Source organism: Amblyraja radiata, chromosome 1, assembly GCF_010909765.2.
Source record: "Amblyraja radiata isolate CabotCenter1 chromosome 1, sAmbRad1.1.pri, whole genome shotgun sequence".
Classification (NCBI taxonomy): Eukaryota; Metazoa; Chordata; class Chondrichthyes; order Rajiformes; family Rajidae; genus Amblyraja; species Amblyraja radiata.
Window position 1 is genome coordinate 74,564,999 of NC_045956.1, and position 576,716 is coordinate 75,141,714.

Sequence of the window (576,716 nt, forward strand, 5' to 3'; positions counted from 1 at the left end):
ATCCCAGGGAGTCGTTCCTCAAGTTATTTTGGGAACTGGTTAACTTAATCTGCAAGTGGTGCAACTCATGGTATAGAAGGGCGATACGGTGGTGTGGTGGTGGAATTGCTGCCTTAAAGTGCCAGCGACCCGGTTAAATCCTGACTACGGGTTTTCTCCGGGTCTCCAGTTCCCTCCCGCACTCCAAAGATGTACAGGTTTATAAACTAATTGGCTTGATATAATTGTAAATTGTCCTTAGTGTGTGTAGGATAAAGTTATTGTGCGGGGATCACTGGTCGGCACGGACTTGGTGGGCCGATCGGCCTGTACCTCTAAACTAAATTAAACCAGACTATCTCTAAACCAAAACTAGCAGGCAGTTGAGTAATTTCAAAATCATATAAAGAAAACCTTCATTATAACGAACCGTAGGTGGAAGAAATGGTGTCGGTTGTTGCTGATTTTCCGATATAACCGTGTAAGGTATTATCATTGTATGTAGTTGAAACAAAGAACTGAAGATGATGGTTAATACATAAAGGACACAAAGTGTTGGAGTAACTCCGCGGGTCAGGCAGCATCTCTGCAGAACATGGATAGGTGCCACCGGGACCCTTCTTCAGACTGATTCAGTCTGCTGTGATACTGTAGCGTTTTGTGTCGTTTCACCTTAAAAATTAGGCGCCGCTGCTACTGGTCTGCACCAGTGAGCCCTTCTTCACCAGTTCATGTGGCCGTTGTTACATATCACTTTGTAGCCCTTGGGGACAGTGCTTTTATCAGGCTGCTACCACCGACAGGACATGCTCGGTCACCATGGGGCTCCCTCCCCTCTCACCAGCTGCCACTTCCAAGGTGGAGTATGCCGGCAACTCCAGAGGAGAAGGAGGAGGAAACGGCGCTGATGTTTGGGTAGTGGCGGAGTGAAGAAGGAAGAGGCGGCAGTGGAGCGGGCACAGCGGTGGCTGACAGGACAAAGCCGCTGCTGGTGAGAAGGGAGGGAGCCCCGCTGTGACCAAATGGGTCCTGTCCATGGCGGCGGACTGAAGAAAGTGCTGTAGGGAGGGACTACAATGTGAGCTGCAACAACAGTTGTGTCAACCAGACCATGCAGTGGGTGAAGAAGGGCTCGTTGGTGCACCTTGCAAGCTTTGGGTGGCGTCGACAGGTCCATCCGATACATCTGATATCCGTTGTAATGGGTTCCATTAAAACAAGGGTTTACTGTATTCGAACAACATTTTAATTATGACAAAATGCTACGAGCATGAATTCTACACATCAGCAAAATTTACAAGAATGGTGATCTTGGCTTCACTCTTTTGTCTGCAATGCCCCCCAGTGGTGTTACAAGCTGCTATTATTTAAACACAAAAATGTTGGAGAAACTCAGCGGGTGCAGCAGCATCTATGGAGCGAAGGAAATAGGCGACGTTTCGGGCCGAAACCCTGAAGAAGGGTTTCGGCCCGAAACGTCGCCTATTTCATTCGCTCCATAGATGCTGCTGCACCCGCTGAGTTTCTCCAGCCTTTTTGTGTTTAAATAATAGCAGCTTGTAGTTTCAAGAGTCAAGAATCAAGGGTCAAGAGAGTTTAATTGTCATATGTACCAACAACAGAACAATGAAATTCTTATTTGCAGCAGCATTACATGCCTGGAAGCACAATACACATTCATAAAAACATAGAAACATAGAAAATAGGTGCAGGAGTAGCCCATTTGGCCCTTCGAGCCAGCACTGTCATTCAAAATGATAATGGCTGATCATCCAAAATCAGTACCCCATTCCTGCTTTCTCCCCATATCCCTTGATTTGGTTAGCCATAAGAGCTATATCTAACTATCTCTTGAATACATCCAGTGAATTGGCCTCCACTGCCTTCTGTGGCAGAGAATTCCACAGATTCACAACTCTCTGGGTGAAATAAAAAATTATCATCTCAGTCCTAAATGGCCTACCCCTTATTCTTAAACAGTGACCCCTGGTTCTGGACTCCACCAATATCAGGAAAATTTTTCCTGCATCTAGCCTGTCCAATCCCTTAAGAATGTTATATGTTTCTATAAGATCTCCAGTTGGCTTTCAGTTCATCAGCCTTCATCAGTGTATGGGTATAGAAATTGGGATGTTATGTTACATTGCGCAAGACGTTGCTTTGGTCCATAGATGCTGCCGCACCCGTTGAGTTTCTCCAGCACTTTTGTCTACCCGCATTTGAAATATTGTGTTCAGTTTTAGTCGCCCTGCTATAGACCATAAGACCATAAGACATAGAAACAGAATTAGGCCATTCGGTCCATCAAGTCTACTCTGCCATTCAATCATGGCTGATCTATTTTTCGCTCTCAACACCATTCTCCTGCCTTCTTCACTAACCTTTGACCTTCGACACCCTTGTTAATAAAGACCTATCTCCGCTTTAAAAATACTCAACCTCTTGGATCCCCAGCTGTCTGTGGCAATGAATTCCACAGATTCATTGCCCTTTAGTGATATAAATTCCTCCTCATCTCCATAATAAAGGTACATCTTTTTATTCTGAGGCTGTGCCCTCTGGTTCTAGACTCTCCCATTGCTAGAAACATCATCTATCTATCTATCTATCTATCTATCTATCTATCTATCTATCTATCTATCTATCTATCTATCTATCTATCTATCTATCTATCTATCTATCTATCTCTAAAACTCTGATCTTGTGCTCTTCTGGTTTGCGCAGTTTTTCTATTTGCTCAAATACGGTACGCGACAGCGCTACAATTTTTCGCCAGGTTACTCACGGTTCTCCTGTGCTGCGAGTGCAACTAGTTTCGTTCCGATCGGTAGCATATTGTAAAATTATCGAGATTTAAAAATCTTAAATACTGCGCGTGCGCAGACTCCTTCAGTCAGCGCCACGCAGATTGGTCTATTCTCCTGTCAGTCAATGCCACGGCTGAGATGGCGATGCCCCTTCCTGCCCGACTGACGGCGGCCTGTCCCACCTCACTCACAAACTCCTCTCTCCTCACAGTAACTTGTCTATCACCAACTCATCAAAACACGTGGTGTCCACTATGACGAACACTGATTCCATCCCCCCCCCCCCCCTCCCCCCCCCCCCCCCCCGTGACCCGCGGTAGCAGCGAGCAAGCAGGCAGGTAGGTAGGTAGGCGGGTGGGCAGGGTGGGGACAAGCGGCAGCAGCGGACGGTCAGACAGGATGGGGACGGGACAGGTTTGCCGAGCAGGTTACGCGGAGTTTGAGTAATTCACACACACACACAATGCAAACTGGTACAATCGTCGTCAACTGGATCTAAACCGCACCTAACAATGAATGACCCATGGAGGAAGGAACTGCAGCTGCTGCTTTGTTTGGATGGAGGGTAGGGGAAAGGGGAGGGAGGGAGAGGGAGGGAGAGGTGAGAGAGGGATTGGGGGGGAGGAGGAGAGGGGACAGATCCTGGGGAGGTGATGGAGAGTGGTGGGATTGAGGGAGAGGAGGGGGTAGGGAGGGAGAGGGGGAAGTGGGGGAGGTGAGGAGAGTGGGGGAGGAGGGAGAATGGAGGGAGAGGAGGGGGGAGTGGGGGAGGTAGGGAGTGGGGAATAGAGGAGAACAGTGGGGGAGGTCAGGAGAGATAGTGGGGGGGGGATGTAGGAAGGTGAAGTGGGAGATAGAGGGATAGGAGGGGGTATGGAGGGGAGAGGAGCTATGGAGGGAGGGAGGGAGGGAGTGATTAAGGGGACGGGAAAGGAGAGGGAGAGTGAGGTGAAGGAGGGATTGGGGCGGGAAGGTGGAGAGGGAAAGAAGAGGAAGGATGAAGAGGTGGAGGGAGTGCTGGGGATGAGGGGAAATGAGCCACGCCTGCACAGTTGGGGGCTATGCGTGAGTGGTATAATATTGCATAGGGGGGACGGGTTGCATTGGGGAAACGGGTGAGTGGTGGAATATTGCGTTGGGGGACCGGTTGCGTTGGGGGACCAGGCCTCCCATGTGACAGGGACCCAACGGGTCCCACTTAGTCTAGTCCACTCTAAATAGGTCTTTCATTGTCCAGTAGGTTTCGGTAGGATTCTCCCCTCATCCTTCTAAACCTCAGCAAGTATAGGTATAGCACCATCAAACACTCCTCATACCTTAACCCAACCAACCCCAGGATCATTCTCGTAATCCTCCGTGGACCCTCTCATTGAACATCCTTTGTCCAAAATGGGGACCAAAACTGCTCACGATATTCCAAATGTGGCCTCACCATTTCCTTATAAAGCCTCATTTTACTTGCTTGCTTTTATATTCTAGAAATAAAAATATATCATTTATATTCTTTATAAATATAAAGAACATTTATATTTACATAAATTATATATAAAAGCGTACAGTGTTGGTCTCCAAATCTGAGGAAGGACATTATTGCCATGGAGGGAGTGCAGAGAAGGTTCACCAGACTGATTCCTGGGATGTCAGGACTTTCATATGAAGAAAGACTGGATAGACTCGGCTTGTACTCGCTAGAATTTAGGAGATTGAGGGGGGATCTTATAGAAACTAACAAAATTCTTAAGGGGTTGGACAGGCTAGATGCAGGAAGATTGTTCCCGATGTTGGGTAAGTCCAGGACAAGGAGTCACAGCTTATTGATAGAGGGGAAATCCTTTAGGACCGAGATGAGAAAAACATTTTTCACACAGAGAGTGGTGAATCTCTGGAACTCTCTGCCAGAGGGTAGTTGAGGCCAGTTCATTGGCTATATTTAAGAGGGTTAGATGTGGTCCTTGTGGCTAGGGGGATCAGGGGGTATGGAGAGAAGGCAGGTACGGGATACTGAGTTGGATGATCAGCCATGATCATATTGAATGGCGGTGCAGGCTCGAAGGGCCGAATGGCCTACTCCTGCACCTATTTTCTATGTTTCTATTTATTAATGTTCTTTCTTTATAGCTTACCTTCTTTTCTCCCCATATTGTTTTTTTTTTGTTGTCTTCAGTTGGTTTTCAAAAGCTTCCCAATCCTTTAGCTTCCAACTCACCTTTGCCATGTCTTCCCTTTGGTTTTATGCAGCCTTTGACTTTCTTTGTCAGCCACAGTGGTCTCATTTTCCTCCTAGTATATTTCTTCCCCTGTGGGATGAAAAGATCCCGAGTCTTCCAAATTACTCCCAGAAACTCTTGCCATTGCTGGTCCACTATCATTCCTGCTAGGGTGCCCTTTCAATCAACTTTCGTCAGCTCTTCCCTCAAGCCTCTGTAGTTACATTTACTTAACAGTAATACCATCCCTTTCAGCTCTTCCTCTCAAACCACAGGTTGGATTCTATCATATTATGACCACTGCCTCCTAGGTGTTCCTTTACCTTCAGCTCCCTAATCAAATCCGGTTCATTACACAACACCAAATCTAGAACCTCCTTTTCCCTAGTAGGCTCGACCATGAGCTGCTCCAAGAAGCCATCTCGTAGGGACTTTACAAATGCCTTCTCTTTGGATCAAGAAACAACCTCATTTTCCCAGTCTAACTGCAAATTTAAATCCTCCTTGGCCACTCTAAAATGGTCCTACATAGGAAGGACGACAGAAAAAGCTGGAGTAGCTCAGCGGGACAGGCAGCATCTCTGGAGAGAGGAATGCGGGACATTTTGGCGAGTCAATTTCTTACATAGAAAGGATGTTGTTAAGCTGGAAAGAGTGCAGAGAATATTTACAGGACCTGAACTATAGGGAGATGTTAGGCAGGCTAGGACTGTGTCTTTGGAGTGGAGGAGGATGAGGGGTGATTTTAGAGAGGCGTATAAGATCATGAGGGGAATAGAGAGGGTAAATGCACACTTTTACCCAGAGTATGGGAATTAGAAACCAGGACAAGTAAGTTTAAGGTGAGAATGGAAAATGTTTATAGGAAGCCAAGGGGCAACATTTACACACAAAGGATGGTGGGCACATGGAACCAGCTGCCAGAGGAGGTAGTTGAGGCAGATACAATAATGACAGTTAAGCCCCTGTCCCACTTTCTCGAGTTACTCACGAATTCACCCGAGTTTTCCCCTTGATTCAAACTCGAAGAATTATGGTAATAGCCAGCCTTAAGCGGCCTTTTCACGGGGCGACTTGACGCAAGAGTTAACCAGAGTTTAACATCGTGGGAACCTCGTGCGATAACAGTGCGGCATTCGTGGACCACCGTGGACCACCGTAGCGCTAACGGCAGGTCATCGTGTAACTTGGTCACTCGGGAGAAAATTCAAGAAAGTTTGAATTTCTCCAAGATTGACTTGTACACTTGTGGTTGAGTATTGCAACATTATATGGACGTAGTGGCCAGTGCGATATCCGTAATAACTCTTGCGGGTACCGTGGGAACTCCTGCGAACGGTGAACCCGGAAGCTGGACAGAGGGAACAGAAGGTGAGTAAAAATTATCTTATGTGGATTGAATTTAAAAAATAAATAAAAATAAAGATTTGCATCCGCATATGGACATCAACTTATTCATGAGTTATGTTAATGAGATTCAAGAAAATAACTATAATCTTTAAAAGGGACTTTAAAAGGGACTTTACTGAAAGGTTACGCATTTTTATGGTCCGTGAGAAATTTTCCACATGTACTTCTTTGAGAGATACAGGTCGGAGTCCTCGGGTCCAGGGCTCCGGAACGCTACCAATCAATGTTGTACAGAGACCCGTGTAAGGAGTGAACTGTACATGCTGGTTTAAACCGAAGACAGACACAAAAAGCTGGAGTAACTCAGCGAGTCAAGCAGCATCTCTGGAGAAAAAAAGCTGATGTTTCGGGACGAGACACATCTTCAGACTCAATTCCGATTAGGCTGTCTGAAGAAGGGTTCCGGTGTTGGGGGAGTCCAGAACCAGGGTCCCAGTTTTACAGTCTACCGTGGGAACTCTTTAACTCAGTAAAGTAAAGTAGCCTTTATTGTCATATCAGCGCACAGGCAGCAGTTGACTGTTGCTCTATTCAGTTTCCCAGGGGGTCGGGACGGGACTGGAGTTGGGAGAGAAAGGTGGGGGAGTCGAGGGAGAGGAGGAGGAGACAGATGGGGGTGTCTTCATTTACTGACGGCGGGTGTCTGTCACTGAAACAGGCAGGTGAGATTTCACATCCACCTTGTGTGTGCCTCTCTCTCTCTCTCCCTCCCTCTTACACAGGCTGAGAGACTCTGCCTCTGTGAGTGTACGTCTCTTTCCCCCCCTCTCCCACACACAGTAAGACCGAGGTACTGTGCTCAGTCCATCTGTGTCTCCCACATACACAGTAAAATATGTCTCCAAATGAGCCAATTCAACCAAGGGAGGATATATATAGTGTGTGAAAAAAAAAGTTACATCATTTGTGTCACGTGTAGTTCACGATGTTCATTCAAGATTTAACGGGACAGCTCGGGAAACGGACAAGTCACTCGCACAAATAGCAGAAATGCCGAGTACCTTGGGAACTCTTTATCTACTGCCGTTATATCGTGCGAGACTCGTGCTGGACCACGACCTCTTCACTCTGGTGACATCTTGCGTCAACTCGCCCCGTGAAAAGGCCGCTTAAGGTACTCGGGGCTATTTTTTTCACTCGTGGACATTTTTCAACATGCTGAAAAAACTCGGGAGAATTCGTGAGTAACTCGGGAAAGTGGGAGAGGGGCTTTAAAATGCATTTGGACAGACACATGTATAGGAAAGGTTTGGATGGATATGGGCCAAAAACAGGCAGGTAGGACTCATGTAGATGCGGCATTTTGATCAGCATGGATAAGTTGGGCCAAGGGCATGTTTCCATGCTGAATGAGATTTTGATTCTATAACACAGATTCTCATCATCCCATGAAGCAGCTTAACTAATGAAAAGGGGAAAGAAAGGTAGTCTTCGGTATAAACCAGCTTCTGCAGTTCCTTCCTACACAGAGAAAGGTAGTATCCCACGGCAAAAATGGATGTAAATATCGGTTGCATAAATTATATAACAAATGGAATAGCAAACAAACTGCCAGTGCTTTGCCCAACAAAAGAGTTGGATATCATGGGCTCAGTAATACCTGATGACAGTATCTCGTATTCGCACCTCCAAATCCTTTGGCAATGTTCCCGCAACAACTTCCTCGACAAAACTGGCTCCAAACTCTTGCACCATGTAGTTCCAAAGTGCTACATTGATATTTAGGACATCTGGCCCAAATACTAAAACATGGGTTTAAAACTGGGTTTATAACTATTTGTTACAGGTTACATCAGAAAGGTCCTGTTTCCTTTAAGTGTTTGTTCAGAGCTAGAAATACCAGCATGAGTTTGCAGAGGGAGCTGTTGGTCTGCTTGGTTACATAACAGGAGGCAGTTGATTTCTGATGGCGTTGCACTGTGAGATCCTGCGATATCGTGCTATTACACCCAATGTTATTTTGCACTTTGTGTACCAAGCCCAGAATTAGTATGAAAGAAAGTCTAGTTTTAAGGACTGCTCCATTGCGATAGTGGCATTCTTGGTGCATCTGATAGATTACACTGAACATAATGTTACCATCTGATCATACACATTCAACAGGTTTAAACTCAAGAAAATCAACAGTAAACCTGGCAAGGTTGAATTACCCAAATAACTGGATACACAAAGCACTAATTCTGTTTTCAGCATCCTTTAGTGTAAGCATTTAGGGTAGCGTAAATAGAATAAAGCTATAGTTGCAATAGAACCATACGAATTGCCTCCCATGAAATGTTATCATTTAGTGTGAATAGATTATGAGTTTACTTCAGTTTACTTTAGTTTAGAGATACAGTGTGGAAACAGGCCCTTTGGCCCACTCGGTGCGAACCGACCAGCGATCCCCATATACTAGCACTATCCCACACATTAGGAATCATTTTTTCCCAAAGTCAAATTTACATACAAACCTGTACATCTTTGGTGTGTGGAAGGAAACCGGAGCACCCAAGGAAAACCCACGCAGTCACAGGAAGAACCTACAAACTCCATACAGACAGCACCGGTAGTCAGGATCGAACCAGGGTCTCTGGCACAAAAGCAGCAACTCTACTGCTGTGCCAAATTGCCACATTGCTACATTCATGTTTGTGACTTTTGAACCAAGTGGAATAGGAATCAGGTTGCCATTCAATATGATTTCAAACATATTGTTGAAAAGTATTCACATATATACATATTTTCAACTTTATAGATGGCACCGGAGCATGTGGCTCTTTGCGGGGCTGTCCCAAAAGAGGATCTACTATCTTCCATTACATTCATTCCACTCTTTTCAATCTCAATTGAAAAATCTCTATTCCAATGGTAAACCTAGCAGAATTTCTTACAACACTAACAACATTCTCCTTAATCTTCTTTCAGCTCTGGCGATCTCCAGTATCAAAGGAATTTCTGGATCAATTCCTGGGCTCAATTGGCCTGACCAGTGAGACCTGCGACCTGTCGGTCTTCTAGAACCTCCATCTGACACAACTTTCACTGCCCCAGAATTGATGCCCCCATGACCGGCCACAGGTCCCATCCAAGAGTGGGGCCCCACCTCACCGAGAACTCCCCACCACCCCACCCAATGTCATGGTCCAAGATCAGGACCCATCCAGGCCAAATACCTGACCATCCAGAAGACTTGATTCTGCAACCCAACTTTGAGGCTCGACCAGGTCAAGAACTCATATTTCCAGAGCATCCAATGTCAAAACCCAACCGAGCTCACCTACCTACCTCACAATGCGGCTGGCTGCACACACCAACTCCTAGGTCTGATGAGGAGCAGCCACATACCCAGGAAACATGGGAGACATGCTTGACTGTAGATGTGACTCCAACAACATAGTTTCATATCCACCCTCTCCTTGCAAACATCCAAGCTATTGAAAACAAGCTGGATGAACTTCAACTTAGTCTTACCTACCTTAGGGAACTGAGGGACTGCTGTGGGCTCTTTGTTAGAGAGACGTGGCTCACCCCTGCTTCAACCAACTGTGCTATACAACTTGAGGATTTCTCATTACATGGGATGGACCAATTGGCATCCTCAGGCAAGGTTATAGGTGGAGCGGTCTGCTTCCTAATTAACGACTCATGGTGGGCGGATGTGGTGGTCTTGGCGAGCTCATACTCCCGAGACCTGAAATATCTAACAGTGGAATTTTGTCCCTACTGCCCACCGCAGGAATTCTCGTTGGCTATCCTGATAGTAGTCAACATCCAACGTCATGCTGATGCTAAGCTTGCACTTGAGGAACTACATACCACAACCAATAGCCTTGTGACAAAGTATCCAAGGCCTTGTTCATGAATCAGCCTAACCAAACTACTATCAGTAAATTTTCTGTCCCATTAGCGGCCCAATCAAGATGGAGTGCAGGAACGAGATTGAGAGCTTAGTAACATGTTATCAAGGTGGCAGCGTCTCCTTCAATTTCAGCAAGACGAAGAGGCCAGTTATTGACTTCAGGAAGTGCGGTAGAGTACATGCTCCAATCAGCCACAGCGGTGCCAGTGGAAAAGGTCAAACTTCAAGTTCCTAGGCATAAATATCACCAACAATCTGTCCTGGACCGACTATATCGAATCCACTGCCTAAAAGGCGCACAAACACCTCTACTTCCCCAGGAAATTAAGGATGTTTAGCATGTCGCCATCTCAACGTACCAACTTCTACAGATGCATCGTAGAAAGCATCCTAGCAGGTTGCATCACTTCTCGGTTGGGAACAGGTTCGCCAAGACTGCAAGTAATTGCAGACTTTTGGACCAGTCCATCACACAGTCCAGAATCCCCACCATCGACTCCATCTGCACTTCAACATAATCAAGAACCTTTCTCATCCTGGTCATTGCCTCTTGTCTCCTCTCCCATTGACAGAAGATCCAGAAACTTGAAAGCGCATCCCACCAGACACAGGAACAGCTTCTTCCCCATTGTTTTCTGACTACCTAAAGGTCCTCCCATAAGTTAGAGGTAGTTCCAAACTTTCAACGTACCTTCATGACAGATGCAGGACATTTTCACACACAATCAACATTTTTTAACTGTATCTCGGACAATAATAAATCAACATCAAAATACCAACTTCTTCAAAGTACATTGATTTTCTGTGGAAGTGACATTTTGTGCTTGAGCAAGTGTGTGGCCAGAGAGGAGAAGATGCAAATTCATATTTTGTTTGTATTGCATTATAATCAGGTGAAACACAACCCAGGATATTAGGAATTAAAGGCCTTTTGAAAATCCAAGTGAACAACATCCACTGACTCTCCTTTGTCTATCCTGCTATTTACTTTCTCAAAGAATTCCAACATATTTGTCAGCCAAGATCTCCCCTTCTCATGCTTACTCTGGCCTCTTTTATCATGTGGTCAGAAATGTTCACAGGTTTGCTGGAACTTCTCTGACCAAATTCTAAAACAGACTTTTTAAAAGTCATTTCCAGTTAACTTTATCCGGAACAAATAAATGATACTTTGAAAGCAGTTGGGAATCAGGGTATGACTATGTTCCATTTGATTTTATGATATCTCATTCTTTATTGCCTTGGACCTATACCAACTACATCAGATTGAATCATCAAGTCAGTAACTTCTGTACAAATATTTATTATAACAAAAATGTATTTTTTAAGTTGATGTCAAGATAAATATCAAGTACAACATTCCTAGTCAACTATTTCATTTGTTAGCAAAATTCATTTTGCATATGTAATGTAACTGCTGCATTTTGAAATGAATCTGAACAGTCAGAACGAACATCTGGAAATATATCAATTCAACAAGTAGAATCTCATAATATCTTAACATTTACAGTCTTAATTTGTTTTGGTTTTGTACTGACTCATTGTTTTCCTTGCCACACTCTTACCGTAACTGTGAATGTGACTAAGACATCCAGCAATGCTGCTTTGATGATGATTACCAGGAGAAATGTACAGGGTCTCCAGCAGACATTCCCTCTGTTTGTCCTTTTGTTTTAAAGAGAGTTGCCCAACATCTGTTTTATATCTTTATGCACAATAACTACTTACGTTTCCAGAGTGATAATCATATATAGAACCATGCTGTCAATAAGTTCAGTGAGTGTAAATAATTCTTGTGAGGGATATGCCCTTGGAGGGGAACAGGATGATGGGGGGTTGGTGATTGTGGAGAATCAATTCATATGCCAAGGTCACATCTGTATATGCTTGTGCATAATATGGGTATGTTTGGCATGCCCTTCTTAATATGGTTGAATTTGAAATCTAACATTATGCTCCTGGTTTTACAAGGCTTTTAAGAGAATGGAAGATCTAAAATGAAACATTTAAGGAACCTAAAACCTCAAAAACAAGGTCTGGAAAATGATGATTATTGATTAACACATAATGTCAGTAGGAATGTGATCCTTAAAGGCGCTGAAGTACTGAAGGAGCTGTATACTTTAGTAGGGAGAAAAATGTAGGATCATTTGCAAGCAATGAGGGATAATCTTGCAGTATGAATGAGCAATGAGAATGCAGGGTGACTTGGACAGGTTGGGAGAGTGGGCAGATGCATGGCAGATGAAGTTTAATGTGGATAAATGTAAGGTTATCTACTTTGGTATAAAAAACAGGAAGACAGATTACTATCTAAATGGCGTCAAATTGGGAAAAGGGGAAGTACAACGGGATCTGGGGGTCCTTGTTCATCAGTCTATGAAAGTAAGTATGCAGGTACAGCAGGCAGTGAAGAAAGTGAATGGCACGTTGGCCTTTATAACCAGAGGAGTTGAGTATAGGAGCAAAGAGGTCCGTCTGCAGTTGTACAGGGCCCTAGTGAGACCACACCTGGAGTATTGTGTGCAGTTTTGGTCGCCTAATTTGAGGAAGAACATTCTTGCTATTGAGGGACTGCAGCGTAGGTTTACAAGGTTAAATCCTGGGATGGCGGGACTGTCAGATGCTGAGAGAATGGAGCGGCTGGGCTTGTACACTCTGGAGTTTAGAAGGATGAGGGGAATCCTATTGAAACATATAAGATTGTTTAGGGTTTGGACACGCTAGATGCAGGAAACATGTTCCCGATGTTGGCGGTGTCCAGAACCAGGGGCCACAGTTCAAGAATAAGTAGTAAGCCATTTAGAACGGAGACGAGGAAACACTTTTTCTCACAGAGTTGTGAGTCTGTGGAATTCTCTGCCTCAGAGGACGGTGGAGGCCGGTTCTCTGGATACTTTCAAGAGAGAGCTAGATAAGGCTCTTAAAGATAGCGGAGTCAGGGGATATGGGGAGAAGGCAGGAACACGGTACTAATTGGGGATGATCAACCATGTTCTCATTGAGTGGCGGTGCTGGCTCGAAGGGCCGAATGGCCTACTCCTGCACCTATTGCCTATTGTCTATTGTCTATTGTATTCAAGGAAATTATGAAATACTTGTCAGGAAGACCTTGGATATGTTATGACATGATTTGCATTTCAGCAATGGAGGAACTATTCCTCATGATTACCTAAACATCGCTGTGGACCAGTTTGTTCTTGCATTCAATTTGTTCATCATATTTATTTTACAGAAACATTTATTATTTAATAAGGATGACACTAAATAGAGGTTCAAATTATCCAAACTTTTGGAGTGAATGATATATTAGGAATGTTTAGGAAGGAACTGCAGATGCTGGTTTAAACAGAAGATATACACAAATGCTGGAGTAACTCAACGGGACAGGCGGCATTTCTCCAGAGATGCCTGAAGAAGGGTCTCGACCCAAAACATCACCCATTCCTTCTCTCCAGAGATGCTGCCTGTCCCGCTGAGTTACTCCAGCATTTTGTGTCTATATTAGGAATGTTCTCAGTTGTGCCAATAGGACTTGATGTTTCAATCCCTGTAGTAAGTCGGCACTCTTGATATTGGCAGTGGGATTGGAATGGTGAAAGGCAGGGTAGGTACGTCATCGGGGTCATCACATGGGCACCCTCCTTCTTAGATGTTTTATTGATAAGCCCACAACATCTCCAGAGGGCTCAACAATGATACCTGGCGTTCCAGGTACACCCCACTCAGTTCCATACCCTCCTGTCTACATCTTGCAGACCAGTTGTTATCTTTCCTTTTAATCCAAAGCCAATTGCTGCTTTTTTCTGATGAATTTGATAATTACTTGATTGTTTGTTGCAGGGAGCGACCCCTCACCCCCATTTTCTTCAATAGACTGGTCGTTGATATAGCAACGAATCCCCTGCATCCCACTTCTACAGGGAAAATCTTGGTCTTCCAGCTTCAGTTGCCAGTTCAGAGTACTTGGTCTTTTTCCTCTCATAAGCTACTTCAACACCATCTTCCCATGGTACTGTCAATTCCACAACGTGTGCCAACTTGGCTGTTGTGAACCACAGGACCATGTCTGGACGGGGTGTTGTAGCCACAATGTCTGGGAGAAACACAAGCTTTTTTTCCAAGTCCACTTCCATTTTCCAATTCCGAGCAGGCTGCAGAATGCTTGCATCCTTTGATGTTATCTGGTGCTCTGGAGGTTGGGCTGCTGGTACAAATGTTGTAAAGTGGACATTTCCTGCTGATGTTTGGGGGGAAGCATTTGTGGTCGTTCGCCTCTATTCCAACTGTCTGAGAACTTGGTTTTGCCACCATTGTAACTCCCAAATCGGAGCGAGCGGGATCTTCTCCGAACCACTGCTTCAGGTTCTGGGGTGAGGGTAGAACGTCATAAGTGGCTCTAATGACAAAACTTAGCCAAGAACCCTCCATTTGCCATACATCACGCCAGCTGAGGTTCCTCTTGTCCAGGCTCTCCCAATGGCCATTGACCCTGCTTGGCCATTGAGAAGGCCTTGGCATGTCGCTCTGCCTCCTCCTGTCTTCTCACCTCCTCCACCTCGAGCCGTCTCTTCTGCACTGATGTTGCCTTATGCCATTGAGGAGCTTTTGGGATGAGCCCGAGTCCGGCTCTCCCATGTTGGACTTGGCCAACCACATCCCTGAAATGAAGAGCAGACTTAGCGCTCTGAACGGCTTCAGATGTGGTCCACTTCCTCCCCGTTGCCACACGGGGGGCCGCTGTTCAAATAACAGTATCTTCAGATTCAGTGAGGGTCATGACTAGAGCCAGGATGTTTAGGCGCTAAAAATCTTTGAAATAGGCAGGCAAAAAGGCAAAATAAAATTACAAAAAAGGCACGAAAAAGGCAATTATTTACGAAAAAAGCATAAAAAGGCATGTATTTCTACCATCAAAATATGGTTAAAAATGATAATTATAAAGGTATACTACATTATTGCCTGGTTGCACATAACTACTAGCAGTTTTTTCAAATTATCTGGTGTTAAACTATGCCGTCAGACAGAATATGCTTCAGTTGTGAAAAACTTCTTTCTACCCCAGTTGAGGTGACTGGTGCATTCCTGAAACAAGCTACAAACTCTACATTCATGTTGATATCTTGTGCATTACAACTACCTTTGAGAAATTTAGCTATGTTTTGTACTTCTTCAAGATCTTTGTTAGCTAAACTCCCCCTCTCATATTTTCCTTGAATGTCTTCACCTACATCGCCAGGAACTTTAAGTACAAAGTAAAGCAAGTGAAGATGTAAACAACTGAGCAATAGTTGTGCTTTTTGACTTCTCCAATACTTCCGATGTCAAGAAATACTCCTTTGATGGTTGACCTGCCTCCAGTTTACCGATGACCACATTGGCAACATATCTCCCCACAGCATTGGTTGTCTCGTCTCGTCTAGTGAGATCCATATTTTGATGCATGCAACTTCATCTCTAATTTTCTGCACAACAATGTTGACGTTGCTGTCAACATAATTGTTCCATAATGATGACTCGCTCGGTATAGGTTCCTTTGTGTATTTCCTTAAAAAACCTCTGAGGGATTTGTTTTCCAATTTCCACAGTGGAATTCCAGCATCAATGAATGCTTTGCACAGATCACTCGAAAACTCATATTTGCGATTGGAGTTGTGAGGAGACAAGCTTGCGTATTTCCTACCTACTGTTTCTCTGCCATCGACTTGTGTTTAGCTGTCTGTACATGCTGGTAGTCGAAATATGTATTCTCATGATTCACTGCTCTCTCACATGCTTTGCAAAACTGCACACAGTTGTCTGTAGAGAATATATCACTCCTGTACACTCTCACCAAATCGTTCAGTTTTTTACAAGGCGTTGACTTGACTAGGCATTTTGACGCTTGCAGGGGTAGATTCTACAGGAGCGGGGATGCAGACCTCTACAGGCAGGCCAAGTACAAGCTGAGAAGAGGAATCAGAGCTGCCAAGGAAAGGTACTCTTGAAAAGTTGAGGAGCAAGTTCTCAGCAAATGACTCTTCTTCAGTGTGGAAGGGCTTGCAAGAAATCACAAGCTACAAGAGGAAAACCCCCCGCTCCTCGGGAAATTGTCAGCTGATCAATGACCTGAAAGAGTTCTACTGCAGGTTCGATAAACAGAAACTTAACCCTGGTACCCCACACCCTATCCTCAACCAATACTTCACACCTACTCACAGCTTGACTCCAGTTTGAAAAGACTAGATCCTTCCCAACCTACTCCTCCCCAATCACCACTTCATACCTACTTAAAGCATGACTCCAGTCTGCAAAGACTGGACCCTTTCCCACGCATCCCTCTCCAATCACAACTTCACACCCACTTGCAGCCGGGTTTTGCTCTGGTGCTGTAAATTATCTTGTAAGTTACGTTAAAATGGAAAAAAAGGCTGATTTAGGCACTCAATCGTGAAAAAGGCATTATCTACCTGAAATCAACAAAAAAGGCATGAAAAGGCACATGGCATTTATGGCAAAATCCTGGCTCTAGTCATGACCAACCTTGCTTTAGGGCATTTGAACTCTTCCACAAGTCCTGCAATGGCCAATTCCAATTTGCCACTCCTGTACAGTCCAACAGCACTTAAGCATCGTGGAAGTCCAAGCCACTGTTTCACATGTGTGCTGATCATTCTTTCCAGCTTTTCCACTTTGTTGGTGGGGATTTCATACACAGTTAAAGGCCACATGATTCTTGGTTGTATGCCAAACAGGAAGCATCACAGCTACAGTTTTCCCGGTAGCAAGGTCTTGTTTATGCGAGCTATGTGTGTGATGGTATCCTTTTTGAGTTGTTCAAACTGCTTGGTGTCTTTGAGCTTTGCATCATACCATCGGCCCAAGCTCTTCACTGGTATTTCTGAGACAGTTGGAACAGGTCAATATGAAATCTTTGATCCTTGACTTGACCTTTGACAATGGAGATGCTTCTGCACTTGCTGGGTTTGATCTTCATCCTTGCCCATGTGATGTTTTGATGAAGGTTTTCCAGAAGTCTCTTGGTGCAGGGGACAGTTGGCGTTAGTATTGTTATATCATCCATATAGGCTCGTATAGGTGGTAACCGCTGAGCACACTGTAGCCGTTTTTCTCCCACAACCCATTTTGATGCTCTGATAATGAGCTCCATTGCCATATTAAAGGTAAATGGGGAGATGGTGCACCCCACCATGATGCCTACTCCAGTGGTTGCCACACTGTGGTAAAGTCTGATGTCTCAGGATACAAATTGTAGGTTTATGGGAGATGTTAATTTTCATCACTGGGTTAAAAAAAAAGGGAATATTCCTAATATCTTGGGTTATGTTACTAAACACGATGACAGCCCATTGTATTAAAGGGACTAGCATGGTTAGAAGATTGGCTGACCGGCAGAAGGCAAAAAGTGGGAATAAAGAGGGCCTCTATAGTTGGCTGCCAATGACTAGTGGTGTTCCGCCGGGGTCGATGCTGGGGCTGCTACTCTTCACGTTGTATATTATTGATTTGGATCATGGAATTGATGGCTTTGTGGCCGTGTTTGCAGACTATATGGAGATAGGTGGAAGGGGCAGGTAACGTAGAGGAATCACCTGCCCTTCCACCTATCTCCCTATCATTTGCACACACAGCACAGTGTGTGGTCATGCACTTTGATAGTGGCTATAAAGGTGTAGACCGTTTTCTAAGTGGGGAAAGGATGCAGAAATCAGAGGTGCAAAGGGACTTGGAAGAGCTGGTGCAGAATTCCTAAAAGGTTAATTTGCAGGTTGAGTTGGGGTAAGGAAAGCAAATGCAATGTTGGCATTCATTTTGAGAGGACTAGACTATAAAAACAGAGATGTAATGCTAAGGCTATATAGGGCACTAGTCAGACTGCATTTGAAGCATTTGAAGCAGTTCCAGGCCCCATATCTGAGGAAGGATGTGCTTGTGTTGGAGAGGGTCCAGAGAAGGCTTATCAGAATGATCCTAGGGATGATTGGGTTGTGGGAGAATCTAGGACCAGAGGAGGAATTTCTTTAGCCAAAGGGTAGTGAATTGTGCAATTTGTTGCCACAGACTGCTGTGGAGGCCAAGTCTTTGGGCATTTTTAAAGCGGAGATTGAGAGGTTTTTGATTCATAGTTTAAGATGTGATTTGATCCCAAAGTTTATGGGGAGAAGGCAGGGAAATTAGGTTGAGAGCGAAAGATAGATCAGCCATGATTGAATGGCAAGCAGACTTGATGACCGAATGGCCTAATCCTGCTCCTATGTCTTATGAACTTAAAAATCTCTGTTGCAATTTAAACGCTACCCAATTACCAATCACAGAGGTAGAAAAATGTACATTAATTATTCAACAACCCATCATTGCCAATACTATCTTTGCAATCCAGCAGCACTATTAAAGGACAACACGATTTTACATATTTGCTGACTTTTTAGTGGTCCATGCGATTTCTAACCATCTCCATGTTGCTGCATTATCCTACATGAACTACCTGTGTATAACGGTATATTATACAATAAAGGGCAGAGTTGCAGATCTTATGTTTATGCGGTCATGAAAATCTGTTGGCAGAAAGTCAATAGCTCATTTTGCATCTCTCTCAATTTGATTTGTTTTCCTGGTAGCAAGGTCTTGTTGATGCGAGCTAGGTCTGGGATAGATCTTCAGAGATATGCACTGCCATCGCATCAATGTAGACAGATTCATATATCCTTAGCTTTCTCTTCCTGAAGTCAACAATCAGTTCCTAGGTCATGCTAACATTGAGAGCAAGATTGTTGTTATACACCATTCAATCAAATTATCAATCTCCCTCCTGTACTTGGATTCATCATTACCGGTTATTTGTCCACCAACAGTGGTATCATCCGTCAATTTAAAGATGGTGTTGGAGCTGTGCCTGGTTACACAGTCCTGGGTATAGAGAGAATAGAGACAGGAAACTGAGCCTTGAGGTACTCCTCTGTTGATGATCATTGAGGAGGAAGTGTTGAAATAATTTGAAATAATTTAATTGCCACACAACCAAGGTCGGTGGTATTTGGGTTGCCAGCAGCGGTACAATAATAAAGAACACAACCACAATAAAAATTTTACACAAACATCCACCACAGCATTCATCACTGTGGTGGAAGGCACAGAGCTTGGCCAGTCCTCCTCCATTTTCCCCCGTGGTCGGGACCTCCACCCTCCACAGCCGTTGCTGCGGGCGTCCAGATGGTAAGGGACAAAGTCAAAGTCAAGGTGAGTCCAGGATCGGCTCTTCCCAACCAGAGACCGCGGCTTCAGGCTGGTGTAGGCCGCAGGCCGGCGGTCAAAGTTTTAAAGTACCTGCCGTGCCGCAGTCGGAAGCACCGCAGTCTGCAGGGCCGGCGGTCGAAGCTCCCCTCCAGGGGTGATGTTAAGTCCATGCCGCACCCGCGGTAGAAGTTGGCCGCGGGACGGCGGTGGAAGCTTCTTCTTCCCCCCGGGTCCTCCACGTGAGATCCCGGGCTGTAGACGCCGCACCAGCTGGAGTTCTGCAGACTGCGGCTTCAGGATGCCGGCTGCCGCGGGCCAGCGTAACGGAGCGCTCCCCTCCAGCGAGGTCTCACCCGCTCCGCGCCGAGAGTCCACGCTGTGCCCGCCGCTGAAGCTCCGGGCACGTCTCCGGGAAAGTCGGCGCCGATCCATGCTGTTAGGCCACGGGGGAGGCGACCTGAAAAAGTCGCCTCTCCATGGAAGAGGCGGCCGAAACGGTTTCCCCCTTACCCCCCCACACCACCCCCCACACTTAACACACAAAGAAACATTAAAAACAGACTTTTAAACATACTAAAAAAATTTAAAAAGTTGAAAAAAGACGGACACGCTGCCGACAGGCTGCTGCCAGTGCAGCGCCCCCTACCGAGATATACCGTTGCCAATTCTTAAACCTGAAATAAATAGCTACAAGTGGGTTCTCCCAAATAATTTCTTCTGATAGTTTATAGATTTTCCACCCATTGGCTAGGAATTGCTTGATATTTAAACTTGAAACTCCTATTTATCGACTATACTGCTCAACTTTCAATACCATAATCCCATCCAAACACATCCCCATGGTCCGGGAACTAAGAATTAGCTCCCTCCTTTGCCACTGGATCCTGACTTGCAGACCCACAGACCTAAATTAATGAGGATAGGTTGGCTCAATGAGGAGACAACATCTCCTCCACAATAATTCTGAAAATTGCTGCCCTGCAAAGATGCATTGGCAATATCCTTTTATACTCCCTATACACAAACAACTGTATGGCCAAATTTGGCTCTAATTCCATCTACATGTTTACAGATGACACCACTGTGGTGGGCCCAATCATGAACTATGACATCACAGAATACAGGAAGGAGATAAATAACTTAATGACATGGTGTCGGGCCAATTACCTCTCTGTCTCTCTCTCTCTCAATGTCGGCAAGATGAAGGAGCTAGTTATTGACTTCACAAAGTCTGGTGGAGTACATGTTCCAATCAACGTCAATGGTATAGATGTGGAAATGGTTAAGAGTTTCAAATTCCTTGGCATTAATAATACCAATGATCTATCATGAACCCACCAGATTAATGCACAGCCAGGAAGGTGCACCAAAGCCTCTACTTCCAGAGAAGAATGAGGAAATTCAGCATGTCTCTCGTGACTCCTACAAACATTAACAGAAGCACCAGAGAAAACATACTGTCGGGTTGCATCACATCTTGTTTTAGGAACAGCTTTGCCCAAGACCACAAGAAATTACAGAGTTGTTGATATAGCCCAGTCCATCAGACAGACCACATTTCCCACTAATGATTGCATCTACACTTCACACTGCCTTGAAAAAGCAGCCAACATAATCAAAGATTTGTCCCACCCTAGTAATTCCTTTATCTCCCTGCTCCCATCCTGCAGAAGCTTGAAAGTGTGCACCACCAAACTCAGGAACAGCTTGTTCCCCTCAGTTATCAAGCTTCTGAACAGTACTTCCGTAAGCTGGGGTACAGTCCAATTCACCTCTACTCTATTGAGGACATTGGACTTTCTCTATGGAACTGATTTGGACGGGTTGGCATAGTGGCCCAGCTGGTAGATCCCTTGCCTCGCAGCACTAGAGACCCAGGTTCAATCCAGACCTTGGGTGCTGGTTGTGTAGAGTTTGCACATTCTTCCTGTGACTGCATGGATTTACTCCCATATCTCAAAGACATGTAGGTTTGTTGGTTAATTGGTCTCTGCAACAAATTGCTCCTAATGTGGAGGCAGTGAGATAACATATGACTGGTATTGATGGGTGAGCGAAGGTCGGTGCGGACTCGTTGGGCCTGTTTCATGCTCTATCTCTAGAGAAAAATTAAACTGCAATGCTCTACAATGCTGAGAACTATATTCTGCACTCTGTATCTTCCCCTTTGCTCTATCTAATATATTTGATTTGACTTGATTGTATTTATGTATGATATAGTTAATCAGTTTGAATACAAAACAAAGATTTTCACTGTACCTTGGAACACATGACAATAATAAACCTATGCCTAAACCTCAACTTTCACGTCACTTTCACCCTTTGCTTTGTTTCTACTTTATTCTGACTCAGAGCAGTTACATATAATCAACACAAGAAAATTACCTTAATTTCAATTATTTTGTTGTATGTGATTATGTGTTCCCAACATGATGTGGAGTGTTGTTCCCTCCTTTTGTTTATATTTTGCTTGTGATTTATGACATCCAACCTAGTTCCTCTCTGAGATTATGAACTGACTCATTTCTGTGTTAGAGCAAGAGAGGTTATGGAAGTCCTCGATCTCCTCATGCTTTGGCCTGCAGTGGCATTGTTTCTGAACTAGCCTTGTTCTGTTTGCATTCTGCAATATTTTGCCCATTCTATTTTGAGAAACAAACATGTCATTTGTGACTAATATAAGCCTTTCACCAGTGCTGATGTTCTCTCAACACATCCATTGATCATAGAGGCAGAGTTTGAAAAGCTATGGGCTCTGTGAACCCCTAGCCCAAGGTTATTCGCCTACTTCTCTCCAAGAATAATGAATGGTCAATAATGCATCTTTAAGATGCTAACATACGGACTTAAAGGCAGCATTGTGAGTATTCTAACAATTAAACAAAAAGGAATTTTGTTCCACGAGGGATGCATCACGAAAGGCTTCTTTGTAGCAGCTACAAGAGTTTCCTTGTGCTCTGTCAGTGCAGGAATTGTTAATATCAGTCTTGACTCAATGGTTATACTCTTGCCTCTGAATCAGACATTTGGGTCCAAGTTCTGTTTCTGGACTTGAACTCATGAACAAAGCAGACAACTGCATTGCATTTGGTGTTGCCTTACAGATATGATATTAAACCAACCCTTTGGCTGACAATTAATGTACAGTAGATGACGTCATGTTGCTTTTGAATTAGAGCAGGGAAATTATCTCCACTCTCTTAGCCAATATTTAACCCTCAGCTAACATCAATTCAACTATTTCACATACAACATATAATCTAATTTCTGTCTGTGGTACCTCACTGTGTAAGTATGACCTGCTGTATTTGCATAAACAACACAATTTCATCTTAAATTAATTTTGAAGGGTCTCGACCCAAACGTTCCCTCTCCCCTGACTCTCAGTCTGAAGAAGAGTCTCGACCCGAAACATCACCGATTCCTTTTCTCCAGAGCTGCTGCCTGACCCACTGAGTTACTCTGGGATTTTGTGTCTATCTTCTGTAATGCATTAACTGTGAGGTATTCTAAAGATGTAAATGATATGAATGCATATTATTTCTATTCAGTAGTATACACAACCAGGTCACAGTTTTCTTTAACCTTGTATTCTCATGTTAACCATGCGAATGAGCCTGCTCAGAAAGCAATTACTAACTGCGAACAGGTATGGTTGCCCCAATTTCCAGACATTGAAGGAGCACTGATAAAATTGATTGACTCAACTTGTTCTTCCACAGTATTCTGGATATTTTTTGGTACTCCTCGGGTTCCTCACCTACATTCTTCTTGATGTAAGGTAGACAAAAATGCTGTAGAAACTCAGTGGGTGAGGCAGCATCTATGGAGCGAAGGAATAGGTGACGTTTCGGGTCAAGACCCTTCTTCAGACTGATGTGGAGGTGGGGGTGGGAAGAAGAAAGGAAGAGGCATGGACAGCAGGCTGTGGGAGGGCTGGAAAGGGGATTTTTCCAGCTTCTGCAGTTCTTTCTTAAACATTTCTTCTTGATGTACATCAGCCATGCGTGACAGGAGGATGATTACAATCTACGATGCGTTGAGGAGCCGCTTGACTGCTGACATTAATTCATACTGTTCCTTTGTTTCTAGGGAAAAGGGAAAAAACAAAATGTTAAAATACTGCTAGCTAATTACTTTCATGCTTGACTTTCCTTGTAATTGTGTGAAGGTTACTCACATTTCGAGAGTACTTGTGTGAAACTATTCTGGGGGCAGTGCAACTTGATGACACGAGCATTGTGGAGCAATCTATAAAGGGTCTGTCTCACTTTCACGACATAATTCACGACCTTTTTTACTCGTGGACATTTTTCATCAGGCTAGAAAAAACGCCCCAACCTACTTGATGCCACAAGTACCTACGACTAGCATCACGACCTCCTACGACCTACCTACGACCTCCTATGACCTCGTGACGACCATGCTGCGAGCATGTCAAGGGCAAACACTCGGCAGAGGTCGTGAATTAGGTCGTGAAAGTGGGACAGGCCTATAACATGGAACATGGAACAATACAGCACAGGAACAAGCTATCTGGCTCAGCATGTCAGTGTTTCATGTGTGTTTATGTAGTTGTCCAAACGCCTCTTGAATGTTGCTACCCTGTCTGTTTCCACCACCTCACCTGGCAGTGGGTTTGAGGTACCTACTATGCTCCTTGTAAAAAAAATAAGCCTCATAAATCTCCTTTAAACAATCTGCCTCTCATCTTAACGTAATGCTCAGTAATGTACAGTAAAAAAATACTTTCTACTGTATCCAAGGTAGACAAAAATGCTGGAGAAACTCAGCGGGTGAGGCTGCATCTATGGAGCGAAGGAATAGTTGACCTTTCAGGTCGAGACCCTTCTTCAGACTGATGTGGGGGTGGGGGTGGGGGGGGGGTGGGGGGTGGGAAGAAGAAAGGAAGAGGCGGAGACAGTAGGCTGTGGGAGAGCTGGGAAGAGGAGGGGAAGGATGGGGAAAACAAGAACTACCTGAAATTGGAGGCCAATGTTCATACCGCTGGGGTGTAAACTATCCATACAAAATATAAGGTGCTACTCTTCCAATTTGTGGTGTGACTTACTCTGGCCACGGATGAGGCCCAGGACAGAAAGGTCGATTCGGAATGGGAGGGTGAGTTGAAGTGCTGAGCCACCAGGAGTTCAGGTTGGTTAATGCGACTGGCCCACTGCAGACTGCAGGAGTACGTGCTGAGGGACACCATGAAGCTCAATGCAGCCAACGCCAAGACTCGGTGGGGGAGGACCACAGTCTTGGGTCCTTCCGCTGATAGACATGGGGGGCAGGGAGTGGTGGAGACGCCCCTCAAAATAAGGGAAGGGATTCCATACCAGTGGGCCACATGAGTGGCAAGGGTGTGGGGTTAAAAAAAACACAAATAAAAAATAAATAAAATAATTGTGATTTGGGGAAACTGTATTGTATGTATGTATAGCCTCCGAGAATGTCGGATGGAGTTTTGTAAGGATCATGTATTGTATATATTTATTTTTCGAATAAAGTCTACTTTGAAATAAAAAAATTAAAAATATTTTAAAAAGCAATCGCCAAGCCTGTGCTTGGTCTCACCGATGTAGAGGAGTTGACACCTAGAGCAGCAGATGCAATAGATAATGATCACATTGAATGGTGGTGCTGGCTCGAAGGGCCAAATGGCCTACTCCTGCACCTATTGTCTATGAGGTTGGAGGAGGTGCAGGTGAACCTCTGCCTCACCTGGAAAGACTGCTTGGGTCCTTGGATGGAGTCGAGGGGGGAGGTAAAACGACAAGTGTACCATTTCCTGTGGTTGCAAGGGAAAGTACCAGGGGAGGTTTGGGTGGGAAGGGACAAATTGACCAAGGAGTTAAGGAGGGAGCAGTCTCTGCAGAAAGCCGAAAGGGGAGGAGATGGGAACATGTGGCCAGTGGTGGGATCCTGTTGGAGGTGGTGAAAATGTCGGAGGATTAGCAGTTGTATGTGATGGCTGGTAGGGTGGAATGTGACGACAAGGGGGGGCTCTGTCCTTGTTACGAGTGGGGGGGATGGGGAGTGAGAGCAGAGCTATGGGATATAGAGAGACCCTGGTGAGAGCCTCATCTATAGTCGAAGAAGGGAATCCCCGTTCCCTAAAGAATGAGGACACTGATGCCCTGGTTTGGAACACCACTGTATCTATGACTCTCATCATTTTATATGTAGAATATGACACATTTTTTCTGTCCTTTCGCATAAATGCCAATCTCGTTTGCTTCCTTCGCAGGATGCTGACAATTTATTGATGCTGACCAATGGAAGTTGGGCAAATCCTGCCTCTGCCCTCAGTGGAATTTTCCCGCACATGTTGCTGCTGTAAGGGAGACCACCACTGTTCTCCAGAAAACAATTATTATGAAATCAGTGGCATCCAAAGACTGGCAAATTTCAGAAGCTAATAGGATAGCACTGATTTCACAGGGATTCCTGTCCTCAGCTTGCATTTCTCAGAGTAGCAACCCATGATGAAGTGCTCCTGGGAGGGAGCAGCACCGCAGAGGATAACGGAGTTGCGAAACGTGGAGTGGCAGGAAATGGGCAAAGTAATGAAGAGGCGGTGAGGATACAAGTATTTAAAGAAAGTAACAAAGAAAGAGCCCCAGAAAGAGCCCCAACTAACGGTAGAGGGGAGAAAAGTATTAGCTTACTTAGACCCAATTATAGAATAATAAAAATTAATTCAAGGGAGAGGGTTGAGGAAGAGAAATATGCCTGGTGCTCACTGATAAAATTAAGTAACAACAAAAATAAATACTTTCGAGACTACCCTCTCATTCAGAGGGTAAATCCCTATGGTTTTGGTCTTGGTTTTTCATTAAATAAGGCCAAAATGTAAGGTATATTTTTGGCTTAGATTTTAACAAGATCAGACTCAACTGCACACTTATATTTGCTGTTCTATTTCAGTTTTGGCTTCTCAAGATTGCCAGAGAATTTTCTCGCTTTGTGCTAATGTTCCAGTTTGACATTTATGGTTCCTTTAATCTTTCTAGAATGGCCTCCATGTAACAGCAAAAATGCCAAATAACTTGCCATTCTATGATTTCACAGTGTTTTCATGTGACCAATATTGATGTTGCAATTCCACTGGGTGAGACCAACACAGAATGTGCAGCAGCTAATGTTTTATTGCAGCAGTTGAAATCAATAGCATTGCATTTCAGCCAAACATGCTAAATAATGGTGGCAAAGTTCAAATAATACTCAACATGAAAATTTAAAAAAGAGCAGTTTCACCAAGACCACTCGGCTCCAAACCTCAATACATCCTAGATCCAAACATAGGTCAAAAAGTTTAATCCCAGAGGTAAGTTTAGACTAACTGCCCTTGATATCAAGGTAGCACTGGACTTTGTGTGACAGTAAGGAGCCTTGGTAAAACTGAACCGTCCCACAAGGACCGTTGCATTGCACAGCAGGCCTGGCTCGGCCACCGTGGAACTGGGAAACTTGCCCGAAGTGGGAAACCGCCAAGCCTGAAGACAGAAGCCACCGTGCCCAGTCCCTGCTCACCCCGAGGACTGGAGGACAGGAGAGGCAAGTGGAGAGAGTCGGGGATGATGGATGTAACTCATGCAAGAATAAAGGACCAGTGAGAGGAACCAGGATCCTACCTTCTGCAACCTCAAGATCTCTCGCGGGAGGCATCCCTGGGACAATAAAAGACTGAATGGTTGCCAGGCGAGTAGAGGGATGACGGTTCACTGGATGATCTGGATGGAGGAGATGGTTGCAATAGGCCTTTATGATTCAGCTGCAGCTTAGACTTTGAAAATGGCGCCAAACCTGGTGACTTTTGTATATGGTCTCAGTTGGCTTTTGCAATACACTTCGTACTTAATCTGGGATTATGTTTATCTATAGTAGTAATTTATTGAATTGTACACAAAAAAATAATTTCACTGTACCTCGGTGCATGTGATAATAAGGAACCATTGAACTATCAGGGAAAAAATCCAGTGGTTGGAATAATACCACCCAGAAAGGGAGATGATTGTGGTTGTCAAAGGTCAATCATACCAACCTCAGGATATAACTGCTGGTGTTCTTTGGTGCAGTCTTCAGTTTTTCATCAATGACCTTCCTTTCATCACGAGGTCAGAAATAAGGATATTTGCAGATGCACAATGTACAATTTGTACCATTTGTAACTCCTTAGCAAATGAATCAATCCATGTGTACATGCAGCAAAGCCTAAACAACATTAAGGTTGGGTTAATAAGTCAAATATAATATTAATGCAGCAAAGTCCCAGGAAATGACCAGCTCCATCAGGAGAGAATCTGACCACTCATCCTTTATACTCAATAGCATTACAATCACTGAATGAATCACCATCGATATCCTGGGGATCACCAATGACCAGAAATGGGAGGCACAGTGGCACAGTTGGTAGAGCTGTTGCCTCACATCGCCAGAGATGTGGGATCAATCCTGACGGGTGCTGACTTTGGCATTTGCACTTTTTCCCTGTGACTGCGTGGGTTTCCTCCAGGTGCTCCGGTTACCTCCACATCCCAATGATGTGCAGGTTTGTAGGTTAATTGGCCTCTATAAATTGCCCCTAGTGTGTAGGGAGTGGATGAGAAAGTGGGATAACATTGAACTCATGTGAATGGGCGATTGATTTTGATGTGGACTCAGTGGGCAGAAAGGTCTGTTTCCAATCTGTATCTCTAAACTAAAAGCTATATTAAACCAGCACCACAATATAACCAGCCGTTGGCTACAAGAGCAAGTCAGAAACTAGTTATTTTGTGGTGAGTGGCCCTCCCGCTGACACACCCAGACCGTTTCTATCTACAAGGCACAGATCAGGAGCATCATACTTTCCATTTACTTGGAAGAGACCTCTCAAAAAAACACAAAACCACCCAGGACAAAGCAGCCCATTTGCTTACCATTCCACCGAACACACTAAACATTGATTTCCTCCATCACCAGTGCAGGAGGCTGCAGTGCATTCTATGTACAAAGTGCACTATTGCTATTTGCTTTGTCTACTCCCAACAGCATGTCACAAACCTGAAAGCACAAATCTGCCACTAAGAAAGGGAAGAGGAATAGACACACAGGAACACCATCATTTGCAGATTTCCCTGCAGGCAAAATCCTGATTTGGAAATATATTACTTGTCCTTAATCTTCACCATGGGAATACTTTTTCCAGAGGACTGTAGCAGTTCCAGAAAACTATTCACTACAACCTTTTCAATAGAAAACTTTTCACTAGCCTTGCTCCTGAAAAATGAATAAATAGAAAAATACTGCAACGGAACCAGACTTGGTAAGCACAACTTTTGCAAGGTTAAAAAATAACCCTGAGTATTATATTGAAAATATAATAGTATATTTATTAGATGTGTTGTTGCATTTATGTGCTTGTAAAGCTGCAGCAAGTAAGAATTTCATTAGTCCAATGCCAAGAGCCACATAATCGATCCAGTGCAGCCAATACGCTACCCCTAAAGTGAGAAATTAAGAAATGTCTAACTCCTTATTCATAGATGACATGATATTTTCAGAGATATGAGACTTTAATGCTGCAAGATTTCACCAGACTGTAGTGACACGTTGTGTGCTGTCCCAGAGAGATTCTATTATTATCCAGTACAATCATCCCACAATTTTACTTGTGCTTGATTATATTCATGGTATGATTTGCCTGGATGTCATGCAGAACAAAGCTTTTCACTGTGTCTCATTACACATGACAATATTAACTAAACTAACCTAAACTAGCTGAAACAAAACTAAATTCCTGAATGAACTAATATAACACTAATTTGCAATATATTTGGTCCACAATGTCCTTCTATACTCTGTGATGTGAGGAGAAATTGAATAGACTGGGTCTTCATTCTCTAAAATTTAGAGAAAAGTCTATTGACATACCATACATAAAAATCTTGGAGGAAAGATTCCCCTAGCTACGGATTCAAAACTAGGAATGACAGTCTCAAAATAAAGATTAGACCTCTTCGGACAAAATAAGGAGATTCAGTCACAGATTGCCTTCAAAACAGAGATCTATAGATCTCTGGATACTAAAGAAATCAAGATTTATCGGGATAGGCCAGAAAACTGGTACAGAAATTATTAGGTACAGAATTATTGCATTGAATGTCAGAGCTGGTTTGAGGACAAACAACCTACACGTGCATCTACTTCTTCTATTCCTTTATTCTGAGAATTATGTTTGGAGCATATTAGACAAATGTAAAGTTTGTCCGTTCAGACATCTCAGTGGTTGTATTGAAAACAACAATGTTTTATTATGCCTAAAAATTAAGAACGTAACATAAGAAATAAAATCAGGAGAATTCTAATCAGTTTCTCGTGCCTGCTTGGTCATTCAATGAAATAATAGTTTTTCTGTTAGTTAGGGGGAGGAAGCTGGAGAAGAGGGGGAATACAGAAAGTAAGGGTTACTTGAACTGGGAAAATTAAATGTTTATACCATCAGGGTGTAGACTACAAGCGGAATGTGAGATGTCATTCCTCTAATTTTCAATGGACCTCACACTGGTAGTGCAAACGGGTGAGGAGAGTCAAGTCTGTGTGGGAATGGGGAGTTGAAATAGCATGTGATTGGAAGCTTATGCCCCTGTCCCACTTAGGAAACCTGAACGGAAACCTCTGGAGTCTTTGCGCCCCACCCAAGGTTTCCGTGCGGTCCCAGGAGGTTTTTGTCAGTCTCCCTAATGATCGAAAGTGGATTCCGCTTCTTCTATGTTCCGGCGATTATTTCAAAAAATTCAAAAACGGCCGCAATTAAAAATAGGTTGCCGTTTTAAAAATCGGTGATTTTTTACTCGAAGCCGGAGGTGGTTGCCGGAGGTTGCCGGTAGTGGAAGGTAAGACCTTTTTTTCACCCAGTTTTATTCCACCAGGGAGGTCTTACCTTCCACTACCTGCAACCTCTGGCAACCACCTTCAACTAGCATCGCAAGTCGTAGATCTGTGGGTGAGTGCTTGCTCCCGGCTCTCCTGGGAGAGGTAAAGATTCACATGCTTTCGTTATGTCCACCTTTACATCGGCGATGTCACCTCTTCTTCCCATATCCACACCAATCTGTCCATCTTCGGTGTCCCCACTGCCAGGGTGAGGACCCATGCAAACTAGAGGAACACCACCTTATATTTCAGTTAGGTTGTCTGCAACCCAATAGCATGAACACTGAATTCTCCAACTTCAGGTAACTCTTATCTTCTGTGTTTCCTAACAAACACCCACCCCCCTCCCCACTCTCTCTTTCCAAACCACCTTCTCATTTTTATCCCCTTTTCCATATCCCCTCCTCAGCCTCATTATCCATTTTGAACTGCTCCCTTTCCAGCTTCCATCCACTTATGTGAATCTTTGCCTCTCCACTTACTACCCGCATATTTCACCCGAGATCCTCTTTCCTATAAGGTTCTGATTCCATCTGTCTTTCGCTCCAAATTTAATCATTCTCATTATCACCTTCCTTACTCCCCATCACTGGCAGCCTTTGTATTCTCACTTACCACCTCCCAGAGGATGTCTTCAGTCTTTAGAGACACTGTGTGTAAACGGGCCCTTCAACCCACCGAGTCCATGCTGACTAGCGATAACCCTGTACACTAGCACTATCCTGCACACCAGGGACGTTTTTGCAGAAGCCAACCAACCTACAAACTTGCGTGTCTTTGAAGTGTTGGAGGAAACCAATTTTCTATCCATGTCAGCACTCTACCCCCAATACCTAGTGGGCAAAATTAGGGCACATGGTATTGGGGGGTAGAGTGCTGACATGGATAGAAAATTGGTTGGCAGATAGGAAACAAAGAATAGGGATTAACGGGTCCCTTTCAGAATGGCAGGCAGTGACTAATGGGGTACCGCAAGGCTCAGTGCTGGGACCGCAGCTATTTACAATATACATCAATGATTTGGATGAAAGGATTCAAAGTAACGTTAGCAAATTTGCAGATGACACAAAGCTGGGTGGCAGTGTGAAATGTGAGGAGGATGCTTTGAGAATGCAGTGTGACTTGGACAGGTTGGGGGAGTGGGCAAATGCATGGCAGATTCAGTTTAATGCGGATAAATGTGAGGATATCCACTTTGGTAGCAAAAACAGAAAGGCAGATTACTATCTAAATGGTGTCAAGTTGGGAAAAGGGGAAGTACAACGGGATATGGGGGTCCTTGTTCATCAGTCTATGAAAGTAATCATGCAGGTACAGCAGGCAGTGAAGAAAGCGAATGGCATGTTGGCCTTTATAACAAGAGGAGTCGAGTATAGGAGCAAAGAGGTCCTTCTGCAGTTGTACAGAACCCTACTGAGACCATACCTGGAGTATTGTGTGCAGTTTTGGTCCCCTAATTTGAGGAGGGACATTCTTGCTATTGAGGGAGTGCAGCGTAGGTTTACAAGGTTAATTCCCGGGATGGCGGGACTGTCATATGCTGAAAGGATGGAACAGCTGGGCTTGTATATGCTGGAGTTTAAAAGGATGAGAGGATATCTTATTGAAACATATAAGATTGTTAAGGGTTTGGACACGTTAGAGGCAGGAAACATGTTCCAGATGTTGGGGAGTCCAGAACCAGAGGCCACAGTTTAACAATAAGGAGTAAGCCATTTAGAACGGAGACGGGGAAACACTTTTTCTCACAGAGAGTTGTGAGTCTGTGGAATTCTCTGCCTCAGAGGGCGGTGGAGGCAGATTCTCTGGATGCTTTCAAGAGAGAGCTAGGTAGGGCTGTTAAAAATAGTGGAGTCAGGGGATATGGGGAGAAGGCAGGAACATGGTACTGATTGGGGATGATCAGCCATGATCACATTGAATGGCGGTGCTGGCACAAAGGGCCGAATGGCCTACTCCTGCACCTATTGTCTATTGTCTATTGAAACCGGAGCACGTGGAGAAAACCCACGCGGTCAGTTCGAATGTACAATCTCCGTACAGACAGCACCCATAGTCAGGATCGAACCCAGGGTCTGGCGCTGTAAGGCAGCAACTCTACTGCTGCACCAGCGTGCCGCCCTTCTCCCCACTCAGCTCCATCTACCTTCTTTGTCTTAGAGACTAATACCTGCCTCTGTCTCACAACTTCACCCCACACCCTACCCCTACCCGGTTCCATCTGCCCATCATACTTCATCCTCCACTGGCCACTGTCTAACCACTTCCCTTCTCTTCTTTATACTAGCTATCTTCCCTCACCACTGTGCCAAACGTTGATGATTCTGCTATCGTATCAGCCGCCGCCGCCACCACCTCTGGCAGCGGGTTCCAGGTTCTGTGTACAATTCTTGACTGCACATTTCTTTAAAAGTTTCCCTTTCTGATCTGAAGACTATGCCCTTTAATGTGTGACATTTCCATCCCAGAAAAATTATTCTGACCGTCTACCCTATCTATGTCTCTCATAATTTTATGAACATTTATCAGGTCTCCCCTCAGCCTCCGACACTCCTGAGAACACAACCCATGTTAAACTAACCTTTCCTTTTAGCTAATCCTGGCAGCATCCTGATAAACCTCCCCTGCACCATCTCCAAAGCCTTCACATCTTTCCTGTGATAGGGCGACCACAATTGCATGCAATACTCCAAATGTGGCCTAACAGTATTTAATATTAAACTATTTCAGGTTGGTGGCCCAACCTTGGTGGTTTTGAATGTGCTTTGAAGAAATAGGCCACAATAAAGCCTTATCACTCGAACAATGTGAGGTTTGATTCCTAGTCTATGTTAAATAGAAAATAGGCGCAGGAGTAGGCCATTCGTCCTTCGAACTAGCACCGCCATTCAATATGATCATGGCTGATCATCCAAAATCAGAACATCATTCCTGCTTTCTCCCCATATCCCTTGATTCCGATAACCCAAGGAGTTATATCTAACTCTCTATTGAATACATCAATGTTGTATTTTTTTTCCAATCTGAAATGATTTGATTACCTGAGCTTAACAGGCTTCATGGGGAGAAATTAACCTTGGTTCGTCCGGTTTCCATTAAACTAACCACCAGGGGCGCTGGGGAGATGGCCTGCCCCGCCGGCATTTTTTCGTTTTTTTCACCTTTTTGTTATGTTTAGCGTCTGTTAAAAGTTTGTTTTTATGTTCCTCGGTCTGTTTTATGTGGGGGGGGGGGGGGGGGGGGTGTAGGAGTCACTGTGGTGGATGTTTATGTTAAAATGTGTTTTTAAGTCTGTTGCTTTTAATTGTATGACTGACCTGGCCAGTGAAATTCCTTGTATGTTGCAAAACATACTTGGCGAATAAAATTTGATTCTGACTGTAAACAATTTCGCAATCACAGGTCCACACTCTGTTAGCCCTATGATACATAGGAAGTATATTTGACATATTGACATAGGTCATTTGTTTAGGTGAGGTACATGAGCATTGCTGGTACACATAAAAGGTTTACGGGAGTGTAGAGAAATAAATTAGCTAAAAGTGGAGTCATTTAACAAAATATTTACAAAAAACTATAGTATTTTTGGTAAAGTTATTTTTTGCTGTTATTAATAAATGCTGGACATATTGATACAATACTTAAACCATGAGAGGATATCAACAAAAACCTACATAAAGCAAACCATTATTTCTTTTAAAGGCACATTTAATTTCGAGGTAAATGTCATTATATTAAATTGAAAGTGATGATTTATTAGGGTTGTATGCCTGAGGGAAGTTTGATGTTCCACTTATCATCAGCTGCCCGATTAATCATTGCCATGTTGTAAAAACATGTGCGATCAAGTTCAGTCAGGTCTGATAATTATTAAATCACTTATATTGACCATTTACCTGATGGTTTTGTGAGCGAGCTTTAGTACAGAATGAAACTAAAACGTCTGAAGAAGGTTCTCGACCCAAAACATCACCCATTCCTTCTCTCCAGAGATGCTGCCTGTCCCGTTGAGTTACTCCATCTTTTTGTGTCTATCCTCGGTTTAAGCCAGCATCTGCAGTTCATTCCCACATAAAACATTCACAGTCTATGTTGAAATACAGTAGTTAAAACAGCTAAGCCACTAATAATGCACCACAAGTGGCTTATGGAGGGGAATAATTACCCAAGGCTTCATTGTCCAGAGGTGGTATTGGTGTTGGTATTGGTTTGTTGCAGTGCTGTGGTTCAGTGAAACACTTTTGTTTGCATACTACCCAAGTAAATCAAATCATACCATACATGAGTACAATCAAGTACAATAGGTAGTGCAAAGAGGAAAATACCAGAGTGGAAAATATTGTTTACAGAATTGAGTAAGTCCAATGTCCACAATAACGTAGGTTGGAAGTTCAGGACCATACCCAGCTTATAGAAACACCTCCATGCACCATAATTGGCATTTCTGGAGAACTAGCATGTCTCTTCATCTCTTTATAAACTAGGTCATGAAGGAAATAGACCTCAGACATTTTGTTAACTACCAAATGAGGTTGAATCAGTCTGCTTTGGTCTTGGTATGCTCCCATTCCTTAAGATGAATTTCTGATTTCTGTGTTCCTTATTACAAGGGCGGCTTTTTTTGCATTCCCGTAATTTACAAGAGCGCACTTTAAAACCCTCTCAAAAGTCCCCCTAAAAATGTGGTGTCTAGGCCAGACGATGCAGCCAATCTCAATCTCATCGGGACTTCCGCACCGATACTCTAGTTGAATTTGCCCTTATGGGGCTTTGGAACTCGGGCCCGGAGGAATCCTGATTGTATTGTGGTAACTTGATTTCAACAATTCTCTAATCCACTGATTTAAATGTATTGTATTTTTAGGGCATACAATATTGATCTTAGCTTTTAGCTGAGTTAGGCAAAATATAATTTAATTACATAGAATAAAAGAATAATTGCTTAGAATAAAGGAAACCAAAGACAGAAATCACAACTGGAAACTACAAAGCTAGCAGGCAATTAGAAGGAAAGGTAGAATAAAAACTGTAGAGAAGGCAGGTACATTTCAGCATGAGAATTAAAACCTTTTAACTTCTTTTCCACTGTTCAGTGACATGTTCAGTATTTTTTTTTGAAAATCTGGACCTGAAGTGCTTGTGAAGCAGGATAGACTCTGAGAAGATGGAGAGAGAATAGAGAAGGACAAGAAAGGCTCTCAGCAAGATGCACAGGGTGCTTAGGGAACAATTGTCAATGGAGTTTTAATATCACCTTATCACCGGGCAACATGTCAGAAAACAATTGTGGTAGGAAGAAAAACCAATCCCAGCTGGAGAATGGATGAACAGCTAAACAGCTCTGCATTTATAGTTCAGATAAGTAAATGGCCACATTAACAATGTACAAGACATGAATGCAGCGCAAAAATTCCTTTGTGAAACTCACCTGCACTTTGCACAATGAAATCATTTTCCATGTGCTTGTCAATGCTTGCTAATAATGAGGGGGTTAGAAGGAAAGGAAGAATGCTGTGTCAACATTTCATATATTTCAATAGCAAATGCACTATTTTTTAAACATTTTTTTAAAATCACTGCACACTTTTTTTTCAAACAGGAAACAATTTAAGTAGTTTTAGATAAATAAGCTCAATTCAGACTTCCAACATTTCCTGCTCTAGCATGAATTTCATTGGCTGAGACAAAATTACTGTGAAGTGGTAAGAAACAACATTCAGATATTTATCATGTGTACTTATTCCAAGTTCAGAACTGAGCCCTGACAACACCCAGGGACATACATTTTAGTTTTGTAATATTTGTTGAAGTAAAAATGCAGGCAGCAGAAAATCCCTGTCAGTTGCACAAAATAAATCGATCTAGCAACACAGTGATTTGAGAAATTGACCAGAACATAGCAGCATAACATTGAGTTAGAACCTAAATTATAATCTGAAGATGTGCATTACCCACCTCCAGTGGGTCAAGGTTTCACAGACTATATGCCTTTCATTATATAATATGCAATGCTACTGCACTGTCTTGGAAATTTTGCACCATAATAATGACAAAGCAAATCCCTTCGAGAAACAAATTGGATAGCTACTGAAAGTGAATACAGGGATTATGATGTGGGATTGACCAACAATGCAAACAAAACACTAACTAAATGCTGACTGATTGCTAATAAACATAATTACAACCAGAATGTATTACACACTACCGGAGGAACCAAATTTGTTATAGTCTAACATCACTTAAAGCTGGCCCAATGCATCCAAAACTACCATGCTTCTCCTAATGTTTAAGAAGGAACTGCAGAGGCCCAAAACGTTGCCTATTTCCTTCGCTCCATAGATGCTGCCGCACCCGCTGAATTTCTCCAGCACTTTTGTTATGCTTTTCCTAATGTTTTACAAAAACAGGTGGCATAATTTATTACAAAAACATTATTGAAATGCAGAAATCTCACAAAACGTTTTACCACACAAGTTTGCTTCCTGAATAGACTTTTAGACTATAGACTTTAGAGACAAAGCTCGGACACAGGCCCTTTGGTCCGTGCCGACCAGTGACCTAAACATACTAGGAACAATTTTACAATTTACCAAAGCCAATTAACCTACAAACCGGTACATCTTTGGAGTGTGGGAGAAAACCGGAGCACCCAGAGAAAACCCACGTGATCACAGGGAGAACGTACGAAGTCCGTACAGACGGCACCCGTGGTCAGGATTGATTCTGGGTCTCTGGCACGGTAAGGCAGCAACTCTACCATTGCGCCACTGTGCCACCCCTAATACTTACCAATATTGCCCAATACTTTGCACAGATATTGTATCCTTCTGAGACCTTTCTCACTTACACACCTCTCCCAGTCCAATTGCTTCCCTTCCTCACATTTCCTTTCCACCTTTTATAAGTCTTTGCTGTTGTGCGTGTACCTCTGATTTTTCATGTTTTATTTCAAGAGGCGCCTACTGCTCCACCCATGAATTAATCAGCATGCACAGGTCAGGACAAAGCCTTTACCAACTGGAACACCACTCCCTGTAGATGCTAGCAACTTTGAAATCTTTCCAAAGCACCAAACATTTCTAGGATCAAGGTCACAGCCAATAACCATAAGAAGACGATGCTCAATAGAATTTGTGAAAGCTCCTTACAATTGAATTTGTGTCCAGCTGATCGATGATAAGAAAGACACCAGCTGGTTCATTGCAGTAGTGTTAACATCAAATCAATGTTGCACATTAATTAATAGAGAGTTAAGGGCCTGTCCCACGAGCATGCAACTGCATGCGGCGAGCGCGACCAAACCAGAAGAGGGAGCCGCGCGGAGGTCGAGTGATCCCGTACGAGTTGATGTGAAGTTCGAGCGAAGTCCGCGGGAAGTTCGAGCTAGGCGTACGCCGTCAAGACGCTGCGTACGGCGTCAAGATGCTGCGTATGGCGTCGAGACACTGCGCACGCCTGTCGAGGCGGTGCATACGACCTCAATGCGGCTGCGGGCCGACAGGCCGTTGCCGTACGGAATTTTTGGACAGTGTCAGTTTTTCGGAGCCCTGCGCGATGTCAGGACCAGCTCCGCACAACTCCATACGGCTCCGGCGATCGAAGTGGGACCGGCCCCGCGAGGCCGTACGGCTCAAGCGACCACGTTAGGTCGCGCTTGGCGCATGCAGTCGCTTTTTCCAATGTGATGTCCAGTGTGTCTTATATTACAGATATCCTTCATGCACACTGTTGTTTTGGAGCCAAAATGTTGCTCAAAGACCTTCTTCCATAGATATTAATTATGTTCCATTATACTCTTAACATAATGGAATAATCATAGATTAAGGAGCAATATCAGAAATACTGTAATTCAAAGTCATGGAGGTAGAAGGTAGTGGAGGGTAATCAAAATTAATATTTATGTTTAAAATGTGAGGAAGGGATAAACGAACAGCTTCGGACGAGTCAGCTAAACAATGTTTATGGACGAGATTCTAAAGCAATAATGTAGAATAAAATTAATACTCAGAGAGCAGGACGTGTTTTGAGGAGAATCATCAAAGGTTTTTTTTTGTTGCACAAAATAAGAGAATTACTTATTTCTTCATGGTGCTGCTGGGCACCCTAATTGTCCATAACTTACGGTCCATCCTAATAGGCTGAAAGATCGTGGCAAGCTGCATTCTGAAACTACATCAGTCCATCTGAGAGTATGAGCCAAGTTAGTGTAAGAAGGAGCTGCAGATGCTGGTTTAAACCGAAGATGGACTCAAAATGCTGCAGTAACTCAGCGGGACAGGCAGCATCTCTGGAGAGAAGGAATGGGTGACGTTTCGGGTCAAGACCCTTCTTCAGACTGATGTCAGGGGAGTGGGCGGTACAAAGATAGAATAGTCGGGACAGTAAGACTGGTGGGAGAACTGGGAAGGGGGAGGTAATGGAGAGAGAGGGAAAGCAAGGGCTAGTTGAAGTTGGAGAAGTCAATGTTCATACCACTGGTAAGCCACCCAAGCGAAATTTGAGGTGCTGTTCCTCCAATTTTCGCTGGACGTCACTCTGTCAACGGAGGAGGCCCAGGATAGAAAGGACAGATTGGGAATGGGAGGGGGAGTTAAAGTGCTGAGCATCCGGGAGACCGTGTAGATTAAAGCAACACCACCAGGAGTGGAATAACCCCGGCCATGGCGGAGGGACAGGCCTTAACACTGAGCACTCAGGAGGTACAGTGCGTAGGATCAATCCACGCAAGGCTGCAGGCCCGGATGGAGTCCAGGGAAGGGTACTAAAGGACTGTGCTGTACAGCTGGCGGAGGTATTCACGAGAATCTTCAATCTGTCTCTATCTCTGGCAACGGTCCCCAAGTGCCTGAAAACAGCCACCATAGTGCCGGTGCCGAAAAAGTCTAAAGTCACCAACCTGAATGATTACCGCCCGGTTGCCCTAACTCCAATCCCAATGAAGTGCTTCAAAAGGCTGGTCCTCTCCCACATCAAATCCAGCATCCCTGCCTCACTGGACTCTCATCATTTGCATACAGGGCTAATAGATCAACAGAGGATGCCATCTCTCTGGTTCTTCACACTGTCTTGACTCACCTGGACAGACAGGGCACGTACGTGAGGATGCTCTTCATTGACCATAGCTCTGCATTCAATACAGTCATCCCCACCAAGCTCACCATCAAACTCCACCAGCTAGGCCTCAGCTCGCCGATATGCGATTGGATCCTGAACTTTCTGACGGAGCGACCACAGGCAGTGAGACTGGGCCCACACCTGTCCTCCACTATCACCCTGAGCACCGGCACACCACAGGGCTGTGTACTAAGCCCCATGCTCTACTCCCTCTTCACTCACGACTGTGTTCCTGCATTCGACACCAACACCATCGTGAAGTTTGCAGACGACACAACAGTGATTGGGCTGATCACCAACGGTGATGAAACAAAATACAGAGCGGAGGTGCAGAACCTGGCGGACTGGTGCTCACGTAACAACTTGTCACTAAACACCTCCAAGACCAAAGAGCTGATTATTGACTTCAGGAGGTCCCATAATGGAGAATACGCCCCAATCTCCATTTACGGGGAAAGTGTGGAGAGAGTGTCCAGCTTTAAGTTTCTGGGCACTCACATTTCAGAGGACCTCACATGGTCCACCAACACCGCTGCGCTGGTCAAGAAGGCACAGCAACGACTGTTCTTCCTGAGGACATTAAAAAAGACTGGTCTGCCCCAACATAGAAACATAGAAACATAGAAATTAGGTGCAGGAGTAGGCCATTCGGCCCTTCGAGCCTGCACCGCCATTCAATATGATCATGGCTGATCATCCAACTCAGTATCCCGTACCTGCCTTCTCTCCATACCCTCTGATCCCCTTAGCCACAAGGGCCACATCTAACTCCCTCTTAAATATAGCCAATGAACTGGCCTCGACTACCCTCTGTGGCAGGGAGTTCCAGAGATTCACCACTCTCTGTGTGAAAAAAGTTCTTCTCATCTCGGTTTTAAAGGATTTCCCCCTTATCCTTAAGCTGTGACCCCTTGTCCTGGACTTCCCCAACATCGGGAGCAATCTTCCTGCATCTAGCCTGTCCAACCCCTTAAGAATTTTGTAAGTTTCTATAAGATCCCCTCTCAATCTCCGAAATTCTAGAGAGTATAAACCAAGTCTATCCAGTCTTTCTTCATAAGACAGTCCTGACATCCCAGGAATCAGTCTGGTGAACCTTCTCTGCACTCCCTCTATGGCAATAATGTCCTTCCTCAGATTTGGAGACCAAAACTGTATGCAATACTCCAGGTGTGGTCTCACCAAGACCCTGTACAACTGCAGTAGAACCTCCCTGCTCCTATACTCAAATCCTTTTGCTATGAAAGCTAACATACCATTCGCTTTCTTCACCGCCTGCTGCACCTGCATGCCCACTTTCAATGACTGGTGTACCATGACACCCAGGTCTCGCTGCATCTCCCCTTTTCCTAGTCGGCCACCATTTAGATAATAGTCTGCTTTACTGTTTTTGCCACCAAAATGGATAACCTCACATTTATCCACATTATACTGCATCTGCCAAACATTTGCCCACTCACCCAGCCTATCCAAGTCACCTTGCAGTCTCCTAGCATCCTCCTCACAGCTAACACTGCCCCCCAGCTTAGTGTCATCCGCAAACTTGGAGATATTGCCTTCAATTCCCTCATCCAGATCATTAATATATATTGTAAATAGCTGGGGTCCCAGCACTGAGCCTTGCGGTACCCCACTAGTCACTGCTGGGGTACAGCTGCTGACAACGTTCTACCGCTGCACCACAGAGAGCATATTAACGTATGGCATCTCTGTGTGGTATCTCAGCTGCACGGAGGCGGAGAGGAGAGCTCTTCAGCACATCGTCCACAGAGCGCAGAGGATTATTGGGACACAGCTACCAGCCTTGGAGGGCATCTACCACACACGGTGCCTCAGGAAGGCCATCAGCATCCATAAAGACTCCTCACACCCTTGTAATGGACTGTTCGAACTACTTCCCTCCGGCAGACGTTACAAGGCCTTCTACGCCCGAACCTCCAGACTCAGAAACAGCTTTATTCCCAGAGCTATAGCGGCTCTGAACCGGCCCTGCTGAGTGCCCCCCATCCCCCCTGGACTGTCTCCCTCGGATGGTCACGTCACACAGCTTATTTATTTATTTTACTTTTCTTTTACATCGGTTGGAAGCTGCATACTAAATCTCGTTGCACTGACGTGCAATGACAATAAAATATATTATTATTATTATATTATTATTAAAGCAGACTGAGCGGAGGTGTTCAGCGAAACGATCGCCGAGACTGCGCTTTGTCTTGCCAATATACTGGAGTTGACACCTGGAATAATGAATACAGTAGATGAGGTTGGAGGAGGTGCAAGTGAACTTCTGCCTCACCTGAAAAGACAGCCGGGGTCCTTGAATGGAGTCGAGGGAGGAGGTAAAGGGACAGGTGTTGCATATCTTGCGATTGCAGGAGAAAGTACCTGGGGAGAGGGTGGTTTGGGTGGGAAAGGATGAGTAAACTAGGGAGTTATAGAGGGAACGTTCTCTGCGGAAAGCAGAAAGTGGTGGAGATGAGAAGATGTGGCAAGTAGTGGGATCCCGTTGGAGGTGGTGAAAATGTTGGAGGATTATATGTTTTATGCGATGGCTGATGGAGTGGAGGGTGAGGACAAATAGGACTCTGTCCTTGTTACGACTGGGGGGGAGGGGGAGTAAGACGCTGCTGCAGGATATCGTGGAGACCCTAGTAAGAGCCGAGGGGAAACCCCGTTCCCTAAAGAATGAGGACATCTCCGATGACCTGGCATGGGAAACCTCATCCTGCGCGCAGATGCAGCGTTGATGGAGGAATTTGGAGTAGGGGATAGAGTCTTTACAGGTAGCAGGGTGGGAAGAAATGTATTCAAGAAAGACCTGCAGATGCTGGAAAATCGAAGAAGGTACACAAAAATGCTGGAGAAACTCAGCGGGTGCAGCAGCATCTATGAAGCGAAGAAAATAGGTAACGTTTCGGGCCGAAACATTACCCATTTCCTTCGCTCCATAGATGCTGCTGCACCCACTGAGTTTCTCCAGCATTTTTGTGTACCTGGGAATAAATGTAGTCTAGATAGCTATGGCAGTCAGTGGGTTTGTAATTGATGTCAGTCGATAGTCTGTCTCCTGTGATGGAGACGGTGAGGTCTAGAAACGGTAGGGAGATGTTGGAGATGGTCCAAGTGAATTTGAGTGCAGGATGGAAATTAGTTTAGTTCTTTGATGATATTGGCAAACTTTTTAACAGGTTTGTGTATTCTTAGCTTTCCCCTCCTAATGTCTACAATCTTCTCCTTGGTCTTGCTAACATTGAGAGCAATATTGTTGTTCTGGCACAGAATAGAGGGATCAGGGGGTATGGAGAGAAGGCAGGTACAGGATACTGAGTTGAATGATCAACCATGATCATATTGAATGGTGGTGCAGGCTCGAATGGCCGAATGGCCTACTGCCTCACCTATTTTCTATGTTTCTATGTTTCTAAAGCAGTGACCACCACCAACTGAGTTGTTACTGACCATAAGGAAATGTGTGGAGGAGCGTCTTCCCACCAAGAACATCTGAATGTGTAAGAAGGAACTGCAGATGTTGGTTTAAACCGAAGATAGACACAAAAAGCTGGAGTAACTCAGCGGGATAGGTAGCATCTCTGGAGAGAAGGAATGGGTGACGTTTCAGGTTGAGACCCTTTTTCATACTGGTTAGGGATAAGGTAAACAAGAGATATAGATGTGGAGAGATGAAGGCCAATTAATGAATATGCAAAAAATTAACGATGATAAAGGAAAAGAGCATTTGAATATTCCCTAAGCAGAAGCCTTGGATGAACTAGGAGGTCGTAATCTACAGATAACTAGATCTTGGGCATTGAAGTCTGGCAATACTGGGCTAAATTGTAGGTTTAGATAGGATCGCGATACAGCCATGAGAAAAGAAAAGAGGCACTTTCTTTCTAAAACAGAGGATGAGGCAGACATTTGATAGCTGTGGCAGGGCTTACATACCAAAATTTCCGACAAGGCAAAACCAAGAACCAGCTCAAGCCACAGCAAAGAATCATTCCCGGAGGAGCTCAATGCATTCTACACTCCCTTCATAAGGGAGAACAATGACATACCTATTGTGGTCCCCATAACACCCAGTGACACTGTAATCTCAGTCACAGAAGCAGATGTCAGAAGATTCTTTGTGAGAGTGAACCTTCTGAAAGCGTCTTGCCATGATGCTTGATAGTGTACTTGGTGGTATCTTAAAACCTTGTGAACCAATTGGCTCTAGCTTTTGCAAACATCTTCAACTTTTCATCACTATGGTTGTAGTTCGCATCTACTTTAAAAGGACCTCAATTAATCCCGTGACCAAGGAGACATGCCTCAATTACTCAATTGGTTGCATGATCATCCGTGCTGAAGAAGATTTTTGAGGGCATTTTTACTCGTGCTTTAGTAAGGGCATCCACCCATTATAATAGATAACCCCACAATAGATCACAGGGGATGTGATCTTGCTGGTTCTACACTCTGCACTGGACCACGTGGACAATAAGAATATGTGTGCCAGGCTGTTGTTCAACAGCTTCAGCTCAGCATTCAAAACCGTCAACCCCTCCAAACTTCAAAGAACTGGGTCTCTTCTCATCCCTATGTAATTGGATCTTCAACCTGCTCATCAGCAGATCAAAATGAGTATGAATTGGCAAAAACACTTCCTCCTCGATAACCATCAGCATAGGAGCACCTCAAACTGTGTCCTCAGTTCCCTGATCATTTTACTCTGTACCCATGACTGTAGCCTGTCTCTATCTTTAAATTCACCAACAAAACCATATTTATTGGATGAATGATGGTAATGATGAGTCAGAGTAAGGGAGGGAGATTGATAATCTGATTGAATGGGAAAGCAACAAACAGTTCTTACTGGAACAACATCCCTGCAGAAGTTGATGTTGTCCGTTATGCATCCAGCCATCTTGTTGATGTCCATACTGCTGTTGAATTCCTGTGGCTCCATCAGTACGTCCCAGTCTGTGCATTGAAAGCAGGCCCTCAGTGATTCACTGGCCTCTGGTGTCCACTTTCTAAAAGGTTGCCGACCGCTGCCTTAAGTCCTCAATTTTATTTTTTAGGGACTGTACATTGACCAATAAAATGCGAGGGAATGGTTTGTAGTCCCCTGCATTTCAGTCTTACTTGCAGGCTGTCCAACAACAGTGAACTCCCCAATACTTCCAGGTACAACTTGCAGTTTGTGTTGGTCAAAAAGATAGGAATTCCCTTGCCATCGGACCTCCATTACTGTTAGTACATCACACTAGTACTAATCCATTGAATTGGATTAGCAGCCTATCTGTTAAGGCACTGGTTTGCGTTGTTTCTTCTAAACTTAAGTGGTTCAAAATGACTATATTTAATGTTGACCTGTCCTGTTGCTTGCAAAATGTCACCATACTCTGGGGCAATGTTGTTGATACATCCAGACCAGAAGGAGGCTTGCTATCCAGCTCCAGACTCATTCCTTGTGGATTGGGCTGTCAGGAGGTACTCCACTCGCCATAGCACCTGCTCTTGTAGCCAAGGTATTCATGTGGCAGTCCAGTTCAGTTTCTGGTCAATGTTTAATACCCAGGTTGTTAATGGTGGTGGAACTCATTGATGGTCATGTTACAGAATGGAAAAAATCTATGTTGTGAAACCCTTGCTAAAAATTGTCATTTCGAGAAACCTTTATAGATTTGCATTCCTCGCCTATTATCATTTTCTGAGGAGTTACAAATGAAATTGTACATAACGCAATCATTAGCAAACATTCCCATTTCAGATGTTTTTTTAATGGGAACGGTCACTGTTGGAGCCACCAAAGATGCTTAAGCTTAGGACATCGAGAAACACCTGCAGTTATATCATGTGGCTAGAATCATAGATCTCCAACAACCACAGATGCCTTTCTTTACAGGAGGTATGATTCCAACCTGGAGCATTTTCCCTTTGATGTCTGCAAATCGTTCTTTTTAGACTCCTGCACACCGCACGTGATCAAATGCTGCTTTGATGTCAAGAGCAATCACTCTCCAATTCATCTCTGAAATTCAGTCCTTCAGACTATGTTTTGGACCAAAAGCAGCGATCAAAATTGGAATAGTAAGTTCATGATAGAACCCAAACTAAGTATAAGTGAGCAGGTTATTGGTGTCGGTGCCACTTAATAACACTTTTAATGATACTTTCCATCACTTTGCTGATAGAAACATAGAAACATAGAAATTAGGTGCAGGAGTAGGCCATTCGGCCCTTCGAGCCTGCACCGCCATTCAATATGATCATGGCTGATCATCCAACTCAGTATACCGTACCTGCCTTCTCTCCATACCCTCTGATCCCCTTAGCCACAAGGGCCACATCTAACTCCCTCTTAAATATAGCCAATGAACTAGCCTCGACTACCCTCTGTGGCAGAGAGTTCCAGAGATTCACCACTCTCTGTGTGAAAAAAGTTCTTCTCATCTCGGTTTTAAAGGATTTCCCCCTTATCCTTAAGCTGTGACCCCTTGTCCTGGACTTCCCCAACATCGGGAGCAATCTTCCTGCATCTAGCCTGTCCAACCCCTTAAGAATTTTGTACGTTTCTATAAGATCCCCTCTCAATCTCCTAAATTCTAGAGAGTATAAACCAAGTCTATCCAGTCTTTCTTCATAAGACAGTCCTGACATCCCAGGAATCAGTCTGGTGAACCTTCTCTGCACTCCCTCTATGGCAATAATGTCCTTCCTCAGATTTGGAGACCAAAACTGTACGCAATACTCCAGGTGTGGTCTCACCATGACCCTGTACAACTGCAGTAGAACCTCCCTGCTCCTATACTCATATCCTTTTGCTATGAAAGCTAACATACCATTCGCTTTCTTCACTGCCTGCTGCACCTGCATGCCCACTTTCAATGACTGGTGTACCATGACACCCAGGTCTCGCTGCATCTCCCCTTTTCCTAGTCACCCAGCCTATCCAAGTCACCTTGCAGTCTCCTAGCATCCTCCTCACAGCTAACACTGCCCCCCAGCTTAGTGTCATCTGCAAACTTGGAGATATTGCCTTCAATTCCCTCATCCAGATCATTAATATATATTGTAAATAGCTGGGGTCCCAGCACTGAGCCTTGCGGTACCCCACTAGTCACTGCCCGCCATTGTGAAAAGGACCCTTTTACTCCTACTCTTTGCTTCCTGTTTGCCAGCCAGTTCTCTATCCACATCAATACTGAACCCCCAATGCCGTGTGCTTTAAGTTTGTATACTAATGTCTTATGTGGGACCTTGTCGAAAGCCTTCTGGAAGTCCAGATACACCACATCCACTGGTTCTCCCCTATCCACGCTACTAGTTACATCCTCGAAAAATTCTATAAGATTCGTCAGACATGATTTACCTTTTGTAAATCCATGCTGACTTTGTGCAATGATTTCACCACTTTCCAAATGTGCTGCTATCCCATCTTTAATAACTGACTCTAGCAGTTTCCCCACTACCGATGTTAGACTAACTGGTCTGTAATTCCCCGTTTTCTCTCTCCCTCCCTTCTTAAAAAGTGGGGTTACGTTTGCTACCCGCCAATCCTCAGGAACTACTCCAGAATCTAAAGAGTTTTGAAAGATTATTACTAATGCATCCACTATTTCTGGAGCTACTTCCTTAATTTATCGGCCTTTAATCCATTTAATTTACCCAACACCACTTCCCGGCTAACCTGGATTTCACTCAATTCCTCCAACTCCTTTGACCCGCGGTCCCCTGCTATTTCCGGCAGATTATTTATGTCTTCCTTAGTGAAGACGGAACCAAAGTAGTTATTCAATTGGTCCGCCATATCCTTGTTCCCCATGATCAACTCACCCGTTTCTGACTGCAAGGGACCTACATTTGTTTTAACTAATCTCTTTCTTTTCACATATCTATTAAAACTTTTGCAGTCAGTTTTTATGTTCCCTGCCAGTTTTCTTTCATAATCTATTTTTCCTTTCCTAATTAAGCCCTTTGTCCTCCTCTGCTGGTCTCTGAATTTCTCCCAGTCCTGTATTTCTCCCAGTATGCTGCTTTTTCTGGCTAATTTGTACGCATCATCCTTCGCTTTGATACTATTCCTGATTTTCCTTGTTATCCACGGATGCACTACCTTCCCTGATTTATTCTTTTGCCAAACTGGGATGAACAATTTTTGTAGTTCATCCATGCAGTCTTTAAATGTCTTCCATTGCATATCCACCGTCAACCCTTTTAGAATTAATTGCCAGTCAATCTTGGCCAATTCACGTCTCATACCCTCAAAGTTACCTTTCTTTAAGTTCAGAACCATTGTTTCTGAATTAACAATGTCACTCTCCATCCTAATGAAGAACTCAACCATATTATGGTCACTCTTGCCCAAGGGGGCACGTACAACAAGACTGCTAACTAACCCTTCCTCATTACTCAATACCCAGTCTAAAATAGCCTGCTCTCTCGTTGGTTCCTCTACATGTTGATTTAGATAACTATCCCGCATACATTCCAAGAAATCCTCTTCCTCAGCACCCCTGCCAATTTGATTCACCCAATCTATATGTAGATTGAAGTCACCCATTATAACGGTTTTGCCTTTGTCGCACGCATTTCTAATTTCCTGTTTGATACCATCTCCAACTTCACTACTACTGTTAGGTGGCCTGTACACAACACCCACCAGCGTTTTCTGCCCCTTAGTGTTTCGCAGCTCTACCCATACCGATTCCACATCCTCCAAACTAATGCCCTTCCTTTCCATTGCGTTAATCTCCTCTCTAATCAGCAACGCTACCCCACCTCCTTTTCCTTTCTCTCTATCTCTCCTGAATATTGAATATCCCTGGATGTTCAGCTCCCAGCCTTGGTCACCCTGGAGCCATGTCTCCGTGATCCCAACTATATCATAGTCATTAATAGCTATCTGCACATTCAACTCATCCACCTTATTACGAATGCTCCTTGCATTGAGACACAAAGCCTTCAGGCTTGTTTTTACAACACTCTTACCCCTTATACAATTATGTTGAAAAGTGGCCCTTTCTGATTTTTGCCCTGGTTTTGTCTGCCTGCCACTTATACTTTTCACCTTGCTACCTATTGCTTCTACCCTCATTTTACACCCCTCTGTCTCTACGCTCACACATTTAAGAAACACTTTCCCTTTAACTCCATCCTCCACTATCCCATTCGACACCCCACCCCCCTTATTCAGTTTAAAACCACCCGTGTAGCAGTGGCAAACCTGCCTGCCAGAATGCTGGTCCCACACCTGTTAAGGTGCAATCCGTCCCTTTTGTGCAGTTCCCCCTTACCCCAAAACAGATCCCAGTGATCTAAGAATCTAAATCCCTGCCCCGTGCACCAGTTCCTCAGCCACACGTTGAGGTCCCATATCTCCCTGTTCCTGCTCTCGCCAGCACGAGGAACTGGAAGCAAACCGGAGATAACAACCCTGGAGGTCCTGCTTTTCAGCATTTTTCCGAGCTCTCTAAAGTCACGCTGCAGGATATTCATCCCCTTCTTTCCGACATCGTTTGTGCCGACATGCACTACCACTTCCGGATGTTCACCTTCGCCCTTGAGGATTTTCTGCACTCTGTCCGTGACATCCTGGATCCTGGCACCAGGAAGGCAGCACACCATCCTCGCATCCCGTCTGTTGCCGCAGAAACACCTGTCCGTACCTCTCACAATGGAGTCTCCCACTACAATGGCGTTGCCTGCCTTAGGCCTTTTTGGTTTGGGCTCAACAGCCCTATTCGCATCACAAGCCAGTCCGTCGCCCAGTGTAAACACCTCTGTCCCGACAGCTTCTAAGTGGGTGAACCTGTTCACAAGAGGTACAACACCCGGGGACGTTGGCATTCCATGCTTCCCTCCCGTTCTCACTGTCTCCCACCTTCTCTCTTCCAGTACCTTAGGTGTAACAATCGTACTGTAGGACTTGTCGAGGAACGACTCCGTTTCTCGGACGAACCGTAGGTCATCCACTTGCTTCTCCAGTTCCCCAACACGGCCCTTCAGGAGCTCTACCTGGATGCACTTCTCGCATTTGTAGCAGCTAGAGGCACTAGCGGTGTCCTTGACCTCCCACATACTGCAAGCATCGCACTGAATCAGCTTGCCTGACATCTCCTTCTTTCGTCTCCGAAGACTCTCGAGCCAAAGACTCACACTTCCCTCACAAGGCCGCTCACTCACTACCGCGCGCTAAGAGCAGTCTTGCTTAAATTGACGGATAAATTGCCTGATTTACCAATTTACAAACCAAATTCCTCAGTTTTCAACTGTTTTCCCAGCACTGACTCACTTCTCTCCTCCCACTTGGGCTAGAGCCAATCAGTCGTATCTCTTGCTAAACTCCTGCTGCTGTTGCTCCCAAATCTCCCTGATGATTGAGAATAGATTAATTAGGCAGTAATTAAGTGGATAAGAAGTTGTGTGTACAAAGCATACCTGAGCTTTGTATTGCTGGATGGATCCCAAGATTTTAACATTACTGGAACAGCTTGGCTGGAAGTGCAGTTTGTTTTGGAATGCAGGTTATAGGTACTGCAGCTGGGATGTTGGCTGGTTCCATTGCTTTGATGTGCCCAGTACCCTCAATCATTCTTTATATAATATGGTGCAAATTAAATAAGCTGAAGCCTGGTTTCTGTGATGATGTCGATCACTGGAGGAAAGCAAGATCTTATTGATAAATCTAAGCAACTCCTTATACCCACAGTTTAAAAAAAAATGCTACCTATGGTTCCACTTTGGAACCCTTTTACTAAAGATGAAAGTCTTTGTATAATATATATTATTAGAGTAATATTAGAAAATTGTTTAATGGACAGGAAGCAGTGATTAGTGGGTTTTGGAATTGTGCTACATGAGTAGGAGAATGACTCAGTAATGCACATCCAAAAAACTTCAAAGAAAGTTGAGACGTCACGGATTGCTCATAAACAGGTCGTTCAGCCTACCAAGTTCATGCTGAATATCAACTACCATTTTTACACTGATCCTATCTTAACCCATTTCATTCTCCCCACATACCATTCCTAATTTCCTTTCCACCCACCTCTCCCACCCCAGGTTTTGCCATTCATCCATACTAGGGGAAATTTACTGTAGGCAGTCACCTTACTGACCAACCCATTTTTGAGAATTTAGAGAAAACCAAAGCAGCTGGAGGAATTCTAAGCAGTCACGGGGACAAAGCACAAACTCCACACAGAGAGCACTAACAGTGAGGATGAAACCCGAGTTGTGGAGCTGTGAGGCAACTGATCCACAGCTTCACCATCTTGCCGCCCCATTTTAGTTAAAAACCCCAAGGGAGCAGTGTTACGAAATGGAACCACAGACTGTGAAAAGGGGAATACTAAATTCAAACAAATTATTGGTTAAACTATAATTAGAATACCACACCTAGCATTGGGTAACCTACTTCAAGTAGGACAGACAAGCCACCGAAAGAAATGCAACAGTTTTGGTCTCCAAATTTGAGGAAGGACATCCCTGCTATTGAGGGAGTGCAGCGTAGGTTTACGAGGTTAATTCCCGGGATGGCGGGACTGTCATATGTTGATAGAAAGTCATATGTTGATAGCTGGGCTTGTATACTCTGGTATTTAGAAGGATGAGAGGAGATTTAATTGAAACAATAATATTATTAAGAAATTGGACACGCTAGAGGCAAGAAACATGTTCCCGATGTTGGGGGAGTCCAAAACCAAGAGCCACAGTTTAATAATAAGGGCTAGGCCATTTAGAACGGAGATGAGAAAAAACGTTTTCACCCAGAGAGTTGTAAATCTGTGGAATTCTCTGCCTCAGAAAGCAGTGGAGGCCAATTCTCCGGATGCTTTCAAGAGAGAGTTAGATAGAGCTCTTAAAGATAGCGGAGTCAGGGGATATGGTGAGAAGGCAGGAACGGGATACTAAATGTGGATGATCAGCCATGATCACAGTGAATGGTGGTGCTGGCTCAAAGGGCCGAATGACCTACTACACCTATTGTCTATTGTCTATTATAAGGAGAGTTACAGAATATAAAGCTCATGTTGTTTAGCAATATCAATAAATATAATGTAGTTGTTCAAACTTGAGGTACATATGAATACATTTCATCTCCATTGGTTGATGAGTCAATAACAAGAAGCCAACATCAACAGTGAAGCAACTATGGAATTAAATGTAGTTAATTGTCTGAAATTTGGGAAGCTGATTAGTCCGAGGGAAGATGACTATGAAAGCTGTTCTGAAAACCCACCCGTTTCACTGATATCGAACACGAGGAAATATGCTATCCATTCCCGATCTGGACAAGATCAGTCTCCAGGCTTACCCCATTGCGAATTGACTCTTAATGTCCTCTGAGTCCACCCCTTTCCGCCTTCCATAGAGACCGCTCCCTCCACAACTCCTTGGTTCACTCTTCCCATCCCACCCAAACCACCTACTTCCCAGTTACTTGCCCCTGCAACCGCAGAAGACTAACATATGTCCCTATTCCTCCTCCCTTGACTCCATCCAGGGAACCCAACAGTCTTTCCAGGAGAGACAAAGATTCACATGCAGCTCCTCTAACCTCATTTTACTGCATCTGGTGTTCCGCTGTGGACTCCTGTACATGCAAATTTGCGGAACAGCACCTCATATTGGACTTGGGTAGCTTACAACCCAGCGGTATGAACAATGAATTCTCTAATTTTAGGTAACTTGTACATACACTCCCCTCGCTTCCCCCTCCCCCTCCTTGTTCCCCCTCGTCTACTAAAAGTAATTTAACCAGTTCCACAGTTCACAATGATGTATCCCTCTTGGGATCATACCATCCCTAGACAACAATTGGCCAGGGAACCACCCTACCTGAGGTCATCTGTTGCTGGTCTTTTCTTGCTTTCAATCTCCCCCAACAATCAGTCTGAAGAAAGGTCTTGACCCGAGATGCTGCCTGACCCGCTGAGTCACTCCTGCATTTGTGTCTATCTTCGGTATACACCCACATCTTCAGTTCCTTGTTATAACATTTATTATCATATAAATGCTATGGCTGGAGAAGATGGACTGATATCCTGTGCCAAGTGGAAGATGAAGAGTGTGATGGGATACTCTCCAGTTGGGTGGATGAGTGAAGTTCCAGCAACACTCAAGAACCTCTGCAACATTCAGGCCAAACTACGGGCAGCAGAGTGGCACAACTAGCAGCACCAGAGATCTGTGGGTTCACTTCTGACCTCAGGTGCTTTCTATTTGGAGTCTGCATGCTCTCCCTGGGATCATGTGGGTTACCTCTGGGTTCTCCAGTTACCTCCCATATCCCAAAGAAATGCGGGTTGGTAAGTTAATTGTTAACCACAGCTAATTATCCTCAGTTTGTAAGTGAGCAGTGAAATCTGGGAGGTGTTAATGAGAATATGGGGAGTGTCAGATTTGTGTTGGATTTGTGAAAATGTATACGTAATGGTCGGAGTTAATTCCACCGGGTGGCGCCGTACGATGGCTGTCTCGCCAACAGTCTGTCTCGCCTCTATCTCTCTTTGTTGTTTATTAGTCTGTAGTTAAATGTTTTAGTGTATCTTTAGTTTTGTATTATGTGCGGATGGAGGGGGGGTGTGGAGGAAACTTGTTTTATCTCTTTCCTCGATGGAGTTGCGACTTTTTCCTATTCTTATCTCCGTCTGCACTGCGGCCTAACATCGTGGAGCTGGCAGCCACTTGCTGGGCATTGACCTTGGGAGCTCCAACCGCGGGAGCCTGCGGATTTAACATTTCGGAGCTGGCGGTCTCTTTGCCAGGGATCAACCTCGGAAGCTCCAACCACAGGAGCCTGGGGACTTTATCATCGTGGAGCTCGTGGTCCCTGGTTAGGGACCGGCTTCGGAAGCTCCAACCACAGGAGCCTGGGGACTTTATCATCGTGGAGCTCGTGGTCCCTGGTAAGGGACCGGCTTCGGAAGCTCCAAGCCGCAAGAGCTTTGACTGCCCCGACGCAGGAGCTTCGAACGCCCTGACATGGGAGCTTCGATCGCCGGCTGTGGGAGCTTCAATCACCCCAACTGCGGATGGTTTGACTCCCCTGACCGCGGGAGGAAAAAGAGGAAAGAAGATAAGACTTTATTGCCTTCCAACACAGTGAGGAATGTGGACGAGCCGCTGTGATGGATGTTTATATTACATTTGTATGTGGTTGCGTGTCACGTTGCTTTTTTGGTATGACTGTATGGCAAATCAAATTCCTCGTATGATTTACATACTTGTTGTGTTTTCATACTTTGCTAATAAAATCAATTACAATTACAATTACAATTTCATAGGCTGAGGGGGGTAATTTACCTGTTGTTTCTCTCTATAACTAAAGTACTTCATCAATCATCCTATATATTCATGGTCTTCAACAATGGACAACAGTGGATGCAGCAAATACTATTTACAAAATGCATTGAGGGTACTCACCCTAAATATTCTAATTGCACCTCACAAGCTTTTGAGGCTTTACCGAGAAAGACAAGGGCAACAGGAATATTAGAACATGTTTTCAAGAGAGAGTTAGCGTTTTCAAGAGAGAGTTCGAGTTTTCAAGAGAGTTACATTTAGCTCTTAGAGCTAAGGAAATCAAGGGATAGGGGGAAAAAGCCAGAACGGGGTATTGATTTTGGATGATCAGCCATGATCATATTGAATGGCGGTCCTGGCTCGAAGGGCCGAATGGCCTACTCCTGCACCTATTTTCTATGTATCAATGATTGGCTCCCTTCCAACTTGTCAGCAATTCTGACTATGAAATATATCATCAGACCTTCATTCTCAGGACATCAAAATTGTGAAACTCTCCCCATATGAGCACTTAGTTCCAGAAAGTGGCTTGCCATCATCCTCTCATTGGCAATTAGGCTTGGACAAATGCTGGAATTGCTTGCAATGTTGAGATCCTGAAAGCAATTTTTTGGGGAAAGGGAATGAAGAGAGAATGGTGCATTTGGAATAGTTTGCGAACCAATCGTGGTACTTTCCCGGCCTGACTGTATTAATCTCTAAATAGTACCAAGATCATCAGAACAAAGATCAGAACATCAGAATCACAGACTACAAATAACTAATACATGCATTGCCATTGATGGTATAATGATATCATAATGTTGTCTCCTCTTGTGACTGTTTACACATCAACACACCTATCCACACAAACGAGATTTTTCTCTTCTAATGCAGAGACTTGTTAGGAAATGGAAATATTTGTCAAAATGGAATTTTATGAAAGCGGATAGATATTTGGAAATGAAAATATAGAATGTGCATGATGGAAGGAGTACAGAAGAAAATAGTTTTAGAGAAGCAGCAAGCATCGGTCTATTGAGTCCCAGCTTCTCTAGTGCAGACAGGGTCTCAATGATGAGATGGTTGTGTACCTAAAATAAACCCACACTTACAGAAAATTGTGTTTAAATAAATAGTGGAAATGGGATGGGGGTGTTGGTGAGTTTCAGACTCCCAATAACAGTGTTATTTCTCCTGCAGGAATTTCAAAACTACAAGTTTGCGTTTCAATATCTCTAAGTTTGTTTTTGTTCTGCACGTAAAAATACAGTACAGGTATTGAAGAACACAACAACCAGTTTCATTGCGGGTGTTCATAGAAATTGAGAAACGATTGTTAATACTTGCACAATGATACTCTATTAAACAATGTAACATGCTATATGTATCTGATGTCCTGGTCAAAATCACATTGTAACCAATTTGGTCTGCATAATTCCATCAATGTTTCGCAACTCATCAGTTAAGTTATATCCCATTTGCATAGTGGAAACAAACATTATAGCAGAACTACCTGTATTATAAACTTCTATGTTTATAATGCAGCGTCGGTGAATAATACAAACAATATTTTTTAAACCTGAAAGAATCTCCAAGTTCAAATGTAATGCATTATTATACATTTGTTACATTTTCAAACAATTTAATCCAAGGAAACATTTGAAACTATGCTTTTAAAGTGGCACAGTTGGCAGAGCTGATGCCTTACAGTGCCAGGGACCCGAGTTCAATCCTGACCTTGGATAGTCTTTGTCTGCAGTTTTCACATTCTCCCTGTGACCATGTGGGTTCCGTCTCGCCGTTCCGGTTTCCTCACAAATCGCAAAGTGCGGGTTTACAGATTAAGTGGGTGCTGTAAATTGCCTCGAGTGTGTAGCAGGTGGTTGCAGAAGTAGGATAACATAGCACTAGTGTAAACAGGTGATCGATGGGCGGCATAGACTCGGTGGGCTGAAGGGTCTGTTTCCATGCTGTATCTCTAAGTACAAATTAAAAGATATAGCCACTGAATGAAAAATTAGAACAAAATATTTGCAATTCAAGTTTCATATTAGGGATATTTCAATTGCTAAAAATGAGATGCCTTTCTGAAACAAGATCAAATGTTAAAAAGGACAAAATAAGTAATATATAATTGTTTAAAAATGACATCTAAATGTCAAGAATGTGCGCGGTGTTTGTGCATGAAATGGTAAGGAGAGCTGGTACGAGAGGAAAATTATGGCAAAGAGAAAAGAATATTAGCAATGAAGAATTTTCACTGCTACAAAAATCTTCTTGTTTCTATACATAAATATTGTATGCTACTTTGAAATATTAATGAGACTAATTATTTCATAATGTTTGAAGTTAAGAAGTAGCTTTGCTCACTGTTTTAGAATCATTTCCTCAAAGAGATTTATAAATGTGGTGTTTGTAATAGTGGAAAAAATTTGTAATATTTTTGCTCTCAAATGATTAAATTTGTCGCTTTTCTTTAAGACTGCCAAACTTTGGAAGAACAGGTTATATGAAGACTCCTCCCTATGCTCTGAATTTGGTTACATAAGTTTCACGTCTTCCACCATATGTCCTTCAGCCGTCTCCAGAGAACTTGAAGTGGATACATCACAGAGCTGGGAATAAACTGATTAATGGTTTCTCACAAGGATGGAGTAAAATGTGAAAATAAATTTGCCAGTTCCACCAGCTTTGTCCATGGACATTTTGTGAAGTAATTATCACATAGCTATGAACATCATGAAGGTGATGTTGAATTGCAATAGGACCGTGGATATTTAGCTATGGTGTTGAAATTTCAGCATGCGTCACCTTTGAGAGATGTCCCCTTGCCTCCTGCTCTGGGGCAACAAAAAATGGAGAGTCCTGTAATGTACATAAAGTGTAGTGTCTGTTTGACTGATATGCTTGAACCACGATTCTTCCATCTGGTACTCTTTCATTTCTTTTAAAGTAAGCATTTGTATTTTAAAAGTAGTTATGATAATTTCTGGAAGTCTGGCATAGAATATTTTGTATTTGTTCAACTGAATTCTTAACAGCTTAATTTTATGTTCTTATCCATGTGCTGGCCTTCACATGTATGTGGCGTATCATTTGTGCTTGTGATTTAAAAAAATCAATATTTACTGGAGTACAATGTAACTATATTGCTTTTTCAAGTTGAATTGTGCCATTCAAAACACAACTGAGAATATCCCACTGGGAGGTACTCAAAAATGCTGGAGAAACTCACCGGGTGAGGCAGCATCTATGGAGCGAAGGAAATAGGCGACGTTTCGGGTTGAGACCCTTCTTCAGACTGATGTAAGGGTGGAGGGGCGGGAAGAAGAAAGGAAGAAGTGGTGACAGTGGGCTGTGGGAGAGCTGGGAAGGCTAAAGAAGGAGAAAACAGCGACTACCTGATATTGGAGAAGTCAATGTTCATACCGCTGGAGTGTAAACTACCCAAGCGAATAAGAGGTGTTGCTCCACCAATTTGCTCCTCACTCTGGCCATGGAGGGGGCCCAGGACAGAAAGGTCGGATTTGGAATGGGAGGGGGTGTTGAAGTGCTGAGCCACCGGGAGATCAGGTTGGTTATTGCGAACCAAGCGGAGGTGTTGGGCGAAGCAATCGTCAAGCCTACGCTTGGTCTCACCGATGTAGAGCAGTGACACCTAGAGCAGCGGATGCAATAGATGAGGTTTGAGGAGGTACAGGTGAACCTCTGCCACACCTGGAAAGACCGCTTTGGTCCTTGGATGGAGCCAAGGGGGGAGGTAAAGCGACAAATGTAGCATTTCCTGCATTTGCAAGGGAAAGAAGAGGGGGTGGTTTGGGTGGGAAGGGACGAATTGACCGGGGAGTTATGGAGGGAGCGGTCTCTGCGGAAAGCCGAAAGGGGAGGAGATGGGAAGATGTGGCCAGTCGTGGAATCCCATTGGAGGTGGCGAAAATGTCGGAGGATTATTTGTTGTATGTGACGGCTGTTAGGGTGGAAGGTGAGGACAAGGGGAACTCTGTCCTTAGAAACATAGAAACATAGAAATTAGGTGCAGGAGTAGGCCTTTCGGCCCTTCGAGCCTGCACCGCCATTCAATATGATCATGGCTGATCATCCAACTCAGTATCCCGTACCTGCCTTCTCTCCATACCCTCTGATCCCCTTAGCCACAAGGCCACATCTAACTCCCTCTTAAATATAGCCAATGAACTGGCCTCAACTACCCTCTGTGGCAGAGAGTTCCAGAGATTCACCACTCTGTGTGAAAAAAGTTTTTCTCATCTCGGTTTTAAAGGATTTCCCCCTTATCCTTAAGCTGTGACCCCTTGTCCTGGACTTCCCCAACATCGGGAACAATCTTCCTGCATCTAGCCTGTCCAACCCCTTAAGAATTTTGTACGTTTCTATAAGATCCCCTCTCAATTTCCTAAATTCTAGAGAGTATAAACCAAGTCTATCCAGTCTTTCTTCATAAGACAGTCCTGACATCCCAGGAATCAGTCTGGTGAACCTTCTCTGCACTCCCTCTATGGCAATAATGTCCTTCCTCAGATTTGGAGACCAAAACTGTACACAATACTCCAGGTGTGGTCTCACCAAGACCCTGTACAACTGCAGTAGAACCTCCCTGCTCCTATACTCAAACCCTTTTGCTATGAAAGCTAACATACCATTCGCTTTCTTCACTGCCTGCTGCACCTGCATGCCCACTTTCAATGACTGGTGTACCATGACACCCAGGTCTCGCTGCATCTCCCCTTTTCCTAATCGGCCACCATTTAGATAATAGTCCTGCTTTCCTGTTTTTGCCACCAAAATGGATAACCTCACATTTATCCACATTATACTGCATCTGCCAAACATTTGCCCACTCACCCAGCCTATCCAAGTCACCTTGCAGTCTCCTAGCATCCTCCTCACAGCTAACACTGCCCCCCCAGCTTAGTGTCATCCGCAAACTTGGAGATATTGCCTCAATTCCCTCATCCAGATCATTAATATATATTGTAAATAACTGGGGTCCCATCACTGAGCCTTGCGGTACCCCACTAGTCACTGCCCGCCATTGTGAAAAGGACCCGTTTACTCCTACTCTTTGCTTCCTGTTTGCCAGCCAGTTCTCTATCCACATCAATACTGAACCCCCAATGCCGTGTGCTTTAAGTTTGTATACTAATCTCTTATGTGGGACCTTGTCGAAAGCCTTCTGGAAGTCCAGATACACCACATCCACTGGTTCTCCCCTATCCACGCTACTAGTTACATCCTCGAAAAATTCTATAAGATTCATCAGACATGATTTACCTTTTGTAAATCCATGCTGACTTTGTCCAATGATTTCACCACTTTCCAAATGTGCTGCTATCCCATCTTTAATAACTGACTCTAGCAGTTTCCCCACTACTGATGTTAGACTAACTGGTCTGTAATTCCCCGTTTTCTCTCTCCCTCCCTTCTTAAAAAGTGGGGTTACGTTTGCTACCCGCCAATCCTCAGGAACTACTCCACAATCTAAAGAGTTTTGAAAGATTATTACTAATGCATCCACTATTTCTGGAGCTACTTCCTTAAGTACTCTGGGATGCAGCCTATCTGGCCCTGGGGATTTATCGGCCTTTAATCCATTCAATTTACCCAACCCCACTTCCCGACTAACCTGGATTTCACTCAATTCCTCCAACTCCTTTGACCCGCGGTCCCCTGCTATTTCCGGCATATTATTTATGTCTTCCTTAGTGAAGACGGAACCAAAGTAGTTAATCAATTGGACCGCCATATCCTTGTTCCCCATGATCAAATCACCTGTTTCTGACTGCAAGGGACCTACATTTGTTTTAATTAATCTCTTTCTTTTCACATATCTATAAAAACATTTGCAGTCAGTTTTTATGTTCCCTGCCAGTTTTCTTTCATAATCTATTTTCCCTTTCCTAATTAAGCCCTTTGTCCTCCTCTGCTGGCCTCTGAATTTCTCCCAGTACTCTGGTATGCTGCTTTGTCTGGCTAATTTGTACGCATCATCCTTCGCTTTGATACTATCCCTGATTTCCCTTGTTATCCACGGATGCACTACCTTCCCTGATTTATTCTTTTGCCAAACTGGGATGAACAATTTTTGTAGTTCATCCATGCAGTCTTTAAATGTCTTCCATTGCATATCCACCGTCAACCCTTTTAGAATTAATTGCCAGTCAATCTTGGCCAATTCACGTCTCATACCCTCAAAGTTACCTTTCTTTAAGTTCAGAACAATTGTTTCTGAATTAACAATGTCACTCTCCATCCTAATGAAGAACTCAACCATATTATGGTCACTCTTGCCCAAGGGGCACGTACAACAAGACTGCTAACTAACCCTTCCCCATTACTCAATACCCAGTCTAAAATAGCCTGCTCTCTCGTTGGTTCCTCTACATGTTGATTTAGATAACTATCCCGCATACATTCCAAGAAATCATCTTCCTCAGCACCCCTGCCAATTTGATTCACCCAATCTATATGTAGATTGAAGTCACCCATTATAACTGTTTTGCCTTTGTCGCACGCATTTCTAATGTCCTTGTTACGAGTAGGGGCATGGGGAGTGAGAGCAGAGTTGCGGGGTATAGAAGAGACCCTGGTGAGAGCCTCATCTATAGTAGAAGAGGGGAACCCTCATTCCCTAAAGAATGAGGACATCTCCGATGCCCTGGTTTGGAACACCTCATCCTGGGTGCAGATGCGGAGTAAACGGAGGAATTGGGAGTAGGGGATGGAGCCCTTACAGGAAGCAGGGTGGGAAGAAGTGTAGTCCAGATAGCCATGGGAGTCAGTGGTTTTATAGTAGATGTCGGTCAGTAGTCTGTCACCTGCGATGGAGATAGTGCGGTCTAGAAATGGTAGGGAGATGTCGGAAATGGTCCAGGTGTATTTGAGTGCAGGATGAAATTAGTGAGTTAGTGATGAAATGGGTGAAGTCAGTAGTTCTATATGGGTGCAGGAGGTAGCACCAATGCAGTCGTCGATGTAGCGGAGGTAGAGTTCGGGGATAGGGCCATGGTACGCCTCGAACAAGGATTGTTCGACATACCTTACAAAGAGGCAGACATAACTTGGACCCATGCACGTGCTCATAGCTACGCCTTGGATTTGGAGGAAATGGGAGGAGTCAAACGGAAAGTTGTTAAGGGTAAGGATCAGCTCCGCTAGGCAGAGGAGAGGATCAGTTAGACGGGGATTGGGTGGTTCTGCGTTTGATGAAGAAATGAAGGGCTTTAAGACCCTCCTGGTGGGGGATGGAGGTGTAGAGTGACTGGACATCCCTGGTGAAGATGAGGGAATGGGGGCCTGGAAAACGAAAGTCATGGAGGAGCCGAAGAGCGTGCGAGGTGTCTTGAACATAGGTACGGAGGGATTTAACCAGGGGGGATAGGATGGAGTTGAGGTATGTGGAAATAAATTCGGTGGGGCACGAACAAGCAGAAACAATGAGTCTGCCAGGACAGTCAGGTTTGTGGATTTTGGGGTGAAGGTAAAATCGGGCCATGCGGGGCTGGGGAACGATGAGGTTGTATGCTTGGGAGGGCAGGGAGCCAAAAGTGATGAAGCCAGTGATAGTGTTAGAGATAGTGACCTGGTGCTCGTCTGTGGGGTCATGGTCCATATCAGCCATGTAGAGATCAGCGCGCCAGACTACCACAGCACCTCCCTTGTCGGCAGGTTTGATCACCCAGTCTGGGTTGTTGCAGAGTGAGTGGAGGGCTGTACGTTCAGGGGGGGAGAGGTTAGAGTGAGAAAGGGGAGTGGCGAGGTTGAGGCGGTTTCTACGACTATATCCCACTGGGAATTGCACTTGCTCGTAAAAGGTGTTTGTTGTGCTGTATATTATGTACTTTCCAGTGCAATGCTTGTTTAGATCATTGTTGGAAGAAAGTAGATCATGATGATCTGAAACATGTCCACCATTAGACACAGGGGAGAGAGTACAAACTGTACAAAGGGAAGTTATGTCTGTTTCTCTAGTTCAAAAGATGGTGAAACATGGTTAAATGCTTGAAACTAAAAGTAATTAGTTCCTTGTGGCTCGCTACATCAACATGGTTACCCTCAGAAATGGAGAACTTCCCCATCTGCAATGCAATATTTAATTATTTTCCATTTGAATCAAGGGAAATTGGATTAATAGAGTAGAAATTCAAGTGCTCGTGAACCTCCAGTAAAATATGTTTAGAATCACAGTCATAAAGCTGTGCAAAAGTGACCAGTCCCTTTGGCCCACCTTGTCCACACCAACCAAGCTGGCACCCTGGGTTAGTTCTAATTGCCTGCATTTGGCCCATAGCCTTCTAAACCCTTCCGATCCATATATCTGTCCAAATGAATTTAAAAAGTTGTTATTGTATCTGCTTCTATAGCTTTCTATTCCTATACAGCCAGATACAGACTACTCTCTGAGTGAAAAATATGCCTCAGAGGTCCCTCTTGAATCTCTTCCCTCTGACCTTAAGATTATGCTCTCTAGTTTTAGAATCCTCTATCCTAGGAAAAAGTGTTCACTCTATCCATCCCTTTCATGATCTGGTTACACCTCAATAAGTTCACCCCCCAGCCCCCTATGCTCCAGAGAAAATTGTCGCAGCCCATCCAAACTCTCCCTGCAACGAGTTCTCAGATCTCAGGTCTCCCTGCAAGCCAAGGTAATATTCTGGTGAATCTCTTCTGAACCCTTTCCAATTTGATAAGATCCTTCAAGATAGATGGGGAATTAGAACTGCACACAGTACTCCAGGTATAGTCTCACCAATAACTTGTACAGATACATCACAATGTCCCAACCTTTGTACTCAGTACCCTCTCCAATGAAGGCAAGCATGCCAAATGCCTTCTTCACGTCACAGTCTACCTGAATCACCTCTTTGAGGCAACTATGCACCTGTACTAGATCGTTCTGTTCTCTCCAGGGCTCTATAATTTACTGTGTAGGTTCTGACCTGGTTTGACATACAAAAGTGCAACATCTCATACTTGTCCGAATTAAGTTACATTTGCCATTCCTTGGCACACCTTTGCCAAATGATCTAGATCTTGTTGTAAACTCAGATATCCTTGACCACTGTCTACTATACCACCAATGTTGGTGTCATCCTCAAATTTACTTACAATATTAACTATTCTGTCATCCAAATTGTTAATGGATTTAAGATACAGCAGTAAACCCTGCACCAATCCCTGTGGCACTACACTTGTTCCAATTTTTTAAGTCATAGGAGCAGAATTAGGCCATTCAGCCCATCGAGTCTAGTTCACCATTCAATCTGGGCTGATTTAGTTTCCCTCTCATCTCCATTCACCTGCCTCGTAATCATAACCTTTGACACCATTACTAATCAAGAATCTGCCAACCTCCATTCTAATTGTATGTCATTTTATTCTGAGGTTGTGCCCTCTGGTCCTAGACTTTCCCACTAGTGGAAATATCCTCTCCACATCCACTCTTTCCCGGAGTCACAGGCCTCCAGTCAAAAAAATACCCCTCCATAACCACCCTTTGAATCCTTCCTCCAAGCCAATTTTAACTCTAATTAGTTAACTCACCTTGAATCCCAAGCAATATAACCTTCCAGACTAGCTTACTAAATAAGATCTTTAAAATGTTTCACTTAGGTGCCCGAGGATGAGTACATTTTAAAAGTGTACAAAATCATAATTATGATTAAGTAACTTCCTAAAGTGATACATTTTGTAAAACTATGATGTGCATAGTTTAAATGATTAGGTACTCTTCCTCCATTTTTTGTTGTACTTCATAGAAGAAGGTGGAAAGCTAAGGACAAAGTGGGAGTGGAAGAGTGAATACAAGTGGTTAATGCTGGAAACTCGTGATCATACTTGCTGACTGAATGGAGTTGTTCTACAAAGCATGAATCTAATTGGTGCCCTGTGTTCATAGTGCAAAGCAGTGAAAGCAATATTCAAAAGTCAAGAGTCAAGAGTGTTTCATTGTCATATGTCCCAGACAACAATAATATTCTTACGTGCAGCAGCACAACAGAATATCTAAACATAGTACACTGTAAACAACATAATAAATGAGAAAAAAAAGTTCAGCGTGTGTATACACAAACGCACACACACACACATACATATAAAGAACAAACAATAATAGTGCAATAATAACACTAATAGTCTATGTAGTTCTGAGCTTATTTGAGGTTGCAGTGTTTAATAGCCTAATGGCTGTAGGGAAGAAGCTGTTCCTGAACCTAGACGTTACAGTTTTCAGGCTCCTGTACCTTCTTCCCGATGGCCGGGGTGAAAATGGAAACAGATATATACCCTGTATATATATCAATTAGAGTGCTCGGGCCATAGGCACTGGCATGAGGAGGTAAAAGGGCAGATGTATCTCCTGCTGAAACACGTTTGTTGTGTTGGTAATGACAGAGATATTTTTTAATTCTCCTGTAGATCCAAACATCCTGCCTTGAAATATTTCTCTCTTTTTAATTGTTGCTTGGCTTAAATCTTGGAACTGGTTGTTCAATAGCACGGTGTGAGTACATTCAGCAGAAGGAAGATGAGAACATGTTTCACCATTGCCATTTCAAGGGCAATTCAGAAGGGACAAATAATACTGGGTTTGCCAGTGATGCTCGCAGCAAAAATGTTAGTAAATATTGGGGTGGATGAATCTACAGGCATAACAGAAACTATCACAGTCTGCTAAGGGAAATGCGAAGAGATTCTTGGGGCTCTGATGGAGAATTTTGCATGTTTGTTAGCCACAAGTCAGGTCCCTGAACATTGGAAGATATCTAATGTTGAACCCCTGTTCAAGAAGGACAGCATGGATAAGTCTGGAAACTACAGGCCAGTGAGTCTTATATCAGTGGCAGGCAAATTGTTGGAGAAGATGCTTTGGAACAGCATTTGTGTTCACTTAGAAAGGCTGGGATTGATTAGAGTAAGTCAATGTGGCTTTCTGCAGAGGAAATCATGTTCCACAAACCCAATGTGTTTTCTTGAGGTAGCAACAAAGGAAATTAATGAAGGCAGGGTGGTAGATGCAATTTACATGGACTTAGTAAGGCTTTTGACAGGGGCTCAAGTGTCTGGGGCTGGTCCAGAAGGTTAAGGCATGTTGGAAAATTAGATCCATAGTTGGCTTGGTGTTAGTAGGCAGAGGGTAATGGTAGATTTTTTTGCTGACTGGATATCTGTAGCAAGTACTCTACTGCAGGGATCAGTGCTTGGACCTTTGATGTTTGTATTATATATTTTGCTTAGATGATAAGGCAGGTTGTCTGATTAGTAAATTTGCAGATGACACAAAGGTTGGCTGAGTCTTAGATAATGAACAAGTTTGTCTAAGGATGCAGCAGTCCATTGGTTTGTTGGGCAGATCATTAAATGTTGGGAAGAGTGGTGGAGTATGTGAAATAATGTACTTTTGGAACTAATTTTGCTTAGGCAATAAATGGAGGTTAACTTGGAAGCATTTATAAACAAAGTGATAGTGGGATGCACATCCAGAGCCCTGAAAGTGATGACACTGGTGGATAGGGTAGCAAAAAGGCATTTCATAAGTATGCCTTCAAATGCTGAGGCATTGAGTTATAAGAGTCGAGACATCATTTTGCAACTGTACAAAGCATTGTTTAGACAGCACTTGGAGTACTATGTACAGTTCTAGTCACCACATGACAGGAAGGATGTGAAAGCATTAGAGAGAGTACAGATAACATTCACTATGATGTTGCAATGAATAGACTACAATAGTTTAGAGGAGAGATTGAATAAGGTGGGCTTATTCTCATTGTAATGTCAGAGACTGAGGGGTAACATTAAAGTGGTATAAATGATTTGAGGGCCAAACATGGGATAGTCAGAATACCTTTCCCAGGCCGGGGGGAACAGAACCAAAGTGTACAGGTTTAAATGAGAGGGGAGAAATTAAAAGGAGATCTAAGTTTTTCACACAGAGGGAGGGTGGCAAGTACAGTTACAATATTTATAGGGTATTGTGGCAGGTACTTAGATAGGCAAGGATGACAGGGATAACCGGCCTAATGTTGCAAATGGGCATCACTGTCGACATCGGTGAGATGGGTCCATTTCTGTGCTGTACGATTCTATGCTTATATGAAACGAGAAAGAGGGCATGCAAGAAACTTCTTAAGTACAATGGGAAGGAATCTTCATTAAATAAAAATGTTCATTTAAAAGTTATTAACCCAGACATTTCCCATTGTTCACTACTCTGAAAGATTAACAGCGTCTTTCTCCAGAATTGGAGACTCCAGGATATGCTGAATTGTCTGTGTTTCAGTCTGCGCAATACAGGTCAATAACTTCTATGCAATCACACTAAATATTAGTGTACATGTTGCAATTCTGAAACAATTCACAGAGGAATTGAACAGTGCGAAAGTGTATAATAAAGATGAAGACACCAATCGATGGGATACAATTTAACTTGATATTCCTTTGCGGAATGCGTGAATGTGTCTTCAAATACTCCGATTTGTCTGAAATTTGATATCAACCCAAATGACTTCAGGAATATGTTTTACACGCACTGATGTATTTTTTATAATGTTGCAATAGTTCTGATGTCAGATCTTTGACCTAAAAGTTATTTCAGTTTTCTTCTTCACGGACACTGTCTGAGGAGCTGCACGTTTCCAGGATGTTGTGCTTCGGTTTCAGTTGCTATCATTTACAGCATTTTGCAATAATAGGATCAGTCAAATGTTATTCTTTCGGAGTGTCAATCACACGCCTTTTTTGAAAACACCCACCATATATCACTGTTGAAACTAAGGTGTACAGTTACCTGCGTCACTGTGTGAATTACCTGCCCTGACATGACATGAGTGACTTCAGTGCGTGGAGATGGACGCCCAGGGGCTGGCTGGTCCACACAACAGCGCCTGCCTGTAAACCCTGTCTGTGCAGGAGGTGGGAGCCGCGCGCACGCGCTCTCCGCTGCCAACTCCGGTCGACACAGAGTTCCAAACAATCGGATCCAGGCAACAGCGGGCGGGCGCGCGGCACAAACCCCAGCAGAGCAGGGAAGGGAATCACCACAGGAAGATCATGCCGGGGTTGCCGCTGCAAGAGCGGCCGGCCAACTCCTGCAGTGAAAAGTCCCAATGCGTTGTGAGATGTTCAGCGGCCGCTTGGGCAGAGATGCGGCGGCTGCTGCTCTGAGGACCACGGCTGCCAGGACCGCAGTGCCGCGAGAACAACTTGTTGCAGCTTTCTGCTCCCGTTGGTAAGTTACAAGGCTTCAAGTGCATTTCTTCCAGTCGGAGGTAGAGAAGTCGGAGTCGTTTAAACCGATCGCGGGGAAGAGGCGAAACTCAATCCAAGAATAAACGAGTACGAGCGTATGTATGGTAGGATATCAGCTAGTGTGTGAGCGCTATGCGAGGTTGCTCCAGTGTTTATGACTGGGGGGTGGGGGAAGAGCAACAAGATCAAACAAGTTAAAACATCTCGGGACTAGTTTTAATTTGGATAACTTGATAGTAATCAGATATTCCCCACTTAATAATCGACGATTTTCTTCCCTTATTTGTTGAGCAATTTATTTGCATTCCTTTCAAAATGTGAGTAGTGTGTAGTTGATGGGATGGTGTCAGTGCTTTGTGAGGACGTTTTTATGAGCACATCAGAGCATTCTTTAAGTTGTGACCTTTCTATTTAAGACGCGGCGTTACTTTTGTTCCTTCTATCTAGTCATTCATGGTTAGTTTCAATTATTTTTGTTATAAAAAGGTAAACGGATTAGCCACCTGTATGCTCGGCCGGAGATCGAAGAGACTAACTACATCTGTACAAAAAGAATGAAAAAAAAAAAGACATTTTTCAAAATCTTCAGTGCATCCATGTCTTTGTTTTGGTTGAAGTATTGGAGGGTGGGGGGATGGGACGCGAAGGACGTGCATCTTGTCATGACCTTTATAATGTACAGTTTTTACAGAGTCATTCGCATGGGGATTTCTAGTTGTGCATTTCAAATCTGGCAGTCAATAAAACACAGATTTTTACTTTTCAATGTTGTTGTAATGGGTGGCTGGGCAATGTCATGCTCTCTGAACCATATTCCCATGGCAACAGTGCAATTAACACGATGAAATCGGAGCAGTCAAATGGGTCTTCACATGCCAGATTTCTTTGAGGAATAGTGATTTGCGCAGTTTTGCCGATGAGTGCTACTCTGGCTCACAACACTTTGTACTTGTTCACGTGAGCGTACTTTACATTTGTTTCAAATATAAGACTTCATTTCATTTTCTTTGATTTTCTTTATTCTAACTTCATTTTGATTTTGATTGTTTATTTTCCTCACCAATGGTCCATACTAGGAAAATTTGTTTAACTCATAGAAAGCAATTTTTTAAACTTTTATTTGACAGGTTTAAGGTGAAGGGCAAAATATTTAATAGGAATCAGACAGGTAACCTTTTCACGCAAAAGGCGGTGAGTGTATGTAACAAGCGGCCAGAGGAGGTAGTTGAGGCTGGGACTATCCCAGCATTTAATCAATTAGACAGGTACATAGATAGGACAGGTTTGGGGGAATATGGGCCAAACACGGGTAGATAGGACTAGTGTAGCTGGGACGTGTTGGATAAGATTGATGTGTAACATTCTGGTTTTGTGGGTGTGATATTATAAAATTTTAAGTCGTTGACCTGGCATCCAGAGACCTGGACTGATTGCTGTTTGAAAAAATAAGTAAATTACAGAACAAGAAGCATATAATTTGGCCCATTGTGCCAGAACCAGTCCTCTAACAACTCACTAACCCAAATAAAATCCAAAGTAGTGCAAAACAAACAATGCCCAAAGTCCCTCATACAACCAAGGCAGTTCATTGTTCGGAGTTTAAATTAATTTCATAATGTTTAATAGCCATGGTTATTGGGAAGAAGTTGTTCTTAAACCTGGACATTACAGTTTTCACACTCCTATGCCTTCATCCCGATGGTAGGAGTGAAATGAGAGCATGGCCAAGGTGGTGTGGGTTCCTGATGATTCTGGCTGTTCTTTTGAGGCAGCGACTATTGTAGATCACTTTGATGGTGCTGAGGTCAGTGTCTGTGATGGATCAGGCAGTGTTCACCATTTTTTAAAATCTTCTTAGTTTGAGTTGCTGAACCAGGCCGTGATACAACCAGTCACTGTGCTCTTTACCATACACCTGTAGAAGTTCAAGAGAGTATTAATTGACATACCGAATCTTCTTGGTCTTCTTAGGAAGTATTGGCATTTAGGGCTTTCTTTATGATTGCATCATGTGCTGGGCCCAAGACAGATTCTCAGGGATATTCGCGCCTAGGAACTTGAAGTTGTTGACTCTTTCCACCACTGACCCTTCAATGAATACAGGTTTGTGGATCCTCACCTTTCCTCTTTTAAAATCAACAATCAACACCTTGGTTTTACTGACGTAGAGAATAAGATTGTTCTGATACCATTCAATCAGATGATGGATCTTCCTCCTATACTCTGACATCATTATCCATAATTAATCCAACAATGGTGGTGTCGTGGCAAATTTAAAGATGTTGGAACTATGTCTGGCTACACGGTCATGGGTATAAAGTGAGTAGAACATGGGATTGAGCACACAGCCTTGAGGTGCCCCTGTGCTAATAATTGTCAAGGAGGAAGTGTGGTTGGTAATTCATACTGATTCTCTCCTGTTAATGAGGAAGTCGAGGATCTAGTTGCAAAGGGATGTGCTGAGACCCAACTTGCTGAGCTTGCTAATGGGGTTGGTGGGGCTGATGATGTTGAACGACGAGCTGTAGTTTATGTGTTTTTATTGTGAACATCCTTCCCTCCCACAGGCAGTATATTCCAGATTCCAACATAAAAATATTTATTTGTGCTATGCTTAATTTATTTTATCTTTATTTGTTGCCCATGACCTCAAGTAGTTGACTTTTGAATCAATGGGAACAGCTTCCCACAATCCTCCATGTACAGACCCTCTATCATCCCTCCAGTCTGAAGAAGGGTCTCGACCCGAAACGTCACCCTTTCCTTATCTCCAGAGATACTGCCTGTCCCGCTGAGTTACTCCAGCTTTTTTCAAGATTCAAGATTCAAGAAAGTTTAATGTCATGTGTCCCAGATAGGACAATGAAATTCTTGCTTTGCTTCAACACAACAAAATATAGATGGCATGAATACAGAACAGATCAGTGTGTCCATATACCATTATATAAATATATACACACATGAATAAATAAACAGTGCAAATAAACAGATAATGGTCTATTAATATTCAGAGTTTTGTTTGAGTTGTGTTTAATAGCCTGATGGCTGTGGGGATGTAGCTATTTCTGAACCTGGACATTGCAGTCTTCAGGCTCCTGTACCTTCTACCTGAAGGTAGCGGGGAGATGAGTGTGTGGCCAGGATGGTGTGGGTCCTTGATGATGCTGCCAGCCTTTTTGAGGCAGCGACTGCGATAGATCCCCTCGATGGAAGGGAGGTCAGAGCCGATGATGGACTGGGCAGTGTTTACCACTTTTTCTAGTCTTTTCCGCTCCTGTGCGCTCAAGTCGCCGAACCAAGCCACGATGCAACCGGTCAACATGCTCTCTACTGTGCACCTGTAGAAGTTAGAGTCCTCCTTGACATACCGACTCTCCGTAATCTTCTCAGGAAGTAGAGGCGCTGAGTTTTGTGTCTATCTTTGGTTTAAACCAGCATCTGCAGTTCCTTCTTACACACCGTCCATCATTTATACTTCTATCAAATATCCTCTTGGCTTTCTCTTATCTAAAGAAAACATTCCTATCCTCTCTAATCTATCTAAGTGTTGCCCCTCATCTCAGGAACTATTCTTGTAAATCTTTTCTGGCTATCTAATGTCTTCACGTCCTGACTGGAATGTACAATTTTATAATCCTGGTTTGTAGATATTTGTAGTAATTTAAAAAATGTACTTACAGACTGAACAAGCATATATTTGCACTGCACAGTATTGGATTTAGACCATCACTCGAGAGAGTAATTGTCTTGCACTTTAAGCTCTCAATGAAAGAGAGTGAGGTCAGTTTGGAATTGGGAGAGGATAGAAAGTGGTTCAGTCTAAAATGAAATTGTGGATGAACTGTTTAATAAAATAAAATCTAAAGTTGTTCCAAAGTTACAGCTTTGTAAGTATAATGGGCTAAAACCAGCTTAGTGCTGGATTGGCTGCTTGGCCCCAGGTAGTCAAGATGGGAGGGAATACATCGAAGTCCCTCACCCTGAGCACAGGATCGCCCCAGGGTTGCGTCCTCAGCCCCCTATTGTACTCCCTGTACACACATGACTGTGTGGCTAGGTTCAGCTCCAACTCAATAATTAAGTTTGCTGATAACACTGTGGTGGTGGGCCTGATCTCAGACAACGACGAGAAGGCCTACCGGGAGGAGGTGGCTGGTCTAGCACTCTGGTGCCAGGATAACAGCCTCCTCTTGAACATCAAAAAAACGAAGGAGCTGATCATGGACTTTAGGAGGGCACATCATCCGAGGACGTACACTCCATTGAAGATAAATGGGGATCCTGTGGATAGGGTGAACTGTTTTAAATATCTGGGAGTCCACATCTCCGAGGATATGCCATGGGCATCACACGCCTCAGCACTCGTGAGTAAGGCAAGGCAGCGCCTTTACCACCTCAGGCAATTGAGGAAATTCAGAGTGTCTCCGAGGATCCTCCAGTGCTTCTACGCAGCGGCGGTGGAAAGCATCTTGTCCGGGAACATTACCATCTGGTTTGGGAATTGCTCTGCCAAGGACAAGAAGGCTCTGTAGAGAGTAGTGCGTTCGGCCGAACGCACTATGGGAACTTCACTTGCCCCCCTGCAGGAACTATACATCAGGAGGTGCAACTCCAGAGCCAACAATATCATGAGAGACCCCTTCCACCCCTGCAATGGACTGTTCCAGCTGCTACGGTCATGCAAACGCCTCCGTTGCCATGCGGTGAGAACGGAGAGGTTGAGAAGGAGTTTCTTCCCAGAGGCCATTCGGACTGTAAACGCCTATCTCACCAGGGACTAACTCTACTGAACGTTTTTCCTTCCATTATTTATTATGTAAAAGAATATGTGTGTTATGATTGTGTTTATAGTTTGTTTGGTTGTTTGTCTTTTGCACAAAAGTCCGCGATCATTGCCACTTTCATTTCACTGCACATCTCGTATGTGTATGTGACAAATAAACTTGACTTGACTTGACTTGATTGGATTGTGTTGTATAATTGCCCTACAAATACTGTGGAAGAAAATACTGCAGACGCTGGTTTAAATCAAAGGTGGACGCAAAATGCTAGAGTAACTCAGCGGGACAGGCAGCATCTCTGGAGAGAAGGAATGGGCGATGTTTCGAGTCAAAACCCATATTCATACTGATGTCGTGGGAAGGGGCGGGACAAAGATAGAATGTAGTCGGAGATAGTAAGACTGGTGGGAGAACTGGGAAGAGAGAGGGAAAACAAGGGTTACTTGAAGTTAGAGAAGCCCATGTTCATATCGCTGGGGTGTAAACTACCCAAGCAAAATATGAGGTGCTGTTCCTCCAATTTGCACTGGGCCTCATTCTGACAATGGAGGAGGCCCAGGACAGAAAGGTCAGATTGGGAATTGTCAGAGTGAGGCCCAGCGCAAATTGGAGGAACAGAGCCTCATATTTCACTTGGGTAGTTCACCAACAAGCACCAATACCTGGCTTAGCTGGAATGAGGGGAGCCCTCCCAGTCAGATCCTTCCTGCATCGTCGGAAACCTCACTACCAGCGCACGCTGCCCTCGGGATGACTGCTTTTGAGTGGAGACGGTTGCCCACCTCTTGGCAGAGTGTGGATTCGCAAAGAGAGTCTGGAGAGGTCTGCAAGGGTCCTTGTCACGGTTTATTCCGACTGTTCCCAGGGATGCATTCAGAGACTGACATCAAGTGCTGCTGGAAGGTCATCAACTCTGTGAAAGACGCTCTTTGGTCTGCCTGAGCGCTGTTGATCACCCAGCGAAGGGAGATGTCAATCGGGGAATGTTGCCAACTGGCCCACTGCAGACTGCAGGAGTACGCGCTGACATTTGTTTGAACTTGAGCAGATAGGATGTGTCTATACACTTCAGAATTCATTATGCTACTACCATCAGCAGTTGTATCATCAATGAAGATAAATGAGCCAGTACCTTCAGCAGCCTCACATGCCCAGGCCATAACACCCCCACCACGGTGTTTCACAGATGAGGTGGTATGATTTGGATCTTGGGCAGTTCCTTCTCTCCTCCATACTGTGCTCTTGCCATCACTCTGATATAAGTTAATCTTCGTATCATCTGTCCACAAGACCTTTTTCCAGATCTGTGGCTGCTCTTTTAAGTACTTCTTGGCAAATTGTAACCTGGCCATCCTATTTTTGTGGCTAATCAGTGGTTTGCATCTTGCAGTGTAGCCTCTATATTTCTGTTCTTGAAGTCTTCTGCGGACAGTGGTCATTGGCATCCACACCTGACTCCTGAAGAGTGTTTCTGATCTGTCGGACAGGTATTTCTTTATTATAGAGAGAATTCTTCTGTCATTAGCTGTGGAGGTCTTCCTTGGCCTGCCAGTCCCTTTGAGATTAGTAAGCTCACCAGTGCTCTCTTCTTAATGATGTTCCAAACAGTTGATTTTGGTAAGCTTAAGGCTTGGCTGATGTTTCTAACAGTTTTATTCTTGTTTCTCAGTCTCATAATGACTTATTTGACTGTCATTGGAACAACTTTGGACCTCATGTTGATAAACAGCAATAAAAGTTTCCAAAGGTGATGGAAAGACTGGAGGAAAGACTAGGTGCTGAGAGCTCTCTTATACCTGCATTAAGGAAGCATTTAAACACATCTGAGCAATTACAAACACCTGTGGAGCCATGTGTCCCAAACATTATGGTGCCCTGAAATGGGGGGACTATGTAATTTTGTGATTTTTACATGGTGAAACCAAAATGTATAAAAATGGCCTTTATTAAAATCTGACAATGTGCACTTTAACCACATGTGATTTTTTCTATTTCAATTCTTAAGTTGTGGAGTATAGCGGCAAATAAATAAATGATGGGTCTTTGTCCCAAACATTATGGAGGGCACTGTATACATACCTTTGGATTTGGATGTATACTTCTCATAAACCTTTCTGACATTGGACTCCATTCAGTTCATGAAGACTATGTCAGCTCTTACACAATCCCAGCAAAGGCACCACCTCATCTTCTTTGGCATTTAAGCTTAGAGAATACCTGGTCAATGTAGTCCTGTGTATATGACTTGAATAAAAACTTTTGTTCATAATTACCTAAATTAATATAATTCCTCTGCCTTAAATGGTGGAATGTCTTGAACTAATTCATCTGCTTGGAGATGATTGATTTTGAATATCGATTTTTCTAACTTCAAGTTATTTTGTGCTTTCCCTTTCTCTCTGTTCCTCCCCTACCCTAGTTCTCTGACTAGTTTCATTGTCCAGATTAATTTTACTGATTGTATGCCTCCTTGTCACCTTCCCCTCAGCCAACAATGAACCATTCTATATTTCCTTGATTGACATATGCTTTGATGTCCTTTTCACACCTTCCCTTCCACATCTCTAGTTTCCCTTTCCCCTGACTCTCAGTCTGAAGAAGGGTCTCGACCCGAATTGTCACCCATTCCTTCTCTCCAAAGATGCTGCCTGTCCCGCTGAGTTACAGTGTCTATCTTTGGAGAAATTACTTTAACTGTTTGATGCGTGCTTAGCTTTTCATTTCAGTTGCTTCAGTGTTGCACCAGTCTTTGTACAGGTTTGAATGCAATTTAATTTCATTCCCGATATATTTTAGTGACAAAAATGCATCAGGTGTATTTCATATGCACTTGCTTTTGTTCACAAAAGTGTAATGTGTGACAATGGCAGGTCAGCCTGTGCTAATGGAGTGGAACAAAAACTGAACCAACATCGCAGAGGGATAACTTACAACAGGAAAATACTGTAGCCGTTCTGATGTAGACAGAGAAAGCACATCATCACAAGCTGGATAATTTGATATTGGAATTGTGCCCAGGCAGAAGAGGTGCGGTTCCTTAAGCTTAAATTTGACTTTATTTTCACAGTGCAGGATTCCATGATAAAGAGGTCAGAGTGACAATAGAATGGATTAAAGTGGTAGGCAACGGGAATTGGATTTGCTCCTGCAGGCGGTTCACCTGGAAAAATATCCTTTGGATCCTTGAAGATGATAAGGGAAGAGGTTAAAGGGCAGGTGTTTTATCTTCGCCATTTGTATGGGAAAATACCATAACACGTGGAATGATTGGTGGGGTCAGAAGAGTGGATCAGAGGGTTGTAAAGAAAATTGACCATTTGAGATGCTGAAAGGGAAAGGAAATCTGAAGGTGGAATTGTGTGGAAATTGCAAACGATGATCCACTGAATGCAGAAGATGGTGGCCGGGAAGGTGAATACCAGGAACTCTATACTTGTTTTATTCAGAGGCAGGGAAGGTGGGAACAAAAATGTGAGAAATAGATAAAATCTACTTTTCACTCTCCATTAGTGCACCCTGAGCTGCTGTTTCCTACATTTGCTATCCTATAACTCCATTAACAAATCATTCCAACAACAAACTTAACCTCAAAGATATCCCCTTTGCCCCTTCCATTCCTCACTCACCTTCTTTGTGACATAAACACAATAAATGTTCTCTCTTTTTCCAGTTCTGATGAAGATCTTCAACCTAAAACATTAATTCTATTTGTAATATATGAAGATGGTGAATATATATGTATATATATATCTTTACTGTCCTGTCAGTGTTATCCATATTAAAAGTGTATATTTTAAATGTGGAGCCACAGCAGAGAATAATCATAAGAAAAAGGAGAGAAGAGAAATGTTTGAGGCAGCATTTAAAAATCAGGATTTGAGAATGATTTACGAGCTGAAAACAAGGTGGCAAAGCAGTAGAAAATGGATTAGGAATTATCAGGGTAAATTGGAAATTGAATCCATATACAATGATGGAATTGGGCTTTGGAATAAACATATGAATTAAGGCATTCCGGTTCCTAGCAGCATCTATTAATTTGATTGGATAATTCAACAACATTTGTGGAGTCAAGATTTTTTGTTCTGTGGGAAAGATAGGTGTTGGTATTGATAATGTATATGATGTCCCTGCAAATGCTGGGGCCGGGGGGGGGGGGGAGTTCAGAACACTTCCCTAGTGGAAACTTCTGCTCCAAGCTGGAGGATAAGACAGATGTTCGGCAGGTGTGGCGGGGCCTGAATGCAATCACCTCCGACAAGGTGAAATCAGGAGGCAGCACGCATGTCAGCGAAACATCGCTCCCTGATGAGCTCAATGCGTTTTATGCATGCTTTGATAGGGAGAACACTGATGTGTCTTCTCGAGCCCCCATTCACTGTGATGGTATTTCGGTCACGGTCACAGAGGTCGATGTTAGATAATCCTTCAGAGGGGTGAACCCTCAGAAAGTGCCTGGACCTGATGGTATACCTGGTCGTGTTCTAAAAACCTGTGCGGACCAACTGGCTGGAGTTTTTAACTGACATTTTCAACCTCTCATTTCTGAGGTCTGAGGTTCCCACCTGCTTTAAAAGGGCATCAATAATACTGGTGCCCAAGAAGAGCAAGGTGACGTGCCTCAATGACTATCTACCAGTGGCACTAGCGTCGGTGGTGATGAAGTGCTTTAAGAGGTTGATCATGGCGCAAATCAACTCATACCTCGACAAAAACCTGGACCCACTGCAGTTCGCTTACCGCCACAACAGATCAACGGTGGATGCGATCTCGCTGGCTCTCCACTCCGCTCTGGACCACTTGGACAACAAAAACTCATATGTCAGGCTGTCATTCATTGACTACAGCTCGGCATTTAACACCACAATCATCCCCTCCAAGCTGGTTACCAGACTCGCAGAACTGGGTCTCTGCGCATCCCTCTGCAATTGGATCCTCGACTTCCTCATTCACAGACTACAGTCTGTCCGTATTTTTTTCATTTCTGTGATGTTACAATCTATCCTTTCATTATTTTGTGTAAAAGATAATGAACATTATTCAACATTAAAACAGTTAGGGGTGGCACAGTGGCGCAGTGGTAAAGCTGCTGGCTTACAGCACCAGAGACACAGATTTGATCCTGACTACAGGTGCTATCTGTACAGAGTTTGTATGTTTTTCCTGTGACTGCATAGGTTTTCTCCAATTTCTCCCACACTCCAAAGCCGTACAGGTTTGTAGGTTAATTGGCTTCGATAAAATTGTAAATTGTCCCTAGTGCATAGGATAGTGCTAGTACAAGAAGTGATCGCTTGTCAGCGTGGACTCGGTGGGCCGAAGGGCCTGTTTCCGCACTACATCTTTAAAGTCTCGTTTATGCCTGTACCAGCTTGATGACTCTTAAAAATGTTCCACCTCTTTGAAGTTCATGCTCTCAGAGCAGCTACTTAAAATCTCACTTTTTGATAAAGTATTTAATCCAATATCTTGCAGAAGTGAGTACCAAGACCCTGTTTCATCAGTGTTTGAAAACCGTATATCATGACTCGATTAACCCATTGTACTCATTCAAACAATAAGGAAATTACTAAACTACAGAATTGTGTAGGAAAGAACTGCAGATGCTGGTTTAAACCGAAGGTAGACACAAAATGCTGGAGTAATTCAACAGCATCTCTGGAGAGAAGGAATTATGACGTATTGGGTCAAGACCCTTTTCAGACTGATGTCAGGGGAATGGGCGGGACAGAGATAGAATGTAGTGGGAGACACAGACTGGCGGGAGAACTGGGAATGGGGAGGGGGTGGAGAGAGGGGAAAGCAAGGGCTGTTTGAAGTTAGAGAATTCAATGTTCATCCCGCTGGGGTGTAAGCTACCCAAGCAGATTGTGTAGATTGTGTCCCATTGAAGGCAGATGAAAATATCTTCTTGTGCCTCAGCTCGCCAAGGTCTACTCAACCTCGTCTTCTGCATTCAGTGCTCCAGAAATGGTCTTCTTTACATTGACGAGTCCAAGTGTAGACCAGGCAACTATTTTTCCAACACGTGCTCAGTCTGCCAAGGCCTGCTGCAGCTCTTGCTTGCCCCTTTCCCATACCCATACCAGCCTTTCAGACCCAGCAGTCTGAAGAAGGCTTCAGACCCGAAACGTCACCTATTCCTTTTCTCCAGAATTGCTGCCTGCTCAGCTGAGTTACCGCAGCATTTTGTATCTATCTCTGGCCTTCTTTATCCTTGGGCTCCTCCACACATTCAAACAAGAAAAACACCACACTTGTATTCTTGGGTAGCTTACAACCCAATATACACCTTCTTACCCCTCGTGTCTTTCCCCCTGAAACCCCCTCCTCCTGGATCCTGGTGAGCACCCATTTCTCCCACCATCTCCCACTCCCCTCCTTCACTCTGCTCCTTTCCCCTCCTCCGCATGCTCACCCCTCACCTCTGACTCTCTTTTTATCCCCCTCTATCACCTCCCTCCTCACCCCTTCTACCCACACCCCTTCCTTTGGCTTTACGTTTCACAACTCGTCTTTCCTTTTTGTCTCCTTTTCACCTCTCGTCTTTGTCACTTACTCCACCTGTCAGCTTCCTTCACCTTTATCCACCTATCACTTGCCAGGTTTTGGCTCAGCCCCACCTCTTTTTCAGTTTCTCACCCTATTCCATTAATCTGAAGAAGGGTCCCGACCCTAAATGTCATCTGTCTGTTTCCTCCACAAATGCTGAAAGACCTACTGAATTTCCCCAGCACTGTTTATTTTCCACCTCCTTATGTGAACTCTCTCTGTTAATTGTTGTTATTTTTTTAAATTAGCTTGCACACTCTTGGTGCCATCATCCACATTTAACACTTTTCAGTCATAACTTTCATTTTTAGTTTAGTTTTGTTTAGAGATACAGCGCGGGAATAGGCCCTTCGGCCCACCAAGTCTGCACTGAACAGTGATCCCCATACACACACTAGGGCCAATTTACACTTGTACCATGTCAATTAACCTACAAACCTGTACGTCTTTGGAGTGTGGGAGGAAACTGAAGATCTTGGAGAAAACCCACGGGGAAAACGTACAAACTCCGTACAGATAGCATACGTCGTTGGGATTGAACCCAGGCCTCCGGCGCTGCAAATGCTGTAAGGCAGCAACTCTACCATTGTGCCACCATGCCACCCCTTCATTGTTCACTTGTATCTTGCCTTCTGAAGCAATGTTCTTGTTAAGTCTTATTTTCTAAGTATCAAACATTTTATAATTCTGCAGGTGGCTTTGGAATTAGCATTTAAATGTTTGTTTGGTGGGAAATCATGCTTTCTTGATTGATTGTTCATAATGTGCATTTTGGATGGGGAGTGTCGTACTATTTGGAAAGCAAATATATCATCATCAATTGCTTGGGTTTATTTTCCTATAATGAAGATTGCTTGCAGTGTTGATGCAGTCATAAGTCAGCAAGCACCATGGTGTGCAATGCAATAACTGGCCTGCTGTTTCATTGGGATTTCTTAATTTGTGTAGCTGGCATGGAATCATGATGTGGGTGGCATTCTGCTGCTTCTGAGATAGCTGAATGAATGAGAGGACAAACAACATTAATCATTTCAAATTCAAATTCGCGTTCGGGAAGGAAGCAATCAGCATTTTGTGCTTTCAGCTTTAAATTCAAACAGGGAGCAAAGGGTTTGCAGGAACCATTTTATAGATCTTTAAATCCCTTATTTCAGCCCTGAGATTTGCATTTGCCTTGTTAGCGGCTCACGCAGGATCCCTGATGCAAAAAGAGCAGATTATATCTGATATTTTAGTTTTAAGGGGTTATGATTAATTGCTCGTCAAAGCAATGCTTGATTTTGTGTTGTGAAGGTTTTCCTGAGTGTGATTTTTTTTTGTATTTTCTAAGATCTTGGAAATGTGGAAACATTGTTCAAACAATGTTGGTCCCTCTCTAGGAATTTTTTTAATTAAATTTGTATCAGAAGTGACTTCACTATTGTAGCACTTTTAGTGGGAGATTGGGACGCAATTCTTTATCGAGGTGTCCTTAATGATTCTGGGATCTAGCAGATTTGCGTGTAACTTTCTCTGCGAGGAGTAACTGGCACGTGCATTTTATGTCCTTGTGCATGATTGGTGGTGTTACTAGGCGGATCAGAGGATTCTGGCTTGAACAAATCTTTGAAGTGTGTCCTGAAAAATACAAAACTGATACAATTCAGCGTGGGTGGCATGTTTACTTTCTTGACCTACATTTGTACAGTTTTTAAATGGAACTAGTAATCATAGTTTCCCTAGGCTGTAATATGATGATTGAAGTGAAACGGCTGTTTAGTCTCTCAGCCAATTTTAGTTAAAATTACTTCGAAAAGCATCAACAAAGTTTTATTTGACAAACTTCTTTTTCTCTTAAAATACAATGAAATGCAACACCTTTGTGACATTGTTAATGTTTTGTTTAGCTATCATGGAATTTACAATTTTATTCCATTTATTTAATGATATTTGCTGATTCGTCAGATTGCTAATTGATAGCATAAATTTTAATTGAATAAATTCCAATCTTTTTCACATTTTTCTTAATTTGATCAAAAGTTGGCATCATACATCTAGCCTTTTTAATAAATGTTACAAATAATGTTTCAACACAGCATTATATTTGTTTTTTTATATATAAACCAGTATACCATCTCATAGAAATTGTAAAAAAAAGAACAATTTTTTTTAATTTAAGTTTTCCACATTCTGCAATGAGATGGATTGTTCAGGTAAAAATGCATGAATCAAAGAAACATGCATATTTCTACAATGTCAGGATATTTCAAGATATTCTGAAGTTTTCCGTAGACCTTGACGTACTTTTGATACCTGATGTGATACCTGTTATGGTGTTAGAAATGTATGGTCTACTGGGCATATCAAATTGTTGAATTTGGGAGTTTGCTAAAAACCTAATCATTTGTTTATGCGCATTTACAAGATCATAGCCTGAGTTTTAGTTACAGATCTAAATTTAATCTTGTTTCCTTGTGTTGTTGTGTTTAGAAGGAAGAGGGAGTATCTCATTGAAACCTACCGAATAATGAAAGGCCAAGATAGAGTGGATGTGGAGAGGATGGTTCCAGTAGTGGGAGAGTCTAGGACCAGAGGGTACAGCCTCGGAATAAAAGGACACACCTTTAGAATGGAGATTAAGAGGAATGTCTTTAGCCAGAGGATGGTAAATCTGGAATTCATTGCCACAGGCGGTTGTGGAGGCCGTCATTGGATGTTTTTAAAGCGGAGATTGATAGATTCTTGGTCAGTAAGGGCATCAAGGGTTATGGGGAGAAAGCAGGAGAATGGTGTTGAGGGGGGAAAGTTCATAAGCCATGTTCGAATGGTGGAGCAGGCTTGAGCCAAGTGGGCTAATCCTGCTCCTATGTCTTATGATCATTTAATATGCTTCTAAAGAGAGGCATAATGCAAAAATTCAGAAAGATTTCATATTCTGTCATTTCATGATGCATAGCCATTCCCGAAAACAGAACTCTGATCCAGACCTCTGTGGCATCGATAGGTTGTTTTCTCCACCTCTTTACCAATGTACAGATAATCTGCCAGGAAAAAGTAATCTGTATATTTCCTTTGTGATGGGGTATAATTTCTCTAAATCTGAAATGTCTTTTACAGACCGTCATTGAAGTCTTCAATTTGTAACCTTAATTTTGTTTTCTGCTATGGGTTATCCATAGTACAGTATAGAAGTTGGTGTGGTGTCATACAGAATCTGAAACCATGAGTGCACTGAAGGTTCACCAGAGGTTGAACAGAATGACCCAGCTGAGCTGACTGAAACATACATTATTATTTTGGCACTTTATATTATAGGTACAGGTAACAGTTCATCCCGTCTGTTCTGGTCAGAACAGGAGATCACAGCCTCAGAACTAAGAGTTAGCCATTCAGAATCAGAGATCCAGAGGGTTGAGAGTCTGGAATTTTCTCCCCAAGAAAGCTATGGGAGTTAAATTGGAGTATATTCAAGACTGAAAACAATTGATTGATGGGTTTTAAATAAATCAAGGCAAATGGCACTCCTGCAGGGGAATGGCACCGCAATAAAGATTGTCCATAATCTTAGAGTCAGGTAAGTCAGAAACATGCCCATTCATACAAATTTCTATTGCAAGCATTGAGCAACCTTCTGTGCCTTCACAATTCAACTTTCTGTTACTTTAAAGTTGAGTGTCTCTGCCCCACCACCTCCTCAGATAGTGCCTTCTAGGTGAAAATATTCCAACCCTTCAAGGTGAAAATATTATTCTTCAAATGTCCTTTGAACCTCCTGCCACTTACATTAAATGTCTGCCTGAGGTTTTAGTAATTTCTGCTGTGGGTAAAAAGTTTTAAATTATCTTTCTGAAACCCAGCACATTGTATACCTCAACCAGGACCGCCTCAACCTTCTCTGCTCCAAGGAGAATTAATGCAGCTTATCAAATCTCTTCTCAAAACTGAAAAGCTGCATATCAGGCACCATTCTGGTGAATTTCCTCTGCATCCTCTCCAGTCCAATCATGTATTTTGTAGTGTGGTAACCAGAATTCCAACTGTGGCTTAACTATTGTTTTATAAACATAGATGAGTACAGCACAAAAAACAGGCCATTTGGCCCACATTGTCTATGCCAAACAAGATGCCATGACCATCTCTAATCTGTCTGCACATAATTCATATTCCTCTATTCGCTGCATATCCATGTGCTGATCCAAAATCCTATTAAATTCCACCATTGTATCAACCTCAACCACCAACCCTGGTGTAAAGTTATATTTTAACCTTTGTGCTCTTCTTCCAGCTGTGGCTAATGAAGGATAGTATCTTCTATGTTGCCTTTACCATCTTTTCAATCAGTGGTGCCACTTTCAGGGATCCTTGGACTTGCAGAACAAGTTCCCTCAGCTCCTCAATGCTCCCCAGGGCCCTAGCATTCACTGTGTGTGTTCTACAGATCCTTGTTTGTGTAAGGATTGAAGACAGTATTGGTTGAGTAAAGAAGCAGAAAGGTTTTTGTGCCTGCACGAGTATTACATTGAATGCTCTTTGCAGAGCTGTATGGAAGGAGAATAGTAAGATTAAACGAGAACTTACCAGTTTGAAGTTTGATCGTTATTTTATGAGGAGTAACGTTGAGGGATTACGTGAAGAACCCCGCCAGGACGCATGCGTGTCATTCTTCAAAGCAGCTGTGTGAAATCACAGATAACTGTAATGACTAAACATAGTAAGATTAGAGAAGAGATACCAGTTGAGTATATGATCAAGGGTGGGAGCGGAGGGCACGTGATCCCTCAACGTTACTCCTCATAAAATAACGATCAAACTTCAAACTGGTAAGTTCTCGTTTAATCTTACTATTTTACTTCGGAGTCACGTGAGTGACTACGTGAAGATTTTAAAGCTCTGTGATTTCATGCCGTGGAAACGAGTCCATGCATCACATCTGCCTTGATTATGGGGAGAATAGAGTTAACATCATTAGACATCAATACGATATTGAAAACCCAACGATAAATATATTAACACCAAATTATAGCCCCTATTTATGGGGTAAATTATATTACAGAACTTAAAATTGTTTCTGCAAATGTTCCAGGTTCAATGACTGGTTTGTTATAAAATCGTTGGACAGTTTTCTCCGTTGACCATCCTGCTGTCTTGAGGATTTGGTCCATAGGAACATCCAACTTCATAGCTGCCGATGTAGCTGCAGCCCTGGTGGAGTGAGATTTAAAATGCTAATGTCTACTCCAGCCTTATTAGGACCTGTTTGAGCCATCTAGAGATGGTCTGGATGTCACTGTTTTGAGTGGCTGTTTGTAGCTGATTAAAAGTGACATTTCTTTCCCTCTGATGATCTTAGTATACTCCATATATAATAGTAAGTGTGTTACAATACAGAGACGATCATCTGTCGGGTATGCCCTGAATTCTGTTTTTAGGCCTGCTGACCCCTGTCAGTTCTGTTTGACTAATTCATTGATGTGAAAAGTTAAATTTCCAGATGAAATAGTCATGTTGTCCAGCCTTAGTTTCTGTAGTGACTGGACCCTTTGTGCCGTGACCAAGGCCATCAGCATGACTGCTTTCATAGTCAGTTTCTGTAGGGACAGAGCTGTAGCTGGAGACCAGTTTCTTAACATGGTCAGTACAATGTTCACATCCCATATTTGGGAGTACCTGGTTCTTGGGGGATTAACATTAAAATGCCCCTCATGAATTTGGTTACCAGGGTGTGTCCCAACAGAATGCCGCTATGTTCCTTGCCACAGGTATGTTGACAGAGCACTTCTGGCGCAGTTGATGGCACTATGACTGAGCCTCTCATCGTAATGGAGGCTTGCCAGGAATTCCAGAACAGACGGGATGTTCATAGATCTGTGGGTGATGTTTATTGTTGTGACAGTACTTCCCATTTCTTGATGACACCAAGTACTGTTTTTTGGTGGACTGTCTGTGGGCCGCTGAAATAATATCCACTGTTCGGTCCGTCAGTCCCAGGTGTAGTAGAGGTGCTTTCAAAATCTACAAATTAATAGGTTTATATAATTATGACATGGGTAACTTCCCCTTGTTGCGGGATGAACCAGTAAATTAGGTCTATGATGGATGGTGATGCATGGTTCTAATACCATGTTGAGTATCACCGGGACCCATGGTTGAGTAGGCCAATCGGGTACTATCAAAATACCAGACGCGGAGTCTTGCTGTATATTCCTAAATACCCGACTGATGAGGCAGAAAGGAGGGAATGCATAAATAAACAATCCCCCAATGCAGCGAAAATGCATCTGTTGCCACTGCCCCAGGTTCTGGTTCCCATGAACACAATTCGATAGCTGATGTGAGCCTGGATGCGAATAGGTCGATATCTGGTGTTCCATACCATGCTGTAATTTCAGCAAATACATTTTTATCCAACATCCATTCAGTGTTTTCATTGAATTTGCGTGACCTGTTGTCTGCCACTAAATTTAGTTTACCTGGTAAGTAGGTAGCTATATCCAAATATCTCTCTCTGGATACACTATTGCCAAATTGTGTTGGCCAGATTGTCACATAATGTCGAATTGTTTCCACCCATATGGTTGATATATGCTACCATGGTGGTGTTGTCAATTTGTAGTCTAACATGCTGGTGATATAACCCAGAACAATATGACTTAAGGCCATGGAATGCACTTAACATTCCCAGGTAGTTTATGCCCAGTGTTTGTAATAATGATGCCTCCTGTGCATTCCATCTCCCCCACAGCTGGAGATGGAAATGGTAGCACCCCATCAGTTTGTAGTTCCATAGACGGGTAGCTGATAATGTTTGGATAGGAACAATGCCTAATGTTATCTTTCCACCATTTTAGTTCCATTATGGCCTCTGTTGGTAGCTTCATTGGTCTGTCAAAATGACCACCATAATTTTTGAGTGCTCTTATTTTAGCCCTCTGTAATTTTTGATAATGTAAAGGTCCGATTTGTGTGGCTGGAAACGCAGCCACTATTATGCCAATTATTCTTGCTACCAGTCTGATGGATGGTTTTGTGATGTCAATGATTTTGCTGCAAGCCTCCATTAAGGCTGTAACCTTTTCTTTCGGCAAAGTCACTGACATGTGAACTGAGTTAAGGGTGAACCCCAGATGATCCATTGTGTTAAATAACATATGTGGTCACCTCTAATGTGTACTGTATAGTAAGCATCTTTTAAAACAATGCTTGCCATGTAGTAACCTAGGAAATCAATTGCTTAGCAGTAACAAAGGTTTCCATCTAGTAATGAATATATAGTACGAAAGTATTCAAAGTAGTCAAATCTATGATGATGCGGCAACCATCATCTTGTTTACGATAAAGATTTTGGACACAAATTCCTGTGATACGTGTTGGGTTTCCTCCATTACTGCTTTTTTATATGGCCACTGTAGTTTAGCATGCGCTTTTGATTTTCCTTTGCCTGTAAGCACGAACATTCGGTTCGGTACATGCTGAACTGGAGGATTATGTTTTTGTATAAATTCTTTGGTATAACCCTATACTTCTGAAAATATAAGTGTCGGTAGTTAATTTATTCCATGCATCCAGATAGAATTGTAATCTCCCACCAACCTCGTAAGGAACCAGACCCACCTACCTCCATGGTTACTATTGGTAGGTTTGTTACTTTTTCGGCATCCTCCGTGGACGTTGAGGCGCCGGTGTCTGGATCTGTAGTTGGGTCGGTGTTGATGGTTAGCGCATTCCCCAGGAAGGCCGGTCTGGGCCATGGCCTAAAAAGACCGATGTTGAGTGTTCCTGGCCTTTGAGCTTTCACCAGTTTGTCTTAGCCGACTGGTGGTGCATAGGGGTGCTTTTTCTGCCCGAAGTAGTTTTTAGACGTTGCTTTAATGAGCCCCAGGGTTTTACCCTCTTCGCCAAGTTCTTTTATCTGTTTTGATAAGTTGCCTCCAAATAGTAATATTGGTGGTTTGGAGGTTCCAGGTTTGCATAGGCCTGCAAATTAGGGTCTAAAGCCGATTGGATGGCACTTCTCCTAATGCTGTTTACTCGTATTGGTAGTTGCAAAATAAAGCCAGTGCATCCTGGTGATCTTGTGTCATGTCTTTTTGTTTATTGTGCGGGCGAAACCGTAATTCCCGCGTTAGGACTTTCAGAACTTTCTGTAGTTTCAAGTCCCTGGCTCTGATTGAGGCTCCGACATGTTTTCAAATACACTGGTTGACACTGGGAACATTCAGTGTTTTGCAGTTCCCTGGTGGTAAGTGTCTTGCTGTGGTGTCCAATAATGCCTGTCCTTATAGCTGGTTGAATGACAAGTAGTTGGTTCTTGCAGCTATTTTAGGTTCCAGGTTTTGGCCAGTTTGGTTGGGTTGAATAAACTGGGGCACCATATCCAATAGGTTTTCTTGCACCCAATGTGCACTAGGGGTATGTTCTGCACCCCTCTTCAGGGTCAGCCCAGAATTGACCCCCTGTACTCCCCTCTGATGAGGGAGAAACACTGTGCAGCCCTACAAGAGGTACTGCTGTAGGACTTACTAGCTGCCCACTGTGACTAGTCTCCATCTCCCGGAGCCAGTCACTTTGGAGTACTTGCTCCAACATCCGCTCCAACTGGCTCTAATGCTCTCGGGCACTGGCCACTCGCGGCTGCTCCAGTTCCTGCCGCCGCTCCAACCGGCTCCAATGCTCACGGGCACTGGCCGTCGCGGCTGCTCCTGAAGTCGCTCCTGCTCCAGTTCCTGCAGCCGCTCCAACCGGCTCCAATGCTCACGGGCACTGGCCATCGCGGCTGCTCCTGAAGTCGCTCCTGCTCCAGTTCCTGCAGCCGCTCCAACCGGCCCCAATGCTCACGGGCACTGGCTGCTCGCGGCTATTCAGAGTCGGACTCATCGGAGTCAACGACTCTGTTAGTTTTTTGCTTCGCTCTACCGCCCGGCCGTGGCCGGTGCGGGAGCGAAGTCGGCACAGCTGTTCCCATTACGGGAGATTGGCGTGCCGTTGGCTGCTGCTGCCGGCTGCCCGCAACGCCGCGGTTCTCCCCCGCCAGCTTTTTCGCAGCCTTCGTGGATCTGGTCCATGTCTCCACCTGTAAGGTAAGTGGAAGGAACGCAGAGTCTCCTTACCTGCTGTTCCCGGCTTTCAAATTCTGCCGCTAAGGGGAACGTCGTTCCCCCTGCTGTGACTCGTTGCAATGCATGTAGCGATATGACACGCATGCGTCCTGGCGGGGTTCTTCACGTAGTCACTCACGTGACTCCGAAGTAAAATCTCAGTGGAAGAAGGTATCAGAGGTGGGCCCTTTCTAGTAGAACTGCAAAATAGGGCTCCAAATGCCCATACTCTACAACTTTTGCAAGAATAATCTACAGTCAATTTCTTTCATATGTGATTTTGTGGAAAAAAATTGTGTATGTTCAAAATTAGGTTCAGTAAAGCAGACATCATGAACTATGTAGACACAAAATGCTGGGGTAACTCAGCGGGACAGGCAACATCTCTGGAGAGAAGGAATGGGTGACGTTTCGGGTGACAATTACTCCAGCATTTTGTGACCTGTCCCGCTGAGTCACTCCAACATTTTGTTCCTTCTCTCCAGAGATACTGCCTGTCCCACTGAGTTACTCCAGCATTTTACGTCTACCTTCGATTTAAACCAGCATCTGCTGTTCTTTCCGACACATCATGAACTATGTGACTTCCTATGTCAAGACAAGAACCCAAACATGAACACATCTCCAGGTAGAAGTAAAAACATTTAAATGATAAATTCCTTTCATTTGGATCTTTCAACCATGTTTTAGATTTCTCCTCAAATCTGATTTGTTGGAATTTCAGAGTGCTGAACTTTCAGAAATGATCACGTGTTTTTCAACTTTTACAGTGAGAAGCTGACAGATTGTGGACACTCATTTACTACCTCTACTAGCTTCCCAAATGTGCATCGCTTCAAAAGACAGTCCTTGTTTGTTCAGGGCATCCATTAATAAACTCTTCATCAGTAGGAATTGTTTGCACATGCCACCATAATAATCATCAGTAGGAATTGTTTGCACATGCCACCTTCCAAAGGAGTTTGCATATCTCCAAAATGCCACCTATTCAGGGGAGGTGGGGGGGTAAATCGTCCACATTGACAGATACTAGGAGATTAGGGCTATCCTCTTCTGTCAAAGTATGACAAAAGGCATGTTATAATACAGTGGGCGATTCAACAGATATTCTCAAGATGATATTCTGCAATGCTCAACACATTCACTTAACACATTCTGCTTTATTGTAGCATAATGCATGCTAAAATGAAGGAACATAAATAATTGTGTGAATAAACTTTAGGGAATGTAGTGTGGCCCAAAGAAATGTTACTGTATTGTTCTTCACACCGTGTGTATTTTAATGTGAATGAACTGCGGGTGGTCATTCAGAGTCAGGTCAGGACCCTTCTTAAGACTGACCGAGTAGAGTTCCCTTCTACTCCAACACTCTAAAGAAGCATCCCAACCCAAAACATTGTCTATCCTTTTCCCTCCACCGATACTGCCTGACCCTGCTAAGTTTCTCAAGCACTTTATTTGTTGCTCAGAACTCCAGCATCTGCAACTCTTGTCTGGAGCCTGGAGGGTATAATTTAGTGTGGTTTACTGACTTAAAGACAAGAAGGGCTGGAAACTAAATATACTGGATTAGAAGAGGGATAATGCACAGCAAAACATGAAAGAAAGGAAGTCCTTGACTTTCATTATAAATATGATGAGCTTGAAACATTCCCCCATTGCTTTATAACCAATGAAGAATGCAACTATGTAGGAAATCTGTAGTAATTTTCACATAGCAAACTCCATAATCAGTAAGCTGATAGTCACCCTGATAATCAGTTTATCGGACTTTAGAATATTTGAGTATTAATCTAAGTTCTAGGGTTTGTTTTTACATTTATACTTTCCACTGTTGCATGTCTGGTGCAGCGTTATGAAATACAGGAAGATTGCTGGTATGGTGCATGTTGTGTCAGTCATTATTTTCTGCAGAGCCATTATTCTGCCATTTGCTTCTTGGCCAGGATTGTCTTTTCTAGACGTGTCTTTTTACAATTCTGGAGAGATTTTGAGGAACAAGATTATTATTCAATTTTTTACACCAATACACTGTTCGTAACAAATATCTCCCCATCATGTGAAACCTTATAAATAGCAGATATAATTTAGATAACTTCAAGATCGAGTCAAAAATTTTTTTCATGACAGACAAATCTTCATTGTTTTACCACCAATTTGGACACCAAAAATGTGACATTAAAAACGCTGCCACATTTAGTCATGAATATCTAATTCATAAATAAACTTAATGTGGCCCCATTCATATACATTTTGATAATTATCAAGGGAAATATCTTCATCAATACCAGGAGAAAAATACAGTAACATAAAGATAATGCAGTACAGTAAAGATCCTGTAACGGTAGTTGTGCTTGGTGTCCATTGTCATGACGACTATAATCGGGGTCGGTACCTCCGTAAGTTAAATCATGGAGGCTCCAAACCTCTAATGCTTTTCAAAAACCCAACAAGGTATTCTGTGGTAGTAGCGATTTTTGGGCGAGTTTATAATTTTTTCTTATTTTCCAATTTAATATCAAAAACACCGTGGTGTCAAAAACACAACAACCGTTTCCGATATATTTTCTGACTTTTTAAAATCAATAAAAAAAAATGTTTGGACATAAATTGGTCATCAAAACTAAGAAACTAAGCCAATCTTCAATTTGGCAGCACACTGTTTCTTGTTTACCTGTCGTACGGACCAAGTTGCCAACTTCATTCCTTCGTGTCAACTTTGGGAAGCTCTGCAACGACCGTTATGGAGACATTTTACTTACCAAAAAATCAGCCTAAATCAAACGATCTGACAAATCATCGTCCATCGATAGAGCTCAAATCCATAAGGCAATGTACCATTTAGATTACATTGGTGAAAATGCTTGGTTCTCGCTAATAATGTAACATTAGTTTTCTGGGACACCAAACCTTTTAGTGTCCACTGCAACGTACGTTTGTGTGTATGATGTGTAATGCGCGTTGCGGTGTCCACTCAGATGGATGCAGTATTCTACTAAATGATCAGGTGAATTAAGTGTAAACGGTGTTTGCAATTTTATTGTTCCATGTGGTATTCATAAACATAGAAAGGAATAAGAAATATGTGTACTTACTGTGCCAACCAGGTCACTGGTGGACACCACGCAACAACCATTACACAAAATGTATTTGTGTATTTTTATGCCATTTTCGGAAACTTGCCATCAATGTGCTATATTTTCTTATATTTTTTGTTGATACTATGTTAGTCATGAACCCAATAAAGTGTTTGTCTACTTTTTTGATGGAATTTGAAATTTGATCTCCTTTGTCACCTTTTTTGCGTGCAGTATTGTAAAAAGACACAGATAGCTTTTTTATTATTGCCGAAATCCTCTGCCACAGAAATGTTAGTCTTTGTAACTACATTTCAGATTGACTTCTGTAATATTGATTCTCCCTCTGCAGGCTCCAGCAATTCAAAAAATGCTGACTTGCAATTTTATCCTAAGCCTCCCCCCCCACCCACCCCCCCCCCCCCCCCCCCGCATGCTTAATTTCAGATTGGTTACCTCTTGAAAGGGAGGCTAAAGATCTTCCCATGATGCCAGTGAAAGTACTCCAGATGCTTTGCCAAGTACTCTTGAGGAAATGTAACATTATTTGTGGCCTGAATTGATCGTAGAAAATTGGATTTAGATTAACCCGTACGGATGAGATAGCCCAGCAGTATTGGAATTAGGCAAAAGAGCCTGTCATGGTCAATAAATTACTTCTTGACTCACGTTTGTATTCTGGTCCGAAGAACTGGTTAAATCAGTGGTGTCTAATTTTCAAGAAAAGACAACTTTGCTAATCTCAGTCACTACAGAGGCCATTCACGTGAAACATGATTTACTTTAAAAGTCCCAATATTTAGTTATATATGGTTAGTCACCTACATTAAGATTTGAATAGTGAAGCTTTATGTTTGGATTGTTACCAAATAGTCAATAATTGTTCCCTTATGTACAAATGTAATGAATACGTCTGGTGTTTATACCTTTATAAACTTTATATACCTTTACTGGTCATGACCCTCACAATTATTTCTAATCCCAGAGACTCAATGGCAATTTGGGCTTATGATCCTACGTTTATTTCCATGAATTTTGAAATATATACAAATGAAATGTTGCTTCTCAGAGTTTGGGGGGTCCGTCCTGTATAGGTATGGCTGCCTAGCCTGCAGCTGTCTGTTTTTTCACGTATTTTTTTTATTTTTAGCGAGTTGAGTGTTTTGTTTTTGGAGCCCTAGTCATTTTTATGTGGGGGAGAGGGGGGGGGGGAGGGGGAAACTGCTTTTCAGTGTCCCTACCTGGTCGGAGAGGTGGCTTTTCACCGAGCAGCACCTTCGACCCGTCCTCGCAGTCTACCAGCGGGCCCGGAGCGACGTTTCCTGAGGGGACCGGCCAGAACCACGGCTTCGGCGGCGGCACAGCACTGGAGCGCTATCTCGGAGCAGGCGATGCCTTGCCCAGGTCGCCATGCCGGAACTCCGGTATGCTGGGACCGCCGATGAAAAATCGCGGAGCTGCGGTCTATGGAGCGGGCGGTGGCGCTGACTTTAACACCAGGAGCCTGGGATCTTTCGCCGAGATAGCTAGTGGTGGAGCTCCATCCAGGTCTCCAGTAAGGAAGAGGCCGTTCCAGGTTTCCCAAGCCGCTGGAGGATTCTCCCGATGCCAGAGCACCATCATCCGGCGAGAACGACCTGGAACATCGGGCCTCCGTAAAGGCGACTGCGGAGGCCTAAATAGGCCCAACTATGGGTGGACATGAGATGGGGGACTGGACTTTGTGCCTTCCCTCATAATGTAGCGATGTTACAAAATTTTGAGATTTAAAAAATCAAGTCTGTAATTTATCCCATCAGATAAAGCATAAAAAGAAGTTTAATTTGACACCTAATTCACTTTCATATCTCAAGTATTTAAAAAGTTATGGCCATTTTCATACTCGGAAATTAGCATCTTGTTCCCTATTGATTTTCTATGGACATAACAAAAAAGCTGTGATCGTGTGCAGTCAAAAGCCCATAACCTTCTTAAAAATTAAGAGAACTGAATGAAATTTTCAGTTATCGTAGATTGAACCATTCTGAAACAAATATAAAATAATCTTACTTGGATGACCTGAAATTAAAGCATATAATTAGTTAGTTACCCAAGTGTAGCTAATTTCAAACTTCAATTACTAGATCTAAACATCTATCCATTTCTTAATAAATGATTAACATTTTTAAATAGCCTAAGTGTCCAAATAATATTCATAAATAATTCACAATAAAACATGATTTTTAAATCTCATTTACATTAATTTATAGGCCAAATGGAAGGAATTTAGTGTTCAATTGCTGTAAATTAAAGTCCATTTTAAATCAGCTTTCTAGTGGGATCCTGTGAACGCGCTGGTTTAGAACGTTCACATTGCGCTAGATTTGTGCCCTCAAATGCCCAGAAAAATACTGCGGGATATAATGGGGCCAAAATGAGCTACTCGCAATATTAAACTTTGTATAAAGGGATCTTAAGAAGCCCTTTTTAATGTAAAAATATGCAGCCTACCTTCTATTATTTGCTCTATGCGACCCTGACAGCTGCCGGTGGTCGCGGGTTTTGAGATTGATTTTTAAACTACTATAACTATTATACGAGGCCTTTAAAACTAATAATAGCTTTTGCGACGGGGTCTTCCAGCGATTTTTCGTTAATAATTAACTAGGCTGAACATCTTCGATTTGAACAGCCTAGAGAAAATCGCGTTTTAAACCCGCCCCCCTCTAAACGGCGCCAAAATCGCGCACACCCGCAGCGACAGATTTTCAGCGACGCTTCAGGTAGGCTTTGCAACATACCTACATAATGGGAACCATTGTGGGGGGATGTTTTTTATGTTTAAATTTCGTTATTATTGTTATGTTGTATTGTTTTTTTATGTGTTGCAATGGCAATACGCATTTCGCTACACCAATTGATGTATGTGACTAATAAAGAACCTTTGACCATTGCACCAAGATAGCATCTTTTACTTTTATTTATTTACTTCCAATTCTTTAGCCTGAATCTTTTTTAAATTATTTTTTGAAAAGTGGTGCCAGCATCAGTTGGTGTGGAATGCTTCCCAGTATTTCCCATTCTGAGTATTTATGTTTAACCCTTGATTTGCACTTTCTAGCTGTCTTTTCTATATTTTCCAAAGATCCAACTTGCTCTGACGTTAATTTCAAACGGCCTTTTGAAAATCCAATTATATTTATGTGCCTATCTAACTATTCAACTTGTTCAAATAATCATATTTTGGGGGGGGAAATCAAATTTAGGAAAAATGAAAATGGTAGCTGACCTGCCCCATCTCCATGTCTATTACAGAAAATGTGTGTATTGCTTATTTCAATGCTGAGTGACATAGCAAACCACTATGATAGTAGAGCCCTTGGGAAGAACAGAACATTTCTGAAAGATTAAACAATAGAGAATCAAATACTTCAATGGTGCTTTGATTCCAAGACTACTTCCAACCTTTCTCCTCTTTCACTTTTCTCTGACCCCACCATCTCTTCCCCAAGTTCCAACCCATACTCTGCTTTCACCATCCCTTCCTATCGTGTGGTTGTTGGATAAATATTTGATAGATCAGGAATAGTGGGTTAGAATGCAATGGCACAGAAAGAAAGTGGTCAGCATATATCTGCTATGATCATTTGAAATGGTAAATCAGGCTTGAATAGGTTGTTGCCCTATTCCTGATCCTTTTTCATGTGTTCCATCTCCACTAACCACACCCTTCTTATGACAATTTCTGGTGCAACTGTAGGTGATGCAACACATGTCCATTTGAAAAAGCTACTTTTATAACTACTAAACCAGGTTCGCTTCTTAATAAACAGACACCACACAAACTGTTTGGTAGACCAGTTCAAAACTTTACTTAACATCGGCCGATGGAAGGGAGCGAGAATTCCAGTCAAGTGACCATTACAGACACTTGACCGTCTTCTGTCCACTTCGCTGAACAACAGAATTACATTGCATTAAATAGGGTTTTTTTTTTGTCCCCTTAGCACATTTCACAGACATTAGTCATGGTCAGAGGTACAGGAAAAGGTTTCCACAGAATGCATCACATCAAAGGCCTTTTGTTTACATGTTACAAGATAACATTGGCCATTTGGTTTACGACATTTTATCTTTCCACTTCCCTGTTCCTCTCTCGTCCTTCATAAACATTGGCTATTTGGATAATGCCATTTTATCTTCACAGAGATCACCCTAGCTCTTTCGCTGCTTCATCGCTGTCATTTGGTCCCTCATAAACATTGGCCATTTGGTTTATGGCATCTTACTTCAAAGATGTGACTAGCTGTTTCTTTCTCTGTCACTTCCTCACTTGGGAGACAATGTTATAGGATTTATTATCCCACACACCCGAAACCTGAGGCAAGCCTAATTTGAGACTAAATATAAGCTGTAAGCTAGCCCAGAAGCCAATTTAATATCTTCTTATATTTTAACTAAAATTCAGCTTCATCATTCCATCCTTTTATCAAATTTTTGATAACAACTACAGTCCTTGCTGAGTACATACGAAAGACCATAAGCATCTCATCAGACAAATTAATAGTACACTAGTAACACAATCATTTCATAGTGGACAATCGTTCCACAAGTCCCTCCAAACATTTTAAATGGCCACCAACCTCCCCCGGACGTGACACTAATATACTACCATAGGACAGGAAAAGGATCATAAAAATTGCTCAGCCTTTATTCGGCTTTGCTTGGAATTCCCCATGTGCTGGTGTAACTGGTTCATGCTTCTCTTGTGTGGCACTGCATTTGCAACATAACAATGCCTGTCACAAATATACTGTTTCCTAAAAATACACCAGTGCCTTGGTTGTGGCAAAAACAGGTAGATTTAACTGGCCTTTGCAGACCTCTTACTGTCTGTAGTCAGGATATCTTTGCTGCGCTTGTCATGTTTGACTTCAATCTTGTTTAAAAGGAGGTGTGTACCATCCTTTAAATGTGGGTTAGTCCACAAGCTTGCCAGTCTGAAGAAAGTTCAGTCCATGTGGGCTGGGCCACCCCAGAATAAAGGGAGTATCAATAGCCCATCGTCCTTGTTTCCACAAACTGTTCACAGTCAATCAAATGTATCCAGCGACGATGATCTTCAATCTTTACAGCAGTTCATGTTGTTAGCAACACTTGGTTGTTCTTTTCAACACAGTCTCAATTTTTTCTTGTCCCAGCACCATCATCGTATAGCTTTTATGGCCTTGGTCACTGGTTTCCAGCAAAAACTCCTCCAACCTGGGAATGTAGATCTGGCAAGACATGGGTTAATTGCCGACCATACATAATTAGTTAATTGCCCAGGGCCTGTAGGTGGCTTCCCCCCACTCTCCAGGGGGTGGACACAGCAGCTTTTCCTGTATCAATCTTGTTCCCAGCTGAGTTTCTCCAGCACTTTTGTCTTCCTTTGATCTCTCAGCATCTCCAGTTCCTTCCTAACACTTCCCTTTGAATTTATTCTTTAATTCGATAATATCCGAAGAGGCTCTCTCCACCTAAATATTCAATTCTCCAAATATGTTCTCTTCCCCAATCTACTTTATCTTTTACCAAACAGTAATCTTGCTTCATTTGCATTTTAAAAGACAACCTCTGTTATCATCTCAAAACAATCTTTCCCAAAAGAACTCACTCAGAATCAGTAATCAATAATACATTTTCTTTTTCTCTGTAATTTTGACATTTCCAATCTCATTTAACACTTTAATCGGGATGAGTCTTTTTTAAACTTGGTTCAAAAGATTTATAATCAACCAACACATTTTATCATTCGAGTATAGCTCCGCCCCCCATTCATGCCTGTTTCTTAACGGAGCACACCATAAACTGTCTGTCCCATTTGCATTTTAAAGGACAAACTTCTTAAAGCGACACACAACTTTGCTCATTGCTTCGAATTTCACACATTCCACATAAAAAACATTGTTTTACAAGCAGTACATATACAAAAACATTGTTTTACCAGCAGTATATATACAAAAACATTGTTTTACCAGCAGTATATAATATTTCATCTTCAAAGACATCTCTTTGTAATTTACTTTCCCTTTTTCTGACAAGACTTCTGTTTACCAAAATCCTGGTTACCTAACCCTAATTGGACATTGATCCAGATCATGATTAGTCAGACTCCCCGTGACTTTTCCGTCCATCAAATTTTCCTTCATCCCCAATTTTTTTTATAACATAGTTGCCTGTCAGAAAAAGGATTTACCTCCGGGGTAATTTTGTTTTGCAATCCTCATTGACTCTTTCCACCATCCCAGATGCCTGTGGGTGGTGTACACAGTGAAATTGCAGTCGAATATTAAAATGTGCACATATTTCCTTATTAATAGTGGTTAAAATGAGGACCATTGTCTGAGCTTATGACATTAGGTAGGCCAAACCTGGGAATAACTTCTCTTAACAACAATGTTACCATAGTTTCAGCAGTATTATTAGTGGTTGGTAGAGCTTCACTCCACCTGCTAAATAAATCTAAAATCACTAAGCAATATTTATAACACTGGGCCCTTGGCATTTCAATAAAATCAATCTGTATGCATTCAAACGATCGTGATGGCATTGGCGTCACTGCTGAGGGTATCTTAATTGATTTGCTTGGATTACTTTGTTGGCAAATTTTACATTCAGAGGCCTGCTTCCACATTTCCTTTGTTATCCTATCATTCCCTCCTTACCAGCATGGGTAAGACGGGTAAAAATGTAGTGTACACCAACTTGTCCAAGCGGGGTGTGCTGAATCAATGGCACAGCCCTCTTGTTTCCATAGTTATTATTATATATGAGAGGCGTCCCTCTGTAATGTACATACCTCCTTCATGTTTGGCAGGACCGTTCTATTTGCTAGCATCTGTTTACGTGCTGTCACTACGCATTTGGATGTACAGGCTGCCCTGTTTGGATACACTATCAGCAACTCATTGTCCTTTGCTGTAGGGTCCCCAGCACCAGTGTGTGCAGTACATTTAACAATGACCAGCTGTTCTGGTAGCATCAATGCGTTAAACAAATTACGCATAGAAAGGCATTCCTGTGCTCCCAATCCTGGGCAGCTTTGTAAGGTCAGAACTTCAAGGTATAGGGATGTTACTGACGGAACTGTCCCAGGTAAAGATGCCATTGCTACTGGTAGGGCATAGGTGGACATGTGGACATCTCCCAAAATTATCTAACTCCTCATCTTCACTACCAAATAGGGTCGTCGTGCCAGACATGAAGTCTCCTCCAGAGGATTTACCAGTACTGGGTTTATTTTTTACTAACCATCACCTGTTTCTCACCTCCTGTCTGTCTTTTAATTATTTCCTCTTGTTCCTCTGCCCACTGGCATTCTAGTTGCAATACGTTCCATCCTTTCCTGGTGCTTTCCTTGTTTCTTAACTCTATACCCTTCTTACATACAGTATCCATCTAACTTCGAACTCTACTCTCCTCATGCTTCTCCTCTGTTCCTGCTTTCCATGTTTTAATTCCTTTCTTCCATTTCTTTCCTGTCTTCCTTTCCCATATAAATGTCTCTACATTCCATGTTCCCCCTACTGGCCAGGCTTCATCCCCTAACCGTTTGGTCAACTTATAACTTAACATTCTAAACTTCTTATTATACTTAGGATTCAAATAACACATATGTTGGACTGTTATCCAGAGCATTCCCCATAGATAGATAGAAAGAAAGAGAAAGAGAAAGCAGACTTCTTAATTCCGAATCGTTCCAAATATATCAACCAGGCCGACTCGCTACTCGAGACCCCAGTTTCTCAATTTGGCTGACTTTTTAACTCTTTAATATACAACCCAAGTGTCTCAACGAAGCCGACTCGCTAACCAAGACCCCCGTTTCTCAACCTGGCAGACGTTTTATCCCTTAAAATAAGCCCCAAGTGTCTCAACGAAGCAGACCCGCTATCCGGGACCCCCGTTTCTCAACCTGGCAGACTCCTTAACTCTTAAAATAAGCCTCAAGTGTCTCAACGAAGCAGACCCGCTATCCGTGACCCCCGTTTCTCAACCTGGCAGACTCCTTAACTCTTAAAATAAGCCCCAAGTGTCTCAACGAAGCAGACCCGCTATCCGGGACCCCCGTTTCTCAACCTGGCAGACTTCTTAACTCTTTAATATACAACGCCACTTATTTCTGAATCCGACAACTCTTCAGATGTCTCAATAAGCCAGACGCACACCTCAACCCCCCATTCTCAACCCGACAAATCACGGATGTCTCAATGAGGCCTATGAGCCCTTAGTAGAGATAGAGAAAAAGAGAAAACAAAGAGAGATAGAAAGAGAAACCGCTCAAGTCCTTCTTAAAAATACACAAGCCCTTCTTAAAAATACATGCACAATTCTGTCTTAAAAATACATACACAATCCCTTCTTAAAAAAAAACCATATAAAGCCCAACTGGTCTTACCTTTGTCTGTTTCTAAGAACCTCGGCAGGGAACCAATTCAATGTCTGATGAAGGATCACAGATGTTCCCGGGAGTTTCTAGGGAGTCGGTCTTACAAGGGGGCCGATAGAGCTCAGTTATCTCCCTTCCAATCCCGGCAACCTCTGCAACCTCTTGCACAGTCAGCTGTTGATGTGGTCCCAGCGAGGCCTGCATAACTACGCCAATGAAAAAGCTACTTTTATAACTACTAAACCAGGTTCGCTTCTTAATAAACAGACACCACACAAACTGTTTGGTAGACCAGTTCAAAACTTTACTTAACATCGGCCGATGGAAGGGAGCGAGAATTCCAGTCAAGTGACCATTACAGACACTTGACCGTCTTCTGTCCACTTCGCTGAACAACAGAATTACATTGCATTAAATAGGGTTTTTTTTTTGTCCCCTTAGCACATTTCACAGACATTAGTCATGGTCAGAGGTACAGGAAAAGGTTTCCACAGAATGCATCACATCAAAGGCCTTTTGTTTACATGTTACAAGATAACATTGGCCATTTGGTTTACGACATTTTATCTTTCCACTTCCCTGTTCCTCTCTCGTCCTTCATAAACATTGGCTATTTGGATAATGCCATTTTATCTTCACAGAGATCACCCTAGCTCTTTCGCTGCTTCATCGCTGTCATTTGGTCCCTCATAAACATTGGCCATTTGGTTTATGGCATCTTACTTCAAAGATGTGACTAGCTGTTTCTTTCTCTGTCACTTCCTCACTTGGGAGACAATGTTATAGGATTTATTATCCCACACACCCGAAACCTGAGGCAAGCCTAATTTGAGACTAAATATAAGCTGTAAGCTAGCCCAGAAGCCAATTTAATATCTTCTTATATTTTAACTAAAATTCAGCTTCATCACATTCACCTTTTCACTTCCCAGGGACCCAGACAGTCTTTTCAGAAGAAACAGTAACTCATTTGCAGGATAAATCTATACTATTCCTAAAATTCTCATCTTGACCACTTCCAATCTGCGTTGTTTTTAAATTTGCGCAAAAACGGTACCGTATATCGCTAGGATTTTTTCACCACCTTAATCACCATTCTCCTCTGCTCCAAGTTTTGTTCCGATCGGTGGAAGATTACAAAACTTATGAAGGTTTAAAAAATCATGAGATCAGCAGATTGGTCTTCTCGCCTATCAGACACCATGAAGGTAACGCCCCCTTCCGGCACCCGCTGGAGAAAAAATACCCCGGAGGCGGGGCTGAGTCCATGAGCACGTCCAGAAGCTGCCCGTCCACAAGCCGCACGTCCACAAACTGCCCAGTATAAGGCTGAAGCAGCAGAGAGTGGGCTGTGTTCCACAGGCAGGGGCGGGCTGTGTTCGTGGGCGGGGGCTGTGAGTATGACAGGTGCTGGGGACGGGAGCAGCTGAATGAGTCCGGAGCTGGGTCCTGGAGCCAGAAGTGCGGTCGGAGCCGGCGCCTGGAACCGGTGAGCCCACACCCCCCCTCCCAAAACCCCTTCCCCTACACCCCACCTCCCCTACACCCCCCTCCCCTACACCCACCCTCCCCTACACCCCCGGCCCCCACAATCCCTCCCCCTCATACCCCCCTCCCCCAGACTTCCCATCCCCCACACCCCCCCCATCCCCCACACATCCCCCCTCACCCACACACCCCCCCCTCCCCCCCACGCACCCCGACAGGCCCCGCCTGAAGCCGTCCCCCTCCCCTAGCTGCCAGGCGTGTCCCGCCTGAAGCCATCCCCGTCCTCCGGCTAGAGAACGTTCCCGTCATTGCATTGGGGGAACAGTTGAGTGGTGGAAAATTGCATTGGGGGACCCGGCCTCCCATGTGACTGGAACCCAACGGGTCCACTTAGTCTAGTACTTGCTATTAGCAAAGCAAATTTGTCTTTTTTTGTAAACCAGCAGTTGCAGTTCCTTGTGTCTCAATTTTACTATACTGCTAAATCTCCTCATGATATGCATATTTTGGAAAAGTCCTTCTCTTCTCTGACAAATCTTTTGTGAGGCCTTCTCTCACTGCTCCCGCCCTCTCTCACTGCTCCCTCCCTCTCTGTGATTTCTGATGCTCTACTGCCCTACGACCTTATTCTGACCCGGATTTGCTACCACAACCACACGTGTTTCCTCAGCACTTCACTGTGCCACCATCTTGTGCCATGTGGCTTAAAATTCAATTTCCAGGCCTCCCAGTTTGGGGCCAACCAGAATTTCATGTACCTACAGTCCTGCTTCTTGCAACAGTTCTCCTTCTGTGCCCTGTGTTCATCTCTGGCCTTTGTTCAACCATCTGTCTATCAAAAACCCCTCTCGCCTGTATCCACCAATAATCATTAAGCGTTGTTCTGCTCCTCCCTTCTTCCAGCTTTCTCCCCACGATCAACCTAAAAGGTCCCAATCTGAAAAGTTATCCATCCATGTTCTCCAGAGATGAGGCCTGACCCGTTGTGTTACTCCAGCACTTTGTTTTTTTGGTAGACCAGCCTCTACAGTTCCTTCTATATACAAATAATCTTGCTACATGAAGTGTCTGAGATATTCTTTGTTCCATGCATTCTCCCCTATCTTCCCAGCCAGCAAAAAAAACATTTTATATTCTCTTCTCCAGAGATCTAACAATTGATCCTGGAACTGATATGTTCACTCTTCCTCTTTCCACAGATGTGAAGGGATTTTCAGTCGGCTTTTTGAATATAACAATTATATTTATGTGCCTATCTATTTATTCAACTAACTGAACAAAATTTATCAAATTTGGGGAAAATGAAAATGATTTGCAGTAGCTGACCTGACCTTCATGCCCATTACAGAAAATGTGCGTTGCTTATTTCAGTACTGAGTCACACAAAAAACCATTATAATGGCAGAGCCACCCATGAATGTTTCCAGATTTTTCTGTGTTTATTTGGAGTAACAGTGAATGCGATTTTCCAATTGCACATAATTCAATGTTCCATAATCATGCTTGGGATTTTGGTGCCAAACGGGTGAATTTATCACCGACTGCTGTATATCATCTATCTTTACTTAACTAAAACTCTGATCTTGTGCTCTTCCGGATGGCGTGGTTTTCTATTTGCTAAAAACGGTACACGATAGCACTATGATTTTTCACCACCTTACTCACCATTCTCCTGTGCTGCGTGCAACAAGCTTTGTTCCGATCAATGGTATATTTTAAAGGTTATCATGGTTTAAAAATCTTAAAAACCATGCATGCGCAGATTGGTCTCTCCTGTCAGTCAACGCCACGGCCGGGACGGCAATGCCCCTTCCTGCACCTTGGTCTCTCCCGCCTCACTCACAAACTCCTTTCACCATTCACAGTAACTTGCCTACCGTCTCCCCCACCACCGGCGGCGGCTGCGCGGGGGGAGGGGGGGTGTCAGTGGAGGCCCTGGTCCCGTCTCCCCTCTCACCCTCTCCCCCGCCTACCCTCTGCAGCGATGGCGGTCCCGTCTACCCGTCCCCCCAGGTGAATGGCTGCGACCGTCCATCTCCTCCTCCACTGCCGCGGTAACTCACCCTCACAGCCCTCTCGGAGGAGATCTTCTCCACCAGCTCGTCGAAACTCGCGGTGCTCACCGTGACGAACGCCGACTCCATCCCCTCCTGCGGCATGGCCCGGCCCGGCGGCAGCAGCGAGCAGGCAGGCAGGTAGGCGGGTGGGCAGTGCGGGGACGGGCCGAGTGGCAGCAGGGGGCGGTCCGGGTACGGGCTGAGTGGCGGCTGAGCCGGAGTGGGCAGAGGGAGGGTGGGAGAGTCACGTTACAGGGTGGCCAAGCAGTTTGCGCGGAGTTTGCGTAACTCTCACACACGCACAATACAAACTGGTCCAATCATCAAGTCAACGGGATCTAAACCACGGCTAACAATAACTGACCTGTGGAAGAAGAAACTGCAGATGCTGCTTTTTATGGAGGGAGTGACTGAGGGTAGGGGAAAGGAGAGGGAGGGAGAGGTGAGGGAGGGATTGGGGGAGGGGAGGATGAGAGGGAAAATATCCTGGGGGAGGTGAGGAGGGAGAGTGGGGGGATTGAGGGAGAGGAGGGGGTAGGGAGGGAGAGGGGGGAAAGTGGGGGAGGTGAGGAGGGAGAGTGGGCAGGAGGGGGAATAGAGGGAGAGGAGGGGGGAAGTGGGGGAGGTAGGGAGTATGGAATAGAGGGAGAGGAGGGAAGTGAAGGAGGTCAGGAGGGATAGTGGGGGGGGATCGGTGGAGGTGAGGAGTGGGGGATAGAGGGATTAGGAGGGGGTAGGGAGACAAGAGGAGCTGTGGAGGGAGGGTGACTGAGGGATGGAGGGAAATGAGCTGCATCTGCGCAGTTGGGGGGTATGTGTGAGTGGTGGAATATTGCCTTGGAACGGGTGAGTGATGGAATATTGCGTTTTTGGGAAACGGGTGAGTGATGGAATATCGCATTCGGGGAGCAGACCCAACGGGTCTGCACAGTCTAGTTCCTATTAAAACCATATATTTAATTCACATTTTTTTGATGTTACATGGTATTATACGTTACATTTTCCACTGAACCTGTTAAAATTGAAGGGAGCCTAGGTACTGGGGCTCTAGGGAGTTGGAATGGAGCTGAACCATTAGGATTTTTAAATGATCAGATGGCAGTTTATTGAAGTTTTACGATATACGAAGCGGAAGTTTTAATTTAAATTTCACATTGTTAATAGAGTTACAGTTATTATCTGTAGGAAGATCTGTTGGTTTATGGAAAGAATATACTGTATCTTTGAACTCCTGATATAACATTTTATGGATACCGATTTGAGTGGTTTGAAGGGAATCCTTTGTCCTAATGCTTCCATGCTAGCAATTATTTAGATTAGCACAATTGTCTAAGATTAAAATTCTTGATACAATTTAAGGATTTAATGTTTAGTTGTATGGTTCAATTTTGCATGGTACATTAATACAAACACTAATTTTTAATTAATTTTGTTTTATCAGGTAAAATGCATGTGTCACTGGCTGAAGCCCTGGAGGTTCGAGGAGGACCATTGGAGGAAGATGAGATCTGGGCTTTGTTAAATCAGAGTGCCGAATGTCTACATAACCTGTTCCATAAAGGTAAAGAATTGTTTAATTTTAAAGCGTTGCTTGATCTGGAATATTTAGAATTACATAGAACGAACAGGGAAGAAAATGATCATTGGCTCCAGTTGATCCATGTTTCCATTGAAAGTCCTCTCATTCCTCTTCATCTGAAGCTGTATAAGCAAAGCTTCTGTTTCTCCAACCAGCTTGCCTCCAAGCTGCAAGCTTTCCCCACTCTATGTTTTACCCTGTTGCACATTGAAACTATCCTTGGTTGAAAAGTTTATCCTGAATTCCCTGTTGAATTCATTGTTGATTTACTTTATGGTCATCCACCGCCCTCTTCCTCCCCACCTCCAATAGGATTATTTTGTGCACCAACATGCATTAAGTACCTTAAAAACAATACAAGTATGGGAATTCTGTGGTGTATTGAATTATTTCACTGTCTGACACAAAAGTCAAGCAGTAACAGTTTCTTAAATTTGGATTTGCCTCATTTAGCGCGAGACAGGTTAGATTAATGGCTGGGTATAATTTTGCACTCTTGCCATTGCTTATTGCTGAGCAATAGTGGAAGTTGATCTTGAACATTTCCTGTTAGTGCAAGCACCTCTCATGACGAGGGGAGAAAGAAAGGTAATCATGGCAATAAAACAAATAAAAGCTGCTTGATTTCCCATTCTTATTCGTGCCCTGGCTCCAGCTCAAGCTACATTCCACAGGATTGCTTGTGATTTAAGAGAAAGAATTTAAATGCATTGGTAACTATTGTTTTCTCAGATTTTCTCCTTTTATATGTTAAATAAAACTCAGGGGTAGAGCTCTGAAAAAGAGCTGGTAATGTATATGTTAATTTTCTGATGTAAGTTTATTTCTCATGCTGCAAACTCACATTTCAAAATGCTTAGCATAATTAAAGGATTGGAAATATAAAAGTTTAAGATGAAAATAAATAGTACATTGCAATTGACTCTTGGCCAATCTATTACAGTTCCTGGCTTGAATGGAAGTTGAGTGGTCTTTTTTTCAATTCCGTTTTGGTTCCAATTTACATCTGTGTTCTGCATGTTTTGGGTGTTCTGGTTTTCATTTTGTTGAATTTGTCAAGAACGTGTCATATAGATGAAGTATTTGCCAGAGAGTCTCCTACTGCTGGAGCCTTACATAATACATAGAGGATAGGCATCTAATTTTGCTCAGAATTGTAATGCTGATGTGGACATGAAGTTACGTATTAGGTTGCTTCTTCTATTCCTTCCACTGATATTGTCTATAATTCTGCATTGTTAATACTTTGTGAATATCCACATAATTTATTGTAGGAAGGAACTGTATATGAAATGTGTAGAAAGGAACTGCAGATGCTGGTTTAAACTGAAGATAGACACAAAATTCAGCATATGCTGGTTTCTACCGAAGATAGGTGATAAGGTCATGTGATAGCAGCAGCATTAGGACACTTGGCCCATCAAGTCTATCTGTCTCTCCTAACCCCATTCTCCTGCCTTCTCCCCATAACCCCGACATCCGTACTAATCAATCTATCTATCTCTGCCTTAAAAATATCCATTGACGGCCTCCACAGAAGAAATTCTTCCCTCTTAAAGGAACGTCTTTTCATTCTGAGGCTATGGTCTCTGGTCCTAAACTCTCCCACTAGTGGAAACATCCTCTCCACATCCACTCTATCCAAACCTTTCACTATTTGGTAAGTTTCAAAGAGGTCCCCACTCATCCTTCTAAACTCCAGCGAGTACAGGCCCAGTGCCATCAAACGATCATCATATGTTAACCCACTCACATGTTCCTGGGATCATTCTTACAAACCTCCTCTGGACCTTTTCCAAAGCTTCCATACTAACTCAGATATGGTTCCTAAAACTGCTCACAATACTCCAAATGCGGCCTGACCAGCGCCTGAATGAGCCTCGGCATTACATCCCTATTTTTGTTTTCTAGTCCTCTTGAAATAAATGCTAGCATTGCACTTGCCTTCCTTACCACCGATTCAACTTGCAAATTAACCTTTCAGGAAGTCCCTTTGCACCTCCGATTTCTGAATTCTCTCCCCGTTTAGAAAATAGTCTACGCCTTTATTCCTAAAGCAAAATGCACGACTCCACACTTTGCTACACTATATTCCATCTGCCACTTTTCTGCCCACTCTCCCAACCAGTCCAAGTTCTTCTGCAGAGTCCCTGATTTCTCTACACTACCTGCCCCTCCACCTATTTTTGTGTCATCTGCAAACCTGGCCACAAAGCCTTCACTGAGCTGTTTTGTAGTAAATGCCTACTATGTTCTGTGTGCTGTAGCAAAGCAAGAATTTCATTGTCCTATCAGGGACACATGACAATAAACTCACTTGAACTTGAACTTCAATCCCTTCATCCACATCATTAATAAACAACATGAAGAGTACCGGTCCCAGCACCAACCCCTGTGGAACTGTTAGTCACCGGCAGCCAACCAGAAAAAGCCCCCCTTGTTGCCTCTTTTTTGCCTTCTGCCATCCAGCCAACCTGCTCTCTATGCAAGTATCTGCACTTTGATACCGTGGGCTCTCATCTTCCTTAACAGCCTCAGGTGTGGTACCTTATCAAAGACTTTCTGAAAATCTAGGTAAACAACATCCACTTACTCTCCTTTGTCCTGCTATTTACTTTTTCGAAGAATTCCAGCAAATTCATCAGGCAAGATCTCCCCTTCACAAAATAACGCTGACTTCAGCCTATTTTATCATGAACTTCTGAGTACTCTGCAACTTCACCCTTTATAATGGACTCTAAAAACCTTACCAACCAGTGAAGTCAGACTAACCGGCCTACAGTTACCATTATTCTGCTTTGCTTCCTTCTTGTACAGCGGGGTAATATTGGCAAATTTCCAATCATCTGAAACCTCTCCTGACTAGCGTTTCTTGAAATATCACCATTAATGCCTCCACAATCTCTAAAGCCACTTCTTTCAGAACCCTGGGGTGCAGTCCAACCGGCTCCCCAGTCCTCTGGCTTCCCACTAATCTTTGCATTGTTATATGCCTTCTCTTTTAGTTTTATGCTGTCCTTGACTTCCCTTGTCAGCCACAGTCGCCTTATTCTCCCCCTAGAATCTTACATCCTCTTTGGAATGAACCCTCTCTTGGGTTCCAGTACTAACCTGATTTTCCAAGTCTACCTGCAGATTGAAATCTCCCATGACCACTGTAACCATAAATACAAAATGCTAGAGTTACTCAGTGGTCAGGAAGCTTCCCCGGAGAAGAGGAAGATATTTCGGATCAGAACCCTTCTTTAGACAGATAGGTAGGGAAGACCAGAACAAAACAAGGCCAGCAACAGACCTCAGGAAGGATGGAATCCATAATGGGCCATTGTTGACTGACGAAAAATGTGCTATAGACAGGTATACTGGATGCAAACAGTGCAACTAGTAGGACGTCTAGGGTGGGTGAGGGGGGGGGAGAGAGACAATAGACAATAGACAATAGGTGCAGGAGTAGGCCATTCGGCCCTTTAAGCCAGAACCGCCATTCAATGTGATCATGGCTGATCATCCCCAATCAGTACCCCGTTCCTGCCTTCTCCCCATATCTCCTGACTCCGCTATTTTTAAGAGCCCTATCTAGCTCTCTCTTGAAAGCATCCAGAGAACCTGCCTCCACCGCCCTCTGAGACAGAGAATTCCACAGACACAAAGATGGAGGGGGGAAAGAAATGCAAGAGGTACTTGAAATTGGGGAATTCAACATTCATCCCATTGCCCAAGTGAAATACGAGGTGCTCTTCCTCCAATTTGCATGTGGCCTCACTCTGACAGTGGAGGAGGCCCAGCACAGAAAGGCCAATATGGGAATGGGAAGGGGAGTTAAAAATGTTTGGCAACCGAGAAAAGGCGTACGCCAAGGCGGACTGAGTTGTAACTAAGTGATATGATCACTGAGTCTATGCTTGGTCTTGCCGATATATAGGAGCCAATACTGTAGATGATGTTGGTGGAAATACAAGTAAACTACCTGAAAGGACTGTCGGGGTCCCTGGATGAATTTGTGGGAAGAGGTATAAGGACAGGTGTTGCATCTCCTGCAATCGCTGGGGAAAGTCCCTGGGGAGGGGGTGGTTTGGATGGGAAGGGATGAGTGAACCAGGGAGTTGCGGAGGGAATAGTCTCTGTGGATGGCAGAAAAGGGGTGAAGATGAGTAGATGTGGCTAGTGGTGGGATCCCATTGGAGGTGGTGAAAATGTTGCAGTTTGATGTGTTGTTCAATGGCTGATGGAGTGAAAGGTGAGGATTAGGGGCTCTGTTCCTGTTGTGACTAGGGGGAGGTGGAGCAAGAGCGGAGCTGCGGGATATCAATGGAGACCCGTGTGAGGGCCTCGTCTATGAAAGAAGGGGGGAACCTCTATTCCCTACAGAAAGAGGACATATTGAATGCCCTAGTATGGAACCCGTAATATTGGGAGCAGATGCGGGGGAAATGGGGGAATTGGGGATAGAGTCTTTGCAAGAAGCAGGGTGGGAGGAAATGTAGTCCAGATAACTGTAGGGGTAAGTAGGTTGTAATATACGTCAGTCCATAGTCCATCTAAATGTTGGGCAGGAGCCTGTTTCCATGCTGCATGAATCTATGAATATGCTGAGTTCTTACAGCAGTTTGCGTTTTACATGTGGACAAGGAAGCTGATTAATATGGGAGAAATGATGCGGTTCTTATGGAAGAAATGATGCTGGCTCCTCTCTGGACTCTTCCAGACCCTTAACTGATTTAACAAACTAATCCTACCTCACCTCAATTGCTGGATTTCCTGCGCGTTGGGAAATTTCTGCCTGGGTCTCCTACATTGCCAGAGTGAGGCCATATGCAAATTTGAGGAACAACACATCATATTTCACTTGGGTAGCTTACAACACAACACAACAATATGAACATTGAATTCTCCAATTTTAGGTAACTTCTACAAACACCTCCCTCCCTCCCTCTCATCTCTCTTCTTCCTCTCCCCCCCCCCCCCATTAAAAGTCAATTACTTAGCTTCACAGATTGCAACTATACATTAACACTGCAGCTTTAATTGTATCAAATGCCATGCTATTTTACATCAATATAGTTACTTATTTGTAATGAAACCAGAACAGCAGGCGTCTGTAGATGAAACGGAAATAACCAGTTGCTCTCCCTTTATTTCCAGTAATGTCCTCATTGTTGTGCTATCTTTTTGAAGTATCAGTCCCATTCTACTCTTTTCCCACATCCTTTTAGGTCCCTTCTTTTAAAATATTTGTTTACATTTTTTAAATCATGAATTTTGCTTCTATCATGGGTTATAATAGTGGGCGCAAACTTCTGAATGAAAGTGGTCTCCCAAACTTTCCCTTTGATCTCACAATGGTCATTTATTATTTCTGTCCGCTCATCACTGCTCAGCAACTAGTGTAAATAACGCAATGTTTTTGTACTTCTTGTACTTCCTGTGGCAGCTGAGGAAACACAATCTGCCACAGGCAATGATGGTCCAATTCTATACTGCTATCATAGAGTCTGTCCTCACCTTCTCCATTATGGTCTGGTTTGGCTCAGCCACCAAGCGTGACATCCAGAGGCTGCAGCGAATCGTCATATCAGCTGAGAAGAATGTTGGCTGCATCCTTCCGAACTGTACACTGCAAGGGCCAGGAAGTGAGTGGGTAAGATCATCTCTGACCCCTCTCACCCTGGCCACAAAGTCTTTGAAGCACTTCCCCCTTGAAGGCGACTCTGGACTGTCAAAGCCTCCACAGCCAGACATAAAAACAGCTTTTATCCATGAGTAGTAGCTCTACCCAATAACCAAAGGTCTGCAGCCTAATTTTTTCTGGTATTTTATTTCATTCACATGTTTAAACTGTAATGTTTTATTATTAATGTTTAATATTTTATATGTCATTCTTTATTGTTACTGTATGTCGTGTTGTTACTTGCGAGCGGAGCACCAAGGCAAATTCCTTGTATGTGTACATACTTGGCCAATAAACCTATTCATTCATTCATTCATTCATTCATTCATTCATTCATTTGACCACTTGGACCTCAATTCCAACAGGATAGAGTGAAGGGATTGGAGATGGTGGGGTTAGAATGATATTTTGGTGGCTGGGGTTAAGTTGGCAGGAGATGGGTGGGAGGAGAAGATGCTGGTTGGAACCTCAATTCTTGAGGCTCCTAATTTAAGTGAATCTCTCTCCAAAATCTTGTCCCAACAGTTTGATTGCACCAAATAAGTTATTTACAAGTTTAGACTTCATAGATGCAGCACGGAAACAGGCCCTTTGGCCCACCAAATCTGCACTGATCAGCGAATCCCTCATACACTAACACTATCCTGCACACTAGGGACAATTTAACAATTTTACTGAAGCTTTTTAACGTACAAACGTGCATGTCTTTGGAGTGTGGGAGGAAACTGGAATACCCAGAGAAAACCCACGCGGTCACAGGGAGAACCAACAAACTCCGTACAGATAGCACTCGTTATCAGAATCGAACCCAGGTCCCTGGCACTGTAAGGCAGCAACTCTACTGCTGCGCTAAGGTTGTAGCTGTCCCATATTTGCATTCAACCATCATCAAAGTTTCAAACACAGCTGGTTCAGATGAGAACAAAGTGAGAGTATGAACTCTTTTTCCTTTGGGATTTATGAGCTAGATGTCTGATTATGCAGTCCAACATCTTTGCTGTGGTACCTATTTGTGTGCATTTTGACCACTGTTCATAATAATGTTAGCACACTTCGAAATGTAACATAAAAAATCTTGCAATTTGTAGACTGTTCCAATTCATAGGCAATAATCCTTTGATTCCTGTCCCACTACATTTAGTTCTATTTTGCCATTTGACGTACACCAAAAGGAAGAGACCTGGCACCTATACTTAATTGACATTGAATTGAATTGAGGATTAGCTTGTTGTGCTGCGTGGGCTGAACTTTGGGGCTGCCAGTTCACAATGTTTTATTCTCATCACCAAATCTTTGAGCAGGAAAGTTGCTTTAAAAGCGGTCCCAGTGGGCCACAACCAGGAAGATGTGAAGAGAGGGCCCTGAGGCAGCTGGCCAAATGGCAGAAGTTGGGGAGTAAGGGGAGAACAGGGAAAATAGCTTGAGCCAAGAGGCCCCTAGGAACAATGCTCCTCACTCCACAAATCCAATGAACAATACATCTGGAGGTTAAGATTTTCAAAAAGAAGTTGTTGCTGAGATCTCTGTCGCATGCTGCAGGCAGGGACCCAGCTGCGCATCGATGCCTGAACTGCAGTTAGGAAGAAGGCCACAGTGCCCCAGAACTATTTGGCCTCCATTTTGTTCTAGGCAGTGGATAGTATCTGCTTCACCACTGCTACATTACACCATTGCATTCACAATGTGATTGAGACAAGAATTGATCTTTCTCCTGGTAAAGGGCAGCAGGCTGGGAAGACAAGAGGATTTATTCAGACAGTAGGCCTCCCATAGCTTGCATATGCTTAAACCCAAGCTGTTCGGCAACTAAAATGTTGTTAATCTTTGAAAATGCAGTTCCTGTGTGACCGCTGTCTAAATTTCTTTATGGATAATGATGTATATACAGGAAGCATCCATGAATTATGCAGCAGTCTCTGCTTGCCATATGAATGATGCTGTGCTGGATAGACAGATGAGTTCTGAGAAATGAATGCTGTCGTATTAGAACATTCATTCCAGTTATGGCAGTGGAAATGCTGATCTGCACTGTAACCAAGCCATGGGGCCAATAGGTACACAACCTTTTGCGGGCAACTACCAGGATCCTCAGACAGATCTTCATTACACTCCGGGAAGACTCTGACTTCATAGATATCTGCTGCGTCTTGCTGATTCTGACCATAAAGAGGGTTGTGCTCTAGCTCACCATGCAATATCAGTAAGAAGAAACAGAAGAAAGAGCATTAACATAAAAGATGAGCCTAATCATAGTCATTCCTTTCTAGCATGCAGCTAGTTCTTTCCAGTTTTCAGATATGAAATAATATCCAACATTTATCACCGTGCTGCCCGTTTGACTGACAATGGCCAGGTTCTGATCAAATGTCCCTCGTGACATTCAAATAAATTGCCATTGTCTGTCTGCTACTCATAAAATCCTGGAGCTCGTCATGCAATAGAAAATGGCCAGGCTGGCCACATAACTGTTATTAAACCTCTCATGGCCATATGGTCGTGAGAGGTTTCCTATGGTAGTGAGAGGTCACCCACGACATGTCGCCAGGGGGAAGCCTGTACGGTCGTGAGAGGTTTCCGAAGAGTCGTAGCGTCTTTCTGGTCGCCGCTGAAATTTCAACATGTTGAACATTTCGGTGACCTATGACGGGTGTGTAAGCGGGACAGGCCCTTAACTCTCTCTTGAAAACATCCAGTGAATTGGCCTCCACTGCCTTCTGTGGCAGAGAAATTCACAGATTCACAACTGTCTGGGTGGAAAAGGTTTTCCTCATCTCAGTTCTTAATGGCCTACCTCTTATTCTTAAACTGACCGCTGGTTCAGGACTCCCCAACATCGGTAAACATTTTTCCTGCATCAAGCCTGTCCAATCCTTTAAGAATTTTATGTTTCTATAAGATCCCCTCTCATCTTTCTAATTTCCAGTGAATACAAGCCCATTTGCTCCATTCTTTCATCATATGTCAGTCCCGCCATCCCGGGAATTAACCTGGTGAACCAACACTGCACTCCCTCAATAGCAATAATGTCCTTCCTCAAATTAGGAGAGCAAAATTGCACACAATACTCCAGGTGCGGTCTCACCAGGGCCCTGTACATCTGCAGTAAGACCTCCTGGCTCCTAAAATCAATTCCTCTCGCAATGAAGGCCAAAATGCCATTAGCTTTCTTCACTGCCTTGTGTACCTGCATGCTTACTTTCTGTGACTGATGTACAAGCACACCCAGGTCTCGTTGCAATTCCCATTTTCCTAATCTGACACCATTCAGATAATAATCTGTCTTCCTGTTCTTGCCACTAAAGTGGATAACCTCACATTTATCTACATTATACTGCATCTGCCATGCATCTGCCCACTCACACAACCTATCCAAGTCACCCTGCAGCCTCATAGCATCCTCCTCGCAGCTCACACTGCCAGCCAGCTATGTGTCATCCGCAATTTAGCAGATAAAATCAGCTATCAATGTGAGCTTTGAAAGCAACTGATGTCTGACCCATCAAAAAGATATATCCTTCTCAATAAAAAAAATATTCTCTTACATGGTCTTAAATGGTTCCACCCTTATCATGAAACTACGTCTACATGTTTTGGACAATTTGCATCTATCCTTTCTCCCGGAACTTGCATATTTCAATGAAATCACTTCTCATTCTTCTGACAAGTTATTTAAAGTTGATCTCTCCCAGAATGTCCTCATTGCTTAACCATCTCATCTCAGGAATCAGTTTAATGAATCAATGCTGTTGCTGCCAATAGAAATAAATGCTTATTCAGACATGGGAAATGCGTGAGTGAGCATGATGCTCTTTATGTACTGACCCTTGGGGTATCATTTCTGCAATTGAATTCCCTGGTACCATCATCTCAATAATGTTCCTGGTTTCCACTAGATCAGTCAGAGATTCCAGTGCATTATCTTGAGCTGTTGAATACTTTTTGCCATAAGCACCATATACTCTTCAAGCTGCCCAACAATTTCCAGTAGTCTGTGAGCATCATCTTAAAAGGTGCATGTATGACCATTACACTCGGCTGATGCCTAGAAGTCACGACTTCTGACATTGCCCGTTATTATGCGCACGTACAGAAAGGAAAATTAGATTGGGAGTGTTTCAGTTGTGTGTGAAAGCTTCAGGAGCACCTTCTGGACAATCTAGCTCTGGTCTCCTGCACATTGCATTTTTAATGTTCATTTAAAGGACAATTTAAAGTTTAATGCTTGGGAAAATTGCATAAGCTCCTTGAAACGAACAGAAAGAGAAATCATTCATCTATTGTCAAACAATATGTTTGATTGATTCCTCTGTACTTCCCTGCATCTCCTGGCAGTAATATTATTATTTTTTGTACAGTATCAGAGCTTCTCTATATTCCTGCATGTACACAGGGGACCATGCTGGACTAATAATTTAATATATTATTAAATTATTGAATCGATGCAACTCTGATGGCAGTTAATTGATAAACAACAAAAAAATAAAATTGGGATTCACAATCTTACTTAATTTGAGGTAACATGAAAGAATGAGCAACAATTATGTAGCAATGTTACAAAATGTTGAGATTTTAAAAATCAAGTCTGCAATTTATCTCATCATATAAAGCATAAAAAGAAGTTTAATTTGACACCTAATTCGCTTCAGTATTAAAAAGGTTATGGCCATTTTCATACTCGGAAATTAGCATCGTGTTCCCTATTGCTTTTCCATTGACTTAACACAAAAGCTGTGATCAAGGACAGTCAAAAGCATAACTTTCTTAAAGATTAAGAGAACGGAATGAAATTTTCAGTTATTATAGATTGAAGCATTCTGAAATAAATATAAAACATCTTACTTGGATGACCTGAAATTAAAGCATGTAATTAGTTAATTACCTAATTATAGCTAATTACAAAATTGACCATTGTGACGGAAATAGTAATAAACACCCAGACTGCCTTGAAAATTCAAAAATGTGATATTCTCAAGATCAGAACTTTAATATTATTGTATAATATGCTGTAAGTCCGTAACAGATAGGTAAATAAATTACAATTTCTAGATAGACCAAGTCTTTATGGAGAAGATCAGTTGCTTGCTGGTACATTGGCATATCATAATCAATAGCATCATCATACTCCTCAGATTGTAACCAATAAGCAACTGTACACCTTGTTTTTCCTCAACTTTTCAATTTTGGCATTGTAAACTACAAGTTTTTGCTCTTCAAACCACACATGACATGCCTTTCTGCCCACTACTATCCCATTAACAATGTCCTGTAGATTCCATTTCTTAAGAAAAGGATATATTTTTTAAATAGCCTAAGTATCCAAATAATAAACTAATCCCATTCACACAAGAATTCACAATATAACATGATTTTTAAATCTCACTGTCATGAATTTATATCCCAGATGGAATGAATTTAATGTTTAATTCCCATAAATGAATCTAGATACATCCACCCAAAATATAATCAAATTATTGTTTTTTGCACAATACAGGTAACTCAAACTGTTGTGAATACCTATCTATATTTAAAACTGTGTGGCTGCCGCCTGCCGTCCGGCGTCCGTCCGGCTGCCTTTCTGCCTTTTGATTTGTTCCATCGGGTGATGTCACAATGCCCAATGCTCGCAGATGTCCAATCGGAATGGATCCATTTACATGCCTTTGCACCAGCCCCAGCCCCTGGTGAAGTTCCAATGCCCAAAGACATTCTTGCCATAGAGGGAGTACAGAGAAGGTTAACCAGACTGATTCCTGGGATGTCAGGACTTTCATATGAAGAAAGACTGGATAGACTCGGTTTGTACTCGCTAGAATTTACAAGATTGAGGGGGGCTCTTATAGAATCTTATGTTTCCCTCTCCTCACCCTCTCCCACCCATCCCTCTCTCCCCCACCCCCCTTCACTCTCTACCCCACCCCCTTCCCTCTCCCCCGCCCCTTCCCCATACCCCTCTGTCCCTCTTCCACCACTCCCCCTACCCCTCCCTCCCCACTCTTCCACTTCTCTCCCCCCTTCCCCCTCCACTCCCTCCCCACTCTTTCCCCTCTCTCCCCCCACCCCTCTCCCCCTCCCTCCCTCCTCCCCTCCCTCCCCATCCCCCCCTCCCCCACATCTCTCTCCCCATCCCCCTCTCTCACCTCCTACCCCGCTCTCCTTTCCCTCCCAAATCTGTCCCGTTTCCTCCTCCTCCTCTCCCCCCACTCCCCTCTTCTCACCCCCCTCCCCCCACCTGTGTGTTTGGGGGGTGGTTAATGTGAGTGTGATGCCGCAGCCCCCCCTCTCCCCTCCGCAAACGTCGTTGGGGAAACAGACCCAACGGGTCTGCACTTGGTCTAGTTTAGTTTTAAAATAATGATCATGGAGAGAGAGAATAACACAAAATAGAGACAATTTAGATGGCTTATCTCCAAAAAAAAGGGCATTTTAATCATGCTTCTGGAACGCGATCGATTGGAATGTTGCATTTGTGGTGAATTTGAACCCCATATCGGCAGGAAAAACACTGCCGGTTCGTATGGAGCCCAAATCCCATTTTCGCAACGTAAAATTAAATTAAAGCCATCCCAAGAAGTAAGATTATATGTAAAATACACGACTTACACTCTGTTTCGTCCTGTTCTTGCGATCTGTCATGTTGTAGGCGTTGAGGACGTTCGAAGTCGCTTTTTATTTTAATCCAAATATTAAATTGTCCAGCGATTTAAAAAATATATACAGCGCGAATGGGAGGTGGATCGATTATTCTTCAGCAGCTAGCAGCCCGAGACAGTCCGCCTCCAATAGGCATTACAAAATGACATTTTAATCCCACCCCCCCTCCCCCCCCAAGGCGCCAAAGTCGCGCAAATGGCCAGTGGCAGAACTGCAGCGCCGCTGAAGGTAAGTATTGTAACATCGCTACATTATGACAACAGACTAGAATTAAATTAAACAAACAGTGCTGGAGTAAAGGGCCTGTCCCACTTTCACAACCTGATTCATGACCTCTGCCGAGTTTGTCCTTGACTCATAGTCGCAGCATGGTCATTACGAGGTCGTAGGAGGTCGTAGGTAGGTCGTAGGTAGGTCGTGATGCTAGTCGTAGGTACTCGTGGCATCAAGTAGGTCGGGGCATTTTTCTATCCTGATGAAAAATGTTCACGAGTTAAAAAGGTTGTGAATTAGGTCGTGAAAGTGGGACAGGCCCTTAACTCAATGGGTTTGACAGTGATTGTGGAGGGAATGAACAGATGATATTTCGGATTGGGAGACTTCTTCAGACTGATGGGAGTAAGGGGGGGAGAAAGTTGGAAAATACTATTTTAAGATCTGCAAAACTCAGCAGACAAGGTAGTCTTTGAAGAGAAAAAATAGTTAACATTTTGGGCCAATGAATATGTAGCTAATTTACATGAGTTTATTAACTTGGGTAAGTGTCTATAATTATCATGGAATTTACTCTGCTCTCTCTGCAGAAAGTAGTCATCAAAGATTTACATGGGTATGGGAATGTTTCAGTGATGCAAACAGACTCTTGTATTGTGCATTTAGATAATAATCTCCTACTTTGTTTGAGTGCCACACTACTTCTGGGATTGCAACAAGGCAGTCTGGACGATTATCTTTACTGCTGCTGCCCTCAATGCTCCTTTGTGATTGTCTGGCAAACTATGCTCTAGTGGGTGGGGGGAGTTCTCCAGTGATATGGCACACCCATTACCCTGCATAGCTCTTATAGTATAGTCGTTAACAGCTCGTTCACTTGTGGACTGGCAAATGAGGACAATAATTTAAACCATGATTGAAACTTCAAAGTACTTCTGATTTTTATTTTAGTGCACATCAGAGACTCGATCTTTGCAATATTTCTATATTTGCTTAGTTGACTTCATCAAACCGGTTTTAACATGATGTATCCTTGCTGTTTTATAGGACAAGTAGTACTTTCAGAGACCTGCAATAAAGATCATGTACAGCTTGTAATTTTTCTACCCGAACGGAATTGCTACTTTACATCATTGGACCTTGCTCTTATTGGGAAGTTGGTTCATATAATTGAAGAAGTGTGAGGGGTCTCGTTGGGCACACTGGTGTATAGTTAACTGTAGTGCAGTTTTACTGATTGTGTTCACTGTGGTGAATTAAATGCTGGCTGATGTGCTTAATAGTTTTTCCAGCAGTTGTATCATATGTGCATTAGCATTAAAAGTCAACTTTAGTCATGCCAGGACAGCATCCATAAAGAGATTGAGAGGACTAGCTTCCCTGGGGAAAATATCACACTGTAATTTCAAACCATAAATGTTTTGTTTCGTTCAACTCCCACGTGTGTTTACATTCAAACTATTGTGATATTTTGCTCTGATGAGTCTTAAGAAGGGTCTCGACCCGAAACGTCACTTGTTCCTTTTCTCCAAAGATGCTGCCTGACCCACTGTGTTGGCATACAAATGACAAGATACAGATGTTACAAATAGCAATAATCAAAAGTAGGTATTTTGGATCTGGCATAGATGATAAATTAATAATAGTCTCCCTTTATTTACGGAGTTAGGATCAGTGCCAGTCATTAGAAAAAGGAAAGTAATGTCATTTGCATCTGCGTCAAAGTCTTAGTTGGATTTTCACTTTCCTCGAGGCTGTGTGGTGTATATTACTACAATGTAATATAAAATTTGCTTAAAATGGCCTTTGTGCATTGTTTTTGTTCAAGTTGTTCCCGGCAATTTATTTTTTCGTGTTTTTAGTTCTAACTTTCTATTTGATTGTTTTGAAAGGTTGTGGCTCCTTGGCAAGGTGAAGCAATAACAACAGTATGTTTGTAAAGATGACATAGCTTCTGCTATGTAGAAAGCTGACTGAACTAGGAACATGTTGGGACAAGTAACTAACCACAAAATAGAGAGCAAGGGTTTAAGGCAGTTCTTAAACTACCAAAATCATGTGATGCAGTAACCCGAAATGATTCATGCCAGGGGCACTTTTGTTCCACATATATTTGAAAAAAAAAGTTTCAGAAATAAAATGATCATCAGCACCAAGTTGCAGCATGTAGTTAACACATACAAGGATTGATGTTTACAAATACACAGGACAAGATGTTAAAAGTCCAAAGTGCCAAATATCAACTTACTCCCGATGGTGATGGGAACCTTCTGCACTCACCTATGCTCCTCCGATGTTGAGAAAGGCTAGGCAGACATGTCATTGGGGTTATCAAGTGGGCACCTACTTTCATTGACGTTTCGCTGATTGAACCCACAATGTCTCCAGTAGGCTCAGCGGTGCATTCTGGCATCCCAGAACCACCCCTCTCTGCATCTGTCTAGTCGGTTATTTGGGAGACCAAATGGGGTCTTTCCTCTTCAACCAGAGCCACTGGCTACTCCACTCTGCCACCAGTGATGTTTCTTTGATGGCCTGGCGTAGAGCTTGTCCGCTGATCCCCAGGTCCTTCATCAGTCTTAAGGTAGATGTTGCCACGAATCTTCGACACCCAACTTCTACCGGGCAGATCTTAGCTCTCCAACCGCGCTGTTCTGCCTCCGCTGCAAGCTCTGTATATCGCAGTTTCTTTCTTTCGAAGGCTTCCTGCACAGCATCCTCCCAAGGGACTGTGAGCTCCACAAGATACACCATGCGGTGAGAGTTCGACCAGGCCTCAAGTTGGTGATGGCTATCTCTGATGGAACTGTAAGCCGTTGGTCCACATCCACCAGCATCTGCCAATCCCAGGCTGCCTCCAGCTGTCCAAACCTGGTCCCCCCCCCCCGAACAAAGGCAATTGTCTTAACTGGGTTGGTTGTTCTGGGCAGCAGGGCATTGTTGGCTGTTCTCCTGCTTTCCAGACTCGCTGCCAGGCATTTGAGCACTTGATTATGTCTCCAGGTGTACCGTCCTTGGGAGAGACTTACCTTACACCCAGTGAAGATGTGCCTAAATGTGGCTGGTGTTGAACACAGGGGGCATGATGGATCTTCACCCAGCCATTGGTTGAGATTTTTTGGGCTCGGAAGGACATCATAGGTTGCCCGAATGAGGAAACTTATCCTGCTCGCCTCCATCTCCCACATGTCCTTCCAGCTGAACGTCCTCTTTTCCACACTCTCCCATCTCATCCACTGGCCCTGTTTAGCTTGCGACACAGCCTTGCCCCCCCCCCCCCCCCCCCCCATTTCAGGGCACCATAATGTTTGGGACACGGTAATGTCATGCAAATGAAAGTAGTCATGTTTAGTATTTTGTTGCATATCCTTTGCATGCAATGACTGCTTGAAGTCTGCGATTCATGGACATCACCAGTTGCTGGGTGTCTTCTCTGGTGATGCTCTGCCAGGCCTGTATTGCAGCCACCTTTAGCTTATGCTTGTTTTGGGGGCTAGTCCCCTTCAGTTTTCTCTTCACCATATAAAAGGCATGCTCAATTGGGTTCAGATCGGGCGATTGACTTGGACACTCAAGAATTGACCATTTTTTAGCTTTGAAATACTCCCTTGGTGCTTTAGCAGTATGTTTGGGATCATTGTCTTGTTGTAGAATGAACCGCCGGCCAATGAGTTTTAAGGCATTTGTTTGAACTTGTGCAGCTAGGTTGTATCTATACACTTCAGAATTGATTATGCTACTACCATCAGCAGTTGTATCATCAATGAAGATAAGTGAGCCAGTGCCTTCAGCAGCCATACATACCCAGGCCATAACGCCCCCACCACTGTGTTTCACAGATGATGTGGTATGCTTTGGATCTTGGATAGTTCCTTCTCTCCTACATACTTTTCACCTGCCATCATTTTGATATGTTAATCTTCATCTCATCTGTCCACAAGACCTTTTTCCAGACTGTCTCTTTTAAGTACTTCTTGGTAAATTGTAACCTGGCCATCCTATTTTTGCGGCTAACCAGTGGTTTGCATTTTGCAGTGTAGCCTCTGTATTTCTGTTCATGAAATCTTCTGCGGACAGTGGTCATTGACAAATTCACACCATCAGAGTGTTTCCCATCTGTCGGACAGGTGTTTGGGGATTTTTCATTATTATAGAGAGAATTCTTCTGTCATCAGCTGTGGAGGTCTCTCTTGGCCTGCCTGTCCCTTTGTGATTAGTAAGCTCACCAGTGCTCTCTTTCTTCTTAATGATGTTCCAAACAGTTGATTTTGGTAAACCTAAGGTTTGGCTGATATCTCTAACAGTTTTATTTTTGTTTCTCAGTCTCACAATGGCTTCTTTGACTTTCATTGGCACTACTTTGGTCCTCATGTTGATAAAACAGCAAGAAAAGTTTCCAAATGTGATGGAAAGACTCTTATACTCTTATACCCACATTAAGGAGGCAATTAAACACCTGAGCAATTACAAACGCCTGTGAAGCCATGTGTCCCAAAACATTATGGTGCCCTGAAATGAGGAGACTATGCATAGATACTGTTGTAATTTCTACATGGTGAAACCAAAATATATAAAAAATACCCTTTTAATTAAATCTGACGTGCACTTTAACCACATGTGATTTTTTCCTATTACAAATCTGTTTTGTAATCAAACCATTACAAAGTATTAGGTGAACCACAAAGCATTTATTAAAACCCATGCAGAGAGAACAATACATTACATTCATTGCATCAACTTACAGACTACCAAACTAAGGGTCGAGCAGGCTGTATCAGTGGCTGCAGTCCTACTCAAATCCCGGACTGGATTACATGGTGGAATGCGTATCATGAATAATATATGTGGTGAAGGCTATATTGACAGAGATTAATATGGTTGATCTACATCCTTCCTCATAATTAAACAAACATATAGTGGAGCATATAGAAAAACACCAATATGAGGGGAGTCCTCTTTACTTTGTGTATTGTACGCTGGCAGCAGCAAGTGAGAAGACAGTTCACAGACAGTTCAACCACAGTCCTGTCTGCGCACGTATGGTACCAACCGTTTCCTCCCTTCACCGGAGATTGAATAGGAGAAGGGGGTGATACCTCAGGTCTGACCGGTGTTGAGGATGAGGAAGGAGACCTCGGCAGTGGCCGGGGAGGCAAAGCAACAGGCAAAGCATCTGGACCGGGGTCGGCAGGCAGTTGTGGGACAGTGGGTTTGGAACCGTTGGACCATGGAGGAGACACAGCTGTGAAATCAGGATAGTGTCGAGGCGGCACTGGCTAATTGACTGGACGAAGGTGTTGTTGGGTACGTCTGTAGGTGCCATCATCAACACTGACCGGGTAAGAGCGTGGCTCAGGAGTAGTCCCTTGAATGACGCCCAGCCAGTCGTAGCCTTTTGGCGTTTGCAAGCTGACAACCTGTCCCTTGGTCAGTGGCGGAAGCGGTGTGCTTGACTTGTCATAGTATCTTTTCTGAGTACCGCGCCGATGCTTAAGTCTTGTCTGGATCACAGGCGGGGAGCGAATTTGTGGTTGTGCTATCTGTTTAGCTACAGGTAGCGTAGTGCGAGTCTGCCTTGACATAAGGCGCTGGACAGGGGAACCCAGAATCGAATCACGAGAAATGTTACGTAAATTAAGCAAGTCGAGATAGATGTCGGAACCGCCCCAATGGGACCGTTCCATCACTTGTTTGGCACTTCTCACCGCAGAATGGTTCGGCCAAACCATTGGACTGCGGGTACTTGGGGCTGCTGGCGATGTAGCGAAAATCCCAGTGTTTAGCGAAGTTTCTGAAATGCTGACTGGTAAATTGGCTGCTATTGTCGGAGAGAAGATGGACGGGAGCCCCGTGGACAGAAAAGTGGCGTGCCAGCTTTTCAACAACCATGGCTAAGGTGGGACTGCGGAGTAGGTCGACCTCGAACCATCTGGAGTACGAGTCGACCAGGACCAGGTACTGATTGCCATGCCACTCGAAAATGTCAGTTGCAACTATAGATCATGGCAAGTCTGGTGCGGGGTACGAGAGAAGGGGCTGTTTGTGTTGGTGCGGCACTAGGCTGTTGCACACCGCACAGGACTCGACTTTCCCATGCACAAAGTCAGCCATTCCAGGCCAGAAGAACATACTCTTTGCATTCAGAACGGTTGCCTCCACACCGGGATGACCCCTGTGGATGGCATAGTAATACTTGTTTTGCAGAGATGCAGGAACAACTGCCTTGTGTCCTTTCACCACGATACCATCCTGAAGTACCAGTTCATCACGAACAGGGTAGAATGGGCGAATCAGGGGTGGTAGCCAAATTGCTTGGCTTGTCTGGCCATCCGCGTCGGATGACAGAGGAGAATGACTGTAGAGTGTTGTCTGCAGCTGTTTGTGCTGCCAGATCGTCCAGACACGAGGATGGGAGGTAGGAGATCATCATAACAACAAAACCATCATCGTCCAACAGGTGTTTCTCGCAGGTGTTGCTCGCAGGTGTTGCGAGGAGCCCGTGACAGAGTCTCAGCTAAGTGAATATCCTTTCCGTGTTTGTAAACCAGTCTATTGTCGTACTTTTGTAATACCATCATCATACGTTGAAGACGTGCAGCGGCGGCGTGTATCGGCTTGTTCAGAATGCTGACCAGCGGCTGACAGGGTTCCCGAAAATAAAGTCATTGAATTTCCTGCAAGCAAAGACCACAGCCAGCAGTTCCTACTCGATCTGTGCGTAGCGCTCTTCTGTATCAGTCATGGTGCAAGAGGCATAAACAATGGATCTGTGGCTTCTACCATCGTTCTGGAGTCAGGCAGCTCCCAGTCCGTATTGGGAGGCGTCGCAAGTTAAAATGACAGATAGCTTGACATCGAAGTAAGCGAGTGTTGGAATGCAGGACATCTGTTGCGTGAGAGTGTCAAACACCCTCTGCTGGTGTTCTTGCCAGAGGCAAATAAATAAATGATGGGTCTTTGTCCCAAACATCATGGAGGGCACTTTAATTCATAAATAGCCTGGAAAAATTGAGGGGATTCGAGCAAATATCTTTAGAACGCAAGTTAACACATATGTTGAAATGAAAAAGGCACTGTGAAGTGCAATTAACAAATACACACACAGCCAAACCTGATGGCATGCTCACCTGACATCTAATACTATACATGTAGTTCCAGCAGAGTTGTCCAGTCGCCATCAAGCAACAAAACCCCAGTTAATACCACACCCCGCAAAATACAATTCAGGCCGCTCCTATATTTGGTCTTTGACCCAGAATGAGCTTGCAGATTTCAGTGAGTTTACAACAGCTGAACTTGATGCTTACAAGTAGCAATATGAGGGAGAGCGGGCTGGGTATTAGAAAAGGACATTTTTCATCAGATTTACTTTCATACTTTTAGATTGCTTTCTGCCTAATAGCAGAAATCTTGGGAAATCGTGCCTCACAAACCTGATGTATGAGGGCAAGCAAGTGGACGCGGTCTACACAGACTTTAGCAAGGCTTTTGATAAGGTTCTGCAAGGTAGGCTTGTCTGGAAGGTGATAATCGCATGAAATCCAAGACGACCTATCCAATTGCATTCAAAATTTGCTTGGAGGAAGGAGTCAAAGGTTATGCCCCTGTCCCACTTAGGAAACCTGAACGGAAACCTCTGGAGACTTTGCGCCCCACCCAAGGTTTCCGTGCGGTTCCCGGAGGTTGCAGGTGGTTGCCGGAGGTTGCAGGTAGTGGAAGCAGGTAGGGAGACTGACAAAAACCTCCTGGAACCTCCTGGAACCGCACGGAAACCTTGGGTGGGGCGCAAAGTCTCCAGAGGTTTCCGTTCAGGTTTCCTAAGTGGGACAGGGCATTAGTTGTGGAAGGTTGCTGTTCTGACTGGATGTCTGTGGCCAGTTGTGTGCCATATACAGTCATAAGTTCACAAGTCATAGAAGCAGAATTAGGCCATTTGGCCCATCGAGTCTATTCTGCCGTTCAATCATGGTTGATCTATCTTTATTTTTAATCCCATTCTCCTGCCTTCTCCCCGTAACCTTCGACACCCTTACTAATCAAGAACCTGTCAAATTACGCTTTAAAAATACCTAATGACTTTGCCTCCACATCCATCTATGCCAATGAATTACACAGATTCACCACCATCTGGTTAAAGAAGGTGCTGGTTCAGCTGTTGTTTGGATGTCAATGTAGTTAACAATGAAAGTAAAGTTGCAATGTTTCAACAGGTCTTAGATCATTTGGGAAGGTGGGCCAAGGAATGGCAAATATAATTTAACTGTGACAATTTGGTTTGTCATACTAGGACAGGATTTACACAGTAAATGGTAGGGCCCTGGAAATTGGCGCAGAGCAGAGGTCAGGGAGAATGGGTGCATGGTTCCCTGTAAGTATCGAGTCCGGTGGACAGTGTGGTGTAGAACGCATTTGGCATACTTGACTTCATTGGAAAAGGTATTGAATACAAAAGTTGGAACATCATGATGCAGCAATACAAGTCATTGATGAGACCACACGTCAACTCTTGGATTATTGCGTGCAGTTTTGGTCATCCAGTGAATGGAAGATAGTCATTAAGATGGATAATAGAGAGGAGAAACTCATCAGGTTGTTACCTGAGCTTGCTGGCTTGAGTTATAGGGAGTGGTTGAATAGTAACAAGGGTGGGTCTTTTTTCATTAGACCGTATGAAGCTAAGGAGTGACCATATTGAGGTGTATAAGGCCATACAACATAGATGCAGAATCAGGCCCATTGTGTCAACTCCGCTATTTGTTAATGGCAGATCTATTTTACCTCTCAACCCCATTCTCCTGCCTAGGGGCATAGATAAGATAGCCTAATTCTACTCCTATAACTTATGACCTTATAAAGTGAACACTCAGTAGTTTTTTTTACGGGTAGACGATCCTAAAACTAATGGCCATAGGCTATATATATATGAGTGCGGAGAAATTTAAGCGGGACCTCAGGGTCAACTTTTTCACTCAGTTCGTAGTCCGTATCTGTAATGAGCTGCTAGAGGAAACATAGAAACATAGAAAATAGGTGTAAGAGTAGGCTATTCGGCCCTTCGAGTCAGCACTGCCATTCAATATGATCATGGCCGATCATCCAAAATCAGTTTCCCCATATCCCTCGATTCCCTTAGCCCAAAGAGCTAAATCTAACTCTCTTGAAAAAATCCAGTGAATTGGCCTCCATTGCCTTCTGTGGCAGAGAATTCCACAGATTCACAACTCTGGGTGAAAATGTTTTTCCTCATCTCAGTCCTAAACGGCCTACCCCTTATTCTTAAACTGTGACCACTGGTTCTGGACTCCCCCAACCTGGGGAAGCTATTGAAGTGGATACAATACAAATGTTTAGAGGGCTTTGGTCCAAATGCAGGCAAATGGGACTAGCCCAATATTCCGACTTGGTAGTCATGGACATGGTGGGCCGAAGGACCGGTTTCCATGCCGTTTAGCTCGTGCTGCATTCAAATAGTGATGTTCTGAAGGCACCAGTATAAACTAGCATTATTGCAGTGCATCAATAACACCAATATTGAGTGGCCTAAAAATAATTGCATGATAACTATTCTTGAAAGAAAGAAAATTAATGTCTTAACAAAAAAAAAGTGAACAACTATGATAAATGAAAAATTGTCTATTACAGAACAATAAATGTTTATCTCACGTCCTCAGATTCAAGAATATACAATGTTTGATGTCTGGAGCTGGTGGTGTGCATTAACAAGGGAATGGGATGTTGGGATAAAATCGACGAGAATATTTAAGTGACGTTGGTGTTTTCATCTTTCCACAGATGATCCTATGGCCCTTGGCTTCATCATCTCTCCATGGTCTCTGCTGCTCTTACCCTCTGGCAAAATTTCTTACACTGATGAAACTCTTACCAACCAGGATCTGCGAGTGTTTACAGCCCCTGAGGTTTTGCAGAATCAGGCTTTGTCTTCGCTTTCTGATGTCGAGAAGGTATGGGAATGAATCACCAGCTGTGTAGGAAGCTACATTTGCTGAAAATCCACATGGGTCTCATTAAAAGCCATGTCAGAAAGCCAAAACCTGATTGCAGAGAAGGCATCACATTGAAGTATTCTGTATTTGTGGCATAGATAAATGCTTTGTATAATGAGTTACATGTAAGAAAAATAGTATCACATAACTACATAGTCAAAATTTAATCCTGTGTTGAAATAAACTATTTTAGGCCTTATGACATTTTAATTTATTGACCACCCAGTGGTACACTCAAATTAAAGTGCCAAATGATGGTTGCATCTGCTTCAATAATTACCTTGTATGTGGCTTTATGGTTCATGCAATCTTAATAAGAGGAGACTCACCACCAAAAGAGGACTTTTGGAAATAATTTAAACTATGAATTAAAATTGACTCTTAAACCATGTTTATAGATTGCATTGATGCATTTAGCTGCTAAATTTTGCATCCTAGTTATTAGAGTGTGAACTGCTGAGTATGTGGTTCATTGTGTTTTAACTGGGTTTGGGAGGGATGGGAAAGTAGATAATCAAGATTTTCTGTGACTTCAAGCAGGGAATGAGAGGTGGAGACTAGCTGGGTGGGGGGTGTGGTGGGTTCAGAGAGATTGGAAAGGCTGCAGGATCAGAGTCATGGGGGAGATTTGAGTCCAATATCAGACCCATGGAAAATACTTTGGGGAAGATCATAGACCAGGAGAGATCAGGAGATGTTGCTGGGACTGCTGAATTGGGATTGGAAGAGACTGTGTAATTGGGAGAGGTAATGAATCATGCACACTGGGTAAACAAATAACTAGAAAGGCTCTTGCCTCCTGCATTCAGTGGTCATGCTTTACCAACCTGGTTCCATGAGACCCATTAATCTATGATAAAAATGCTTTCATTTGAAATGGTCTTGAATCAGCCACAATTCTCCTATTGCTTCATTGTATCCTGCCCTGCCCTTACCTAACGATAATTGCTTCAGTCATAATTCAGTTTTAATTTTCTCACATCCAGCTTTGCCCAGGCCCACCCATTCCCCAAGGGTTAAAAAGCTTCCCTTATTGAGATTACTCTGCTACACCCATGTACATACATTGGCATGTTTTTATTAATGTAAGTTATAGCCCATTTAAATATATAGGGGAAAGGATACAAACTGCTGGAGTAACTTAGCAGAACAAGCAGCATCTCTGGACAACATGGATAGGTGACGTTTCGGATTGAGATCCTTCTTCAGACTGATTGTGGGGGTGGGGGGTGGGGAGAAGAAAGCTAGAAGAGGGAAAAGGAAGGGCAAAGCACGGCAAGTAATAGGTGGATTTTGGCAGGAGGGGGGTCAGATGGTTATTTTTCCATATACACTTGGAGGAATAAGATGTGCTTCCTCTAGCCCTTTCAGAGCACACGTTTAACCCAAACTAATTTTTCTTACCTGTTGATAAATTTCCATATTCAAGTGTTTTTTAAACAATAAATATAGCAATAAAGCACGGAAATGTATCAGTTAACAGAATACACTCTAAGCTCTGAAAGGAATTACAGGATATATAATCAAAAAATGCAAAGATTCTTCAACAATATAGTAAGTTGAAGGATCTAGAGAGGGCTTTCCCAAGAGTGGCCATTGTATTTATAGACTACCAGTGGAGTTGGGGTGAAAATGGAAAGGTTAGATACAAGGTCAAAGTCTGAAGACTGAAATAGGCAAAAGAGTCAGAGGAAGAGATGCTCCGAACATTAGGCTGCATAGCATTCAACCCAATGCCTGTGTGTGCGTAAATAATGTACTCATTCATGTCTAAGCCATCCCCAAGGTGAACTGAAAAGTCCTCGATCTGATTTACACCTCAGGCCCCCACATAGCTTCACCTGCTTGGATGGATGGGAGAGTGATTAAGTGGGAGACATCTGGTGATACGTAAGCAGTGGATAGACCTTCAATAGGCTCCTGCAGATAGTCTACTCCTGCAATGCCCTGACAGCTTTGACAGGATGTAAAATTGCAGATCATCGATGCATACAGCTTACAGCATACAGCATACAGCATACAGCATACAGCATACAGCATGCAGCATACAGCATACAGCATACAGCATACAGCAGACAGCATGCAGCATACAGCATACAGCACACAGCACACAGCATACAGCACACAGCTTACAGCATACAGCACACAGCATACAGCACACAGCACACAGCATACAGCATACAGCATACAGCATACAGCATACAGCTTGCCATGCCGACCAAGGTGCCACATCTACACTTGGTTTACCTGCCTACGTTTGACCCATTTCCCTCCAAACCTTTCCTATCCATGTTCCTGTCTAAATGTCTTTTAAATGTTATAGTTTCTGCCTCAACTATCTCCTTGGCTGCTCATTCCATATACTCACCACCCTATCAGTGATAAAGTTGCCCCTCAGCTTCTTATCAAATCTTTCCTCTCTCACCTTAAAACTATAATATGTCCTCTGGTTCTTGATTCCCCAATGCTGGGTAAAAGACTCGGTACTTCTACCACATCAATTCCCCTTGTGATCTCTATGAGAGCATCTCTCATCCTCCAACTCTCCAAGGAATACAGTCCCAGCCTGCCCAACCTCTCCTTTAGCTCAGTCCCTCAAGTCCTGTCAATTTTGTCCATTGTAAAAACCCAAGAGGTTTTGTTGAAAGCTTTTAAACATCTCCCATAATCAGTGACATTTAAAAACACAACAATGCTATAAACAAAAACAAAAAAATGAAATGTTAATCATGAAGACAAAATTAAAATAATAAAATGTAAAACAAAACAAAAAATCCCTAGGAAAAGCTCTTGGAAAAAGGAAGGCACCTCTATTCCTATTCCAGGTCTAGGAGGAACAGATTCTCCAATGTAACGCGGAGGAATCCCAGTAAGACTAGGCTCCATCTTTGGATCACATCTGGAGTCCGGTGATAGAGCAGAATGACAGATGCACTGGCCACATCCTGCATGATTCAGCCCACAATCAGACATTTCACACCTTAAATATTATCAGTTATATCATTGTGGATTGGATTACTGCAATGTTGTTAGCTGCAGCAAGAACAAATTGTGTACAAAAAAAATCAGCAATAAGATGTTGAACAAAATCTGCAGTCCTAACCATCACATTTAAGCAGTTCTACTGATATTTCCAAGGGTACTTGGGTTTACTGCCGATTCCCACACTTGTAACTATTTTAACTGTAATTTGTTAAAAAAATGCAGAAAAAATTCGAGAAAATGCAATCTACATGTTACCTAGTTGTTTCACATTGTATCAATTCAAGATGCTTCACTCGGAATTCATTCATGTTAATATATTATAAATAATATTTAATAGATGTTTCGTGAAAATCAATTCTGCTCAAAATCTTTTTTTTACATTATTATTTGCAGTCATTGAAGTAATTAATTCATAGTTGTGGTTCAAAATGGCAAAGCAGACATGTATTTTGTGGGCCTTTTGTTTCAACATGTTTCTCTTCTTATTTGGGGATCTTTGTGTAATCGGTTGGAAAAAATTGTTGAAATAATTTCTAAGAAGAGCAGTGTATTCTGAATGCTTGAATATTTCTTTGCTTCCAAAATATAACTTTTACTCCTGAAGTATAAAATAATAATAATTTAGTAAACTTTGATCTGGGGTTTTTGTACTTGCAGATGCATGTGTACTCACTTGGTATGACTTTGTACTGGGGAGCCGATTACAAAATACCTCTTAACCAGGTGAGTGCCATTAAATCAGGTGCTTTTTATGATTCCTTTGAGGAAAGGTTCCAAACACAATTGAAGTTAATGATAAACATTTGCTGGAAGCCAAACTTTCTTGTTTTTAATCAGTTTATACATTTAAAGCGATTTGTATTTGTCCTTCTCATCGGTAACTTCACACCAGTTATCATCGTGGACAGGAAACAAATTGGCGTCCCTCAAAAGAGTTTCATTTTAGATATTTTTTTAAGATGGACTTCATGAAAATTTTCACAGCTGTTTGCAAGAACTATACGATAGGATTCAGTTTGCTAATGTTTTATCAGGAATGCATATGATCTTGTTAGAATACTAGAATTTAGAGGTAACTAGAAAAGATATGCAAATGTCCATCAGTGAAGTTTGTCCTCGTATAATTTCTAACTTTGCAAAAACAAAGCATTTGCATTTGTTTGTATAAATGCTGGATTGATACTCTTCAAAAGATGAGTAAACTGTACTAGTTAGCAGAATGAGCCAGCAATGAAGAAGCTTTATGCTTGCACATAAATAGTTGTTTTCTTGGAAAGAAAATAATAGATTCCCCTGAACAACAGCAATATCTAAATACAGGTATGGAATGGAGTGCCTCCAACTGCTTGTTTTTTTAATTAAATAGAGATAATTTGAATATATTTATTTGGTCAGCAGGAATTTTGAAATTCTGAGCTACTGAAATTAATATCTGCCAAAAAAGCGATACCATGACAGGTCATGCTTTTAACTTCATGGTCACTTTTTAGATGCCAAATTCAATGCTCTCAGCAAACCACAATCGTATGCATCTGTGCTTGGCATCTATCATCTATAATCTGTGAGGTATGTCAGTGATATTTATAAATGTGATAATAAGTTTAGAAGAGGACTAAATATTATTTATATGCAATTGACGTTTGAGGGAAGAAACATGATCCTACAGTAGCTTAATAAATGAGACCCTGCTGCTTAGAAATTCGATAACATGGTGCTGTTTTTTTTAACTCATTGCGATGTGAATGGTGGAATCTTGGGCCCTTGGCGATTGGTCAAGCAAATAAAATGCCTATTTGCCTGAATCCAAAGGCACCCGCCCCCCTCTGCCCCACTCCCCCCAGGCCTACCCTCCGCCCTCCTCCCCTGCGCCCCCCCCACTGCCCCCCCCCAAGCCACCCTCGCCTCACTGCGCCCACCCCTCTGCCCCACTCCCCAGGCCCACCTCCGCCCTCCTCCCCTGCGCCCCACCCCCCCTCTGCCCCACTCCCCCCAGACCTACCCTCCGCCCTCCTCCCCAGGCCTACCCTCCGCCCTCCTCCCCTGCGCCCCCCCCCCCCTCTGCCCCACTCCCCCCAAGCCCACCCTCCTCCCCTGCGCGCCCCCCCCCCCCCCTCTGCCCCACTCCCCCCAGGCCCATCCTGGTAATAAACAAATAGCCTCACATCATCCTTCTCTGTCTCCAGCCCATCCCATGAACCTCTGATCTGTAGTTTATGCCTCCAGCCTTCCAATTTTCGGCCCTTTGCTGTCAACTCCTTCCCCTAGTGTGCATCTCGACTTCCTGATCTGCTTGACAGAACATGCTGGCCAATCTACAGTACATTCTCCCCTGAGTTTCCTCAAAATGTCAACCTTATCTATTGCACTGTACATCTTCCTGGCTTCAGTTCCACTTCCAATTATCCTCCTCATACCTTCCTCATTCACAACTCCCGGAACATCTGTTTTTTTTTCTTTCTACTTCCTTCTTCTTCTTCTATTCCCCCCCCCCCCCCCCCCTTCTCCTATTCCCCCACAATATCTCCTTTCTGTACCAACTACCCCACCCTTCAGCAGACAAAGGTACCACTGTACCTCTGAACCACGACCAAGGCCAGTGTATAGCTGATCCAAAGTTGCTCTCCCTGGGGGTTTCAGATACAAATGCATTTTATTGTGCTGGGACAGGGGCCAAAACAATTGTCATCTACCACCTTTCTGACATTCTAGCTCCCCTTTGGGAACAGTGGAAATTTTAGGTGTGTCGTTCACTGAATTTGAGCGAAAGGTAGAGTGAACTCGAGCTAGAGGTCATTGCAACCAAGTAGACAATAGAAAAGGGACAGGTACAGAGGAAATGTTTCCACACACCAAGCAAGGAAATTAAAATATTGAATCGGGTAAGTGAGTACTAACTTAAAAAGAAAGTAAAGGATCGTGTTAATCACTAGATCCTACCAATAAACAAATACCTGATTGTGCAATAATGTAAGATAAAATTTGTCATTGGATGAAAAGTTGGTGAGGGCAATAGAGGCAAAAAACAGAAGGTGAAGGAACAATGGCAAAGACCAAGCATCATGGAAAATTTGAGTTAATGGGCAATTTTTATTGAGGAATCCTGAGCCCATTTTTGGTAAAATGAAATGTTGATATGATTTAAAGCTACAAAGCAGGCGCGGAAATCTCTATCAAACCATGCGGGGGAAACAATTTATTGGCGGCCGCACGCGCACATGCGCACACACACGCGCGAGGCATTGGCCGTGGGCCCTGTGGACGGTAACATTGGGAGCTGACCTGGTTGGTGACCGACTCCGAACTCCAGCAACAGCAGCTTTGTCCGCCCCGAATAGTGGGGCTTGAATCGGCCCATTCACGGGGTCTTTCATCGGCCGGCGGAATTAAAGTCAGAATAGGGAGACTTGAAGGAGTAAAGAAGAAACAGTATACAGGTAAAAAATGTCCCACATGCAAACGTTGCCTCACAGCCCAAAGATTAAAAAAGCAGGATAATGTCCTTTGGCACTTTGAGTGAAAATGGAAAGGAACTGATCGGCAACTGAGTGTGGAAATATCCCTTTGTACATAAAGGGTACAGTTTTTGGGCAAAATGTGGAATTGAACTCCATCCAGACTAAGCTACAACAAGAAATTTAGAAGAACATTAGAAACATATATCAAGAATCACCCAAACTGGACAGGCCGTGGGAAGAAACTCCTGGGGAAGGAATGGTTAGAAAGTGGAAGGTAGCCAAAACGACAAGCATAGAGATGCAGCTGTTAAATATACAAGGACCAGCCACTATGTTAAGTATTCAGTATTCAGTATTTACTTTAATGTAATTTTCACTGAGTACTTACATACTCAGAGGAAACGAAAAATTGTTTCTCAATCAGTTCCTGTCAGTGCAGTTAATAAAACAGAATAAATACTTACAGCATTAAAATTAACTTATCTAAATAGACTTTAAAATTGAACTAAAAACAGACATTCAGACCAGACAGTAGCTTTGCTTTGACAGGTGTCTAGCTGTCAAAGTATGGGCGAGGTTAGGTGTGTTGGTGTATGATGTATGGGGAGGGGACACAGTCCGTTAACCAGTTTTATTGCCTGTGGGAAGAAGCTGTGGAGCATCCTGCTGGTTCTGCAGCTGATGCTTCTGTACCTCTTCCCAGATGGCAGAATGGAGAAGATGTGGTGTGATGGGTGGTAGGGGTCCTTAATAATGGAGATGGCTCTGTGGATGCTGCGCTTCTGATAGATCTCCAACAGGAGAGGGAGTGGAGCACCAATGATCCTACTGGCTGTCTTCACTATCCTGTTAAGTTGTTAAAGATGCGTTTGTGCAGACTTCAGCCAATGGCTCCCACCCCCAGCATCAAAGGATCCATCTCCAAGAGTGTTGGGAGAGACAAAAATACATATTTTGGTGCGAACACAAAAGGCGGAGATTAGCAGACATGACAACTTGACATAGAAAGAAGGAAATAAGGTATTTTAACCTTCTCAGGTGAGGTACAGAAAGATGTGTATTTAGTTAAAGTGTGATAGGACCGAGCAGCCATTGATATTAGTTCTAAGGGTCTGGCAGATAATAATAATAATGAGAAGTATTAAGGAAGGTTAAATAAAATATAAATTTAGAAACAACTTGTAACATTAAGAATCTCAAGCTTGGTTGGTGATGAATTCAAATTTATGGCCTAGGTGAAGGAAAGGTAAATAGATAGGAAACATGTCTATGCATTTTGTATGTTGGGAACAGCTGGGAGGAAATTAAGATGATTTTGTTTGAGGGAATGAGTTACAAAATGAGCTACTCTGCTTTCAGTATTTAATTGTCAAAAAGATAATAACTGCTATGTCAGCAGGCCCAATATAGTGTGATAAAAAGGATAATTGTAAATAGTAACGTTTTTTTAAATTTTAACCAACATAATATAATCTGAGTGTTTACTTGGTTGAAAGTCCAAGTTAGTTAACCTAATAATAGATGACTGCTTCGTGACACAGTCTGACAGGGAGGCAGACTATTCTTAGTAATACTCAGTGACTCTGCAACTAGGCAGGAAATAAACGTCATGGCTTCTTTGGTGGATAATAACCACAGGATGCACAAATTAAACATACAATGAGCTTCAGAAATACCATAACCAGGAACTAACTTTCAAAAACATAACCAGACTGAAGGGGACTTTTTGGGTTAGCAGCTTGAATACTGATGGGGCCTGAGGGAAATAGTTCCATACATGTCAGCAAAGGATCAATATGTCATTCAAGATTCAAGAGATTCAAGAGATTCAAGAGTGTTTATTGTCATGTGTCCCAGATAGGACAATGAAATTCTTGCTTTGCTTCAGCACAACAGAATATAGTAGGCATAAATAAATATATAGCAGAACAGATCAATGTGACCATATGCCAATGAATATATATATACACACATAAATAAACAGATAAAGTGTAATGGGCTATTAAAGATCAGAGTTTTGTATGAGTTGAGCTTAATAGCCTGATGGCTGTGGGGAAGCAGCCATTCCAGAACCTGGATGTTGCAGATTTCAGGCTCCTGTACCTTCTACCTGAAGACAGCAGGGAGATGAGTGTGTGGCCAGGATAGTGTGGGTCTTTGATGATGCTGGCAGCCTTTTTGAGGCAGCGACTGCGATAGATCCCCTCGATGGTAGGGAGGTCAGAGCCGATGATGGACTGGGCAGTGTTTACCACTTTTTGCAGTCTTTTCCGCTCCTGGGCGCTCAAGTTGTCGAACCAAGCCACGATGCAACCGGTCAGCATGCTCTCTACTGTGCACCTGTAGAAGATCGAGAGAGTCCTCCTTGTCATACCGACTCTCCGTAATCTTCCCAGGAAGTAGAGGCGCTGATGTACTTTCTTTATAATTGCATCAGTGTTCTTGGACCAGGAGAGATCTTCAGAGATGTGCATGCCCAGGAATTTGAAGCTCTTGACCCTCTACACCATCGATATAAACAGGACTATGGGTCTCCATCCTACCCCTTCCAAAGTCCACAATCAGTTCCTTGGTTTTGCTGGTGTTGAGAGCCAGGTTATTGTGCTGGCACCATTTAGTCAAACGGTCGATCTCACTTCTATACTCTGACTCATCTCCACCAGTGATACGTCCCACAACAGTGGTGTGGTCAGCGAACTTGTATTCATGTGTAGAGATTTGAGTACATTGAGAATAATGTGATGCTAAATGAACAAAAAAAAAACAAATTGTAAGGAAAGAAAAGAGCTTGCACCATTGAATGTTTTTAGTATATCAAAAATGTTCCAAGGAACTTGTCAAATAGACATTATAATATCAGATAACAAATCAGAAAGAAGGATGAATACCCAAAAGGTATCTTGAGGCTTGATTGATTTTTGCTTGAAGGGTGAAATTTATATATTGGGAAAGTAGCTTAGAATTACTTTCAAGGTTACAGCCAATGTTACGATAACCAGTGGCAGAGAAATGAAAGGGTGCCATTAATCCATTTATTCGCTGGTGCACAGCCCTTCCGTGATGCTAGATTTTCTACAGCCAGATCCATTCTGAGTGTCCCATTCATGATTGTAATGCAACAAAACATAATGAAGATTGGTCTTTTTCTCCACCTGGAATGGACAGAGAGCATTCTTATCCCCAATGCCCTCTTGGTCAGAAACATCTGCCACAGGTGGATTGGTGAGGGTGAGATCAATCAGTTTTGCCCTTCATGAGGAAAGGTTCTGACAAAGTGTCACATTCATTTCCTCCACAGAAGTTGCCTGACCCACTGAGTTGCTCAGGCACTTTGTATTTTGCTTAAGATTCCAGCGTCTCCAGTTCCTTGTGTCTCTATTGCTGTTTATGTTATTTCTCTCATCTGCATTCTGGCAGTTTCAGTCTTCAGGACTAAAGCAGTTCAGTCAACCATGGTTTTATCAAGGTATCTTTGGTGATAGGCCTGGCAGTTCTCCCACCCGGAGTAAATTCTGTGCCTCTGCTACTTTTAGTGCTTCTTGCAAATGTTGCTCAACATGAAAGTGCACAAATTCACCATCCAAGGGAGGATGGTAGTTGGTTTTCCGGGAGAGATCCCCTTGGCCATGTTTGACTTGATGTCATGAAAACATTTATAGGGTCTGAAGTCAATACTGAGGTTGCCTAGGGGTTACTGCTTGCTGCCTATATATCATTGTGTCACCTGCTGCATTGCCGTTCCCCTTACATGGAGCAGGATCACCCAGGAATTCAGACAGAGAAGACTGACACAACATCTCTGAGATATTATTCTATGTGCATGTCAAAGTTGATGTCAGGTAATCTGTACAGTGTCATCCTCTTCCAGTTTAATCAAAGCGCTAAGGATTAATTGGAGAGTTTGTTGGGTTATGTAGTTAAGAGTTATTCACACTCTTGCAATGCGCAGAGGATGAATTATGAGAGGTCTAGGGGATTCTTTAATCTGCAGGTTGCAATATTTCATCCATGCGTAGCTGTGTTACAGACAGAGATGTGTAGTGTGTGCTAGAAGTAATTATTGTTGGTAATAGATAACGAGCCCCATCTTTCTTGGCCATGTATTTGCTGGGTCTCACCATTGTCTTCCCAACATAAGTAGGCTGAGGAAGGGACCTGACCCGAAACATCACCTATCCATTTTCTCCAAGGATGCTACTTGACCCACTGAGTTACTCCAGCATTTTGTGTCCATCCTAGATATAAACAAGCATCTTCAGTTCCTTTTTATTATAAATAAGCTGATATCCCTGGTTCCCGAACTTGTTTTACCCATCCCCTATGGGCGTCTCGTGAAGCCTGTGTACATCATAGGCTTTAGATGTGTACTGCTGAGACCCCACTCCCAGAATGCTCTAAATATCCTACACAGTCTAGAGCGGAGCTTTGCCATCTGCTATAGTTGTCAATAATAAGATCTGAACAAACCTATACCCATCCAATCTGCAGGTCTGGCAATTCTCATTGGAATCAATGTGGCCTCCATGTTTATGGCTGGGCTGGGGGGTGTGGGGTGGAGATTGATGGTTCATGACATTGTTGAACTCCATGCGTTAGCACCTGTCACTTGAACTTTGAGCCTGGTGCTTGCTCACCTGGGGCTTGCTGAATGCTGATGGTGTTCTTCAGAACCAATGGACATGGTCTACCTTATTTTGCCCAAAGTGTAATTTGACAGATCAGTGCAGAAATAAACAATATCAAGACTGGCAGTAATCATAGTTGAGTTTGCAACAATGCAGTGAAGGCTGCTAGTCATGTTGGTTTTTGTCTTCCTTATTATGAAGGTGTGGAGTTAAAAGGAGGAACTTGTGGAAAAGTGTTATAAGTGCAGTCAGGGACAATAATAGATCTGGAGAAAGCATTAACTGCAGATGTGAAAGAATCTAGCAATGGGAATAGTAGAATGTGAGAACAAAATATACCAATGAAGCTGAAGCTGAAGAGAAATGTTTTATAATATTCACACATTTTCAATGGAGGCAGAAGTCATTTCCATCATCATTGTGGAGACTTTGGTGTAGGTGAAATAGAAAGTCTAGGTAGACTTAAAGGATAAAGAAACAAACAGGCCCTTGACATAAATGTGACATAAAATTGGCAAAGATTGACCATTATTTAAAGGAAGAAATATCTCCTTATTTTAGTCTTAAATGCCCTCCACCTTATTTTAAGACTGTATCCCTAGTTCTTGACTACAGGCGGATGGAACATCCTTCCCACATAGAGTCTGCCGTGTTGTGTTAAGGATTCTGTGTATTTCAATTATATTATCACTCATTCTTCTAAATGAGAGATTAGTAGCTTAGCCTATTCAAATAAAAAGGCATAAAAAGTTGCAAATACTCTGCAAACCAGGCAGCATCAATGAATAGAGAAACAGTTAAAGTTTCAGGTCTAGGACTCTTCAGCAACCTCTCTCCACATATGCTGCTTGACCCATTAAATATTTCCAGCATTTTCAATGTTTATTTCTGACTCAGCATCTGCAGTTTCTTTTGATTTTCATTTATCTCAAATCACAGACCTGACATTTCAGGAAATTATCTGTTGAATCTTCTGATTCCTGTTTGCATCTATTCTTCGTTTTAATTCCTTAATTAACTATTAAACCTTCAGTGAGGGAAGCAATGTTCCAGCGGCCTCTACCTACTTCGCACCAGACACCAACAATGCTGATTCCTCATGTCAACTTCTCCTTGACCATGAATCCCGTTTGAGCCATTTAAGCAGCATCGGTCTGTTCATAATGGGTACTCAGCTAATATTCATTGTTACTGTGTCCCATGCATCTGTCCTTCAGTCAGCAACACCCAAATTATCGAGCAGTGGTGCATTTGTATTTTATCCTGTATTTTTCTTGGTGAAACATTGTTTAGTTTAGAGAGACAGCATGGAAACAGGCCCTTCGGCCCACTGAATCCATGCTGACCATCATTTACCCATTCACACTAGTTCTATGTTATCCTGCTTTTGCATCCACTCCCTGCATTTTACGGGCACTTTACAGAGATAAATTTCCTCCCACGTCTTTGGGATGTGGGAGGAAACCAGAAAACCCACACGGTCGCAGGGAGAACGTGAAAATTCCACACAGACAACGCCTCAGGTAAGGACCAAACCCGGGTCTCTTGCACTATGAGGCATCAGCTCTTCAAGCTGCACCACTATGCCACCCTGCTACACCACTGCATCTACCTTAGTTTTGTAATGTCACAATTATACTATACCTTCCAGTTGTGTTGCATATATTTTACTTGAAACCAACTTAACTTAGACACAATGGTATAACTGATTATTTTCTGTGCAATAATGCAAAGGGTGCCCACATGTAATTACACTGTAAGTATAAAGAAGTATATGGTTGATACTGATCTTTGTAATGAGGCGGATAAGTTTAATTCTAACGGCAACTGAATGGATCAGAACTGCTCTTTTGTAACACGGACCTACCCAACTATGTCACTGGAGTAACTAACTATTTGCCAGTGATTTTGTGTGAATGTTTTTAATTCCAATGTGGATACAAAGAAAAACAAAACAGTCTATAATTTTGATCCACTTATTGATATCCTGTTGACCAATATAAATATGGACATTTTTATGTCCTTACAGCTACTTTGAATTTTTTACATGTTGGCATCTGCTAATGTTCATTAACAATGAACAGATGATTTTTAAAATTACCTGTATTTTAATGCTTTACTGCTTTGGAAAAAGTCCTTTACAGATTTCTTTTGACATAATGTCAGAATGTCAACATAGTTTTTTGAGATACTTTTGCAAAATTGATATGGTTCTAGCTCTACAATCATTTTGGATGGTTTAAATTATTTTAAGCTGCTGCTAACCTCGTATAAAATGAAGAAATATAGTGAAGGATTGCTTTAATTATAAAGCCCTTCTCCGGAAATTCCAGATTGTGACACTTTAACACCAGTTCCATTCTTAACTATTTATAGTTCACATGTTTTTTCCGCTCAACTATCACTTTTACCTCCACCAGAATCAGTCTGATCCAATATCAACCATCACCACCTTCCACGTATTAAACAGTCACCACCTTCATCGAACCCCCCCCCAACCCCACCGTGTTTCTATGTTTTTCTTCTCTCTCTAACTTTCCGCATTAGATTTAAATTAATTTTATTTTATTGTCATATACACTGGGATGCAATGAAATTCCCTGATCACATTAAGCTCCTAAAGTGCAGACATAGAGCCGTGCTTAAAAACAACAATAAATATAATTACTAAATGTAAACAATGGTGCAGGAGTGTACTGCAAAGTCCAAGTTGTGCAAAAGAATATTAAAGTAACTTATTAACTTTCAACCAGATGGCATCATCAGCAGCTCATCACCAGGGTAACTCCGGTGACACCTGACCAGGGAGATTCCTTTTCTTGAATTCATCTCTTACCCTACCTCTGCAACTTAAAACTTATTTTCTCTCTTTCTGAGTTCCAACAAAGTGTCTTTGAACTGAAATGTTTTTTCCCCACAGATTCCAACCTGCTGAGTGTTTTCAGCATTTCATGTTACAATTTCAAATTTCCGCCATTCTCAGTTTTTAGATTGTTTTATGACATCCGTATTGTGAAATCCATTAAACAATTACGGGATATCAGCTGATTTGATGGTAAACGTTCTGTTAGTCATTTTATATACAGAAAATAAAGCTTTCTTTGAGTTTAATGTTTGTGCAAAATGGAAATTGAGCAGTCAGTGTGAAGTTTGACGTCTTATTGAGAATTTCAATATTATTGTGAGGTAATGTACTTCATTGAAGGTGTTTCAAAATATTTGGTCTTAAAATAAGGTTTGCTCTTCATTTCTGTGTGGAATAATTCAGTGAAAGGATCAACAGCAACTGTGGTGATGCCTCTGCTAATCAAAGGAGTTAAGTGATACATTTGTGTAGGTGTTAATTGCAAGAATAGAAAAACTTGCATTGAAAAAGATAAAGAATAGACAAAGACACACAGAAAGCAGATGAATAATGCTCCTCTCTCCTTTTCTCTCTTTCTGTGACCTTTCTTCCTTGCTCTCTCCTAACATTCACATTTAAGTTTTTTTTAGATTGGGGAGGGATCACGTTTGTTAGGTGTATTGAATATCTGAAAGCAGTAGCTCAGATGGTTGGGAAGCCATATGGAATGCTCGCCTTCATTAACCACGTCACAGACTGTAAGAGCAGAATGGTTATCATAAAACTTCATAAAGCATTAGATACTGTGTTACTGTTCTGGTTACCAAATCGTAGCAAGGGCATGATTACACTGGAAAGGGTGCAGAGCAGATTCATCATTGTTGCCTGAGATGGAGGGTTTTAGTTATGAAGAGAATCCTGATAGGCTGGGTTTATTTTCCTCAAAGTAGAGATTGCTGAGAGAACCTATGGTAGTGTGCAAAATTATAAAAAACATAGATGGTCCAATTTTCCCAATAAAAGAAGTGTCTAAAACCAAATGGTGTTGATGTGAGGTAAGGAACAGGATGTTTAGAGGGGATTGGAATTGTTTCAACCAGAGAAAGATGGAAATCTGGAATAACCTGCCTAAATAGTTGATGGGGTAGAGACTTGGTCAACATTTAAGAAATACAATGCCCTCCAAAATGTTTGGGACAAAGACCCATCATTTATTTATTTGCCTCTGTATTCCATAATTTGAGATTTGTAATAGAAAAAATTCACATGTGGTTAAAGTGCACATTGTCAGATTTAAATAAAGGCCATTTTATACATTCTGGTTTAACCATGTAGAAATTACAGCAGTGTTTATACATAGCTCTCCCATTTCAGGGCACCATAATGTTTGGGACACAGCATTGTCATGTAAATGAAGGTAGTCATGTTTAGTATTTTGTTGCATATCCTTTGCATGCAATGACTGCTTGAAGTCTGCGATTCATGGACATCACCAGTTGCTGGGTATCTTCTCTGGTGATGCTCTGCCAGGCCTGTATTGCAGCCATCTTTATGCTAGTTTTGGGGGCTAGTCCCCTTCAGTTTTCTCTTCAGCATATAAAAGGCATGCTCAATTGAGTTCCGATCGGGTGATTGACTTGGCCACTCAAGAATTGACCATTTTTTAGTTTTGAAAAACTCCTTTGTTGCTTTAGCAGTATGTTTGGGATTTAGCAGTTGTCTTGTTGTAGAATGAACCACCGGCCAATGAGCTTTGGACGAGCAGATAGGATGTGTCAAAACATTTCAGAATTCATTATGCTACTACCATCAGCAGTTCTATCATCAATGATGATGTGAGCCAGTACCTTCAGCAGCCATACATGCCCAAGCCATAACACCCCACCACCGTGTTTCACAGATGAGGTGTAGTATGCTTTGCATCTTGGGTAGTTCCTTCTCTCCTCCATACTCTGATAAGTTCATCTTTGTCTCATCTGGCCACAAGACCTTTTTCCAGAACTGTGGTTGCTCTTTTAAGTACTTCTTGGCAAACTGTAACCTAGCCATCTTATTTTTGCGTCTAACCAGTGGTTTGCATCTTGCAGTGTAGCCTCTGTATTTCTGTTCATGGTCTTCTGTGGACAGTGGTCATTGACAAATCCACACCCGACTCCTGAAGAGTGTTTCGGATCTGTCGGGACAGGTGTTTGGGTTTTTTTCTTTATTATAGAGAGAATTCTTCTGTCATCAGCTGTGGAAGTCTTCCTTGGCCTGCCAGTCCCTTTGAAATTAGTAAGCTCACCAGTGCGCTCTTTCTTCTTAATGATGTTCCAAACAAGATTTTGGTAAGCTTAAGGTTTGGCTGATGTCTCTAACAGTTTTATTCTTGTTTCTCAGTCTCATAATGGTTTTGTTCACTTTCATTGGCACAACTTTGGTCCTCATGTTGATAAACAGCAATAAAAGTTTCCAAAGGTGATGGAAATACTGGAAGAAAGACTAGGTGCTGAGAGCTCTCTTATACCTGCATTAAGGAGGCAATTAAACAATTTTTTGGCCCTGCCCACTGCAATATCTTAAAATTTGTTTTCTTCAGCAGGTTCCCCACTCAGTATCCAGCTTGCTTGACAGGCTTGGCCACATGTCTGATGAGGAACATTCTAGTAGCTCAGGAGCTGGTAGAAAGCCTGAAACTGGCTTAGCAGTAGTGTTTGGGAGTATGTGGAGGAGGGAGCAGTGAGGGTAGTGCAGGTATGCGGTTTTGGTCTCCTGAGGGAAGGGAAGATCTGATCATGGATAGTGGTCAGATGGCAACCTGGGGAACTTGCTACACAGGGCAGAGGTACACCTGCCTCACGTGCAATGTAAAGGCACTGCAACAAATCAGTTCTCGCTTCTTGAGGAGCCTGTAGGCTAAAGTAGGAGTAAGTGGGCTCCTGGCAAGAATTTTTAGTTCACTAAAAAGATTTGATTTGAATCACTATTGAAATAATATATTTAAGCTTAAATTGATTCAACACATTAATTGGATATGACATATGTTCAGAATTCTTTTGTTTTAAACCATATTCCCTTGTGGCTACTTTTCATGATCTTTCTTTTGGAGTCATGGATTCTGGCTCCCATGCTAAAGAGAGGCATACTAAATAACTGTGTTTGATTCCATTTAATTTGAGTATGTTTCCTGCTAGCATCTATTCATGAAGTCGTGTAATATGCCTTTTTGTTATGCAGCTTGTGATTAAGGCTATGATATCTGCATCAGATTCACATAATTGAAATGCACGTAATAAGTTTGGATTAGAAAGTTCAAAGGGTAGTCGAGAATTGCAAGGAAAATGACAAAAAATATATAACCAACCCTTTAACACCTGCAATGCAAGTTTAGGGACCTTGTAATTATTTATTTTTAAAATGATACCAAGTGCTGGAGTAACTCAGCGGGTCTTGCAGACTGTCCGGAGAACATGGTTAGATGACTTTACAAGTTGGCACCCTTCATCAGACTGATTTTAGTGGGGGGGGGGGAGAAAGCTGGAAAAGAGGCTAAAAGCCTGTCAAGTGATCGGTAGATACAGGGTGGTTTGATTTGCAGAAAACGATAAGAAAAAAGGCTGTAAGATAAGGAGAGAAAATTCATGAAATATGAAATAGAGGAAGAGATATAGTGGAAGGGGATGGGGAAAAGGAAAAGTGGGGGGGGGGGGGGGACATTTGGGGAGAAATGGGTGTGTACGCAGGTGAGGCACAGGGAAGAGAGGGGGGAAAGGGGAGGGGTATTTGTTGGTTAGTTACCTAAAACTGGAGAATTCAGTGTTCATATTGTTAGGTTGAAAGCTACCCAAGCGGAATATGAGGTGCTTTCCCATCCAGTTTGGGTGTGGTCTCTCACTGGCAATGAAGGGAGCCCAGGGCTGAATTGCTTGGGGATAGAAAGGGGAATTAAATAGTTAGCAACCGGGAGATCTAGCAGTCCTTGGCGACCGAGCGCAAGTGTTCAGTGAAACGCTTGTTCTCGCAGATGTAAAGGAGGCCGCATTGGTAGCATCAAATGCAGTAGATAGATTAGAGAAGGTGAACGTGAACCTCTGTCACACCAGACAGGGTTGCTTCTTCTTGTGTATGGCGTGCACAGCCTAAAGTTGTAGGACAACTTGTTCTATCTTAGAAACATAAAAAATAGATGCAGGAGGAGGCCATTCAGCCCTTTGAGCCAGCACCGCCATTCATTGTGATCATGGCTGATCGTCCCATATCAATAACCCGTGCCTGCCTTGTCCCCATATCCCTTGACTCCACTAGCCCCTAGAGCTCTATCTAACTCTCTCTTAAATCCATCCAGTGACTTGGCCTCCACTGCCGTCTGTGGCAGGGAATTCCATAAATTCACAACTCTCTGGGTGAAAAAGTGTTTTCTCACCCCAGTCTTAAATGATCTCCCCTTTATTCTACGACTGTGGCCCCTGGTTCTCGACTCGCCCAACATTGGGAACATGTTTCCTGCATCTAGCTTGTCCAGTCCTTTTATAATTTTATATGTTTCTATAAGATCCTCCCTCATCCTTCTAAACTCCAGTGAATACAAGCCTAGTCTTTTCAATCTTTCCTCATATGACAGTCCCGCCATCCCAGGGATCAATCTCGTGAACCTACGCTGCACTGCCTCAATCACAAGGATGTCTTTCCTCAAATTAGGAGACCAAAACTTCTTTGATTGTGCATGCCAGGTTGATTGCATTCATCGAAACAGGGCGGACCACGTGAAGGTTGCAATCTCCCACCCCAACTGGGTTGCTGAGGTCACTGTATGGATGTGAGGGAGGAAGTATAGTTACAGGTACTACACCTGTGGTTTCAGGGAAAGTACCTGGGATGGGGCCGGTTTGGGTAGGAAGGGATAAAAGAACCAAGGAGTTGTGGAGGGTGGATACTCTGTGGAAAGCGGACAGGGTTGGGGATGGGAAGATGTGACAGGTGGTGGGATCACATTGAAGGTGGCGGAAATGTTGGAGATTGATGTCAGATACAGTGATTATTCCCAATACTCCAAGAAGTTAAGTTCATGTACAGGCATCATAAAAATAAAGATAAAAAGAATGTTGTTTTTGTTGAGTTGCTATTCTTTGATAATTCATTGTTATAAAATTGTCTCTGCATATTTTTCTAATTAGAAGTGTTCATTCCCTTTTACCAAAACGTTTCTGGCAGTGAAGTAACATGCATGCAATTCATGTTCTGTTCAACTAACATTCTTTAGATTTCAACTGAACATTATTTGTAAATGCAACTGTGATATTTTGTTTTTCTATTTTTTAGCCAATAAAACTTGGGGAACACCTGAACAGCATATTATTGAATATGTGTGAAGACCTGGTGTACACAAGAGGTTCAATGCGAACCATTCTAGATGCTTGCAGTGCCCATATCCGGAATAGTAACTGTGAACCAGCTTTTTCATATGTCAAGCAGCTGGTAAAGCTTGTCTTGGGAAGTTTAACTGCTGTAAGTACTTGATTGTGAAATCCCATTATTTTATATATTTCGATATTAAAATTCCTTGACCTTGTTGAAAATGTGTTAGTGCAAATACAGATGTAAAAATGTTCTGTATTTTAACCACCTCAACCTTCTCCTCCTGGTGACCAAACATCCTTCCCCAAGTTGTAGTGTGAATAGTTCTACAGACAAAATGTGATCTTCCCGGGAAAAAATCTGAATAAATATTTGGGATGTATCATCACAGAAACACGTGTTTTTTCTTTGACTTCACAAGAGCCTTCAACCCTGTCAACCAAGCAGGACTATTGAGAAATCTTCTCAAATTAATCTACCTTCAGATATTAGTCTTCAATCTACATCTGCTAATTGTTGATATGCAAGCTGTGCTTCAACCATTTCTTTCATCCTGGTCAGGCAGGGTTCTCTCATCATTCCAGACTTGATCTCAATTCTCTTCATCACAATACTGCACCATTTCCAACAAGCTCTGCATTGGTGCATGGCTAATCGACAGGCAGAATGGGAAACAGTTTAACCTAAGTTTCCACCACTCCAGAATTAAGATCATTTAACCTTGATCTTCCATTCTTAATGTGCAGACAATGTTTAAAACTGTACTTGATAGGAGACAGAGGTCCCAGTGATCATTGACTTGGTGAAATGAATGGCCTTGCTTTAAACATCACAAAGACACAGATCCCTGCCTAATTTTACTTTGCTGTATAACAACACTTCCCTGACACTGAAAGTCCACAAGATCCTGGAAAACATGGATTGCTTTCCATAGTTTGTGAACCAATTCTCTGTGAAGGCAGACATGGATGAGGAAGATAATATTCAAATAGTAAAAACTTAAATTTGCACAAGGCCGCAGAATGTTCAAAGATGTTCTCAAAGACATACTTCATGACATGAGAATCCCTGCCCTATGATTGCCCAAAATGGAGGGGAGATCTGGGAAGCCATTGAGCACCGTGAGTGAAAACTGCAGGAATGCTGAGTAAAAACACCAGAAAATGAGCAGAGAACATGTCAAGTAACCCACCCACCAAACGCACCAGGCACCTATTTCCCCACTTGCAAAATAATCCACAGATTTCCTGTAGGCATTCCTCTTTAGGCATGTCAGAACCCACAAAACTGCAGTGGCAGCAAGTTATTTACCACCAAAAGTGATTAATGAAACAAAACATATTTAAAAAAGTACCATTCTCAAGTCTCAAAAACGTTTTACATGAGGATATGTCTTGACACAACATATGGATACAATCTGCAATGAAAACCATCAGGGATTTTATTGGTGTGCCGGGTTAAAACGCTTGGCAGCTTTAGTTATTTCCTTCCCACTGTGTTTTCTTTTTAAAACACTGGGTATCAGTTTAATAATGGGAAACATGAATTTTCACTTTCCATATTAAAACAACTTTTATTTTGGAAATTATGTGAATATAATTTGTGCCTGATCAAAGTGAAATTGAACTTTGCTAAAGTCTAATATATTCTATGTTGCAGCTGAATCAGCTGTCCTTGCATCCAGTCAACAAGTTAGATCGTAGCCAAGAAATTCGTGATCGACTAAGGGGCAAGGGTTTTCCAAAAGGTGAGTTTGTATGGAGCTCATCCATTGAAGGTGTTTGAGAATACAGCTAACTTTGTTGTTTTGTGAGTATTGTCAGCATCCGACGTGCTGTTGAGCAAACTCAGTGCCTGGTTTCTGCTGCAACGCTCTTTGACAGCATGACTCAGTGGCATATGAATTCAATCATGCTCAGTCAGCTTGTCAGCATGAATTGTGCAGCAAGAGCTCATTATGGCAGTTTCTGATCTGAAGTGGATGATCACTGCCTGTCATATCAGATAGAGCATTTAACAGATTTCCAATTGGAAAAAAAATGAGTCAGGCTTTGGTAATTGGGTCTAATTGTGAGGCTGCCTGCCCAATACTTAAATTCCCATTTACCGAACCGGAACAGTCGCGAAACTCCTTGCAGAGCCACTGTTTAAAAACAAATCCTTAACTGACCCACCTACTGGTTGATTCTGATAGATTACTGTTTAAAAATTGTCGACCATTGCAAACAAAATTGAAGGTTCTTGGTAGAACATTTAACAGCTGATTGTAGTGACCATCAGAATGCTCTCTCCATTTCAGTGTCATGGCGATGCCTGCATTTTGCTCAAATATTAATACAAGCACCAAATCCAGAAGGATAATATATAAATAGGCACAGTAGCCCGGCTGGTAGAGCCTCTGCCTCATGGTGCGCGAGACTCGTGTTAGATCCGGACCTCGGGTGCTGTCTGTGTGGACTTTGCATGTTCTCCCTGCGACCATGTGGATTTCCTCTGGATACTCCAGTTCTTCCCACCTCCCAAAGATGTGTGGGGGTTAATTGGTCTCGGTAAATTGGGAGTTGATGAGAATGTGGGCTAACATAGAACAGCTGTAAACCTGTGACCAATAGTTGTCTTGGACCCAATGGGCCAAAGGGATTGTTTTCAAACTCTATCTCTAAACTCAACTAAATGATGATGATGATGTTAATATTTTTTAATATGCTGATCTAAGAATAGTTCTCGTACAAGTTCCTAGACCTAATGTTGGGTGTTTGATTAACTATCGTAGCCCCTGAGTGAAATGGACCATAGATGCTACATCAAGAGAGACAGAAGGGTGATGAACTTCTGTACTTTGTGGTAAATGACCACAAGCACCTTTAAAGCTGGATACAAACTGCATTGCCTTGTTTTTGGTTGGTGGCCTGACATAATTGCTATGTAGCATTAAATTAGTCACTGAATAAATAAGATTATAGGATTGCTAGCATAGACAATTACTCCTGAGAGAAGATAGCAGCTACATTTCCAATGTCAGTACCTGGAGTGCACCTCATACTCATGCTGATCTGTATATGATAATCTGCAAGGATGTTGTGGCATTTTGGAACCCCCAACTACTGATAAACCCCCGAGGCAAAATAGTATCAATACTTCTAATGTGGAAACAATTAGGTGTATTGTCAAAAGTTCCATCGTGATAAACACTGCTGCATTTGAAATGAACCTCTGACTTCAGGCTTGATGGCATGCTCTCAATAGATGGCATAACATTCCTTAACACGTTGCACTTCACCCTTTCATCAAGTGTCAACATGGCTTCATGAAGAGAACATCTTCTTTCGTCAAATATTAAGAGCTTTTACGAGGAAGTCTCAAGCAGAATGATGGAGGAGAAACTAGTAGAAGTTCTGTCCAATTTTCAAACTGAGTTTGAAAAAAAGGCTTCAGAAAGGGTTAGGTCATATGATAAAAACCAATGCTGTTGGAGTTGATCTTGGTGGAGGAATAGGTAAATAATAGCAAGCTTTGAAGAGGCATAAGGGGGTCGTTTTCAGACAGGCAATCAGTGCCCGGGTTGTACCGCAGGGATCGATGCTGTATATTATTGTATACTGTATGTTACAAAATTTTGAGATTTAAAAAATCAAGTCTGCAATTGATCTCATCAGATAAAGCAAAAAAGAAGTTTAATTTGACACCTAATTCACTTTCATATCTTCAGTATTAAAAAAGGTAAGGCCATTTTCATACTGGGAAATTAGCATCTTGTTCCCTATTGCTTTTCCATTGACTTAACACAAAAGCTGTGATCGAGGACAGTCAAAAGCCCATAACTTTCTTAAAAATTAAGAGAACTGAATGAAATTTTCAGTTATTATAGATTGAAGCATTCTGAAACAAATATAAAACATCTCAGTTGGATGACCTGAAATTAAAGCATACAATTAGTTAATTACCTAATTGTAGCCAATTACAAAATTGGCTGTTAATAATAATAATAATAAATTTTATTTATGGGCGCCTTTCAAGAGTCTCAAGGACACCTTACAAAAATTTAGCAAGTAGAGGAAAAACATGTAAGGGAATGAAATAAATAGTAGAGACATGACTAGTACACAAATTAAAGACAGAATTCAGTTCAAAACACAATGAGGCATTGTGACAGAAATAGTAATAAACACCCAGACTTCCTTGAAAATTCAAAAATGTGATATTCTGAAGATCAGAACTTTAATATTATTGTATAATATGCTGCAAGTCTGTAACAGTTAGGTAAATAAATTACAATTTCTAGCAATAGACAAAGTCTTTATGGAGAAGATCAGTTGCTAGCTGGTACATTGGCATATCATAATCATTAGCATCATCATACTCCTCAGATTGTAACCAATAAGCAACCCTGTACACCTTGTTTTTCCTCAACTTTTCAATTTTGGCATTGTAAACTACAAGTTTTTGCTCTTCAAACCACACATGACATGCCTTTCTGCCCACTACTTTCCCATTAACAATGTCCTGTAGATCCCATTTCTTAAGAAAAGGATAATTTTTTTAAATAGCCTAAGTATCCAAATAACAAACTAATCCCATTCACACAAGAAAACATGATTTTTAAATCTCACTGTCATGAATTTATATCCCAGATGGAAGGAATTTAGCGTTTAATTCCCATAAATTAATCTAGAAACATCCACCCAAATATAATCATATTATTATTTTTTGCACAATACATGTAACTCAAACTGTTGTGAATATTTAGTTTAATAATAATGATCATGGAGAGAGAGAATAACACAAAATATAGACAATTTAGACGGCTTATCTCCAAAAAAAAGGGGGCATAGAAACATAGAAACATAGAAAATAGGTGCAGGAGTAGGCCATTCGGCCCTTCGAGCCTGATCATGGCTGATCATCCAACTCAGTATCCTGTACCTGCCTTCTCTCCATACCCCCTGATCCCTTTAGCCACAAGGGCCACATCTAACTCCCTCTTAAATATAGCCAATTAACTGGCCTCAACTACCTTCTGCGGGAGAGAATTCCAGAGATTCACCACTCTGTGTGAAAAAAGTTTTCCTCATCTCGGTCCTAAAAGATTTCCCCCTTATCCTTAAACTGTGACCCCTTGTTCTGGACTTCCCCAACATCGGGAACAATCTTCCTGCATCTAGCCTGTCCAACCCCTTAAGAATTTTGTAAGTTTCTATAAGATCCCCCCTCAATCTTCTAAATTCTAGCGAGTACAAACCGAGTCTATCCAGTCTTTCTTCATAAGACAGTCCTGACATCCCAGGAATCAGTCTGGTGAACCTTCTCTGCACTCCCTCTATGGCAATAATGTCCTTCCTCAGATTTGGAGACCAAAACTGTACACAATACTCCAGGTGTGGTCTCACCAAGACCCTGTACAACTGCAGTAGAACCTCCCTGCTCCTATACTCAAATCCTTTTGCTATGAATGCTAACATACCATTCGCCTTCTTCACTGCCTGCTGCACCTGCATGCCTACTTTTAATGACTGGTGTACCATGACACCCAGGTCTCGTTGCATCTCCCCCTTTCCTAATCGGCCACCATTCAGATAATAATCTACTTTCCTGTTTTTGCCACCAAAGTGGATAACCTCACATTTATCCATATTATACTGCATCTGCCATGCATTTGCCCACTCACCCAGCCTATCCAAGTCACCTTGCAGCCTCCTAGCATCCTCCTCACAGCTAACACTGCCCCCCAGCTTCATGTCATCCGCAAACTTGGAGATGTTGCATTCAATTCCCTCGTCCAAATCATTAATATATATCGTAAATAGCTGGGGTCCCAGAACTGAGCCTTGCGGTACCCCACTAGTCACTGCCTGCTATTGTGAAAAGGACCCGTTTACTCCTACTCTTTGCTTCCTGTCTGCCAGCCAGTTCTCTATCCACATCAATACTGAACCCCCAATACCATGTGCTTTAAGTTTGTATACTAATCTCTTATGTGGGACCTTGTCAAAAGCCTTCTGAAAGTCCAGATATAACACATCCACAGGTTCTCCCTTATCCACTCTACTAGTTACATCCTCGAAAAATTCTATAAGATTCGTCAGACATGATTTACCCTTCATAAATCCATGCTGACTTTGTCCAATGATTTCACCACTTTCCAAATGTGCTGCTATCCCATCTTTAACAACTGATTCTAGCATTTACCCCACTACCGACGTTAGACTAACTGGTCTGTAATTCCCCGTTTTCTCTCTCCCTCCCTTTTTAAAAAGTGGGGTTACATTAGCTACCCTCCAATCCTCAGGAACTACTCCAGAATCTAAAGAGTTTTGAAAAATTATCACTAATGCATCCACTATTTCTGGAGCTACTTCCTTAAGCACTCTGGGATGCAGCCTATCTGGCCCTGGGGATTTATCGGCCTTTAATCCATTCAATTTACCCAACACCACATCCCGACTAACCTGGATTTTACTCAGTTCCTCCATCTCCTTTGACCCGCGGTCCCCTGCTATTTCCGGCAGATTATTTATGTCTTCCTTAGTGAAGACGGAACCAAAGTAGTTATTCAATTGGTCTGCCATGTCCTTGTTCCCCATGATCAATTCACCCGTTTCTGACTGCAAGGGACCTACATTTGTTTTAACTAATCTTTTTCTCTTCACATATCTATAAAAGCTTTTGCAGTCAGTTTTTATGTTCCCTGCCAGTTTTCTTTCATAATCTATTTTCCCTTTCCTAATTAAGCCCGTTGTCCTCCTCTGCTGGTCTCTGAATTTCTCCCAGTCCTCTGGTAGGCTGCTTTTTCTGGCTACTAATTTGTACGCTTCATCTTTTGTTTTTATACTATCCCTGATTTCCCTTGTTATCCACGGATGCACTACCTTCCCTGATTTATTTTTTTGCCAAACTGGGATGAACAATTGTTGTAGTTCATCCATGCAGTCTTTAAATGCCTTCCATTGCATATCCACCGTCAACCCATTAAGAATCAATCGCCAGTCTATCTTGGCCAATTCACGTCTCATACCCTCAAAGTTACCTTTCTTTAAGTTCAGGACCCTCGTTTCTGAATTAACGATGTCACTCTCCATCCTAATGAAGAACTCAACCATATTATGGTCACTCTTGCCCAAGGGGCCACGCACAACAAGGCTGCTAACTAACCCTTCCTCATTACTCAATACCCAGTCTAGAATAGCCTGCTCTCTCGTTGGTTCCTCTACATGTTGGTTTAGAAAACTATCCCGCATACATTCCAAGAAATCCTCTTCCTCAGCACCCTTGCCAATTTGATTCACCCAATCTATATGTAGACTGAAGTCACCCATTATAACTGTTTTACCTTTGTTGCACGCATTTCAAATTTCCTGTTTGATGCCATCCCCAACTCCACTACTACTGTTAGGTGGCCTGTACACAACTCCCACTAGCGTTTTCTGCCCCTTGGTGTTTCGCAGCTCTACCCATGATTCCACATCCTCAAAGCTAATGTCCTTCCTTTCTATTGTGTTAATCTGCTCTCTAACCAGCAACGCTACCCCACCTCCTTTCCCTTTCTGTCTATCCCTCCTGAATATTGAATATCCCTGGATGTTCAGCTCCCAGCCTTGGTCACCCTGGAGCCATGTCTCCGTGATCCCAACTATATCATAGTCATTAATAGCTATCTGCACATTCAACTCATCCCCCTTATTACAAATGCTCCTTGCATTGAGACACAAAGCCTTCAGGCTTGTTTTTACAACACTCTTACCCCTTATACTATTATGCTGAAAAGTGGCCCTTTTTGATTTTTGCCCTGGATTTGCCGGCCTGCCACTTTTACTTTTCACCTTGCTACCTATTGCTTCTACCCTCATTTTACACCCCTCTGTCTCTACGCTCACACATTTAAGAAACCTTTTCCCTTTAACTCCATCCTTCACTATCCCATTCGACACCCCACCCCCCTTATTCAGTTTAAAACCACTCGTGTAGCAGTGGCAAACCTGCCTGCCAGAATGCTGGTCCCACACCTGTTAAGATGCAATCCGTCCCTTTTGTACAGTTCCCCCTTACCCCAAAACAGATCCCAGTGATCTAAGAATCTAAATCCCTGCCCCGTGCACCAGTTCCTCAGCCACACGTTCAGGTCCCGTATCTCCCTGTTCCTGCTCTCGCCAGCACGAGGAACTGGAAGCAAACCGGAGATAACAACCCTGGAGGTCCTTCTTTTCAGCATTTTTCCGAGCTCACGCTGCAGAAGTCACGCTGCAGAATATTCATCCCCTTCTTTCCGACATCGTTTGTGCCGACATGCACTACCACTTCCGGATGTTCACCTTCGCCCTTGAGGATTTTCTGCACTCTGTCCGTGACATCCTGGATCCTGGCACCAGGAAGGCAGCACACCATCCTCGCATCCCGTCTGTTGCCGCAGAAACCCCTGTCCGTACCTCTCACAATGGAGTCTCCCACTACAATGGCAGGGCAGTTTGCTTCTGGAACGCGATCGATTGGAACGTTGCATTTGCAGTGAATTTGAACCCCATATCGGCAGGAAAAACACTGCCGGTTCGTATGGGGCCCAAATCATATTTTCGCAACGTAAAATTAGATTAAAGCCATCCCAAGAAGCAAGATTATATGTAAAATACACGACTTACACTTTGTTTCATCCCGTTCTTGCGATCCGTCACGTTGTAGGCGTTGAGGGCGTTCAAAGTCGCTTTTTACTGTAATCCAAATATTAAATTGTGCAGCGATTTAAAAAAAATTATATAGCGCGAACGGGAGGTGGATTGATTTTTCTTCAGCAGCTCGCAGCCCGAGGAAGTCCGCTTCCGATAGGCAGTACAAAACAGCATTTTAATCCCGCCCCCCCCCAAGGCGCCAAAGTCGCTTACACGGCCAGTGGCAGAACTGCAGCGCCGCTGAAGGTAGGTATTGTAACATCGCTACTGTATGTAGAGAAAACGTTGGGGAATAGAATATGATGTTGAAAAACGTGGTTCATTGTGTACAGAAGAACTAGAGAATAGTATTATTTAAATGGAAAAAAAAACATCAGCTGGTAGGATTGTACATGAAACACAAAGTGAATACATTAGTGCAGCAGGTAACAAGTAAAGCTAATGCAGTTAATGAAATTGGCTTTGTAAACCGGCATCTACAGTCGCTTGTTTCCATGTCTAAACTAATGAAATGTTGACTCTTATTTCAAAGGGGTTGGAATAGAAAAATGAGAGATTTTACTGTAATTTAATGAGGCATAAATGAGATCACATCTAGATTAATGTAAACAATTTTGGTCTCCCTTTTGAAGGAAAATGGGGTACCACAAGGCTTGGTGCTGAGACCACAGCTATTTACAATATACATTAATGATTTAGATGAAGGGATTAAAAGTAACATTAGAAAATTTGCAGGTGACACAAAGCTGGGTGGCAGCTTGAACTGCGAGGAGGATGATATGAGGATGCAGGGTGACTTGGACAGGTTGCGTGAGTGGGCAGATGCATGGCAGATTAAGTTTAATGTTGATAAATGTGAGGTTATCAACTTTGGTGGCAAGAACAGGAAGGCAGATTATTATCTGAATGGTGTCATGTTAGGAAAAGGGGAAGTACAACGAGACATGGGTATCCTTGTACATCCGTCACTGAAAGTAAGCATGCAGGTACGGCAGGCAGTGAAGAAACCTAATGGCATGTTGGCGTTCATAACAAGAGGAGTTGAGTATAGGAGCAAAGAGGTCCTTCTGCAGTTGTACAGGGCCCTGGTGAGACCACACCTGGAGTATTGTGTGCAGTTTTGGTCTCCAAATTTGAGGAAGGACATCCTTGCTATTGAGGGAGTGCAGCGTAGGTTCACGAGGTTAATTCCCGGGATGGCGGGATGGTCATATGTTATAGACAATAGACCATAGACAATAGGTGCAGGAGTAGGCCATTCAGCCGTTTGAGCCAGCACCGCCATTCAATGTGATCATGGCTGATCATCCACAATCAGTACCCCGTTCCTGCCTTCTCCCCATATCCCCTGACTCCGCTATCTTAAAGAGCCCTAACTAGCTCTCTCTTGAAAGCATCCAGAGAACCGGCCTCCACCGCCCTCTGAGGCAGAGAATTCCACACTCACAACTCTCTGTGTGAAAAAGTGTTTCCTCATCTCCGTTCTAAATAGCTTACCCTTATTCTTAAACTGTGGCCCTGGTTCTGGACTCCCCCAACATCGGGAACATGTTTCTTGCTCTAGCGTGTTCAAACCCTTCATAAAATCTTATAGGTTTCAATAAGATATCCTCTCATCCTTCTAATTTCCAGTGAATACAAGCCCAGTTAACCCATTCTTTCATCATATGTCAGTCTCGCCAATCTCAGGAATTAACCTGGTGAACCTTTGCTGCAACTCCCTCAATAGCAATAATGTCCTTCCTCAAATTAGGAGACCAAAACTGCACATAATACTCCAGGTGCGGTCTCACCAGGGCCCTGTACAACTGCAGTAGGACTTCCTTGCTCTTATACTTAAATCCTTTTGCTATGAAGGCCAACATGCCATTTGCTTTCTTCACTGCCTGCTGTACCTGCATGCTTACCTTCAGTCACTGATGTACAAGGACACCCATATCTCGTTGCACCTCCCCTTTTCATAATCAGGCAACATTCAGATAATAATCTGCCTTCTTCTTCTTGCCACCAAAGTGGACAAAAGAAAGCAGAACACTGGAAGAACTTGGCAAGTCAAGGAGCATTTGTGGAGTCGAAGGATGTATGTTCAAAATTTCAGGTTAAGACCCAGCACCGAGATTTGACTCAAAATGTCGACATACACCTATTGTCTTCCAGCATTTTAATTTGTCCTTGAGAGTTGTCAGTGTAACGGGTATAGCTTGGACCCAATAGCAGCACAGAATCAGGCAGGTATAGTTGGTAATGAACTTTATTACGATACTGTAACACAGAGTAGTAACACAGGAATGGGTACACCGTACTCACACAGAGGCTCAGGATTGAGCGAGGGTTTCGAAGAGGGGCAGGCAGGATCGAATCCGTGTAGGCAGTCGGGAAATCGCTGAAGAGTCTTGCATGAATGCTGAGAACTATCCGGCACTGTGTGAACGCTGAGGATAGTCTATATACTGGGTTAATTGGTGATCAGAGGCAACTGAGTGCAACAGGTGAGGAGAGTTGGGCTGATGAGAGGGGAGTGGCTGGCAGGCAGGTGAGGAGAAGGAGGGACCGGTGGAAAAGTACTGGGAGGTGAAGTGGATGAGAATGAGGAGAGGGCAGACTGACAGTCAGAGCTGCACTCATCCAGATAAGTGTAGAATAGTCCATCACATTGTTGATACATCAGATAGAAGTCAGTCTTTAAGGAATCGCTCTGTAAAGGATCCCAAGTCTCTGATTTAGAGGCAAGATATTTATGTAGCTGGTTCAATTAAGTCTCTGGTCTATGGTGATGTCCAGGACAAACTACAGCCTCTCATAGACTGTGCGTCTTTTTCACTTTTGCTCTTGATCCATTTTCCCCTTGAGGCTAAAAATATTTTTTTATTTGTGCTAATTGCTTACATGAAAGCCTCCAAAGCAGTTTCAGAAAGTCAGAAGGTCACGCCCAAAGGTCAGCAGTGTTACAAACTGCTGCTGGCAGCTACATGACAACTCCCCTTTAAGAAGCTCAGTCAGCCTTAGTGCAAGTAGCAATTCATTTTGCACTCCCCAGAGAAGCAATTTGTGCATGAGAAATTGGGTAATGTAGTCTGTAAGCCAGTTTCTTGACAAATTGCCAACATGAATTTCCCATGGTCCCTGTGTTATATGGAGAAATCAGATTTCTGTGCCAGTATTTTGCTACAAAGGAGAGAGATACTGGAACCATGTAAGAAGATGGATATGCCCCCAGTTAATTTGTTGAAAATAAAATTGGTTTATTTGTTTATAACGGACATTTTCACGATTTTGTGCATGATCACAGAAGTTTGGAATAATACTGAGCTGCGTCTAATTTAACATTGCGGCAAACATGAATTAAATACCTGGTTATTCTGCGAAGGCTTATAATCTCTTTATGATTATTCTCAAACTATTAAGTTGTCCATTATTTTTTATTGAAAACGTAATCATATCTCCATTAGTTTTGTTCATCTTAATATTTTATAATAGAGGTTGGATAAAAGAACCACTTGTGAAATCTAGATTTCTCATTGGAAAGCATGCAAGACATTTCAATTGAGAAGGAGTGAAAGGGAGACGAGATGTAGAAAGCATTTTACACTCTGCATGCTGTTTTGGAGAAGAGGCAACCTCATGCATTTGGGCAGATAGTGTATCTGATGTGTGTGGTAAGTAAAATTTCAAGGACCATTTAATTAGGCCAAATGCGGTGATTTCTCACACTTTTGAACAAATCATAAAAGTGCACGTAGAAAGGATTTGGACCATGAATGTGCTAATTTATGATATTTGGAGGGGGTCTGTGTTTACTTGAAATTGATATCTCATTGGAATGCATTACTCACCATTGCCAGGCACGATTGGGTCTCTTGCCGGGAAAAGTATTGTGACATCTTGTTTGTATTTTTCATCTCTTTTGCATATTTGTTGTTTAATATAATAACACTTTTGAATCTCAATGCTGACAATATACAATACAATACAATACAATACAATACAATTTATTTGTTGTCATTTGAACCCAGAGGTTCAAACGAAATTTGGTTTCTGCAGTCATACAAACAAGAAGAACAAGACACAACACAATTTACACGAACATCCATCACAGTGAATCTCCTCCTCACTGTGATGGAAGGCAAAGTCTTATCTCTCCCCTGCACTCCTCGTTCTCCCGATGTCAGAGTCAAAGCCCCCGGCGGGCGATGGTAAATAAGTCCCGCGGCAATTATAAAGCCGCACCGGGTGATGCAAGGCCGCGCTCCGGGTCTTGGTGTTGCAGCCCCCGGCGTTCGCTAACAAGTCCCGCGGCCATTTAAAGCCGCGCCGGGCGATGATGTAAGCCCCCGCTCCAGGTCATCCTCAACCCCGCAACTCGGGCGGGAGAAGTCGCCGTTGCGGAAGCCCCAAAAGCGGTCTCCCAGCAGGGACCCGCGGGCTCCCGGTGTTACTGTCTACCAGACCTGCGGTTGGAGCCTCCGAATCTCCTGGGTCGGGTCGCAGCAGCGTGCCACCATCGCTCCTCCCGCTCCGAACTCGGCCAGCTCCACGATGGTGGGTAAGTCCGCAGCTCCGCGACTGGAGCCCCAGGTCGTTCCGGTTGGAGGCCGCTCCACGGTGCTCGGACCCAACGACAACTGAGACCCGACAGAGAAAAGGTCTGGTTCTCCGTGCAGGGGAAAGATTTTAAAAAGTTTTCCCACCCCCCGCCCCCCACACAAATACCCAGTTTAAAATAAAGAAAAACGACAGACGGACTGCAGAGACCGCTGTGACGTGAGTCGCACCGCCCACCCACACATGGATGTATCTTTTCCACCAGCAAGATCAAGTGGCATGTCCATACTTGAATGGAGCATTATCTCAACTTTTGAGGAGTTCTGGTTTCATCATTAGTAATTCAGATAAAATAAAACGGTTTGTAAGACACATTGACGTAATAAACAAAGTAAAACATTTGGGACCACAATGATATTAAAATGACTAAATTTCATAGGGCATTACTTCTATCCATAATAGATACCACAACATGCTAATTAAATTGATGAAATACAGCATTCAATGTATGTTGCTCAGCCTCTTTCAATTATGTTGGACTGGATTGTGTCATTTATGTCATAATTGAGAAGAAAAACAGGAAGTGACTCACAAATCTAAGCAGAGTGCAGAGGTGTCGAAATAATATTTCCAAAAACAATGAGTAACTTGCTCATAAGGTGGCAGCTGTAGTTTCGGATTGAGACCCTGCATCAATCCTGTTGCGACATCTTGACCTGAAAAGTCAACCATTCTTCTGCCCCACAGATGCTGTCTGACTTGCCAAGTTCCTCCAGCAGCTTGTCTATTTTGTTCCAAATTCCAGCATCTGCAGTCTCTTGCGCCCTCAGTGATTGTACTTTGTAGGTGCTGAATGGCACAGCAAAATTCATGCAATTGTATTGTAAGCTTTCTTCTCTTTTTTGTTTCTGAATTTGTCCATTCCACGTTTTGTTTTCCATTGTTCCAAATTTGCATCCTACCTTTTATCTCAGACTGTTTTATTATGCTATTTACTTACCCGTGTTACCTTTAACAGAAACCCAGAATAAGCACAAAGAGGGAGTTGGCTAGGGTTGGGCTGTTTAGAATATGGTGTATTATGTACAAATCAGGGAGAGTGAGTTGGAAATTGACACCAAAAGGGATTGAGGTTTGGGATAATGAGTGGGTGGAAATGGCAATGTATTGAGGGGGAGTGATTGGCCTGTGGGTGCGGTGGAAGTTTTAGTCTTGCTTGTCGCCTGCACTTTGAGACAATTGTGTATTTTGGGACAGCGGCACAAGAGTAGAGAGTTGTGTAGTTTGGCTAAAGTATTTTCTGCAGCAAAAAAATGTTTACGCTGCAAAAAACATGATGGTTCAGTTCTTTTTGAAATGGGAAAATGGAAGTGAGCTTACAGAAACAGAAGGTAGACAAACAGAATATGTGCTTAAGATGAAGCAGGGGAGTATAAAGCTGGAAAACCTTAGGTCAGCAGCAAAAATGTTTAGCTCAATTATGATGCAGTTTTAAAATCAATGTCAATGTACTATATACGAGCAGAGGTAATAAGGAACAATCGAATTGAATAGGATATGCAAGCGCATGAAAACAGCAAGCATCAGAACAGATTTCCAGAAGGAAATTCCATGATTTTAGAGACATTGGAAATAGTGATGAATTATCCTATCTGTATCTGTTTCTGGTTCAAAATCATTGGAATAGATTGAAAGATATTGGGCTAGAAATTATTCAGCGAAACAGAATATTTGGGGAAAAAATGCAATGGCTCGGAGAGCACATCACCATAATGCCGGTGTGGCATGAGCAACAAAATGCAAAATTCTGCTTACTTGTGACAGTGGGTGTTTATTGCAGTTTGATGATCCCTTAAGGGCCTGTCCCACCAGCATGTGTCTAGCGCGACCAAACGTGGTCGCTTGAGGTGTACGGCCGCGCGGGGCCGGTCCCAATTCGAACCGCGGAGGCGTATGGAGTTGCACGGGGCTGGTCCCAACATCTTACTCACAATCAGCTGGGCTGGGGGGCGGGCTGACTGAATTTGGACGTTGGGCGGTGACGTCATCACGCAACGGTACGCCGGGCGGTGACGTCATCGCGCAACACCACGTGCTAGGCATACGCCGTCAAGACGCTGCGTATGGCGTCAAGACGCTGCGTACGCCCGTCGAGACGCTGCGTACGACCTCGATGCGCCTGCGGGCCGACAGGCCGTTGGCTGGCGGGATTTTCGGACAGTGCAAGATTTTTGGAGACCAGCGCGATGTCGGGACCAGCCCCGCACAACTCCATACGCCTCCGCCGATCGAAGTGGGACGGGCCCATCGAGGCCGTACGCCTCAAGCGACCAAATTTGGCCGTGCTAGACGCATGCAATCGCATGCTGGTGGGACAGGCCCTTTAGTCTTTGGATTAGTTACTCATTTCTGTTGGTGTACTTTCATAGCTGCATAACAGATTTGTTCAGATTATCAGCCAGAATCTTTCTCAGCTGAAGCAACTAAAATCTCCATTGGTCATAGATATTTTTAATGTAGAAACTCAAAATGCAAAAATGAAGGTTTGCACAATATATTTTGATGTTTACGCTTTTAGTATTCTGAAATGTTTTGAGGAACAGTGCAGAGTTTTATGTAAAAACCAGCAGGGTGAATCATTTTTAAAAATGGTGCATTAGTTCAGGTTCATTTCCTTTTCATACTTTCCAGTATTTAATATGCATCAATCTGTTCACACAGTAACCACTTCCGAGTCTGATAGTTCCCATTTTGCTTTAATCTGTGGTCTAACAATGCTGGCAGCCAGCTTTATTACTATTCTATGTGAAGACAATGACCAGCAAACTATAAATTTATAAGCACATTATGGATTCTTGGAATGGTCCATTGCATCCATAGCAATTTAGTTGGTTGCACTTCCAAACCATCTCTTCACGGCACAGTAAATTCTACCAATCCAATGCTTTTCCAGCTGTCTGGAACACGATAACAATATATTCATGCTACATGGGAACACCCTCTCTCTATCTACCTCTCTACACCCTCCATAAATTTTAATTAACCAATCAAATCTCTTAGCAATGTCCATGCGAACAACTTCTGTACACATGACTAAGCTCCCTCCTTACTGGAATCATTTTGATAGATGTCTTCTGCACCTTCTCCAAGGCCTTCACAAGGCCTTTCCTATAATGTGGTTCCCAGAAATGGAAACAATATTCCACTTGTGAATAAAAACATTGTTTTAAAAAATCATTATGACTTCTGCAAGCCTCCAATTATACAGCCCAGATATTTTTTTTAACTACCTTAACAAACCTGCCATGCCACTTTGCATGTGAAAACATGTACATACTTGAATCTCTGTTCTTGCATCCTGATTAGATGTGTCCCTTTTAGTTTACATTGCCTCTTCTCAGACTTTCTCGCAAAAGATAACTTTTATCAGGATTAAATATTTATCTTGTACCTGTCCACACATTGCAGTAACAAAAAATCAAACTGCAAGAAGAACTGTGGAGTTTGTGGAGGGAAATGTTCAGATGATGTTGTAGTAACCTGCCTTTATCACCTTAAAGTCTCACTATTAATTACAATCCAAGTTTGTGTCATTTGCAACTTTGAAATTGTGTCTTGCACAACTAAATCCAAATCATTAATATATATCCCATCCTGTATGGGTATGCCAGCCCAGCCTGCAGCTGTCCATTTTTTCACTTCTTTTTTTAATTTTTAGTTAGTTGAGTTTTTGTTTTTCGGAGCTCTAGTCTTTGTCCCTACCTGGTCGGAGAGGCGTCTTTTCTCCGGGCAGCATCTTTGACCCGTCCTCGCGGCCTACCAGCGGGCCTGGAGCTGCGTTTCCTGAGATTACCGGCCAGAACCTCGGCTTCGGCGGTGGCACAGCCCTGGAGCGCTAATCTTGAAAGAACCTATTCAAGAACCTTTGAACCTTTGAACCTTTATATTAAGGAAAAGTAATATTTTCAGTCCTAAAAACAAAATGACATCTGTGGAGGCCAAGCGATGGTTGATGCTTCAGGTTGAGATCCTGCAACAAGACTGCAAGTGTAAAGGGGAGATGGCCAGTATAAAGAGGTGAAGGGAAAGATGAGGCAGGAGCTGGCAAGTGCTAGTGGATCCAGGTGAGCAAATATTGCTGGGCAGATGGAGCCCGGTGAGAGCAAGGAGGGATAGTGAGAGCCACAGTGGTGATGAGTGGAGACAACAGGGTTCTGCAGATTATGAGAAGAAATCACGGTGATGTTTGAAACCAGAAAGGGGGGAAGTGCTGGGCCGATGGGAACAGTGGTGTGGCGGCATGCGGGGAATGGAATAGGGGCCTAGTGCGTAGAGCGTGTGGGTGATAGGCAGACAGAACAAAGTGGGGAGGGGAATGTAACAGTGTAACAATGTGCTGAGGAAATGGGGAACCAGTACTCCAGATCCCAGTATTTGCCGTCTCTTGTACCTCCTGAGTTCTCGTCCTGACGTTTAGGGGATTTCTCCACATCTTATCAGCCCATCCTTGCACTGTAGCTCTGTTTCCTGTTACTGAGCCAAAATTCTGTGTATTCTGCTCAGCCCCTTTTATTCCATTAAGCTTGATCTTGCCTTTGTTAGCATTTTATCAGATGCTGCTTGGAAATACATTTTGCCACATCAACTATGTTTACCTTATGGCCCTCAATTTTATTTAATCATAAAGCTACGTCAGGATAGCTAGAGCCTGTTTGGCTTTATGGAGAGATATGCAGACAAACAAGGAGAGGGGAAGACAGCAAACTGTGTTGCATCCGGCAGGAGCTGAAGAGAGACCGGACACATGAAGCTAATCCCCAGCAATGGCCTGCATTCATCTTGCCGATTATATCTGAGTACTATATCTCAGGGTTGAGGGAAGACACCAGTCACCTCTGTCCACCCAATGACAACCTCATGGGCAATTCATTGCTGTATTAGTGCTAAATGTGGACAGAGATGTGTGCCTAGTTGCCAGCACCGCAGCATGGAGCAGCGTGGAAGTCAGGAGATTGTAGCAGTCTCAACTCAGCAGCCTGTCAGTAACATATTCCCTGTGTATAATGTGATAATGAACCCTCTTTGCACATTTTGGTTAGAGTTCTGGTTCCTGGGAATACATCCAGGCAACAGAAGCAACGCAATGGTCTATTTTCCTTAATCAGCATTGCCACTCCCCCTCCTTTCTTCCCTTCCCTTTCTTCCCAGGAATCCTTGTATCCACGCGTATTTTAAATTTATTCCTACCCTTTCATTACGCTAGCTATTTGTTGTTGCCATAACATTGTAATCCCACATGGTTAATTTTGTCTGCAGCTTGCCGAACTTTATTACTGAAATGTTTAAACTTGCTCCGTACATCTGTCACATTTCAGAGTCATACAGTCATACAGTGGGGAAACAGGACCTTCGGCCCAACTTGCCCACACCGGTCAGCATGCCCCATCTACACTTGTCCCACCTGCCAGTGTTTGGTTTATATCCCTCTAAACCTATCCTATCCATGTACCTGTCTAAATGTTTCTTAAATATTGCAATAGTGCCTGCCTCAACTACCTCATTCCATACACCCACCACCTTATTCCTCTCATGGTTTTGTACACCTCTATAAGATCACCCCCATTCTCCTGTGCTCCAAGGAATAAAATCCTATTCTGCTCAACCTCTCACTGTAGCTCAGGTCTTCAAGTGCTGGCAACCTCGTAAATCTTCTCGGAACCCTTTCCAGCTTGACAACATTTTTCCTATAACATGGTGCCCAAAACTGAACACAATACTTTAAGTATGGCCTCACCAATCTACATTACTAAAAGTCTGATCTTGACCACTTCCTGTTGTTCTGTATATTGATTTTAGAATAAACGCTGCCACTTACGGCTGTGATTTTTGGCTGCGCTGCGCAGGACAAGATAATTTTTCCCATTGATGAAAAATAAAAGAGTTATTAGTATTTTTAATATGTTGAGATTCTCACTGCTGAGGAAGCAGTGTGGAATATATACCCCAGGCTGCATCAGAGATGATCGAGATCTTCAAATTCCTGTGCATAAATATCACTGACAATTTGTCCTGACTGATCACATTAACATTATGTCCATCAAAGGGGGGGGGGGGGGAGGACGCGACTCGAATAATAGTCGCGTCCTCTCCAAGAAGCGACTGAAGGACGGTATCCCCCTTACCGTACCCTCTTCCCCCACATCAAAACATTTATAAAAAAAATAAAAAAAACACACTTCAACATAACAAAAAAAACGAAAAAACAAAAAGATTACAGGGCTGAAGGTGGGACAGGGCTTGAGGCAGCATCTATGGAGCAAAGGAAATAGCCAACGTTTCGGGCCGGGTCTGAAGAAGGGTTTTGACCCAAAACGTTGCATATTTCCTTTGCTCCATAGATGCTGCCTCACCCGCTAAGTTTCTCCAGCATGGTCGAATGGCGGAGTAGACTTGATGGGCCGAATGGCCTAATTCTACTCTTATCAGTTATGATCTTATGAACAAGTATTAATGACGCTGAGTTCCTTTTGAATACAATTCACGCAGCGTCATTAACACTTGTTCAATACAGAATTACATTTACTGAGGAATGTAGATCGATGCATTGATGACACATTGAGAATTTCTTTAAACTCACCATCATGATTGAGGACTTCTTCTTGGTGAGCTTCTTGGTCTGCAGCAGGTTAGTCATTCAATTTGCCTACCAACCCACGTTGTGTCTCTCTGTCTTTCGCTCTCTCACTCCCTCTCTCTCTCGTGTGCTCTCTCTCTCTCCCGCTCCCCATCTCGTCTCTCTCTAGCTCTCTCGGCATTCCCGGAATCATTGACGTTGTGCGGTAGACAAAAATGCTGGAGAAACTTAGCGGGTGAGGCAGCATCTATGGAGCAAAGGAAATATGCAACGTTTCGGGTCAAAACCCTTCTTCAGACCCGGCCCGAAACGTTGGCTATTTCCTTTGCTCCATAGATGCTGCCTCAAGCCCTGTCCCACTGTGCGAGTTCACCCAAGAGCCCTCCCGAGTTTAAAATCTCTGTGTAGCATCTCTGTCCCTATCTTCAAATTCCCACTTTGAAATAAAATACAACTGTCGACTTTTCGCAGTAGGATCGTGATTAGTCGATTCCCACGCATTTTCAATCATCGTTCGATTCAGTGTAATTTTCACACCTGGTTGATATAGTTTTTTTTTAAGATACAGTACATTACAATTAATTATTTCAAGCATACCCGGTTCTAAACGCACGAACATTAAGGTGGTTACTGATGTTACAAACGGTTATAAATTAATATAATTTCAAAGTGAAATAGGAGATTTCCGTGGAAAGAATATGGTAAGGTCGTTGCAAAATGCTCACTTAAAACAATACGCCGTCAACGCAGGATTGTTTCTTCGCCCTCTGACAGGTGTTTCAATCTCACCTCATAGCTTGCTGTTAATCGATTCATAGCAATTAATTTTCATTCCTGGTCCGTATCGAACGTCTCCAAATGCAAATGCTTCAAGTTATGCTTCTTGTGTGACGGTAAGGGGGGGGGGGGGGGGGGATGCTGGGATAAAATACCATATATTTGCATTTATATAGCGATCCTGCTGCGAAATTTTTAAGTCGAAAGTTGGATTTTATTTCAATCTGGGAATTGGAAGATAGGGACAGAGATGCTACACAGAGATTTTGATAGGAAGGAAACGTTATAGCAGCTGAGTAAAAGATGGGTCAAATGGTAGGTTCAATGAAGATCGGGCGAGGGGGATTGGGGGTGGGGGAAAAGTATCTATAGCTTGGGACTTGCCTAAATGAGTATTGAGATGGATTATCATTCCACACCAAATTTCTTATAAAATAATACCTTTTATGCAATTATCACAACATTTTGCTGGATATGTGGCACATGCTCGTAAATTAGTAAAACAAATGTTCTTCTTTAAGTACTGTTGTTTCTGGGATGGGGTGACTGATAACAAATAACCCTACATTCTATATTTTGTCATAATGTGGCTGAAACAATGGCATATTTTGTGATATTTCTTGAGATAGAAAGACACAACTGAGTTTGGGCAAGATATTACCTTGCGGCTCTAAAGTGGGAAGCGGCTGTAAAAGGACAGCGCTGCTGTGGGTGTGGAGTTCCTTTCAGAGCGTGTGGGTCGTCGTCCAGGGGTAAAGTTGAGGGGAGGGCAGGAACGTTGAGAAGGAGGGGGTTGTCCGGGAATCATCCAGCTCAAGAGCGGGTCAGCAGGCGATGGATAACAGGACAGCGGGTGGTGGAGCTTACTCCATATGTCAGTGCGAGTAACATCAATTGATCCCTTGTTCGCGGTGACACAGGAGTAAGCTCCACTGCCCGCTGTGATGTTATCCATCACCCGTTGACCCACTCCACTCTATGATCTTTGCTCTTGAGCTAGTCCCCTCACTGTTCAGACGGAGAGCACTGCCAGAGGTGAGCGGGCCGGCAGAAGGCGCTGAGATGGCAGTCGGTTCCGCTGTCCAGTGATGGAGGCCGCTCATAGCCACGCGAGCTGCTTCCCTCCCCAGCCGCAATGCGGTAGCTCCGCGCCCGGAGCGCCGCGGCAGCGGTGAGTGAGTGAGTTACTGGCATGAACCCGACCACCTCCTTCTCAATGCTCCTGCCCTCCCCGCAACTTTACCCCGCAACTCCCCACACGCTGTGAAAGGAACTCTCCCCCGAATTGGTCCCTTGATAAGTTGAACTAGTATTGTCATTCAATAAGATGACAACTGATTCAACTTGTCCCGGTGTGCTCCCATTTTTCCCACCATCTTTCCACCTGCCGTCACCCTCCACCCCCCACCCATTCAGAAAGAAGGAGATTTGGAAGCCGTGGGAAAATTGAATTGTTACTTTATTTATTTTTATTTTTATTTTTATGGAGAGAATAATCTGCGCATGCGCGGTTTAAGATTTTTTTTTAAAGCCGACTGACTGTCATATTACTCACGACACGTGACTCATTTATAATTATTTCTTTATATTTCTATGAAAATTTTTCCCAATTGGGCCCCACACCTCCTAAGGCCGGCCCTGCCTGCACTGTTCTGAGTTGTGAGGTGACCAACTCCAGATACGTGCTATGGAATGAGCCCGTGAAATATCAGCTGTTGCCCAAGGTCCAGATACACGGAGCTCAAGCTTCTCCAGCTGATAAAACCTCTCACACTGCGGTTGACCGGGCCATGGGAACAGCCTACAGTTTCCACGAGCTGCCGGAAGTGCATTCCATGAATTGAAGCTATCCTGCCAAACCTTTATTTGTTAAATTAACTCAACTAACACAACAAGTATACTGCACTTAAAGTACAATTGCTGTATGATTATTTTCTGTTTAACTTGCCCTGTGGAAACTACTTGGCCTTTCTCAGCTCTTTGTTTAAACCAAATGTATCCAAAAATTTGCTGAGGTTCAGTCTCCCAGGCTCCTTTTAAATTTGCCTGTACCTGCTTGCTGTGTTGCTTTTAATCTAACTAACAACTTTCACATGGTGATGAAATGCCAAATATTCTCTGGTGGTGTGAGGCCGTGACGCGGCTCATACTTGTACACAAGGAACTTGAGTGAAAATGAGCTGCCTCCAAAAATGTTGCAGATTCCGTTTGTGGATTGTAACCCGAGTTCAAACACAAACACGAGGCTGGATTTGAACTGTGTCAATCTAAGCAGAAATATGGAGCAATATGACTCAATCTTTGTGTGCGGATGACTTGAATGCATTTCAATGAACCCAATATTATTGACGAGATTTTAATTGGTCAAATGCAGTTAATTGTAATTTTATGATACGTTTTCAAGAAATGGTAGTTTGTTGTGCCACTTGTACATTGCTTTTGCAGCGCGGATACACATAAAACAATACATTCATTTTTAATGTGGTTTTTTTTTTGCTGATGAACCTGTTTTTTGATATTTATCTTAAGCACAGCTGTAGAAAAAGATATCTCTTGGCAGAGTTTGTTGGAAAACAAAGTTAAAAAACTATATCAAATGATGTCATGCATAAGGAGCAGGCAGGGCCACAATTAAGATTTCCCATCAGATTTGAGTGGCTGCCCGTGCTAATAAGCTGCCGGGTAAGGTTACTACTGCTGGCCAAACCTATCAGCTATTCCACTATAATGAAGGTGGTTGAGAATTGCAGGTTGAGACGTTAGCAGCAAATGTCAGCATCTGCCAGTGTAATTGTCAATAATTCACTGAATAACTGTAATCAACTTTAGGCTTTGTGTGTAAATTTGGATGCCATAAATGTGCAGTCAGCTGTTTGCAGCTGTCATGGGAGCTGCAATGGGGAGGGGGTATCAATCATAGGAAAATTAAAAACAATAAAAGTAACATTGTTAAAAGCATTTCGCAACCCAGGCAGCATCTGTGGAAAGAGAAAAGGACGCAATATTTAAGTTTATGGATCCTCATCAGAACCCAGTGTAGAGACTGCATTTCCATTGCTTTCAATAGAGGTTAAATAGCGGAGGGACCAGGGTAAATATTTGGTCATCTAGGTTTTTGTTTTTTTTAATTACTTAATTATTCAAAAATTTGGCTTTATAAATATTTTAATGGCTTCATAATATTTCAAGTTATTAGTGGTTTTGAATGTCAGAAACATTCAGCATTTTTGATGTGCCTTCTTTCAACCTCCAATTAATCAGCAGTTGTACAATATGGATCACAAACCATATGGCAACCCTGATAAAGATTAGTCATAGTCAATGTTATAAGTGAGTTACTCATTTATAAAATAATTGGGTATGGAGATTTAGTTTTTAAGAGCTCTTCTGAAAAATTCTATGCTTACAAAGTTTTCTATGCAATCCTATGCCCAGCAAATTTAATTTTGTTTAGAGAGACAGCACAGAAGCAGGCCCTTCGGCCCACCAAGTCCTCATCGACCAGTGATCCCCGCACAATAACACTATCCTACACACACTAGGAACAATTTACATTTACCAAGCCATTTAACCTTCAAACCTGTACGTCTTTGGAATGTGGGAGGAAACCGAAGATCTCAGAGAAAACCCATGCAGGTCACAGGGAGAACGTACAAACTCCATACAGACAGCACCCGTAGTCAGGATCGAACCCGGGTCCCAGGCACTGTAAGGAAGCAACTCTACCGTTGCACCACTGTGCCACCCCTAATTGATGGATAAGAACATGGAGATAATATTGTGCAGACAATGGGGCTGAATGCTATGTGCAATATTGGTGATTGTATTCACAGTCCATAGACACGGACGTTAAGATTTTTTAATCTCCATTAGTTTAGGTGTGGGGATAGACAAAATATATGACAAAAGATGCTCGGAAGGACATTGTCTAGCAGTGGGATCACATGCACAGTGTCTACCATGGAATGAATTATGATAATATCTATTTGTAAGTTGATTCATATCATTCCCATAGATTGAACTGGTCACTGTTGGCATGAATTGAGTTTGTGATCAGACACGCATCAAATTCTGTCTTTTCCATCTCTGGAGCATTGCCAGGGAAATTGTCCCAAAGCCGCTACCATAAAGTATTCCGTAGATTACTAGATATTTTTTGTACAGAACCATATTTATGTACAGAACCGTTTATTCTTTATGCAGGTAAATTGACAGTTTTATTGTGATTGTTAAATTCAATAGAATGAGAACAGATATTTGAAAGAAATGTTTGTCTTTCATGTCCCTTGCATTGGGTCAGATATTGTGATCAGCAGAATTTATAGTTGGAGCTGCCCCAGATATATTCGGGGACATTTTTATTCATACACTCGTCATAAGGCATCAGGGATCTACACAAATAGGGGAAGCATTAGCATATCTTTCCAACCAATCATAATAAAACATACTAGTTGTGCCCGTTGGGAAGTCTCAATTAGAGTACTTCATTCAATGTAAAATTATACAGTAAGTTAAACAATGTGAGAGAAGACTAAATTAGACAAAGAAAAGTTGCAATAAGAGGCGGACAGAATAATATTGTACCTTTATATAAAAATCTCTTCAAATTAAAATTGTAATGAAGGGTACTCCATGTTTTGATGGGGTTAATTTTCAGTCTCTGAAAGGATGTTTGCCAGAAAAGACTCAAATAAAAAGCCCTAAATGTATTATTTTTTTTTAAATTGAGATGAACAGCGTTTACATCCTTACTGTTTGAATGCTGGAGATTTCAGTGAAATATCAATGTTTTGAAGCTTATGCAGGTGCAATGGTAGCATGGACAACATCACCTCAAGTGTACAGTATGCCCAGCAACACCATGAATACAAACACTAACATTGCACATTCCACTTGCTCCCCATGACTGCAAAATATTACCTCCATGTTCTTTCTATCAATTTGCTGTGTATGCACAAGGAACTCACTGGTCTACAACAGCAGTATGTCCTGCTCGCTTTGCTGTTACTCCTACTGCGAATCTAGTAAAGAAAATTATGAGCTGGGCAATGGTAGGTATACTTTAGTGCAAAACTATCATCTGAAAGGAAAATAAATTTACATTTAGAACGATTTATTATAAATGCTACATACTTTAAACATTTTCTATTTGCATATCGGATAGCTAACATTCACAGGTGTTTATCTTTGCCAGGGAAACATGTTATATGTTCAGTTGTGCATGGATTATATTGATGTAATTTCTTTGTCTGTTAATATTACAGAAAGAAGTCCAGCTCCCGGTGTAGCAGCAAAATACAAAGCACAATTCAGTGAGCAGGCCTCACTAAATAAAGGACTTAGCAAATCTATGGGCTTTTTAGCAATTACTGATAGGGCATCAGATTTGGAGTCTTATCATACAGCTTCTGGACATGAAGATACAAGGGAAGTACGCCAAAAATTACAATCTCGATCTCACGGTTTGCGAAGGAAGTCCAATTACATTTGTGACCATGGCAGGAAGAAGCCCTGGACCTCCACAGTCGACCTGGACTGTTACAACAGAAAAATAATAGCACCTGGAGATAGTTCTCATCATCGTAATTTTTGTCCGCATGGGATAGGCAGGCAGATTAAAAACACCCCCCAAATCGGAGAGAGAAAGCACCCAGACTTGGGGCAAGTAGCAGCCTCACTCGGTCTTCAAAGATCTCATCATACTTCTGAACTTTCCATCTCATCTGCTCTCTCGGGTGTTTATGAAAGGATAAAAGAACGACAGAAGAAATTGCACATCCTGAGAGAAGCAATGGATATAGATGGTAAGCGCAACATAATATTTTTTACACACTGACATTAAGAATTACAAATGTAGGGGGAGGGGTGAAAGGAGAATATGTTTGGTTATAAACACTGTTTTGGTTATAAACTATGTTTGGTTATAAAACACTGTTTTAGTGTTTCTATTGTTTTTTTATTGTTTTTACTGTCTTATAATGTTTTTATTGTTTTGTTTTATGTTTATGATTAGCCATGTACAGCACTTTGTTGCAACAGTGGTTGTTTTTAAAGTGCTCTATAAATAAAGTTCAGTTCAGTTCAGTTCAGAGATGATGTCTCAGATTTCTATAACATGATTTGAAATGGCATCTATTCCAAACGGAGCCATTCCATTCAACAAACCGTTTGTCAACATAGTCGCTGAACAAGTGGATGCGGCAACGTAGGTGAACACGCGTACCAATATGATGTCTCAGTAATGGATGAAATTTGCAATATTAAAAAAAAGAATGTTATTGTATGCACCCAGTGTTAAATGAAATCCACAAAAAGGGACGCAGAAGATGTCAAGATAGATGGAATAAAGGAGGGAGGAAAAAATGAAAAAGTAAAACTATTTTAAAGTTGAATTCGAAATATATTAAAATCTATTTAAATTACTTTGAAGGAATGAGATCCAACATATGTAATAGCTAATTTTCTATGCCAGAATGTTTCATTGTGAATAATTAGCAATGATCAATATGTTAAATTGTACTTTTAGTTTAGCTTATTTTTATCACCTGCATTGAGGCACTGTGTAAAGCTTTTGTTTACATTCCATTCAGTCAAAGAAAAGACTTTGCATGATTACAAACAAGCAGTCCATAGTGCACAGATAAAGGGTACAACATGTAGTGCAAGATAATGTCTGATAAATAATAATAATAATAATAATAATAAATACTTTATTGATCCCCTCAGGGAAATTCAGATGTCCAGAAGCCCCCAACCAACAAACCCACAGATTCAAAATGAACGCAGACAGAAAATACATAGAATACAATGTGGACACTACCTGAGAGCAATAAATACTTAAAAAGACCAATAATTAACAATTAAAAATTAAAAAATGCAAAATGCATCCCCCTACAGCCTAGCGGTCCGAATTATAAAATCTAATGGCTGCGGGGGTGAAGGATCTCCTGAACCGCTCCGTTCTACAGGGCAGGGAGAGGAGCCGGTTGTTGTTCCGAGTGCTCTTTTGACTCTCCAGAATTACATGGAGGGGATGCCCGGGGTTTTTCAGGATGACCTGCACCTTGTGCCTCATACGCCTCTCAAGCACATCCATCCCAGAGTCTACTCTCCCCTCCAGCACTGAGCTAGCTCGTTTAACCAGTTTGACCAGCTTCTTGTTGATTTTTGCACTAATGCTGTTGCCCCAGCAGACAACAGCGTAGAAAATAACACTTGCAACCACAGTGTTGTAAAACATGTGCAGCATGTCATTACACACATTGAAGGATTTGAGCCTTCTGAGGAAAAAGAGTCTGCTCTGGCCTTTTTTGTAGAGGGAGTCAGAGTTGACAGACCAGTCCAGTTTGTTATCAAGATGCACTCCAAGGTATTTATATGTCTGCACCACCTGTCCAGTCCAATTGAAGATAGTTCTACAGTCTCCAGTGAGGTGGATGGGAGGTCAGAATGTATCCACCAGCACTGGATATCTACGCAAATAGTATGCATCTATTATACAGAAACTATGACGTTCAATGCTTATTAATTTCAAAGTGGTGTCTTTGCAAAGTTAACTATGGAAGAAAATAACTTGCATTGTAATTTATTCATCATTGCATTTAATTGTTTGTGTATTTCTTTGTTTTACTTGCTGTACCAGTTATGCATAAATAACTGAACATCATTATTCTAACCATTATTCTTGCATACAATTCTGGCCTCATCAATAGTAATGGAGTGGAGAATATTTTTACTGTAGGCCTTTGCCCTGTAGTTCCAGCTCATTTTATCTCTCCTGTTTATTTCTGAATTCTGTCTGAGCATGTGGGAAAAGGACGCAGAATTACCCATGTTAATTCCCATGGAGCTTTCGAAGGAATAAGTTCTAGAAATGGTTGAACTCAACACACTTCTGAAACCAAATTATACTGCTGTCAAATGTAGACAAGGATGCTAAGCAAATAGTTGACGGCATTATTGGTGACATTTTCTACCATTCCGCAGATGACTGAATGTGGGTAGGTTTTGTGGCAATTAGCTAGACTGAATTTGTATGGAATTTAATGGACTGGATGTGCCTGGCTGGTTTCCGCATTGCTGGGCAAATATCAGAGTTATTGGTATTCTGGACCAATAATAACTCCAGAACAATTGGAGCTGGGCTGATGACGTGATTATTACTGGAGTACAAGTTTTCAATATTACAGCCAGCATATTGTCTGGACCTGTAGTCTTTACACAGTACATTCAGATGTATCTTGATATTCTGTGGAGTCATTGACTTGTTCAGCATAGAATAAGCCCCTTAAGCCCAACTCATCCATGCCGACCAAGATGCACATCTATGACAAACCACCAATGGCCCAGCACTGACCGCTGCAGCCCACCACTAGTCATTGGCCTCCAGCCCAATAAACAATATTCCACCATTACCCTCTGCTTTCAACCATCAAGTTAATTAGGTATAGAATTACATATCTAGTTTGTAGAAGGGTCCAGAAGTGCCCCATCGATTTTGTGATCAGCTGTGTCCAATTAGCTAACTCTCACTTGCATTTATACAATCTAATCTTCCAGAGTATCCTGCCATCTGGAATTTTATTAAATTCCTTGCTGATGTCCATAGAGACAACGTCTACTGCCCTGCCCTAACTTACTTCTTTGTTACTTCAAACAAACAAACACAATCAACAGCTGGAGAAACTCAGCAAGTGAGGCAGCATCTATGGAGAGAAGAAGTTGGCAACATTTCGGGTCGAGACCCTTCTTCAGACTGATGCCGGGGCTGGGGGATGGGGGAAAAAGAAAGGAAGTAGGCGCAGACAGTAGGATGTGAGAGAATTGGGAATGGGGAGGGGAAGGAGGAAAAAAGCAAGGGCAATGTAAAATTAGAGAAGTCAATGTTCATACCACTGGGGTGTAAACCACCCAAGCAAAATATGAGGTGCTGTTCCTCCAATTTGCGCTGGGCCCCACTCTGGCAATGGACGAGGCCCAGAACAGAAAGGTCTGAGTGGGAATGGGAGGGGGAGTTGAAGTGCTGAGCAACCGGGCGATCATGTTGGTTATGATGGACTGAGCAGAGGTGTTCAGCGAAGTGATCGCTGAGCCTGTGCTTGGTCTCACCGATGTAGAGAAATTGACAGCTGGAACAGCGGATGCAGTAGATGAGGTTGGAGGAGGTGCAGGTGAATCTCTGCCTCACCTGGAAAGACTGATTGGTCCTTGGATGGAGTCAAGGGGGGAGGTAAAGGGACAAGTGTAGATTCTGTAGTTCTCGATTCTGTCTTACTGAATTCAGGCTTACTAGTCTATATTTGCCACGTTTTTCTTTGCTGTGCCCTTTAAATAAAGGCACAGCATTGGACAGTCTTCTGCCTAACACTGATGCAAATACAATTTAGTCTTTCATCCAACAGCGTTTTTGGATATACTGATCATGCCCTGGAGATGTATCTACCTTTATACCTTTTAAGTGCATACCAAATTAGCAGAAGACTGGCATTTGAATGGTTGAACCATCTGGATGGAGATCTTCTGAGCTGAGATGGAGAATATCCAGAGTGTGTGAGGCAGCCTGCACAGTGGCTGCTTGGTGATTTCACCTTCCAATGTAGACATGGAATTTTGTATTAGTAAGGAGAAGATCCTGTAAGTTTTCCCCTCTTCTTTTGCCACCTGCTGCAGTGAAAGTGATGATGGCAATGACTTCCAGAACTTAACTCAGAGGACATTTTGTTCACTTGCTATTCTTGGCATTTCTGAGTGGATTTAGTTTAGAGATACAGTGCGGAAACCCACCGGGTCCGTGCTGACCAGCGATCCCCGCACATTAACACCATCCTACACCCACTAGGGACAATTTTTACATCTACCAAGTCAATTAATCTACAAACCTGTACGTGTTTGGAGTGTGGGAGGAAACCGAAAAACTCAGAGAAAATGCACGCAGGTCACGGGGAGAACATATAAACTCTGTACAGACAGAACCCGTAGTCGGGATCGAACCCGGGTCTCCTGCGCTGCATTCGCTGTAAGGCAGCAACTCTACCGATTCAGGATCAGTTCCTGTGGATTGGAGGATAGCTAATGTTATCCCACTTTTAGGAGCGAGAGAGAAAACGGGGAATTACAGCCTGACTTCGGTGGTGGGAAAGATGCTGGAGTCAATTATTAAAGAGGTAATAATGGGGCATATGGATAGCAGTAAAAGGATTAGTCCAAGTCAACATGGATTTATGAAAAGGAAATCATGCTTGACTAATCTTCTGGAATGTTTTGAGGATGTGACAAATAAAATGGATGAAAGGGTGCCAGTGGATGTAGTCTATCTAGACTTTCAGAAAGCCTTTGATAAGGTCCCGCACGGGAGACTGGTGACTAAAATTAGAGCACATGGTATTGGGGGTAGGCTGTTGACATGGATAGAAAATTGGTTGGCAGACTGAAAGCAAAGAGTAGGAGTCCTTTTCAGAATGGCAGGCAGTGGCGAGTGGATTGCCGCAAGGCTCGGTGTTGGGACCGCAACTGTTTACCATATATATTAATGATTTGGAATAGGGAATTAGGAGCAACACTAGCAAGTTTACAGATGACACAAAGCTGGGTGGCAGCGTGAACTGTGAAGAGGATGTTAGGAGGTTGCAGGGTGACCTGAACAGGTTGAGTGAGTGGGCAGATGCGTGGCAGATGCAGTATAATATAGATAAATGTGAGGTTATCCACTTTGGCGGCAAAAATAAGAGGGCAGATTATTATCTCAATGGGGTTAGGTTAGGTAAGGGGGACGTACAGAGAGACCTGGGTGTCCTTGTTCACCGGTTATTGAAAGTTGGCGTGCAGGTGCAGCAGGTAGTGAAGAAAGCTAATGGAATGTTGGCCTTCATAACAAGAGGATTTCAGTGTAGGAGTAAAGAGGTTCTGCAGTTGTATAGGGCTCTGGTGAGACCACATCTGGAGTATTGTGTACAGTTTTGGTCTCCTAATTTGAGGAAGGACGTCCTTGTGATTGAGGCAGTGCAGCGTAGTTTCACGAGATTGATCCCTGGGATGGTGGGACTGTCATATGAGGAAAGATTGAAAAGACTAGGCTTGTATTCACTGGAGTTTAGAAGGATGAGGGGATATCTTATAAAAGGATCTTATAAATGGACTGGACAAGCTAGATGCAGGAAACATGTTCCCAATGTTGGGCGAGTCCAGAACCAGGGGCCACAGTCTTAGAATAAATGGGAGGTTATTTAAGACTGAGGTGAGAAAAAACATTTTCACCCAGAGAGTTGTGAATTTATGGAATTCCCTGCCACAGAGGGCAGTGGAGGCCAAATCACTGGATGGATTTAAGAGAGAGTTAGATAGAGCTCTAGGGGCTTGTGGAGTCAAGGGATGTGGGGAGAAGGCAGGCACGGGTTATTGATAAGGGACGATCAGCCATGATCACAATGAATGGCGGTGCTGGCTCGAAGGGCCGAATGGCCTCCTCCTGCACCTATTTTCTATGTTTCTTTGTTACTACCGCTGCGCCACCGTGACCATCACCGTGTTATACATTTGCTTCCATTTTATTTTCAAACAACCTGTTGGAGATCATCATAGTACATTGCATTCAACCTAAAATTCTCCTACATGCTCCTTATTTATTTTGTTCTTTTTCTGTTTATTTTGAATTTCTGCAACTTTATTACTGAAACCAGCTCACAGAAGCAGAATCTCATCCTATCAATAACCCTTTGAATTTTATTTCTGATGCAACTTTGTTTAACCTTCTCTCCTTTAAGGTGAGTAATCCCAATTTATTTTGTTTGCACACATAATGAAAATCCCTCTGGATTGGTATCATTGTGGAAACTCTCGGTTTCACTCTATCCAGGACTTTGACTTTCTCTCTAAAGTTTGATGCCCAGAATTGGACACAATTTCCAGCTGGGATTTGATATGTTACTTTGCTTTGTAGTGTGTGCCATCATTCAGAAAACTAAGCATCCTACATTCGACTTCAACAGTCATCCTATCAACTTGTCCTTGGACCCCAAAATATTTATTTATGTGATCCCCTGTGTTTATTGGTTCTTTCAACTTGTACCAATTAATGTTTATTGTTCCATGTCTTACTTCCAAAATGCAGAACTTTGCATTAAATGTCATCATTATGTATCTTTGCATTCCTTCAATCCATCTCCTGAATTACTCTGGCACCTTTCTCACTGCCTCCATCGACATTTCCTATGAGTCTTATGGGCCAATTAATTGTGATTTTCAAATTAAAATTTCAACTTCTCATTTGAAAATTTTAAAACTTATCCGTGCCTTCAAATTCAGTTCTGATGAGTTGTGGGCCTATTAATAACCTTTGATGGTAACCCCAATACACATCAACCCATTAGGCAATCAGCCATTCACCACAAATCTCCTGTTTTTTTAATAGCCAATCTTGTAACTATGTTGCTTCAGCACTTTATTTGCATATGACTCTGATTTTGCTAACATCTAGCTGGCACATTAGTAAGCACTATTTTGCGAGTCTGGCTTCATATAAAAAGGGTGGTAAAACAAACACTGACGACCACAAGCCTATCAGTCTTGATTCCACCGTGAGTGAAATACTGAAACTGATTAAGAGGTATAACTAGGGTATGATCTTTGCAGTGAAATTAAGTCAGCAGCATGAAAGAGAATAGAGCCTGTGGGCACACTGCATGTATTTTGTCTTTTGGTTATCTAAAAACAGAAAAAAAAAAATAATTTCGATGATGTCTAATGAAACACCAACCTAAATTAACTATTTTTTCTCATTGATTCACTTCTCATACAAAGAACTGTCCAAATGAAAAGTCTATTTCAAGAGGATTCCTTACTGGAACAATGTAACTGTAGTGTAAGCGCACTTGCTTTCCAATTATATGCACAGCATTCAGGTCCTTTTAAAGCATACTAGACTAAGTGGGACCCGTTGGGTCCGATGTTCACACGGGAGGGCTGGTTCCCCAACGCAATATTCCACCTCTTCACCAATTCCAATATTGGTGGCCAGTGGGGGGGGAAGGGTGCTTTCTGGAGCGCTGGTATGGGTGTTGTGGGCTGAAGGGACTGGTCTCCAGAGGGCTAGTATGGACATTGTGGACCAAATGGATTCTTGGGGTGGCAGCTCAGTCCCTCAAGCCTGATGTGCTGGCAGCTCACTCACGGCTGGTGTGCTGGCAGTTGACTCACGGCTATTCCTTGAGATTCCATTTCAAGCAGGGTGCAAGGCTACCAAATTCAAATCCATTTCCCTACCATTTCAAGCAGGGTGCAAAGCCACCAAATTCAAGTGCAGTTTCCTACCATTTCAAGCACGGTGCAAGGCCACCGAATTCAAGTGCAGTCTACGACCACTTCAAGCAGGGTGCAAGGCCACCACATTCAAATGCAGTTTCATACCATTTCATGCAGGGTGAAACCACCATAAAAACACCATAAAACCACACAAAACACCACACTCACAGTTCAGTAGAAATTCAGTGTGTTCAGTTAATTCACAGCTCAGACAGAGTCGTGACCTCTCCCTCCCCCCAGCATGCAGAGACTGAGCCACACCCACACTTCCGGGTTTTATAATCCCTCTCCCCTCCCACCGGAAAAGGTGTGGCCTTCATTGCGTGATTGACAAGAGAGAGATTCTCAACATTTTTTTAGACACTAATAACACTTTTATTTATCATTGATGGGAAGAATCCTCTGCACCTGATGAGCAGAGGGGGACTGAGAAAGATGGCCAAATATCACAGCCATAAGTGGCAACGTTTTATCTAAAATCAACATACAGCGCAAACAGGATATTGTCAAGTTTAGACTTCCAACCATTTGCAGTGCTTTTACTTCAACCCAAACCCCCACCAACCATTTGCAGTGCTTTTACTTCAACCAAAAATCCCACCAACCATTTGCAGTGCTTTTACTTCAATCCAAACCCCCACCAACCATTTGCAGTGCTTTTACTTCAACCCAAACCCCCACCAACCATTTGCAGTGCTTCAACTTCAACCCAAACCCCCACCAACCATTTGAAGTGCTTTTACTTCAACCCAACCACATTTTAATTTTCAAACCACATTAAGGGCACTCAAGGTCAGTAAAACCACACTCACAGTTTAGTAGACATGTGTTCAGTGTTATTCACAGCTCAGACTGAGAGACGTGACCCTCTCACTTCCCACATCTTGCAGAGACTCACTGAGGCACATCACTTCCGGGTTTTATAGTCCCTCCCCCTCCCACCAGCAGGGGCAGCAGAGAGAACCTCAACATTTTTTAAACATTAATAACTCTTGTATTTTTCATCAATGGGAATAATCCTCTTGTCCTGCACAGTGGAGGGAGACTCTGAGTAAGATGGCCAAAAAATCACAGCCGTAAGTGGCAGTGTTTTTTCTAAAATCATGAAACAGAAAAACAGGAAGTGGTCAAGATCAGACTTTTAGTAATATAGATTCTGATTGCTTCAATGTGCTCTTTCAGCATGCATTGAACTTGCCCCGTATATCAAACAGGACACTTTTATCCATCCATGTCTTAAATGCAAAGACTTTGGTAGATTAACAATTGATTAATATGAGCAGTGGGATGTTTGTATTTGTGATTTTATATGAACTTTTAAAAATTCATGACATTTTGAAAGAAACAGTCTTCCTGAGTTGCTGCACACGTACCAATTGTTTACTACTAAACCCCTGTGGGATCAATCCTGATGACATTATTGTTTGTTTACTGCCAGTTTATGTCATCGTTCCAGTCTCTTTAATGTGTATTAAGCAGGAATTCAATATATTTGAAACAAAAAAATCATTTTTTCTGCCTTAATAAAAATTAGATAAGGATTTATCTTAAATTATGCATTATAATATTTGCCCAATTAATGTGAGTTGAGAGTTTTTGTGTTGCTGGCATTCAAAGTAAATCAAAGATATTTTTTATGTATAGCTTATGTTTTCTTCCATTGTAGTAAAACCTCAATATGAATTTAAGATTGCTTCTGTATCGAGAATATAATCTCAAGGGTATTTTTATTCCCATAGATTAAATATGAGCCAAACAGTTTCATGGAGCTAGAGAATTGAGAGAATAAATATCAACAAGTATCTGTCCATTGTCAAATTCAATTATATCAAAAAGGAACATTTTTTATAATCACAATTTATTCCTTATGATTCCCTCTGTTTATTGGTGATTGGGAGATTTATAAACATTCTGAAACCATGAAGTAGATCAACTTTATTGACTCACTGGGCGTAAGGATCACAGTTCTTTTCATTTTATCTTTTGAATATACTTGAAAGTGTAAGCCTTGAAATGATACTTTCAATACAAATACTTACATTTTATACCTTAAAGAAGCCACCATCATACTTAAGAAATACACTACTAGAAATAAAGTATTTCAGTCATTGAATATATTCTAATACTTAATGTTAATGCTCCTCAAAAAAAAGAGAAGACAAAATATTCTACCAAATAACCTTAACTCAATACTTTATTTTTGTCCTAATGAGAAACAAGCCAAGTTGTAATATTTTAGATGGCATTTACTAAATTTACCTAATGTGATCAAATTATTCACCAAAATCAATGTTCGGGAGTCATGACCATCTAATATTATGTTCGTTCCCTTGCACAACTCTTACAAAACAATTTGTTTTAAAACAAACCATAGCTAAACTAAATGGGTTGCTCACACCCAGCACATAACAGCTGTCTTTTATTTGTTGCCACGATCTGTTTTCACTGTGATATTAAACCACACTTGCCTGTTATTATTCTGTGTTTAGCAACCTGTTGCTGTTAGCAATTTTTAACTGAAATTGTGGGGTTCGTGGAATTAAAGGTGTGTCAGAATGTTAATAAGCAAGGGAGGCTTAATTAATTTGTAAGCAATTGAAGGCCTTAAAGAGATTTAAGGGCTCATGTAGAAAATAGGGCCTTTGGCCTGACTTGCCTATGCCGATCAAGATGCCCCATCCACACTTGTCCCATCTGCCTGTGTTTGACCCATATCCCTCTACACATTTCCTATCCATGAATCTGTCCAAATGTCTTTTAAATGTTGTTATAATACCTGCCTTAGCTACCTCCTCTGGCAGCTCATTCCATATATCCACCAACCTCTTGTGGATAAAAAAAGTTGCACCTCAGTATCCAATTAAATCGTACCCCTCTCACCTTAAACCTCTGTTCTCTGGTTCTTCATTCCCCTACTCTGGGGAATTTACTAATTTACTGTGCAGTTGGGCCAGTGCTGTTCTGTGATGTATATTTCAGAAACACCATCAATAGCGGCACAGTGGTGCAGCTGATAGAGCTGCTGACTCATGGTGCCGGAGACCTGGGTTCAATCCTGAGCTCAGGTGCTATCCATGAGGTGTTTGCATGTTCTCCCTGTGACATGTGTGTGTTTTCTTCCAAATCCCAAATCCCTGCAGTTTGTAGGTTAATTGGCCTCTGTAAATTGCCTCCAGTGTGTAGCAAATGTATGAGAAAGTGGAATAACATTGAACTAATGTGAATAGGTGATCAATGGTCGGTGTAGATGGTTGGCTGAAGGGCCTATTTCCTTGCTGCATCCCTAAAACTAAAATTAAATTATCATCCTATCAAGGTAGCACTTGCAACACGGTCAGGTTAGGTAAGCACTTCATGGAGCAATATCAAAGTAAAGTAAAGTATCCTTTATTGTCATTCAGACTTTACAGTCTGAACGAAATTTCGTGCCTTGCAGTCATAACATAGAATAAAATAACAAAACACACAATAAACACAGATTTAACATCCACCACAGTGAGTTCACCAGGCCCTCCTCACTGTGATGGAAGGCAAAAGTCTTAAAGTCCTTGTCTCTTCCCTCCTTGCTCTCACTCTGCGTTGAGGTGATCCAGGCTTCCGATGATGTGATCCCGCCGGGTGATGGTAAGTAAGTCCCGCGGCTGAATCCGAGCTCCGCAAACGGACCGGTTCAAACTCCGCGGCCCGGGGCGGACGAAGCTGCTGCCCTCCAGTCCAGCGGATGAAGCTGTTTGATGTGGGAGCTCCGGAAAAACAAGTCACCAACCTGGGACCTGCGAACTCCCGACGTTGTCGTCCACTGGGCCGGCGGCCGAGTCCACTGGTCCTGCGGCCGAGCCTCCGAGGCTCCGAAGTCGGGTCGCCGCCGCCACCACAACCCTGAAGTCGGCCAGCCTCGCGTTGGTAAGTCCTGACTCTGCCTCCGGAGCCTCGAGGTCGGTCCCAGTTTGAGGCCGCCAGCACCGCCATTATGCCTCAGCGCAGACGGAGACGGAGATGGGGGATACGACAAGAAAAGGTCGCATCCCCCCCTGAAGGAAGAGACTAAAACATGTTTCTCTCACCCCCCCCCCACCCCACACAGACACATACACAACTAAAATAAACTGAAATAAACTAAAATAACAAGTCAAAGAAAACAAAAAAAGAAAAGACAAACGGACTGCAGGCGAGCCGCAGCTGCAAAGCGAGCCGCAACTGCAAGACAGCGCCGCCACTTCCGGAAAACAGCATTTGATAAAGATTCACATAAGGGCAAGTTCAAAAGCTAGGTCTAAGCGAGTCAAGTCGTCAACTTTATTTGTCACATACACATACAAGATGTGCAGTGAAATGTAAGTGACAATGCCTGTGGATTGTGCAAAAACTACAGAACAGAATAGAACAGAATCAGTGTTCACATGTTAGAAAATAATTTTTTACAAAAGACACAACACAACTGTAAATTGGTACAGTAAATTAGTCCCTGGTGAGATAAGAGTTTACAGTCCTAATGGCCTGTGACAAGAAACTCCGTCTCATCCTCTCTGTTTTCACAGCATGACAGCGGAGACGTTTGCCTGACCGTAGCAGCTGGAACAGTCCGTTGCTGGGGTGGTAGGGGTCCCCCATAATGGTGCTGGCTCTGGATCTGCACCTCCTGGTGTATAGGTCCAGCAGGGGGGGCGAGTGTAGTTCCCATAGTGCGTTCGGCCGAACGCACTACTCTCTACAGAGCCTTCCTGTCCTGGGAAGAGCTGTTCCCAAACCAGCTCCCAAACCATGCTCTCGAAGCATTTCATGACTCCGAGGTGAGGGTCACTGGTCGGTAGTCATTCAAGCAAGCTGGAGAGGCATTCTTTGGCACTGGAACAATGGTGAATCTATTGAAGCAGGCAGGGACCAAAGAATTGGCCAGGGAGAGGTTGAATATTGTGGTGATCACTGGAGCAAGCTGAGTAGCACAAGACTTTAGTATTCGCCCAGAGATGCCATCTGGGCCTACAGCTTTCCTTGAGTTCACACGTGTCAGAGCCCTCCTCACGTCGTGCTCGGACAACAAGAATGTGTGCACATCCCCAGCAGTGGACCTCCCTCCAGCCTCGCTAGCCAGCACGCTGGCGGTGTTGTTGTTAGCCGGTGAGCTAGGAGTGATGTTGCCCATCTCGAATCGTGCATAGAAAGAGATCAGGTCATCAGCTATGGATGTGCCGGCACTTCCAGTTGGGGGGGGGCTGCACCAACAGTTAGTTATAGTTGTAGCCCCTGCCAAAGGCGTCTGGTGTCCTGCTGCTCCATCTGCGACTCCATCCTGTCCCTGTACCTCCTTTTTGCGTCCTTCACCGCCCTTCGCAGTCGGTAGGACTCGGCCTTGTAGTCATCCATATTTCCGGATGCCAGGCCGGAGTTGTAAGCAGCGGTGCGAGCATTCAAGGCCACGCGAATGGACCTGTCCACCCAGGGTTTTTCATTAGGAAAGATGCTAACCCTTACCGTGGGGACGATGTTATCGGCTATTGTTGCAATGAAGTCCGTGACCGCTTCCGCGAACGCACTGACGTCTCTGGAACTTGCTATTCCAGTCGGCATTGCTCAGTGCATCTTGCAGCATGGCCTCTGAATGGTCAGACCACCGCTTTTACATCCCTCGTCACTGCCGCTTCCCGTACTATCCTTTGCTTTTACTCTGGCAGCAGGAAAATGGCTGAGTTTTCAGAAATGTGTTTTCAGAAACAGCCAAGGGAGACATTTCGGGGCGTTATTGCATGCAGGGGGGGAAGATAAGTTATGGCCTGGGTGATATTTACAAGATTGGAGAATTTGTGGATTGTTTATGAGGAGACAGCTGATAGTATCTGAGAGGAGAGAACTTTTAACAGTTTCTTATGTTGGAATAGGGAAGGAAAGTTTGTAGAAATACAGCCAAGAGAGCAGAAAGTGGACAAAATTGGTTTAGAGATTGGAGAGCAAGATAGAGACAATAGGGCCACAGTTGACGAAGCTTTGGAAGTAGAGTGGATATTAGGGGGTTGGATCTGGTCAGCGTAGGAGAAGAAAATGGCTGGGGCATCCGATTGAATGAGCTTCTTTCCACTGCTATTCAGTCCTTTCCAGCTTTACTGAGGGTTACATCAGCTGCAATGCAACATAGCCCATCCACAGTCTGGGCCCTACTGTAACCTGCACAGAGAAGGTCACCTACTCCTCTCCGTATCCTGAAAATGGATGCGCTTTGATTTCTACTGCGGGCGTCCTGAAGTTCCAAAATTATCAAGTAAATGCAAGCTTGCGAGAGCACCAGGGTCAGAATTGTGGGTGGTGTTGGTCATTTTATGACTCCTCATTCCTTTTTGACACTGGGGTTTTATAATCTTTTGGGGGGTGATGGGGAAGGAGGAGGGGAGCAGTGAACTTGTTACAGGTTTTTATTTCAATTTAAATAGCGCAACAGCTATACTATTGCTGGAGCTGTGCTCAAGAGTTCCACCCACATTACAATGGAGCATTAGCTACTTTCTGGATCACATCCTCTTATGAAAATTAATACATTGGATGCCTGGCATCTTAGTATTTTCATTAGCCTACATTAGTCAATGATTCTTTGTGCTGCATCATTCCAAATTGTGGAACTTTAGTTATTCCTTTTGTTGTTTAATTCCACATCAATTAGCCGTTTTAATGAAGGTGAAAACTCAGCTGTTCTTATAATTGTTCTTTGATCAGTGTTTTTCTGTGAAAGGACATAATCTTGTTCTGACCCAGACATGTGGAGTTATGCAGCTTTCTGTACAAATTCCTCCCACTGGCAGATTAATGAACAGGGCCAACAGAGTAGTGAATGTGCCTATTCACTCAAATCTCCTACTGGCATTGCTGATAAATAGTACACGTGTTCAATTGTTGATCCCTGGTCCAGTGGTAGAATACTAACTTTGCTAACTAACGGGATAGCAATATGTTGAAGAGCCAAAATAGATATATTTTTTAATGGATTTTCTCATGGGCCAGGGTGAAAATGATAAACTGTGCATTTAAGAATTGCTATACAACAATAATTTTTTATTTTTTTCCTTAAACCTTTGGTGAGGGAGGGGTGTTATGAATCAATATTTAGATCTTGCTCCTGTGACATAATGTTGTTTTAATGTTTTACAAGAAACTACAGGAGTATATTCGCCTCGCCATAGTGATGCATATAGTACATCAAGTGAAAGCCCATCTCTTCTTTCTTCTGACCCAGATAATCGACAAGGTAACCTTTTTAAAAATATATATTTTTTCAATCTGTTTTTTTTTTTTAATCTTATTAACATTGGGACAACTTTATGGTCCTGCAACTTCATCCAACTAAACCTCCTAACCTGTCCATTTGTCTTTTTACTCCTACATTATGTGACATTGTAAATAATTGCCACTTGGTGCTGACCCAGCCCATTCAAACTGTTTAAATCGTATCCCTATTCAAAATAAAACATATTTAATATTTGTCCATTCTTCCTCATCTTTGCAAAGTTTTTGACTCAAATCCATGCTCGTCCTTCCTACAACTTCATGATTGGATTACCCCATTTATGCTCTCTGCCCCACAGCATCAAACACCCATCATTGAGGAACCAAGAATAGTAACATTGAGAAAATCCAGCATGCTCAGGACTTGTGGTTCACTGGAAAACTTTATACAATACTGCATAACATTAATAAAATGTGAATTAAAATTAAAATGGTAACACAAGAGATTGCAGATGCTGGAATCTTCAGATGAAAATAAAGTGTTGGTGGAACTCAGTGGGTTAGTCGGTATGTGTGGAGGGGATTTTCATCATTTCGGGTCAGGATCCTTCTTCAATCTGGGGAAAAGGTTCCAACCCAAAACATCGTCTGTCAATTTCTCTCCGCGGATGCTGTCCGATGCGGATGTGTTCCTCCAGCGATTTCTTCTTTGCTTAAGTTGAACAGTGGTGAGCTGAAAGGGAGCGCAGCAAACATCACACACTGAGCACTTCAGCATTTCTGAATAGCAGATACTCAGAATTTTCCAGTAATGTTGCGTTCTCAGCCAACTAGAAACATTTAACATGGCACCGTCTCCTCTGATGCGCTGTATATCTCCTGTATTGTCCTGCTTTATCTGTCCAACTGTTGGTTGATATTCCTTGGTCTTGGCTTCTCTTCCTGCTCTGGCAGTGCTACATCCAATCTGCTATGAATCTACTCTTGCTCACCCCAGCTTAACATGATCTACTTGCTCACTCTCATCACTGTTATCTACCAACATGTGGTCAGCTCAACCATGTATGTATTATGATGACCCCTAATGGTACAACTGCTCCTCAGGTTCACAGTCTACTGACTACCTCATGTAATCAGGAGAAGCAAGGAACTGTGGCGGCTCCCAAGGGTCGCGCCATCATAGCTGTCGAACCCCTCGGCACGGGAGTGGTTCAGTCCGGAGGCGGTCCTTAACCAGAGGTTTTAAAGGCAGGGGTTTGGGTGCCATCTTTCTCTCGTTTGGACCTCCCTACAACCGGGAGGAACATAATTAAAGGTGCCGCTCAAAATACTTGACTCCTCTCTTCCCTTTTGAGACCCACGCACCACATTGGTGACCTCGACGCTCCATTGTCGTCATGATGGAGAAAGAAGAACGCCCTACCTCCTCACAGGCCGACCAGGCCGTGTCTCTGGACGCGGTCTCGGTAAAATTGCCCAACTTCTGGACCACCCGGCCGCAAATCTGGTTCCAGCAGGCGGAGGCCCAGTTCAACCTACGGGGCATCACGGTCGATGCCACCCGCTTCTATTACCTGGTGGGGGCCCTCGACCAGGACACGGTCGAGGAGGTCACGGACTTCCTCGCAGCCCCCCCGGCCACCGATAAATATCCCGGCCTTAAGGAGCTCCTGCTCCAGATTTATGGACTAAGTAGGATGGAGCGTGCTGCTAGGCTCCTTCATATGGAGGGCCTAGGCGACCGACGGCCATCAAGCCTCCTAAAGGAGATGGTGGCTCTCCTGGATGGGCACGCGCCGTGCCTGATGTTCGAGTATACCTACCTCCACCTGCTGCCGGCCTACATCCGTCTTCAGCTAACGGACGCCTCCTTCGCCGACATCAGGGCCCTCGGGAGGCGCGCCGACGCGCTGTGGATGGCACGCCCTGATGACGTCAACGCGCTGACCGTCAGCAGCCACAGGGTCGCGCTGAGGACGACGCGCCCTGATGACATCAACGCGCTGGCCGTCGGCAGGCGCGCCGATGACGTCACCCCGGCAGCTCCCGATTTCCTCCGGTGGGGTGGGGGAGCTGTGGAAGGAGTGACAGCTCCAGCCCGACGGTCCGTAAGATCGCCCTCCACGGCCGTGAGGGGTACTGCACCTGCAGTCCAGCGCCAGCAAGCTGCAGGCACCACCAACAGGAGCCGGCAAGCTCCAAGTACCACCAACATGAGGCGCTGGTGCTACTTCCATCAGCGCTGGGGTGCTGCAGCACGGCAATGCCGCCAGCCGCGCACATTCCCGGGAAATGCCTGGGCCGGCTGCCAATAGTTCCCGCAGCGGCCGGCCAAATTCACCGCCTCTTCGCCTGGGATCGGCGCTCCGGGACCCGCTTCCTTGTTGATACTGGAGCGGAGCTCAGCGTCCTGCCCCCTTCGCTGGCCGACATTCGTTCCGGTAAGCGGGGGCCCGTCCTCACCGCGGTGAATGACAGCCCCATCCACACGTATGGAGTGCGCATGGTTCCAATCATGTTCGGCTCCTGCCATTTCTCGTGGCGGTTCACCATAGCTGATGTCTCCCAGCCATTGCTCCGATACGATGGAGCCGATCACGTTGCGTTTGGATCAGCCGGTGGGACGGCCCCTGTCGTCCGTGGACTCCCGCTTTGCACGGATCTTGGCCGCGTTCCCGGACATCCTGACCCCACAGTTTCGGTCATCGACCCCCAGTCACGGAGTGGTACATTTTATCCTGACTACCGGCCCACCTCTCCACGCACGAGCACGCCGACTGCCGCCAGATAAACTGCGTCTGGCATGGCAGGAATTCCGCACGATGGTGGCCTTGGGGATCGTCCGCCATTCAAGCAGCCCATGGGCGTCCCCACCCCACTAAGGCAAGCGGGGGCTGTTGACCTTGCGGTGATTACCGACGGCTGAACGCCGCAACAACAGCGGATCGATACCCCATACCCCACATCCAAGACTTCACCGCCCATTTGGCTGGGACCACAATATTTTCAAAAGTGGATTTGGTACGGGGTTATAACCAGATCCCGGTCCACCCGGATGATGCACCCAAGACGGCGATCATCACACCATTCGGACTTTATGAGTTCACGAGGATGCCGTTCGGCCTCAAGAACGCTGCGCAGGCTTTTCAACGCCTAATGGACGGGGTTTGTCGCGACCTCGATTTCGTATTTGTTTACCTGGATGACATCCTGGTGGCCAGCCGCTCGCAGCAGGAGCACTGCGCCCACCTTCGGCAGCTCTGTCAGCGGCTCAGCGAGCATGGTTTGGCCATCAACCTCGACAAGTGCCGTTTTGGGGTAACCGAGATTGACTTCCTCGGCCACTGCGTGACTGCGCAAGGCGCGGTTCCCCTGCCTGACAGGGTCGACGCCATCCGTCGGTTTCCCCGCCCACGCACGGTGCGCGGCCTGCAGGAGTTTGTCGGCATGGTGGCGTTTTACCATCGTTTCGTGCCATCCGCGGCCCACATCATGCGGCCTTTGTATCAACTCCTGGCGGGTGGGCAGAACAAGAACGTTGAATGGACCCACGAGGCAGTGGCAGCATTTGGCGGCGCGAAGGAGGCCCTTGCTCGGGCCGTACTGCTGGTGCACCCGTGGGAAGATGCCCGACTGCTTTCACGGTGGACGCCTCGGAGTCGGCGGTGGGTGCCGTGCTGGAGCAACTACCGGGCGGAGGTTGGCAGCCCCTGGCCTTCTTCAGCCGGCACCTCAACCGCGCGCAGACGAAATACAGCGCGTTCGACCGCGAGCTCCTGGCTCTGTACCTGGCAGTGCGCCACTTCCGCTACTTCCTGGAGGGCCGCCCGTTCACCGCCTACACGGACCACAAGCCGTTCACTTTCGCCCTGGCAAAGGTTTCCGACCCCTGGTCCGCACGACAGCAGCGGCATTTGGCCTACATTTCGGAGTATACTACTTCTATCCGCTATGTCAAGGGGAAGGAGAACCGGGTGGCCGACGCATTGTCCCGCCCCGCTATCAACGCAGTTTTCGAGGTGGCGCCCGGAATTGACTATTCTGCTCTGGCTGAGGCACAGCTCACGGACGATGAGATGCCCGCCTACCGGACTGCCATCTCCGGCCTCCGCCTTGAGGATGTCCCTCTCGGTCCTGGAGGAGCGACGATCCTGTGCGATGTTTCGTCCGGTCAGCCGCGCCCCATCGTCCCTGGCGCTGGAGGGTGTTCGAAGTCATCCACGGACTGTCTCACCCATCAATCGGGGGCGACAACGGCACTAGTGGCCGCTCGTTTCATGTGGCACGGTCTGCGCAAACAGGTTGGCAATTGGGCTCGCACCTGCATTCCGTGCCAGATGGCGAAAATCCAGCTCCATGTCCGTGCGCCTCTCCAGGAGTTTGGTCTACCTCACCGGCGATTCGACCATCTCCACGTGGACATTGTGGGGCCTCTCCCGCCGTCCCGGGGCATCACCCACCTTCTCACAATGGTGGACCGCTTCACGCGGTGGCTGGAGGCAATTCCGTTGGCCGATACTTCAACGGCTACATGCGCTCGTGCGTTGTCCGCGCACTGGATTGCTCGCTTCGGGGTGCCGGCTCACATCTCCTCAGATCGGGGGCCACAGTTCACCTCCGAGCTGTGGTCAGCCATGGCTCGCTTGCTGGGGGTGCGGCTACACCACACCACGGCTTACCACCCGCAAGCTAACGGTCTGGTGGAGAGGTTCCACCGGCAGCTGAAGGCAGCACTGAAGGCACGATTCTCCAGCCCGGACTGGATGGACGATTTGCCGTGGGTCATGCTGGGCATTCGGACTGCTCCTAAAGAGGACTTGGCCTCCTCATCGGCAGAGCTCGTGTACGGGTCGCCACTCACGGTGCCCAGGGAATTCGTGCCGTCGGCGCCGGGGCAGCAGGGAACGCCCTCATCCACCCTAAAGCGCCTTCGCGAGCAAGTTGGCAGGCTCCCACCCGTCCCGACGTCCCGCCATGGGACATTTCGCCCGCATGTGCCATCAGCCCTCAGGGACTGCCCTTACGTCTTCCTGCGCCGTGATGCCCACCGGACGCCACTCCAGAGGCCGTACAAGGGCCCGTTCCGGGTGCTGGAACACGGGCAGACGACTTTTGTGCTGGACATGGGGGGCCGGCCGGAGGCCATGTCGATCGACCGGTTGAAGCCGGCGCACCTGGACATTGACCAGCCGGTGCTGGTTGCCCAACCGCGGCCTCGAGGGCGCCCCCCCTTCACGGCTCCCTCCGCCTGTCACTGCACCTGTCCTCCCGCCGGTCCCTCGACCATTCCCTCGACCTGTCCCTCCACCTATGCCTCCGCAAGCCCCACGAGCGGGTGACTTCCGCACGCGGGCCGGCCGGGTCGTGCGCCCGCCGGTGCGTTTCGTGCCTCGGGTTCTGGGGGGGGGGGGTCCTGTGGCGGCTCCCAAGGGTCGCGCCATCATAGCTGTCGAACCCCTCGGCACGGGAGTGATTCAGTCCGGAGGCGGCCCTTAACCAGAGGGTTTAAAGGCAGGGGTTTGGGTGCCATCTTTCTCTCGTTTGGACCTACCTACAACCGGGAGGAACATAATTAAAGGTGCTGCTCAAAATACTTGACTCCTCACTTCCTTTTTGAGACCCACGCACCACGTGTAGATGCTGGTTTACAAAAAAAGATAAAGTGCTGGAGTAACTCAGTTCAGTTCTAAGTTCCAGTTCTTCCTTGAAGAGAGACCCAATTGGTTCCCCTCTACCAACTCTCTCCTGCTGGAACTTGTCCTTACCCTCAACAACTTCTCTTTTGACTCTTAGGATGAAGTGTCCCAATCCGAGATGTCACCTATCCATGTTTTCCTGTGATGCTGACTGACCTGCTGAGTTACGCCAGCACTTTTGTGTCTTTTCTTTCCTCATGTAATTAGATCGCTTGTCAATATCCTTCAACATCCATGACTGTTGTTTTAGTTTGAACCAGGATGATTGGAGTCTCTATGATTGACGTCCCTCAAACTTGACTTTCACACTTAAATACTCTTTATTTCAAAGATCACCAGCTCATGTGCCAACCGCAGCTCAGTGGACACGGATAGACTCATCAAAGCTGTTGTCATGTCCATTCTTGACTATCTCAAAAAAAATGTTGGCCTCACCACTGGGTCCTCACAACTGTGCTGCCTGAAATCACGGTGTGTGCAGATCAGTTTGGTCAGTCCCCCACCCACATATGACCCAGGTCAATACGGTTGGGAACCCCAGGATGGCAATCTGTATTCTATAAAATTTAATGAGAATGTGAAATAAACTAAACTAAGGGCTTACCTGGATCGGCGACTGTGCATTTATGGGTTGTGCAAAATAATTACACTGTGTTGTGGATACGTGACAATAAAGAACCATTGATTGTAAGTAAATTCTGCAAATTATCAAATTATACAACTAAAATCTCAAATAGTACTCCTTGATACCGGGGGAAGCTTCATTGGTATATCTCATATTAAATCACTGACAATTTCCAATCGACATTGTGCAGAAAATTAGCAAGTGAGTATCTCAGTAATTTAACTGTGCATGTTGCCAAGTGTAGTCAAAAGTACCATTGTGTCTGCAAGTCTGAAGACATAGTTTCACTTACACATTAATATCCTCAGCCAAAATATGAAATTCTATTCTTACCTGCTGGAAAAATAGAGTTCTGCATTGTCTAATCATACACACATTCAGCTCTTGCTGCTGTTGAATGCATGATTTTAACAATTAAACACCGGGCACAGAAACACCCACGTCAACCTTTCCATAACGTCCTGAACTACTGTATACCTCATTGATGACCCTTGGACTATTAAGACATTTATCTTGCCCTAAACGTTATTCTCTTATCATGTATTAGTACTCAATGAATGGCTCGATTGTAATCATGTATTGTCTTTCTGCTGAATGATAGCACACAACAAAAGCTTTTCACTATACACGTGACAATAAACTAAACTGAAATAAATGAATCTTTAAATTACTTCTTATAATCTATAACAAATAGTCTGCTGGAGTAATTCAGTGGGTTAACCAACATATTTAGTGTTGGGGGGTTGGGTGGGGTGGGAATCATTGACATTTAACTTCAAACCTTAGGCGACTGATGCAGCGATTCAACCCAAAATGTCCACATTTCCTTTACATCCACAGATGCTGCTCAGCCTGCTGAGTTCCTACAGCATATCAGTGTTGCTCCAGATTTCCAGCATCTTTACTTTCTTGTGTCGCTCTCATAGTTTCGTGTTTGACCAATCTTTTGGCTACTTAGTATTAATACAATTCGATCTATCCTGGTGTTTGATAATGTTACTGTTGAAATGCATGGGATTTTGTAGAGTGTATTAATGGCACTATATATAAATACAAGGTTTATTTGTGTGGAGCAATTGAAAATTAATTATATATTTATGAATATTTATCCTGGATAATCTGTAGTTGACTTTCTTTTCTTCCCGATAGTCCGCAGGAATGAAGATATTCGAAGGTACAGTTCTCATGGTGGTCTAGGTGTGGAGGATGAGTACATGATAGATGGTTATATTCCACATAGGAGTTCCAGGTATCCCTTTATTGCATTTTTATTATTCATAAAATGGAAGCAGAAATTTACTTAGAAATTTACTTAGAACTTCTGTTCTAAACATGATGCCAAGATAAACTAATTGCATATGCCTGCACATGATCCATGCCCCAACATTCTCTGCACATCTATGTGAATCCATAATTGGATGAAAGAATTTCCTGTCATACATATTCCAATGTCTGTTTTTTTCTTTTAAATACAGGTAAGGTACATTTCTTACCATATATTCAATGGATGTTATCCCTTCTTACAATTCATTATTCCATCTCTCAGCAAACACACACACACACACACACACACACACACACACACACACACACACACACACACACACACACACACACACACACACACACACACACACGTACATGAATTATTTATCAATACAGAGTTTGTTTTCGTCAGTCTATGGGTGTCTAGCTTTTGTTGAATGATAATAATAATAATAATACATTTTATTTATGGGCGCCTTTCAAGAGTCTCAAGGACACCTTACAAAAATTTAGCAGGTAGAGGAAAAACATGTAAGGGGAATGAAATAAATAGTAGAGACATGACTAGTACACAAAGTAAAGACAGAATACAATTCAAAACACAATATGAGGCAATTAATGCACAGATGAAAAGGGAGGGGGACGTGGGGCTAAGGATAGGCAGAGGTGAAGAGATGGGTCTTGAGGCGGGACTGGAAGATGGTGAGGGACACGGAATTGCGGATCAGTTGGGGGAGGGAGTTCCAGAGCCTGGGAGCTGCCCTGGAGAAGGCTCTGTCCCCAAAACTGCGGAGGTTGGACTTGTGGATGGAGAGGATGATGATTGATGATGATTGCTTGCAGTGCATGCACTGCAAGTTGTAAATCTTAGCTTTGCATTTAATTTTTGCGCATACAGATTGTCTTAAATGTAGAAAACAATAATAAATGAGAAACATAATATATCAGTTTGGGCTGCAGTATCTAGAATTGTTGTTTAAAATACAATCAATATCTGTAACAATGACTAGCTATAATTGGAATGTTACTGTGTAACCAGTCTGACAACCAAATGGTAACATTCCCGTATGGCCTTTTCATCTCAAATTTATTTTGCTACCACAAAGCAAACCATCAGGTTATTCCAGGAGCAGATTCCTTTCTGTACATAGAGGCATCATATAGTACAAAAAATAATTCCAGTTAACCACTATTTCAAATGTTGTTCAACATCGAATAGTGAAAACTGTTTAATGATGGATGCCTTTGGTAAACTTCAACTGCATCAAAGATTTACAGACATTAGACTGATTCGTTAGAGTGTAAATCATTAATGCAGTAAGCGCTCATCCACTTTAAGTAACTTTAAAAGTATTGTATTCCTGTAGATTTGAAAAATATGAAAGTAAGAGCTGGAGTATCTGCATATTGAGAAAATCATGTATTATATCTGCCCAAAAATATGACTACAGTCAATACCCTCTAACAGTTGGTGACCTGATGCTTGGATATAGCTGTTGTATTTGCATTATGTAGATAGATGCTTGTTAATTATACTGCCTGGAGTACAAATGGGTACTGCATCAATATCCAACTATCATAGAGACTGAAAATTGTATGTTTTCAAAATGCATTCATCACATTATTGATTTAAGAAAAGTGGAATGTCATTGTAAAATGTTTTCCAAGCTAATTATAATCCTACTTAATAGAACAGACTTTTTGTTAAATTATTCAAAAGAAGGAAGGCTGGTCTAGGAATAACTTGAAAACTAATATTAAATTATTTTATAAAAATAAGGGTGAGAAACTAATATTGTGACATAGCTATAATCATTACTGCATGAGATATGGCAATTGACCTGAAGTTAATGCTTACAGCTATGTCTTATAAAAAGCCACCATAGTTATTTGTATCATCATTGGACTTATTCTAGAGAATCGTATCTATTGTTACTGCACTGCATCTCATAAGGATCCCAACATTTTTCTTGTACTTTGCTGTTCGGATCACCAAGTCTTTAAAAATAACTAAATGTGAAATGACATTAGCTCCTATGCCACTTAAAATATACTTTTAATAAGTGACTTTATATGTGTGGTACAATGCATACCCTTGAATTGGTTAAATACCCAAAGTTTATGTTAATTTCCAGGAATTTATTTAGTATTTATTTTTTGGTTTTGCTATTAGTCTTTTCATAATATACTTTAAAAACTGTGAATTCTGACTGTATGACGAACCAATATTTCTGCTATTAATTTTTTGTCCTTTTTTCCACTTATTTTTCCAAACATAAATGAGGTATAATGATGTGAGCTAGATTTCCCTGGAATTGGCATAATTGCAATTGCTATTAATTATAGAGTAAATACATTTAAAAGCTTTGGGAATTCTTGGAAACTGCTTGTGTTATTTCCTATCAATTTACTAGCATTAATAGTAACTTGACAAAAATCACATTTTAGAACTTACTCGGCATTTGTTTTTACATAAAAAATACTAAGTTAAACTCTTATTGAACCATCTAATTATTGAATCATCTAAACCACATGAGTATTAGAAATTTCCATATGGAATGTTAGGCCACAACTAGTTGTGACCAGTTGACCCGAGGAACAATGGAGGGAGAGGAAAAAGCAGAGTCATCCTATGTTGTTACTCATACATGAATTAATTATGAGGCTGCATTGATAACTTAGAAACCAATGATAAAAACAAAGCCAAAAAAAGAGCAAAGAGAGGAGAAGAAAAATAAATCTTTATTTTCAATTGGTAGTAAACTCAATAACACAAAATTTACGAGGTTTTCTGGCAGAAAATTGCTGGCATTTAGTCATAGAATGATACAATGTGGAAACAGGCCCTTCGGCCGAACTTGCCCACACCGGCCAACATGTCCCAGCTACAACAGTCCCACCTGTCAGCATTCGGTCCATATCCCTCCAAACCTCTCCTACCCATGTACTTGTCTAATTGTTCCTTAAACAGTTTCTCAGTTTTAAACTGTTCTCCATGTCTCGGCACTCTTGTACATATGCAAGTCTCAAACTCAGGGGCTGAGCTTCACTGGCCAGATCAGAGCTACGCCTGAGATCAGAGCTTCACTGTCCAGATCAGAGCTACGCCTGAGATCAGAGCTTCACTGGCCAGATCAGAGCTTCACTGACCAGATCAGAGCTTCACTGGCCAGATCAGAACTACACCTGAGATCAGAGCTTCACTGACCAGATCAGAGCTTCACTGACCAGATCAGAGCTTCACTGACCAGATCAGAGCTTCACTGGCCAGATCAGAGCTACGCCTGAGATCAGAGCTTCACTGGCCAGATCAGAGCTTCACTGACCAGATCAGAGCTTCACTGGCCAGATCAGAACTACGCCTGAGATCAGAGCTTCACTGACCAGATTAGAACTACGCCTGAGATCAGAGCTTCACTGACCAGATCAGAGCTTCACTGACCAGATCAGAACTACACCTGAGAGTCCAGCAGCAGAGCAGATGCTTGCTCGCATTCCCTGGAAAGCATTTACCTGGAAAAATCTCCTCTCAGATCCTGAACCAACATAGAGCTAGTGCAGGATTTGTGAGCCCATTCAATTGAAAGTGCATTGTCTAACTATGCAGAAGAAAAGAATAGATGTAATTATTTTATTTGTGTTTGCTTTAATCTTCTTAATTATTTAAATGAATTTAAGTGATTTAACTTTTAATTATTTTTAAATAAACCTGAATGTCGACACTCCACAGTCTGTATGATGTACCAGGGGATGAGGACATCATAAGTCATGAGTTAATGCTAAAACGTCAGGAGGAAGAACTAAAGCAGCTTCAAAGCAAATTAACTCGAAAGCAGTTCCAGTCAGGAGTTCAACAAGCTGACATAGTCAAAGCATCCATGTTGGACATTAGTAGAGATATGGCACAGCAAACAACCCGGACACAAAGAAAATTCAAGGTACGAGCATTATTTTAACAAAGCAACTTTTTATTGCATGTTGACTTGTATCTGTGATTTCTTTCAACATAGTTTAATGCAGGTAGGGGTTGATTGAGGATCATTAAAATTTTGGAATTTAGATTTGAATATTTTGCAGCCTTTGAATTAGGGGAAGCAAAGTGGCGCAGCGTTAGAGTTGCTGCCTCAAAGCAAAGAGACCAGGGTTCAATCCCGACTACGGGTGCTATCTGTACGGAGTTTGTACGTTCTCCCTGCAACCACATGGGTTTTCTCCAGTTACTCCGGTTTCTTCCCACATTCCAAAGATGTGTGGGTTTTGTAGGTTAGATGGCTTCTGTAAAATGTCCCTAGTGTGTAGGATAGAACTAGTGTATGGATGCTTGCTGATCAGCGTGGGCTCGGTGGGCCGAAGGGGCAGTTTCCATGCTGTATCTATAAACTAATCTAAAACTAAACTAAACTATGTTTGGACCCTTCATGTCCAGCTATTCATTTTATGAATTTAATTCCAAAAGTGGAGTTTTTCTGTGATGTTAACAATCCAATTTGGAGGCTCTCACCGTTAGTTGGTATAAAGAATGCATAGATTGACCTGAAGTAGTGGAGGTCAATGGTTGGGTAATTTTTTTCTTTTGATATATATCTTCAAATTCATATTGTATCTAACCTGACATATTGAATAAGTAATAGAAATGGTTGAAAAATGTGCTGTTGCTCAAAGGTGTCTATTATTTCAGGATATGGGTGATGTAATCAAGATAACATTTCGTGCCCACAGTGACTGTTTTGTTTTACAAATGCTTGTAGCATTATATAAAATAATTAAAAGCAATCACATCAGTCAGCTTTTATTGCAGTTCGGGTTGGTTTACAAGTCCTTTGTTTCTATGGCCAGCCCCAGATGTTTTTACAGCTAGTTACGCAAGAATTTCGAATCTGATTTTAAAGGCTTGTGGCTCCATATTTGTCGGCTGTTATCCTACAAAAATGTAGTATAATTAATGTTGACATATTTTGGACTCTAAATGGAAGGGGAAGTAAATTTCCTCTGCTGGTTTGGTCAACCACAAGTAGTTGAATGATGATTTAAATTTGGGATCAACACATTGAGTTAGTTCATATTAATCATTGTGCTTGGCAGGTTATTGATCGGACACCCATTCACTGTGTGTATTCCATTTATTTTGGAAATTTTTGGCATAACTATTCATGCTGAGGTTTGATGTGCAAATCGTTTAATTGAAATAAAACAATAAAGGCTGGAAATACCCAGCAGATCAGGCTGCATCAGGGAAGCGAAGCAGTTTACATTAGATATTTCCAACATTTTCTATTTCTTAATTTATACTTCCAACTATTGTAGTTTTTTAAAATTTTCAAAGCATGTGAAGAATTGTTCTACATAACTGGAAAGGCATAATTTGCCAATGAAACTGTAACTAGGTTAACTATTTATTTTAAAAGAATCACTAGAGGATTAAATTCCTCCCTGCTCCCTCCCTCATTCCAGTTTATCCGTATATACCGTTATTGACTTGCACTTGACTTGAATTGAAACTTACTTATTTCTCCCCCTCAGAATTTCTTTGGGCCTGAGTTTGTTAAAATGATGAGTGAGCCTTCGGTCGCTCTGGATCTTCCCACATCCATTCTGGTAAGTTAGTGGGAAGGAAGTTCTTGTCAACAAGCCGATCGTGCACTCCATGGTCCTTGGTAAACATTGAATGTAAATTTGGACGACTTGCAATCCTTTCAACAGGAACACGCAGAAACTGCATGTTGTATTCTCAGATGAGATTTCTTGGCTCGGTCACAAAAAGCCCCTTCCATGAAATAAGAAGAATCCTGTCTCCTGTCTCCCAAATTAGCTGGAATTGTCAAGAACCTATCAAGAGGCTGGAGAGAGTACAGAAAGATTTACGAGGATGTTGCCAGGACTGAGCTATTGGGGAGAGGTTGAGTAACATATAACATATATAACAATTACAGCACGGAAACAGGCCATCTCGGCCCTACAAGTCCGAGTAGGCTGGGACTTTATTCCTTGGGATGCAGGTGGATGAGGGGTGATCTTATAGGGGTGTGTAAAATCATGAAAGGAATAGATCGGGTAGATGCACAGAGTCTCTTGCCCAGAGTAGGTGAATCGAGGACCAGAGGACGTAGGTTTAAGGTGAAGGGGAAAAGATTTAATAGGAATATGAGAGTTAACTTTTTCACACAAAGGGTGGTGGGTGTATGGAGCAAGCTGCCAGAGGAGGTAGTTGAGGCAGGGACTATCCCAACATTTAAGAAACAGTTAGACAGGTGCATGGATAGGACAGGTTTGGAGGGATATGGACCAAACGTAGGCAGGTAGGACTTGTGTAGCTGGGATATGTTGGCCGGTGTGGACAAGTTGGGCCGAAGGGCCTGGTTCCAAGCCTGTATCACTCTATGACTCTATAACTTGATATCACACATGTGTTTTAGTGCACATTTTAAACTCAAAGTAAACTTAAGTACATTTAAACATATTTAAACATATACTTAAAAAGAAATTTAATCAACAAACATTGAGAGGAATTTTGAAAATCGTCATGGAATTTTGAAAATCTCATGAAGATTTAAAGTAGTATTTTAAAATAAATGCTCCCTTCAAAAGACTTCTTAAATTACACTTACAGTCTCATAGACTTTCTTCTTCCTTGTAAATTGATGGGAGAATACTATTTGCACTTCCATGGACCTAGCACAGAATTTCTCTGGCATATTATAATGTAATGCATTTAGCCCTATATACTGTACATGCAGTTAGCCCAAGTGGCTTATCCCATATAATTGGAGGTGGAGTGTTTCAGTATCATGGCAGTAGTTCAGTTTAGTTTAGTGTATTGTCAGGTGTACCGAGGTACAATGGAAAGCGTTTGTAGCGTGCTAACCAGTCAGTTATAGATTATGTATTATGGATACATGGAGATCATCTCAGTGCTGATTATATGAAAAAAACACTATGCTGCATTTGTTTTCTTTATTGGCAAACTATAAAGATTACACCATTCTCCCTTTATGTTTTTATTTTTTAATTTGAAAGGAATAATCCTTAGATTTAAAGTGAACTGTCAACTGTTATGATATCTAGAAGAGAAAAAAAACAGGCATTGGAAGAAGAAATTGATTGAAATTTGACACAAAGTACTGGAGTAACTCAGTGGATCAGATCAAAGAAAAGACAAAGTGCATGAGTAATGCCACCTGAGTTACTCCAGCACTTTGTTTTTCTTTAGAAACCAGCATCTGCAGTTGCAACCACGCGTCTACATCTGATTGAAATTTGATTAGGATTAAATCTGTCTAAATTTGGGAGCCCAGAGTACTGAAAAATGATGTCCATCAGCCAACATGTTCCACCATTCTGCCATTTAAGTGGCAAGCAGGAAAATTGCCAATAAAAATAAGAAATCCAACCAGGTTCAATGTCTACTCCCAGTCAGCATTAAATTGATGGTCAATGATATATTGACATTGCTCATAAGTGGAAACATAATTGCACATTAACTTGCTTATTGCAGGATGGTTTGACTTCTGCCAGAGCTACCCACTTACAGGTCTGATTTTGTCCTTTGCTGTTTTATTTTGTCCTTTTGCAAGAATGAAATTTAAATATATATATTTTAATGGAGATGAGGAAACACTTTTTTCACACAGTGAGTTGTGAGTCTATGGAATTCTCTGCCTCAAAGGGTGGTAGAGGCCGGTTCTCTGGATACTTTCAAGACAGAGCTAGATAGAGATCTTAAAGATAGCGGAGTCAGGGGATATGGGGAGAAGGAAGGAACGGGGTACTGATTGTGGATGATCAGCCATGATCACATTGAATGGTGGTGCTGGCTCGAAGGGCCGAATGGCCTACTCCTGCACCTGTTGTATGTTGTCTATTGTCTATATTTGAACAGATTGATTTGGGAGGATTGGGATTGTTCACATGTAAATGTTTGCACGCAGCTATAGAAGTAATTTGTTTGTACTGTATGTGCATGTGTTGGCATCTGTCCTTCTGCAAGAGATGATGGTGATAGGCATTCATGCTGCCTTTTTAATACCTGGTTGACTACATTTAAACAATGTCATGGATGTTAAATATTTATGTAATTATGTAAAAAAGCAATCAAATTCTGAAAATATTCAGAACTTGAATTTGGGCAAATGGACAGGGTGGTACAGTGGCACAGCAGTAGAGTTGCTACCTCAGCACCTCCTCACCAGGTACGATTCTGACTATGGGTGCTGTCTGTGCAGAGTTTGTACATTATCCCTGCATGGATTTTTCTCCAGGAAGTCCGGTTTCCACTCACATTCCAAAAACGTGCAGGTTTGTAGGTTAATTGGCTTTGGTAAATTGCCCCTTGTGTGTAGGAGGCAAAACTGGAATAACATAGAATTGTGTATGGGTGATCGATGAGCGGCGTGGACTCGGTGGGCCAAAGGGTCGATTTCCACGCTGTATCTCCAAACTAAAAAAACTAAAGTAATAATCATTTGATATTCTCGCTTTCTTGTACAATTTGTTACTTTAAAACAAAACTAATTTTGCTAATTTTGTTTGATTACAGGCTAAGAATGGAAAAGGCGAGGACATTCGACGCAAAGTGAATATCATATTACTAAATGGACAATGTCTGGAATTGACCTGTGACGCCAAGACAACATGCAAGGATGTATTTGATATGGTGGTTGCTCATGTTGGTCTGGTGGAACATCATTTCTTTTCCTTGGCATATTTGAAAGGTGCATGTGTAGATGTTAAAGGTTGTAGGGGAATAATCCATCCTCAATCACATGCAGTACATAGGTGTCATTATGTTCCATTCTGCTTCCAAGATTTTTCACCAGATATTTAAGTAGAGGACAATGCAGAAATGTTTTGAGCGCAAGCAAGTGAAAACAGCTGAGGTTTGAATATTGTGATACTAGTTCTTTGGATGACTATGTTAGAGTCATGGAGTTGTACAACACTGGAATAGGCCCTTCAGTCCACAATGTCTATGCTGACCAATTTGCCTAACTGAATTAGTCCCCTTTACCTGCATTTTGCCCACATTCCTCTAAACATTTTCTATCTGTGTACACATTCAAATGTCTTTTATATGTTACAACTGTACTCATCTCTACAGCTATCTCTGGCAACTGGTCCACCCACCCACCACCCTTGATGTGAAAAAACGTAGTCATCAGATCCCTTTTAAATCTTTCCTCTCTCACCTTAAATCAATGCTAAACATTGCCTCTTTTTTATTTGCTGTTAAGCCTCACAGTAACAAATATTTGTATCTTTTCTGCATCAATGGGATATTGACAGAATGTTTAACTTTTATTTTTAACTGTCTTGAAATCGATAGCCACTTCTGATGAAAATTCAGTTCTCTGGCTTAGTTTTTAAATAGCATTTTTAAATATCACACTTAAATTGGCAGTAATTATAACATCACACAATAGCCTTTCTATCCAGAAATCATGAGCTAGAAATCAGATTTTTTAAATGGTGGCATCTGTGCTATTGAGGGTTGGTTAAACCCAGTCGAGCAATATTGCGTGCATTTCTGGATGTCTTAGTGTTCTATTCATTTTCCAGTTGAAATTGTGTTCTAATAGTTTTCTCCAGCAGAAAGTTCTTCAAAAGACACCAATAGCAGTGTAACATACATAAGATTCATTACATGTGTGATTTCAATCTTGTTGAAAAACAGCTTTGTTTTCTTAATTCACAAATCAACATTTATTAATCAAATTGCCCTGAAACCATGCTATTTAAAGGGCCACTTTCAGCTAAGTGCATTGTTTGGTCACATTGAGATATGTCACCTTTTACTTCAAATGCAACCTCACATCTGTGCATTAATTGCTATATTCCATGGAGGTCGGGGTTGCGGTCACTTTCGGCTTCCCACTATCATTCCAGGCAACTTGTGATTGTTCCCATCTGCTGCTCACCACTTCATTAAGGAGGTCCCCAACTCCACACTAGGCTTCACCCACTTTCTTATTCTGCCCACAGGAGGACAGCGAGTAGACATGGGGATTTAATTGTACAGTTCCTCAGATGGCAGGGAATAAACAAACAAATATCCTTGCCAAGATCACTCAGACAACTTCCTTTCAGGTGTGCTGGTCTGTATGTAGATCTGGAGGGTCATAGCGGCCATCTTATACAAAGATCATGTTTCCAATCAGTTTGAGTTTCCCTCACCTCTTGGGAGCAATCTCTCCTTCCCTCTCATCAGTCCCGCTTCTGTTAACTTGGTATTAACATTTCCCAGAAGCTGGAAGAGTGTTGCCTGTATTGTAATATGTCCCTTTAAGAGCTGTTTCCAAAATCAGTTTCAGCACAATGTTACGACTGGGAAAGTTGATGATATCGGTCTGTAAACCACATGAATTAAGTCTAGCTGTCTATGTGACTCACAAAACAATGCTTTTACCTGTCTAACTATTTCTTAAATGTTAGAATAGTCCCTGCTTCATCTACCTCCCCTGGCAGCTTGTTCCATACACGCATCACCCTTTGTGTGAAAAATATACCCCTCAGATTCATATTAAATCTTTTCCCCCACTTTAAACTCATGTCGTCTGGTCCTCGATTCACCTATTCTGGGCAAGAGACTCTGTGCATCTACCCGATCTATTCCTCTCATGATTTTATGCATGTCGATGGATCTGGAGTGGCATAAAAAAACAGATTGGGTTAAGGGTGGCTAATTTCCTTTTCTGATAGAACCGGATGAGTTTTTATAACATAGAGAAACAGGGAACTGCAGTTGCTAGTTTTCCAAAGAAAGATATAACGTGCTGGAGTAACTCACTGGGTCAGGCAGCATCTCTGCACAACATGGATAAGTAACGCTTCGGGTTGGGAATCTAGAATCAGTCTGAAGAGGGTCTCGACCTGAAATGCCACCTATCCACATTCTCCAGAGATGCTGCTTGACCCACTGAGTTACTCTGGCACTTTGCGAGTTTTTATAACCGTCTGGCAGTCCCATGGTCACCATTGCTTAGCTTTGTTTAAAATAAACTAAATTTTCTCACTTATTTACTTACTTGAATTCCCCAGATGCCATGATGTGAAGCAAACTTTTGTCCTTTGATCAGTGGTCCAGAAATTTGGCTGCTCGCCCAGTAACTTAACCACCACATTACCTTAACCTTGATGAAATGTCAATGCAATGAAAGTGTGTTGAAACATGCTGAATGGTTAATTTTAAATGTATTGAAAACTGTATGATAGAACACTTTCTAACTGTTGAAAAAAGGCAATAACACATTTAAAAAGACATTTGGACAGGTTAATAGATAGGAAGGGTTTAAAGGCATAGACATAAAATGCCAGGCAAATGGTACTAGCATATATGGGCATGTTGATCAGCATGGATGAGATGGTCTGAGGGGCTTGTTTCTATGCTGTATGACTGATTCTATCATAAATTAATTTGGTAGATTTTACCATATTCTGTTGAGATTACCTTATGTAGTTTCATCAGGACAGGTATTCGTTTATTAAGAATACAATATAAAATGCATAAAACAACTTTAAATATACAAACTAAATATTTTTTCATTGTTTTGTAGAGAATGAATTCTTTTTTGTTGATCTTGACTCTAAATTGTCCAAAATGGCACCAGAAGGATGGAAAGATGTGAAGAAAAGGAACAGAATTGCAATAAATTTCAACCTTTTCCTCCGAATAAAATTCTTTGTCGATGATATGGACCTAATCCAGTAAGTACTTACCATTCACCGTGGGAAAACTAGACTGTAACATAAGGAAACCTTTCAGATTGACCAAATTAAGAACGCAAATATAAGAGATCTGTGGAATTCTCTGCCTCAGAGGGCGGTGGAGGCAGGTTTCGCTGGATGCTTTCAAGAGAGATCTAGATAGGGCTCTTAAAAATAGTGGAGTCAGGGGATATGGGGAGAAGGCAGGAACGGGGAACTGATTGGGGATGATCAGTCATGATCACATTGAATGGCGGTGCTGGCTCGAAGGGCCGAATGGCCTACTCCTGCACCTATTGTCTATTGTCTATTGAGAAATGAGCAACACATTTGTGAGGGAAATTGTAGGAAACAAATTTAGCGCAATTGGTCAATAAACCAAAAACAATCGGGGTGGAATAAGTCGCCACCAGCTATTATCTGGAAATGTGTAGTGCAGTTAATATTAAAAATAACTCTCAAAAAGCAATAGCACAGGAACCATTCAGTTTACCATAAAAGTTATTCCATGCTCGCCATAATTAGTTACTTTCAGAACTGGTTGGATTTATAATCATCCTCAATTCTACCTGATATTGGCATTGGTTTATGACAGTCTCATGTACTGAGTGAGATGCAGTGAAATGCTTCTGTGTGTATTCCAGGCAAATCATACCATATATGATTACACACATACCTCCCTCTAACTCCCAGCCTCGCCTCAATTAAAGTTATCTACAATCTTTACTAATTGGTATTTGTTTTTTATGAAGAAATATAAACCTTTGCATTTTTGACATTGTGATTTTTTTTTAACACTGTATTTTGACTATAGGTCTTCAGATATTGATTGTTTTCTAGTATATGGTACTATATATATATCTGAATATCAGTTTAAAAAATAACTAAGATGAGGAAGCTCAAGTAAGCACATTGTACCTTCGCTCCAACCCTTCCCAGATCCTTCGTACAAAGAGACTGCAGCACTTCTGCGACATTCTGTCAGTAATCCTGAGTTCCTTGCACCCCCTGCTGTTCACTGAAATTAGAGTAACACCAACAATCTATAGGTCTGAATGCCTTCAAAAGGAATCAACATTCCAGAAACTGGATGCATTACAGCTTTTAACAAAGCAATCCAATTCCACCATTATCCACCAGATCATACCGTGCCAAAAAATAAAATCACTTAATTTAGTCTCTGTACCTTTAAAAACAATTGTTGTATGATCTCATCTAGATGTAGCACTAATGTTGTATGATCTGATCTAGATGTAAGGGAAAAAAATAAATGCTTTCCTATTTTTGATACACTCAGATTGGATACAGAACACTTTGTTTACCCTGCTCCCCTCTCAGCAAAGTATCAGAGCATACTATATTTTTTTAAACTACAGGCGATGCAACACATCCTCTCAGTTCCTCTCTTCCCACCATCAGGGACCCAAAGGTTATTTCAGATTCAGATTCAGATTCATTCTTTATTGTCATTGTGCAGTGTACAGTACAGAGACAACGAAATGCAGTTAGCATCTCACCCAGAAGAGCGAACATAGAATAATGAACAGCAGAATATATATATAGCTACATACATTAGTGCAATTTTTCTGGGGGAGGGAGTGTCCGGGGGGGTGACTGGCAATCACCACGGTGCAGAGTTAAGTAGTGTAACAGCCGCAGGGAAGAAGCTGTTCCTGAACCTGCTGGTCCGGCAACGGAGAGACCTACAGCGCCTCCCGGATGGGAGGAGGGTAAACAGTCTGTGGCTGGGGTGAGAGCAGTCCTTGACGATGCTGCGCGCCCTCCGCAGACATTGCTTGCTCTGGACAGACTCAATGGAGTGAGGAACCGGTGATGAGTTGGACAGTTTTCACCACCCTCTGCTTTCCGGTCGGAGACAGAGCAGTTGCCATACCATACTGTGATACAGTTGGTAAGGATGCTCTCGATCATGCAGCGGTAGACATTCACCAGAATCTGAGGAGACAGATGAACCTTCTTCAGTCTCCTCAGGAAGAAGAGACGCTGGTGAGCCTTCTTGACCAGCGTTGAGGTATTATGGGTCCAGGAGAGGTAATCAGAGATGTTGACCCCCAGAAACCTGAAGCTAGAAACACGTTCCACCTCCGTCCCGTTAATATGGAGGAGGGTGTGTGTGCCGCCCCTAGACCTTCTGTAGTCCACAATGAGCTCCTTGGTCTTCTTGGAGTTAAGGGCCAGGTTGTTGTCAGCACACCATGCTGCTAGGAGCTGGACCTCCTCCCTATAGGCCGACTCATCGTTGTCGCTGATGAGGCCAATCACCGTTGTATCATCTGCATACTTGATGATGGTGTTAGTACCATGTACAGGCGTGCAGTGGGTGAAGAGGGAGTAGAGGAGGGGGCTCAGCACACAGCCCTGTGGAACGCCAGTGTTCAGGGTGAGGGTTGAAGAGGTGTGGTTGTCTGACCTGAAAGACTGTGGTTGTTTGCAGGGAAGCAGCATTTACTCGCATTTCTTCCGATGTAGAGTACTGCTTTCAGTGTTCACAATGCTGTCTCTCCCCATCAAATAAATCAAATGCAGTTTGGGTGATCACTTCGTAATCAGTGTTAATTTCATAGAATTAGCACAATGCCCCCAGTTGCTGGCCATCCCATGCCCACTCCAACTTATCTTTCTCTGGCTTAGAGCACAGTTAAAACAAGGTTCAGTGCAAGCTTGAATAACATTTCATCTTCCATTATCTTGCAGCTGTCCGGAATAAATCCTGCATTTTGCTATTTTAGATAACTTGCTATCTCTGTCCATATCAGACTAGCTCTTTCTGCTGTACATCATCCATCTATGATGTTGGCTCAGTTTGTCTCTCACCAGTTGGATTACCTGACCTTCTGGGCAGCTCCCGCAATCTGTGATTAACCGGGTAAAATTAAACGAAACATAACCATCTTCTAACTAGCTCCATTATTCCCTTTGCCTGGGCAGCTCATCCCCATGGTAAACCTAGCCTCACCCTGACACAGACATTCCCTTTGTCCCAATCATCCCTCCCACCACCATATCTGCGATTTAAAACTACATTTTCCAGTTCTGATGAAGAATCTTCAATCTGAAATGGTGACTGTTTCTCTTTCCACAGATGCCGCCTGACCTGTTGAATATTTCCAGTATTTTTAGATTTTATTTCACATTTTTTCAGTGTATCGCGCCACCATTCTGTTTTCTCCCTATTTGAAGCCACTGAATTAATAATGTTTGCTGTAAAATTTCATCCAATAGGACATAGTTTAAGAATGATAAAGTCATTTTCAATTGAGACCTTTAAATCAATAGGGAGCCACTTACATCCCATGTGTCTGGGATGAAGTTAGTCTCTGGAATGAAAGGGCAACATTCCATCTCATTGAAACATCTATTCATTATGGTCATTGAGTCTCTGTGACCATATCTGAGACTGGGATAGTTATCTACTATTTTGTGCCTCTTGGGTAATTAGGGTAGAGAGTGACTTCCCGGACTCCATGGTCATTGTTTTGGGGGACTTTAACAAAGCTAACCTCAGCCGTGACCTTCCAAAATACAGATTTCATGTTACCTGCCCCACCAGAGGGGAGAGAACACGCGATCACTGTTATACGGCAATCAACAATTCATATTGCTCTGTTACCCGGGCAGGTCTGGGTCTCTCTGATCATTGCATAGTTCACCTTATTCCGACCTACAGGCAGAAACTAAAAGCTGCTAAGCCAAAGGTTCAAAGGTTCAAAAGTTGATTTATTGTCACATACACCTAGATGTAGTGAAATTCTTTTTTGCCAATGCAGCACATAAAAAAGAATACAAACATAACAATAATAAATAGCTTTAACAACGAAAAGGTGGACAAGCGACGGCATTGAGAACCTACAATCCTGCTTTGACTGCACAGATTGGAATGTGTTCAGGGAAGCAACCACAAGCCTCGATGAGTATACAGACACTGAAGAAGGGTTTCGGCCCGAAACGTCGCCTATTTCCTTCGCTCCATAGATGCTGCTGCACCCGCTGAGTTTCTCCAGCATTTTTGTGTACCCTGTATCATCATATGTCACCTTTTGCGAGGACAGTTGTATTCCAGCTAAGATCCGGACATGATTCAACAACAACAAGCCCTGGTTCTCTGCAGAACTCAGACAGCTCCGACGGTCTAAAGAGGAGGCCTACCGGAGCGGGGATGCAGACCTCTACAGGCAGGCCAAGTACAAGCTGAGAAGAGGAATCAGAGCTGCCAAGGAAAGGTACTCTAAGAAGTTGAGGAGCAAGTTCTCAGCTAGTGACTCTTCTTCAGTTTGGAAGGGCTTGCAAGAAATTACCAGCTACAAGAGGAAAGTCCCCCGCTCTTTGGACAATCGTCAACTGACCAACGACCTGAATGAGTTTTACTGCAGGTTTGAAAATCAGAAATGTAACCCTGGTACCCCCTCCCCCCCTCCCCAACCAACACAGCCAGACCCCAGTCTGCAAAGAATGGACCCTGCACTGTCTCCTTCCCATTCACCACTTCACACCTACTTAAGGCAAGACTCCAGTATGAAAAGACTGGACCATTTACCACCCCAACTAACAGCCTGACCTCAGTCTGCAAAGACTGCCTTTCTACACCCACCCCCCTGCAATCACCACTTCACACCCAATCATCCACACCCTTTGTGCTGCACAACATAACTTATCCAATATCAACAATAAAAATAGAATAGGTGGAGAAGCTTTTCAGAGGACAAAAGAGCCAGAAATCTCCAGGACCTGACAATGTTTCCCCCTCTACTCTTAAGCAAAGATCTTATAGCGGAGCAAGATGGCCTACTCCTACGCAAAACATGTAGTACGGTCATGGGCAGATTCATGGGTGCTTATAGGACCCCTTTTAGCAACCAGCCTCTGCCATCTTGTTCCGCCATCTTGCTTCCGGCCAAAGATCGGATCTTTGCTTCCGCCTCCGCTCTCGTAACCAAAGATCTTATAGCTCCGCTCTTATAGCTTTGCTCGTAACTTCACTTTGGTCTTTGACTTTGACCATGCCGTCCACATCTACCAGTGTTGCCTATTGCTCTGCGGTAAATTGTTCCAATCGCCAATGTAGGTGACCCGACTTGTCTTTCTTCAGGTTCCCCGTTAAGGAGGAAAGGTAAGAAAAGACAAATAAGTCACAATAAAAGCGAAAAGACGCCTATGTTCCTTCCACAGCGTGCGGGGAGCCTGGCCCAGATCAGCACGGCCAAGACACCAGAGTGAAGTTGCGGGGAGGTTTACAATGTTTATTAATGTCTCTTGTCTAGTCTGAAATAATGTTCATCAACTCAAACACAGCATATGAGCCATTTAAAAAGAAATGATTTAAAAAACATTAAAAAAGACAATTACCAGTCAAATTTTATTCTTGACAAGAATTAACATAATTATGAACTAACAGAATTATGAATCTAACCCTATATCACACACACAAACTGCTCCCCTGCAACCTTGATTACACTGCGAGTCGGGTCGGGTCGGGTAGGTTCCGGTTACTAAAATGGGCCAGGAAAAATGCCCAGGATCCGCTCCATAGCGTACTACACGTCAGCCCATTGCATTTCGTAGGAGTGGCCTATCTTGCTCCGCTATAAGATCTTTGCTCTTAAGCTCTGTGGCAAACAGCTGGCAGTGGTCCATACAAACATTTTTAACCAGTCCCTCCAAACATGTACTGTTCCTGCCTGCTTCAAAGTCTCCACTGTTGTCCCTGTACCCAAAAAGGCAAGGATTAATGACTACAGGCCTGTCGCACTGTAGTCATGAAGACACTTGAAAGGCTTGTGCTGGCCAAGCTGAAAAATATCACAAAGTCCCTGCTGGACCCTCTGTAGTTTGCATATCGAGCCAATAGATCTGTGGATGATGCAGTCAACTTATAACCATATAACCATATAACAATTACAGCACGGAAACAGGCCATCTCGGCCCTACAAGTCCGTGCCGAACAACTTTTTTCCCTTAGTCCCACCTGCCTGCACTCATACCATAACCCTCCATTCCCTTCTCATCCATATGCCTATCCAATTTATTTTTAAATGATACCAACGAACCTGCCGCCACCACTTCCACTGGAAGCTCATTCCACACCGCTACCACTCTCTGAGTAAAGAAGTTCCCCCTCATGTTACCCCTAAACTTCTGTCCCCTAATTCTGAAGTCATGTCCTCTTGTTTGAATCTTCCCTATTCTCAAAGGGAAAAGCTTGATCACATCAACTCTGTCTATCCCTCTCATCATTTTAAAGACCTCTATCAAGTCCCCCCTTAACCTTCTGAGCTCCAGAGAATAAAGACCTAACTTATTCAACCTATCTCTGTAACTTAGTTGTTGAAACCCAGCCAACATTCTAGTAAATCTCCTCTGTACTCTCTATTTTGTTGACATCCTTCCTATAATTGGGCGACCAAAATTGTACACCATACTCCAGATTTGGTCTCACCAATGCCTTGTACAATTTTAACATTACATCCCAGCTTCTATACTCAATGCTCTGATTTATAAAGGCTAGCATACCAAAAGCTTTCTTTACCACCCTATCTATATGAAATTCCACCTTCAAGGAACTATGCACGGTTATTCCCAGATCCCTCTGTTCAACTGTATTCTTCAATTCCCTACCATTTATCATGTACGTCCTATTTTGATTTGTCCTGCCAAGGTGTAACACCTCACATTTATCAGCATTAAACTCCATCTGCCATCTTTCAGCCCATTTTTCCAAATGGCCTAAATCACTCTGTAGACTTTGGAAATCCTCTTCATTATCCACAACACCCCCTATCTTGGTATCATCTGCATACTTACTAATCCAATTTACCACACCTTCATCCAGATCATTGATGTACATGACAAACAAAAAGGACCCAACACAGATCTCTGACTCACAACAGCTGCTCCCTCTTGACCTTTAAACTGCATCTTTATTATATAAACAAAAAGCACTTTTACTTTACTAAAGCACTGTACCCTTAGCTCACTGTAACTTTACTAAAGCACTGTACCTTTAGCCCACTGTACCCTTAGCTCACAGTACCTTTACTAAAGCACTGTACCTTTAGCCCACTGTACCCTTAGCTCACTGTACCTTTACTAAAGCACTGTACCTTTAACCCACTGTACCCTTGGCTCACTGTACCTTTACTAAACACCCACAATCCACAACACCCCCTATCTTGGCATCATCTGCATACTTACTGATCCAATTTACCACCCCTTCATCCAGATCATTGATGTACATGACAAACAACAAAGGACCCAACACAGATCCCTGAGGCACCCCACTAGTCACCTGCCTCCAACCCGACAAACAGCCATCCACCATTACCCTCTGGCTTCTCCCATTCAGCCACTGTTGAATCCATCTTGCTATTCCTGCATTTATACCCAACAGTTTAACCTTCTTAACCAACCTTCCATGAGGAACCTTGTCAAAGGCCTTACTAAAGTCCATATAGACAACATCCACTGCTTTACCCTCGTCAATTTCCCTAGTAACCTCTTCAAAAAATTCAAGAAGATTAGTCAAACATGACCTTCCAGGCACAAATCCATGTTGACTGTTCCTAATCAGACCCTGTTTATCCAGATGCTTATATATATTATCTCTAAGTATCTTTTCCATTAATTTGCCCACCACTGAAGTCAAACTAACAGGTCTATAATTGCTAGGTTTACTCTTAGAACCCTTTTTAAACAATGGAACAACATGCGCAGTACGCCAATCCTCGGGGACTATTCCCGTTTCTAATGACATTTGAAATATTTCTGTCATAGCCCCGGCTATTTCTTTTTAATATATTTTTTTATTAAAGGTAATCAATTACAATGCTTCAAACAACTTTATATCAAATTAATTCAATTTGCATTAAGTAAAACACTAGTAATACTTATCTACTATTTTTTTAGAAATAATGATAGAGAAAGAATAGAACAGTTATAAATCATTAAGAGAGTGATTAAATAATAATTTGATTATATATAAGAAAGAAAAGAGAAACGGAAAGAAAAAAAAAAAAAAAAAAAAAAAAAAAAAAAATTTGAGTAACCACAATATGTATTATTAATAACACTACTACAAGTGATAGTATCAATAAAGACATATATGTTAATTCCAATATAAAAATGAATTATTCTCACCAAATCCCGCAGGGTGCACGCCGAGCTGTGTTGCCAAGAACAGCTACTTCTCTAAATACTGTATATATGGAGACCATATCTGTTCAAAAGAATTATACTTGTCCAATAGGACAAATCTAATTCTTTCCAGATGTAACGTCTCCATCATCTCTGTTGCCCACATTTTGGTTGTGGGGGATAATGTTCCCTTCCAAAATTTCAATATGATTTTTTTCCCAATTATCAAACAGTAATCAAAGAAATTTCTTTGATTTACTGTAAGTGATAGATGTAAATCCGGAATTCCAAATATTATTAGCTTTGGGTTAGGGTCCAATTTAACTTTGATGACTTCAGAAATAACTTAAAAAATTTCTGTCCAGTAATAATTCAATTTAGGACATGTAACGAAACTATGTATTAAATTTGCCTCTGCTTTCTTGCACTTATCACAAATAGCGGAGAGATTCGGAAAAATACTATTTAATTTAGTTTTCGAATAATGTAACCTATATAATACTTTAAATTGTATCAGTATATGTCTGGCGTTTAATGAACACCGGTGTATTCGTTGTAGACTTTCTTCCCAGTTTTCTTTTGTTATAGCCAATCCCATTTCATTTTCCCATGCTTGACGATATATTTCCGTTATTGGATTCTCCTTATCCAAAATGATGTTATATATATAGGCTATTAATTTTTCTGTATTTGGATATAAATTAAACAGTTCGTCTAACAATCCTGCTTCTTTATTTTTATAATCTTGTGTATTGGATTTAATATAATCTCTAATTTGTAAATACCTAAACAAATGTTGTGGAGACAATCCATAAATATCTTGTAACTCCTGGAATAAAAGAAATTTTCCTTTTCTATAAAGGTGTTCTATCCTTGTAATTCCTAAATCATCCCATTGTTTAAACCCCCCATCTAATATAGCAGGTTTAAACGATGGATTATTCATAATTGGTAATCTAAATGAGAGATTATCCAAATGTAGAGTCTTAACTATTTGTTTCCAAATACGTCTATTATTATATATTATTAGGTTGTCTTTATAATATTTTTTTTGTACTTCCGTTGGTGCAAAAATTATCGAACCTACATTGAAAGGTAGACAGTCTTCCTTTTCTATATTTAACCATGTCGGTTCATGATCCATATTTACCCACCAGAAATTCATATTCTTAATCTGAACAGCCCAGAAATAATATAAAAAGTTTGGAAGTGCTAATCCTCCATTTATCTTAGCTTTGCATAGATGTTTTTTATTTATTCTGTGATTTTTATAATCCCAAATAAAACTATTGACAATATTATCAATTTTTTTAAAAAAAGTTTTCGGAAGAAAAAAAGGAATAGCCTGAAACAAATATAACAACTGCGGTAGAAATACCATCTTTATGGCACTTATTCTACCAATCATGGATATAGGAAGTGTTTTCCAATATAAAATATTTTTTCTAAGTTTATCTAATAGTTGAGGATAGTTGGATTTTATTAATGAGTTATGAGTTTTAGTTACGTTAATCCCTAAATATTTAAGTTTGTCTAACTACTTTTAATGGGTATTGTTGTAATGTATTTAGATTTATTCCTGTTATTGGCATAATCTCGCTTTTATCCCAATTAATCCTATACCCAGAAAATGCACCAAACTTAGTTATAATGTTTAGCAGGTTGGGAATACTAATTTCCGGTTTTGTAATATAAATCAAAACATCAGGTTCAGATCTAATTTTTTCCGCCAATGGTTCTATCACCAATGCGAACAATAAGGGTGATAACGGACATCCCTGTCTGCATCCCCTAGAGAGTTTGAATTTGGCTGATAAAATTTGGTTAGTCAAAATTCTTGCCATAGGATTCGAGTATAAAATTCTTACCCATTTACAAAATCTATCCCCCAATTGAAACTTTTCCATTATATTAAATAAATACATCCATTCCACCTGATCAAACGCTTTTTCTGCATCTAGTGATATAACCGCTAGTTCCGTATCTCGTATTCTTTTTGAATATATAATATTAAACAAACGTCTGAGATTATGGGATGAGTAACGTTTTGGGATAAAACCTGTTTGATCATAATGTATTAATTTAGAGATCACTAAACTTAATCTCCTAGATAAGACCTTAGTTAATATTTTTTGGTCTGTATTTAAAAGGGCAATCGCTCTATATGATCCAGGATCTTCCAAATCCTTATCTACTTTAGGGATGAGTGTAATTGTGGATTCATTTAAAGATTCTGGTAATTTTCCTTGGTCATATGCATATCTATACATTATTTGTAATCTTGGGGAAATCAGATCTTGAAATTTTTAATAAAATTCTGCACTCAGGCCACCTGGGCCCGCTGCTTTTCCGTTCTTTAGCGAACTAATTGATTCTATAATGTCTTTTACTGTTATTTCAGCATTTAACAATTCTCTACCTTCCTGATCTAAGCTATTGATTTGACATTCTTGTAAAAATATTTCCATACTATCTGTTTGTCCTGTTAGTTTTGACGAATAAAGATTTTTATAATATTGTAAAAATCTATCATTAATATCTTTTGGAGTAATTAATATATTTCCATACTCAGATCTAATTCCGTGTATCATCTTCTCATCTTCTAATTTTTAAGCTGTCGTGCTAGTAATTTTTGTGGCTTATCTCCAAATTCAAAATACACTTGCTTAGTTTGTTGAAAAAGTTTAATCACTTGATTAGAATATATTTTATTTAATCTATATTTTACTGATGCAATTTTATTACTTAACTCTTTGGAAGGCTGTTTTATATTTTCATTATCTAGACGTTTTATCTCATTTTCTAAATTTTGTTCTATTTTTCGATTTTCTTTATTGAGATGTGCTTGTGCGGATATTATTGCGCCACACATGAATGCCTTAAATGTGTCCCAAAATAGTGATGGAGAAGTTTCAGGATTATCATTAGTTTCAAAAAATAATTTAATCTGATCCATCACATATTTACAACAGTCATTGTCCTTTAATATCTGAGGGTTAAATCTCCAGGTAGTAGTTTTATTAGATATATCTTTTAATTTTATCTTAAATGTTAATGGCGCATGATCCGAGATGATAATATTATGATATTTTGCATCATACGTAAAAGGAAGTAATTTAGAATCTATTAAAAAATAATCTATCCTCGAATAGGTTCCATGTACGGGCGAGAAAAAAGAATATTCTCGTCCGGATGGATTATCTAACCTCCAGATGTCTTTAATATTAGATGTATTGATAAAAGCATTTATGAATTTACTTGATTTCGAGGCAGCTTTCCTTTTTGCAGATGATCTATCTAGATAGTTATCTAAAGTACAATTTAAATCACCTCCAATTATTAAATTGTGTTGAGTGGATATAGGAATATTATTAAATATTTTCTTAAAAAATAATGGATTATCAAAATTAGGGGCATATATATTCATTAAAATTACCTTTTTTGAATATAATTCCCCTGTAATTATTACATATCTGCCTTCTTTATCCTCTATAATAGAACTTTGTATGAAAGGTATACCTTTGCGAATAATTATTGCAACCTCTAGATTTATGAATAAATGTAGAATGATACACCTTAGAAATCCATTTAGCTGTTAATCTATGTTGAGCATCTTTTTTAAGATGAGTCTCTTGAAGGAAAATGACATCTGTCTTCAATCTGTTCAACTGAGCTAACACCTTTCCCCTTTTAATTGGTTCATTAATTCCTTTTACATTCCAACTGCAGAAGGTTACTCCATCACCCCCAGTCTTCACCTTTATATCATGCATTTTACTATTAGGGCGGCTTTTTTTGGAGTAGCCTTCTTGACTCCCCCAGCTCCCCGTTGCACCCGGACATCAATCCAATGAGAATTTCTATCCACCTTAATCCGCATCTATGTCTTCTTAAACTAAATACACAATATCCTTCACATCTACATTCAAATAATATATAATATAAGATCAATAAAAAACAAAAACAATAAGAAATATCAATAATAAAAAAAAAGTAAAGGGTGTTAATAGGGTGCTCAGAAAAAAAAGAAACTACACTTGTATAGTGTGTAGTATGTGAAGGTGAAAGCCACACTAACGTGGCCATTAATCTAAAGACTTCCGTTTTTTTAATTAAAAAAAAAAGATGTTAATTATACCAGCTCCTATCTCAAATGCTATATATATTGGGGTGGGGTACTAACTTTATATACTTAGTACTTAGTAATTATTTCTATTATTCATATTACTATTTGCTAATTACTAATATCAATTATATTTAATACTATAATATGTAATACTATTATCATGGAATAATTAAATATTTTCTAATAATTAATACAGAACTACTACTAAATGCCCATTATTCCACTTCCTTCTAAGTGAGTATTTCATAACCACAGGTCGATGATAAAAGTTCAGTCCTCTCCTTCTCCCTCGGGTTCTTCCTCCGCATCTTCTCTCTCTTCATCTTCTGGCTTCTGCTGTATGCCTCGGGCGAATTTCAATGCTTCAGTATGCTTAACGAAACGATATTCCTTGTCATCATAAGTTACTCTCAGTATTGCTGGGTACATCAAGCCATATCTCAGATTCTTAGTATTCTGTAAATTCCTCAGGATACCTTTTGTTTCTTTAAATAGTGCTCTTTTCTTGGCCACTTCTGCTGGGAAGTCTCTAAAAATACTGATGTTGTCTCCCTCGTATTTCAGGTTTCTCTTTTTTATTATTATCTTCATCATTTCTTCGAAGACATGGTCAAAGGCCACTTTTACAATCATTTGTCTGGGCGATGAACCTATCCCAGGGGCCCGTCTTAGAGCCCTATGTGCACGGCTCAACAGGGGTTCATGATCCAAATTCAGAATATCCATTAAAAGTTTTGCAACAAATTTTCGAGGATCTTGACTCCCCTCACGACCTTCGCTCAGACCAACTATACGCAAATTTTTACGGCGTTGGCGTCCCTCCAGATCAATACATTTCTCGTTTGTTTTACGTAATAATTCTAAGAGGCGTTTGTTCTCGGCACGGAGTTTTTCGGTCTCCTTAGTATTCACTTCAGCAATTTTAGTTAGCTCTTTAATTGCTTCGCCTTGTTGGTCTAGCGAAATTATAGTAGGATCTATCTTGTCATCCAGCTTTCTTTCCATCCCAGCAGCTATATCCTTTTTTGGCCTTCCATCACAGCAATGTGATGGATGTTTATGTAAATTATGTTGTGTCTTAGGTCTATTTGTTTGTAATGTATGGCTGCAGAAACGGCATTTCGTTTGGACCTCAAGGGGTCCAAATGACAATAAATTGAATTGTATTGTATTGTATTGTACATCCTCAAATTGAGTTTGTAACTCGGCATTAGCCTTTTCCTTCCACTCATCCATCATACTTTTTACCGTCGTTATAACTTGTTTTATTAAGTCTTCTTTATCTTCTTTATTTTTCTCGTGAGACACCAGCATATCCGCTTTTAAACTTTTTATCTCCTCCATATACTCCTTCCTCTGCTTCTTTATCTCCTCCATATACTCCTTCCTCTGCTTCTTTATCTCACCTAGAATGGTAGTCTTAAGTTCCTCCATTTCAGCTTTCCTCTGTGAGACATCTTCTTGAGAAGCAGCAGCTGCACTCGAGCTGAGGCCAGTTTCCTTTCTCGTAGATTTTTTTCCAGTGGTGGGGGTGGGGGAGCGCTGGGTCATAATTTCTTCTTAAAATCGCGCGCCTGATGACGTCACGCACCTTTTAAACGCTGCTGGAGCCGTTCGCAATCGATCTCCTGTGGTAAGTGCGTTTGTTTGACCCTTTTACCCCCGTTTTAAATTCAGTTTTTTGCGGAGCTGTAATGGCGCGATTCCACTCACATCGTGGCGCCAACCGGAAGTCAGCCCCGGCTATTTCTACACTAACTTCCCTCAATGTCCTAGGGAATATCCTGTCAGGACCTGGAGACTTATCCACTTTTATATTTTTCAAAAGTGTCAGTACTTCTTTTACTTTGAAACTCATAGTATCCATAACTACTCTACTCGTTTCCCTTACCTCACATAATTCAATATCCTTCTCCTTGGTGAATACCGAAGAAAAGAAATTGTTCAACCTGGGCCTGCACTTCATCCTGCAGCACCTAGACCGCCAGGGACCTATGCGAGGATCCTGTTTGTTGATTTTAGCTCTGCATTCAACACTATTGTGCCAGAGCTACTACACTCCAAACTTTCCGAGTTGACTGTGCCTGAATCCCTCTGTCAGTGGATCACCAACTTCCTGACAGACAGGAAGCAGCATGTGAGGCTGGGAAAGCACATCTCAGACCCGCAAACACTCAGCATAGGAGCACCGCAAGGCTGCGTACTCTCACCTCTCCTCTACTCTCTCTACACCAACGACTGCACCTCCACAGACACCTCTGTCAAGCATCTCAAGTTTGCGGACGACACAACCCTGATTGGACTGATCTAGGATGGGGAGGAATCTGTCTACAGACAGGAAGTGTCACAGCTGGCATCCTGGTGCCGTAGCTCAACAACCTAGAGCTCAATGCTCTTAAGACAGTGGAATTGATTGTAGACTTTAGGAGAGCTCCCCCTCCCCTCACCCCACTCACCATCAACAACACCACAGTCACATTTGTGGAGTCTTTTAAGTTCCTAGGAACCATCATCTCCAAGGACCTTAAGTGGGGGGCTACCATCGACTCCACAGTCAAAAAGGCACAACAGAGGATGTACTCCTGTGGCAGCTGAGGAAGCACAATCTGCCACAGGCAATGATGGTCCAATTCTACACAGCCATCGTAGAGCCTGTTCTCACCTTCTCCGTCATGGTCTGGTTTGGCTCAGCCACCAAGCACGACACCTGGAGGCTGCAGCGAATCGCCGATCAGCAGAGAAGGTATTGGCTGCAACCTTCCCTCCATTGATGAACTGTACACTGCAAGGGCCAGGAAGCGAGCGGGCAAGACCATCTCTGATCCCTCTCACTCTGGCCACAAACTCTTTGAATCACTTCCCTTTGGAAGGCGACTCCGGACTGTCAAAGCTGCCACAGCCAGACATAAAAACAGTTTTTATCCACGAGTAGTTGCTCTACTCAACAGCCAAAAATCTGTAGCCTCTGATCTGGTATTTTATTGGTTCTCATGCTTTATCAATGGTGTTTTATCATTAATGTTTTATTATTATTAATGTTTAGTGTTTTCTGAGTCATTCGTAACTGTCACTGTATGTCATGTTGTTACTTGTGGGTGGAGCACCAAGGCAAATTCCTTGTATGTGAATACTTGGCCTTACTTACTTAAATTTACTTAGATCTAATTGCATTGTGCACTGGTAGGAATTAAAATAAAGACTGCCTAGATTAGCTTTTTCCAGATATTGCATTTTCATCCACTTGGACAGAGTTACGGAACCAGTGTCACTTATTAAAAAATATATATCTTCTAAATCCTGCTGCTCTTAATTGTGGAACGAGGAACAAAAGCAAAATATATTGAATTAACATTATTAATTTCTTGTTTTAAGATGCATGTCACATTGTCGTTCTCTTTTTTTTTAATGAAGGCACACACTGACCAGACATCAGTACTATTTGCAGTTGCGAAGGGATATATTGGAGGAGAGGTTGCATTGCAACAATGAAACAGCTATGCTTCTTGCCTCACTGGCTCTTCAGTCTGAATTTGGGGACTACCAACCAGAGGTACAGATCTATTTACTGCTCTGTGATTTTGTAAATAAGCTTTCAGATTCATTCTGCTACATGAACCATTTTATCTTTTAATTTATTTGTGCTGATTCCTTGCTCTACAGATTTGAACTGGTACATTTTAAATAAATTGTTCCATATCTGTCTTTTCACAGATGCTGCCTGATCTGCTGATTGCATTTCAGTATATTTGTTAGCCTGGTTTTCTTATATCTTTTGGCGTGCACCAATATTAACAACAGTGTTGTTTCGGTAATTGGCACTGCCTTTTGTAATTTTAGAGAGAATATCTCTGCAAGTGTATGAGTTTAGTTTAGTTTATTGTCGCGTGTACCGAGGTACAGTGAAACGGTTTTATGGTGCGCTAACCAGTCAGCGGAAGGACAATATATGATTACAATCGAGCCATCCACAGTGTACAGATACATGATAAAGGGAATAACATTTAGTACAAGGCAAAGTCTAATTAAAGATAGTCCAAGAGTCTCCAATGGGGTTGCTCAGGACAGCTCTCTAGTTATGGTAGGATGGTTCAGTTGCCTGATAACAGTTGGGAAGAAACTGTTCCAGAATCTGAAAGTGTGCGTTTTCACACTTCTACACCTATTGCCCGATGAGAGAGGAAAAATATAATATAATATAATCTGGAGAAAAGTTTGAAAACCTCACTTCAATTGAGTGAGAAATGGTATCTGATCCTCGCCTCCAAAAATATATTGTCCTAAACTACATCTTATCTGGAAAGTATTTAATTTCATTCATTTCTGTTTCAGATTCATGGGAGAACCTATTTCCGGCTTGAGCATTATGTACCAATTGGAGTGGTAGAGTCCTTGAATCAGTCTTACCTGAAGGAAGAGCTGCCTAAATTACACATCACATATTGTGGAGCCACTGAATCTGAATCTGAGCTTGAGTTTCTCAAGGTGATCCATTTTAACATGGAAATCGTGGGGAAGGATTGGAGTGGAGAGTTACTATATTTTTAATCGTGATTATAGTAAGGAGTTAATTGAATGGTTGAGTAATTCGCCCCTAAAATTTGGACCATTTCAACTAGATTGTGCAATAATCTTTAACTTTTTCATGAGTGAATCTGTGGAATTCATTGCTACAGAAGGATGTGGAGGCCGTCAATGAATAGTTTTAAGGCAGAGATTGACAGATTTTTGATTAGTACGGGTATCAGGGGTTATGGGGTGAAGGCAGGCGAATGGGGTTGAGAAGGTAAGATAGATCAGCCATGATTGAATGGAGGAGTAGACGATGGGCCAAAATGTCTAATTCTGCTTCTAATAATTATGAACTTATGAGGCTGTGCTGATAATATAAAGCACAAGGGGAGAAAGTTTTGTTCAGGTTTGAAGTTTTTTATTACTTTAATAAAATCAAATTATTACTTTTATTGGTATGATGTGTATTTTCCTCTTCGATAAAGTTGTTAAACACGTGTACTAGAGTGTTCCAGGTGTAAGGCAGACAAAAATGTTATTTTACTCTTTTGTGCTAGTATAATACTAGTCAGTTTGCCTCTGCAGTAATGCTTTCTTTGAGTGAAGGGCTAGAAATAATTATGAATCTTTCTGATTGACTTATCACTAACTATGTTAGACTGAACCAGTAGTATCTATAAATCTGGTACATTTTAAGCAAATTGAGAACAGTTTCCAGATACTGAACTTTAACTGCAAATGTGTGGATATGAGAAAGTGATTTTGAAGGTGAATTTGAATTGTTAATGTTCACTTTTTAATGCTAAATAATAGGGAAAACCGATTTTTTGTGTGTGCTGTTCTCCGGCTAATGAGATTTGAGTAATTAACAATATTACAAAACAATTCCTAGATGCTTTATTCCTTTCTAACATTAGAAATGCCTGAATTAAGAATAGTACCACAATTAGTACCAAGAGCTACTCAAAAAACTTCATGGCACTTGATAATAAGTAAACACAATAAAATAAATAAATGAATAAATGAATTATTTGAGATGTGCATTTGCAGAGAATTGCACTTAGACAATAGACAATAGACAATAGACAATAGACAATAGACAATAGACAATAGACAATAGACAATAGACAATAGACAATAGACAATAGATGCAGGAGTAGGCCATTTGGCCCTTCGAGCCAGCACCGCCATTCAATGTGATCATGGCTGATCATCCCCAATCAGTACCCCATTCCTGCCTTCTCCCCATATCCCCGGACTCCGCTATTTTTAAGAGCCCTATCTAGCTCTCTCTTGAAAGCATCCAGAGAACCTGCCTCTGAGGCAGAGAATTTCACAGACTCTGTGATAAAAAGTGTTTCCTCGTCTCCATTCTAAATGGCTTACTCCTTATTCATGAACTGTGACCCCTGGTTCTGGACTCCCCCTACTCTCATCCTTCTAAACTCGAGTGTACAAGCCCAGCTGCTCCATTCTCTCAGCATATGACAGTCCCACCATCCCGGGAATTAACCTTGTAAATCTACGCTGCACTCCCTCAATAGCAAGAATGTCCTTCCTCAAATTAGGGGACTAAAACTGCACACAATACTCCAGGTGTGGTCTCACTAGGGCTCTGTACAACTGCAGAAGGACCTCTTTGCTCTTATATTCGATTAATCTTGTTATAAAGGCCAACATGCCATTCGCTTTCTTCACTGCCTGATGTACCTGCATGCTTACTTTCATAGACTGATGAACAAGGACCCCCAGGTCCCGTTGCACTTCTCCTTTTCCCAACTTGACGCCATTAGATAGTAATTTGCCTTCCTGTTTTTGCTACCAAAGTGGATAACCTCACATTTATACGCATTAAACTTAATCTGCCATGCATCTGCCCACTCCCCCAACCTATCCAAGTCACCCTGCATTCTCATAGCATCCTCCTCACAGTTCACACTGCCACCCAGCTTTGTGTCATCTGAAAATTTGCTAATGTTACTTTGAATCCCTTCATCCAAATCATTGATGTATATTGTAAATAGCTGCGGTCCCAGCACCGAGCCTTGCGGTACCCCACTAGTCACTGCCTGCCATTCTGAAAGGGACCCGTTAATCCCTACTCTATGTTTCCTGTCTGCCAACCACTTCTCTATCCATGTGTTCAAGAAGGAACTGCAGATGCTGGAAGATCGAAGGTACACAAAAATGCTGGAGAAACACAGCGGGTGCAGCAGCATCTATGGAGCGAAGGAAATGGGTGACGTTTCGGTCCGAAACCCTTCTTCAGACTGAAGAAGGGTTTCGGCCCGAAACGTCACCCATTTCCTTCGCTCCATAGATGCTGCTGCACCCGCTGAGTTTCTCCAGCATTTTTGTGTACCTACCACTTCTCTATCCATATTCAGTACTCTACCCCCAATACCATGTGCCCTAATTTTGCCCACGAATCTCCTATGTGGGACCTTATCAAATGCTTTCTGAAGGTCCAGGTACACTACATCCACTGGCTCTCCCTTATCCATTTTCCGAGTTACATCTTCAAAAAATTCCAGAAGATTTAGTCAAGCATGATTTCCTCTTTGTAAATCCATGCTGACTTGGACCGATTCTGTTACTTCTATCCAAATGTGCAGCTATCTCATCTTTTATAATTGACACCAGCATCTTCCCCACCACCGATGTCAGGCTAACTTCATTACTACCTATTCATTTAAATGTTCTGCTTGTTATAATGTTTAGAGTTATAGTCAAAGCAGTAAACAACACATACTGTATAAATGAAAATACATGTTACACAGCAATTTGGTGAACATTATTAGGAATGGATTCTTGAGGCATGTGGATTACCTGTTTCCTTTTGTTTTGGTTAATATTGCGATAGTTATCTTTTAATTGATTATGTAAGGTCCTCTCTAACCCATCCCACCGGACAACACCAATCCCAACAATCAAATTCCATATTAACCAAGGTTACTTCTCATACTTTGGGAGCCATGCATTAGGAAGGCAGATATTAATGGTGAACTCCACTAATCATGTGATAGGAGTAGAATTAGGCCATTCGCCCATCAAGTCTATTCCGCCATTCAATCATGGCTGATCTATCCTTCCTAAACCCATTCTCCTGCCTTCTCCCCATAACCTCCGACACCCGCACCAATCAAAAATCTACCTATCAATGCCACAGGTGCATCAGAATGCCAATCAGCTGTCTGAAGAAAAGTTTCTAAGACCAACATAGCATCAGTCTTATGATTTGATGGAATGATTCCTGCTCTCCTTATTGCATGCTGGAGAGATGGATTACCTACAGTAGTCATCTCCAAGTAAAGAATAGCTATCCACAATGTTCAACAGTCTCTTTAAAATCCACAGAACTACAGCAGAAGTAAGACATTCTTGAACCTGAGAGAATGCCTAAAAAATATCTTTAAAAACTCTGGATATCCACCATAACACTGTAATTAGATATAATATTCAGGCACTTGGGCCAATGCTATCACAGGCCAATAATATTTTGGTTCAGCTCCATAAAGACATTTTCATTAGAGTTCCCTAGATGTTCCAGCTGCTACTGTCAGGCAAACACCTCCGTTGCCATGCTGTGAGAACGGAGAGGTTGAGAAGGAGTTTCTTCCCAGAGGCCATTCAGACTGTAAACTCCTATCTCACCAGGGACTAACTTTACTGAACGTTTTTCCTTCCGCCCACAATATTTAATATGTAAAAGAATATGTGATTGTGTTTATAGTTTGTTTGGTTGTTTGTTTGTTTGTCTTTTTGCACAAAGTCCGCGAGCATTGCCACTTTTCATTTCACTGCACATCTCGTATGTGTATGTGACGAATAAACTTGACTAGACTTGACTTGATGTGTGACATCAGAAATTGTGACGTTTGTTGCTCTTTGAGTCATTCTGAATGTGTGCTATGTCTCAATGATATTTTTTCTTTATTTTCTTCTTGACTTTCAGGTATGTCAGAAACTGCCTGAATATGGAGTGCTATTCCATTGGGTTTTACCAGAAAAGAAATCGCATACTGGAATTAATCTAGGCATTTGTTCAAAGGGTGTAATTGTTTATATGTTACAAAATGGGGTCAGAACAGAGGTCCTTCGATTTCCATGGAGAGATACAAAAAAAATCTCTTTCAGCGTAAGTGTATTCCAGTTCTGATGTATCATTTACAGTAGCTATGGCTGGTTTATTATTCCTGACAAGGTCTTGACCCGAAACCTCAGCTTCTGTCTTCCCTGATGCTGTCTGATCTGCTAAGTTTATTCAAAAATGTGAGGGTTTTTTGCTCCAGATTCCAGCATCTGCCATTTCTTGTGTCTCATACATATTTTGTTTACTCATGTAACATGCTCATAGTGTTCTGAGAGATATTGATGCTGCAAATCTTTTCATAAAGATTGAAAGTAGTTGAACAGAGATATACAAGACAAACTGCATCAAACTTATGTTTTACACTCAGCTGTGTCGAGTGGAACAAATGATTGGAGATTGAAATGCTAAATTTATTTTTAGAAGAATTTATCTTTTGGTTTCTCAGATTGTTTAAGTCCTGCCTAGTGAAATTCAATTTGATATCAGAGGATGAGGGTTGTACTTTCATTCAGTTTCTGATGAAAGAAAGGAAAATAAACTTTTACATCTAGAATCAGTTTTGGATCAGCTTAATTTCAGAGGTGAAAGAACAGCTGTAACCTACAGACCAACCTGTTACACAGTACTCAGAAATACCAATTGACTTATCTACAGATTTCTCTTATTTACCATTTGGTATATTTTTCTAGTTGTATTTCAGTCATTTAAAAACAAATAGTTTTCTCAATGTGATGAATGATTTAGAAGCAGAAGTTATCACTTGTTCTTTGATGCTTAAGGAATAGAGCAATTTTAACTGATTTAAGTTTATTCAATAAAGTTACATATTAAGTTATAATTGAATAAAACTAAGCAGTGTTGATAGTGATTTCACTTTGTTTTGTGTGAATCTTTTGCATCAGAACACAAATAAAGTTCCATCACGCTCAAGTACTGTAATGTCCTATCAATTTCTGCTCCATTCCAAAATCAATATTGTCTTCCTAATTTATGCAGAGAAAGAAGATTACATTACAGAACACTTCGGATGGCATTAAACATCTGTTTCAGACAGATAGCAGCAAGACCTGTCAATATCTCTTGCATCTGGTCTCATCCCAGCACAAATTTCAGCTGCAGATGAGGGCACGAAAGAACAATCAGAGCTTGGAGGAAATTGGTATGGATGCAAATATTTATCAGTTTAGTTTATTGACATGTGTACTGAAGTACAGTGAAAAGCTTTTGTTGAATGTTAATCACTCAGCAAAAAGACAATGCATGATTACAATCAATCCATTCACAGTGTATAGATGCATGATAAGGGAATAATGTTTCATCTCATGTGCTTTGTTGCGCATTGTGTGGACACGATTACTTTCTTAACGTTTAAAATTATGTGTTTAAAAATTGAAAAGAAAATGTTAAAATTATTAAAATATTCTTCATTTCCTTATTTAATTTCCTAATGCCAGTTCTATTTTAAATAAGATTATCACGAAAATTATGCAACTGATTATAATGCAGACCCCTTTAATGTGGAGTTTTATGTACTTCAGGATTTTAACATTCCTTTTGTAAAAAACACATCAAAGTACATTGGAAAAGTGTGGTGTTGATTGTCAGGAAGGTAAATGTGATTTTACCTGGATTCATATATTCTTGAATGAGATACTCAAACAGATCCAATTGTTCAGTTTTGTTTTTATCATAGTGATAAGCTAAACAGCAACGTACAGAGACTTGAATCTGTAAACATTCATCTTTTTGGAAGTAATATGAGTGTGATTGTGATATTATGAGTTTAGCTGAGATATGCTTTGAGAGCAATGGTTGCACACTCACTTAGTAATTTAACAAAAGGTAACACATTCAGGAGGTAACCATTGAAAGTATCCAAAGATGACCATTAGGATTGCAATTTACAAAATGAGTTGAGTAATAAGTTTGCTTTATTCAACATTTTCTAGTTTACTATGAATAATATTGCAAAATGTAATGATGCTGACTGCACAACCCCTTTAAGACTTAGTAACATCATTATAGAAGAGATTGGTTTGTTAAAAACTGTATGCTTAATGAATTCACTTTTCTCTCTTTTCTGGTTTAGAAATTTTATCTGTCAACAGTCTGAACTACAATGGAGACTCGGCAGGTTTATTCAGCATGGGCAGAGTGAATAGTAGTTCCAGTCTTGCTGTCAGTGCACACAGCAAAATAACTGATCAGTCACAACTTACACGATCTGAACTTCTGAAACGCATGTCCAGGTCCGAGGCAGCCTTGAACCAGCCCCTGCATAGCATCTCAAAAGACAAGATGTACAGAACTTTGTGGGAGCAACATCCTCCCATCCTCAGTAAATCTCACTATGACCTTCGTCAGGTTTCTGACTTGAAACGAAGAAGCACACCCATTTTTAGCAGTCAGCTTATTCACCCTTCATATCTGCTGCTGGATGGAGCGACTGAACTCAAAATGAAACATCCAGCTCACCGCTCAGACACAGAGTCTGTGGCAGAAAGTGAGCAGCTGATCAAGAGCAGGTATGTTTCTGCATGAGGAATGGCTATAGATGAGAAATAGGTTTGTGGTGTTAGACACAGACAATCAACTGCTCTACCAACTATATAAATGACTAAAGTTTAGGATTGATTGATTGTTAGTTACACCATGGAAACGGGCCCTTAATCCCACTGCGCTCACACTGACCATCAATCACGCGTTTACACTGACCATTGATCACTCATTTACACTAGCTCTATTTTACCCCACTATTGCATCGACTCACTACACAATAGGGGCAATCTACAGTGGCCAATTAAACTACAACTCCGCACATCTTTGAGATGCGTGAGTAAACCAAACCGCCCAGAGGAAACCGACACGGTCACATATTATCTTTGAGTTGTCACAAAATGACAATGATACAAGCTTAATCAGCAATTAACATGGATTAGAGGGTGGGCAATTTCTATCCTGGAATAAAACGGGGATTATTTTAGTTTTAGCAGAAACCGAAACATAATAATACGTAAAATATCTGTTTTGGTTTTTTTAAAGCATTTGTTCTCTGGATGCTACTGATGAGGCTGGATATTTGCTTTTTTAAAGTAAATGATAGCATGAAATTTAATTAAAAACTAGTTTGTCATGCTGCCTCTTGTTCAAATCATAAAGAGGCAGGATCAACCATTTTTAAATTTGCTGATTGATTAATTAGTAATTTCTCCATAAGCATTCAATTAAAATATGTTGGTGTTTCTTTGTCACATGACAAGTAGTTTGATTTTATTACAATCTAATTTAATTCAGAGACTAGCTGTAATGGGGACTGTTGTATGTAAAAGATAGTCTAATTTAATTTATTTATATATTTATTTATGTCTGTTATTCATTCATCTTCCATTTTATCATTTTATTACTTTGTTCAAGTATCATCAGTCCAAAGAAGTCTCAGGCTGCCTTACACCGAAGCCCTGCCCGAAGAATTCGTGCACTTGATTCATCATCTGCTGAAGACTCTAATCAGGCAAATGCCATAGGTCAGACACAAAATATTTGATAGAATTACCAATTGCGTTTATACATGCACAATGATAGCTAGTGTAAACTTCAGGGGGTTATGTTTAAGGATCATATTCTAATTTTATTCACTCCTTACCCCCTTAATTTCTTTTTTTTTTCTCTGCGTATAGAGTCAATTTATCTTCATTAAAAATTTGTAAAAACTGTATTAATACACATTCTAAGTGGCAAACACCATTTCCATTTGGGACAACACAACGGTGCTGCTAGTAGATCTGCTGCCTGATAGCTCTAGAGACCTGCATTCAATCCTGAACTTCCGCTGCTGAATGAGTGGATTTCGTCCATTATCTCCAATGACCTTTGGATTTGCATTGGTTGCTATGGTTCCTTCCCACATCCCATAAATATGTGGGGTGGTAAATTAATTGGCTCTTTATTTGTGGAGGACCGATGGGAACGTGGAGAAAAGATGGCTAATGTAGTATCCGTGTGAAAGAGGAGTTGATGGGAGTTTGGACTGACATCTATTCAGTTCACAGTTCTCATGTTAATTTTCAGTGTCATTGGCCACTCCTGATCTGACCTTTCTGCATTTGGCCTCTTGCCCTATTACAATGTAAGTTCAAGGCAAGAATTATATCTTTTGACATGACGCATTATAAACTTAAGGACACTGAATTCAATAATTTCAGATAATTAATCTTGTGAACAACGAATCTCACATGACAGCGTCTGCTTGAATCAAGGGAGGGGTCATCCGCAGCTGGGCAGCGCTCTGATTTAAACAAAACAATAAGTTTTGTGAATAATTTTATTGAAAATGTGTAGAGATAAATGACGAAATTTAATGAGGAGTGGATATCCGAATTTATAACCATATAACCATATAACAATTACAGCACGGAAACAGGCCATCTCGGCCCTACAAGTCCGTGCTGAACAACTTTTATGTTAAATCCCTAGCGAAATTGCAAAAATCTCTGCGTTTTTGCATCTGGTTTTCGAGGAGAAACGTTCCAAATGCAAATTGCCGTACATCCACACACACACACAGATTTAAAAGTATATAGATTATTCCATTTTAGCATATTAATACATATTACCGACGCTGAGTCTGAAAGGTGACGAGGCCTTGGATGTTGATGCATGAAGATTCTATTCACTTCTGAGTAAATTTCTTTTGTCATGATGAAGGACAATCCCATCATGAAGACAAATCTCTTTATATTGAAGTCTGAAGAAAGGTTTTGGCCCAAAACGTTGCTCCATAGTTGCTGCTGCACCCGCTGAGTTTCTCCAGCACTTTTGTCTACCTTCGATTTTCCAGCATCTTAAACAAAATCTCTTTATATGTTTTGCACATTGTCTTTAAATAATACAAGCAAGAGAACAACTGTGATAAATTTGCAAACCATGCACCTTAATCCATCTCACCTCTTATGGTGAAGTAATTATTTATTTGATTAACTATGTTCAAACTTTACTGTAGCTTAAATTAGTCAGCATATTTGCCCATGGTACTTTTGTACCACAGCTGTAGTGCTCTGTAACGTGCTACATTAATTTATAGTGTAGGAAAGAACTGGGGATACTGGTTTAGCACTTTAACTCCCCCTCCCATTCCTCAATCTGACCTTTTTGTCTTGGGCCTCATCCATTGTTAGAGTGAGGCCCAGTGCAAATGGGAGGAACAGCACCTCATATTTCGCTTGGGTAGCTTATACCCCAGCGGTATGAACATTGACTTTTCTAACTTCAAATAACCCTTGCTTTCCCTCGCTCTCCATCCCCTCCCCCTTCTCAGTTCTCCCACCAGTCTTACTGTCTCTGACCACATTCTATCATGGTCCCGCCCACACCCCTGACATCAGTCTGAAGAAGGGTCTCGACCTGAAACGTCACCCATTCCTTCTCTCCAGAGATGCTGCCTGTCCCGCTGAGTTACTCCAGCATTTTGTGTCTACCATAATTTATAGAGTATTGTGATGCAAAGGCAGCTGAATTTGAGAGCTGATTGAACATCAGAGTGAAGGGGAGTTAAATATTCTGAAAGAAGGACTTCAGCCTCAATTTTTTAAATTCTTTTTCTAAGATGTATTTGATTTGCTGATGCTGGAACAAGTTCAAAACATAAAAAAATTAAGCTCCTATAATATTGGTATAGTCAGGGGGTTAGCATACCTTAGTTCTTAGTAAAGGTCGTAATTACCTGAAATATTGTGAAATAAATATTAAATCTAAAATTTCTTATTTTGTAACAGCATTTTAAAATGTATCAATACATATTACTGTACATGTTCTAATCAGGAATTAGTATGTACAGTTTTGAGATCCCATCAGACCCTGCTGCCTTGATGACTATTGGTAGTCAACAGAGCAAACTCAGTTTACAATGTCTTACCAGTCTTCATGGTTTTATGCATCTTAAGAAACGGAAAATATAAAATATAAAATAAACAGCGTTTCTTGGGATAAAATGAATTTATGAATGATTAATTGACACAATTATTATAGGAATGCATAAATGGTGTGTAATACACAAAAACTGCCTTTAAAATACTAATAAAGGAGTAAAAGACTTAAATTTAAACATTAATATTCTAATTATACTATAAAGCATAGCAACATCTATAGCGTTTTATTGGATTATTGTTTAATTGGGCTCTTTAAAATACAAATAAGCAAAAGCAAATCCATAACAAACCATTTATTTGTTTCTGGATGGATGCATTTTGGGCAGCTTTTTCTTTGTATAATCTGATCAAAAGTTCGAGCATTAATTAGAGTTGTAACCCTTTTAATTATCAAATTGAATTGTTGTGTGCCCCATTATTTGATTTCTGGACAATTGTTTATGAGGTTTTCACACTCCCTAAATTGCTATATCTACGTATGTTGAGACCATGGTGTATTAATCAGCTTTATAATTGATGATCTGTCTAAACAATTGAAAGCCTGTAACACTGGGTGCGTGATTGGTAATATTTTAGTGAACCATATTATGTATGCAGATGATCTTGTGGTCTTTAGTCCATCTAGTGCTGGTCTCCAGCAGCTCCTTACTATATGTTCCGTGTATGGTGTGGAACATGACATTAAATATAATGCTAGTAAGAGTGTTGTTATGGTCTGTAGAACCAAAGAGGATAAATGCCTAAAATATCCTGTTTTTAAATTGTCTGACAACAATCTTAGTGTCTGTAATAAGATAAAATATCTAGGGCATATTATTACAGAACAAATGACAGATGATGAGGATATTTATAGGCAACGACGCATGCTGTATGTACAGGCAAATATCCTCTTGCGTAAATTTGGTGCGTGTGCAGATGTGGTGAAGATGTCGCTATTTAGAGCATACTGCACACCCCTCTACACTGCGCACCTGTGGTCGAACTATTTAAAGACAAGTATGCAGAGACTAAAGGTGGCATATAACGATGCCATGAGAACACTGCTAAGGCAACCTAGATGGTGTAGTGCCAGTAATATGTTTGTGGCTGCAGGAGTCAGTACTTTAGAAGCTATCCTAAGACACCACATGTATAAATTCATTTGCAGGATAAATGACTCTAAAAGTGTGCTTATTGTGGCCTTGACAAACATAAGGGTTAGCACTACACGCTACGAATCCCAGTTGTGGAGACACTGGTATCGTTGTCTCGTTGTAGGACATTGATCATCTTTTAATCTGGATTTTTAACTTAAGTATTGTGGATTTTTGTTAAATATAAATTATGATGCTTTTATGTGATATACCATGATTTTATATATATTTATGATATTTGATATGCAATGCATTTTTAATGTAATGTTGCCCCTTGTCTGGACCTTGAGTCCGTAATAAAGTTTATTATTATTATTATTATTTATAAGGAGAAGCAACTGCATTTTAAACATAGTTTTTAATTCTAATTACTGGGTGCTTAAAATAAATTGAAGATTGGTTATAGTTGTTTGGTGGAGGTGGGGTATCATAATTATTGTCAAGAGTGTACCAAGCAGATTGGCACAGTAATGTAAACATTGTACAGTGCACAGACAAAAGGTTTGAGACGTGTAAGTCAAACTATTTATTTCTATTTTCAACGATGAAATAAATAATTTTCGTTTTTTTTAAAGTTGACTTCCTCCATATGGTAATTTACCTAATTGTTGATCATTCGTGTTTGACAGGTACTCTTCATCAGAAATGGAGTACTTTGTCTTCACCAGAAAGGGAGCTCAGATGTATAAAGCTGAAGAAGGATGTAAAACATGGTTTGGGTATGTTGACTCGGTGTGTTTGGTTGATTAATCAATGGGTGAAATAATGATATGAAGCTGTTGAAGTAATTTTAGCATCAATGATTTTAATGTAAAGATCAAAGACAAATATGTAAAAGCTTTCTGTACAGTAAGAGCCAAAACATGGCCTACTGGTGAATGGGTACCCTGGAGGCAGCTGAAATATTTTTATTGCTGCTATGACTAAATAATAACAAAGATATAAAATGACATTGGGCGAAAAAGTGAATTTAAATTGTGATGATCAGCATCAGTATGTTACAAATCATGTTGACAAGTTGTTACAAAGCATGGGGAAAAGTTCAAGAATCGTAAACCATCTATTAGTATTCACCAATCTATTGCATAAAAATAGGTTTTCAGATTGTTGGTGGATCAAAGACAGGAAAGTTGGACATGGGTATTTTTGTCACCACCATCTTGCCAGGAGGCCCAGCAGAACTCGACCGGCAGCTGAACCCAGGTACTGTATCACATTTGTTGTGCATGGTAGTATAGGAGGTGTTAAATATTCTTGACTTCTCCAGCATTATACCTCCAGCTTATCTGTTGAGTACATGATTTGTCAGGCAAACAGTCTACAAGTCATGTTATTAAAGGGAACAGGAACAGGAGCCATCAATGTTAAGATTTCCTCAGCACAAAGCACTTCAATCTGGCATCTAACTATGAGTTGGGAGCCCAGGTTGGATGTGCGGCCTAAGCTGATAAAGTTGGTTTTCTTTCGCATGTTTCAATGTATTTTTCTCCAATCTCCAATTGTATTCCCAGCAAAGATGGGCAATGCCTCAGCTGTTAGCCAAACACACTGCAGCTTCTGACCTTACCAGCAAGTGATCATCAAGATGTGTCCATTAGAGTTTTATTTTGGAACAACACTTGATATAATTTGGTGTTTTTATAGTTTTTATTAATTGATATATTAACCAATTGTCCAGTTTGTTGAAACATTTTGTAATATAGGCATCTTCAAAACATCACAGGTTTGTTGTGTCCATTGCATTGGGGCTTTTATTTAAATGTTCAATTTGGTATTTTAATAAAATGCAACATTGACCATATGTTAAAATATTGGAATAAATTTAATAAACATTTTAAGGCTACTTTATTACTTTTTGAAAGTGCACCCACATTTTTTGTGAAATTGGCAATTTTGTTAAATGACAATTATGTTTTTGCTGTCTAAAGGTGATCGTCTGATATCTGTAAATGGAATGAACTTAGAAGGTGTTGCACACCTTGCAGCAGTGGAAATTTTACAAAATGCCCCTGAAGATGTAACCCTGGTGGTCTCTCAGCCGAAAGAGAAACTTTACAGTAGAACCGACATTCCTTCCGGTACTTATCCGCTATTTTATGAATAAAAATCTGCTACAATGAAGTATAATAATGTTATGTGTAAGGCCAGAGAATGTGGAGTTGGGAACATGCAGCAGAATGGATCTGAAAATTAAAGTAATAACAGATGCTGGATATCCAGAAGATAAAGCAGAAAATGCTGGATATACTCAGCAGGTTAAGCAGCACCTTTAAAGAGAGAAACTGAGTTAACGATTCAGATTCTCATTAGAAGAGATGCAGCAAGTCCTGAATGGTGGTAGACCTAGCCCAAATACCATCCTGATGGCCAGCACGGGCTCTAAGACTTTTTCACTGGAAACTATTGGAAAAATCTTGAGTTTTGATTACTTTGTAATTACTTGGAAGAAAATATAATAGTCAAGATCATAAATTATGTAGCAGCACATGAATCAACCTTTAATTAAATTTAAAAAAAAACATTGATATATATTGACATTAAAAAACTAAATATAAAGTTCACCCAGACCTCCTTTTAGATGAAGATAGACACAATTGCTGAAGTTAATCAGCTGGTCAGGCAGCATCTCTGGAGAAAAAGGATGGGTAATATTTTGGGTTGGGACCCTTCTTCAGACCCGGAACGTCACCCATCCTTTTTTCTCCATAGGTGCTGCCTGACCCGCTGATTAATCCAGCATTTTGTGCCTATGTTTGGTATAAACCTGATCCTTTCTACACACTTGTTAGCTGGGCCATTCAAATAAATGTGCCTATGCTAGAAGTACTAGCTGCAGGCCCAGACATGAAGATCACCTGGCCCTTTGGGTTTGAAATGCCTGGAGACTTGATCGCGAGAGCAGGGTAGAGGGAGATGTTAGCTGCACAAACATAGGACCTCCAGTACCTTCTCACCTTCGCCATGTTGTGCTCCTCACTTCTGTACTTTGCAGCTGAAAGACACCTCAATTAAGGACATAAGGAGGCTTAAGTGAAGGATTATCCTTGAAATGGGCCAGTTGGATGAAAGGGCCTTGACCATGCTGCCAATACGAGTAGATAAAGTTGTACATGTTATCAGTGTTCTACAGTATGATTTAGCACAACAGCGTTAACTCTCTTTCCCTTTGTAGCTGCTGTCTGACCTCCTAACTATTTGCAGTTTGTTTTGTTTTAATTTTGTGTTTTACTTATACCATCCATGTATTGTTGTACCTTGTGTTCTGTTTAAAATTCTGTCAAAAAGAATTTCTGAAAATAAGTTACCTCCATTTGCTCTTGTGGTGTTAGTGCTAAAGAGCCAGTGGGTACAATTCAAGTACAAGTGCTGTCCTGGCAGTCGGTGGGTCATCTTCATTAATAGTGCTCCCTCTTTAAATTGTGGATTCTTCACTGGCATTCACAGACAACTGGACTCATTTAGAAGTTGATTGAAAAGAAAGTTAACTCACAATCACCTGTCAATTACACTGCAGCTATTTATGTTGCATTTTCGCAGTTCTGTGGTTGGGACACATTGGTCCGAATTAGGATAAAATATGAAGTCTGGTACAGATTTCACCTCTCTCTCATTGAAAATTCTGCCTGGAGTCAAACTGATCCCCAGATCCCAAACAACATTCTGAGTTAAAAAGTAAACATCAACATAATTAGCTGAAGAGCTGAATGAAGTGTCCATTTAAACAGGTTTCTATCTCCAGTTGTCTGAATAGACACAGTGCATTGGATTAAGGAAAATAATGGTCATCACAATCTGCATTGTCATTTTGGTGATTCCTGAAGGATGACCAAATAAATCTCTTGGAGTGGAGCTATACTGTTTGTGTGGCAACAGAGGTGAACATTCTTGATGACTGCTCATTAACCAGAAATTATATGCTGGGTTCTGATGAAAGACTTTTGAGTAAAAATGTTAGCCCACTATTAAATTGATACACGGGCTGCAATGGTGTAACCCAGTGTTATACTATGACAGACCTGTGACCAACAGTTCCATACCCATTTAATGTATCTGTGCTCATCGTTATTGTAGTCATAGAGTCATGCAGCCTTCGACCTAACTTGCCCATGCTGACCAAAATGCCCCATCCACACTAGTCCCACCTGCCTAAGTCTGGCCCATAGCCCTCTAAACCTATCCTATCTATGAACCTCTACAAATGTATCTTAAATGTTATGATAGTACCTGCGATAGGGCCCAGTATCGGACCCCAGAAAGGGACTTTGGCTCAAAAAACCAAGTGAGTTTCACATGGTGCTCTGGATCTCTGCCCCAGGACTTGGATCTAGATGTGGGTTGGTTGCAAGTGCAGGTTATATGTACCCACACCATGGGTGAGATGTTGTTCACCATGGAAGTAGATAGAAACCACCTATTGAATGGTAAGACTAGATAGATTTTAAAATTGGCATCTGATGTCATGCAAAGCCAATAATTTATCATTGTTGAAAATTACCATCTATGCAATGATTGCAGCAATGTCAAATTTCAGAATTGTTTTGCAGAGGGTGAAATTGCTGAAGTGCCTTGGTGTTTGAGCAAGGTAACATAATACTTACCATAGTATAATTGTTTCCAAAATATCCAGTTGATTTTTTAAATTCCTAAAATCTGTATAATTGAGTAGCAAGCACAACATGGGGTTGTTGAATATATTTGGACATAATGAGGACTTACACTAAAGATGTCTTCAATTTGTTGATATATTATTTTAACTGAGAACTGTTTTAAATTGCTACGTATCCAATCCAAATGATAGATTATTGCTTCACACAGTTTAATTGTTTTTTATCATTTATTGTAAAGCATCTCCTTCCAGTAAAAAAGGAATGAGGAGCCAGTCAAGGAGTCCTTGTCTTAAAGTGAATCAACAGGATTATGAAGAGGTCTCTTCTTCAGAAGAACATAATCAGTCACAAAGTTACCAGAGACCTCATCCCATTCATTCCTTGGTTTTATCTGAAGAAAAGCGAAGAGGAAGTACCAGTTCCCAAGACTCCAGAACTGAAAGCGCTGGGCTTTCACAAAGCCAAGTTAATGGTTTCCACAGAAATGAGATGTCTTGCAAAACATTACAAACCACAAGGCAGGATGTGATTCAAACAGTAATAAACAGCACAGGGCTTTTAAGTAGCATTAATGTCGAAACGCCTAAAGAAACGGATTGCTCTGATCGGGGTGATTCTGACATGGATGAAGCCACATATTCCAGCAGTCAAGAGCAACAAAGCCCTGGAAAGGTAATGCATTTTTCCTTACATTATTGGCTGGTTTGCACCACTCTACTACTGCTTGAACCATTAGTTAAACCATTAGTTTAACCATTAATTTTTTGTATCTCGAAAGAAAGTGACCAGAAATAAATACATTGTTTCAATATAGCTGAAGTAATGGCAGAAGATCTTTCCCTTCCTTTATGTCTCAATAGTTATTCAGTGTGAATACTCCCTCCTCCTCACTACACCACCCATCCGTCCTCCTTATATCATTGCATTAAAATCACAAATCTTTACATTATTTGCACAGCATTTCTACATTACCAATGCCACATTAATTTGATGGAACTAAAAATATTTCCATTGTTCTCAGGTTATTTCAGGAAAAAATAGTGGTATTAGGCTGCTTTATAAATGTTACCTTGGACTCTAAAAATGATACATGCCAAAAATCTGATCCACAGACTTCTTTATTACAATTCCTGATGTATGTTTATGCATTTAAGCGCCTTGAGTATTAGAAAGGCGCTATATAAATCCCATCCATTATAGACCATCAAGTCTGCTAATTTGATTGTTGACAAAATTTAACTGCTTCAAATTGATATAATTCTTCCAAAACGCCTAGATTCAGATCAAAACAGTCTTCAGAACTTCCTGTGAATTAATTTGGGCTTCCACATTGTGTACTTTTTAATTTCTTTTTTGCCTTAGTCATTTTCTCTTTTTTCCTCTGCTAAAGGTTCATCCAATTAAACAGCTGCCGAAAGCTAATTTGTAAACATGAGTCTGACAGACCGGTTAGAGCAAGGCAGGGAAAGTCATAAGTGCTGATATTATTTTAATTTATACACTTTTTCATCAAAGGTGAATTGCATTCAGGAACTGGAGCCCCACAAAATTGAAGCTCCTGAGTTCCTTGTTCCAGTTAATACAATCAATTCACATTGTTTTGTAAAATCACATATTTTTGGGAACAGCTTTTAAACTTGAAATTACCTCCTAGTATTAGTATCTCGATCTGTGATCTCTCCGTAGTAATGTAATTTTTTTTAAAGGCTTGAAACATCGGATAGTAACAACTACTTGTAGAAATTCATTCTTATTATTTTATTTTTATTTATGTTCTGTCAACAATGTGTTACATTAAATTAATATATTTTTCTGCAACATGAGTATGAAAAGAGAATAAAAATAACATTTTTCAAAGTCATTTATAGTAGGGAAAGTCCAATTGATTTTTCCGTATTGCTATTTGAACTAATTTTAACCTTCTTACATATAGGATTCTCCAGTGGAAAAGACCAAAAGAAGGACACTTCCTGAAATGAAAAATAACACAGTGCTAAAGCCAGGAGACATTTTTCAAGTGGAATTGGCAAAAATAGAGAATAGCTTGGGCCTAAGTGTAACGGTACTGTTTTGCAAGGTTTTCAATTTTCTCTTTCTCTATTTTAATTACACGTTTGTGTAGTTTATTATAGTCATTTGTGTCGAGGTACAGTCAAAAGCATTTTTTGTTGTGTGCTCTCCAGTCAACGAAAAGACTATACATGATTACAACCAAGTTGTCCACAGTGTACAGATACAGGATAAAGAGTGTAACATTTAGTGTAAGATAAAGTCCGTTAAAGATAGTTCAAAGGTTTCCAATGAAGTGAACGGGAGGTCAGGACCGCACTCCAGCTGGTGTGTGGATGTTTCAGTTGCCCGATAACAGGTGGGGAGAAACTGTCCCTGAATCTGGAGGTATGCATTTTCAAACTTCTGTACCTTTTGCCTCATAGGAGAAGGAAGAAGAGAGAGGGACCAGGGTGAAACGGGTCCTTGATTATGCTGGTTGCCTTGCGGCAGAGACAGTGTGAAGTGTAGATGGAGACCATGGAAGGGAGATTGGTTTGCATGATGGTCTGGGCTACGTCCACAACTCTCTGCAATTTCTTGTGGGCTTGATTGGAGCTGTACCCAAACCATGCTGTAATGCACCCCAATAAAATGCTTTCTACAGTGCATCTGTGTGAGCTGGTGTGGGTTGGTGGGGCACATTCTGAACTTCATAAGCCTTCTAAGGAGGTAGAAGCATTGGTGAGCTTTCTTGTCCATTGCTTTGATATGACTGGTCCAGGACAAATTGCTGGTGACATTTATTCCTAAGGGCTTGAATCTTTCAACCATCTCTACTTTGGCACAATCAATGTAAACTGGGGTGTGCGCATTGCTTTGCTTCCTGAACTCAATCACAATCTCCTTTGTCTTGCTGACATTGGGAGAGAGTTTTTTGTCTTGCATCAAGTTACGTGGTTCTCAAACTCATTCCTGCACACCATCTCGTCATTGATATTCTGCCCACTGCTATTTTGATAGTGTAGAATGTAAATTCATTGAAGCCAGTTTTCAAAAATGACACTGTACCTTAGCTGCATGCACTAAAGTTATTTGTGATATTCATTCCAAACTCATTGGGGGTCAAGGACATTGGAAGTGCATTCAGACCACCCAAGTATTAAAGGACATTGAATTTGTAGGATCAGGACTTTAATGGCCATTGCAATAAGATTGGCTGCTATACTATGGCAGCCATGCTCCTATGAGAGGATAACACGTAGAAATCCTTCAGAACGGAAGACCTTGCTTAGGACACTACTAGTGAAAGGGAGCACTTATTCTTCTGGTTGCCTTTGCCTGATTATCTGATTTCTCATATCTTCCAATTATCTTTGGGTGCCCTTCCTGTGGAGTGATGAGAAGATGATGCAGGAGGTGCAGCAGGTTCACCTCTGCCTTTCTTACTCCCGTGTCCACTTAAGTACAAGACCACATGATATTGGACCAAGTCTGCACCCCTGAGGAATTCCGAGAAATCCTGAGCATCTGCAAAGTGCATGGAGAACTGGTTTATTGTGTTTCCCACTTTCACTTTTACTCAAATTTTATCTAGAAAATAAACATTCCCAAGAGAAATGTTTTGGAAAATATGCCATATACATTTCTGTTAGGCTATAGTGTAAAACCGATGTTGAATGCTCGGTACAAACAGAACTAATTATTGGCAAATAAATTGACAACCTCTTCAGGGAAAATCAAAAAGTATATCATTAAAATTTACCTTATATTTTAAAGTGTACATTTAATTGTACTTGGCCCTGTAATATACCCTGAACTGAGGAGGGAATGGTGAACCCTGACTATAGAATTCCAATTTTTCTTCTACCGATCATGTCCTTTTAATTTCCCTTTCCCTAAAGCCCTGTCCCACTTAGGCAATTTTTTCATTGGCTAGGCTGTCACCACATGGTCGTGGGGTGACGCCTGTATGGTTGTGAATAGTCTCCTCAAGTCGCCTAAAGAGTCGTAATGTTTTTCTGGTCGGCGCTGGATTTTGAAATGTTCAAAACTTTTCAGCGACTGTGGGCTTGACGTAGCTTGTCTTCTCATGTCGTAGGTGCTGTCGTAGGTTGTCGCCGGAATTATGCAGGTTATCGCCAGGTGACGTTGGTTGTCGCCGGGTGCGAACTTCGGTAAATTCCATTGGCGACTACCTACGGCAACATGTATCGGCGACTGAATTGTCTTCAGTTGTCGCTGACAGGGTTGTCGCTTTTTGTAGTTTGTGGACGTAGGTTGACTTTGGTTGTCGTAGGTTGTCGCCTGTGTGTTCATAGGTTGGCGTAGGTGTGGTCATAAGTGGACGTCCTAATGGGTCGCCGGTTGTCAGTAGCTGGTTGCCGCAGCTTGACGTCGACTAAGTGGTAGGTTGTTGTAGCTTGTCGTAGACATTGTGGTGGGGGGGGGGTGCCATTTGCTGCTTTTTCGGCGACCTGCCACGACTGTGACAGTCGCCGAAAAAATCACCTAAGTGGGACAGGCCCTTAACTGATCCAGCTTGTTCCTAATTCACCTATTGTTGGACATTTTCTTTCAATACCCCTCCCTTTTTAAAAACTTGATTAATATCAAAACATAATTTATATTCTTCCATAATAGTTACCTTCACAGGAAAATGCAGGATGTCTTATGCTAACACAACTTTGTGTGCGATATCAAAGTTTCTAACGTCTTTAGTACCAGAATAGCTTGAGAAATCTTTGACAAAATACAAAATAATTGCTTGCTTTTATATATACTAAATCCATATATTAAAAGCTACATTAATTCTACCTGTTATATCCTGTTCCAAGTTTAAAGACCATTGTTTCTTTACACATCAGCCTATTGTCTCCTCTCTTACGAGATATATGAAGCTTAGTATTTTGTTCTTTTGTGTATTCTTTTCCAAAAATGCTTCACACGTCTCATTAGTGAGTGCATTTGTCAGCCATCACGGTTTCTCATTAACCGTGGAACAATTCCACTAAAATAAACTTTTTTTAAGTCAGATTATTCTGTGTATACTTGTTTTTACCAGTCAATTACCTTCCTTTATATACACTTGTATTACCTATTATTAGGGTGGTATAAACACAAGTGTGCGACATGGTGGGATTTATGTGAAAGCAATCATACCAGATGGAGCAGCCGAGGCTGATGGACGCATTCGGAAAGGTGAGTTTCTGAGTTGGACATTAACATTTACACATTGCATTATCTAATATCTTAAAAAAACAGTACTTCTTTATTTAAAATGATAGTCTCCAATGTTTAGAAGTTGTCCAAATTGTTACATTAATGGACATTTTGCTTCAATTAACTTCATCATAGAGTGAGTGACACAGCGTGGAAACATGCCCTATTGGTCCAACTTGGCCACAGCGACCAATATGCCCCGTCTACATGAGTCCCACCTGCCTGCATTTGACCCATATCCCCCTAAAGCTAAAGAGAGGTATGGAAGTCTTCTGCTGTGCTTTTACCAAAGATAATCTTTCCACAAAGCCCACTGTTCAACAACACTGCATATGGTGAAACTTTGATTGTACACAAAGATATTGGAACAGTTGTTAGTGTCGTGTCCTGTAGCCCATTCCATCCTCAGGATTTTGGACAGAGCTTGAACATGGCTATTCAGGCATCCCATGATGTTGAGCAACTTGAGAATGCTTCCACACATTGTTATTATTGAAGTAGGAAATCACTTGGCCTCTGCACTGATTCAGTAAATGCACCTTGCCCTTTGATGGCTTCCTATGCAAGTTCAGGAGTTTACTACTGCAATCGTTAAAGTCTTGCCAACTCATTATAGGTGACCGTGTTCTTTCTGTGAATGATATCTCTCTGGATGGTGTGACTCATAAACAGGCTGTTGAGACTTTGAGGAGCACGGGACAGGTATGTGGATCTTCATTTCAGACACATTTTTACTACATCCAGTTACACATTAGTAAATGAACTGACCTGAGCTCAGTCGCTGCCTGAGCTCACTCTTTGCAATTAATTTTCCTCACAACTTAATTGATACTTTGGAAACAACTCATCAAAAATGGTTAATGCCGCATTGGTTATTAATTCTTTAAAATGTGAGATATTATACTTTCATTGTATGTTTACTGATTAAATAGGTCAGCATAAACATGGAACTATGTGGGCACAGGTTGAGGAAAATGAAATATTATTAAGATATGTCACTAAATCCTTTTAAGCACTATCAACATCCAGAACTACTTCTTAATTATCTTTTGGAAAAGAGTAAAGAGGCAATTTTGAAGTTTCTTTACATGTTGTCTATTTATCTTGTATTTGCACCATCTAACCAAATTTTGGAAGTTCTCTGAAGGAAATTGTGGATTAAAGTAACCTTTTACTACTTTACTATCCATATACCTATGTAATTTGCATTCTTGGATAGTACATATTTATCTTAAAATTCTTTGGCATGAACAATATGCCAATGGCATCGACAGTGGCGGTGAAGCCTCGCGACGATGGTGCCTCGGCGGTGGTGAAGCATCGCGGGTTGACCCATGGTCAATGAGAGTGTGGAGGACTGCCGTGAGGAGGGAGGGGAAGAACAGTGGAGGACCCGGCGTGGGGGGACCGCCATGAGGGGGGATGAACAATGGAGGACCCGGAGTGAGGACACCGCAGAGGGGGGGGGGGGCACAAGAAGGGGAACCAGCGTGCTTTGTGACTTTGTCAGCGCCGTAGGTAGCCGCTATTTGTATACATTGTGTATGCAAGCAAAGAATTTCACTCTGCCTTGTCACATGTGACAAAGTATTAATTTAAATAGCAAAAGTTTATTTTAACATACTTTATTATTGACGGGACGAACTTGGCTCTCGTAGCCGGCGGTCGGGCCCCACGTGTCGGGGCGATCAAGCTCCCTGATCGTGGGGGATCTCAGCTCCCTGCACCAGGCGATCGAACCCCGGGTCGGGGCTGGTCGAACTTCTTGCGACTTTGGAGCTTCCCGACATCAGTCTCCACCTCATTGGTGAAATCCGCAGGCTTTCAACCTTTATCATTCATGTGACATGAAAATAATCTTAGTCTTTAAGGAATGCTTTGTAAATTTAGTCTTAAATCAAATAATTTCCTTCTTTCCAGGTTGTTACCCTGTTATTGGAGAAAGGACAGCTTCCTGCAACCAGTGTTCATGCTCCTGTAACTCCACAGTGCACACCTCCATCAGCAGCCATTCAGAACGGACCACATAAATCAGTAGACAAAGCAGAACCAGCAACAAATCTCATGCCATCAACCACCAAAGACCATGCTTTTAATGAGGGTAAGGGAGTGTTGTGTTCAAAATTGCAGGCTTTAGCTATTTATGGCAGTTAAGATAGGCCATAAATAGCTACGCCTAAAATCTAATCAAAGTAATTGGTCTTGAATTCTTTCCCCATTATAATAAAAACAGAAAATGCTGGAACCATTCAGTAGGTCAGGCTGCACATGTGGAAAGAAAGAAACAGAGTTACTATTTCAGGTCAAAGACCATACATCAGAATTGGAAAGTGAACAAATTGCAGAGAGGAGGTGGTAAAGAAGGTGTGCAGACAATGGGTCTGCCGGGAGAGCCGGGTTTGTGGATTTTGGGGAGAAGGTAAAAACGGGCCGTGCAGGGCTGGGGAACGATGAGTTTGGAGGCTTGGTCAGGTAGGGCGTGGGAATTGATGAAGTCGGTGATGGTGCTAGAAATGGTGGCCTGGTGCTCGTCAGTGGGGTCATGGTCCAAGGGTAAGTAGGAGGAGGTGTCCTCCAAGGGTAAGTAGGACAGCTGGACTCCGACCATCGGGTCCGTTGACCCGCGCCACTCCACCCCCCTCCAGCAACCCACAGCCGTCGCCTTACCTGGAGCCTGGACTCTGCACTGGGCCTGCAGCCTTCACGCTGCTTACTCCCACTCTCCTCGATTTAATTCCACCGGGTCCTAGCGCCCGTCTGCCCAGCCGTGCTAACCTCAGTGGCTGCTCCACTGACCCTCCCCCATCCCCCCCCAACCATGTCACACCCGCTCTTCCCCACCCACCTTACAGCCCTCTCTCCCCCCCACCCCCTGACCACCCACCACCCCTCCAACACCCACAACCCCGTACCCAGTCTACCCACCTGCCTTCCTCTGGCCCCAACTCCCACCCCTGCCGGGTGTTCACCATCCCCCCCGACCTCCCCCTCTCCCCCACCCAACGGTCTGTCCTCAGCAGAGGTCTCACCTTTGTCCCCCTCCGTCCCCATCTCAATGAGTTCCGCGCCCACCATGACTTGGAGAGCTTCTACCGTCGTCTCCGCCTCACAGCGCACTTCCATGGGAAGGAGTCCTCGCCCCCTAATGATGACCCCTTTTCCCGTCTCCAACGCACCCCCTCCTCGTGGAACCCCCCTCAGAAAGTCCCGGCTCTGGAACTCTTCATTCAGAACTGCCGCCGCGACGTCAACCGCCTCAACTTCTCCACTCCCCTGTCTCACTCCAATCTTTCCCCCTCTGAACGCACTGCCATCGAATCTCTCCGCAAAAACCCAGACTGGGTCATCAAACCAGCCGACAAGGGAGGTGCCGTGGTAGTCTGGCGCCTCGATCTCTACAAAGCTGAGGCCACGCGCCAACTCTCGGACACCTCCTCCTACTTACCCTTGGACCATGACCCCACTGACGAGCACCAGGCCACCATTTCTAGCACCATCACCGACTTCATCAATTCCCACGCCCTACCTGACCAAGCCTCCAAACTCATCGTTCCCCAGCCCCGCACGGCCCGTTTTTACCTTCTCCCCAAAATCCACAAACCCGGCTCTCCCGGCGGACCCATTGTCTCTGCGTGTTCGTGCCCCACCGAACTCATCTCCACATACCTTGACTCCATCCTATCCCCCTTGGTCAAATCCCTCCCCACCTATGTTCTAGACACCTCAGACACTCTCCGCCGCCTCCACGCATTCCACTCTCTGGGCCCTCACCCCCTCATCTTCACCATGGATGTCCGGTCACTCTACACCTCCATCCCCCACCAGGATGGCCTCAGAGCCCTCCGGTTCTTCCTCGACCAGAGGAGCAACCTTTACCCAGCCACTGACACTCTCCTCCGCTTAGCGGAGTTGGTCCTCACCCTCAATAACTTTTCATTTGACTCCTCCCATTTCCTCCAAACACAAGGCGTAGCTATGGGCACACGCATGGGCCCCAGCTACGCCTGCCTCTTTGTCGGGTACGTTGAACAATCCTTGTTCGATGCGTACCAGGGCCCCATCCCCGACCTCTACCTCCGCTACATTGACGACTGCTTTGGTGCCACCTCCTGCACCCACACACAACTGACTGACTTCATCCACTTCACCACCAACTTCCATCCGGCACTCCAATACACCTGGACGATTTCCGACACTTCCCTACCATTCCTTGACCTCACCATCTCCAACGCAGGGGACAGACTCCTGACCGACATACATTACAAACCCACTGACTCACATGGCTATCTGGACTACACGTCTTCCCACCCTGCCCCCTGTAAAGACTCCATCCCCTACTCCCAATTCCTCCGCCTACGCCGCATCTGTTCCCAGGATGAGACATTTCATACCAGGGCATCGGAAATGTCCTCGTTCTTCAGGGAACGGGGATTCCCCTCCGCCACCATAGATGAGGCTCACACCAGGGTCTCATCCATACCCCGTAACACTGCTCTCTCTCCCCATCCCCGCACACGCAACAAGGGCAGAGTCCCTCTGGTCCTCACCTTTCACCCCACCAGCCGGCAAATACAACACATAATCCTCCGCCATTTCCGCCACCTCCAACGTGACCCCACCACTCGCCACATCTTCCCATCTCCCCCCATGTCTGCCTTCCGCAAAGACCGCTCCCTCCGCAACTCCCTCGTCAATTCTTCCCTTCCCTCCCGCACCACCCCCTCCCCGGGCACTTTCCGTTGCAACCGCAAGAAATGCAACACCTGTCCCTTCACCTCCCCCCTCGACTCCATTCAAGGTCCCAAGCAGTCGTTCCAGGTGCGACAAAGGTTCACCTGTATCTCCTCCAACCTCATCTACTGCATCCGCTGCTCTAGATGTCAGCTAATTTACATCGGTGAGACCAAGCGTAGGTTGGGCGACCGTTTCGCCGAACACCTCCGCTCAGTCCGCCTTAACCTACCTGACCTCCCGGTGGCTCAGCACTTCAACTCCCCCTCCCATTCCCAATCCGACCTCTCTGTCCTGGGTCTCCTCCATTGCCAGAGTGAGCAACAGCGGAAATTGGAGGAACAGCACCTCATATTCCGTCTGGGGTCCTTGCGCCCTTATGGCATCAACATTGAATTCCCCCAATTTGGCTAGCCTGTGCTGTCCCCTCCCCTTCCTTCACCCTCTAGCTGTCTCCTCCCACCCTCCCATCCGCCCGCCCTCGGGCTCCTCCTCCTCCCTTTTTCCTTCTTTCCTTCCCCACCCCCCATCAGTCTGAAGAAGGGTTTCGGCCCGAAACGTCGCCTATTTCCTTCGCTCCATAGATGCTGCTGCACCCGCTGAGTTCCTCCAGCAATTTTGTGTACCCAGGTGGTAAAGAAGGGCAGGGATAGATCGAGCCAAAGAATATGACTGATAGGGTAAATACTGAACTGCTGAATGTTTTCAACATTTTGTGTTTTGTTTCAAATTTCCAGCCTTTTCAGGTTTTAAAATAATCCTTCTCCATTGCATTGCATGGGGGGGGGTGGAATTGAGGATGTTTCTACTTCAGCCTCAATGACTTTCCCAAGGAAATATTCCACAGATCTTTCAATTCCAGGTCATTGTCCTGTTCCATGCAAGTTTGTTTTCTTAAGACAGCGATATGACGTTATTTAAAAAGGAAGCACGAGAATGGGTAAACCACATGATAGGAACTGCAAGTCAATACTTTGAACTGTCAAATTCATGTGCCAAAAATAGGAGTGCAAGTTCTAACTCAGTGCTCATCATTATGAATTTGGAATTCCCTCCAGGCTGAATAATTCCCGGATCTCAGGTTCCTGTAGAAGACCATATAGTGATCAAGTATGGTTCAGAGCAACGAGTATGTGCCAGCCAGTAGGAATACAGTGCAGACGTTATCCAGCGAACATTTCCATTAAAGATCAATGTTTAGCATTGAAAACGCTTAGCAGATCAGGCAGCATTTGTGGAATGGGAAACGGTAGATGTTTCACATTGAAGGCACTTTGCCAGAACATTCTGAAAGGGAGAAAATAAAGTAAATGCATGTCCATACTGCCTGGATAATTAAAAGTACAATGAAGCAGAAAATGGGAGAGTAAAATACAAGTTGTTTTGAAGCATTTGTGAAATTTAGAAAATGGAAATCAGGACCTTTGAGAAATAGAGAGCAGCAGGAAAGAACTCGGGCATTCAATTAGAATGGCCAAAAAGGGGGTAATGAAATATCATTGGCGAGTCAGATTGAAGAACACTCCAAATGTTATGCGTCCGTTAAAAACTAGGGTAACCAAGGAAAAGATAGAACAGTTCAAGGAATATGGAGGCAATTTATGCTTGGGGTCAGAAGACGTAGGCGAGGTACTAAACAAGTCCCTTTCATGTGTATTCTCCAAGGAGAAGGATATGGAGGGCAGTGAGCAATGTGTGGAGTACTAATATGCTCGGGCAGTTTGAGATCAAGAAACAGGTGGTGATAGGAATCTTGAAGAGTATTAAAGTGGATAAATCCCCAGGGACTGATGGGATCTAGCACAGGTTAAGAGAAGCAAGAGGAAATTGTGGGAGCCTTAATGAAGATCTTTGTATCTTCTCTAGCCACAGGCGAGATCCCAGAGAATTGGACCAATAATGTTCCTTGTGAAAGGAAGGAAGTAGAGATAATCGTGGAAATTATAGGACAGTGTTGCTTCAGTAGTAGGGAAGCTATTGGAGAGAATTACTCCCATTTGGAAGAGGATGGGCTAATTGGGGAAGTAAAACGTGGCTTTGTACGTGGTAGGTTGTGTCTCACTAACTTTTTGAGGAGGTGACGAAGGAGATTGATGAAGATAGGACAGTGGGTGGTGTATACATGGATTTTCATAAGGCATTTGATAAGGTCCCTCATGGTAGGTTGATCCAGAAGATTAAGATATATATGGGATTCACGATGACATGGTAATATGGAATCAGAACTGGCTTCTTCATAGAAGACAGAGGGTTGTGATGGAAGGATGATACTCTGGCTGGAGTTTCACAGGGGTACAGGAAGTGCTGGGGCTTCTATTTTGATGATCTATGTAAACAACCTGGAAATAGGTGTAAATGAACTGATGGTGTGAATAGTGACAAAGGCTGTCAAAGTATATATTGAGAATTAGATCAGCTACAGAAATCTACAGAGAAATGGAAGATGGAGTTTAATCCGAGCAAATGTAAGATGATACACTTTGGGAGTTTGAAGTAAGTGTAAATTATACAGTTAGGGGTAAGATCCTTAACAGGATTGATATACAGAGGGATCTTGGGGTCCAAATACAAGCCTCCCTGAAAGTGGCAACATAAATAGTTAGAATGCTAAAGAATGCTTGCTGTCATAGCTTGGGTCATTGAGTATAGGGGGGTTGCACGAAAGGTCACTGGGCCAGAGGGCTCGACGCACGGAGCCGCTAAATCCAACTGGAGGACATCCGTCACTTCCGGTATATGTTATTAATGCTAGAAACGCGTACTTTCCTACCTGTTAAAAACCGCCAAAATATTGAATTTTTGCGCTGAAAAAAATTGTGGGAGTCGGGGTAAGTGTGAGAGACATGTGCCCAACTTTAGAATTCCAAACGTGAAGCGAAATGAAGGTATAGAGAAGCGAGAACTGAAGGGACAACAGTAGCTAAAGTGCTTGATAAACATTGGCCGTGCAGATATCGGAATTGAAAATATTGGGAATTATCGCGTTTGCTCACTGCATTTCATCAAGTAAGGCACTATTTGTGTTTTTTCTTGATTCCATTGGTATCTAAAAAATCTCAGAAGTGATAAATCTGTCTGTAAATTTTTCTTCAGATGCGTTTTCATTTTGTATGTAAAAACCCACGGGAACTATGGGCGATTAAAAAAAATTACAGCCAGATTTATCACTTCTGAAACTTTTTAGATGCCAAAGGAATCAAGAAAAAACACCTTAGTTGATGAAATGCAGTGAGCAAACGGCCAATGTTCGCTAAGCACTTTGGCTGTTGTTGTCCCTTCAGCTCTCGCTTCTATCTGCCGTCATTTCTCCTCACTTTTGGAATTCTGAAGTAGGCTAAATGTCTCACACACTTATCCCGATTTCCATAATTATTTACAGGCAAAAATGGACAATTTCAGCGGGTTATAACGGGCCCGCTACGCTGGAAACAATGGTAAGTGCCTACCTGCAGTTCATCGCGTGTAATCCATTTGGAGTAGCGTAGCAACAGTACGGGTCATGGGTCGTGACCCGACTGCCGTGAAACCTCCCTATAAGAGTCAGGAAGTCATGTTCAGCTTTTTAGGACTTTAGTTGTGCTGCATTTGGAATATTGCGTGCAGTTCTGGACACCCCGATACAGGAAGGATGTGGAGGCTTTAGAGGGGGTGCAGAAGAGGTTTACCAGAATGCTGCCTGGATTAGAGGACATTTCCTGTATGGTGATGTTCGATTGCTGGATTATTTTCGCTGGAAAGTCATAGGTTGAGGGGTGACCTGATAGAAGTATATAAAATTACTAGACCAAGTGCAGACCCGTTGGGTCTGTTCCCCCAACGTGCGGTTGTGGGGGGGGGGGGGGGGGGGGGGAGGCGGCACGCAGCGTCACACACACTAACTATCCCCCCCCCCCGCACTCGCGCTAATTACCCCCTTGATATTATATTAATATTATTAATTTGCTCCTTTTACCCCATAACCACCCTATCTACTGACGCATAGCCCCCAACTTGCAGTCACATCTAGAGAGGGGCGGGGGGCGGGCGGGGGTAGAGAGTGAGGGCAGAGAGAGAAGGGGCAGAGACAGAGAGAGAGACAGAGACACAGAGAGAGGGCAAGAGGGATAGGGGGTAGAGAGGAGGGTAAGAGGGAGGGTGGGTGAGGGGGGAAAGGTGGGGGAGGAGGGGGGGAGAGAGAGGGTGAGAGTGAGGGGGTGAGAGAGGGGGTGCTAAGAGGGGGGGTGAGGTGGAGAGCAGGGAGGGGTAGGGAGGGTGAAGGGAAGAGGGTAGGGGGTGTGGAGGGAAGGGGGTTTAGGGGAGGGAGGGGGAGGGGAGAGAAGGGGGGAGGGAGGGGGAGAGAGGGGGAGAGAAGGGGGAGGGGGAGAGAGGGTGTGCTGAGAGGGGAGGGGGAGAGGTGGGGAGCGGGGAGGGAGGGGGTAGGGGTGTGTGGAGGGGAGGGGGTTTAGGGGAGGAATTGTGGGGGAGTGAAGGGGGGGGAGAGAGAGGGGGGGGAGAGGAGGGGAGAGGAGAGGGGGGGAGAGGAGAGGGGGGGAGAGGAGAGGGGGGAGGGGGAGGGAGAGGAGAGGGGGAGGGAGAGGAGAGGGGGGGGAGAGTAGAGGGGGGGAGGAGGGGAAGAGGAGAGGAAAGGGGGGGGAGGAAAGGGAGGGGGAGAACCTAAAAATAATTTTAGAACCAAAAAAGACACATTCTGCAAGCATTGGAGAACCAAAGAGACACTTTTTGCAAACATTTTAGAACCAATAAACACTTTTTGCAAACATTTTAGAGCCAATAGACACATTCTGCAAGCGTTTTAGAACCACTAAGGACACTTACATTTGAGTAGACATGTGTTCAGTGTTATTCACAGCTCAGAGAAATGTGACCCTCTGCCTTCCTCCAGCTTGCAGACACTGATTGAGGCACACCACTTCCTGGTTTTATAGTCCCTCCCCCCTGCCGCCAGCAGGGGCAACAGAGAGAATGGGGAATTTTGTAAAATCATTAATATCTCTGTCATTTTTCATCGACGGGAAAAATCCTCGGCACACATATGGCGGAGGGGGGCTCTGAGCAAGGTGTCGCAGCACAGATGGCCAAAACCGGTCAAGAACAGACTTTTAGTAATATAGATAGATGTGAGGCATAGATAGGGTAGACAGTCAGAACATTTTTTCCCAGGATAGAAATATCAAAGACCAGAGGGCATTACGTTGAAATGGTCAAAGTTTAAAGAAAATATACAGGGCAAGTTTTTTTACTCTGATTGGTGGTACCTGGAATGCACTGCCAGGGATGGTAGTGGAAGCAGATATGATAGGGGCATTTTAGAAGCTTTTAGATAGGCGCATGGATATGCTCGGGAATGTAGGGATATGGATCACGTGCAGGCAAAGGAGATTAGTTTAACTTGGCATCATGTTCGGCAAGAATATTATTATGAGCTGAAGGGCATGTTCCTGTGCTGTACATTTCTATGTTCTATGTCATACAATGACATTTGTGCTGGTTATGAAATGTACAGAAAGTGCAATGGACAAAGAGTCGGTGCAACGCCAAAATTCTGCCATAGTTTACTGGATGTGGCTTGTCTGAAGAAGAGTTTCGGCCCGAATCGTTGCCTATCTCCTTCGCTCCATAGATGCTACTGCACCCGCTGAGTTTCTCCAGCATTTTTGTGTACCTTGGCTTGTCTGAAGAGCAGTTTATGTTTGGGATCAAGGTGGAAATTAATTGAACAAAGTGTGGCTAAACTACTAAATTTGTAGTTAATGTTTATATTTGCTGAGGAAGGGATCTTTGTCAAACCCGCAGTAGTTAATGGGCTATTTGGATGGGGACACAAGAATGGGAACACAAGGGTAGAGAAATAGGATAGTTATTTGGTGAGATTGGTTATATCCTAGTTCATTTAACAGTGTAATCATAGAAATGTAACTGATACTGAGTGCAGTTTTAAAATCCTTTGAACCCAGAGGAATGGAGAAGAATGCAGATGAGCACAAAATTAATTTTAAACACATAAACGTTAATAGGGCTTCAGATTAAGTGTGTCATTTTAGACTATTGGTAAAATTGAAGGCCATATGAGGCAATGAATATAAAATTGACTGTGGAATATAAATGGCTGTGGTGAATGGTTGTTGTTAGACAAGATGGAAACGTACTGTGGTGCTACCTAGGATTCAGTTCCATTGGTTCATGGAAAGTAACATTTAAATCAATAAAGTATGATCTGTTGCATTTTAATGGAATGAAGGAATGAAATGTACTAAATGGTGCAATTTAGGAGTGGGTGCAAGAAAAGATAAATCTGGGAACTTTGCACACATTTTAAAGACAGCAGGATTTGTTAAAATATGGTTAACAGGATTCTTGTATTTTTAAGTATGGGGTAAATTTTCAAAAGCAAGGACATTACCATACATCTGTTTATAATGTTTAAGTCTGATCCACAGAAGTTAAGTATTCACTTTTGGACAACAGATGTTTTAAAGGAAAGTGTGTTTCATTTCACTCAGATCCAGAAGATACTCAACTAATTTCAGGGGTGAATAAATACTGTTAAGTAAATGATTTGAGGAAGCTTGGATTATTTTCCCTGGAGGAGGGATCATGGAGGGAAAATATGCAAGAACTATTTAAAATCAAATGTTTTTACAGGAAGATAAAAATAAATTGTTTCTGTTGTGTAGATGCTATGTAGAATATGTACATCTACTCCCGGCTTTCAAAAATCAGTTGCCACTGTATCTGAAGAAGCAGATTAAATGCTACTAATTCCCTCGACTGGGGACAGGCCAATTTACTTTATAGTAAAAAAATGTGGCTCTGTGAATGAGGTCCACCCTTTTTTAATATCAAGTTTCACCCAGAACTGATTTCAGAATCCATTTGAATATAAATAATTATGTTTCATTCACCTTTTACAGAAAATATATTTAAGGTCAAGTTATTGAAAGGTTCCTCAGGATTGGGTTTCAATTTTATTGAGTGCAATGAAGATGTTCCGGAATATTGCAGAAATGCAGTAAAAATAAAGAAACTATTTCCTGGACAGCCAGCGGCAGAGTGTGAGAAGATTAAAGTTGGAGACATCATACTAAAAGTGAATGACGTTCCTTTGAAAGGACTGTCAAAGCAGGTACATTAAAGTGGAAATAATGTTAATGTCATATCTATATCTATCATATCTTATCTATCTATCTATATCTATATAATATTAAAACTCTGTGGCTGTTGGCTGGCTGGCTGCTGGCTGGCTGGCTGCTGGATGGCTGTGTTTCTGCCTGACTTGTGGGTGCCAGCCTTTGATTCGTTGCTACACCAACACCAGACCCACAAACGGCCAGAACTTTTCATTCCAAGTATCCATTCCTGATTAAATTTCGTCTTGTTTATGTACACATTTTTAATAAAATCCTTCTCACCCCCCCTCCCACTCACTCATTTTGTCGCCTCCTGCTGGCCAGCGACCATAACGGCTGCTGGCGCCCGCATCTCGCCTCAAAGACGCCATTTAAAAACAGCCGCACTGCTGAGTACTGAACTGCTTGAGTTGGAGGACCACGTCTCCCGTGGGGGCTATGGGTAGGCACCGGCTGCATTGGGAGAGCAGACCCAATGGGTCTGCACTTGGTCTAGTATACTTTTAAAACTCTGTGGGTGTGTGGGTGTATGGCATTTTGCATTTGATTCGTTACTCCGCGCAAACCAGACGCATAAACGCCAACATTTTTACCATTTCGCTAACAATTTTACTTTTACATTCGCATATCCACTCCTTGGTCAATTATTTCCCCAAATATTGAGTAAAAATTATCACAAAACTCAAACAAAACTCAATTTTTAAGATCTGAACGGCTCTTACCAGATGTTGACGTCACAATGCCCACATGCCGACCAATCCAAGCCACTTCTCTCTCTCGCTTTATTTGACAGCCCGGCTATCCTCCACTCCCCACCTTCCCCCCCCCCCCCCTCCCCCCCCCCCTCCCCCACCCCCCGCCCGCTCCAAGTACGCTCGCGCCACACCTCCCGCATCTGAGCCTCACGACCAAACGTGGTCGCTTGAGGCTTACGGCCGCGCGGGGCCGGTCCCAATTCGAACCGCGGAGCCGTATGGTCCGGACATCATACTCACCAATCAGCTGGGCACGAGGCGGGCCGACTGAATTAGGACGTTGCACGGCGTCGGGCGGTGACGTCATCACGCAATGGCATGCCAGGCAGTGACGTCATCGCGCGATGCCACGCGCTAGGCATACGACATCAAGACGCTGCGTACAACTTCAACACGCTGCGTATGACATTAAGAGGCTGCGTACACCCTCAATGCACGCATGAGCCGACAGGCCGTTGGCACACGGGATTTTCGGACAGAGCAAGATTTTTGGAGCCCCGCGCGATGTCGGGACCAGCCCCGCAAGGCCGTTCCCCCCCTCCATGTCCCCTCCCCCCGGCCTCGGCGCAGAGGGAGAATAAGAAGGGATGAGACAAAGACTTAAGACTTTTGCCTTCCACCACAGTGAGGAGGTGCCTGGTGAACTCACTGTGGTGGATGTTAATTTGTGTTTATTGTGTGTTTTGTCATTTTTACTATATGTAGGACTGCAAGGCAACAAAATTTCATTCAGACCGCAAGGTCTGAATGACAATAAAGGCTACTTGACTTGACTTGACTTGAACAAGTTTTGTTCAGATTTATGTTATATTTTACAAGATATTGACATTTTAAACTTTAAAAAATCACTTTTCCATTTGCCGCGTTCGACGTCACAATGGGATCCTAAATCTCTTTTTTTTTTTAATCGCCATTTTTTTTTCACGTGTACCTGCCTGGCCTCACAACGTGGACCCAATGGCTCCACGGGTAAGTTTCCTTCTACTTTACAAACGCCTCCACGGGTCCTCTATTCATTTTATTAACGTTAACTTAATTTCAGCCATCACCCGCACAACTTTGAACGCGGCAGCCACGCATGCACAGTCTGGTGGAATATTGCGATGGGGAAACGGGACCCAATGGGTCCACCAGCCATCTAGTCTTTATCTAAAAGGCTTATGAATGGAATAAATAATTTGTTGCATATTCAATGAAGAAGTGTTTGGAGAAGCTATAACTTCTACTGTGTAATCTGATAACCGGAAACTGAAGAGGTCACGAGTGTTGGGGAAAGACACTGCACATGATCATTGCCAAGACTTGTGTAGAAAGGAACTACAGGTGCTGGTTTATACCGAAGATTGACAAAAAATTCTGGTGTAACTCAGAGGCTCATGCAGCATCTCTGGAAAAAAGAATAGGTGACATTTTGGTTCGGAACCCTTCTTCAGACATATTTTCTTCTTCTGTCTATCATTGCCAAGGCTTGACAGTTAAAATGTTTTTTGAAAAGAATTATCCATAGCTGCATTAACGTTTTTTTTTTAATATCTTTTGTAATCAGGGATTAGTGATAGTGCACAGTTTTAAAAAATGTAACAAAGATTTTATCGTTAAATAACCATATAACCATATAACAATTACAGCACGGAAACAGGCCATCTCGGCCCTACAAGTCCGTGCCGAACAACTTTTTTCCCTTAGTCCCACCTGCCTGCACTCATACCATAACCCTCCATTCCCTTCTCATCCATATGCCTATCCAATTTATTTTTAAATGATACCAACGAACCTGCCTCCACCACTTCCACTGGAAGCTCATTCCACACCGCTACCACTCTCTGAGTAAAGAAGTTCCCCCTCATGTTACCCCTAAACTTCTGTCCCTTAATTCTGAAGTCATGTCCTCTTGTTTGAATCTTCCCTATTCTCAAAAGGAAAAGCTTGTCCATATCAACTCTGTCTATCCCTCTCATCATTTTAAAGACCTCTATCAAGTCCTCCCTTAACCTTCTGCGCTCCAGAGAATAAAGACCTAACTTATTCAACCTTTCTCTGTAACTTAGTTGTTGAAACCCAGGCAACATTCTAGTAAATCTCCTCTGTACTCTCTCTATTTTGTTGACATCCTTCCTATAATTGGGCGACCAAAATTGTACACCATACTCCAGATTTGGTCTCACCAATGCCTTGTACAATTTTAACATTACATCCCAGCTTCTATACTCAATGCTCTGATTTATAAAGGCTAGCATACCAAAAGCTTTCTTTACCACCCTATCTATATGAGATTCCACCTTCAAGGAACTATGCACGGTTATTCCCAGAACCCTCTGTTCAACTGTATTCTTCAATTCCCTACCATTTACCATGTACGTCCTATTTTGATTTGTCCTGCCAAGGTGTAGCACCTCACATTTATCAGCATTAAACTCCATTTGGCATCTTTCAGCCCATTCTTCCAAATGGCCTAAATCACTCTGTAGAATTTGGAAATCCTCTTCATTATCCACAACACCCCCTATCTTGGTATCATCTGCATACTTACTAATCCAATTTACCACACCTTCATCCAGATCATTGATGTACCTGACAAACAACAAAGGACCCAACACAGATCCCTGAGGCACTCCACTAGTCACCTGCCTCCAACCCGACAAACAGCCATCCACCATTACCCTCTGGCTTCTCCCATTCAGCCACTGTTGAATCCATCTTGCTACTGCATTTATATCCAACAGTTGAACCTTCTTAACCAACCTTCCATGAGGAACCATGTCAAAGGCCTTACTAAAGTCCATATAGACAACATCCACTGCTTTACCCTCGTCAATTTCCCTAGTAACCGCTTCAAAAAATTCAAGAAGATTAGTCAAACATGACCTTCCAGGCACAAATCCATGTTGACTGTTCCTAATCAGACCCTGTTTATCCAGATGCTTATATATATTATCTCTAAGTATCTTTTCCATTAATTTGCCCACCACTGAAGTCAAACTAACAGGTCTAAGGTTTACTCTTGGAACCCTTTTTAAACAATGGAACAACATGCGCAGTACGCCAATCCTCGGGGACTATTCCCGTTTCTAATGACATTTGAAATATTTCTGTCATAGCCCCGGCTATTTCTACACTAACTTCCCTCAATGTCCTAGGGAATATCCTGTCAGGACCTGGAGACTTATCCACTTTTATATTTTTCAAAAGTGTCAGTACTTCTTTTACTTTGAAACTCATAGTATCCATAGCTACTGTACTAGTTTCCCTTACCTCACATAATTCAATATCCTTCTCCTTGGTGAATACCGAAGAAAATAAATTGTTCAATATCTCCCCCATCTCTTTTGGCTCTGCAGATAGCTGTCCACTCTGTCTCTCTAATGGACCAATTTTATCCCTCGTTATCCTTTTGCTATTAATATAGCTGTAGAAACCGTTTGGAACCTCATATCTTCTTTTAGCTTTTCTAATTTATTTCTTAAGATTCTTTTTACATTCCTTATACTCCTCAAGCACCTCATTTACTTCATGCTGCCTATAATTATTGTAGATCTCCCTCTTTTTCCGAACAAGATGTCCAATTTCCCTTGAAAACCAGGGCTCTTTCCAATTTTTACTTCCTTTCAACCGAACAGGAACATAAAGATTCTGTACTCTTAAAATTTCCCCTTTAAATGTCCTCTGTAAATCTCTTCTACATCTTTCCCATAAAACAAAATGTCCCAGTTCACTCTTTTTAAATCATTTTGCATCTCATCAAAGTTAGCCTTTCTCCAATCAAAAATCTCAACCCTAGGTCCAGTTCTGACCCTCTCCATAATTATATTGAAACTAATGGTATTGTGATCACTGGACCCGAAGTGCTCCCCAACGCATACCTCCGCCACCTGTCCCGTCTCATTTCCTAACAGGAGGTCCAGCACTGCCCCTCCTCTAGTAGGTACCTCTATGTATTGCTGCAAAAAACTATCCTGCACACATTTTACAAACTCCAAACCATCCAGCCCATTTACAGAATGTGTTTCCCAGTCTATGTGTGGAAAGTTGAAATCTCCCACAATCACTACCTTGTGCTTACTACTAATATCTGCTATCTGCTTACATATTTGCTCTTCCAATTCTCGATCCCCATTTGGCGGTCTATAATACACCCCTATAAGTGTTGCTACACCTTTCCCACTTCTCAGTTCCACCCAAATAGCCTCCCTAGATGAACCCTCCAACCTATCCTGCCAAAGCACTGCTGTAATATCTTCCCTGACTAGCAATGCAACACCTCCACCTCTTGCCCCTCCAATTCTATCACACCTGAAGCAACGAAATCCTGGAATATTTAGTTTCCAATCACAGCCCTCCTGCAACCATGTTTCACTGATCGCCACAACATCATACTTCCAGGTGTCTATCCAGACTCTAAGCTCATCCACCTTTCTTACAATGCTCCTAGCATTAAAATATGCACATTTAAGAAACCCCCCGCCTCTTATTCTCTGTTTATTTCCTTTTTTTTCTTTCTCCTCTTGTGTCCGAGTGCTTCCCTTTTTTGCTTCCTGCCTCCCATTCTGTCTACTAGCTTTCTCTATTTGAGTGCCTCGCCCCAACCATTCTAGTTTAAAGTCTCCCCAGTAGCCTTTGCAAATTTCCCCGCTAGGATGTTGGTCCCCCTCGGGTTCAAGTGCAACCCATCCTTTCTGTACAGGTCCCACCTTCCCCAAAAGAAGTCCCAATGATCCAGAAACTTGAATCCCTGCCCTCTGCACCAGTCTTTCAGCCACGCATTTATCCTCCACCTCGCTCCATTCCTACTCTCACTGTCGCGTGGCACAGGCAGTAATCCTGAGATTGTTACCTTTTTGGTCCTTTTCCTTAACTCTCCTCCCAACTCCCTAAATCCTCCCTTCAGGACCTCTTCCCTTTTTTTACCTATGTCATTGGTACCTATATGTACCACGACCTCAGGCTCCTCTCCCTCTGATTTCAGGATATCTTGGACGCGTTGAGACACGTCCGAGACCTTGGCACCAGGGAGGCAGACCACCATCCTGGTCTCCCGACTGCGTCCACAGAATCGCATATCCGACCCTCTAACAATAGTCCCCAATTACTATTGCCCTCTTCTTTTTTTCCCTACCTTTCGGAGCAACAGGGCCGGTCTCTGTGCTGGAGGCCCGTCCGCTGTCGCTACCCCCGGGCAAGCTGTCACCCCCATCCGTACTCAAACAGGAGTACTTATTTGCAAGGTGTACCGACATTGAAATACTCACTCGTCCCTGCCTCTGCCCCTTGCCCTTCCTTAGCGTGACCCACATGTCTCTCTCCCGTGGTTTTGGAGTGACCACCTCCCTATAACTCCCCTATATGACCTCCTCACTCTCCCTGACCAGACAGAGGTCATCGAGCTGCTGCTCCAGGATCCTAATACGGTCCCTTAGGAGCCCCATCTCGCTGCACCTGGTGCAGATGTGGACGTCTGGATGGCCATCCGACACCATGACCTCCCACATTTGACATCCAGAACAGTACACTGCTCTGGCTGTCATTCTCCCGCCTTACCCTGGATCCGATACAAGTATAATACAATAGAAACTGCTGGGAGAAATCAGCAGGTATCTGACACAAACAGCTGCTCCCTCTTGACCTTTAAACTGCACCTTTATTTTATAAACAAAAAGCACTGTACCTTTACTAAAGCACTGTACCCTTAGCCCACTGTACCCTTAGCCGACTGTACCCTTAGCTCACTGTGCCTTTACTAAAGCACTGTACCTTTAACCCACTGTACCCTTAGCTCACTGTACCTTTACTAAAGCACTGTACCTTTAGCCCACTGTACCTTTACTAAAGCACTGTACCTTTAGCCCACTGTACCCTTAGCTCACTGTACCTTTACTAAAGCACTGTACCTTTAACCAGAAAGCAGAAATGCTAACCTGAGGTTGCACCCAATCAGCTGCTTCCTCTAGTCTGCTTCCACCAATCAGCGACTTCCACCAGAACCCTCCCTATGGAGTGTGGAGCGTTACAGATTTCGGTAAAAGCCCTGACCCTCCTCCACTCGCTCCAACGGTTCCCGGGCCTCTGTGAAAGAAAGCCCCGCGCCCGATTTAAATACTCACAGCCCTGACCCTCCTCCACTCGCTCCAATGTTGTCTAAATCTGCTGAGAGTAGACAACATTGTGGATTTACACAACCTCATCAAAATCTAGCACCTCCAGCAGTTCCGCATTCCCTCTGCACTGCGCTGGAGTGTTAACCTATATTTTTGTGCTGAAGTCTCCAAAGTGAATCTCAAGCCCAGGACTATCAAACTCACTCTCAAGGAGTGACAGCCTGCGGCATGGGCAGATCTTACATCAAACGTGCAAGACATCATTTCTAGTGCCATTCAACACCATAATCATGCTGTGTGCAATCTCTGGGAAATAATGAGCCAAGGAAGGAGATGAATTACTGAATAATGAGAAGGTTCAGATGACATTCATAATAATAATTAACTTTAATCTGCCAAGTCAGAATAAGCCTATAAATTAAGCCTTTAAGTCTTTAAGTTTAGCATCCAGATTGTATAAATCCACATACAGAGGATGTACATATCGTGTTTGGACTTGTACGTCTGCTTGCAGAGGTTTATTAATGGAGACACTGTGTCACCTGTATGATGAATCTTGGGAAGTTCCTGGTCTCGAATCATTGGCAGAGGGTAAAACAAATCCTTGAAACTTTATGGAACTTCAGAGCAAATCTTAATTTGTGGAGAAAGGCATAATTGGCTTACAATGCTGCAATTTCGCACTCAAGATGCAAATCTGTTTAGTTATTGCAAAAGACCGTTCAGAAATTCATTTAATTACACTGAGTACTGGAGTAACTCAGCTGATCAAGCAGCATTTCTGGAGAACATGGAGAGGTAACATTTCAGGTCCCAAAATGTTACTTATCTCCCGAGATGCTGCCTGATCTGCTGAGTTACTCCAGTACTTTGTATCCTTTAGTATATTAACCACCATCTGCAGTTCTTTGTTTCTAAACTGAGCATTGTTAAGTTAAACAAAATGATTTATTGTCATTAATTTCTATCTCTTTTTATTGATAATAATGCCACAGGCTTTCAAAGTCCTGATTGCTGTACACCAGGAGTACTGTGTACATATCTGAGCACTAAACCTTCGGAATAGTAAGGTTCCCTCTAAAGGAGTTATCAAAATTATGCCTTGATTACAAAGAATTGTCGAATTATCTAGAATTTAGGAAATTATGGGAATGGTTTAATTGAGGATTTCAAGATTTTAAGGGGGACTAATTTCTGGCTGTGCACCACTATTTCCCCACTTGGGGAATTGAGGTCAAGAGGGATACGGTCTAAAAACCTTCAGGGATGATATTAGTAAATGTTTTCACATGTAGAGTGAGTGAAGTTTGGAACTCCCCTCTGCAAATGGTGCACCATTTTGTGTCTATTCTCAGTATTAATCATTATCTGCAGTTCCTTCCTACACACACTGATGTAAAATTAAGTGATGAAGAAAAAGTATTAGACTGTTAACCAAATGTTTTAAGGGAATGGGGAGAAGCTGCAAAATAGAGTTCGGTCACAGATGGGCAATGATTTATTTGAATGGCACTATAATGTTTATAACCACTAAATGGCCCTCGAATTCAGGGTTGTGGGGTGGGGTGGGGTAAGAGGTTGTGGGAGCACTGTTGTTTCCTACCTTTGGCCACATATTCGCCACTGTGTTCACAAAGTTATTGACAACATTTTTTTTCCTCCTCTTCTTCAGGAAATAGTGTCTGCCCTCAGGCGGACATCACCAGAGGTCACTCTGTTACTTTACAGGTGCGGTGCACTGCCCGATACTGACTCCTCTTTGGTGAGTTCCACTGTTAGGAATCCAACAGTTACAGACCAATTCAACCAAATATTTGCCCAATCCCATCCAACTTTGATTCGTCAGCACTGATTAAACTCAGAACCAGTCTTCAGGGTTGCCTGGTCAGACTAACTGAGGAGCAGAGTGAATGGTTATCTGAATGTGGTGATTAAGGAACAAAATACTTCTCCCAAACCCCACATTAAAAGAACTGATCACTTCTGCTCTTAATCCCTCAAAATTCATTCACCTAATCAATTTAACTGGGGTTTTGTGGCACTAACAGTTATTGAGTTTTGAATTTTATAACTAAAGATAAGATTTGATTTTACTCTCATATCATTCAGGTTTACAAGACAGATTTGGCAGAGAGGGGTGGTGCATGGAGATAGCTGGTGGCTCTCCAGTTCAGTGATCCAGGTCTAATTGTAACATAAGCGGCTGCCTGTACGGAGTCTGCACTTTCTCCATATGAGTGTCCTCCGAGTGCTCCAGTTTACTTCCAGGTGTCAAAGGGGAGTGGGATGGGAGGTTAAGTGGCCTCCATAACATGCCCCCTAGTGTGTAGATGATTTTTAAGGTTTGGAAGGTTGATGGGAATGTAGAGAAAATAAAATGGGTTAGGGAAGGATTTGTGTAAAAATAGGTGCATGCTGCTCAATGAAGACTCAATGGGCCAAAGGACACATTTCAGACTGAATGTTACTATGACTCTATAGCAATGTTATAGCATTAGCCATCTAATGATTAAGTAAAACGGAATAGAAACATTACATTTCTAACTTTTAGTAAAAGTGTATTTAAATTTAGTATCATTCATTCGTAGAAACCCAGCAATATGTTTAAAGCCATTATGATTCCCATTGGTAAAAAAATATTGATGTGAACAAAATAAATATTTATTTCATGTAGGCCTTTTAGAAAGGTATACATTATAATTATTTTCATTATAACCGTGTAATCCCAATTTAGTCAGCAAGCTGAACACAGTCTGTACACGTTTCTGCATGTCTACTAATGCTTAAATCTGAATCATTGCTAACCCCGCAGTTGTCTGTATGTTTTAACTGCACTTCTATAATCTATTGTGCTTTATTTTATACTGCACCTAGGAGCCATTGCATTCAATTTTATCTGTGCTAATAATTTTCATTAAAGCTCTGTGGAAGTCACTTTACTAGATCTGAGTTTGTGTTGACTTTGTGCCATTTTATTTTCTGCTCAACCACCATCATTATTTTTTTTTGATTTCTTTGTTCGACTAGTTGTTGAACCGGTAGCAGTTGATTGCTTTTAGGTGGGGTTTGCATTTTTGTCTCTGCCTGATAAATGAGCTGCTTTTGCATGCCTAGACATTCTGCAAGATGATGCTCGTCTTAGAATCGCATGCAATGTTCCAATTAAACGGGGCGTTTTCCTCCCTGCTGGTTGAAGGTTTAAAACCAGACAAATAATTAAAACAGCTTGGGGAGAAAGGGAGAAAATTGGAGACAAAACATCTGAAGGGTAGGTGAAGATAAGACACAAAAAGCTGGAGTAACTCAGCGGGGCAGGAGGCATCTCTGGAGAGAAGGAATGGGTGACGTCTCGGGTCGAGACCCTTCTTCAGACCATTCTTCAGTGTAGGTGAAGCAGGCATGGCCTGAAATTGCATGAAATTATATCAAAGCAGTTGTGTTAAAGGAGTGAGACTTCATGTGAGTGGCAAAGAGATGGTCTGTGGGACAGGGGCGAGTGAGTAGCAGATGAGAAATTAGGTGGGAGAAGGGTCCAGCACGTACAGAGAGTGAGAGATTAGAACTGTTGGATTGTGAAAATGGAAGTGTGCCTTGTTGGAGGGGTTTAGATGTATTTTTTCAATGTGTAAAAGGGGAGTTGGAGTCAACAAGAGAGCCAGAGACCTGCCTGTGGGGCTCAGTGGATCGCTCTTACAAATTGAAAATAATTCTGAAAAGCATTTTGTTTTTGAGTTGCGCAGTAGAATAATTGTGCTATGTGAAACGTTGCCCGTGTATATTACATTTAAATTGGGGGCTTCAATTGCTCTGAGCAGACTGTCATGTTAATGAAGCGTCCAGGTGTTCCGGGTGAAGTAATTGCATGCTGTTTTAAAGATAACCTTCTGCATGACAAGTTGAGTTTAGACAATCACCGTTAATGTTTAACTTCCTTCATCCCCACCCCCTTTTTCCTACCCTCCTATGGTCATCTCCATTCCCACCCTGAAATAAATTGTTTAGCCTCACATTCCTGCATTTGACTGAATATTCATTGGCCAGGAGTTGTAGGACGACGGTGACTTAATGATTGTACTCCCAAGTTTTCCCTTCCTTTTGCTCATTCATCATTCTGGCGACCCCCTCCAACCATGACCCTGAAATCAAAAGTCCAGCTGAATCGGCCTGCCTCCCTTTTTGTAGACTCATGCAATGATTCATCAACAATAGTGATTTGTTTTATTGTAATCGCAAGCTCAGTTAACTTTTTACATACTGCGCTTGCATTTCATATCGGAATATTTCTCTATCGGAATAGGTGACTTCTAATATTAAGTTTATGCTTAATCTATATTTTCTATATTTTAGTCATTGTGCCCATCCCAATTGAGTTTGATACCGTATACTCTCCTCACTAAGATTAGCATTGTCCAGGAGTCCTTAATCAATATTTCTTCTCAAATGTCCTTTATAATCTCGCAAAAAGGCATTGAATCGGTACATAACTAATCGTGTCCACAAAGCATTTGGCATTTTAAGAGAGAATGTTTACTGCTTTTATATCATAGTCAGTGTGCATGCAGTTAAATATCATTTAATTGACTGTAAATTAGCAAGGGGAAGCATTTCTTTTGGAAGTACCACGTTTAAAATAAAGCAATTTCAAGTTGTGCAATAATTGAAAGCTGCTGTTGAAATAATATTTAGAAGGCATAATTTAACTAATTATGTTTCTTGTTACAGAGTGCAAATGATCCTCTGTCAAAAGAAATAAATGGAACCAAACTGCAGAAACAGCATCTGGACAATTCACAGCTGTCCGAAAAGATGAACAATATGAACATGGATGATGATGACCTAGAGATTGCAAATGAATTTCAGAATGCAAGGCCAAAGTCTTCTCGAAGGGATGGTTTTAGTGTCAACACAGACTGTGAAGATATTGATGATAATTCCATGTTAAAAGAAGATGTAATTGTCAATAAGAAAATTGCCTGTCATGTATCTGGGAATACAATATCTTTCACCACCGATCAGTATGACATGCAATACAACCAGGAAGAAAGAATAAAAAATACTTACTTTGTCACACATTCAAAAGTGGATCTGATGAACAGGTTGGTTTGGAAGAACACATTTCAACATTTTGGTTTCCTTCCAATATTTTGTGTTTTATTTTTTATAAATGGTCAGCAGATTGCAGTTGTTCAGAGACAGGATCACAAATTGCTTGGAAGGACAGGAGTAACAACGTCCCAATGTGTAGAAGGGTTATCGAATAAAAGGGATTGAACCACTTAAGGCAATGTTAAAGAAAGAGCGAAAGAGAGATGGAAAGGCGGAAAGATTTGAGATTCCGGGCTTGAGGTTCAGAAGTTATGGACTTGACCATCAGTGTTGCAGTTAAGGACTTGATGTTAAAATCCTGAATGCTCAATAGGACAGAATTTGGAGAGTAAAAATTGTTGTAGACCATATGGAGATTTTAATCTGGCGCTGCGACTGGCGGCGCGCCCAGTCGCAGCGGCTCACGGCTCTCTGTCTCGGTGCTCTTTCTTGTTGTCCGTGTACGTTGTGTTGTCCGTGTACGTCTTTGCTGTCGGTTCTGCGAACATCCGCTACACCCGCTACACCCGCCAGAACCTCGTGGATATCGGTGACCACCATCAGACATCTGTTTCGGGTGTCTTCCATCACACGCATAACACCCCGGGCGACATAGCGAGACCATCGGGGTCCCCGTGGATTGTCGTCGGGTCTGAGAGGCGACGCAGACGGAGGAGGGAGAGGAAGCAGAAGCGAGGCCGCAGGTCCGGTGTTTTGCTAAGGCTAAGAAAACAACCACACAAGCCACCTCTACCGAGCCTGTATCTCTCCAATGCCAGATCCCTGGTTCACAAAATGGATGACCTGGAATTACAACTCGCTGGAAATCGATATGTTCGTGACTGCTGTATTATGATTATCACCGAAACCTGGCTTCACCCGGGGATACCTGATGCTAGCATGCAGCTAGCAGGACGCTTTCTGCTCCGCGGGGACAGGACTATGGACTCCGGTAAGAGCAGGGGAGGGGGCCTCTGTATATACGTGCATGAGAATTGGTGCAACAACGGGATAATGATAGACAATCATTGTTCCCCTGACCTCGAGTACATGTCTGTAAGATGCCGGCCTTTTTTTCTACCGAGAGAACTAACAGTAGTGATTGTCACGGCTGTGTATATTCCACCTGACGCCAATGTAAACACGGCGCTCTCTCTCCTGCTGAACACCATTAATGAACAGCAGCGGGACCACCCCGAAGGTGTTCACATAATTGCAGGGGACTTTAATAAGGCCAACTTGAAGACTGTACTGCCGAAATTTTATCAACATGTCAAGTGTTCTACTAGAGGGGTGAACACGCTGGATCATGTCTACACCAATATTAAGCATGCGTATAGAGCCATCCCCCTCCCCCAACTCGGCCAGTCAGATCATCTCTCCCTCCTGCTCTCCCCAGCCTACACTCCCCTCAGACGCAGTGCCAGGCCCACCATAAAGTCTGTTACAACCTGGCCTGAAAATGCACTCTCCAATCTACAGGACTGCTTTACACAGACAAACTGGGACATATTCGAACACCAGGATCTGGAAACTCTCACAGAAACGGTGCTGGACTATATCAAGTTCTGCATCGGAAACGTGACTGTGGACAAAAATATTCGGGTTTTCCCAAACCAGAAACCCTGGATGTCCAGCCAGGTCCGCACACTCCTCAGAGCCCGCGATGCTGCCTTCAGGTCAGGTGACAGAGCTCTGTACAGTGCTGCTCGAGCCGATCTGGAAAGTGGAATTAAAAAAGCCAAGGCGGACCATAAGAGGAGCATAGAGTCCCACTTGTCCAGTAATAATACACGGGAGGTATGGCGGGGCATACAAGACATTGCAAACTACAGAGGCTGTGTCACAACGACAGAAGACCTGAGTGCGCCGCTGGCAGAGAAGCTAAATTGCTTCTTCTCCCGTTTTGAAACATCACAACAGCAGCACTCACCTGCTACAGCCCTGCTCCCACCCTCACCTGGCTCCTGTACTACTCCACTCACTGTCAGGGAGCACGATGTCAGACGGGTGCTCCTGGCAGTGAACCCCAAGAAGGCTACCGGCCCAGATGGAGTACCTGGTAAGGTGCTCAAAGCGTGTGCCCACCAGCTCACTGTCATCTTCACCAGAATTTTCAACCTCTCCCTGGACCAGGCAGTTATTCCGTCCTGCCTAAAATCAGCCACAATCGTCCCAGTGCCGAAGAAGTCTCCCATCACCAGCCTAAATGATTACTGTCCCGTGGCCCTCACTCCGGTAACCACAAAGTGCTTCGAGAGATTGGTCCTCCAGCACATCAAGGACTATCTACCACCAGACTTCGACCCCCACCAATTCGCTTATCGCCAAAATAGATCCACGGAAGACGCCATCACCGTAGCTCTCCACTCTGTGCTGAGCCATCTGGAGCAGGGGCAGAGCTACGTCCGGATGCTCTTTGTGGATTATAGCTCAGCTTTCAACACAATCATTCCGGACATTCTCATTGATAAATTGGTCACTCTCGGCCTCCCCACTCTCACATGTGCCTGGATAAAAGATTTCCTCACCAACCGGCCCCAGACTGTGAGACTCGGCCCCCACCTCTCCTCCACTCGCAGGTTGAGTACCGGCTCCCCACAGGGCTGTGTGCTAAGCCCCCTCCTATACTGTCTCTACACCTACGACTGTAGTCCGGCCCACAACAACAACCGCATCGCCAAATTTGCTGACGACACTACTGTAGTCGGACTTATTTCAAAGGGAGACGAGGCAGCCTACAGAGAGGAAGTCCTGAAGTTGACAACTTGGTGCTCAGAAAACAATCTGGCTCTGAACACCAGGAAAACAAAAGAGCTCATTGTCGACTTCAGGAGGCACAGCACCGACTTAGTCCCCCTACATATCAACGGCGAGTGTGTGGAGAGGGTCAACACCTTCTGGTTTCTCGGCGTCCTTATCTCTGCTGACATCTCCTGGACAGACAACATGACAGCGGTCATCAAGAAGGCTCAGCAGCGGCTGCACTTCCTGAGAGTTCTCAGGAAGCACAACCTGGACTCTAACCTGCTGCTGACCTTCTACCGCTCGTCCATTGAGAGCCTGCTGACATACTGCATTACAGCATGGTACGGCAGCTGCACCATGGCAGTCAGGGAGAGGCTTCAGAGGGTAACTAGGACAGCACAGAAGATCATTGGTTGCCCTCTCCCCTCCCTGATGAATATTTACACATCCCGTTGCCTTAGCAGGGCAAAGAATATCATCAAGGACAGCTCCCATCCTGCGTTTGGACTGTTCGACCTGCTGCCCTCTGGAAAGTGCTATAGGTGCATCAAAACTAGGACAAACAGACTCAGGAACAGTTGTTTTCCGAAAGTCATAACTACTCTTAACTCACACATGCACTGACTTCACAGCCCAACACCCGGACTTCCATCTACTCTATCCACGTACTGAAATTTGGAATTGTAATGTGTATTGTAATTGTAATTTTTAATATTTTTTAAATAATTTTTAATATTTTAATATAACTTTAAAAATCTGCCTAAGAATACTACCTATTCATCCTTCACCATTTTGCCTTTATAGATATGTATATAGCGCCGCAGAATTGTGCACCTATCCTCCCCCCCTTGTTTTGTTTTCTGTTTCTTGTTTTTTGTACTAAATTATATGTATGCACTGAGTACGAGCTGCTTTTAATCTCATTGTACATGTATAGTGACAATAAATGGCATATCTAAAATATCTATCTAAATAGAGATTGAGAGAGAGAGCTGAGACCAAAGAGGGAGTTGGGAATGAGGATGACATTTTCAAAAGCGAAGCATCACTTTATGCAAAGCCCACGCTTAACCCAGCATTGGGTGCTGATTGAACAGAACCTGGTACATAGTTAGGTGACCTAAAATTTGCAGATGGTATAAGCAGGAAACAGCCAGCAATGTGCTGAAGTAGTTCAAGTTATGGGTGAGGGCAGCACCTGAGCTGAGCTGAGGCAGTGTGGAGCCAAGTAATGTGAAGCTGATCAGAGGCAGCCTTCATATTAGTTGCAGATTGGGTCAAAATTGCTTCTCAGAATCATGCATTATACGGTGAATACTTACAGAAACCATGACCATGATACAAATTTAATAGTCATTTTGTTGCTTTTATTCATTGTATTCAGTTAATTAATAGGTTTATTTTTCATGGTTAGGCAATTTGATGAGGACTGCATCGCATATCCTCCGTCAGCTTGTACTGCATATCCATCATTGAAGCTACATACACTATTCATTATAACTTTGCCACATCAAAAAAAATGAAGGTTATATATAGTTTGTGTCAGTTTTTAAACCAAAATTTGCAAAACTGCATATAATTTCCCCCATTTTCCTGTTATAATTTCATCTCAGGATCAAGGGGTCGCTCAATAAAATTACTTGTGGCAATCTTCCTTTGAAATTATAGCAAAACTTTAAATGTATTCCTCATAAGTCTCAGTGACCATGTTTCTTAATTCACTGACTCATCTCATCTCTTCACACAAGTACAATAATGTACAATGTATTTGATATTTTCTCAACACCTTAGTTTGTTAGCAGGTGAAGTACATTACTTTGCATGAATGGAAATATGCTACAAAATCAATTCATTTGGAAACATTCAAGTTCTATTTCATCAAAATTGATTTTTATTTTTGCTTTTCCATATGCCATATACACCAGGCGTATTTGTTGATTTTATGTAGGCATATATTCTACCAAACTTTGGTATAACTTTGGAAAAGAATGAGGACCACTCTAAATTTCATCGGGATGAGAATAAATCTGGACAAACTAAATGAGGATCAATGGTTATCAGATTAACAAACTATAATTGAACAACTGGCAGCATTTCTGAAAGAGATGGTTGAGGTGTAATCTATGTACATTCCCATAAGGTAGCAAAGTCTTCTTCTTGCGTATGGCGTGCACAGCTTAAAGTTGTAGGTCAACTTGTTCTATTTGATCTATTTGTTTGAGCACGTCGGGTTGATTGCATTAGTCGAAACAGGGTGGACCACATGAAGGTTGCAATCTTCAATCCCAGGTAGCAAAGTAGGAAAGTTGAAATGAGACCTCCTTGAATAACTAAAAAGTAAAATAAAGTAGGAAAACAGTGGGCGGCATGGTGGCGCAGCAGTAGAGTTGCTGCCTTAAAGTGCTTACAGTGCCAAAGACTTATGTTCGATCGCGACTACGGGTGCTTGTTTGTACGGAGTTTGTACGTTCTCCCCATGACCATGTAGGTTTTCTCCGAGATTTTCAGTTTCCTCCCACACTCCAAAGACCTACAGGTTCGTAGGTAATTGGGTTGGTATAAATGTAAAATAAATGTCCCTCGTGTGTGTAAGGTAGTGTTAATGTGCAGGGATCACTGGTTGGTGCGGACTCGGTGGGCCGCAGGGCCTGTTTCCGTGCTGTATCTCCAGATTAAACTAAACTAAACTAAAATAAACTAAACAAGAGGTTGCCAACACAAAGGAAAAACAAGCTAATTATAGAATGTTCCCAGGAAAAGCAAAAAAGAAAATAAGAGTGGCAAAGATTGGTAGCATACATAGAAAGATACATGGAAAGATGGAAGTAACCAATTGGTAACAAGATAACAGTATGAAAAAGAGATGTAATCAGAATCACACTTTATTCGCCAAGTACGTTTTGCAACATACGAGGAATTTCATTGGCCAGGTCAGTCATACAATTAAAAGCAACAGATCACTCAAAAACACATTTTAACATGAACATCCACGACAGTGACTCCTACACATTCCTCACTGTGATGGAAGGCGAAAGTTCAAGTCCTTCCCTTAGTTCTTCCTCAGTTGGGGGCCTCGAGCCCCCGTTGACGGGACGAACTTGACTCCCGTAGCCGGCAGCGTTTGGGCCCTCCGCGTCGAGGCGATCAGCTCCCACATCGGGGGGGATGTCAGCTCCCCCGCACCGGGCGATCGAACCTCGCGTCGGGGCTGGTCGAACCTTCCGCGACGTTAGAGCTTCCCGACTCGCCTCTCCCGAAGACTGCGAGCTTTTGATGGTAAGTCCGTGGTGGGAGCGATCCCAGGTAAGGGATCAGCTCCGATGTTAAGTCCGTGCCCCGCGCGCGATAGGGCTCAAAGTCAGTCCAAGGAGGCTTCCAGCTCCATCGATGGAAGGCCGCAGAGCGTGCCGGAGAATGTGATCCGAAAATTAGTCACATCTCCAGCACGGTAAGAACTTGAAAAAAGTTTCCCCCAATCCCCTCCCCCCTCCCCGCACATAAAACAAACCGAAGAACATTAAAACAAACTTTTAACACACTCAAAAAATAACAAAAATATTGAAAAAACAAACAGACTGCTGGCATATAATGGAAGCAGATATCATGGTCATGATACAAAATAAGTACCTTTTATCGATCATTACCTTAGAAGAAGAAGCAACTGGGATCTCAGCAAGATAGACACTGAGGAGGCTGAAAACTGGTTTTCAAAACTGTGTAGGAAAGGCTAGCTGTTCCTACGGTCAAGATGAGAAACCTGCTCAGACTATGCTTTTCTTTACATGATATAGTTATGAATTACCGGTAGGTGAAGTTGAAGAATCTGAAGAATTAGGTGAAGTAGAATCTGAAGAACTGTACTTGGTGAGATGGTAAAGAGAGAGATCGTGGTGTTCTAAAGGGGACTGGATTAGTGGTGGCATGAGAAGAATTTGTAAGGGAAGTAGATTGCTGCTCCAAAGCTAGGTATATATTCAGATTATGATTCCTTGCTCTAAATGCTGGGGGAATTTACACCTTCCTATTTTAAATTTAGTACCTGCTGATCAGTGATGCTTTGCAAAAATAAGTCACTTCTTTGTTGATATCATTTAGTTCACCTGTGACTGTATGTTACTAGACGTCTAATTCAAGCTTTTTCAAATCCTAATTATGTTCCAGAAAGCCACCTTCACCAATGACTCTTGACTTTACAACAGAGCAAGGTTGTGGACTTGAACCTGAAGTCCCCTCTCCTACTCCAGTCGATGAGAAGTACATTAGTTCTGGCTCAAGTTCAGAAGTGGAATCGTTATCCTCTTTGAATACAGCGCAGCAACAGGAGGACACTGGAAAACACAAGGAAGATGAGCAGGAGATAGAATTACAGCCGGTAAGGATTACGATCATTGTGGCATCTTTTTAAGATAGATTAACTCCTGCTTTTATTTCTTGTGTAATGTAATTTGAAGTAATGGATTTAATTTCTGATTAGATGATCAGTTATCATTACTTTGGCTCAAATTTTGAGACAAAACTGGCAATGTTTGCAGTCACTGTGCTTTGAAACCGATGGCAGCTTCTGGGCCATTCACATGGAACATGGAACAGTGCAGCACAGGAACAGGCCCTTCAGACCACAATGTTTGTGCCGAACATGATGCCGAGTTAAATTGATCTTGTAAACAAGAGCCAAAGTCAGTGTGTGATTTAAACACATATTTAATGAACACTTAGCAGCGTTGAGGACAACAGGTTATCAATGCATCCTGGCTGCTCGAACTGAAGTGCTGGGAACGGGTGTTAGTATAAGTGTTATAGAGGGGTGGAGTTAGTGATGCTGGCTTGTGTGTGATTGGCTCACATGCACCATCAATCTACAGATCTCATCTTACTTCACCCGATACCTAAACCTCCATTCCCTGCACATTCACGTGCCTATCCAAAAGCCCCTTAAATGACACTATCATATCTGTCTTCACCACCACACATAGCAGCCCTATCCAGGTGCCCACCAGCCACTGTGAAAAAAAACTTGCCCCACACATCACCTTTTAAGGTTTGCCCCTTTCACCTTAAAGCTATGCCCCACTAGTCTTTCACATTTCCATTCTGGGAAAAAGATTCTGACTGTCTACCCTTATAATGTTATATACTTATATCAGGTCTCCCCTCAACCTTTGTAACAGAGTTTATTCATTCACGTCAATGTTAGAGGAGGAGGAGCCATCTTGGGGAACGGCTGCTAACCAGCAGCCGTCCGGTTAATCCATTTTTTTTCAGTTTTTAGTAAGTCGTGTCTTTCGTTTGTAGGAGAAATGGACTTCTTAATGTGGGGGGAAGGAGGTAATCTTACTTCTAGATCCCTACCTGGTTGGTGAGGCAGCTTTTTCTCCGGGCTGCCCATCGACCCGTCCTCGTGGCCTACCAGCGGGCTTGGAGCGCCGTTTCCTGGCGGGGACCGCCCAGCACCTCGGCTTCGGTGGCGGCACAGCGATGGAGCGCTATTGTGGTGCGGAGCGGGCGATGCCTTGCCTGGGTCGCCGCACTGGATTGACGCGCTGGAGCTCCGGTGAGATGTGACCGCCGAGATCAACACCTCCGGGCTGCGGGTCTGCGGAGCGGAGCGGGCGGCGCCGTCTTTAACATCGGGAGCCTGGGAGCTCCAACCCGGTGCGTCCCTGTCGGCTTCGGAAGCCGATAATCCCCTGCTAGGAAGCGGCCGTTCCAGGTGGCCCAGCCGCTGAGAGGACTCTCCCGATGCCGGGGCAACTCCACCCGGTGAGAACGGCCAGGAACATCGGGCCTCCGTAGAGGCAATAGCGGTGGCCTCAAATAGGCCTGACTTCTGGGAGAACTGGGGTTGGGGACTGGACTTTGTGCCTTCCCCCACAGTGGTAACCATTGTGGGGGGATGATTTTTCTGTGTGTAGTTACTATGTTAGTCTGTGTCCAAGATGGCTGTAGGAAGGGAGAGTGGACGCTGGCGTGCTTTAGCTGCCGCTGCTCTCTCTTCACATTGTGTTTTTTGATTTTTTTTGATTTTGTGTCTTTGGAGCGATTTCTATCTTTAATTTGTATATTGATGATGTCCTTATTATTTATTTTTCTCCGACTATATGTTTTTTTCTCTTCTGTTAATCTTTGTAAGGTGTCCTTGAGATTTGAAAGGCGCCCGAAAATAAAATTAATTATTATTATTAATGTCAGCTGCTTGCTGTAACATAACCAGCATTTCCTTTGTTGTAGGAAGCAGAGTTGCACGTTACATTGAAAAAAACAGAAATGGGAAGTCTAGGTTTCACTGTGATTAAAGGGGATGATGACGTTGGTTGCTACATTCATGACGTAATCCAGGACCCTGCGAAGTGTGATGGACGGTTGAGGCCCTGCGACAGGCTCATTATGGTATGGTCAATCAATGAACAACACGTGCATAAATGCATAATGAAACAAAGACAAACTCTAGATTATAGGTTTATGTTTATTATTGTCACATGCAACAAGGAACAGTGAAAGCTTTGTCTTGCATGCTCTCCAAAATCAGATATGCCAGACTTAGATCCAAACAATGCAACTCAAGTACAATAGATCGAGCAAAGGGGAAAATACAGAGTGTAGGATACAGTTCTCCGCATGGTAGCGTTTCGGTTCCTAAATCCAATGTCCTTCAAAGGGTAGAGGTGGATAGAATAGTACTCTAACTTATGGAAGGACCATTCAGAAGCCTGTACATGGTTGTACATAATTCTCATTGACAAATTTAGAAGATTAAAATAGTGCCCCAGAAATGGCTCAGGTACTTTTTAGGAAATGATGTCCCAAGAAGCTTGTACAAAATCCTACACCATGCGAGTACAGTTTCTCATGCTTGGGTAACTGGATTAAAACTTGAGCATTTGTGAAACGTCGTGGAAGAAATAATAAATTTGGCGTAGAATGAGAAAATTTGAGGGCTTGTTAAGAAAATATTATAAAACAATTCTGTTGCATAGGAACCTATCTTGGATGTTTTGCTTTGGTTTGAATGAGAATTTCTGATTATGTTAAATATGCAGATGATACCCATGTTGTGGACAAAAAATAAGTTGCATAAGAAGTGTTGAAACAGTTTAGGAGAAAGTTGAAAGGGATCAAGAAATCTTGGCAGACTTGGGAAAAAAAACATCCTTGTACAACAAAAATATGTCACAGGAAGTCTAGACCAAACTATATGATGCTCTATTTCCAAAAATGTCTATTATTCCCATCTTTCAAGTATTTTGTTGCATTTTAACAGGACCACCTGTGTAAACTTGTTCTTGTAAAGCAGTTCTGAGCAATAAAAACAATATTTTCTTGAGACTCACAAGCTTGAAATATTTCAGATGCAGACATTTAGTTAAGATTATAAATTAGATTTAATGTGTTCTGCATTCAGTTTTTTAAATGCCTCATGAAAAATACAGCAATCAAACATGTGGGCATATTACATAATGTAAAGCTGTGAGCTCAGGCTTCACTAATATTGCAAAGAACAAAGGCAACTGGAGGACTGATTATTTCAATAATTCAAAAAGCCATTTTAATTGTGTTCTTTTTAGATTTTATAGAAATTACATACATGAGGAAGAATTTGTTTTAAAGCGTCATCATTTAACAATTTTGAAATCTAATTTTACCTGAGTTAGAGTGGGAGATTATTTGGCTTATTTTGGTTTACCTGTCCAAAATGACATATCACATCATCCTGAACGATTTTCCAGTTTTCCTGTTCATTACATTATAGTAACTCTTTTCAAGTGTACTCTGATAATGTTGTCTTTCCAAATTATAGCCTGCACTATTTTTTGAGCTTGAAGTATTAATGCAGGAAGCTGCTCATCTTATCTGAGCTGACCTATACATTACAGCTGTAATAATGTAGAAACAAGGAACTGCAACTGCTGGTTGACAAAAAAAGACAGAAGGTGCTGGAGTAACTCAGTGTGCCAGGCAGCATCCCCAGAGAACACGGATAGTTCATAAGTGATAGGAGCAGAATTAGGCCATTCAGCCCATCAAGTCTATTCTGCCATTCAATCAGATCTGATCTACCTTTCCCTCTTAATCCCATACTCCTGCCTTCTCCCCATAACCCCTGTCACCCGTACTAATCAAGAATCTATCTCTGCCTTAAAAAGATCCACTGACGGCCTCCACAGCCTTCTGTGGCAAATAATTCCACAGATTCACCACCCTCTGACTAAAGAGATTCCTCCACAACTCCTTCCTAAAGGAACGTCCTTTAATTCTGAGGCTATAACCTCTGGTCTTAGGCTCTCCCACTAGTGGAGACATCCTCTCCTCATCCACTCTATCCAGGCCTTCCACTATTCGGTAGGTTTCAATGAGGTCCCCCCCACATCCTTCTAAATTCCATTGAGTACAGGCCCAGTGTGGTCAAACGCTCATCATATGTTAACCCAATAATCCAAGGATCATTCTCGTAAACCTCCTCTGGACCCTCTCCAGCACCAGCACATCCTTCCTCAGATATGAGGCCCAAAATTGCTCAGCGCCTTATAGAGCCCCAGCATTACATCCCTGTTTTTGTATTCTAGTACTCTCAAAATAAAAGCATTGCGTTTGGCTCGAAACATTTATCACAGATGGGTGAGACATTAGGGAAGAGTTTATTTATTTTAGTTTTTGAATAATATAGTCTATGTAATGTTTTGAATTGGATGAGAGTATGTCGTACGTTGATAGAACATTTATGCACCTGTAGTAAGTGATTATCCCAGCTCTCTTTTGACATTTTTATAGCTAATTCTTGTTCCCAGTCTCTTCTAATTCCATCAGTTGTGGGTATTTCTATGTTTAAGATGATGTTATATAGGTACGATATTAGATTAGCTGATTCCGCCTTTGTCTTCATTGCTTCATCCAGTAAGTCGGTAGGCATATTATGATAGTCTTTTGTATATTTTTTCAGATAATCACGAATTTGAAGATATTTAAAATATTGATTATTTTTTCAAATTATATTTCAGTTGTAGTTGTTGAAATGATAATAATTTTCCCAATTCATACAGATCTTCGAGCGTTTTGATTCCCATCCTTTCCCATTGTATAAATGGTTTGTCTATAATTGATGGTTTAAAGGATGGATTATTAACTATTGGTATTAAAAGAGATAGGTTTCTTAATTTTAGATTCTGTTTTATTTGTTTCCATGCTCTAATTGTGCTATGTATAATTGGATTTTTATTATAATTTTTGTTATTCAAATGTATTGATGAGAGGAGAGTCGCTCCTATATTACACGGAGAGCAGTCCTCTCTTTCCATTACAATCCAGTCCACCTGCTGGGCAGAATTGTCCAGCAGGTGAATCATATTTTTAATATTTACTGCCCAATTATAATACAGGTTCACAACCTTTTATCCGAAAGCCTTGGGACCAGACACTTTTCGTAATTCAGAATTTGTCGGCCTTCGGAATGGAAAATGTTTAGCGTAGATTTTAATGGCTGGCTCAGTGGTAGAGTGCTCGGCTCATATCCGCAAGGTCGCGAGTTTGCGCCTTGATCCCGGCAGTTACTCGGTCGTGAGTTTGAGTCTTCAATGTAGTTTTTTCTTGCAGAATAAATGTTTGTATGAAATGCAGTGTAGGAGAGGTGTACTGACTGTGTGGGCAGAACTTTGGAAGTGATTGCCCACCAGTCCCTGGGATAGCAGGGGGCGATCAAACAGCACAATACCCCCCTCCCCCTCCAACTCCAGAGGAATCCGCTCCCCGATGGGCCGCTACGGCGACAAGTGGCAGTTTGCCCACAGCCCGAGCTGCGCCCCCTCATCCCCCACCCCAAGAACAAGACGTACCTTGCACACCATCAGTTTCTGCCCCTACGTGTTCCTCTGGAGTTGGAGCGGGGCTGGGCTGGAGTTGCTGCTGGCTGTGGGTCTCTGGGATCTCCGTGCTTGCAGTGGGCCTGGGGGTCGGTGTCCCGTTGGTCCTGACGTCTCCAGCCACCCCCCTGGACTGGAGCTGAGACTGGGAACTGTACCGCCCTTGCCCCCTCCCTCTGCAACTGCAAACAACCCCACTCTCCTGCAAGGGCGGTACAGTTCCCGGAGGATGGCAGGTGGCCGGAGACGTCAGGACCAACAGGAACCCGCTCCCCGATGGGCCCCTACGACGCCCCGAGCTGCGCCCCGTCATCCGCAACCCAGGTTCCTCTGTAGTTGGAGCGGGGCTGGGCTGGGCTGCTGTTGGCTGTGGGTCTCTGGGATCTCCGTGCTTGCAGTGGGCCTGGGGGTCGGTGTCCCGATGAGCGGGCGCAGCTCGGGGAACGGCTTCTGGTGGTCCTGACGTTTCCGGCCAGTTTGCAGTTTTCCTCTGGAGTTGGAACAGTGCTGGGCTGCTGCTGGCTGTGGGTCTCTGGGATCTCCGTGCTTGCAGTGGGCCTGGGGGTCGGTGTCCCGTTGGTCCTGACGTCTCCGGTGACTGGCACTGACCTGCTGTCATCGCCGACGTGAAGAGAGTGCAAAGCCCCCGCACCGGTGTAATGAGCGGGGAGCTGGAGAGGGGAGGGAAGGGGTCACACACACGGCCGGGAAGCAGAGGGGTGTAGGTGGGGTGAAACTGAAGGGAGCGACAATCTGCTGCTGCCTGCCCGCTGAGTTAAAAAGTTCCCACGCAAGACTCACGATACACAGTGTATCGTGAGTCTACCGTGGGAACTTTTTAGCTCAGCGGGCAGGCAGCAGCATATTGTCAATTATTAACCCTCCCGCGCAATATACCCTCACCTTCTCTTTTATGAATGGGGATTTAGTTCCCCTTTCTTCGAGGACCGACCGGAGGTTCCGCTGTCACCTCTGCGGGCCGCCCTCGGTGAACGTTTTCAAGGACCTTTCTTCAAGGACCGAAAAAATGTCTGCTATTCGGAGGTTTTCGTTATTTGGATCTTCGGATAAAAGGTTGTGCACCTGTACATAAAATTAGGGAGCGCTAGACCCCCCAACTCTTTTTGTTTATTAAGGTGTGCTCTTTGTATTCTATGGGATTTATAATCCCATATAAAATTTGTAATGTCTGAGTCCAATTTTTTGAAAAACTTTTTTGTGAGATATATAGGTATTGATTGAAATAGGTATAGGATTTGTGGTAAAAAGATCATTTTTATAGCGTTTATTCTGCCTATTAGGGACATCGGAAGTGTTTTCCAGAATTTAATCAAATTATTTAGTTTCTTAAGTAAGGGATTATAATTGGCTTTAAACATGTCATGGTAGTTTCTAGTAATTTCAATTCCCAAATATTTGAATTTTGTAATAATAGAAATTTAACAGATCCATTGTTATGCGGTGCATATTGTAACTATGGAGTGAAAAACTATGGAGTGAAAAAAACATTTTTCACACAGAGAGTGGTGAATCTCTGGAACTCTCTGTCACAGAGGGTAGTTGAGGCCAGTTCATTGGCTATATTTAAGAGGGAGTTAGATGTGGCCCTTGTGGCTAAAGGGATCAGGGGGTATGGAGAGAAGGCAGGTACGGGATACTGAGTTGGATGATCAGCCATGATCATATTGAATGGCGGTGCAGGCTCGAAGGGCCGAATGGCCTACTCCTGCACCTATTTTCTATGTATCTATTACAATTATTAGCTACAGAATTTCATATTAAATGAGTAACTAACAGAATTGAAGACAGACACTAAAAGCTGGAGTAACTCAGTGGGACAGGCAGCATCTCTGGAGAGAAGGAATGGGTAATGTTTTGGGTCGAGACCCTTCTTCAGACCCGACCCGAATCATCACCCATTCCTTCTCTCCAGAGATGCTGCCTGTCCTGCTGAGTTACTCCAGCTTTTTGTGTCTATCTTCGGTTTAAACCAGCATCTGCAGTTCCATCTTACACAAATAACAGAATTGGTTTACAAAGCTTGATTTATGTGTGCTAATGCTTACAGACGGAACAAGTCCAGGCACAAGTCGAGATGTCTTAAGCGTGCGTGGGTTTTTTGTTGGATGACTCATGTATTTGGATGATATGCCTTGCATGATAACAGCTTTGGTTGTTCTTTGCCACTGCTTGTTATAGGTGAATGGCGTTGACATCACCAGTATGAGTCACACAGAAGCAGTGGATTTTCTTCGATCTACCCCAGATACAGTCACTTTAGTAATCGGACGGGTACTAGAGATACCAGAATTTCCAATCAAGCTGGATATGCTCCCTGATATCACAATGACATGTCACGAGCATGAAACAGGTAAAGATTGATTATAAACCGTTGTTTTTCTTCCATTTGTAATAATAGTTACGGAATTAGAACTGTGTAAATAGTTACTGAATTTAAAAGAGACGTTGTCATTATTACTACTTTGACGCAGTTTAGGATAAGCCTGAAAATGAGCTTGCTATTGTAAACATATATATGAGAGATCTAGATAGGAAAGTGACTGAGAGGGACCACGTAAACTGACAGTGAGAATGATGAAACTTTTAAGATGTGAATGTATTGGAGAATGAGATGAGGGCATGGTCCTGAATATGCCTGGAATAAGCCTGGAACAAAGACTGTTCCACATATTTAACAAACAGACAGGCATATCTAATGATCACGTAAGTTACTAGACTCTTATCTACACCTTTATTTGAATGTCTTGGAAAAGCAGTTGGGGAAGTAGCCCTGAATAAACCAGGAACAAGGTCCATTCAATTATTTTGTATTTGGAATCAAGGGAACCAAGGAATTTGTTAAGTTTATAAAATAAGATGTATTGATGCATAATTAACATTTAAGAAGGATAGTGTCAGATATAGGAAGTTATACAGGCTCATTAATTTAACGGGTACTAAATAGAAAGATTAAACGAGAACTTACCGTTTGAAGTTTGATCTTAATTTTATGAGAAGTTGAAGTGAGGGAATACGTGAAGAGCCCGCCAGCCCGCATGCGCCTCAATCTTCAGAGCAGCTGTATGAAACCACAGACTAGTTGCTGAACTCAAACTATAGAAAGATTAACGACCTTAGAACTACCGATGATCTTTATGAGAAGTAGGGTTGGGAGTGGAGGGCACTTATTCCCTCACTTCAACTTCTCATAAAATAAAGATCAAACTTCAAACGGTAAGTTCTCGTTTAATCTTTCTATTATATCTCGAAGTCACTACGTGAAGTCTTCAAAGCTCTGTGGTTTCATGCAGTAACCCAATCTGTGTGTGAAACACTTAAACAGATGAACCATTAATGGTAGAAAAAACATGGGTTATCAATACCATGATGCTAACTTGCATACATGTTCTTAACCGGACCATAGTCCCAATTGACTTTGAGTTGGACAATTACTCATGCAACATTGTGCAGAGTTCTATCTGCAAATATTCAGACATATTCAACCAAATTTTATAATTTATTAACATACACTATGTAAGCCTCTTGCTGTATGATGAAAGGGAACTATCCATTCTATTGGCTGCTAATGAGCCATCAGCAATATCTTGAGACTATTGAATAACAACAAAGAAACTATCTTTCATCTCATAGGTACTAGCAAGCTCAGTGCACTTGTATACCTAATGGCACCCCCAATCTCTGCTCTGGTGGGTATGTTGTCAACTTCAAATGTACGCAATCATACCCATTTCAAACTACCCCAAGATCAGTTACTGAAACATAATCATCTTAAAAATACTGCTCCCATTGGGAATACAGTAGAAGAATATTTGCAAAATAATTTACTGATATACATCGCACACTACAATTAGTGTAGGCTATTAGAGTGGTCATATAAAAGACACCCTGCATAACGTTAGTGAACAGTGAGTGAATAACCAATAATTTATTGTCTCACTTCTGGTACTATAGAGAATGACAAAGCAGCACAAGCAATGTCAATTGTACTATCACATAAACGCTTCTCTAGGCTCAAACTGAAAGCCACACAAAACCTCTGTTACTTCCGTTTAAAAAATAACTCACATATTTTGTTCACAAATTTCCCATACAATCGTGCAGAGCTAGCTGCCCGAGAAGACAGGCTGCCCCAGCCATCACTCGTGAGTGAGTAAATAGGAGTTGCTTCATCCGCCTTACCATGGCCTGAATGAATAGGCAAAATTGTCACTATTAAATTTCATGTTGCCTCATACTTCATATCGCAAGAGGTATCTACTGATAACCCTTAAGTTTTATCAGCTGCAAAATTTTGCATGTTATCTAAAACTTAATGCCACAATGCCCTTAGGGCAGCATTGGTTTCCACCACTGGCTTTGTTATTAAACACAGATAATCTGTGCCTCATGTGTATAGATATGGCAAAATATGCATCTTCAAGATCGATTCTCTGAATCAGTTAAATTGCAGAAACCCAATCATCCATCTTAAACTTAACTAAACACATGATCAGATTAGCCAAATGCTAACCTGATTCGGCATGCTCCATGTTTCTGTAATCTTGAGAAGTATCAGAAATATACCCCTCTAGTTCTTGGCCAGACTACTCATCCTCCGATGAGATGCCACTGATTCCCCTCGGAACCACTGTTCCTCTATTGACCATAAGGTCGGAAATTGTTTTGGCTTCTCTTACAGCGGAAGATGCATTATCTAGTTATTGATACATTTCACTGATAACATATAATCAGAACCTTATGACTAGAGCTGAAAACACAGTCTCCCTTTGATGTGGGAATACGAGTTCCCTGTCAACTCTTGACTATAAGAGTAACCACGAATTCTCAGCGTTCTACCTCATAGTGGAACTTAGCATAATGCAAGCCTGAATTAGGAATTGCTTCGCAGTCCTCTGACTGAAACTACTTGTCTAAGTCGCCAGAGTGCATAACCCAATGTCCTCAACCCGCCACTCAATCCGGAATACTGGTTTTGAGAACCTACAGATTATTATAAATGCATTGTTGATTCACAACATAAACCTGCAGGTCAGATAAAATTATTATATGCCAGACCAGCTTCCTGCTGGTAGCTACCTATCCCAGAGAGGATGGCAATGATGATTCCAATGAACTTGCAACTCTACTAACTGAACAGAAATTTAAACATGTGTTGAGGAAGACTTCAACTACTTCATTCTACTGAGCAGCCTGTTAACCTCAATCACAGATGATGAGGCAGTGCTTCCCTGGTCAATATGGCCAGCCAGTTCCATGATGGTCTACCCTGAACCTGGGTAACCAAGCTGTTCTTACAGAAGTTACAATGCAAGGCACCCTGCCAATGTCTCTGCATCAACCTGATCTATCCCAGAGACAGTGAAAAAATACTAGACAGCCCATGCTGCCAGTAAACCCAAACCAGGGATGACAGACTGCTCCATTTCAGAGTATTACGGAGGTTAATAAAGAGACCTTACCTGCCAGCGTCTCTGAACCCGGGTGGATTTGCTTGTTGGAGCTTCAGCGAAGTTCTATATGCAGACCCTGTCTGCCATGCTTGCCATTTCTTCAGCTGGTGTGATGTTAGATAGCTGATGCCGCTGGCCAACTCCTCTTGTGGTGGCTTGCCCGTCCCTGAGGGAACTGCAAATTTAGAGGCAAGAACAGGCAGCTCTTCCTATGTGTCTCTTGTACATCATGCATTAATGCATGGGTTTCAGGCACAAATCATGTTCGGAGTCAGCTCCATACTGGACACTGAACAATACAATACAATACAATACGGGTTTATTCGTCGCATTGCACATAAAGTGCAAGTGAAATGAATATGTCAGCAGCGATACAATGAGAAAGAACACACAATACACAATAAAAATGTAACACAAACATCCACTGTGGTGGAAGGCACAAAAATTGGCCAGTCCTCCTCCATTTCCCCCCGTGGTCGGGACAAGAGTCCAGAGCCAGTCCATAGTCGGCTCTTCCCCACCGGAGACCGCGGCTTCAGGATGGTGTAGGCCGCAGGTCGAAGATTTAAAGTCCCCGCCGCAGCCAGAAGCACCGCAGACCGTAGGACCGGCGGTAGAAGCTCCCCTCTAGGGGTGATGGTAAGTTCACGCCGGGCCTGCGGTAGAAGTAGGCCGCGGGCCGGCCGATGGAAGCTCCTTCTTCTCCCGGGTCCCCCACAAGGGATCCCGGGCTGTAGACGCCATGCCAGCTTGAGCTGTGCAGACCGCGGCTTCAGGCTTCAGGCTGCCGTGGGCCAGCAAAATGGAGCACTCCCCTCCGGTGAGCCCCAGCGAGGACTCGCCCGCTCCACGCCGAGAGTCCACGCTGCGCCCGCCGCTGAAGCCCCGGCGCGTCTCCAGGAAAGGCCGCGCCGATCCTTGCTGTTAGGCCACGGGGGAGGCGACCTGGAAAAAGTCGCCTCTCCATGGAGGAGGCGACCGAAGCGGTTTCCCCCTCACCCCCCCACACCACCCTCAACACAAAACACACAAAGAAACACAAAAAACATACTTTAAAACATACTAAAAAAACAAAAAAAGTTGAAAAAAACGGACACGCTGCTGACAGGGCGCCGACTTGCAGCACCCCCACCGACCTCACCGACCAACACTCCCTTAGAGTGGGAGGAATAGTGCAACCCTGAACCAGGAGTTGCTACAGGCAGATGACTTGAACTGCCTGTGCATGCCTCCGTAACATGGAGCATATTATTTGGCACCAGCTCCAACACTCCTTTCATCGGTGTGGGAGGAATATTGCAACCCTGAACCAGGAGCTGCCTCAGGCATATGACTCGAACTGCCTTTGCATGCTTCCGTAACACGGAGCATTTTTTGTGCCACCATCTGATTCATCAGATGTTCCAATTGAGACAAATAGCCAATCACATCTGCCATAGATGTGGGGACAGAATTCCCTTGACCCAAATCGTCCGACAGGACTTGTCCCACAGACTTGGCTTTGACTTTGCCCCGACTCGGGCTTGCCAAGCTGCTCCCTCTAGGAGCCGTATCGGGACTAGCTGTGCAGATCGGCGCTCTGTCGGTATAAATCATCATTATTTATTATACTTACCAGATAGGTTGCACCTGCTAGTGACTCCGAGTCCTTGCTCCCTTCTGGAGCCTCAACGGAGTATTTCAGGGAGGAAATAGAGCGCAACCCTGTACCAAGTGCTGTTTCCTCAGGCATCTGGTCCCCATATGACTCGGATGAGCCGGCATTATAATCGGAGTCACCTCTTCCCGATAGTCCGCTAGACAGAGTAGGAGAAATACTGCAACCCTGCCAGGTGTTGTCACCCGGCAAATAGCTGGAGCCGTCTGTAATGCCTCCGGTATATGGAACATAGTTTGTTCATATGATTAAACAGAAGCATAGCCCCTTTGGATCAAAGATTCGACTGCTTTGTCGATATCCACATGGTTGGGGTCTCTTATGAAAGATTTCCAACAGTCCCTTCTACTGAGCGGAAATTATCATGATGCAACCCTGCACCAGGTATTGCTCCACAGGTGTCTAATAGACACAGCTGAAAAAAGGCTTCCCAAGCCAGGAGCTCCCTTCTGGTGCCTCAATGGAGTTCCTCCGAACAGCCGCCCACTCCAGTGGAGCCCCATTCTGTGCCGTAATGGCAAGTCAAATTTTACTACACCATATGTTGTAGGATAATAAATGTCCTATCTGCTGCGGTGGTCACAAACGTGACCGAACAGCAACCGCTATTAAAAACTGCCAGCTCTATTTATAACTGCCTTAAACAGTTCTTCGGATTTTTGACTTCAATTAAAGACCTATCTGTAGTATATCGAAATGCCCCTATAAATAGAGCACACACTATATAGTCTATAGCGTATGCTGCCTCAGCAGCATCTAAGTTTTTAAAATGTTTGGCGCTATGGCAGCTGAGCTTACCTAGCGTTCGTTGCCCTGGCCGCGGCTAATTTTCAAAAGCACCGGGTGCTGTTATCTTTAGCAGCGAGCGTAAACCTAGCCGCGGCTAATTTAAACTACCGTCTGCTGCTAATCTTAGCAGCGAGCTCCCTAGCCGCGCCGGCAGCCCCAACTCCTAATGGAGCTTCCACGTTGGCCTAAAATCCGGCTGGCTGCTCCCGTTTGGAGCACCAAGCCGGCATCCGCAATAACGAAACCGAACTCCTATGAAGCTTCCGCAGGGGCCTCCAAATTCGGCCGCCTGCTCCCATACGGAGCTCCAACGGCGGCAGCCACAAATTGAATCTAGCTCCTAATGGAGCGTCCACAGTGGCCCAAGACCGGCCGCCTCCATCAGCTACTCCGGGCCCGCTGTCCACAGCGGCCCACTGAAAATAAAATGAACTTACCTGCCAGAGCAGTTGCGAACTGTTCCGACTCTCGCCCCATGTGCGTATTGATGTGCATGCGGGCTGGCGGGCTCTTCACGTAGTCACTCGCGTGACTTCGAAAATAAATTAGTAGTTAAATGCCTCAGAAGGCAGTGGAGGCCGATTCGCTGGATGCATTCAAAAGAGAGTGAGATAGAGCTCTTAGGGCTAGCCGAATCAAGGGTTATGGGCAGGAACGGGGTACTGATTGTGGATGATCAGCCATGATCACATTGAATGACGGTGCTGGCTCGAAGGGCCGAATGGGCTACTCCTGCACCTATTTTCTATGTTTTATTGCCAGGTATTATCGCAATGACACTGTATGTTAGGCATCCTAATTTGAGGAAGGACATCCTTGTGATTGAGGCAGTGCAGCGTAGGTTCACGAGATTGATCCCTGGGATGGCAGGACTGTCATACGAGGAAAGATTGAAAAGACTAGGCTTGTATTCACTGGAGTTTAGAAGGATGAGGGGGATCTTATAGAAACATATAAAATTATAAAAGGACTGGACAAGCTAGATGCAGGAAAAATGTTCCCAATGTGGGGCGAGTCCAGAACCAGGGGCCACAGTCTTAGAATAAAGGGAAAGTCATTTAAGACTGAGGTGAGAAAAAACATTTTCACCCAGAGAGTTGTGAATTTATGGAATTCCCTGCCACAGAGGGCAGTGGAGGCCAACTCACTGGATGGATTTAAGAGAGAGTTAGATAGAGCTCTAGGGGCTAGTGGAGTCAAGGGATATGGGGAGTAGGCAGGCACGGGTTATTGATAGGGGACGATCAGCCATGATCACAATGACTGGCGGTGCTGGCTCAAAGGGCCGAATGGCCTCCTCCTGCACCTATTTTCTATGTTTCTATGTTCACCTGAAAGGCAAACGTATGTTGGGGAATGCCTGTCTATTTTCTGAATGAAGTTTGCAGTTTATTAGAAAGTGAATAATGACGGAAATGAAGTAGATCCAGTTGCTTGGAAATTTGATGTCACTCTTCTTCTTTTCAGCCGCCAAAAAAACCATATCATAATCAAACAATGCACATACATTCAGAGGAAGAATGTGCAGTTCATTGTATCGTACCTGGCTGCCCCTGGCACATCCTGAGCACAGGCCAGAATTATTTAAAAAATACTGTACAAGATGATTATGCAAGCGCCCTTTGGTCGTTTTACAACCACTTTGTGAACCTTGGCAGCCCCTGCAACCCCCCCCATTTAAATGACTTGCAACATGACACATTTTCCCAGTAATCCAGGACTGCAACAGGAAGATAAGGCTGCTTTACTTAAAGTACTTTATCTGCTAGTTAACTTATGCTCTCTTTGTTTGGGCATGTTTTCTAACTAAGGGAAGGCAGTACCGCACACTTTTTCTGTTTTCACTTAAAAGCTTTACGGTGTTTGAAGCTGAATTGGAGCAGTAAAGGTATACAGGAGAGAGAACAAGCAACTGGTGGAATTGTACGATAGTGAAAAGCAATATTATGCAAGATTTCTATTTCATATTTCCATATTTCATATTTCCATATTTCATTATGATCAAGTCAAGTCAAGAGAATTTATTGTCATATGATGCAGAAGGAAGTAATTAATCTTATCAAGTCTGTACAGATTCACAGAGCAATCCTGTTCGCCACTAATTTCCTTGTCATTTATTCTCCACATAATCCTATGATTTCTCCCATCCACCCACAAAAGGGGAATTTACAGTAACAGTGGCCAATTTGTTAATGGGGATCAGGGAAACTCTTGTGGTCACTGGGGAGCTTGAAATCTCTCGGCAGACAGCATCAGATTTCAGAATTGTACCCAGAGTATTAAGTGTTATGGTTTCATCTGCTAAGTATATGTTTCATCTGCTGCAGTCACAGTTCGAGCATTGTACAAGGACTGACTGGTACTGCCTGTGACTCTCAAACTCACTAAACCCCTTGAACTTCTGTGACATTGGCTTTTCCAGCATGTGATTTCAACAACATCTCACAAGAGGCTTTGCTCCATCACAAAGGACAATCACCTGGACAGGCTAATGTGGAACAGGCACAGAAAGGAAACATGCTCTAGGCAGGATCAACCACCAGCTGTGGACAAGGGACTTATCAAAGAGCCCCTTGCCCTTTGATTCCCAGTATGCTACTGATTTTATTCAGCATTTCCCTAGCTGTTGTTATCTGATTGCCCTTGGCCTGCTTCACTCCAAGTATCGATTCAAGAGTCAAGTGTGTTTATTTGCGACATGCACCAGGAATAGAACTATGTAATTCTTACATGCAGCAGCTTTAAAAACACATTAACGCAACAACAGCAAATAATACACAATAATACAATAAATTATCAGTAATACTTGGTAACAAGAACATAATAGTACAAACTGAAGTACAAATTTTTTTATTTTTTTTATTTTTATTTTTTTTATTAGTAGACATATTATAAAGTATAGTTGCATATTATAGTAAAAAAACTTTTCATATACATCAATCATACATTATTAAAATTTTCAATTGTCGATTACTTCTACTTCTAGTGTTTTTTTTTTATATAGAAAAAGAGAGAAAGAGAGAGAAAAGTTACAAATATCAAAAAAAACAAAAAAGGTGGAATGGATTACTTATAATACGTCATTGGAGATAGGTTCGTAGATTATAAAGTATGACTTTTCATCTAATCCTGAGTTCAAGTTTCAGTTGGGTTTTCGTGCCGGGCCAATCTATCCCGTCAGATAATTAATGAATGGAGCCCATATTTTATCAAAAAGTTCTTGTTTGTCCATTAAGACAACTCTAATTCTTTCTAGATATAGGGTCTCCGACATTTCCACAATCCACATTTTAATTGTGGGGGTCGTAGGGCCTTTCCAAAATTTTAATATTAATTTTTTCCCGGTTATTATACTGTAGTCGAGGAAATTTCTTTGGCTTGTTGTAAATGTTAAACTTTGCTCTGATATTCCAAGTATTATTAATTTTGAGTTTGGATCCAGTTTTGTATTAATATCTTCTGAAATTATTTCAAAAATATCAGTCCAGAAATGTTTAATTTTTATACAATTTGCAAACGTATGTGTTAAATTAGCATCTAGATGTAGACATTTATCACAAATAGGAGAGATTTGTGGGAAGATTCTATTTAGTTATATTTTAGAGTAGTGTAATCTATGTAAGACTTTAAATTGTATTAAAGCATGTCTGGCATTTAACGAACATTGATGTATTATGCATGGATGAACTACAAAAATTGTTCATCCCAGTTTGGCAAAAGAATAAATCAGGGAAGGTAGTGCATCCGTGGATAACAAGGGAAATCAGGGATAGTATCAAAGCGAAGGATGATGCGTACAAATTAGCCAGAAAAAGCAGCATACCGGAGGACTGGGAGAAATTCAGAGACCAGCAGAGGAGGACAAAGGGCTTAATTAGGAAAGGAAAAATAGATTATGAAAGAAAACTGGCAGGGAACATAAAAACTGACTGCAAAAGTTTTTATAGATATGTGAAAAGAAAGAGATTAGTTAAAACAAATGTAGGCCCCTTGCAGTCAGAAACGGGTGAGTTGATCATGGGGAACAAGGATATGGCGGACCAATTAAATAACTACTTTGGTTCCGTCTTCACTAAGGAAGACATAAATAATCTGCCGGAAATAGCAGGGGACCGCGGGTCAAAGGAGTTGGAGGAATTGAGTGAAATCCAGGTTAGCCGGGAAGTGGTGTTGGGTAAATTAAATGGATTAAAGGCCGATAAATCCCCAGGGCCAGATAGGCTGCATCCCAGAGTACTTAAGGAAGTAGCTCCAGAAATAGTGGATGCATTAGTAATAATCTTTCAAAACTCTTTAGATTCTGGAGTAGTTCCTGAGGATTGGCGGGTAGCAAACGTAACCCCACTTTTTAAGAAGGGAGGGAGAGAGAAAACGGGGAATTACAGACCAGTTAGTCTAACATCGGTAGTGGGGAAACTGCTAGTCAGTTATTAAAGATGGGATAGCAGCACATTTGGAAAGTGGTGAAATCATTGGACAAAGTCAGCATGGATTTACAAAAGGTAAATCATGTCTGACGAATCTTATAGAATTTTTCGAGGATGTAACTAGTAGCGTGGATAGGGGAGAACCAGTGGATGTGGTGTATCTGGACTTCCAGAAGGCTTTCGACAAGGTCCCACATAAGAGATTAGTTTACAAACTTATAGCACACGGCATTGGGGGTTCAGTATTGATGTGGATAGAGAACTGGCTGGCAAACAGGAAGCAAAGAGTAGGAGTAAACGGGTCCTTTTCACAATGGCAGGCAGTGACTAGTGGGGTACCGCAAGGCTCAGTGCTGGGACCCCAGCTATTTACAATATATATTAATGATCTGGATGAGGGAATTGAAGGCAATATCTCCAAGTTTGCGGATGACACTAAGCTGGGGGGCAGTGTTAGCTGTGAGGAGGATGCTAGGAGACTGCAAGGTGACTTGGATAGGCTGGGTGAGTGGGCAAATGTTTGGCAGATGCAGTATAATGTGGATAAATGTGAGGTTATCCATTTTGGTGGCAAAAACAGGAAAGCAGACTATTATCTAAATGGTGGCCGACTAGGAAAAGGGGAGATGCAGCGAGACCTGGGTGTCATGGTACACCAGTCATTGAAAGTGGGCATGCAGGTGCAGCAGGCAGTGAAGAAAGCGAATGGTATGTTAGCTTTCATAGCAAAAGGATTTGAGTATAGGAGCAGGGAGGTTCTACTGCAGTTGTACAGGGTCTTGGTGAGACCACACCTGGATTATTGCGTACAGTTTTGGTCTCCAAATCTGAGGAAGGACATTATTGCCATAGAGGGAGTGCAGAGAAGGTTCACCAGACTGATTCCTGGGATGTCAGGACTGTCTTATGAAGAAAGACTGGATAGACTTGGTTTATACTCTCTAGAATTTAGGAGATTGAGAGGGGATCTTATAGAAACTTACAACATTCTTAAGGGGTTGGACAGGCTAGATGCAGGAAGATTGCTCCCGATGTTGGGGAAGTCCAGGACAAGGGGTCACAGCTTAAGGATAAGGGGGAAATCCTTTAAAACCGAGATGAGAAGAACTTTTTTCACACAGAGAGTGGTGAATCTCTGGAACTCCCTGCCACAGAGGGTAGTCGAGGCCAGTTCATTGGCTATATTTAAGAGGGAGTTAGATGTGGCCCTTGTGGCTAAGGGGATCAGAGGGTATGGAGAGAAGGCAGGTACGGGATACTGAGTTGGATGATCAGCCATGATCATATTGAATGGTGGTGCAGGCTCGAAGGGCCGAATGGCCTACTCCTGCACCTAATTTCTATGTTTCTATGTATATGTTGTAAACTTTCGTCCCACAGCTGAAGTACAAATTTGACTCTTGAATCGATACTTGGAGTGAAGTAGGCCAAGGGCAATCAGATAACAACAGCTAGGGAAATGCTGAATAAGATCAGTAGCATACTGGGAATCAAAGGGCAAGGGGCTCTTTGATAAACTGAAGTACATAGTGTACATAGTGTAACCTAAACAAAGTCCATAGTAGATTGGTGCTGAAGTATAGATGTGATTAGGTTTGTACATTGTAGTTCAGGTGGGAAGAAGCAGTTCCTGTATCTTGAGGTCATGATTCTCTGACTCCTGTACCTTCTTCCCAATGGTAGCAGTGCGTTGCGAGAATGGCCAGGATAATGTGGGTCTTTGAGACAGCACTTCCTGTAGATCACTTAAATGATGGGGAGGTCAATATCTGTGATGGACTGGGCAATATTCACCACTTTCTGCAACCTTCTTTGAGTTTGTTCGGGTTAATGAACCAGGCTGTGATGCAACCTGTCAGGATGCTCTCCACTGTACACTGTTATAAGTCCGCTAGAGTACCTGGAGACATCTCCTCAAACTTTTGAGGAAATAGAGGCATTGCTGTGCTTTCATTGTGATTGCATTAATGTGCTGGGCCCAGATCTTCAGAATTATGCACACCATAGAACTTAACTCTCTCTCTCTACTGCAGTCCTGTTGATGAAGGATCTTTGGCTTCACTCTTTAAAAGTCAACAATTAGCTCTTTGGTCTTGCAAAGGTTGAGAGCATAGTTATTGTTCTGGCACCATTCAATCAGATTTCCAATCTCCCTCCCTTCATCTGACTCACCATCCCCTTCATCGTCAACAACAGTGCTGTTGTTGGCAAATGTAAACAGCCGTGAGTATAGAGTGAGTGGTGCAGGAAACTGAACATGCAGCCATGAGGTGCTCCTGTGCTGATGGTCGTCAAGGAGAAAGTGTTGCCAATTTGTACTGATTGAGATTGCATAGGGATGAGCAAAGACCCAATTCCTTGAGATTGCCAGTAGGTTTAGAGCTCGTCCAAGAGTCATGCATTACTGTCACTTGAACTACGTTGTTTCACCTTAATTGGAATTAGTGGTGTTCAAGCCCTGACACTGCTGCCGAACGTTTGTCTAATCTTCCGGTTTAGACCAAAAGTGTCTCTGCACTTTCCCGATGGTCTTCTCGAGATCGTAGCTGGACATCTTCCATGGCCCTGTATCACCAAACATGAATGCCCGAGATCTGGTCCTCAGTGGATTGCAGACCTTCTGGTTCGTCAGAGGCTTCTGGTTAGGGAACACCTGGATGGTTTTAGTGGGAATACACACATTTCCTTATGAGGTTTGTAACAACCGCGGCATATTTGTTCACGTCCATTGCTGAGTTGTTGGGCATTGCCCAGGCTGCGAACCAAACAGTCGCAAAGTCAATAGACAATAGGTGCAGGAGTAGGCCATTTGGCCCTTTGAGCCAGCACCGCCATTCAATGTGATCATGGCTGATCATCCCCAATCAGTACCCCGTTCCTGCCTTCTCCCCATATCCCCTGACTATTTTTAAGAGCCCTATCTAGCTCTCTCTTGAAAGTCGATCTTTGACCTCCACTGACCAATTGTGTACAATCTTCACCACTGGAATTTATTGGAAATATTTGTATTTATAAACATCCAGAATTTAAAAAAACGTAGATTAAATAATTGAAATATGTCTGTCTATCATTAAACATTGTGTAAGCCAATGACCCTACCCATTCCTGAATTCACACGCCTTAATTGTCTCCATACCCACCATTGATTTTAACCATATTCTCTAACCTCTTCCCACTCTCCATCAAACGCTCTTCTTTTAATCCTGCCACTCCGTTCCAACACTCCTCCCCTGCTTCAGAAGCTACTGCTACTTCCTCCACCACTGGAGCAGGTGGACAAAGAAGGGAACAATGGCTTCTGTATCTGAGTCTGCCTGTGTCCTTGAGTGCTTGTGTGACAATAAGCATATACCTGTACATTAACCTATTTACGTGCATGTTAGTGTCTGTGCAGCAGAATGTGGTTTCCAGTCATCTATAATCCTCCACCACCCCTCATCCTTCCCCTGGGCCAACACTTTGCTCTATAAAATCCATGTGGTAACTGGTGCGCTTAAAGGCAGTCTCATGCTGGCAAACTTCACTCAAACCGGAGGACCTGTTGGACATTCACAACAATGACTGATCTCAAAGTCCTTCCACTGTGTAGCAGAGTAACTTGGATGCTCGAACATTTCAAAGAAATAAGCAGTGGGTGTGCCTGGGAAACTAATCTGGAAGAGCTGCACCATTTTCATGGACTGGGTTTTGGGACCAAAAGTAAACAAGTCTTGTTATTCCAGTATGGGATAAGTGAATACCTTGTGATTTTACAACTCGCACTTTATGTGGATCTGATACACTATGGTATTTGGGATATATGTCACAAACCTGGGAGCCTCTAATGAGGCCAAGAACAAATTCAATTTCTAACTCCATAAAACATTGGCCAGCATCCCAGAGATAGACAACCTAAATCTCCTGGGACATTTCCCTATAGGAAGCAGTGGACCACTGAGCAGGACATTGTAACCTAGCTGTCATGGGTGAAGTGGTTATTATTGGAGCTAGCACTCTGTCATCCCAAAAGAGGACTGGAGGCATCTCTCTCGTTGACCCAAGGACTACATTAGGACTGTTCCTTAGCACTTCCTTGTTCTCATGCAAAGCTGGAGTGCAGACATAATGTTGACACTGCAGTCCCCATTGAGTGGCCATCAGAGCCAAGTTTATACCAAAATGAATACAAATTAGTGCGCCAGGCAAAGCATTGACTCTGTTTGAAGCTGGATGCAACTGCATTCCGAGCTATTTTATGCAGGCTTGCTGACGCACATTTTTAGTTGAGCTGAAGAAGCCTGTTACCAATCCTCCATTCTACCTCACTGGCTTCACTCCTGCACATCTTTCTCAGAGGTTTGTCACAGGAAGACTATCCTTCCAGCTACATCTCTAGATTACAAGAGGAACCAATCTTTCAGCTATTCCTTAAGAAGCTGAGATTGGACAACAGAATTTTCAAAAGTGTTGTTCCATTTTCCCTCAGGTTGGACAGAGGTTTCCTTTTTCTTTCTTCTCCTGAGATAAAAGATTGTGGAGAGGTGACATGAGTAGGTGATGGGAGAAAGGGGTTATTTGAAAGGAGTGGTTTCTAATAGTATAAACCAGCCAGTTTTTTATGTAGCATATGTAAGTTGCAATAGCAAAGGGTCTAAGAGGAGGAAGTGATCTGGAGAAACCCTGCCAAGCAGGTCATCTTGTGTGATTTATCACCCACCTTTTTGATTCTGCCCTTTCCTGTGATGGACAGCATATTTTCTAAATGGTGGAAAGGAAACCCGGTGACAATATTGGCAGTACCCTTTCTGGATTTGTGGACAAGTTACTCCAGCAAGAAAAAAGTAATTGTTAGTGTCAGATAATCAGTTATTTAGTTTTTGCAGTTGCCTACCACCAGAGTAACTATCTCTACTTAAAAGGTTTTACCAATTTTCAGCAGCATCGGCCACACCTAACTCCCAATCACCTTATGCTAAAACTGTTGTGTAATAAAGTCGCGGGCTGCAGGCCTGTATCAATTTAAAGAGAGTCTAGCATTAATTTATCATGCTGTTAGAGCCAGGTCTTTCAATTTTTGACAAGGATTTATTAAGATGATGCACAAAAATAAGAAAGATTCTTGTAGCGTGACTCGAGAGAAAAATAGAAGAATTATCGATGTAAAATGAAACCCATTGTGATCATTTTTAATTCAGCAGAAATGAATGTCAATGGTGTGTAAACTGGCTCAAAATTCAAAGTACTGGAGGAATTCAGTAGGTCAGGCAGTACAGTATCTGTGGAGGGAAATGACAGATGATGTTCCAAGTCAGAAGATGGATCCCGACCCAAATTGTTGTCTGTCCATTTCCCTGTGCATTTGCTGCATGGCCTGTAGAATTCCCCCAGCATCTTGTTTTTGATAAAGATTGCAGCATTTGTAGTCTCTTGAGTCTCCATGTAAAACAGGTTGTAGTTTCAATTTCATCTTTTGTGTTGCACAATCAAAATTATCCACATTTATTTGCTCAATATACTGAATAATGTATTTATTTATTTTTTAAATACAGCGGAGTGTAATTCCAAGTTGTTGCTTGGAAAAGGCTTAACAATTGATCCATTTCTGAATCTGAATAAATGTCTTGTGTAGGTCTTTCTCTGGCAGGAGGCAGTGATACACCATATCAGACAGTTTACATAAGTGGCATTGCTCCAGGTTCAGCAGCTGATACAGAAGGAAGTCTGCAACCATTGGACCTTATCCATCATATTAATGGGGTTAGCACATATGGAATGACAGCTATTGAGGCAAGCAGAACTCTTCAAAATGCAAGTCCTGCCATCATCTTAAAAGCCACCAGGTACCTTGGAATTTAGTTACATCATATTGTTGCACCATGCAGCTTTACACAGTGCACTGTAACAATTTTATTGTTTCTTTGCTTGATTTCAGTATTGCTTATTGTCAGAGCTCTATAATAATTTATATTTCATATTCAGTTTTTTTAATCTTTTGGAATAATTTAAGTCTTATGTATGTGTAATTTCGTGTCCAGTAATAGTACCCAAAGCATTTACCAATTGCTTTATTTTTTCTAATAATTGTCACGGATTAATCTTAAATCTATTCACTTATGTCTGATTGAGGCACTCGCAGGTTGATTGACAGTATTGATCAACCTTCTCAGATTTAATTTTTAGTTTTAGAGATACAGTGTGGAAAGTGGTCCCTTGGCCCACCAAGTCCAAACCGACCAACAATTGCTCCTACATGAGTACTATCCTACACATTAGGGACAATTTACAGAAGACATTTAACCTACAAACTGGGAGCACCCGGACAAAACGCATGCGATCACAGAGAGAACATACAAACTCTTTGAGGTAGTACATTCCAAATTCTACACCAGGGTAAAGAAATTCCTTCTAATTTCCTTCCAAATGGTCAACATCTTATTTAGAGGCTCTAACTCTCTGGTTCAAGGGAAAGGTCAATTCTGCATCTCTTCTATCAAGACCATTATGAATGTTGTACTCTTTATCTCTTTTGAAGCAACCTGTAGAACATAGCAGTTTTTAGAATAGAAGCCAGCCATTCCCATGGGGTCTGAAGAAGCGTCTCGACCCGAAACGTCGCCCATTCCTTCTCTCCAGAGATGCTGCCTATCCCGCTGAGTTACTCCAGCATTTTGTGTCTACATTCGGCTTATAATGTCTGCATTGCCATTATCCTAAATGAGTATTTTTGCTTGATATCTCTACCACTCGGTAACTTCAGTAAAATATATTACTTTACAATCCTCAGCTGTATTGTAAATTGCACTGCTTTTCCCAGCCTGCTTTTCAGTCAGACATTTCAATAAGCTCTTCTGCTGTTGTCTTGAACATCTGTATGAATTTCCAGCATGAATTAGCCTGACCACCCAGGTCTTCACCCTTGTCCCACTCTGCCACATTCCAACAAACACATCCATCCCCTCGGCAAAATGTTGCTGGTTTCCTTCCCCCACTTCTGTCAACATCAGTTCACTATCCCCCATATATACACACAGTTCACCACTACCCAATTGCTCCTCGATGTTATCTGATCACTAGTCTCAGATTGTGTGCAGAGCCTCGGAGATGAATGAACGAGGAATTGAGTGATGCTGCGTATTTGGTGTTTTAACATAAATTTCACACATTTCATATAATTGAAACATTTCTGGCAGCTGTAACTCCTAAATGTGCGCACTTTACTGTCGTTATTTATACTTCAAAATATTCCAGAGGCATTCCAGAGGCACAAAATGTGTTGTGGAAAAGCACATTATCAGTGAGAGTTGTGTTGTACGTGCCATATATATACAATATTATTCAGCTCCCATAAAAGGTGAATTGATTGTTGTATTTTCAAGTTAAGGTAACATACAAAGTATTTAAGAAGGAACTGCAGATGCTGGAAAATCGAAGGTACACAAAAATGTTGGAGAAACTCAGGGGAGGCAGCAGCATCTACGGAGTGAAGGAAATAGGTAACGTTTTGGGCCGAACCCCTTCTTCAGACTTCTGAAGGGTTTCGGCCCGAAACGTTACCTATTTCCTTCACTCCATAGATGCTGCTGCACCTGCTGAGTTTCTCTAGCATTTTTGTGAACATACAAAGTATCATTGAAATGTAGAAACAAAGAACCGCAGTTGCTGGTTATAAAAAGGACACAAAATGCTGGAGCAACTCAGCACTTTGTGTCATTTTAAGTATAATTGAAAGTTTTGTTTCTGAATAATATTCTTCAGTTGATTCTTTACATATTTTAAGCATCTTTTTTTTATTTTGCAGAGATGGAGAGCCTGTATTTGCAAACACTGCAATGTCTTCCTTTAAACATTGTGCCAAAAATGCAAAACGTAATGAATCTGTTAAATTTAATGGTGAGTTTAAAACATTTTAACCATAAAATATATTGTTCAATTTTTTTTATTAAAGTACATAAATTGTAATTGATTCCGATTGACGCTTAACAAAATTAGGATATAGAGGGCTGTGTTCCAAACCATAATCTCATTTAGAGATTAGAACAGGAATGCTGGAAAGATTCGGCAGGCAGGCAGCTTCTTTGGTGAGAGCTAATGTTTCAGATCAGAATGAGGAAAGTAACCAGGCATGGCAGAGAACATTGGTGGCACGGTGGCGCAGCGGAAGAGTTGCTGCCTTACAGCACTTTGCAGTGCCCGGAACCCAGGTTCGATCCTGACTACGGGTGCTGTCTGTATGGTGTTTGTATTTTCACCCCATGACCGTGTGGGTTTTCTTCGAGATCTTCGGTTTCCTCTCACACTCCAAAGACGTATAGCTATGTAGGTTAATTGGCTTGGTGTATGTGTAAAATTGTCCCTAGTGTGTGTGGGATGGTGCTCGTGTGGGGATTGCTGGTCGGTGCGGACTCGGTGGTCCGATAGGCCCATTTCCGCGCTGTATCTCTAAAATCTAAAAGAAGGAGGGATGGAAAGAACACTGGGTATGTGTGTGACTGGGTGGAGACAGAGACTCGATGACACAAGTAATGATGATGCCCACTGGGAGACTAGTGAAGGCTTGTTAAATGCAGCTCCACCTCAGCTCCTAGTTCTCTGCTTCACCTATGTGATTGGCTTGTAGACGAAACAAAACCACATAAGATGTGTCATATCATGGAATTTGAGTAATTGCTGACAATGTATGTTTCATGTCCTTTAATTTTACCTTATAAAATATGCATGTTGGACATCTGGAACACAAAGCAGAAGAGCACACTTGTGCATCTTTGAGTTTAAACCTATGTTTGCTGAAACATTTCAAACAACTACACTGAATGTTATTAATCCCAAAAGAGCATGTCTTTCTTTGACTTTTCCTGTATGCAGAATGGTACATATTCCACAAACATCCCTATAACCAGCTGAAATAGACTGGCTTATTTTGGCACTTTAGTATGAATTATATTTTTATAGATGCAGCTTAAAATCACTCATTGGTCAATTCTCACTTCAAACCTGTATATAATGTATTGTCTGAATTTGATTGGCATTTTGCAGGGTTATTAAAATTATCATTAACATTTTCTGACTGATATTGGCCAAGCCTGGTGATACGTGAGAGCTTGGTTCTTCTTTGAACGGTGTGAGTTTCTTTCAGGCATTTTTACCCCAGTGTTAGCAGTTTCACAGATGTTCATATGAAAGACGAATGCTATGTTGCCTGTTCATTATTTTCTTCATATTTAAAATCGAAAAACAGTTTCCTGAAAGATGAACTGAGCAAACACAAGTTTCAAAGATTTTTTGAAGACACCAAATCACATCGTGTGCACAAAATGGGATCTCACAGTGTAAATTGTTTCTTCTCTACCATCTATTCAACCTCATGCTTAAGCATAATTTCTTGACATTTCAAAATGACATTAAAAATCTATAATTTTTTTGCAACAAATAATTTAGTTTAGTTTAGAGATACAGCATGGAAATAGGCCCTTTGGCCCGCCGAGTCCATGCTGACCATTGATCACCCATTCATAGTAGTTCTATGTTATACTACTTTCTCATCCGCTACCTACACACGAGGTGCAATTTACGGAGACCAATTAACGTACAAACCCGCACGTCTTTGAGATGTGGGAGAAAACTGGTGCACCCAGAGGAAACCCACACAATCACAGGTAAACTCCATACAGACAACACCCATGGTCAGGATCGTAAGTGGGTCTTTGGCATTGTGAGGCAGCAGCTCTACCAGACGTGCCACACTGTCACCCTTATGAATCACTAAGTAATACATCTGAAGCTGTTACCTTTGAAATTTGGATACCATGCTGCTCTTCAGAGTCTTTGTAAATTAAATTTCAAAGACATGATCTTAAATGTTTTTATTAGAGCATACTTGCAACAACCAGTTAAACAGTGTTGTGAATTCAAGATCAAGCCATACTTATTTTCTTTGGCATTCTTGAATCTAATGTAAAACAGCATGCAGGCACAAGCTTTGATGTCAGACTTGCGCACTGATGCTCATAAAATCAGGCTATATTGTTGATGAATAGTTTTGGTTAAAAATAAGGTAAGAATGAAAAGACAGAATGAACAGAAGGTTGGAAATTTAGAATGAGGCACAACTTTGAAGAAATTTGTGCACAATGACCAGATTTCAAATTCCCCCAGAAAGATGAAAATTACACAGCATGATGCTAATTGTGTTGTATCTGAGGAGATTGGGAAATGTAAGGAATGTTTTCACTTCTTACTTTGGCTAGTGATATTCAACACTTTCAAGTGCATAGCTCAGGTTTGTTCAGAAACAATACATGGTTGGGATTTTTCAAAAATTATTAGCCACATTTGAGTTTAATATCTATGTGTCTCTTCTGCCCACAGGACAGATTTGTGGAAACAGGAAGATTGAATGTGATGCATTGTCTAACACAAATATATCAGAGGTAGGAGCATTTAATCACAATATTCATCAATGGAATATAGCATTTTGCTGATGATTATGCTGTATGTAGTTCCCCAATTAAAAATAATTTCTGATGTTAATTTAAGCAGGATATATGATTTCATTGCAAAACATTTAGCTTCTTTATTATTACCATACAAGTTAAAAACGTTAACTTCCGATGAGATGTCTTTTCACAATTTTGTTAAAGGGCAAATGATAAGCTTCTTGCAAATTCTGATCTCATAGTTTACACTGCAGGTGTCAGGTGGACATCAGGATTCAGCAAATGGAAAGAAAACAGTTGTAGTATTATTGATCAAAAACATTCTGAAGTGTTTCATATGCTGAGATTTAAAGCCTAGCCATAGATCCATAATGATATTCAGTGCTTTGATTTTTCTCTCTATAGAATGAAGTGCTGCAAGTAAAGCTTGAAAAGCTTCCCTCAGGATTGGGCTTCTCATTAGTGGGTGGTGAGACTGGTATTTTTGTAAAGAGTATTCATCATGGTGGGGCAGCTGCTGTAGATGGAAGGCTACAAGTTGGTGACCAATTACTTCAGGCAAGTCAATATTATGGAATCATAAAACATTGCAGCATCTTAAAATATAATTTACTGCCTAGTTTACTCTCTTGATCCCATACCGTGAAGGTAAACTCCCCCTCTCATTTCTTCCTGAGCTGTCTGCAGCCTTTGGCACAGACGACTATACTATTTTCAAACATTTTTTGTGGAATGGGACTGTACTCACTTGCCTCCGTTTAGATTCCATTTTGTCCGAGCCACAGAATTGGTTGTCATTTTTTTTCCAAGTCACACTGTTAAATCTGTGCTTCTGTGATCAATCCGTGAGCTCCTCCTGTTTCTAATCAATATGCTGCTTTTAGTACTACCGTCTGCATACCTGTCAGTTTCCATGTGTATGTTGGTAACACAGAGGGAGATTGAGTGGGGAAAAGCCAGGCAAGTGATGGGGGGGGGGGGGGGAGACAGGTGAGGAGGGGTGTGATGGTTGGAAATGGTGACAAAGGCTAGAGGTGAATAGGAGTCAAAAGGGTGTCAGATAAAGGAATGAAGATGAGGAATAAAATGTAAAGCTGGAGAGAAGAATAAGAGTGGAAGAAGATGGGGTGAGGGGAAACGGGGGTTAAAAGATATCTGGAATTTGTGGATGAGAGATGTACATACTGGAGGGTAGGAGAAATGGGTGCGCTGGGTGGGGATGCTGGGGATAGAGATGGAGTAGGGAGTTATTGTTTGAAATTGGAGATTTCAATGTTCATACTGTTGGCTTGTTAGTTACCCAAGTGGAATCTGAGATGCTGTTCACCCAGTTTGCATGTGGCCTCACTCCAGCAATGAATGAGGCCCAAGACAGTAAGATCAGTAGTGAATGAGAGTTAAAAATAGTTAGCAAATGGGAGTATCTGCAGGCCTTGGCATCAGAGCACACGTATTTGGTGAAAGATCATCAAAACTATGCTTGGTGGTTTCACAGCACAGTAGCTGGTAGAGCTGCTGCCTCACAGCGCCAGAGACCCACGTTCAATCCTAACCTCTGATGTCTGTGTGGTGTTTGCATGTTATCCCTGTGACCACATAGGTTTCGTCCAGGTGTTCCAGTTTCTTCCCACATCCCAAAGACGTGTAGGTTTGTAGGTTAATTGGCTTCTGTGAATTACCCCTAATGTGACAGTAGTGGATGAGAAAAAGGGATAACATGGAACTAGTGTTAATGGGTGATTGATGGTCAGCTGTATTTCCAAATTAAACTAAACCAAACTGAACATCAGGAGTACAGAATGCAATAGATGAGTTTGGAGGATATAAGCCTCTGTCTAACCTGCAAGAGCTGCTGTAGTCCCTGGATGGAATTGAGAGAGGAGGCATAGGGACAGATGTTGCATCTCCTGTGATTGCAGGGGAAAGTACCTGAGATGAGGATGGGTAGGGTGGGAAGGGATGAGCAAACCAAAAAGTGGTCACTACAGAAAGGGGTGAGGGGACTGGTAGATGTGACTGATGGTGGGATCACGTTGAAGGTGACGGAAATGTCAGAGAATGATGTGCTGGATGCAAAGGTTCGTGAAAGTTGACAACCAGGAGAACTCTATCCTTCTTCCTTCTGGGGGTGGGAGGGAGGAGGGAGAAGGAGAGCTGTATTGCAGGACACCAAGGACATACAGGTGAGGGCCTTTTGCACAACAGCTGGGGGGGAAACCAAGTTTACAGAACAAAGAGCATTTCCGATGTTCTAGAGTGGGAAGCTTCATCCCGGGAGCAGTAGCATTGGAGACAGAGGATTTGAGAGCAAGGGTTGGCATCCTTGCAAGATGCAGGGCAGAAGAAAGTGTAGTCAAGATAGCTGTGGGAGTCAGTGGGTTTATAGTAACCATCAGTCTGTGATGGAGACAGGGAGACCAAGAAAATGGAGAGAATGCCAAAGATCGTCCAAGTGAATGTGAAGGCAGGGTGAAAGCTAGTCAACAAGTTTGGCACGGGTACAGGAGGCAGCTCCAATGCAGTTATCGATGTAGTGGAGAAAGAGTTGGGGAATGACGCCAAGGTATGTTTGGAATAACGAGTGTTCAATACAATCAATAAAATGACAAGCATAGCTGGGACCCATGCAAGTGCTCATCTTTGACAAAATAGTGAAGAGGAAATAGATGCCATGGTAAAGAAGAGGCAATGGGGACCTATAAGGTGGAAGTTGTTGAAGTGAATAGTCTATGAGGTGACTCGGTAACCACAGCTGATCTTTTAATTAAGTGCTTCATTCCTGTACAGGCCCCAAATCCCTTGATGACCTCAATGTCTAAAAATCTACTGGTTGAACATGTCTTGAACATGTCTTGAACATACTAGACAACCGATCCTCTACAGTCCACCTGTGTCATGAATTCCAAATATTCACTGGCCTCCAGCCGAAGAAATATCTCTTTGTTTCCATGGTGATTGATCAACCATTGATTGTGAGGCTTTGACCCCTGATTCTAAGCTCTCCAGCCATGTGAAACATCCTCCCTGGATCTACCCGATAAAGCCATGAAAGAATCTTCTAGTTCAATGAGATCAACAGTGGAAGCAAACCATTTTTGACACTCAAGAACTGCCTAATAAAAATACAAATCTCAGCATGATACTCCAGCTGCGACACAGCAGAGATCTTTCAGAAGTCAACACTACCTCTTAGTTAGTTTAGTTTATTGTCACGTGTACCGAGGTACAGGAAACTTTATGTTGTGTGCTATCCAGTCAGCAGAAAGACAATACATGATTACAATCGAGCCAATTACATGATATTGGAATAATGTTTAATACACGGTAAAGCCAGCAAAGTAGGTTTTGTCTTTCAGCTTCCAAAATGTAAAAAAAAATAGGCATAGGAGATAAAAGCTAGAAGCTCATATTAAACAGATGAAAACCATTGCATGTAAAATAATCGGTATAATTTTGCCCACTACTTTTCAAGATTATAGGAGGGATGGATTATAGGAGACTGTCTGCTCCAGTCTCAGACACAATATTTCTTGAGACAAAATGTGGGAAAATTATAGTCTAACACTTTTTTACTATTTCCATCTTTTAATTTCCATAAGGAATATGGAATCAACCATCAATCTTGCTGTTTACTCTTGTCTTAAATTTTAACATTTCATTAATGCCATTCATCAATCATCTGACACCCTCCACCCAGGCTACTTTCATATTTCCATGTGTATAATCTCCAAGAAAATTAAAACAAAATGCATGGTATCCTCTGCCTTGTGTTGTTTCCATTGAAAGCATGTTTGCTACCATCCTCTTGAGTCACCCTGTCTCTTAAACAAACTGTTAATATTATTATGTTTATAGAAAGATTTATTATTGTACTTGTGGCGCACTGAGGTAGCAGCTACAATCTCAGGATGTAGACTCACAGTGAAATGTGCATGCAATGGATGCTGGTCGTTTTAAACGAAGAAGCAATAAATAGAATAATGGCACAGGAAGAGAAAGGGTGGTATTGTAAGTCAAATGTGACCACCTACTTTAGTTATCTGATTTGATTTGTTCCGAATAACCATGTGACTTTAGTAAAATGGTGAAAAATATCAACAACAACTTCTAATAACCCCAAAAGATTGAATGCCAAATAGATTTAACCTTTTCATGCAAATACAAAATGTACATTTCCTGTTTAATTTCCTTGAGGTATATGAATATTCCAAGATCAAGTCTAAGTATTTCACTATGTAGTTTAGAAATATATAATTGAAATGGGTCTCAATCATAGAATTGTACATAAAGTCAAATATTTAAGGTAATTGGTGGAAGGATCAGAGAGGAGTTGAGGAAAAATGTTTTTTCCCAGTGTCTGGACATTCACAGCTGGATTTTGTCAGTAGTTGGATGACACCTGAGGCAAGGTCTAGACCAAGAGCTGGGATGGAATCAAGAGTGGATTCAATGGGCTGAATAGCTATGCCTAAAATTTCTGTGAATAACTTTTGTTTATTCATGATTAATTCAATATCATAGAACTTGTTTTTGTCAGGTCAACAGTGTTGCATTGATCTTTGGAATAATTAGAAATGATTGAGATCAAGGTACAATAATTTCTTTTTTGGAGGGGTGAATGGGTTAATATTTATATTTGGAATATTAGTATCATAATTTCTTGGAAGAGTTGTGAATTGATGGACTAATTATTTTACCTCAATTATTTTTTAATAAATTGGATAGTCATTTGGTAGTTGCTAATGTAAAATTATAGTGGATGTAGACTGAACATTTTTTAAATTTAAACTGTTTAAACATAACATTACAATTACACTTCATGTATTACAATTCATACCATCTCACAGATTGTGAAGGAAGATTGATTGGGTGAGTCATATAATACAGTGTAAGTCTTGCAGGGAGGTGCCTTACAAAAATAAGTTGCACACACCTATTCTTGCTTTGATTCCTCAATCACAGGTTAATAGCGAGTCTGTGGTAGGATTCTCCCACAGTGAAGCAGTGGCAGCAGTGCGTAGAACCACGGGGGTGGTGATTTTAGCTGTCTCAAGAGCTAAATCTGCCACCAAAGGGAGCAACACAAGCAAGGGTGCTGTCACGACTGTTTCTTCCCCTGAGGTGCAGAATGATGCAGGTAAACGTGAAACAGTTTTTAGTTTGACCTGGACAGCTCTGTAATCAACAATTTTCTAAGAATCCTGCTGTCAGTAACTGCTGATTGAGAATTTACTATTAGCCAAACATTGAACTTACTGTAAAGCAATCAAAATATTCCACATTAGAACTAATTTTATATTTTATGCATGCAATTAAAAAGGCGCAGTTGATTTTACCACCACCTACTGTGTCTGGTGGGATTGTCGTCACATCACTGTGGACATTATAAATTTGGGGCAGAGGGTGCAGTGATATGGTGGGCAGCAGAGACAAGGATTCAGCTTGGTTTGAAGTCCAATGGATATCAGGACACAAGAGGAACAGTTCCGAAAGCCATCGGACTTCAAACCTGTAGATGATACTATCAGTTTTACCCTAATATTCTTTAACAGTCCTGATCAATATTCCTTTTCACCTGCGAAGTTGTACATTTCACTCCCAATGAAGATAGACTCAAAATGCTGTGGTAACTCAACGGGTCAGGCAGCAACTGTGGAGAAAAGCAATAGGTGACGTTTGGGGTCGAGACCCTTCTTCAGACTGAGAGTCCAACAATTTAGTTCCGATCTGATAATTCTGCTTAAGAACTTCTACCATTTTGTTCCATTCTGCCATTGTGACATCCTCATCCCTTTGCAGTTGTTCACATTTTAAATATTCTGTTTCTGAAAGTATACATTCTGTCTTCATCAGAAAACATCCCCGAACCTTTCAACAGCTCACTGCTCTCCACTGAAGGCAGAACTACTTAGCTGCCCAAAGTTAGAGTTCACAAAGTTAATAGAGCAGGTGTCAGGCAGCCAGAGTTAATGACCGATGGCAAGTTGGTGGCTAAACCTTTAAGGTGACATTACAGTTCCATTATAGGCATCTTGTATGTATAATCTTTAGCTATTACGGGACAGTTATATACAGTATTCAATTGTAAATGTTATTGGAGCGATATAGATAAATGGCAGCAGGATTGGGAAATAGCCATCGCATGAAGACTCTGATATTCACTGCATTTTTCCACCCCTATCTCTGCTAAATCTTACTTCCTTCTCATGTTTAATGTACAGTAAATATCGCTCGCCAAAAAGCTGGGATGCTCGGGTGTCTGAGTCAGGTTGTTCAGCCAGAACCCAATAAGTGTTTTCCTTCGATTCCAATTACATCTACACCAAGAAATATTACAGGTAACATCATGTGGTTAAGATTCTTAACAATTTAGATTCTTCCCTCCAGCTCCCCCCATTTTAGTCTCTTTCCTTTAAACTAAAATAATCAGTACCTGAGACTTTAGAATGTAATGCCAAATTAGGCTCTATGATTTTTTCTGAATTTAGCCACGGGAATGTTGCAGAGTTTGTCAGTTACCAATATATTTGGTAGGCTGGTTGAGGATTTTCACCAAAAGTTGTTTCCCACTTTAAGTCAATTTAGTACTTCGTTTCAGTCATAATTGCCCTTGATGCTTTGTGCTACCTGTATTTTTACTGATCAATGGATGTGGTATTAGTTTTGTTTAGTTTTAGCCCACCAAATTCGCACCAACCAGCGATTCCCTTGCACTAGCACTATCCTACACACTGGGGACAAGTTACATTTTTTACCAAAGCCAATTTACCTACAAACCTGTACGTATTTGGAGTGTGGGAGGAAACCGGAGCACACGCGGTCATGGGGAGAATGTACCAACGCCGTACAGACAGCACCAGCTGTCAGGATCGAACTCAGGTCACTGGCGCTGTAAGGCAGGAATTCTACCGTTGTGCCACCCATTATTCTCCACCTAATTAAGCATGATATTAGACTGCATTAATGTCCTTTTTTTGCATTATCTTTTCATTTTCACAGTCTTGTATAATTATGTATAATCTATGCTTTTGTGCATTATCTGAGTTTGTGCCTGTGATGTAATTTATAGATAATATAAAGGAAAAGGAAAGAGCTACATTTAATGGATGATAAGTTATTAAATTGGATTGGAAATATAATGTAAAGCACCTCATATAAACAGATATTAGCTGCAGTGTATTTGGACAGAGAAGAAAAATATTTAAGGTGTTCTTAATGATCATTTCAATAATTGAGGCCTGTCAAAAAATTAGTGGGATATTTCATACTCCAAGAAATTACAAGATTACAAAGAATGTATTAACCAAGTATGTAAGAACATACAAGGAATTTGATTTGCCATACAGTCGAACAAAAAAGCAGCAAGACACACAACTACATAAAAGTTAACATAAACATCCACCACAGTGGCACCCCCACCTTCTTCACTGTGACGGAAGGCAATAGTCTTATCTTCTTCCCTCTTTATTCTCCCGCAGTCGGGGCAATCGAAGCTCCCGCAGCCGGTGAAATATGGTATATTCATTTTGTTAAAGTAATGTAAAGTGCTATAGAACTGTTGCTAACAAATTGGCATCCCTTTCAGCTGTTCAGTGCCCTCCAGAGATGGAAAACTAGTTAGAAAGGCTGAAACCAGAGATGAGGAAAAACGTTTTCACCCTGAGAGTTGTAAATCTGTGGAATTATCTGCCACAGAAGGCAGTGGAGGCCAATTCACTGGATGTTTTCAAGAGAGAGTTAGATTTAGCTCTTAGGGTTAAATGAATCAAGGGATATGGGGAAAAAGAAGGAATGGGGTACTGATTTTAGATGATCAGCCATGAACACGTTGAATGGTGATGCTGGCTCGAGGGGCCGAATGGCCTACTCCTGCACCTATTTTCTAAGTTTATATGTTTAACCAGAGCTAAATCTCAATGATTACCAATGATTATGGTTTGAAAGGAATAGCTGCTAATTTGTTTTATTTCTTTAGCAGAGAATAGCTTGCGACCTACAGAGGAACCTAAATATTTACGTGAACTGATGGAAGACGAGAAATCAGTCAAATCTGAAGATACAGATTGTGAAGGTATTTCCCTGCCTGAAGACTCTCCTGAGGTACTTAATTTGTAGCCCTTTTGTGCAAATGAAACTGTTGATGCTAATAACATGAGGCACAAGAAGCATGTAAAACATTTTACCAAAGCAAGAAGTGCTTCATTATTTGACTCCAGAACTTGGCCATCGGTCTTGCCTCAATAGTATCCCTCAAATCATTACAGTACCATGTGGAGATGTTTCTCTCAAGTGATGCTGTGCTTCGAGTGAATCATTAAACCAATGTCCCTAACTTCTAATGGGATGTAATATTTCCCTAGGCACTTTCCAGAAAGGAACAGGGCATTTCTCCAAATGCACTTGACATGTTTTAATGTCAAATGGACGTAACCAAAATCAGATTATTGAATCAATTACCCTAATGCTACGGTAGAACATCTATGTGAAAATAGTGTACAACTTGTAAGGTCTCTTCCAGGGGTATTTATAAGCCAACCCAGCACAGACTGGATTAACTGATGTATTTGTAGATCTTCAAACACATTCCACCTGGATGATCCAATTTGGTCTGCAGCCAGGGTCCCCTCCACGACAAAAGCCAGTCTTGGTGATTTGATTCAATTATAATGATATTAACATAACCACACCAGTTAAAGTAATGACTGCATGACACGGGTATTCTGCTGAATGGTGTCAGCTACAATTTTAATCAAGCTGTTCCAATTGAGTTTCTTCACTGTTATCTACTGAATAAAGTAAAACATTGCAGAAGCATTTTCTATTTGTGTAAATTGGGACACATCGAATCCAATCGATTGCTCCCCTGTCCATCTGCTCTAACCCATCAGCAAAGTAATCAATGGCATTAATGACAATGCCATCAAGCAGTCCTCACCAATAACTCCATCACTGGCACACGTCCACTTAGCGGCAGATTCATCACAGTCTTGGCCCAAGCATTGTTAACAGGACTGAATTCTAGAGGGGAAAGGAGAAAGTCCTTCCTGGTGAGCTACCATTTGACTGAATACAGTGTCAAAGAGTCATCTTTAGTTGGAATCATAACCTCCAAAATGTAATTGTGATCTCACCACTACATCGTAGTTGAGGGAACTCCTAACAAACCGTGCACCAGGCTGTTCAACTGCCTCATCAGTAACCTATTGTCCATCCTAAGGAGCGAAGATGATCATTGATGATTGGCGGTGTTAGAAACATAGAACATAGAAAAATAGGTGCAGGAGTAGATCATTCGGCCCTTCGAGCCAGCACGGCCATTCAATATGATCATGACATCATCTAAAATCAGTATCCCATTCCTGCTTTTTCCCCATATCCCTTGATTCCTTTAGCCCTAAGAGTTAAATCCCTCTTGAAAGCATCCAGTGCATTGGCCTACACTCCCTTTTGTGGCAGAGAATTCCACAACTCTCTGGGTGAAAAAGTTTTTCCTTGTCTCAGTCCTAAATGGCCTATCCCTTATTCTTAAACTGTGACCCCTGGTTCTGGACTCCCCCAACATCGGGAAAGTTTTTCCTGCATCTATCTTGTCCAATCCTTTAAGAATTTTATATGTTTCTATAAGATCTCCTCTCATCCTTCTAAATTCCAGTGAATGCAAGCCCTGTCAACCCATTCTTTCATAATTTGCCAGTCCCGCCATCCCGGGAATGTACTCGGTGAACCTACCAATCAATAGCAATATTGAACACTCCCTAAATAGCAATAATGTCCTTCCTCAAATTAGGAGACCAAAATTGCACACAATACTCCAGGTGCGGTATCACCAGAGCCTTGTACAACTGCAATAGGACCTCCTTGCTCCTAAACTCAAATCCTCTTGCAAAGAAGGCCAACATGCCATTAGCTTTCTTCACTGCCTGCTGTACCTGCACACTTATTTTCAGTGACTGATATACAAGCACACCCAGGTCTCGTTGCACATCCCCTTTTCCTAACCTGACACCATTCAGATAATAATCTGCCTTCCTGTTCTTGCACCAAAGTGGATAACCTCACATTTATCCTCATTATACTGTATCTGCCCACTTACCCAACCTATCCAAGTCATCCTGCGGCCTCATAGCATCCTCCTCGCAGCTCATACTGCCACCCAGCTTTGTGTCATCCGCAAACTTGTAGATGTCACATTTAATTCCCTCATCTAAATCATTAATATATATTGCAAACAACTGGGGTCTCAGCACCGAGCCTTGCAGCACCCCACTCCTCACTGCTGAGAGGCATTTGCTGTTCAGAAGCCGATACAGCCCATCCTTGTTTGCAACAGGATCTGGAAAACAATCGGGGTTATGGTGACAAATGGCAAGGAACATTTATTCTTCACAATTGTCAGATAATCACCCTCAATAATTCATAAGTTCATAGGTTATAGAAGCAAAGTTAGGCCATTCAGCCCACCGTCTACTCCGCCATACAATCATGGCTGATCTATCTTTCCCTCTCAATCCCATTCTCCTGCCTTCTCCCCATAACCCTTGACATCCATACTAATCAAGAGGAAGTGTATCCGCACCCCTTGACTTGTAATTGCATTACCATTGAATTCCTCATCAAAAACCATTCTTAGAGGGGACGAGGTGTCGGTGATAAATGGTGGGTCATCGTTAACATAACTGGAACAGCCGTATAAACACTGCGGCTACAGGAAAAATCAGAAACTGTGTTTAGTTTAGAGATACAGCATGGAAACAGGCCCTTCGACCCACCGAGTCCGCACCGACCAGCGATCCTCGCATATTAACACTATCCTACACACGCACTCGAGACAAATTACACAAATACCAAGCCAATGAATCTACATACTTGTACGTCTTTGGAGTTTGGGCAGAATCAGATTATCTCAGAGAAAACCCACGCGGTCATGGGGAGAACGTACAAACTCCGTTCAGACAAAACCCATAATCGGGATCAAATCCGCGCTGCAAGCACTGTAAGGCAGTAACTCTACCGCTGCGCCATTCTTGTGAAAGGTTTTGCCTTCTGACCCTGAAGATTCCTTCCACTATCTTTCAACCACAAGTGAAGAGGTGGTTGGAATGTTCACCAGTTTCTTGGATGTGCATTTCCAGCAACAGTTGAGCTGCCTTGGACATAGTTTAAAAAAAGATCTGTCACCAGGTCCCTCACATTCACTTACCCCTGCTCTGGCACACATTGGAAGGATTATACCATCTACCCAATGCATTGCTGCAACTCGCTAAGATTTCTTGAACAGTGTCTAAAAAAACTGCAGTCCTTGTCACGCAACAGGACAAGGGTAAAAGGAACAATAGAATCTCCCAAATTTCCATTGCAGTCATATACCATCCTAGCATGGAAATACACAGATTTTCTTCGACTTTGTTGGGTCAAATTGGTGGACGTCCTTATCTAATTAGATTGTGCACCTTCAGCTCACCGGTTGAAGCAATTCAAGAAGGTGGCACACCACCATCTTCAGAGAGCTAGTTAGGAATGATTAATAAATGATGATCCTGTAGCTAGACACAAAATCTGTGAATTAGTTTAGAGAAAAACTTAAGCATAAAAAGTGATACTTAAAATGCTGAACGTTTGAACTGACATCTCCGTTGTAGGGACAATTGTAAACAGCTTGGCTGGAAGTGTTGATATCTCAGTAGTATCAATCTTTGGTCCTACAGCTGCATTTTTATCTGGTCACATGTTCATTCAATCTACCTGGTGTACTTTTGTTGATAATATGTGGATTGAAATATTTATTTTTTTTGTTATGATATGCACCTCAGGCAAAAGTCAAGATGAATTATCCACTTGGTGCCCAGTTGACAGTTATTTCTAATGCTTCCGATTTCTCCATTTATGTGTTGGCTGTGGTAAAGCATGTAATATTGGCAAAAGATTGAATTTCTGTCACATCACTTTCCTGCCCTTTTCCCATATATGATTCATTCCACAATTATCTAATGCAAACTTACATATAGACATCATGTGAACGCTCACTAAGATTAACAGAACGTCCACACCCAACAGCCTTGTAGCTTGCTCTTCACATTCATTCAGCACCAAGCGGCTGAATCTTGCTCAGGCAAGTTCAACCTCTCTTATTTGCCACTGTAGCCAGAGACATTCTCTGACTTACTGAACCAAGGGCCAGACACATTTTGAATCTGCATCTTTGGTTTTATATCTACCATTGCTGCTATACCTAATGTGCATCCTCTTCTCCCCCTTCGTTCAAATGGGATCATTGATTGTAATTAAAAAGGTAAGTTTAATTCTGTTTTTCTTTACTTATAATTAAGCAAACTTTAAACTTAAATGTTTAAATTTTTTTTGGTCAAAAATTACAGATTTTTAGTGGTTTACATAAACTTCAACTAAGGTGATGGTTAGTTCCACTGTGGAGCCAGCAGAGGTTGCTGGTCAAACTACATGCAATCCACCCCAAGAGGGAGATAGTTGGAATATAGTTGGACTGCTGTCTTTGCACTCGAGGCAGAAAGTATTAGGAATGTGCAAGCACCATTCCAAAAACAAGGGCATGTGCTACATTTGAACTGAATGGAGTTGTCAAAAGATGTGTTCACCTGTGTTCAAGGAGATAAAAGAATGGTCATTATCATTGTGATTGAAGAGATAGCAGTGCTTTAGGTATGCAAGCGACTGTTTTTCAAGAGGAAATTTTGATTGTGTGACGGACGAGAGATTAGATAGCAACATCACATTCAGAAATTGGAGATGCAAAGGATGTATGAGTAGACAGATGGTGCACAGTTATTTTTTTAAATTTGCAAGTCACAATTTGGATGGGTTTTTTAAATTGGTATTCTCTGTGTTTCAATGCACTATGTGGTCAAGCTGCCTGTATGCCAGAGTCATGGTGGGCCGTGACTGCAGTTTCCTTTTGCTGTTTCAGCACAGTTGGTGTGTCTCGAATCATCAGGACCTCAGTGCTGGACTGCACCACTTAATCAGGCCTGGTACTTCACAGTGCTGTTGCATTATTAGCTGTGAGGTATTTTATTCAGCAAAGCTGTAGTGAATAAGATCTATTCAAGGAAGACCACACAATTTTTATTCCCCTTTAATCAACATCAGCATTACAAAAAGTTTTTTTTTACATCCATTTACCTTGATATTTGTGAGGTGTTCCACAATGAAATGTAGCTGCTGTATTTGTCAGCAATTTCATTTCAAATTCAATTCACTGTCTGTCATGTTCTTTGTAAGGAACCATAGCTTCTCTTCTTGCATAATGCAATCTATAAAAATATAATTATCCAAAATGTAGCTGAGAGGATGTGGGACAGTGAAGACGAGGAATGTCCTGCCCATGAAAAGACTCAGCAAACATGAGGAGTAAAATCCTCTGTAATCATGTAAGGTTTTGATGAGGACATTTATCTGTGTATAGTTTCATTTCCCATACCCAAAGAAGGATTTTTTTGCCTGGGAGTCAGTGCAATGTGAGTATACTTCATTGATTCCTGGCATGAGAGGGCCTTACTTAGATTGGTCCATACCTACTGAGTTTAGAAGAAATAGAGCTGACTTTATGGAGATTCTGAGAAGGATTAACAGGGTAGATGTTGGGAGATTGTTTTCTCTAATAAGAGAGAGTCACGGTCTGCTACAGATGTTCCAGTGTAAGGGGACAGTCATTTCAGACCCGTGAGGGGATTCTGTCCACACACTCGGTTGTAGACCCTTAATTATTGAGAATTCTCGATGCTTAGATCAATTGATTTTTGAACATTAATAGAATCGAGCAATGGGTATCAGACAGGAAAACACAATACAGAATTAAGCATGATCTTTTCAAGGAGTTATTTGCTTATTTCTACTATCCCCATCTCCCTGCAAAATTGTTAAACTTCATTGGACAGAAATGTTCCTCTGAGCCATAGAGAGCCATAGAATCTTACAGTTTGGAAATAGGCCATTCGGCCCAACTTGCCCACACCGACCATTATGTCCCATCTACACTAGTCCCACCTGCCTGTATTTGACCCATATCCCTCAAAACCTGTCCTATCCATGTATCTGTCTGATTGTTTCTTAAACGTTGCACGAGTCCCTGCCTCAACTATTTCCTCTGGCAGCTTGTTCTATACACCCACCACCCTTTGTGTGAAAAGATTACCCCTCAGATTCCTATGAAATTTTTCTGCCTTAACCTTTTTATGAGCCCTACAAAAACAACACTCCTTTCCTACTAGTGGCCACAAGATCCTACCCCTTCTCCCCTGACCCACTTCCAGCTCCACGCATTCTTGTCATCATGAAGGACTTCCTCGCCATATTAATGAGTTCATTCCCTACCAATTTAAATATTGGGCCCAATAGTTCAGCTACATCTGCTCAAGTGAGCCAGGAGAGCTGGCAAAGAATAATTATCGAAGGCAGACAAAAGTGCTGGAGAAACTCAGCGGGTGCAGCAGCATCTATGGAGCGAAGGAAATAGGCAAAGTTTCGGGCCGAAACCCTTCTTCAGAAATCCTTCGCTCCATAGATGCTGCTGCACCCGTTGAGTATCTCCAGCACTTTTGTCTACCTTTGATTTTCCAGCATCTGCAGTTTCTTCTTAAATACTTTGTCTACTCCACTGCGAAATCGCCCAAAAGAATAATTATCAATGTTTCCTGGTGTTGAAGAAACAGTGCAGTTTTCTTTGTGAATTACTTCTGTTTGATGGTGTATTCGTATTTAATTTTGTTGTTTCTGTTTAATAATATATATTTTTTTAAATATTGCAGCCAGTTAGGAAAATTTGCTACCACCATTCAACAACTGTAGAGAAACCAGTGCAGGAGCACTCCATTAAACATACAGCCTCAGAAAGGTAATATACCCCAAAGGATCCAAGCAATGACAAAGCACCATGGAATTAATAAAGAGCTATGTTGCCTGATTACCAGCATTCTGCACCAAATTACAAATGTGCTCAATATATTTAAACGTGATAGTCTGATCAGATATTTTTCCTCTGCCATGATAGTAAAATAAAATGTTGAACTTGAATTTGTGGCCCACTATGTTTATTTAAAATACAGTTACATATTTGAAGTATTTAAGAAGGAACTGCAGATGCTGGAAAATCGAAGGTAGACAAAAGTGCTGGAGAAACTCAGCGGGTGCAGCAGCATCGGGCCGAAACGTTGTCTATTTCCTTCGCTCCATAGATGCTGCTGCACCCGCTGAGTTTCTCCAGCACTTTTGTCCACCTACATATTTGAAGTAAATACACTTAACTGAAGAATATTGCTTATTCCTTTTCTCCAGGGATGCTGCCTGACCCGCTGAGTTACTCCAGCTTTTTGTGTCTATCTACGCTTATCAACCGTATTGTGAACATGCCACAGGAGTTAATATAATAGCAGATAATTATTTTTTGTTTTTGTGTTGCTAGAAGATAAAGTGTTTAGCAAATAATAATATAATCAATATAATCAATAAATATAATAATACCATGTGAAGTGACCATTGTGTGATCACTTGATTGATGTAGGGCACACAGGCCGGACAACACCGAGGAGGATGAAATTATCTGGGACAGTGAAGAACTCCCAATTGCCAGTCTTCAGCAGGACACTTCACTCAAAGGTAAAATATTATTATTTTTATTAACTAAATTATAATTGGGAATAAGGAACATGATGTTTGATCTTTTTTTCACATTTTCATCAATTGAATTTTAGTTGTTTAGTTTAGCGATACAGAGCAGCAACAGGCCCTTCGGCCCGCCGAGTCCGCGCCAATCATCGATCCTGGTGCATTAACACAAGCCTACACACACTAGGGACAATTTACACTTATAACAAGTATACAAACCCAAGCCAATCAACCTACAAACCTGTATGTCTTTGGAATGTGGGAGGAAACCGAAGATCTCGGATAAAACATATGCGGTCATGGGGAGAACATACAAACTCCATACAAACAGCACACGTAGTCAGGATCGAACCTGGGTCTCCGGCGCTGAAGGCAGCATCTCTACCGCTGCGATACCATGTTGCCCAATGATACTAAATTGTCAAACAACAAAATGGCCCAGGGTTTGAAGTCAGCTGGGAACCCACCAAACTAAGTTTCTACACATATTCACAACACGACTGTTTGATCAGTCTCCTTAATTTGGAAGCTGTGGAATTGCAGCAGCTTTGCACTGCAGTCCTACAGCAGAGAATAGTATAGAAAAGTGAAGGACTACCAGGAAACTTAAGAATACTGCATTCAACAAGTTTCCATGGGAACCTTAAGCTTTATGCCACTTATTAGTAAAATTCAGATCTGCCTAAAATGCTGACATTTCTACACTAAACACAGCACGCTGACTGTTCATCCTTTTTTTGCCCAGAAATACTTGCAACAGATGTTCAGAATAGGTTTAAAATATATAATAATTGGATTTTTCTATGACTATTAAGAGATTTTGAATATAAAATATTAATGTTATAATCAATAATAAAATACAAGTAATTAATTAATTAATAACAATTGCCAGTATTATATAATATGAAAATATTAAATGTTGAATATTAAAGACGCCCCTGAGAGGCAACATGTACATGAAGTGATCAAAGTTGCACATTGGGAAAGCTGCTTAGCAAGGATATATATCTACATGTTCCAGAATTCCTTTATGTTCCCCAACTGAATAAATAACGCTGAAATATATAGTTGGGAATAATTTTATACTCTGCATTGTGCAAAATAGGATGCAGGTTAGTGCATACATTGATAGATATAATTCCATTTGATCAAATGCAAATTTATTTTTTCATGAAACTAATTTGTGTTACTTAACAATTGCACTAGAAATTATAGTTTTTGGTGCACAATAGCAGTATCCCAATTAATCATGCTGTACTTTGTTCGCAGTTGTTGCATTACGTTATATTGGTCACATTTTTCTTCATCTATTGCAGAAGAATGGCCGGAAACAATAGAGAAACATGCTGTCCTTTCCATTGTAAATGTTCCCCCAGGAAGCCAGTATACAGGTTCTAAGCTGGAAGCGGTCATTAAAACATTACGTGGATTGCTGGAACAAAATATTCCAATACAAGAATTTGAGGTATGTTCCGAAATTAAGAGCGCCGTTTGTTCATGTGTTATTAACTATAGAAAATTTAGATATTTGTTGCATTCTGCAAGTATCTTCTGCAAGTGCGTGTAAAGAAAAAAAGATTACTGAAAAAAAAACTGTAGGGTCCCTTATAATTAGAAAGAAGAGAGAATACAAAGGGAAGGGCACAGAAATTAACTGAATACTTTGGAGAAACAAGGAGATGCAGATGCTGGTTTACAAAAAAATACACAAAGTGCTGGAGTAACTCAGCGCTTCAGGCAACACAGGCCAGCACTTTGTGTCTTTTTTTTTAACAGAATACATTGGTTCTGTTTCGTGGAAGAAGGTGTTCAAGAATTCAAGAGAGTTTATTGTCATGTGTCCCAGATAAGGACAATGAAATTCTTGCTTTGCTTCAGCACAACAGAATATAGAAGGCATGAATACAGAACAGATCAGTGTGTCCATATACCATTGTATAAATATATACACACATGAATAAATTCACACATGAATTCCTGGTGGCGGCGCGACTCGTTGCAGCGGCTCCTACAGCCTGTCTGTCTTTTTTTAATTTTTGTCTAGTTAAATGTAGTGTTTGTGTTTTTTTAAGCTTGGTTTTAAATGTGTATATGTGGGGGGCGGGGAGGGGGAAACCGTTTTAAATCTCTTCCCTGTTCGGGAGACCCGACCTTTTCCCTGTCGGGTCTCCGCTGTCGTTGGGGCCTAGCACCGTGGAGCGGCCTCCAACCTGAACGACCCGGGGGCTCGGGAGACTGCGGATCTGCGGACTACTCACCATCGTGGGGCTGGCCGGCCTCGGTGCGTGGGGAGCGGTGGTGACTCGCTGCTGCGACTCGACTCCTGGGGCTCGGAGGCTCCAGCAACGCAGCCGCAGGTCCGGTGGACTGGGACATCGGGAGCTCGCGGGTCCGGGGGAAGAGAGAGACCGCTTCCCGGAGCTCCCGCAACGCGACTTCTCCAGCTCGTGTCGCGGGGTTGGAACGACCCGGACCGGGACCGTACATCATCTGGCGCGGCTTCATGGCCGTGGGACTCACCGTCGCACGCTGGGGCTCCGACCTTGTACTTTCAGACCGGGAGCGGGGCCGTAAATCGCCCCGCGCGGCCTAAAATGGCCGTGGGACTTATCATCACCCGCCTGGAGCTTGGACATCGGGAGAGAAATTGAGAGCAGGGGAGAGAAAAGACTTTGCCTTCCAACACAGTGGGTTCACTGTGATGGATGTTTGTGTGAACTTAATTGTGTGTATGTCTGTAGGACATTGTTTTTGTTTGTATGGCTGTGGAAACAAAATTTCGTTTGAGTCTCACTGGGGCTCAAATGACAATAAATTTGTATTGTAAATAACACAGATGAAGTGCAAATAAACAGATAATGGGCTATTAATGTTCAGAGTTTTGTTTGAGTTGAGTTCAATAGCCTGATGGCTGTGGGGAAGTAGCTGTTTCTGAACCTGGACGTTGCAGTCTTCAGGCTCCTGTACCTTCTACCTGAAGGTAGCGGGGAGATTAGTGTGTGGCCAGGATGATGTGGGTCCTTGATGATGCTGCCAGCCTTTTTGAGGCAGTGACTGTGATGGATCCCCTCGATGGTAGGGAGGTTAGAGCCGATGATGGACTAGACAGTGTTTACTACTTTTTGTAGTCTTTCTCGCTCCTGGGCACGCAAGTTGCCGAACCAAGCCACGATGCAACCGGTCAACACGCTCTCTACTGTGCACATATTTTTCCAGAGATAGGAGGAAACAGAGAATGTAGTGAAAAGGATGAATCAATCAAAGGAAATTAATATTAGTAAACAAAAAATGATGAAAAATATAATGGGGTGATAGACAATAAATCTTCAGAGTTTGAAAATCTGTATCATACATTTCCAATGTATATCACCATGGAAACAGTAGATGCATTGGTTATCATCTTCCAGAGTTAAAGATAATGTATCAGCTTCTGTAGGTTGGTGACAAATGTAACCCCATTATTTAAAAAGGATGGAAAGAGAAAACGGAAGTATAAACTGGTTAAACCTTTAGTTGTAGGAAAAATACAAGCGTCTCTTATAGAAGATGGGATGACATAGCACTTACATGGGATTTGCTAAATCTTCATAGATTTATGGAAGGGAAATTGAGTATGAGAAACCCACTGGAGTTTAATGAGGATGTTACTGTTTACCTAGATAAGGAAAAACCATTAGATATGCTGCATATGGATTCTCAGAAAGTAGCAAGTTGTTAGCAGAAGACTTCCCAAAGGCCAATGCTTAGGCCCCAGCTATTCACAATATGGACAAATGCTCTGGGTGTGGGAACTAAACGCAATATTTCTAAGTTTGCCATTGACATTGGCATTGTCGGTTGTGGGGATGCAAAGATCATAAGTGCATGGGTGAATATATGACAGATGCAGTGCAGCATCGATAAAGGTGCCTTGCACAAAAGTCACTGAATGCAAATGTGCAGTAAGCATTTAAGGAGGTGAATGTTGTGTTCGTCTGCCGTTGCAAGATGCTGTGAGTACAGAAGCATGATGTTTAAGTACAAGTATATAGAGTCCAGGTGGGAGTATAGTATGCAGTTTGATCTTCTTACCTAAAAAAAAATACACATTCTGTGGAGGGAAGGTAGCAAGGATTCAGCAGACCAATTCCTGGGATAGCAGGATTATTATAAATGGAGAGATTCAAGTTTAGGAGGGGAGATATCATTGAAACATATAAAATTCTACAGGGCCTTACAAACTGATATCAGATGTTTCCCTGGCTAGTAAGGGGCTGGGACCCAAAACAGTAGTGTAGCAGATGGACAAGGACGGGAGGGACACAACTGAAAACTCGTCATTCCAGGCTACAGATGATAGAGGTGGAGTTAACAGAGGAGGGAGAGTTGCGCTGTTGATTGGGGAAAATATCACAAACATAGGTAGAGTGGATATGCTGGAGGATTCATCCAGTGAAGTTATATGGGTGGAACTTTGAAATAAGAATCTTTGTTGGGATTGTATTATAATCCCGTCCCAACCCCTTAAATGACAGTGTGAATTAGAGGAGCAAAAATGTAGGGAATCACAGATTGGTGTAAAAATAATAAGGTTGTAATAGTTGGAAGTTTCGACCTACATAATATTAACTGGTATTAGCATGGTGCAAAGTACATGGAGAGGTTTATATATAAGTGTATCCCAGAAGGTTTTCTCAAGCAATATGTGCATGACCCTATTGGAGGGGGGAAGGGGGGAGGAGACAGAGGGGAGGAGATGGAGGGGGGTAGGAGAGGGGGGGGGGGGGAGGAGCAGGAGGGGAAAGTACTAAAATGAGGCAACAAGAATTTTATGGCATTAGCCAGGAGCTTGCAAAGTTTCATTAGGAGAAGCTGTTTTCAGTAAAGGAAAGTCTGGCATGTGGAAGGCTTTTAAAAATGACTAGACGACCCGTGGACCCATTGGGTCCCCGTTGTGATGACCCGTAGACCCGTTTGGTCCCCATTGTGAGGCCAGTCAAGTACACACTGCGCACATGCGGATACGGGCAACCCTCCCCCAACTGTGCACCCGCGGATACCGGGCTTGGCAACCCTCCCTCAATTGCGCAGGCGTGGCTGACCGGCCAGGCAAGTGGGAGCAACTGCTGCGTTGGAACTCATCCCGTTCAGAGTATAAAGTTAATTAAAGTTTATAAGCAAATTACTTTGTAAAATATAACGAAACTTGATACTGCACGCCGCAGGCGAATGGTGAGTTATGGGCCTGTGCCACTTAGGCGATTTTTCAGGCAATTGCCGGCGATTGTCATGTTGCCGGCAGTCGCCTGAAAAACCGGCAACTGGAACGGCGACTGTCAGAGTGGAACAGACACACACATCGCTTCCTTCACCATCCCGTTATGCATGCGGGGGACAGGGCAAGCGGGGGGAGCGCTGTCCGAGTGAAATTCACACGTTGCAAAGTCAAGTTGATACAGACACACACCACGATGAACAGGAAGGTTGGCGCTGTAATTAAGACAGCTAAAGCACAGTGCACAGTAAGTCCTTTAAAAAAGGGGGGCGAAGCATGGAGAAGGAGTGGAGACAACATTTAAGAAGCCAGAGATACACGGCTGTGAAGCTCGGCGGACATTTAACATTACCGGTCAATTTTGGTTCTGAAAACTACTGCTTACATTTTCTTTCCCAACGAGTCAATGAAATTAACCGGTCAGAACCGGCTACAACCTACAAGAGCCTCCGACCTCCTGGCAACCCACTAGGACCTCCTGGCGACCCATCTATGGCACGAGAATTCTCGCTACTCTCCATGGCGGCTTCATTCAGGACGCCGCTAATTTTTAAAAATTTGCGGCGACCATAATGAGGCCACAACAAGTTCCCAGAATGCGGGAACTTCTCATGACCACGAAGGCGACTCCTCGCAACCACCCACGAACCTGTGGCGATCATGTCGCGACTGCATAGTCTCCTGCAGTCACCTAAAAAGTCACCTAAGTGGGACAAGCCCATAAGGCGCCCCTAAAATTGTTGCGATATCGTGTACCGTTTTTGCTGTATTTTGGGAACATATATACAAAATGAGACTTTTAGTTATATACTAGACCAAGTGCAGACCCATTGGGTCTGTTCCCCCAACGTGCGGTTGTGGGGGGGGGGAGGCGGCATGTAGCGTCACACACACTACCTATACCCCCCCCCCCCCCGCATTCACGCTAATTACCCCCCTTGATACTATATTAATATTATTAATTTGCTGCTTTTACCCCATAACCACCTATCTACTGACGCATATCCCCCAACTTGCAGTCACATCTAGAGAGGGGAGGGGGGGGGGGCGGGGGTAGAGAATGAGGGCAGATAGAGAAGGGGCAGAGACAGAGAGAGAGAGACAGAAACACAGAGAGAGGGGCAAGAGGGAGAGGGGGGTTGGAGAGGAGGAGAAGAGGAAGGGTGGGTGAGGGGGAAAGGTGGGGGAGGAGGGGAGGAGAGAGAGAGGGTGAAAGTTAGGGGGAGAGAGAGGGGGTGCTGAGAGGGTGGGGAGCAGGGAGGGGGAGGGAGGAGGGAGGGTGGAGGGAAGAGTGTAGGGGGTGTGGAGGGGAGGGAGGGAGGGTGGGGGAGGGGAGGAGGGGGAGAGAGACAGGGGGAGGAGAGAGGGGGGAGAGGGGGGAGGGGGTGGAGGGAAGAGGATAGGGGGTGTGGAGGGGAGGGGGTTTAGGGGGAGGGTGGAGATGAGGGGAGGAGGGGAGAGAGAGAGAGAGGGGGGAGAGAGGGGGGGGAGAGAGGGGGGTGAGGTGAGGGGAGGTGGGGAGCAGGGAGGGGGAGGGAGGGTGGAGGGAAGGGGGGTAGGGGTGTGTGGAGGGGAGGGGGGTTTAGGGGAGGGACGGTAGGGGACGGGATGGAGGGGAGGAGGGGGAGAAAAGAGGGGAGAGAGAGAGAGGGGGGGAGGAGAGAGGGGGGAGGAGAGAGGGGGGAGGAGAGAGGGGGGAGGAGAGAGGGGGGATAGGGGGTGTGCTGAGAGGGGGGTGAGGGGAGGGGGAGAGGTGGGGAGCAGGGAGGGTGGAGGGAAGGGGGTAGGGGTGTGTGGAGGGGAGGGGGGTTTAGGGGAGGGATGGTGGGGGAGGGGATGGAGGGGAGGAGGGGGAGGAAAAGAGGGGAGAGGAGAGGGGGGGAGAGGAGAGGGAGGGAGAGGGGGGGGGGAGAGGAGAGGGGGGGAGAGATGAGGGGGGGGAGAGATGAGGGGGGGAGAGAGGTGAGGAGAGGGGGGGAGAGGTGAGGAGAGGGGGGGAGAGGTGAGGAGAGGGGGGAGAGGAGAGAGGGGGGAGAGGAGGAGAAGAGGAAGGGTGGTGAGGGGGGAAAGGTGGGGGAGGAGAGAGAGAGGGTGAAAGTTAGGGGGAGAGAGAGGGGGTGCTGAGAGGGTGGGGAGCAGGGAGGGGGAGGGAGGAGGGAAGAGTGTAGGGGGTGTGGAGGGGAGGGGGTTTAGGGGAGTGAGGGTGGGGATGGAGGGGAGGAGGGGAGAGAGAGGGGGGAGGAGAGAGAGGGGGAGGAGAGAGGGGGAGAGGAAAGAGGGGAGAGAGAGGGTGTGCTGAGAGGGGAGAGGTGGGGAGCAGTGAGGGGGAGGGAGGGTGGAGGGAAGGGTGTAGGGGTGTGTGGAGGGGAGGGGGTTTAGGGGAGGAATGGTGGGGGAGGGGAGGGGGTGATAAAGAGGGGAGAAAGAGGGGGGGGAGAGGAGATGGGGTGAGAGGAGATGGGGGAGAGGAGAGGGGGGGGAGTGGAGGAGAGGGGAGGAGAGGGGGGGGGAGAGGAGGAGAGGGGAGGAGAGGGGGGGGGGGGAGAGGAGAGGAGAGGGGGGTGAGAGGAGAGGAGAGGGGGGGGGGAGAGGAGAGGAACCCAAACCCCCCAAACAAACATTTGCAGGCATTGCTTTTTTATTTCAAACTAACCATATTTTATTTTCAAACCACATTAAGGGTATCTACTCACAGGTGTGAAGAAATGTGTTCAGTGTCATTCAGAGCTCAGCGTGCCCTCCATGTTGCAGAGTGATTGAGGCACACCACTTGCAGAGACTGATTGAGGCACACCACTTGCAGAGACTGATTGAGGCACACCACTTCCTGGTTTTATAGTCCCTCCCCCTCCCTCCAGCAGGGGCAGCAGAGAGAATGGGGAATTGTGTAAAAACATTAATATATCTGTCATTTTTCATCGACGGGAAAAATCCTCGGCACACATGCGGCGGAGGGGGGCTCTGAGCAAGGTGGCCAAAAATGACGGCCGTAAGTAGCGGCGTTCTCTCGGAAATCGCAGCACAGAAGGCCAAAAGCGGTCAAGAACAGAGATTTAGTAATATAGACTAGACCAAATGCAGACCCATTGGGTCTGTTCCCCCAACGTGCGGTTGTGGGAGGGGGGAGGCGGCATGCAGAGTCACACACACTAACTATCCCCCCCCCCCGCACTCATGCTAATTACCCCCCTTGATATTATATTAATGTTATTAATTTGCTCCTTTTACCCCATAAACACCCTATCTACTGACGCATAGCCCCCAACTTGCAGTCACACCTCGAGGGGGGGGGGGGGTAGAGAGTGAGGGCAGAGAGAGAAGGGGCAGAGACAAAGAGAGAGACAGAGACACAGAGAGAGGGGCAAGAGGGAGAGGGGGGATGGAGAGGAGAAGAGGGAGGGTGGGTGAGGGGGGAAAGGAGGGGAGGAGAGAGAGGGTGAGAGTGAGGGGGAGAGAGAGGGGGTGCTGAGAGGGGGGTGAGGTGGGGAGCAGGGAGGGGGAGGGAGGGGGAGGGTGGAGGGAAGAGGGTAGGGGATGTGGAAGTGAGGGGGTTTAGGGGAGGGAGGGAGGGTGGGGGAGGGGCTGGAGGGGAGGAGGGGAGATAGAGAGGGAGAGGGGGGGAGGGGGAGAGAGAGGGAGAGAGAGGGTGTGCTGAGAGGGGAGAGGGAGAAGTGGGCAGCAGGGAGGGGGGAGGGTGGAGGGAAGGGGGTAGGGTGTGGAGGGGAGGGGGTTTAGCGGAGGAATGGTGGGGGAGGGGAGGGGGGGAGAAAAAGAGGGGAGAGAGAGAGGGGGGGAGGGGGGAGAGAGGAGAGGGGGAGAGGAGGGGGAGGAGAGGAGAGGAAAGGGGGGAGAGGAAATGGAGGGGTGGAAAGGGGGGGGAGGAGGGGGGGAGTGGGGGGAGAGGAGAGGCGGGGAGAGGAGAGGGGGAGAGGGGGGGGAGAGGAGAGGGGGGGAGAGGAAAGGGGGAGGGGAGAACCTAAAAAAACATTTTAGAACCAAAAAATACACATTCTGCAAGCATTGTAGAACCAAAAGAGACACTTTTTGCAAACATTTTAGAACCAATAGACACATTCTGCCCCGTTCCCCCAACGCAATATTTCACCACTCACCCATTCCCCCAACGCAACCCGTTTCCACCACTCACCCGTTCCCTCAACACAACCCGTTCACCCAACGCAATATTCCACCACTCGCCCATATCCCCCTACTGCGCAGGCTCGGCTCATTTCCCCTCATTCCCCAACCCTCTCTCACCTTCCTCTTCACCCTCCTCCTTCTCTCTCCTCTCTCCTCTCCCCTCTCTCCGCTCCCCCACTGCTCACCTCTCCCCTATCTCTTAAAGATAGCGGAGTCAGGGGATATGGGGAGAAGGCAGGAACGGGGTACTGATTGGGGATGATCAGCCATAATCACATTGAATGGTGGTGCTGGCTCGAAGGGCTGAATGGCCTACTCCTGCACCTATTGTCTATTGTCTATCGCACTCTCCAACTCAACACAATGTTTAAATAACATTTCTCCTCCCCCACTCCCTCCTTCTCCTTACAACAATGTAACAAATCTATCATTGCACTGGGTGGAACACTGTTGATGGGCAGTTTATGTAAATGCGATCCCATTGTGATGTCATAGCTGCAACTGCCACTACAGTGTTCAAGTCATTCTTTCTCAAACTGTATTTTGTAAAGTTAAAAATTATAATAACTTGTGAAATGTAACATAAATCTGATCGAAACTTGTTGAAAACGCATCACAGAACAATTGTGAGTAAGGTGGTGGAAAATTGTACCGTTTTGGCATAATTTCAGGATCTCACTCACTCACTCACAGGCAGACATCCAAACAAACAAGATGAGAGTTTTAGTAATGTATAGATAGAAAATAGATAGATAGATATTGGGGGAGTTTAGGGCTCGCATGTTCCCATCAGATGGCAATGCTTGCAGGATTAGGGAACCTTCATTGATGAGGGATAGTGAGGCTCGGGTCAGAAAAAAAATGAGGCATATATTTATTCAAATTAAGCATACCATTTGAGGAGTATATAAGGGATGCACAAGAGGGAAATCAGGAAGGCATAAAGAGGACAGGGGATAACTTTAACAGGCAAAGAAGAATTATATATGATTCTTCAAGTGAACAAAGAAAAAGGGTAACAAGGGAAAGAATATGTAGGAAGGAACTGCAGATGCTGGTGTCAGAATCTTTTCTTCCCATGGGTGAAAATGTCAAAGATGGTGGACATAGCTTTATGGTCAGAATGGGTGTTTAAAGGAAATGGGTGTTCAAACAAGAGGACATGACTTCAGAATTAAGGGACAGAAGTTTAGGGGTAACATGAGGGGGAACTTCTTTACTCAGAGAGTGGTAGCGGTGTGGAATGAGCTTCCAGTGGAAGTGGTGGCGGCAGGTTCGTTGGTATCATTTAAAAATAAATTGGATAGGCATATGGATGAGAGGGGAATGGAGGGTTATGGTATGAGTGCAGGCAGGTGGGACTAAGGGAAAAAAGTTGTTCGGCACGGACTTGTAGGGCCGAGATGGCCTGTTTCCGTGCTGTAATTGTTATATGGTTATATGTGTGGGGCAAGTTTTTTTACACAGAGTTTTACACAAGTTTTCTTCCACCAGCGGTGGTGATGGAAGAAATTACGATTGTGGCATTTACTCTTTGACACTGCATAGAATGAGGGAACTCAGAATATGGGGAAAGATATTTGGAACTCAGTAAAGTAGAAATTTCTTCACTGCCTCCCTCACAATGTGGAAGCAACCTAAGCCCAGACTGAAACCCACCTGGTCACAAGAGGAACATGGAAGTTCCACTTCAATGGCACTGGAGTTCAAATCCCTGGAATTGTGAGCACAGAAATACCACTGCGGTAGCGAGAAACCTACATTCACAGTTTGGTTTTGTTTTAATCACTTGTAAGTCAAGGTATAAGGCAGAGTTTTATAAAATAACCTTATGCATTATTAATCTAAAATTATATATTTCAATAGAATCTGCAGAACCTGACACCTTTAGATGAATGTTTAATTGCACAAACAAATGAAAACCGGAGGAAGAACCGATATAAAAATATATTACCTTGTAAGTACAAAGAAGCAAGCTTTCATCATTTATTTATATTCATGAATAGTCCTTCAATTGTCACATTAACAACATAATTCAGATCAAAGGTGACACTAACAAGTCAAATGTACCAACATTGCCTCTAATATAGTTAATCTGGTACTTTTGAGACTTCATAGTAGATCTAGCAGGTTTTCCATACCTTTGGATGTTATTTATATTAATATTTCAACATTCTAAAAGTTTTAAAAGATGAAACACAGTAACATTTTAACTGAAAAGGTAAAATCCATTTGAACATTTTAACTGAACCCTGTAAGTTTTAAGGGAGCACAGAAGGCAGGCACTGTCTTTAGAACAAATGGGTGGAAAGGGAGCACAGGAACCTGGTGAACGGGTTCGAATGTGGGAACGAGAGCACCAGTGAATGGAATGGAACATGTGAACCAGGGCCCTTGTGTATGGACAGGAAGCATGAGAACTGGACCCCAAACAAGGGACTACATGAACGTGGGGCCCAGCAAGTGGCTGGGGACGCAGTGAGTTGTCAGAGAACAAGTGGGAAGGGAACATGGAAACAGGGGCCCTAGCGAATGGCAATTGCTAATAGCACCTGGTGTGCCAAATGCCAAAACGTTGGACAGTGAATTATTGGAATTTAAGTGCACCTGTCAAATTGTGAACAATTAACTAGCTTGAACGCGAACATATTTAGACCACCCATTCTTTGTAAAGACAATATACTGTACCATTCACGCAAGACCTGAACTTTTGGTAACAATGGATCTCCTAATTTAGAATATAGTTCTTCAGAAGGAATGTAGGATTCTTGACCTGAAACATTCACTTCTTTTTTCCACCATGTCCCCTGGCCCATTGAATGTTTTCAGCATTTACTGTTTTTATTCCTTTGTCCCTTCCAGTCTGTTACTCATAAAAGCAACCTTTTTAAGATTAAATTCAGAGTAAACCATGACAATCCTTCAGAAAACTGAATGAGAAAAATGAATTACTTACATATTTTCTATTACATCATTCGCTTATGTCCATCTTGACATTGAAGCATGAGACAATCCAAATAGGTTAAATCATTACTCATTCATTTATTTAATGTCAATTATAGATGATGGCACTCGGGTTCCACTTGGAGAAGAGTGTGAATACATTAATGCCAGCTTCATAAGGATTCCTGTGGATACGGAAGAATGCACATACATTGCCTGCCAAGGACCACTACCTCACACAATGGCAGACTTCTGGCAAATGGTTTGGGAACAGAAAAGTAATGTCATTGCCATGATGACCCTGGAAGTCGAAGGAGGAAAAGTGAATTGTCACAGATACTGGCCGGAGCTTCAGGGCCAATCCATGTTAATAAAAGACAGAATTAAAATAACCCTTCAGAATATACAAGCCCGGCGAGAATTTGTTGTTCGGAAAATAGAGATGAATGACTTGTGGGTACGTACAAAATAAATGTGTGACATATATTGAATTGCTTCTTTAGAATAACACAGGGGGAAAATGATAACTTTGGTGATGTATACTGCAACACAAGATGTTGGAACAAATGGGCGGCACAGTGGCGCAGCGCTGGAGTTGTTGCCTTACAGCCCTTTCAGCGTCGGAAACCCTGCTTTGATCCCGACTACAGGTGCTGTCTACAGAGTTTGTACATTCTCCCCGTGACCGCGTCAGTTTTCACTGTGATTTTTGGTTTCCTCCCACACTCCAAAGATGTACAGGTATGTAGGTTAATTGGTTTGGTATAAGTGTGAATTGCTCCCAGTGTGTGTAGGAAAGTGTTAATGTGCAGGGAACGCTGCTCGGTGCCGACTCGCTGGGCCGAAGGATTGGTTCCGCACTGTATCTCTAAGCTCAACTAAACTAAATTTATTGGTCAGCTCGTTACCTATGTTGTTGAGAATGTGCAAGCTGCTGAATTCTAAACAGAAGCCATTTGACCCAGACAGTTGATTTTCTCCCTCCTCATCTCCTTATATGGACCTCTGTTGGGCCCTTTCAGTTTGCTAAATCTGGTGCAGTTAAATCAGTAGAAATATAACACACCTAGGTTGTAGGTCCAAAGGAATACTGGCTCTCACATTTTCATTTGATTATATTTATTGCTTGGGGATTTCTTCCAGGTGGTGATTGCGCTACAGTTTCAATTCTAATATTGGAACCATTCCTTTATTTACACAGAGCGGTGAGTCACGACATGTCACCCATTTGAACTTCACTGCCTGGCCAGACCACGGGACACCAGACCAACCGAAACAATTAGTTGACTTTCTCACCGCCTTGAGATGCATTGACAATTCTGGCCCCTTAATTGCCCACTGCAGTGCAGGGATTGGTCGTTCTGGCGCCCTCATTTGTGTAGATGCAGTGCTGAAATTCATCAGTAAAGGTCTTGATGTAAGTATTTCTTTGTACAAAACTATTCTTACCCACCCTGGGGATATGAAGATATCAACCAGACTGCCACAGCAAAAGCTTTTGTTTTTCATCAATTTACCTTTGAAAAGTAATCATTAATTTTGCGTGAGAATTATAAAGTATTTAGTTTTAAAGAAGATAATAGGCAAAATTAAAATGATAAAATGTCTATTTTGAATAATTGTGAAGGGAATTTTTGATTTGTTATGAGATTGTACTGGGTTATTGATAAAGTATAAGGACTGGATCAAAATACAAATGGGGGAGGGGGGTTCTTGTATGAAAAACAATCCAATAAAAGTACGTTAAGCCTCTCATCTGGCAGGCACCCATATTCAATCCTGACTTTGGGTGCTGTGTGTGTGAAGTTTGCACATTCTCCCTGTGACCACTTGGGTTTCCTCTGTTTCTGGGCAATTGGACTTGGATTACCATGGAAATTATATCGGTCAATTCATGATGATATTGTTACAATGGTTGCAATCCTAAAAGCAATACTGTAGCTCAGACGTCTGTCAATACTCAATATCCAAATATAATTTTTTCCAGAGTAGCTGTGCTCTGTCCACAGTGACCATATTGAGCTCCTGATCACAAATCATTTCAATTCCCCTTCCCACACCCACAGTGATCTGTCTGTCCTTGGCCTTCTCTATTGCCCTGGTGAGGCCAAACTCAAAGTAGAAGAACAGCACCTCAGATTTCATGTGGGTAGCCTACAACCTGTAGATGTAAATTACATTTTCCAATTAGGAAGCCCATGCCCTCTGTGATCCTTTCTCTCTACTTCTGATTCACCCATGTTCCCTCATACGCCTTTTTCCAACCATTCCCACCCCCTGCTACCCAGTTTTGTTCCCCCTCCCCAACTAGTTACATCTCTTCGGCCCATCGGGTTCATGCTGACCATCCTTCCTCTCTCATCAAGTTCACCTTTCATCTTCCTTACTCATCAGAACCCAGCAGCTGCAGTCTCTTGTGTCTCCAGTTGTCACCTTACAGCATTTATCTCTAATGTCCCCCTCCACTTGCCATACTTGGCTCCGACTGCCCCTTTCTCTTTCCCCCTTTTATCTCCCTCTAGTTATTACCCCCAGACTTTCTCTCCCAACTCCATCCCTTCATCTCCCCCACCTGGCTCCATCTGCCCATCATCTCCCTCTCCTCCTCATCTGGTTCTCCCTGTGACTGATGGGTTTTCTTCAGATGCTTTGGTTACAATAAGTTTCTATTCAATAAAAACTAATAGAAATTCAGTTCTGATCAATAAACTGTTTTACTGTAAGGATCACACCTGTTTGGACATATAAAGAGTAGGAATGTCATTTAACACCTGGAGTCTACTTCACTCTTCAGAGATCATGGCAGACCTGTACAATGGGCGGCACGGTGGTGCAGTGGTTGTGTTGCTGTCTTACAGCACCAGAGACCATATTCGATCCTAACTGCATGTGTTGCCTGTATGGACTGTGTGTCTTCTCCTTGTGACCACGTGGGTTTTCTCTGGGTGCTCCAGTTTCCTCCCACATTTCAAAGACATGCAGATTTGTAGGTTAATTGGCTTCTGTAAAATTGTCCCTAGTGTGTAGGTTAGAACTCATGGTGATCATAAATGTCGGAGTAGTCAATGTGGGCCGAAGGACCTGTTTATGTGCTGTATCTCTAAACTAAACTATATACTGAGTCTGAAGAAGGGTCTTGACCCGAAACGTTGCCTATTTCCTTCGCTCCATAGATGCTGCCTCACCCGCTGAGTTTCTCCAGCATTTTTGTCTACCTTCGATTTTCTAGCATCTGCAGTTCCTTCTTAAACATATATACTGCCCTATATCGATGAAGGTCTTTGTTTAACAGAAAATCTTACTTGTTAGATTATGAATTGACAAAGTCAAACATTTTGCATATTTTTCCAATTGAAAAGGACAAGTGAGTTTTGAAAAATTATACTTGTGGCATCAATAGGATTTACACCTACCTTAAAATTGTGAGTTGAGTTGTGACTAAAATCTTTGTCATTTTGTCTTCATGTTGTTTTTCTTGCACGTGTTGTTTTTAACCCCTCTCCGTTGCTGATTCATTATTAGGATTTCTGGAGTGCCGAGCAATGCAAAGTGATTACTGATCATGTTCACATTTTTCCGCATTTCAATTACAATTTTACTATTATTAGAAAAAGGGCCTCGTCACTAAATCTTTTGTTTATTTTGATACCCTTTCCTTTTTTTTTTTTATACACCTAACTTAAACTATACATTTTTTACAGTTATCAGGATATGTTATAGTCCTTTCTAATTTCTATTCCATTTTGCCGAGTCCCTCATATCTGTCATCCATTGCTAAGTTTTCTGACAAGTACAGGGGGTGGTACAGTGGCGCAGAGATAGAGTTGCTGCCTTACAGAGCTAGAGACCCAGGTTCAATCCTGTCTATGGGTGCTGTCTGTATGGAATGTGTACCTTCTCCCTGTGACTGAGCGTGCTTTCTCCAAGTGCCCCAGTTTCCTTCCACACTCCAAAGACGTACAGGTTTATAGGTTAATTGGCTTTGGTAAGTTGTGAAATTGTCTCTAGTGTGTGGAATAGTGCTAGTGTACAGGGTGATCACTGGTCGGCGCTGACTCGGTGACCTGAAAGGCCTGTTTCAATGTTGTGTCTCTAAAATATTTACCCCTGGAGTATCAAATATTGGGTACGTCCTGCATTAAATTCTTAATTAATTAATTAATGGAATAATACTTTTTTGTCACATGTGTCAAGTCGCAGTGAAATCTTTGCTTGCATACTCGAGGTATGCAATAGTTGCCACATAAATCGTGCAGACAAAGTTACAAAGTAAATTGAACATCTCTCTTTGATATTCTGCTGTTTACCCCTTATTGGTTTCACTTAAGGGCCTGTCCCAGTTGGGCGTCATTTGCACGTCACGCAGGTGGCGGGCGAAGATTTTGTGAATCCCAAAATCCTGTGGTGCCGCGCGCAAACGCGCGTGACGTGTAAATGATGTCACGTAAATGACGCGCAAATGACGCCTAAGTGGGACAGGCCTTAGTTTCTGCAGGCAGGCACACGCCTGTTATACTCTGGACATCCTTACCATTAATCAGGATTCTTAACAGATTTTTTGGGGTTCTCTTTCCAAGCAGTTCATTAATCTGAACCATGTCAAGGATTTTTCACTTGATTTTGATAAATGTAAAGGTAAAAAGAAATGCCTTTTCCTTAACCCTGTCGAGGAGATGAGCTTCATAGGTTTAAATTACATCAATTATTTTTACACAAGATTAAGAATTCTATCTGCCAATATGTCCTGTTGTTATGATTGCAATGAGTTACATGTGCCTGCAAGTTTTGTTTGTTAACGATATTCTGTCTGTTGCTCTTTACCAAGTGATATGTAGCATACTTTCTTGTAGATGGGGCAAACTTTACAGATAATGATTATAAACACCTGAGAAATTCATTACTTTTCAGGTGAATTAGAAATAAATCCAAGTAATCCTACATTTACACATTTGCTGTCTTGTCCAAAGCAAGGGTTGGAATTATTTCAGGGAGCTGCTGATTGACTAGTAATTGAAGATAAACCAATGGAGTTTTCCAGGAGAAACAAAAATTGCAGGCTAGTTTTTATTTTGGGTTAAAAAGTGTATTTTCTGTATTTAATTAGCACCACGTCTGCAAACAAAATGTTGTTTGGATTATCTGGAACTGCACAGCATGTTATGACAAGAACTAACCCCTGGGGCTCTCTCATCTGCTAGACGTTTGCCAGAGGCCTTGGCAATGCAGGTTGCATGTGGTTCAGTGGATCACATACCCAGCAACCGCAAGGCTTCTAGCACAAGGCATATATATGGGACTAATTTACCTTCATTCCGGAAGTGGCGGCGCTGGGAACGGCTGCGGCTCGCCTGCAGTCCGTTTGTCTTTACTTTTTTGTGTTGTTTTTTTCGTTTTGTGTAGTTACGATTTTGGTTTTTAAGCTGTGTTTATGTGGGGGGGGGGGGTGGGGGGTTGAAACGGGGCTTGCTGTCTCTCCCTTCGGGGGAATACGACTTTTTGTCGTGTCCCCCTTCTCTGCCTCCGTCTGCGCTGTGGCCTAATGGCGGAGCTGGCGACCTCGAGGCTCCGGAGGCAGAGCCTGTCAGGACTTGCACTGGGCTCGCTCCCGTGAGGGCGGCCTGAAGAGGGGCTGAGACTCTCTCGTGAGGGGCTGTGACGCTCCCGTCGGAGTGGCCCAGCTCGAGGTGGAACGGCACTCCCGTCGGAGTGGCCCAGCCCGAGGGTGGAACGGCACTCCCGTCGGAGTGGCCCAGCCCGAGGTGGAACGGCACTCCCGTCGGAGTGGCCCAGCTCAAGGGTGGAACGGCACTCCCGTCGGAGTGGCCCAGCCCCAGGGTGGAACGGCACTCCCGTCGGAGTGGCCCAGCCCGAGGGTGGAACGGCACTCCCGTCGGAGTGGCCCAGCTCGAGGGTGGAACGGCACTCCCGTCGGAGTGGCCCAGCCCGAGGGTGGAACGGCACTCCCGTCAGAATGGCCCAGCTCAAGGGAGGAGCGGCACTCACGTGAGGGCAATCCTGCTCGGGGCTGGAACGGTGCACCGGTGGCTGGGACAGCGTTCTGGCGGCGGCGACCTGAGTCCTGGGTTCAGCCGCGGGCCAGCGGCTGCGTCCGCTGGACTGGAGGGCGGAAGCTTCGACCACCCCCGGGCCGCGGTGTTTGAACCGGCCCGTTCGCGGGGTTCGGTGAGCCGCGGGACTGTTTGTGCCATCACCCGGTGGGGAATCGCCTCAGCGCAGAGGGAGAAGAGGAGGGAAGAGACAGTAACCCTAAGATTTTTGCCTCCACCGCAGTGAGGAGGTGCTTGGAGGATACACTGTGGTGGATGTTAATTTGTGTTTATTGTTGTTTTTTATTGTATGTATGACTAGGCACGAAATTTCGTTCAGAACGTAAGGTCTGAATGACAATAAAGGTATTCAATTCAATTCAATTCAATTCAATCAATTGATTAAATGTTGCCCCAGACTCTACTTGCAAGGATATGTAAAAAGCTATAATTCTAAACAGTTGGTCATGTTGAAGGTATAGTTTAACAATTAAGAGCTCTGAATAGGATGGATTCAGGCCTAATTGAGCAATGAAATCTGTATGTATGATCCTCCAATATGCAAAATATATTAAAATACTTGACATTTGTTAAATCTTTACCCTTTCTTCATAAGAGAAAAATGTATATTATCTCTTTTCTTTCTCTTTTCCCTCTCCCACAAAAACAGCCATCAATATAAAGCTAGTTCATTATTTAACACACAGCCACTATCATTTTTTACCCTGCTAATGGTTCTTCCATTTGGTTCTGAATCTAATCATGGCAATAGTTAGGTGAATCATATATACTCTTCCCTCAGCATGTGTAGGTTCAAGGTTTTTTATTATGTCGCAGTTGAAACTTCAATCCTTCAGAAAACTTTGATTGTATCATAAAACAAAAGATAGCAAGTCCTAGTTTGAATATATTTTTTAAATTCTTGTTTAAATTTAAATCCTTGTTTTCAAATCCCTCCCAGATTACTGCACTGTGCCTGCAACTTCATCGATTGAAATAAAATTGTTAAAGGAACCTCATCAGAGCTAGCTATTTGTATGCCATGATATTGAATAATTTTGAAACCATGAACTACATTAAGTGCCTATTATCCACTCAGGATAGGGGTACAAACTTCACATAGATGACGAAAATTCCAGTTACCATCAATTGTCCCTCCTTTGAATTCGATACTCTCCTAATAAATATAAATGGGATCTAAAATTGAAAAGTATTAACACAAATTAATAAACAAACTAAAATGTTTAGATGCTAAAAGGAACTTATTTAGCTAACAAGCCACTTCCACAGAATGTATTGACAGTAACAAGCGGAGATGGATTTTGAAATCATAGGATGTAGCTGTGTAACCATTCTCTACTAAAACAATACACAGCAAGGAGCCTCTTGACACAAGTAAATCTGGAATCACTACCCAAGTGTTTTGCTTTGATACTGCAGATGTTGGTTTACAAAAAAAAGACACAAAGCACTGGAGTAACTCAGCGGATCAGGCAGCTTCTCTGGAGAACATGGATAGGTGATGTTTCGGGTCGAAATGTCACCTACTTGATGAAGGGTTCCAACACAAAATGTCACCTTGCCATGTTCACCAGAGATGCTGCCTGACCAGGTGAGTTACTGCAGTACTTTGTGTCATTTTTTTTAGGTGCATAGACTGGCCACAGAACACAGTAACTGATTCAGATGCAAAATCTCTGCAATCTCCATTACTTGTAGGTTTACGAGTTCCAGGAAGAAGGTGGCGCTTGGGAGAAATACTGAAAGCTATCTCAGAGAAGATAGCATCTGTGGAGAGAATGGATAAGCAAACTTTTGCATCCCGACTCAAAATGTCACCTGTTCATTCCCTCCACGGATGTTGCCTAACCTGCTGAGTTACTCCAGCACTTATTTGTTTTGCTCAAGATTCCAGCATCTGCAGTTCCTCGTCTCTTCAGCGAGAAGAGAGTTGTGAAAGTCTGATTATAAACATGCTGAATTGGTCGGTACTGAAATCTTCAGCAAAATTGCAACTTTGTTTATTGCCTTGATCAGAGTTTCTATTTTTTTCTTTTGCTTTGCCAACAGTTTGATATTTCCTATATTGTTAAGACTATGAGAAACCAACGGCATGGGATGATCCAGACTGAGGTAAGATTTCAGCAACAATATCCTTGCTCCATTGCTGAGTTAGTGAGCTGGTTCAGAACAGATCAAAATCTCACAACTTATCACGAGGTTATGTTGTGGGAACACAGTACACTAAATGAAAACTCATTAGTTTCAATGTGAAATGGTTGCATATCAGACCTCAAGATCAGTCAAACATACCTAAGTACTCAGCGTATTTATCTGAAAGAACAAAATAATGACAATTAAATTTTAAAAATGTGATAAAAATGTACATTGTGTGCACTTTCGGATATTTACCACAAAACATTCAAAGTATCTGCCCAGACATGAACAGCACGCCCTTTGTTCCACCCAGTTACCCACCCACACCCTACTGCTCATGCCCACCCTCTCTCCTCCCCTGTTGACCTCAACAACCCTCCCTCCCCCTCCAACAACTTCTTCCTTCCCACCAACTCCTCTCCCCCCTCCAACACCCTCTCCACCTCTAACACTCTCTCCCTCGTGTTCGCCCCCGCCCACCCTCTCGCCTCAGCTGCTCACCCCCACCAACCCACCCTCTCCCAACCAACCCTTTCCCCGCCTTCCAACACTCTCCCCCTCCTGCTCGCCCTGACCCACTCTCGATCCCTTCTGCTCATCCCCTCTCACCCCCGCCAACCCTTTCTACCCCCTCCAACACACTCTCCCTCCCACTCGCCCCCACCCACACTTCCTCCACCACCCATGCTCTCTCGTCGCTACTCACCTTCACCCTGACCTCCTCTCCTGCTAGGTTATGCCAACCACCTCTTTTCCCACAACTCTCTTTCTCTATCCCTTGCTTGCCCAGCCGTTCCCTTTCCCTTACACCACTTCTGTTCTTGTTCCCACTCCCCCACCACTTCCCATTCTCTTCCCCATTTACACACTCTTAAGGCAGGTGAATGGTGAGCTACAATCATTGATGACACGGCTGAGTAAAGAAGACCCGCCTCTCAACAGAGATTTCAATTGTCCACATCAAGGACTCATGTGCTATAGGGTCTTATGCTCATTAGTGAAAATCCATAAAATGAAGCTTGTAAAACAAAAGGATACCTGTATTTTATTGCCTTGTGAATTGGTGAAATCTCTTGAAAGTTGAAAGAACTTCACTGCATGTGTTCAGGAAGTGTACAGCAGAATTGTGCCCTGGGTTTTTACAGCACTGCATTTGTACCATGTTTTATGAAATGGGAAAGTAACACAAAATACATTCTTGAGGTTGTAATTTTATGTCTGGTACAAATCCCCACACAGTTACAGTAGGAAACCAAGAACCATGCAATATTGGAAAGTCAATACTTTGGAGAATGGACATTATTGATCATTATCAAGAATAAGGCATGGGGAGGAATTCCAGCTTGATTCAAATCTATGTTAAAAAATAATTTTCGACCTTAGTTGAGTCGTTTATTAAGTCACTAATTTGCAGTATCTTGAATATCTTCAATGGAGCTGTTTAATTAATCTCTTTATTGCTTGTGTGAATGCAGTCCTCCTCTGTGCTATTGTGATGGTAACCTCAGTTACTTTGTTATACTCAGTAATAACTCTCTATTCAATAATATGTACCTTCTAAAGATACTTTTTTTTACTGTGTAGAGCCAGTACATATTCTGCTATCAAGTCATTCTGCACGTTCTCACTCAACTCCATGAGCAGGAGGAAAAAATGGCAAAGACATGAAATCCATTTCTGAAATGGTTCAAACAATTGGTATTGTGTCCTTCCAACAGGAACGTGAAACCAGCATTCACCAACATTCCTGCCTTATTCTAGAAGCAAATGTGTACTTTTTTTTATTATTTCAACCTCAAAGAATGTGGTCCAAGAACAATATTCAGGAGAAAAAAAATGTCAGAAGCTGAATATTTTGTACTTACTGGATTTATTATAGATTATAATTATAATACAAACTTACTAAATCGTTATGTATAATGCAAATCTTAAACTATGGTAATAGTTGACAATTCACAACTGCAACTGTATTTTAAGCACATGTATAAGTAATGCTGATCCCCAGTTTACAACAGTTCATAACATTGCAGGGTCTTTGTTGGGAACCAATGTTTTTTTTAATTATTTTACTGTACAGCCAATGAAAACAGTATTGATTTTATATCTTTCATGGGTTTACTTACAACGAAAGTTAAATATTTCTATATAAACCAATTTCCTAATTGCTTTCCATTTATGACCCTTGTACATAGTTACATTTAACATTTGTCTGGATATAATTAAAAGTATTATTAGCAAGATTGTAAATAAAAAGTGGAAATCTGTGGGTCTAATTGGTATTTGACACTGGTATTGGTTTATTAGTCAATGTGATTGGTCCAGGGCAAATTGTTGGTGATATTTATGCCAAGGAACTCGAAGCTCGCGACAATCTCCATTTCAGCCTGTACCCACCTCATTACCTGAAGGCAATAACTATCTCCTTCTTCTTGTTGTCATTGAGGGAGAGATTATTGTCTTGACACCATGTTACTATGCCCCCTATCTCTTTCCGGTAATCTGTCTCGTCATTATTCAAGGTCCGGTCGACCACAGTGCAAAGTTGTACGTGGAGTTAGAGCAGAATTTGGCCACACACTCGTGAGTGTATAAGCTATACTAGACTAAGTGGGACCCGTTGGGTCCCAGCATCACACGGGAGGGCTGGTCCCCCAATGCAATATTCAACCTCTCCACCAATTCCAATATTGGTGGCAGGGGGCTTTCTATACAACAATACAACAATACAATACAATTTATTGTCATTTGAGCCCCAGTGAGACTCAAACGAAATTTTGTTTCCACAGCCATACAAACAAAGACAATGTCCTACAGACATACACACAATTAAGTTCACACAAACATCCATCACAGTGAACCCACTGTGATGGAAGGCAAAAGTCTTTTCTCTCCCCTGCTCTCCATGTCTCTCCCGATGTCCAAGCCCCAGGCGGGTGATGATAAGTCCCACGGCCATTTTAGGCCGCGCGGGGCGATTTACGGCCCCGCTCCCGGTCTGAAAGTACAAGGTCGGAGCCCCAGCGTGCGATGGTGAGTCCCACGGCCATGAAGCCGTGCCGGGTGATGTATGACCCCGCTCCAGGTCGTTCCAACCCCGCGACATGGGCTGGAGAAGTCGCGTTGCGGGAGCTCCGGGAAGCGGTCTCTCTCTCTCCACCCGGACCCGCGAGCTCCCGATGTCCCAGTCCACCGGACCTGCGGCTGCGTTGCTGGAGCCTCCGAGCCCCAGGAGTCGAGTCGCAGCAGCGAGTCACCACCGCTCCCCACGCTCTGAGGCCGGCCAGCCCCACGATGGTGAGTAGTCCGCAGCTCCACAGTCTCCCGAGCCCCCTGGTCGTTCAGGCTGGAGGCCGCTCCACGGTGCTAGGCCCCAACGACAACGGAGACCCGACAGGGAAAAGGTCGGGTCTCCCGTACAGGGAAGAGATTTAAAACGGTTTCCCCTTCCCCCCCCCCCGCCCCCCACATATACACATTTAAAACCAAGCTTAAAAAAAACACAAACACTACATTTAACTAGACAAAAATAAAAAAAAGACAGACAGGCTGTAGGAGCCGCTGCAACGAGTCGCGCCGCCACCAGGAAACCTGTATGGGTGTTGTGGGCTGAAGGGACTGGTTTCCAGAGGGCTAGTATGGACATTGTGGGCCGAATGGATTCTTGGGCTGGCGGCTTAGTCACTCAAGCCTGTTGTGCTGGCAGCTCACTCACGGCTGGTGGGCTGGCAGTTGACTTACGGCTATTCCTTGAAATTCCATTTCAAGCAGGGTGCAAGGCCACCAAATTCAAGTGCAGTTTCATACCATTTCAAGCAGGTTGCAAGGCCACTAAAGACAGCGAGTCATGACCTCTCCCTCCTCCATCTTGCAGAGACTGAGCCACGCCCACACTTCTGGGTTTTATAGTCCCTCCCCCTCCCGCCAGAAGGGGTGTGGCCTTCATGGTGTGATTGACAGGGCAAGAGAATCTCAACATTTTTTAAACACTAATAACTTTTTAATTTTTCATCTATGGGAAAAATCCTCGGCACCTGATGAGCAAAGGGGTCTCTGAGTAAGATGACCAAAAATCACAGCCGTACGTGGTACCGTTTTTTCTAAAATCAATATAAAGCGCAAACAGGAAGTGGTCAAGATTAGACTTTTAATTATATAGAAGGCAAGGCAACTTTAATTAGGCAAGGCAACTTTAATTAGGCAACACAGCTTTAGCATTTCCATACCAAAGGCAACACAGCTTTAGCATTTCCAAACCAAAGGCAACACAGCTTTAGCATTTCCAAACCAAAGGCAACACAGCTTTAGCATTTCCAAACTATATTTTCAAACCACATTAAGGGCACTGATAGGTAGACGTATGTTCAGTGTTATTCACAGCTCAGATTGAGAGACGTGACCCTCTCGTTCCCCCATCTTGCAGAGACTGACTGAGGCACTCAACACTTCTGGGTTTTATAGTCCCTCCGGAAGGGGCTTGGCATTCAGGAGAGAGAATCTCAACATTTTTTAAACACTAATAACTCTTTAATTTTCATAGATAGGAAAAAATCCTCTTGTCCTGCGCAGCGGAGGGGGACTCTGAGTAAGATGGCCAAAAATCACAGCCGTAAGTTGCAGCGGTTTCTTTCTAAAATCAATATACAGAACAACAGGAAGTGGTCAAGATCAGACTTTTAGTAATATAGATAGTGTGGGGCTGAGAACGCATCCTTGTGGGGCACCAGTATTGAGAATGTTTTGTCACATTCGCAATAATTGTTGTGCATGGATCAGGAAGTCAAGGATGCATTTGCAGAGGAAGGTACTGACTCACATGTCTAGGAGTTTGGAGATGTTTTCTTGGCATTATTATCTCAAATGCAGAGATGGTCAATAAATTGGCATCGTTATCCAGATGTCCAGGGATGAATGTAGGACCAGGGGGATAGTGTCTGCCGTGGATCTGTTGCAGTGGTAGACAATGATGCAGTGGATCAAGGCTGTCTGGGAGGCTGGAGATAATGTGAGCCATGGCTGGCTTCTTAAAGCACTTCATGATGGTAGATGTCAGAGCCACAAGACAATAGTTTTTAAAGCATGCTACTTTGTTTTTCTTTGGCACAAGGATGATGGCGCTCTTCATAAATCAGGTGAGAAACTCAGTATGGAGTCGGGCGTGGTGAGATATCCATGAATATTCCTGTCAGCTTGTCCATGCAGATCCTGAGGACATGGCCTGGGATGTCATCTAGGCCAGATGCTTTCCACGGGTTCACTCTGATCTGACATCTGCGATTGTGGCCATCTTACAGATGTATCTGCAGTTCTACATCATCGTATTATGTAGTTACTAGTTTAACGTATCATTCTGTTCCATGGAAATGAATCTGAAAGGTATATTTTCCCTTTTATCTCACAGTTTGTAAGAGTACAATTAAGAAAGCAAAACTGACTGAGTGTCTGCTTTTACATTGGGTAACAAATGCATGTGCTTTGAGCATTATGTCTTACGATTCTAATTTGCCTTAATATTGCGACATTAGTGGATCTCTTGCAGCATACTGTAATAAATAAGTTGACACTGAAACCACGTTAGGAAACGTCCTGTTAAGCACCATGGCATGGCTGCATAAACAATTTGGTTGATGCTTCATGCTATTTTCTGGAGAGCTACTTGTAATCAATGTGATTTTCATATATGCCGAGCATCAGGAGCTAAGACACACTGCACAACCACTTTACATGAAGTGGTGTTACAACATCAGCACATCATGGGAGCATTTAATTATTACCTTTAAGTTATTGCCTTGCATGCTAGCCATCAAAATATGAAAGAAGAAAGTTATAGAGTCCTAGGATTATGTAAATGGAATTACTTTCGTTTTTCCTTTAATAATCTGAACTGATTTTTTTAAATTGCGCGCTGAAAGCCCAGACTACGATTCTAACTAACTACGTGGTAAGATGGAAATTGCCACTGCAGCATGTAAAACCTGGACTGTTTTCATGTAATTTCTTTTTTTTGAGAATGGTAATTTTACGTATGAATAATGAGATGAAGCGGAATAATTAACCATCAGGCCTCACACATGCTACTGAGTGCCCTGTGCTCCCAATTTCCAAGATAACCTGTTCATTGTGATTCCTTTAACTCTGACCATTTTATACTTAGAGCCACCATCTCTGGGCTTCATATGGGATCTATCATGCTATCTCTCAAAGGGTTGAGATCTGAGTTTGAACCATTCGTCAAAAGGCCCACACTGCAAACTTTTGCAGATAGTTTAAAATGTGGCTAATTTACTTTGAGCTGCTGTGAACACTCCAGGGCAATGGTCATATACATACACAATTATACAGCACGTAAGCAGGCCTTTGTCAGTGACAAGTTGCATACCTGAGTTAGTCCCATTTGCCTATATTTGGCCCACATCCCTCTAAATCCTTTCTACTCATGTACCTATCCATATATTGTTTTTTAATTTGTAGCTGACACCACCACCTCCTGTGGCCGCCCATTCTGCCCGGCCATCCTCAATATGAAAACGTACTCCTCTGCCCCCTTTAAATCTTTGCCCTCCAGTCTTAAATCCTTGCTCTGTAATTGTAGACACCGCTACCTTGGTTAAAATAACGAATGTGACCATTCGCCTTAACCCCCTTATGGTTTTACAAAGCTTTGAAAGGCCACCCCTCAGCCTGCTACGCTCCATGGAGAAATGTCCCAACCTATGTAGTCTCTCCTTATAACTCAAGTACTCCAGTCCTGGTATCATCCTTGTGAACCTTTTCTACATTTTTTTCAGTTTAATTCCATCATTCCCATAGCTGGGTGAGCAACCTGGACACAGTACTCCAGGTGATGTCTCAGCAACGTCTTGTATAGTTGGAACATGACACCACAAATCTTGTACACTGCCCAACCAATGAAGGCACTCACAGTCTACCTATGTCACCACTTTCAGGGAACTCTGCACTTGTACGCCCAGGTGTCTGTTTAGTATAGTTTGGAGATACAACGTGGTAACAGGCCCTTCAGCCCACCAAGTCCACACGAACATCGATCACCTGTTCAAACTAGTTCTATGCTATCCCACTTTCTCACCACTCTCCACGCGCTTGGACCAATTAACTTACAAATCCGCACGTCTTCAGATTATGGGAGGAAACCCATGTGGTCGCAGGAAGAACATGCAAACTCCACACAAACAACGAGGTCAGGATGGAACCCGGGCCTCGGGTACTGTGAGGGCCATGCCATTTACAGTGCTCTCCAGAATGTTTGGGACAAAGAGTCATCATTTATTTATTTGCCTCTGTACTCCACAATATGAGATTTGTAATTTAAAAAATCACATGTGGTTATAGTGCACATTGTCAGATTTTATTAAAGGCCATTTTTATACACTTTGGTTTCACCATGTAGAAATTACAGCTGTCCCCCATTGCAGGGCACCATAATGTTTGGGACACATGGCTTCACAGGCATTTGTAATTGCTCAGGTGTGTTTAATTGCCTTCTTAATGCAGGTATAAGAGATCTCTCAGCACCTCGTCTTTCCTCCAGTCTTTCCATCACCTTTGGAAACTTTTATTGCTGTTCATCAACACGAGGACCAAAGTTATGCCAATGAAAATCAAAGAAGCCATTATGAGACTGAGAAACAAGAATAAAACTGTTAGACATCAGCCAAACCTTAGACTTACCAAAATCAACTGTTTGGAACAACATAAGAATAAGGGGTAAGCCATTTAGAACGGAGATGAGGAAAAACATTTTCACACAGAGAGCAACCACAGATCTGGAAAAAGGTCTTGTGGACAGATGAGACGAAGATTAACTTATATCAGAGTGGTGGCAAGAGCAAAGTATGGAGGAGAGAAGGAACTGCCCAAGAACCAAAGCATGCCACCTCATCTGTGAAACGCGGTGGTGGGGGTGTTATGGCCTGGGTATGTATGGCTGCTGAAGGTACTGGCTCACTTATCTTCATTGATGATACAACTGCTGATGGTAGTAGCATAATGAATTCCGAAGTGTACAGAAACATCCTATCTGCTCAAGTTCAAACAAATGCCTCAAAACACATTGGCCAGCGGGTTCATTCTACAGCAAGACAATGAATGAATGAATGAATGAATGAATGAATGAATGAATGAATGAATGAAAACTTTATTGTCATTCAGATATACACCTAGACACAGTGCACCTTGAACGAAATTTCGTTGCATTTGACTCTCCAAATCAGTAAATAGTAAATAGTAAATAGTAAAAGTAAAAGTGCTAGGTGCGTCCATAAAAATGCCTCATGTGCATGGTTCTGTAAAATAAATATATATAAAAAGTTTTTAAAAAGTGTCGATATTTAAAAAGTTCTAGCCTCGGTTTCGTTGATTGTTCAGTAATCTTATGGCCTGGGGGATAAAGCTGTTGCAGAACCTGGTTGTCCCGCTCTTCATGCTGCGGTACCTCCCCCCAGAGTTAAGCAGTATAAACAGTCCAAATTTGTGGGTGTGTGGGGGCTCTGGTAATGCCCTTAGCTCTAATCAGACAGCGCTTGTACCCCATGTCCATGATGGAAGGAAGAGAAGTCCCAATGATTTTTTCCGCTGTCCTCACCACTCTCTGAAGGCACTTCCAGTCCGCAGCTGTCCAGCTGCCGCACCACGTAGAGATGCAGCTGGTCATGACCGACTCAATTGTGCTTCTGTAGAAAGTGGCCAGGATGGGAGGGTGGAGGTGTAAACTTCTCAACCTGCGGAGGAAGTACAACCGCTGCTGTGCCCGTTTTGCCAGAGATGTAATGTTTGTGGACCAGTTTAAGGTGTCCGTTATATGCACCCCCAGGAACTTGATCCTTTTCACCTGCTCCACTGCTGAGTTGTTGATGCAGAGCGGAGTGTGACTGGGCTGAATTTTCCTTCTGAAATCGACGACAATCTCCTTGGTTTTGTTCACATTTAGGAGAAGGTTGTTCTTGCTGCACCAGCTCACCAGCTGTTCCACCTCCTCTCTATATGCCTGGTCGTCGTTATTGCGGATAAGGCCCACTACTGTTGTGTCATCCGTGTATTTGATGATATGGTTAGTAGTGGACCTGGCGACACAGTCATGTGTCATCAATGTGAAGAGCAGCGGACTCAGGACACAGCCCTGAGGGGAGCCGGTGCTCAGTGTGATGACCGAGGAGGTGTTCTTCCCCACCCGCACAGACTGGGGTCTTTCAGAAAGGAAATCCAGGATCCAGTTGCATAGTATGGTATTGAAACCTAGAGGTGCCAGTTTGCTCACCAGATGCTGAGGGATTATCGTGTTAAATGCTGAGCTGAAATCAACAAACAGCATCCGCACGTGGGTGTTCCTCTCCTCCAGGTGTTGTAGGCTCAGGTGGACTGCAGAGGAAATAGCATCCTCTGTGGAGCGGTTCGGGCGATAAGCAAACTAGAACGGGTCAAAACTGGAGGGGAGTTTAGAGACCATGTGCTGCTTAATAAGCCTCTCAAAGCACTTCATTATTATTGGTGTGAGTGCTACGGGGCGGTAATCATTCAGGCAGGTTATTGTAAACTTTTTGGGAACTGGTATGATGGTGGCTGTCTTGAAACATGATGGAACAATGGCCTGGTTCAGGGAGGTGTTAAAAATGTCTGTCAGAACCAGAGCCAGCTGGTCGGCACATCCCCTAAGCAAACGCCCCGGTATGTTATCCGGTCCGGCTGCCTTTCGCTGGTCAATACCCTCCAGGATTTTGCGGACTTCAGCAGTTTCAAAAGACAGTGTCTGTTCTCCTGGTTGTGGCTCTAATTTCCTCACTGTAGTGTTCAGTGCCTCAAACCTGCCGAAATGATTATTTAGTTCATTTAGAAAGTCTGTGTCATCCTTACAAGACATCTGAGGAGCCTTGTAGTTTGTTATGGCCCGGATGCCTTCCCACATGTTCCTGGTGTTGGTATCATCCTGGAAGAAACCCTGGATTTTCTGTCCGTGGGCGCGCTTTGCTTACCTAATTTCGCGGTTGAGGTTGGCTCTCGCTGTTCTCAGAGCCCCCAAATCACCAGATTTAAAAGCCGCATTTCGTGCTTTCAGCATGGCACGCACCTCTGCAGTAATCCAAGGTTTGTGGTTGGCCCGGGTTGTGATGTTCCTGATGACAGTGACGTCCTCCATGCACTTCTGTATGTATCCCGACACTGACATGGCATACTCATCCACATTGATGTTTTGGTTATGAGTGGCTGCTGTCCTGAACATGTCCCAGTCCGTGTTCCCAATGATCCCAAACATACTGCTAAAGCAACAAAGGAGTTTTTCAAAGCTAAAAAATGGTCAATTCTTGAGTGGCCAAGTCTATCACCCGATCTGAACCCAATTGAGCATGCCTTTTATATGCTGAAGAGAAAACTGAAGGGGGCTTACCCCCAAAACAAGCATAAGCTAAAAATGGCTGCAATACAGGCCTGGCAGAGCATCACTAAAGACACCCAGCAACTGGTGATGTCCATGAATCACAGACTTCAAGCAGTCATTGCATGCAAAAGATATGCAACAAAATACTAAACATGACTACTTTCGTTTACATGACATTGCTGTGTCCCAAACATTATCATGCCCTGAAATGAGGGCTATGTATAAACACTGCTGTCATTTCTACATGGTGAAACCAAAATGTATAAAAATGGCCTTTATTAAAATCTGACAAATGTGCACTTTAACCACATGTGATATTTTCTATTACAAATCCCCAATAAATGATGGGTCTTTGTCCAAACATTATGGAGAGCACCATAATGTGTATATATTCTGCACATGTGTAGCCCATGGTCAGGCCCCTGACGGTCTTAATTGTGACTCAATGTGGCTTAATTTCAATAGGGTAGATTAAAATTATTTAGTTGTTCTAGGTGGATTTTGATGCTTTCAATTCCCACTTTATATAATAATACCACAGCAGGGACAGAAATGGTTCCAAGGCCAGCAATGATAAATTCACACCTGCTGGAATTAGACTGGGAAACAAATGTTCAAAAGTTTATTTACATTGCAATTTCTACACAACAGTTTATCATATAGCATTAATCCTATGCCATTGATTCGCCTGGTGTTTCACCTTACAATCTAAAACCATAATTCTCCAATAAAAACATTCCCCATTTAAGCTTTACAAGTCGAAAGCTGACCACTTCTGATCAATTAATTTATTTTTTCTTTAGCTTTGTTAGTGACATTGCCTCTCCATTTGCTATTTTTCAAACATCTTATTGTCTCTAATACCATTACCCTTACATTGATTTAGCCTTGTTATTAATTTGCTTTGTCCTGTGTTAACCATCACTGAACAGTGGTGGTCCTCCTGATACATCTCTTGCGTAACTAAATGAATGCAGCAAAGTCGCAGGCCTTAAGCATAGTGCATCATGTCCAACTGTGAGCAGCTGTTACTTTTTATTCTATACGCAACATATTCCTGCTCAACATCTTCCAGCATTTGGGTAAAAGACCATAGATCAAATATATTTGCACACTAATTCAACAGTTAGTTACCCCAATTGGACTTGGTTACTGGATTTTAATCATTAGTTATTCTCTGCAAATTCAGGATATCATTGAGCATTAACTGGCCTATCAATGGGAAACCCTAACTAGAAACTAGGTTGAAGTTCTCTTTTAATTATTTTATCCTGTGTCCTGTATTCTCATTGCCACTTGTCTGGTTGCATTACCTATCAGTGCTCTCTGTATGGATGAATTCCTCCTCAACTGCCTGTGTGCAGAGTCTGTAAACAAAGGAAACACACTGCCTTGCTGAGATAACGGGACCAGAGTGATTGGAGAGAGGGAGGGGGGGAGGGGGGTGGAGGGAGGGGGGGTAGACACTGCAACAGTAACGTTGCACTGCTGCTACATTGTAACTACAACCGTAACTTTTATTTACGGTTTTGTAGATGATAAGCAGGTTGCTGCCCTGTTTACTATTTAGTGTACCCCAGATCTTACAAGTTACTTAAAAGACACTTCATATAGCGTATTTTTAATGTGGAACAATAAGACTGAACGGGTGTCAGGATCCAGGTAACAAACAGCAAAACTTTCTTTAAATTATGACACAAAAGCTTTTCTACTAGATTTCTACTAAGGCACTCCTGACTATCCTGTACACTTTATGTAGTTAGAGTCAATGCCCTCCAAAAGCTTGAGACTATTTAATCTTAAATTAGCAGCATTACATATTGCACAAAAGCATACAATCAAATATTAATTTTTTTCAGGTATTGTTCAGCAGGTTTCTGTTGCTTCTGAGAAATGGCGGACTCCATTATTCAGTTGCTGCACAGGATAGGTCAGACAATTCCTTCCACTTTAGACAAACCAATGAGTATGGTTCCAGTAAGTGCAATGGCCAGCACAAAACCGAGTATTACAAAATTCCGTGATCCCTGGAAACAGAATGGTTTCATTTTTGAAAAAAAACATAGGTCATAGTCATACAATGTGGAAACAGGCCCTTCAGCCCAACTTACCCACACCAACAGACACGTCCCATCTACACTAGTCCCACCTGCCTACATTTGTCCTATATCCCTATAAACCTGTCCTATACACGTACCTGTCTAATTGCTTCTTAAACATTGCAATAGTATCTGCCTCAACTACCTCCTCTGGCAGCTCGTTCCATACACCCACCAAATGTTACTGCTCAGAGTCCTATAAAATCTTTTCCCCCTTCACCTTAAACCTATGTCCTCTGCTTCTCCACTACTCTGGGCAAGAGACTCTGTGCATCTAAAGAGCAAGAAAGTATTTAACTTTGGTTGCATTTTTTTAATCAATCTATAAACATTTAACATGTAATAAGAAAAAGTGTCATAAAGCTGGTATGGAAACAGGCCATTTGGCCCAAATCTTCCAAGCTGACCAAGATGCCTTCCTGAGCAAATTAGCCTATTGTATTTGTACTCACCTCTATCAATCGCTCTGGCAGATTTTTCCCTATATCCATCACTCTTTGTGCAAAAAAGTTGTTGCTCAGGTCCCCTTTAGCTCTTTCCCCTCTCAACAAACTCCTGTTTAGGACTCCCTTACCCCAAAAAGATTCTGCCCTTTATAAACCTCTATAGGATCACTCATCTGCATCCTTTGCTCCAGTGAAATAGTTAAAGCCTATCCAGTCTTTCCTCACAACCCAAGCCCTTCCATCCTAGCAACCTTCCAGTGATACATTTCTGCACCCTTTCTAGCTTAATTACATCCTTCCTATAATGTGATGACCAGAATCGCACACACTATTCCAGCTCTCACCAATGTATTATGCGGCTGTAATATGAAATCCCAATTCTTGTAGTCAATGCCTATCCTAATGCGAGTGCACTATAAGCTGTCTTCATCATTTTGTCTAACTGTGTTGCCACCATGGTGAACCACCTTTTCAGTGTCACTGTGTTTGTCCCTCAATGCCAACTAAGAATCTAGTTTGTTATTTCCGGAATTAAATCTCCTAGTCCATAAACACAGCAAATCAATGAGCTTACATCAATCAATTTAATGCTAATGCTTCACTAATTCTCAATTTCAATATATTATCTGTCCTTATGCAAGAGTGAGTTGTCAGCAATGGGAAATGGTGCACCACTTGGTTAATTCATGCTACGATCAAACACTCCCAGATTATTGCAAAGGCAGCTAAACGTTGCAGATACATCCAGTTATTTTGAACAATTTGAGGAAATCACGACAGCAGCATCCTGAAGTTTTGTGTCTCCTGCAATAATCTCTACTTTGCAAAGATTAAGGCTTTGTTGGAAAAACACAAGGTTGTCATACTTAACCTTTATGAAATGATTCAATTGTACGTACAAATACATTCCTTCCTACAATTGTAACAGCCAACAACACAGTTTGACTGACCAGTTTTGAATTAGCAAGTTGGTTTGTGTTCTTGGATCCAGGAAGGTATCAGCTGCCATTCATTCATTTATTCCATTGAGTGGAATTGCAGTGTGTTATGGCATGGAAACAGGCCATCTGGACGTCTGGCTCATTGGTATACTCTTTATACCTTTAAATCTGTTTTTTCACCTTCACCATGGAAGTCTCATGCAACTTTACTCCATTACGCCTCCAACCTCACCTAATTCATGTGGCGCTTAAAAGCCCCTATGCTCTTAACTTCAACCTTTCTATGTGTTGGCGAGTTCCGCATACTCAACACTCTTGAGCAAGTTCTCTTGAGTAACCTGCTGAGTTTGTTATTATTTTATGGTCAACTTTAATTTGGGGGTTTCTACAACTGAAAACATTCACTCTTTATAATTTGAGACTTCTATCGGATCACTTTTTAGAGAGAGGCGATCTAGCCTGTTAGTTGTACTTGGTGTTTTTAGATTTTTTTTGTACCTACTCCGGTGTCTCTAATCATTTAATAATGTGGAGTCAGAATTATTCCCAATGTTCTGACCAAAACTCTATCTAGTGGTGCAACTGGTTGAGTTGCTGCATCACAGGGCCAGACACCTGGGTTAGATCCTGACTTCAGGTGCTGTCTGGGTAGAGTTTGCACATTCTCCCTGTGACTATGTGTGTTTCCTCCGGATGCTCCCTCCCACATCCCAAAAACTGTTCGTGGGTTCACTGGCCCCTGTAAATTGCCCCAAATGTGTGAAGGGAATGGATGAGAAAGTGGGACAAGATAGAACTAGTGTGAACTGGTGATCGATGGTCATCGGGGAGGAAGGGCCTCTTTCCAAGCTGTGACTTTCACTGAATCAACGAATCAATATTTTAATTAACTCTGTTTTTGCTATTCTAATGTTCGGAAGAGCTGATCTGACCTGCAACAAAGAGTAACCGGTGTGTTTTTTTCTTTCTACCCAGTACTGAGACAATGATCTACTTTCAGGCTGATAATAGTGATCGTTCTTACTCCAGCTGATCACCAAAGCTTAACTTCGCTCACTAATCAGTGTGGTCGTACAGCTAATATTGCCAATGGGGCCAAAGGTACAGATTGGGTTGGTTGTTTTTTTACAATCTGATGATCCTGGCCCATACTTTCCCCCATCGTGGTCACCTACAGGAGCCTGTCTGAGCTTATACCCCCAACTAAACCTGCACATCACTCCTTTGTAGAACCAAGTGACACACCATTTATTGCCACTGCACGGAAATGTCAGTTTCTATTTGTTGCAAATCAAGTAATTCAGACTTCACGTCACGGGGTTCAAAAACTGCTTGTTTGATATTCAAAATGAACTGACCTTTATTTCTTTAAAGTAAAACACTCCCCATGTCAATGATATTACAGATGGACCCTGAAACGTAAATTGGAGAGTTGGTATTATTTATTTGAAGGAAAATTGTCTTATTCATTTTAGTGCTGCTTGAGAAAAGGAATTCTTACAATATGCTTCCTTGTATAGCTTATACTCCTTGTGCTTTTTTGTACATGGAGTAGTTCATCCCAGTGTTATGTGCCATACTGTATGTCCAAACTGCAGCAAAGTCTATCATCCATGCATTGCTGACATGTCTCATTGCCTCGGTCGCATTTCGATCACTTTAATGCTGATACCACGGCAAAGTCATGGAAATGCTGATAAACTGAATTGCAACTGAATTAGAAACTCCTGATAAAACTTAGTGGTCAGGAATATTGTCCAAGAGAAGGATCAACAATAATCTTTCCCGTTAATGAATCGAAAGCATAATGACCTACGGCATCACTTCCTGGTTCGGGAGCTGCAAGGCTTACGAACAATATCAACTCAACAGGATAGTGAAGACCGCCAGCAGGATTATTGGTGCCCCACTCCCTTTCCTGTTGGAGATATACAAGAAGCGGAGCATCAGTAGAGCCATCTCCATCATCCAGGACCCCTACCACCCATCACACCACATCTTCTCCATTCTGCCATCTGGGAAGAGGTACAGGAGCATCAGCTGCAAATAAGACTGATTAACGGACTTTGTCCCCACCCCAAATATCGCTCACCAACACATTCAACCTCGTCCATACTTTGACAGTTAGGCACCTCTCAAAGTAAAGCCACTGTCGGTCGGAATGTCTGTTTTTATTCTATTGTAAATTTTAGGCCTACTTTCTGTTTTTAGACATGGTAATTTTAATTTGTTTTTAAAGATCTATGTATTTATCCTTTTTTATTAACTACATTGAATGGAAACTGATCGAGCAACGTTTTTTCTTTTCCTCTGTGTATGCGAGTACTCAGTGAAAATGATATTAAAGAAATACTGAATACTGAATACTGAAGCTGACAGACCAGCCTGAGCGTCTCCAGTGGTTTCCAGTTTTATTTGGCAATGCCTGTCATTCTTACTTGTTGCACCAGGGGGCAGGGCAGCCTTCTAAACAGCAAGAGTAAAATAAATACTATACGCCGTCATGAAACTTCAGTTTCTCTCAATAATCAGGTTAAAAGACATAGTACTCTACCAAATAACTGGGCAAAGCCACAGACACTCCGACCTTTCCGAGTTGACTGTGCCTGAACCCCTCTGTCGGTGGATCACCAGCTTCCTGACAGACAGGAAGCAGCATGTGAGGCTGGGAAAGCATATCTCGGACCCGCAAACGCTCAGCATAGGAGCATCGCAAGGCTGCGTACTCTCTCCTCTCCTCTACTCTCTCTACACCAACGACTGCACCTCTGTCAAGCTTCTCAAGTATGCAGATGACACAACCCTGATTGGACTGATCCAGGATGGGGAGGAATCTGTCTACAGACAGGAAGTGTCACAGCTGGCGTCCCGGTGCCATTTCAACAACCTAGAGCTCAATGCTCAAGACAGTGGAATTGATTGTGGACTTTAGGAGAGCTCACCCCACTCACCATCAACAACACCACAGTCACATCTGTGGAGTCTTTTAAGTTCCTGGGAACCATCATCTCCAAGGACCTTAAGTGGGGGGCTACCATCGACTACACAGTCAAAAAGGCACAACAGAGGATGTACTTCCTATGGCAGCTGAGGAAGCACAATCTGCCACAGGCAATGATGGTCCAACTCTACACGGCCATCGTAGAGTCTGTTCTCACCTTCTCCATCATGGTCTGGTTTGGCTCAGCCACCAAGCACGACACCTGGAGGCTGCAGCGAATCGCCCGATCAGCAGAGAAGGTTAACGGCTGCAACCTTCCCTCCATTGATGAACTGTACACTGGGCCAGGAAGCGAGCGGGCAAGATCATCTCTGACCCCTCTCACCCTGGCCACAAACTCTTTGAATCACTTCCCTCTAGAAGGCGACTCTAGACTGTCAAAGCTGCCACAGCCAGACATAAAAACAGTTTTTATCCACGAGTAGTTGCTCTACTCAACAGCCAAATATCTGTAGCCTCCCTTTGATCTGGTATTTTGTTGGTTCGCATGCTTGATCAATGGTGTTTTATCATTAATGTTTTATTATTATGAATGTTTAGTGTTTTCTGAGTCATTCGTAACTGCAATGTTGTTACTTGTGGGCGGAGCACCAAGGCAAATTCCTTGTATGTGAATACTTGGCCAATAAACTTACTTATTACTTACTTACTTACTTATTTACTTACTTTTAAAACAAAATGTTCTATTGCTATAAAGACTCTTAATTGTTCCCGATAATGTTATGTAGGAAGGAACTGCAGATGCTGGCCTACACCAAGGATAGACACAAAAAGCTGGAGCAACTCAGCAGGTCAGGCAGCATCTCTGGAGAAAAGGAACAGGTGATGTTTCAGGGCAAGACCCTTCTACAGACTGAGATTCAAGGGAGAGGGAAACGAGAGGTTTAGAAGGTACATAAACAAATGAATGAAAGATATGCAAAAAGCAACAATGATCAAGGAAAGGTGGAGCCCACAATGGTCCATTGTTGGCTGTGGGGAAGGTGATGAGTGATACAATAAAACTCAGCAGGACGACAGTGAAACTAGTAAAACAACTCGGGTGGGGGATGGACGGAGAGAGAGGGGATGCAAGGGTTACTTGAAATTGGAGACATTAATATTCATATTGCAGGGTTGTAAGCTGCCCAAGCGAAATATGAGATGCGCTTCCTCCAATTTGTGTCTGGCCTCACTCTCTGTGGAGGAGGCCCAGGACAGAAAGATCAGTATGGGAATGGGAAGGGCAGTTAAAGTGTTTGGCAACCAGGAGATCGCATAGGCCAAAGCGGACTGAGCGAAAGTGTTTAACAAAACGATTGGCCAGTCTGCGCTTGGTCTCACTGATATATAGGAGTCCACACCTGGAACAGTGGATACAGTAGATGAGGTTGGAGGAGGTGCAAGTGAACCTCTGCCTCACCTGAAACGACTGTCGGGGTCCCTGGATAGAGTCAAGGGAGGAGGTAATGGGACAGGTGTTGCATCTCTTGCTGTTGCAGGAAAAAGTACCTGAGGAGGGGGTGATTTGGGTGGGAAGGGATTGTGGAGGGAACAGTCAGGGAGTTGTGGAGGGAACAGTCTCTAAGAAAACCCTCAGGAAACCTGCCACAAACATCACCCGGCAAGCCCTGAAATGGAACCCCCAAGGATAAAGGAAAAGAGGTCGTCCCAGGAACAGCTGGAGAAGAGGTGTCCAGACAGAAATGTCTGAAAGTGCTCAACTGGGGAAATCTCGAAAGAACTGCCAACATCCGTGTGAGGTGGAGGACATTTGTCAATGGCCTATGCTCCCTGGAGAAGCAAAGGGCTTAAGAAGAAGAAGATCACATTTGGTGGCATTTCCATACCAATAACCTGATGACTAATGCTTGGTTTGACTTTGAAGTCAACTAATGCTACCCATTTTATTCCTCCTACATTCTTATCATTGCCTGTGGCAGAAAGATTTATCCCAAACCTTAATGGTGGAAGTGACTCCTCAACCGTAGATGCATCTTAAGACTCAAAAACGCCCTTTGTGGAAACGGATTGGGCAGTAACGCAGGAATGCATCAGCAACATCACATGCATATAGACTCGGACAACAAAGAAAATCATAAATTATACATAAATTATACATGATTTCTACAAGACACTGAAAAGAAAAAAGACTATGCAAGAACAAAACACACGTGCGAAACACAATTAGAAAACAAGTCCATGGTAGTGCAAGAGGTGGTCCAGATAACCAAAGGAATTGTCTGCCATTGGCAGTGGGACTCTGAATTTCACACCGCATGAAAGAGATGAGTTGATACCACCAGGGGGCGCTGACGATGGCAGCCTCGCAAACCGTCTGTCTGTCTTTTCGTCTTTTTTTTGTTATTTTTAGTGTGTTGTAAAAGTTTGTTTTAATGTTCTCTGTTTTGTTTTATGTGGGGGATGGGAGAGGGGGACGGGGGAAACTTTTTTCCATCTCTTACCGTGCCGGAGATGTGATTGTTTTCCGAGTTGTATCTCCGGTCGCTCTGCAGCCTAACATCATGGAGCTGGAGACCTTGCTTGGGACTGACTTTGAGCCCCACCGCGGGGTGGGCCGATCCCTTGCCTGGGACCGATGCTCCAATCGCGGCCTGCGGACTTTAACATCAAGGAGTTCGCAATCTCGTGTTGAGACCGTAGATGTCGAGAGCTCCAACGATGCAGAAGGTTCGACCAGCCCTGACCCGGGGTCCGATTTCACCGCGCGGGGGAGCTGAGCTCCCCCCAGATGCGGGAGCTTGATCGCCCCGATGCAGAGGGCCCGAATGCCAGCAGCTACGGGAATCAAGATCGCCCCCATCAACGGAAGGCTTGAGGCCCCCGACTGCGGGAGGAGTGAAGGAGTCACTGTGGTGGATGTTTATGTTAAAATGTATTTTGTGTGTTTTGTTGCTTTTTATTGGTATGACTGTATGGCAAATCAAATTCCTCGTAGGTTGCAAAACATACTTGGCTAATAAAGTATGATTATGATGAGTACTTCCTGGTAACAGCCTCATAGGCCATACAGGTACCTCAATGCAGTACTAAAGCACGTTTACAAAAAGACATTGAGAGGATGAAACCAGCGTGGACAGGCGTCCACTTGGGAATTTACAGACATCCCTCAATTACAGTTTTGAATCACCAATTCATCAAGACAATAGACAATAGACAATAGGTGCAGGAGTAGGCCATTCGGCCCAGATGTTTCCTGCCTCTAGCATGTCCAAACCCGTAGCAATATTATATGTTTCAATAAGATTTCCTCTCATCCTTCTAAACTCCAGAGTGTACAAGCCCAGCCGCTCCATTCTCTCAGCATATGACAGTCCTGCCATCCCAGGAATTAACCTTGTAAACCTACGCTGCACTCCCTCAATAGCAAGAATGTCCTTCCTCAAATTAGGGGACCAAAACTGCACACAATACTCCAGGTGTGGTCTCACTAGGGCTCTGTACAACTGCAGAAAGACCTTTTTGTTCCTATACTCGACTCCTCTTGTTATAAAGGCCAACATGCCATTCGCTTTCTTCACTGCCTGCTGTACCTGCATACTTACTTTCATAGATTGATGAACAAGGACCCCCAGATTCCGCTGTACTTCCCCTTTTCCCAACTTGACGTCATTTAGATAGTAATCTGCCTTCCTGTTTTTGCTACCAAAGTGGATAACCTCACATTTTACTTCGGAGTCACGTGAGTGACTACGTGAAGAACCCGCCAGGATGCATGCGTGTCATATCGCTACACGCATTGCGAAACGACAGGCGGGGTGGAACGACGTTCCCCCGTAGCGGCAAGTTTAAAAGCCAAGACCGACAGGTAAGCGAGTTACTCTGCGGTTGTTGTTATTTCCCGTACTGTTTCACAGGTGGGAAAACGATGGATAAAACCAAAAAGTCGACTAGAGCTGCGACAAAGCTGGCTGGGGAGGACCGTGGAGTTGCGGGCAGCCAGCAGCGGCTGATGGCACTAGAATCACCAGTAGTGGGATCAGCTGTGCCTGACTTCACCCCCGCGCCGGCCAGAACAACACCGCGGCCGGGTGGGAAGGCAAAACGGAAAACTAACAGAGCCGTTGACTCTGATGAGTCCGACTTTGAGGAGATGCCACGAGCGGCCAGCGACCGTGAGCGCTGGAGCCGAATGGAGCGGCTTCTGGAGCAGATGCTCCAACGTGACAGACTCCGGGAGATGGAGTCTAGTCACCATGGGTTATACAAAACACCCACAGCAGCACCTTACGTAGGGCTGCACAGTGCATCTCCCTCGTCAGAGGGGAGTACTGGGGGTCAATTCTGGGCTGACCCTGAAGGGGGGTTTGCTGAACAAACAACAAGTGTGCAGGGGGTGCAGGAAGGAGAAAACCTACTGGACGTGGTGTCCAAATACATACAGCCAGATCAGACTGGAAAAAATCTAGAAAAAAAACTAGCATCCAGCATTGATTTCCTATCATTCAAGCAACTACAGGAACAGGCTGTGATGGACACCACTGCCAAATATTTGGCACCAGGAAATTGTGTATCCCTGAATGTTCCAGTAGTGAACAATTGTATTTGGAAACACGTCGGAGCAGGAGTTAGAAGCCTGGATGTAAAACTCCAGAAAGTACTAAAATTACTAACAGCAGGGATCACAGCATTCGCTCGCACAGTGGATGAGAAAGAAATGTCGCAAGAACAACAGGATGCACTGGCACTCTTCTGCAATACGCAGTATGAGATCAATAGTATCAGAAAGAATGCCATCCGACCTGCCTTAAATCCAAAGTTTGCAGGCCTGTGCAAACCTGGAGACACAAAGCCACCAATATTATTATTTGGGGGCAACCTGAGGAGGCAAAAACCCTGGGGCTCATAAAGGCGACAACAGGAAGGACCTCCTACACTCAAAGACAGCACCCTTACGCACCCACCAGCAGAGCAAGACAATCAGAAGCTGGTGAAAGCTCAAAGGCCGGACATACAGGACAGCGGTCTTTTTTAGGCCAAGGCCCAGACCGGCCTTCGTGGAAAATGCGCAAACCCCAAACCCAAACCCAGACACCGGCGCCTCAACCTCCTCGAAGACCACACAGGAAGAAGTAAACTTTCCACTGGTAACCATGGAGGTAGGTGGGTCTGGTCCCTTACAAATTATAGGAAGTGTGGATAATTGAATTGAATTGAATTTCCTTTATTGTCATTCAGACCTTTCAGTCTGAACGAAATTTCGTGCCTGCAGTCATACATACAATAATACAATAATAGACAACAGAACAGACAGTAAACACAAATTAACATCCACCACAGTGAGTCCACCAAGCACCTCCTCACTGTGATGGAGACAAAAATCTTAGGGCTGCAGTCTCTTCCCTCCTCTTCTCCCTCTGCGTTGAGGCGATACCCCACCGGGCGATGGTAAGTCAGTCCCGCGGCTCACCGAGTTCCGCGAACGGGACGGTTCAAACACCGCGGCCCGGGGTGGTCGAAGCTGCCGCCCTCCAGTCCAGCGGACGCAGCTGTTGACGACGTCGTCCACTGGCCCGCGGCCGAACCCCGGACTCAGGCCACCGCCGCCAGAACGCCGTCTCAGCCACCGGAGCACCGTTCCAGCCCCGAGCCGGGTCACCCTCACGTGAGCGTCTCAGCCCCGCGCCAGGCCGCCCTCACGGGAGCGCCATTAGCCTCGAGCTGGGCCGCCCTCACGGGAGCGCAGTTTCCCTCGGGCTGGGCCGCCCTCACAGGAGCGCCGTTCCACCCTCGAGCTGGGCCGCCCTCACGGGAGCGCCGTTTCCCTTGGGCTGGGCCGCCCCCACGGGACGCCGTTCCACCCTCGAGCTGGGCCGCCCCGACGGGAGCGCCGTTCCACCCTCAAGCTGGGCCGCCCTCACGGGAGCGCCGTTTCCCTCGGGCTGGGCCGCCCCGATGGGAGCGCCGTTACCCTCGGGCTGGGCCGCCCCCACGGGAGCGCCGTTACCCTCGGGCTGGGCCGCCCACACGGGAGCGTCTCAGCCCCTCGCCAGGCCGCCCTCACGGGAGCGTCACAGCCCCTCACGGGAGCGCCGTTCCAGCCCCGAGCTGGGCCGCCCTCACGGGAGCGAGCCATGGGCAAGTCCTGACAGGCTGCCTCCGGAGCCTCGAGGTCGCCAGCTCCGCCATTAGGCCTCAGTGCAGACGGAGGCAGAGAAGGGGGATACGACAAAAAAGTCGCATTCCCCGGAAGGGAGAGACAGCAAGCCCTGTTTCAACCCCCCCCCCCCCCCCCCCCCCACACATAAACACAACCTAAAAAAACAAAAACTTAGCTAGACAAAACAAAAAAAAACAACACAAAAAAGTAAAAACAAACGGACTGCAGGCGAGCCGCAGCCGTTCACCAGCGCCGCCACTTCCGGACTTGTGTATAATACACATATCGGTGGGAGATTACACTTCTTTTGGGAGGCATGGAGTGCATTAACAACAGACACTTATATCCTAAACAGTATCCAGGGATATACCATTGAATTTGTGCACAAAAATAGCCCCAGTTCAGCATGCACCGAACCGAACGTTCGTACTTTCACGAAAAGAAAAATTGGAAGCACGTGCTGAACTGGTGAGACTCCACGCTAAGGGGGTTATTGAAAAAAACCAACACGATTCTCTGGAATTTGTGTCTAATATCTTTACCAAAAACAAAAAAGATGGTGGTTGTCGCATTATCATAGATTTGACCAAATTGAATACATTTGTACAGTATATTCATTTCAAAATGGAAACCTTTGTTACTGCCAAACAATTGATTTCCACAGGTTACTTCATGGCTAGCATCGACCTAAAAGATGCTTACTATTCAATGGCTATACGGACTGATCACAGACGTTATTTAAAATTCAACTGGATGGGGCAGCTCTGGCAGTATAGAGCTCTACCCAATGCCAGTGCGCTTGGTTGGGGTGCTACCAAAATTTTGAAACCAGCCCTAGCGTTTCTTCGGAACCAAAAACATATGGTCATGGCCTACCTGGATGATATATTAATTGTGGGCAAAACTTTGGAATTAGCTAAACTAGCTGTATCAGCCACCAAACAATTGTTTGAGAGACTGGGGTTTATAATCCATCCAGTTAAATCTAAACTAACGCCTTCCACCATAATGGATTATTTGGGGTTCACAATTGACTCAGTTCACATGTCGGTGACTTTACCAAAGGACAAGGCTACAGTCTTAACTGAGGCCTGCAACAACCTCATTGACATCAGTGAGCCATCTATTAGATTGGTAGCAAGGGTAATTGGCAAAATAGTGGCTGCTTTTCCAGCCACACAATTTGGACCTTTGTATTACCAAAATTTACAAAGGGTAAAAATACAAGCACTCAAAATTAATGCTGGTCATTTCGACAGACCAATGAAGCTACCAATCAAAGCAATTATGTAATTAAAATGGTGGAGGGATAACATTCGGCTTTGTTCCAGCCCTATCATTATCAGCAACCCCTCAGTGGTGCTACAAACTGATGCCAGTGCGCTTGGTTGGGGTGCTACCAACTCCATCTCTAGCTGTGGAGGTAGATGGAATGCACAGGAGGCATCATTACTTCAGACACTTGGCATAAACTACCTGGAAATGGTGGGTGCGTTCTATGGCTTAAAATCATACTGTTCTGGAATGCATCACCAGCATGTTAGACTACAGATTGACAATACCACCGTGGTGGCATATATTAACCATATGGGTGGAATCAAATCGACATCATGTGACAATCTGGCTAATACAATTTGGCAATGGTGTATTCAGAAAAATATTTGGATATCAGCTACTTACCTACCAGGTAACCTCAATTCAGTGGCAGACACCAGGTCACGCAAATTCAATGAAAACATCGAATGGATGTTGGATCAAAAAATATTTGCTGATATTGTAGCACGGTACGGAACACCAGATATCGATCTATTTGCATCTAGACTCAATCACCAGTTACCAAACTATGTTTCTTGGGAACCAGACCCTGGGGCATCAGCGATAGATGCCTTTTCGCTGCATTGGGGGAAATTGTTTTTCTATGCATTCCCTCCTTTCTGCCTCATCAGTCGGGTATTACGCAAAATACAACAAGACTCGGCGTCTGGTATTTTGGTAGTGCCCGATTGGCCTACTCAACCATGGTTCCCTGTGATTCTCGACATGGTCTTAGAACCATGTATCACCGTCCTGAAACGACCAGATTTGTTGGTTCATCCCGTAACGGGGGATAGCCATCCATGTCATAATACGACAAACTTATTAATTTGTAGAGTCTAAAGAAACCTCTACTGGAACTGGGACTGACGGACCGAACATTGAACATTATCTCAGCGGCCCACAGGCAGTCCACCAAAAAAAATATCTGGTATACATCAGGAAATGGGAGATACATTGTTTCAAAAACAACATCACTTACAGCACGAAGAACATAACGTCTGTTCTGGAATTCCTGGCAGGCCTCCATTATGATGAGGGGCTCAGTTATAGTGCCATTAACTGCGCCAGAAGTGCCCTTTCAGCATATCTGTGGCGAGGATCAGGGCGTCATTCTGTTGGGACTCACCCCCTGGTAACCAAACTTATGAGGGGAATTTTTAATACCAATCCCCCAAGAACCAGGTACTCTCATATATGGGATGTGAGTATTGTCCTAACGTTGCTAAGGAACTGGTCTCCAGCAACAGCTCTGTCCCTGCAAAAACTGACGCATAAAACAGTAATGCTGATGGCTTTGGTCTCAGCACAAAGGGTACAGTCTTTACATAAGTTAAGGCTGGACAATATGACTTCTTCAACAAGAAATATAATTTTTCATATTCACGAATTAGTCAAACAGAACAGACCGGGATCATCAGGCCTCAAAATAGAATTTAGGGCTTACCCTATAGATGATCGTCTCTGTATAATAAGACATTTATTGTTATACATAGAGAACACCAAAAATATCAGAGGCAATGAGATGGCACTACTAATCAGTCACAAACAACCCCACAAAAAGGTGTCGGTTCAAACTATTTCCAGATGGCTGAAACAGGTTTTAACAACAGCTGGGGTGGATACTAACATATTCAAATCTCATTCCACCAGGGCTGCAGCTACATCGGCAGCTATGGAATTGGACGTACCGATGGACCAAATCCTGGAGACAGCAGGATGGTCTAGGGAAAAAACGTTCCAACAATTCTACTGTAAAACAGTGGTTAAACCTGGAGCTTTTGCAGAAACAATTTTAAGTTCTGTATTATGATTTCACCCCATGAAATAGGGGCTATAATTTGTTATTAAGAAATTTGTCATGGGTTTTCAATGTCGGATTCATGTTTAAATATGCTAACATAATTCCTCCCTTAGTCAATTAAGGCAGATGTGATGCATGGACTCGTTTCCACGGCATGAAATCACAGAGCTTTGAAATCTTCACGTAGTCACTCACGTGACTCCGAAGTAAAATAGTAAGATTAAATGAGAACTTGCCAGTTCGAAGTTTGATCGTCATTTTATGAGGAGTAACGTTGAGGGATTACGTGCCCTCCGCTCCCACCCTTGATCATAAAGTTCAACTGGTAGCCTCTTCTCTAATCTTACTATGTTCAGTCATTACTGTTATCTGTGATTTCACACTGCTGCTTTGAAGAATGACACGCATGCGTCCTGGCGGGTTCTTTACATAATCCCTCAACGTTACTCCTCATAAAATGACGATCAAACTTCGAACTGGCAAGTTCTCGTTTAATCTTACTATTTCTCCACATTAAACATCATCTGCCATGCATCCGCCCACTCCCCCAACCTGTCCAAGTCACCATGCATTCTCATAGCATTCTCCTCACAGTTCACACTGCCACCCAGCTTTGTGTCATCTGCAAATTTGCTAATGTTACTTTGAATCCCTTCATCCAAATCATTGATGTATATTGTAAATAACTGCAGTTCCAGCACTGAGCCTTGCGGTACCCCACTAGTCACTGCCTGCCATTCGGAAATTGACCCGTTAATCCCCACTCTCTGTTTCCTGTCTGCCAACCAATTTTCTATCCATGTCAGCACTCCACCCCCAATACCATGTGCCCTAATTTTGCCGACTAATCTCCTATGTGGGACCTTATCAAATGCTTTCTGAAACTCCAGGTACACTACATCCACTGGCTCTCCCATGTCCATTTACCTAGTTCCATCTTCAAAAAATTCCAGAAGATTAGTCAAGCATGATTTCCCCTTCTTAATCCATGCTGACTCGGACCGATCCTGTTACTGCTATCCAAATGTGCGGCTATTTCATATTTTATAATTGACTCCAGCATCTTCCCCACCACCGATGTCAGGCTAACTGGTCTATAATTCCCTGTTTTCTCTCTCCCGCCTTTCTTAAAAAGTGGGATAACATTAGCTACCGTCCAATCCACAGGAACTGATCCTGAGTCTATAGAACATTGGAAAATTATCACCAATGTATGCACGATTTCTAGAGCCACTTCCTTAAGTACCCTGGGATGCAGACCATCAGGCCTTGGGGATTTATCAGCCTTCAGTCCCACCAGTCTACCCAACACCATTTCCTGCCTAACGTGGATTTCTTTCAGTTCCTCCATCACCCCAGATCCTCTGGCCACTAGTACATCAGGATGATTGTTTGTGTCCTCCTTTGTGAAGACGGATCCAAAGTACTAGTTCAACTCATCTGCCATTTCCTTGTTCCCCATAATAAATGTACCTTTTTCGGTCTTCAAGGGTCCAACTTTGGTCTTAACTAATTTTTTTCTCTTCACATACCTAAAGAAGCTTTTACTATCCTGCTTTATATTCTTACTAACCTGCTTTATACTCTTACTATCCTGCTTTATATTTGATTAAAATATTTTAAACGTTGGAGACATGGATAAATCATTCCGAATGTTCTCACGGAAAAGAATGTAAACAAGCCACATGCTGACCACATTGGAATTATCTGCATGAAGCTCTTAAAAGGAGTTTTATACTTTTGCAAAACATTTATGCTTTGACAGAACATTTGACCAGTACAGCTTGCCAATAATGCAAAGCAACATTACCTAAAATAACATTGTAGCCATGGAAATGGCCAACTTAATTATTCGATGGACTGCAGTTAATTTGGCATTCACGAGTTTTAAGTGATGTGGTCGCTACAATGTCTATTGATTCCCCCATAAGGTTCTGCTTCCAAGGAGGTAGCAGAGGGATTCGTACGTGAAAAGCTGAGAAAAACAAGTTGTTTACGGCTGCTTCAGCCTCAGGGTGAATCATTGACAGGCCAACTTCATCTTCAGAGGCTCCGCTATTGGATTTATTCCAGCAGAGCTATAAGTGCAGCGTGATCTTCGCACCATTCAGCTGGCAGCAGCCTGTTTTAAAGAGAGAGTAAAGAGGGAGCACTGTGTTGTGGGGATGGGAGGGTGCGATGGTTCAAGAAGAGTAAAGTAAATATGTTGGAGTGAACAGGGTTGGGTCACCAGACCAGGGCCAAACATATAAGGCTCCAGCCTCTCTGCTACTGCCTCAAGATGGGAATATATAGGTTGGCGATTAGGCTGGACGGGCCACCCTCACAGAGTAGATCGGATGAGTTGGGTGAAGGAACACCTTATGGCTCAATATATGTAGAAAGCTGGACTTCCTCAATCCGAAAAGACTTTCTGTTTGACACCTGCCGTTCGTAGGGACATCAGTAACATGCGTCTCAAATGCTGATTCTTTTAAAATTTGAAACAAAGGTAAAGCCTCTGCTGACTGTTCTGCATCAGAGAGGGGAAGGTCGGGGTGATGGTGAAAACCCGACAGGGTCAAGGTTGGGGTCAAACCCAGGCTCTGAGGGGGCAGGGGGCAGGAGGGAGGCTCAGAAGAGGTACTGTGTGGAGATGATGTGGGCTTAAAGGGGAGGGGGATGTAGTACGGCTGGCATAGGGAGAAAGGCAGCAAGACCCAGTGGTGTTATTATTGAAGTTTGCGAGTGTAAGGGGAGAGCAGTAGGGCCCAGGAGAGACAGTCTACGTGAGGTAGCTGGAGCCAGCAACACAGTTGACTCGACGACCCCCGCCTACTGATGGAAGGGGGGGGGGGGAGGGGAGGAGGGGGGGGATGAGCTTTGGTGAGTCAGTGTCCATGCACAGTAAGGTAAGGGTAAGGGCCGGCGATTGGCATCAGTGGGCCTGACCTGTGTAACCAGGGACATGGCAAAGGCCAGCGGTGGTGGTGGCAGCTTTAGTGGCCCCGGCCCATGAGTGGCCAGGGAATCAGCGAGTGTTGCTGCTGCGTCTCCCAGCGGTGCTGCGAGTCCCGGCCTAGTGACGATGGGGCGCGGTGAAGCCTGTGGCCTGCGGGTGGTTTGGAGCACGGCTGGGTCAAGGAGAGTTGGCGGACGGCCCGGTCTGAAGGTGGGAAAGCTTGTGATCCTCAGTGGAGGTTAGGTAAGCGAAAGAACATCGATTGAAGGCGTGAATCCAGCGGAGAATAAAGTTGAGGTCTATACTGGTCTAGGTGAGCAAGGCCCAGAGCTGCAGGAGAGTCAGAGTGAGGGCCTGCTAGTGCATCATGGCATGGCATGCATGGCGGGCACGAAAGGAGAATTGATGCAAAAAGCGATGGATTGAGTGAAGGCATCCGGAATTCTGGTTGGGCCCAAATTGGAATGTCTGGAAACAGATCTGGAAGCCACATGGCACATGATGGCATCAAAGACAAGTGCGGAGGTAACACACGTGGCTGTGGTAGTGAGTCCAGGTGAGAACATGGTCATAGAGCAGGAAAGCAGCAGGAATGACAAAGGGGAGCTAGTTTCCCCTGAAACAGCTAGATGTGTGTGTTATCTGGATGGTTTGGAGCAGAGTGAAGAGTTCAGTATGGGAATGGGAAGAAGAGTTAAAATGATTACCAACCGGGAGATCCAGCAGTCCATAAATGAACCTAGCACAAGAATTCAACAAAATGGTCACCTTGTACGTGCTTGATCTTGCCGATGTAAAGGAGGAACAATGAATGCAGTAGATGAGGATAGTGAGATGCACATGGACCTCTGTCTCACTGGGAAGGATTTCGTAAGTCCCTGGATAGATGTGAGGGAGGAGGTAAAATGAAAGGTTTTACGTCTCCTGTGGTTGCAGGGGAAAGGACCTGGGGAGGGGGTGGTTTGGGTGGGATAGGATGAGTAAAATCCCTCAAGTGGTAACTGAGGAATGGTCTCTGCAGAAAATGGCTACAGTTTTGACTGGTGATGGGATCACCTTGGAGGTGAAGGAAATGTTGAAAATGATGGATGCGAAGGCTAGTGAGGTGAAAAGTGAGGACGGGGGGGACTGTCCCTGTTCCCCTGGTCCTCACTTTGGGGGGAGGGGGAAGGGGGAAGGAGGAAGGGGGGGGGGGGGGCGAGAGCAGAAACACAGGGCAATTCTTGATTAGTACAGGTGTCAGAGGTTATGGGGAGAAGGCAGTAGAATGGGGTTAGGAGGGAGAGATAGATCAGCCAGGATTCAATGATGGAGTAGACTTGATGGACCAAATGGCCTAATTCTACTACTATTCCTTATGACACAGAGTGACTGGAAATACACATGATGAAAAGAAAGAAAAAGAAGCAGCAGAAAAGCTTGTATTTAAAGATCACCATTCATAATTACATAATGTCCCTTGGAGTTTTACAGCCAATTATGTATTTCTGAAGTGTGGGAAGCTGTAACCGGCCACTATAGTACCTGCCTCAACCACCACCACTAGCAGCGCATTCCAAGCACTCACCACCCTCTGCCTAAAAACCTTGCTCCACGCTTCTCTTTTAAACTTTGCCCCTTTCACCTTGAATAGTGGGAGGTGCATTTAAACATGGTCATCACAAGTCTAACATGGCGATATGACAAACATAACATGAATGGTGTAATCAGACTGTCAATTACTTCATACTAATACTGATATCTGTCTGTCATCACCTTTCATCTGTATGTTTGACACTTTGAAATAAATAAATATGTAATTAGGAGTACCGCAAGTTAACGCAAGGGATTGAGTGGTGAATTTATGGGAGAAGTTTCCAGAATGGTCATCCTCGATTTCTGTCCGAGAATGCTACTTTTCAAATTTTATAGGTGGTTTGAAAACCTGAATAAACGTTCTAAAAACTTGAAAATGTATTCTGATTAAAAACTACAGTCATATAAATTCATTAGGAATTGCAGTTTGTGACAGTGTACATGCACTGATCAGATGTAATATTTCATATGTTACTACCATGTTTTAATTTAAAATACAGCTCATTGGGTTTAGTTGCTTTGGAATGGTCTGAGATTGTGAATTGGTTCAAAATAATTGGAAGTCTTTCCATCCTTCATGAAACAAAGATTGTTACTAAATCGCAGGAGGTTCAAGTTGTCCTGTAAGGAACGACATTGCTGATCCAGTTTTGCCCAGATGTGACTCCGGTCCACTCCAACATTGCCCCCTGTAGGTATCCAGTGGGATAATCGCACGTATCAAACAAAGCATCGCAATAGGGACACAAAGAACCGCAGATGCTGGAATCTTGAGCAAAACACAAAGTGCTGGAGGATCTCAGCCGGTCAGGCAACAGCTACAGAGAAAGGGATAGGTGATGTTTCAGGTCGGGATCCTCCTTCAAGCCTTCCGAAGGAGGGGGAGCCGGCCCGAAACATGGCCTATCCATTCCCTCGGCAGATGCTGCCTGACACGCTGAAGTTTTGGAAAATGATCACAACGCCACATTCCTACAGCGATTGTCAACAGAAGCCAAACCAGAGAATTAATACTGTGCTTTTTTAGAATACAATGGTGTGACATAACCAATGTTAGCAAAAGGTGAAATGTGTGCAGAACGGGAGTTGAAACTGGTAAAGAGAGATCTGAAGGTGAGACTAAGACAGGACAAGGACGACTACAGGAGGAAGCTGGAGCTGAAACTTCAGCAGAACAACAGAGGGATGTGCGGAGCGGTATGAAGAGCATTACAGGCGACAAGAAGACCAGTGACCTGGGGAGGGAAAGCAATCAGGACTGGGCCAATGAGCTAAACCTGTTTTTTAACAGATTTGATGAAGGGGCCTCTGCTCCCCCCCCCCCCTGCTCCCCATCAGACTCCCCCTCAATCCCCCTGGTCCACTTCCTCTGTCCTTTCTTTGTCGCACCTGACCATCAAGGCTGAGCAGGTGAGGAAATTGCTGAGCCGACTCCACCCTGTGTCAGCCCTAGGGTACTCAAGGCGTGTGTGTGCCAGCCAGTTGTGTGGTGTACTCCAGCATATGTATCTTCAATCTGAGCCTGAGCCTGGAGAGGGTTCCTGTAATGTACAGGTGCCTAGTTCCTGTACCAGAGGACATGCCCCAGCTCCTCCAATGACTACAGACCGGTGGCACTGACTTCACACGTCATGAAGTCCCTGGAGAGGCTGGTGCTCACTCACCTGCGACCCCTGGTTAAACCCTACCTGGACCCCCTGCAGTTTGCTTACAAAACAAAGATTGGAATTAAGGACGCCATCACCCACCTGCTCCATCGTTCCTATGCTCACCTGGATAAGTCGGGAAACATTGTGAGAACCCGTTTTTTTACTTCTCCGTGCTTTTTACACCATCCGGCCTTCACTTCCAGAGAGCAAACTAACGAAGATGTAGGTGGACATTGCATTGGTGTCCTGGATCACCAACCACCTGACTGGACGACCACAGTATGTCAGGCTACAGAACTGTGTCTCAGACATGGTAATGAGCAACACAGGGGCCCCACAGGGGACGGTCCTCTCTCCCTTCCTGTTCACCATCTACACCTCGGACTTCAGATATAACTCGGACTCCTGCAACCTGCAGAAGTTTTCAGATGACTCTGCAATTGTGCAAGATGCAGGACAGAACGCAACAGGAGATCCTTTTACTCTGTGGCTATCAAACTGTATAACTCCTCCCCTTTCTGTAGTGGGGTAGATTGGCTCCCCTCACCGCAATCTTTGCCCATCCCCAATCCTGTGCTTTCCACTCATCATTTTAATTTCATGTTTCATGTATTTTGTGTTTTAAGACTGTTGGCAGACCAATTTCCCTCCTGGGATAAAAAAAAAAAGCTTTAGTGTATCGTATTTGTAAAAGAGCCAAAAGCAGCGTGTTCTATTTGTGGTTTTAATGTTGAGAACACTCTGGAGTTAATAGCTCCCTATAGCTTTTCATGACGTTAATAACTCAGCTGACTAATTTATTTTTCTTCACATTACACCTGTTCATAGAAAAGAATTTGAATAGTAAATTAAGATTTTTTTTTTAATCTGCAGATGCCTGAAAACTTCTGGTAAAAGCAGGAGGTCAGGCAGAATCAGTGGAAATAGAAACAGTTAATGTTGCACGCCCGGGAACTTCCTCACAGATGCTAAAGAGAGACAATTGGTTCATTTTGGACGGCAGAAGGGGAGAGATTTATACAACAAAGGGAATATCCCAGGTAGGGTGAGACCAGGTACTTTAATGTGGCAGTTAAGGAATAGTTAAAACCAGCTTATGGCTTTTATCTGTTCAAAAGGGAACTGCAGATGCTGGAATATCGAAGGTACACAAAATTGCTGGGGAAACTCAGCGGGTGCAGCAGCATCTATGGAGCGAAGGAAATAGGCGACGTTTCAGCCCGAAACGTCGCCTATTTCCTTCGCTCCATAGATGCTGCTGCACCCGCTGAGTTTCCCCAGCAATTTTGTGTACCTATGGCTTTTATCTGCTGGGACATATGGTGACCACCCATAAGCAGTGGTGAGCAGTGCCACAACTGCCCTGTGGGGGGCAGCAGCATGCGACAAGCATGGCAGGAATGGAGAGCAATGAGGCCTCGTTGGTCCAGAGATGAAGGTACAACAGCTGGCTATCATGTGGGCTACCACCCACCAGTTCCTAGGAAATACAAACTGTGTGACACAGAACATCTGTCCTCCATTACACTAGAGGACAGTGAGTCCGTGGTTGGTTGTGGCTTGCCATCTCCAACACCATCTGCTTTGCGTTGCTCTCTCTCTTACTTAATGCTATTTCATCAGCATTGGAGTGTATTGCATTTGATGCGAGTCTCCCTTATTCTTTTCCGTCTTTGCACAAAGTGCCGAATTTCCTATAAACTCTTCAAGTGTCTGAACAGAGGATTAACCGTTCTTAAAACATTCTAATCCTTTTCATAGCTACCACATTAGGCTATCTGATCTTGGCCTATCGGAGATATTCCTTTCCTTCTCCAATCCGTTCCTCCACCTTCTGTGCTGCTTCAAACTAACCGGCCTTCTCACTCCCCCTGTTCTGCTGTCGAGTCCTGGACCTGAAACGTTAACTATTTATTTTTCCACAGATGCTACCTGACCTGCCGACATGTTTCCACTATTTTCTGTATGTTCACAAGTTCACAGGGTTTTTGGAGTAGACTGTGCCCACTCGGCCCATCGAATCCACTCCACCATCCAATCATGGCAGATCTCTGCCTTCTAATCCCATTTTCTTGCCTTCTCCCATAACCCTTGACACCCATTCTAATCATTAATTGTGCTATAGGTATATGTACTAGAGGTATGAGCAGAACGTTATGATACTCACAGCAGTAATGAGAGGAAATGTGATAACTGCTCCCAGGTAGTAGTTTGCCAGAAACCAAGCACCGTTTGCTATTCCCCACAGCAGTCCCGAGAAGAAAGCTAAGAATGAAAGAAATTGAGAATTAGTAAATGTCTACCAATCGACAATTAACCTTTATAAAGGAATTGCTATAAAAATGAGTAGTGAACTGCAGCAGTCTCTGAACCTTCACTCTCACTGAGGCAGTTTTCAAAGAAATTGGAAGTTAGTCATCAAAATGTAAGGAAAACCAAAAATTAAAAACACTGACTCTGCTTGCTTTGGACAGGTCATGTTGCTAATTAACCCAGAGGTGATGAACCCTCGGAGAGTGTAGATTTGGAGCGGAAAGATAAAACATCAGAATTTTCTCCCAGTTTCCTGAGAAACTTTCAGGAACTTGGACAGTACAGTGGTGCTGCGGTAGAGTTGCAGCCTTACAGTACCAGAGACCCAGGTTCGATCCTGACTACGGGTGCTGCCTCTATGGAGTTTGTACCTTCCACTTGTGATTGTGTGAGTTTTCCCCGGTCCAAAGACGTACAGGTTGTAGGTTAATTGGCTTAGGTAAAATTGAAAATTGTCCCCAGTATGTTGGATAGTGCTAGTGTAGGGGAAGATTGATGGTCGGCATGGACTTGGTGGGCCCAAGGGTTTGTATCTCTAAACTAAATTAAACTAAATGACTAAAATGTAAACTTTGTTTTCCATTGCTCTGAAGAAAAATGGTCCCAAATACCAATGGATCAGTTAGTCATTTTAAATCACTTATAAAATACGGGCATGAATCCAAGATTGTTAAGTGATTCAAGGCCTTTATGATTTGTAACAGTTTGAACTGACTTAATGAAATAGGTGCAGAACGTTTTCAAGTCCATAATCATTCAACGATGAAATCCCATGACTCTCTTCATTTATACATATAATTTTCAGTTTTTCCATTGCCTTTCCAATCAGAGACCTGGGTTCAATCCTGACCTGGAGACTGTCTGTGTGGAGTTTGCATCTTCTCCCTCCACATGTCAAAGATGTGCGGCTTGCAGGTTTATTGGCCTCTAAAAATTCCCCCTAGTGTGTAGGAAGTAGATAGGAAAGCGGGATAACATAGAACTAGTGTGAACGTGAGATCTATAGTCGGCAAAGACTCGGTGGGTCAAAGGCCCTGTTTCCATGCTGTGTCAATGAATGAATCAATATACTTGGGGATGTATTATCAATATTGTCCTGCCTGGACATATGGTGCAAGAAGGAGCTACAGATTCTGGTTTGTGCCAAAGATGGACACAGAATGCTGGAGTAACTCAACGAGTGAGGCAGCATCTCTGGAGAAAAATAATAGGTGACGTTTCAGGCCAGAACCCTTCTTCAGATTTCTGAAGAAAGGTTCCGACCCGAAACGTTACCTATTCTTTTTCTCCAAAGATGCTGCCTCACTCGTTGAGTTCCTCCAGCATTGTGTTTACCTGCCAGGACATAACTTGTGCTAACGTTGCAAATTGTCCCTATGGTATGGACAGAGTACTGCGATTTGCTTGTGTTCACCAGTTATCACGTCACATGGTTTTAATGGCCTTGTTAATTAACGTGGGTTTGTGATCTATGTAACATTCTTTGATTTACCCACTTCCTTTTTGCAATACTGCATTTTTCATTTTGTACCTAAACAAGTGTGATTCCATTGGGAGCCCTCTAACTTCTGCTTTAGAAGTCAATAGATTTAATTCCCAACTATTACTGTGACAGTGTCCTATTGTATTATCACAGATGTCATTAAAAAGGCATCTCATGTCTTCTGCAAAAGAACCATCAAACATTAAAGAAATCCTGTCTACCCCCTCTCGATAAACAAAGCCATAGCAATCTTTTGGGATGTTATCCCTGGTGCTCTGTGTTCTAAATCCATATTCTGCACATGTGTATTTAATTCAGCAAATATCTAGAGATTCATTCGACATTATCCCTCACACAAATAGTCGGCTCAGCAATTGTTTCGCTGAACACCTCCACTCAGTTCACCTAAACCTACCTGATCTCCCAGTTGTTAAACACTTTAACTCCCCTTCCCATTCCCACACTGACCTTTCTGTCCTGGGCTTCCTCCATTGTCAGAGTGAGGCCCAATGCAAATTGGAGGAACAGCACCTCATATTTCACATGGGCAGCTTACACCCCAGCAGCATGAACATTGACTTCTCTAACTTCAAGTAAACCTTGCTTTTCCTCTCTCTCCATCCCTCCCCCTTCCCAGTGCTCCGTTCAGTCTGACTATCTCCGAGTACATTTTATCTCTGTTTGCTTTGTTGTTACCTTCTCCCAGCTAACAAGTTCAAGTTAAAGTTCAAGTTTGTGTTTATTGTCACTTAACCAACTAAGTTACAGTGAAATTTGAGTTATCATACAGCCATACTAATTGTAAAGCAACGATACCATTTAACACAATTTAACATAAACATCCACCACAGTGGAATCCACATTCCTCACTGTAATGGAAGGCAGTAAAGTTCAGTCATCTTTCTCCTTTGTTCACCCGTGGTGGTAAGGGCCTTTGATTCCTCAGCAGTCGCTGCTGCCGACGGTCCGATGTCCGTAACCCTCTCGTTGGGATGATGGAAACTCCGGCGTCAGGACGGATTGGAACACTCGGCATGGAGCTCCCGAGTCGGCCTCTTCTTACCGGAGACTACGGCTTCACGGTGTTAAAGTCCACAGGCCCCGTGGTCGGAGCGCTTTCACTGGCGATACTCGGCAAAGGATCACCCACTCCACGATGGTAAGTCCACGCCGCGCCGTGGCTTGAAGCTCTAGGCCAGTCCCCTATAAAAGGCCGCACCGCTCCACGTTCTTTGGCCGCAAGGGGGGGAACGGAGATGCAACATGGAAAAAAATCACACCTCCGTCGAGGTAAGTGGCTAAAAAAGGTTTCCCCCGATTCCCTCCCCCCACCCCCCACATAAAACATACCAAGAAACACTGAAACATACCCTTAAGACACACTCAAAATAACAAAAACATAGAAGGGACAGGACAGGCTGTTGGCGAGGCGGCCATTGCGGGTGCCACCGTAATCTATGATCTATTCTACATTTTCCTTGATCTCCATCTCCCTTGTCCTGGTTTCACACCTCACTTTTCCTTATCTATGTATCTCCCTCTCCCTTGACATCAGTCTGAGGAAGGGTCTCGACCAAAAACGTCATCCAGTCCTTCTATCCAGAGATTCTGCCAGTCCCGCTGAATTACTCCAGCTTCTCCAGGATGGAGAGAGACATTGTTAATTCAGAAACAAGGGTCCTGAACTTAAAGAAAGGTAATTTTGAGGGTATGAGACGTGAATTGGCCAACATAGACTGGCAATTGAATCTTAAAGGGTTGATGGTGGATATGCAATGGAAGGCATTTAAAGACTGCATGGCTGAACTGCAACAATTGTCCATCCCAGTTTGGCAAAATAATAAATCAGGGAAGGTAGTGCATCCGTGGGTAACAAGGGAAATCAGGGATAGTATCAAAACAAAAGATGAAGCATACAAATTAGCCAGATAAAGCAGCCTACTAGAGGACTGGGAGAAATTCAGAGTCCAGCAGAGGAGGACAAAGGGCTTAATTAGGAAAGGGAAAATAGATTATGAAAGAAAACTGGCAGGGAACATAAAAACTGACTGCAAAAGTTTTTATAGATATGTGAGGAGAAAAAGATTAGTTAAAACAAATGTAGGTCCCTTGCAGTCAGAAACGGGTGAATTGATCATGGGGAACAAGGACATGGCAGACCAATTGAATAACTACTTTGGTTCTGTCTTCACTAAGGAAGACATAAATAATCTGCCGGAAATAGCAGGGGACCGGGGGTCAAATGAGATGGAGGAACTGAGAGAAATCCAGGTTAGCCGCGAAGTGGTGTTGGGTAAATTGAATGGATTAAAGACCGATAAATCCCCAGGGCCAGATAGCTGCATCCCAGAGTACTTAAGGAAGTAGCCCCAGAAAATGGATGCATTAGTGATAATTTTTCAAAACTCTTTAGATTCTGGAGTAGTTCCTAAGGATTGGAGGGTAGCTAATGTAACCCCACTTTTTAAAAAGGGAGGGAGAGAGAAAACGGGGAATTACAGACCAGTTAGTCTAACATCGGTAGTGGGGAAACTGCTAGAATCAGTTATTAAAGATGGGATAGCAGCACATTTGGAAAGTGGTGAAATCATTGGACAAAGTCAGCATGGATTTATGAAAGGTAAATCATGTCTGACGAATCTTATAGAATTTTTCGAGGATGTAACTAGTAGAGTGGATAAGGGAGAACCAGTGGATGTGTTATATCTGGACTTTCAGAAGGCTTTCGACAAGGTCCGACATAAGAGATTAGTATACAAACTTGAAGCACACGGTATTAGGGGTTCAGTATTGATGTGGATAGAGAACTGGCTGGAAGACAGGAAGCAAAGAGTAGGAGTAAACGGGTCCATTTCACAATGGCAGGCAGTGACTAGTGGGGTACCGCAAGGCTCAGTGCTGGGACCCCAGCTATTTACAATATATATTAATGATTTGGATGAGGGAATTGAATGCAACATCTTCAAGTTTGTGGATGACACGAAGCTGGGGGGGGGCAGTGTTAGCTGTGAGGAGGGTGCTAGGAGGCTGCAAGGTGACTTGGATAGGCTGGGTGAGTGGGAAAATGCATGGCAGATGCAGTATAATGTGGATAAATGTGAGGTTATCCACTTTGGTGGCAAAAACAGGAAAGTAGACTGTTATCTGAATGGTGGCCGATTAGGAAAAGGGGAGATGCAACGAGACCTGGGTGTCATGGTACAGCAGTCATTAAAAGTAGGCATGCAGGTGCAGCAGGCAGTGAAGAAAGCGAATGGTATGTTAGCATTCATAGTTTGAGTATAGGAGCAGGGAGGTTCTACTGCAGTTGTACAGGGTCTTGGTGAGACCACACCTGGAGTATTGCGTAGAGTTTTGGTCTTCCAATCTGAGGAAATACATTCTTGCCATAGAGGGAGTACAGAGAAGGTTCACCAGACTGATTCCTGGGATGTCAGGACTTTCATATGAAGAAAGACTGGATAGACTCTGCTTGTACTCGCTAGAATTTAGAAGATTGAGGGGGGATCTTATAGAAACGTACAAAATTCTTAAGGGTTTGGACAGGCTAGATGCAGGAAGATTGTTCCCGATGTTGGGGAAGTCCAGAACAAGGAGTTACAGTTTAAGGATAAGGGGGAAATCTTTTAGGACCGAGATGAGGAAAACATTCTTTACACAGAGAGTGGTGAATCTCTGGAATTCTCTGCCACAGAAGGTAGTTGAGGCCAGTTCATTGGCTATATTTAAGAGGGAGTTAGATGTGGCCCTTGTGGCTAAAGGGATCAGGGGGTATGGAGAGAATGCAGGTACAGGATACTGAGTTGGATGATCAGCCATGATCATATTGAATGGCGGTGCAGGCTCGAAGGGCCGAATGGCCTACTCCTGCACCTATTTTCTATGTTTCTATGTTTCTTGTGTCTATCTTTGTAGTTAATGCCCTACTATGTTCTGTTGTGCTGAAGCAAAGCAAGAATTTCATTGTCCTGTCAGGGACACATGACAATAAACTCTCTTGACTCTTCAGCATCACGATCCACTGTGTCATGTATTGAAAAATGTTTTGCGTCGGCTTTATTTACACTCGCAAGAACAAAAATGCTGGAGATTCCTGAGAGAGATTCAAATTATTTATTTCAGAAGTATATCTATGCAGGCCAACAAATTGTTCCACATGAATGCAACCCAATTACGCTCTGACAAGCATCTTTGTCATCCGAGCAGGATATCAGATCTTTGCTATGCCTTCATTTATTCTGTAGAAAGACTGAGTCAGAGAGAAAAACCTAGAAACAAATCCGTAATCTACTTTATTTTTACTAGATATTGAGCATTCTGCCAAGCAAACATTCTCAAATAAACATCATTGTGCCACACTGTTGACATCATTTGTCTCAATTACTTCCTTTCAGTCCAGACTGGTTCTAGGATTGAGAAGAGAATGTTGTTCTTCACTCATTCTGCTCCTCGGCAGGGCAAGAATACGGTTCCCATAGTCTTGACCTCCCACCGCCAGCTTCCACAAGCAATAGATCATCCTCCGTGATTTCCTCCACCTTCAAAAAGATCCTACCACAAGGCACATCTTCCCCTCTCCTCCCATTTCAGCATTCCGAAGAGTTTGTTCCCTCTGTGACTTCCTGATCCATTCCCCCTTCTCCACGAACCACTCTCCTTCCTGAAGCACTTTACCATGTACACAAAATGCAACTCAATCCCAAAACACTTTCCTTAAAATGATATATATATGTCATCCAAAGGCAGATAAATGATCATGTGAGTGTGACCTGTATTCCTATGGAGAGTGGATTTACTAATTTTTCATATGGTTCTTAACCATCACTTGGTTGATATCAAGAGAACATTAACTAGGTGAAACTGTGCTCAGACCAGACCGAGTGCCCTCTCGCCACAGCTCACCTGCACAACTAATGCCCACATCACTTACATGAATAATAACTAATTTACCTGCCCAAGCTCATACACTTTGATTCCTCTGGTCCAAAATTATACCAATCTCAGCTTTAAATATGTCTTAAATATCACTTTATTTAGTGATATTATCCTTTAAGGCCTGTGATGCAGGTAATGTTCCAGGTGTGCTCTCCCCAATGTCTTGTACAGAGGTTGCTGGACTTCCTTACTCTGGTGCTCCATCACCCCTGCAACAGTACTTGATGTACTGCCATGCTAATTTACCATGATTCAGTATGGGAACATCTAGATCTCTCTGAAAGCCAAAATTTAATCATTTCAACCAAGTAAACATAATAATAATAATAACTTTATTCATAGAGCACTTTAAAAACAACCACTGTTGCAACAAAGTGCTGTACATGACTAATCATGACTGACCTGAGGCACCGGGCAGGAGCGTAGGGATGAAGCAGCTCAGAGAGGTAAGGCGGAGCGAGACCATTTAAAGATTTAAAAACGAATAAAAGAATCTTAAAGTGAACTCGAAAGTACACCGGCAGCCAGTGGAGGGAGGCCAGAATTGGCGTTATGTGCTCCCTCTTTCGAGTTCCAGTTAAGAGGCGAGCAGCAGCATTCTGAACCAACTGGAGACGAGCCATGGAAGATCGAGTAACTCCAAAATAGAGTGCGTTACAGTAATCCAGCCTAGACGTGATGAAGGCATGGATTACTGTTTCAAAATGCTGCCGCTCAAGAATAGTCTTCCAGCCAGAGTAGATAACATTACATTTCTACATATCATACTTCTAGGGCATTTTTATGCCCTCTTACTTGCCGATCACATTACAGGCACTGTGTCTATCATACACCTTGATTATCTTTTCAGAATCAGTAAATTGCTTTTGCTTTTTTCATCTAAGTCATTAATATAGATTGCAAATAGCTGAAGCTCCACCTCAGATATTGTGGTAGGTCATTAGTTACAGTTCACCAACGAATATTCCTTATTCATCTCCAACCTGCATCGAGCATCGCTTGGAGCCGGTGCCTTCCGATCCAACTTCTCCATAGTAAGTAAGGTCAGAGACATTAAACCAACATCCCTGATGCAGAAACCCAAACAATAGTTTGGTGTCTACAGTTTGGTGGCTGAGCGCTAACGTTGGCTGAACCAAGATCTAGTGTGATTGAATCTTTGGAATCACTGATGGAAATCACTTTGTCGAATGTATTGCTTATATAGGGTCATTGCATTTGGGAGAGTGTGAAAACGAATCACTTCACCTTACCGGGTAATACTGCTGTTGAATAAACACATGGTTTGTTTTTCTTCACTCCACAATATATGAGAAAATAAACTGTACTGGTCAGAATAATCCCACTGCAGTACGCAAAAACATAATCCATGTCTAAAACAGAAGAGAAGGCAGTATTAGGAGTGTGTCTAGAAAATTACATGCAATTACACTGTTACATTGGCAAAATATGCAACGCTTTGTAACTGACTCTCCACACCACAGATCAATCTGTTCTCCCCTGCTTTGAGATCTCTCAAAATTAGGCCATGTAAGAATTTTAGACAATTTAACAATTAGTGCTCTTTGAATTAATTCCAAGAAAACAATCAGCCGAGATAGTGATTTATAAAAGCCACAATAGGTGAAAGTTGAGGATAATGTTAGAAATTCCACCAGCCAGTCGTGTGAGGATGCAACATCAATGGATGTCCACACCGCACAAAGCATGAACCAGGTTAAATAGTACCTATGCTCAGCAAACCCAGGACCCTAGGAAAGGCTCATTGGTTTGGGTTCCCCTTAGGTTTCCCGCCTGGCTGTAAAAAGATGCATATTTTGGGGGTGTAGTGGTAGATGTTATTTTGCTAATCTTAGAATGAGTCACATTACTGATTTGTAAAAGAGACACTAAGCCTTATTGGGCAGTTAGGTTTGTATAATAAAAATACTTTTTTTTTTAAACCCTAAAGGGCAATAGAGATTTGATCTCATTTAAATATATCCCTTACACCTGTATCTGAGAGATTTGTGCTGGAGCATACATTTATAGATTTTTGACACAATACAAAAAGTTTCATTTCTAGGGCTATCCAATCATATACAATTCAGCAAGGCAGCAATAGTAAAGCACTGAGTGTAGGGGACCTAAAGTGTTGTTCACTACAGAAATCTGACTAACTCTGAGAGACCATCTTATCCAGAGAAAAAGCAGAGCAAGTTTATCTAAAGATTGCAGTTAAAAAAAATCATTGGTGTATGTGCTTAATTGTATAGTGGAGGAGTAATATATCAGGAAATCTATGTTTCTATGAAATGGCTTCATAAAAGACTGGAGCTTATGTATGTGGACATAAAACTGATCTAAATTGTAGCTTCTTATAATTAAGAAGATATAGTTTTGATCTCCCATGATAATACTGACAAATGTCAGCTTTAAAGAAAATATTGTGTCCAACTTTGGCATGTTGCCCTTTTATTTCCATGTTTTCTACACGCGTCGTGTTGTGGATCTTGCAATTTCAGCCTTCGCCCTACGTTTTTATCATTCCTGTATATTTTCCCTATCAGATGGGTTCAGAGAGTTTGTACCTATGAGGCATTAAAAACACGTCTCCTTTTTTATCTATTTTTATTTGCTTCTCTGTCGGAAAGACATGTCTTGGGAAACAACCTAAATATCTAAGCTCATTCACATTCCAGTCCCATTACTGTTGGGATTGTTATCCATTCTGTAGATTTAAACAGCTCTACGAGTGATGTTTTCATTTCATGCTTCCCAACATATGTTGCAATTGATATAACATGCAGAATACAATCTGCTACTTTGGTATCTAATCTGGATAGATATATTTAACAATTGGGGAGATAACATATCGGAATCTGAATATTTCAAATCGATTGATTAAAAAGAACTAGGATTGAGTAATAGAACTTTTAAGCCTGACATTGTAATTATCAAATCTATGGGAGGGCACTTAATATATTCCTGTGATATTTCTCTGTTAAGCATTTTAACAAAGCAATTAAACAATTATTGATCATAAAGCAAAGCAATTTGAAATAATACCAAAGTAAATTAGTACAAGTTTTGGAAATCTGATCCCCGATCTGATTCCCAAAATAAAAACTAAAATAGTAAATATAGCATGGAAAATAAGATTCACATTTCAATGACCAATTACATAAAGCTGAGAGGTGAATTATATTTTCCTTTACACCACAGATGTATTTGGTTAAAATTAGAGGCAGTTTCTTTTAAATGTGCAGTTATATTTTATTGGTGTTGTTTACAGCTGCATCTTCACTGATAACTTGGTGCCTGAATGAATTAGGTTTGCTTAGTGAAGTGAACAGAGAAAGTTGATGGTGGAGTCCTACCTACTCTGATGGGAACATTGATACTTGGGAACAATGTTGATGATCCAACAAATGGAGAGAATGCCTGCTACAAGACCTACACCAAACCCTGCTACAATGCCTGCTACAAGACCTACACCAAACCCAAACCAATTAGGAGCAGACGAGGGCATTCGATCCAATTTGTGATCCCAGCTACAAAGACAGATGTATACAGCAATTTGTTCTTCCCCCGCACAATTAAAGCATGGAATAATCTCCACCCAACTATAGTTACCCAACCAGATGCAACTAAATTTAAAGTAGCTCTTTCTTCCCAATAACCCTTTCTGGCTTAAGCCCTCCCTTCACCACCTCCAGTTTAAATTCCATTTGGAATATTTTGGAGGACCAAGAAACCAAGAACCAAGAAGAACCTGCTGGGTTTTATCGTACAGTTCTCTTCCACTCATTTCCTCCATCTTCATGGAGAGGGTATTCTGCCTTAATCCAACCATAATCCAACACACAGGAGTAGGGAGCTTCAATGATTCAATTATACTTTATTGTCACATGTATCTAGGTGCAGTGAAATGCTTTGATTTGCATACAACGTGGTAAAATCATATCGCAGACTTCGCCTAGGCAGTACACAAGTGTTACCAATAAGGTTACAAAGTTCACCAAAAAGTCCTATCTACTGTATGGGCAGCTTTAGCCGTAACCAAATCTTGCTCTCATTTTGAATTTGCTCCTCGACAACTAACCCCATTCATCTCAGACCACTGCTAACTTCACTGGGGAATATCTTCTATTAACGCTCTTAACCATTTCCGTCAAATGATGGGAATGTGCAAAGACCAGAACAAAGCTGATCATTCCAATAGTCTTTCCAATGTTTTTGTTTTATGCCATCAGATGATAATAATTGATGATATTAATGATATCTATTATGATAATAATTGTTCCAGTTTTAACATTCAGTAGATTGAATCGTTATGGCTAGAAAGTTCTGATCTCCTATTACATGTACCTTTGCTGATGATAATCAATAAATGGAAATTATTAAATAGACTTTTTCTCCTTTTAAATTTGGATAAAGATTGTTACCTTCACTGAACACAAATGGGCAACAAGAGTATTACACTCTCACAGCAAATCCTTCTCATCCTAAAGGAAAGGAATCAAGAGATATGGGGGAAAAAGCAGGAATGGGATACTGATTTTAGATCATCAGCCATGATCATATTAAATGGTGGTGCTGGCTCGAAGGGCCGAATGGCCTACTCCTACACCTGTTTTTCTATTTCTATGTTTCAATGTTTCACTCACAAACGATAAAGAAGGGAATTACACCAGGACCACAGTAGATCTCTCTATCTCTCCATTTCCCTTCTAAACAAGTGCTGCACCCTCAACTTAGACAGACGGAGATCTATCCCTGTATCACATTCCTTTTTGAAACCCAGTGAAAGGGGACAGGTATCAATTCAAACCTAGTTCTTCTTTATCAATAGATTCAAAGTATCTAAAACTTTTTCTCCACAGTTTGCGATTTCCGTGATTTAGGTAAATTGAAAGTGTGCATTTTATCATTGCTCTGAATAATATATTGATGATCTTGGTATTTACTTCACCTGTAAATACATATGCACTGTAACCACAGTACAGTTTGTGGAGTGGTCCATGTTCCACATAGTTAGAAGACCATAGTATTGATAGACATTCTACGTGGTGTTCAGCTTGGATTTGCTCATCTATGTGAATGGAATATATGGATAAAGGATTCAAAACAGGTCAAAGGTCCAAGGTCCAAGGAATAATATAACAGAAATAGAAAACCGGCAGAGAATATGGCATTTGTAAAGGTAAGTGTGCCAATAAATTCCAAGTCTATCTCTACACGTTTTTATTGGCAGGACATTCATGACTAGCTTTAGTATTTTCAATAGTTCAAGTCTGCAAACATTTGAAGAAGTTTCAGTGTTTGGTATTAATCTCCATGTAAGCCAGATAAGATTGTGTCTCTTGTGATAAAAAGGAATAAACAGAGTTACTGGGGATTTTTAAGGATGCTTGAAGAAACTAAATTTCTTACCAAACTGACTAGCTCCGAAAAACTTGGTTTCATTTTTTTCTGCGTGGTTTTTAATGTAGAGGACTGGCACAAAACTGGAGCCGTACAATAAGCCTGCATACATTGCAAGACTGCAGCCTCTGTGGAATAGATTATAAACAACAAATTAGACAGGGATCTGAAAGCAAATCAAACTATTGAGTTTACATTGAATCTGTTAACCCACTGAGCTGCAGAGGGATACAGGCTGGGAGAAACATAGAGGCAGACAAACTGAGCTATGAGAAGAGCTACACATTCCACAGGACCCAGGCACGTCACCCACTTATTCATGGCCAGGCTGCTTACAATTTAATTTTGTTCAGTTTAGTTTAGTTTAGTTTAGTTTAGTTTAGTTTAGTTTAGTTTAGTTTAGTTTAGTTTAGTTTATTGTCACATGTACCGAGGTACAGTGAAAAGCTTTTTTGTTGTGGTTTACAAAAGAAGACAAAAACTCTGAAGTAATTCAGCAGGTCAGGCAGCATCCCTGGAGATCATGGATGTGAGAAGGGTCCTCACCTGAAATATCACGTATACACCTTCTCCAGAGATGCTGCCTGAACTAAGTTAAGTTAAGTTAATCCAGCATTTTGAGCCAGTTTACAGAGGTGGCTGTTCCTTTCAAAGATACATCTCCTCCCCAGTACCCTGGAATCTATCGATTCACCACACAGCCTGGAGGGGACACTAGTTCCTTGACACAGGAGCCCACTGTCTGTTTGATGGGCTTTTTTCCCACATATACCAAACTCATATTGAAAAGGCAGGAAGAACTGGGGCATTCCATGTAAGCGCCTGTGTCAAGGAACTAGTGTCCCCTCCAGGCTGTGTGGTGAATAAGAGATTAGTATGCAAACTTAAAGCATACGGTATTGGGGGTTCAGTATTGATGTGGATAGAGAACTGGCTGGCAGACAGGAAGCAAAGAGTAGGGGTAAACGGGTCTTTTTCAGAATGGCAGGCAATGACTAGTGGGGTACCGCAAGGCTCAGTGATGGGACCCCAGCTATTTACAATATATATTAATGATCTGGACGAGGGAATTGAACGCAACATCTCCAAGTTTGCAGATGACACGAGGCTGGGGGGCAGTGTTAGCTGTGAGGAGGATGCTAGGAGGCTGCAAGGTGACTTGGATAGGTTGGGTTAGAGAGCAAATGTATGGCAGCTGCAGTATAATGTGGATAAATGTGAGGTTATCCACTCTGGTGGTAAAAACAGGAAAGTAGACTATTATCTGAATGGTGGCCGATTAGGAAAAGAGGAGATGCAACGAGACCTGGATGTCATGGTACACCAGTCATTAAAAGTAGGCATGCAGGTGCAGCAGGCAGTGAAGAAGGCGAATGGTATGTTAGCATTCATAGCAAAAGGATTTGAGTATAGGAGCAGGGAGGTTCTACTGCAGTTGTACAGGGTCTTGGTGAGACCACACCTGGAGTATTGCGTACAGTTTTGGTCTCCTAATCTGAGAAAAGACATTCTTGCCATAGAGGGAGTACAGAGAAGATTCACCAGACTGATTCCTGGGATGTCAGGACTTTCATATGAAGAAAGACTGGATAGACTCGGTTTGTACTCGCTAGAATTTAGAAGATTGAGGGGGGATCTTATAGAAACTTACAAAATTCTTAAGGGGTTGGACAGGCTCGATGCAGGAAGATTGTTCCCGATGTTGGGGAAGTCCAGGACAAGGGGTCACAGTTTAAGGATAAGGGGGAAATCTTTTAGGACCGAGATGAGGAAAACATTTTTCAGACAGAGAGTGGTGAATCTCTGGAATTCTCTGCCACAGAAGGTAGTTGAGGCCAGTTCATTGGCTATATTTAAGAGGGAGTTAGATGTGGCCCTTGTGGCTAAAGGGATCAGGGGGTATGGAGAGAAGGCAGGTACAGGATACTGAGTTGGATGATCAGCCATGATCATATTGAATGGCGGTGCAGGCTCGAAGGGCCGAATGGCCTACTCCTGCACCTATTTTCTATGTTTCTATTCACAGACACCCTACGATGAACAGCAGAGCTTGTGTTGAGGTCCCTGTCAATGGTCAGCGTCAATGGCTAAAAGTTTTTCGGAAGATCAACATGTTTTGGGGCAGAGGGTGGCTCCAGCAGCAACACTGTGCAGCAATCACAAGGGCACAAAGGCATTGGCCTGGGCATTGTTACCGACAGAAACACTGAGGAGGGGACAGCACAAGTCTTGGGCTTCCATATACTTTGCTCATCGTCAGTTTGGTAAGCAGCATTGGGGGTGGAGGTGGGGAGGAGGAAGGGGGCAATGAGTGCCATCTCTGGGGATATTTATGGTCCAACGTCAGTTGGTTCACTGATCACGCAGCAGCTGCAGCCAGCACCTAGAACATAGCAGGAGCAGCATCCCGTGGGACATCATCTCAAGGGGAGACTCAGCTCTACAACTAGCCTTTCAAAGGTTTGCATTAGAACCCATTAGCAACATGGGTTAGCGAAATAGTGTACAAAATCATGACAGGAATAGATCAGGTAGAGGCACAGAGCCTCTTGCCCAGAATAGGGGAATATGAGAGCCAGAGGGCAAAGGTTTAAGGTGGGAAAGATTTAATAAGGACCTGAGGGGTAACTTTCTCACACAACGAGTGGTGGGTGCATGGAACGGGCATCCGGAAGAGGTAGTTGTGGCAGGTACTATTGTGATGTTTAAATAACATTTATACAGGTACATGGATAGGGCAGGTTTAGTGGGATATGGACCAAATGCAGGCAGATGGGGCTAGTGCAGATGGGACATGTTGGCGAATGTGGGGCACGTTGTGCTGAAGGGCCTATTTCCACATTGAAAGACTCCATAACTCTATGACTCTATGGCAAAGGTCGGTGTGGCAGGCAGCAATAAAAGGCAAGCGAGCAATATCAAGGAAAGCACCTGAAAGTGTATTGGCTACCGAACACTCTCATGTTTGGTAGCCAGTCACCAAAGCAATCAAAAGAAGGTTGCCTGCAGTGTTACTGCACGGAGCATGCTCAAAAGCAGACAAAAATGTTGCAAAATTAGGTGACACTAAGATTCAGGCCGCAGTTGACTACTACGGCTACCTAATGTTCCCAGCAGCTTAGTCTATACAGCTTCAGCTGTCTCTTCAGCAGAGGGCTCAACTCTCCCTCTGTGGTTCTGCTCTTTAACCTTCGGCTGAGGGAAATACTATCCCCATGTTATGAACTGGCCAGCACTTTCATTGAAAGAGGCCTCAGCTATTTCCTTCTCCAGACATCCCGAAGTCAGAAGGATAACAGCTATAAACCCAACTTTCCATGGCGTGGCAATTTATGCAGCACGTTTTATAAAATGCATTAGAAACTCTGCCACAACTTGTATCATAAGGAAGATAAATACTTTGGAGATACGAGGAACTGCAGATGCTGGTTTACAAATAAGTACACAAAGTGATGGAGTAACTCAGTGGGTCAGGCAGCATCCTGGAGAACGTGAATAGATGATGTATTGGGTCGGGTCCCTTCTTTAGACCTTTCTTCAGTCACTCAGTCCATTCTTCCCTGGAACTCGATCAATCCAGCCTTGGCTGATGGGATAAAGTGTGTAGGAAAGAACTGCAGATGTTGGTTTAAACCAAAGATAGACACAGAAAAGGAATAGGTGATGTTTCAGGTCTGAAGAAGGTTCTTAACCCGAAAAGTCACCTATTCCATTTCTCAGAGATGCTGTCTGACCCGCTGCGTTACTCCAGCTTTTTGTGTCTATTATAGGATAAAGTCTCAGCGATCTGTTGCTTACTGGGGAACAGAATGATCTTGAATATATATATCAGGGTCCAGTGGGTATTGAGCCATTCACATTCTGCTATATAGTGATAGTTACGTTCCTGAGAAACCTCGTGTTGAATAAAATCTCGTTCTGAAAACAACTGTGTTGATGGGCAAATGAAGAGGTTAGAGATTTTCAGCAAGATTTTCCAAAAATAAAGGCCTTTTAACGGCTATAAGTTTAGTTTTGTTACTACAAGCTAAAAACAATAAAAGCCGCATGTTTCATTTTTTTAATAAAGTTTCATTGCATATGTGTTAATAGAAGTCATTACTTGCCAATTTCAAAGCGCACATGCGGTAAACTAATAGACTTTGCTCTTAAGAGACAATGGTGTCTGATTTGTGCAAGTAGTTTACATAGAAACAGGGTTTTACTCCCTCAATTGTTATTTTCCCAAGGCAGCTTTCTTTTTTTGCTTGACGAGTTCCGAAGTACATTTTCTGATGGAAACTGCGTTATATGCCTATGTAACAGTGATACTGTCCCTAATTCATCAATTGTGTATTATTCAATTAGCATTATGGGAGTACATCTTATAGCAGAACATCCGGTATCATTGAGATCAGTCTTATTTTTATTATGACATCCCAGGAATCAGTCTGGTGAATCTTCTCTGTACTCCCTCTATGTGCAAGAATGTCTTTCCTTAGATTAGGAGACCAAAACTGTACGCAATACTCCAGGTGTGGTCTCACCAAGACCCTGTACAACTGCAGTAGAACCTCCCTGTTCCTATACTCAAATCCTTTTGCTATGAATGCTAACATACCATTTGCCTTCTTCACTGCCTGCTGCACCTGCATGCCTACTTTTAATGACTGGTGTACCATGACACCCAGGTCTCGTTGCATCTCTCCTTTTCCTAATCGGCCACCATTCAGATAATAGTCTACTTTCCTGTTTTTGCCACCAAAGTGGATAACCTCACATTTATCCACATTATACTGCAGCTGCCATACATTTGCCCACTAACCCAACCTATCCAAGTCACCTTGCAGCCTCCTAGCATCCTCCTCACAGCTAATACTGTCCCCCAGCCTCGTGTCATCTGCAAACTTGGAGATGTTGCATTCAATTCCCTCGTCCAGATCATTAATATATATTGTAAATAGCTGGGGTCCCATCACTGAGCCTTGCGGTACCCCACTAGTCATTGGGTGAGTAGATACCCACCAAGGTTGTGTCTTTATATGTAAAACACTGTAAACCCAGTTCATCCATTCCAACATTTACTTTCCCTTTAATTTTGTCGCTCTTCTAAGGCACACACAAATCAATGTGTTTCTATCTGTTCTTCCAAGTACTTTCTTCCCATCCACCTTACATTTATACTTAAACCTCCCCCTCATCCACAAGACAAGAGACATCTATTGTCCTACTTTCGAAGAGCAATAATAAGTTCAGGTAACCAAAAGACTAGAGTTTTCTTACGAAAAGGGCCTCTAATCTGTTCACCCTCTATCCTGCAATGTTGTTAATGTCTGACTATTGGTATCCTAGTTGATTTCTGAACTAAACCATTAAATCTGTGTCAACCTATCCCAAGTTTATGCTGCACGACAACATCCATTAGACATTGCACTGGGACTGTCCAACGCTAGTTAATTTGTCAGTCAGCATTATGGGAGTACATCTTATAGCAGAACATCCGGTATCATTGAGATCAGTCTTATTTTTCCGTGCTTTTAATGGAGGTTCAAAACTTCAGCACAGAAGATGGAGATCTGAATCATTGCATCATTGGCAGGATTAATGTAACATTTTATGACTCATTTTATTTTTAATTGGCTTGTATATGCTATAATTAATTTGGCTTCAATATAGAAACATAGAAATATAGAAATTAGGTGCAGGAGTAGGCCATTCGGCCCTTCGAGCCTGCACCGCCATTCAATATGATCATGGCTGATCATCCAACTCAGTATCCCGTACCTGCCTTCTCTCCATACCCTCTGATCCCCTTAGCCACAAGGGCCACATCTAACGCCCTCTTAAATATAGCCAATGAACTGGCCTCGACTACCCTCTGTGGCAGGGAGTTCCAGAGATTCACCACTCTCTGTGTGAAAAAAGTTCTTCTCATCTCGGTTTTAAAGGATTTCCCCCTTATCCTTAAGCTGTGACCCCTTGTCCTGGACTTCCCCAACATCGGGAGCAATCTTCCTGCATCTAGCCTGTCCAACCCCTTAAGAATTTTGTAAGTTTCTATAAGATCCCCTCTCAATCTCCTAAATTCTAGAGAGTATAAACCAAGTCTATCCAGTCTTTCTTCATAAGACAGTCCTGACATCCCAGGAATCAGTCTGGTGAACCTTCTCTGCACTCCCTCTATGGCAATAATGTCCTTCCTCAGATTTGGAGACCAAAACTGTACGCAATACTCCAGGTGTGGTCTCACCAAGACCCTGTACAACTGCAGTAGAACCTCCCTGCTCCTATACTCAAATCCTTTTGCTATGAAAGCTAACATACCATTCGCTTTCTTCACTGCCTGCTGCACCTGCATGCCCACTTTCAATGACTGGTGTACCATGACACCCAGGTCTCGCTGCATCTCCCCTTTTCCTAGTCGGCCACCATTTAGATAATAGTCTGCTTTCCTGTTTTTGCCACCAAAATGGATAACCTCACATTTATCCACATTATACTGCATCTGCCAAACATTTGCCCACTCACCCAGCCTATCCAAGTCACCTTGCAGTCTCCTAGCATCCTCCTCACAGCTAACACTGCCCCCCAGCTTAGTGTCATCCACAAACTTGGAGATATTGCCTTCAATTCCCTCATCCAGATCATTAATATATATTGTAAATAGCTGGGGTCCCAGCACTGAGCCTTGCGGTACCCCACTAGTCACTGCCTGCCATTGTGAAAAGGACCCGTTTACTCCTACTCTTTGCTTCCTGTTTGCCAGCCAGTTCTCTATCCACATATGATGGTGTGGATTCATTTATTCTTGGTACTTATCTTGCAGCATGAGAAAAAATGTGTTTTTGCTTAAAGGATAAGGTCTGAGAATCTGACCCTACCCTTTAAGCAAAAACACATTTTCTCAACTCATTGAATTTATATAATTTCATTCCAATTGAAATTTGGAGATTTGCATTTATGTAAGCAAAGAGTCTTTGTTTTGTCAAGAATTTTCTCATGCTGCAAGATCAGTTAAAGCACACCATCATATTGAAGCCAAATTAATCATAGCATATACAAGGTAATTAAAAAATAAAAAGTCATAAAATGTCACATTAATCCTTCCAATGATGCAATGATTCAGATCTCCATCTCCTGTGCTGAAGTTTTAATCGTCTATTAAAAACACGGAAAAATAAGACTGATCTCAATGATAATAGATGTTCTGCGTGTCATATTGTACAGGCACGATCAGGTACAGGTACAGGTACAATGAAAATCTTGCTTGCAAGTAGCATCACAGGCACATAGACTCCGACAACACGCAATAGTATAAATTATACAAAAATGATGCATAAATTCTTCATGATAATGAAAAGAAAAAGACTGCAATAAAAAGGACCTTGGGACAAAAATATACAATTAGAAAACAAGTCCATGATGGTGCAAGAAGTGGTCTGCAGTGTTCCATTATTGAGGTAGAATTAGGGTGGTGTAGAACCTATGGTTGTGGGAAAAGTAGATGTTCCTGAATGTCCTGCTGGAATGTGGGATTAGGCTAGGTAGCTCTTTATCGACCTTCACACCCAAAATAGGGCAAATAGCCATCTGTAATTATTCAATGATTTTATGATACGATGATTCAAGAGGATTCTCATTTGCCTCCATTAATAAATATTGTATTTTCTGTCCTGAAAAGATGGCGCCTGGAATGTACGGGGGTGAGTAGATACCCACCAAGGTTGTGTCTTTATATGTAAAACACTGTAAACCCAGTTCATCCATTCCAACATTTACTTTCCCTTTAATTTTGTCGCTCTTCTAAGGTACACACAAATCAATGTGTTTCTATCTGTTCTTCCAAGTACTTTCTTCCCATCCACCTTACATTTACACTTAAACCTCCCCCTCATCCACAAGACAAGAGACATCTATTGTCCTACTTTCGAAGAGCAATAATAAGTTCAGGTAACCAAAAGACTAGAGTTTTCTTACAAAAAGGGCCTCTAATCTGTTCACCCTCTATCCTGCAATGTTGTTAATGTCTGACTATTGGTATCCTAGTTGATTTCTGAACTAAACCATTAAATCTGTGTCAACCTATCCCAAGTTTATGCTGCACGACAACATCCATTAGACATTGCACTGGGACTGTCCAACGATAGTTAATTTGTCAGTCAGTATTTATATGAAAGAATAATGCCTTTGAATTATTGTTTTATAACTGTATTAGGCTGAACTATAAAGTGCTCTTAATGTGGACTTTGTTTACTTACACCAATTTCTTTTGTGGGGGGTTGAGTTTATCAGTCCAGCAAGTGTCTCCTTGTTTTGTCGAAGTCTCCTATTAGGATGAAAACTGGTTTAAAAAAAAGCTAATGGTAATCTTGAAGATTTCCTACCATTCTCTTTACAATATTTTCAGATAAAATTCATGTTTCTCTGCAATTGGAGAATACTGAAGGGAAGTACGTTATTGTATTAAACTAAACAAAATAAGTCTTCTATGTTTTGGACTAAAATTCAAAATGACAGGATTAGTTGTGAGATGTATCATTGTTCTGCAACAATGCAGCTGTGAATTCCAGGCAACCGGTAGATCACAACATTTTCACTAATGCTTTTGGTGGACTGAAGACAATAGTGCGTCCAGCTTTTAATGTGTCAAATGCTCCAGTTTGGTCAAAGCCACTATTTAATTACTGAGTATGAAAATGTACAATTTCCATTCAACACGTCTTAAATATCCCCAGCATTGTAGAGATGGCAGCTAAGTGCGGAAGGGGATTCCTTTCAACAAGTACATCTGTCAGGTGCAATGGCATCTCTCTACATGTCATTTCAGAAGGTAGCAGCGACATACTGTTTGCATTTAGTTTTGTCACTCATTAAATCATACAGTATGAAAATAGGCTCTTAGAGTCTGCGTCAATTATCAAGCACTCGAGCAAATCCTACATTTTATTCTCTACACACTCCCATCAACTACCCCCCATGTCAAGATTTTATCACTCATCTACAGAGTAAGAACCATTTGATGTGGAGAATTTACCTACCAACCCACACATATTTGGGATGTTGGAGGAAATTGGAACGGTCAGAGGAAGCCTACATGGAGAAAGGGAAATCACAAACTCCACATGGACAGCACCGGATGTTAGGATTGAATTGGAGCATTGGAGCATTGGAGCTCTGAGGTAGTGGTTCTATTACTTTTGTCACTATAATATCTTCTGTTGTGCAGACAGTTCAGTCATGAACCTGTAGTATTTAGGTTTCTATCTAGCTGTCGCCTTGTACGGAGTTCTAGGAATAAGGTGGCTGCTGAGAAGAGGTGCCAGTGTGAAAACAATGGATGCCAATGGAATGAGGGCCTGAGAAAAAGTATTTTGAGGACATCAAATCTATTTAATTTAAAGGAAAATCCTAGGAGAAGCAACTTAAGCAGCGCAAGTAAAGTAAGAGCACCGGTTTAAACATTTGGGAAGATTTCGGATGTTTTGAATGTCATGAAAACACGGAGTAATACAATGAGGGTGCTTAAACCAATAAAATAGTTGGCATACACTGAAGCTGTAGCATGCTTACATGTGCTCAGAGACCAAAGTCCAAACCATTGTTGATTCACTTACAAAAAAAATTGAGAGGAGGGGCCTGCTATCAAGAGCGGAACTCGCTATCAAAACATGGACGTGACGGGGGACACAATTATTTGGTGGACACGCATGCATGCGCACACTCACACACGCACACATGCGCGCAAGGCTTCAGAGGCTCAATCCAGCGCTAAATGCAGCTCAACTCTGCCTGTCTCACCGGATTAACCTACAGCTCTGTCTGGACTGACGGGATACCAGCGCTGCTTCTCCGCGCTGGCCATATTTTCCGCAAGCCCAGGAAGGGTTGTAAGCTCACCTGGCGGGACAGGCAGAGTTAGCTGGTTTAGCGCTGTTTCTCTGCGTTGGCCCGTCTGACCGCCACCCAAAGATCCTATAGCGGAGGACTCTACTCGGGTGGGGACGGGACAGCGCCGGAGACCCGGTCGGGATCGATCCTGGCTGCGGATGAAGCGCAGGTCTGTGCCACGTCTCCCTCCTCCAATCACCGTGCTCGATCCTCAGTCCCATCCCACCTCCCCCCCCCCCACTCCTCCCTCCTCCAATCATTGCGCTGAATCATGTCCCGCCCCCATTGCCTGTTGACCGATGTCTCTCTCCTCCAATTGGCGCCCTCGATCATCAGTCCCACCCCCACTGTCTCGCGGAAAGCGGAGATTTCACCGGGTTTTTAAATCCGGATTACAAAAACTTGGGGGGGATGTCCCCCACCTCTGAAAACATGAAGGGGACGTGTCCCCTCTGGCCCCCCCCGGGTTTTCCGCCCCTGCCTGCTATACAAAACCAACAAGTCAAAAGTCATCATCAATCTACCCTAGCTGCACAACACTGCTTGTTGATGATTAGAGGTCATAGGAGGACCTTGAACAATGTGAGCTGCTTCCGTCTTCAGAGTCAGCTCTTTGCAAAGGCAGACATTGCGGATGGAGGTCAGCAACGCCTTCAATATGCCAGCACAATCTTTAGTTGGTTTAGGAATATAATGTTGAACGGGATGGAGGGTGTTGGGCAAAACACCCCCTGAACAACCTCCCCTCCTCCCAGGCCCACACGACCATCCGATGGGGATGGAGAGATGGGCATTGGAATCTTTCCTGTTAAAAAAAGGCCATGAACTGGACTGTGACAGTGGGGCATTATCCAATCTTACTGGAAATGTTTAAAAAAATGGTTTCTTGGTTTAATACTTTATGAACTTTAATTTAAGATGCTGAAAAAACGTGCTGCTATTTATTTCCCAAACCTGTAAGGCTACCACTTCCTTGTCTTTGTCCTTTTCCATTTCCTTGTCCTTTTCCATTTCCTTGTCCTTTTCCATTTCCTTGTCCTGTATTAAGGGGGATGTTTCTTCTTGTGGTGGTTCTTTATTCTCGGTTTTCACAAATATAAGAATCCCAGCACTGCAAAAGAACAACAAAATTCTTTAACTGAATGCATGGATAGATTTTGACCCCCAATGTTGCAATGAGAATAACAATGACACCCATCATAATCGTATTTAATTATACAAATCAGCAGGCAAATTTCAGATCAACATAAAATTAAAACACAGAAGGTTAGCACATTCCTTTCCAATCTGCCTTGAACTATACTCTAGCAATGTTCTACCAGTAAATAACCAGTAAATCAGATTCTGCATTCAAATATATATAAAAAGTGACATTGTTACTTACAGATAGCGATTAGAAAGGGTGTGTGTAGTAATCTGCCATTGTCCATTCATGAATGCAGGGGCGGAAATCCCAGGGGAGCCAGGGGGGGCGCCCCCCTATTTTGAGAGGTGGGGGACGATCCCCCCCCCCCCCCCATTTTTTAAAAATCGGGATTTTAAAACACAGTGAAATCTCCGCTGTCCGCGAGACAAACCGGAGGTGGGACAGCTGATCGAGGGCGCCGATTGGACGAGAGAGACGTCGGTCAGCAGGCAATGGGAGGCAGGACATGATGAATCAGCGCGGTGATTGGAGGAGGGAGGTGTCGGTCAGAGGTGCAAGTAGGTGGGGGGTGGGACTGAGGATAGAGCGCGGTGATTGGAGGAGGGTGACGTGCCAAAACACTCTCGACAGCCCTGGACACAGACCTGCGCCTCATCCGCAGCCAGGATCGATCCCGGTCTCCTGTGCTGCAATCATTGCCGAACCACCACTGGGCCATCCCCGTCCCCACTCGAGTGCCCCCCCCCCCCGGGAGTGGCCAGAGACATCAGGAGTCAGACGGGAGCTGTGCCCCCCGGCCCACAGCCAGCGCAGAGAAGCTGCGCTAAACCCAGCTCCACTCTGCCTGTCCCGCCAGGTTAACCTACAGCCCTGCCTGGACTTGCGGGAAATATGGCCCAGGTTTACAGCCAGTGCGGAGAAGCAGCGCTGGTGTCCCATCAGTCCAGGCAGGGCTGTAGGCTAACCCGGCGAGCAGGCAGATTTGAGCTGCATTTAACGCTGGATTGAGCCTCGTGTGTGTGTGTGCGTGTGCATACGCGCGGGGCCGCCCATATATTATGTCCCCCCTGTCCCCCAGTCCCCTGCATATTTTGATAGCGATTTACATGCCTGCTTTGATGAGTGTGATTTTTTAAATTGTGTAATAAGTTCATATTAAATTCATATATAAAGAAATGGTGGTTTTCCCGGTAATTGCAGTCCTGGCCTTTTGGAAACTTTATTTTCAAGGCCAGCAGATAGAAAATATCTCAAGGGATTGTTACATTTTATCCCCTTTTCAATAAATATTCCTCTATGATGACAGTGAATGTATTTCAAAGTGCCTTATTGGTTAAAACATACAGGTAGTTCTGCTATAACATGATAGTTATAGATGGATGAACTGAGGCTACAGACAGCAGCTAACAACGCCGTAAAGGACAGCTGCATTCTGTTGATCACGGAGACCTGGCTTCATTCATTCATTCATTCCGGACTCTGCTATCGAGCTAGCAGGTTACACCGCACAGCGTCATGACAGGACAAGAGACTCCGGTAAGAGCAGAGGAGGAGGGCTCTGTGTGTACGTGAACAACAACTGGTGTACTAACACAGTGATTGTAGACAGTCACTGCTCCCCGGACTTGTCGTCATGATAACTGCTGTGTACATACCACCGGATGCTAATGCTAACTCGGCTATCGGACATTTGTATGGTAGCACTAGCAGTCAACAGAGCACATATCCTGACGCTGTTCACATCATAGCAGGGGACTTTAATCACGCGAACTTGAAGGCAATGCACCCCAAATTCTACCAGCATGTTAAATGTGCTACAAGAGGAGCTAACACACTGGACAAGGTCTACTCCAACATCAAGCTGGGCTACAGGGCTAGACCACTACCACACCTGGGCCAGTCTGACCATATGTCCCTGCTTTTAATTCCTGCATAAGCCACCCTCAGGAAAACTGCTCCTACCATCACAAAGACCATCACAACCTGGCCTGATGGTGCCTCTCAGCAGCTGCAGGACTGCTTCGACAGGACCAACTCGGATGTGTTTGAACACCAGGACCTGGAGGTGTTCACAGACAGTGTACTGTGTTACATTCAAAACTGCATGGACACGGTCACAGTGGACAAACGCATCCGGGTCTACCCCAACCAGAAGCCCTGGATGACCCGGGAGGTCCAGCGGCTGTTAAAAGAGAGAAACACCGCTTTTAGGTCTGGCGATAGGGCTTTATCTTGATGCAGGAAGATTGCTCCCGATGTTGGGGAAGTCCAGGACAAGGGGTCACAGCTTAAGGATAAGGGGGAAATCCTTTAAAACCGAGATGAGAAGAACTTATTTCACACAGAGAGTGGTGAATCTCTGGAACTCTCTGCCACAGAGGGTAGTCGAGGCCAGTTCATTGGCTATATTTAAGAGGGAGTTAGATGTGGCCCTTGTGGCTAAAGGGATCAGAGGGTATGGAGAGAAGGCAGGTACGGGATACTGAGTTGGATGATCAGCCATGATCATATTGAATGGCGGTGCAGGCTCGAAGGGCCGAATGGCCTACTCCTGCACCAAATTTCTATGTTTCTATGTTTCTATGTTTATACAGCACGGCCCGAGCTAACCTGAAGAGAGGCATCAGAGAGGCCAAATCAGACTACAGGAGGAGGATAGAGGACCACCTGGACAGTAACAACAGCAGGCAGGTGTGGCAGGGGATCCAGTATCTCACCAACTACAAGACCAACCTTGGAGCTGCTGAAGGTGACACCTCGTTGGCAGAGGAGCTGAACCTCTTCTTTGCTCGCTTTGAAGTGGAGCCACCAGAGACAGCCACATCACACCACATGGTCCACAGCAGCCTAACCCTCAAACTAGAGGAGCAAGAGGTGAGGCGCACGCTGCGGGCCATCAATCCAAGGAAGGCTACTGGACCTGACGGCGTCTCTGGATGCGTGCTGAAGGACTGCGCTGACCAGCTGGCTGGAGTCTGTACGAGGATTTTCAACCAGTCTCTGGCCCAGTCCACTGTTCCACCCTGTCTGAAGTCCTCCACCATAGTCCCCTTGCCCAAAAAAACCCACATTTCCAGCCTCAACGACTACCGGCCAGTTGCACTCACACCAGTGGTGATGAAGTGTTTTGAAAAACTGGTCCGGGGTCACATCACATCACTCCTGCCCCGAAGCTTTGACCCCCACCAGTTTGCGTACAGAGCGAATAGATCTACAGAGGACGCTGTAGCCACAGCTCTCCATGCTGCACTGTCCCACCTGGAGCAACGGGGGAGCTACGTGCGGATGCTCTTTGTGGACTACAGCTCTGCTTTTAATACCATCCTTCCCCACAAACTGGTGGACAAACTGGGGGACCTGGGACTTCCACACTCCACCTGCATGTGGATAAATAGCTTCCTGTCGGGTCGCAGCCAGAGAGTCAGAGTGGGCCATCACACATCCACGGCCCTCAGCCTCAGTGCCGGCTCTCCACAGGGCTGCGTACTGAGCCCCCTGCTCTACACCATCTACACACATGACTGCACCCCCGCCCACCACAGCAACACCATTGTCAAATTCGCGGATGACACCATGGTGGTGGGACTCATCTCTGGGAGGGATGAGTACGCATACAGGGATGAGGCGGAGCAGCTGACAGTGTGGTGTGGAGAAAATAACCTGCTCCTCAACACCTCAAAAACCAAGGAGCTCATAATAGACTACAGGAAGAAGAAAACGGACATTACACCATTAATCATCAGAGGGGACTGTGTGGAGAGGGTGGCGGATTTCCGCTTCCTGGGAATCCATATTGATGAGGACCTGATGTGGAGCGTGAACATCTCTGCGCTGCTGAAAAAGGTCCAGCAGAGACTGCACTTCCTGAGGGTGCTCAGGAAGAACAACATCACTCAGAGACTGCTGCTGTCCTTTTATCGGTGCTCCATAGAGAGCATCCTAACATACTGTGTATGCGTGTGGTACACCAGCTGCACAGCGGCTAAGAGGAAAGCGCTCCAGAGGGCTATTAACAACGCCCAGAAGATTGTCAGCTGCCCTCTCCTCACCTTGGAGGACCTACACAGTTCCCACTGTCTCAAGAAATCCCAGAACATTATAAAGGACATTTCCCACCCCGGACACTCCCTGTTTGAACTGTTGCCGTCAGGCAGACGGTACAGATCAATGAGGACAAGGACAAACAGACTCAAAAACAGTTTTTATCCCACAGCAATAACCACGCTTAATATAGCCACCAAATGAGCGCAGGTGCGCTACATACCAAAGGGATTGTGCAATCGACAGAAGAATGTATGGTTGTGTGTTTATGCTTTTTTTTTCATGTTATTTATTTTAGTTGTTCATTTTAGATATTTCTCTTTTACGTATCGTTAGCTTTTAGATAATGTGTGATTGGTGCACTGACTGGTTGGCATTTTTAATTTTGTTGTACATGTTTACATGTTATAATGACAATAAAGAACCTATCTACCTATCTATCTACCTTATGTTCTTAAAAAACCTCACATAATAGAAAATTGCATTATAAAAACAATTGTTTACATAGAAACATAGAAACATAGAAATTAGGTGCAGGAGTAGGCCATTCGGCCCTTCGAGCCTGCACCGCCATTCAATATGATCATGGCTGATCATCCAACTCAGTATCCCGTACCTGCCTTCTCTCCATACCCTCTGATCCCCTTAGCCACAAGGGCCACATCTAACTCCCTCTTAAATATAGCCAATGAACTGGCCTCGACTACCCTCTGTGGCAGAGAGTTCCAGAGATTCACCACTCTCTGTGTGAAAAAAGTTCTTCTCATCTCGGTTTTAAAGGATTTCCCCCTTATCCTTAAGCTGTGACCCCTTGTCCTGGACTTCCCCAACATCGGGAGCAATCTTCCTGCATCTAGCCTGTCCAACCCCTTAAGAATTTTATAAGTTTCTATAAGATCCCCTCTCAATCTCCTAAATTCTAGAGAGTATAAACCATGTCTATCCAGTCTTTCTTCATAAGACAGTCCTGACATCTCAGGAATCAGTCTGGTGAACCTTCTCTGCACTCCCTCTATGGCAATAATGTCCTTCCTCAGGTTTGGAGACCAAAACTGTACGCAATACTGCAGTTTAGTTAATTAGAAGGGTCTGTACCGAGGTACACTGAAAAGCTTTTTTGTTGCATGCCATCAAGTCAATGAGAAGACTGTGCATGAATGCAATCAAGCCGCCCACAGAGTACAGATGTGGATTGAGAACTGGCTGGCAGACAGGAAGCAAAGAGTAGGAGTAAACGGGTCCTTTTCACAATGGCAGGCAGTGACTAGTGGGGTACTGCAAGATTCAATGCTGGGACCCCAACTATATACAATATATATTAATGACTTGTACGAGGGAATTGAATGCAACATCTCCAAGTTTACGGATGACACGAAGCTGGGGGGTAGTGTTAGCTGTGAGGAGGATGCTAGGAGGATGCAAGGTGACTTGGATAGGTTGGGAGAGTGGGCAAATGCATGGCAGATACAGTATAATATGGATAAATGTGAGGTTATCCACTTTGTTGGCAAGAACAGGAAAGTAGACTATTATCTGAATGGTGGCCAATTAGGAAAAGGGGAGATGCAACGAGATCTGGGTGTCATAGTACACCAGTCATTGAAAGTAGGCATGCAGGTGCAGCAGGCAGTGAAGAAAGCGAATGGTATGTTGGCATTCATAGCAAAAGGATTTGAGTATAGGAGCAGGGAGTTTCTACTGCAGTTGTACAGGGCCTTGGTGAGACCACACCTGGAGTATTGTGTGCAGTTTTAGTCTCCTAATCAGAGGAAATACATTCTTGCCATAGAGGGAGTACAGAGAAGGTTCACCAGACTGATTCCTGGGATGGCAGGACTTTCATATGAAGAAAGACTGGATAGACTCGGCTTGTACTCGCTGGAATTTAGAAGATTGAGGGGGGATCTTATAGAAACGTACAAAATTCTTAAGGGGTTGGACAGGCTAGATGTAGGAAGATGTTGGGGAAGTCCAGAACAAGCGGTCACAGTTTACGGATAAGGGGGAAGTCTTTTAAGACCGAGATGAGAAAAAAAAAATTCACACAGAGACTGGTGAATCTGTGGAATTCTCTGCCACAAAAGGTAGTTGAGGCCAGTTCATTGGCTATATTTAAGAGGGAGTTAGATGTGGCCCTTGTGGCTAAAGGGATCAGGGGGTATGGAGAGAAGGCAGGTACAGGATACTGAGTTAGATGATCAGCCGTGATCATATTGAATGGCGGTGCAGGCTCGAAGGGCCGAATGACCTACTCCTGCACCTATTTTCTATGTTTCTATGTTTTTATGTTTCTACAGATAAAGGATGAAGGGTATATTATTTAGTGCAAGATAAAGTCTGATTAAAGATAGTTCACAGGTCTCCAATGAGTTAGATGGCAGGTCAGGATTGCACTCTAGCTGGTGCGAGAACTCAATCTGTCTGATAACAGCTGGGAAGAAACTGTCACCAAATCTGGAGGTATGCATTTTCAAACTTCTGTACCTCGTGCCTGATGGGAGAGCTGAGAATACGGTATGATTGGGGCAAAACTGGTCCTTGACCATGTTGGTGACCTTGCCAAGGCAGCATGAAGTGTAGATGTAGTCCATGGAAGGGGGATTAGTTTGTGTAATGGTTTGAGCTTCGTCCACAACTCTCTTCAACTTCATGAGCATGAACATTGAATTCTCCCAATTTTGTTAGCCCTTGCTGTCTCCTCCCCTTCCTCAGCCCTCAGGCTGTCTCCTCCCATCCCTCAGCCCTCGGGCTCCTCCTCCTCCTTTTTCCTTTCTTCTCCCGCCATCCCCCATCAGTCTGAAGAAGGGTTTCGGTCCGAATCGTTGCCTATTTCCTTCGCTCCACAGATGCTGCTGCACCCGCTGAGTTTCTCCAGCATTTTTGTGTACCTTCAATTTTCCAGCATTTGCAGTTCCTTCTTAAACACATCTCTTCAACTTCATGCAGTCTCAGTTGGAGTTGTTCCCAAACCATGCTGTGATGCATCCAGATAAAATGCTTTCTGCGGTGCAGCTGCAGAAGTTGGTGAGGGTTGTTGGTGACATACATCAATGGAAAAAGAGGGCAAGGGGCTATAGAGTTTATTTCTCCCAAAGGAATTTCAAAATAAAAGTCTTAATAGATATAATTTATTTTTGTCAAAGAATAATAAAGGCTGCAGAGGTCTCTTGCCCAGAGTAGGTGAACCGAGGACCAGAGGTCATAGGTTTAAGGTGAAGGGGAAAAGATTTAATAGGAATCTGAGGGGTAACTTTTTCATACAAAGGGTGATGGGTGTATAGAACAACAGGTACATGGATTGGACAATTTTGGAGGTATATGGATCAAATGCGGGCAGGTGGGACTAGTGTAGCTGGGACATGTTGGCCAGTGTTGGCAAGTTGGGCCGAAGGGCCTGTTTGCACACTGTATCACCCTATGGCTAAGTCAGATTTCTATCTCACCGCTTGCTACACAGCCAAATCTCACCTCACCTCTCATCCAGCCCTGTGAGAGGGAAGTTCATTTAACACAAATAAAAACATGCATGATTGCTGACGATATATGAGTGGATAGACACAAAATGCTGGAGAAACTCAGCGGGACAGGCAGCATCTCTGGAGAGAAGGAATGGGCGACGTTTCCGGTCAAGACCCTTCGTCAGTCTGATCAATCTCAAAGGAAGGGCAGGCAGGCCTCCTTTAAGGAATATCATGAAAATGATGGGCAGAAGGGTGTTTTTTTCAATCCAAGGACTATCGTGGGTAAAGCGGATCAACTTAGAGTCTCGATCAGTACTCGGGAGAATGATGTTGTGTCCATTACATAGACTTGGTTGTGGGAATGTCACAACTAACAGCTCAATAATCCAGGTTCAAATGTGATAGAAAGTGAGATAAAAGATGTGGAGGAGCTGCTCTACTAATCAGTAAAAATGTCACAGCAGTACTCAGAGAGTTCATCCAGTACTGAGGTGATATAGGTTGACCTCAAAATAAATAAGATGCAAGCACTTTAATGGGATTGCACTACTGGCCTTCCCAATAGCTCCCAAAATGCAAAAGCATTGTTGTTGTGGGTGATTTTCTTTACCAGTACTTTATGTAAAAGGCTTAGATAGGGCAGAATTTGTTTGGTGTATCCAAGGCTTCCTAGACCATTATGTGGATAGCCCAACTCGTGAGGGAACCATACTGGACCTGGTATTGGGAAACGAGCCTGGCCAGGCAACTGGCGTTTCCTTGGAAGAACATTCTGGTGACAATGATCACAACTCCACGAGTTTTAAGATTGTTCTCACAACCAAACGATCAGTGTGGCGATTACTAATATGCAAGAACAGTTTGTGTGTTAAGAGAAGGGAGAGAGAAGATTGCATGGGGCCTTTGCAACTTTTCTAGCCACAGGCGAGATCCTGGAAGACTGAACAGTAGGCAATATCGTTTCTTTGTGTCAAAAGGAAAATAGAAATAATCCAAGGAATTATAGGCTGTTGAATTTTACGTCAAAGGTAGGGAAGCCATTGGAGAGGATCCTTCAGAATAGGATTTACTGCGATTTGGAAGGGAATAGACTAATTGAAGACAGTCAGCATGACTTTGTACTTGGCAGATAATTTCTTGCTTGTTTGTGTTTTGAGGAGCTGACAAAAATGATCAATGAGGGTGGATGGTGTCAAGATGGATTTTATTAAGCCTTTTGATAAACTCCCCCATGGTAGGCTCATTCCGAAGATTAAGATGCACCAGATTCCTGGTGATTTGGTCATATGGAGTCAGAACTGGCTTACTGATAGAAGACAAAGTGTTGTGGTGGAGGGCTGTTATTCTGGCTGGAGGTCTGTGACCAGTGGAGTTCCACAGGGATATGTGCTGGCACCTCTGTTGTTTCTAATGTTTATAAATGACTGAAATGAAAGATGAGCCATGATCTTGGTGAATGGCAGAGCAGTGTTAAAGGGCTGTACAGCCTACTGTGCTCCTGTTTCTTATAATCTTATCAAACATTCAATTATGGAATATGGAACTGTTCTATTTGATGCAGAGGTGAATATGGGGCAATGAGCATGAATGTTAATATTCAGGGATGGATTTAAGGCAGTTTGCAGAAAGACCAGAAATGACAGGAGAAAATATTTGCCTTTACACAGAATGTCACAGTAACCAGGAAAGCTCTATTTGAAAGGGAACTGGATGTAAATTTAATAGCAATTTCAAATAAAATTTGAATAAACAGGAAAAGAGTAGGAAATTAAGATTAATTGGATTGCTCTAACAAAGACATAAATAGTTGACCCAAATAGTTTCCATGTGTTGTTCGTTCTTTAGATGGTTCCATGAATATATGACAGATATTGGAAGAGGAGTATGTTATTGAATGGAAATATGGCATATATATTTCAACAGTCAAGTCCAGTATGTGTCAGGGGTTATGGGGAAAAGGCAGGAGAATGGGGTTAGGAGGGAGAGACAGAACAGCCATGATTGAATGGTTTGATGGGCCAAATGACCTAATTCTGCTCCTTTCACTTATGACCTTATGACCAGTATGTCAACGCGCTTTTACCTTAAAGCTGCCATTGCCGTTCCAATATAGTTTAGGATGGGACTTGGAACAGTCTGAACGTTCAATCCAAACCAGCCAAACCTGAAGAAAGACCATTTTAGACATCTGATCAAATTAAACAGGTGGTATCTTCTTTGTATAGCACTGAATTATAATATAATAGAGATAAATTCTTGTCAAAGGAAAACAATTAGCATCTGTTTTTCAAGCAAATTAAGAAAAAATACAGTATAATTTAGGCTAATCTTTACTTGCGTCCCATCATAGTTGATACCTTAATAATCACTCATTCAATAATACTCAATTTTATAAAATTTATAAATATAGAATTTATAAAAACCAGCAATTCAGGATTAGCACTAGTATTAAAGTAGAAAGAGTCAGACCCTATAAACTGAACATGCCATTTACTGCTGGCTTAATATTGCAGTAGCTCCCTTGAAAAACCTGTGAAACATTATGGCCTTATGCTCATTTTATTTCCATGTCAGATGACTTAATCATTGGTGAAAGCCAACAATGTATTGAAAAAGCTAAACAAAATTAATGTGTGAATGAACTGCAATTCTGGTGGACATTTAATGAAGTCTAAAAATTTGATTAACTTACTTGCATAATGTATGGCACTAAAATGACTAAGGATGAAATTGCAAGTGATAGAGAGCCTTCGCATACAATGGTCAATGTAAATTCATTCAATATTGCAACTCATTCAATATTCTTAAGGGGTTGGACAGGCTAGATGCAGGAAGATTGTTTCCGATGTTGGGGAAGTCCAGAACAAGGGGTCACAGTTTAAGGATAAGGGGGAAATCTTTTAGGACCGAGATGAGGAAAACATTTTTCACACAGAGAGTGGTGAATCTCTGGAATTCTCTGCCACAGAAGGTAGTTGAGGCCAGTTGATTGGCTATATTTAAGAGGGAGTTAGATGTGGCCCTTGTGGCTAAAGGTATCAGGGGGTATGGAGAGAAGGCAGGTACCGGATACTGAGTTGGATGATCAGCCATGATCATATTGAATGGCGGTGCAGGCTCGAAGGGCCGAATGGCCTACTCCTGCACCTATTTTCTATGTTTCTATGTTTCTATGCAACATATGTGTGCATGGTAGGTAGCACAGTTGATAGAGCTGCTGCTTCACAGAGCCAGAGAACTAGGTTCAATCCTGACCTCGGGTACTGTCTGTGTGGAGCCTGCATGTTCTTCCTTTGACTGCATGTTTTTCCTCCAGGTGCACCAGTTTTCCTCTCACAGCCAAACAACATGTTGGTTTGAAGGGTAATAATCCAGTCTAAACCTGTTCATTTTTCAATGAAATTCATGTATCTTCCATCCTGGTGCCAAGTCAAAGAATAGGAAAAATCTCCATTGAAGCCAAACAGTAAATTATGCTCAGGGCTTTCAGAGTACACTTTGAAAATGGGGTACAATTTCAGTTATCAAGAATTTTAAGATAGCTTGGAGCTCTGCATCAATCCCAGGAAATATTGGGATGTTGCTCCTCAGTGTCAGTGGATGAGTTGTGAGGACCGATTGGTGAAACTGAAGCCTTTCAGCACATTTAGGGGTTAGTTCAGGAGCAGCTGTTTAGAGATATGTGTAATTACAGGTAAGATGGAAAGAAATGTTCAGAAATGTTCAAGAACGTCCACTTCAAGTTAAACAGATGATGTTATTGATGTTGAGAAAATACTGATTTGAGTTCTAAAATGCTGACTTTATAATGACTTAAAGAGGTTCTATAAACAGAAAATGTTGGGAATTTGGAATGGACCGAGGCAGAGTGTGCGGATGATTCAATGGGCATGTCATTAAATTTACCAATAGACTAGTGTGGTTCTATATGGATACACTTAGACGGGCTGGTTGTCCATTCTTGTCAGTACTTTACTAATGCATCTGGAGGTGAGAAGACAGTTACCACTGTGATGAGCCTGCATCCCAGTCAGGGCCTCTTTTGGATCCATGTATAGTAACGGTCTTTTGTTTCTTACTTAGTATTTTTCATTTGTGCAAAATCTGAACTACAAAAATGTCTGAAATGTCGTCACTTCTGGCTCCGCCCTAGATTTTTCTGTTTCCAGTATCATGAACTTTTATGCTTTAAGAAATTAACCCTTTACATCCCACATGATTTTTACAAACAATATGGATAAAGTTATTAACTTCCTTTCATGGAATGTGAATGGCTTGAACCATCCCATTAAGAGGAAAAAAAATGTTTAAAGTTCTTCGCAGACTAAATGCTCAGATTATTTTTGTTCAGGAAACTCATGTAAGGCCAGATGACAATCAACGATTTTTCAAGTTTTGGAGAGGACAGCAGTTTCATTCAAATTCACAGGCTAAGGTGAAAGGAGTCTCTATTTTTATTGACTCCTCAATTCCGTTTGTTCATTATGAAACAATTTCTGATCCATATGGTAGATTTTTGGTGATTACTGGTGTTCTTTATAACCAAAAAGTTGCTATGGTGAATGTTTATGCACCAAATATTGATCACCCTGAGTTTTTTAAACAGTTAATTGCATCCTTTCCTAATTTAAATGAACACTTTTTAATAATGGGTGGAGATTTCAACTGCTGTCTGAACCCCTTGATTGACATCTACATCTGATCATGTACTTCCAAATAAATCAGCTAGTTTTATCAATTCTTTTTCACTTGACTCTGAAATGTTAGAAGTTTGGAGATTCTTACACCCAAATGACAAAGAATTTTCTTTTTTTTCTCATGCATATCATAGTTATTCTAGGATTGACTACTTCATAATAGATTCTCGGCTAGCTTCAACAGTCACTGCATGTGAGTATGATGCAATTGCTATTTCTGATCACGCACCATTGAAACTATCAACCAAACTAGATTCCAAGTTTAGTGCTAAACAATGGCGATTTAATGCTACTTTGCTTCAAGATTTAAATGTTGTTAATTTTATTAAAGATCAGATTGCTTTTTTCTTCTTGACAAACTCTATTGAAGAAATATCCAATGGTGTATTCTGGGATGCTTTTAAGGCATACTAGACCAAGTGTAGACCCGTTGGGTCTGTTTCCCCAACGGTGTTTGTGGGGTGGGGGGGGGGGCAGCGGCATCACACTCACACTAACCACCCCCCAAACACACAGGTGGGGGTAGGGGGGGAGAGGGAGACAGGGTGGAGAGAGGGGAGTATGAGAAGAGGGGAGGGAGGGGAGAGAAGGAAGAGGAAACGGGTGATTTGAGAGGGAAAGGAGAGCGGGGTATGGGGTGAGAGAGGGGGATGGGGAGAGAGGTGTGGGGGAGGGGGGGATGGGGAGGGGAGGAGGGAGGGAGGGAGGGGGAGAGGGGTGGGGGGAGAGAGGGGAAAGAGTGGGGAGGGATAGTGGGAGAGAGAAGTGGAAGAGTGGGGAGGGAGGGGGTGAGGGGTGGGGGAAGGGGTGGGGGAGGGAGGGGGAGTGTGGGGCATGGGCGGAGGGAGGGAAGGAGGGAGATGGGGTAGAGGGGTGAAGGAGAGGGAAGGAGTGGGAGGAGAGGAGGGATGCGAGGGAGGAGAAGGAGAGGGTGAGAGAGGGAGGGGAGGAGAGAGGGATGGGAGGGGAGAGGTGGGGGAGGGGGGAGGAGGGAGCTGGGAAGAGTGTGGAGGGAGGGGGAAGAGTGTGGAGGGAGGGGGAGAGGGGTGGGGGGAGAGAGGGGAAAGAGTGGGGAGGGAGAGTGGGTGGGGGAGGGGGGAGAGAAGTGGGAGAGTGGGGAGGGAGGGGGAGTGGTGTGGGGGGAGTGGTGGCAGAGGTACAGAGGGGTAGGGGAAGGGGCGGGGGAAGAGAGGGAAGGGGGTGGGGTAGAGAGTGAAGGGGGTGGGGGAGAGAGGGATGGGTGGGAGAGGGGTGACGAGAGGGAAACATAGAAATTAAGTGCAGGAGTAGGCCATTCGGCCCTTCGAGCCTGCACCACCATTCAATATGATCATGGCTGATCATCCAACTCAGTATCCTGTACCTGCCTTCTCTCCATACCCCCTGATCCCTTTAGCCACAAGGGCCACATCTAACTCCCTCTTAAATATAGCCAATGAACTGTCCTCAACTACCTTCTGTGGCAGAGAATTCCAGAGATTCACCACTCTCTGTGTGAAAAATGTTTTTCTCATCTCGGTCCTAAAGGACTTTATTCCCCCTTATCCTTAAACTGTGACCCCTTGTTCTGGACTTCCCCAACATCTGGAACAATCTTCCTGCATCTAGCCTGTCCAACCCCTTAAAAATGTTGTAAGTTTCTATAAGATCCCCCCTCAATCTTCTAAAATCTAGCGAGTACAAGCCGAGTCTATCCAGTCTTTCTTCATATGAAAGTCCTGACATCCCAGGAATCCGTCTGGTGAACCTTCTCTATACTCCAGTGTTAATTTTACCTAAATATTTGTATTTATTTCAGATGATACCAATTTTTATTGCCAAATCTTTCTTTGATATTATTGATTCCAAAATGTCTTCATATATATGGCAGAATAAAAATTTCAGACTAAGTAAAAAATACTAACTGAAATTTAAAAAAGACGGTGGTTTGGCACTGCCGAACCTTAGATTCTACTATTGGGCAGTTAATGTTCGTTATTTAACGTTTTGGACAAAAGATTTAGAAGATACCCAATGCCCGGGGTGGATAAATCTTGAATGTGATTCTTTACAAGGTCTATCATTGGCTTCTATTCTAGGGGCCTCGTTACCTTTTACAATTACGAGATTGATTAAATATACGACTAACCCAATAATAAGACATACGTTTCGAATATGGTTTCAATTTCTTAAGTTTTTTGGACTAAATGATTTTATCTTATCGTGTCCTATCATATCTAATTTTCTCTTCCAACCTTCTAGTACTGATCAAGCCTTTCTGTTATGGAAGAGGAAGGGATTAGTAGCTTTTCGTGATTTACTTTTGGATGGCTGTTTTATGTCTTTCGAACAACTCTCCAATAAATATAATTTACCTATTTCACACTTTTTTAGATATTTACAAATTAGACATTTTTTGAAGGCTACTCTCCCCTTTTTTCCGTTACCACATCAAACCGAAATTTTGGAAATGTTTTTACATTTGAACCCTTATCAGAAAGGATTAATAACGACTATTTATGAGTTGATTTTGAAATTACAAATAGATATATTTGATAAAATTAAGAATGACTGGGAAAGAGAACAGATTTCTCTATCTATAGATTCTTCAATTAGTCAATACCTCTTCAATGTGTGCAACACACGCTCTGATACAATTCAAGGTGGTTCACAGCGCTCATATGTCAAAAGATAAGTTAGCTCGTTTTTATGGTCATATAAATCCTACCTGTGACAGATGTAATTCTGAAGTGGCCTCACTGACCCATATGTTTTGGTCCTGCCCACGTTTGGAAAAATATTGGAAATAAATCTTTGATACTATTTCTGTAGTTTTAGGTATTGATTTACAACCTCATCCAATTTTTGGGCTACCAATGTTAGATTCTATTCATCTTGTCCCGTTCCGCCCATCGTTTGATTGCTTTTACTACATTAATCGCCAGAAGATCTATTTTATTTAAATGGAAAGACTCCAACCCTCCGACCACACACCATTGGTACTCTGAAACAATATCATGTTTAAATTTAGAAAAAATCAGGAGTGACATTGTTGAACCCTTGGTTAAATTTGATAAGACTTGGGGAAAATTCATTCAACACTTTCACACAAAATAAATTGCTCCCTATCCAACCGTTATAAAAAATATTTTACCTTTATACGGTGGAACGGACTTGACGACAAACAGACTTATATTGTTGAAATTCTCAGCTCAGATTCTGTTTTGCTTTTTTTTGCTCGTTAGTTTAGGGGGGTTTTTTCCTTTTTTATCTCTTTTTATCTTTGTGTTTTTTTCTACATATATAAGTTTTCTTTTAAACATTGAACTATATTTACATAGAGACCGGGAGGTCTATATTCAATGTGTACTTTGACACTGGACTCATATTTAGGTTATACCTGATATTAATATAATCCTGATCCCTATGTATCAATATCATTGTTATGTTTATCATTATTCTTTTTTTGTTTTTTTGTTTGTTTTTGTATTTTGGAAAAAAACTAATAAAAAGATTTTAAAAGAAAGAAATTCTTACTTGCCGCAGCACAACAGAATATGTGAATATGTAAACATAGTACATAATGGGGGAAGAGAAAAAAAAAGTGTTCAATAAATAACAAATATAGTGCAATAATAATATAGTCTTTTGCAGTTCAGAGCTTAGAGCTTATTTGTTGTCGTGTTTAATAGACTGATGGCTGTAGGGAAGAAGCTGTTCCTGAACCTGGATATTACCGTTTTCAGGCTCCTGTACCTTCTTCCTGATGGCAATGGTGAAATGAGTGTGTGGCCAGGGTGGTGTGGGTCTTTGATGATGTTGGCTGCCTTTTTGAGGCAGCGACTACGATAGATCCCTTCAACGGTGGGGAGGCCAAAGACGGTGTTGGACTGGGTCACAACTTTTTATAGTCTTTTCTGCTCCTGGAGGTTCAAGTTGCCAAACTAGGCCACGATGCAACCAGTCAGAATACTCTCTACTGTGCACCTGTAGAAGTTTAGGAGAATCCTCTTCGACATGCTGAATCGCCGTAATCTTCTCGGGAGTAGCTACCATCAAGGGTTTGAAATCCCTTTTCTCACTTCACTCTGATGAAGGCAGCATTACAGTAGTCAAGTCTACTGCAGATAAATGCATGGACAAGGTTTTCCAAATCCTGCTGAACCATATGTCCTTTCACCCTTGATATGTTCTTAAGGTGATAGTAGGCTGACTTTGTAAATGTCTTAAAGTGGCTGTTGAAATTCAGGTCTGAGTCCATGACTACACCAAGAGTTCTGGCTTTGTCCGTGGTTTTTAACATTGCCGATTGAAGCTGACTTTTAATCGTTCCTCTTTGGCTCCAAAAACAACTACCTCAGTTTTGTCTTTGTTTAATTGAAGAAAGTTTTGGCACATCCAATCGCTGATTTGTTCGATGTACTTACTCAGTATTTGTATTGGACCATAATTCCCTGGTGATATGGTTATGTAAATTTGTGTGTCGTCTGCATAATTATGATAACCTATTTTGTTGTTTTCCATAATCTGAGCCAATGGGATGATGTAGATGTTAAATAGAAGAGCCCCCAGTATGGAGCCCTGGGGAACTCCACATGTCATATTTGTCCGCTCTGATGTGTGATTACCTATAGACACAAAGTAGTCCCTGTTCTTTAAGTAAGATTCAAACTAGTTTAGTACTGTGCCAGAAAGTCCAACCCATTTTTCCAATCAGTCTAGTAATATGGTGTGGCCGACCGTGTCAAATGCAGCACTGAGATCCAGTAATACTGAGACTAAAGCTACTTTCAAACACAACAATTTCATTTATGTTCAAGGTGAATCCTTTTGAAATGCAATCGATATTAACAATATCCTTGGACATCCCATATCCACCAGGCTAATAGCTGTCGAAGCATCCATGCCGTCTCTCCTTGACTGGGACATATTTCACCTCACACCAAGTCACTGATTACATGAGTAATCTCCACATATTGTATGATATTAAATGAATGGTTCTGGAGATCCATTGCTTTTCTGTTCTTCCATTCTTCAACAAGTGGAGCGGCACGGTGGTGTAGCGGTGGAGTTGCTGCCTTACAGCATCAGAGACCTGAGTTCAATCCTGACTACGGGTGCTGGCTGTACGAAGTTTGTATATTCTCCCCGTGACCGCGTAGGTTTCTCCTCCCAAATTTCAAAGACAAACAGGTTTGTAGGTTAAATGACATCAGTAAAAATTGTAAATTGTCACCAGTGTGTAGGATAGTGCTAGTGTATGGGGATTGCTGGTCGGCGCGGACTCTGTGGGCCGAAGGGCCTGTTCCTGCACTGTGTCTCTAAACTAAACTTAACTAAAGTGAAAAGCTTTTGCAAGTTTCCAGGTTTAAGACACAATCCGGGAAAACATTGGAAAAAGCAATCTGAGCAGCTGGAAATTTATTTTGCTAAATTGCTCCCTATTATCTATATTTATGCTAAGCTGTGAAGCAGGCACAAAGTATTTGTTAACTAAATATTGTGTTACCATGTGGTCTTTCCAGCAAATATGTATAAAGACCACTTCCCTTCAATGTTCCACCAAATGTACATGAGAAAAAAATTGTTTGCTTTGATGCAAGCTTACTTTCCAAGTTTCATAGTTTTGTGATTTCTGCATGGTTTTTTTTGCACACATTAGATTGAAATCAGAAATCATTTGTAGATTTATTAGCGAGCACGGGAAATCAACTCAAGGCCATCTAATGATGTTGCCAATGTACAGTGGCCAGTTTTATGTTTGTAGAGATAGGATGTCTGTTAAAGATAAAGCCGCAGCTTTCAACTGGTGTTTTTCCCACATGATAAAACAGGGAATGCTGCAAGATGCTTTGATGACAGCTTCTGCCAGACTCATTTCTCAATGCTACACATGTGGCCACAAACATTGCTGCTACATTATACACTGCAATACACATCCTGCTATTACAAGGAGGTTGTCACAGCTGCAGTTGTACAGGTCCCTGGAGAGACCACACCTGGAATATTGTATGCAGTTTTGGTCTCCCAATTTGGGGAACGATATTTTTGCTATTGAGGGAGTGCAGCGTAGGTTCACCAGGTTAATTTCCGGGTTTGCGGGACTGACATATGATGAAAGTATGGATCAACTGAGCTTACATTCACTGGAATTCAGAAGGATGAGTGGCGATCTTATAGAAACATGTAAAATTCTTAAATGATTGGACAGGCGAGATGCAGGAAAAAATTTCCCGATGTTGGGGGAGTCCAGAACCAGGGATCAGTTTAAGAACTGAGAGGAGGAAAAACTTTTTCACCCAGAGAATTGTGAATCTGTGGAATTCTCTGCCACCGAAGACAGTGGAGGCAAATTCATTGGAATTCACTGGAGAGTGAGATCTAGCTCTTTGGACTAACGGAATCAAGGGATATGGGGAGAAAGCAGGAACGGGGTACTGATTTTGGATGATCAGCTGGCTGGCTCAAAGGGCAGAATGGCCTTCTCCTGCACCTATTTTCAATGTTTCTATGTTTTTACAAGACCTTGGGAGAGTCCAATCACATCGAGCTTACTGTTATTTGTGCAAGTCTAGTGAGGTACAGGTTCAATGAAAATCTTCCGAGCAGCAGCATCACAAGCGCATGGACCCAGCCAACATAATAAAACAAAATAGTAAGATTAAACGAGAACTTACCAGTTTGAAGTTTGATCTGTATTTTATGAGGAGTTACGATGAGGGATTACGTGAAGAGCCCGCTCAGCATGCATGCGCGGCATACTTCAAAGCAGCGGTGTGGAATCACAGATGCGACATCCACCATCTTTTTTGGGTTTAGTGAATATATTTGATACGAATTCCAAGGGTTCATGTTTTGTTTTTTCAATGATACCCTTTGTAATTAGTCTCACCAGTTCAGCTTGTCCCTCTCGTTTTTCTTTAACTGAGAGGGAAAATACCCTCTGGGGTGAATGTTGAACTGGTGGCAATTTTTCTAGTATGAATTGTATTTTGTATCCACTAATGCCATTGAGTATATACTGATCACTCGTGATAGACTCCCATGCTTCTTTAAACAGGTGTAATCTCCCCCCTGTTAGTATTAAGCCCCTACTTTCTATATGCTGGTAGGAACCAGACCCACCTACCTCCATGGTTATGGGTATTTCTTCTGTTTCCTCCCGGTCCAACGAGTCTTGCGCATTGTCTGACGTGGCGGTGATGTTGGGGGGTGGCGCATTTTCCATGGGGTCCGCTCTGGGCCCTGGTCTAAAGAAGACTTCCGAGGATAGAATGCGGACCCCGAGCTTTCACCAGTCCCATATGGTAGACGTCGACTGGTGGACGCGATGGGGTGCTGCCGCTTGGGAATTATTGTTTTTGGTTTGCTCGTCGCGGGGCCTGCCCTCATGTGAACAAAAGTTTTTGAGGCCTCTTCCATATCCTTCATTTGCTTTGTGAGGTCTTTGCCAAAGAGCAGTGTGTCTGGCTCAGTGGCTGGGGTTTTGCACAACCCCGCAAATTTAGGATTTATGGCAGGTCTTATGATTTGTTTACGAAGGTTGTGGTCATCTCCGTATTGTCCACGGAACGAGCAAACGATGTGATGGCTGACGTCAGGAGCCTGAGGATCCGCTGCAGTTTTAGCTCCTCGTTCCGAATATTTGCCCCAACGTGCCCCCAGATTTGGCTGTTTACAGCCGGCACTTTAAGGGACTCACAGTTCTCTGGAGCTGTATACGTTTCTAAGGCCTCATTGACCACCTGCTCCTGTAGGGGCCTGTTGGAGAGATGGTTAATGCTGGCCGCTAGTTTGGCCTCTAACGGCCTTCCTGCACGTGGGGCTGCCACGTAGCGGTCCACCACACCCAGCAGCTCTTCCTGTTCCTGCACCCCTTGCGTACTCCCGACATCTTCAGCCAGCGTCCCCTCTTCTTGACCAGCCCAGTCCTGGTCACCAAAGGAGGAAGCAATGGGCAGTGCACAAGACACTGTGGAGGGAGTGCCTGAACTCCCCCTGCAAGAGCGCCCCTCACGCAGCGCGTCTCGCTGGAGCACCTGCTCCAGGAGCCACTCCATGCGGCTCAGGCGGCTGTCTCTCCCCCGTGCGGGTGGAGAGACATCCCCGTCCGACAAGTCGGAAGCCACCGGCCGGACGCTTCTTCGGTAGCTTTACATCCAGCCCGCTGCTCAGGCGCTAGCGGGACTGGGCTCGGCACGGTGTCGGGGATGGCGGAGCGCCCGGTAAGCGGTCCTACCGCCTGTTGCTGCCCCCCCCAGATGGAACGCTCCTCCGTTGGAGTCGAGCGAGGGACAGGTTTGTTCAAGAGCCTTTGTTCTCTGCCTGTGAAACAAAGCAGAAGGCTCTCCTGTGAAAGAAAACCCGACCTCAGGGTACTTACCTGATGGTCCGTTCTTTCACCCTGTAGCGGGAGCGCCGGACTCCCGATGCGGCCGCTGTTGCACTGCTGAACGCAATGCCGCGCATGCGTGCTGAGCGGGCTCTTCACGTAGTCACTAACGTGACTCCGAAGTAAAATTATACCTACATTATGTATGAATCATACAAAACTTCCACTGACATTCAAAAGAAAAAGCCTGCGATAAACAGGACGTTCGTGCAAAAATACATAATTGGAAAACAATTCCGTGGTAGTGCAAGATGTGGTTTGTAGTGGCTCATGTGAAGGTAGGATTAGGGTTGAGCCGTCTGTTCATGAAATTGATGGTTTTAGGAAAGTAGCCATCCCTGAACTTGGTGGTGTGGGTCTTTAGGCTTCTGTTCCTCCTGCCTGAAAGCAGCAGCATGAAGGAGGTACAACCTAGATTGTAGGGATCCTTGATGATATATGCCGCCTTCTTGAGGCAGTGGCTCGTGTAGGTGCTTTTGATGGGGAGGGCTTTCCACATGATGGATTGGGCCGAGTCCACCACTCCCTGCAACCTCTATCATTCCTGTGCATTGGAAGTACCCTACCAGGCCATGATGCAACCAGTGGGATACTTTCTGCAGTACATGTGGAGAAGGTTGTCAGAGTATTTGGTGATATGCCAATTCCTTTTTAAACGTTCAAGAAAGTAGAAGTGCTGGTCCTGGAGGTGCAGGTAGTGTAGAAGAAGCAGGGACTCTGCAGAAGGACTTGGACAGGTTAGGAGAGAGGGCAGAGAAGTGGCAGACGGAATTCAGTGTAGCAAATTGCAGAGTCATGCATTTTGGTGATAAGAATAAAGGCGTAGATTTTTTTCGAAATGAAGAGAGAATCCAGAAATCGGAGCTGCAAAGGAACTTGGGAGTGCTGGTGCAGGATTCCCAAAAAGTTAATTTGCAAGTCGAATTGAGAGTAAAGGGCCTGTCCCACGAGCATGCGACTGCATGCGGCAAACGCGACCAAACGTGCTCGCTTGAGCCCTACGGCCTCACGGGGCCGGCTCCACTTCGAGCGCCGAACCCTTATGGAGTTGTGCGGAGCTGGTCCCGACATCGCGCGGGGCTCCGGAAAACTGACAGTGTTCAAAAATTCCGCACGGCAACGGCCTGCCGGCCCGCAGCCGCATTGAGGCCGTACAAACTGCCTCGACGGGCGTGCGCAGCGTCTCGATGCCGTACGCACCATCTCGACGCCGTACGCACCTTCTTGACGCCGTACACAGCGTCTTGACGGCGTACGTCATGCACGAACTTCCCACGGACTTCGCTCAAACTACACATCACTCACTTGACCTCCGCGCGGCCCCCGCTTCTGGTTTGGTCGCGCTCGTCGCATGCTCGTGGGACCGGCCCTGTACGGGGATCACTCGACCTCCGCGCGACCCCCGCGCGGCCCCCGCTTCCGGTTTGGTCGCGCATGCTCGTGGGACAGGCCCTTAAGAAAGGCAAATTCAATGCTAGCATTTAAATCAAGAGGACAGGAATACAAAAAAGAGATGTAATGCTGAGGCTCTATAAGGCGCTGGTCAGGCCGCATTTGGAGTACTGTGAGCAAATTTGAGCTGAATGAGGCAGAGCCTGCACCTGCAGCCGCACCCAGCACTGACGACCTGGCACTCACTGTGAGTACGGAGGACGTCAGAAGAACACTCCGCAGGGTCAACCCCAGGAAGGCTGCTGGCCCAGATGGCATCCCAGGGAGAGTATTGCGGGACTGTGCAGACCAGTTAGCGGAGGTTTTTTGCGACATCTTTAACCTCTCTCTGTCAACGTGCACTGTCCCTAACTGCTTCAAGACTGCTACCATCGTGCCTGTACCCAAAAAAAACATCCATTACCAGCTTCAATGACTATAGACCTGTTGCTCTCACTTCAACGATGATGAAGTGTTTTGAACGGCTGGTCCTGGCCCACATTAAGTCCTCACTCCCATCCACCCTGGATCAGCATCAGTTTGCATATAGAGCTAATAGGTCAACGGAGGATGCCATCAACATAGCTCTACATTCTGCAGTGACACATCTGGAGCGCCCTGGCTCATATGTGAGGATGTTATTTGTAGATTTCAGTTCTGCATTTAATGCCATCATCCCCAGCAGAATGGTGGACAAACTGTCTGATCTAGGTGTTAATGCAAACACATGCGGATGGATTAAGGACTTTTTAACAGACCGCCCACAGACTGTCAGGATGGGGTCCAATTACTCCCCAGTCCTGACGCTCAGCACAGGAGCGCCACAAGGTTGTGTGCTGAGCCCCATCTTGTATACAATATACACTTATGACTGTACACCAACACACAGTACAAACAGGATCATCAAGTTTGCGGACGACACGACTTTGGTGGGACTGATAAACAACAACGACGAGTCTGCCTACAGAGATGAAGTCCAAAAACTGACTGTCTGGTGTACCAAAAACAACCTGGTACTCAACCCATCAAAGACAAAAGAACTGGTCGTTGACTTCAGGAGGAAGAGGAGAGAGGAACCTGCTCCTTCATCAAAGGAGACATGGTGGAGAGAGTCACTGGCTTTAAGTTCCTGGGAATAAACATCTCCCAGGACCTCAAATGGCAAATGAACACCGTCACTCTCGTGAAAAGGTCACATCAGCGGCTGTATTTCCTGAGGTCTCTGCGGAGAGCAAACGTCTCACAGCCGCTGCTGCTGTCCTTCTACCGATGCGCCGTGGAAAGTATCCTCTCCTATGGAATCCTGGTGTGGTTTGCCAGCTGCACTGTGGCTGAGAGGAGGGCGCTGCAGAGAGTTATAAAAACTGCACAGAGCATTACAAACGCTCAACTGCCCTCCTTGGATGATATATATAGGGCCCGATGCTTGCGCCGGGCCACAAACATCAAGCAGGACACATCCCACCCTGCCAACCACCTTTTCACTCTGCTACCCTCTGGATGCATTGAAATCATCTGCAAATGTAGTAAAAAACAGCATTTAAAAAAAAAAGAACTACCCTCTGGAAGACGATTCAGGTCTCTGAAGGCTCGCACCGGTAGACTAAAAAATAGTTTCTACCCATGTGCGATAAAAGAGCTTAATTCCAACAGAGAACACTGGGGAAGCAAAATGTAATTCCAAGAAATGCAACGTTCTTTTAAAATTCTTTTTAAATACTTATTTATTATTTTTACTAATAAGTGTACATATGTGTCAATGGTTGTCGTGTTTGTATTTTTTAACCGGAGGAGATGCAATGGAATTTCGTTTACAATAATTATTCCAGGAATGAGTGGGTTAGCATATGATGAGCGTTTGACATCACTGGAGTTTAGGTTAAGGAGGAACTTCATTGAAACTTACAGAATAATGAAAGGCATAGATAGCGTGGATGTGGAAAGGATGTTTCCACTGGTGGGTGTCTAGGACTAGAAGTCATAGCCTCAGAATTAAAGGGCGCTCTTTTAGAAAGGAGGTGAGAGGGAACTTCTTTAGTCAGAGGGTAGTTAATCTGCAGAACTCGTTGCCACAGAGGGCTGTGGAAGTCAATTCAGTGGATATCTTTAAGGCAGAGATAGACAAATTCTTGATTAAAATGGGTGTCAAGGGCAAGTGCGGAAAACCCGGGGGTGGGCCAGAGGGGACACGTCCCCCCCATGTTTTGAGACGTGGGGGACATCCCCCCAAAGTTTTTGTCATCCGGATTTAAAAACCCGGTGAAATCTCCGCTTTCCGCGAGACAGTGGAGGTGGGACTGCTGATCGAGGGCGCCGATTGGACGAGAGAGACGTCGGTCAGCAGGCAATGGGGGTGGGACATGATGATTCAGCGCGATGATTGGAGGAGGGAGGAGTGGGGGGGGGGGGGGTGGGACTGGGGATAGAGTGCGGTGATTGGAGAAGGGAGACGTGGCACAGACCTGCGCCTCATCCGCAGCCAGGATCGATCCCGGCCGGCTCTCCGGCGCTGTACAGTCCTCACCCGAGTGCCCCCCCCACGGGTGGCCAGAGAGGTCGGGAGTCAGATGGGAGCTGTACCCCCAGGCCCACAGCCAGCGCAGAGAAGCAGCGTTAAACCCAGCTCAACTCAGCCTGTTCCGTCAGTCCAGGCAAGGCTTGTAGGTTAACCCGGCGAGACAGGCAGAGTTGAGCTGCATTTAGCGCTAGATTGAGCCTCCGAAGCCTCGCGCATGTGTGTGTGAGTGTGCGCATCAAAAAATTGTGTCCCCCCTGTTCCCCGGTCCCCTCCATATTTTGATAGCGAGTTCCATGCCTGGTCAAGGGTTACAGGGAGAAGGCAAGAAAATGGGATTAGGAGGCAGAGATCAGCCATGATTGAATGGTAGAGTGGACTCGATGGGCCAAATGACCTAATTCTATAATGTGAGATTGTGAACCTTCTTTGTGATTCGGCCCCAGGACAGATCATCTGCTACATCAACGCCCGAGGAATTTAAAGCTGCTATATCTATCCACAGCCAACCCACCAAGGAAAACGGGCATGTGGTCCACTGACTTCCCCTTTCTGAGGTCAACAAATAATTTATTGGTTTTTGTTGACATTGAGTGAGAGATGGTTGTTGTGGCACCACTCAACCAAGTGCTCTACCTCTCCCCTGCACACTACTCATCACTGTCCATGATTGGGCCAGCTGTTGTATGCCAATTAGTAGATGGCACTGGAGTGTTTAGCCACTCAGTCATGGGTATAATGAGAGTAGAGCAGGGGGCTAACAATGTGGTGATTTTCCACTAGGATCCAGTTGCAAAGGGAGGCACAGAGGTCCAGATGCTGCACCTTGGTGATGAGTTTCAATGATTCAATGATGACGGTTCAACAACTCAATGATTCAATGATACTTTATTGTCACGTACCTAGGTACAGTGAAATACTTTACAACCCGGTAAAATCGTACAGCAGATCTCACCTGCTGCATAGCGAACCACAGTGCGAACTCCATCATCAAGTTCGTTGACGACACCACTATTGTGGGGCGTATCACTGATGGGGATGAGTCAGAATATAGAAGAGAGATCGAGCAACTGTCCATATGGTGCCAGCGCAATAAACTGGCCCTCAACACCAGCAAAACCAAGTAACTGATTGTGGACTTTGGAAGGAGTAGGAGGGGGACCCACAGCCCCATTTATATCAACGGGTAACGATGGTTGAAAGGGTCAAGAAATTCCTGGGCGTGCACATCTCTGAAGATCTTTCCTGGTCCGAGAACACTAACGCAATTATCAAAAAAGCTCATCAGCGCCTCTACTTCCTGAGAAGATTACGGAGAGTCGGATTGTCAAGGAAGACTCTCTCTAACTTCTACAGGTGCACAGTCGAGAGCATACTGACCGGTTGCATCGTGGCTTGGTTCAGCAATTTGAGCGCCCTGGAGAGGAAAAGATTACAAAAAGTAGTAAACACTGCCCAGTCCATCATCGGCTCTGACCTTCCTTCCATCGAGGGGATTTATCGCAGTCGCTGCCTCAAAAAGGCTGGCAGTATCATCAAAGACCCACACCATCCTGGCCACACGCTCATCTCCCTGCTACCTTCAGGTAGAAGGTACAGGAGCCTGAAGACTGCAAAAACCAGGTTCAGGAATAGCTACTTCCCCACAGCCATCAGGCTATTAAACCTGGCTCGGACAAAACTCTGATTATTAACAACCACTTTCTGTTATTTGCACTTTACCAGTTTATTTATTCATGTGTGTGTATATTTATATCATGGTATATGGACACATTTATCTGTTTTGTAGTAAATGCCTACTATTTTCTGTGTGCTTAAGCAAAGCAAGAAATTCATTGTCCTATACAGGGACACATGACAATAAACTCACTTGAACTTGAACTTGAACCTAGGCAGGAAACAAGTTGCTATGTCACCAAAATTACAAAAACTGCATTGAACAGTTTCATCGTCTGCCCGCAGCGGCAAACTAAGGTTGTTGCTGCATGTGGCCACAGGTGTCCCCCCCCCCCCCCCCCCCGTTACCCCCCCCCTTTGTTCTCGACAGCCTGTCTGCCAGGTCCCCATCGTTCTTGCCGGTCCCCCATCAAATGTCAATGAGACTCCCCCGGCACTCTCAATGGACTCGATGGCCCACCTCATTCACGACGTGCCCCTCAGTCTCGACATATCCATCCCTCTCTATGGTCCACCTCGCTCTCGACCTACCCCTCCCTCTTCCTCTCGACGCACCCCTCATTCTCAGCCTACCCCTGCCTCTCGACCTACCCCTCCCTCTCATGGTCCACCTCGTTCTGGACCTACCCCTCCCTCTCATGGTCCACCTCGCTCTGGACCTACCCCTCCCTCTCATGGTCCACCTCGCTCTGGACCTACCCCTCCCTCTCATGGTCCACCTCGTTCTGGACCTACCCCTCCCTCTCATGGTCCACCTCGCTCTGGACCTACCCCTCTCTCTTGTCGTACCACCTTGCTCGCAGGTCCCTCCTTGCTCACAGTGACACAGTGGCTCGGGGCCGGGCTCGGTGTCCACAGTGGGAGAGGCGGGTTTACCAGCAGGTCCTCCGTCGTCTGTTCCATGGCAGGCGGGTCCTCGGACCTCTGTCCTCGGCGAGTGTCTCCGGTCCGCACGGTCCATGGCGAGTGAGTCCCTGGTCCGCGGCAGCTAGCCGGGCCTGCTGATAGGCTTGGCCGCTGCTTGTCAGGACATTTCGATGTAATGATTGTGTTGAAGGTGAGCTGCCATCGATGAACAGCCGACCAATGTGTGTATTCCTATTATCCAGATGCACCAGAGCTGAGTGAAGAGCCAGTGAGATGGCATCTGTTGTGGGGACAGGCAAACTGAAGCAGATCCAGATCAGTTCTGAGGTAGGAGTTGATTCGTGCCATAAACAAACTCTAATGGGCCTGTCCCACAGGCGATTTTTCAGGCGACTGCCGGTAACGTTGCCGAGTCGCCTGAAAAAACGACAACTGGAACGGCGACCGTTAGAGTGGAACACACACACAACACATCGTAATGGCAGGGGCCAGGGCAAGCAGGGGGGGGGGGGGGGGGAGGGGGAGAGCGATGTCTGAAATTCACATGGTGCAATGCGAAGGTGATACTGACACACACCGCAATGGACAGGAAGGTTGGCGTTGTAATTAAGACGGCTAAAGCACAGCGTACGGTAAATCCTTTAAAAGAGGGGGGAGAAGGAGGGAGAAGGAGTGAGGACAACTTTTAAGAAGCCAGTGATATGCAGCTGTGAAGCTCGGCGGACATTTAACATTACCGGTCGGTTATCCTTGGTTCTGAAAACTACTGCCTACGTTTTTTTCCCCCCAATGAGCCAATTCACTGGTCAGCACCGGCTACAACCTACGAGAACCTAAGAGAACCTTCGACCTCCGGGCAACCCACTAGAACCTCCTTGCGACCCCCCTACGGCACGAGAATTCTCGCTACACTCCATGGCGGCTTCATTCTAGTCACTGCTAATTGTTCAACATGTTTCAACATAATGAGGCTGCGATTAGTTCCTAGAATGTGGGAACTCCTCACGATCATGAAGGCAACTCCCCGGCAACCGCCCGCGAACATGTGGCGACTGCATAGTCTCCGGCGGTCGCCTAAAAAGTCGCCTAAGTGGGACAGGCCCATAAAAGCATTTCATTGCAGTGGATGTACTTTCTACTGGATGGTAATCACTGATGCGCCATTTCCACTTATGCTACCCAGTTTTGCCTTGCAAGAGATGACGGTGTACAAACCCTGCCACAGCATTCCAACATGCATCTGCGACTTCATCTTAGTTCAAAACTGTCTCTTCATACTCAAGGTGGCAGTCAGAAAGTCATACATGGACCTGGTATGGATTAGTATCTCCGGTCCTGAACGTCACAGATCTAGCCCTCAGCAGATTACAAATCTCCCGATTTACCCTAGGTTTCTATCAAGGGAAGACTCAGATAGTTTTTGTAGGTACACCCTCATCCACACATATCTTTATGTTGTTGACCACGGTAGCATGTTTATTTGGGTCAGTTGACAAATTCTTGAACATAGCCCACTGATTCTAAGCTATCCCATAATTGTTCCTCTGCTCTCTCTCCCCCCCCCCTCCCCTCCCCCCCCCCCCCCCCCCCCCCCCCCCCCCCCCCCCCCCCCCCACCGGAAACCAGAGATCCCGGAGAAAACCCACGCGCTCATGGAGAGAACGTACAAATTCCATACAAACAGCACCCGTAGTCAGGATCGAACCTGGGTCTCTGGCGCTGTAAGGCAACAACTCTACTGCTGCACCACCTTGCTGCCCTTATCGAAAGCGTGGGTGAGGGATGGAGCAGTAGACATTTCTGATTGTGGTAGAGCAGTGGTCAAGTGCATTGGGTCCTCTGGTGTTGAATGTGACATGTTGATGATAGCTCAGTGATACTTCTTCAAGTTGACCAGGTTGAAGTTCCTGATGGAGTTGTGCTAGACTCTGGGGTACACTGTTTCATCCTTGTTGATACAGTGCTCAATTCCAGTGTCAGCTTGATATCTGCCTGAAGTGGGATGTAGAGTAGGGGTGAGCCTTGTCCGAGTAGGGGTGAGCCTTGTCCGAGTCAAAGACTGTATACAGCAGTGCCTCATGTCCCTCTGATACAACAGTCTTGCCCTGAGGTGTTGACATCCAGCAATTGTACATTGACCAGAAGGATGCAAGGGTGGGGGGCCACAGTGGGTGGAGCTTGCATACTCCTCGGCTCCAGTCTCGCCTCAAGGCCTCCCCACTCACCACATTTCCTACCACAATGAAGGCCTCCCAGCGTTTCCACCTGCTGTGCTTGCTGCCTTGCAAGTCCTCTCCCTCCATTTTACTTTGTCTTGCACTGGCTCAGGAGAATTTGTAATAAAGGGACCCAGTGGGCCACACTGTCATGTGGATAGTTGCCAGGCACAGATGATAACCACCCAACAACCTCCCCCAGTTTTCCTCATCTCTGTGCTGCATTTGACTTTAATAGAAAGTAGGCTTCTAAACTGTCCTTCCATGAGCTAGGATAATGATTGATTCACCTCTACCCCATTAAGGACGATAACTAAGGTGCTGATGCACCACAATGCACCATCAATGCTGAGAGCTATATTCTGCTCCCTGTATCTTCACCTTTATTCTCTCTATTGTATTTGGGTTTGAACTGTTTGTATCTACGTATGTATTGTATATCTGATAGCATGCAAAAACAAAGGTTTACAATGAGTCTTCGTGATGGTGACAATAATAAACCTAAACCAATGCTTTCAGGGGTGGCTGGCTCACCTTGCGGTGGATAGCGTGCAATGACACATCCGATGTTCAGACAGGTCATGGTGTTAGCGTGGGGATAGCGTGCAATGACACATCCGATGTTCAGACAGGTCATGGTGTTAGCGTGGGGATAGCGTGCAATGACACATCCGATGTTCAGACAGGTCATGGGGAAGTGCACTTAAAGTTTTCAGGTATGATTCAGGGTAAAAACCCATCAAGTGACTTATGAAATGGGTTTTTCATCATCTGATTACTTTAGTCACCTAGTTGAGGCTAGTATTTCATGCATCAATTATTTAACATACGACTGCTGTGTGAAGCTCAATTAATTTAGGCTTGCTTGTTGCTGTTTTGGTATCTCTCCCAGTCTGTTACTATTTCATGTTTCCTTACGTTGTGTAAATCTTTGCTTTTAATTGAAAGCTTCTTTTAGTTTTGATCAATGTTGTTCAATTGTTCCACTGTGCCCTGTGTTTTCTAACTGTTTGTACAGTTTTAATATTGCACCAAACATTTCCTTGAATTGTTCCTTTGTCAGTTCCCTGTACTATAGCTCAGCCCAAATTGGTTTGATTAATTTGTTGGAACATCAAGTTTTCCCTTATATAAATAAAACATCTTGATTTGTACATAATTATTATAAAATTGCAGTAAAGTAGTGAGGTTTTGACAAAAACCTCACTACTTTACTGCAATTTTATAATAATTATGTACTAATCAAACACAGAACAGTATAGCACAGGAACAGACCCTTCAGACCACAATGTTTGTGTTGAACATGAGGCCTAGATAATCTACTCCCATCTCGCTGCATATGATCCATATCCCTCCATACTCTTTATATCCACATGCCTATCTAAAAGCATCTTAAATGTATTATCATATCTGCCTCTTCCACCACCCCTGGCAGTGTATTCCAGGCACTCATCACCATCTGTATAAAAAAACCTGCCCGGCACATGTCCTTTAAACTTTGCCCTTCTCAGTTATGCCCTCTAGACTTCCACATTTCCATCCTAGGAAAAAAAGTTCTAAATGTCTACACTATCTAAGCCTCTCATCATTTCATAAACTGCTATCAAGTCTCCCCTCAACCTCCAGCATGCCAAAAAAAACAACATAAATTTGAACAGCCCCTCCTTGTAGCAAATGCTCCCTTAATTCAGCAAGCATTCTGGTGAACCTCCTCCACACCCTCTCCTAAGCCTCCACATCCTTCCTGTAATGGGGCAAAGCAGAACTGCAAGCAATATTCCAAATGCAGCCTAAAGTCTTATAGAGCTGCCTGATTAGATTACCTGACTCTTGCACTCAATGACCCGACCAATGAAGGCAATGACCCGACCAATGAAGGCAAACATATAATATTTCTTCTTTACCACTACACTTGTGTGTTGCCACTTTCAGGGAACTATGGACCCAGACTCCAAGATCCCTCTGCACTTCAATGCTATTAAGGGATTGTCATGAACTGTATATCTTCCCCTTGCATTTGATTTCCCAAAGTGCAACACCTCACATTTGCTCAGATTAACTCCATCTGCCATTATCCCACCCATTTCTGTAGCTGGTTTATATTCCACTGTATACTTTGACAGCCTTCCTCACTGCCCCAAACTCCAGCAATCTTGGTGTCATCTGCAAACATAATGACCAGCCATTCTACATTCTTGTCGAACTCATTTATACATATCACAAACAAAAAATATCCCAGCACAGATCCCTGCAGTACTCCCTTCAGGGGAAATAGGTGCAGGAGTAGGCCTTAATGTCCTTCCTCAAATGAGGAGACCAAAATTGCACACAATATTCCAGGTGTAGTCTCATTAGGGCCCTGTACAACTGCAACTTGCTCTGAGGGTACATACAGTATATGCCAAACTAGCGTTCTGCTTTGTGATCCAACCTTATCCAACCCACTCACACATACACATTTGTTGCCCCTGTTTACAGTATAAAACAGTGCTGAAATAAATTCAAGGACACAACACTGTGCTCTTCTGAAATAATAGTGTGTGGAACAGAGCATCTCCATCCCAGAAAGGGGGGATGAGCATGTAATTGGCTTTCAGATGCATGACAACTGAAGTACCCTGGATATGCAGGTCAGGAACTCAGCGGCTTCTGTGGAGGGAATGTCTAGGTGATGTTTCTTCTTCAGTTTCAACCTTGCCAGCCTGAAGTGACCTGACTCAAAATGTCTTCGCTCCATTCCTTCCACAGATGCTACCTGCCTGTTTCATTCAAGATTCCAGCATTTGCATTTCCTCATCTCTCTCTTCTTCTACATTCAATACACTGATTATACGATACGATACAACAGAACTTTATTTATGAGGGGTGATCTAAAGGAGGTGTATAAGATCATGTGGGAATAGATAGGGTAAATGCACAGAGTCTTTTACCCAATGTAGGATATTCAACAACCAGAGGACATAGGTTTAAGGCAAAGATCTTAGAGCAGAGCAAGATGGGTTACTCTCACGCAAACGCGTAGTACGCTCATGGGGAGAATCATGGGTGATTATAGGACCTGTTTTAGCAACCAGTCCCCGCCATCTTGTTCCGCCATCTTGCTCCGCCATCTTGTTCCGCCATCTTGCTTCCGGCCAAAGATCGGATCTTTGTTTCCGCAGCGGGGGGAGGGAGTGTGCGGCCCGGGGCAGCGGGGAGAGGGAGTGTGCGGCCCGGGGCTGTGGGGAGAGGGAGTGAGCGGCCCGGGGAGAGCGGGTGCGCGGCCCGGGGAGAGGGGGTGCGCGGCCCGGGGCAGCGGGAGAGGGGCATAGGAGGGGGGGAGACATTGTAGTGTGGGGGCAGGCGAGGGAGTGCCGGGGGGGATAAGGCCTAGTGTGTGTGAAGTTGGGGGGAGGTTTACAATGTTTCTTATTTAATGTCCCTTGTCTAGTCAGAAATAAAGTTCATCATTGGATCAGAAGAAATATAATTGTGTGTGTTATATGATTATATACATTTATATCACATTCATGTATGTGTGTTTATAAACATTTTATTCTTTAATAAGAATTAACAGAATTATGAACTAACAGAATTATGAATCTAACCCTATATCACGCACAGAAACTTCCCCCGCAATGTCAATTACCCTGCGAGTCGGGTCGGGTCGGGTCGGGTCGGGTAGGTTCCGGTTACTACAAAATCAACTCAAACACTGCTTGTGAGCCATTTAAAAAGAAATTATTTATAGAGTCAAATTTTATTCTTGACAAGAAGTATGAACTGACGAATTATGAATCTAACCCTATATCACACACACAAACTGTTGCCCCGCAACATTGACTACACTGCGAGTCGGGTCGGGTCAGGTAGACTCCGGTTACTAAAATGGGCGGGGAAAAATGCCCAGGATCCCCTCCGTAGCGTACTACACGTCAGCCCATTGTATTTCGCAGGAGTGGCCTATCTTGCTCTGCTCTAAGATCTTTGGTTTAAGGTGAGAGGAACCTGAAAGGCAACTTTATCGCACATATGGAATGAGCTGCCAGAGGGGCTAGTTGAAGCAGGTACTATAACAACATTTAAAATACATTTAGACAGGTACATGCATGTGGGACTAATGTGAAAGGAGCACCTTGGTGTGCATGAGCCTGTTTTCGTGCTATATGGCTTAATGACAAAAAAAAACAGCAGCATCTTGCATGCTTCTCCCCGCCTCAGCTGAGATGGGAAAGGTCCACATGTACCAACCAATAGTTTAGTCTAAGAAAGAGATTCAGCTGAAGAAATATGAGCATCCAGGGTCTAAATTGAAAAGCGGAACCACAAGAGTACCAATCTCCGTTGTATTACCTGAGCCATATGCAGATTACAAGGATGTTTAAGATCAGAGAGTTGACTGTATTGTTCAAAGACTGATGAAGAAGAAATGGATTTCAATTTATGGAAAGTTAAAGGGCAAGAATAACATTTTAGAGTGGGGTAATGTTAAACCCAGGGGAGAAAAGGATACGTGCAAAAGTGTACCTGAAAATAAATAATCAAAAAATCTGAAATAAATCAGAAATGCTCAGAATGTCAGGCCGGCTCTGCAGAAAGAGAAACAGATTCATCATTTCAGGTAGCAGACCTTCTGTCTGATTGTCTTTTCTCCCCTGGTGCAGTAGATCAGCAAGATGGCGGCGCCTCGCGGCAGCCGTCTCTGCACTCCATCTGTCTTTTTTTTTTTTTTTTTGTCCTGTTGAGTGTATAGTTTGGTTGTAGTTTATATATTGTTTTTAGCTGTGTAAATGTGGGGGGCAGGAGTGGGGGGGGGGGGAAACTTTTAAATCTCTTCCCAGTACGGGGGACCCAACCTTTTCCCTGTCGGGTCTCCGTTGTCGTTGGGGCCTAGCACCGTGGAGCAGCCTCCAACCGGAACGACCTGGGGGCTCCAGTCGCGGAGCTTGCGGACTCACCATCGTAGAGCTTTCCGGCTTTGGAGCATGGAGAGCTGTGGTGGCGCGCAACTGCGACCCAACTTCAGAGCTTCGGAGGCTCCTGCCGCAGGCCCGGTGGACGGTGACATCGGGAGCTCGCGGGTTCCTGTGTCGGAGCTTTTCGGAGCTCCCGCAACAGCAACTTCTCCCGCCCGAATTGCGGGGTTGAAAACGACCTGGAGCGGGGCCTTACATCGCCCGGCGTGGCTTTAACAGCCGCGGGACTTGCCATCGCCCGCCAGGGGTCCAACATCAAGACCCAGAACAAGGCCTTACATCGCCCGCCGGGGGCTTTAACATCGGGAAAAGAATGGAAAACAGGGGAGAGACAATGACTTTGCCTTCCATCACAGTGCGGAGGAGATTCACTGTGATGGATGTTTGTGTAAATTGTGTTAATTGTCTTGGGTTTTTTTTTAATTCCTTTTCGTATGAGTGCAGAAACCAAATTTCGTTTGAACTTCATTTGAGGTTCAAATGGCAATAAACGGTATTGTATTGTATTGTATTGTATTGTATTGTATTGTATTGTATTGTATTGTATTGTATTGTATTGTATTGTATTGTATTGTATTGTCTACACAGTCAGAATGGAAAACAATGATAAAAAGATTAAAGCGCCTGAACAAAGGTCCCAACCCAAAATGTTGTCTATCCATGTCCTCCAGAGGTGCCGCCTGACCCGATGAGTTTCTCCAGCACTTTGAGTTCTGCAAAAGATTCTAGTATCAGCAGTTCCTTGTGTCAAGATAAAACACAATCCATGCTCTGCCCTGAAATCTGTGGGTACTCAGATTCCTTATCTGAGTGCACGCAGAATTCTGGGCAGAGCACGAATTAATGACACAGATAGAAATAAATGTGTATGATCTGATAACTATTACAGTGAAAATCTGACCTAGATTGGGAAGTGAATTTTCTGGGTGCCTGGCATTGTGAAAGGATAACCAGAAAAGAGAATGAAGTAGCTCTGTTAATAAAAGATCATTATAGTCATGAGAAATCTGGTATCAGAAGATCAATGATACTTTATACATTAGTGGCAGAGATCCAGACATAAAAAAATTGCAGATGCTGGAATCTTAAACACAAATGCTGGGGTTCTAAGCTGGTCAAGCAGCATCTGGAGAAGGAATGGACAGTTGACATTTGGGGTTGGGCCCCATTTTCATTCTCTGAATTCATTGCCTCTCCAGATGCTGCCTGACCTGCGGATCTCCTTCAGGACTTGATGTTTTTCTCAAGCTATCGATCCAGACGGGTAAAGATTTTTTTTAAAGGAAGATGTTGATCCCTGACTGCTTAACAGTGTCTGGCCTGTTCGGCACTATAAAAATTAAGAAATAATGAGGGGTTCAAAGGAAGGAATTGAAATAAACATGGGTGGGCGGCGCGACTTTCGTCAGCAGCGGCCTCTGCAGTCCGTCTGCGTTTTTATTATTTTATGTCTATGTTTTTATGTCGTTTTTGTTAATTTTTGTTGGGGTATGTGTGTGGGGGGGTGGGGGTGGTGTGGGGGGGAGGGGGTAACTTTTAAATCTCTCCCTGCACGGGAGACCCGACCTTTTCTTTGTCGGGTCTCCGTTGTCGTTGGGGCTGCAACGAGGAGCGGCCTCCAACAGGAAAACCGGGGGCTGTGGTGCCGACTACTCACCTCACCGTCGCGGAGCTGGCCGAGTCCAGAGCGGGTGGAGCTGTGGTGGACGCTGCTGCGGCCCGACCCCCGGAGATTCGGTGGCTGCAACTGCGGGTTTGGCGGACAGTGACACCGGGAGCCCGCGGGTCCCTGCTGGGAGACCGCTTTTCGGGGCTTCCGCAACGGCGACTTCTCCCGCCCGAGTTGCGGGGTTGAAGAGCTCCTGGAGCGGGGCCTACATCACCTCCCCGCGCGGCTTGGAATGGCCGCGGGACTGCGAGCGCACGCCGGGGGCTCTAACATCAAGAACCCGGTGTGCGACCTTGCATCACCCGGCGTGGCTTTAATGGCCGCGGGACAATTCGCCATCGCCCGCCGGGGGCTTTGACTTTGACTCTGACATCGGGGGGGAGAGTGCAGTGGAGAGATAAGTTTTTTTGGCCTTCCATCACAGCAATGTGATGGATGTTTATGTAAATTATGTTGTGTCTTGGGTCTATTTGTTTGTAATGTATGGCTGCAGAAACGACATTTCGTTTGGACCTCAAGGGGTCCAAATGACAATAAATTGAATTGAATTGAATTGAGGGACTGGACAAATCAAATCAGCAATAAATGTCTTGAGGATGAGTTCATAATGTGTTTCTTTTGTGGATTCTTGGAACTATATGTTTTGAGGTTAACCAGGAAACATGCTATTTTTACAATAGTCATGTGTAATAATGTCATTGTAAAATATCCTCTGGAAAAAAGAATCATAACAATCATAAAATCTCACATTCAATCAAAGAGAGAAGCATAGATCTGAAACTAATATCTTAAATTTAAATACAAGTAAAGTAGTGTAGCGTCGCCTGCTGGTACATGCAGATATCAAACCCGGCGTTCGGAGGCCACAGTCACGTGACTCGGGAGGGGCTGCTGTTTTCGTGCAGTTTCGCTTTCGCGCCACAGTTGTTTTGCCGACCACCGTTGTGATCAGACGTGTTTGTAGAGACCTGTTTGCTAAGGAGCGAGTGTTCAATAAAAAACATTCAGAAAACGTAGTCGTCGTTCCTGAATCCGCTAAATTGGTGACCCCGACCTGTCTAGCCTTCATTAGACAAGAGATCATGCAGGAGGACTACGTTCCCGCAGGCACGAGGCAGGGCTCACTGGGCTACAAGCTATCTTCATTTTGGCTGGATCAACCTCAGGTGTGGTTCGCCCATGTAGAAGCACAGTTTCATCTGCACAGAATAATAGCGGATGACACAATGTATTTTCACGTGGAGGGGACTCTGCCACAGGACTGTGCCTCGAGGCCGCTGCCGTATATCAGAGACCCACCGACGATCGCAAAGTACGAAGGTTTGAAGGCCCTGCTGTTACATACCTTCGGTCTCAGCCATAGAGACAGGGCGGTGAAGATCCTACACATGGACAGTGTCAGCGATCGGCGTCAGTCCACCATCATGGCGAAGATGCTGGCCCTGATGGACGGGCATCACCCGTGTCTGCTGTTTGAAGAGGCATTCTTGGAACAGATGCCGGACGAAGTTCACCTGATGCTCGCCGGAGCTGATTTCAGTGATCCCCAGCACCTCGCGGAGAGAGCCGACGAGTTGTGGGCCCACGGACGGCGGGACGTTTGTTCTTTCTCCAGCCCCACTGCCACGGCGTAGGTACAACCGAGAAGACATCGGGACGAAGGTCAGGATCCGCCCAGCGCTGAAGAAGCATCGCTGTAGCTGGAGGTGTACAGCCAACGCCGTTGGTGTTACTACCATCTCCGTTACAGTGTGGAAGCCCGAAGATGTCGAAGCCCCTGCTCGTTTCAGGGAAATGCCTCGGCCGATCGCCCAAAGAGACGAACGCGATCGGCCCGAACGAACGCCTCTACGTCTGTGATCGCCACTCCGGCCACCGTTTCCTGGTGGACTTCGGTGCCATAGCCAACATCCTGCCACCGATCGCCCAAGATACCCGCGTTGGTAAGGTAGGATCCGTCCTCTCGGCCGTCAATGGGAGCGACATTTGCACTTACGGTGCGCGGACCCTGGACTTAAATTTCGACTCCCACCCATATAGGTGGAAGTTCACCATTGCTGACGTCGCCCAGCCGGTTTTGGGGGCCGACTTCTTGCGTGCGTTCTCCCTGCTAGTCGATGTGTGGGGCGGGCGAATGGTTCCATCGTCGGACCTGCGCCCTGCCAAGCCACGTAATCCGTTTATGCCCCAACAGCAACTCGACGAGGTAGCTGAGATCCACCAACCTTTCGCAGCCTTTCTCACTGAATTCCCAGGGTTGCTCACACCCCGTTTCCACGGGGCCATGCCCCGTCATGGCGAGGTCCACCACATTCCCATCGAGGGCCCACCCGTTCACGCCCGCACGCGCCGCCTCCCGCCCGATAAACTGCGCATCGCACAAGACAAGTTCCAGCTTTTGGAAGACATGGTGATTGTCCAGCGGTCGGATAGCCCTTGGGCTTCCCCGCTGCATATGGTGCCCAAAACGTCCAGGGGATGGAGACCTTGCGGTGATTACAGGCGACTAAACGCAGTAGCCACAGCAGATCGGTACCCAGTCCCGAACATCCAAGATTTCTCGGCTCATTTGGAGGGCGCAACGTTTTTCTCGAAGGTCGACCTCATTCGCGGGTATAATCAAATTCCGGTCCATCCCGACGACGTCCCTAAGACGGCCACCATCACCCATTTCGGCTTTTTTGAATGGCTAAGAATGCCTTTTGGCCTGAAGAATGCTGCTCAGGCGTTCCAAAGGTTAATGGATCAGATCGGGCGGGGTTTGCCGTTCATATTTATCTATCTCGATGATATTCTGGTGGCCAGCAGCTCGCAGGCAGAGCACGTTAGGCACCTCCGCCTGCTCTTCGAACGGCTGCACAAGCATAGGTTGGTGATCAACCCCACGAAGTGCCAGTTCAGATTGCGCGCCATCTCCTTTTTAGGTCACCGGGTAACCTGCCAAGGCGAACAACTGCTGCCTGAGAAGGTCGACGCAATCCGTCGTTTCGCGAGGCCACTATCGGTCAAGGGCCTGCAGGAATTCATCGGAATGGTAAATTTCTACCACTGATTCATCCCATCAGCGGCCGCCATCATGCGGCCGTTGTTCCAATGTCTGACGGGCAAGCCCAAGGACGTGGTTTGGTCCAGGGAGGCCGGTATAGCTTTCGAGGGGGCTAAGACCACGCTGGCCAATGCCACCATGCTGTTATGCCCAAGGGCATCAACCCTCACAGCTCTCACCGTGGACGTGTCGGACGTCGCAGTGGGCGGTGTCCTCGAGCAGCGGGTAGGTAACTGCTGGGTGCCCCTGGCGTTTTTCAGCAGGCAGCTGCAGGCCCCGGAGATCAAGTACAGCACTTTTGATCGGGAGCTCCTCGTGTTTTACCTAGTGATCCGACATTTCCGTTATTTCCTAAAGGGCCGCGCGTTTACCGCATTCACGGACCACAAACCGCTCACATTCGCTTTGAATAAAGTGTCCGACCCCTGGTCTGCCAGGCAGCAGAGGCACCTCGCCTACATATCCGAATTCACGTCTGACATTCGGCATGTGGCGGGGAAACTGAACGTTGTGGCCGACGCGCTCTCCCGTCCGGCGGTCCCTGAGGTTTCCGTTTTGAACCTAGGTGTGGATTATGCGGAGCTGGCAGCGGCTCAAAGGGCCGACGCCGGAATGGAGGATTACCGCAATGCTGAATCGGGTCTCAAGCTGGCTGAAGTTCCTTGTGGCGCTGCAGGCGTGCGAGTCATTTGCGATGTTTCAACGGATAAAGCCCGCCTGATCGTCCCGATTGCCTGGAGGCGTCGGATTTTCGACACCATCTACAGCCTAGCGCACCCGAACATCCGCGCCACCTCTGCCCTGGTTGCTTCCAAGTTCGTCTGGCACGGGTTACGAAAGCAGGTCGCAGCATGGGCCCGCGCTTGTATCACCTGTCAGACTTCCAAGGTGCAGAGGCATGTGCGCCCGCCCGTGCAGGATTTCGCTGTTCCAGACGGCAGGTTCCTGCACATCCATGTTGACCTGGTGGGTCCCTTGCCGTGTTCACGCGGGGCCACTCACCTACTGACTATCATGGACAGGTTTACCAGGTGGGCGGAGGCAACATCATTAACCGATACCTCCACTGAGGCTTGTGCCCGCACTATTGTCTCCAATTGGATCGCTCATTTTGGGGTCCCTTCCGCTATCACTACCGATCGTGGGGCCCAGTTCACGTCCTCCCTGTGGTGTGGTATGGTGCAGCTGTACGGCACGAAGCTGCACCAGACCACTGCGTATCATCCGGAGTTGAATGGTTTAGTCGACCGGTTTCACAGACACCTTAAGTCGGCATTGAAGGCCCGGCTCACCGGCTCCGATTGGGTCGACCAGTTGCCCTGGGTTCTCCTAGGCATCAGAACTACGCCTAAGGGAGACCTCGACGCCTCCTCGACCGAACTGGTTTATGGCTCGATTTTGCGGGTACCCGGGGATTTTTTACCCGCCACCCGTGATCAGGAGGTCCTGGCTTCGGCGGTGCTAGCTGACCTTCGCGAATGGGCGCGCGCATTAGTCCCGGTCCCCACCTCCCGACATGGGTCGTCCGCGGTGCATGTGCCTACTATGTTACAGGATTGTGCTTATGTTTTCCTTCGTAGGGATGCTCACCGCTCGCCGTTACAGCGGGTGTATGAAGGACTGTACAGGGTGTTAGAGACTGGTACCTCGACGTTCATGTTGGACATAGGTGGCAGGGAGGAGTTCGTCTCCATCAGCCGCCTTAAGCCAGCCTACGTCGACCCGGTGGCTGTGGCCAATCCGCGGCATAGAGGTCATCCGCCGGACGTTTTGCGCGGTTTCGCTTTCGCGCCACAGTTGTTTTGCTGACCACCGTTGTGATCATACGTGTTTGCAGAGAACTGTTTGCTAAGGAGCGAGTGTTCAATAAAAACGGTTCAGAAAACGTAGTCGTAATTTCTGCACCCGCTAAAGTAGTACTATAAAATGGCTGAATGGGTTGGAAAAATAACGGTTGGAATAAGTTGGAAAAATAGATTAGAAAGTAAGACAATTGATAAACGGGAACAGACATTTGTGAGAAGATTTCGTAATTATCATCAAGGATATGCTTCACTGAGAGGAAATAAAAAAGACTCAATTAGAAGGGTAATCCGCCGATGGCAAAGTAAAGCCCCTGTCTCACGGTGCGAGTCGACCCACGAGTGACCCCGAGTGAAAGAAAAAATCAGGCTCGTGGTTGTGTAGGAGATTCCAAGTTTATGTTCAAGAGTTTAACCAAGTTCCCACGGGTATGACTAAGTTTGCCGTTTACTTCTCATTTATGCGATGTTCCAGGTTCCGCTCCCGAGTTACTCTTGAGCCAACAACGACTACCGACGTGTGGAAAAATCATCACATGGTAAAAATGATGTTGTACAGTTTTTTTTTCACTATAAAAAGACCCAGCCTGAAGAACGATCTCGACCTGAAACAACACCTATTTCTTTTCTCCAGAGATACTGCCTGACCAGCTGAGTTAGTCCATCATTTTGTGTCTATCTTTGGTTTAAACTAGTATCTGCAATTCCTTCCTTCAAACTTTTAGAGCAGTTTGTTTCAAGAAACAATCCTTCCAAAATTGCAACCAAAAGTCCATTTGAACTGCATTTGTTCAAGGTCTGGATCAATCATGGGCTGTTTTTTTTGTCGGGAGGAACTGCAGATGGTTTACACCGAAGATAGACACAAAATGCTGGAGTAACTCAGCGGGACATGCAGCATTTCTGGAGAGAAAGAATGGGTGACGTTTCTGGTCGAGTCCCTTCTTCAGACTGAAAAAAAGTTTCGGCCCTTTCTCTCCAGAGATGCTGCCGGCTTGGCTGAGTTACTCCAGCTTTCTGTGTCTAGTAAGATTGTTTTATTCCCTTAATTTATCTCTCATCAAAACGTTGGTAAACTTCTAACAAAAAGATTAGGTAAATTGAACATTAGCTTTATTTTTTCCCCCGACACCAAGGTCCGTAGACCAGAGGGATAGCAGTGTGTGTCTCTCTACTCACCCAGTATGTCCGTCACAGCAGCCGTCCCACCGTCGCGACTGTATAAAAAGCAGCGGCTCAAAACATTGCTGATTGGGCAGATCTGACCAGAAACTACCCCTTTCACACTCACCCCGGCCCTGGGAAACAAGGTTTTCAGAGCCCTACAGTCACCCCAGTCCGCCCGCAACCTCTGAATGAAAGACAAAGCTCAAACTCTGCACTGAGGTCAGGATCGAACCTGGGTCTCTGGTGCTGCCAGGATGATAAAAAATTATCAATTAAAAGAATTGAAAGCAAAAGCTACTGATGATAATTTTTTATCAGTTAATAAACAGCAAAAGCAACTTGAGAATGTTTAATTGATAAAGATTTCCTGTCTGAGTTGGTTTAAATCTGGTATTTTTACCCATCTTTGGTATTTGCATAATGAGGTATGGAAGGGACAGCTCTGACCTTTAGTCGTTCTTGTTATGCACTCAACATGCAGGACTATTTGGTTATTTTTTTATCTTTATCCTGAGATAGGAGAAATAAACAAAAAGATCGCTATTGACATGCTCTGAGTTGTCATCTATCCATGCAGAAATTTCCACGCGGTTAATATAATTGTTAGCGGCAGCTTTTTAAATCCTTCTTCCCCATTTTGTCACAATAACCATTTTAATTTTGCGCATTGTTATTCTTGTTACCCTGGATAAAAGATTTTTATCCCATAAATAACAACCAATAATAGTGAGGTGCTTGCTTCAGATTCTTCTGTTCCTCTGATTCTCTCTGTTTCTCTCTCCTGTCCTCCTCTCTCTCTCTCCCTTCTCCCCCTCCCTCTCGCCCCCTCCCTCTCTCCCCTCCCTCTCTCCCCATGGGCAATCACTACCAAAGTGTCTGCCCACACAGTCAGTACACCTATCATACACTTGTCCACCGTACTAAGTCACCCCAACTCCCGCCACTCCCCCCGACTCCCCTCCCCTTCCGCCCCCCCTTCCTCTCCCCCCCCCCCCCCCCCCCCATCTTTCCCTCCCAACTCCAGTCCCGTCCCGACCCCCTGGGAAACTGAAGGGAGCGACAATCAACTGCCACGGATACAAATAATGTCATACACAAGAAAGGGCAGATGCTGGTTGACAAAAAGTGAACACACAGTGCTGGATAACACAAAGACGCAGCAGAATTTTGGAAACGTCATCCCGTCACCCATTCCTTCTCTCCAGAGATGCTGCCTGCCTGCTGAGTTAAAGAGTGCCCACGGTAGACTCACGATTCACTACGGTAAACTCACGAGCCACTACGTTCTTACGAGTTTAAATGTTTCAAATTTTAACTTCAAGAGTAAATTTGACTCGTGAAAATCTTTAAACATGTTTTAAATTTTTCAAGAGTTAACAAGTTTCCCGGGTACCTGCCGTTAGCGCCACGGGATCCGACGTTCCCGCTACGTTAATTGTATGTGATTACCACGAGTTTAATTTGTTTTAAACTCGGGGTCACTCGTGAGTCGACTCGCACCGTGAGACAGGGGTTTAAGGATGGTAAGGATGGTAGATAATAGAAAGAAAAAGCATTCATTGTCGCACGGAATAGTGGAAGGCTGGTAGATTGGGATTTTTGGGGAAACCAGCACGGTATGGTGAAAATGAAAAGGAAGAAGCTAGATTATGAGAGTAAGTTAGCAAGATAAATAAATAAAGGCAGCGAGGTCTTCAGCACAAAATTGAAAAGATAGACCTAATTAAAGTAAATATTAAGCATGAAGAATGAGTGGGGAATTAAAATTGGGAGATAAAGAAATGATAGACATTTTGATCAAGTATTTGATAGCAGAAGACTGGAGGAGGAGCCATCTTGGTGAACGGCTGCTAGCCAGCAGCCGTCCGTTTTAAATTCGTTTTTTTAATAGTTTTTAGTGAGTCCTGTTTTTCTGTTTGTAGGGATATGGTCTTTTAATGTGGGGGGGTAGGTGTAACTTTATTTCTAGGTCCCTACCTGGTCGGTGTGGCAGCCTTTTCTCCGGGCTGCCCGTCGACCCGTCCTCGTGGCCTACCTGTGGGCTTGGAGCACCGTTTCCTGGCGGGGACCGCCCAGCACCTCGGCCTCGGCGGTGGCACAGCGTTGGAGCGCTGGAGCGGAGTGGAGCGGGCGATGCCTTGCCTGGGTCGCCGCGCTGGAGCGAAGCGCTGGAGCTCTGGCGAGCTGGACCGCCGAGAGCAACATCTCCGGGCTGCGAGTCTGCGGAGCGGAGAGGCGGCGTGCGGAGAGGTGGCAGTGCGGAGGGGCGGAAGTGCGGAGAGGCGGCAGTGCGGAGAGGCGGCGCCGACTTTATCATCGGGAGCCTGGGAGCTCCAAACCGGCGCGGCCTTGTCGGCTTCGGCAGCCGCGGGCTCCAACCAGGAAGCGGCCGTCCCAGGTGGCCCAGCCGCCGAAAGGACTCTCCCGACGCCGGGGCAAGACCACCTGGTGAGAACGGCCAGGGACATCGGGCCTTCGTAGAGGCAATTGCGGTGGCCTCAATAGGCCTGACTTTGGGGTGAACATGGGGTGGGGACTGGACATTGTGCCTTCCTCCACAGTGCTACCCACTGTGGGGGGATGATTTCTTTGTCTAATTGTAGTCCTGTAGGTCTGTGTCCAAGATGGCTGCCGTGAAGAGAGAGTGGACGCTGGCGCGCTTTGGCTGCCGCTGCTCTCTCTTCACACTGTGTTTTTGATTTTCTGTTTTTGGATTGAATTCTGTTTTTAATTTGTGTCTCTGTGATGTCTTTTTTACCTGTTCTATTCCGATTATATGTTTTTATTCCGATTACTATATAAGGTGTCCTTGAGATGTCTGAAAGGCACCCATTAAATAAAATTTATTATTATTTATTATTAAGGTATACCAATAACAAGAGGAAAGAGGCTGTGAGGAAAGTGGATTAGTGAAGGAGATAGAAAACATTAGAATTAGGCACAGGAGTCACAATCAGGCCTACTCCGCCATTTGATGGCTACCTTAGAAATCCTTCATCTCGGTGCCATTTTCCTGCACTAACCCCTCATTCCTTAATTCTCCGAATAGTTATAAATATATCAATCGCTACCTTAAATAAGTAACTGAATATTATGGAATCACCAGAGAATATTCCCCCTTCAATGCAGAGAGAACTGAATAAATGAATTCATCATCTTACCACAACCAGCACCTCATATTCCCCTTGGGCAGCTTACACCCCAGCAGCTTGAACATTGACTTCTCCAATTTCCGGTAGCCCTTGCTGTCTCCTCCCCTTCCCAGCTCTCACTCAGCCCCCCTGGTTCCTCCTCTTCCTTTCTCTACCCCCCCCCCTCCCCCCCAATATCTCTCCATTTACAAATCAAGGCTAATCCAATTTTCATCACTTCCCCGCCAACCCCTCTGCTTCCCACCCTTGAGGGGACACGCATGATTACCCGTGGAATGTGCTGTGAATAAATGGAATGTGCTGTGATATTGGTGAGCAAATTCTTTGTTCAATCACTGAAGTTAGTTGTACCCTAATGAACCTGTAAAGCTGCAGCAAGTTAGATTTTTACTGTTCTGGACATATCCAGTGCATATAATGAAAACGCACTCTTGGTTCAAACAAAGCTTGTCTGGAAACAAAGCTAAAGCTAATTATGTAGGAGTTGAAGCAAGACACTACATTATTAATTATAAATAAAATTATTCACTTACCTTGAACTAGCCCAGCCCATTAGAAGGCTAAATGTAGACCAGATTAAAGCTCCCATGCCAAGACCAACAGTTTTTAATATGGGAATAACGGTGACGTTCCCTGGAAGAAAGGAAATAATTGAATCAAAAAGATTTTGGTGTATTTTAAAGTACTGCTGCAGATATCTGGTTTCTTTCTTCAGTAAGAAAGTTCATTGGATGCCCAGAGACATCGCCCACCTATCTATAAACAAGACAGACCATTTCTGCATCTCTGAGAAATCAGAAGGCAATGTTAGCCACAAAATGCCATGTCATTAAATTTATACCTGAAGTTCCCATTTTCCACACATCTTCACGAATGCTTTGGTCAGATATGCATACATTTACTTAGTGGTGGAGGACAGAGACGGAAATCGCTGTCAAAACATGGAGGGGACTGGGGGACAGGGGGGACACAATTTCTTGGCGGCCGCGCGCGCATGCGCACACTCACACACACACACGAGGCATCGGAAGCTTCAGCCGTGTGCCCTGTGAACGGTAATTAGCTCGGAATTCTTCCAGTTTCCAGCCCCGTGACGTGGATGCTTCTACTACGGGCTCGTTACCGATAGAATGAGTCAATTGTTCCAGATCTGTACCACAGAATTAAAAAACACTGGACATCGTGCTGGACAAAAAGGACAGGACAAGCAGCTTGAAAGTGTCCTGTCCTCTATTATGTTGTCCAGCATGATGTCCAGTGTTTTTAAAATCTGTGGTAGCTGTAGTATGGAAACCAAGCGAGTAAAACCAAGCCTGGACTTCCTGATCGGATTGGAGATGTCTTGACGGGTCTAGTAGCAGATGCAGTAACCGGGCTTTCTGGTCTGTTTGTAGGTGTGTTGATTGGACTGGTACTGGTAGCATAGGATGACAAGGCCACACTGCCTGGACTGTGAGTGGAAGGAGATGAACAATAATTTATACAAAAAATTAAATCATTCAAGATAGTAAACAACAAAGGTGATTTAAACTGCAGTTTGGCATTAATATCACAGGCCTTGTTGTAGTAAATCTATTTGCACGAATGTTGGTCTTTCATACTTCTGATAGCCTTAAGATGTTTATATCGCCTTCTTCCAATACAATATTTCATCAAGACCTCTTTGAGTTTCATCAAGAACTCCCTGCTGAGTTTCTCCAGCAAATGCTGGAGTAACACATAAAGCATAAAGTTACAAACACCCGCAGAGCTGTAGTATTAGAGTAGGAGAAGAACAATGTGTAAGAAGGAACTGCAGATGCTGGTTTAAATCTGCTCCCCCCCTTCTCCAACCACCCCCCCCCCCTCCCCCCCCCTTCCCCTTCTCTTCCACTTCTCTCCCCTTCTCTCTCCTTCTCTCCCCTTCTCCCCCGCCCCCCCCCTCCCCCCGCGCTCTCTAAAGGACTTACCACACTCTGTGGCAGCCGTTTACCTTCATCTTCATGACGCAGACAGCGCTACTCTGCTCTCCATGGCCCCACCTTCGCGATGTGTTTGTGTGTTTGTGTGTGTGGTCAGTAGATGCAGCTCACGCTTCAGTCGATCTAGCTCGCGGTTTCAACGCGGCCGGTCGATCCAACTCGAGGCTTTCCAGGCATGTGCCCTCATAGAAACATAGAAAATAGGTGCAGGAGTAGGCCATTCGGCCCTTCGAGCCTGCACCGCCATTCAATATGATCATGGCTGATCATCCAACTCAGTATCCTGTACCTGCCTTCTCTCCATACCCCCTGATCCCTTTAGCCACAAGGGCCACACCTAACTCCCTCTTAAATATAGCCAATGAACTGGCCTCAACTACCTTCTGTGGCAGAGAGTTCCACAGATTCACCACTCTCTGTGTGAAGGTCGAGCTTGAAGGTGGAAGGCACTCTTCTGGACACGCGGATTAGGACTCCCAAGTGAGACAGGGGCTTTAGCAACACTAGTCGGGAGAACAAAAGTCTCCAAGACAACGTTTGAGGAAGTGTCACCTAAAGATCAATATTAAATGGCTGAGAGCCTGCAAAGTGGTTAAATGCTGACCACTGGAAAAGGCAGCGAGCGGCCAGCTTTTCACTGCTATTAATTCTCAAGTCCATTTGTCCCAACGCGAGCTAAGAAAATGGGGCCAAACTGCTTTCCCCAACCCGGTCGTTCTGGTTCAGTTAGTTTTTGTCCAGTTTAATTTAATTCTGTCACTTGTTGCGTGCTAACATCTCGATCCCCCACTATGTTGCATCGCTTTAACCCGGTTTTACTCCAAACTTTATTACGCAGCCCACCATAGACGACCACTTATCTTTTCTTGCCTTGATGGAGTTTGATTATATCTACACAAGCAAAACAAGAACACGACCAAATGTTTCACATCTGCTGCATGATTTTTTTGTTGGTGTTTTTTCAGCTGCTTTCTGGAGGGCAGGATTTGTATGAAAATAACCAAGAGTGCTTCAATTTGTCCACACATCATTGCCCGAGTAAAGGAGAGCGATCCAAAAATCAGCGACCCCCGCTCTCCATATGTTGCTGACTACACAATAATAGGGAGAGCCGATAGTTTACAAATCATCTCAGTACGATTTATATTTTAAGACGGGGCAGATGAATTGTGGAAACCGATATCCGCGAGTTGTCTCAAAACGGGCTGCACAAATAAGCCTTATTATAAAGTTATTTAGTAAAACCATACTTAGACTTTCCTTTGTGCCACTTTGTTCACCATTGGAACTTCCCACCCACCAGTTCTGGCCTCGCATTTACATCAATATTTATAAGTGTGAATTGTTAATTTACCATTGTGTCTGTTTAAATTGTCATGCCAATTTTTTTATTTCCCCCAAATTATTACATTGGAAAACCTAAACATAATAGTTGCGCTTTCTTGCCAATTTTAAATTTAGTCAGATATAGCTTGACTTCTTTAGAACATCGATATTTCAGTTAGAAGTTAAAACTGGAAAGTTTGTGTTTAACAGCTGGTTACATTACAAAGTTCAAATTGTTAAATCGTTGAAAATTTGCCAGAAGTTAAGTTTCAATTAGTAAATATGATTTCTGTTATTTTTATGACAAGTTTATCTAATGCACTTAAAACGCCGAAGGGAACTTTGACCCTAAAATGTACATTGGAATGAAATTTGTTTCCTATCATTAATTGCAAACTGTAGAGCCGATGAACGTCGCAAGCCTCCCTAGTCCATCTGTAATGATATGTGCAAGTCCCAGGAAAATAATTAAGTAACATTCTTTCATGATATCACTGAATAAGCTCGCACATGATATGGTAGATTTTCTGCAGTTTCTTCCATGCAATAATATTCATACAAAATATAAAAAAGTGAAATTAGAAAAGATAGGTAGTTGATCAGCACTTAAAATATACCTTTTGGAAAGTGGTTCCCGCACGAAAAATGAATGTAATGTTCTTTGTCTCTCCTTTTGAGATGAAGTATTGTCTGGATGTCTTCTCTTCAAACATATCCGCATTGGACCGTCAGACATTTCGATGTTCACAAAGGGTGTGAGGAAGGGTCTCGACCCAAAACGTCGCCTATTCCTTCTCTACGTAAATCAGCCTCCAAAGTCCAAATGATAATTGTACCCGCGCCTGACAGTTTTAAATGCATCTCCCGTTAATTTTATTCAAAGGAACGCATCATACTTGAAGTAAGGTCAGCTCACACAATTATATTATGAGGATTAATGAATGGATTTCGATGCAGCAATTAAAAGTGACAGTTAACACATCATTTTCGTGAACTGACCTTGCTTCAAGTATTTCGCGTTCCTTTGAATAAAATTAACGGGAGATGTCATTAAAACGCAGATGCGTCGAGGCATTTAACACTCAATTCCTCTGACTCACGAAAACGATGTGACACAATTATAATTACTAAGGATGCAGGAATGGAATATCGATAGCAGTTAACAGTCACATAGACAGTTAGCACATTGTTTTTGTGAGTCAGAGGAATGAAGTGATGAACGAACGACTCGAATCGAACGTCTCGACTCGAAACGAACGACTACTTATTAAACCCGACATACCTTACAAAGATTGTAATGGGGGGGGGGGGACAGTCCCCCACCTCTGAAAACATGGAGGGGACACGTAAAACATCTTTCCTTTTTCCATTCACCGTCCAGTAACAAATCAACCCCCTGTCACATGAAGAAAGTACTCTTTATTTTGCAATTATGTTGTACCAATCAACATACCTGTAGCCCACAGAAATCCACCGAGCATTGTGAGAGGCCAGAACTTTGGACACAGTTGGATAAGATGGATCACCAGTGAGACAACCCAAACTGCAGTACAGAAAATCCACTGGAAAAACAGGCCTACAAAAAACAATGTTCAACACTCAACAATAATGTTAAACAGGACGTACAGAAAGAATAATTTACCTTGGCCACAACACTAACCATGAAATGTTTGTTACAATTATTGATTAAATTGCTGCCATAAGAAATGATCTGCAATAGTTCTATGTTTTCACAAGAAGTTAGACTGCATTGTCCTTAAACAAAAGAAGACTTTACATTTACATCCAATTCTTTCATGTGGGTTTTGTCTCATCTGCTGTTAATTATCCAAAATTGGCCAATACTGTAAGTCATTGGTTTTCTGTGTTGTACAGTTTTCTTTTTGTTGACATGTATATTGAGTTTACTTGAGTTTAGTTTAGAGATACAGCAATTACACTGGCCCTTTGGCCCACCAAATCCATGTTGACCATTTATCATAATTGACACCAGGTCTAAGTTATCCCACTTTCTCATCAATCCCCTGCACTACATGCCAGGGACAATTTTGCAGAGGCCAATTAACCTATAAACCAGTGCATCTTTGGGATGTGGGAGTGAACAGGAGCCTACGGAGGAAGCCCACAAGATCAAATGGAGAGTGTGAAAACTCCACACAAACCTCTTTGACATTAGTGGTTCCTAGACTGAGCTTATTCCTTACAAAGGAAACTGCTGGTCGTATTTGTCCTTTTCCACACGGACTGTAGTGAATTACATCTCTTCTATCTTCCATCAACCAGCATGGTATTTTTGTGAAGTCCTATTCCCCTACATTACGACTGCTTGTACAAATTACATTCTGTGCCATCCACCGCACCGTACCAATATTGTGTAGATACCCCTCATGTGGATTTTTATGAGAAGTGTGGTCTTCATGTTGTATTTTGTGCACCATTTTAAAAGCCACTGCTCTGTGTTCTATCTTCTGGTAGGTGAAGCATTTAGAGTCTAAAAGATGTGGCAAATAAAATACTCAGCTAGTTGCAGTCCTTAGGGATACAGCGTGAAAACAGGCCCTTCGGTCCACCGAGTCTACGCCAACCAGCCATCACCCTGTACACTAGCAGTATCCAACAAACTAGCCACAATTTACAATTTACAGAAACCAATTAATCTATTAACCTGTACGTCTTTGGAGTGTGGGAGGAAACAGGAGCACCCGGAGAAAACCCACACGGTCATAGGGAGAGAGTACAATCTCCGTACAGGCAGCACTCATAGTCAGGATCCAACCTGGGTCTCTGGCGCTGTAAGGCAGCAACTCTACTGCTACCCTCCCCACTATGCCGCCCGTCACATGAAACTTTTTAACTCTGCCACAACATGGTCAGCACAGGACAACATTCTCTTGCATTCTTGGCTGCCATCTTCATGCAATTTAAAATACTAAGTCAATTATAGTCTAATAACCTCCACTGAATCCTTTCATGTCTTAGACCACACATGAACCTCTATGAGCATGATCCAAAAACTCTGGTAAGTTACCTATTCAGATTTTTGAGTGCTGTAATGTGATCATTTACCTTCTTATCTCATGAAATGGTACTCAAGTTTCCTGCACTTCTACTCTTACTAGGGCCCATTATCTGCACTTTATCTTTCTCATTTTAACTTCACATTAAGTTTAGTTACTGTGTCTTTCAAATCAAATGCAGCAACTTTCACTCTCTCTCCACTCCTCACTCTCCCCCCACCCCCCACCCCCCTCTCTGCCATTACAATCTCTCTCTCACAAGTCAATTTTATTCGTCACATGCACCCGAAGGTGCAGTGAAATGAATTTGCCAGCAGCGATACAATTGAAAAAAAAACACAATACACAATAAGATTTAACACAAACATCCACCACAGCATTCTTCACTGTGGTGGAAGGCACAAAATTCAGACAGTCCTCCTCCTTCAGATTAGATTAGATTAGATTCGTTTATTGTCATTCAGACCTTTCGGTCTGAACAAAATTTTGTTTCCCTGCAGTCATACATATAATAAAAAAATGACAAAAACACACAATCAACACAAATTTAACATCCACCACAGTGAGTTCACCAAACACCTCCTCACTGTGGTGGAAGGCAAAATCTTAAAGTCTCTGTCTCTTCCCTCTTTGTTCTCCCTCTGCGCCGACGCGATCCAGGCTCCAGATGTTGTCACCCCACCGGGTGATGGTAAATCCCGCGGCTCAACCGTGCTCCGCGAACGGGCCGGTTCAAACTCCGCAAGTGGTCGCTGCCGCCGCCACAGCTCCGAGGCCGAGTCGGGTCTCTGCTGCTGCCGCCACGGTTCCGAGGCCGAGTCGGGTCTCCGTTGCCGCTGTCGCTGCCGCCGCCACATCTCCAGGGCCGAGTCGGGTCTCCGCTGCCACTGCCTCCGCCACAGCTTCGGGGCCGAGTCGGGTCTCCGCTGCCACTGCTACAGCTCCGGGGCCGAGTCGGGGCTCCGCTGCCGCTGCTACAGCTCCGGGGCCGAGTCGGGTCTCCGCTGCCGCTGCTACAGCTCCGGGACCGAGTCAGGTCTCCGTGGCCACTGCCGCTGCCTCCGCCACAGCTTCGGGGCTGAGTCGGGTCTCTGCTGCCGCTGCCGCCGCTACAGTTCCGGGGCCGAGTCGGGTCTCCGCTGCCGCTGCTACAGTTCCGGGGCCGAGTCGGGTCTCCGCTGCCGCTGCTGCCGCTGCTACAGCTCCGGGGCCGAGTCGGGTCTCCGCTGCCGCCGCCACAGCTCCGAGGCCGCCAGCTCCGCCATTAGGCCTCGGCGCAGACGGAGACGGGGACGGGGAATACGACAGAAAAAAAGTTGCATCCCCCGAAGGAAGAGACCAAAACATGTTTCTCCCACCCCACCCACACACATACACAACTTAATTAAACAAAATTAACTAAAACATGACAAAGGAACAAAAAGAAAGAAAAAAACAGACGGACTGCAGGTGGGCCGCAGCTGTTAAGCCAGCGCCGCCATCTTTTCCATGTCTACCGTGTCTTTGTTCACCCGTGGTCGGGGCATGGAACCTCCGTAGTCGCCGCTATGGATGCCATTATGGAGTGTCTCTAACACACTCTCTCTCTCTCTCTCTTTCTGCCAATATCTGATGATGGAGACCTAGAACATTATGATCCTGTTTTTATTATATTTTTGCCTTTTTAGAGGGGGGGGGGGGGGTGAACACCAGAATGAAGCACAGCCCAGATAACTAGAGAATCACAATAAAAATGTTGACAGTTTTATAATCCACCAGTGGATCGTGAATATTGATGGGATGTAGATGTTCCACTTACAGTAAGACAAACTCTCTGCCACTTCAGACCCTAATCCCTTCACTTCCACAAACAAATTGTTTCTTTTTACGTTGAATGCCACTAACACATTGGGCATGTTATTAAAATCATTAAATATTTAAATCATTAAAACTCAGTACACTTAATGTTGCCAGGGAGAGGACTGTGGTAGACACAACTATGACGCATCTTGAAGGTACTGAGTTACTACTAATGGGCTCTGTTACAGAGAGATTTAGGAAGTTTGCCAGACAGGGATGTGGATAGTACTGGAGATACGTGCTGGCATGTTTTTTTTGGGAAATGCTTCAGCATGTCAATGTGAACAAAGGAATGTAATCACACAAGCAATGACATGCGCATGTAAACAAAACTGTTTAATTTCTCATGGAAATATGTACACATTGTAAAAGCTCATGGGCTTACAAATATATTATAGCCTCAATTCTGCTAGCTAACAATAGGGTGGTGGTCAACTAGAGGATTCACATCAATTATTACAAGCCTAAATCAAATAAAGCATGCAACTCACCATCTCCTGTATCAATTTTCTTCACCGGGACAAAATTGCTGCCAAAACAAATGACAGCAATAGCTGTGGCAACAAAGCCTTTCACGAGTGGCAAGGTGCCTGTGAGATTCTTTGCCATTGCTTTTGTTGAATAAGAAAATCCTTGCTCCACAGAGCCATTTCTCAGTATCCTGTCTTGTAGAAAGAAACTACAATGAACAATTTCAATAATTTCTTTTGCGGTATCTAAATTTCTACGCAGAAGATGCATCCAACTTACTGTGTTTGAAAACGCTTTCGGGGATTGTCGCACTGCATCCCATGACATACGCTGCTCCAATGCAGATCAACACGAGAGACCATCTCAAGCTAAATAACATGCTGCTTGAAAGGGAGACACGGTTCTGCAGCGACAGGTCTCGCAAAGGCTGAGGTTCACGGTGTGACCAGGCATGCCGTACTTGTTTCACAGGTGCTGATGGAGGGAGGGCCTTTAGTCAGTAGACGGTGTCATCATTAATGCCGTTTAATTGCAAATTACCTGCCAAAGAAATGCCCGGTGGATTATAAAGCTGTGACCGTTTTATTGTGACAACGAGATGTTGCTCATTAAGAGGAATGAAATTACCACAAGCCTAAACCAATATCAGCACAGTTCGGTAAAATCATTCCCCAAAACATGTTGTCTTATAATTAGAAAATCACAGTTAATTCATCTCATTGGCAATCCCAGCGATGCACGTGACGCAGTGGTGCTGGTTTCCGACAGGAACGGTGACGGACGCACCTCACATCTCTGTCCTCCAGTTCCTGCGGACTTCCACCGCTGGAAGTATAGGATTTTGGTGTGTGTGCTTTATCATCATTACTTACAATCCTATGTACGGCAGTGATCGCAACTTCTACTGAAGTGTGGACGGCCCTTGGCCTGCTAGAAGCTCATCCGCCCTTTGACAGGTCTTGTTTTTGGTCCTGCTGGGGGTCCACAGCCCCCTCCTCACCTGGCAAACCAGGTGGGGGAGACGGTTTAGTCGCCGTCTATCCGACCATGGAGAAGGGAGCACGGGATTACATGGTACCCGTGGCGGGGGGGAACTCCCCCCCCAACTGACCTGTAAATACCTATCCAAATACTGTAAATATTTAGTTTGAAGTTGTGACTGTTAATTGGTTCTATTTCTAGAACCCCAGGCAGTCCAGTCAAATATAAGTAGCCAGGCAATACAGCAATAAGCTGATTGCATGGTTCTGTTTTTTAAACGCTACAGGTTTAGTTTATTATTATAACATAATTGAAAATAGAATTTTCCAAAAAATGAATTGCAAATATAATTAATCTAGGATGGTTTTGCATCACTGTAGAATCCAAGGCCTTGACACTTTTCCTGTCCCCACATCTTCCATGGCCAACAATAGCCACCCCATCTGTCACTTGCACCCCCTCTCCAAATTGATTCCACAGATCCTATCTCACTCCACCATCTCTCTGAGCGCTGACGCATTGAGCAACGCAGAAATCATATGCTTGGTGCGAGCAGTGCAAGGGAATCTGAATCTGAAATGCCAGATAATATGATTCTTTCTGCACGAGCGTGAATGCAGGGGGGGAGGGGGCAATTTTTCATGCCAGAAAGGAATGGCTCCAATCCAGGTACAAACCTCTACGCCAAGTTAGTACAGCAGTCCTCCATACTGCCTGATTGTCCATCATAGCAATGTCACAGAACAGAGGGAAGTTATTTGGCTGATCATGTCAATAGAAGAGTCTATGTATCTAGTCCCACTCCCTCCCAATTGCCAGGCAAGCTGCAAATTCCTTTAAATAATTAATTAGCTCCGTTTTGAATGAGACAACTGAAAATGCTTCCCCTCAGCAAACCTAACACTTGTTTAAAAATACCTTTTCATGTCACTTTTGCCTTTGAGGCACTGTTTCTGGCAGATGTCCCTCAGTGCACCGAGCCTAATTCTGCAGGCAACTCCACGCCTGGTGTTGGCAGCAGAACATGTCCAGGTGCAACATTCAGTAGGTCTCACTTCCTTCTGCCTTGGCTCCCAGACTGCAGATTCAGCCTTAGAGCCAGCCACTAATTTTCAAGGAGTGTTGGTATCTGGGCTTGGAGTCACATGTGAATGAATGAATGATTGAATGATACCTTATTGTCACATGTACCTAGGTACAGAGAAATGCTTTGTTTTGCATACAACTTTGGCAGTACACAAGTGTCACCACATTTTGGCACCGACAAAGTTACAAAAGTACTGAACAGTCCTATCTACATTGCCTGCCGATGCATGTGGCAGCAGGACTGCCCGCCCCCCTCCACCCCTCCCCCCCCCCCTCCCCCCTCCCTGCTCTCCTCCCTCGCAGGTTCACCCTTCCACCCTGGCTGCCCACCACTGAGCCCCCCCTTCGTTCCGTTTGTTCTTGGGGGCCCATCACCGGTTCCCCCATCATTCTTGGCAGTCCATCTCATTCTCGTACGTGAAAGGAGAATGGGACAAATTGTAGTTAAGGAAATGGAAGGAATGCGTAAATACACCATTGACAGCTAGTAAGCCAAAAGAGGAAATGAGACGTTAAAAGAAGAATTAAAAGATATCACTAAAGATCTTCAGAAGCAATTTGCCAAAATGAATTCTACAATGCAGAACAACTTCTCCACTATGGAGGGCAATCTTTCTAAGAAAATTGATAATAGCTGCGGCGAAGTAAAAGAGCTTTATGTAGCCCTGAACCAGCAGTTTAAAGATTTGGAGTCCAGGACGGCGAAGGAATTGGAAAGTATCCAGAAAGAGTATAACAATAAACATGACACCCTGCTGAAGCAATTAACAGACTCGGAAAAATTGAGGGAAGAGATGGATGGTGAAATGGAACAGATGAGCCAAGAAATACAAGGTCTGAAAAAACAACACGATACTAATTGGGAGCTAACGAATAAACTAAATGAGAAATGTCAAGATTTAGAGGCCAGGTCAAGGAGGCAAAATCTGAGAATAGTAGGAGTTCAAGAGGGTGCTGAACACGGCCTTCAAATGCGTGATTTTATTACTAATCTACTTAAAGATTTTTTCAAACTTCCAGAAAAACCAAAGATAGATCTGGCTCATCGAGTGGGTCGCTTCCAAAAACATGATAATGCTAAACCAAGGCAAATCATTGTAAAGTTCCTGGATATTTCAACTCTGGAAACTCTATTAAAGAAAATAACCTATGGAGAAAATCTTACATTTGCTGATAATATCGTAAGATTCTACAGGGATTATCCTCGGGAAATTTTGGCAAAAAGACGTGAGTTTAAAAGGGCAAGCAGTATTTTATATGGACATTCTGAAGTTCGTTATGGCGTGATCTATCCAGCGAAAATGCTAATTACGTTTAAGGGCAAGCAACGCTCATTTACGGACCCGGACTCTGCTTGCAAATATGCCCAGGAGATTTTAAACAAAATTCAAGGAGGAACAGAATAATAGACATTTTATCTGTGGAACTTTGTTTTTTCTGTTTCAATTAAGACACTAGAACGCTTCAGACGGTTACCAGACAGGCGTATCTGGCAAGAATGTGTTGTTCAATAACAGAGGCCGAATTAAACTTCTGAACTGAAAGCACAGATGGAAGCTCAAGGTCGCAAGCTCGTCAACAAACTCCTCAGCCTCCTTTTGAAATGGCCATTATGAGGCATCTGTTCCACACTATATGATATATGACCTATTATTTATATATATAATGAACTAACTAACTAACCACTTACGCGCAATAAACTCAACTAACGTTAAAGGCGCAATGTACTATACTAACACGACTAACTATATAGCAGGAAGGATGGGGGAGGTTAGACATATATTTTAAATACTAAATACTAATTATGAATTACTTAACATACAGGTAAATGAAAAGTGTCATTATTGACGAGGTACTTTAACCCATAATTACTTTAATTTTAATCCAAATCTTCTACCTTCCCTTTTATTTTATTCTATTTTAAGCTGTTCAGCTGTTGACCTGATATGATAATTTTGGTAACAATTAGAGGGAACCGACTAACGTTGGGTCAAATTCTAATAGGGGGATAAGGCCCAGTGCATAATTTCATCGACGGAGGTCAATTTAAAAATAAATCTAGCTACCTTAGGTGGCTTTTTTGTAATTTATCTCTTTTTTGATAAATTACATTCACTTTTTTTGTTTATTCACAATTATTTGTTGTGTGACTTAACAATTTTTATGTACACTTTATTTTATGTTTTTCTTTTTCCCTTATTTATATTTAAAAGTGTCAGGAGATGTAGAACTACTGTAGAAATTATGAAGGACAACTCTGGATTCGGGATTCCGAGGTACTTGGCTGCATCACATGAATCATACAGTCTGGTAATAATAGCCAATGCAAGATAATAGTCGAATAAATATCGGAGGTCTCACCTTCTGTAGTTGGAACATCAGAGGTGCGAATGAGCCAATTAAGAGGGGTAAAATTCTGGCACAATTAAAATCATTAAATATGGATATTGCTTTCCTACAAGAGACACATCTGAAACAACAAACTCAGATCAGATTAAGGGCAAATTGGATAGGTCAAACCTATTACTCCTCATTCACCTCTAAAGCAAGAGGCACGGCTATTATAATTCGGAAGGGTATACCTTTTAAATTAAAGAAATCTATATCTGATAAAGAGGGAAGATATGTTATAGTCACGGGAGAAATTTACAATACACCATTAACTATGATAAATATTTACGCGCCTAATTTTGATAACCCACAATTTTTTAGGAAAATAATAGATTTAATCGCAGAGCATAATTATCAAAATATAATAATGGGGGGAGATTTCAACTGTGTTATAGATCCATACTTAGATAAATCAATAAAGCTAGGGAAGCGTCTTGTTAAAACTAAGACCTGTGAATTTTTAAATACTTATATAAAAAATAATAACATAGCTGATATTTGGAGAATAGCAAATCCAAGCGGTAGGGAATACTCATTTTATTCATCAGTTCACAAAACTTATTCGCGAATTGATTATTTTTTATTGGACACAAAATTAATCCCGTATACGAATAAACCATCATATCATAATAGTATTATTTCTGATCATTCACCATTGACTTTCATACTTAAAATTGAGGGAATGCCGAGTATAAAACCTTTTTGGAGATTCAATGTACATATATTAAATAACCCGCAGGGTTATGAGTATATAAAAGAACAAATAAAACTTTTTTTCGAAATAAATGACACGCCAGGTATTTCTGCACTGCTATTATGGGAAACCTTTAAGGCATATATTCGCGGCGTCATAATTTCTTACCAAAGTTTTCAAAATAAGGAAAATAAAAGAGAACTTCAGCGGATAGAACAGAAAATAAAACTACTAGAACTGGACAATGCAACTGACCCAACCATAAATAAACTTAATAAGATAACTTTATTGAAATATAAAGTCAATAGAATACTATCGGCTAGAGTAATAAAATTATTCCAAATTACAAAACAAGCACACTTCGAATTTGGGGATAAGCCACATAAACTACTAGCGAGGCAACTGAAGCAACGAGAAAAGGAAAAAACTATTACTAAAATTAAATCGGATAAGGGTGAGTTTTTAACACTGCCTAAGGATATTAACAAGAGGTTTGCCCAATTTTATCACAATTTATATACATCTAAAATAAATACAGATGTAAGTAAAATTACAAATTTTTTAGATAATTGCAAGCTCCAAAAATTGGATAGTTTAGAACAAGAGCAATTAGGAGCACGGATTACTAGTGAAGAAATAAAACAAATAATAAACTCACTGAAAAATGGGAAGACCCCAGGACCAGACGGTTTTAGTAATGAATTTTATAAAAGATTTCAGGAGTCAATTATACCAAGATTATTCAATTTATACACGCAGGCTTATACCGAAAATAAACTACCAGAAACCCTAGCAGAAGCAACAATAACACTTATACCAAAAAAAGATAAAGATTTAGATGAACCGGGTTCTTATAGAGCTATTTCACTACTAAATACGGATCAGAAAATTTTAGCAAAGATTCTAGCTAGAAGGCTAAATATTTATATTAACAATTTAATAAATACGGATCAAACGGAATTTATACCCAAAAGACAATCATTTAATAATTTGAGAAGGCTTTTCAATATAATGTACTCTCATAATGAGGACAATGAAGATATTTCAGTTATCACGCTGGATGCAGAGAAGGCATTTGATCAAGTAGAATGGCAGTATTTATACAAGGTACTCCAAAAATTCAATATGGGAGAGAATTTTATTAGATGGGTTAAATTACTTTACGATAGACCTACGGCAAGAATATTAACTAACAATACGCTATCTCCAAAATTTTACTTATCAAGGGGTAATAGGCAAGGGTGTGCCTTATCACCATTGCTATTTGCCCTTATGATAGAACCGTTGGCCGAAAAGATTAGAAATCACCCGAATATTCACGGATATAACACTAAGGATTCAAAGAATAAAATTTCACTATATGCTGATGATATTCTTTTATATATTACTAATACACAAACGAGTATACCCACCTTATTAACACTAATTGAGGAATTCGGCTCTTTTTCAGGATATAGAATAAATTGGGATAAAAGCGAAATTATGTCTTTAAAACCACAGGATTCGAGACACTTACTAAAATTCCCCTTCAAAATTGCAACAGAAAAATTCAAGTATCTGGGTATTCAAATTACAAGAAGACACAAATCATTATTTAGTGCCAATTTTATACCACTATTAAATAAACTGAATGATATGATTAAATTTTGGAAAACACTTCCGCTCTCATTGATAGGTAGAATCAACGCTATAAAAATGACTTTCTTACCACAATTAATATATTTGTTTCAAGCGATCCCAATATATATTCCAAAATATTTTTTCAAAAAACTAGATTCCACTGTCACTAATTTTATATGGGATTACAGAACACATAGAATTCAACGAAAGCATCTGTGCAAATCTAAAGAAGTTGGGGGTTTATCATTACCTAACTTTATGTATTACTACTGGGCAGTGCATATTAAGAACATAATGTACTGGCTGGATAGTTCCACTCAGCAGTTGGAATGGATAAGAATGGAGAAAGAGGAGTGCTATCCGCACGATATAGGAACGATCCTGCTCTCACCGATAAAATTGAATAGTATAATATACAAAAAGAACCCAATTATTCACAATATAATAAGAATTTGGAAACAAATAAAAGTATCCTTGAAATTAAATAATTTATCAGTACTAACCCCACTATTGAACAACCCCGCATTCAAATCTTCTCTCATCGACAACACATATCAACAATGGGATAGACTGGGGATTAGGAAAGTAGGGGATATGTATGAATTGGGTAAACTGTTATCATTTCAACAATTAAAATTAAAATTTAAATTGAAGGATAATCAATATTTTAAATATATACAGGTATGTGACTTTATGAAGAAATATATACATAGATTTCAAACAATTTTTTTAGACCCTTTAGAAGAAGCAATGAATATTAAGGCTGATTCACAAAAATTAATTTCATACTTTTATAATAATATATTAGATAGAGAATCACCCTCAACAGAAGCACTAAGGGAAGATTGGGAACATGAGCTAATGATAAAGATCTCGAAGGATAGATGGGAAAAGTATTTGATGAATACACATAACTGTTCTATTAATACAAGACATAATTTAATTCAATTCAAATTATTACATAGACTATATTATTCAAAAACGAGGTTGAATAAATTTTATCCAAACGTCTCTCCCAGATGCGATAAATGTTTGTTTCAAAACGCTAATATAACACATTCATTTGTAGGATGTACAAAGTTGAATAAATTTTGGAGTGATATATTTGATATATTTACAAAGCTCTTCAAGTCAAGAATAGAACCCAAAATGGAATGGATTATATTTGGAATAATAGGAGAAGATACCAATTTAAATAAAGACCAAAATGTTTTTTTTAATTATGGGTTAATAATTGGAAAGAAATTGATACTTAAATTTTGGAAAAATACAACCATACCAACTGTTAAAATGTGGATTAGGAATATGATGGACATAGCACGCCTTGAAGAAATGAGACTCCGACTAATAGATAAATATGACCAATTCTTAAGGAGTTGGTCTCCTTTCATCGACTTTTTGGAATCATGTGATGCAGCGGTACCATAAGGATTGCTGATTTCAGTTCATGACGTGGATAGATCTACATCTCCGAATATAGATTTGAAAAATTCTCTTTTAAGAGGCCTTTTCTTCTATTTCTACTTTTCACCTTTTCTTTTTTATTTTATTTTTTTATTTTTATTTTTTATATCCACACTTCACATTTTTCTACTCTCTACCATCTATTTTTCCACTCTTTCCCCTTTCTATTGTTTTCTTTTTCTTGTCTTGCCTACTCATAACATAAAACTAGAGGTTGTACATAGAATGGATTACGGTATGACATAGTTGGCACCTAAAATTAGGTGCCACTGTATTGTTTTGTATTGTATTAACTTCTAATAAAATAAACAAAAAAAAAAAAAACAAAAAAAAAAGAAGAATTGGGAATACTAATACCTCCCCTCTTCAAAGTCTTCAGTCACACTAGTATCCATCTCTTTAGTCACGGTGTTTACCATTATCCATTGTGGCCAAGACCCCCTTCCCCAGGGGCGACCTCACCCAGTATGTATGGTCTCTGCTCACTCTGAGTTGGACAATGCTGGGTGGAAGGTCTACCGAGTCATCATCATCTGGAAGGCACAGGTTTGTGTATAAAAGTACATGATCTGAACCCCACCCAACTGACCAGGGAAAAGTTAAACGTGGAAAGGAACCAAGAAACATACCTCACCAAAGGTAGGAGGCAGAGGAGGATCTCCGTAACTAGCACAGGTGCAGGTCTCCTTCATTCTGTCTCAGAGCATGTCCTACTTTGCAAGGTTCAGAGAAGGTACAGGGTAGAAATGTGAGTTCAAAAACAACAGCTGTAGTGTCGAAGTAACATTGTGCGCTGTATGACGTTGTGACCTCCTGCTTTTGCACACTTCCTGCATTAGGACCATGCGCACTCATCCATTTACAAAGATGTCATCCAGGGGATGTGCAGGCAAGGCAGAGGGTTCTCCCAATAGTCATCAAAAAATTACCTGCAATGTATACCTGATGTGAAATGAGAAGACCACATTTGCTCCATAGTGTTAAAGCACCCTTCAAACATTGACCAATTTATATCCTTGCTCACGGGAATCCCTCATAATATCCAATTCATTTTAACAATAATGACAATGATTTATATTCTCTATTGCCTCTAATGTAGCATTACATTTCAGGATGCTTTGCTGTGAATCAAGCCACATAAGAAAACAAATAAGGAAAATGACAAAAGTTTAGTTAAGGCAGTAGCTTTAAAATAAGATATGAAAAGAGAAGGAGGTTAAAAAGTCTCAGAAATTAACTGAATTGATCGAAAGTTACAGAATAGTAACAGGCAAAAATTACAGCTAGATCCTGATTAATTGGGCAGGTGGGCTGAGGAATGGTTAATGAGGTTTAATACAGATAAGTGCAAAGTGTTGCAATTTGGGAAGTCTAACCAGGCCAGGACCGACACAGTGAATGGCAGGACTCTGGGAAGTGTTGTAGAGCAGAGGGATCTAGGAGTGCAGGTGCACAGTTCCTTGAGTCCACAAGTATATAGGGTGGTCAAGAAGGCTTCCAGCACATTGGGCTTCATTAGCCAGAGTATTGAGTATAGAAGTTGGGAGGTTATGTGACAGATGTAAAAGATAATGGTGAGGCCACATTTGGAGTATTGTGTTCAGTTTTGGTCACCCTGCTATTTGGAAAGATGTTATCAAATTGGAAAGGGTGCAGAGAAGATTTCATGAAGATGTTGCCAAAATTTGAGGGCCTGAGCTATAGGGAAAGGTTGAGCAGGATAGAACTTTATTCCTTGGAGTGCAGGAGGATTAAGGGTGATCTTATAGTGGTGTATAAAATCATGAGAGAAATCATGAGAGAAGATCCACCTCATCCTCCAGGGAATAGAATCCCAGCCTGCTCAATCTCTCCTTCTCCAGGTGCTTTCTTCATATAAGATAAATAACCATGCCACAATATTCCACATGTGAGCGAATGACATTTTCTGCTCAGCCTTCTCATTCCAACCACTTAGTCCGACTTTGCCAGGAGGAGATTCACCAGGCGATTAGTATTTAGACTGGCCTCTAATTAGATGGATGGATTCTAGGGATCACTTCAGAAGCGACCAGGTATAGCAACAGGGAGTGGAGAGTTGTTGCTGACAGATAAACTAAGGTGATTGAAATGGCCTTTCTCTTCCAGAATTGTCATAATTATGTGATCAACAAATAGAAATATAGTTGTGCTTTTTCATGCTTCTTTTCCGAGTCGCTCTTCCAACTGACCTCTGTGATCGTATCCAACGCAATATTCAGAGCAATTGTTGCCAGATCAAATTTTGTTTATTTGCCTCAAGCCTATAATGTCTTTAACATACATGAAAATATTTCACTTTGAGCCAAAACTACATTTTGGCATGATTTCACAGATAACCGCCAATGAATCAAGCCTTTTCTTGGAAGCAATAAACCGCCTTATTTTGGCCAATGCTCATTTACTCCCTGATTGAGACAATTTTCTAAAAAGAATCAAGCTGTGTTGACTTCAAAATTTGAGTATTGTCCATTTTGTGACAATGTCCTGAAGCCATCTTTGACACTGCTGACCAATTCACAGGCATAGTACAACCTAGCATTTGGTAAGGTAGCAGGAGAGAGAACTTATTCACCCCCATTCTGAGTGATGCTGGAGACAAATACATCAGCTCAAAAGTAAAGTTGAAGCTCGTACAACTACTTGCAGCAAGAAGTGCCAAGTGGATAATTATCTTAGCCTCCTCCTGGAGCTCCCAACATCACATAACAACTGCACTCAACCTATTCAATGTGCTCCGTGTTTGAATGGCAAAGTGGATTGGGCATAGCAGAGACTACAGGAGTCAATCCATCATAATGTTGAGGAACTGCTACAGAACTAGTTGGGCCTTATGTGGCAAGTTGTGGCTTACATTAACATTATTAACATTGCATTACATTAACAGCAATGTGGAAAATTGTCCACCTACATCCTTTTAGATTCCTTTATTGTCATTCAGACCTTTTGGTCTGAACGAAATTATGTTGCCTGCAGTCATACACAGAACCAATAAAAACAAAACATACAATAAACACAAATTAAACATCCACCACAGTGAGTTCACCAAGCACATCCTCACTGTGATGGAGGGAAAGTCTTAGTCCTGTGCACAAAAATACACAAATCATTTTAAATGTCGACTGTTCTTGTCCATTCTTAATTATCAGCAAAATGATGGGCATCACTGGTCTTATATGAAGCAGTATTTAGTCACCAATAAACTGTTCACTCAGTGTGGTGTGCGACGCCTAACGGCAGTGGCTCAACTGCAGTCTGTCAGTCTTTTTTTTAATTTTTGTCTCGTTAAATGTATGTTTTGATTCTAGTTTTTATTATTTTTTTAGCTGTGTATATGTGGGGGGTGGGGGAAACTATTTAATCTCTTCCCTGTACGGGGGACCCCACTTTTTCCCTGTCGGGTCTCCGATGTCGTTGGGCCTAACATCGAGGAGCTGGCAGCGGCCTCCAGCCGGGACCAACCTGAGGGCTCCAGTCGCGGAGCCTGCGGACCTGCCATCACGGAGCAGGCCAGCTTTGGAGCGGGACGAGCTGTGGTGGCGCGCGGCTGCGACCCGATTTCCGAGCTTTGGAGGCTCCGGCTACAGTCCCTGTGGACGGTAACATCGGGAGCTCGGCAGTTCCTGGTGGGAAACCGCTTTTCGGAGCTCCCGAAACGGCAACTTCTCCCGCCGGAATCGCGGGGTTAAATAACTTGGAGCGGGGCCTAACATCACCCGGCGTGCCTTAACGACCGCGGGACTTACCATCACCCGCCGGGGGCTTTAACATCGTGAGCCCAAGTCGCCCCGACGCTGCAGTTGGACTGTTGGATCGCGGGAGCAGAACAAAGGGAAGAGATAAGACTTTTGCCTTCCATCACAGTGAGGAGGTGTTGGAGATTCACTGTGGTGGATGTTTGTGTAAATTGTGTTAAGTGTGGGTCTTGTGCTTTTTTGTAATGTTAAGACTGTAGAAAATGCAATTTCGTTCAAACCAAGCTGTTTGAATGGCAATAAAAGGCATTCTATTCTATTCATATTGCATCGCTTTAAAGGCACATGCATCATCAATGACATGCAAAACAGGCCAAATGGCCACTACAATCTTCTTGGACTACTTAGCTGAAGATGTCATTGATGCCTTGGTCAAAACCATGGACTAAACATCCGGAATTCCAGAACCAAGTAAGAATAACTGCTCTTGACGTAAAGATGGTATTTCAAGATTCAAGATTCAAGATTCAAAAGAGTTTATTGTCATGTGTCCCAGATAGGACAATTAAATTCTTGCTTTGCTTCAGCACAACAGAATATAGTAGGCATAAATAAATACAGAACAGATCAGTGTGACCATATAACCATTGAAAATATATATATATATACACACACATATATAAGCATATAAAGTGCAATGGGCTATTAATGTTCAGAGTTTTGTTTGAGTTGAGTTTAATAGCCTGATGGCTGTGGGGAAGAAGTTGTTCCTGAACCTGGATGTTGCAGATTTCAGGCTCCTGTACCTTCTACCTGGAGGCAGCGGGGAGATGAGTGAGTGGCCAGGATGGTGTGGATCTTTGATGATGCTGGCAGCCTTTTTGAGGCAGCGACTGCGATAGATCCCCTCGATAGTAGGGAGGTCAGAGCCGATGATGGACTTAGCAGTGTTTACAAATTTTTGCAGTCTTTTCCGCTCCTGGGCGCTCAAGTTGCCGAACCAAGCCACGATGCAACCGGTCAACATGCTCTCTACTGTGCACCTGTAGAAGTTCGAGAGAGTCCTCCTTGACATACCGACTCTCCTTAATCTTCTCAGGAAGTAGAGGCGCTGATGTGCTTTCTTTATAATTGCATCAGTGTTCTCGGACCAGGAGAGATCTTCAGAGATATGCACGCCCAGGAATTTGAAGCACTTGACCCTCTCCACCATCGACTCGCTAATATAAACGGGACTATGGGTCCCCATCCTATCCCTTCCAAAGTCCACAATCAGTTCCATGGTTTTGCTCGTGTTGAGAGCCAGGTTATTGTGCTGGCACCATTTCGTGAAATGATCGATCTCACTTCTATACTCTGACTCATCTCCATGAGTGATACGTCCCACAACAGTGGTGTCATCAGCGAACTTGATGATGGAGTTCGCACTGTGACCAGCTACGCAGTCATGAGTATAGAGTGAGTACCGCAAGGGGCTGAGCACGCAGTCTTGAGGTGCTCCCGTGCTGATTGTTATCGAGGCTGACACATTTCCACCAATACGGACAGACTGTGGTCTGTGAATGAGGAAGTCGAGGATCCAATTGCAGGGGGATGCGCAGAGACCCAGTACTGAGAGTTTAGTAACCAGCTTGGAGGGGATGATTGTATTAAATGCCGAGCTGTAGTCAATGAATAACAGCCTGACATATGAGTTTTTGTTGTCCAAGTGGTCCAGAGCGGAGTGGAGGGCCAGCGAGATCGCATCCACCGTTGATCTGTTGTGGCGGTAAGCGAACTGTAGTGGGTCCAGGCTTTTGTCGAGGTATGAGTTGATTTGCGCCATGATCAACCTCTCAAAGCACTTCATCACCACCAATGTTAGTGCCACTGGTCGATAGTCATTGAGGCACGTCACCTTGCTCTTCTTGGGCACCGGTATAATTGATGCCCTTTTAAAGCAGGTGGGAACCTCAGACCTCAGAAGTGAGAGGTTGAAAATGTCCGTAAAAACTCCAGCCAGTTGGTCCGCACAGGTTTTTAGAACACGACCGGGTATACCATCAGGTCCAGACGCTTTCAGAGGGTTCACCCCCCTGAAGGATATTCTGACGTCGACCTCTGTGACCGTGACCAAAATACCATCACAGCGAATGGGGGCTCGAGAAGACACATCATTATTCTCCCTATAAAATCGTGCGTAAAACGCATTGAGCTCATCAGGGAGTGATGTTTCGCTGACATGTATGCTGCCTCCTGATTTCGCCTTGTAGGAGGTGATTGCATTCAGGCCCCGCCACAGCTGCCGAACATCTGTCCCATCCTCCAGTTTGCAGCAGAAGTCTCTTTTGGCCTTTTTGATGGCCTTACTAAGGTCGTATCTGGACTTCTTGTAGTCCTCAGTATCTTCAGACATGAATGCCCGGTGTCTGGACTTCAGAAGAGTGCGGATCTCATAGTTCATCCAAGGTTTCTGATTGGAAGGTTTTTGTTGGATGCAGTCCTCCACACATTTCTTTATGAAGTCTGTAATGACTGTGACATATTCGTTCAGGTCTGTTGCCGAGTCCCTGAACATTGCCCAGTCTACAGACTCCAAACAGTCCTGGAGTTGGTCCTCTGCAGCCCCCCCCCCCCCGCACCCCCCAACCAGCCCTGTACAGTCCTCACCTCTGGGGGTGCGCTCTTTAATTGCTGCCTGTAGGCAGGAAGAAGCAGCACCGCGGTATGGTCGGATTTACCAAAGTGAGGGCGAGGGATAGAACGATGATGGTGGTGTACCAGTGGGCGAGGGTGTTTGGTCCTCTGGTGCAGCAGGAGACATGGTGGTGGAAGTTAGGGAGCAATTTCTTAAGGTTTGCTTTGTTGAAGTATCATTGTATCAGATATCAAGTATTTATTTAATTATAGTGGTATAGTCGGCCCCCCTCGGTCATGACTGACCATGGGTGATGCATCCTAGTTGTTGGCTGCTTGTTCCAAACCTGGGCTGGAGCAGTGTCGCTTGTGGCTGAAGATACCAATGCGGGAGTGACAGTCTCTGTCGCAAAGGTCACATTTGTGTGTGGTCTCTGGTTTGTTGAAGTTGCTGCGCTTCTTTCTGCGTGCCCGCTTGTCTGCCGCTGCGTTCATCAGTTTCTCTTCCCCCGTTTTGAGATGTTGGTTCAGGGAACCTCTCCACCTCGTGTGGTCAGCTGCAGGGTCTCCCAGGGCTCCACATTGATGTTGAGCGCCTTCATATCTCTCTTGTAGACATCCTTGTAACGTAGCTGGGGGCGGCCGATGGTTCTCCTCCCAGATGTCAGCTCTCCATAGAGGATGTCTTTTGGAATATGGCCATCCTCCATGTGGTGGACATGGTCCGGCCACCGCACTCTGCGCTGCCTGAGTAGAGTGTACATACTGGGAAGGCCAGAGTGAGACAGGATCTCGGCGTTGGACACTCTGTCTTGCCAGGATATGCCCAGGATACGGCGGAAGACTGAGGGGGGATCTTATAGAAGCGTACAAAATTCTTAAGGGGTTGGACAGGCAGATGCAGGAAGATTGTTCCCGATGTTGGGGAAGTCCAGAACAATGGGTCACAGTTTAAGGATAAGGGGGAAATCTTTTAGGACTGAGATGAGAAAAACATTTTTCACACAGAGAGTGGCGAATCTCTGGAATTCTCTGCCACAGAAGATAGTTGAGACCAGTTCAGTGGCTATATTTAAGATGGAGTTAGATGTGGCCCTTGTGGCTAAAGGGATCAGGGGGTATGGAGAGAAGGCAGGTACAGGATACTGAGTTGGATGATCAGCCATGATCATATTGAATGGCGGTGCAGGCTCGAAGGGCCGAATGGCCTACTCCTGCACCTATTTTCTATGTTTCTATGTTTCTTGTGTCTATCTTTGTAGTTAATGCCCTACTATGTTCTGTTGTGCTGAAGCAAAGCAAGAATTTCATTGTCCTGTCAGGGACACATGACAATAAACTTCCTTGACTCTTCAGTATCACGATCCACTGTGTCATGTATTGAAAAGCTGGTTAAATGTTTTGCGTCGGCTTTATTTACACTCGCAAGAACAAAAGTGCTGGAGATTCCTGAGAGAGATTCAAATTATTTATTTCAGAAGTATATCTATGCAGGCCAACAAATAGTTCCACATGAATGCAACCCAATTACGCTCTGACAAGCATCTTTGTCATCCGAGCAGGATATCAGATCTTTGCTATGCCTTCATTTATTCTGTAGAAAGACTGAGTCAGAGAGAAAAACCTAGAAACAAATCCGTAATCTACTTTATTTTTACTAAATATTGAGCATTCTGCCAAGCAAACATTCTCAAATAAACATCATTGTGCCACACTATTGACATCATTTGTCTCAATTACTTCCTTTCAGTCCAGACTGGTTCTAGGATTGAGAAAAGAATGTTGTTCTTCACTCATTCTGTTCCTCGGCAGGGCAAGAATACGGTTCCCATAGTCTTGACCTCCCACCGCCAGCTTCCACAAGCAATAGATCATCCTCCCTGATTTCCTCCACCTTCAAAAAGATCCTACCACAAGGCACATCTTCCCCTCTCCTTCCATTTCAGCATTCCGAAGAGTTTGTTCCCTCTATGACTTCCTGATCCATTCCCCCTTCTCCACGAACCACTCTCCTTCCTGAAGCACTTTACCATGTACACAAAATGTCTATGCTTCTCAGGTGGAAGGTGTTGAGTCTTCTCTCCTGCCTGGCATATGTAGTCCATGTCTCACTGGTGTGAGTTATGAGGTGAGCGAGAGTTATAGCTGCCTTCCCGATCCTCTTATCAATCTCTGTGTCCAAGGAGAGGTTGTCGGTGATGGTGGAGCCAAGGTACGTGAACTGATGGACGGCATCAAGTTCGTAGTCGTCGATGGTGATGACAGGTGGCGCCTCTGTATCCTGCGCCAAGACGTTCGTCTTCTTCAGGCTGATGGCCAGCCTGAATTCCTTGCACGCCCGATAGAAGCCGTCCATCAGTGACTGTAGTTCCTGCTGGATGTGGGACACAACTGCAGCATCGTCGGCAAACAACACGTCTCTGATGAGAGCTTCACGTACTTTTGTCTTTGCTCTGAGGCGGGTGAGGTTAAAGAGCCTGCCATCTGATCTAGTACGTAGGTAGATCCCCTTTGTTGCAGTGCCGAAGGCATGTTTCAGGAGCAGAGCAAAGATCCCAAAAAGTGTGGGAGCGAGGACGCAGCCTTGTTTGACGCCACTGCGGATGTCGAAGCTGCCATTGAACAGCACTGTCCCCTTCATGTTGATGTAGAAGGATTCTATCATGCTCTGCAGTTTTGGTGGGCAGCCGATCTTTGGCAGAGCCTTAAATAGGCCATCTCTGCTGACGAGGTCGAACACCTTGATGAGGTCAATGAAAGCAACATACAGGGGCATCCGCTGATCTCTGCACTTCTCCTGGAGCTGGCGAATGGAGAAGACCATGTCCACTGTTGACCTTCCAGCTCGGAAACCACACTGTGACTCTGGGTAGACACGTTCTGCCAGCTTCTGCAGGCGGATCAAGATGATCCGAGCAAAGACCTTGCCAACGATGTTGAGGAGGGAGATGCCTCTGTAGTTGTTGCAGTCGCTTCTCTCGCCCTTGTTCTTGTAGAGGGTAATGATGGTGGCATCCCTCATGTCCTGCGGTACAGCTCCTTCTTGCCTGCACTGGCAGAGGACTTCATACAAAGGAAGCAGTAAGGTAGTCTTGCAATGTTTGATCAGGTCAGGGGGAATCCCACCGCTGCCTGGGGCCTTGCCAGGGGCCAGGCTGTCAATGGCCTTGCTGAGCTCTTCTACCGTCGGTTCTCCATCCAACTCATCCATGGTCGGCAGACACTCGATGGCATCAAGGGCTGATGGGGACACAGGATCTCTCTCTCTGGAGTAGAGGTCGGAGCAGTGTTCCACCCATTTCCCCATCTGCTGGCATTCGTCTGTGATTACTTCCCCAGTGGAGGATTTGAGGGGGGCTGTCCTGCTCTGGACTGGTCCTAATACCTTCTTAATGCCATCGTACATTCCCCTGATGTTCCCTGTTATGGCGGCCGTCTGGATGTCCTCACTAAGCTGTGTCCAGTAGTCATTGGCGGAACGCCTGGCAGTCTGCTGAACCTTGCTCCTGGCAGCCCTGAGGATCTACAGGTTCTTCTCGTAATCTGACCGCTTGTACTCGGCTAGGGCGATGCGCTTGGCTTCGATGATGGGAGTCATCTCGGTCGACTTGTCCTAAAACTGGTTGTGCGTCTTCGAGGTCTTCTTCACAAAGCTAGCCAAGGCTGTGCAGTGCATGGTGTCCCGCAGAATTTCCCACTTCTCTGTTGCAGAGTCTCCAGGACATGAGGTGCCAAGTTCTCTCTCAAAAGCCTCTGAAAATTGTTGCATGAGATCTGGACGGAGCATCTTGCTGACATAGATGCGGGGGTTCCCCTGCTTCTTGGTATGGTAAAACCACTTTGGTTGCAGCCTGATCTTGCAACACATCAAGAAGTAGTCTATGTCGCAGTCCGCACTGTGGTAGGAACGTGTGTGGATGCAGCACGTCTGACTAGGATCAGATCCAGTTGATGCCAATGCTTTGAGCCTGGGTGTCTCCAGGAAACCTTGTGCTGGGGCTTTGTCTGGAAGTATGAGTTGGCGATGCACAGGTCAAGGTAAGTGCACAGCTCAAGCAGTCGCTGCCCGTTATCATTCATTTTGCCCACACCAAACTGCCACAATCCGTGGTCTGCGCCCACTCTGGCGTTGAAGTAGTCCAGGAGACAAGTTCTTCCGTGCTGGGGATGCTGCTGATGATGGATGCGAGGTGGCATGACAAGAGTGGATGGGCCTGCGGTGGTGTTGAGGCAGAGTCAGGAGTCGTTCTGAGCCATTATTGCCTGGTTCCACCTTGTTCTGCAGGCTGTTCCTTACTGCGAAGTCCACTCCATGCTCTTTGGGCTTGTCAGGGTCCTTCCCCTGCCAGTAAAACGTGTACTCCTTCTCCTCCAGTGTGCCCGAGTCTGCCAGCCTTGTTTCCTGAAGGGTGGCTGTGTCTACGTTGAGTCTCTTGAGCTCGTCGTTTATGACAGCTGCTTTCCTGCAATCGCTGATGTCCTGTAGTTTTTCAGAGAGGCTGGTCATCATTGTCCGGACATTCCAAGTTCCCAGCTTTAGAGTTAGTCTCTTTTGATGTGTTCTATTGTTGGTAGGTGCGAAGGTTGTGATCTGCTGTTCGGATGGTTCCTAATCCCCGTGCACCCAGTGAGGATAGCAGATCGTGGGCGGGACAGCACCTTATTGGCTGGGGGCTGCCCAGCTTGAGGTGGACGGTAGCTGTCCAGTGAGATCCAAAAATCCCTCCCACCGTCGGGAGCAGCCCCTGGCGCCTCGCTTTACGCCAATCTAGCGATGACTTATAACTGGTAACTGTGGCTCCCCGTGTTGTGTCGACGCCGTGGGCGAAGCTGGAATGTCCTCTCCAGGTTGTAGGTGTAGGTTTGCAGGTGATGTGTGGTCGGATGCAAGCCTGGGCGATGTCATATGGAGGACAGGCTGTTGCCCATGCAGCACGTCCCCCCTCTCCACGTCGCTGATCGATCCAAAGGAACAACATGGCCATTACAGTTTGGCACCAGCGCCATCGCAGGAGCTGCCAGAGCGAGGTCGTAGACAACGACCAACTGCCTTAGGGGCTCCGACCGGATTTTCTTGAAGTTTACTCTTGGGGCCTTTTCCATGACTGTATATGGCCACAAGGCAGTGGAGGTTTTAAATCAGAGTTTTCCCTCTCCAAGATTGACTGCCTTCCCAGGCTGATGAGCCCCATCTGTCCGAGACTAATGGGACCGTCTACCTTCCCGTGCAGGTCTATAGCACCTGCCCACTGCCCACTAGGATGGTTTTTAATGAGGAATTAATCAAAGAGTCTGAGTAAAACTGAAGTCAATTGAAATTGTAAGTAGAATTCCCTACTGGCAGGAGCCATAACACATATGAAGAAAGAGGCTTGCAATTTTTGGAAGCTATTCATCTCAGACCCAGAATATTGCCACAGTGCCACCTGATATCAATGTCATAAAACCCAACCACACTCAGCTGCTTCCTTCCATGAGGTCAGAGGTTTTGGTGTTCACTGCTGTTTATCACTCCACTCAGTGCAAATCCACTCCTGGTGGCAGGAGTGTAAACAGAGCTGTAGTATGGGTCCTTGATGAATATGGCTTCCTTTTTGAGACTGTGCCTCCTATAGATCCCTTCGATCTAATATTGGGGGTATTATATTACTGTGAATTGAGAACTGGTTGTTGGATTGAGAAACAAATCTTTCTCAGATTGGCAGGGTATAACTTGTGGAGCATTGCATGGATTAGCATTTAACTCCATGTTTCTATGATCTCTATCAACAATTTGGCTGAGAGGACCATATGCATAGTCCAAGTTTACTGATGATATAAAACGAGGTTGAATTGTGAGCAGGGAATAACATTCAAGCAGATATGAGTGAGTGGGCAAGAACAAGGTGGATGGCATATTATGAGGAAAATATTCAATCATTGCCTTTGGTTTGCATTACAGAAAGGTAGAGGATTTGTTAAATCATGAGAAATTTGGAAGTGTTGATGATCAAGGGGATCTAGATGTGCTTGTATACGTCACTGAAGGCAAAAATGCAAGTGCAGCTAATGATTAGATGGGCAAATATTATGTTAGCTTTATTGTGAGAGAGTTTGATTCCAAGAATAAGAGAGCCATATTGTATAAGGCGCACTTGGACCATGTTGTACAATTTTGGTCTCTTTACCCGAGAACTGATGTAATTGCAATAGCAACAATTTTTCCAAATGACACAGTGGGGGACAGTAGGGTGGTCGTGAGGTGGGGGGCGGAGGGTACTGACGCAGTTGGTAGAGCTACTGCCTCAGTGCTAAGAGACCTGAGTTTGTCCCAGACCTAGGTGCTGTCTATGCGGAAGTTGTACATTCTCCCTGTGACTGTGTGGATTTCTTCTGGGTTCTCTGGTTTCCTCTGTAATCCAAAGATGTTTGTAGGCTCATTGGCTTTTGTAAATTGCCCCAAGAGTGTAATGAATACCAACATTAGATAACAGAAACATAGAAACATAGAAACATAGAAATTAGGTGCAGGAGTAGGCCATTCGGCCCTTCGAGCCTGCACCGCCATTCAATATGATCATGGCTGATCATCCAACTCAGTATCCCGTACCTGCCTTCTCTCCATACCCTCTGATCCCCTTAGCCACAAGGGCCACATCTAACTCCCTCTTAAATATAGCCAATGAACTGGCCTCGACTACCCTCTGTGGCAGGGAGTTCCAGAGATTCACCACTCTCTGTGTGAAAAAAGTTCTTCTCATCTCGGTTTTAAAGGAGTTCCCCCTTATCCTTAAGCTGTGACCCCTTGTCCTGGACTTCCCCAACATCGGGAGCAATCTTCCTGCATCTAGCCTGTCCAACCCCTTAAGAATTTTGTAAGTTTCTATAAGATCCCCTCTCAATCTCCTAAATTCTAGAGAGTATAAACCAAGTCTATCCAGTCTTTCTTCATAAGACAGTCCTGACATCCCAGGAATCAGTCTGGTGAACCTTCTCTGCACTCCCTCTATGGCAATAATGTCCTTCCTCAGATTTGGAGACCAAAACTGTACGCAATACTCCAGGTGTGGTCTCACCAAGACCCTGTACAACTGCAGTAGAACCTCCCTGCTCCTATACTCAAATCCTTTTGCTATGAAAGCTAACATACCATTCGCTTTCTTCACTGCCTGCTGCACCTGCATGCCCACTTTCAATGACTGGTGTACCATGACACCCAGGTCTCGCTGCATCTCCCCTTTTCCTAGTCGGCCACCATTTAGATAATAGTCTGCTTTCCTGTTTTTGCCACCAAAATGGATAACCTCACATTTATCCACATTATACTGCATCTGCCAAACATTTGCCCACTCACCCAGCCTATCCAAGTCATCTTGCAGTCTCCTAGCATCCTCCTCACAGCTAACACTGCCCCCCAGCTTAGTGTCATCCGCAAACTTGGAGATATTGCCTTCAATTCCCTCATCCAGATCATTAATATATATTGTAAATAGCTGGGGTCCCAGCACTGAGCCTTGCGGTACCCCACTAGTCACTGCCTGCCATTGTGAAAAGAACTAGTGTGAACGGGTGATCGATTGTCGATGTGAACTCGGTGGGCCAAAGGGCCTGTTTCCATGTTGTGTCTTTCAACAATCAATCAATCAGACTAATTCCGAGGATGGTGAGATTGCCTTAAGATGAAAGTGAAAGTAAACTGAGGCTGTAAGTAGAAGTAAACCGAGGACATCTGATATGAGTTCGAGCTCACCCACTCTTCTGTACAATTCCGTGCGCCTTAGAAAGCATTTTATCGGGTTGCATACAGCATGGTTTAAGAACAGCTCCATCCAAGACCGCAAGTGAGTTGTGGACACAACCCAGACCGTCAGGCAAACCAACCTCCCTTCCATTGACTCCATCTACACTTCATGCTGCCTTGGCAAGGCTACCAGCAAAATCAAGGACGAGTCTCACCACTCCCTCTTTCTCACCACTCCCTCTCCCTTCTGCCGTCAGGCAAGAGGTACAGAGGTGTGAAAACACACATCTCCAGATTCTGGGAACATTTCTTCCCAGCTGTTATCAGCCAACTGAACCATCCTATCACCAACCAGAGAGCAGTCCTGACATGCCATCTACCTCATTGGAGACCCCCGGACCATTTCTATCAGATGTTACTGGACTTTACCTTCCACTAAACGTTATTCCCTTATCATGTATCTGTGCACAATGAACGGCTTGATTGTAATCATGTATAGTCTTTTTGCTGACTGAATAGTGTGCAACAAAAAAGCTTTTCACTGTACCTCAGTACATAAAACAATAATATACTAAACTAAACTAAATCGCTTTACATTTTCTGCTCTACATATTCGTCTGTGCAGGGAGGAGCTGCAGATGCTGGTTTAAACTGAAGATAGACACAAAAAGCTGGAATAACTCAGCTTGTCAGACAGCATCTCTGGGGAGAAGGAATAGATGACGTTTCAGGTCGAGACCCTTCTTCAGACTCTACTTATCCTTCTATCTGATTAGCTGAGAGGATTTAATGACACGCGTATAACCGTTTATTTCATCTGCATGTCAGCAATCGTCTAATGCAAGAAAGAGTGAATGCAATGAGGTTGATTTCTGAATTCTGCCTCTCTGGAAATTTCGCTGGATAATCAATCAGTTTCCATATCAATAAATGCAACTCCCTGTGCACCATTCCTGGAGAACATTGTATAATTTCGTCTGGCCTTCCTGTCTGGGGCTTTCCAAATCCACCATGTCTTAAAAGCACTGATCCTTGATCCCTGAACAAGTTCCAGCCAGAGTGGGAGTCTCTTTCAGAAAGATTCACATTCCGCTCTCTTCCCCCACGGCTTTGACCCCTGTCCCACCCAAACCCATACCTGACTAATTTCACCTCCTGATTCCATAATCCTCGGCCTTGATCCAACATCAAATTTGGCAATCAATCTCCTCCTAATTGCCTGTGAGAATCTAGACCAAAGAGCTTAGCCCATTCTTTCAAGTATCAAATGGCTGGATTTCCCCAGTGTCTGCCACTTAGCACATTCTTTCATCAACTTTCTTTCCGATCTTTCTAGAAACTTAAATAACTGAGGGAAGGCAAATCTAACCACTGACAGCATAAATTGACACAAAGGAAATGCTGGCAGAACTCAGTCAACAGTTATGTTTGTAATTTTATTTGTTTTCCTTGGGAAAATAAATTGGTCAGATAAGCAAATGACTGCCCAAAGTTGAAATCCCAGGTGGCAAATGTCTACAAATTATACATTTATAACTGCTGAGCAAACATTTCAACTGAGGCCAGCAATTATTTTCCTTCAGTCCACAGACCCCTTAAAATACCAATTTGTCCTGGTTGATTTATTTTCATAAGTTTATGTTAGCAAAATGCACCTTTGTTTGTTGATTTTAGCTCTGCATTCAACACCATTGTGCCAGAGCTACCACACTCCAAACTTTCCGAGTTGACTGTGCCTGAACCCCTCTGTCGGTGGATCACCAGCTTCCTGACATACAGGAAATTGCATGTGAGGCTGGGAAAGCACATCGCGGATGCGCAAACGCTCAGCATTGAAGCACCGCAAGGCTGCGTACTCTCTCCTCTCATCTACTCTCTCTACACCAGCTCCCCCTCCCCTCACCCCACTCACCATCAACAACACCACAGTCACATCTGTGAAGTATTTTAAGTTCCTGGGAACCATCATCTCCAAGGACCTTAAGTGGGGGGCTACCATCGACTCCACAGTCAAAAAGGCACAACAGAGGATGTACTTCCTACGGCAGCTGAGGAAGCACAATCTGCCACAGGCAATGATGGTCCAATTCTACACGGCCATCGTAGAGTCTGTCCTCACCTTCTCCATCATGGTCTGGTTTGGCTCAGCCACCAAACACGACACCTGGAGGTTGCAGCGAATCATCCGATCAGCAGAGAAGGTTATTGGCTGCAACCTTCCCTCCATTGATGAACTGTACACTGCAAGGGCCAGGAAGCGAGCGGGCAAGATCATCTCTGACCCCTCTCACCCTGGCCACAAACTCTTTGAATCACTTCCCTCTGGAAGGCGACTCCGGATTGTCAAAGCTGCCACAGCCAGACATAAAAACAGTTTTTATCCACGAGTATTTGCTCTACTCAACAGCCAAAAATCTGTAGCCTCCCTTTGATCTGGTATTTTGTTGGTTCACATGCTTGATCAATGGTGTTTTATCATTAATGTTTTGTTATTATGAATGCTTAGTGTTTTCTGAGTCATTTGTAACTGCCACTGTATGTTATGTTACTTGTGGGCGGAGCACCAAGGCAAATTCCTTGTATGTGAATACTTGGCCAATAAACTTAAGGGCCTGTCCCACCAGCATGCGACTGCATGCGTCTAGCGCGACCAAACATGGTGGCTTGAGGCGTAGGGCCTCGCGGGGCCGGTCCCACTTCCAACCGCGGAGCCGTTTGGAGTTGTGCGGGGCTGGTCCCGACATCATACTCACCAATCAGTTGGGCAGGAGGCGGGCCAACTAAATTTGGATGTTGCACGGCGTTGGGCGGTTACGTCATCGCGCAATGCCACGCGCTAGGCGTACACCGTCAATACGCTGCGAACGATGTCAAGACGCTGCGTACAGCGTCAGGATGCTACGTACGGCGTCGAGACACTGCGTACGGCGTCGAGACAGTGCGTGCGGCGTCCAGATGGTGCATACGCCCGTCGAGGTGCTGCGTACGGCCTCAATGCGGCGTCGGGCCAACAGGCCATTGCCACGCGAAATATTTGGACAGTGTCAGTTTTTCGGAGCGCCGCGTGATGTCAGGACCAGCCCCGTACAACTCCATACGGCTCCGGCGATCGAAGTGGGACCGGCCCCGTGAGGCCGTACGGCTCAAACGACCACGTTAGGTCGCGCTCGCAGTCGCATGCTGGTGGGACAAGCCCTTAACTTACTTCATTACTTACTTATATCAAGGACACTCCAATTCATTCTGTGCTGCCTAAATAGACCCACAAATGTACACTGTTAGATTTTATTAGAGGATTTTTCACATTCTATTGTCAGAAGTAATTGAAAAAGGATTTTAGGCCCTCACAGGCGTCTCCTCTGTATCCCACAACTCTGCTCTTGCTCCCCCTCCCCGCGGTCACAACAGGAACAGAGTTTCCCTAGTCCTCACCTTCCACCCCTTCAGCCGTTGCATGCAGCACGTAATCCTCCGAGATTTTCACCACCTCCAATGGGATCCCACCACTAGCCACATCTTCCCATCTCCACTCATTCCCTCCACTGGTTAACTTCCCTGGTTAACTCATCCCTTCCCAACCAAACCACCCCCTCCCCAGTTACTTTCCCCTGCAACCGCAGGAGATGCAACACATGTCTCTATACCTCCTCCGTCGACTATGTCCAGGGTCCCCGACAGTCTTTTCATGTGAGGCAGAGGTTCACTTACACCTCCTCCAACCTCATCTACAGTATTTGCTGTTCTAGGTGTGCGCAACTAAAGCTTTTCATTGTTCCTCAGTACACGTGATAATAAACAAAAGTACTACTAACTATTCCCCCAATGCTCTGATCTGAAGAAACGTACTTGGTACTGTTTTGTGACTATAACATTGCCAATCAATCTCGTGCGGGTGTTCAGCCGAGCTACACAAGTGTAACTACTACTTCACCCACTCCTCTACCCAGTCACTGTTATAGAGTCATAGAGTGATACCATGTGGAACCAGGCCCTATGGCCCAACTTGACCACACTGGCCAACATGTCCCAGCTACACTAGTCCCACCTGCCCGCGTTTGGTCCATATCTCTCCAAACCTGTCCTATCCATTTACCTCTCTCATTTTTTCTTAAATGTTGAGATAATCCCTGCCTCAAATACCTCCTCTGGCAGCTCGTTCCATACACCCACCACCCTTTGTGTGAAAAGGTTACCCCTCAGATTCCTGTTAATTTTTTTCCCCTTCACCTTAAACCTGGGTCCTCTGGCCCTCGATTCACCTACTCTGGGCAAGAGACTCTGTACATCTAATCGATCTATTCCTCTCACCATTTTATACACTGTTTAAAATGTTAACCTTCAAGAGTGGTGTTAAAAGCCATTTAGACCTTGGCATGAGTATCGCTGGCTGTGTAAAGGCGATGGCTGGTGTTGTTGGCCCTTCAGCCATTGTCGCCACCTCAAAGATGTCTGGAAAACCTGTGTTCTTCCTGAAGACTGAGCGGGCGGTATCTGTAGCCCCGAATGAGGGGATCACAGTGGGAGGGATTATCTTGCTGGTGGACCCATTGGGTACTACAGTGGTTCGGGTCACGCTCTCCATCGTTCCAGCCTTCATGCCTGATGAGTTCCTTCTTCCCCATCTCCGCTCTCTGGGGGAGGTGTGGTCAGATATCACCCCTCTCTCACTTACTGCTGTTCATGCAGCTGGCGTGGGAGGGGGGGGGGCACTGAGGGACATTTCTGTGCCCAGTTCAAGGAGGCAGTTAACCTGGTCTTCTGGACCTTGGTCCCTGTGCAGTGCCATGCCTGTAAAGGGATGAGCTACCTCCACAAAGACTGCCCAGCCTCAGGCCACAACTTCCACATCGGCGGCCTTGGATGGTACCACTATCAGGTCAGGTCAGTAGGGGGGAGTTCCCCCCCTCCACGGGTAACATGTAATGCCGTGCTACCTGCTCCATGGTCAGGTAGCTGGTGATTAAACCGTCTCCCGCACCTGGTTTGCCAGGTGAGGAGGGGGCTGTGGACCCCCGGCAGGACCAATACAAAACTTGTCAAAGGGCGGATGAGCTTCTAGCGAGCCAACGACCATCCACACTACAGTAGAAGTTGTGATCATGGTCGTACATAGCATTGTAAGGAATGATGATAAAACACACACACCAAAATCCTATACTTCCAGCGGTGGAAGTCTGCAGGAACTGGAGGACAGAGATTTGTGGTGCGTCCGTCACCGTTCCCGTTGGAAACCAGCACCACTGTGTCGCTAATGTCCTCTCCACCACTCCCCACGGAGGGCGGGGTTCACTGAGGTAGAGCATGTCGCGAGCGAACAAGGGGAAGGGGAGGTTCGTACTGGGGGTAGGAAGACAAAGAATATAACAGAACATCAACAGGAACCTCCCCTTGATACTTGGTGACGATTTGGGTTGAGACCCTTCTTCAGATCTGAAGTGATTCTGAAGAAGTGTCTCGGCCCAATACTTCACCTATTCCTTTTCTCCAGAGATGCTGCCTGACCAGTTGAGTTACTCTAGCTTTTTTGTCTATCTTCGGTTTAAACCAGCATCTGCAGTTCCTTCCTGCAGGGACCCTCTAGGATGTGTGCGAGGGTGAAGGGTGTGGTGATCCACTGGATGGGGAGGAGGGGGAGGGAGGCGGAGGGACAGCCCTGGGGTGCCAGCCCCTCCAAAGGTGAAGGGTGCAGGTGTTCCTGTGGTTGGGATCTCCTAGGGCCTGGGACCTGGGTGTGGTGGTGGACAGAACTCGTGAGAGTCATGTCCTCCGTTTGGACTCTGAACGTGCCAGTGAGCAGTCCACCCCAGGGACAAAGGATGTTTCCTCAAGTTTGTCTCCCCAAGTCTGGAGATGTTGATCAGTGGCGCTGAGCGGGAGCCCTGCCCCTCTTTGCCTCAGGACCCGGTTCCGGCTGATTCTCTGGACCTGAGGTCATTTGGACCATCCTTTGATCTGACGCTGCTGGAGGATGACCAATTCCAGGATTTGTTCAAAAAGTTCTGTACTTCCTGATGGAGGGAGCGGGAGGGCTTCCGCTACATCAACATTAATCAATATTATTCATACTTACAACACTGCCAATGCTTTTGTAAGCAACAAAAACTCCAGCTAGCTCCTGACTTTATTCTGGTTGTTTATTTCTCTTGTTGTCCTTCATTCTGCAGGTGTGGTGGGACTAACCATTGAATCCTCTTTGCTGCCACACTGTGGTAACATTTTTTTATGATGTCACAACAGTCCCTCTGATCTCAATGTTTCCTTGTGACGTCACAATGAACATCACCCCTTTCCCTGAGAGGAAATCCGCCCTGAGAAATAATGACGGCATAAAATGCTGGCTTAGTTTAGTTTAGTTTAGAGATATAGCACGGAAACAGGTTATTCGGTCCGCCGAGTCCACGCCGACCATTGATCACCCACACTCTAGTGGCATGTTATCCCACCCTCCCATCCTACACACTAGGGGGCAATTTACAGAAGCCAACTGACCTACAAACCTGCACGTCTTTGAAATGTGGGAGGAAATCGGAGCACCCAGAGAAAACCCACGTGGTCACAGAGAGAACATACAAACTCCACACAGGCAGCACCAGTAATCAGGATCGATCTCGGGTCTCTGGCACTGTGAGGCAGCAGCTTTACCACTGCACCACTGTATTGTCCTAGATTTTGCAGAATTCAGCCTCGTTTATCCATTATGCCAAATTGGATTGAACATGGTGATCAATGCACATACATGAACAAGGGTAGTGTGAGTCAAGCTGTTCATCACATTGGGAAGGATGTACCACAATCTCTTACAGTTTCCAGAGAAGGATGATTGTAATGTCATGATCTGACAATGGATCCTCCAAAGTAGCCTCCTTGAGCACAGACGATCCAACATTCATCTGAAGACAGGAATCCCCTGCCCTTCTCCACCCAATCCCATGCAACATATGCTGCTTCAGGAGGTTTTCAGTTATGCTCTTGTTTGAAACACAAAATGTTTTTTTCTGGTATTCTGGTAGAGTTGGTGCGTTACAGCGCCAGAGACCCGAGTTCGATCCTGACTACAGGTGCTGTCTGTACGGAGTTTGTATGTTCCCTCCGTGACCTGCATGGGTTTTCTCTGGGTGCTCCGGTTTCCTCCCACACTCCATAGACATACAGGTTTGTAGGTTGGTACACAAAATTGCTGGGGAAACTCAGCGGGTGCAGCAGCATCTATGGAGCGAAGGAAATAGGCGATGTTTCGGGCCGAAACCCTTCTTCAGACTCATAGGCGACGTTTCGGGCCGAACCCCTTCTAGGTTAACTTTGGGACACTTTGTTTTCTTTTTTACTGCAAGAACAACAGAACCATTTAACAGTTTCCAGAGAAGGAAGAAAATTAACAGAACTCGTTTACTGTTCCAGGTATCAACCCTTGTAGGTTAATTGGCTTGGTAAAGTTGTCTCTAGTGTCTGTAGGATAGTGTTCGTGTGAGCAGACTTGTTGGGCCAAAGAGCCTGTTTCCGCGCTGTATCTTTAAACTAAACTAAACTAAACTAAACATTAGTGATCATTTTGGGCTAAATTATCATCATCACAAAATTGGAACTGACCTCTTCCAACTGGTCAGTTCCGATCTAGATCCACCCAGTATCGGATACTCTACCCAGTATCGGATACACTACCAATAGCATCCATAATCAGTACCACCACTTTGAACCCATTCTGGCTATAGTTGGATGTTCCATGTTGGGTGAATCAATGTTACATGGCAGTCACAGAAAGAAATCCACAAACCCACTGCGATCCTCATAAAGGCATCAATTACAGTCTCTCCATTCTGATTTGGAACGTTTTATCATAATCTGATAGACTCATAATCCAATGGTCAGCATAATTGTATAAACGCTCCCTTGCTTCATCACTGTTTGCCGCCTGTATACTTCATCCTCACAAGTCTTCCTGCAGCTCAGTGGCATGGAGCCACTGATGGGATGGGACTCCAGCAGGACATGGGATTATGTGGGAAAGTGGCCGGGACGTCCCATAGTTCTGTAGTACTTCACTCCACTTCACTTCACTGCATCTTAGCATCTGCTGTTTGCAAACCATGGGTGTAAAATTGAATCTGACAATTTATGTCACACAAAGCTGTTCATTTTCCTGGGAAGATCTCTGGCGCTGGCCACCCACCTGGTTTTTCTTTGTTTCTATGACAGTCTTTTGTGCATCTGTAGCTGCCATTGAGGGGGCATCTATTAACATCTGGCAACCACCTTCCTTGTACAGTTTGGCAAGAGCACAGCATGCGTAATGAATGGCTTTCTGCAAATCTGGTCCAAAAACAGATGTTGGGACACTTTGTTTTCTTTTTTACTGCAAGAACAACAGAACCATTTAACAGTTTCCAGAGAAGGAAGAAAATTAACAGAACTCGTTTACTGTTCCAGGTGTCAACTCTTGTACATCGGCGCGACCAAACACAGGCTCGGTGATCGTTAGCTGAGTTACTCCTGCATTTTGTGTCTATTTTTGGTTTATACCAGCATTTGCAGTTCCTTCCTACACAGAACAATTTTAATAGCCTTTACAACAAATCTTACCATCTTTAAGGGGACCTGACCTTGAATGCTTCCTTATGAGCTTCTGCACAATGGATGAACTATTGAAGTTTGTCATCTTTGGTATTGGTTTGTTATTATCGTGTTTACCAAGATGCAGTGAAAAACATTGTGTGCTATCCTAGTCAAGTTATACAGTGCTTGAGTCCAATCAAGTTGTACACTAATACAACATGTCATGCAAAGAGAAAAATACCAGAATGCGGAATATATTGTTGCAGCTTTGTAGTGTTAGTTACAGAGAAAATGCAGAATTTTAAAAATGCCGTAGTTGGCAATTCCCTGGAACTTGTCACACAGGCCTTTTACTCTCAGGCTAATGAGAATTCAATGTTTTGTCTCAGAGCCAATCGTTTTACCTGAATGGTTCCAATCCAATATAGAGACATCAGTGTTTTGACTCTAAACTTCAGCAGGAATTCGAGAAGGCCTTGGTGCCCATTCTCTAAGGAGAACCACGTGATAGGGAAAATAAGGAGAAGGCAAGTGGGAAAAAAGTCTGCCTGACAGAGGAGGAGGAGACGGATTTGGAAGAGGAGGAAGGTGAGGGAAGTGACGTAGCTGGAGGGTCCATCCAACAAGGATGCTCAGGGAGCCTCAGCAAGGAGCAATGCCTTGGGGGGAGAAAAAAAGAGAAAACGTGCTGGAGTATCTCACGGGTCAGGCAGCATCTCTAGAGAACCTGATATTTCGGGTCAGGACCCTTCTTCAGACTGATTGTGGTGGTGGAGGGGCGAAAGCTGGAAGAGAGGAGGGGCAGGACAAAGCCGGGTGAGTGATAGGTGGCTATAGACGAGGGGGGATGGGGGTTATTGCCAAGTGGTTGGACAAAATCCAAAAGTCCAATGTCCAGTCCAATAGACAAAAATTGTTAGATAAGGAGATAAGGATAGAAGAGATACAAATTGTGAAACCCGAGGAAGAAATATAGGTGGAAGGGGATGATAAGGGTGTGAATCCAGGTGAGGCACAGGAAAGAGATTGGGGAAAGACGGGGGGAAGAAGAGTTCATAAGTTCCAGAAACAGAATCAGGCCATTTGGCCCATCAAGTCTACTTCGCCATTCAATCATGGCTGATCTATCTTCCCTTCTCAACCCCATTCTTCTGCCTTCTGCCCATAACCCTTGACACCTTTACTAATCAAGAATCTGTCAATCTCCGACTTAAAAATATCCATGGACTTGGTCCTTTGAGTGGGGGAGAGGTTGTTTGTGGGTTAGTTACTGAGGTTGTTGGTTAGTATGCTATGGCCTGACACCTGCTCATACGTACCCCTTGAACATGCCCCAGTAATTCCTAATGCCTTGGGAGACCTTGTTTCAATAATATACCACACACTGCAAATTCAGTTACAGTGACAAAGAAGGACCAGGACTAGATGATTAAGGTAACCACCATTATTTTTTCTGCTTCACATTGTCCCCAGGCTGATACATCACCTCTGTGGCACTTTGTATTTTCACTAGGTTGCAGCATTACAGAGATAATAGAAGAACTGACTTCATCACCTCTCCCTTGGCAGAGGTTAGCAGGCATCATAGACTTGCAGATACTTCCAGAACTGTAATTAATCTAATGTTAAGGTAAGGTATTTTGCGTGGAAATGAGACTGCTACAACCATTGAGAAGGCATGCAATCATACGGTCCAGGAACCTAGCAGTCCCTGCATTGCAATGTCTATATAACTAAAAGTTGCATCTTGACCACAACCTGTCTGCACTGTATATCGATTTTAGAAACAACGCTTCCATATATCGCTATGATTTTGGCCATCTTACTCACAGTCCTCCTCTGCTGAGGCAGCCCTGAGGATTTTTCCGATCGATGAAAAATAAAAAAGTCATGAGTGTTTAAAAAATCTTGAGATCAGCTGATTGGTCCTCTCGCCTGTCAATCACCATGATGAAGGTAACGCCCCTTCGGGGGGGGCAGGACTATAAAACCCCGGATGCCTGGATGTGAGTCAGTCACTCTGGAAGATCGCGAGGGAGAGACCACAACTGTGTTTCTAAGCTGTGAATCAATTGAACTGTGAGTCTGCAATGTGCTTGCAATAAATGATTTGTTAGCTCTTAATGACAATGCAATGAGTTGTTTGACCTGCCCTGTGCTTGAGACTGCAATGCTAAATGGAAATGAAATGACAATACCATGAGCTGTTTGGCCTGCCCTGTGCTTGAGACTGCAATGCAAAATGGAGATGAAATGACAATGCCATGAGTTGTTTGGCCTGCCCTGTGCTTGAGACTGCAATGCAAATGGAAATGAAATGACAATGTTTGGCCTGCCCTGTGCTTGAGACTGCAATGGACCCGCTACAATTCGCATACCATCCCAGGTTCTGCACACCGCTCTCTCTCACCTTGACAGCCAGAAGGGGGGCTATGTGAGGATGCTGTTCATAGACTACAGTTCAGCCTTCAACATGATAGTCCCCACCAGACTTGTTGAGAAGCTGCTGGAACTGGGGCTCAACACCCCCCTGTGTGCCTAGGTTCTGGACTTTCTCACCGCCAGGCCCAGGGTAGTCAAGATGGGAGGAAATACATCGAAGTCCCTCACCCTGAGCACAGGATCCCCCCAGGGTTGCGTCCTCAGCCCCCTATTGTACTCCCTGTACACACATGACTGTGTGGCTAGGTTCAGCTCCAACTCTATAATCAAGTTTGCTGATGACACTGTGGTGGTGGGCCTGATCTCCGATAACGATGAGAAGGCCTACCGGGAGGAGGTGGCTGATCTGGCACTGGTGTCAGGACAACAGCCTCCTCTTGAATATCAAAAAACTAAGGAGCTGATCGTGGACTTTAGGAGGGCACATCATCCGAGGACGTACACACCATTGAGGATAAATGGGGATACTGTGGATAGGGTGAGCTGTTTTAAATACCTGGGAGTCCACATCTCAGAGAATCTGACATGGACATCACACGCTGCAGCACTGTTGAGTAAGGCAAGGCAGCGCCTTTGCCACCTCAGGCAATTGAGGAAATTCAGAGTGTCTCTGAGGATCCTCCAGTGCTTCTACTCGGTGGCTGTGGAAAGCATCTTGTCCGGAAACATCACGATTTGGTTTGGGAATTGCTCTGCCCAGGACAAGAAGGCTCTGCAGAGAGTAGTGCGTTCGGCCGAACGCACTATGGGAACTTCACTCGCCCCCCTGCAGGAACTATACATCAGAAGGCGCAACTCCAGGGCCAACAAGATCATGGGAGACCCCTTCCACCCCAGCAACGGACTGTTCCAGTTACAGTCAGGCAAACGCCTCCGTTGCCATGCTGTGAAAACTGAGAGGATGAGAAGGAGTTTCTTCCCAGAGGCCATTAGGACTGTAAACTCCTATCTCACCAGGGACTAACTTTACTGAACCAATTTACTGTTGTGTGGTGTCTTTTTTAAATTGCTCTTTTTTTTCCTCCCACAAATATGTAATATGTGATTCTGTTCCATTCTGTTTTGTAGTTTTTTGCACAATCCGCAAGCATTGCCGTTTTTCATTTCACTGCACATCTCATATGTGTATGTGACGAATAAACCTGACTTGACGACTTGACTTGAGTAGGCTCTTTAAACCTGCTCTTTTTTAATCTCACATTCCTGCTCTCTACCAAATTTCAAACCATTCCAGCACATAATCCTGCTTGCCCTGTGTGTTAATTGCACACATTAAACCTTCTACATAGAAATTTATCAAAAGCTTTCTGAGAAGCTATTTAAAACCACATTCTGCAATTTTTGCTTATTTATTTAATTAATTCCATTCTGAAAATACTCCAGATGCTTTGCCAGAGAACAGGGAATCCGATCCAGATGTCTATGTAAATTTAGTCCTGTTGGGTAAAAGGAAAACAATAGGTGCTAACTATTTATTGCAGTATTTCCATCCAATCACAAAGAAAGCTCCTCTACTGCCTTAAGATTGAGGAAATTCAATATGTTGCCAAATACTTCAAAGGTATCAAAGGTATTTTATTAGTCACATTCACATACACCCAGGTGTAGTGAAGTGAAATGCTTTTTGCCATTTTGCAGCACACAAAAAAAGAATACAGACATAACACCAATGAGAGTCTTAAACACATAGAACATCCCCCCACAATGGCTCCCACCATGAAGGAAGGCACAAAGTCCAGTCCCCAACCCCAGTACACCCATAGTCGGGCCTATTGAGGCCTCCACAGTTGCCTCTACGGAGGCCCGATGTTCCTGGCCGTTCTCGCCGGGTGATGTTGCTCCAGCGTCGGGAGAGTCCTCCCAGCGGCCTGGGAACCCTGGAACGGCCGCTTCCGCACTGGAGGCCGCGGCTTCCGAAGCCAACAAGGCCGCGCCGGTTGGAGCTCCACAACTGGCGATCTCATGTAGAGATCCCAGGCTCCCGATGTAAAGTTCAGCGCCGCCGCCCGCAGCTGGTCGCTCCACAGTCCCGCAGCTCCGCGATGTTTTACCCGGCGGTCTCAGCTCACCGGAGCTCCAGCGCGGCGACCCAGGCAAGGCATCGCCCGCTCCGCGATAGCACTCCAGCGCTGTGCCGCCGCCGAAGCCGAGGTTCTGGACGGTCCCCGACAGGAAACGCCGCTCCAGGCCCGCTGGTAGGCTGCGAGGACGGGTCGAAGCTGCAGCCCGGAGAAAAGCTGCCTCTCCGACCAGGTAGGGACCCTGAAAGGTTGTTTCCCCCCCCCCCCCCACCCACCCCTCACATAAAAAAAGTCTAGACCTCCAAACAAAACACTTAACTAACTAAAATAAAAAATAAAAAGATGAAGAGACAGACAGCTGCTGGCTGGGCAGCCGTGCACAGAACAGCCGGAGTGGGGAAGAGCCGACTATGGACTGGCTCTGGACTCTGGTCCCGACCACGGGGGGAAATGGAGGAGGACTTTATCTAACTTGTATTGGTATACAATAGAGAGTATACTTCCCGGTTACATCACAGACTGGTTTGTTAACTCAAACCGCCAGGAATGAAGTAGGCTGCAGAAAATGGTAGACATTGCCCGATCCATTAAGGGTCCTGACGTCCGCACCATTGAAGGGACCTACAGGAGGCACTGTCTCAGAAAGGCAGCTAATGTAGATATGTGAAGAGAAAAAGATTAGTTAAAACAAATGTAGGTCCCTTGCCGTCAGAAACAGGTGAATTGATCATGGGGAACAAAGACATGGCAGACCAATTGAATAACTACTTTGGGTCTGTCTTCACTAAGGAAGCCTGGGGTTTCAGCGGCGGGTGCAGCGTGAACTCCCGGCGTGGTGCGGGTGAGCCCTCGCTGGAGGGGAGCGCTGCGTTTCGCTGGCCCAAGGCAGCCGGCAGCCTGAAGCCGCGGTCTGCACAGCTCCAGTTGGCGCGGCGTCTGCAGCCCGGGATCCCTCGTGGGGGACCCGGGGGAAGAAGGAGCTTCCACCGCCGGCCCGCAGCCAACTTCTACCGTGGGCCCGGCATGGACTTACCATCACCCCTGGAGGGGAGCATCGACAGCCGGCCTTGCGGTCTGCGGTGCTTCTGGCTGCGGCGCGGCGGGGACTTTAAATCTTCGACCGCCGGCCTGCGGCCTACACCATCCTGAAGCCGCGGTCTCCGGTGGGGAAGAGCCGACTATGGACTGGCTCTGGACTCTGGTCCCGACCACGGGGGGAAATGGAGGAGGACTGGCCAATTTTTGTGCCTCCCACCACAGTGATGAATGCTGTGGTGGATGTTTGTGTTACATTTTTATTGTATATTGTGTGTTCTTTCTCACTGTATCACTGCTGACATATTCATTTCACTTGCACTTTATGTGCAATGTGACGAATAAACCCGTATTGTATTGTATTGTATTGTATTGTATTGTATTGTATAAATAATCTGCCGGTAATAGCAGGGGACCGGGGGTCAAATGAGATGGAGGAACTGAGTGAAATCCCGGTTAGCCGGGAAGTGGTGTTAGGTAAATTGAATGGATTAAAGGCCGATAAATCCCCAGGGCCAGATAGGCTGCATCCCAGAGTACTTATGGAAGTAGCCCCAGAAATAGTGGATGCATTAGAGATAATTTTTCAAAACTTTTTAGATTCTGGAGTAGTTCCTGAGGATTGGAGGGTAGCTAATGTAACCCCACTTTTTAAAAAGGGAGGGAGAGAGAAAACGGGGAATTACAGACCAGTTAGTCTAACATCGGTAGTGGGGAAACTGCTAGTCAGTTATTAAAGATGGGATAGCACATTTGGAAAGTGGTGAAATCATTGGACAAAGTCAGCATGGATTTATGAAAGGTAAATCATGTCTGACGAATCTTATAGAATTTTTCGAGGATGTAACTAGTAGAGTGAATAAGGGAGAACCAGTGGATGTGTTATATCTGGACTTTCAGAAGGTTTTCGACAAGGTCCCACATAAGAGATTAGTATACAAACTTAAAGCACATGGTATTGGGGTTCAGTATTGATGTGGATAGATGACTGGCTGGCAGACAGGAAGCAAAAAGTAGGAGTAAGCGGGTCCTTTTCACAATGGCAGGCAGTGACTAGTGGGGTACCGCAAGGCTCAGTGCTGGGACCCCAGCTATTTACAATATATATTAATGATTTGGACGAGGGAATTGAAATGCAACATCTCCAAGTTTGCGGATGACACGAAGCTGGGGGGCAGCGTTAGCTGTGAGGAGGATGCTAGGAGGCTGCAAGGTGACTTGCTGGGCAAATGCATGGCAGATGCAGTATAATGTGGATAAATGGGAGGTTATCCACTTTGGTGGCAAAAACAGGAAAGCAGACTATTATCTGAATGGTGGCCGATTAGGAAAAGGGGAGATGCAACGAGACCTGGGTGTCATGGTACACCAGTCATTGAAAGTAGGCATGCAGGTGCAGCAGGCAGTGAAGAAAGCGAATGGTATGTTAGCATTCATAGTAAAAGGATTTGAGTATAGGAGCAGGGAGGTTCTACTGCAGTTGTACAGGGTCTTGGTGAGAACACACCTGGAGTATTGCGTACAGTTTTGGTCTCCGATGTTCCCGATGTTGGGGAAGTCCAGAACAAGGGGTCACAGTTTAAGGATAAGGGGAAAATCTTTTAGGACTGAGATGAGAAAAACATTTTTCTCACAGAGAGTGGTGAATCTCTGGAATTCTCTGCCACAGAAGGTAGTTGAGGCCGGTTCATTGGCTATATTTAAGAGGGAATTAGATGTGGCCCTTGTGGCTAAAGGGATCAGGGGGTATGGAGAGAAGGCAGGTACGGGATACTGAGTTGGATGATCAGCCATGATCATATTGAATGGCGGTGCAGGCTCGAAGGGCCGAATGGCCTACTCCTGCACCTCATTTCTATGTTTCTGTTTCTGTGTTTCAATGGTTCTTTATTGTGACATGTACAGAGCTACAGCGTAATGTTTAGGAAGGAACTGCAGATGTTGGTTTAAACCGAAGATAGAAAAGGAATGGGTGACATCTGAAAAAGGGTCACGGCCCAAAATGTCACCTATTCCTTTTCTCCAGAGATGCTGCCTGACCCGCTGAGTTACTCCAGCATTGTCACATGTGTCCATCTTCGATACAATGTAATGGTTGTTCTACAGGCTATCCATCAAACCATACAATGCATGAGTACAATAGATCCTCTTCTGGAACAGCATGTAGAGAGTCCCCATGTTCCAGTGCCATTATTCAACTTCCAAGCTTCTGAAATGTCTGATCTTTTAATACATCTCTGCATTATACTGCTGATGGGACTATTATCAGACCCAGTGGATGGGAACCAATGTGAGCATTGGGAATGACACAATACATTCCTGCCTCAACACACTCACACCCCACTTACAGTATCTCTGCTGTTCCTTCATTTGAATTACATCACCAGCGCTGGCTATTCAGTCCAATGCCCCTTTGCCAGCTCTTTCTGGGAGTTTTCCAATTTACTTCCACACCCAAACCTGTTCCCTGCCCATCAGCAAAAATGTTTTTTTTAATCAGACGTTTCCAATAACCATTTGAAAGTTCAATCATATCTACTTCAGTCACTCTGTCAAGTAACAAGTTCTACATTTTAATATCATCAGTAATTCAATCAAATTCATGATGTGGTTCATATTTTTTATTTTGTGATATCATGACATTGTTTGAAAAAAACTTACATCAGTTATAGCAAAACAACTTTAGGTATAAGACGTTGGTGAGCGCATTTAGAATATTGTGTTCAGTTCTGGGCAACATGTTATAGGAAAGATATTGTCAAGCTTGAAAGGGTTCAGAAAAGATTTACCATATAACCATATAACAATTACAGCACGGATGTTGCCAGGACTAGAGGGTGTGATCTATAGGGAGAGGTTGAGTAAGCTGGGTCTCAATTCCATGGAGCACAGGAGGATAAGGGGTGATCTTATAGAGGGTTATAAGATTTTATAAGAGATCTTATAAGATTTAATAGGAATCCGAGGGGTAACTTTTTCACACAAAGGATGGTGGGTGTATGGAACAAGCTGCCAGAGGAGGAAGTTTAGGCTGGGTCTATCCCATCGTTTAAGAAACAGTTAGACAGGTACATGGATAGGACAAGTTTGGAGGAATATGGACCAAACACAGGCAATTGGGATTAGTGTACCTGGGACATTGTTGGCCAGTGTGGGCGAGTTCCACACTGTATCACTCTGTGACTTTATAGATATTGACAATGTTTGCAAATGAAAAGAAGGGAATGAAAAAAGGCAAGCAGGGAAATACAGAAGAGTGAGAGGTCTGGAAAAGAATAGTTAACATTCTAAATGAAGCCCAAAGAATATAATCAACCGTTGTCCATCTTCCTCCAGGGCTCAGAAATATCAGTCAGCAGAGGAGACCATGACCCAGGAAACTCAGTTCATGGAGAGCTTGATTCAGTTTAGGTTGAGTCTAGTTTATTGTCACGTGTACCGAGGTACGGTGAAAAGCTTTTGTTGCGTGCTAACCAGTCAGAGGAAAGACAATACATGGTACATCCACAGTAATCAGATACATAATAAAGGGAATCATTTGAATAATGTTTAATGCAAGATAAAACCAGCAAAGTCCGATCAAAGATAGTCCGAGGGTCCCCAATGAGATAGATAGTAGTTCAGGACTGCTCTCTAGTTGTTGATAGAATGGTTCAGTTGCCTCGAGTCCAGCCCATGACATTTTAAAAATAAAGTGGAGAGTGAGATCCAAGAAATGGCATTTATATGTGGTCCGGGACCAATGCCCAAGAAATGTAGGTCAACAGTTGGTTCGGATTCAGGGATGAGGAAAGTAAGTCAAAGAAAGAGGCCAAGGCCCAGGAAATGCAATCAGTAGGAGCAGACTTCTCTTCATTGAATTTCAAGTTCTTTATGGAGCTATGAAAGTTTTTGAAAAGTGGAAACCAAAGGGAAGTCTTGTGTTTGTACAGTAACGGTAATTACATTACATATTAAAAACTTAATCCAATAGCAATACAGCCTAGTGCAAGTTCCATAATTGAAAGATGGTATGTTTCTCATTGCCAACACCTAACACAGAAACGCACTCTGCAATTTTAGCATAACAGATGATATTTTAATTTAAAATTTCCCAGTGCATTCAATTTCACTGTTACCTGTATATTATTTGACAGGCTATTCCCACCAATATTTTGGTAATGAAAGCCTCAAAATTACTCCAGGTAAAGCCTTTGGACAAATATTTAATTTTAATGTCATTTATATTAATAAAGAAGTCACTATTTAACATTATCCCAATGAAGACTCTGGTACATTTGAAATTAAGTAGCTAAAAGTTAAAACACTTAAAAATAATAATCCATTGTAATTTACTGTGAAGATCAAGAGAACCTATTGAAAAACATTAAAGGGAAATACGGAATACTGGGCCAACGAGCTAAACCTGCTTTTTAATAGATTTGATGGTGGGGCCTCTGCTCACCCTCCCCCCTGCACCCTGATGGTCTCCCTGAGCAGGTGAGGAAAGAGCTGAGCAGACTTCGCCCAGGCAAAGCCTTGGGTCCTGATGGTGTCAGCCCTAGGGTACTCAAGGCGTGTGTGTGCCAGCCAGTTGTGCGGTGTACTCCAGCATATCTTCAACCTGAGCCTGGAGCGGGTTCCTGTGATGTGGAAAACATCCTGCCTGGTTACTGTACCAATGAGGACACATCCCAGCTCCTCCAATGACTACAGACCGGTGGCACTGACTTCACACATCATGAAGTCCCTGGAGAGGCTGGTGCTCACTCACCTGCGACCCCTGGTTAAACCCTACCTGGACCCCCTGCAGTTTGCTTACGAAACAAAGATGGGGGTTGAGGACACCATCATCCACCTGCTCCATTGTTCCTATGCTCACCTGGATAAGCCGGGAAGCATTGTGAGAGTCATGTTTTTTTTGACATAACTCCATCCAGCCTGCATTACTAGGGAGCCAACTGGCAAAGATGCAGGTGGATGCTCCATTGGTGTCCTGGATCATCAACCACCTGACTGGACGACCACAGTATGTCAGGCTACAGAACTGTGTCTCAGACATGGTAATGAGCAACACAGGGGCCCCACAGGGAATGGTCCTCTCTCCCATCCTGTTCACCATCTACACCTCGGACTTCAGATATAACTCGGACTCCTGCAACCTGCAGAAGCTTTCAGATGACTCTGCAATTGTGGGCTGCATCAGTGAGGGGAGGGAAGCTGAATACAGAGGTGTAGTCAACGACTTTGTTGAGTGGTGTGGGCTGAATCACCTGCAGCTCAACACCAACAAGACTAAGGAGTTAGTGGTGGACTTTAGAAGGAGAGGAACACCCCTGTCCCCTAACACCATCAATGGTGTGGATGTGCAGTTTATCATGGAGTACAAGTTCCTGGGAGTGTACCTGGACAGTAAACTGGACTGGTCCAGGAGCTGAGGCCCTGCACAAGAAGGGACAGAGCCGGCTGTACTATTTGAGAAGGCTCCGCTCCTTCAACATCTGCAGTAAGAAGCTGCAGATGTTCAACCAATCGCTGGTAGCCAATGCCATCTTCTTCGCTGCCATGTGCTGGGGCAACAGGGCGATGGCCACGTACGCCAACAGGATCAACAAACTCATCAAGAAGGCTGGCTCCGTCCTGGGGGCGGAGTTGGATTCATGGGAGGTGGTCTTGGAGGGGAGGATGCTCCTCAAACTGTGGAGCAACCTGGACAATACAGCTCACCCCCTCCATGACACACTGGTCAACCTGGGGAGTACCTTCAGCAACAGACTGGTTCCACCAAGATGCAGGACAGAACGCCACAGAAGATCCTTCTTCCCCATGGCTATCAAACTGTACAACTCTTCCCCTTCTGTTGTGGGCTAGACTGAGACTGACTCCCCCCACCGCCCCCCCCCCCCCCCCCCCCCCCACCGCCCCCCCCTCTCCACCCCACCCTCCACCACCCCTCCCCAATCTTTGCACATTCCCAATCCTTTCCACTGGTCACTTTAATTTCATGTTTCATGTATTTTGTGGTTTTTATGACTGTTGGCAGATCAATTTCCCTCCTGGGGTAAATAAAGTTCTATTGTATCGTATCATATTGTATCAGAAATAATGATGGCAATAGGACAATATTAAGAATTAGAAGAATAAATCTCATTGATTTTCATAACCATAATCATAATCATACTTTATTAGCCAAGTAAAGGCAAGGCTCCCGGGACAGGCTGGGTTAGCCCAGTCTGTGTCTTTCGTGAGAAAGATACCCAATAAAGCCACAGAAAGGCCTAATGAACCACCATGGCCTAAAAATCCATCAGGCGAGAATGAAATGCTCGGAGAAGGAGAAAGAGATGCAGCGCACAGGCCTTGAACCTGGTGAGATGCAGGAGGAGCCCGGCCAGGACTCACCCCACAGAGCCCAGTCCCCCCACGCACTGGAGTCTCCCAACCCCTGCAGAGTAGTTATTAAGATGGCTGATCCATGGGCGGTTGCTGCTGGGACACAAGTTGGGGCCAGATCAACCCCGGCTGGGTCGCCTGGGCGAGGGTGGCTGATGTTGTGAGACCCGAACACCCGATGACCCCAGGTCACATCAATGAGGATGCGTCCCAGCGTATCTGGAAGATGTACATTTTTCACAATGTTTTGCAACATACGAGGAATTTGATTTGCCAGACAGTCATACCATTGAAAAGCAACAAATCACACAAAATACATTTTAACATAAACAACCATCACAGCGATTCCTCCACATTCCTCACTGTGATGGAAGGCGAAGAAAAGTTCAATCTCTTCTTTGGTGTCCTCGAGGGGGCCTTGAGCCTTCCGTTGACGGGATGATCTTGACTCCTGTAGCAGGCGGCGTTTGGGCCCTCCGCGTTTGGGGGCGATCAAGCTCCTGCATCAGGGGAGAATCTCAGCTCCCCCGCGCCGGGCAATCTGACCCCGGGTCGGGGCTGGTTGAACCTTCTGCGACTGGAGCGTCCCGACTTGGTCTGTACCCGAGACTGCGAGCTCTGCGATGTTGAAAGCCGCAGACCGCGCGCGGTTGGAGCATCGATCCCAGGCAAGGGATCGGCTCTGACGGTAAGTCCATGATCCCGTGGTGGGGCTCAAAGTCAGTCCCGAGCAAGGCAACAGAGTGACTGGAGATATGATCCGGTAAACAATCACATCTCCGGCAAGGTAAGAGACTGAAAAAAAAGTTTCCTCTGAACCCCTCCCCATCCCCCACATAAAACAAATCAGAGAACAATAACACAAATCAGAGAACAATAACACAAACTTTTAAAACACACTAAAATTAACAAAAAAAAGACGAAAAAACAGACAGACTGTTGGCGAGGCTGCCATTGTTCGGCGCCCCCTGGTGGATTTTGAGCAAGTCCTTTGCATTCTCTAATGTAATTAATTCTGCTTCTTAATTCGATGGAGTCATTTTGTAGCTGTTCTCGTCAGCTGCTGCTTTTTTCTTCCTGCTTTGGCCAAACAATTTTTTCTGGCTCTTTGGAGATGAATCCACTGATTGTTCAGAGGGTTTCCTGAACCTTTTGTATAGCTGGTAGACTGATGAGAAACAAAAATAAAGACTATATTTTACAAACTAAAAATCGCACAATACTAATTAGCATAACAAAGATTGACTATTAAGAAAAATGTGTAACAAATGGCACAAGGAGGGCAGGAACCCACAGCGAACTAAACACAAACTTTTATCACTGAATTTTTGATACCCTTTTCTTGATGCTATTTCATTCAAAAGATTTTCTAGATTCTATTCATAATATTCTGGCCAGTGAAGCTAGATATGTATGTATAAATATTAATAATATGTAACTATGTTTTTTATACTGTCATTCTGTACTGCCAATAAGCAAAGCTGAGGTCCTTGTTCACTCAAGGTAAGAGCTTGGTTATTCAAAATTGAGGTGGGAAGAATTATCCACCTAAAGGAGTTATGGAGGTACAGTTTAAAAGTATATTTTAAAGAGATTGTTGGGTCTTTATATATAAGGGGAATTAAGGCATATGAGGTTTGTACAGGAAAGTGTTGCTGAGGTAAAATATTAATCCTGATCTTATTGATTTCAGTATTCAGTATTTACTTTAATGTCATTTTCACTGAGTACTTACATACACAGAAGAAACAAAAAATTGTTTCTCAATCAGTTCCCGTTAGTGTAGTTAATAAAAACAGAATAAATACATACAGCTTTAAAATTAAAATTAACATATCTAAAATAGGCCTAAAAATTGAACTAAAAACAGACATTCAGACCGAACAGTGGCTTTGCTTTGACAGGTGCCTAGCTGTCAAAGTACGGGCGAGTTTAGATGTGTTGGTGTATGATGTATGGGGAGGGGACACAATCCGTTAACCATTTTTATTGCCTGTGGGAAGAAGCTGTGTAGCATCCTGCTGGTTCTGTAGCTGATGCTTCTTCACCTCTTCCCAGATGGCAGTGCAGTCAAGATGGGACAAATGATATACTCAAGCTTTTGTTTCTTATATGCAAAATATTTATCTGTCTCAAAAGTGTTTAATCTTATATAGTTTTTGTTAACTGATCTGTGGAATGCAACGCATGGTTCCTTTTATATATCCCACTCATTTATGTTCTCACCTTTTAGACTCTAGAGAAACAGTGCGGAAACAGGCCCTTAGGACCACCAAGTCGGCTCCAATCAGTAATCACCCCGTAAGCTAGCACTATCCTGCACACTAGGGACAATTTATAATGTTATCGATGCCAATTAACCTACAAACCCATACATGTTTGGAGGGAAGCAGAGCAACTGAGAAAACCCACGCAGTCACAGGGAGAGCATATTAACTCTGTACTACATTTGTATCCTGTAATCATTTAATTCAGTTTAGTTTAGAGGTACAGTGCGGAAACATACCATTTTGCCCATTGAGTTCATGCCGACCATCGATCACCCGTACACTAGTTCTATGTCCTACACACCAGATGCAATTTACAGAAGCCAATTAATCTGCAAACCTGCATGTCTTGGAACATGGGAGGAAACCGGAGCACCCAAAGAAAATCCACGTGGTGGTCACAGGAAGGACGTACAAACTCTGCACAGATAGCACTGCAGTCAGGATCAAACCCGGGACTCTGGCACTGTAAGGCAGCAGCTCTACTAATGCGCCACTGCTCTGCGTATTTTTCCCATCCATTTTTCTAACCCTTATCCTCTTCTCCATTCCCACTCTGCCTGAGATTTGAATCCTGTCAGCAGCAGCCTGCCTACTTCAGTCACATCTTTCATCTCACAATAATCACACCTACCTGTAACAAGTATTAGTCCTTGAATTATTTGAAACAAAATATAAATGACAGGGTATGCAAACATTAACTTTAGATTTTCTGACTTGAAGGATAGCATTAGGATGGTTGTACAAATTTGTCCACTCTGTGCCCCAGTTTCAAAACCTATAGTTCGACACCTGAAAAAGAAAACAAAGCAATCAAATGAGAACAGTAATTGCATATTTTTCCTATATTGTATTACCATATTATACGCTCTGTTAAATTCCATGTAAAACAGATTTGTGACATAAATAAGTAACTTACTTATTTATTCACTTAAACGACAAAAGTACAAGCCACACATCCAATTAGAGTAATCCTGAAATGGCAAGGGTTCTGTTAGAAAGTTGGAACATTTAAAATCAGAAGGGTGATCATGCAGTTGTCTCTTGCATTGAACATGAAGAGTTCTGTTCCTCATCCATTAGGCAGCATCCTATCCATTCCCACTATCATCTCAGGGTATGTCCGGTCTCTTAATCGAGAGTCTATCGTTAATGAGGACCCAAAGGATCGGACTGGAAATGTTAAATATTTACTATTTTATGGTTGCAAGTCAAACATGAGAAATTCTTCTCATGATCACATCCTACAATACTGCCCTGCCCCACACTAATGAATTAATCAATACTGCTCCACGTTTGATATTACCAAAGGACTCTCTAAGAGAAATAAGGCCACCATATGGACATTGCACAGGAGCATTCAATGTCCATTTTCTGCCACCAGTCAAGATGGCTACATCATTAAGGGTTTAGTATCTATCTATCTGATAGCGAGGGAATCAACGTGAGTAATTTCTCCACATGACGTCATCATCACTAACCTACCAATTACTAACGTGGCTGACCACAGTACTAGTGACAGATAACCACCGAAGATACATTGTGAAACTCTGTCCATATAATGAGCGGGCCTTCGTGTGGCACCATAGCACTTCACTAGACTATCAACAACAGACGTAGTGTCCGTCAAAACTTGGCACCCAGGTAATGCAATGGGCTGTCAGCAGCAGAAAATAGTACACCCCATGAAATGACTAACCCTGGGTCAAAGCAGAGTGTAAATGACTAAGAGCTGCATAACGCATAATTCAAAATAGGGATGCAATTTAGTGAAGCTATTTCATGGAGCTGCTTCTCCATTAACTGCCTGAATGAAAAATTTCCACAGGGATTCTCTAAATTGCCCATTGTAGCCCTCATGGAAGTTCGACAAAATCCTCTGTCTATTGTCCATGCTAATTCAGGGTGATGTTATGGGGCTGTCCCACTTTTTCAGCGACTACCGGCACCCATCATAGCTCATTGCAGGTCGGTGAAAATTTTCAACATGTTGAAAATTCAGCGGCAACCAGAAAGACACTACGACTCTTTGGGCGACTGAGGAGACTACTCATGACCATACAGGCGACACCCCGGCGACATGTCGCGGGGTGAAGCCTGTATGGTCGTGAGTAGTCGCCCAAAGAGTCGTACCTTGTTCTGGTCGACCTGCAACGACCTATGACGGGTGCCGGCAGTCGCCGAAAAAGTTGCATAAGTGGGACAGGCCCATTACGGTGCCCAGCCTAGGGAAGACAGGGTTCTGAATGACATGCTAGATACCACGTTGTTTCCACTGGTGGAAGAATCTAAAACAAGGGGCACAGCTACAGGTTAAAGGACAGAAACAAGGAACGGCTTATGCTGGTTTACAAAAAAATGGACACAAATTGCTGAAGTAACTCAACAGGTCAGGCAGCGTCTCTCGAAAACATGGATAGGTATATTCTGGGTCACCCTTCTTCAAGATCAAATGATCACCCTTCTTCAAGTTCAAGGTGATCATTTGAAAGTGAAGTGTGTCGGAACGTCTTCTCACTGAATCATTGGAATTCTCTATTCCAGACGGTTGAAGGAGTAAATAATTTTTTTGAAAAAAATTAGGGCATTCTGGATTATGGAGAAGAAGGAATGAGAATTGGTCCAGAACAGTGTGATCTTGTTGAATGGTGAGGATGCAGGTTTATTTATACCCTGATGCTTTTAATCAAGTTAAGAATGATGTGGAAGTACAGTTACTCTAGAAATATCTCAATCTTGTTGATGGATCCCAGCAGGTAACTACAAGGGTGAAATATTTGCAAATGCCTTCTGCCAAAGCACTGAGTGCATGATCCTCAACTCTCTCTGAAACTACCCATTTTTAAATATCTATTCAGAGTGATCCACACCCTAACATATTAAGAAGACCTAAGTACACTGGCCACCACAAACATCATGGAGGACTGACAATACTATAGTTTTGGGGAACTACTAATAAATTTCACATATCCTCTATCCAATCCAGCATTGATATTACACTGGCTTCTAGCTAATAAAGTGGAATTTTCAAAATTATATTCTATCCACAAAAAACGGGATACATAGTAGGTCTCGACCCGAAATGTCACCTATTCCTTTTTCCAGGGATGCTGCCTGACAAACTGAGTTACTCCGGCTTTTTGTGTCTGTCTTATATTTTACCAAGTCAATTATTAGTCTATCAATCTGTTTTCAACCAGCTTCAGGAGAATGTGGATTAAATGGCTCAAAAGTTCAGAAATTGTTTGTTAATTTACCTCTTCCACGATTGCCGTAAAATGACAGCGATAACAAAGCCTGTAGTGTAACCAATAAAAGGGCTGATGACTCCTATAGCAAGCAACGATAAGCCAGCATTCCATGCCCCTCGGTACAGCAGTGAGGTCGTCACTGCTAAGATTAAAAATATGACTGCACCAACACTAGTTCCTACCTGTGTAGAAATAGAACCATTTGTTATTTAGGTTGGGACATAGTTTAAGATAAACTGTCAAGCAAAATGATTGAGGCAGATACAGGACGATACGATACAATAGAACTTTATTCATCCCAGGAGGGGAATTGGTCTGCCAACAGTCATAAAACACAACAAGGTACATGAAACATGAAATTAAAGTGACAAGTGGAAAGGATTTGGGGATGTGCAAAGATTCGGTGGGGGGGGGGGGAGGAGGGGGAAACATAGAAACGTAGAAACATAGAAACATAGACTCATAGAAAATGGGTGCAGGAGTAGGCCATTCGGCCCTTCGAGCCTGCACCACCATTCAATATGATAATGGCTGATCATCCAACTCAGTATCCTGTACCTGCCTTCTCTCCATACCCCCTGATCCCTTTAGCCCCAAGGGCCACATCTAACTCCCTCTTAAATATAGCCAATGAACCGGCCTCAATTACCTTCTGTGGCAGAAAATTCCAGAGATTCACCACTCTCTGTGTGAAAAATATTTTTCTCATCTCGGTCCTAAAATATTTCCCCCTTATCCTTAAACTGTGACCCCTTGTTCTGGACTTCCTCAACATCGGGAACAATCTTCCTGCATCTAGCCTGTCCAACCCCTTAAGAATTTTCTAAGTTTGAGTAAGGTGTAAGTTTTGTAAGGTGAGTTCATTTACCTCACAACTGTAGGAGGGGTTATGTAGTTTGATAGCCACAGGGAAGAAGGATCACCTGTGGCGTTCTGTGCCGAAATAACATTTAACAGACATTTGGACAAGTCCATGGATAGGAAAGGTTAAGAGGGATATGGGCCATACGTAGGTTAAGATGGGCATTGTCTGTCTCCAGTCATATCACAGATGGTGTGGGGCTTGGGGAGGTATGGGGGTGTAGGTGTAAGATCAGTCATGGCAAGTAGATAAGGAGTTTGAGGCATGTTGCTTACTGTGTGTGGGAAGCCAGGAAACAAAAAGGGGCGAAGGGTGACTGCAGTAAGGCTTGTTGAAACACAGAATGCAGGAGGAAAGGATGGTGTGGAAGGAGACAGAATGAGCAGAAAAAAAAGAATATTTTTGAATATGACAATAGAATGTGGAACAGAACTCAGATTAATTGCGCAATTGTGGAACATTTGCTCAGATTCTTATAGTTAGTTTATATCCCGCTGTATACATTGGCAGTCCTCCTCACTGCCCACTTCAAAATGCAAAACATCAGCTTCCTCTTAAAATTCATAAATCAGCAAACATGTTAGCTCCAAACTTGGAACTTGTGGCGAGGGAGGAACACGATGGGTTCCAGGGCATGGTTTCAGATCAGGGGTGAGAGACCCCTGAGGGCTGTTGAGCCTCGCTTTTCATCCAACATTTTCTGAAGAGGACGTGTTCAACCTAGTCACTGAGCTAATGATAAGCAATAGTTTAATGAAAATGATAAAGTGGCCAAATTATTTTCTGTTTGTAATCAGAATGTTGGAGAAATGAGGCTATGGCCAAATGACTGAAAAACATTATGTCAAACAGGTTGTCAAAGTTTTACCAAACATTGGCCATTTAGAGGATCAGATGGTGATTTAAGAAACATAGAAACATAGGAATTAGGTGCAGGAGTAGGCCATTCGGCCCTTCGAGCCTGCACCGCCATTCAATATGATCATGGCTGATCATCCAACTCAGTATCCCGTACCTGCCTTCTCTCCATATCCTCTGATCCCGTTAGCCACAAGGGCCACATCTAACTCCCGCTTAAATATAGCCAATGAACTGGCCTCGACTACCCTCTGTGGCAGAGAGTTCCAGAGATTCACCACTCTCTGTGTGAAAAAAGTTCTTCTCATCTCGGTTTTAAAGGATTTCCCCCTTATCCTTAAGCTGTGACCCCTTGTCCTGGACTTCCCCAACATCGGGAGCAATCTTCCTGCATCTAGCCTGTCCAACCCCTTAAGAATTTTGTAAGTTTCTATAAGATCCCCTCTCAATCTCCTAAATTCTAGAGAGTATAAACCAAGTCTATCCAGTCTTTCTTCATAAGACAGTCCTGACATCCCAGGAATCAGTCTGGTGAACCTTCTCTGCACTCCCTCTATGGCAATAATGTCCTTCCTCAGATTTGGAGACCAAAACTGTACGCAATATTCCAGGTGTGGTCTCACCAAGACCCTGTACAACTGCAGTAGAACCTCCCTGCTCCTATACTCAAATCCTTTTGCTATGAAAGCTAACATACCATTCGCTTTCTTCACTGCCTGCTGCACCTGCATGCCTACTTTCAATGACTGGTGTACCATGACACCCACGTCTCGCTGCATCTCCCCTTTTCCTAGTCGGCCACCATTTAGATAATAGTCTGCTTTCCTGTTTTTGCCACCAAAATGGATAACCTCACATTTATCCACATTATACTGCATCTGCCAAACATTTGCCCACTCACCCAGCCTATCCAAGTCACCTTGCAGTTTCCTAGCATCCTCCTCACAGCTAACACTGGCCCCCAGCTTAGTGTCATCCGCAAGCTTGGAGATATTGCCTTCAATTCCCTCATCCAGATAATTAATATATATTGTAAATAGCTGGGGTCCCAGCACTGAGCCTTGCGGTACCCCACTAGTCACTGCCTGCCATTGTGAAAAGGACCCGTTTACTCCTACACTTTGCTCCTGTTTGCCAGCCAGTTCTCTATCCACATCAATACTGAACCCCCAATGCCGTGTGCTTTAAGTTTGTATACTAATCTCTTATGTGGGACCTTGTCGAAAGCCTTCTGGAAGTCCAGATACACCACATCCACTGGTTCTCCCCTATCCACGCTACTAGTTACATCCTCGAAAAATTCTATAAGATTCATCAGACATGATTTACCTTTTGTAAATCCATGCTGACTTTGTCAGGGAATTAAGATTAGGAAATGGCAGACACTTTGAACAACTGTTTTACATATGTTTCAATGTAAGAATCACCAAAAATCAGACTTTTCTGTGGAACTGTTATGCTGCAGTGCTGAGAACTATATCCTGCACTCTGTATCGATCTCCTCACTCAACTTTTATACTTGTGTTTCGCTTGATTGCATTCATATATATTGTTATCTGATTTGACTGGATAGCACGCCAACAAAAAAGTTTTACATTGTATCCTTACACGTGATAATAATAAACCAAAAATGGCACTGGATACTGCAGAACTAAGGAATTTTAAATAATCATTAACACAAGAGGATAAATGTTGGGTAACTAATGCGACCTAAGGCAGATAAACCCTCCAAACCCAATGCTAAGATTGTTTAGTTTAAAGATACAGCACGGAAGTGGGCTATTCGGCACGCCGACCAACGTATCCCGCATATTAACACTGTCCTACACACACATGGGACAATTTTTACATTTACCAAGCCAATTAACCTACAAACTTGTACGTCTTTGGAGTGTGGGAGGAAACCGAAGGTCTCGGAGAAAACCCACGCAGGTCATGAGCAGAACGTACAAACATCATACAGACAGCAACCGTAGTCGGGTTCAAGCCTAGGTCTCCGGCGCTGCATTAGCTGTAAGGCAGCAACTCTACCGCTGCACCACCATTTGGACAATTGTCTTTTGAAGAATCACGTATTTGTTGGTGGAGGAACATCTCATATCCATCTGAACGGTCAAGGCCCTTATTTTTGGAAATTATGACCTGTGACACAAGCAAGGAAAATAGATTTTCTGCATCTTCCCTGTTAACTCATGACAGGAAATTGCACAATTCCTTGGGATAACTGCTTCTTCTCCTGAAATTGAGAGTATAGGCCCAGTCTGCTTAATCACTCCCTCTCTCGGGTATCAACCTGGTAAACTGTTGTCAGACTAACTGTATTGTAAGTGTATCCTTCCTTGAGAAAGTGACTTGACAATATTTGAGGTGTATCCTCACCAGGGCCCTGTATAATTACAGTTAGATACTAGACTAAGAGGCACCAGTTGGGTCCCAAGTTCACACGGGAGGGCTGGTCCCTCAACGCAATATTCCACCTCTCCACGATTTCCAATATTGGTGGCCAGTGGGGGGGAGGGGGGGGGGGCTTTCTGGAGCGCTAATATGAATTATGTGGGCTGAAGGGACTGGTTTCCAGAGGACTAGTATGGACATTGTGGGTCAAATGGATTCTTGGGGTAGCAGCTCAGTCACTCAAGCTTGATGTGCTGGCCGCTCACTCACAGCTGGTGGGCTGGCAGTTGACTCACGGCTATTCCTTGAAATTCCATTTCAAGCAGGGTGCAAGGCCACCAAATTCAGGTGCAGTTTCATGCCACTTCAAGCAGGATGCAAGGCCACCAAAAGCAAGTGCAGTTTCATGCCATTTCAAGCAGGGTGCAAGGCCACCAAATTCAAGTGCAGTTTCATACCACTTCAAGCAGGGTGCAAGACAAGTTTACACCACCAACTATTTGCTGTGCTTGATTTCAAACCAACCACCACCAACTATTTGCTGTGCTTTATTTCAAACCAACCACCACCAACCATTTGCCGTGCTTTATTTCAAACCAACCACATTTTCATTTTCAAACCACATTAAGGGCACTCAAGGTCAGTAAAACCACACTCACAGTTTAGTAGACATGTGTTCAGTGTTATTCACAGCTCAGACTGAGAGATGTGACCCCCTCGCTTCTCCCATTTTGCAGAGACTGACTGAGGCACTCACGACTTCCGGGTTTTATAGTCCCTCGGAAGGGGCGTGGCCTTCAGGAGGGAGAATCTCAACATTTTTTAAACACTAATAACTCTTTTATTTTTCATCGATGGGAAATATCCTCTTGACCTGCGCAGGGGAGGGGGACTCCGAGTAAGATGGCCAAAAATCACAGCCATAAGTGGCAGTGTTTTTCTAAAATCAATATACAGAACAACAGGAAGTGGTCAAGATCAGACTTTTAGTAATATAGATAAGGCATTTAACGGATAGATGATAAGAAGCTTTGTCCCGTGGTATTGGTAACAAAAACAAGGGGGTCATAAGGTCATAAGTGATAGGAGAAGAATTAGGCCATTCGACCCATCATGTCTACTCCGCCATTCAATCATGGCTGATCTATCTCTCCCTCCTAACCCCATTCTCCCGCCTTTTCCCCATAACTCCTGACACCCATACTATTCAAGAATCGATCTACCTCTGCCTTAAAAATATCCATTGACTTGGCCTCCACAGCCTTCTGTGGCAAAGAATTCCACAGATTCACCACCCACTGACTAAAGAAAATCCTATTAAATCCTTAATATTTGTTCTTTTAAGTTGAGAGGAAGGAGTTTCAATGTGAACTTGAGGAGAATTATTTTTTTAAGTAGCGAGCAGTTGATATCTCAGATGTTGCAAGGAGAGGATAGAGTCAAATAAGTTGCTAGACATTTACAGGCACTTAGACAAGCCCTCTAATAGGCAAGGTTGGAAGGATGTCGTCCTAATAGAGGCAAATCAGGTTAGTGTATATGGCCAAAATGATGGCATGATATTGTGGGCCAAAGGGTTATTTCTGTGCTCTACAGTTAAACAAGTGGGCTTTACCAATTTGAGTAAATGACCATTATTCCTGCCCTCTGTGTGTACGATAGTCAGGGTGTACTGGGTGATCACTGGTCGGCATGGACATGGGGGGCCGAAGGGCCTGTTTCCTCACTGTATCTCTAAAGTTCAAGTCTAAACTTAAACAAGGTCGGTTAATGATAGAAAGGTAAGTATATTGTAAAAAGCAGACACCGAATCATTAATTTACAAGGATATAGTAAATTAAGAGAATGGGTAAACTTTTGTACATATCATTTGTTAGTTTAGTTTGGAGATACAGCATGTTCAGCCTGCCAAGTCCATCGATCACCCATCCACCCTAATTCTATGCTATCCTGCTTTCCCATCCACTCCCTACAGATTAGGGGATAATTAACCTACAATCCTGCATCCCTTTGGGGTGTGGGAGGAAACGGGAGCACCCAGGGAAAACCCAAGTGGTCACAGGGAGAATATGCAAATTTCACATACAGCACCCAAGACCAGGGTTGAACTCTAAACTGTGCCCTGTGTACTGGTGCAAGAATTGATAAAACAAATATATTTTTACATCAATTAATATTGATTGCTTAATTATTCTGGGTTAACAAATAGAAGGAAAATAAAAACTTACTTTGAGAAGAATTTTTGATTGTTTTGGCCACTTCTTTGCAATAAAAATTCCAAGTACAATTGGGATGATCAAAGAAACCAAAGTAAAACCTGTTGCAGAAACAAAAATAACATTTTAAAACATGTGACAATAATAAACCTAACCCAGTTAACCAGAAATATACTGAGAAGAGAACCAGACAGCATCCCAAGAATAGCCCCGCACTGGGCACCAGAAAGGAAAAGGAAAAGAGGGAGACTCAAAACCACCTGGCGTTGAACTGTAGAGGAGGAAATGAAAACAATGGACCTGACCTGGGGTAGTGTCCAGAAGCTGGCCCAGAACAGACAGGAGTGAAGGACCTTTGTTGCTGCCCTACATGCCAGGAGGCATAATAGGCAGTAACTAAGTAAGTTAACCAGAAATGGCCCTTAAATTTGATTTGATTTTTACTCCTAAATCCTAGATATCCAAACACAGGAACACACAAATTTGGAGCAGAGTAGGGTTCAGTTCCTCAAATCTACGGTACCGATCAATAAGATCATGGCTGATCTGATTGTACCCTTAGCTTAATTTACCCGTTTAATGTAGTAACTTTTCACCTGTGTAGGAAAGAACTGCAGATGCTGGTTTAAATCGAAGATAGACACAAAATGCTGGAGTAACTCAGGCAGCATCTCTGGAAAGAAGGAATTAGTGACATTTCAGGCCGAGACCCGAAACTTAACTTTTTACCTCTTAGTTATCAAATGTCTTCTTACTTTTGCCTTTGAAAATACTCAAAAAATCTTCTTCCATTGTCCTGAGGAGTTATAAAGATAGTTCTAAAGCCTCATGAGCAGCTGAGAGAAAAACATTTACTCATCTCGGAAGTAAGTGATGACTTCATATTTGTAATCCGTTCCAAATTCTCCCAATGAAGGGAAATCCTTTCCCATCCACCCCGTCAAATCTCCCCAGGTTCTCACATCTAACCCATTGGTTGAAAAATATCTGAATTCAATAATAATAATAATAATAATAATAATAATAATAATAATAATAATATATTTTATTGTCATTGCACATCAGTGCAACGAGATTTATTTTATTTTATTTATTTATTTATTTATTTTTATTAGAAGTACGGTAAGTTACAATACTACACAACACATATGTCTTAATACATTTTTTGTACCGCTTCATTTTTTGAGCTTTAAGAAAAAGATAGAAGGAAGTAAAGAAAGTGCGCAAGAGTCGTGAAGGTGCAGGAGAGTGTTGAGAAAAGAAAGCCCCTTAGAAAATAAGTTAGAGAAGGAAGTAAAGAAAGAAAGTAGACCCTAGAAAAGAAGGAAAAAGAAAGGAGAAACAATCGCTCTATTATAACATTAAACTCCGCAGAAAGGGGACTACCAACCAAGTCTGTTTTTGTTGTTTGTTTTTTTTACCCCCCGTTGCCAGATCCTGGTACCTATTATTTATTTATTTATTTTTTAAATTACTATTGCACCTTACGCTTGTAATAATTCCAAAAACGTAGACCACGTCTTTTGGAAGTGGTCTGCTTTGCCTGCTAAGAGGAATCTCATCTCTTCCAGATGTAGTGTTTCAAACATATTTGATATCCACATTTTTATTGTTGGTGTAGGCGCATTTTTCCAGAATTTAAGTATGAGCTTTTTTCCCATTATTAGCCCGTAATTGAGTACATTCTTCTGAAACACGTTTAGTTCAGGGTTACCTTCCGATATTCCAAAAATAATCCATTCTGGTTTTGGTACCAGTTTTATTTTAATTAATTTTGTAAAGATGTCAAATATTTCATTTAAATCCTCTTCCATTGCCCTTGAGGAGTTATAAAGATAGTTCTAAAGCCTCATGAGCAGCTGAGAGAAAAACATTTACTCATCTCTGAAGTAAGTGATGACTTCTTAGTTGTAATCCATTCCAAATTCTCCCAATGAAGGAAAATCCTTTCCCATCCACCCCGTCAAATCTCCCCAGGTTCTCACATCTAACCCATTGGTTGAAAAATATCTGAATTCAATAATAATAATAATAATAATAATATATTTTATTGTCATTGCACATCAGTGCAACGAGATTTAGTATGCAGCTTCCAACCGATGTAAAAGAAGAGTAAAATAAATAAATAGCTGTGTGACGTGACCATCCGAGGGAGACAGTCCAGGGGGGGTGGGGGGCACTCAGCAGGGCCGGTTCAGAGCCGCTATAGCTCTGGGAATAAAGCTGATTCTGAGTCTGGAGGTTCGGGCGTAGAAGGCCTTGTAACATCTGCTGGAGGGAAGTAGTTCGAACAGTCCATTACAGGGGTGTGAGGAGTCTTTATGGATGCTAACGGCCTTCCTGAGGCACCGCGTGTGGTAGATGCCCTCCAAGGCTGGTAGCTGTGTCTCAATAATCTTCTGCGCTCTGTGGACGATGTGCTGAAGAGCTCTCCTCTCCGCCTCCGTGCAGCTGAGATACCACACAGTGATGCCATACGTTAATATGCTCTCTGTGATGCAGCGGTAGAACGTTGTCAGCAGCTGTTGGGGCAGACCAGTCTTTTTTAATGTCCTCAGGAAGAACAGTCGTTGCTGTGCCTTCTTGACCAGCGCAGCGGTGTTGGTGGACCATGTGAGGTCCTCAGAAATGTGAGTGCCCAGAAACCTAAAGCTGGACACTCTCTCCACACTTTCCCCGTAGATGGAGATTGGGGTGTATTCTCCATTATGGGACCTCCCTGAAGTGCATAATCAGCTCCTTGGTCTTGGAGGTGTTTAATGACAAGTTGTTACGTGTGCACCAGTCCGCCAGGTTCTGCACCTCTGCTCTGTATTTTGTTTCATCACCATTGGTGATCAGCCCAATCACTGTTGTGTCGTCTGCAAACTTCACGATGGTGTTGGTGTCGAATGCAGGAACACAGTCGTGAGTGAAGAGGGAGTAGAGCATGGGGTTTAGTACACAGCCCTGTGGTGTGCCGGTGCTCAGGGTGATAGTGGAGGACAGGTGCGGGCCCAGTCTCACTGCCTGCGGTTCAAGATACTCATGGAGGGTACCAGGAGATTGGAAAACAGCCAATGTGACTTCTTTGTTCAAAACAGGAGAATGACAGAGAGCAAGTACTACAGGTCAATTAGTTTGGAGACACAAGGAACTTGGACAAGCCTGAAGAAGTGCCCTGACCCAAAATGTCACCTATCAATTCCCTCCCAGAGGCTGCCTATCCCTCTGAGTTACTCCAGCAGTTTGTCTTTAGATCAATTAGTTTATTCTTGACTAATGTTTATTATTGTTGGCAAGATGCTAGAATCAGTAATCAAAAAGGAATTTACTTGGATGAGTTGAGTGTAATTAAACATAGTCATTGTGGTTTAATGAAAGATTAAGCATGTTTTTTAAAAAAGTTCAAATTCTCTGAGAATGTGGCAGGGAGTTGATAAAGAGGAATCGATACATGTGATATATTTAGTTTTCCAAAAGACATCTGACAAAGGGGCCACATGAGAGGTTGATGCATAATTTAAAACTCCATGGTTTTGGAGGAAGTATGTTGGCATGGATTGAAAATTCACTCAGAAATTTTGAATAAATGTTTTATTTTCAGATTGGAAGGAGGTAAATTTTGGAGTACCACAGGGATCAGTTCTTGGTACACAATAATTACATTAATAACATTAATGACCTGCAGGAAAGAACAGTATGAAAGATTTCCAGATTTGTCGATGATATACTATAGGTGGAAGGACACGTTGTGAGAAAGATCTTGCAAATCTCTATGAGTGGACAAAGGATTAACAAATTAAGTTTAATATAGGGAGTTTACCTGGAGCTTCAGCAACAAAAATCAATAGGCAGATTATCATCCACTGTAAATGGAGAGAGTGTTTAAATGAGTGAAAAGCAAAAGAGATCTTATAGAAACATATACAGTTCTTAAAGGACAGGCAAGATGCAGGAAAAATGTTCCCAATGTAAGGGAGTACAGAACCAGGGGTCACAGTTTAAGAATAAGGGGTAGGCCATTTAGGACTGAGATGAGGAAAACCCTTTTCACCCAGAGAGTTGTGAATCTGTGGAATTGTTTGCCACAGAAGGCAATTGAGGCCAATTCACTGGATGTTTTCAAGAGAGAGTTAGATTTAGCTCTTAGGGCTAAAGGAATCAAGGGATATGGGGAAAAAGCAGGACCAGGGTACTGATTTTAGATGATCAGCCATGATCATATTGAATGGCAGTGCTGGCTCGAAGGGCCGAATGGCCTACTCCTGCACCTATTTTCTATGTTTCAATGTTTCTATGAGATGGCTTCTCAGAGCAGCTTGTAGTCAAGCCTACTAGAGAAAGGCAATTTGTTATTTGGTGTTGTGTAATGAACGGGATTTGATTCGGGAGCTTAAGGTAAAGGAACCCCGAGGAGGTAATGACCATAATATGATCAATTTAAAACTGCAGTTTGAATGGGAGAAGCTGAAATCATACGTGTTGGTATTACTGTTAAGTAAAGGTAACTACAGAGGCTTGAGAGAGGAGCTGGCTAACATGGATTGGAAAGGGACTAGAGAAGGAATGACAATGGAGCTGCAATGGCAGGAGTTTCAGGGAGTAAGTCGGAAGATGCAGGATCTTTTCATCCCAAAGAGGAAGAAAGATCCTAAAGGGAGAATGAGGTGATCGTGGCTGACAAAAGAACACGACTAGAATAAATTCACTGCCAATAAAACTAGTTTGAGATTTGTCTTTAACAGCTAATTTCTGGCTCATCATGACTATGATTCTATAACTCTTGGACTGACTGCCAATGGCAATCACAATCATAATAATACGTTATCAACCAAGTATGTTTTGCAACTATCGAGGAATTTCATTTGTCAAGTCAGTCATACAAATAAAAAGCAACGGAATACACAAAATACATTTTAACATAAACATCCACCACAGTGACCCCTCCACATTCCTCACTGTGATAGAAGGCGAAAAAAAGTAAAATCTCTTCCCTTCTTTGGCCTCGAGCCCTCTGTTGACGGGACGACCTTGACTCCCGTAGCCGGCGATGTTTGGCCCCTCTGCATCGGGGCAATCAGTTCCTGCATCGAGGGGATGTCAGCTCCCCTGCGCCGGCGATTGGACCACAGGTCGGAGCTGGTCGAGCCGCTGCGTCGTTGGAGCTTCCCGACTGGGCCTCTCCCGAGACTGCAAGCTCTTGATGGTAAAGTCTGCATCAATCCCAGGCAAGGATTCGGCTCCGATGTTAAATCCACGCCCTGCGTTGGGCTCAAAGTCAGTCCGAGGAGGCCGCCAGCACCACCACCACAGAGGCCACAGAGCGACTGGAGATACGATCCAGAAAACAATCGCATTTCCGGCAAGGTAAGAAAAGTTTCTTAAAAAGTTTCCCCCGCCCACCCTCCTCCTCCCTCCACATAAAACAAACCAGAGAACATTTACACAAACTTTTAAAATACACTAAAAATAAAACAAAAGATGAAAAAACAGACACTGTTGATGGGGCTGCCAATCATGTGGCGCCCCTGGTGACTAGGACTATGTCTCTACAGTGTATGTCTCTATGTCTCTCTATTACTCTATGTCTCTATGTCTCTATGTCTCTATGTCTCTCTGTCTCCATGTCTCCATTTCCCCATGTCCCCATGTCCCTATGACTATGACTCTATGACACTGTCTCCATGGTCCAGGCTCACATCCTGTTGCAGAAATGCCAACAGGGAATGTTAGCTGACCGCTCATTCAGTGACCTCAGAATGTCAATAATCTGAATTATTGATTGCTTTGTTTACTTTTAATTGTGCCAGACTTATTTAATCATCTGCCTTTTAAATAAATTAAGTTTGGCAATCATACAAAATATGCAATGCTGACTTTGACAGTGAGATAATGAAATCTGGTGCTGACTGGTAGCTTTGTTTTGTTAGAAACATTTAGAGGGAACTTAAATATTACTCCTTCTCTGCAGAATAAACTTCAGTCATTCTGGGGGCAAGGCATGACTTTGCTTTTTTAACCACTTTGAAGACAATTCTGCTGACGGCTGTAAATTTGAGTCATTTTAGCTTTCATCTCGGTGACCATACACTAGTGTTGGAGATCTGGATAGGAAGGACACCTCCATCAGATCTTATTTATTGACTATAACTCTACCTTCAACACCATAATTCCAACCAAACTCATCTTCAAACTCCTGGTCCGAGGAGTCATCACCCTCCTCTACAACTGGGTCCTTGACTTCCTGATCTGCAGACCACAATCGGTAAGGATTGATGGCAACACCTCCTCCATAATAATCTTCAATATTGATGCCCTGACATGGCTGCATCCTCAGTCCTTTGCTATACTCCCTCTACACTCTCTATTGTCACTCCAATTACATTCTAACTCTCTACATGTTTACAGATGACACCACAGCAGTAGTCCGATCACAAACAATCTCAAACAACAGTACAGGAAGGTGATAGATAGCTTAGTGGTAACGGTGTCAGGGCAACTACCTCACCGTCAATGTTAACAGAATGAAGAAGCTGGTCATCCACTACAGGAAGGTGGAGTGCTTGCTCCTGTCTGTATTAATGCTGCAGAGGTGGATAGGGTTGAGTGCTTCAGGTTCCTGGGTGTAAATATCACCAACAATTTGGGCTGGTCTAACCAGAGTGGCGCAGTGACGCAGCGGTAGAGTTGCTGCCCTATACAGCTTACAGTGCCAGAGAGCCGGGTTCTATCCCAACTATGGGTGCTGTCTGTACGGAGTTTGTACGTTCATCCCGTGACCGGATGGGTTTTCTCCGATATCTTCAGATTGCTCCCCCACTCCAAAGACATACAGGTTTGTAGATTAATTGGCTTGGGTTTGTATACTTGGTATAAGTGTAAAAATAATTGTCGCTAGTGTGTGTAGTGTAGTGTTAATGTATGGGGATCGCTGGTCGGTGCGGACTCGCAGTATCTCTAAATTAAACTAAACCACCACTATAGTTTTGACTCTATGGTCAAGCAAGCGCGCCAGTGCCTCTACTTTCTCCGAAGGTTAGTATCACAGTTCCAGAGGTGTTGACGGTCCTGACACGTATGAAAATAGACAAATATCCTGGACATGGCCCAAACGCAGGCAGGTGGGACTAGTGTAGCTGGGACATGTTGACCGATGTGGGCAACATGGGCTGAAGGGCCTGTTTCCATGCTGTATGACTCCATGATTATGACTCTATGATCAGATATATCCAAGGACACTGTGGGAAGCTAGAGAGGAAATTGCAGGGGCCCTCACTGAGATTTATCAGTCAGTATTAAATACCAGCAAGGTGCCAGAAGACTAGAGGGAGGCAAATATTGTATCTCTATTCAAGAAGGGCTACAGGTATGGTTTGATAAGTTTTTCACTATATCTCATTCTCTGTATCTCAATACACATGACAATAATAAAAAAACTAAACTGAACTAAACTTTTCCCTGGACAGAGCAAGGACCTCAATAGGCAATTAATCCAGTAGTTGACGGAGGAGATTGCTGCAGCAGACGTAGTTATAGCACAATCCAAACCCCATGATCCAAACTACAGACAATAATGAAACCCTATTGCTCAAGGTGGCATCATTCTTCTCAGCAGCTGTCGTCAAAGGCACAACTACCTCAGCCTGCATTGACATTTGCATGAAATGTGCTTCCCACCGCATTTGCCTCAACATATCACCATGCAAAAATAGGCCAATTTTACATCTGCAAAAGTGACATAAAGAGTTAAATACAGTCATTCACATTGTACTTAGTTTGAACAGACCACATAAAAGAATAGTTAATGGTCCAAGAAGTTTCCCGAGAATGCTAACAGATTGAACGCAGCTTAATTGGAAGAGTTATTTCCAGGAACGATTATTAGATCATAGAACTGTGATTCAGGGCTATGCTGAGATGTCAGCTATTGTGGTTAGCTACTCACTGTGACCAGACCTTCATGAGCTAAGGAAATGGACGATCCCTAGTGGCATTATTTTCAGTGGTGAGTTCCTGGCTTTGAGGGGCTTCATTGTTTCATAGGCCAGATAAATTGACAACAACATTGGCGCAGTGGTAAAGTTCCTGCCTTGCAGCGCCAAAGACCCGGGTTCGATCCTGTGGGTGCTCTCTGTACAGAGATTGTGCATTCTTCCTGTGACCATGTGGGTTTTCCCTGGGTACTCCGGTTGATCCTACACTCCAATGATGTACAGATTTATAGGTTAATTGGTTTCTGTAAAATTGCAAATAGTCCTTAGTGTGTAGGATAGTGCTAATGTATGGGGTGATCGCTGATCAGAGTGCACTCCATGGGCCGAAGTGCCTGTTTCCACATTGTATCTTTAAAGTAAAAACAAGACACTAACTACTAAGTTTTAAGAAAATCTGAAACTTTTCCCCAGGTATCAAGGTCCAATCAGAAGGCAGAAGAGCTAATTGTTACAAAAATAATAAGTGATACCTGGCCCAGGTTTGGATAGCGAAATACCTTTGTGGTCATGAGAGCTGCTCAAGGAAACTTTCAGGGGGAAACAATTCCTTGATTCTCTGGGTACGATCAGCTCAGCGGGCATTTAAGGTACCCCAACATGGTGAAAGATCAGTGTAAAAACATATAAAAGAAGAAACATCAGGCACTTCGGCAACGATAACCTAGGACCTACCCCCACAGAAGGAGAACCCTGACTTCTGAACTCAGCGAAGACCACAACTCATTGTAGTGAACCTGATGAGTTCCTCTCACACGGGTAATGTCCGTGTCCAAGTCATGAGTTTTGTGATTTAATGTATTGTGTAGCAAGTTAAGCCAATGCTTTAAATGCAAGGTTATGGAGAAGTATAAGCATTAATTGAATTTCGGTAATAACAGAACCATTAATACACTCATTCATAATCATAACTCTGTCTCTTCCTGGATAAGATAACACATATCTGGTGCAAGGAGTCAGTGCTGGTGATAGTCAAAAGGTGAACAACTGACATACTGTCCATAGGCAAAATAAGGGACAATGAACTGCTAAACAGAGTCTACAAATATTGCTGATCGCTTCGTCCAAAACGTTCTCCTCACATAAATGCTCCATTATGGTCCATTTCACTAACCCTCCAGTGAGCCCACATGCTGGACTCCCTGGTCCTTCACTGCAGGTTCATAAGAGCAATATCTACCCTGTCATCAGGAATAATTGGAAAGGCCACCTTGTCCCCAAGATTAATTGGAAGAGATAAAGAGCCAACTTGCAACCTTGCATGCCCTCCTCCAGTCTTAGAGCCACAGAGTAGTCATACAGCGTGGAAACAGGTCCTTTGGCCCAACGTGACCACACCGATCAACATGTCCAAACTACACTAGCACCACCTGACTGCATTTGGCCCATATCCCTCGAAACCTGCCCTATCCATGTACCTATTTTTAACATTGTAATAGTCCCTGCCTCAACTACCTCCTCTGGCAGCTCGTTTCATATACCTACCACCCTTTGTGTAAAAATGTTGGTCCTCAGGTTCCTATTAAATCTTTCACCCCCTCACCTTAAACATATGTCCTCTGGATCTTGATGCCCTACTCTGGGTAAAAGACTCTGTGCATTCACCCTATCTATTCCTCTCATGATCTTATACATCTCTATAAGATCATCATTCATTCTTCTGCACTCCAAGGAATAAAGTCCTAGCCTGCTCAACCTCTCCATATAGCTCAGCCATTTGAGTCCTTACAACATCCCCGTAAATCTTCTCTGGACCCTTTCCAGCTTAACGATATCTTTCCAATAACAGGGTGACCAAAACTGAACACAATACTCTAAATGTGGCCTCACCAATGCGTTGTGCAACTGTAACATGACCTCCCAACTTCTATACTCAATACTATGACTGATGAAGGCCCTCTTGACCACCCGATCTACCTCCGGCACCACAGGAGCAATGGGCCTGCACTCTCAGATCCCTGATGCAATCAGCTCAAAGTTAATGTTGTTTGAAAAGGGATGCAGCATCTACATTCACTTGTGTCTCCATTTTACTTTTCCATCGCAAAATCTCCTCAAAATATGCCTACCTTGAAGATGGTGTCCCCTCCTCACCGTCGGGAGTTTCATAAGACCCTCCCTCACTGCTCGCCCCCTCCGTGATTCCTACAACTCTCCTGCTCTTCAATCTTGTTATCATTCTGACTCATGAGCAGAGCCTCCTGTCCTTCAGCATTTAGCTTTGCCCCCGTCTTATCTTGTATGGCTTCCAGCCACATTTCTAGACTTCTCAATTCAGTCCCGGTCAGGATCTCAAGTACCTGCAATGTATTCATCATTTCCCCCAGAGGTCTTGCCTCCATGACCTGCACTCTACCCTCGGCATCATGTGTTGGTGAGTCTGGAGAAGGGTCCCAAACCGAAACACCATCTGCCCAGCTCTCTCCACAGATGCTGCCTGACCTGTTGAGTTCTTTTAGCAGTTTGTTCTTTGGTAAAGCTGTTTAACGATGCTTGAGGCCATATCAGTGCACAGTACATCACTTTTGTTTTAAAACATATAATTCATTTCTATCATCCTGTAATATTTTATGTTGTAATTGTTAACACTTACACTGTTAACTTCGCATTAACGAACTTGCAAACAAGTTCTGCATTATGCAATAAAAAGGAACTGCAGATGCTGGTCTATAGTAAAGATAGACACCAAGTGCTGGAGCAATCCAGCAGGCCAGGCAGCACCTCCAGACAAAACTGACAGACAATGTTTTGTGTCGGGACCCCTCCTAAACTTTTACAAGTTTTACCTCACCAACATGAGCTCAGACCAGACTGAACATGGAATCTAGGGTAAGCATTACTTCAGTTAGAACTTGCCATTGGAGGAGCAATGTCGAGCATTATTGCCCCATTGTTGATCCTACAATGGAGTCTGAGCAATAAAGGAAAACCTCAACAGCTAAGAAAAATAGCATATCTATAGAATCCAGGTGATTGGTAGTGTGTGGATGGAGAATATAGCAGTTCATGCAGGAATATCAGGGGAAGGATTATGTGAGCAGATATGATCTGCCAGATTGTGACGTCCAAACTATAATAACCAAACTATTAAATGATTTGGACATTCACCAACATGAGCTCAAAGGCTTAAAGCAAAATAAAGAACAACAGCTGAAATGAATTTATAAATAAAGTTTCTCATGTTCTGGTTACTGCCCAGTTGGTCTTTTTGATTTTTTTAAAATAAATTAATTATTTATGATCAAGAGGCGATGGTTAAACAAGATGAAACACAGAAATTAACAATGTGATATTATGGTTCACCAAGAAGAGAGGAAATGTTGGTGGAGTTCTTGAAGGATCCTCATTTGTGAAAAGCAATGGCAAGAATGGCTCAGTCACATGTGAGAGAGCATTTCTCAATGGCGCTCATTCGATGTCAGTGAACATTCCTCCCAGATAGGGATTATTTACCTGAAACGCTCTGATTTTACTTCGGAGTCACGTGAGTGACTACGTGAAGAAGCCCGCCAGGCGCATGCGTGCCATTGCGCTACACGCATTGCAACTCGTCATTGTCGGGAGGAAGGACGTTCCTCCCGAACGGCAGGGTTTCGAACCTGCAACAGTAAGGTAAGGGAACATCGTTCTATACAGAAGGCTGTGAAAGCTGGCGGGGGAGGAGTCTGCAAGCAGCAGGCAGCTAGCAACGGCCGGTGGCACGACAGTCTCCCTTAGCGGGAGTCCGTGCGAATTCAGCTCCGGTAGAGAACGCCGACAAGGGAGCCTCCGGAGCCGTCAGTCCGACAAACTCGGACAACAGCCCCAAGGACCGACGCTACAGGGGTCTGTGGGCTGCGGAAATCACAGCGGGAGGACGGATGTTCCTCCCGAACGGCAGGTTGAGAACCAGCAACAACAGGTAAGAGATTTCCTTACCTTTTTCTTGATTGCAGGAAGGCTCCCGAGCTGCCGCTGAACAGCAGCAGGCAGCCAGCAACGGACGTCGGCACCAGCATCTCCCATAACGGGAGCGAGTGCCAAACTTCACCCCAAACGGGTGGAGGAAATGGGAGCCAACAACCCACAAAGACAGTGGGTTGTATTTGTGCTCTGTCCCCTTTTTTAAAATTAGGGGACAAAAGGAGATTGCGCTCCTGCCGTGGCTAAGCCAGGTGGAGTGAGCGCAACAGGGGACTACAGCTGCGGCCGGAGTCGGCTCCCGTAATGGGAATATCTGTGCCCGACTTTCGCTCCCGACTCGCTCCCGCACCGGGCCGGGCGGGAGAGGGAGCAAAACTAATGTTTCCCCGCGCTAGGTCTGTACAGGAGGGGAAGCTGGACAAAGGAGTGTCCACAGTGCTGCTAGTGAAGCTGGCTGGGGGAGACAGCGGAGTCACAGGCAGCCGGCAGCAGCAGCCAAAGGCACGTTTATCTCCCGTTATAAGGAGAGCAGTGCCGACTTTTGGTCCCGCGCCGGCCAGAACACCACGGCCGGGCGGGAGACCGTTCAAATGGGGCCGTTGACTTTGACAGTCATTAACGGCAGCAGACGGGTTAGAATGACGCTCACCCGTAGCAATGGACCTGCAGGTAAGAGCTGCGGTCTTTTTTTTGCATTTCTATGCTGATTGCAGGTGCAGAAACAACGGGCTGCGACAAAGCTGGTGGCTAGATGGAATCAGCTGTGCACAGATGTCCTCCACACCGGCCATATCCACTCCACGGAAGGACAGTAAGGACAAAGCTGGAGAAGGAGGACCGTGGAGCAGCGGGCAGCCAGCAGCAGCCAGCGGCACTTGGATCACCCGTAGTGGGGTCAGCTGTGCCCGATGTCGCCTCCACACCGGCCAGATCCACGCGGCCGGGCGGAAAGGCTAGACACAAAACAAACAAGGTCGTGGGTGGACTCAGAGGAGTCCGACTTTGAATCACCGCCTGCGGCCAGCTCCTGAGAGCGCTGGAGCGGGAAGAAGCGGTGTATGGGAGCTTTGCTCCAACGTGACAGACTCCGGGACATGGAGTCGGGTCACTGTGGGCCCTATGATAACCCACAGCAGTACCTCTTTGAGGGCTGCACAGTGCTTCTACCTCATCAGAGGGAAACACTGTGGGTCAATTCTGGGCTGACCTGGAAGAGGGGTCCGCAGAAGAAAGTGTGCAAGGGGTGCAGGAACAAGAGAACCTACTGGAACCTAGCACCCCCACGCACCCACCAGCAAAACTGGTGAAAGCTCGAAGGACCGGTACTCAAAAACATGAGTCTTTTAGGCCATGGCCCAGACCGGCCTTCTCGGAAGATGCGGGACCTCCAACGCCAACCAAACCGTAAATCCAGACCCCAGCACTACAACAGCGAAGAACCTACAAAAAGGTAAACCTGCCACTGATAACTATGGAGGTAGGTGGGTCTGGTTCCCTACAAACAGTGGGCATGGAGATTGGGTGGAGATAACACTCTCTTCTGAATGCATGGAGCATGATAACAACCGATATCTACATCTTAAGCAGTATCCACGGCTATACAACAGAGTTTATACACAAGTACAGCCCTCCAGTTCAACATATACTGAACCGAATGTTCGTGCTTTCTGATAAAGGAAATCAAAAGCACAAGCTGAACTTAAGCGGCTTTACATAAAAGGTGTAATTGAGAAAACTCAACACGAACCATTAAAATTCGTGTCCAATATATAAACAAAAAGATGATGGTCATCGCATCATCATAGATCTAACAAAATAGATACCTTTGTTACTGCTTAACAATTAATTCCCAAAGGTTACTTCAATGGCCAGCATCATTTTAAAAGATGCTTACTATTCAGTGCCTATACGAGGTGACCACAGATGTTACTTAAATTCAACTGGATGGGACAACTCTAGCAGTATAAAGCACTGCCAAATGGGTTATCATCAGCCCAGGCTGTTCACAAATTTTTTTGAAACCAGCCCAAGCGTTTCTACGGAAACGTATACACATGGTCATGGCATATTTAGATGACATACTCATTATGTGCAAAAACTTTGGAATTGGCTAAACAAACTGTAACAGCCACAAAAAAGTTATTTGGGGAACTGGGATTCGTTTCATCCAGTTAAATCTAAACTAACGTCTCCCACTACTATGGACTACCTGGGGTTTCACCATTGACTCAGTTCACATGTCGGTGACTCTGCCTAAGGGAAAGGCTACAGATTTAATAGAGGCTTATAAAAACCTCACTGACATCAGCAAACCATCCATCAGATTGGTAGCCAAAGTAATTGGCATAATGATGGCTGCCTTTCCAGCCACACAATTTGGACCTCTACATTACCAAAACATACAGAGAGCAAAAAACAAGCACTCTAAATTATGCAGGTCACTTTGACAGATCTGTGAAACTACCAATCAGGCTAAAATGGAACTAAAATGGTGGATAGATAACTCTGGCCTTGTTCCTATCCAAGCATTGTCAGTAACCTTTTCCATGGTACTACAAACTGATGCCAGTACAATTGGTGCGGAGCCACCAATACCAATACCACCGTGGTAGCATACATTAACCACAGGGTGGAAACAAATCGACATGTGACAATCTGGCCATACAAACTGGCAATGGTGTCTCCAGAAAGATATTTGGATATCAACCACTTATCTACCAGGAAGACTAAATTCAGTGGCAGACACCAGGTCCCAGTTATCAAGTTATGTTACACAGGAACCAGACCCTGGGGCAGCGGCGACAGATGCATTTTCGCTGCATTGGAGGGGAGGGGAAATTGTTTATTTACGCATTCCCTCCTTTCCTGCCTCATCAGTCGGGTATTAAGGAAATACAACAGACTCTGCATCTGGAATTGGTAGTACCCGATTGGCCCACACAACCATGGTTCCCAGTGGTATCAAACATGGAATCAGAGACATGAACATCCCATCTGTTCTGGAATATCTGGCAGGCCTCCACTACGATGAGGGGCTCAGTTACAGTGCCATCAACTGCGCCAGAAGTGCCCTATCGACTTACCTATGGCAGGGGACAGACCATTACACTGTTGGGACTGACCCACTGGTACAAAGCCTATGAGGAGTACCAGATACTCCCATATATGGGATGTGAGTATAATCCTGAAGATGCTCAGGAATTGGTCTCCAGCAACAGTTCTGTCCTTACACAGACTGACATTAAAACGGTCATGCTAATGGTATTGGTCACGGCACAAAGGATACAGTCACTGCAAAACAAGACTGGACAACATGACTTTCTCAACGGAAAATATTACGTTTCATATTTATGAGATAGTAAGCAGAACAGAAAAAGGCCTCTATATACAATTAGGTCATACCCAACAGATGACCGTCTGTGTATAATAAAACATCTGTCGTTACACATGGAGAAAACGAATATCCTAAGAGGCAATGAAAAGGCACATTTTTTATCAGCCACTAGCAACCACACCAAGAGTGACGGTCCAGACCATCTCAAGATGGCTGAAACAGTTGCTAAACACAGGCTGGGGTGGATACTAAAATTTTTTAAATCTCTTTCCACCAGGGCTGCAGCTACATCGGCAGCGATACAGTTGGATGTACCAATGGACCAAATCCTCTAGGCAGCAGGATGGTCTGGAGGGGAAAAACATTCCAATTATTTGTAATAAACCAGTAATGAAACCTGGAACATTTGCAGAAACAATTTAAGTTCTGTAAATTAATTTAAACCCATATAAAGGGGTTATAAACTTGTGTTAAAAATTTATGATTTCAATGTCGAATTCATGTCCAAATTATGTTAACACAATCCTCCCAACAGTCAAAGGCAGACGTGATGCATGGACTCGTTCCACGGCATGAAATCACAGAGCTTTAAAATCTTCACGTAGTCACTCACGTGACTCCGAAGTAAAATAGTAAGATTAAACGAGAACTTACCAGTTTGAAGTTTGATCTGTATTTTATGAGGAGTTACGATGAGGCTCCCACCCAGATCATATACTTAACTGGAACCTCTTCTCTAATCTTACTATGTTTAGTCATTACAGTTATCTGTGATTCCACACCGCTGCTTTGAAGAATGACACGCATGCGCCTGGCGGGCTTCTTCACGTAATCCCTCATCGTAACTCCTCATAAAATACAGATCAAACTTCAAACTGGTAAGTTCTCGTTTAATCTTACTATTCTTCCCCAAATGCTTTACTTTTTAGTTCACAGAGATACAACAACAGAAACAGGCCTTTCAGCTCACGTTGATCACCCGTTCACAGTAGTCCTACGTTATCAGAAGTTCTGATCCACTCCCTACAAATTAGAAGCAATTTCTAGAGAGGCCAATTGACCTACAAAGATGCATGTCTTTGGGATGTGGGAGGAAACCAGATAATCCAGAGGAAACCTAGGTAGAACATGCAAGGGTCATAGGGAGAACATGCAAACTCCACACAGATATTACCCGAAATCAGGATTGAACCTGTGTCTCTAGTGTTGTGAGGGAGCAACTCTGCCAGTGGCGTCATTGTGTTGCCACTGTGTTTCTTTCCTATCATGGTAATGATGCTTGAATGGTAACAGATGTTCTCTCATGATCACTGTTGATGGTGGAATGCAGCCCATCTGGTCCCTTCTTCCTCTGTTCCAAAAGGGGCCTCTAGCAAGCTGCCCATAATCAAAACACACCGTTTCTTCCAGTGTCCCACATATCTTCTAGAAATAGAGCAGCACAGAACTCTCTCTGCTTCTGCAAAATCTTCAGAGCACTTATAAGGAAAATATTGGTGGAATTCTGGTGAGATCCATAAAAGTCTCCCAATATGTATCAAAGCTTTCTTCAATTATAACCCAGTGGAACGGCCTCCAGCAATGTATCATCATTGTCAGATGATGGCAGCTTAAAATTGAAACTAAAGAAAGTTGGTGTTGATTACAAAACACTGAGTTAAAAAGGCATGCAGCTTCTTAATGAACAATGTTATCCCGAGATATTTCGAAGAAAAAGTTCCACGATTCTGTAGGCTTTCTTAAACTTCTTCTTTAACAATTTGCATATTCAAAAACCCAATGATATCTTCCTTTGATGAGACTTTGAAGGTATCACTTTCCCTGGTGAGGACTGATGTGAAACTTGCTGATGATACAAAGCTACGTGACACTTTGGATTGGGAGAATGTGGTAGATGGATTATAATGTGGGAAAAATGCAAGGTCATCCATTACAAGAGAAAGCAAAAAGTAAAACAGTGAGGAACACAAAAAGCTAACAAATTAGAGATGTTGGAAGAAAAATACACTAAAGTGCTCAGCAGGTCAAGTAGCAGGTGTATAGACAGGAACATGATCAATGGCATTTCAGTTCAATTAACCATCAGCAGAAAGTGGAAATGTTAGAAATCAAACATGCTTTACGCTACAGAAAAGGGAGAGAGATGGAGACAGTTTATTTTGGAGCAATCGTAGATGGCAGCTCTATGCGTAAGTGAAACAATAGAACAATTAGTCCACTGGCACTTCATTGTAGTCCCTCACCTAATAGAAAGGTCACTGAGGAACAAATGAAGATAAATTACAATCTTGCACAAAAGCCATGAAGTTTAGAGACTTTAGTGAGATAGTGTGGAAACAGGACGTTCGACACCCGAGTCCATGCCAACCAGCGATCACCCCGTAAGCTAGCACTGTCCTACACACTAGTATTAATTTATAATTTTACCAAAGCCAATTGACCTACAAACCTGCACGTCTTTGGAATGTGGGAGGAAACCCGTACAAACTCCGTACAGACAGCACCCTTAGTCAGGATCGCACCCGGGTCTCTGGCGCAGTAAAGCAGCAACTCTACCGCTGTGCCACTGTGCCACCCTAATAATAATAAGGGACTTCAATTATTGAAACATAAAATAGATTACCAATCACAAAAGTGCAAAAGAGGAGTTCAGAGGGGAAGTGAAAAAAAGAAATAAAAGACGCAAAGAGAAAGATCAAGAAGAACTGGGATAAAATATAAAGAGAATCTTGAATATACTATAAGCACCTAAACTGGAGAAGGGCTCCTAAAATAAAGGTGGGGTTGATCACAAACCATTAAAAACATTTATTCATGGAGGCAGGGGCCTGTGTTGAGGTATTAAAGAAAGTAAGTAAGCATAAGAAATAGAAGCAGGAGAAAGTTGCTGAATTCCTTGCCCCTTCTCACAAGTTCACAAGTTATAGGAGTAGAATTAGGTCAATCGGTCAATCGGCCCATCGAGTCTACTCTGCCATTCAATCATGTCTGATCTCTCCCTCCTAATCCCATTTTCCTGCCTTCTCCCCATAACCTTTGACACCTGTCCTAATCAAGAATTTGTCTATCTCTGTCTTAACAATATCCACTGACTTCGCCTCCACAGCTCTCTGTTGCAACAGATTAACTACCCACTGACTAAAAAAGTTCCTCCTCACCTCCTTTCTAAAAGAGCGCCCTTTAATTCTGAGGCTATGGCCGCTAGTCCTAGACTCTCCCACCAGTGGAAACATCCTCTCCGCATCCACTCTAACTACGCTTTTCATTATTCTATAAGTTTAAATGAGGTCCCCCCTCAAACTTCTAAACTCCAGCAAGTAAGTACAGGCCCAGTGCTGTCAAACGCTCATCATATGCTAACCCATTAATTCCTGGAATCATTCTTGTAAACCTTCTCTGGATCATCTCCAGAGCCAGCACATCCTTCCTCAGATATGGGGCCCAAATTTGCTCACAGTACTCTAAATGTGTCCTGACCAGCACCTCAGCATTATATCTCTGTTTTTGTATTCCAGTCCTCTTGATATAAATGCTAGCATTGAACTTGCCTTCTCTGACATTCAGTAAGATTACAGCTGAGCATCAGCAATTCTTTAATCCCCTAAATATCGAAAAATCTATTGATCCTTGTCTTGAATACACTTGTTGAGAATGTCTCCATAACCCTCCCGAGAAGAGAACTTAACGATTCACTGCCCTCAGGTAACAAAGCTTATTCCCATCTCTGTCCTGACATTGTAAACCTTGTGTCTATTCTAGTGTATAGAATAGAACTAGTGTGCGGGTGTTCATTATTCTATGTTCGCTCTTCTGGGTGAGATGCTAACTGCATTTCGTTGTCTCTGTACTGTACACTGCACAATGACAATAAAGATTGAATCTGAATCTGAATCTGAATCAAAGGGCATATTTACACACTGTATCTCTAAACAACACAAGTGTTGTCCTTACATCTGCCCTATCAAGCTTTTTAAGAGTTTTATTTATTTTTAGTTATTTTAATACTTCAAATAATATAAATAGGCAGAAATAAATTTGATCACCTATTTCTTTGTAAGGTGGAATCGTCCTTGCATCTGGTGATTTGTTGGTATCGTTTAATCCTTGTGCCAAGGTGGGTGAGTAGATGAAGAGATTCAAAGGCATGAAACCGGTGGCCAGGATTGTAGAGATGACTGTCATGAAAATACTGCAAAACACAAAGCGGTTACTGTTTTTGAAATAATACTAAACAATCCTTCTTCAGAAATGTTGGCTTAAAGAATAGAGACTGGAATTTGCAATCAGTAGAAAACAAAACAACCTAACTTATCCTGCAAACAGCGAGGAGTTTAGTTTAGTTTATTGCCACGGGTGGGCAAGTAAAATGATACTCAATATCCATAACGATTTACATAAGTTTATGTGGAAACAAACGTGATATAAATATATTTGCCAAGTTATTCAGTTTGATTTTGATCAACATTTTGATCATTATCTCAGTGTAACAGAATATAGTCATGAATGCCCTATGGTAAAATCACAATTTACGTGGATTTTTTCATGTTCCCTACAATAGGTTTCAGAGCACAGGCACAGGCTTGACCACATTGAAGATAGGGACTTATTAACATGGACCTCCCCAGTCTTTGGGGATGTCTGACATCCTTATTATGCGTGGTGGCGATTTGGGGGAAAGGGCGCGAGTAAAGGGGCAACCTAATTGGCCAGTTTAGAAGAGTTTGAAAGAATGACATGTTGAAGACCTCCTTCAACTATGTAGAAGATCTCCTTCCATCTCCTTCGACTATGTTGAAGACCAGCTTCGACTAGCTACGACTAGCTACGACTAACTTCGGGAAAATTGGACACCGAATAGGGGAGAGTGAAGATGACCTCCTTCGACCTCCCTTTGACCTCCCTTCGACTATGATGAAGGCTATCTACGACTACCTTCGACTACCCTTGATTGCCTACGAATAACATGCCACCCTACTACGACCTAATACGACTAAACCTACGAGTAGAAAAAATATAGATTTTTTTCCATGGCAACCTTTTTTTACTCGTGGGCATTTTTTAACATATTGAAAAAAATGCAGAGACCTAGCTGATGCCTTGAGAACGTGGAAACCACTCTCGGGCATGAAGGAGAGTCACGATGACCTCCTACGATCTTATGTAGACCATGCTGCGAGTATGAGTCGAGGGCAAACTCGCAAGAACTCGCGGATTAGGTCGCCCAACTGGGACAGGCCCTTAAGGGGATGAATAGCATGGTCATGTGTAGTAGACAGAAGGAAATGGTGATGCTGGTTTACCAATACAAGGCACAAAGTGCTGGAAAAACTCAGTGTGTCAGAAAGCATCGCAGGAGAACATGAGTAGACCCTTCTTCACACTGATTGGAATTTTGGGTTGGGACCTTTCTTCAGACTTAGCAGTGGGCAGGGAGGGGTTGGGGGAGAACTAAATTTCACTTGGACTAACTACCACCCTGCTGTAAATTACACTTGAACCATCTCTAACATGTCTCTCCTCCTGATTTTTCTGACAGACTATCAACTGATTTCTACTATGAACACATTATCTCATAATTATGTGGACTACACTCCCTCCCACGTTACCTCTTGCGAAGATGCCATCCCTTACTCTTAATTTATCCACCTCCAACGATCTGCTGCTAAGATGAGGCTTTCCATTCTAAGATATCCGCGATGTACTCTTTTTTTAGTAAATGCTTTTTCCTTCTGTGCTGTCATATATGGATCCCTCACCAGCATCTCCTCTGTGTCCTGTAGTTCTGCTCACGCTCCACCTCCCCACAGAATGGAAAAAGGATTGACTTCCCCTGGTCCTTACCTTTCACCCCAATCAGACCACATCCAACACATCATTCTGCGATATTTCCACCACCTTGAAGGTGATCCCACCCTCATTCACATCCTCCCAACCCCATTCCTTTCCATTTTCTGTTTTCTGTAGACATCTTTCCATTCACAATTCCTTGGTTCATCCAGCCCTTCCCACATAATCCACCCCCTGTCCAGGTACTTTCCCCTGCAATTGCAAATGTAACACCTGTCCCTATACCTCCCCCCTCACCTCCATCCAGGGACAGCCGCAGTCCTTCCAGCTGAGACAGAGGTTCACATGCACCTCCTCTAACGTCATCTTCTGCATTTGTTGCTCCCAATGTGGCCTCGTTTACATTAGCCAGACCAAGCATAGACTTGGTGGCCACTTCATCTAACACGTGCTTAGTCCACCACTAGGCTTGATCGATCTCTTTGTTGCTGACCATTTTAACTCCTCTTTCCATTCCCATACTGACTTTTCTGGCCTGGGCTTCCTCCATTGGCAGAGTGAGGCCACATGCAAACTGGAGGAACAGCACCTCATATTCCGCTTGGGTAGCTTACAAACATAATGGTATAAACACTGATGTCCCCCATTTTAGGTAATTAGCCTACAAACACTTCTCCACCCCCCCCCCCCCCCCCCCCCACCACCACCTTTTTCCCCCTTTCTTCCACATGCCACACTTGGATGCGTTGAGATAATAATCTGCCCCCTTGTTTTTGCTGCAAAAGTGGATAACCTCACAATTATTTATATTATACTGCATCTGCCCACTCACTCAACCTATCGGCTTCAACCTCCACCCCTCGCAGTGCATTCCAGACACTCACCGCCCTCTGTGTAAAAAACGCCCCATATACCTCCTTTAAACTTTGCCTCTCTCACCTTAAAGCTGTGCCCCCTAGTATTTAATGTTTCTATCCTGGAAAAAAGATTCTGACTGTCTGCCCAATCTATGCTTTTCATAATTTTATATTCTTCTAACAATAATCCAAGTCTGTCCAACCTCTATCTGAACCCTCACTAATCCAGGCAGCATTCTAGTAAACTTTACCCTTTCCAAAGTCTCCATGTCTTTCCTGTAATGGGGTGACCAGAACTGCACACAATACGTCAAATGTGGCATAACCAAAGTCCTATAAAGCTGCATCGTGACATCCTGACTCTTATACTCAATGCCTCTACCAATAAAAGCAAGCATACCATATGCCTTCTTTACCACTCTATCTACTTGTGTTGCTACTTTCGGGGAATAATGAACTTGGACCCCAAAATCCCTCTACACATCAATGAAGCAAAGGGCCCTGCCATTAATTGTATATTTTCCCCTTATATTTGACCTCTCAAAATGTAAGACCTCACACTTCCTCGGATTAAACTCCATCTGCCATTTCTCCACCCATTCCTGTGGCTGATCTATATCCCACTGTATTCTATGGCAGCCTTCCTCATAGTCCGCACCCCAGTAATGTTGGTGTTATCTACACATTTAATAACCAACCCATCTACGTTTATGTCCAAGTCATTTATATATATCACAAATAGCAGAGGTCCCAGCACAAATCCCTGTGGAACTTTACTGGTCAAAGACTTCCAGTCTGAATATTGTCCTTCCACCACAACCCTCCGTCTTCCATCAGTAATCTAGTTCCAAATCCATATGAATTGTCGCTATTAATTACATGCATCTTAATCTTCTGGATCAGCCTACCTCAGGGGACTTCATCAAATGCTTTGCTAAAATCCATGTAGAAACTATCCACTGCCCTACGTTCATCAATCACCTTTGGCACCTCTTCAGAAAAGTCGATCAAGTTAGTAAGACATGACCTGCCATGTACAAAGCCTATCCCGAAGAATCCTCTCCAATAGCTTCCCTACCAATGACCTGAGGGACACAGGCCTTCCCTACCAATGACCTGAGGGACACAAGGGATTCTCTATATTTCCCTTCTTAAATAAAGGATCAACATTAGCTACTCTCCAGTCCACCTGGATCTCACCTGTGGTGAGAGAAGCCACAAAGATCTTCGCCAATGGGCCTGCAATCTCCTCTCTTGCCTCTCAATTACCTGGGAAAGAGCTCATCTGGTCTGAGGGATTTATCCACCATATTGCTTTTCAAGAGCACCAACACCACCACCTTCTCAATCTCAAACTGCCCTTGCATATTATTATTCTCCATGATCTCACTGTTCTCTATGCTCTTCATCATGGTGAAGAGATATAAAGTACTTGTTTAGTACCTCGCCTATATCCCCACTCCAAGCATAAATACCCTTTTTTATTCTTGAGCAGACTTACACTCCCTCGTTATCCTCTTGTTTATATGGGTATAAAAATGTTTGGAATTTTCCTTAATTTGACTTGCCAAAGTCAATTTGTCTCTTTTGGCCCTTCTAATCGCCCATGAGTTCTTTTCCGCTTTTAGATTAGTTTAGAAATACAGCGTGGAAACAGACCCTACAGCCCAACAAGTCCACACCGACCAGCAATGACCCATGCACTAGTTCTATCATACACGCTAGGAACAATTTACAGAAGCCAACAAAACCTACAAACCTGCATGTCTTTGCATAGTGGGAGGAAACTGCAGCACCCAGAGAAAACCCAAGCAGGGAGAATCCCGTTTATATCAATGGTGGAAAGGGTCAAGAACTTCAAATTCCTGGGCGTGCACATTTCCGAAGATCTTTCCTGGTCCCAGCACACTGATGCAATTATAAAGAAAGCACATCAGCGCCTCTACTACCTGAGAAGATTATGGAGAGTCGGTATGTCAAAGAGGACTCTCTCGAACTTCTACAGGTGTACATTAGAGAGCATGCTGACTGGTTGCATCGTGGCTTGGTTCGACAACTTGAGGGTCCAGGAGCGGAAAAGGACGCAGAAAGTTGTAAACACTGCCCAGTCCATCATCGGCTCTGACCTCCCCACCATCGAAGGGATCTATCGCAGTCGCTGCCTCAAAAAGGCAGCCTAAATCATCAAGGACCCACACCATCCTGGCCACACACTCATCTCTCCGTTACCATCGGGCAGAAGGTACAGGAGCCTGAGATCTGTTACATCCAGGTTCAGGAACAGCTACTTCCCCACAGCCATCAGGCTATTAAACTCGCCAACAAACAGACTCTGAACTGTAACAGCCTATTGCACTTTATCTGCTTATTTATGTGTATATTGAACTGAACTGTTCTGTATTTTTGCTTACAATAAGCTGTTGTGCTGAAGCAAGCAAGAATTTAATTGTCCTATCTGGGACACATGACAATAAACTCTCTTGACTTGACTTGACTTGAAGGTACAAACTCCATACAGACATCAGCCATAGTCAGCAACAACCGGCTCTTTGGTGTTGCAAGGCAGCAACTCTACTGTTGTGCCACTGTGCCACCTTTATATTCCTCAAATACATTGACGTCTAAAACCTTGCTTGTGCTTCCTTTTTCATTTTGATCAAATTGATGACCTGTTTGATCTCCCTTACATTGCCATCCTTCTCCCTCCTCTTCACTGGAACATGAAGGTTCTGAACATCCATCAATTGGTCTTTAACCAACTCCCACATGTCGGATGTGGACTTGCCCAATAACAATTGCTCCCAGTGTACCCTCTTGAGCGCCCCCCTAATAATGTTGTAGTTTGCCTTACCCCAATTTAGTATCTTTCTGCAAGATCCACTCTTCTCCCTTTTCAAAACAAACCTAAAACTTATAGAGTTGTGATCACTATTCCCAAAATGTTCTTCCTCTGAAACAGGTGGCTAGGCTTTTTTCCCAACACATGGTTCTTTCACCAGTTAGACCATCCACATACAGTTTCAAGAAACCCTCTGGATACAATTCTACCCCATCTAAGCCTTTGGCACTGAGCAAGTCCCAGTCAATATTAGGAAAGTTAAACTCATCCACTAAGATAAACCCTGTTGCTTTGGCTTATATCAGTATGTTGTCTACATATTGGCCTATTGTACAATCCCATCAGTGTTTCAATCTTCTTCATTTCTAAGCTCCACTTTTCCGACTTTTTCCGACCTACTATTCTGGTTGCCATCCACCTGTCCTTCACGTGTTGGGAGAATGGGGAAGGAATCGGAACTACCCCAGTATTTCTTGTGGAATGGAGGAAATGAGGGATGAAGTGAGGCTAGCATTGGTGTGGAGGAGGAGGTTTGTGGTGGTGGAGGTGGGAGAGATCCTGGGATTGTGAGGGAATGCAGGTTCCTGGAACAGGGGTGTTTGAGGGTGAGCATACTTCAATACAGGGGGGGTGGGGGGGGGGGGGGGGGAGCAGGGCTTAGGTCACGTGTTACTTGTAGATTTCCTAGGTTGGTGCAAAAGCTTCGTCATCAATCATTAAACATTTCCAGGATAATTATCCTGAGACAATATTGTCCAAATTCCCCTGCAGCACTCCAAAAGAAGTGATGCATGCAGAAATGAATTCATCCTGTCTGGCCTGGATCATTTCAGACACTAACTCATGACAGGAAATGCCTATCATAAAGTTCCAAGTGAAGCAAGAAAAAATAACAATTTAAACATTTCTTTGAAACACAAAATTCCAAACAGAAAAGAGATGCTTCTGAGACAACAAGATAGATCAATGTTAATGTTAAATCCATAATGTTCATAAGATCATAAGATCATAGAAGACAGGTGTAAAATTAGGCCATTTGGCCCATCAAGTCTACACCACCATACAATCATGGCTGATCTATCTCTCCCTCCTAACCTCATTCTCCTGCCTTCTCTCCATAATCTCTGAAACCCGTACTAATCAAGAATCGATCTATCTCTGCCTTAAATATATCCACTGACTTTGTCTCCACAGCCTTCTGTAGTAAAGAATTCCACAGATTCACCACCATCCGACTAAAGAAATTCCTCATCTCCTTCCTAAAAGAACGTATGTTCTTAACGTCAATTTTACATTGAACAATGTTAAATTTAGAATTCAACTAAAGAAAGACCAAAAATAAGTAAAGTAAGATAAAAAAAACGAGGGTAGACTGGAGCAAAACATAAACACACACTGCAAAAGCAAGTACATGAAATGGGAAATAAACAACTAAGACAATTGCTGGTTCCTTGCGGCAGGAGAAATTAGAATGGGGCCAAGGAATTAAACAAAATTATTTTACATTATACAGTATACATATACAGTAAGTTTGATTTAATCAAAATTACTTTATATTACTTTATATACTTTATATTATTATTTTATATATTCAAAGGAAGACACAGAAACCTGCAAGATATATTAGAGAACAAAGGATCACTCAAGAACTTGTTTATCCAAAATAGTGCTGAATAGATTCTTTGACTAAGGGAATCAAGAAAAATAGGGTTAACCCTGGAAAATGGTGCTAAAGTAGAAGATCAGCTGTGCTGGAAGATCAGTTTATGCTGGAAGAGTAGCATGGTCAATTCTTTTTTTACAGTTCTTTTCCACAGTCCATTCAGTGACAAGTGAGCATCATCATTAATTAAACATTTTTTGGAACCAGCCATCTGACATCTCATAACAATTTTACAATTTTACAATTTTAACATTTTAAAATTCAACAGGAATTAAGACCAATTAGCAACAAGCAATTAAGACCATTCGGCTCAGCTAACCTGTGCATATATAATATTAAATATAAAATTAGAGCAGAAAATGCTGGGAACACTCAACAAGTTAGAAAGCAAATGTGGAGAGAGAAACGGGGTGAAGATTTCCAGATGGTGACTATTCATTGGATATGCAAGGTATTTGAGAAATTATTAAACAAATCCAAGGAGGAAAGCATATAAGGGGATGTCTCTTATAAGGTGGGAGACAGTTAGTAGACAGTAAATGAATAAAAAGTTAATAGCACAAAGCAGTAGGTGGCACGGGGTGGAAGTTGTAAGGTACGTCCGTCAGCAGTGAGGGAAAGAGTTGGTTTCAGACATCGTGTACATGGTTGTATGTAGCAAGGAACTGCAGATGCTGGTTTATACCAAAGATAGACACAAAGTGCTGGAGCAACTCCACGGATCAGGGAGCATCTCCAGAGAAATGGAACAGGTGACGTTTCAGTTCGGAACCCTTCTTCAGACTGAGAGTAGAGGGTTGGAACTGGAGGTAGGGAAAGGCCGGAACAATTCAGGGCCGGCAGCAGATGGCTAAGGAAAGGTAGAGCCCATAATGGCCCATTGTTGGCTGGGGAGGTACTTGAAATTAGAGAAATCAATGTTCATACCGCTGAGATGTAAACTGCCCAAGCAAAATATGAGGTGTAGAAAGTATACTGGCGGGCAGGTTTGCTAATGCATTGAAAACAGTCCATTTAGAAAACTGAAATAGGCAAGGAGTAGAGGTTTGCTCTGGCGTGACGCCAAAGGTCTCTAATGTGGTGGAGGGAGATTGTTGGAATGTGAAGATAAAGAGAGGGAGAATTCTATGGGGATATTTCTATATATGAACTCTATTTATGCACATATAAATTTGCAATGTATTGTGATTAATTTTAGCAATTAACACTCTGGCCAAACAGCAATAACAATTTACTATTTAGTATAATAAACATTTTAACCAAATGTTCAAAGGGCTGTGGGGTATTTTTTGTTGCTCAATGACTGATGCTATTTTTACAGTTCATACTTGGAAGGAAAGATCTGAAGAACATACATTAGGAATCACCGTCACATTACAGCTCACCTTGAAGTGGTTGCCACACAGCATTAGATAAGCTTGTTAAAATGTAACTCAAAGCATTTTTACATTGTTGATATCAAAGTAAATCTAAGGCTGTTAGATATTTGCAGGAAGGTTAAGCATAAATCAACATTCATAACTTGATAAGTGAAAAATAACGAGAGAAACCCATCGGCACTCACCTGAGATCCATGTCTCCATCTGTCCAGTAGCTCAGAACATTGGAAATAACCCCTCCGGGACAACATCCCATAAGAAGCACTGCAGTTGCTGAAGCAGGTTCCAATTTAAAAGACATTTGAAGGATAAATGCAATAAGTGGCATAAATCCAAATTGACAAACTACACCTATAGCTAGCCCCCACGGTCTCTTACAGTGAGCCCATAGCTTCTTCAAGTCAACTGTGCAGCCCATGGAAAGCATGATCAACAGGAGAGTAGCAAGAAGAGGTAGCTTCACATTATTCATCATATTCTCATTAAATATATCATCGGCAGTCATATTACAATCATTGCCAATGGTATTGTTCTCACAGTTTTGAATGTTTGTTGAATTGCCCATTTTCACCTCATCAACTGTGTGCTGTTGTACTTGCTCTGTACCACGAGTTTTAATTTTATCCTCCAGTGCATTTATTTTTATGGGAAAACGCAAGGGGATGTTTCCACATAAAGTCGAATGTGTGTTGGTATTGGAGAATCTGATATTATGCAATATTGTAATTAACCTCATGCTGACTAGTGCAGTATAGCTCCAAATACAGACTTGCTCACTGTGAAACGTGCCTATTTCTGTGTGCACAAATGAAAATAAATAGATAATAAATTGAAAGTGAAAGTGCAAGTAAAATAGAAAAGAATTTGCTTAATTTGATTAGGAAAAAAAATAATATGATTGAAAATTCACTTTATTTGGAAAGACTGTTGGTACATCAGAGCCAAACCAGTGTGTCTAATGTGTGGATGAAGAATCAATGTGTGAGTGTTACTGTTTTTTGCGGTGTCCAGCATGTGTGTGTGCTTTCCAGTTTAAGACTAAACATCTGCTTAGCAGCATTCTGAAAGCCTCTTCAAACTTCTCTAATTGGAAATCTTCAATTGTGCCTCAGTGAAATAGGACAACTCACAGCCCAACAATAAAATAGCTCAGAGAAAATCAAACTCCCTGGCATGGAGCAGACAGTTCTGTCAGTAGGTATACCATGGCACTCCAAAATCAAACATGCAGCTTTGGGCAAATGTAAGAATTAAATAAAAAAGCTAAAATGTAGTTGCCAGCCAGTGTAGGAAATCCCGGAGGGGCGGGGGGTGGGCAGGGGGGACATGTCCCCTCCATGTTTTCAGAGGTGGGGGATGGTCCTCCCCCACATTACGAGCTTTGTAAGGTATGTTGGGTTTAATAAATAGTTGTTCGTTTCGAGTCGAGTCGTTAACACAAAAACGATGTGTTAACTGTCTATGTCACTGTTAACTGCTACATCGATATCCATTCCCTTCATCCTTTGTAATTATAATTGTGTCACATCGTTTTCGTGAGTCAGAGGAATGAAGTGTTAAACGCCTCGAATCGTTGTACCCGTATCTGAGTTTTAATGACCTCCCGTTAATTTTATTCAAAGGAACACAAAATACTTGAAGCAAGGTCAGTTCACGAAAACGATGTGTTAACTGTCATTGTTAACTGCTACATCGATATCCATTCATTAATCCTTATCATATAATTGTGTGAACTGACCTTGCTTCAAGTATGACGCGTTCCTTTGAATAAAATTAACGGGAGATGGATTTGTCAGATGCGGGCAAAATTATCATTTGAATTTTGGAGGTAGATTTACGTAGAAAATTAATAGGCGACGTTTAGGGTCGAGACCCTTCTTCAGACCCTTTGTGAACATCGAAATGTCTGACGGTCCAATGCGGATATGTTTGAAGAGAAGGCATCCAGACAATACTTCATCTCAAAAGGAGAGACAAAGAACACTACATTCATTTTTCGTGCGGGAACCACTTTCCAAAAGGTATATTTTAAGTGCTGATCAATTACCTATCTTTTCTCATTTCACTTTTTTTATATTTTGTATGAATATTAGTGCATGGAAGAAACTGCATAAAATCTACCATATCATGTGCGAGCAGCCCGTTCTTATTCAGTGATATCATGAAAGAATGCTACAATCATATACTTTACCCGGGACTTGCACTTATTTACGTTAGATTCAGTACATTTCGGTCTCATTTTCATTAATTTCACCTCATTCTAGATCTAGCTAGCTAATCACGAGATCCGGCAACATATTGATAAAGCATGATTTTCCGGTATCAATTGCAGTATCTAATGTTTATCTCAACGATGAAATACAGTTTAAGAAGGAACTGAAGATGCTGGAAAATCGAAGGTAGACAAAACTGCTGGAGAAACTCAGCGGGGACAAAACTGCTCGAGAAACTCAGTCGGGAATCCCCACTGAATTTCTCCAGCAGTTTTGTCCCCGCTGAGTTTCTCCAGCAGTTTTGTCTACCTTCGATTTTCCAGCATCTTCAGTTTTGACCCCGCCGAGAAAATGCTGGAGAAACTCAGCGTGGGCACCAGAAACAGAAGATAGACACACATAGCTAGAGAGAAGGAATGGGTGATGTTTCGGGTCTTCAGACCGCTATCTTCTGCAGTTTGGATGAATAATTTACTTTCAATACTGCCTGCATCGTGGATTCAATATTGCTCCACTTTCTAACAATGTGTAGTATGACTGATCGGAACAGTTGTTGATACACGCTGTGGAAATCAAACGCGTGTTTTAAAGCCAGTTTTAAAGCTTGCTCTGTTTTTAGAGCACGGTCCTATTTCTAAGTTGTTGCTCGCTGTATAGACTCCGGCAGCCGCGTTTGGCTGGATTTTCTCCCGGAGATTTAGTTCGCTCTGCCTGTTACCGCTGGAGGCTCGGGCTAGTCTCGACGTCTCTTCCTTTTACTTGGTAGATGTGTTTGGGAGCAAAGCAGCGTGCTTCGGGGGGTGGGGGGGGGACACGATGTTAATCGGGAAGGGTACACTTGGTTGCATTTTTTAGTGATCACTTTCACGAACAAACATGGTCTGAAACAAAAACTCCACCGATACGCGGGGCAGACGAGTTACAACATTCAATGCACCTCCCGGGGTACAGGCAAGTCTGTAAGAATTGTCCCACTGACACTAATGGTGCGAATAGTAGACACAGAATGCTGGAGTAACTCAGCGGGTCAGGCAGCATCAGTGAAGGAAAGGTCCTGATCAGACACATCGCCCACTCCTCTCCAGAAATGCTGCCTGGCCCGCTGAGTTCCTCCAGCAGTTTATGGTTTGCTCAAAGTGCCAGAATCTGCAGTTCCTTACGTCTCCTGGTTTGATAACATGCTCAGTAACATCGAGCTAATATCAATTATGATTTATCATTAATACAGATAGTGATTGTGCTATAACATCAGGATAAGCCCTCATGCAAGAAAACCAAGCCTAATGCCAAAGTAGTATCTAAACTGCTGTAGGACAATCACTGACGTCATCTTCAGTGATGATATATCCACATGTTGGCAAACGCACAAGCTAAATGTTTCACCAATAAACCGTATCCCAGTTCCACATGAGAATCTAAAATGCCTTTGGCAAATGGAGGGAGGGAATCTCCACCTGTAGATTGAATTGAATTGAATTTCCTTTATTGTTATTCAAACAAGTTTGAACAAAATTTCGTGCATGACAGTAACAAAGGCAACAAAACACACAACTACAGAGACCAAATGCTTTCTGCAGATTATAAAGCAATTTCATGAACTAATTGACACGCTCTATTTTTACAGCTGGCAATTGGGGGGAAATGTTTAATACATCCAAGAATACAAAGCTTTAAGTTGCATATAATGCAGATAATTTATATATTGCTTGGTTTTAATAGCTCGGTTTCCATACTACAGCTACCACAGATTTAAAAAACACCAGGCAACAAGCAGTTTGAAAGTGTCCTGTCCTATATTATGTTGTCCAGCACGATGTCCAGTGTTTTTTAATTCTGAGGTACAGATCTGCAACAATTGACTCATTCCAACGGTAACGGCCCCGTAGTAGAAGCATCCACGTCGCGGGGCTGGAAACTGGAAGAATCCCGAGCTAATTACCGTTCACAGGGCGCACGGCTGAAGCTTCCGATGCCTCGCGTGTGTGTGTGTGTGCGCCAAGAAATTGTGTCCCCCCTGTCCCCTCCATGATTTGATAGCGATTTCCGTCACTGTTGCCAGCTAAAGCCATGTGCTAACAGGCTATGTGCACAGTCACTGCGATAAATTTGTACCTTCTCAGAAACATCCGGACTATGTTGGCGCCTGTTGCGACAAATAACTCTCGTTTTTGAACCGAAGGAGGATAGCTAGTTTTAAAAGTTAGTCACCTGTTGTTCTTAGACTGATGGTTCAATGGTTTCTTTATTGTCACGTGTTGCAGACAGATCAGCAAGACTATCACCATACATAGGCACATTCACCCAAGTTAGTACAGAATGCACAGAACAGCCCACTGAGCCCATATACACGAGGTGCCACCCAGTTTGTCCAATGTCCGCCTCCATCGTCGACTCCCTCCGATTCCCAGTCTCAAAGGGCTCGCAGGGGCCCGGGATCTGCCGGCTTCCCTCTCCAGGCCGCTTTAGATTAGTTTAGTTTAGAGATACAGCATGGAAACAGGCCCACCGAGTCAATGCCGACCTGTGATACCCGCATACTTACATTGTCCCTACACACACTAGGGACAATTTACAATGATACCAAGCCAATTAGCCTACAAACCTGTGTGTCTTTGGAGGTTGGCGTTCCTGGTTCTGCTGTTCGAGTACGGCCACAGCCAGGAGACCTTCTCGTTACACTGGGAGACCTGGGAGATTATGATAGAAGCTCAGGCTTTTAGATATAAAATTGCCTATTACATGAGCTCACCTGACTTCACCTCGGGCTGAGTGTCCAGAACATCGCCAGACCACACAGGTTTTACGAAAGATCTCTTGTCTAAGCTTTAACAAGAGTTGAATGAATGAATGATATCTTTATTTCGAACGATTAAAAAAAAAAGAAAGAAAAGATGAAAATGAATAAATAAAAGGCAAATTATATATATACATACATATATACATAAATACATACACACATACATACATATACATGTACATATATACATATACACATATACACACATACACATATACATAACATACATGTACATACATAAATTAAAAAATCAAAAGCCAATTTCAACATAATACACATTAGACTCGTTCGAAAAGGGATAGGAAGAAGCCTATGCTTGTCCTACCCCCATTCTTCACCATTAACAAATGCAAAATTCAATAAAATAAACTAAACAGACAATTCAAATAAAACTACTCCAATCAAGCTATTAAGAAAAAAAGAACAAAAAGAACAAGCACCATTAACATCTGTGAGATTTACATTCTCCTTCCTCATTACTGTACTTTTCAAAGATATATTTTGTACATTTTTTTAAATTGCATTATATTCATACTTTGTTTAATCGTTTCGTCAAGACCATTCCACAAAACCACCCCACAAATAGAAATACACATACTTTTTAAATTGGTCCGTATGTTTACAGGTAGCAGTTTATTTTTTGCTTTATAAATTATTTGTGCAGTCTTAAATTCTACCAGATCCTTAATCTTTAAGGTGTGTAATTTTAAATACAGTATATTGGTGTGTTCATGATATCCTACATTGTTTACTATACGAATAGCTCTTTTTTGTTGTGTGCTTAGTGATTGTAAGGTGGTTTTGTAGGTGTTGCCCTATACTTCCACACAGTAATTTAAATACGGTAATACAAGTGAGCTGTACAGAATATACAGTGCTCTCTCATTCAAAACATGCCTTGCTTTCCCCATCACTCCAATACTCCGTGCTACTTTTGCTCTCACATGTTTTATATGGGGTTTCCAGCAGATTTTGTGATCAAGAATCACACCCAGAAATTTATTTTCATACACTCTTTCTATTTCAACATTATTTATCATTACTTTTACTTGTGTATTTATTTTGCGTTTTCCAAACAGCATAAGTTTGGTTTTGTTTAAATTTAATGATAATTTATTCAAATCAAACCATGTTTTTTAGTTTACTCATTTCTGCTGTGACCACCTCCAAAAGCTGCTGCAAATTGTCCCGATCACAGAAAATATTAGGGTAATCTGCAAATAACACAAATTTCAAGAGGTTTGACACCCTACATATATCATTAATATACAAAATAAATAATTTGGGGCCCAAAACCGACCCCTGTGGGACTCCACAAGTTATTTCTAAGCATGTTGATTTGCAGTCCCCTATTTGCACAAACTGATGTATTTTACTTATGTAGCTTCTCATCCACTCTAGTACAACCCCTCTGATTCCATACTTTTCCAGTTTTTTGATTAGCAAATGATGATCAATTGTATCTAATGCTTTTTTCAAATCTATAAATACACCCACTGCATATTTCTTGTTATCTATAGAACTGGTAATGTCTTCAATTAACTCCATTAATGCCATGGATGTCGATCTGTTTGACCTGAATCCATATTGACTATCAACTAGCAATTCGTGCTTCTCGATAAAGTTATCTAATCTACTTACATACAGTTTTTCTAATATTTTTGAGAACTGAGAGAGTAACGACACCGGCCTGTAATTTGTAAATTGATTTCTGTCTCCAGCTTTGTATAGTGGGATGACTTTGGCAGTTTTCATTTTACATGGAAATACACCAGTTTTGAAAGATAAATTGCAAATATAAGTTAAGGGTTTTACAATTACACCACAATGACTACCTTGATTAAAGCCATATCAATGTCATTCCAGTCTGTAATAATAATAATAATGGATGGGATTTATATAGCGCCTTTCTAATACTCAAGGCGCTTTACATCGCATTATTCATTCACTCCTCAGTCACACTCGGTGGTGGTAAGCTACTTCTGTAGCCACAGCTGCCCTGGGGCAGACTGACGGAAGCGTGGCTGCCATTCTGCGCCTACGGCCCCTCCGACCACCACCAATCACTCACACACATTCACACACAGGCAAAGGTGGGTGAAGTGTCTTGCCCAAGGACACAACGACAGTATGCACTCCAAGCGGGATTCGAACCGGCCACCTTCCGGTCACCAGCCGAACATGTAGCCCATTGTGCCATCTGCCGTCCTAAAAGAGGTCCTGTAGACCTTTTATTCTTACAATTACTAACAATGTCAATAATCTCCTTTTCATCAGCTGCTTTCAAAAACATTGAGTTTGGGTTGCTGTCTAACAAATCCACAACCTTCCCCTCTCCTTCTGACTGTGGATTATCGATTTCTTCTGCCAGTTTTGGTCCCACACTTACAAAAAATTTGTTAAACCCATTAACCACATCATTCATATCGCTTACAGTTGTATCATTGTCTTTAAAATACTGAGGGTAGTTTATATTCATTGATCCATTCCTGATAATATTATTTAACACATTCCATATGCCCTTGATATTATTTTTATTATCGTTTAATATTTTATTATAATAATCTTTCTTACATATCCTCATAATACTAGTCAATTTGTTTTTGTATCTTTTATATTTACTTTCTGCTTCTATAGTTCTGAATTTTATGAATTCTTTATACAAGATATTCTTTTTTTTGCATGCATTTTGTAGTCCTTTTGTCATCCATGGCCTATCTATATATTTTTGCTTCTTGTTGTGTTGTTTCAAAGGACAGTGTTCATCATATAATGATTTAAATATTATCAGGAATGTTTCATACGCTTTGTTGGTATCAGTCTCTTTAAACACTTGTTTCCAATTTTGGGTCAGTAATACATTTCTAAATTTATTTATAGATTCTTCTGTTCTTACTCTCCTGTATCTAATCTTATTAACATCCTTACACTTAACATAATCACAAACAAACATTACAAAAACCGGCAGATGGTTACTGATGTCATTTAGTAGTAACCCACTCTTGATGCTGTTGTCCATACTGTTTGTAAATATGTTGTCTATTAGAGTTGCACAGTGAGATGTTATTCTACTTGGTTTGGTGATAAGTGGAAAAAAACTCATACTGAACAATACATCGATAAATTCATCAGTCTGTTTGTGCTTGTTGGGATTTAAGAGATCTAAATTAAAACCCCCACAAATGAACACAACTGTGATCTTTCTTGGCAAACAATCTTTCCATACTATTCTTGAATATTTCAATATTGGAACCAGGTGCTCTGTATACACAACTTACAATTACATTTTTCTTTTTTTCCAGGTAGATTTCTACAGTAATAATCTCCATCACATCATCAATATTAGTTGTCATATTTTCCACTATTTTATAATTTAATCTTTTATCTACATACAAAGCCACCCCTCCTCCTTTTTTATTTTTCCTATTTATGTAATTCAGTTCATATCCATTTAACTCAAAATCCACACCCTTTTCAGTACTAAGCCAGGTCTCAGATATAGGTATCACATTGAATGGTTTGTTTAGATGACTTAAGTAATCTTTGATGTTGTGAAAATTTGCATATAAACTTCTGCTATTGAAATGAATTATTGACATTCCATGATCTGATTTTATGTTCATGTTGAATTGATCTTCAGAGTAATAACAGCAGTTATTGTTTATATTGTTAAGAAAATTATTTTCAGGGTCAATATCTTGTTCAAAATCATGCATATTATGATCAGTGAATTTAAATGATTTAAAGTTCCAACCATCACAGTCATCATTGTCCCTTTCATTTCCAGCTGTTGTCAAGTTTAAACAGTCAAACTCTTCACAAGAGTCCATGGTCATAATAGTTCAAGTCAATCACACTGATAGACACAGTCACTGTTCTGGAGTCACTGGTACTTGTCCAGCTCCTCGATGTATCTTATGGTCAGCACTTTATCCTCCTCTGTTGACCCGTTTAGCTTTATGAACACCTTACAGTTTGTTGTCCAGGTTGACTGGATTTTTTTCTGCTTCCTTAGGATGCGTGCGCTTCTGGCGATATCTGCATTTTCTTTTTGTAAGGTGCTCATTCACATAAACATCAGATCCCTTGAGCTTTTTCCCTTGTCTGAGCAATGCATTTTTGTGTTTTCTGTTCATAAAACAAATTATTATGGCTGGTTTGACACTGTTTTTTTCGAGGTAAAGGATGACATGCTTCAATGTCTGTGTTGGATATGGATATGACTTTGCTATGAAAGAAAGCAGTTACCTGTTGCTCCACGGAGTCCATGTCTGGAGCGGTGGGCTCCCCATCGGCCGTTGCTGTTACCGCCTTGGCGTAGGACCAGGGCCTGGTCTCCAGTCCGCTGACAATAATGTCATTCATGCGGGTGTACTGCTCCAGGTCTGTTACACGGCATTCTAGGCTGGCGATCCTCTTATCCTTCTACTCATTTTGTTTTTTCAGTTCTTTAATTTCACTCATCAAATTAATTATCATTTTCTGCTGCTTAGAGACAGTAGCAATCTCCTCAGACAGAAAATCAAGTGCCTTCTTTATATCCTCAATTTCCTCGTTCTTCTTTGGTGGCATTTTGACTGCTCAGCTCCGTCCGTCCGTCTTTCCCGTCAAGCTTTCCCGTCAAGCTTTGGAAGCTACAGCCTCTGAGACTGGAACACATCTGATTCAGTATTTATTTGCTATTTACTGCTGCTATTCATATAGTTTATTTGTATTTTTATTGTTGCATTAACTGAAATTGTGTTGCTATTCTATTGCTACCTTCTCGTTGCTTGATTGTTGCTTTAACAAATGTTTGTGCTTTAATTTTATATTGTCTGAGTGTTCTTCTTCCATCACTGATCCAAATCCTCGAAACCTGTTTGTATTCTGTTCCATAGACACATTGGCTTGTGGTTATCTTGTGGGAGAGGAAATTGAAGGGAGTATAGCTGGACAAAAATTTGGAGCAGGTATTAAATCAAATTAATTTGCATGTAAATGCAATGATGCCATAAATCCAATCAGGTAAACAATGCCCGTGACTGGTGAACAATGCCTCTTCAAGTGGCACAGCAGTAGAGTTGCTGCCTTAGTAAGTGTAGAATAGTATAGGTGGGACAAAGGGCCTGTTTCCGCGCTGTACCTCCAAACTAAACTAAACTTACAGGAAGGGGCTGGATCACAGAACAAGCACAACAGACCAAGAAATGTCCTTCATCAAGCATCTGAGTGTTGATTAAGTTAGGAAAAGTGTTATTTTAATATCATACGTGTCACGTTGGTGATAGCAAAGTAAATCCAAGATTGTTACTCTATTGCAAAAGTGGACTGATGCTGAGCCAGATCACCATTCTGGCAAGTCCTGTTGTTGACAGACACAGGGTTCTGTAAGCTATTCTCTGTAGCTGCTCCATGTTCATTCTCAGCCAGGTCTTCACAACCAAATATCTTATAGCAGGATCTTTGTTCACAACTGCAGCTTTTGTGATGCGGATCGGTTGAGGTGGCGATAAATCATCATCTGGAACTTTGCCCATGGCAAGTAAATTGTAAACTGTGCTAAATCTCACCATCGTAGCTTCTGTACCCAGCTGATCCTTGACAGTCAGGCTTTCTGTGGCCCAAAGCCTCCAAGATAATATTTTTCCCAGGAATACAACCTTTAAGGGCCTGTCCCACGAGCATGCGACTGCATGCGGCAAGCGCGACCTAACGTGGTCGCTTGAGCCGTACGTCCTCGCGGGGCCGGTCCCACTTCGAATGCCGGAGCCGTATGGAGTTGTGTGGAGCTGGTCCCAACATCGCGCAGGGCTCCGAAAAACTGACACTGTTCAAAAATTCCGCACGGCAACGGCCTGCCAGCCCGCAGCCGCATTGAGGCCGTACGCAATGCCTCGACGGGCGTACGCACCGTCTCGACGCCGTACGCACCGTCTCGACGGCGTACGCAGCTTCTTGACGGTGTACGCCTAGCGCGAACTTCCCACGGACTTCGCTCGAACTTCACGTCAACTCGTACGGGATCATTCGACCTCCGCATGACAGATGTGCAGCGCCGCTGAAGGTAGGTTTTGTCACATTGCAACATTAAGACGAATGCAGACAGCTTGTCATTGCTCATGGAAGTCCTGGTGTAGTGATGAAGGCGTTGGACATTCTTGGCAGACCAGCATATATTGAGCCACAAATAACATTTTCCAGTCCCATTTTCCAAGAATATAACTGTGCAAACCCAGTCACCACTTTGTCCAATATATGGGCAAAGTCACAGTGAATGTACATTAAGTAGCAATGTCATAGTAAATGTGGATTTATGTAAATCATGTTTTTCCAGTTCGATTTTCCAAGAAAATTTCCAGGCCAGCATTTAGCCATGAATCATGTTTGTCCAGTTCCATTTTCCAAGAATGTAACTGCGCAAAATTAGTCACCATTTTGTCCAAGATATGAGCAAAGTCACAGTGAATGTGGACTAAGGCGAATGCAGATGTACATGCAGAAGGCGAATGTACATTAAGTAGCATTGTTACAAAATTTTGAGATTTTAAAAATCAAGTCGGCAATTTATCCCATCAGATAAAGCATAAAAAGAAGTTTAATTTGACACCTAATTCACTTTCATATCTTCAGTATTAAAAAATGTTATGGCCAATTTCAGTACTCAGAAATTAGCATCTTGTTCCCTATTGCTTTTCCATGGACTTAACACAAAAGCTGTGATCGAGGACAGTCAAAAGCCCATAACTTTCTTAAAAATTAAGAGAACTGAATGAACATTTCAGTTATTATAGATGGAAGCATTCTGAAACAAATATGAAACATCTTACTTGGATGACCTGAAATTAAAGCATATAATTAATTAGTTACCTAATTGTAGCTAATTACAAAATTTACCGTTGTGACAGAAATAGTAATAAACACCCAGACTGCCTTGAAAATTCAAAAATGTGATATTCTCAAGATCAGAACTTTAATATTATTGTATTATATGCTGTAAGTCCATAACAGATAGGTAAATAAATTACAATTTTTAGCAATAGACCAAGTCTTTATGGAGAAGATCAGTTGCTAGCCGGTACATTGGCATATCATAATCAGTAGAAACATAGAAACATAGAAATTAGGTGCAGGAGTAGGCCATTCGGCCCTTCGAGCCTGCACCGCCATTCAATATGATCATGGCTGATCATCCAATTCAGTATCCCATACCTGCCTTCTCTCCATACCCTCTGATCCCCTTAGCCACAAGGGCCACATCTAACTCCCTCTTAAATATAGCCAATGAACTGGCCTCGACTACCCTCTGTGGCAGAGAGTTCCAGAGATTCACCACTCTCTGTGTGAAAAGAGTTCTTCTCATCTCGGTTTTAAAGGATTTCCCCCTTATCCTTAAGCTGTGACCCCTTGTCCTGGACTTCCCCAACATCGGGAGCAATCTTCCTGCATCTAGCCTGTCCAACCACTTAAGAATTTTGTAAGTTTCTATAAGATCCCCTCTCAATCTCCTAAATTCTAGAGAGTATAAACCAAGTCTATCCAGTCTTTCTTCATAAGACAGTCCTGACATCCCAGGAATCAGTCTGGTGAACCTTCTCTGCACTCCCTCTATGGCAATAATGTCCTTCCTCAGATTTGGAGGCCAAAACGGTACGCAATACTCCAGGTGTGGTCTCACCAAGACCCTGTACAACTGCAGTAGAACTTCCCTGCTCCTATACTCAAATCCTTTTGCTATGAAAGCTAACATACCATTCGCTTTCTTCACTGCCTGCTGCACCTGCATGCCTACTTTCAATCTTTCAATGACTGGTGTACCATGACACCCAGGTCTCGCTGCATCTCCCCTTTTCCTAGTCGGCCACCATTTAGATAATAGTCTGCTTTCCTGTTTTTGCCACCAAAATGGATAACCTCACATTTATCCACATTATACTGCATCAACCAAACATTTGCCCACTCACCCAGCCTATCCAAGTCACCTTGCAGTCTCCTACCATCCTCCTCACAGCTAACCCTGCCCCCCAGCTTAGTGTCATCCGCAAACTTGGAGATATTGCCTTCAATTCCCTCATCCAGATCATTAATATATATTGTAAATAGCTGGGGTCCCAGCACTGAGCCTTGCGGTACCCCACTAGTCACTGCCTGCCATTGTGAAAATGACCCGTTTACTCCTACTCTTTGCTTCCTGTTTGCCAGCCAGTTCTCTATCCACATCAATACTGAACCCCCAATGCCGTGTGCTTTAAGTTTGTATACTAATCTCTTATGTGGGACCTTGTCGAAAGCCTTCTGGAAGTCCAGATACACCACATCCACTGGTTCTCCCCATCCACGCTACTAGTTACATCCTCGAAGAATTCTATAAGATTCGTCAGACATGATTTACCTTTTGTAAATCCATGCTGACTTTGTCCAATGATTTCACCACTTTCCAAATGTACTGCTATCCCATCTTTAATAACTGACTCTAGCAGTTTCCCCACTACCGATGTTATTCGATTGGTCCGCCATATCCTTGTTCCCCATGATCAACTCGCCTGTTTCTGACTGCAAGGGACCTACATTTGTTTTAACTAATCTCTTTCTTTTCACATATCTATAAAAACGTTTGCAGTCAGTTTTTATGTTCCCTGCCAGTTTTCTTTCATAATCTATTTTTCCTTTCCTAATTAAGCCCTTTGTCCTCCTCTGCTGGTCTCTGAATTTCTCCCAGTCTGCTGCTTTTTCTGGCTCATTTGTACGCATCATCCTTCGCTTTGATACTATCCCTGATTTCCCTTGTTATCCACGGATGCACTACCTTCCCTGATTTATTCTTTTGCCAAACTGGGATGAACAATTTTTGTAGTTCATCCATGCAGTCTTTAAATGTCTTCCATTGCATATCCACCGTCAACCCTTTTAGAATGAATTGCCAGTCAATCTTGGCCAATTCACGTCTCATACCCTCAAAGTTACCTTTCTTTAAGTTCAGAACCATTGTTTCTGAATTAACAATGTCACTCTCCATCCTAATGAAGAACTCAACCATATTATGGTCACTCTTGCCCAAGGCGGTACGTACAACAAGACTGCTAACTAACCCTTCCTCATTACTCAATACCCAGTCTAAAATAGCCTGCTCTCTCGTTGGTTCCTCTACATGTTGATTTAGATAACTATCCCGCATACATTCCAAGAAATCCTCTTCCTCAGCACACCCTTGATTCACCCAATCTATATGTAGATTGAAGTCAGCCATTATAACTGTTTTGCCTTTGTCGCACGCATTTCTAATTTCCTGTTTGATACCATCTCCAACTTCACTACTACTGTTAGGTGGCCTGTACACAACACCCACCAGCGTTTTCTGCCCCTTAGTGTTTCGCAGCTCTACCCATACCGATTCCACATCCTCCAAACTAATGTCCTTCCTTTCCATTGCGTTAATCTCCTCTCTAATCAGCAACGCTACCCCACCTCCTTTTCCTTTCTCTCTATCCTTCCTGAATATTGAATATACCTGGATGTTCAGCTCCCAGCCTTGGTCACCCTGGAGCCATGTCTCCGTGATCCCAACTATATCATAGTCATTAATAGCTATCTGCACATTCAACTCATCCACCTTACTACGAATGCTCCTTGCATTGAGACACAAAGCCTTCAGGCTTGTTTTTACAACACTCTTACCCCTTATACAATTATGTTGAAAAGTGGTCCTTTCTGATTTTTGCCCTGGTTTTGTCTGCCTGCCACTTTTACTTTTCACCTTGCTACCTATTGCTTCTACCCTCATTTTACACCCCTCTGTCTCTACACTCACACATTTAAGAAACCCTTTCCCTTTAACTCCATCCTCCACTATCCCATTCGACACCCCACCCCCCTTATCATCATACTCCTCAGATTGCAACTTTTCAATTTTGGCATTGTAAACTACAAGTTTTTGCTCTTCAAACTACGCATGACATGCCTTTCTGCCCACTACTTTCCCATTAAGAATGTCCTGTAGATTCCATTTCTTAAGTGAAGGATAATTTTTTTAAATAGCCTAAGTATCCAAATAACAAACTAATCTCATTCACACAAGAATTCACAATATAACATGATTTTAAAATCTCACTCATGAAATAAATATGCCAGATGGAAGGAATTTAATGTTTAATTCCCATAAATTAATCTAGAAACATCCACTTTCAATATACTCAAAATTATTAGTTTTTTGCACAATATCCCTGTTGTGGATAATTAGTATAAAAATATTGACTATGGATAGACAATTTCACAAAATATAGACGATTTAGATGCTCTTATGACATGATTGCCCAAAATAAAGACGATTTAAATCCTCTTGCGAGTGGGTGCTTCTGGAATGTAAAATTAGGTTAAAGCCACCCCAAGAAGCAAGATTATATGTAAAATAGACAACACCCTTTGTTTTGTCCTGTTTTTGCGATCCGTCATGTTGTAGGCATTGAGGACGTTAGAAGTCACTTTTTATTTTAATCCAACTATTAAATTGTCCAGCGATTTTTTAAAAACCGGGAATGGAAGTCCGATCAATTTTTCTTCATCGATTAGCAGCCCGAGGAAATCCCTCTCCGACAAGCGATACAAACCTCCATTTTAATCCTGCCCCCCCCCCCCCTCAAAGGCGCCAAAGTCGCACACACAGCCTGTGACAGATCTGCAGCGCCGCTGAAGGTAGGTTTTGTCACATCGCAACATTAAGGCAAATGCAGACAGCTTGTCATTGATCATGGAAGTCCTGGTGTAGTGATGAACGGAACGGACACTCATGGCAGACCAGCATATGCCATGAATCATGTTTTTCCAGTTCCATTTTCCAAGAATGTAACTACGCAAACCTAGTCACCGCTTTGTCCACGTTATGGGCAAAGTCATAGTAAATGTGGATTAAGGCGAGTGCAGACAGACTGGCATTGTTCACGGCAATCCTGGTGTAGTGACGAAGGCAAAGGATATTCTTGGCAGACCAGCATAGACCAGCATTATACAATAACGTCGTCCGTTATTGGACTTTTCTGTTGAGCGGCAGTCGGTCCTTTGGCCTGTAGGCAACGCCGCCTTTCGGGTAGGTGGCGTTTCGACAGAGCGGCCATTCGGTAAGTTTGCTTTTAGGCGACACAGCTTTTTGGTTCCTTGGGATTTAGGCGTCCCGCCCTTTCGATTAGTTTTCATTTAGGCGCCCATCATTTCAGTTAGTCGACGTTTCGTCTTCGGACTTTTTCGGTTTATTGGCGTTTCGGCCTCGTTTCTATTCCGTTCTTTGGCTTCGACTTCTTTGCTTCAGCTTCTTGTCTGTCGGCGCCATGTCTGGGTACTGAGGGAGGCATGGCACTTGATGTGGCTGGAGACAGGTTGGAGAGGATGAAGGAGTCTGCTTTAGAATTTCTTCATCACAATCAACCTTTTGTAATGGTACCTCCTTTGGTCCTAAAATAAAATAAAAAATAATTATACACATAATCTCTATAACCATACACATGACTCTTCCTAAGTAGGTCAGAGGTCATGGTATTTCCTCCCAGGTCATATGCAGAGTGAGAGAGTACTGTACACAAACTGCATCAGATTGCAAGTCACATATAATGTAATTATGCTCCTCCAGCTTACCCCTTAGACTAGTTCAGTAAAACACCGAGTCCAGCACTGGATCAACGAAAGGGCCTGTCCCACTGCGGGGACCTAATTTGCGAGTTTAGAAGAGTTTGCACTCGACTCAAACTCGCAGCATGGTCGACACGTGGTCCTAGGAGGTCTACTTAACTCTCCTTCACGCTCGAGAGAAGTTCCCGCATACTCGACGCCTCAGTTTGGTCGAGGAGTATTTTTTAGCATGCTGAAAATTGTCCGCGAGTAAACATTGGTCGGCATGGGGAAAAAAATAGATGTTTTTTTACTCGTAGGTTTAATCTAAGTAGATCGTAGTAGATCGACATGTTATTCATAGGTGATCGAAGGCAGTGTTAGTATAATCGAAGGAGGTCGTCTTCACTCTCCCCTATTCAGTCCAATTTTTCCCGATGCTAGTCGAAGCTAGTCTTCAACATAGTGGAAGGAGATCAAAGGAGGTCTTCTACATATTCGTAGGAGGTTCTCTACATAGTTGAAGGAGGTGGTAGGAGGTGTTCTACTTCGGCGATACAACAAGACCATGACACTTTTTTAAACTCTCCTAAACTCTTCTAAACTCGCAAATTATGTCCCCGCAGCGGGACAGCCCTTAATTCTTCATTCTTCCCAAACACAAAAACAAACTTCCTTTTTTGATACCTAAAGGGGCTGTCCCACTGCGGCGACCTAATTCGCGAGTTTTGAAGAGTTTAGGAGAGTTTGAAAAAAATGGCATGTTGAAGACCTCCTTCAACTATGTTGAAGACTATCTACGACTACCTTCGACTATCCTCAATTACCTACGAATAACATGCGCAGGGAGGGGGGTGGGGTGGGTATTCGTAGGTAATTGAGGCAGTGTTAGTATAATCAAAATTTCTAGTAGGAAGACAGTTTACAAAAGAAACATTTCCTTATCCTCAACTTCCAACTAGGGTCCAGACTCTTTGGAGCGTGACTCACAGCTTGCAACCTTTCACAGAAAGTGGACAAGCAGGCTTTGCAAATACAAAGATTCTCCATTTTGTGACATATTTTATTTGGCCAATATTATCATTAACAGGACTTAAGACATTAAATGTATTCAAAAAATATTTTACTGATAGACTACTTCTTTAACCCATTGACACCAAAGTCTGCATATATGTGGAGTTTTCACAATTCTTGTAAAAACTCATGATGTAGAATTATAAAACGTTTAGAAGATTAACAGAGACAAAATTCTTCACAAATTGAGCCCACATTTGTCAGTTCAATATAAAGTATGCTCACAGGATCTTGTTTAATGCAAAATGATCAATAATTTATAAAATTGGCAACAATATTGATAATTGAAGTCAATATTCCTCATGAAAATTGGCAGCGTTCTATCAAGAATTTAAATGGAAATGCTCGTATTTTCATTTGTAATACTTTGTAATATATCAATATAAGGAAAAAAGAAAAATATGCTGCCAATGTGAATGATGAAAGAAGGAATTTTTGGCTCCTCAAAAAAAATGTCTATGGCATCAATGGGTTAAAACAAATACAAATGTGATGTAATTTTCCTTTTGAGAAATCCGATGTAATTGGTTTGGGGATCACCGCAGCCCTTGTGTGTGAAGTTTTTTTTCTTTTGGATCTTCCATTGCAGGATGCCACTGTATGCTTCAGACTATCTGCTGTAATGAGTTAATACAGGGTAATGCTATGGATTTATTTCATGTTATTATGTATTATGTAATACAGTGTCTGTCCGTTAATCCTTTAACGATTAGGCTTCGAAATGACCTCGAAATGGAAATGTTACATCTGTATATAATAATCCCATTAAAATGTATACTTTATATATTTCCAATATTTTACACTAAGTTTATTAAAATTGGTTAAGTACTTTTGTTATAAGATGGAAGGAGTAGAATCACAATTAGCTCTGAATAAAATTGGTGATAATGTTTTCCATCTCCTAAGCTTTGGTTTTTAGTGCAGCAAGGAGATCTTCCAACTCCATCTTCTGCCTAGCTTCCTCAGCAGCAACATCATCAATGGACTGCTGCATTACTGCGGACAGATCCATGATGACCCTGAAAACATGCAGATTTTTGTAATATTCAAATTATATTAAAAAATATATAAAAAGAAAGCAATTCCAATTGTTTGATATTATTTGATATTATTCATGAGGAGTAAAAATAATAGCTCTAAAACTTACCTTAATTTTGCAATCTCATTAAAGATTATCCCCCTTTCCCTCTCCCCTCCACCTCTCTCTCCCTCCCCATCACTCTCTCCCCTCCCTTCCCCTCTCTCTCTCCCCTCCCCCCTCCCCCCTCTCAGATCCCCCCTTCTTTCTCCCTCCCACGCAGCGTTGAGGGCCCGCGGCGGTGGGGGGGGTGAAGGTGGCGTGGGCCGAGCGGGGGCGGGGTGAGGCGAGGGCCCACGGCAGGGGGAGGGGAGGCAAGGGCCCAGCGGGGGGGGGGTGATGAAGGTGGCATGGGCCCAGCGGGGGGGGGGGGGGGGGAGATGAGGGGGCCAGTGGGGGGGTGTGGGGTGTGGCATGGGTGGAAGATGGCTTGGGCCCTGGCGGCGGGGGAGAGGAGGGGAGCGGGCGTCTGTCGGGGTTACAGCCGCTGGGTTCAGATTCAGCCGCTCCCGCCCGGCAACGGGAGAACAGTCGGGCAGACACCGCCAACTGAAGGCATCTCTAAAGGCACAGCTCACGGGCCCATACTGGATGGACGAGTTGCTGTGGGTCCTGCTGCGCATACGCACTGCCCCGAAGGAGGACATGGCAATTTCCTCAGCGGAGCTGGTGTACGGAGCCCCGCTTTTGATGCCAGGGGATTTCATCCCAGCGGCACGTGGACATCAGGAGCCCACGTGGCCCACGCCCATGCTGACGCGCCTCCAGGAGAAGGTGGTCACGCTCTCCCCTGTCCCAACGTCCCACCACAGACTCACCCTCATGTACGTCCCACCCGCCCTCAACGACTACCAGTATGTTATCCCTCGCCGCGATCCTCACCGTACACCACTGCAAAGGCCTTACGAGCATCATTTCCAGGTGCTGTAACACGGCACCTCGACTTTCGTCAACATGGGCGGTAGGCACAAGGCCGTTTCAGTGGACTGTCTTAAGCCGGCACATATGGACATTGATCAGCCAGTGCAGGTGGCACAGCCCCACACCGTAGAGAGCATCCACAGTTATGACTGCACCCGCCCTCAACTTCGCCGCTTGTGACACCGAGCACAGGAGATGTGTACACAAGATCAGGCTGCCCCACTCGTAAACCTACTTGCCTCCATTATGCCGGTTGTGGGGGGCGTCATGTGGCGCCATCTTTTGGTCAAGCCACTTATATCTCGAATCTTCGACGGTCGGGCTCGAACTCTCACACGGACCAGGCGTGTTCTGGGCCGACCAATCATGCGGCCAGGGGGGTGCGAGCCGTTAGGCAGTTGGAATTCAAAAGATTTGGCAGTTGAAGCTGAACTGGTGTATCGCGCGCATGAGCGATGGCGCTGTATCGTTTAATTATTAAACAGAGTGTTTACCAACTCGTGGATCTCTACACAGGATAAGATACTCAGGAACCTCCGATATCAGTAATGAGAAGTTGAAGATGTCCGCAAAAACTGCTGCTGGTTGGCCCTCAGATTTTGAGAAGATGATCAGGTATACCATCAGGTCCAGATGCTTTCTGAGGGTTCATCCTCCTGAAAGATCTTCTGACGAGGAACAAAGAAGGACCCAGTGTGAGGTCACCACTGTGCGGGAGGGGGAAGAACAATGGGGAACCGGCCTGGAGGGGGAGGTGGGAGAACAAAGAGAGATCTGGCATGGAGTGGGGGGGGTGCGTTGTAACTTTGTAACCATCCTTCATGTGCGATTATTTGTATACCTTGGGTATGCAACCAAAGAATCTCATTGTGACTTGCCACCTGTGACAATAAATTATTCAATTCAATGCAACCACAAACTATGGGGCCCGGAAAGGCTCAGAAAACCACCCTAAACATCCATTCACTCCATCCCAAGTGCAGTGCGATTGCATCTTGAAGATGCACCTCGGTTTTTTGTCAAGATTATTTTGACACCACCTCCCAAAACTGCAAGCCTTTTCACCTGGAAAGGCAAAGCCAGCAGAATAAACACCTCTAAATAACTCTCCAAGTCACACACCATCCTGGTACAGTAATATATTATAATTTCCTTATCATCGGTACATTTCAAAGCTCCCCACCCCAACCATATTATGGCAGTGCCTTCACCAGCAAGACTGCAACATTTCAAGATGGTGGCTTGCCGCCACCTTTTCAAGGGCAATTCAGGATGGGGTTAAATATTGTCCTTACTAGCAACACTTAACTCACATAAATGGACAAATAAAAACAGGCACACTAACAGTTAAGTCCAGACAAGCTAAAGTATAACACAAGAGGCCTGGCACAGGGACAGAAAATCTGACAGCTAAAAATAGTAAAGCATTCATTATTTAACATGAGGCCTGAGGGGCCAAAAAAGTCCCCTTCCATTTGAGAAAGAAAAATAAGCTCATTGTCAAAAGGTCATCTCCAAAGTATGTTTCAATTTTAATTAAATGGTAAGCATGTGAAACAAAGTGTGAACAGCAATTGCTTCAGTTCAAAACTTTATAGCTTATTTGAAGCTTATTTGAAGCTTATTTATAGCTTGTTCAGTTTCAGATAGAAATGCAAGAAGAATTGAGAAGGGCGGCTCACTCAAGCTGTGTTTACAGATCATAACCAACAGTGTTACTCGTCATCCTTCTTGTCTGGTTTTGGATGCCTTGTGACTGCGCCATGGTAGAATTTTGGTGAAGATTCAATCCACTGTATATTCCGCATTTCAAAAATCTTCCCCAATCTCCATGTGTTGATGGTGTTTTCAGTTTCAATTGCTGGTAAATAAACAAGTATTCTGGTTACGGTTTGTCAATTTTCAGAATTGCTTATCATGGTTAAACTATCATTTGCTTTTGGCTAATAACGCAATCTGATTCATTCCAATGAGTTAACACATCTGAAGTAACCAGACTGGTCTTGAATCAAATTCTGCGTAAGCAAAGACTCAATTGCATTTTTAGGAAATATTTTTCAAAAAAGTCTGACTCGACACAAATTTGAACACAATTATTTGATTTAAAATGTACACCACCAAGGTGAACAATCATTCCATTAAATGATTTCTGACACTTCAAAAGTAAAAGTAAGCCTCGACGGGCATACGCAGCGTCTTGACGCTTGCGCACGCCTGTCGGACTTCGCTCGTACTTCACGTCACTCACTCGACCTCCGTGCGGCCCCCGCTTCCGGTTTGGTCGCGCTTGCCGCATGCAGGTCGCATGCTCGTGGGACAGGCCCTTTAGTCTTTCAATATCAATCAAGTAAAGAGGCTACAGTGATTAGTTTTACTTCTCTCTATCAAACCACCAATTTTAACTCAGGCTGTCGGCCCTCGCATCAACTTGTCAACTCCCTCCTGAAATCCACATTTACCACACACAATGGCAATCTATTAAAAGCCCTCAGAAAAGGATGAATTTATTTGGATCTCATCAAACTTCACACGTAGAACATGAAATAGTATGGTGCAGGAGAGGTCGTTCACAATGCCAAGTTAAACTAATTTTCTCTGCCTACACGTGATCCATATTCCACACTCCCTGCATCCCCACATGTCTATTACCCACTTACCTATCGACCCGGGTTTCACTTCACCTTGTTTAACTTTCCTACCCACCTTCTATCCCATCCCCAACGTGCTTTAATCTGCCCTTACTCCCTTTCTTATCAGGTTCCACCTATCACCTACCAGACTACCTCTATCTGTCCTCCTCCCTTCCCCGCCTATTTTTCTCTTCTTATAGGCAGCGACTCAACCAGAAAAGTCAACCATTCCTTTGCCTTCACAGATGCTGCTTGACCTACTGAGTTTATCCAGCAGCTGCAGTCGATGTGTCTCCTTATTTACTAACCTACCATTGCCAGAACTGTTGGATCACTGATGTCAAAGTTATGATTCTGAAAAGAGGAAGACTGGGATAGTTTTAACGTTTGAATATCCATTTTTCACATGAAATATCAACGAGAATCTGCCTGCCTGGTCACATTAACGTTAATGTGTCCATTTCCCAAAAACCTGGTCCACATCCTACCTGAAGACAGGCACGATTGGAGTATTTAAGACCACTTTTTTACTCAGTGTACCCGTGAATTTTGAAGCAACGGCAACAAAGAGAAGCAGGAGAAAACACTGTGGGAGGAGAGTTAGAAGTGAGTCAGAGGGGGGAAACAGTTGAAAATTGAGGAATTTGGTTTGTAAATTGGTAAATTAGGCCATTTAGCAGTCAATATAAGCAAGACGGCTCTTAGGGAGCGGCAGTGAGGGAGCGGCCTTGTGAGGGAAGTGCCCTTGTGAGTAAAGTGCGAGTCTTTGGCTCGAGAGTCTTCGGCGAGGAGGCTTTGCAGAACACTGGAGAGGGAGAGACGAAAGAAGGAGATGTCAAGCAAGCGAATTCAGTGTGATGCTTGCAGAATGTGGGAGGTCAAGGACACTGCTGGTGCCTCTGGCTGCTACAAATGTGAGATGTGCATCCAGGTACAGCTCCTGAAGGACCGTGTTGGGGAACTGGAGAAGTAAGTGGATGACCTCTGGTTCGTCCGAGAAACTGAGTCGTTCCTCGACAAGTCGTACAGTAAGATTGTTACACCTAAGGTACTGGAAGAGAGAAGGTGGGTGACGGTTAGAAAGGCAGGGAAAGATGGAATGCAAACGTCCCCGGGTGTTGTGCCTCTTGTGAACAGGTTCACCCACTTAGAAGATGTCGGGACAGAAGACGTTATTACACTGAGCGGCGGACTGGCTGGCGAAGCAAAAAGGGCGGTTGAGCCAAAACCAAAGAGGCCAACGTCAGGCAACGCCATTGTAGTTGGAGACTCCATTGTGAGAGGTACGGACAGGGGTTTCTGCGGGAACAGACGGGATTCGAGGATGGTGTGTTGCCTTCCTGGTGCCAGGATCCAGGATGTCACGGACAGATTGCAGAGAATCCTCAAGGGCGAAGGTGAATAGCCGGAAGTGGTAGTGCATGTCGGCACAAACGATGTCGGAAAGAAGGGGGTGAATATTCTGCAGCGTGACTTTAGAGAGCTCGGAAAAATGCTGAAAAGCAGGACCTCCAGGGTTGTTATCTCCGGTTTGCTTCCAGTTCCTCGTGCTGGCGAGAACAGGAACAGGGAGATACGGGACCTGAATGTTTGGCTGAGGAACTGGTGCAGGGGGCAGGGATTTAGATTCTTAGACCACTGGGATCTGTTTTGGAGTAAGGGGGAACTGTACAAAAGGGACGGATTGCATCTTAACAGGTGGGTGACCAGCATTCTGGCAGGCAGGTTTGCCACTGCTACACGGGTGGTTTTAAACTGAATAAGGGGGGTGGGGTGTCAAATGGGACAGTCGAGGATGGAGTTAAAGGGAAAGAGAGTAAATGGATGGTTAATGACCCCAGAATTAACGGGAAAGGAAGCTCACAAAGGGATAGGAGCGTATGGCCAAGTGTAATAGGGATCGATGTGAAAGGTGAGATGCGTAAGGAATTAAAAGTATTGTATATGAATGCGCGAAGTATAAGAAGTAAAGTAGATGAGCTTGAGGCTCAGTTAGAGGTTGGTAGATATGACATTGTGGGGATTACTGAGACGTGACTACAGGAGGATCGGGCCTGGGAACTTAATATTCAGGGTTATACATCCTATAGAAAGGACAGGCAGGTGGGCAGAGGAGGGGGAGTAGCTCTGCAGGTGAGGGATGGAATTCAGTCCCTTACGAGGGGAAGTGGCGGCGCTGTTGAACGGCTGCGGCTCACCTGCAGTCCATCTGTTTTTACTTTTTTTGTTGTTTTTTTGTCTTATTTAGTTAAATTTCTGGTTATTAGGTTGTGTTATGTGTCGGGGGGGGGGCTGAAACATGGTTTTCTGTCACTCCCTTCGGGGGAATGCAACTCTTTCTGTCGTATCCACCCTTCTCTGCCTCCGTCTGCGCTGAGGCCTAATGGCGGAGCTGGCGGCCTCCAACCTGCGACCGACCTCGAGGCTCCGGAGGCAGAGCCAGCCAGGATTCACCAACGTGAGGCTGGCCGTCTTCGAGCTGTGGCGCCGTTCGGGTGGGGGTGGCATGACTCGGGGCTGAGACGGCGCTCAGGTGAGGGCGGCCCAGCGTGGGGCTGAGACGCTCCGGTGGCAGCGGCACGACTCGGGGCTGGGACGACGCTCCGGTGAGGGCGGCCCGGCGCGGGGCTGAGACGGCGCTCCGGTGAGGGCGGCCCGGCGCGGGGCTGAGACGACGCTCCGGTGGCTGAGGCGGCGTTCTGGCGGCGGCGACCTGAATCCGGGGCTCGACCACGGGCCAGTGGACGACATCGTTGGGGGCTTGCAGGTCACAGGCTGGTGCCTGTTTTCCGGAGCTCCCGCGGCAACAGCTGCGTCCGCTGGACTGGAGGGCGGCAGCTTCGACCACCCCGGGCCGCGGAGCTTGAACCGGCCCGTTCGTGGAGTTCAGTTGAGCCGCGAGACTGACTTACCATCGCCCGGTGGGGTATCGCCTCAGCGCAGAGGGAGAAGAGGTGGGAAGAGACAGCAACCCTAAGATTTTTGCTTCCATCACAGTGAGGAGGTGCCTGGTGAACTGACTGGTGGATTTTAATTTGTGTTTATTGTGTGTTTTGTTGTTCATTATTATATGTATGGCTGCAGGCAATGACATTTCGTTCAGACCGAAAGGTCTGAATGACAAATAAAGGATCTAAGTCTAAGTCTAATTCTAAGAGACATAGGGACTGACGAGGTAGAGTCACTGTGGATTGAGTTGAGGAATTGCAAAGGCAAGAAGACACTAATCGGATGTTATTTACAGACCCCCATATAGTAGCCTGGATGTAGGGTGTAAGTTGCAGCAGGAGTTAAAACTGGCATGTAACAAAGGTAATGCCACTGTGGTGATGGGGGATTTCAATATGCAGGTAGACTGGGAAAATCAGGTTGGTTCAGGACCCCAAGAAAGAGAGTTTGTAGAATGCCTCTGAGATGGATTCTTAGAGCAGCTTGTAATGGAGCCGACCAGAGGAAAGGCAATTCTGGATTTAGTGTTGTCCAATGAACCAGATATGATAAGAGAACTCGAGGTAAAGGAACCGCTCGGTGGTAGTGATCATAACATGATTAGTTTTAATCTGCAATTTGGGAAGGAGAACGTTAAATCGGAAGTGGCAGTGATGCAGTTGGACAAAGGGGACTATGAAGGCATGAGAGGGGAGCTGGCCAAGGTAGGCTGGAAAGGGATCCTAGCAGGAATGATGGTGGAACAGCAATGGCAGGAATTTCTGGGCATAATACGGAAGACGCAGGATCATTTCATTACAAAAAGGAAGAAAGAATCTAAGGGGAGTAGGAGGCAACCGTGGCTGACAAGAGACGTTAGGGATAGAATAAAACTAAAAGAAAAGATGTATAACACAGCAAAGAGTAGCCGGAAGTCAGAGGATTGGGAAACTTTCATAGGACAACAGAAGGAAACAAAATGGGCAATACGGGCTGAAAAGATGAAGTATGAAGGGAAGCTGGCCAGGAATATAAAGAAGGACAATAAAAGCTTCTTTAGATATGTTAAGGGAAAAAGAGTAGCAAAGTCAAATGTGGGTCCCTTGAAGGCAGACACGGGTGCAATTATTATGGGCAACAAGGAAATGGCAGAAGAGTTGAATAGGTACTTCGGATCTGTCTTCACTAAGGAAGACACAAACAATCTCCCAGATGTACTGGAGGACAGAGGATCTAAGGGGGTAGAGGAACTGAAACTGAAAATATCACAAGTAGGAGTGAACGGGTCCATTTCAGAATGGCAGGCAGTGGCGAGTGGAGTGCCGCAAGGATCAGTGTTGGGGCCGCAACTATTTACCATATATATTAATGATTTGGAAGAGGGAATTAGGAGCAACACTAGCAAGTTTGCGGATGACACAAAGCTGGGTGGCAGTGTGAACTGTGAAGAGGATGTTAGGAGGTTGCAGGGTGACCTGGACAGGTTGAGTGAGTGGGCAGATGCATGGCAGATGCAGTATAATATAGATAAATGAGAGGTTATCCACTTTGGCGGCAAAAACAAGGCGGAAGATTATTATCTCAATGTGGTTAGGTTAGGTAATGGGGAGGTACAGCAAGACCTGGGTGTCCTTGTACACCAGTCACTGAAAGTTGGCGTGCAGGTACAGCAGGTAGTGAAGAAAGCTAATGGCATGTTGGCCTTCATAACAAGAGGATTTCAGTATAGGAATAAAGAGGTTCTTCTGCAGTTGTATAGGGCTCTGGTGAGACCACATCTGGAGTATTGTGTACAGTTTTGGTCTCCTAATTTGAGGAAGGACATCCTTGTGATTGAAGCAGTGCAGCGTAGGTTCACGAGATTGATCCCTGGGATGGCTGGACTGTCATATGAGGAAAGATTGAAAAGATTAGGCTTGTATTCACTGGAGTTTAGAAGGATGAGGGGGATCTTATAGAAACATATAAAATTATAAAAGGATGGGACAAGCTAGATGCAGGAAAAATGTTCCCAATGTTGGGTGAGTCCAGAACCAGGGCCACAGTCTTAGAATAAAGGGGAGGTCATTTAAGACTGAGGTGAGAAAAAACTTTTTCACCCAAGAGTTGTGAATTTATGGAATTCCCTGCCACAGAGGGCAGTGGAGGTCAAGTCACTGGATGGATTTAAGAGAGAGTTAGATAGAGCTCTAGTGGCTAGTGGAGTCAAGGGATATGGGGAGAAGGCAGGCACGGATTATTGATAGGGGATGATCAGCCATGATCACAATGAATGGCGGTGCTGGCTCGAAGAGCCGAATGGCCTCCTCCTGCACCTATTTTCTATGTCTATGTTTCTATGTTTCATAAAGGGGATGGCCAAAATCTGTCTGGAAATTATACCTACTCGGGATAGACTGACAAGCTTACAAACCAAGGGCTTATTTGCTTTGTAATAATAACTGCAATTTCTTTCTCCTTTTGTAGCTTAGTTTTCCACACCTAGAGACAGTGATTAACTAAGAATTGAAGACATTCATTGTCATTGTTTTTCCTTTGCATCAGTCCTCAAATATGCAGGCTGGCAAGCATTATGCCTTCTACACTCAATCCTCCCCATTCACCACTTAACACATACTTAAAGCAAGACTCCAGTCTGAAAAGACTGGACCCTTTCCTATCTACCACTCTCCAATTACCACACCCTCCGTGCTGCACAACATAACTTCTCCATCATCAACAATAAAAATAGAGGAGGTGGAGAGGCTTTTCAGAAGAGTGAAAAGCCGGAAATCTCCAGGACCGGACAATGTTTCCACCTCTACTCTCAAGCACTGTGCTGAACAACTGGCACCGGTCTTACACAGACATTTTCAACCAGTCCCTGCAAACCTGCACTGTCGCTGCCTGCTTCAAAGTATCCACTATTGACCTTGTACCCAAAAAGGCAAGGATTACTGGTCTTATAGACCACAGGCCTGTCACACTAACCTCTGTAGTTCTGAAGACCCTTGAAAGGCTCGTGCTGGCCAAGCTGAAAAATATCACGAACCCTCTGCAGTTTGCATATATCATGAACCCTCTGCAGCTGGACCCTCTGCAGTTTGCATATTGGACCAATAGATCTGTAGATGAAGCAGTCAACCTGGGCCTGCACTTCATCCTAGACGCCCAGGGGACCCATGCGAGGATTTTGTTTGTTGATTTTTGCTCTGCATTCAACACCATTGTGCCAGAGCTACTACACTCCAAGCTTTCCGAGCTGACTGTGCCTGAACCCCTCTGTCGGAGGATCACCAGCTTCCTGACAGACAGGAAGTAGCATGCGAGGCTGGGAAAGCACATCTCAGACCCACAAACCCTCAGCATAGGAGCACCACAAGGCTGGGTACTCTCCCCTCTCCTCTACTCTCACTACACCAATGACTCCACCTCCACTGACTCCTCTGTCAAGCTATCACAACCCTGATTAGACTGATCCAGGATGGGGAGGAATCTGCCTTCAGACAGGAATTGTCATAGCTGGCATCCTGGTGCCATTGCAAGAACCTGGAGCACAATGCTCTTAAGACAGTGGAATTGATTGTAGACTTTAAGAGAGCTCCCCCTCCTCTCACGCCACTCACCATCAACAACACCACAGTCACATCTCTCTGTGAGCCATCATCTCCAAGGAACTTAAGTGGGGGGCTGCCATCGACTCCACAGTCAAAAAGGCACAACAGAGGATGTATTTCCTGCGGCAGCTGAGGAAGCACAATCTGCCATAGGTAATGATGGTCCAATTCTATACGACCATCGTAGAGTCTGTCCTCACCTTCTCCATCATGATCTGGTTTGGCTCAGCCACCAAGCACGACACCCGGAGGCTGCAGCAATTGTTCGATCAGCTGAAAAGGTTATCGGCTGCAACCTTCCCTCCATTGACGAACTGTACACTGCAAGGGCCAGGAAGCGAGCAGGTAAGATAATCTCTGACCCCTCTCACCCTGGCCACAATCTCTTTGAATCACTTCCCTCTGGAAGGCGACTCCAGATTGTCAAAGCTGCCACAGCCAGACATAAAAACAGCTTTTTTTCCATGAGTAGTAGCTCTACTCAATAACCAAATATCTGTAGCCTTTTGCTCTGGTATTTCATTTAATTCACATGTTTAATCAATAATCTTTTATTATTAATGTTTAATGTTTTATGTATCATTCTTAACTGTCCCTGTATGTCATGTTGTCACTTGTGTGCGGAGCACCAAGGCAAATTCCTTGTATGTGAATACTTGGCCAATAAACTTATTTATTCATTCATTCATTATCCTCCTTGGCCTTTTCATATTTGATGATTTGGAGATGACTGGAAAGTGTTCATTGTCTGTGACTTTGAAACCTGCTTCTGGAAATCTAAAGGCAGCAATACTCAAACCAGGAAGATTTATCATTCAATTTGAAGGCTTGGATTCATGGAACACCCATTCTATCTGCAGAAAGGGAGGGGAAGAAACCTGTGATTTGACTTTCTGACAAAGCGGACAACATATTTATTTTGCAAAAATTAATGCCCCCGGGGTCCAATACTTCTCTCCTTTTGATCACATCCAAATACTTTTGGTCAAGGCATAATAAAGTGGAAAAGGAGTGAGCCAGTTGGCCCTGTGCACATTCATACATATGATTCTCATAAGCCAGTGAATTGGCAAATGTTTTTTAAAATATATCAAGCAAAACCACAACAGGACTAGTAATCAGGATGCACATCATTTTTTGATTATCATGCTCATAGTTTGGTATGACAAAGTTGTTTGGACCACTGTGAATGTGCCAACTCTTTTAATTGACAATTGGATCAGTCCTACTCTCCCTCTTCCCCCATATATCCTTACAAATTTAGAACAGTTTATATCAAGTTCTTGCAAATGTAAAACAGTTCATATCAAGCTCCTGGTTCCCTCACCAAAGCCCATGTTGGAAAGCAGAGAGATCATGTACACCTTTTGTTCCATCATGTTCAATCCTTCGATGTGTATTCCTCTTAAGCGACCACTATTGAATCTGTATCAACCACAATATCAGAAGAGCAATCCTCATGACGTGTTCCATGAAAATGTTTCTCCTGATCCCTCTGTTTTGCTTTTGCCAATCACTCTAAATGTGCACACTCTGGTTATTAACTTTTCAATCATCTTAAACAAATCTGCATTGTTAACCAAAATAAGTGTTCCAACAATATGTATAGCTTACTTTCCAAAGAAATTCCAGTTTTCTCCACACTCTCCACGTGCTTAAGTGAGCAATAATTGAAAGATTTGATCTGATTTAGGAATTTTGATTCTCCCATCCTTGCTTTCTGTGCTTCTTTCAATTCCTTTGTCACCATCACCAAATTCTGAGGATCCTGACTGCAATAAAATTGGAGAGTCCAAATTACAATTTCAGGTATTGCTGATCCAGTTTTACAATGCAGTTTATTTTCAAATTTGACATCCAAAAATCTGGAGGTTAAGGTTAAGGGAGAGGTTTTGGGTTAAGGGGGAGGTTTTGGGTAAAGGGGCAAGCTAACAGAATGATTTCAAATTATATTTATAGATACACAAGACAGGTTTTCCACTGGGCCATGCAAATGCTATGCACCAACCATGGGTCCAAACAGAGGAGGAAGTCAGGAAACTCTTGATCTGAAGACTTTGAAGAAAGCACTGGCTTTTTCTATGGGTGATCTTTGCAATGTATCCCGATGAAGAGATTTGAGTACTATACCTGAGAGCAGAGTCTAGGAGAACGTGCGTAAAGTTGGATTTTGATATTGGGTCTTCTGTAACCCAGGGACCCAATATATGATCCCAGGTCTTGGCAACAACCTGGCCAAAAGAAATATGTACAAAATATCTGAATTTCTCTTGTTTAAAAAATAAGTGGTGAGATTTCATCTCTGAGGGCAGTGAATCTTTAGAAATCTCTCCTTTTATGTGCGTTGGAAGCAGAGTTTTTGAATATTTTTAAGACGGGGTAGAGCCATTCTTAACAGGCAAAGAGTTAGATGCTTTCCAGAGGAAGGTGGGAATTAGCAATGGTTTATCTGATAGAATGCCAGAGGAAGCTCGAGTGGTACTTGCTCCTAAATCCCATGCTGGTATCAATGATATCAGATTCCATTGATCCAAAATAGCTTTGAATTGAATTGATTTTTTTTTTAATTAGGGACAGTGCATATTAATAAACATTTGCATGTAATATGCAAGATTGTAGCCAGTAGCTAATTTCCATCTTTTGTCCCAACACAAGGTAAACACATTCCAAACAAGGTAAAAACAAAAGACAAAAATAAAAACAAAACATACAATAAAGTAAAAAAATAGCGATTAAAGAGTACCATAGGTTATTTTTAATGTAGATTATGATTGCAATTTTGATTTTGCAGTAACCATATTTTTAGATGTTTGGTAAATGAGGTAAGGGTTGGCAGATCCCGTATGACGCATGGTATCGCGTTCCAGGTCTGCGACGCTCGATATGAAAATACTGACTGCCCAAAGACACTTTTCCTAAACGGGACTATACAATCACCCCTGGAGGCTGCTCTTGTCGACCTATTTGTGTTTTTCTTTATGAAGTCCTTTAACGGAGGTGGGGCTAGTCCACGGAAGATTTTGTAAACCAAAATCGAGTCCGAATATTTTATTACGTTTTCCCAGCTCAGCCGATCAAATTTCTTCAGGATGTTACAGTGATGGTACATTCTGGGCTTTTTGTCAAGAGTTTTTAGGGCTTGTTAATAAGCAATTTCAACAGGCTTTAGTGTGGACTTACATGCCAGTGACCAAGTTGTTATACAGTAGGTCATGTATGGCACAATCATTGCATTAAAGTATAGTTTGGTTTTAATTTCATATTGACACAAACTATAATATGACGACTTATTCAACAAGTGGTAGTGTGAGGCCACCTCACACTGTTTAACAAATGCCACAGTAGAGCTACAACCAGCACAAACGTTTAGACATTTTTGATTGCTGGTCAATGGAAAAGTCATGGAAATTTGATGTAATCCTAACCACACAAGAAATTTCACATGAATTTGTTTTTTGATGTTTTAATTGTAAAATATTATAATTTTTATATCTAACTTATAGTGATTTCTTAACACCTTGCATGTGCCACTCTGATCAAGGAGAATGCTCTTTATTCTGTATATATACATATATATATATTTATCACATATGTGTAGCTATTAGCACTTACAATTTGAACTGGTCAGATACAACAAGGGATCTTTTTGCCCCATACGATGGCAAATATGGTGCACTGTTCATTGTGAGGCTGTAGCAGGGAATTTCTTTCTCACCATAAAGCTACGATGCAACACGGTTCTGCCCTTCCTCAGACACCTGCTTTGTAAAAAGTGATAAATTGTTGACACACAGATTTCATAATTAATTACATAAATCAAAGAATTTAAAAAGTATCCATTGCCAAGTACAAAATGACTTGTACTTCTCCATACAAGGCTGGTCTCTTTTCCTAATGAGCCGAATATGAACCACACAAACTATTTATAGAAACAAATAAAGTAGTCATCAATGGAGATCTCCAGAGATCCTGAACGCTGAATTACTCCAGCACTTTGTCTCCTTTTGTCTATTAACCACAATCTGCAGTCATCGGCAGTAATGGACACCACGATACGATAGAACTTTATTTATCCCAGGAGGGATATTGGTCTGCCAACAGATACATGAAATGTGACAATATAGTGATGAGTGGAAAGTCCAGGATTGGGGATATGCAAAGATTGGGGGGGGGGGGGGGGGGGGGGGGAGTCAGCCTACCCCTCGTCAGAAGGGGGAGGAGTTGTAGTTTGATAGTCGCATGGTAAAAGGATCTCCTGTGGCATTTTGTGCTGCACCTTGGTGGAACCAGTCTGTTGTTGAAAGCTCGCCTCAGGTTGACCAGTGAGTCATGGAGGGGGTGAGCTGTATTGTCCTAGATGCTCCACAGTTTGAGAAGCATCCTCCTCTCCAAGACCACCTCCAATGAATCAAACTCCACCCCCAGGATGGAGCCAGCCTTCCTGATAAGTTTGCGTGTTCAAGAAGGAACTGCAGATGCTGGAAGATCGAAGGTACACAAAAATGCTGGAGAAACTCAGCGGGTGCAGCAGCATCTATGGAGCGAAGGAAGATCTTCCTTCGCTCCATAGATGCTGCTGCACCCGCTGAGTTTCTCCAGCATTTTTGTGTACCTTCCTGATAAGTTTATTCTGTTGCCATCCGCTATAGTCCATTTGCAGTCCATATAACAGACCATAGTGGAGAGAGTGGTGTCTGTTATTGCCAATTGGCCACTTTAACCAATTTATGTCAAGAGGGCTTGTATACAAAAACAGTGATGTGATGTTGAGGCTCTATAAGGTGCAGGAAATGGGCCTGTCCCACTTAGGCGACTTTTTAGGCGACTGCAGGAGACTATGCGGTCGCCACATGTTCGCGTGTGATTGCCGGGGAGTCGCCTTCATTGTCGTGAGGAATTCCCGCATTCTGGAAACTAGTCGTGGCCTCATTATGGTCGCCGCAAATTTTTCAACATGTTGAAAATATAGCGGCGACTAGAATGAAGCCGCCATGGAGTAACCAGAATTCTCGTGCCGTAGATGGTTCGCCAGGAGGTCCTAATGGGTCGCCAGGAGGTCGAAGGTTTTCGGAGGTTCTCGGAGGTTGCAGTCGGTGCTGACCGGTGAATTTCATTGGCTCATTGGGAAAAAGAAAGGTAAGCAGTAGGTTTCAGAACCAAGGAACTGACCGGTAATGTTTATGTCCACCGAGCTTCACAGCTGTGTATCTCTGGCTTCTTAAAGGTTGTCTTCATTCCTTCTCCCCCCTTTCCCTCCCTATTTTGAAGGACTTACTGTACACTGTGCTTTAGCTGTCTTAATTACAGCGCCAACCTTCCTGTTCATCGCGGTATGTGTCTGTATCACATTGGCTTTGCACTGTGTGAATTTTTTAGACAGCGCTCCCCCCGCTTACCCTGTCCCCCGCCTGCATCATGGGCTAGTGAGGGATGTGATGTGTTTGTGTGTGTGAGTGTGTGTGTGTGTGTGTGTGTTCTACTCTGACAGTCGCCGTTCCAGTAGCCAGGTATTCAGGCAACCGCCGGCAACTTGACAGTCTCCGGCAGTCCGCTGAAAAATCGCCTAAGTGGGAGAGGTCCATAAGGCCGCAATTGGAATATTGTGAGCAATTCTGGGCACCATATCTGAGAAAGGATGTGCTAGCTCTGGAGAGGGACCAGAGGAGGTTAACAAGAATGATCTCAAGAATTTATTAGGTTAAACTATAGAATCATTGAAACATAGAAAATAGGTGCAGGAGTAGGCCATTCGGCCCTTCGAGCCTGCACTGCCATTCAATATGATCATGGCTGATCATCCAACTCAGTATCCTGTACCTGCCTTCTCTCCATACATCCTGATCCCTTTAGCCACAAGGGCCACATCTAACTCCCTCTTAAATATAGCCAATGAACTGGCCTCAACTACCTTCTGTGGCAGAGAATTCCAGAGATTCACCACTCTCTGTGAGAAAAAAGTTTTTCTCATCTCGGTCCTAAAAGATTTTCCCCTTATCCTTAAACTGTGACCCCTTGTTCTGGACTTCCCCAACATCGGGAACAATCTTCCTGCATCTAGCCTGTCCAACCCCTTAAGAATTTTGTAAGTTTCTATAAGATCCCCCCTCAATCTTCTAAATTCTAGCGAGTACAAGCTGAGTCTATCCAGTCTTTCTTCATATGAAAGTCCTGACATCCCAGAAATCAGTCTGGTGAACCTTCTATGATGAGCATTTGTCGGCACTGGGCCTGTATTCACTTGAGTTCACTGAAGAATGAGTCAAGAGTCTGTCCTGCTGAGTTACTCCAGCTTTTTGTGTATATCTTCAGTTTAAACCAGCATCTGCAGTTCCTTCTTAACAAGAGAGAAAAAAAACGGTCAATGTGTGTATATATACACATAAAAATACACATATATGTATGGATCATCTATATATACACACACGAACACATACGTACACACAAAAAAACAAACAATAATATTGCAATAATGACAATAATAGTCGATGTAGTTCAGAGCCTAATTGACATTGTAGTGTTTAATAGCCGAATGGCTGTAGGGACGAAGCTGTTCCTGAACCTGGACTTTACGGTTTTCAGGCTCCTGTACCTTCTTCACGATGACAGGGGTGAAATAAGTGTGTGGCCAGGTGTGGTGTGGGTCTCTGATTATGCTGGCTGCCTTTTTGAGGCAGCGATTCAGGTAAATCCCTTCAATGGTGGGGAGGTCAGAGCTGGTGATGGACTGGGCAGTGTTTACAACTTTTTGCAGTCTTCTTCGTTCTTGGGCATTCAAGTTGCCGAACCAGGCCATGATGCAACCAGTCGATATGCTCTCTACTGTACACCTGTAGAAGTTCAAGAGAATCCTCTCTGACAAACCAAATCTCCGTAATATTCTTAGGAAATAGAGGCATTGATGTTCTTTCTTTATAATTGCATCAGGAAAGATCTTCAGAAATATGCACGCCCAGGAATTTGAAGTTTTTGTCTCTCTCCACTACAGAATAGTGAAAGGCTTGGATAGAGTGGATGTGGAGAGGGTGTTTCCACTAGTGGGAGCATCTGGGACTCGAGGTCATAGCCTCAGAATTAAAGAATGTTCTTTTAGGAAGGAGATGAGGAGAAATTTATTTAGTTAGAGGGTGGTGAATCTGTGGAATTCTTTGCCACAGAAGGCTGTGGATGTCAAGTCAGTGGATATTGTTAAGGCAGATAGATAGATTCTTGATTAGTATGGGCGTCAGATGTTATGGGGAGAAGGCAGGAGAATGGGGTTAGTAGAGATAGATCAGCCATGATTAAATGACGGAGTAGACTTGATGGGCCAAATGGCCTAATTCTACTCCTATTCTTTATGACCACATGATAATCGAGTAAGGAACTACCATTGTATGTATTTGAAACAAACAACTGCAGATGATGGTTAATAGACAAAAGGAGACAAAGTGCTGGACAAAGGCACCAACCACAGCAGAAACAGCAGCATGTGAGAGGGGAGGGAGCCCCACGGTGACCGAGTATGTCCTGTCCATGATGATGCCTGAAGAAAGTGCTGTTGCTGGGGCTACTATGTGAGCTGCATCAACACCCATGCAACTGGACCGTGCAGTGGATGGAGACACGCTTACTGGTGCATTTTGTGAGTTAAGATTGAGGTCGGAAGCCGGGGCTCTAAATGGCTGGGGAGAAGGTAGGAGCTGGGGATGGGTCAGCAGGTCACTCATGTTCAGTTTACATTTTATATGTGTTTTATTTAGGTTTCTGGCACTCCATGGTGCTGTAAAGACCAGGGAGGGGTGTCATTAGCGGGCCAGAGGTGTATTGTCGTTTCATTATCACATGACCTCTCTTAGTCTGGAAAAAAACATATAATCCAGAAAGGCTCTGGAACCGAGGGTGCCGGAAATCAGTGTTCAACCTGGAGTCAAATGGGACCTGGAGTGCTGAAGGTGAACAAAAAGGAAGACCAGTTGCATAAAAAACTCAGCTCCTACATTATCAATTCTGTCCAATTCTAAGCAAGAACTACTTGACTATGCTGAAGGGGTGAATAGTAGAGGGGGGTGTCCCACAAATAGACAGGTGTAATACTCTATACATTTCTCAGATTTGATGGTCAGATAATGTAGAGATCATTAGGACATTTAAATCTATACATTCATAAAAGAGAAATGGGATGGATGCACATAAAAACGGTAAGAAAACAAGATTCAAATTATTGCCCTCGAATCTTAAAATTGGACTTTCTTCTGACTGAATTACAGAAAAGGATCAAAGACTAACACCCCTTGCAACCCTCCCCCCATCCTCGCGGCTGTTGACACAAGGAACTGCAGATACTGGTTTACAAGAAAAAACACAAGGTGCTGGAGTAACTCAGCAGACATCATCTCTGGAGAACATGGAATGGTGACGTTTCGGGTTGGGACCCTTCTTCAGACTGATTGTTGTGAGGGAGAGGGAAAGCTGGAAGAGAGGAGGGGCAGGACACAGTCTGGCAAGTGGTGGGGGGATACAGGTGAGGGGGTGGGGAGCTATATGCAGATTGTTGCACAAAAGTCCCGAGGTGAACAGGTAAAAAGTGTGTGATAAGGATGGAAGAGGAGAAAATAGTGAAGCTAGAGAAAGGAATATAGAAGGGAAGGAGCAAAGGGATAAGTGGGTGCAAGTCCAGTTGCAGCACAGGGAAGAGAGAGGAAGGGGGGAGATGGGGGTTGTTTGTTGGTTAGTTACTTAAAATCGGAGAATTCAATGTTCTGATGTTCTGTTGTTAGATTGTTATAATGTTACATCATTACAATGTTGCATCGCTACAATGTTATGTCGTTACAATGTTACATCGTTACAATGTTATGTCGTTACAATGTTACATCGTTACAATGTTACATCGTTATAGCGCTTTCTCACGGGACGACTTGATGCAAGAGTTAACCAGAGTTGAACATCGTGGGAACCTCTTGCGATAACCGTACGGCATTCGTTGACCACCGTGGACCACCGTGGCGCTAACGGCAGGTACTCGTGTAACTTGGTGACTCGGGAGAAAATTCAAACAAGCCTGAATTTCTCCAAGAGTGACTTGTACACTTGTGGTTGAAGATTGCAACATTATATGCACGTAGTGGCCAGTGCGATATCCGTATTGACTCTTGCGTGTACCGTGGGAACTCCTGCGAACGGTGAACCCGGAAGCTGGACAGAGGGGACAGAAGGTGAGTAAAAACTGTCTTCTGTGGAATTGAATTTAAAAAATAAAGATTTGCATCCGCATATGGACATCAACTTATTCATGAGTTATGTTAATGAGATTCAAGAAAATAACTATAATCTTTAAAAGGGACTTTACTGAAAGGTCCCGCATTTTTATGGTCCGTGAGAAATTTTTCACATGTACTTCTTTGAGAGATACAGCTCGGAGTCCTCGCCGACTAGCGATCGATGCCTTTCCGAAGCAGGGTCTGGAACGCTACCAATCAATGTTCTCCAGAGACCCGTGTAAAGGAGTGAACTGCACATGCTGGTTTAAACCGAAGACAGACACAAAACGCTGGAGTAACTCAGCGAGTCAAGCAGCATCTCTGGAGAAAAATAGGTGATGTTTCGGGACGAGACACATCTTCAGACTCAATTCCGATTAGGATGTCTGAAGAAGGGTTCCGATTCGAATCGCCACCTATTCTTTTTCTCCAGAGATGCTGCCTGACCCGCTGACTTACTCCAGCTTTTTATGTTTTTCTTCCCAGATCTGACTTACCTGCTGAGTTACACCAACATTTTGTGTCCTTTTGTGCGTATTAACCAGCATCTGCAGTTCCTTTAGACATTACCTAACTTCAGATTTTAGAGATATAGCGCGGAAACAGGCCCTTCGGCCCACCGAGTCCGCGCCGACCACCTATTCTTATACACTCCAGGGACAATTTTACAATGCTACCGAAGCCGATAAACTTACAAACCTGTAATCTCTGGAGTGTGAGAGGAAACCGGTGCACTCGGAGAAAACCCACGCGGTCACAGGGAGAACATACAAACTCCATACAGACTGCACCCATGGTCAGGATCGAACCCCGGTCTCTGGGGCTGTGAGGCAACAACTCTACCACTGTGCCGCATGTAGTCAGATTTAATAAATTGCTGGTGTTGCTTCCAAAGACAGAGGCATTGATAATATTAGATCAGAATTTCATCTTTCCGCTAATAGAGTCAATTATTAGTCAATTAATAATAGAATCAATTATTGTTGGTGACATTTCACCTACGAATATCAGACTATTTTCGCAGAGGTAAGGGCCAATTAGGCATAGCAAAAGGTATGAACACTTTTAAACATTTTTTTCCGACTATTTTGTCAAATGCAAATACAGGGAGAATGATCAAAGTGCTCACATGGCTCACTCTGTTAGAAGCGTTCTGAGTTTAAATGTTCCGTGTATTCCTTCTTAAAGTATAAATTTTTGTGTGGCCAGGGGTGCGATTGAGAACAGCTGGGAAAGGGCGGCGGGGGCGTCACGAATAACAGCGTTTCCCTGGCCATATTATGGCCCATTCCCCAACCGTATAATTAATCAAGCTCTGTCTAACTCCGCCTTCACACCATCCCCCTGTGACATGGGTTAGTCATCGCTGGGAGGGCTGTGGGCCGAATGGCCTGCCAACGGGAGTCAGAGACTTGACACAGATCCATTGTGCAGGAAGGAACTGCGGATGCTGGTTTTTACCGAAGATAAGACACAAACGCCACCTGTTCATTTTCTCCAGATATGTTGCCTGACCCATTGAGTTACTCCAACATTTTGTGTCTGTGTTCACTATGAACATTGAATTATTTAATTATAGGTAACTTACACTCTCTCTCTCTCCCCCGCCCACCCCCTCCTGCCCCCCCCCCCCCCCCCCCCCCCCTCCCCCATGCAGTAAATGTCGGTTAACCGGTCCAAGGTTTGCAACGATGGTTCCCTCTTGGGATCACACTATCCCTAGCCAACAATTGGCCTATCAGGGAACCAAATATGGACATAAAGTGCTGGAGTGACTCAGTGGGTCAGGCAGCATCTCTGGAGGAAAGGGTTAGGCGACATTTCGGGTCAGGACCCCTCTTCAAAATACCCTGCTGAGGTCATCTGTTGTCGGCCCTGATTTGTCCCGGTCTTTTCTTGCTTCCAGTTCCCCCCTACAATCATTCCGAAGAAGCGTCCCGGCCAAAAATGGAATCTATTCCTTTTCTCCAGAGATGCTGCTTGGCCCGCTGAGTTACTCCAGCATTTTGTGTCTAACTTGCTGATTCAGACAGTTTTTGATTATCAAGGATTCTGCGCTGACTCTTTACTCTGAAACACACGTTGGAAATTTAAACTTGGGCGCAACTAACATCGTCTTACTACCGTGGGAACTCTTTAACTCAGCGGGCAGGCAGCAGTTGATTGTTGCTCCCTTCAGTTTCCCAGGGGGTCGGGACGGGACTGGAGTTGGGAGGGAAAGGTGGGGGAGTCGAGGGAGAGGAGGGGGAGACAGATGGGGGTGTCTTCATTTACTGGCGGCGGGTGTCTGTCACTGAAACAGGCAGGTGAGATTTCACATCCACCTTGTGTGTGCCTCTCTCTCTCTCACTCCCTCCCTCCCTCTCACACAGGCTGAGAGACTCTGCCTCTGTGAGTGTACGTCTCTTTCTCCCCCTCTCCCACACACAGTAAGACCGAGGTACTGTGCTCAGTCCATCTGTGTCTCCCACATACACAGTAAAACTCTGCTTTGTGTGTGTATATACGTCTCCCCTCATTTCTCTCTCTCCCCTCCACCTTTCTCTCCCTCCCCCACCTCTCTCTTTCTCCCCCTCCCCCACCTCTCTCTTTCTCCCCCCACACACAATAAGACCGATGTATTCTGCTTAGTCTCTCTTCGCTCCCACACACAGATAGACCAAGGTCATGTGCGCTCTTTCTCTTCCGCCAGTCACCCCGAAGTACATCACACTGCCTCTGTGTCTCTCTCCCCCTCTCTCCTAAGTAATGTGGCATCTTCCTGCAGTAAAGTCACGGCATTAGTACAGGCATGTCTCCAAATGAGCCAATTCAACCAAGGGAGGATATTTATAGTGTGTGAAAAAAAAAGTGACATCATTTGTGCCACGTGATGATTTAACTACACTTCACAGTTCACAATGATCATTCAAGATTTAACGTGAAAGCTCGGGAGACGGACAAGTCACTCGCACAAATAACAGAAATGCCGAGTACCGTGGGAACTCTTTATCTACCCCCCCGTTATATCGTGTGATATCGTGCTAGACCACGACCACTTCACTCTGGTTACATCTTGCGTCAAGTCGCCCCGTGAGAAAGCGCTATTACAATGTTACATCGTTACAATGCTACCGCAAGAACAAACATTGACTCAACGACCGTTTCATCAAACACTTGTGCTGGGCCTGTCAACGCCTGTTGGATCTCCCAGTTGCTAACCATTAACTCCCCTACCCATTCCCATACTCATCTTTCTGTCCTGGGCCTCCCTCCATTGTCAGAGTGAGGCCAAACACAAATTGGAGGAACAGTACCTCCTATTCCGCTACAACCAAACTGCATGAACACTGAATTCTCCAATTTCAGGTAACTAAACTAGAAACATCCCCCGCTCCCCTTTCTTACCACCTCCCCCCTTCCTTTTCTGTACCCCACCTGGACTCACACCCATTTCTCCCCCTCCCCTTCCCCTTCCCCTTCCCCCTGTAGCTTCACAATTCACAACTTTATCTCACACCTTTTGTGTTTTAATCTCTGGCCTTTGCAACCTTCACGTGGTCCGCCCTGTTTAGACGAATGCAATCACCCGGCGTGCACAATCAAATAAGATCAAATTGAACTAGTTGTCCTGCAACTTTAGGCTGTGCACGCCATAGGCAAGGAGAAGAAATCCAAGCAGGGTAGCATAGTGGTGCAGCTGGTGGAACTGCTGCCTCACAATGCCCGGCACCCGGTTCATCCTAACCTGGGCTTCTGTCTATGTGGAGTTCAGTTGTCGTGTAGATTTCCTCCCACATCGCAAATACATTGTAGCGTTTGTAGGTTAATCGGCCTCTGTAATCTGTACCCAATGTGTAGGGAATGGATGAGAAAGTGGGATAACATAACAACTAGTGTGAATGGGTGATCGGCAGCCGGCATGGACTCTTTCCATGCTGTATATCTAAACTAAACCATCTGCCTTCCAAACCCCCTCCCCTTTATCCACCTACCAGTCGCCAGGCTTTGTCTTGCTCCCCCCCCCCCCCCCCCCTCAATCAGCCACAACTACTTCTCCAGAGATGCTGCCTGACCCGCTGAGCTACTCCAGCACTTTGTGTCCTTTTCCCTCTCTCTAGCTGGAAGACCAGCGCAACTCTTTGGGAGATTAGCGTGGAGACACTAGGCTTAGACGGCAGGAAGCCGGGCCGGGCCGGGCCGGGCCGGCCCCGATCTCTACCTTCTCCAGGGGTCGGGGTCTGGCGACATCCCCGCCCGTCCTCTGCTCCTCCCGGGGAGCCGGTCAGACGCGGATTTCCGTCCAACTCTCCCGAGGCGCGAAGTGCCCTTTGGGTCTCCTGCCCGACCGCCTCAGCGTGTTCCGGCGACGCTGGAAGTTGCAGCAGCTTTTGTTCCTGTATCTGAGCAACGTGAGGAGCAGCCGCAACATGTTGCTCTCTCCCACCCCGCCACTGAGCGGCTCCCGGGGCCGCTCCCGCCGGCGTGACAATCGGCGTCTGTGACACCAGCCTCCCCTGCCCTGCCCTCTCCTCCCCTCCCCTGCCCTCTCCTCCCCTGCCCTCTCCTCCCCTGCCCTCTCCTCCCCTCCCCTGCCCTCCCCTCCCCTGCCCTGCCCTGCCCTCTCCTCCCCTCCCCTCCCCTGCCCTCTCCCTCCCTCCCTGCCCTCTCCTCCCCTGCCCTCTCCCTCCCCTGCCCTCATCCGCCCTGCACTCTCCTGCGCCTGCACCTCCCTCCCCTGCCGTCCCTGCCTCCCCTCCCCTCCCCTTCCCTGCCCTCTCCTGCTGCCTCCCCTCCCCTGCCCTGCCCTCTCCTCCCCTGCCCGCCCTCTCCTCCCCTGGCCCTCTCCTCCCCTGCCCTGCCCTCGCCCTGCCTGCCCTCTCCTCCCTGCCCGGCCCTGCCCTGGCCCTCTCCTCCCCTGCCCTGCCCTCTCCTCCCCTGCCCTCTCCTACCCTGCCCTGCCCTGCCCTGCCCTGCCCTCTCCTCCCCTGCCCTGCCCTGCCCTGCCCTGCCCTGCCCTGCCCTCCCCTCCCCTGCCCTGCCCTCTCCTCCCCTGCCCTCCCCTGCCCTCTCCTCCCCTGCCCTCCCCTGCCCTGCCCTCCCCTCCCCTGCCCTCTCCTCCCCTCCCCTGCCCTCCCCTCCCCTCCCCTCTCCTCCCCTCTCCTCCCCTCCCCTCCCCTGCCCTCTCCTCCCCTGCCCTGCCCTCTCCTGCCCCTGCCCTCCCCTGCCCTGCCCTCCCCTGCCCTGCCCTCCCCTGCCCTCTCCTCCCATGCCCTCTCCTCCCCTGCCCTGCCCTCCCCTGCTCTCCCCTGCCCTCTCCTCCCCTGCCCTCTCCTCTCCTCCCCTCCCCTGCCCTCCCCTCCCCTGCCATCTCCTCCCCTGCCCTGCTCTGCTCTGCCCTGCTCTGCTCTGCCCTGCCCTGCTCTGCCCTGCCCTCCCCTGCCCTCTCCTCTCCTGCCCTCCCCTGCCCAGAGATGTTCTCTGCCTAGAGGGGGAAAATGTGAATCAGAATATGTAAAAATGTAATCGCTACACATTCCTCAGTAAATGTATTACCCAGACCAATTATTAATGACACCGTGTTCCTTTGAATACAATTCAAGGGAGAATTTCTTCAACTCACTATCAGGGCTACCGGACCACGAGCACGGGCTCAGGAAAAGTCATGTTATTTTATTATTCTACATTATTTTATTTGCCGCTGTGCCTCTCTGCCTCCCTGCCTCCGTGCCGCTGTGCCTCTGCGCCCTTCTGCACCCCCCTCTGCCCCTCTGTGCCCCTCTCTCCCTCTGTGCCGCTGTGCCGCTCGGCCCCTCTCTCTGCTGCTCTCTGTTTTTGTGCAGAGGGGTAATGGAGAAGTACTCCGGACCGCAAGCTCACTGACTAAATGATACAGACGTCCTGACTGAAAATCACACCCTTCCGATCAATTATTTTAGGGTAAGCCTTTCTAGAGAACATGCTACTTTTTGCTTTGCCCATTTTCAA

General features: G+C 43.5%; 3 protein-coding genes and 1 long non-coding RNA gene across 9 annotated transcripts; 1 reads left to right on the forward strand and 3 right to left on the reverse strand.

Annotated features, from left to right (window-relative positions):
- Positions 1-53,500: 53,500 nt before the first annotated feature.
- Positions 53,501-341,606, forward strand: ptpn13 (protein tyrosine phosphatase non-receptor type 13). Of its 6 annotated transcripts, XM_033024321.1 has the most exons (49): positions 53,501-53,511; positions 66,788-67,032; positions 103,933-104,052; positions 126,395-126,564; positions 130,249-130,314; positions 145,815-146,000; positions 147,510-147,597; positions 171,725-172,264; positions 186,892-186,987; positions 194,436-194,535; positions 198,283-198,490; positions 200,073-200,147; positions 203,086-203,260; positions 206,099-206,249; positions 221,935-222,073; positions 222,853-223,005; positions 226,988-227,170; positions 228,122-228,284; positions 229,215-229,650; positions 230,540-230,649; positions 234,812-234,901; positions 235,278-235,385; positions 236,111-236,260; positions 239,028-239,461; positions 240,723-240,866; positions 243,886-243,979; positions 244,617-244,702; positions 245,921-246,101; positions 255,643-255,854; positions 264,378-264,467; positions 267,428-267,801; positions 274,700-274,910; positions 276,767-276,925; positions 282,589-282,760; positions 298,342-298,552; positions 300,511-300,602; positions 303,078-303,139; positions 303,551-303,703; positions 308,108-308,282; positions 309,367-309,483; positions 311,124-311,245; positions 317,926-318,011; positions 318,678-318,772; positions 320,098-320,246; positions 330,042-330,132; positions 331,238-331,575; positions 332,320-332,535; positions 339,236-339,298; positions 340,907-341,606. In XM_033024321.1, the coding sequence occupies exons 3-49, from the start codon at positions 103,938-103,940 to the stop codon at positions 340,988-340,990; spliced, it is 7,713 nt and encodes a 2,570-aa protein (XP_032880212.1). In that variant the 5' UTR covers positions 53,501-53,511; positions 66,788-67,032; positions 103,933-103,937; the 3' UTR covers positions 340,991-341,606. The 6 variants fall into 6 exon arrangements, with proteins under 6 accessions (XP_032880212.1, XP_032880204.1, XP_032880221.1 ...); XM_033024313.1 differs by lacking the exon at positions 53,501-53,511 and having other exon boundaries at positions 66,666-67,032; XM_033024330.1 differs by lacking the exon at positions 53,501-53,511 and having other exon boundaries at positions 66,666-67,032; positions 309,370-309,483.
- On the reverse strand, positions 63,029-72,729 carry LOC116975356. The gene is made up of 3 exons (XR_004412606.1): positions 72,719-72,729; positions 70,154-70,156; positions 63,029-63,110 (listed from the first exon to the last, which is right to left on the reverse strand). It is a non-coding gene; the product is annotated as an uncharacterized LOC116975356 (long non-coding RNA).
- A 32,107-nt stretch (positions 341,607-373,713) lies between the features above and the next one.
- On the reverse strand, positions 373,714-450,549 carry LOC116979537 (transmembrane protein 144-like). Its single transcript, XM_033031127.1, has 9 exons — positions 450,432-450,549; positions 446,538-446,660; positions 442,331-442,430; positions 406,316-406,396; positions 396,579-396,694; positions 393,954-393,993; positions 385,726-385,844; positions 381,564-381,683; positions 373,714-373,844 (listed from the first exon to the last, which is right to left on the reverse strand). Exons 1-9 carry the CDS (start codon positions 450,547-450,549, stop codon positions 373,714-373,716), a joined length of 948 nt encoding a protein of 315 aa, XP_032887018.1.
- A 43,528-nt stretch (positions 450,550-494,077) lies between these two features.
- Positions 494,078-533,330, reverse strand: slc10a6 (solute carrier family 10 member 6). Its single transcript, XM_033024374.1, has 6 exons — positions 532,885-533,330; positions 524,218-524,363; positions 504,977-505,065; positions 498,641-498,816; positions 496,018-496,175; positions 494,078-494,284 (listed from the first exon to the last, which is right to left on the reverse strand). Exons 1-6 carry the CDS (start codon positions 533,262-533,264, stop codon positions 494,139-494,141), a joined length of 1,095 nt encoding a protein of 364 aa, XP_032880265.1. The 5' UTR covers positions 533,265-533,330; the 3' UTR covers positions 494,078-494,138.
- Between the last annotated feature and the right edge of the window lie 43,386 nt (positions 533,331-576,716).

What these genes read in the sequence shown, in the direction of transcription:
- ptpn13 (XM_033024321.1), top strand. Translation starts at nt 103,938, where the DNA reads ATGCATGTGTCACTGGCTGAAGCCCTGGAGGTTCGAGGAGGACCATTG. An exon ending in CGCTTTCTGATGTCGAGAAG is followed by an intron (nt 126,565 to 130,248) that starts GTATGGGAATGA and finishes TTGTACTTGCAG; the next exon opens with ATGCATGTGTACTCACTTGG. An exon ending in AGCAACAAAGCCCTGGAAAG is followed by an intron (nt 239,462 to 240,722) that starts GTAATGCATTTT and finishes TCTTACATATAG; the next exon opens with GATTCTCCAGTGGAAAAGAC.
- slc10a6 (XM_033024374.1), bottom strand. Translation starts at nt 533,264, where the DNA reads ATGGGCAATTCAACAAACATTCAAAACTGTGAGAACAATACCATTGGC. An exon ending in TCCACCTTACAAAGAAATAG is followed by an intron (nt 505,066 to 524,217) that starts GTGATCAAATTT and finishes TTTCTGCAACAG; the next exon opens with GTTTTACTTTGGTTTCTTTG. An exon ending in AATCAAAAATTCTTCTCAAA is followed by an intron (nt 498,817 to 504,976) that starts GTAAGTTTTTAT and finishes ATTTCTACACAG; the next exon opens with GTAGGAACTAGTGTTGGTGC.
- LOC116979537 (XM_033031127.1), bottom strand. Translation starts at nt 450,549, where the DNA reads ATGGCAAAGAATCTCACAGGCACCTTGCCACTCGTGAAAGGCTTTGTT. An exon ending in CCCCCACAAAAGAAATTGGT is followed by an intron (nt 385,845 to 393,953) that starts GTAAGTAAACAA and finishes TCTATTCCACAG; the next exon opens with AGGCTGCAGTCTTGCAATGT. An exon ending in TTTCGGAGCTAGTCAGTTTG is followed by an intron (nt 381,684 to 385,725) that starts GTAAGAAATTTA and finishes CTTCTGTTTTAG; the next exon opens with ACATGGATTATGTTTTTGCG.